The sequence below is a fragment of the Panthera onca genome, chromosome F2 (assembly GCF_046562875.1).
Source record: "Panthera onca isolate mPanOnc1 chromosome F2, mPanOnc1 haplotype 2, whole genome shotgun sequence".
NCBI classification, from domain to species: domain Eukaryota; kingdom Metazoa; phylum Chordata; class Mammalia; order Carnivora; family Felidae; genus Panthera; species Panthera onca.
The window spans coordinates 82,706,387-83,239,272 of NC_138356.1; the positions used below are offsets into that span (position 1 = coordinate 82,706,387).

Sequence of the window (532,886 nt, forward strand, 5' to 3'; positions counted from 1 at the left end):
CTGACCTGTACTTCAGAATTAAATTTCTCTGCATCTTGCTCCAAATATGTTTCCCTTCGAGTTATTGCATAAACAGGAGTCAACAATAGCAATACCGAGGTCTTAGCTGGGAGCTCTGCTTGTAAAGAAGAGGTGGAAGGTGCACCCTCCCTGACCCCACTCCCAGGACGGCTTGGCGTCTGAACGGTGGCGTCTCCAGAGCCATTTTCCCCGGCCTGTCGTTCGTGCCTCTGGAGGCCGGCCGCAGGGCCTGCCGCAGCTCCAGCCCTGACCCCTGCTGGGAGAGCGGGCTGAACTTGGCGTGGGACCTGAGGCTGCACACGAGAGGAGAGCCGAGTCTGGAAATCGCCACGAAAAGCCTCCGGTCACGGCGCCTGCCCCGGCTTTTCTTCCTCTTCGTCTCTCGAGGGGGCGGGTCTCTTCCGAGGGCAGGCAGGGCCCCAGCACGGAGCCCCCAGGTTGTCCAGCTGCTCTGGGGCCACCTCTCTTCTCCCCGGGCACCCTGCAGTGGGCTGTTCCCCAACGCCCCCCCCCAGACTTCTAAGGTACCTGCAAGGCTGAGGCCCGGCTGTTCTCAGGCCAGAGCCCCGCCAGGTCTGCTCAGCCGGCCCCGTGTGCCCTCCAGCCCCGTGTCCTGCTCCTGAGGCTCTGACCAGTGCCCCCCACCCCCGCCCAGAGGCTTCACCTCTACCTGGAACACAGCTCAGGAGAGAGAAGACCTTCTGAGAGCCTGGCCTGGCTCCCTGCACGCCTGCCCCCACCGCCGCCAGCCCACCTGCTGGGCCTGGCCATGTGCCGTCTCTACAGCAGCCCCTGCAGAGCCTGGGATACCCAGTAGGAGGTTTGGTTCTTGAACAGACCCTGGGTGTGCCACTGCCCGGCCAGGGGCCTCTGCCCTGCTGTACCAGCAGCTCCAGCCGGGCGGTCCTCTGGGGGAGGAGAGCAGCGTTATCCCAGGCAGCCCCCATGCAGCAGAAAGTCTCCGCGTCACCCCACCGTCCCTCCGCCATAGCCAGAGGGGATAGGGCAGGTAGAGACCACCCCTTCGGCCCTCCCGGCCCGCCGGGGGGCAGCCAACGAGGGCACCACGCCCGCTCTTGCGTCTTGAGCTCGTGGTGTTTGGAGGCTGCCCCCTCCGGCTCCAGCTGGCCTGCCAGGCTTACGGGGGGAGGCTTCACGCAGCGCCCTCGCCAGTCAGCCTGGTCCTCTGCAGCTCGCGCCGGAGGCGGTGACGGCGCCAGGGATGTGGGCACCTGGAAGGACCTTGGACTGGAGGTTAGGACGTCAGCATGAGACAATTCCCGGAGGCAGTAGGAGGAGGAACTGGGGGAGGGGCTTTTCTGGGAGCACCTCTGGGAGCACCGAGGACGCCACGGCTGACGGGCCAGCTTGTGGGCCCAGCCCTGCCCGTTCCACTCGGCGCCCAGGCTCAAGCAGCACCTCCAGCCTCCGGCGGCCCCCTCGCACGCTCCCTGTGAGCGCTCGCACACCGAGCTCTGGGCAGCCCCCAGCCCCTGCCCTGGGCCCTGGGCCGTACCTGTGGGCGCTGCACCGACCCTTGGGCCCTCAGGCCCCAGCTGTCCGGGAGCTGCTTGAGGAGGGGAGCTGCGCCAGGCAGGCTCCACAGACAGCCAGGTCGAGCGGCTCCGGGAGCCCCCACCTGGGGACAAGACGGTGGTCGGCATGGCCTTCCTGTGTTTGCACTGTCCCCGCCCCTACGGCCTCGCTTGGCCTCTGCCCGCTGCGCCGGGCCATCCCACGGGGCCTGGTGCTGCCCTGGGCTCCCTCCTCTTGCAGCCTCAGCTCACCCGGCGGTGCCCCCTTTGCCCTCCCCACAGGTGCCAGTGCAGCTGCCGGGCCTGGGGGCTTGGGGCACAGGCTGGCCTTCCTCCTAGCCCTCCCGCCACTGCCCTTCCCCAGGGGGCCTCCGACCCTGAGCTGCCGGCACTCCCTGCCACCTGGGGGAGGGTGTGCCGACCATCACCAGGAGCTGGTGGCTCGGCCTGGGCTGAGTGGCCCCCACCTGGCCCTGCCCCCCATGCCCTGTATCTCCTGCCCCCCTGAAGCTGGGCGGCAGCCACCATGGTGTTGGGGGTCAGGCCTCCCTGCAAGGCCCGCAGCCCCTCCACACCATCCAGCCAGCTGCCGGGTTGTCCAGGGTCCCCGGGGGGCACCTGCGAGCAGGACACATTTCGGCCCCACTGGGGGAGCCCCAACATGACCCCCCCAACGCTAAGACTGGCCGCCCTCCCGGTCAGCAGGACCCCACCTTCATGGCCTCCGTCGCTACCGTCTCCATGACCTTGTCACTCTGTCACCTCCGCGGCTCAGGGACATCCCTGGTGGGAGCAGCCCCTTGGGCCCCCTGGACAGGCCAGGACGTGACTCCTCCCCTCCACCGGGTAGCCCAGCCTGGAGACTGGTGTCCCCTGGTGGACGGGGCCTGGGGCAGCCTACGGCACGAGGGACTGGCAGTGGGGTTGGGGGGAACCACGTGGCCTGCCCAGCACCCCTATACCTCTGTGCCTAAGGCTGGGCTCACGCTGTGGGCTTGCCGTCTGGGCGTCCCCGCTGCTGGTCGCGGCCCAAGCAGACCCAGGCTGTGGCCCCTGCCCTTAGCGGCCTGCGTGGGCGGCCCTGGAACTTCGGCCACATTTGTCCACGTGGACCTGCTGGCCTTCTCGGCACAGCTCCACCAGGCCCTGGAGCCAGGCCCAGCCCTCCCTGCTGAGCCGCGTCTCCCTGTTTCCCAGAAAACAGCCTCAGGGCCTCAGCCGTGAGGGTGGGGGACAAGCGGCAGAAAGAGGATGCAGGGCTGGAGCCTCTGACCCTGGCTCGGTTCCCTGTGTGGTGGCAGGGGCCGAGGGCTCTCACCCCCAGCCAGGCCCCATCCAGCCCACCTGCGCAGCTGTGGGGCTGAGCAGGAGCCACCGCCGACGGATACCAAGCCTGCCTTGTGTGTGACCTGGGGGGGGCAGCGGAAGTGTGGGCAAGGCCCACACTTCGGGGAAACCATCTCCTCCGCGGCCACAGAGACCCCTCCTGAGCCCGATCCTGGGCCCTCGCCGGCCTCTCCCTCCTCCCCTAGCTGCCCCACCCTTGGGGCCTGGTCACCCCCCACCCGAGACTTCCCGACACTCCTGGACTGGCTCTTGCTTCCGGGAACCCCACACCTTGGCCACACCCTCCCCCATCCATTTCGGGGGAAACCGGCCCCTCCAACCTGGAAGTCCTTTCTCCCAGGCCTGTTGCAACAGGGGCGAATCCCCCCCAGAGGGGACGCTCCCAGGTCCTTGCCAGCCCATGGTTTTCCAATGTGCTTTTTGGTCCGGCGGTCAGGTGGGCCACCCCATGGGCCATTCACTCTTTCGAGTGTCGATTCCTCTATCCGATGGCCGCTCCCCAAGCGTAGACACTGTGTCCAGCAGACAAGCCAGGGAAGCTTCGTGTCCACCACCGTGCTGGCCCCCTGCCCTCCCAGGAGCACGCCTTGCCTGGGGAGGGGTGCCCACGAAGGAGGGGAACCCCAGCCTTTGGGGGAGCTGGGGGCATCGACGGGCCCCCTCAGCGGCCTGGCCCCCCCCACCCCCACCCCCCCGACCTCGTGTCGGTAAGCCCTCAGGCCTGCCCTTGCCCGGGTACACCCTCTTCGTGGAATCTGTGCTGCCACTACCCTGGGAACTTTCCATCGGAAAATGTTGGGTGGGGTGGGCGGGCGGACAGGCCAGGGCAGGCCGCAGACGCACTGTGGGTGGAGGGGCTCGCCCGTCCCACACCGCAGCACGGCCTCCCTGCCCTTCACATTCTGATCTCATCCTCTACCCTCAGGCCCGGACAGTGCCTGCTGTGTGGCACCCCCCGTGCCCCCCCCAGCGGCCAGGCTGTCCTCTCAGCGCCCAGGGAGTTTCCAGACCGGGTGCCCCATCTGGGCCCTGGGCCACTTCCCCTCCCCCCACTCCTTCTCAGACCTCCCGGGGGGCGGGGGGGGGGGGCTCTCGGTCCTCACACCCTGTTCACGCATCTGCCTCCTGCCCAAGAGAAGGTGCCTCTGCAGAGCTAGCCAAAGGCTCATGGCTGAAGATGGGGAGGCCAGGGGCCCGGAAAGGCCTTGGAGCCGACTCAGGGCAGCCTCTGGCCCTTCCCAGGGGCACTTGGGGCCAGGATCTGGGGCTGAGCCCGGCTCCTCCTGGGCAGGGACAGTAACAGCCACCCGGTGGGACTCCGAGATGGCCTCACCCCCCTGGTGGCAGCCTGGGCTGGCCAGGTGACCTTCCTCCCACACAGAGTCCGGCCCTGACCTCCAGGCTGCATCACATCCCAGTCTGCCGACACGGCAGAAATTCGTAGCAAACCACGGCTGTGGGCACCGTCATTCTCAGGACCTGTCCTCAAGGCTGCCACTGGGTTCTGGCACAGGCTACGTCCTCTTCCAAGATGTCCCTTCTCCTTGCGCATTTGAGCTGGTGCTCCCCGGGCACCCCTTCCTGAGGCCCCACCTGCCCTAGTGCCCCCGCCCCACCCAGGCCAAAGACAGGACCAGTCCTGCCAGTGCTGGCTTCTACCCCTCCAGCCACAGGCACCAGGGCCCAGGTGGTGGCGGGCTGAGCCAGAGGGTAAACGCCAACGGAGCCAGACCGGGGCCTTCCGGAAGGAACGCAGTCAGCATGAAGTCTGCAGACACAGCCCAGACTGGCCCCTCCGAGCCCCACAGCAACGACTCCCCGGCCTTTGTCGGGGTGACTCTAACTGGTGAACACGCTGTACACGCTGGGGCACGTCTGACAGGGGCAGTGAGCCCGGTGGGGCCGCGGTAGTCGGAGCCCATGTGGAGGAGCTGCCGTCAACAGGGCCTGATGCGGCCCGGAGTCCGGAGCAGCTCCTAGGTTTGGGGGGGGGGCCGGCAAGTCTGCTGGGGTGAGGAGGCTGAGATGGCCCGAGGGGGTCAGGAGGGAAGGAGGGAGCCCTCGGGAGGGGCCTCGGCTGCAGCTGGGAGACCAGGCCTCGAGGGGGGGGGTGGGGAGCAGCTCGAAGGCCTGAGGTTCCACCTCCCGCCCCCGCGGGGCTCCAGGTGCCAGGAGGAAGAGGCTGCCACGGGACGGGGTCGTCTCCCGGGGGAGCCCAACCGGGCACAGCCCCACTTATCTCCTCCTTGATTGGCAGCAGGTGTGTGTTAAAATAAGAAGGGGAGAAGACGTGACAAGAGTCACCCTTTGTGTCACCGGTGCGTGTGTCTCTGTGAGAGAAGAGCCCAGAGTCTGGGGGAACCTGAGATCCAGGGGCCCGCACCCCTGTCCCGGCTGCCCCCCCCCCCGCCACTAAGCTGGGGGAGAAGGTGGCAGGCCCAGGCAGAGGCCCCCGCGGTCCCCTGGAGGGACGGGCACACCCTAGGCTTTTGTCAGTCACCAAAAGCCCAACTCCAACTGCCTACAGAAGGGAGCACGTCTTTCCCGAGCTGGCCGGGCCAGGCGAGGAGCAAACACACACGTTCTCCGTCCATCCCAGGCTGCCTGACGCCCACCCGCCTTCCTCCTTCCGAGCACATTGAAAGGCACACTGCCCAAAAGTCACAGCATGTCGTGCTCAAGCACCCCCCCCGCCCCCACCGCAGGGCGGCCATGTGGCGTTCCAGCCGCTCACACGACCCTGCTCCCGCAGCCGTGCTCCCCGCCATCGAGTGGCCTGCTCCTCCCGTCCGGCGAGCGGTGGACCGGAGCCGGGCAGGCGGCACTGAAGTCTCGGCACGGGGCACGGGCCGCGGCACAGCCTACATCCTGTCCGACGGAAGCAGCCAGGACTCGTGTGCCGGGGACAGCCGGTGCCTCACGGGGACCGTCGCCTTGACCTGACACCGTGAGCCGAAGATGCCCCTTCTGGTGGCCGCTCGCGAGCCGACAACTCCAGCACGTGGCTCGCCCGGTAGGTGAGCAGCTCCCAGAACCTCTTTGCCAGCCTCAGGCCTCACTTCCGGTACCGTCCCCCTGAGAGCTGGGTGGGGCCGGCCCACTGCAGCCTGTCATTCCAGGGCCACCACCAGCCGGAACTTTTTCTGGCCGTCCAGGCAGCCCACCGCCTCGGCCCAACCTTGAACGACTTGAAAGAGACACAGGGGCGGGAGGCACGGTCACTTGCCCGGGCCCGGGCCGAGTTTATCACACCTTTCCTGAGCAGGGGAGGCCTCTGCGTCCCCCGCCCGACTTCATCTGGGGCCACGACTAGCAAAGCCCGTTCCTTCAGGCTGCAGGTGACAGAATCTCTCAGAGAAGGCAGTTCGGGCAGAAAAGGAGCCTGGCAGCTCCCATGCATGAGACGCCAGGCAAGTGAGCCTTCAGGACCGGCTCGATCCAGTCCACCGGAGAGGGCCACGCTGTTTCCTCCCGCTCTGGTGGCTATCGTTTCTGCTGTTTGGTTGCCTTCTCAGGCTCTGTGAGGCACGGGTGATGGCCCTCGGTGCACCTCGTCATGACGGGAAGAAAGGAACCTACTTGCCTCGGCCACAAATTCTAGAAACAGTCACGCTGACTGCCGCTGGGACCCTGCTGTTCGGGGCTGAATTGTGTCTCCAAGAAAGATGTGGAAATCCTAACCCGGCACCTGTCAATCTGACCTTACTTGGAAGTGGGGTGTTTGCAGGTGACGTGACCAAGTAAAGATGAGGTCATTAGGGTCCCTAATCCCGTGTGACCGGTGCCCCACAAGAGAACATGTGAACACGACACGTGAAGGCAGAGACACAGGCGGGGAGGATGCAGTGTGGTGACGGACGCGGAGGCGAAGCGATGCGTCCCCGGGCCAAGGGTTGGCGGCAAGGCGCCGGCACCGGGAGACGCGGGCAGAGCCCGGCACACAGGCCGCAGCACCTGCGTTTTGGGCTCCGGCCTCCAGAACCGGGAGGGGACATGTTCTAATCCCAAGGCTCCCGGCTTGTGGCCCTCCGTCACGGCCGCCCCGGGAGACGGACACACGTGCGCACCTGAGACGCGATCATGGTGGCCCGGCCTCCGTGCCACGCCGGAGCTGGGATGAGGTCATGCAGCCCGAAGGCGGAGAGGGTGCGGCTCCGGGAGAAAAACCCGAGGTGTGCTGACCAGGGATGGCGGGGAGGGTGCCGCCGGGGCTGGGGCACACGGCCGAGACTTGGGCCTCGTCGGGCGGGCCTGGGGCTACAGGTGGGCCGTGACCTCCAGGGCTGGCCGCTGGGCAGGGGTGACCCCATCTCAGCCGAGGCCAAAAGAGGGCCACTGTGATGGCGGCTCAGACGCAGGATCCCTTCCCGGGCTCCTGCCCGCCTTAGACCGCGTCCCGGAGAAAGCGGGAGCTGGCGGCTGAGCCCGAGGCTGGGGGGGGGGGGGTGGCGCAGGGTTGGGGTGGGCGGGGGGACACAGGAAGATGTGAGAGGAGCAGCGGCCGCAGACTCCACACTTGTGCTCTGAGGCTCTACTGGCTGGAGGCTTCATGCGGCTGCAGAGAGCAGAGGGCAGCACGAGGAAGACGCTCTGAGCCCCTGACCCACGGCCGAGAAAATCCGTCGGCAAGGGAGCCGATGCGCCTCCTCGTTGGCCTGAACCAGGCCTTCGTGGGCCAGCAGGGCTCGGCCCACCCCCACCCCCCCCACGTGCTCACGGCCTTCGCACACGCCGTTCCCTGTTCTCCGTCGTCCGTCCATCTCCACCTTCTGGATTGGGAGGTGTCTGAACAGAGCTCCCGCGCTATCACCTGGTCCCGCGCACGGGAGGTGTCGGAGGACCGGCATGGAGCTCCGTGGTCCCAGACCACGGGGGACCTGTGGGCCTCGCTGGGACCGAGGGCGGGAGCGCGCTGCCCCGAGGCAGGGTGTAATGTGCATTCCGACCCATCCCAGCGGACGCAGACCACTCGGGCTTCTCTTCCTCCAAGCGTTCCAGGGCTCAGAGGGAGACTCGTCCACGCAGGATTCTGCAGGAGACGACCTCAAACCCAGGAGCCACCTGATGGCAAAGGAGGCGACGCAGCGGGCGGGAGACGTGGGACCCTGCCGTCCTCCACACGGACACGGCCCCAGGGTGGTTGGAACCGCCTCTAGAATCAGCTGGTGAGGCCGGGCGCTGTTCTCCGAGGCGGCTGTAGGTCTCGAACCCATAACCACGCTGCGTACAGGCGGGCTGTGTGCCTCTGGGCGTGACGGGGTGGATGCGGGCATGGCCCACTCGTCACCACTCCCGTGGCCCCTGGGAGCCGTGACTCTGTGCCTCCCATCCTGCCCTGCAGGTCCAGAGGTGCTGGTTCAGGGGGGGTTGCTTCCTCCGGGGGGACAGCGGGGTCACACTGCTCCTACACCGCCGCCTGGTTCCTTTGGGGTCCGCGTGCCAGTAGGCCAGCAGGCTGAGAACGGAGCTACCATTCTGTAGAGGGTGGTGGCTGCTGCTGGCCGGGGCCGGGGAGTGTGGCCTGGGTCCGGAGCACGGAGGGGCCCCCTGAGACGCTACTGGCGACACGGGCCGGTCTTACCTACACGTGGCAAGGACCGCCACCTTGACTCGGCGCCGGGCCAGCGAGGGAACAGGAAGACGGGCCTCTAGGGCGGAGGGGCGGAGAGTCAGCTGTGGCTTTGGGACCAAATGTGGCGCAGGTGCGCCAGCTCACCCGCCCGGCGGTTCTGGGGAGGAACCTTCCCTCCGTGTGGCAGCATCTGGCTGAAGTCTGTTTCCCTTGCCTCAAAAGCTCCAACAGAGGGACCCCTCGTGGCTCAATCAATCGGCGGAGCGTCTGACTGTTGATTTCGGCTCAGGTCGTGATCCCAGGGTTATGGGATCGAGCCCCGTGTCGGATTCTGTGCCGAGCGTGGAGCCTACTTGGGATTCTCTCTCTCTCTCCCCACCCCGCCCTCTCTCTTAAAGCAAACAAATGCTCCATGAGAAACCGGTGCAAGTCCCCGTGACTTATCATGGCACCAGGCACACAGCAGGGGCACAATTAATGTTGAGTTCATCAGTGAATCCAATTGGGTGTGGAGGCACCTGGGTTCCCGCCGGGGTACTGGGCCGGCACGTGTCTAGGATCACGGCCTGTGCTTTGCCCCCTCGGCGCCTGCCCCTGCCCACGGCTCCCCCCGCGGTGGACGAGCTCCCGTCTCCCAGCCTGGACTCCACCGTCGGCCCACGTAGTTCGGGCTTGGGCTGCCAGCCACACTCTCAGACCCTGGATGTTGAGGATGTGGTTCAAGTTGAGCAGATACACCAGGCTGTTGGTGGCCGCGGCTACCGTGGTGGGTCCGTGGAGATCACTGCCTCTGATCTCTTCGGGCCACATCTGGTCCCCTTCTTCCTAGGGCCCCCCGTTATCCTTCCAATGCAGAGTCCCGGATTGCTTCCAGGGGGAACACAGCAGACAGCGAGCCGTCCTAAACAGAGTGGTCTTGGGGCTGACATGGGGTGCAGGGCAGTGGGGGCCCCTCACTCTCTGGGGGGAGAGGTCCCCTGCCTCCCAGGACCCAGGACGAGCTGGCTGGCTGGGTCGACTCAGTGCTGGGGCTCCAGGTGATGGTGAACCACACGCATCTCCTAACTTGGAAGCTGGTTAAGAAATAAGACACAGGCACAGAGAGGCAGAGATAGAAAGGTCCATTGCCTGCCACTGAATTGAGGCCACAGCTCCCATCGGCTCATTTTGCTGCCCTGAGCCCCTTCCCCAGCTGGAGGTGGCATAGCATCCCGGTGCCGCCCTCTCCCCAGCTGCACTGGAAGGGAGGACAGTGTGTGTCCCGCGGACTGGTCTCCCTCACCCCCCCCCCCCGGGATGCCCCCTCTTCCCCAAGGTGGGAGCCCCCCTCTCAGAGGGTTAGGTGAAGCCCGCGGTGGAGTTCAGAGGCTGTGGGCCGGAGCTGTCTCTACAGCCCTGGACAGACGTCCCCCCTCCCTGGCCGGAGGCGTGGACTCAGGCTGAGAAAGTCACTAGACCCTGTGGGCGGATGATCACAACATTGACAAACGTCCCCAGGGGAGGCCAGCCCTTCCCTGAGGCTCTTTCGCCCTAAGCAGCCTGTCAACACTGCTGATGAGCACCCCCTGAGCAAGGAAGGTTCTTCCGAAGCCAGGTGCCCGTATGCCGTCCCCAACGTCCCTGGGACCTCACCCTGAGCGCTCAGAGCCGCGTCAGACCCGGGAGGCTGAGGCAGCACCCACACCCACGTGACTTTTGGAATGAACTCGAGCAGCACTGTGGATGGCACGGGGGATGGGCTGGGGCGCCTGGCCACGCTCGGGTGTGAGTGGGTCCTGCACTGGGAGTGCTCCCACCCCGCCAAGGTGGTCCCTGCCTCCTAGGCACCCTGCTGGGACTCTACAAGCTGCTGGCTCTGGGACCCAGGCCCCTGCGTGGGGGGAGTCCCCTCCTTGAGGCTGTCAGAAGGGGGGCTGCTTGCTCTGGGGTCTGTGCTGTGCCGGCCTCATTTGTGGTTGGTCCCTGCCAGGCTCAGATGGGCCTCTCCCAGTGGCCACAGCCTTGCAGGGCCTCCGTCCAGGCCATCATCACCTATGACATGCAGATGGGACACCAGTTCCCAGCTTCCCCCCCCCCCCCCCCCCCCCCCCCCCCCCCCCCGCCACGCGGCTCCTCCCTACCAGGACTCAGGAGCAGCCTTGGTCGGGTCCTCGGAGGGGGCGGGTCCTCGGAGGGGGCGGGTCCTCGGAGGGGGCGGGTCCTCGGACGGGGCGGGTCCTCGGACGGGGCGGGTCCTCGGAGGGGGGCGGGTCCTCGGACGGGGCGGGTCCTCGGACGGGGCGGGTCCTCGGACGGGGCGGGTCCTCGGACGGGGCGGGTCCTCGGACGGGGCCAGTCACTTACGAAGAGGACTCGTCCGCAGGGACCTGCCTTGCCAAGGGCACCGGAGGCTGCACGCAGGTCTCCCCTTGCAGGGACAACAGGCGCCGTCCAAGCGGCTGTGTCCTAAGGCAGAGCCGGGACAGCCTGCACAGCCTGCTCAGAGGGGTCGGTCTGAGGGACCCCCAGAGAGTGGCGATGGCCTCCGAAGAAATTCACCAAGCTCGCGCCTCCCAGGTTTGTGTGCGAGTCACAGTGGTGTTTATCCTCTGCTCTAAGATGAGTTTGCCCTCTAAGATGAGGGCACGTGAGGCTGGCAGGCACTCGCTCCTCGGAGTCCTGTGAGGCTGGTGCTGTCCGTGTGTCTCACCCACCTCGCCTCGCCCTGGCGTCAGTCCTCACGCGGCAGGGCTCTTGTACCCACACGCCAGGCAGGAAGAAGAAAGAGTCCAGGGGCTGAACGAGACCCCCCCCCCCCCCCCCCCCGCCGTCCCAGCTTTGTGTCTCCCAAGATGCAGAATGGAATAACCCCCCGAGCGGAGACACAGCAGGTTGACCAAAGTCACAGGTGCACTCAGCTGAGGTCCCAGACGATCCTGGGGGTGTCCCTGCACCCACACCTGCGCTCTTAAGCAGAGACTTGATTGAGGGTCTCTCTGCACTGCCAGGCTGGCGAGGGTGGAGGTTAGAGAGGGTGCAGGCGTCATCAGAGGCCAGTTCAGGAGCCACAGCCCATCCCGAGCACCAGGCAGCGAGCGGCCGTGGGAAGGAGGGGACGCTGGGCGGCACGTCGTGGGACCATCTCCAGGCTGCAGGCCCTGCGTGCAAAGCGGGACAGGACGGTCACAGAATGCGGCTTTTCGCCTCGTTTCCCGAGGCTGCCGTCACGATGACCACAAACAGCAGAAGTCACCCTCCCACCATCTGGGGACCAGACTCTGGACCCAGCTGTCAGGGCCGCGGTCCCCCAGACCACTCCGGGATGGGGGGACGCTGCCCGCCCCCTCCAGCTTCTGGGGCCCCAGTGTCCCTGGCTGTGGCTGCATCCCTCAGTCTCTGCCTTGGTCTCCACGTGGCCTCTTTTTACCTCTGCGTGTCTCTCACAGTGACACCTGTCGTTGGATTTAAGGCCCACCTGGGTAATCCAGGACGGGGTCACCTCAAGAGCCTCTGTCCACTTGCACCCCTGCTAAGACCTTCGTCCTACACTCACAGATAAGGGATTAGGGTGGAGGTGCATCGGGACCTCGGCTCTGCCCGGCGACGAGTGTGAGTAGGACCGGTGCCCAACTCTCGCCCGAGGCCCGGGCACTCCCCGTTACAGCCCCTCTGGGGGGTGGGGGTGGCAAAGGACTGAGGGGGCGTCCGCGGGCACCTTCCGCAGGGACCGGGCCGCGGTGGGGCTGCTCCTGCCAGTCTGTGGTTCTGATGCAAATCAGGGGGGCCCTAAGGGTTGCCCATCTATTTTAGTTCTGAGGGTTTATGGTTGAGGGGACAACCCTGGGGACCCTGGTGGGCCCTGAGGCCCGAGTCCCTCTTTCCTCTGGCCGCTGGGGTCCCACCACCCGCACAGCAGCCAGAGAGCAGGAGGGAGAGGGGGCAGGGCGTGACGAACCTCAGTTACACACTCCCCGCCACCCGCAGATCTGCGCGGGGGACAGCCTGTGCGCGCTTCCAGCCCTAAACCACCTTCCGTCTCCGTCACACGCGTGTCCCACGGGTCGGGCTGCTCACCTGTGTCAGCAAGCCCTGTCCGCAGGGGCCGTGCCCCCTCCTGCAGAACCGGAGGAGCTCCTGGCGCAGGGAGGGGACTGTGGGCTCCAGGCGCCCCCGTGAGGAGCCCTGGGGACGCGGGGGGCGTGGGGACGCACGGGTGAGCCCGGGGACTGGCCCAAAGCCGTGGTGCAGGCAGCTGGGCAGGGAAAGGAGACACAAACACAAAAGGAAACGCCAGTGCAGTGGACGTGGAGGCGAAGATCCCAACACGGAGGTGCGGGGACTCCGGAAGGCGGGATGAACGGACCCAACAGTGTTGGGAGGAAGATGGAGCTCAGCTTGTAGAGTCAGGGAAAAAGGACGGGATCACAGAAGAGACGAGGAGAAGTGGGCCTGACACACAACGGTGGGACTCAACGGTATCCAAGACAAGAGGAAGCTTCTACAGCCATTGGGAGAGGAAGACGAGGCCTCCGTGTGGGCCAGGCTCATGCGGGACGCTGGATGCCAGACAACAGTGTGCTGTTGTCACGCACGAAGCGGGGGGGGGGGGGGGGGGGTCTTTGGGCCTTAGATTTGCCCAAATCTATCCAGCCACTCAACTGTGGTCACAATAATGACATTCTCAGATGGCCCAGTCCTCCCATGGAGAGAGCATTTGGAGCTGACAGGAAGAAGGAAATAAGGAAAGAAACCAATGGACGGGGTAGGGGACAATGGACTGAAGATAAGAGCACGGCCAGAAGAACCCAGAGACAAGGCTCCGTGATGTTGCCCTTGAAGGTGAACGTGGGGCCGGGAGGAGGCCAGCCGCCCTGCCCCGTGGGAGGACACGCACCCATAGACAAGGGAAATGAACAGGAGTGTGAATCTTTGTTTTAATACAACTTATTTTACTTTATATTAGAGAGAGAGAGAGAGAGAGAGCGGGCAGGGGAGAAGGGCGGAGGGAGAGAGAGAATCCCAAACAGGCTCCACGTTCAGCCCAGATCCCTGACCCTGGGATCATGACCTGGGCCGAAATCAAGAGTCAGATGCTCAACCGAGTGAGCCGCCCAGGCGCCCCCGATATATTTCTTTTAGAAATCAGTGAAATTAGATTTATTCAATAGGAAGCAGAGAAGTAAATAGAACAGATGTAATAACGTGGCGGAAATCAATCCGAATGTGCCAGTAGGTACACGATGCGGAGTGCGTTAAACTCACCATTAAGGGATTCTTGGACTGGACTTGAAAAAAAGCACCAACGAGATCCAACATGTGGTCTGCAAGGACCAGCCTTGAAAAGCCGTTTGAGCCAAAGAAAGCTGTCCTGATCTGTGACCCAGGCAGGGCTTTCTGGAAAGGAATGGGGCTGCTGTGTGTGCTGATAAACGGAGCAGCAGAACAGGGGGCGCCCAGCAGCCCCTCGGGATCTGTAAGAAACGCAGGGGCACCCACCAACGGCACACGTCTCGAGGAACTGCTTGTTCGGAAAGACGAAAACTGAAGGCACATACCGGAGCCTCAGCGAAACAACTAAATACGACTCGTCAGACAGATACGTCCTGTAGACACAGCACGCCTGCTTTTTGAGTCCGTAGGGAACGTTTCTGCCCAAATATCAGGCCACAAAGAAGTCTTAGAACATCCCAAACAGTCAATGACTAAAGATTTAAACAAGATTTCTTTAAAAATCAAGCGATTTGAATACCTAGATATGATGGACACATTCCTAGAGATATGTATCAAAATTGGAAAATAAGAGAGACTGTCAGGGGTGCTGGGGTAGCTCAGTCGGTTAAGCATCTGACTCTTTTTTTTTTAAGTATATTTATTTACTTTGAGAGAGAGAGAGAGCACAAGTTGGGGAGGGACAGAGAGGGAGAGAGGATCTCAAGCAGGCTCCAAGCTGTCAGTGCAGAGCCTGATGTGGGGCTTGAACTCATGAACCCTGAGACCATGACCTGAGCCAAAGTTGGATGCTTCACTGACTGAGCCACCCAGGCGCCCCAAGCATCCGGCTCTTGATTTCAGCTCCAGTCATGATCTCACAGTTCGCGGGTTCAGTCCCCACTATCAGCACAGGGCCTGCTTGGAATTCTCTCTCTTCCTCTCTCTCTGCCCCTTCCCTTCTCCTCTCCTCTCCTGTCTTCTCTTTTCCTCTCCTCTCCTCTCCTCCCCTCCCCTCCCCTCCCCTCTCCTCTCCTCTCCTCTCCTCTCTCAAAATAAATAAATAAAATCTTTAAAGATAAACAAAGTCTTAAAACCCCAACTGGTTTCTCACCCATCTGATTCCAGTTAGCTCTGTGTGCCAGAGGACACGCCCTCAGATCTCTGAAGACTTGATAATCCCTTTCCACTTTGCAAATCCCGTTCTCCTTTTCTTGACTTAATCGTGAACACTTCAGCCCCATCCAGAACCTCTAGTGTCTTTATCTGGAACCATTTTGTTACCCGAGAAGATTTACCAGGTGCTCGCCTAACCCATCAGGGATCAAGTGTGGGTACGCTGTGCTCCCCTGACTTAACCCTTGACTTAAGGCTGAGGTGTATAATAGCTTCTGTCACTCGAGGTGCTCCTGTCCACGGCTGAGAAGCAGTTGTCTCTTGCAACTTTCTAAGTCCCTGAAATCAGGCACTGGCTTCCTTTCCCTTTATCTTGCTCGCAAACCAGCCCGTGCTTGTCTGGGCATCTCGCCGTCTCTCTCAAAATAGAATTCACTGTCACGAAAGTCACCCCTTTAAAAGCATACAGTTGTTTTTTATTTTTTTTAGCATATCCCAAGGCTCAGCGACCATCAGGACCAGCCAATTCCACAACATTCCGCCATTCCTAAAGAAACCCCACACGCTTTAGCAGGGACGGTCGCCTATGTTCTGTCTCTATGGACTGGCCTCCCCGGGGCGCTTCCTGCGAATGGGCTCGGACCATATATGGTTTGCGTCCGACTTCTTTCACCCTCCCATCGCGTTGGGAAGGTCCATCCCCGCGGTAGCAGGTGTCAGCACCCCTTCCTTTTTAGGGCTGACTAATATTCCGTTGTGTGGATCCACGACATTTCCTTCGTCCGGTCGTCGGCCGGTGGGCGGATTGTTCGCACTTTTTCGGTGTTACGAATAAAGCAGCCATGAACGTTAGTGAGTTTTTGTAGGGACGTGTGTTTGCAATCCTCTTAAGTTCACTCCTCGATTCCTAGGAGTGGGACTCCTGGGTCCTATCGTCAGACTGTTTCCCCCAGTGGCCGCACCGTCTCGCATTGCCACCAGCAGCGTACGAGGGTCCCCGCGTCTCCACATCCTCTCTAGCGCTTGTTCACCTGCTACCCTCTGTTCGTCCGTTTTAAGTTCCGGCTGTCCTCGTAAAGTGGCATCGCACTGTGGTCTTGATTTGCACTTCCCTAACGACCGATGACATTGACGTCTTCGCCGTGCTCCTTAGACATTTGTGTGTCTCCTTTGGAAAAATGTCCACTCAAATCCTTTGCCTTAAAAATCTCTTTCTGTCGAGCTGTAAGTGTTCTTTATGGATTCTAAGTACAAGACTCTTATCAGACAGGCGATTTCCAAATATTTTCTCCCATTATGTGGGTTGTCTTTTTCCTTTCTGGATGGTGTCCTTCAAGGCACAGGAAGTTTTCATTTTGATGAAATCGAATGTCTTTTTTCTATGGTTGCTTATGCGTTTGGTGTCTTTGTAAGAAACCATTCTTTTTTAATTTTTAATTTTTATTTGTTTGGGGGGGGGCATGAGCTGGGGAGGGACACAGAGAGAAAGAGGGCGGGGGGAGGGGGGAGAGAGAGAATCCCAAGTGGGGAGCCTGCCAGTGCGGAGCCTGATGCGGGGCTCGAACTCACAAGCCATGAGATCGTGACCTGAGCTAAAATCTAAGTCGGGCGTTTAACCGACTGAGCCACCCAGGCGCCCTTGTAAGAAACCACGGTTAATTCCAGGTAACAAAAATGTATGTCTCTGTTTCTTCTAAGAGATTAGTAGTTTGGCTCTTACATTTTGGTCCATTTTGAGTCCATTTTTGTATGTGATGTGAAGCAGATGTCTAGCTTTGTTCTTTTGCATGCGGATGTCCAGTTGTCCCAGCACCATCTGTTAAAAGATTACTCTCTCAAGTCTTGATTATTTTCCAGTAACCAATATGTCTGTCCTTAGGCCAGGATCGCACTGTTGATTTGTAGCAGGTTACTGAATCTTTGTGGTAAACTGTGGTACGGAATTCGTAGTAAACTTTTAAATCGAGAAATGTGAATCCTGCAATTTTGTTGTTTTTGAAGATTGTTTGGCCATTCTGAGTCTCCTACAGCTTCACAGGAATTTTAGGATTAGCTTATCCGTTGTTTTTAAATGTTTATTTAATAAAGAGAGATAGGGAGTGAGCACACGTGGGGGAGGGGCAGAGGGAGAGAGAGAATCCCAAGCAGGCCACCCCCCCCCCCCCCCCCGCCCCGCCGCCACCACCACCAGCACAGAGCCCAGTGCAGGGCTCAAACCCATGAACCAGAGACCATGTCTGGAGCCGAAATCAAGAATCAGATGCTCAACCAACCGACGCACCCAGGCGCCCTAGCCTGTCCATTTTTGCCGAAAAGCACAGCTGGAAATGTTGGAGATTGCACTGACTCTGCAGATGAACTTGGGGATCGGTGCCATCTACTGATGGGAAATCTCTGATCCATGAACACAAGATGACTTTCCATTTATTTAGATCTTTTCTAATTTCTTTCAACAACACTTTATAGTTTCCAGTACACAACCACTTCTTTGGCTAAACTTATTACTAAATATTTTATTGTTTTTAATGCTCTTCTTAATGGGATTTTTTTCAGTTTCATTTTGGATTGTTCCTTGTTAGTATGAAACACAGCCGAGTTTTGTACGTTGATCTCATATCTCAAGTCTCGCCAAACTCGCTTCTTACAGCTACCAGTTTTCTGGCGTGCTTTCTAGTGTTTTCTATATTTAAGATCATGTCATCTACAAAGAGAAATGCCTTTACTTCTTCCTTTCCAATCAGGATGACTTTGGGTTATTTTCTCGCCTAATTGCCTGGCTGGCATCTCCTGCACAGGTTGAACAGGAGAGGTGAAAGTTGGTGCCCTTGTCTGGCTCCTGCTCTTGGAAGGAAAGCTGTCCTCCCTCCACCATCAAGTATGATGTTCCCTGTGGGTTTTTCCTAGAGGCCCTTTATCGGGTGGAGAAACTTCCCTACTCTTTCTGCTTTGCTAAGTGTTTTGGTCATGGACAGATGCTATGTTTTGTCAAATGCTCTTATTCTATCTGTTGATGATCATGTGGTTTCCTCCCTCTATTTATTTAATATGGCGCGTTACATTGATTAACTTTCATTTGTTGAACACAACTTGCAATCCTGGGATATTTTCCAGTTGGTACTGGGAATAATCCTTTTTAAATGCTGGTGGGTTTGGGTTGCTAGTATTTTGTGGAGAATTTTTGCATCCATGTTCATAAGGGATATTGGTCTGTAGTTTTCTTTTCTTGTGATGTCTTTGTCTGGTTTTGTTATCATGGTAATGCTGGCCTCTTAGAATGAGTTAGTGAGTCTTCCCTTTTTGAAAGCTTATGACAAACTGATGTTGATTCTTCATTAAACTTCTGGTGGACTTTGGTAGTAAAGTCATCTGGGCTTTTAATGAGGGAAGATTTTTAGATTGCGATCTCTCTTCACCTGTTTCAGGTCCACTGTAAGAGTAGAAATTTTCTATTTCTGGGGCACCTGGGGGGCTCAGTCGGTTAAGCACCCGACTTCGGCTCAGGTCATGATCTCGTGGTCGGCGGGTTTGAGCCCCGCGTCGGGCTGTGTGCTGCTGACAGGTCAGAGTCTGGAGCCTGCTTCCGATTCTGTGTCTCCCTCTCTCTCTGTCCCTCCCCTGCTCATGCTCTCTCTCTCTCTCTCTCAGAAATAAATAAAAACATTTTTTAAAAATTTTAAAACAAAATTTCTATTTCTTCTTGAGCTAGTTTATATCTTTCTAGGAATTATTTCATTTCATCCAGATCATCTAATGTGTTGGCATATGGTTGTTCATAGTATTCCCTTATAATCATTTTTATTTCTGTAAGGTCAGTAGTAATGTCCCCTTTTTCATACATGATTTTAGTGATTTCAGTCTTCTCTTTTCCTCTTGGTCTGTCTAGCTAAAGGCTTTTCTATTTTATTTATCTTTTCATTTAATGTTTATTTATTTTTGAGAGAGTGAAAGCAGGAGAGGTGCAGAGAGAGGGGGACAGAGGATCTGAAGTGGGCTCTGTGCTGACAGGCTGACAGCAGTGAGCCTGATGTGGGGCTCGAACTCACCAACCATAAGGTCATGACCTGAGCTGAAGTCGGACTCTCAACTGACTGACCCACACAGGCGCACCTATATATCTTTTTAAAGAACCAACTTTTGGTTTCATTGATTTTTTTTCCTACTGTTTTTCTATTCTCTGTTTCCGTTCTAATCTTTACTATTCCCATCCTTCTGCCTGCTTTGAGTTTAGTTTACTCTTCTCTACCTTCTTAAGGTGAAAGATTAGTTTATTAATTTGAGGTGTTTGTTATTTTCAGTGTAGGTGTTTAAAGATATCAATTTCTCTGAGCACTGCTTTTGCCGTATCCCATAAGTTTTGGTCCGTTGTGTTTTTGTTTTTAGTCTTTTCAAAGTACTTTCTAATTTCCCTTGGAATTTCCTCTTTGACCATTAGTAATTTAGGAGTGTGTTGTTTAATTTCCACAGAAGTGTGAATTTTCCAAATTTCTTTCTTTCTGATGATTTGCAATTTCATTCTATTTTGGTCAGAGAATATTTTTTGCATGATTTCAATCCTTTTAAATTTACTGAGACCTATTTTATGGCCTAACATGCGGTCTGTCCTGGAGAATGTTTCACATACACTTGAGAAGATTGTGTATCATTTTGTTGTCGGGTGGAAAGTTCTATTATGCCTGTTAGGTCTAGTTGGCCTGTAGTGGTTTTCATGTCTTCTCTTTCTTTGCTGATCTTCTATCTAATTGTTCTATCCATTATGAAAGTTGGGTATTAAAGCTTCCAACTATTATTGTTTTTTTTTTTCCAACCAAAAGGTCTCACATATTTATTACTGAACCAACTCACTGGAGCAGAAGCTTAGCAACAGAGGAAATCATTTCCCTGGTAAAACATGTCTGTTATTCAGGTAGTAGGGATGTTACAGAGCCATCGGACAGGAACACGTGACGTTCCTGCAGCATAAGTATGTGTGCTGTCTCATGTGCGATCCCTTAGAGACCCAGCTTGGTTCTTTTCCAATGCCTCCTCTTGGAGTTCTGCCTGATTTAATTGCCAATTTTCATCCAAATCCACTGGGCAATGGGCCCATTCTGCTTTTGTTTCTTGGCCAGGAATCGCTTAATCCTGAAAGTCTTGTGAGAAAACATGGCGAGGAACAGTCAAGCGCACACACCACGGTGGTGGGAAAAAGGCGAGAGCTCCAACTATTATTGTTAAATTGTAAGTTTCTCCCTTTAAAGGTTTTGTCAGTTTTTGCTTCATGTATTTTGAGGCTTTGTCGTTGGGTGCATATATGTTTATAAATATCGTGTCTTCTGGATTGAGTGACACTTATATCATTATAAGATGTTATAAGACAATTTCCATATGTTTTGTGAGCATCAGCTTAGAGTTACATTGCTTCTGTAGCCGTCCTATAAGTCAGGGAGGAAAAAAAGCAGTTATAAACAAAAACTACTCATATGCTGTCTTTTGTATTTATCTTTGCACATAGCTGTACTGGTGTTCTGAATTTCTTCATGTGAATCTGAATCATTGTCTAGTGTCTTTTCATTTCAGCCCAAAGGACTTGCTTTAGTATTCCCTGTAGGTCAGATCCACTAACAACAAACTCTCCCCTCTTTGGTTTATTATTATTAAGAATGTTTTAAGCTTTTCTTCATTTTTTAAGAATGATTTTGCTGGATATAGAATTCTTGGTTGACTTGTTTTCTTTTGATTACGTCATTCTACTTTGGGTACGTCAGGTCTCTGAGACGCTGTTCATTTCTTAATTTATTTTTCTTTCTAAGACTAGATAATCTCAATTGATATATCTTCAAATTCAATGATTCTTTTTTCGGCTTGCTCAAATTTGATTTTGAATCCCTAGAGTGAATTTTTTTTTTAATGTTTCTTTATTTTTGAGAGAGATAGAGACAGTGTGAGAGAGGAAGGGCCAGAGAGAGAGGGAGACCCAGAATCTGAAGCAGGCTCCAGGTTCCGAGCTGTCAGCACAGAGCCCAATGCAGGGCTCGAACTCATAGACTGTGAGATCATGACTTAAGCCAAAGTCCGACACTTAACTGACTGAGCCACCCAGGCGCCCCCTATTTGATTCTTTTTTTTTTTTATGTTTTTTTTTTTTTAACGTTTACTTATTTTTGAGACAGAGAGAGAGAGAGACAGGGCATGAACGGGGGAGGAGCAGAGAGAGAGGAAGACACAGAATCGGAAGCAGGCTCCAGGCTCTGAGCCATCAGCCCAGAGCCCCACGCCGGGCTCGAACTCACGGACCGCGAGATCGTGAGATTGCGACCTGAGCTGAAGTCAGACACTCAACCGGCTGAGCCACCCAGGCGCCCCTCTATGATTCTTTAAAAAAAATATTAGGACCTCCTGCCTGACTCAGTGAGAAGAGCATGTGACTCTTGATGTTAGGGTCATGAGTTTGAGCCCCACATTGGGTATGGAGATTACTTACATGGATAAAACTTAAAAAATTATTTTAAAAGATAAATAAAAAAATAAAAATTTTTATATTGTGTTAAAATATGTAAGACAAAATTTCCCATTTTAACCATTGTAAAGCATACGCTTCAGTGGCGTTGAGAACCTTCACGATGTCACGCAGCTGTCGCCACCATTCGTCTCCACTTTTTGATCATCCCTCAATGAAACTCCGCATCTATTAATAACTCCCATGTACCCCCCAACCCTAGCCTCCGATAGTCACTGTTCCACCTCTGCCTCTATGAATTTAACTATCTAGCATCTCGTATAAATGGAATCTTACAGTCTTGTGTCTGGATTATTCCACATAGTATCAGGACTTTAAGGTTCATCCAAATTGTAGCATTTACCAGAATTTCATTCTTTTTAAAGGCTGAATAATATTCCCTTGTATGTACATACCAAATTTTGCTTATCCATTTATCCATCGATGGATACTTAGGATGTTTCCCACTTCCTTTCTGTGAATTTAGTCTCGCTCATAATAAGTGAGTTGGCTGAGACTCCGCTCTGCCATCTTCATTTCAGGACCCAGGCTGATGAAATGACCATTTTCTGGAATATTTCTGGTCTTCCGGGCTGAGGGAAAGAGAACTCTGGCCATTAAATGCTCTGGTATGAAGATGCCGTGTGCCACTCCCTCTCACACCTCATTAGCCAACACCAGTCATATGGTCCCACCAGACCACAAGGGGACCAGGCAGTGCAAACCCTGCACCGTCCCCCCCCCCCCACGTTCCCAGGAGGGTGGACAGGTTGATGAACATTCACTTCAGTGAAAATCATCCTACTTCTACTTATCCCATCTACCGTAATTTTAATTACTCAGTTTTGTAGTTTATCCTCTAAATAATGCGTAACATTATTTGGTATTAGTGATTGTTTTCTGCATAAACGATCTGGCATCATGTTACTGAATTTTGCTGATTTCTGCAAAATAAAAAATATTCGCCTTGCCCCAGGTGAACAGTGGTTCGGATGGTCTTCTGAATCTAGACGTTGCCTCATCAAAAGCGGCACCTGATACAGGCACAGCCCACAGGACATCTACGAGGCGACACTCCTGACGGTGAAGACTTCCGGGCCCTTAATACTTACACTTTTAGAGAATGTGGGTCTCTCAAATTTCTTTCTAGCAATACTTATACAGGAACACTTTATATTTACGTCCTCCCAAATCAGTAAAAGAACTTTGCGAGAATAACGTGTGGGACAATCTTGAGTTCCATCTCAGAAACAACGGGTAGATGATTGTAGTCGCGTGAACGTGTTTTGCTCGAGGATAAACAGATGGGTGTGTGTGCGCTGGGGACACGGCTGGGGCTGAAAGAAACCACATTCCTGCTGACAGGTTCGTTAACATCCTTGACCATCACTGTGTTTAGGAAGCGAAGTGTTTAGCGTTTTACATTCAGTTATACGTAAGTAAGTGTGTTACTTACACGGAAGTATTCTGCCTGTTCTTAGTTATATTACAAAGTTGATTCTCAACTGACTTTTTGTGGAGAATGTCTAATTTTTAGGAATAGGTTTTTTTGTTTGTTTGTTTTTTTTTAATTTTTTTTTTCAATGTTTTTTATTTATTTTTGGGACAGAGAGAGACAGAGCATGAACGGGGGAGGGGCAGAGAGAGAGGGAGACACAGAATCGGAAACAGGCTCCAGGCTCCGAGCCATCAGCCCAGAGCCTGACTCGGGGCTCAAACTCACGGACCGCGAGATCGTGACCTGGCTGAAGTCGGACGCTTAACCGACTGCGCCACCCAGGCGCCCCGGAATAGGTTTTTGACATTAAATGGAAGAGGACTGTGTATGAGCAGTTGATAGCAAATCACCTAAATATTCCTTTTAATGTTTCTTTCTTTATGTATTGAGAGAGTGTGCTTGAGCAGGGGGAGGTGCAGAGAGAGAGAGAGAGAGAGAGAGAGAGAATCCCAAGCAGGCTCCACACTGCCAGTGCAGAGCCCGACACGGGGCTCAGTCTCACAAACTGTTGAGCTCGTGACCTGAGCCAAAATCAAGACTCGGACACCCAACCGACTGAGCCACCCGGGTGCCCCTCACCTAAATATTTTTTAATACAGTGTCTATTCCACAGCACAGACTGTTATTTTTTTGTTTTTCAAACTTTCAAACAAACCTCTAGCGGTGCCTGGGTGGCTCAGTCCGTTGAATGTCTGGCCCTCGGTTTCGGCTCAGGTCGTGATCTCATGGCTCACGGGATGGAGCTCTGCGAGGGGCTCTGCTCACAATCCCTGCTTGGGATTCTCTCTCCCCCTCTCTCAGCTCCTCCCCCACTTGCGCTCGCACTCTCTCTCTCTCTCTCTCTCAAAACAAATAAGTAAACCTAAAAACAGAGCTCTAATGCTCAATATCACCACCAACGTGCACGTGTGTCTTCGCCGCGGCCACTAAGATACACCGTGTCCCCACCCTCACTCAGCCCCTGGTAGTTTTCACGCCCGAAGCGGAGATGAAAACGAAGCACGATCTCTCGAATGTTACATATAAGATAACAAGGTTCTAGGTGGCCCCCAATTTCACCATTTGGAAGAGAATGTGTTCAATAAGTTTCCCCCAACTCCCTGGTGAGGTGGCTGTCTTGGAGATCTGAAGTCTGTGTCTGAGCAGGGTCAGGGCCAAGGCCACCGCCTCTGCTTGATGTCCTCTAGGGCTCACGCCGCTCAGCGAGCGCCCACGTGTCGAGAAGCGCAGGTCGTTTGTGATGGTCTCAGGCCACGAACACCCTCCGATCTGGACCGTTTCTTCCTCGGGAGCCGCGTGTTGGCAGCCTCACAGAGGGACTCAGGTCAGAAAGCCGGACAGAGGCTGACTCTTGTTAGGACAAGACACTTTGCTGCCATCTGCTGGGAGATTCTCAGAGTAGATACGGACCTTTGCCACAGACGTGGTCGGAGACCATGAAACCGTAATTAGAACAGTGTAATGAAAATCAACAGTTGTCTACATCAAGAAGGACGTCCGTGACATGACGCTGCCTCCTTAGAGGTCATGTTCTTACAGCCACTGTCCTCCTCCTGGCCTGGCCAGGGCAGGTCACAAAGACAAAGGAGTGGGACAGAAGAGGACCCGGTGGAGTGAAGTCCCCACAAAGTGAGCTTTCTCAACTCAACCCTGATGTAGATTTTATGTTGGGTTCATTGCCCTCGTTCTCAAAGACGTACAATCTCAGTTTCTTTTTTTTTTTTTTAATTTTTCTTTTTTATGTTTATTTAGTTTTGAGAGAGACAGAGCACGGGCAGGGGCGGAGAGAAAGAAAGGGAGACAAGGAATCCGAAGCAGCTCCAGGCTCCGAGCTGTCAGCACAGGGCCCTATGCGGGGCTTGAACCCACAAACCGCGAGATCGTGACCCGAGCTGAAGTCAGGCACTTAACCGACTGAGCCACCCAGGTGCCCCCATCCATTACCTTAAAAAATATATATTTTTAAATGTTTATTCATTTTTGAGAGACAGAGACAGTGTGAGTGGGGGAGGGGCAGAGAGAGAGGGAGACACAGAATCCGCAGCAGGCTCCAGGCTCCGAGCTGTCAGCACAGAGCCCGATGTGGGGCTCGAACTCATGAACCGTGAGATCATGACCTGAGCCGAAGTCGGATGCTTAACTGACTGAGCCCCCAGGCGCCCCGAGAATCTCGGTTTCCAGAGGGGACGTGAGGGGTGCACGGGTGAGTGGGACCAGCAGCTCAGCGCGCAGAGGTGAAGGGCAGGCGCACGCTTCCGCCGGCCCGCGGTCCAGACCCACCAGAGAAGCCCCCTCTCCTCGGCAGGGTAAGGAAAGGAGGCTTCCCCCCACAGCCCGGCTTTTGTCCTCTCTCTCCACTTGGCTTATGGTTCCTTAAGCTGGCGTCCCCCAGGGTGTGGCTGCCCCCTTGGGGGTGGCGCTCAAGGCCGGCGGCCCTGCTCTAGCACCCACCACTGCCGCTCTGTGCCCGCCCCCCGGGGGTCCTGGTGGCCGTGAGGGTGGGCGTGGCTCCCCAGAAGGCCCTGAAGTGTCTCGGAACGAGACTTGGGTGAAGCGGGCTGGGGGTTTGACAAGTCCGCTAGCGGTCTGTGCGTGCGTCAGGAGGTTCACCGGGTCGACCTCTGTTCATCAGCGAGAGTATTTCTCTGGAGAGAAGCCCCCTCTCCCGCTGCGGTTGCCCGGAGATCTGGTTTGGGTAGGAAAAGCAGGATACGCGCTTGACTCTTTTTTTCCTTCCGATCGCATGATTCTCAACTCTTAGATGTTTATCTTATTTCCGATTTTTTATAATTATTCCCTTTTCCTTTCTTTGCTATTGTGGTAAAATACACATAACATAAAACTTATCGGGGTGCCTGGTGGCTCAGTCGGTTAAGCATCGACTCTTGATTTCGGCTCAGGTCACGATCTCGGGATTCACGGGTTCGAGCGCCACGTCGGGCTCTGTGCTGACAGTGGAGAGCCGGCTTGGATCCTCTCTCTCTCCCTCTCTCTCCTTCTCTCTCTGCCCCTCCACACACTCTCTCTCTCAAAATAAACATTTAAAACAACCCATAAGAGTTATCATCTTAACCATTTTTAAGCGTACGTTTCTGTGGCGTCACCTCCACGCGTAACGTGCAGCCTTCACCCCGTCCTTCTCCAGAACTCTTTTCATCTTGTCCAACTGAAACAATACCCACCAAGCACTAACTCCAAACTGTCACCTGCCCCGGCCCCCGGCAATCCCCCTTCTACTTCCTGTCTGCAATTTTGACTACGCGCCTCACACAAGTGGATCTCGTACAGTCTTCGTCTTTCACGGCTGCCTTATTTCACTCAGCATCGCGTTTTCCAAGTTCACCCGCGCGGTACACGTGTCAGAATCCCCTTCCTTTTGAAGGCTGGATAATGTTCCAGTGTAAGGATGGACGGCGTTTTGCTGTCCGTTCATCCACACTTCCTTCCGTGTCTTGGCTCCCGTGAATGTTGCCGCCGTGAACGTGGGTGCACAAAAAATCTACTCGAGTCCTCGCTTTCAGTTCTTTGGGGGATGTGCCCACAAGTACACCTGCGGGGTCATGTGGTAATTATCAGTATCTCGAGGAAATGCCACGCTGTTTGGCACAGCAGTTGCATCACCTCACGCGCCCACCAACAGCGCCCGAGGGGGGCTCCAGTCACTCCACATCCTCGCCGACGCTTGTTATTTTTTTCGTTCTTATTTTTTGACAGTGATCCTCCTCACGAGGTGAGGCGGCGTCTTATCATAGTTTGATTTGCGCGCCCCTAAGGCTTAGTGACGTCGAGCACCTTTTCCTGTGCTTATCGGCCATTTGCGTGTCTTCGGAGCAATGTCTGTTCCGTGTCCTACGCCCGTCATTGAACCGGGTTGTTGTCGCTGTTGTTGTTGTTGTTGTTGTAGAAGTAAGTGCTCTACATATTCTGGATGGTAATCCTTCATCAGAGCTATGCTTGCAAATATTTTCTCTCATTCTGTGGCTAATCCCTTTTGATGGACAAAAATTTTTTAATTTTCATGGAGTCCGATTTGTTTCCTTTTTCTTTTTTTTTAAACATGTTTGCACACTTTTTAAATTTTTTTTAACATTTATTCATATTTTGAGAGACAGAGCGTGAATGGGGGAGGCGCAGAGAGAGAGGGAGACACAGGATCTGAAGAAGGCTCCAGCCTCTGAGCTGACAGCCCAGAGCCCGACACAGGGCTTGAACTCACAGATCGTGAGATCATGACCTGAGCTGAAGTCGGACGCTTAACCGACTGAGCCACCCAGGGCCCCTGTTTACTTTTTCTTCTGTTGCCTCTGCTTTTGCTGTCACAACCAAGAAATCACTCCCAAATCCAAAGTCATGCATCTTTTGTCCTATGTTTCATTCTAAAAGCTTTATTGTTTTCTGTCTTTTTTTTTTTTTGAAAGAGAGAGAGAGAGAGCACGTGCACGTGTGGTAGGGGGAGAGAATGAGAACCCCAAGCAGGCTCCGTGCCCAGTGCAAAGCCCAACACGGGGGCTCGATCCCACGACCCTGGATCATGACCTGAGATGAAATCAAGGTCGGACGCTCAACTGACTGGGCCACCCAGGCGCCCCTGTTGTTTTCAGTCTTAAAATTAAATCTCTGATCCAATTTGAGTTAATTCTTGTATGTGATGTGAGCTAAGGCTCCAACAGCATTCTCCGGCATGTGGACGTCCAGTTTTCCAGCACCGTATGTTGAAAAGACTGTCCTTTCCCCACTGAATAGTCTTAGCTTCCTTGTCAAAAGTCGCTTGTTCATATAGCCGAGGCTCCACTTCTGGGTTCTCTATTCTGTCCCTTTGGTCTGTATACCTGGCTTTATGCCAAGAGCACGTCATCTCGATCACAGTAGGTCGGTTAGTATGTGTTGAAATCAGGAAGTGTGATCCTTCCAGCTTTGGTCTTCTTTTTCAAGATTGTTTTGGCTATTTGGGTCCCCTTGAGATTTCATCTAATTTTAGGGTGAGTTTTGTATTTCTGCAAAAGTTGTCCTAAGGATTCTGACAGGGATTGCATTGAATCTGTAGATCACTTGGGTAGTATCGACGTTTTCACGATATTAGGTCTTTCAACCCGTGAACATGAACGTGTTTCCATTTGTTTGCACCGTCTCTAATTCTTTTACAAGAATTTCTAGTTTGCCTTGCTTTTCACCTCCTTGGTTAATTTCTGATTATTTTATTCTTTTTGATGCTGTGTAAACGAGATTGTTCTGTAATTTCTTTTTCAGAACGTTCATTACTAGTATATAGAAACACAACTAATGTGTGTGTGTTGACCTCATGTTCTGCTACTTTACTGAACACATTTACCAGTTCTAACAGAGTTTCTGTGCAACCATTAGGCTTTTCCACATATAAGATCCTATCATCTGCAAATGGAGATAAGTTGAGTTCTTCCTTTCTAATCTGGATGCCTTTTCTTTCTTTTTCTTGTCTAATTGCTTTGGCTAGATGAAGAGAAACGATAAGAGCAGATATCTTTGCCTCATCCTGGTCTTAGAGGAAAAGCTTTCAGTATTTCACCATTGAGTATGATGTTTGCTATGGGTTTTTCAACTACGCCTTTTATTATGTTGAGATAGTTTTCTTTTATTCCCAGTGTGTTGAGGGTTTTAACATGAAAGGGTGTTGATTTTTGTCTGACGCTCTCTTCTCTGCATCGGTTGAGATGATCACGTGTGTGTGTGTGTGTGTGTGTGTGTGTGTGTGTGAGGGGGGTGGGTCCTTTACTGTGTTAATGTGTCCCACAGAACTCCCTGGAGCTTTCAGGGCAGGTCTAGTGGTAAAGAACCACCTCAGTTTTTGTGTATCTGGGAATGTCTTCATTTCTCCCTCACTCTTGAAGGATCCTTTTGGTGGAAATGGGACTCGTGGTTGACAGGTTGTTTTTCCTTTTTAGCACTTTGGATATATAGGCCCACGGCCTTCCGGCTTCCAAAGTTTCTGGTGAGAAATCAGCTCATTATCTCACTGAGCATCCCTTGGGTGCAATGAACTGCTTCTCTCCTGCTGCTTTCAAGTTTCTTTTTGTGTTTGGCTCTTGAAGTTTCGATTATGCTGTGTCTCAGCATGGGTCTCTTTGAGTTCCTCTTAAGTTGGAGGTCATTGAGCCTCTTGGATGCTTATATTCATGTCTTTCAACAAATTTGGGAAATTTTTTTTATTAAAAATTTTTTTAATGTTTTTATTTATTTTTTAGAGAGAGAGAGACAGAGTGAGTGGGAGAGGGGCAGAGAGAGAGAGTGGGAGACACAGAATTCGAAGCAGGCTCCAGGCTCTGAGCTGTCAGCACAGAGCCAGACGTGGGGCTCAAACTCATGAGCCGTGAGATCACGACCTGAGCCGAAGTCAGACGCTCAACCGACTGAGCCACCCGGGCACCCCAAATTTGGGAGATTTTAAGCCACAATTTATTCTATCTCTTTCCGCCTCTCTCCTCCTCTGGGACTCCCATAATGTGTATGCTGGTCTGCTTGGAGATGTCCCACAGGTCCCTCGGGCTCTGCTCACTGCAACCTGTGTTTCTTTTTCTGTTCTTTAGACCCGATCATTTCTATTGTCCTGTCTTCATGTTCACGGGTTCTTTCTTCTGCCTGCTCAAATTTGCCTTTGAATCCCTCTTGTGAATTTTTCATTTCCAGTATTGCACTTTTCAGCTCCAGAATTTCTTTTTGGTTTCTCTTTAGGTTTTCCATCCCTTTGTTGATATTTCCATTTTATTCATGTGTCATTTTCTTGACATTCTCCACATCTTCCTTAAGTCCTTTGGGCATATTTTAGACAATTGTTTTTTTTTTCAACGTTTTTTTTTTTTTTTTTTTTTTTTTTTTTTTTTTATTTATTTTTGGGACAGAGAGAGACAGAGCATGAACGGGGGAGGGGCAGAGAGAGAGGGAGACACAGAATCAGAAACAGGCTCCAGGCTCCGAGCCATCAGCCCAGAGCCTGACGCGGGGCTCGAACTCACGGACCGCGAGATCGTGACCTGGCTGAAGTCGGTGACAATTGTTTTAAAGTCTTTGTCTACTAGTTCTGCCATCAGGTCTTTTCCAGGGACAGTTTCTGTTGACTTTTTTCCTTTGAATGGGCCTTATATGTTCTTGTTCCTTTGTGTGCTTTGAGATTTTTCTGTTGAAAACTGGACATTGAATCTAATAATGTGGTAACTCTGGAAATCAGATTCTCCTCCTTCCCCAGGATTTGCTCTTGACCATCATCATAAGCAGCAGCAGCAGCAGCCTCTGTGCTAAGGATCAGTGTCAGGGGCAAACCTAAGGTCTTACTTGGTCTTTTCTGAGCCCGTTCCTTTCAGTGGGCATGCATGGCCCCTTTCTATGTTTCCTCTTATATGCAGTTGCTTTTGGATGTCCTAGTTTGGCTCCCAAAGCGGGGGGGAAGAGGCAAATAAAGTTGGAAGAAAGGGTGCTGGCTCTTTAAATCCCCCCCCGGAAGTCTCTTCAACCAGAGAGGGAGGGGCTGGCCACAGTGAGGGAGGTGCGGCAATGGCCTCCCACATCTTTGTGTGCAGCTCTGTGATTAGAAGCAGCAATCGGTGATCAGAGCACAGACCCTCACTATTTGGAGGACGGGGCGTGTGTTGTCTGCCCACGCTCCTGCAGGCTGTGTCCACGATGCCCAGGGCCACACGTGCCGCTGCCTGCCATGAGAGGGGTGTGGGGCGGGTATCTGCTACTGCACTCAGAGCTCACACTGACCTAAATTAACCACAATTTACCATCTGTGTCTTCCCCCTGGGAGTTACGAGCCTTCAGTAGACTCCAGATTCCCACAGTGGTTCGACGAGACAGATTCTGCCGGTGCGACTCTGTCTAAGTGGAGGGATTCCTGGTGCTTTGGACGCTGCATCTCCCAATGTGTGACTCTCTTCTGTGGTTTCTTTTTTATTTTATTTATTTATTTTGAGGGGGGAGGGGCATAGAGAGAACCACAAGCAGGCTCTGCATTGTCAACGCGGAGCCTGATGTGGGGCTCGAACCCACGAACTGTGGGAGGGTGACTTGAGCCAAAACCAGGAGCCAGATGTGTAACTGACTGAGCCACCCAGGCGCCCCGATTCTCTTCCATTATTTATCAGTTTTTTTAATTAACATTTATTATTGAGAGACAGAGAGAGGCAGAGCATGAGCGGGGGAGGGGCAGAGAGAGGGAGACACGGAATCGGAAGCAGGCTCCAGGCTCCCAGCTGTCAGCACAGAGCCCGACGCGGGGCTCGAACTCACAAATCACGGGAGCATGACCTGAGTCCAAGTCGGACGCTTAACCGACTGAGCCACCCAGGCACCCCAGTCAATTTTAAAATATATATAGTAAGTTGGTTCCCAGTATCCTCTGAAGTTGAGCAATTCAGGGTTTTTTTCTAACTTATGGATTCAAGCTGCTATTTTCTTGGCTGCTACTTGCACCGTCCCATCTTCCAGACCTATTTCTAATACTGTAAAGTCTCACATCCCGAGACCAGAGCAAGAAGCCCCTTCTCGGCAGGTCACAGAAGTCCCACCCCTTCTGGGGACAAGCTTTGTGGAAGCCACTAAGATCGGCTGCCGTCCTCCTGGACGTGGGTGCCCAATGTGGCCTGCCACCCTGCCTAGCTTGGGTGCCGCTCCCTTGATTCACGTTGGGTCTTTAACAGGTGCCTCCTAGACCTGCTGTTGAGACAGGAGCTGATGCCGCTGGGGCCTGGAGCCCAAGGACAGGCTTCCCCGGGGACTGTGCCCTCTGCCCCAGGCTCTGCAGCTAACGAGCCAATGGGCTCCCCGCCTGGAAGGAAAGTTGGCAGCTAACCCCCTTGCCCCGACCCCGGTCCGGGCTCACGGCGCGGCCAGTTACAGGGTGGGGACTGCGGGAGAGAGGGGACAGGCAGAACACAGGGGTCAGCTGGAATCCGCTGAGGCCCCAGCAAACGAGGACGGCTCAGTCATGCTGAGCGTGGGCACGGTGCCGTCCCCGGACCCCGGAGGGCGAACGGGAAGCGGTGAGAGTTTAGGGGAGAGGACACCTGGGTCCTTCCTGCCTGTGCACAAGTAGGGCACGCCAGTGCTGCCACCGAGGCCCCACCCACGTGTGCTGGAGCTGCCCGGGGAGACGCTCAGCCGGAGCCCGTGTGCTCAGGGCGTGTGGAGCCGCCCCCCCCCCGGGCCTCCCCCCTCCACGCCAGGCCCTGCGCTGTCAGCGCGCACGGTCCCCACAGGGCCTCCCCCCACGACTGATGGGCTCCGCTTCAGGCCAGGGGGCGCCGCACTGCCTCATTCCCTCCACCATGACACCCAGATGTCCCGGGGGCTCTGGGCCCTGTCTGGGCCCGCCTCCACCGTCCCTAGCACGGGGGAGAGTTACCTGCTCCCGGAGCCCAGTGGCGTGGGACAGCCTGACTGCCTGCCCGACCAGGCCGTGCCCGCCGGCAGCCTGTGTGAGGATCACTGGGCTTCCAGAACTTCCAGGCGACTGCACGTTCCCTGACGGGGGTCAGCTGTTTTGACCATGAATTTGTCATAGCGTCACCTGGGGACTTGATAGAACCAGGCAAATAACGAGCAGGAAAAACACTCTAGGAAACAGGGGAAGGAGACACTCGGTCTACGGAAACTGGCTTGGCGGTTTTCAGCCTGAGGCAGCAGCTGCAAGCTGCTGGTGGGTCAGAGGAGCTCCGCTCCCATCCCCCCCACCCCCCGGGCCCGCCTCCCGCCTCCCCTGCCCACATCTTTATAAAGGATCCCTTTGTTAAGCTCTTCTCACCCCGTCTCCTGTCAGGACTCCAACTGGCAGGCGCACTGTTTTCATTCTCTAATTTTTTTTAATGTTTATTTATTTATTTGGAGAGAAAGAGAGAGAGAGAGAGAGAGCAAGCCAGGGAGGGGCAGAGAGAGAGGCGAGAGAGATTCCAAGCAGGCTCAGCGCTTCCGGCCCAGCCCGATGTGGGGCTCGAACTCCCCAACTGCGAGATCATGACCTGAGCCCAAACCAAGAGTTGGACGCTTAACCGACTGAGCCACCCGGGTGCCCCTCGCTCTCTCAACTTTGAATTGTGAGATCACGTCTGAAGGCCTGGGCTTTTCCCCTGGGCGTCCTGTGAGGCCCCGGGGGACGAGACCTCCGGAGAAGATTCCGTCGGCTCGTGCCAGGTACCAGCTCGTAATCCATCTGGGACCACGCTGACTTCGTTTCTCTGCGTGCGGCTCCCCCAGGTGTGCAGGGGGAGACCTGAACTCTAAATGCCCAGCGGAAAGTTTTCCTGCAGGGTCCAGGCAGAGTCGGTGGGTTTCCTTTCTGGCGCCGTCCGCCGGTGCGCAGGACTTCTCTGGCCTACGTTGCCACTTCGCGTGGCCCCCTGAGGACCCAGATCTCACACAGAGCCTCTGCTCAGGCAGGTCCTCATCCTCGTTTCCTGCGCCGTGGACCCGTCCGAGCCCGAGGCGTTGGGCCCCAGATGGCTCAGGTGCGCGGCGGCGGCCGCCGCGGGTTTCCTTTGCTGGGTCGTGACCCCGGTACCCGAGCAGGCACGTGTTGGGTTTTACCCAGGAAATCTGTGGCGGGAGGGTCTTTCGGGGTATCTAGGTCTCTCACGCCGCTGCTGCTGCAAAACCGTCATTGTTAAAGCAGATGCCGTGGGCGAGCCGCTCCACCCCCCTCTGGGGGCCGGCGTGCCCCCCCCCCCCCCAGGGCTGCAGAGTCGCACAAGCCCCCTGAGCCGGAGGCCGCCCCGGGCTGGCCAAGCTGCCGGCGCAGAGGTGCCCGGGACCACCCGCCCCTCCCCGAGGGCAGCCCGCGGCCAACGGCTGGTGTGGGGGTAGCGGCTCAGACCCCTGTCGCTGGAGAAGGCACCTCTCTGGTGAAATCCGGACTCCTGGGCACCCCTGGCTATCAGACTATGGCCCGACTCGAGCTGAGCGCACCGCTTCCCCGGCTGCCGTCACACCCTCTCCCCACAGCAGGCTTCCAGACGCACGTGGGTCACCGTCACAGGCTCTGCTTCTGGGGAAGCGACCAGAGACGTGGTGCCAGGTGTGGTCGCAGGAGGCACACTCCACGGGTAGGGTGCCCACTGGCCGGCGGGCCACAGGACTCACTCTGCGGGCTGCCGGGTGGGTGTTCCCAGCCCCGGCGTCTTGGCAGCGCAGCTGGTGCATAGGGAGCGGGAGCACAGGGGGCAGGGGAGGGCGCGACGCACGGTCACGTGCTGGGCTGAACCGTGTCCCCAGAGCCACCTGCTGAGTCCCACCCCCAGGGCCGCAGGGTGACTGTACTCGGAGGTGGGCCTCGGCGGAGGTGACTGAGGTAAAGGAGGGCCCTGGGGCCCCCGATCCAGGCTGACCGGTGTCCCCACCAGAAGGGGTGACCGGGGGCACAGACGGGCACTGGGAGGGAGACCACGTGAAGACACGGGGAGGGGACGCCCCCCACACGCCAGGGAGAAGGCTCAGGAGGACCGGCCCTGCCGACAGTTTGAGATGCCCGTGTGAGACGAACAATATGTGCGCTTTGCTCCGGACCTCGTCAGCTTTCTGGCTCTGTCCCAGCGTAGACTGACCAACGCCCAGAAAAACACAACCGTCCGCTCGCTGATAACCTCCGCAGGCCTAATAAGCAGGAAGTGGCAAGTATTCCGAATGCCCTGGTAAGACACGTGCACTCAGGAGCGTCTGATGCACGTCCGGGTGCATGCAGGGACATCCTCTCCTGGGGTATGGTGAGACATTCTCTCCGAGGAATCTGGGGCATGCTGGGACGTCCTCTCCAAGGAGCCTGGGGCACACTGGGAGTTCATCTCTAGAGTCTGGGACACACTGGGACATTCTATTCCAAGGAGTCTGGGGCATGCTGGGACACCCTCTTCTCAGGCACGTTGGCATACCCTAAGGAGCCTAGGGCATGCTGGGACGTCCTCTCCAAAGAGTCTGGGGCATGCTGGGACATCTTCTCCTCAGGCATGCTGGGATACTCTAAGGAGTCTGGGGCATGCTGGAACATTCTATTCCAAGGAGTCTGGGCCATGCTGGGACACCCTTTCCTTGGGCATGTTGGAACGCTCTAAGGAATCTGGGGCATGCTGGGACACCCTCTCCTCAGGCATGTTGGGATCCTCTAAGGAGCCTAGGGCATGCTGGGACATCCTCTCCAAAGAGTCTGGGGCATGCTGGGACACCCTCTCCTGGGGCATTCTGGGATACCATCTCCAAGAAGTATGGGGCATGCTGGGACGCCCTCTCCAAGGAGCCTGAGGCATGCTGGGATGCTCTCTCCAAGGAGCCTGGGGCATGTTGGGACATCCTCTCCTCAGGCATGTTGGGATACCCTAAGGAGCCTAGGGCATGCTGGGACGTCCTCTCCAAGGAGCCTGGGGCATGCTGGGACACCCTCTCCAAGGCAACGGACAAAGTCTGAGCCTCCCCTTTCTTGCCTCTAAGGAAAAAGCCCTACACCCGGTCGGCCTCTGTGAATTTGAGATACCAGCTGACACACCAGGAACGTGACCTCGGTCGGCTTGTTGCCCTTACGGAGGCTCCCACCGGCGAGACGATGGAGGACAGAGCCCGGTCCTGGTTCGCGACGGCCGGCGTGGTACGTTGGGACGGACAGACCCCCTCACGGTGGCGGGGGGTGGGGGTGGGGGCACGGGGGCTCTGGGCCGGCGGAGGATGGTGTGGCTGGCTGCTCGGGGCCTGAGGGGCCCAGGACGGGGGCGGGGGTCGCGGAAAGGAGGCGCTGGGGGACAAGGAGCGTGGTCTCGTGCCGCACGCTGGCGTCCACCGAGCCACCAGTGGACAGGACAGCTTGGCAGGCGGTCACCGGCCACCGGGGCTCACACAGGCTCACGACCCGGTGCCCAGATGTGGAGATGGGCCCGGCACGGGCCGACGACACAGCTCCCCTCCCCGGCCAGCCCCGCTGCTCTCGTGCGCGCTGTGTGACGCTGCACGTCAGCCCGGCGGCAGAGACCCCAGAGCCGGCCGGCCAGCGGGGGATCCGTCGCTTCCGACCCCCGTTCCAGGTGCCACGCTCAGGCCTGCGGGGTGGACTTCGGCGGGACATCGCCACGGCGCTCAGGCCCCCTTGCGGCAAGGGTGTGCGGCAGGGCCCGGGACCGCGGGGGACGGCAGGCCCGGCAGAGGCCGCCGGCCTGGCGGAACTGGGGCGCCGTCCCCCAGGACACGGGCCTCACCCGGAGTCCGTGGGCCCCGCGGGTGGAGACAGGAGTCTGGGAACAAGGAGTAGAAGCGGTGGCCAGCCCAGGGAGCGAGCCTGCCACGTCAGGGTGAGGAGCCGCCAGTCCCGGTCCCCAGGAGGAAGACCCCGCCACCTGGCCACGGAGACTCCTTGTTCCGGATCCCATCCTGGTGGGGATCCTGGTTATTTCTGCCGTATGCGGCAGCGGGCAAAGGAGCGGAGCCCGACAAGGACACGATGGCCAGGACTCAGGCCCCAAAGACGAGGCTCTCGGTCACCGCCCCCACCCTGGGCAGAGCAGGCAGGTGGGCCTCCGTCGTGGCCTCAGGGCGAGCGGCTCAGCAGGGCTGCGGCCGGCCCCGCGCAGCCTCCTCTCGTGAGTTTCCCCAGAGAGAACCCGGGAGGCCGGACAAGCCCGATGTAAGGAGCGGTGCGTGGACTCGGGGCGACGGGGGCGGGAGGACCGCAGCAGAGACCCTGATGCCTCGCTCACCGTCCAGCCGCCGAGGCTCGCGACCACGGCCTTCCCCACGGCGTTAACCTTTGCTGACCGAACCGGCTTACCCGGGCTCCCTCCGAAGGCTGGGCCGTGAGGGGCACAGGCAACGTTGGCTGCCAGGAGAGCACGGAACCCCCTCAGCAGCGCCGCCTGCGAACTGGGCGTGTGGGCCCGGCAGAGTGACAGGCCATCAGCGGGACGAGCGGCAGGGGCTGAGGACCGTACGGGAGCAAGCCCCCGCCCTGCCCTCTGCTCAGCCTGGGTCTCTCTTACTGGAAACACAGGCCCCAGGCCAGTCACGGAGGCCCTGCTCCCCTGCCCTTGGCCCAGATGCCCGGCCAAGCTCAGAGCCTGGGGCTGCAGCGTTGATCCACCCTGCCCCCAGCACACCCCCGACCCGGGGATGAGAAGAAAACGCAGGACCCACAGGAAGGTTGGAATTGCTTTTATTGGGGTGAGCGTTGCAGGCTCACCCGTGGTCGGGTTAGTGTTCTGCCCTCACGGAGGCAGCCGAAGCCTGGCGCCTCCACCCGCCGCCTGCCTGGGTTAGTGGAACATGCAAAGCTTCATCAGAGAGTGGAGGCAGGGGTGGAAGCCACCGAGGCCAGGGGCTGGATGGAACAAGAGGGGAGGGAACTGGGCTGGGCTGCCTGTGCCCGGGCCTGACAAGGAGGTGAGGCTCCCGCGGACAGACAGGCAGGAAGCACCCAGGGGGGACCCACGGGGGAGCAGAGTCCTGCAGAAGCCCCGGCCATACCCAGCCTGGCCCCGGGGCTGGCACGCCCGGGAGCTGGGCCGGTGGGGAGTCTGTCACCGGGAGGGTCTGTCTCCCACCCCAGGTCTGGGTCCTCGGGGCCCGGGGTGGAGGGAGGACACTGAAGGCACTTACTAAGGGACTGAGGCTGGAAGGCTGAAGCCGGACGCCTGGGGTCTCGGGACAGTGTCAGGGGCTAGGGGCTGGGGACGGCACCTGCAGCTGGGCAGGGGCCAGGCGCGGGCCGGGCACGGGAGAGGCTTGGCCCGGGACAGCTGGTTCTGTAGACTGGACCCTCATCTTCCCACGGGCAGGCTGGAAAAGAGATGACTAACCCCGGACCCCCTCCCTCCCCGGCAAGGCCCACCGAGCAAGGAAATCAGTCCTGGAAACAGGAAGAGAAGCTGGTTCCGAGGGCCCTGCTAGTGACGGGGCCGACCCCGCTCCCCCGGGCGGCTAGGATCAGTGGTTGGGTGTCAGTGAGCCCAGCGAGCAGGGCTGGGGGGGGGGGGCGGCGGGGGGGACCTTGCCCAGACGATACCCTCTAGAGAGACGGGAGGGCTAGGAGGGCCGGGCTTGGGGCCGGGCCCGGGACCCTCCAAGGCACCTGGCTGTGGTGAGTGGCAGGTAGACAGGAGCAGGGAGGCCTGGGGGATGAGCTGGTCAGCGGGTCTGCACCAGCTCCCTCCCTGACCGCCTCCCTGGGACGCAGGCTGTCTGGACAGCAGATAGATCGTTAATATATTAGTCCGCTCTTTTTGGTTAGACTTTAGGCACCGCTTGGGAGGAAGACACCTTTGAAACGTTAAAGACCCCGACGCCTGGGCAGGGAACCTGGCCACATGCAGAGCGGGAGGGCAGGGGTGCAGGCAGCGGGTCAGGCCGCCGCGGACTCGGGGCCCCCCAGCGAGGACGCGGGCCCTGAGGCGTAGCGGCGGCCGTAGCCCGAGGAAGAGTAGGAGGAGGAGGAGAAGGTCATGGAGAAGCCGGAACCCGTGGCGTCAAAGCTGCCGCGGCGGGAGCCAGCCCGGGAACCGGTGCGCGAGCCGGAGCGCGAGCCGGCCGCGGAGCCGGAGCCGCTGACGCTGTAGGGGCTGTAGTAGCCCTTGCTGGACTGGGCGGCGGCCTCCAGCAGCCGGAGCCCCGTGCCCTCCTCCACCATGCTGCGGTCCAGCGCGTCCTTGTACGAGATCTTGAGCTTGGTCTTGGGGCAGGTGAGGTACTTGGAATACGCACCAACGTCCCGCAGCTTCTGGGCGGTCCGGGCGTCCACCATGCCGCGCTGCAGGGCCTCGTCGAGGGGCACACGGCCCGGCGCGTCGGGCTCGATCAGGCCCCCCGTCAGGTACTGCACCTCCAGGAAGCGCTGGCCTGCCTCGTAGTAGAGCCAGCCCTTCTTCAGGGCCTGGGCGGCCGACATCTTGGTCTTGGTGCGCGGGTCCTCGAAGCCACAGAAGGCTTTCTGGGCCAGGTTGATGCGGTCCACCATGATCTTATCCACCAGGCCCTTGTTGACGGCGTCGGTGACGGGGAAGCGCTCCCCGGTGCCGGGGTCGATGATGCCCCCCGTGCAGGCCTGGGCCTCCAGCAGCCGCTGCCCGGTGATGTTGTCCACCAGGTTGCGGTGCATGGCCTCCGTGACGGACACCTTCTCCAGCGTCTCCGTGTCCAGGATGCCGGCCACGGGGCCCGTCTCCTCGGTGGGGTCTGACCAGGAGGCCGCCTGGGTCCTGGAGGCGGCGGGGCTGATGGGGTAGGAGGAGGAGGACCCCACGGAAGAAGAGCGGGAGCGGAAGCCGCCGGCGTTGCCCGAGAGCATGTCGGCGAACTCGGTGATGGAGAGCGTGCCGGCGCGGTACTGGTCCAGCGCCGAGCGGTCGATGAGGCTCCTGGAGATGGCCTCGTCGATGTCGTACTGGCGGCCCGAGCGGCGGTCGATGATCATGGACTTGACCACGCCGTCGGAGGAGGAGATGGTGATCTCCTCCCACTCGCACTCCTGCTCGGACAGCTCCAGGTACGTCTGGTGGTCGATGAGGCCCTTGCGGTAGGCCTCGTACACGGACATCTCCTTGCCCGTCTCGGGGTCCACGATCACGACGCGCCGCTTGCGCACCGAGGACTTGGAGGACGTCTTCCGCTCCCGTTTCTTCTCCTTCAGGGGCAGCAGGCGCAGGCCCGTCTGGGGGTCCGTGACGCAGCGCTCCATGAGCTGCAGGTACGTGAGGTTCTCCTCCGTGTTGGGGTCGAAGAAGCCCTTGGTGTCGTCCGAGGGGTCGGTCAGGATCTCGTTCATCTCCTCGTCAAAGAGGCCGCGCTTGTAGGCCACGTCCACGGGCAGCCGGTGGCTCTCCTCGGGGTCGATGATGCCGCCCGTGGCGATCTGGGCCTCCAGCAGGCGGATGCCGTGGTCCTTCAGGATGAGGCCCTTCTTCATGGCCTGGAAGAGGGAGATGAGCTTCCCCGAGTACGGGTCCTTGTAGCCGGTGACGGCGCGCTCGGCCGACAGCAGCTTGTCCTTGAACTCGGGCCCCACGATGCCCATGCGCACGGCCTCCTCCACGGTCAGCTTGAGCCCCTTGATGGGGTCGATGACGTAGCCGGTGGCCGCCTGCGCCTCCAGGAGCTCGAAGGCCGTGCCGGGGCGGATGATGCCCTTCTTCATGGCCTGATACACGGACAGCCGCTCCTTGGTGGCATCGACGAAGACGCCGGCGATGCAGCTGGTGCCCTCGAGGAACTTCTGCAGGTTCTTGGAGACCTCCTCCACGGAGGTCAGGCCCTCCCGCAGCTGCAGCGCCGTGGCCTCGTCCATGACCCGCGAGCGCACCAGCTCCTCCACCGTGATCTGCTTGCGCAGGCCGCGAAAGGTCAGCTTGCGGGCGTCCGAGAGCGGCAGGAGCAGCTGGCCGCTGGTCTCGTGGCGACGGCACCTCCTGAGCAGCTGCGTGTAGCTGAGGCGCTCGTCCGTGGAGGGATCCGGGTAGCTGCGCACCTCGCTGGGCTCCGACAGCTGGTCGTGCGTGTCCTTGTTGAGGTAGCCACGCAGGTAGGCCACCTCCAAGGGGAGGTGGAAGCCCAGGCGCGGGTCCACGACGCCGCCCGTGGCCAGCTGGGCGTCCAGCAGCCGCAGGGCCTCCTCGGCCGGGATCAGGTCCTTCTTCATGGCCTGGAAGAGCGAGATCGTCTGCTCCGTGTAGGGGTCCCGGTAGCCGGTCACGGCCCGCTCGGCCGAGAGCAGCCGGTCGTGCAGTTCGGGGCCTACCAAGCCCTTCCGCACGGCTTCGTCCACGGTCAGCCGCTCGCCCTTCACGGGATCCAGGAGGAAGCCCGTGGCCGCCTGTGCCTCCAGCAGAAACCGCGCCACCTCGGCGCTCAGCAGCCCCTTCTTCAGCGCCTGGTAGATGGTGAGCGTCTGCCGGGAGCCCGGCAGGTAGACGCCGGCCACGCAGCCCGTGCCGTACAGGTAGCGTGAGACCGCCTCCGCCTCCAGCACCTCTCGGAGGCTCTTGGCGCCCTCCCGGAGGAGGCCGTAGGTCTCGCGGGAGATGATCCGGGCCTCGTAGAGGTCCTCGGCCGTGAGGCGGCGGCGGATGTAGTCGTAGGAAGCCAGGTTCTGCTGGCGCACGATCTCGGTCTTCTCGATAATCTCGATGATGATGATGATCATACGCTCCTTGGTCACCCGGCCGGCCCGGAAGTCTGCCATGAGCCGGGCTCGCTGCTCTTCCGGGATCAGGTCCGACTGCATCACCTCCCACAGGGACATGGTGGAGCCGCCGCGGTCACCGCCGCCAGGGATGTCGATCTGCGTCTCCTCGAACGCCCTGCGGGTCTCCTCCTCCGTGTACACCTGCGGGCTCTCCGCCACCTCCGTCTTCTCGGCTCCTTTCAGGGGCAGCAGGCGCAGGCCCGTCTCGGGGTCCTCCACGCAGCGCTCCAGCAGCTGCAGGTAGGTGAGGTTCTCGTGCGTGTTGGGGTCGAAGAAGCCCTTGGTGTCGTCGCTCGGGTCCGCCAGGACGCGGTTCGTCTCCTCGTCGAAGTAGCCGCGCCGGTAGGCCACGTCCACGGGCAGGCGGTGGCTGTGCACCGGGTCGATGATGCCGCCCGTGGCGATCTGGGCCTCCAGCAGGCGGATGCCGTGCTCCCTGAGGACCAGGCCCTTCTTCATGGCCTGGAAGAGGGAGACGGTGTTGCCGGAGTAGGGGTCCGTGTAGCCGGTGACGGCCTTCTCGGCAGACAGCAGCTTCTCGTGCAGCTCGGGGCCCACGACGCCCGCCTTCACGGCCTCGTGGACGTACAGGCGCTGATTCCTCACAGGGTCCACCAGAAAGCCGGTGGCCGCTTGGGCCTCGAGCAGCAGAGCGGCCGTGCTGGGCCTGAGCAGGCCCCGCCGCATGGCCTCGTAGATGGTCACCTTCTCCTTGGAGTCCTCCAGGTAGATGCCGGCCAGGCAGCCGCTACCCTGGAGAAGCGTCCGCACAGAGTCCACCTCTGACAGCTCCTTCACAGACGTTCTGCCGTCCTTGAGCTGCTCAAACTGGGCCCTGCTGAGGACACCGGCAGCCACGAGCTCACTGGCCGGCACCGGGGCGCGGAGGCCGCTGAAAGACAGCCTTTCCTGGCGCGCGGTCTCCACCTCCTCCACGATGGTGATGACGATCTTGATGATCTTCTCCACGGTGACGGTGCCCGTGCGAAACTGCCGCACCAGCTCCTGTCTCTGCTCCGCCGTGAAGTACTCAGAGCTGAGGAGCTCCCACACGGTCACCGTCTTGCCCTTAAAGCTGCCCACGGGGACCTCAACGGCAGTCTTCTGAAAGGTCTCGCGAGCCTGCAGCTCGGAGCAGAGTCCCTCCTGCCGGGCCCGGGCCTCCTTCTCCGAGAGCGGCAGCAGGCTCAGCCCCGTCAGCGGGTCGGGCCGGCACTGCCGCTGCAGCTGGCCGTAGGCGACCGGCTCCTGTGTGCCGGGGTCGCGGTAGGTCTTGGCTTCGTCCTCGGGCGCCGACAGGGCTCGGCCGGTCTCCTCGTCCAGGTAGCCCCGGGCACAGGCAACGTCTACGGGCACACGGTGGCTCTTGCTCGGGTCCACGATGCCACCTGTGGACAACTGGGCATCCAGCAGGCGCCAGCCCTGCTCCCTGGGGATGAGGCCCTTCTTCAGGGCCTGGAACAGGGAGACGCTCTGCCCCGAGTAGGGGTCTTTGTAGCCGGTCACGGCCTTCTCAGCCGACAGCAGCTTCTCGTGCAGCTCAGGCCCCACCAGGCCGGCCCGCACCGCCTCGTCCACGGTGAGCCGGGCGCTCGTGGCGGGGTCGATGATGTGCCCGGTGCCGGCCTGGGCCTCCAGGAGGGCCACCGCCGCCTCTGGCTGCAGAAGGTCCTTCTTCAGGGCCTCGTAGACGCTCAGCCTCTGTCCCGCCTCCTCCAGCCACACACCAGCAATGACGTTGCCGCCCCGCAGGGCCCGCCGCACGGCATCCACCTCGGCCACCTCTCGCACCGAACGCTCGCCCTGCTGCAGCTGGCGGTAGAGATCGCGGTCGATGACCCCGCTCTCGAACAGCTCGGCGGCAGGGACCAGGGCGCGCAAGCCCTCGAAGCAAAGCTGCCCTTTCTGCTCGTGCTCCTCGACCACCGTGATGACGATCTTGATGATCTTCTCCACGGTGACCTTGCCCGTGCGGAACTGTCGCACCAGGTCCCGCCGCTGCTCTGCCGTGAAGTACTCTGAGTTGATGAGCTCCCAGATGGTCACCGTCTTGCCCCGGAACTTGCCAAAAGGTGCGGACACGGTGGCTTTCTCGAACACGTCCCGGGCCTCCGAGTCAGTGTAGACCAGCTCCCTACCCTTCGCAGCCTGATCCGTGAGGGGCAGCAGGCGCAGGCCCGTCTCGGGGTCCTCCACGCAGCGCTCCAGCAGCTGCAGGTAGGTGAGGTTCTCGTGCGTGTTGGGGTCGAAGAAGCCCTTGGTGTCGTCGCTCGGGTCCGCCAGGACGCGGTTCATCTCCTCGTCGAAGTAGCCGCGCCGGTAGGCCACGTCCACGGGCAGGCGGTGGCTGTGCACCGGGTCGATGATGCCGCCCGTGGCGATCTGGGCCTCCAGCAGGCGGATGCCGTGCTCCCGCACGATGAGGTCCTTCTTCATGGCCTGGAAGAGGGAGATCTGCTCCCCGGTGTAGGGATCCTTGTAGCCGGTGACGGCGCGCTCGGCCGACAGCAGCTTGTGGTGCAGCTCGGGGCCCACGACGCCCTCCTTCACGGCCTCGTTGACGGTCAGCCGTCGGTTGCGCACAGGGTCCAGGAGGAAGCCCGAGGCAGCCTGGGCCTCCAGCAGGATGAGAGCCGTGCCCGGGCTCAGCAGCTGCCTCCGGAGGGCCGCGTAGATACTCAGCTTCTCGTTGCTGGGCGTCAGCAGCAGCCCGGCAACGCCACCGCGGCCGTGCAGGTAGCCGCGCACGTCGTCCCGCTGAGCGAGCTCGGCCACGGTTGTGCGGCCCTGGGCCAGCCGCTGCAGCTCCTCGGCGCTCAGGACGCCGGCCTCCTGCAGCCACTGGGCCGGCACCTTCCGCCGAAGGCCGTCGAAGGCGTGGTCGGGCTCCGCCTCGGCCGCCAGGCCGTCGTGGGCGACCCGGCCGTTTGGCAGGGCTTTGGCAGCCGCGGCCTGCGACGCGGCAACCTCCTCCGAGTGCGCCAGCGCGGCCCGGTGCTCCTCCTCCAGGCGCTGCAGCCGCTCGCGCAGCCGCCGGTTCTCCTCCTCCAGCAGCTTCTCCTGCTGCTGCCGCTGTCGTTCCAGCAGCTGCAGCTCCTCCTGCTTGCGCCGCACGCCCTCCTCGGCCTCGTGCTGGCGCTGCCGGGCCTCCTCCATGCTGGCCACCAGCCGCTGCCTCTCCTCCTCCATCTGCCGCTGCTGCCGCTGCTGCTCCTCCCGTAGCTTCTGCGCCTTGGCCACCTCGTCCTGGAAGAGCTGCTCCAGCTTGGCCTTCTCCTGCTCGATGAAGTGCTCCCGCTGCAGCAGGCTGTCCTTCTCCGACAGGAAGCTCTGCTGGAGGGCCCGCGTCTCCTGCACCAGCTGCTCCTGCTGCACCGCCTGCATCTGCAAGGGGGGGGGAGGGGAGGGGAGGGCACGGTCAGGGAGGTGGGCGAGCCGCCGCAGAGCAGGCCCCCACCCGGGGCCCGCCCACGCCACGTGCGCCCGTGGGGGCGGGGCCGGTACCTCCTCGGACTTCAGCTGTAGCAGCCTGGCCTCCTCCTTGAGCTTCTCCTTCTCGCGCTCCAGCTCTGCGATGGCGGCCCGCAGGCTCTCGGCGTCGCGGTCGCTCTGCTGCCGCCGGATCTCCAGCGTCTGCACCAGCGTCACCTTCTCCTGCGTGGCGAGCTCGGTGCGGTGCAGCTTCTCCCCGATGTCCTCGGCCTGCCTGCGGAAGCGCTGGGCGTCCTCCTCGGCGCGGGCCTGGGCCCGGCTCAGCTCGGCCACGCGCAGCTTGAGGCGCTCGGCCTCGGCGCTCATCTCCAGCTGCCGCTGCCGCTCCGCCTCCAGGGTCCGCTGGAAGCCCTGCGTCTCCTCGGCCAGCTGCTGGGCCATCTGCTCCTTGTCCTCCTGCAGCTGCCGGGCCTGCTCCTGCGCCAGCTCCTTCTGCCGCTGCAGCAGCTCGGCCTCGGCCTTGAGGCGGGTGGCCTCCTGCACGGCCTGCATCTTCTCCTTGAGCATCTTCTCGGCCAGGGCGCGCTGCTGCGCCAGGTCCTCCTCCGCCAGCTGCCGCAGCCGGGCCGCCTCCTGGGCCGCCACGCTCAGCCGGGCGGCCTCCTCCGCCACCTGCTTCATTTTCTCAGCCTCCTCCTGCAGGAAGCGCTGCGTGTTGTCCTTGTCGCGCAGGATGAGCGCGCGGTTCTCCGCCTCGATGCGCGCCTTCAGCTTGCCGAGCTCCTCCATCTGCACGCGCACGGAGAAGAGCTCCTCCTCCACCTGGCTGCGCTGGCGGGCGGCCTCCGTCACCTCCGCCTTCAGCCGCTGCAGCTCCTCGTCCAGGATGCTCTTCTGGTGGTCCGTCTCCTCCAGCTGCAGCCGCAGCGCGGTCAGCTCCTGCTCCACCTGCGCCTTCTGCCGCAGAGTCTGCTCGGCGAACTTCTTGTGCTTCTCCATCTCGGCGTCGGCCACCTGCTTCTGCCGCAGGGCGGCCTGCTCCGCCTGCGCCCGCCGCGCCGCCTCCTGCTCCGCCTCCTTGCGCAGCTTCTCCGCGGCGGCCTGTGCCTGCGCGCGCGCCTGCGCCTGCTCCTCGGCCAACTGCTTCAGCCGCTCGGCCTCCTCCACCCGCCGCCGGGACTGCGCCGCCTCCCGCTCGGCCCGCTCCCGCGCCTCCTCCGCGTCCTCGGCCGCCCGCCGCGCCGCCTCCGCCTCGCCCCGCAGCCGCTCCAGCACACTCTGCTCTTGCTGCAGCGTCTGCTGCAGCTCCTGCTCCTTCTGCTGCACCGCAAAAGCGTGCGCCTTCTCCTCCGCCTGCAGCCGCTTCTGCGCGGCCTCCTGCGCCAGCTGCAGCTGCCGAGCCGACTCCTGCTCCGCGCGCTCGCGCAGGCGCCGCGCCTCCTCCACTTTGGCCTTGAGCCGCTCCACCTCCTCCAGGGCGGACTTGCGCTGCCGCGCGGCCTCCTCCTCGGCCGCGAGGCTCTTCTGCACACGCTCTTCCGCCTCGCGGCGCCGCTGTTCCTCCTCGGCCGCCAGCTGCCGCTGCCGCGTGGCCTCCTGCTCCGCCTGCTCCTTGCTGCGCAGCGTGTCCTCGGCACTGCTGCGGATGCGCCCCAGCTCCAGCTCCAGCTCCGCCTTGCCGGCGGCCGCCTTTTCAAAGCTCGCCTTGAGCGCCAGGATCTCCTCCTCCACCTGCCGCCGCTGCCGCAGCGTGTCCTCCACCAGCCCCTTCTGCCGCTCCAGCTCGCTCTCCGACGCCTTGCGCAGCTGCACCAGCCGCTCTTCGATATCCGCCTTGTGCTGGGCGGCCTGCTCCTCCAGCCGCCGCCGCTGGAAGGCTTCGTCCTCCGCCAGCCGCCGCAGGCGCTCGTTCTCCGCCTCCTTCTCCTTGAGCGCAATCTCCGCCTCGGTCTTAAGCCGCGTGGCCTCGCCGATGGCGGCCAGCTTCTCGGCGAGCACCCTCTCCGCCTCCGCTCGCTGCTGCGCCGCATCCTCCTCCGCCAGCTGCCGTTGCCGCTTGGCCTCCTCGGCCAGGGCACGCAGGCGGGCGGCCTCCTCCGCCAGCTCCCGGAAGCGGCTGGCCTCGGCCTCCAGCCTCTGCTTGGACTTCTCGCTGGTGGAACGGGACTCCTCCTCGGCCCGCGCCTTGCTGGCCAGCAGCACCTCCATCTCGGCCCGCACCTTGGCCAGCTCCGCCTCCAGCTCCTGGCGCTTCTGGGTGGCCGCCCCCGCTTCCCGCTGCAAGCGGGCCAGCTCCTCTTCCAGCAGCTGCCGCTGCTGCTCCCCCTGCTCCGTCTCAGCCCGCAGCCGGATCAGCTCCTGTTCCGCCACCAGGCGCTGCTGGGCAGTGCCCTCCGCCAGCTGCCGCTGCTTCTCCAGCTCCTGCTCGGCCAGCTCCCGCTGCCGCACGGCCTGCTCTTCTGCCTTGCCGCGGCGCCGTGCCTCGCGCTCGGCCTCCTCCTTCTGCTTCTCCGCCTCCGCCTGCGCCAGGCTCTTCTGCTGGGCCACCTCCTCCGCCTGCAGCCGCAGCCGCAGCGCCTCGTTGGCTTTCAGCCGCCAGCGCTCCAGCTCCTGCTCCGCCTCCTCGCGGGCCCGCTCGGCCTCTGCCTGCTGCTGCGCCCGCCGCTCCGCCTCCTCCCGCAGCTGCGCCACAGCCACGTGCTCTTCCTGCAGCGTGCGCTCCAGCTGCGCCGTCTTCTCCGCGAAGGAGGCGCGCTTGCTCTGCAGCTCCGCCTCCGCGCTGCGCTGCGCCGTCTCCAGGGCCACCTGCACCTGGCGGGCCCGCTCGGCCTCGGCCTGCCGCAGGCGCCGCTCCGCCTCCTCGGCCTGGAGCCGCAGTTCCTCGAGCGCCTGCAGGGCCCGCTGCTTTTCTCGAGCCGCCTCGGCCTCCGCCTTCACGCGCAGGGCCAGCTCCGCCTCCGCCTGCCGCTTGCGCTGGCTCTCGTCCTGCACCTGCCGCCGCAAGCGCTCCGCCTCCTCCTGCGCCTGCCGCTTCTGCGCCTCGGCCTCCTCCGCGCGTGCGCGCAGCGCCTGCAGCTCGCCCTCGGCCCCACCCCGCTGGCGCTCGGTCGCCTCCAGCTGCAGGCGCACCACGCGAATCTCCTCCTCGATGCGCAGCCGGCTGCGTTCCGCGGCCTCCGCCTGCCGGGCCTTAGCCTGGATCTCCGCTTCCGAGCTCTGCCGCAAGTGCTGCAGCTCTTCCTGGATGCTTCGCTTCTGCTGCTGCGCGTCCACCGCCGCCTCTTCCCGCCGCGCCACCTCCTCCTGCATGCGCCGCTGCAGCTCCTGGGCCTCCCGCTCTGCCTGCGCCTTCGCCTGGGCGTGCGCCTCGGCCAGCTGCCGTTGCTTCTCCAGCGCGGCCTCCACCTCGGCTAGCCGCTCCCGCTCCTCTGCCCGCTGCTGCTCAGCCAGCCTCTGTGGCCGCGGCAGAGAGAGGGAGAGAACCAGAGAGAGCGGTGAGCACAGAGTGGGCCGCCAGGCACTCACATGACACGGCACCACCACAGTTCACTCCGACAGCGCGGTGCGGGGGTTGGGGGGGAGGGTCGAGGGAAGACAGAGGTCACAGCCCGGCGGAGGGAGACAGCGTGCACCCGCCCAGGGCACTCAAGGCAGCGAGCGCAGCCTGGCCCCACCGTGCTCACCAGCCTGGGGAAGGAGGCCCAGGCGTCCTCCCCTCTTCCCGCAGACAGGCGATGGAGACAGATGGACAGGGGGGGGGAGAGAGAGAGAGAGAGAGAGCAAAGCAGGAAGTTCGCAGGGCGTGCGAGCCGCACCCACCACACAGCCCTGCCTGAGCCCCGCCGAACACCTGCCCGCCTGGCTCTGGCTGCAGGGTCCCTCTCTCTGGACCTGGGCCCGTTCCTGCCGCCCAGCGGGGTGGAACAGGATACAACGGCCGGTGTGAAACAGCAGAGCAGATCTGAGGGCCTTGCAAGCCAGACGGCGAGTCTACCCAGGAAGCAGGAGGAACAGGACAGGTAGCCACCCTGGCCCACCGAGACACGCCAGAACCCCCACCCCCTCCCTAGCCCCGGTGATCTGACACTCCCCAGCTCTTCCGGAGCAAGTGGCCAAGTGCAGAGGCCACGTGGAATCCCGAGGAGGAACACACACATGAGCGCCGGTAGGACGCCTGGTCGGGGGCACGTGCCAACAGAGGAGAAAGAGGAGGCGCCAGCCACCACGGGGAGAGCAGTGCAGCGCCAGGCCAAGGTGGGGCAGGCCACGGGTGCAGGGAGCCTGGGGGCAGGCCGTGCTGCAAGGAGAGGGTGCTGGTGGCCCCAGGCAGGAGGGCGGGAGGGAGCTGTACCACGTGGTCTTATACAGGTTCCCAGGGGCAGCATCTGGGCAGGGCGGGTGGGAAGACGGCACCCCCACCCCCAGCAGGCCATACCTCCTCCTCCTCCATGCGCCGCAGGGTCTCACTGATGAACTTGATGTACTGGCTCGTGAGCGTGGTCAGCTCGCTGTACCTCGTCCGCAGGTCTACGTACTGGGGAGCAGGAGGAAGGATGCAGCCAGAGTCAGCCCTGCCATGAGCCACGGGGCCCGTGCAGCCCACCCGGCCCCACCAGCCCCACCCTTGGCCCTACCTCCTGGATGACGCTCTCAGACCCAGACTGGACCTTGGGCTTCTTGGCTGGGGAGGCCACCGGCTCAAGCTGTGCCTTGTACGTGACCAGCTGGAGCTCATAGTCCTGTGAGGACACGCTGGTCAGCTGCTAGCTTCGCTTTCTCTCACCCTGTCCCTGAACCCGCCCAAGGCTTTCACCAGTGTGGCCCGGGTTCAGGGTGCCCCCTGAGGACCCAGCGGGACTCCCTTGACATGCCGGGCCTCCGTGAGGGTCGCAGGAAGCCAGGGAGCCTCACCTTAATGGCGTTGATATACTGCTTCGCAAGCTCCTGGCACTCCTCCACCTTCTCCCCGTGCTGCTCGATTTCCTCCAGCAGCGCCTGGCGGGCGGGGGCGGGGTGGTCAGCGGCCACGGGGTGCGCGCTCCAGCCCCACCCGCGGCCACACGCGACCCGCACCCACCTTCTCCTGCCGCAGCTGCTCCCGCACGGCCTGGCTGTCGGCCAGCGGCACAGCCTGGATCTTCTCCTGCCGCTGCTTGGCGTCCTGCAGCCAGGCGCCCAGCGGCTCTGCGCTCTCCCGGTAGTACCGGAGCTGGCGGCCCAGCTGTTCGAGCTCACGCTGCCTCACGTCCGTCTGGGCCAGCACGGCCTGCCAGCGCTCCAGCAGCGGGGCCACGCGCTCGCGCCAGCGCTCCACCTCCACGTCCCGCTCGCCGTGCTGCCGCTGCAGCCGCTCGCCCACCTCCTGCGCCCCCCGCAGCTCGTCCCGCAGGGCGTCGAACACCGGCTGCTGTGCTTCCGCCTGGGCCCGCAGCTTCTGTTGGGGGGCCAGAGAGGTGGGCATGGTTTCAGCCCCAGGGCCCGGTTCCCCCGGCCCCCGGCCCCCCCCCCCCCCCCCCCCCCCCAGCAAGGCCCAGGCCCAGCGGCCGCACCTTCAGCGCAGCCTTGGTGGCCTCAAGCTCTGGGAGGGTGGCAGGCACGGCCTGGGCCTCCTTGAGATGCTCCTCATGTGCCCTGAGCACCTCCTCGGCCCCCTGCGTGCTGCGGATCACCAGGCTGATGGTCTTGAGCCTGTGGGCAGAACGAAGCTCAGCTCGGGGCTGGCGGGTGTAGGTGTATGGCTAATCTGACGCAGTGGAACCAGAGTCCCGGTGGTCAGCTGACCCCTGGGGTCACAGAGTTCGGAGAGAACAGGGGCCTCGGGGAGAGGGTGGTGGTTGGAGACCTCTGGGACACAGGGACACTTCAGCTGTGGACTGAGTCCCGAAGACAGGTTGTGCTGTCCAGGAGACAGAAAGCTCCGACATCTTGAAGCAGAAGAGACCCCCCCCAGTCTGCTGCCCCCGGGGCCTGGGAGAAGCTCTCAGCCTTCCGGCCCCAAGACTGGGTAAGGGGCAATACCACGTGCCGTTCGGGGACCTTCCTCTGAAACACCGTATTTGCCTTCACGGTGAAACAACAGCCAACGGTGAGAGGTGTTGTTTACTCTCGTGGCGTTGTAAGACGTTACAGACACCGGGCCCTTTGAGCCCAGTCAGCGGTGAGACTGAGGGAGGGGGGTGGACGACTGCACACCCAAAAGAGAGCCTGAGCTTTGTGAACACGTGTGCCGAAGTGAACAGCAAAGGAGGAAAGACGTGCCTGTGGGTGGGTGGTGGCGAGGGGCCAGCGGAGGAAGGTGCCTGATAAGGACTGCATCTCCCTGGGGGGCAGCCAGCACAGACCATGGGGAGGGGAGTGGGGAGACCGAGAGAGGGAAACAGGCCCCTCACAAAGACCTTGGCGTCTAGCCCACTCACCCAGCACCCCCCAACCCCCCGCCTGCCCTCTGCGGTTCCTCTCCCCACCCTCCGACTAGAAGTGCCCCCCCCCCCACCCCGGCTGAGCCCCTGTCTGAACCTAACTGGCCATGGGCCACCCCCATTTCTCGACTTCCTCACTCGGCTTCTCCTTGGTCTCCTCCCTGCGCCTGCACGCCCCTAGGCCCTGGTGTCCCACAGCCCCACGCCCCAGTGAGGCGCAGCTGAGCCCTCTCCCCACGTTGGGTCCCCAGGAGTCCCATCTTCAGGGCACGTCCACAACCACCACCCTGGTCTGTGCCCACCCCCCTTTAACCACATCTGTCAGTAGATCTTTCCTCCTTGACCCTGTCCCCTACCCATCAGCCAGGGCACAGCACTCAGGCACACTTAGGACCCTCCCGTGGCCACAGGCTCCCCACCGCCCCCCCCGGCCCCCCACCGGTGCACTCACTTCTCTAGGTAAATGGCGGACAGGCTGCGGACCTGCTCCAGCTTGCCCAGGGTCAGTTCCAGCTCTGAGCGCAAAGTGGGGGCAGCGGGTGACGGCTCGGGCAGGGCCAGGACCTTCTCGGCCTCGGCAGAGAGTCGGGCGACCCCCTTGCCCAGCCCCTCCACCTCAGCCTGGGCTTTCTGAGGAGAAAGCGGGCAGGAGACAAGCTGACTCTGGGAGCCCCGCACCCACAGCCCTGGGGAGGGGCGGGGAGGGGCGGGGAGGGGGCGGGCAGGGACGGGCAGGTGCCTGCCTGCTGCTCGGCGATGCGCTGGGCACACTCCTGGGCCGGTTCTTTGTCCAGCGGCAGCCGCAGGCGGTGCACGGTGCGCGTCTCACAGGCCTCGAGCTGCAGCCGGATGTCCTTGAGCTCCGAGATGCAGCGCTGGCAGCGGGACTCCTCCTGCTCGCCTGCGGGTGCATCGGGCTCAGGCGGCGGCCCGGCCCGCCGCCCACCACCCGCCCGCCGGGGCCTGCCCGCCGCCTACCCTGCTCCGCGCTCTGCAGGAGCTGCTGGTAATGGCGGCTGCAGGAGCCGTACTCGCGCTCGGCCTGCAGCCGGTCCTCAGGCCCGAAGCCGCCCGCGTCCTGACTGTCCCGCAGGAAGGCCTGGTAGTGAAGCTCCAGGTTGCGCAGGGCCTGCCGCTGCTCCTCCGGCTTCAGAGTTCGGAACTGCGGGCGGCACTCGGGGCTGAGTGGGGGGGGCCCAGAAGAACCCACCCCTCACCCGCCGTCCCGAGCGCGGCCCGTGGGGAAGTCCTACCGTGACCAGGGACCAGGAGCGGATGAGCTGCACGTCACGGCTGAGGTTCTGCCACGCCAGCAGGCTCTTCAGGTCCACGTGCAGCTGGTGCCACAGCGTGACTAGAGCCTGGAGCTGGGCGTCCAGCCTGGCGGGTCGGGAGCACGGTCAGAGGCCTCTGGGCCCCGGGCCCGCGGCCGCCCACCGCACCTGCCAGGCCCCGGGCCACCCACCTGGTGACGGCTTCCTGGGCCTCCTGGTTGGGCGGGGGCACAAGGAAGCACACGGAGGGCACGGCGGCCTCGCTGCCGGAGCTGCTGAGCACCTTCCAGTGGGACGGCTGCGCGGGACCCACCAGCTGGCACTCATCACCCTTGTGCACGGTCACCTGTGGGGAGCCGGAGCCGTCACAGCGTGGCCAGGCCCCGCCCCCCCCACCCCCGGCAGGCCCCGCCCAGTGCGCAAGTCCGCTCAGCCCGGCCCTCACCTCCACCTGCTTGTAGTCACACACGGCCAGAAGGGGCACGCGACCCCGCACGGGGTGGGCTTGGCTTCGGGGCTTCAGCTGCACGATGGCCTTGGCCCGCTTGGCCAGGCCCGAGAGGTGTGCCCTGTACTCGCCAAGCTGGTCCTTCTCATCCTGCCAGGGAGGGGACGCTCAGAGACCACGGTCCAGCGCCCGGACACCACGTGCCTAGATGACGTTCCGTGAAGACCCACACGCCTGCCCCAGGCAACGAGCAAGCCCTTCTGGTACCCCACCTCTGTGCCCTGCTGCCGGTCCTGGGGTACAATGGGGCTGGGCACATGAGAGCAGGAGGCGGGGCCGGGGCGGCGACCCAGAGCTCGGCCCCCCACAGACCCCACAGCTCGTCCTTCCTTCCTGGCCAGAAGCAAGTGCCCCCTGCCCCCAGGTCACACACCGTGTCCTCCAGGAGAGCAGCCCCACTGCGCTCTGGCCGCACTCGACCTCTCTCCCTCGCAATGTAGGTCATCCGCCTCCTCCCATCCAGCCTCTCCAACGGGCTAAACCCCACGAAGGACTGTCCGGGGGCTGCGGTCAGAGTCCACCTTGAAAGTGCCCGTGTCACTCCTGTCTGTCCCACGATGATTTCCCAGCCTTCACTGACCCCGACTCCTGGCCACAGGAGTCCCCAGCCAGCAGGGGCCTCCCCATCTCCTCTCTCATCCGTCACTCCCCGCCAAGCTCCCCAGGGGGGCCCAGCACCCCTCCCCAGCCCCAGGGCACACGGGCACCACGCCCAGCTGCCCCTCCGCCCTACACAGCCCTTCAGACCTGGCCTGCCCAGACATCAGGCCCACGATGCCGGTGGGCTGTGTCCGCTGACCGGCCAACACAGTGTGGCTGAGCCAGGCCTCTGCTGCTCTGGGGGCTCCAGGGGCTCAGGCAGTGGAGGACCTCACGTCGGCTCGGGCGGCCACCTGCCACTACTCCAGGACCCTGCCACTAAGCCCTCCGGTTCCCCAACCCCCATCCCGCTGCGTTGACCAACCTCTGTCACATCTCCCCTCCACAACGCCCCTGCCCTTCTCGTCACCATGCCTCCACCTCTAGAGACCTTCACTGAGCACCCATGCGGCTCAGATGCCAGCCTGTCCCCTCCAGCTCCCCCCGCCACCTGCCCCTGCCTGTGCCATCCCCCCCCCCCCCCCCCCGCTGACGGCTGCCTGCCCTCGTCCCTCGGGGCCTCAGCACCCACCTCGCTGCGGGAGAGCCCTGAGCCGGCAGGGGCCGAGGCAGTCAACTCACCTGGGCATCCTGCAGCAGGTCCTCCAGACGCGTGACGGTGATGGAGCGGTCACAGGTGTACTTCCTGCGCAGCGTCTCCTGTAGCTTCCGTAGCTGCTCCTCAGCGTCCCGCACGTCCGAGAAGAACTAGAAAACGAGAAGGGGTCAGGCGGGGCCAGTGGGGCCACAGGCTGCTGAGTGTCTGACACAAGTTCTGCGGGGCGGTGCCGTGACCCGTTAACTGCGCGCTAACGGACGCGGAGAGGGGCCCGGGGGCCCCCGTAGTGGTCTGGGGCTCTGTGGGGATGCTGCCACTGAGGCGGGGGGAGGGCGCGCTTCTCACCTGGAAATAGGCCGTGTTCTCCTTCAGGTGTGCCTCGATACAGCAGCACAGCTGTAGCATCCAGCTCCACTGGGTCTGCAGGGCGGCCTGGAAGGACTGGCACCCGCCCAGGCACCGGGTCAGGCCCCCTGCCGGCCCCTGGGGTCCCCGCGGCCGGCCCCCACCCCCGGCTGGCCCTGGGGCTCCCCACGGCCCGCCCCCACCTCCACTGTAGGCCGAGCAGGGTGCCCCTCCCGCAGCAGCCGGTCCCCGGTGCTCTGAATCTCCTTGACTTTCTTTTCCTTCAGCTCCAGCTCACGCATCAGGGCCTGACACACAGACAGCGGGTCTCAGGGATGGTGTCAGGGCCACAACAGGGCCCACCGGTGGAACACCAGCCGGCATCCTGGGACCCAACGGGGGCAGGGCAGTCCCGGAAGGCTCTAGAAAGTGACCTCACCGAGTAGCTCTCCTTCTTGGCGGCCATGTTGGAGTTGTGCTCCCCCCAGTCGAAGCCCACCTCTTCCTCTTCCTTCTCACTGAGCCACATCAGCTCTTTGGTGGCAGCCGCCACAAAGCCGTGCAGGCCCTCCAGGGCACGGAGCCGGGCCTTGGAGGAGTTCTGCAGGTAGACGAGAGCGGGGTCAGCAGGCCACAGCGCCCGCCCCCGTGCCCCCCGCCCCCCCTCCTCTCCCCGCAGCCCCCCAACTCACCAGCAGCTTGGCGTACTGCAGGTCTAGCCGGCCCAGGCAGTCCCGGTAGGCGCTCCGGGGGCCTGGGGAAAGCTGCCCCTGTGGGAGGCACAGGTGGTGAACCTTCCGGCGACCGGGGTCTGCCCCCGCCCCCTGCACTGCCCACCCCCAGGGGCCTGCACCCCTGCGGGAGACACAAGTGGTGAGCCTTCTGGCGGCCGGGGTCCGCCCCCGCGCCCCCCCCCCCCGCACTGCCCACCCCCCGGGGTCCTGCACACCTCGTCAGCTCGCGCCCGCTCAATCTTGGCCCGGAACTCCTCGATGGACTGGTGCAGGCCACGGTGGCTGCCCAGCTGCGCCTCCACACTGGGCAGGTCCCCACCCCACTCGGCACCGTCCACCCGACGCTGGTTCTCCTCCACCCAGGCCAGCAGGTCCTGTAGGTAGCGCAGGGAGGCGTCCTCGAGCTCGGGCCGCCTCTGCGTGCTCTGCACCGTCACCTGGGTCACGGGGGCAGCTACGCCTGCCTTCAGCCGGAGGTTGTACTCGGTACGGATGGCCACCAGGCGCTCGTGCAGGCGGTACACCCTGGGGACGGTGGGGACAGTCGGAGGGCTGAGCTGAGGCCAGGCTGCGCCGAGACCCACCCCCCCCTCCCCCCCCCCCCCCCAGCACGGGGCACAGCCCACCTGCGGTACATCTGCTCCCCCTGCGGGTGACGCCCATCCTTGAGGGTCTGCACGTCGTTGAACAGCAGCCGGATCATGCCGTCGGCCTTGTCCAGGTCTCGTTCCACTTCGGCGGCCCGCTGCGGGGCCTTGTTTGCGGCCAGCAGGCGGACATCCTGCAGGCGGCACCCACAGCTGCCTCCGGGGCCCTGACCCATCCTTTCCCCTCCACCACCCAGCCCTGCATTTGCCGCTAACAGTCACCTCTGGCCGGATTGCCAGCCCCTGGCTCCGCCGGGTCCGAGGGGCTGGACCTCCTCCTCCCGTGCCCCAGCCCCTCTCCCTCCACAAACTCCCGCCCGAGCTCACAGCCCTGCCCCTGCTGGGCCCTGTGGGTCTGGAGCCCTCACCACCACCTCCTCCCACCGGCACGCCTCTCAGGCCCGGAACAGAGGACGGTGGCCTCTTCTACATCAGCTCTGCCCAAAGCGAGCCGTCAGAGTTGGCGGCACAGCAGGAGAGGAGCTGGGGCCTGCTCTCCGCCCACTGGCCACAGGGCGTGGCAGGCTCCGGGCCACCAGCCTCCCTCCGGCCTCCCCGCCCCCTGCCCCCCCCCCCCACTGCCGGCCCCTCCCCTCACCGACTGAAGCAGGATGTCGGCCTGCTTCAGCTGCTCCTCGCACAGCACGGCCTCCATCTGCAGTTTGCTCACGATGCGCTGAAGACACTCCAGCCTGCGGCCCACAGCACCCACGGGAGCCGGCGTGAGTGCGGTCCTCCCGCCGGGCTCCGGGCCGCAGACCGCGCCCCTCCCGCCACGGGCTTCCCTGCCGGCCCTGCTGCGGCTCACAGCGGAGCCGGTCCCAGTGTGGGATTCCCAGCCTGGGGGGGGTGGTTTCCTCCTCAGGCAGTGACTCACCCTCGGGTGGCTTCCCGCCCAGCCACAGGGCCCCACCCGCCCGCCGCCTCCCCCACCCCCGCACCCACCTCTCATACTCTGCCCGGAGCTGCTTCTCTCGCTCCAGGATGGCCACGTGCAGCTTGCCCCATTCCTTCTCCACATCCAGCGGGTGGTACCCAGGGGGCACCTTAAGCTGGCCGGCTTGCACCGCACCCTGTGGGCAGGGGCCAAGCTCAGAGGGACGCCCGGCCCCCCCGGCCTGCCCCACCTGGCACAGCCCGGTGCCAGAAGCCCAGCAATGAGGCCGTGCCCCGCGGTCCGGGCCCGTGGACGGCACCCCCCAACACCGCCCTCCAGGACCCCCACTCACCTCCAGGAACTGGTAGATGCCCTTGGACCGGTTCTTGTCGGCCTCCTTGGCCGGAAGCTCCGTCTCCTTAAACTTCAAGAACTGGCACCACAAAATCTGTGGGGAACAGGGTGTCAGCGGCTGAGCCGGGGCCCCGCAGGGGGCGCGGGAGCCGGTGCGGAGGACGGGCCCACCTCGATCTCCTCAAAGCTGGAAGGGAACCTGCGCTCCTCGAAGGCAGCGGTGTGGTGTCGAACCCACTGCAGCAGCAGCAGCACGAGCTCCTGGTACTCCTGCCAGCGCAGCTGCAGCTCCTGGAGACGAGGGGGAGGCCGTGAGGGGCCGCCCCCCCGCCCCCCCCCCACCCCCCCCCCCCCGCCCCTCCCCGCCCACTCACGTTGGCCTTCGCCCCGTCCTGCACATCGGGCACCCGGGGCATGGCATCGTACAGGGAAGACACATAAGTGATGATGGACTTCTCGTCGGGCTGAGGGACGTCCACGTCTGTGGGAGAAGGGCAGGCGTCAGAGGGAGCGCGGCGAACAGGCACGCAGGGCGGAGGGAGAAGGGGCGGTGGCACGCACCCTCAGGGTCCAGGAGACGGGTCACTCCCAAGTCCCGCTCCGCCACGGAGAAGGCCTGGTCCAGATTCTCAAGATTGGTCTGACGATACACCTTGTTCATGTCGATGAGCATGGGCCTGGGGACACAGGGGCAGGTGTGACAGTGAGGGCCGTGGGGCGGGGCGGCACACAGACAGAGATGCGGAGAACCAGCGTCCCCCGCCACGTCCCTGCAAGCACACAACCCCAACCCCACACTCACCCGCCCCGCTAGTGCCCCATACCGTCCACCCGTGTGGCCCTGCGTGCAGAAACTGTGCACTTCAGGCCTCGGCCCCTGGAGCTCAAGGGGCCTCCGGTGGGCATAGGTGCAGGGTGGAATACCGAGTGAGGGTAAAGGTCAGCCTAGATTTCCTGCAGCTGCCCTGCCCGCCAGGCCCCAGGTCCCACGGGGGGGGGGGGGGGGGGGTAGGGGTCCACCAAGAACCGTTCCCACCGCGGTCTGGCTACCCTGGCCCCTTCTGGGGCATCCATGTGGGGCTGACACTGGGCCCCTGACCCCGAGGCAGTCAGCAGAGCCTCTGGAAAGGCCCTGGGCGGAGGAGGAAGGGGTGTGGGTGGGGCCGAGTCTGCCTGCACCCTTCCAGAGGGGTGGACTGGCACTGGGACTCAGCCGCCCGAGGCTGCGGGTTCCTGTCGGTGGCAGGCACCCCTCCCGCCACCATCCCTGCCCCAACTTGTTTGAAGTTGCCCAGCTGAGGTGCTCCAGGGAGCTCCAGCCAACAGCCCCTGTGGCCCCAGGCCACCTACTTGTGCCGATGAATGATGGCATTGAAGAGGCGGCCGTCACGCCAGCTGGAAGTGAAGTTGTCACAGTGCAGGCCCTGGTAGCCCTCCACCATGCGCTGCGACCACAGCAGCAGCTTCTCTTTGGCCGTCATGTCCTCCGACTGCCCGCTCACCTGGATGTCCGAGATCTGCCCCACACAGCGGGCAGGAGGCAGGACCTCAGCCACACAGCCCGCCTGGCACCCCTGACCTCTCGTCCGAGCACACGGGAACCGCCGGGCCAGCTGAGGCACAGCGAAGCCTCCGGGGGTCCCTCCCACGTCAGGGGAGCCACTGGGACCCCCATACCTCAGTGCCACAGGCCTAGGCCACTGCAGCCAGCGGCTGCCACAGAAGTGAGAGCACCCAGGCCCCACTGCCATCACATGGCGGGTACCTTGGGCACCCCCCTGGGTTGATGGAGGCTGGGCCCAAGGAGAGCTGCTGCCCAGGAGCCCCGGGCCTAGAAAAGGCTGTCACCGCCAGGGTGGGGGCTGGATCAGCCCCCTCTCCTGCTGCAGGCTCAGGGGAGGGTCCTGGGTCTTGGGGGGTATGGCTGGCCTCCAGGCCCACACTTAATCCAGCCCTTCCAGCCCTCCCAGCCCGGGTCTGTCAGCCTGTCTGTCTGTACACCCGCCTGCCTGTCCCCACTGTCTGTCTGTCTGTCTGTCGGCCTGCCAATCTATGTGACTCAGCTGCTGTGCCAGCCAGCCTGCTCGGCTCTCAGATTTGCGGCTTCCTGTGCGGCCGGGGCAGGCAGGGGTGAGTCAGCCAGCGCAGCGGATGCTTCTCCAAAACCCTCCCCGGGGCAGGGGCTGCATGCACAGAACGCATTCCTCTGCAGGGAGGCTCTGCGGGCCCTGCCCAGCTGGGGCCAGAGGGCACAGTACAGGCAGGCCTCGCAGAGAGGCCTGGCCCTCAGGCCATGGCGCAAGGACTGGGCCGGGGCGCGGTGGGAGGCTCGGGGGGGGGGGGGGCGCCAGGACACCAAGGGCCCAGGCCCCCAGGCCACAGCCCCAGAGACTCCACCTGGAAGTGCAGGATGATGGTCCAGATCAGGCCGAGGGTCAGCTTGGGGTTGCCGTCGGCGATGTCATCGTTCCTGATGTTCACCAACTTCACCTGCGAGCAAGCTGCCCTCAGTCACACCTAACTACAGGCCGCCGGGGAAGGGGGACGGCAGCCAGTGGCCGGGTGGGCAGCCTCACCTGGCGGTGTCGGAGGTAGTCCAGGGCGATCTGAACGTTCTGCAGCTTGTGGAAACGCATCCTCCCCTTCTCCCGGGGCTGTGGGAAGAGGCGTGGCCGGTCAGCGCCCACAGAGCCCGCCACGGCCCCCATCTGCCCACGGCACCCCCAGGCGTCCGTGGTAACTGCACCGAGGTCTTCCCCCGTGGGGCAGCAGCCCTTCCCACGTCCCCGCGCACCCTCCCCAGCTGGAAAAGGGAGGCCAGGCCCAGGCTATGGGAAGGAAGGAAGGGGTGGGAGGAGACAATAGCCAGGAAGCCGAGGGTGGAGGGCAGTGGCACACGGGGAGGCGTCCTCCCGGCCCCGGCCGGCCGGGGGTGGCAGCCCGCCCCCCACCGTGGGCCCCAGGCCCGGCCCCGGGCAATGCAGCAGGCAGGACACGAGGCAGCTGGATGCACAGCCATCTGCCCCGCCAAGCGCCAGGCACAGGTCAGGCCAGACGGGCCACCAGCCCCAGGTGAGCTGGGCTCCCAGCCTTGGGGAGCCCATGCGCTGCCTTAGCCAGCAGGCACGACCACTCACCAGGCGCGAGCTCCTGATTACGTCCCGCTCTCTTGGCTGCCCGGCCAGAGCAGGGCATAGGGTAAAGGGCAGAGGCCAAGGTTCACAGTCCAAGCAGCAGAGAAACCGAAGCAGAGCAGAGCGTGAGGTTATGGGTCGGGGCTCCGACACGGAGACCAGCGGGGCCGTGAACCCGCGGCACAGGGATCGGGGCCTCTCCCAGGCTGGGAGACACAGCAAGGGCCGCGGCCGGGCTGGACACGGACGGGGTACGTGGGAAAGGCCCCAAGGAAGGAAGGAAGGCAGGCAGGGGTATCTGGGTGAAAGGCAGGCGGGGCTCCAGAAGGGGCAGGTGGGCGGGCGCACGCACCAGGCTGTCCCCCGAGAGGACCTCCAGCAGGGAGATGAGGTTGTGGCCATCACGGAGGTCTTCGTACAGGTCACTGATGTGTCTCTGGGCCTGTGGGGACAGAAGAACCGGGCTGGCTGCACCTTCCCCACAGCCACCAGCAAGGCCCCAGCAGGGAAGACAGGCAATGACCCGCCCCCCCACATGCCCCGCCCCCACAGAGGCACCTACCTCTGCCCTCCAGTGCTACAGGGAGAGCAGGAGAGCCCGGAGAAGGAGGAAGAGGAGAGGGAGAGAGACAGGAGGCAGGAGCAGCGCGGGGGAGGGCAGGGAGAGGACAGAAAATAACAGGTTTCAGAGATGAAAAGATGAGCGCCCAGGCCGACAGTGGGGGCAGCCCTTGTTCTGGCAGGAGGGCCAGGGGCACCCTCCGTCACCCCCACCCTCCATGTCCCCTGCCCCACGGCCACGTGTGCGCGCGCACACACACACGCACACGTGTGCACGCACACGCCACCGACCTTGATGAGGTGCTTGTTGACCCACTTGGTGAAGGTTTTCTTCTGCACCCGGTCCCGTTCATCTGCAAGAAACAAGACCAGGTCCCCTGAGGCCTGGGAGAAGCCCCAGGAGCCCCCGGGAGGGGACCACCATGCAGACACAGTGGGTGGCACCCCAAGAGGACCTCGGGATCATACGCGGAGACCCAACCCCCCCCCCCTCACGTGGACTGGCAGACACTCAGGTGCCCAGGCCCCCCGCCCACCCTGCGCACGCAGTGGGGGCCTGGGGGTGCTAGGCACACGGAGAGCCTGCCGCTGCTCAATCCCCCTATTGTCTCCCTCTGGGGATGGGAGGGTCCAGAGCTGGCAGCCACACCCAAAGCCCACAGAGTAAGTCTGGCCGGCCCCACCCCCACATGCTGCCTCTGCAGACCTGAGCAGAAACTTCTCCCTGCCGGGACCCAGGACCGGTCAGGGGCGTGGTGAGGGGGAAGCCGTACCTTCCCAACAGGGCAGCGGACTTCACCAGGCCACAGAGAGCCCCCACCCACCACGGCCCTATACTCCAGACCCAGAGGCCACTGCCCGCCCTGCCAGCACGGGCCGGCCCGCTCCCCGCACGGGTGGCTACCTGCCCCCCTCCCGGCCCTGCACCTGCGCCAGGACTCGAGGCACACCCACAGCCCAGCCCAGCTCACGCTCTGCCCCTCCGTCACCCCCACCCGGTGCCAGGCTTCCCGCAGCAGGAAGTGGGCCCTTCCTGCCCAGTGGGGAGCGCCCACTACCTTTCTTGCCCTCTGAGGCCCTGAGCACGGCCAGGTAGAGGTTGTCCTCCGAGCTGGTTCTCTTGTGCCCCAGGCTCTCGGGCTCAGGCACACGGAGCCGGTGCTGAGACATGGTGGCGCCCGCCCCTTCGGCGCTCGGTCCCGAGGCCCCAGGTGCTGAGCTCCGGCTCTCGTGGCACACGGGCGGCCCTAGGCTGGCGCCCCACCGGACTCACAGGCTAGCGCAGCGCCAAGCAGAGTCGGTGTGGCCACTCCCTGCCCGCTGTGCTCCCTCTCGGGGCTGGCCCCGCCCCGGGAGCCCCACCCCGCCCTGCCCACCCCCCGGAGGAGGGAAGGAGGAAGGTGGCCCCTCCCCCCCAGCCACACCCGTGGCCCCACAGACACAGGAAACCCAGGGGTTTCCTCACCCACCCGGCCAGCCACAGTCCCCGGGGGGCGCCCAGGGGTTCGAGGGGCACCTCCTGGTGCCAGGACCACACACCATGCCCTGGACCACCCCACCACAGGGAGCGGTGCCCCACAGCCCACACCTCCCTTCTGAGCTTAAATCCAGGACCACCCCTCGGCCTGCCCACCTTGCCGGCTAGGACCCCAAACTGAGACACGGCGGGCTGCGGGGCCAGCTGCCCATCCTTTTCTCGAGGCCCGTAAGTCATCCCTCCTCATAGACCTACGCACCCTGGGCCTGCGGCCCCTGCCCCCTGCTAGGCTCCACTACAGTCCCGTGCGGGCCTGGCCCTTTCCGAGCTGCCCACCAGGCACATCCCGGAGCGGTGCCCCCGTTGGGAGGCAGAGCGCACGGCGGGGCAGGAGCGGGCACATAGCTGAGCGTTGACTCATCAGGCAGGACCGCCCAGCCCCAATCTGCAGGAACTCTGCCCCAAGTTGGGGGGAGGAGGGTATGCAGGGGGCTGTGGGGAGCATGAGGGAGGGGGGCCGCCAGTGAGTCAGGGCTGGGGAGGGGGCCCCAAGTGCGGTGACTCACGGGAAAGGAAGCCACACCTGGGGGCTGTTTGCAGTCGGGCGGGGTTCACAGATAGCAGCTATTTAGGATCGTAAAGGTGGGAGGCAGAGCAAAGGGTGCAGGGTGCTGCCTGGCTCCCTCCGCTCTCGGACAGACCCGCCTATGGCCGGCACCGGGGCTGCCCTGGGGCCGCCGAACCAGCCACAAGAATTTTCCAGTCGGAGCATCCGGCTTGATGTGATCCAGCTGTGAGCCGCTGCCCCCCTACCCTGAGCCTCCCAGCCAGTGTTCCGGGAAAAGCTCACCCCACCCCCGACCGTGCTGCCCCGCTGTGGCCACCGGAGGGCGCCCAAACACCAAGGGGGCAAGGGGTACTCAATCACAAGGAGCTGGTTACAACCCTGCCCCTCCACATCTGTGACACAGCCAGACCCCCAGGGCTCTGTCCCATCGCAGGTCTGGAGAGAGTCCCTCAGGCTTGGAGCCCGGACTTGGAACCTGGCTTGAGGTCCGGCACTATGCACCCCACACCCCCAACCGGGCAGGGCCTGGGGAGGTAAGGCCACCTGGGGAGGCTTGGCTCAGCCTGGCTCGGCAGCCCCCACGACCCCACCACACACCAGCTCTTGACCCTCCAAAATCCCAAATCTGACCCCCCACACACCCTCCCGGCCCCTCCCCAGGTTTAGAGCCTGGAGAAAGGCCTCTTCAGAAGACCCCCCAGCCCTAGCAGGGAACCCGAGTTCAGGCCCCTCCTGAACACCTGCAATATGCAATCTCTGGGCTGGTAACAGGGGAGCGGGGTCCCTACTGGCAAGGGTGCGGGTGTCACTCTGGTGAGGGGCGGAGACACCTCCGGTCCCCGGTATGGGTCAGGAGATGGGAGCAGGGAATTCTAGGACAAGCAGGAACCAGGAGTCAGGGCCTAAAGTCCGAGACTTGTGTGAGCCCCCAGCCCAAGTCCTTTCTCCAGTTTTCTACCACTCGGGGTCTGCAAGGATGCTGGGAGTGGGGGCAGCTCCCACACCGGTTCTGCAGGAAGCTCTCCCGGGTCCGCTGCCTTCCTCTAGACTCTTCCTCTCCCACCACCTCCAAAGCCCTTTTCTCCCGCCCCCCCCCCCCCACCCCGCCAGCCCCTTGACCCTGGCTGTGGTGAGAGGCTCCCTCCCCTGTCCTTTACATTCAGACCTTCAAACCAGTAGGCACTCCCTTCCAGCGGGGCCACAGCGGCCTCCGACACTGCAGAGGACCTCAGTCTGCACTCCCCAGGAAAACACCCCCCCACCGCGGCACTGGTGCTCCCGTACAACCGCTTGACCCTAGTACTGTCGCGGGCCACAGATTTTCTGGCACCAGCCAGGGTCCCCTAGAGCTGCCCATGACCCTCTGCGAGATATCGTCGCCCCCTTTTACAGATGTGGAGACTGAGGCTGGAGGTCCCACAGCTCGTGAAGACGCTCCTGGGTTGGAAAACCTACAGGCCGAAGAGAGCCCCGCCCTCCCTCCCTCCTCCGGCGTCCGGACAGTCTACGGCCTGGAGCCCGAGGCAAAAAGAAATCCGGGCCGGAGCCCAAGCCGGCCCCGCCCACCTTCCCATCCCCCTTCTCCAGAGGAGGAACAAATCGGGCCAAGGGGACCTCGCCGCCTTCCTTCCCAGGTGTTTCCGGAGCAGAGCGTGGGGGCGGGGCTGCACCTGGGCTGGGCTCCGCCCCTTCCCGGTCCGGGAGACGGTGCCCCCCCCCCCCGCACCTCCCACCCCTGGCAGCCTCACCCACCTACGCAGCACAGCTGCCCATAAAGGTAGCCCCTGCGGGCCTGCTCGCAGCCCCCGTCCAGCCAGCACGGCCGTTCCAGCACCACCTCCTTCCGCAGGGCGAAGGCGCCGCCCGCCCGCCCGGTGCCGGCCGCAGCCATGAGCGCGGGCGCCCTGGGGTCGCCCACAGCGAAGCGAGGAGGACGGCGCGCAGCCTCTGCTCCACAGCCCACGCCTCGAGGAGGCCGGCAGCGGGCGCACCGCCCAGACCCGAAGAACCTGCCCCTAGCGGGGCGCCCCGCCCAGCGCGCCGGGAAGCCGCGCCCCCACTTGGAAGGAGAGGACCCCGCTAGGCCTGGGGGGCCGAGGGCAGAGGGAGGCTGCCCGATAGAACAAAGGGGCATGGGAACTCGAGGGCCGCCCAGGTTCCCGCGGAGGGGAGCCTCGGGGGACGCCCAGGCGCCGGGAAACTCCCCTAGGCTGACGCCCACGGGACTACGTTCCCGGAGGCGGGCGGTTGGGGACCGCGCAGGGAGCAGCGTCTGAGAACAGCAGCGAGCAGAACAGAGGCAGCAAAGCCCCGAGGGAGCACTGCAGGGCAGGATCCAGGGTGGCGACGGCAGAGAAGCCCCTTCCCCACGTGGGGGCAGGGAACAAAGTGGGCCGAGGGAGGGAGGAAAGGTCACTTCTAGGGAGGAGAAGCCCTGACCCGGCGCATTTTACTGGACGCCCCTGCAGCTGAGTCACCAGCCGCTCCCCAGTCCCCAAAGCCACGCCTAGAAGCCCCATCCTGACTCAGGCCTCCGGTCTAGCGGCTCTGGCACCCAGGCTGAGACTGGGCAGACCCTCCAGGGGCAGCTCTGGACGCCCTCACCGCAGGCCGAACTCCGCACCCTGCCCACCCGGGCACAGACCAGAACACAACTCCAAACCCCGGTTAGGACAGCCCCTCAGGCCCGAAGCCCAAGCCCCAGGGCCCCGCCCACCCGGCTCCATTCACTGGAGGTGGGCCCCACCCCATCCTGTGCCGGGCAGTCCTGGCTGCTGCTGCTGCTGCTGCGGGCTGTAGCCCAGGGCGGGTGACTTTGAGCAGGGGGAGGGCAGAGCGCAGCCTGGCTGCCTGCCCCTTGGCAGTCCTGGACCCTGACCGAGGGCGCTCAGACACCTGCCTCACCTCGGAGGCTCTGCGCAGGCCCAGCCCCACCTCAGTGCCGGGCAGGAGCCTCTCCCAGGCCCTTGCCCTAGGACACTAGCCCTGCACCTGCCCTACACCTGCCAGCTGTGCAGAGGCCTCCCTGGCAGTGGGGGCGCTCCTCTCCTGCTCACGGCCCCAGTCTGGAGCCTCCCCAAACTCCTCCTCTCCCACCAGGACAGGGCTCCAGACTGACAGAGCCTCTGAATCCTGGCCCCACCCCAGGAAAGCAGGCAGGGTCTTCAAAGCAGCAGAAGAGATGGAGGGGAGGGGTGCGGGATGGGGCGGGGGGACTCCGCTCTCCCACCGTGTGCAGTGCTGGGGCGTAGCTCAGGGACAGGAAGGGGAGGGCACAGGGAAATGCAGGGGTTGGAGGGAGGCGGCCCCTCACCATGCCCCGCCTCCAGCCCCCAGGGCAGGGGCGGTGGCCGGAGCCCGCTGCCCAGGCGCGGCCCAGACGGTAGCTGCCACAGGCGCTTACCTTGCACTTCCTGCCCCCGCCAACGCCCCCTGCGCCAGTGCCACACGGCGGCGAGGGTAACGACGTGGCCCACGACCACCAGTGACGGGAACAGGCTGCCCGAGGGCTCCATGGCTCTGGGGCTGCACGGCTGTGGGCAGAGCGGGCGGAGCCTCCCTTCCCTGCCTGGAAGACGGTGGAGGGGGGGGCGCCCGGGGCCTGTGACCGCCCTGCCTGCAAGACCGCCCTACTGTACCGTCTGCCTGGCGCCCCAGAGACGAGTGCCGTCCACAGCACCAACTGTGCTCCCGCCCGCCTCCTCTGCCTCCTCCCTCCCGGCCACTCGGAGGTCCCCACCCACCTCCCACAGCGCCCGGCTCAGCTGTCCCTACGCACAGCTATCACGCACAGCTATCACGCTCAAGGTTAGCTGGAGCCTTAACCCCTGCTTACCCACAGCCACACCCGCCCGGAGGAGGGGCCTGTAGTGACGCAGAGCGCCCCCCCCCCCCAGCAAGCCCAGCCAGCCTCTGCACACCCCCCCCAATTCCTCCCCAGGAGAGTGACTGCAGTGTCGGAGCACCCCACTCTGCCTTCAAGGGTGCCCTCTGGTGACAGCTGCCAGGAGCCCAGCAGGGGGACAGGCGCCCATCAGGGGGAGGCATGCCAGCACCCCAGGCCCCGCTGGCCCCCCAGGCTTGCAGCTGACCCAACCACCCTCAATGACAAACACCCCCACAGAGCCCCAACGCCCCCAGGTGGGCCCGCGAACAGGGTCTAAGGGAGGACCAGGGTGATGGCCTGGGAGAGCAGGTCGTGTGCGGGGGGAGTAAGGTCGGAGCCTCCCGCCAGTGCCCCCAGGGACTCCTGCTGGGCTCTCACAAAGCTTTCAAAGGCTGCCCACCTACCCGGCACGATCTTCATTAGGGACAGCGGCGGGAGCCCACGGGGCAGACGGGCAGTGGGAGCAGGCTGTGGAGAGGGTCACAGACCCCTCTGAGGCGGCCGCGAGCCCCGCGGTGGCGGTGGTGGTGGGAGGAGGGCACGGCTGGCCGAGCCGCTGTCAGCAGCACTGCCTGTGTCCATGGGGGGAGGGGAGGGGAGGGGTGGGCAGGGGGCCGGAGGGGGGGTGGGGGGATATAAATATCTGAGGAGAGCAAGCGAGGCCGTCATTCGTCCAGACTTAGAACATGACGTGCGACGCTAGGGCACTGGGGCCCAGGCCTTCACCCGAGTCCAGTCTGGCCGGCGGCACCACCCCACACTCACCCCCCAGGCTCCTGCCCGTGATTCTAATAATAAGAAGCCACCTGGCGTCAGGCTGTGCCTCAGAACAAGGCCTAGCACGGGCATTCAAAGCCTGAGGGGCTCATGTCGCCTGGGAGGAGACGCAGTCCCTGCCCTGCCCAACCCCGCCAGCCTTTCGGGGTGCCGGAAGTAGCGGGGTGCACTCGGGGAAGGCAGGGAGACACCGATCCCTTTCTCCCAGAGGGCCCCACCACACAACTCACTCCACACAACACCAGGTCCGGGAGAGACAGGACGGCCTCCCCAAGGTCACACCCCCGGCCAGACACCCAGGTGGCCCCAAACTAGGCTGGGCCACAGGAAGCTGGCCAGCCCCCTCCCCTCCCCAGGCTGCCCCTAATGCTGCCCTGGCCTTACTCCAGAACCCTCGGCAGCCTCCCGTGTGCAGAAGCCTGGGGCCGGAGGTCCCTGTCAGCAGGCATGCCCGAGCCACATCCTGGACTGACCGGGACCTCAGCGTCGGGGGAGGGGGGGAACAGGACATGGGGGTCACCCTCCTACCATTCCCCTCCCAGGTGCCCTTGGCCCCTGGCAGACGAAGAGTTAAGGGTCGGATGGAAGGGTTTGCATCCTATTTTGTAGCATTTCCTGTGTGTCAGGCACCATTCGATTTCAATTCTCAGAGAACCCCACAACGGAAGTCTCATGCCTTACCGCATCGTACAAACGAGGAAACTGAGGCACAGAAAAGTGAAGAGCTTGCCCTCGGTCACACAAGGCTGTGCTTTGAGCCCAGGCAGTGTCTGCCATGTGTGGTCCCTCTGCAGCAAAGGGCAGCGAACCACCCTCGGCCTCCGACCGCTGGGGTACAGGCACCGTGGTCCATCTGGGGAGGACCAGGAGCTCTGAGGAATGGGCGCTGGGCCCCCAAGCCTCCTGGAGACCGAACCTGCATTTCAGAAGCTCAGCAGGCAGCTGAGGGAAGCCTCAGAGGAGCCCTGGGGGGGGGGGGACCCACAGACGTTGGGAGGACGGGCCCCTGAAGGCTGGAGTGGGCGGCCTCCTGCACCAGACACGCTCCCAGGCAGCTCTGAGAGGGAGGCTGGCTCATCCCTGCGCCTCCTAGCTCCGATGTCCCAGGCAAGGCCAGCAGCCTCGAGCCCCCAGGGCCCCAGCCACAGGCTGCCTGGGAGATCCCCGTCCAGCCCTGCTGGAGCCCCCGTGCCCACGGCCCCCCGACCCGGGCCCTGCTCTACCTTGGCCGAGCTGAATCAGCTCCTCCATGCTGTACCTGTCCATGGCGGCCGAGCTCGGGCCAAGCCGCGGAGGCAGCAGAGAGGAAAGGCAGGGGTGGCAGGAAGGAGGGAAGGGTGGGAGGCGGAGGGAGGGCTCACTCCGGCCCCGGCCTCCCCACCCAGCTCTGGGAGCGGTGACTCCTCCTCACAGCCACCCCTTAGTCAGTGACCGGAGCAGAGCTGAAACCAGCAAGGCCCAAGCCCAGTGGACCAACGGGTCCAACCAGCCCAGGTGGGACAGTGGACGGGCCTGCCCGAAATCCCGGAGCCTCAGTGCAGCCGACAGGGCCCGCCAGTCTTGCCCGCTAATGCCCGCCTGGGCATCCCCCTCCCCCCCAGCCTCCACAGGCCCACTGGCCCTGCACTTCCCCACCCTCCTCAACACCCTCATTCTCCCAGGCCCCAAGGCTAGCCCCATCCTCCTCCGCAGGCCCCGCAAGCAGCTCAGTCCCAGCCCCCCTGGTCTCCAGCCTAGGCAAATGCCACACATGTGTCCCTGCCTGCCCCACCCAGGGAAAAGCCCATCTAATCCTGCCATAACTCTGCTTTCAAAACCCACTGGAGTTTTACAGATGCCGCAGCAAACGTGCACAGACAGGGACCCAAAGCCGGCGGCTGCTGCAAAAACCTGTCCCACCACGTGGCGCCACACGGCCATGAAGAGAGCAAGTCAGTGGTGTGTAGAGTGCCACGGGGGAAAGCCAGGGTGCGCTGGGGGTGGGCAGAAGCAGTGCCGTCAAAGGCCGCTCGCTTCCACTGTCGGAAACGGCTCCAGAGCTGCGCTGAGCTGCTCGTGTGGAATCCTGAGCTGGGCCAAGCGTTACTATTTGAAATGTCAATGAAATTCGGATACCAAAGCCCACGGCCCCCACTCTCCACCACACGAGGGAAGCTCAAACTCCTGCTCCCACCCCGCCCACCCTCCTGCGGGGACCACCTTCCTACGGGACTGCTCTTGCTTGGAGTAGGAGCTCCCCGGCAGTCAGGCGCAGCTCAGGACACCTCCTCAGGGGGATCTTCCCTGATTGCTCCTAGAGCTACCTCCCCCTGGCTCATTCCTCATCCAGTCCATCCCCAGATGCTGGGGGCTTGGTTTGGGTCTGGCCGACATGTGGCCGAACGAGCAGTGGATGCCTTCCCACGAGGATGAGCAGACCACCAGGGCTCCCAGGTGGGGACAGAGGTGCAGCAGGGCACGTGTGACTGCCCGCGGCGCCCACGGCTCCTTGGCCAAGTCTGGACAGGCAGAGGCGGCCCACTGGCCGAGGCCACTCTGGTGATCGGTGCAGTGGGCCCCACACACCCCTGCCTTCCCCTCCTACCAGCTGACTGGAGAGAACAGAGCCAGCAAGGAAGGGGTCCGCGTGCTCGTTATTGTAAACTCTGAAAAGCTGGCAATTCTAGGTGCAGCCTGAGCACGGAGCCATCACAACCCCACAGACGAGGAGGTACCCGCACCACGGCCGGCATGCAGCACGCCCGAGGTGCCCCCGGCCAAGGGCGGCCCTCAGGTCCGGTGCTCGGCCCTTGGGGAGCCCACACCCGCAGGCCTGACTCAGCCTGGAGCTGGAGTTCATTTCCTGTTGGAAACTCTGAGCTGCCGCCTGTGGCTGCGGCCGGGAGGCAACACTGAGTCACCTCCACCAGGGCTGGGGGTGCCCTCCTCTCTGCCCGCTGCAGCCACACCCAGTCCCCCATCCTGGCCCCGCTACCATCTGCCCGCCCAGCCTGGCCACAGACAAGGAAGGAAGGGGAGAAAGGAAGGAGGAGCCTATACTCCACACACCCACGACCCAAGACAGGGAGAGCTCAGGGGCTCCGCGGCAGGGATGAAAGGACCCCTGGGCTGGGACTTGGCCACTGAAGGCCAGTCAGTGCTGACCACGCACCCCGCCGAGCACTCGTCTCCTTGTGGGGGATGCTGTGACCCCACCAACAAGAGTTTGGAGAGGCCACGCAACTTGTCCAAGGCCACGGGGAAAGCCCAGAGACCGTCCCTCTACCCCACCACCTCACTGATCCTCCCAGATGAGCTCCCAAGGCACAGCTCTAGCAGGACCAACCCACACCAGACCAGAACTGGGTCCCGCTCAGCACCTTGGACCTGCACCTCGATCCCTTGACCCCCATCCACCTGGCAAACTCTTGCCCACCCCGCTAGCCTCAGGCCAGGCCCCTTTCCCAGCCCCTTCCACACCAGGTTCCTCCCCAGGTGAGAAGACACAAAGAAGGAAGCAGGAGCCAAGCCTGCCTTCTGCTGGGGCACCAGGGCCACCCCAAATCAGCACCAAGGCCAGTGAGCTCTGAAAGTACATGTGTGAGCCTCACGCTCCGTGGGACACCAGTCATCTGCCTACGTGGGTCCTGCCAACGCAGGTGCTTAGGGACAGAGGATGACACAGAGGAAGGACGCCGCAGGGTCACTTGGCGACCCCTGGGGCCCTAAGACCTGTTCCATCCTCTGTGACCCGGCTTCCACCGGAAAGGGTCTGGGCCCGGTGCCGCCACACCCTGGCCACTGGTTTGCCAGGCAGTGCGTCTGCCAGCTGTCTCCTCCTCTCCCCCAACCTAGAGCTGCCCCCTCGGCCCTCACCAACTCCAAGCCGGCCAGGCTCCCAGGAACAATACCGCATCACGAAACCATATGGGCCACAAAACCACAGGGGCAGCTGTCCCCCCCCCCCAAAAAAAGACAGACTCAAGGCTCAGAAAGGTCAGCCAGTTCACCTGGGCTACGCTGCTGGAGAGCAGTGCCCCCCGCATTATTCCGGCTCCTCCCTGCAAGCTACGGCCTCCAGCAGAGAGGGCCTAGGGGCAGACAGGAGTGAGCGGGGCACAGGCACAGGCACAGGGCAGTGCTGGGGAGAGAGGCTAGCTGGTGTGGGGCAGGGCTGTGCCAACAGCTGGTCCTGCCAGTCCAGGCTTTGCGAGCCCCACCCCTAGCCCGAAGGGGAGCCTGGGGCTGGGCTGGCAGTGGCCCACCCACCCCAAGGTCCTCAAGCCGGGAGGAGGAGCCACGTGGGTCCAGCACCAGGGCGCCCGGCACCCTCGGGCAGAGACAGCACCACCTGCTGGTGTGAGGGAAGCTCCCCCATGTGCACTGCCACCCCCAGCCCACCAGGGCTGCGCCCGGGCACCCCCTTCCCATCCCCCAGGGCTGGGGGCAGGACGCAGCTGACCTGTGGCTGGGGCAGGCTCCGGGCCAGGCCTCACCAGGTTCCCCGGGGCGGTGGCGGGCACCACCGGGGGCTCAGGTGCCCCCTCCTCAGGCTCCTTCCGACGGTAGACCCGCCGCTCCTCACGGGCAGGGTCCTCAGCGGGCAGCGGCCCCCACTTTGGCGGGCAGCCCAGGGGCCCCTGCACAGACTGCACATGGGGGGCGCGCCGCGCAGGCGTCACCATGGCGACAGGGCGGCGCACGCGCTGCAGAGAGGCGGGCACGATCTCCGGCGGCAGGTGCAGGTACTGGCGCAGGTGGGCGATGCCCTCGTTGGTGAGGTACCAGTAAAAGTGGCGCCAGGCAAAGGTCTCCCGCACCAGGCCCCGGGCCCGCAGCGAGGCCATGGCGCACATGACCTGCAGATTGGTGACGCCGGGGACGTGAGGGTGCAGGCTGCGGGGCCTCCGATCCTTCTTGGCCACCATCACGCCTTCACGGAAGAGCACCTCGTAAATGGCCCGCAGCTGGTCCAGCGGCATGAGCATACCCGCCACCATGGCTGCCAGAGCCCCAGAGGCGAGGGTGACGGGCGGGGCACAGGGAGGAGGTCCACAAGGCACCTCGGGACCGGGCGAGACGGAGGCTGGCAGGCGGGCTGGGCTCGAGGGCACGGGCTCCGCGGCTTGTGGCTGTCGAGCCGGGCTCCCTGGCTCGCTGAGATTCCGGCCGGCACTGCCGCCTGCCCACCGCCTGCGCGAGCCTCCCGCCGGCCCGCCCTCCCTCCGGGACGCCGGGGCCGGCCCCCTCTGACTCAGCAGCATGGGCGGCCCCTCCCACCCACAGCCCCCGGGGCCCCTCGCAAAGTGGGGGGCCCCCTCGCAGAGTGGGGGGCACCTTGCCATGGCAGCCCCCCCCCCCGCAGGCCCCCCCTTTCCAGGCCCCACAGCTCCGTGTCAGAAATTACGTCAGTTTCTAAACACTTCCTTCAAGGTTTCTTAGACTAGGGGGAGGGGGTACCACAGTGGCTCCGGACCTGGAATCTACAATGGTGGCAGAATAGGCTGGGGGGGGGGGGGGGGGGTCGGGAATAGCAGGGGAGGGGGGGCTCAGGCTGGGGACCCAATTCAGGGTTGTGGTCTCAGGTTTCTCGGACTCACGACGATCTGAAGGCAGGATCTGAAGGCGGGTACCGGGCTGTCTGGGCCTGGCGGGGCACTAGAGGTCTGAGGGGAGAGCTGGGGTCTTGGGGGGCAGAAATCTGGATGGAAAGCTGGGGTCTTGGGGAGCAGAGGTCGGAGGGGGGACCGCAGTGGCATGTGGACAGGCGGGCTTTGGACACCACTGGCCGCTGTCCATCACACAGGCGAAGGGACAGAGCCCCCACCTCCAAATGCCAGGCCCAAGACGGTAGCCGCCCTCTTTAACACTTCCCATGCCAGGCCAGATCAAAGGGGACCCCGAAACACTCTGAGCCGGGCACAGGGGAGGGGTGTCTGAGCAGCCCCAGGCCAGCTGTTGGAAGCCAGAAACTCTCAGCTGCCACAGGAAATCAAAGTCACCAAATCCCTGCCACCCCAGGCAGGCCTGGTGCCCCTACTGCCACACAGACGCCCCGCCCTGGGTGGCCTGAGTGCCCCTGCCCGTGGACCAGCGGGGAAGGAGTAGGGGGAGCAGCGCCACACCAGAAGCCGGTCAGGGGCCCAAGTCAAAGGGGGACCAACAGCAGGGTCCAGGAGCTGCCCGGTGGGGCCCTGAAGCCGGATCCGGCCACACCCATCAGTCACTTCCAGGCTCCCACAGCTGAGGACCCAGCCGTGGATGTCCTGTGCCTCCCCGCATTCTTCCACGCCGTGCTGCCCCGACCCGCACCCAGCCACGCTCTCCCCTTCCCCCAAGCCGACACACCCATTCCCACCAAGCGCAGCTAACCCGGGAACTGATTATAAATAGGGCCAACAGGGCGGGGGTGGGGGATCCCGAGGTGGGAGGCGCCCGTGGGCAGGCGGCCAACTGGCAACGGGTGGGGGCGGGTTTATGGGGCGGTTGCCATGGCACCGCAGAGCCGGGTCCAAACAGCACCGCCCCCCCCCCCACTCATGCACACATATACATTCACACATACATGCACACGCACACTCATTAGACACAAACACGCGTGCGCCCGGTCTTGGCGGACGCGGCGGTGGAAACTGAAGACGCAGCCAACCGTCCGGTCCGCACGGCCCCGCCGGCCAGCTCACTGCGGCGCCCTCCCCCCTCCCCCCGCCATCCGCCAGTCCCCTGCAGCCAGCCGGGCAGGAAGCCGGCCAGCCCACACGGCGACGGGCTCCGGGAGGACGCACCGCTAGCGCGGCGGTGGACACGTCCACGCCCCTTCAGCCCAGGGGCGCCTGCGGGCCCTCGCGGCCACCCGGGCTGGGGCTTCGAGAACCAGCGGCAGCTGCGGTTCGGGACAGCAGTCCCCCAGCGCTCCCCCAGACCTGTGTGCGAAGAGCTCGTCCACTCTCCTGACCTGTCCCTCGGCCCTGCCCCCCAGACCTCCTGCTCTCCCCTGCCCACCCATAGCCCCTCACTCACCTCCTGCTCTCCCCCCATGCCTACCCCATGTCATCTTCCTGGTTTGATTTCCCGACCTCATCCCCCCAAATCCCCAAGCCGCTCCCCAAGCCAACCCATGCCCCCCCTCCCAAAATGATTCCAAGCCACCCCAAGGCCTCCCAAGCACTTGGACCTAAGGTCTCTCCTCCTACACGGGCCTGCACGAGGTGGCAGCCACGTGGGGCTCCGCAGAAAGGGGGCGGGGCATGGTAGGGAATCCCCCTCCCTCCCAGCAGCCCGGGCGCCCCCAGCGGCCGAGGGGAGCAGCAGGTAGGAGCCTGGAGCAAGATGTTCGCGGCAGCTTCCGCTCCCCCCCGCCCCCCCGCTCGCCCCTCTCCGCGCCTGGGTGGGGGCGCCCCCCACAAAGTCCCAGGGCTGGAAGGATGCCCCCTTTCTGCCCCGCCCCCACCCTGCAGAACCGCAGCCGCAGCGGCTGATTCGGCGCCGGGAGGGCCAGCGCGGGTAGGCAGGGCGGCCTCCTCCCCTCGCACTCCGGGCCCTCCAGGTTTCCAGGGCAACCAGTCGGAGCCCTCCGGCAGCCCCCGGCCCCCCCACCCCGGAACAAAGAGCCGCAGTGTGGACTTGCCCGGGGCCAGCCCGCCTGGCGCCTCCCCGCAGTGATACCCACTGCCCTGGCCTGTCCCCTCGGACGCTGGGCTTGCAGGGCGGCAGCGGGGCGGGGGATCCGCAGAGTCCGGGAGGAAAAGGGGCGGACCCGCAGCGAAAGCCAGAGCTCACCTCCGACCCGCCCCCGCCGCTGCAGCAGCCCGCCCCGCCCCCCGACGCTCGCTGCAGGGCCGCAGGGCTGCGGCAAGAGTAGCCCCCGGCCGACCCCCGGCGGACCCCGACCAGCTGGAGCCCTGGCGGTGCACGGGCCTGGGGGCTCCTGCGGCCCCAGCTCCCTATCCCCAAGGCTACTCCAGGGGCAGCAGACCTTGACCGCGGCCCTGCGCGGGGCTGCACGCAGCTGGAGGTCACTGCCTGGTCCTCGCCCCCTGGCTCGGGCCCCGGCCCCGGCCCGCACCTTTGAGGGAGCTGATCTCCTGCTGGATGGCTCTCGAGGGGTCCATGTCTCCGTCGGGACTGAGGGCGGCGCGGCTGCCGCCACGCAGAGTCCAGCCCCGCAACGCACTGCCCCGGCCAGAGCCGCAGCCTGGGGGAGGAGCCGAGAGGCCCGGGGCGGGGCTTGCCAGTCAGGGGCGGGGCTTGGGCTGATCGATGCGCTTGGCACGGCAGCCCTGGCGCAAGCCCCCGCGGCGCGCCGCCCCCACCCTCCAGCCCCCACCTCGTGCGGCCAGACCCCGCTAACTCCAGCCAGACTGCCGGGCCCTAGGTGCGCTCCGACGGCCCACCCCCCGGCCACCGCACAGTCCCTCACAGTGCCCTCCGGCTCGTTCGTGCACGGCCACTCACTCCTTGCAGGAGATACCCACAGGTCTGAGCCGCCCCGCGACCTCCTGGACCAGCACCCTGGTTGCGGCGGGTAGGCGGATCCCACCAGGGCAGGAGCCGGAGGCCTGCCGGCAGTGGTACCCCAGGACCCTAAATCAGCCCCTTCACCACCTTTCACGCCGCAGCGGCTCTGCCTCTGCCCACCCACCCCCCTCTCCCCGGGAGGCCAAGCCCTCCCCCCCGCCCCCCATTCTCCTCTGGGCCACCTCGCTCAGTCCTATGACTCAAGATGTTCTCTCCACTCTGACTGCTAGGGTTTCGTGTCCAGCAGGACTCCACACTGCACCCCAGCCTCCAGCTCTCCACTCAGCAGATCCCAGTCAAGCTTGTCTTGGGATGCCCTCGTCCCCCCAGCTCCAGGTGCACCTCGATCCACCGTCCACAGTGCAGGCCACCCCCCTGGGGCTACTGTGCAAGCGCCCGTCCCTGCATGGCCAGCCCCACAGGTCCTGGGGCTCTACCTTCCAGCCTGTCCACCGCTGCCACCATCAGTCCAGGCCCCAGCACATCTCCCGGCTCCCCCCACCCCTACTGTCGCTGTCGCTGCTGAGGGGGTCAGTCTCCTAAGCCACAGCAGAAGACTGTCACTGCCAGCCTCTGGGGCAGAATGCGGGCATTGGCACTGGCAGGGCGGGGCCAGGGTGGAGTCTATATCGTCGCACCTCACAAAGCCATAAAGCGGGAGCCGCGCCCACACCGAAGATGTCAGCCCCAGGTGCACCCTGCCTTCCCACGCTGGTCGTGTCCTGTTGCCACAAGATGTGGCCAGCCTGCCTCAGTCTCCTTCCAGGCCGGGCCACCTCCTCCAAGCAGCCACCCTTATTGGCCTCAGGCCCGCTCGTCAGGTCAACCAGAGGAGTGTCCCAGACCTTTCACTGGTCCCCTCACATGGGGCTGCCCACCTGTAAGTGGCCACTGCAGTCCCCTGCGCTACGTGCAACTGGGGGCTTCCAGGAAAGTGGCGGCAGCCGGAAAATCCAGTGAAGAGGTGTCTTCAGCCTGCTGCTGCTGAATGTGCCTTAAACAGCAGCCGCAGTGTGGCCTCCCAAGTGGGGAGCAGCCACGCGGACCCTGGAAAGGCTCCACGGGACACACTGGGCCTGTTCTTTGGTCCCTTCTCAGAGCAGGCTTCCCAGAGGAAGGGGCAGTGACGTCAGAGCCAAAAGACAGGCTGCCTCTAGCAAGCAAAGGAAGACAGACCACTCATGCAAAGGCCCAGAGAAAGAGGAGAAGAGTCCGGTCAGCCCCAAAGACTAGAGACGGCCAGAGCAGGGAGAAAGGGGCTGGAAACAGCTGTCGGTGGGTTTCACCAAGCTAGGGAGGTCCCTCAAACTACCTTGGACAAGGGCCCCGGGGGCAAGAGATATGGGCAGTGAGGAGGAAAGGGCGCAGGTTATCCAGGTCCCGTGGGAGAGACGGGAAGGTCCTGGCCCCCCCTACATCCTCAGCCTTTACCGACCTCGCTGCCCAGGAGCTCATCTCCAGGTCCCCAACAGGGCAGATGGCCTGACCCAGCAGCATGGCTCTCTCATGCCCAACTAGGGCCCTAGCAGGTCACCAGGGCCACAGACTCTCACCCCAAGCGAGGCCAAACCCTCTTGAAGCTTTCTGCAAATTCCAGGAGGCAGCACACGCCCTCGGGGTCCCTGGGACCTGAGCTGAGCCCTAACACCACAACCGGGTGCTCCCTCCTTCCCAGCACCCCCATCTCGAACAGAGCCCTCCTCACAAGTCGCGGAAGACGCTGACAGGCTGAGTCATGGGCCAGGGCCAAGGAAGGACCCTTGCCCCTGCCCCCACGCAACCTCATCTCCCATCTGGATAGTCCCGCTGCTCCCAAGACCCCACCCGCCCTCAGCCTGGCACTCCTCCCTATGGTTCCCCAGTTTCAAACCTGCCCCCCACCACCCCACGGCAGCCTGCGCTGCTGGGGCCCACAGCAGGGGATCCGGGCAGTCCCACACAGGTCCGCTTAGGGTCTCCGACAATCACCCGGCGAAGGCCTGGCCCGGTGAAACCCCACAGACTGTGCCCTGCAAGTGTGAGCACGGGGGCCGTCTCGCCCCACAGCCATGGCCCAGAGTCTGCCTACACCTCGGGAAGCTTCGGGCCGGGGCAGGAGCCAAACGTCCCGCCTGGGAAGCCGCCCCTTGCAGGATGATGACAGCAGGAAGCCAGCCAGGCCAGCCGCCCTGGGAGGCCCCGGGGAAGTCTAGGCCCACTGCAGCAGCAGGCTGGGTGCCCGCCAGGGCTCCCGGACACCCTGGCGAAGGCTTTCACCTTGGGCCCCGTCCAGCTGTCTCCGTGCAGCCCCGCTCAAGAACAGCATGGTTACCAGGCATCTGCCAGAGACTGCTGCGGGATGCCGGCTCCCACCCCCACGTCCCCCGCTCCGTCATTCTGCCCTCAAATATCTTCCAACGGCGTCCTCGTTCCCACCCCCAGCGCCTCCACCGCTGCACGGGGCCTGGTGAGCACCTCTCTCACCTCCTGGTGGCCCACGCTGTCCCACTTCCAGGACTCTGCCAGGTCCCTCCACAATCCTGCTGCCCACCCCCACCACCACCACCTGGGCACCTGGGCGGCTCAGTTGGTTAAGCGTCTGACTTTGGCCCAGGTCATGATCTCACGGCTGGTGGGTTCGAGCCCCGCGTCGGGCTCTGCTGACAGCTCGGAGCCCGGAGCCTGCTTTGGATTCTGTGTCTCCCTCTCTCTCTCTCTCTACCCCGCTCTCACTCTGTCTCTGTCTCTCAAAAATGAATAAAAAACATTAAAAAAAATTTTTTAATGTAATAGAAAAAAACCCTTCATTAGCAATGCTAGATATAAACCCCTCTAGAATGAGACAAAAATCAGAACTGAAGTGCAGAAGGGCCCCCCAGGCATAAAAACTGGGGCCCACGAAGCGGGGACTCATGCTCCCCCAGCTCACCCCTGCATTCATGCTAACTCCAGCTCTCATCAGCCCTCCCGCTGGGACAGCCACCTCAGCCCCTCACTCACGGAGCAGCAAGGTTCCTGGTCTGCCTGAAGCCCTACGGTGGCTGCTGGGTGGGGGGAGGGAGGGGCTCTACCGTGGGTGCCGTGGGTGCCGTGGGTGCCGGGCAGGGAGAGGAGGGAGTCCCCAGGGACTGCAGCAGACTCAAGTGCAGGACCCAGCAAACATCTCAGAAACCCCTTAACCGCTGTGTGAGAACAGAAAACGCCCACCTGCCTCCAGCAGGGCAAGCACGTGAGAAGACTTCCTAGCTTGTCCCCTCCCACCCGCACGCAGCCTGGGAGTCACCGTTGCTGGCTTCCTGTTTATTCCTCTCCAGTTTCTTTATGGAAAATCAAGCAAATACAAGCACGATTCTTGATTTTTCTCCTTTTAACACAAAAAGTGACACCTCCCGTGTCCTGTCGGACCCTCGATTTTCCATCAGTCCCCCCACCCCACCCCCGGAGGCCTGTCACCCGGGAGGCCCCTCGGGAGCATGGTTCCCAGCGGTGCCTGATCTGATCAGATTGGATGGGATGTGCACCGTCACTGGCTTGGCTCCCACAGCTTCACCAATACAATCCAGAAATCCAAGTTTTTGGATTTTTGCCAATCTGATAGGTAAAAACTGGTATCTTGATGCAGACAAGCCTTACATTTTACACACCACTGACCCAGAAATTCTATTTCAAACGAATGTCACAGATACACCCGACAACCCAGCTCCAAAGCCACTCCTTGCAGCGAAAAGCAAAAAATTAAAACAACTGAAAAACCAAAAATAACCCGAATGTTCTCTTAGAGAGCATTAGTTTAAATAGGATGTGGTTACCACACAAAGCAACATTATGTTACGTGATATCATATTGTAAATAAATGTTATAGAAAGATGTTCCTGTTGTGACATTAAGTAGAAGAGAAGTTACATGTGTCTAAAAATACTCTATAATACCAATTATAAAATTATAAAATTTTAAAATTATAAACTAAACCGTACTACAAAATGCTATGCATGTTTGTTTGTTTTTTTTTTTAAACAACAAGCACAAAATAAAGAGATGTGAAAGTTTTACGATACATCAACCAACACTGGAGGGACACTTGGGGGGAGGGCTTGGAGTGGCGACCCCGAAAAAGGATCTTTTCACGTCTGAACCCCTGGTGCCTACAACCGACTGTGACCTTATTTGGAAATTGGGTCTTTGCAGATGTTACTAAGAGAAGGGTCTCAAGATGAGATCACCCTGGATCACGTGGGTGGGCCCTCAACCCAGTGGCAGGCGTCCTTAAGAGAGACAGAAGAGACCCTAGGAGGAAAAGCCACAGAAACCAGGCAATGCCAGCAGCCACCAGAAGCTGGAAGAGGTGAGGAAGTCCTCTAGAGCCTCCCAAGAAAGTGTGGCCAACACGCTGACTTTGGACTTCTAACCTCCAGAACAGAGTCGATACATTTCTGGTTCTTAGACCACGTGTTTGTGGCGATTTGCTACGGCAGACACAGGAGACCGGTCAAGGTTTTGTTACGGGGCACGGTGAGCAACACCTAAGAGTGTGGACGAGGCTTCGGAATCGGGCAGTGGACTGAAGAACATGCCGGAAAAAGCCCGGGCTGCGGTGAACCGCTGGTGGAAACCCAGGTGCTGGAGGCGATGCCGGTGGGGACTCAGAAGGAGGAGAGGGACGCGCACTGGAAAGCGGACGAAGGAGACCCCTATGGAACAGCGGCAGGAAACGCGACTGGACGCTGTCCTGCTGCTAGGTGGAGGCCGAACTTGCGAGTGGTGAACTTGGACCTTTAGCCGAGGAGATTCCCGGGGGAAGCGGGAGGGGTGACCCACCTCCTCTTGCAGCGCATGGGAAAGATCAGAAAGATAGAGAGGAAAGACACAAGTTGTGGAAGGGGCTGTTACGCAAAAAGGGAACCGGCACTGATGACCCAGGAAGGTCACAACCTGTTCAGGTGGCAGAACGTGTACCTGGTGGGAAGGCGGGCCCTGGAGAGAGTGCCAAGGCCGCGACCACACAGCCCCCTGCCGACCAGCTTAGACGTCTGGCCCCCTGGTCCAGTCAACCGTCTCCGCAGAAGCCGGGAACGGAGAGGGGTCACCCAGAAAAGTCCCGTGGAGAACCCTCTTGTCCGGAGCCACGGATCCCTGTGACACACAAGGTCTGTGAGAATGTTGTAGGAGCAGAGACACCACCAGCTGGGACGGAAGGGGGCAGAGGCAGGATGCGAGGACGGGAGGTGGTTAGCATTCTCATGTGCTCACAGGTTAGCTCATGGGCTGCCCCGCAAGGACAAGGAGTAGGGGACCCCAGAGCAGAGGCCAGGGGCGGAGGCCGGACAGCAGAGCATCAAGCCAGAGAGGAGTTTTCTCAGGAATTTGCCCTGTGGGTTCAAACTTGCTGGGGACTGGTCAGCCCTCTATCCCTTTCTATTTCCCCCCTTTCGGAATGGGGGTGTCTATTCTATGCCAGTCCCACCACCGTCTTCTGGAAGCGTTAAGACTGGCTGGCTAGTTTCACAAATCCACAGACAGACAGGAGTTTTGCCCCAGGGACCATATCCAGACCCTCACCGATATCGGATCAGAGGAATGCAGCCTGTACGTGACAGACGTGGATTTAGGGGGCCGGGGGGCACTGGTTTCAAAGGCGGTCCCCAAAACACGTCTGCCTCCAAATCCCTAGAGCCCACGAATGTTATCTTACTTGGAAAAGGGGGGTCTTTGCGGTTATAATTAAGGATCTTGAAATAAGATCGTCCTGGATTGCTCAGGGAGGCCCCAAGTGCAAGGACACGTATGCTTACAAGAGGCAGAGGAAGGACACAGGGGGAGGCCACGTGGAAGACGGAGGCAGGTACTGGACAGAGGCCACCACAAGCCAGGGCACGCCAGCGGCCACCAGGGTCTGCCCCAGAGCCTCCGAGGGAGCACGGCCCTGCCGATACCTGGATTCTGGACTTGTGGCCTCCAAAGGGTGAGAGAGTAAAGTTCTGTTGTTTCGGGCCACCGGCCACCGGATGCTGGCAACTTACTCCAGCAGCCACAGGAACCTACCACAGGGCCGTCTGTCCTTGTCAGCAGGCGCGAGTTGCTAAGGAGACAACAGCAAAGCCCACCCACGTCCCTCAGGGCCACCTTGGTGCCTATTCTATAAGCTTTCCCTGCCGCCTTTCGCCTAAGAAGGAAGGGGGAAAGGATACGTTTCAAAAGTTCAAAATACACACTCACTTGAAAAACCAAAGAACGGAAAAAAGACATGAGACACCTCTTTCTGGTTTCCCACAGCTGCCTCACACCTGCAGTCCTGCACCCCGCACCCTCCGGGGGGTCTCCCCTAACCCCACCGTCCCGGCCACCAGCCCGTCTGAACCCAGACCCCAGACCAGCTACCGCAGACACCTTCTAGAGTCTTCCTTTCCTGCAGAATTGGTTCCGGATCTGTCCCCGGCCCCGGAGCCACAGCGGGCAGCAGAGCGTCCCCCCGCATCCTGTCCTTGGCCCCACAACCCCTCTGCCTCAGGATGGCAGTAAAGGTCCCTGCCGAGAGCTGACCACCTGGACAGGACAACCCTTCTGCAGCTAAGCCAGGCCCCAAGCCGTCCTGGTGCAGAAGAGGGGAGGAGAGGAGAGAGAGCAGGCCCCACAGCCTCCTGTTCCGCATCTTCTGAGTGGGCACCTTCCTCCCTGCTCATCCCACATGGCCCTCAATGGCAAGGGGTGATCACATCCAGCCCCACACGTGCAGACGGGCCCAGCACCCCACGGTGCCCACGACGCCGAAGGCCACAGATGCCCCTCCGGGCCGAGGCCTCCCCTGCCCCAGGGACCTCAGGCCAGTGCTCCGCCTGCCTCCTCTCTGTCCTGGAGGACGTCCTCCCTCCCACACCGCTTACAGCCCCACACGACCCTTCTTACCCCTCGGCACCTCCAGCCCGATGACATCCCCAAACGGATCTCACCAAGGCCCCCAGTGTCCCTTATCATCAAGTGTTGGGCACTCTTTGGGCCTCATCCTGCTCGAGATCCCTCGCCCAGGCAGCCTTCTCCTGGTTTGTCACCCCTTCCCCGGGGCCCCCAGTATAAGGCTCTGCCCCTGCCCCAGCCCCCGGCTCTGCTTGTCCAGCTGCCCCTGAGCTCGGAGCATGGGCCTCTTCTCCTCCTTGTGGGGGCCCTGGGGTGCTGTCCCCAGCCTGGCCTCCGCCTCCCAGCGTCCCCGCGTGCTCACTCACCTGCAGCCCGGACGCCCTCGTCCACGCTCCCGTTGTCCCGCCCTCTGGACCTCCGCCCACCAGCACCCCGCCTGCCGCCACCTCAGCACCTCCGCGCCTCTCCTCAGCCACTTGTCTGGGGGCACCCAGGAGTCACCATGCCACCAGGACCCCCACAGGGCTCCGGCTGGGGGCCCGCCTTTCCCTCCCCTCCGTCCCCTCACTTTTAAGCCACGCTTGTCACATAACACAGGTGCAGCAGGACACAGACCTGGCCCTCAGAAAGCTGTCTGGTGGGAAAGGAGATATTTAAAGTCCTCTTTGTCACCCACCAACCCAAGTCCGGACCCTGAGCGTGACACCCCAAGGCTCCAGCCCACCTCTCAGCCCAAAGCAAATGCCGACGGATTCAAGAGGTTTCGTTAGAAAACAAAAACAAGGGGCGCCTGGGTGGCTCAGTCGGTTAAGCGGCCGACTTTGGCTCAGGTCATGATCTCGCGGTCCGTGAGCTCGAGCCCCGCATCAGGCTCTGTGCTGACAGCTCAGAGCCCGGAGCCTGTTTCAGATTCTGTGTCTCCCTCTCTCTGACACTCCCCCGTTCATGCTCTGTCTCTCTCTGTCTCAAAAATAAATAAATGTTAAAAAATAATTTTTTTAAATAAAAAAATTTAAAAAAAAAGAAAACAAAAACAAGCATCAGAACTGGAAGAAACTCTCAACAAATGTTTATGGTTTGTTTGGTTTTTATTTTTTAGAGAGACAGAGCACAAGCAGGGGAGAGGTGCAGAGGGAGAGACAGAAGCCCAAGAAGGCTCCACGCTCAGGGCAGAGCCCGACATGGGGTCGATCCCACGACCCCGGGATCAGGACCTGAGCCAAATCAAGAGTTGGACTCTCAATCAATTGAGCCACCCAGAAACCCTCAGCAAATAGATACTTTTTAATGTTTATTTATCTTTGAGAGAGAGAAAGGGGGGGGGGGGCGAGAGAGAGGGAGACACAATCGGAAGCAGGCTCCAGGCTCCGAGCTGTCAGCACAGGGCCCGACGCGGGGCTCAAACCCACGAACTGTGAGATCATGACCTGAGCCGAAGTCGGATGCTTAACCGACTGAGCTGCCCAGGCGCCCCAAGACTGGTGAGTTTTTAAAGCTGATACGGCTAAAGATACCACAGACAGGATTAAGTAACAATCAAGCAAAAATGGTCATGGTGTGAGCTGTCAGGACAGCAACTGGGGGCACCAGGGGGACTTTTAAGAGGCTAACAAGTTGTTTCATCATGTGCGTGCTGGTCACAAGGCAACTTTGAAATTTAAGTAAGTTTTGTGTGTAAAATTTGCTCGCTTTTCTGTAGGAATGTTACACTTCAATAAAAAGTTTACTTTAAAAACATAACAAACTGGTGAAAAGATTGAAATGTTTAAAAAAACAAGGAAGTTAATATTCATAATGTGCGAAGAGCTTTTATAATTCAAGAAGAAACATAAGATCTTACAGAGAAACGAACAATGCTCTTTTTTTCTTTTTTAAACTCTGGATCCCTACCTGCCTCCCTCCTAGATCTGAACAACGGTTTTGAATAGGTGAATAGGTGACTCGTAAAAGAAAAAAAAGTGAAAATAGCCAGTAACTAGGAAACAAAACTCACTTTATTTAAGAATCAGAGAATGCAAATTAAAACAGTTAGGGGGCGCCTGGGTGGCTCAGTCGGATAAGCAGCCGACTTGGGCTCAGGTCATGATCTCGCGGTCCGTGAGTTCAAGCCCCGCGTCGGGCTCTGTGCTGACCGCTCAGAGTCTGGAGCCTGTTTCAGATTCTGTGTCTCCCTCTCTCTGACCCTCCCCCATTCATGCTCTCTGTCTCAAAAATAAATAAACGTTAAAAAAAATTAAAAAATAAATAAATAAATAAAACAGTTAGGATTTTCTCATCAATCAACTGGCAAGGAATCGGAAGACTAGTTTGTCTTATATCCCGCATTCACCTATGTCAGAGGGCAATCCAGAAATATAATGATTTTTAACGATGAGCCCAAATGTCCACGTAAAGGGACCCGGTAAATAAACTGTGGTATTTCCATGTAATGGAATATTTAGTATCCATTATGTTTTTTTAAAAGGGGGGTGGGGCGTTGGGATGGCTCAGTTGGTTAAACCTCCCACTCTTGATTTTGGCTCAGGTTGTCACGTCACGGTTGTTGAGATCGAGCCCCGAGTAGGACTCCTTCACTGAGCACAGAGCCTGCTTGGGATTGTCTCTCCCCCCACCCCCTGCCCATCCCTCACTCACTCTTGCCTGTGTGCTCTCTCTCTCTTGCTCTCTGTCACTCTCTCTCTCTCAAAAATAAACACTAAAAAAAGCAAGCAAGCAAGCAAGCAAGCAAGCATGAGGGGCCAAGACCATTCAATGGGAAAAGAGCAATCTTTTCAACAAATGGTGCTGGGACAACTGGAATCCACATGTAAAAGAACAAGGTTGGATCTTCACGTCATGCCATACTCAAAAATTAATTCAAAACAGATCAAAGACCTAAATGTAAGGGCTAAAATGATAAAAATCTTGAAAGAAAACATAAGCATAAATCTTCATGACTTGGGAATATGCAAGAATTTCTTAGAAATGATACCAAAAACACAAGCGCTAAGAAAAAAATAGGTTAACTAGACTTGCCAGAATTAAAAACTTTTGTGCTTCAAAGGACAAGCACAGGAAAGTCAAAAGATAACCCATAGAATCACACAATTTTGCAAATCATCTATCTGGGAAGGGACATGTATGTAGAATACATAAAGAACACTTACAACTGAACAGTAAAAAGATAAAAACCCAATTTAAAAATGGACAAAGGATCTGGATGGACACATCTCAAAAGAAGGGACACAAATCACCACTAAGCACATGAGAAGGGGCTCAACGTTATTAGCCACCGGAAAATGTAAATCCCAACCACAACGAGATATCACTTCCACCTGCTAGGATCGAATGTCTATAATCTGAGAGGCAGATAATAGTAAGTGTTGGCGAGAACGTGAAGAAATTGGAGACCTCACACGCCGCTCAGGGGGACGCAGAAGGGTACAGCTGGGTGGAAAACAGTCTGGCAGCCCTTCTACCAGTTAAACATAGAATGACCACATGAGGGGCGCCTGGGTGGCTCGGTCGGTTAAGCGTCCGACTTCGGCTCAGGTCATGATCTCACGGTCCGTGAGTTCGAGCCCCGCGTCGGGCTCTGTGCTGACGGCTCAGAGCCCGGAGCCTGTTTCAGATTCTCTGTCTCCCTCTCTCTCTGCTCCTCCCCTGTTCATGCTCTGTCTCTCTCTGTCTCAAAAATAAATAAACATTAAAAAAAAAATTAAAAAAAAAAAAGAATGACCACATGACCCAGCAAACTCACTCCTTGGGACCTACCCAAGGCAGGTGAAAGCATAGGCGTGCACCAACACTTGCACACAAGCGTTCAGGACAGCATCACTCATAATAACCGACGGTGGAAACAACCCAAACGTCCACCGACTGATATACAGACAAACAAGGTCTGAGGGGTCCACGCCATTCGGTATTACTCCACCGAAAAAGGAATGAAGTCCCGTGACATGCTACGACAGAGGCGAACCTTGAAAACATGAGGCTAAGTAAAAGAAGCCAGGTGCAAAATGGTTTGATTCCATTTATATGAAATGGCCAACAGAGGCCAATCCATAGATACGGCAGGTGGAGCAGGGTTTGCCAGGGGCTGAGGTGTGAATGTAAGTGTTCTGGAATTGACTATAGTGGTGGTCTCATGAGCCTATTAACACGCTACAAGCCATTGATCTCTCTCTCTCTCTCTCTCTCTCACACACACACACACACACACACACACACACACACACAGTGAGACTGGGGCCAGACATGTGACTTTAACTGTTTCTCTGTGTACTTCCATAGTGCTTGCTTGTTTTCTTTTCTTTCTTTTTCTTTCTTTTCTTTTTCTTTCTTTCTTTTCTTTCTTTCTTGTTTTCTTTTCTTTCTTTACTTTTGACAGTGAACACAGACCAAAAGTGCTCTCCAAAGCCCAAATAACTGCTAGCCTCCGCTCCCTCCAGCTGAGCTCTGGCCACCAAAGATGCCACCCCATGCTATCACCCCCTCACCCATCGAGCACCCTGCAAATGCTGGCTGAGGGCCCGGGGCTGGTGCCAGGGACACACATAACCCAGCTCAGAGTCCAGGACCGGAAAAGGTGAGACATGTGAGGAAGGTGCCGGGCGTGACGGCAGCCCTGCCAGGGAGCTGGGGAAGCCCCTCCAGCTGAGTCTTAAGAAAGCAGAAGACAGGCATTGGGCACGTGCCCCGTGGACACGATGACCGCCCCTCCCAGTGACCTTCCAGAGCCACCTTTTCCAACCCCCTGCCTGGAGGCCCTGCCGCCATACTACCCTACGCTCTCCACGCCCTGCCCCTCCCGGGACCGTCACAGCAGCTTTGTCGACACCCCAAGGCACCCCAAGCGCCACCCACGCTTGGACCCACGCTGACTCTGTTACCGCCCTGCCCCCAGCCTGATGGGACAAGCCTGAAGTCTCCACCCTGGCTGCCCGGGCCCTCCTGGCTAGCCCCACTCCCCACTCCCTGCCCTGACCCCATGGCCCCCGACCCCCCCCCCCCCCGCACACGCCACTACTGGGGGACTTGGGCCACTCCTTTACAAACACCCTTACCCCAATCACCTGACCCACCTGGATTCTCCTGCACCCCAAACCCTTCCCACACCCAGCCTCTGAACTGCGGCAGGCCAGGCTGTGGGGAGCTGGGGGTCGGGACCCCTCCACACAGCCCCTCAGCACAGAAGGCTCTCCCATAGGGCCCCCAGAGCTTTCTGGCCACGGGCCCAGCCACTCCTGCCCCACATGGAATCTGCCTCGGACAGAAGGCAGGGAGGATGGGGAGGGGCGAGGGCTCAGGCGGACAGGAAATTAAGAATGTTCTGGGAGGGGCAGTGACCATGCAGGGTCACTGCCGGGGATTTCCAGGGGGAGAGCCCAGGAATGAGTGACACGTCCAGGGTAGCGCCTGGGGTGTTGTGGGACTGGGGAGGGAGACTATCCCTGGGGGGAGGGGCTGAGTGGCCACACTCTGGAGGGGCAGATGGGGAAGGAGCAGGGCAGGGGTGGGGCTGGGGAGTGAGTGCCAGCTTGGGGTAGAAATCGGGAGGCAGAAAGAAGCCAGAGCCCTCCGTGGGCCCAGCAGGGACCAGGAGTGCCCGGGCAGGGCTGGGTGGCAGTCCCCCAGGCAGAGACAGCTGGTGCTGTGCCAGGCCCCAGGAGAGGAGGGCTCTGGCCCCCGCCCCACCCACACGTTGGCTGACATCAGGCGCCATGCCTTCCTTCCCTCACTGGGGGAAGCCCTCCACCTCCAGGGACAGGATGGGCCTCAGTCCTCCGTGGTCCAAGGGGCTCACAATGGTCAGGCCTGCGGCCATGGCCCAGCCACCTCTGGCTTCCTCTAGGCTGCTCCTGGCCTTGGCGGTGGCCCTGGCCTGGCCACAGGCATCCCCCCGTCCCTCACCCAGAGGGGCTAAGGAGTCACAGGGGTGCCTCGTATGACGCAGAAGTTCTCCTGACTCCCAGACCTGCACGGATGCCCCTCCCCCCCGCCCCGCCTTGCTACCCTACTTTAGCAGTGCTCAGCCGCCAGAGCCACACGCGCCCAGGGAACTGCCCCATGGCACCGGCAGGTCTGCTTCGGGAAGGTGCCCCTGCGCCCACAGGCAACAGCCAGGCGAGAGTTGCCCTCTGCCCTCTTCACCTCTGTCCACCACATCCAGGATGCGGACACAGACTGAGACAGCCCAGTGTGTCTGACACCAAACCTGGAGTCCAGGGAGCACGGGCGCTGAGATGGGACCCCCAGGGATCTGTCAGCGCTCACTCCACCCCAGGGAGCAGAGGGAACACGGCCACTCAGCCCAGGATGCCGCAGACTGATGCCTGGGACAGGCTCTGGAACCGCACGCACCTCTGCGACCTGATCATACCAAGGAAGGTTCTGGAACGGGCCACTATTTATTCTGTGTAGGCATCCTCACTGGAGTGTCCAGTTCATAAACAGTCTGTCCCAGGGTATGCCAGAGAGCTGTGGCCCACGCGGGCAGCTGCTTCCTTGCCCGGGACCTATCCAGGGGGACCCCCACCCCAGCCCAAGGCTAGGCCAGCTGTGGAAGGTGAGAGCAGCGGCCGGCCGGCCCTCTGGGTAACTACCCCCCTCCCTCAGGAGCCCACTGTCACAGGATCACCTCTACCAGCACCAGGCAGACTAGCTGGAGAACCACACAGCACATCCACCTTGCCAGAGATCAAGCAAAGGCCGTGAGGGGAGGGTGGCCGGGCAGGGGTGAGCCCTAGGCCCTGTGAGACCTCTCTCCCTGCCTGGGTGAGGGCACCGGGTAGAGAGCGAGGCCCTAGCAGGACCTCTCTCCCTGAGCTGCCCTTGGGGTCAGAGCCAGCAAAACCAGCCACGTGGAGCTGGAAACAGCTCTGGTCAGCTCTGCCCACGGCCCCCACCTCGACCCTCTCTAGCCGCTCACTCTCAGGGCCCTAAGCCTCTGTGGGCCAGGAGCCAGGGCCACGTTGGTGCCTGCTAGAGCCCAGCGACCCAGGCAGCTGACAGGCAGTGAGGCCCTGGGCAGGTCCAGAGACCCGGGGGGAGGGGGGAGGGCGGAGGGGGAGGGGGGAGGGGGAGGGGGAGGGGTTCTGTCAAAGCCACAGAGCCAGTTTCTCTGAGGAGGAAGAGAGGGTTGCTCTGTCTTCCCCAGCCCCCAGCTGCCCCCTGCCCCAGGGGACCGAGAAGGGCTGTGAGGAGCTCCTTGCCAGGGGAGGGTGTCAGCCTAGGTGCTGGCCAGTTTGGGGAGGTGAGGAGAGGCCACAAGTATGTGACCCACTGCCAGGTGTGGCGGCCGCCCCCACCCCACGCGGGGGCGGCGCCCTGCCGAGGGGCAGCGGACAGCTCAGCCTGGCCCCACGTGTCTGCTGGCCTCAGACCGGGGACACTGGACACCGGCCCCGCGAGCCCCCGCCCCGGGCGCGGCCCACCCCACCGCCGCACCGCGAGATGCCCTATTAAGGGCATGACGGCGGGGGCTCCGCCGGGCGCCGCAGCCCGCGGGTGTCGGGCGGGCCGGGCTCCGGCTGGGCGGCGATCGGACCGGCGGCCGCGGACAAGGGGTCAGAGGCCGGAGGACCCGCCGGGGCCCCGGCCGGACAGCAGGTCGCCCGCGGGGCGCGCGGGGCCCTACCTTTGTACTTCTCCCGCACCTCCTCGTAGGCCTGGATGAAGTCCAGCTCGTCGGGCGGCGGGCCGGGCGGCAGCCGGGCGGCCATCCCCGGGCGCGGGACGCGGCGGCGCAGAGCGGCCTCCAGCCCCGGCGGCCACTGTCCCTGCGGCCGCGCGCCGCTCAAAGGGGCGGCCCCGCCCCGCCCCCGCACCCAGGATGCCCCACGGGCGGGGCGGGGCCGGGCGAGGGGCCCTGGGGCCGGGGCCGCGCCGGGCAGGCTCGGGGCCGCGGGGCCACGCGCGTCCCGGGGCGCACGCCCCTCCCCGCCCCCGGCCGGGTCCCAGGCCCCGCGGCCCCTCCCCGCCGGCGACCTCACCTGGCCGCCCCCCCCCCCGGCGCGCCGCTCCCCTCCGCCCTCCCGCCGCGAGGCTGAGGACTCGGTGTCTTCGAGGTAAAAAGAGCCCCCAGGACGAAACATGTAAGTATGAAAAGGCTGAAATAGGCGATTTGCGGAGGAAAGAAAACAAAACGTTTGGTAAAAACAGAAGACAAATTCTTTCCCGCCCCTGAAATGGGCACAGACCCGGTCGCCCCGGGGGACAACGGTCCGGGTGGGGCGCCCCTGGCAGTACTGCACCCCAGCCTTCAGGGCTGCTACCCCGTGACCAGAATCGGTCATGGAATCCGTCCTAGCACAAAGGTCGTGCGCGAGGGTCGCGCCCTGCGGCCCTGACCGCAGCACAGCTCCTGGCCGGGACTGCTGAAGTCCCCCCCTCCCCCAGGGCAGGGGCTGACCCCGAGGAAGGTCCAGGCCTGAGAGGGACATCCACGATTTGCTCTCCAGTGGGTAAAAATCCTTCAAATCCGTATGTGACGCTTGAAGCCTGGCGGGTCCTGCGCCCGCACCCACTGTCCTGGGGCATCTCCCTGACCTCTGGCCTGTGTCTCCACCCACAACCCCTCACGGCCCCCAGTCCCGTCCTTGCCCCACAGCTGGCCTTCCAGGCCTGTCCCCACTGGCCTTAGGGTGCCCTCCGGGCCTCCTGCAGGGGCCAGCCATCCCGTCCAGGTGCCCTCATCATTCTGTCCGCAGAGAGGAAGGGGGTCAGAACTGCAGCCACTGTCGGGGAGACCCTCAGCTGGCTCCTCCCTCTCCCAGCACATCCTGCCTGATGGCCGCCAGCCCTGGGTCACCCACTCCCCAGCCGTCCGCCCCACACTCTCGGGGGCCTCGACTTGGCCTTTCCCACCCGCCTGCCCGAGCAGCAGCTGCTGGAGGGCGAGGCAGGACCCCGAATCCCCCCGGGGGGCTGCCACGCTAGCCAACCGGGCGGCCCCTCCTCTCCCGCTCCTGTGTGCTTCCACGCACCGCCAGCGGTAGCAGACCAAGGGGCCCGGAAGATGGCTCTGCCCGCAGGAGCCCAAGAAGGTGTCAGGGCATCCGGGCCCTGGCTCCTTGCGAGGCCAATGATGGCACCCCTGCCGCGGTCGCCACCTCAGGCCCCCTGCAGCTGACAAGAGGGTGCCAGCAGGTGGCGCTGTGCTGCCTGCGATCACCTGCCACAGACCGGGGCCCTCGGACCAGCTCGCCCTCTCTCAGCGCCCGCAGACAGCTCAGTCAAAAGCCAGGGTTAATGTCCGAATCGGACAGACGAGGCCGCTCGGCGTTACCTGCAATGCGGATGACTGCCCGCTCAGCAGGGTCCAAGACACTCCCATTGCCCCCGGAGCCACCTCCACCTCGCCGGGTCCTCTGCGTTTTCCCCAGGTTCCAGGGCAGTGTGTCCCCGGGGCTGGGCGAGCTGCTGCTGCCTCCGCTGGCATCCTCGGCCACTGCCCGCACCTCGTGGTCCTCGGCCGACATGGCCTCCTGGAGAGGGAGCGGGAGGGGTCACCCTCTGTGTTTAGGCGGATACCGCACACTAACCAGCCGCTCCGTTAACCTAGACATTGACCGCACCCTTTCCACCCTCACTCCCCCTTGTCCCGCTTCACCCACATACTGACCACCCCCCTCACACCTCCTCGTCCCGCTTCACCTACATACTGACCGCCCCCCTCATCCCAGACATTGACAACTCTGCTCCCACCCACAACTGGCCTCCGTCCGACCAGCTCACCTCTGGGACACCCGCACAAAGACACCCCTCCTCCAACACTGACCTCACTCCCTTGTCTCTCACCAGGATACGGGCACCTACACACTGTCACCCAGGGGCTCATCCCACCACTCAGACACTAGCGTCCACTGGCTCCCACCCGAACCGGGACGTCCCCTCTACACCTCCGATCAGCAGGCAAGCCGGACCGCCAGGACCGCACTGCCTTCCCTCTGCCAGCCGTCAGGGAAGGACCCCGGCCCCGGCGCCTGGTCGCTGGCGCTGCGCCTCCCAGCTCCGAGCCTCAGCCTCCAGCACCCCCGTCGTCCTTCCCCGCCCCCAGCCCCGTGCAGTCCCACCTCGGTCTCCGCAGCGAAAGCCTATAAATACCTGCAGCCGCAGCGGCGTGGGCCGCAGGAGCCCGGCCTCCCCTCCGGCAGCCCGCCCAGCGCCTCATGCACGCCCGCACCGCCGGCTGCCGGAGCGCACGCACACCCACGCGTGCCCGCGGCTCTGCTCCCGGTCCCCGGAGCGCTGGCGTGCGGGAGGTGAATGGGGCTCTGTCCCGGAGGGTGGAGTGCGGTGGGGGCACAATGTGGGCTCTGTGCCTCCGCCCTTGGGCTCGGGGCTGGGGAGGAGGCAGCGGGCACCGAGCTGGGGGCCACCCGCCCCGCCCCCCACAGGCTGCTCTCCGGCACCTCTGCCGCTCCCCCCACCCCACCCCGCCGCCCCGGCAGCCTTTCCTGCCCACACTCGGGGCACCGCCCGTCCAGTTCCGCAGTCTGGGGCGCGCAGAGGTGGTGTCGTCCCGAGGGAGGATGGGCCGCGACGCAGCCCCAGTTCCGCGACGCCTTGCTCCCGCAGAGCACCCCCCCCCCCCCAATCCCACCCCGCAGCTCCCGCACCCTGCGCGCCTCTCCATCCCGGCCCCGGTCCTACGTGCCTGGTGGCTCAGCTCGGCTAGGCTCGGCCGCCGCAGCCCGACTGCTGGGCCAGGAGAGCCGCGGAGGCTGTGCGGGCGGGGCGAGCCCGGAGCCCCGCCCCGGTCCCTGCCGAGCGCCGCCCGTGCGGTGGCAGCGCCCGAGCGCGCTCGGGGCCGGGGCCTCACCGAGGCTGGGACGCGCGTCCGGCTCGGAGGGCAGCGCCGGAGCAGCGCTCGCCCCTCCCGCCAGGCGCAGCCCTCCCCGTGCGTACTGGGCGGGCCGGTCGGCAAGGAGACGTTGTTGGAGAGCGTGCGTGACACTAAGGCGACGTGGGGTCGCAGGGGTGCGCGCCGGGTCGCGCCTTGGCCCGTCGCCCAGGGCCGCCTCGAAGGAGGCACGGACGCTGCCCCTCGGCCCTCGCCTCCAGCCGCGCCGAGGTCCCTCGCCCCCCAAGCGGGGGGCGGGGGTGACCGGGAGCTCCCGAAGGCCCCGCCGCCTGGTTTCACAAACACGTTTATTCAAACAACAGAGTTGCGTTCGGGCTAGGTCGGGCCGGGGTGGGCGGTGTCGAGCTGGCCCACCCTCCTCCCGGGCTCTGCTGACCCCTGGCGGCTGGGCCGGCCCCAAGCGGGGACACAGCCCTGGCCCTCCGTGCCGGCACCCACCTGTCCACGCACAGCAGCCGGAGGCAGGGGCGCCCCCAGGGGCAGCGGAGGCAGCCGAGAGGCCAGCAGGGCTGTGAGCCGCGGGGAGCCGGGCGCCCGGGACTGCTGGGCCGAGCGAGGACGGGGCTCTAGGGTTAGGTGGCTGGAGAGTGGCCCAAGAGCCCAGCCGGGTTCCCTGGGGGAGCCTGGTGTGAAAGGTGACCAAGATCCCGGGCCGGTGGAGGCAGCCCAGGAGCAAGTGCCAGGGGCCCGCAGAGGGGGCACCCGCAGGCCTCAACGGCCTGTCGTCACCTGCCAGCACCAGTGCCCGAATACCACCTTGTGGCCGTCAGCGTTGGGGGGCCAGTAGCCGTCCTGAAGCGACAGGGAGGGGCACCCTGCTCCCCTGCCCAAAGAGCGTGCCTGTGAGAGGAGGGGGGGACAGCTGAGGGCCAGGGTCGCCAGGCATCAGCAGAGCCCGCGTCCCCGCTGCCCGGTCTCACTGTTGAGGCTGCAGTAGCTACAGCCTGAGCACAGATGTCAGCTCAAGGACTGCCCACGCCATGTGACAGGTACAGGACCTGCTCAACCGGCCGCCTCTCACAGACCACCGCAGCGGGTGCCACACACGCTCCACCTGCTGGGAAGCCAGTCAGGGCCAGGCTCTCCGGAGAGCCTCCTGCCCTACGTGCTGGGCCACCGCAACAAAAGTTGAGAAATCAAGAGCCTTCTCTTGGTGGAGCCAGGGTCTAGGGAGACCTATCATGCTGTGTCCAGCTGCGGAGGCCAGGCAGACATTGGCTGCCCGGGGTGGGCCCCGAGGCCTGCGGGTGGGCAAACCCAAGCACCCACCAGAACTCGGCACCCGCATCCAGGCCCCCTGCAGAGAAAAGCTAGGCTAGGCGCCCACTGCTCACAGGATTTCCCTTGAAACACCGAGGCCTGCCCTGGACCTCTCGGCACTGGGAAGACCGCTGTCCGCCGTGGGGGGCCAGTTCAGGGGCCCAGACAGAGCTTCTGAAGAAATTCTGACTCACCTCTTCAGGGGGGTGCAAAAGAATATCACATCCGTGAAACAAGACTGACTTCTGTGAAAAGGAAATAGTCTGAAAACATGGAGAATGGAACGTCTGAGTTGAGTCCAGGGGGGAGACCGGGTGACGAGATCAGGAAGTGGAGTCAGGGGGCGTGACTCGGAGCCAGCGGTGGGGGCCCCGTGGGGACAGGGCGGCCCGCACAGGGGTCTAAGGCCTGCACAACCGGGCCTCTGCGAGAAAACGGGGCACAGGTGGCGGCCAGCAAGTGAGGGCATGCGGGGAGGAGTTTCCCTATGCTGAAGGCGGCGTCTGCCGATGGAGAGGATCCACGAAGGGCCGAGAAAGACACATCCCCGGCACCTACCTGCTGGGGAACCTTCAACTTTTTTTTTTTTTTTTTTTTTTTTTGCAAGTCACACTTTGTCTTTTTTTTTTTATGTTTATTTATTTTAGAGAGAGACAGAGTGCTAGTGGGGGAGGGGCAGAGAGAGAGAGAGAGAGAGAGAGAGAGAATCCGAAGGAGGCTCCAGGATCTGAGCTGTCAACACAGAGCCCGACGCGGGGCTCGATCTCACGAACCGTGAGATCATGACCTGAGCCAAAGTCGGACGCTTAACCGACTGAGTCACCCAGGCGCCCCGACTTTCAAAGCAAAAGAAAACTTCGCCAGTCTCCAGACACACACACACCCAAAGTCTACATGCAAACGGGACAAAAATCTTGGGAAAAAATCCACATGCTCGTCACAAAACTGCTTGATGCTAAGAGACCACAAGTGGATTTTTATTTAGCTTTCCAAACGACAAACTGTTTAAGAGCAAAGAAAAAGAGTGCTGTCTTTCAAAGATCTGAGGGAAGACACACTTTGGCCCTGAATGCCGTAGCCAGCGACGCTACAGACGGTGGGAGGAAACAAGCAGTTTCGGGTACACGAGAACTCGCGGCACATACTCAGCTTCACAGGAAGGTCTCTAACACCTGGCAACTGTCATTGGGGGGGGAGTTATTCCAATATCAACTGATAGATGCAAATGACCTGTAATGGTAAAAGGCAAAATAGATGTAAGAGCCCAGGATATTTACTACCCACCCAAGGAGTTACCTCTACTAAGCAGGTGAAGAATCTGCAGGAAGGGAACAAGGGGGTGCCAGGCACCACCCAGCAGCCGAGCACAACCCAGAAAACAGGAAGAAAGTAAAAAAAAAAAAAAAAAATTAAGTGCCACGAGTCCTTGAGCCCCAGAGTATTCTTTCATGCAACACAGCTGTAACAACCAGGATTTCAGTTCCCTGTTGCCTCTGCGGTTTAACGGTGAGTATTTTTTCATTATCGCTGTATGTCCATCACCGTACGGCCCAAACACGGAGCCTCGTGATAGCTGTAGACAGAAGATGACGTCGGTCGGCCTTGGTGACATGATGAAAGTAACGTACCTGACCAGATTGTGATGGCAGAGGCAAGGGGAGGCCCAGGAGGGGAAGGAAGCCCACTGTCCTCGTCCTCCGTGGAGGAAGTTCGAGTGTGCCGTGTAAAGTCACAGAGGCGCTCCCTGGCGGAGTCATGTGCGTGTGAGGAACTGAGCCCACAGAGGAGTAAGGGGTGAGGGCAGCGGGGCCTCCGCTTTTAGAGTGCTAAGTCCAGACCTGGCGGGAAAGCACTTCCCCCAGTTACAGTGCTCACCTGCAGGAGAGCGGTGGGGCCGGCGGTGGCGCGTGTCTGGGCCAGGTCGGGGGAAGGCCACAGCTTTGTGCCTCAGCGACGAGCCGGGCTCCACAGTCCCCTCCCGCGTGCCTGTCTGCGGGCCGTGAGCGCTCGCCCTGCCCTCCTTCCTAAGTGGCCAGCTCATCTTCAGACCTGCCCTCACCTTGCGGCCGCCCTTCGTCCTGCTGCTTGTCAGCTCGGGGCGCTGGTTCCCCACCGGTGGCTCCCGGTCTTTGAGGCACACCCACGCTCAGAGTTTCCACATCTAGGCAAGTAAAAACACTGCAGCGAGCCCTGTTTTTGCTGGGGCAGACGCTGTGGCAGGCAGAAGATCCCAGAACGGCGCCGGGCACGTTGTCTGTGAAACGAGCAATCCTCACGGTAGCCGCGAGATGGCGTCACCACCCCATGCTTCAGACCAGGAACCCGGCAGGGAGAGGCCTGCCGGAATCGGCAAAATGGGTCCCCGGGCTCAGGCCTGTCAGATCCTGCCCCACCCCCCCCAGACTGTGAAAACCTTCCGGACAGGAACCAGGGCTCGGGAGCCCCATGCTGCCTCGTCCCCCAACCCCGACACAGGCAAGAGTGTCAGCCCGCAGGCTTTGCCAGGCTAAAGTGGTGGCCATGACCCAGGAGGTCACGAGGCCGGCCAGACGGAGCGTGGACCTGACCAGTCGATGCGCACCCTGCCATGAGCAGCATCCAGGGGGTCAGGGAAGACACTCCAGCCCGTCCAAGGGCCCCTTCAGCCTCTGCTGTGGCGCTGACGCCCGGACAGGAAGGGGTTCCGGGCCACGGCTAGAGCACTGGACCCTGATGGCCGGCCCACCCCACCCTCCCCCATCCGGGGCACAGCCTCACGGCGGGGGGGGGGGGCACGAAGCTGCCAAGAGGAAGGCCAAACCCTGACTGCAGGCCAGCCCGCGGCGCCGTGTCCCAATACCATGGAGGACGGCGCGGTCACCGTCAAGGGCAGTACTCACACCACGGCACCGCTCCAGACGGGGTCTAGCTCTGCAGGCGACATGCCCCCCAGGACCCCGCCATCTCCTCCCGGAGGCATACCTCTAACGCCCCTAGTGCTCCCTCCGGCTTACCCCCATCCTGCTCAAAGGCCACACGCGCCACCAGCCAGGCCTGGCCACCAGTGCCCCCCACCTGGGAGCCCATCTTCTGCCTCCAACACAGGGGATCCAGCAAGGAGAGGGCCAGGGCTCACTGCGGCACACAGCGTCCTCCTGCTGGGCCGCCCGGCCTTGAAGCTCCAGGGACCGCTCGCGGCCAGCACGTCTCCGCTTGCGGCCGCCCAGGCCCCTCCCGGCCCTGGGTGCAGACTCCCCCTCAGGCTTCTCTGTCCCCGGCTCTGGAGGTGGCCAGCCCTCCCCATCGGGGTCCTCCAGGGTGGCCACCGGCCCTCGGACCTCCTCTGGGTCAGTGGCCAAGCCCAGCCAGGGTGCGGCTGCAGGAAAGGATAATTCAAGTGAAAGGTGGAGAGAACGTTACGGGCGCAGGGCCACAAAATGGGTGCGGGTGTAGGGCAAGGTGGATGGTGAGGTCAACAAAGGGCCGTGGGATGTGCTGGGGTCCCCAGTGTCATGCTCCCCCAGTCACTGCCTGTACTGTCTGGGGCCACAGGGTGTGGGAGTGGCCAGAGAGGGCCTGGAAACTGGGTCCACCTTTTAGGAGGGAATGTCAGGGCCCAAAGGCACCCACCCCGCCCAGGCCTCTGAGCAAGAGTGGGGGAGACACCTGGGGCTGTGATGAGGGACAGGGGAGGGGCAGGGTGGCCTCCGTCTCTACCTCTTCAGGGTCTGTGTCCAGGGCAGCCCTCGCCAGACGCTCTGTCCCAAAGACACATTGGAACTGAGCCTCCGGCCTGGAAGCGCTGATCTGGGTCTGGGCCACCCAGGAGCCTGGCCCTGCTCTGGGCCTTCAGGCTCAGCACGTGACAGACAATGCCCCCTAGCGGACTTTGCAGAAACTACTCCGCCACCTGGCATGGGGCTAGGGCTCCCCAGAGCTGTAGGACCATGGTAGGAGGGGAGCGGTTTGCAGGCTCAGGGCACCAGAAAGGTATCCAGAGCCTCCAGTGGGAGGAGAGCCAAAGGCGAGGAATGCTCCTGGGACACTCACCCAAAAGCCCATCAGATCTGGTCCTCCCACCGGGAAGACAGCAACACGTCCCAGGTCGGCAAGAAGGTCCTCGTGGTCAAGTTGTATGAAAGGCATGGTTCCTGGCTCCAGGGACAGCGCCATACCCACCGGGTGGCCCCGCAGTGGCCCCGCAGGCCCCAGGCTCACCCACCCCACATGCTCCAGAGACCCTGGGGCAATCTCCATGGGGCCCGCTGGGCCTGGAGACCCCACAGACCCCGGGCTCATCAGCCCTGCCTCCTCTGAAGAGCCCACTGGCCCCAGGCTCACCAGCCCCCATGTCCCAGTGACCCCACGAGCCCTAAGCTGACTGGCCCAGCCTTTCCAAGAGACCCTATAGGACCTGTCTGCAGAAAGGCTCCTTCCTACCTGTGCTGGTGCCTCCTCAGAGCCCAGGGTCACCGTCCCTGCACCCTTCAGTGCCCTTGCTGGCCCTCCGGCCTCCAGGACAGCATGCTCAGTGGCCCCAGGCTCCAACTCGACCGGGCAGTCCCCTCCACTGGTGTCCTTGGCAAGATTCTCAGGCTCATGGGGGAGGAGGCTCAGCTCTGATTCTTGCAGCCGGTGGTCCTGGTGTAGAACCACTTGGGCCACTTGGGGGAAAGGCGAGGACAGAGGGCCATCGCGGTGTGAGGGATAGGGAGGGGTAGGCCACTCAGTCTACCTAGCCCCACTCCCCCTGCCAGTGCTGGAAGGAGACAGTGGTGTCCAGGAGCCCAGGCTGGCTGTGAAGGCCCTCCAGGGGCCCCTGCCACCGCAACACACACTTTCCAGGTACAGCTCCAGCAGCAGCAGGCGTGGGGAGGATGCCCCCTCACACACACGCAGCTCAGGCCTGGGGCACCCAGGCCAGGGACAGACACCTCAGCCCCCTAAGGCCCGGGGCCGGGCCCGGGCCTGTTCCCCCAGGATGGGGACCTCTATGGGGGAGGGTGCAAGTCGGCTCAGAGCATCTCCCCAACAGGCACCCCCGCCCCAGTCCTGCCTCTCACCCCCACCCCCCCAGAAGGGCAGGGGCAGTTGGGCCAGGACCCGGTCTGGTCCGGGGCTGTCCAGGGCATGGCGGGAATGCTCTGGGTGCCCCGTGGCACGCAGCAGGGTCTGGCTCTGCGGCTCCAGGCGCTGGGGTGCACAGCAGAGGGCAAGGGAACACGGCGGCACCATGGAGCATGCGCCCCTCCTAGGCCCGACCCTCGCTGCATCCTCGCTGCATCCTCGCTGGGGCGGAGAGGGGCGTCGGGCCGGCAGCCCGCAGCCGGCAGAGGGCGCTCAGGCTGCCCCTTCCACCCGCCCCCTCACCTGCCGGCTCCTGAAAAGTGCCAACGCCCCCTCGGCCGGGTCTCCGCCAGCTCCGCACAGGGGTCCCCCCGTCCCCCACCCCCAGCATCGGCTTCTCTAAGCAGAGCACGAGCGCCTCGTCCGCGATATCAGGGGGCAGCCCGCGGAGCTCCGCTGCTACCCGCCACCCTTCCCCCCACACACCCCCTTCCCTGTGACCACCCCACAGGGTGGGGGGACCCCACTCCCGTCCCCGCATCCCTGGGGCCCGACCGGCGGGAAGGGTAGTGGCGCCACAGTCCCACCCTGCCCCTTCCAGCCCCTTCCAGGACCCTCAGCAGCATTGTCTGACGTGCCCCCGCCCCCTATCACGTTGTGTGTTTGAAGCGGGGATCTCACACTCCCCAGCCCCTGCCTTCAGACAGGACTCCTGAGTCTGCTCTGCAGGCAGAAGGCCTGGGGCACGAAAACAAAAGTGAAACTGCAGGAGAGAAGGGAGAGGGGGCTGGGACCACCTCCCAGGTGTTTCTCTTCCTCCAGGCAGGCCCCTCCTGTAGGACCCTTCCCCCCAGCTCCTGTGCCTGCAAAGAGCCCCTGGCTGACCGGGAGGTGTGGCCAGGTCCGACCCCTCAGCTCAGCCCACTAGCCCCATCTGTCCCAACGCAGCTCACAGGCTGGTGGGGCGTGGGGAGTGGCCCCTGGGGGTCCTCTACTCCCACTGGCCTCTCCCTGTGAACCTCAAAATGGCCAATCGCTCTCCCTACTCAGTGCCACCGGGGGTCTTGAGTCATTGCCTCCCACTCAGGGACCTCAAGCTCGGTGTCACTTTCCCCTTGGGTGGCCAGGCCTGCTCCTGGCTCAGCCTGGCTGGCACCTCTCTCCAGAAATCTTCGCAGACCCCACTGCTCGGCCCTCACACCTAGCAGGTGACTAGGCCTCACGCCTCAGGAGCGAAGGCGAGCGGCTCCTGTCCTCGGCCTGCAAGTCCTCTGCCCCTCCCAGCACAGCCACGCTCTGCGTCCTCTGCTCGCCTTCCTGTGGCTCTCCCGTCTGTGCACCTGCCGGTCCTCCCATCTGACTCCATCACTGCCCTCGTCGTCATCCTGGCTAACCTAGAAGGGGCAGGCACTTTGCTGACACGGCTGGCTGCAGGGGAAATGGAGGGACAGACAGGGCCCAAGGCAGGGCCGGGCCTCACCCAGGCTGCACCCTTAGATCCACACCCACTCTTGCCCCCACCCCCACCCCCGGCCCATCTGCTTTCAGCCTCTCAGAGTCGTTCCTCTGACTGCTCTCGATTTCCTACCTCCCGTCTACCCCTCAGCACCTGCTACTCCCCCAGGGGGCTGAGGACCTGCCCAGCCTGCACCTCAAGTTGCACACCGAGCGTCCCTGGCCTGTGCCTCCATCGTCGCTTCCCCAGATCCCTGCCCTAACCTCTTAATCTCCCTCTGCCACTCCTGCACACCCCACTATCCATCCCCGACAGAGAGGGCAGGGTGAGCCTCGTAAAGCGGTACAACAGCTGCCACAGCTTGAGTCACTCGCAGTAAAAGCCAAAGTCCAGGCTCTGCCTGACCAGGTCCCAGTGCCCTCTCTGTCCCCACCCCCATCCTCTTCTTCCAAGGCAGCAGATCACTCCTACCTCAGCACCCATGCACGGGCCCTACCCTCTGCCTGGATGGGCCTCTCCCACCCGACCCCCACCCCCATGACTCCCCTACCCTACCCTTATTGTTAGATTTAACCTGAACCTAAAGTCTCTAAGGACCTCTGACTTGCGTAGGCCCCATCCAAGGCCCTGACTTCAACTTCATATTTGTCATTTTTTAATTCTTTTTCTCAGATTGGGCCCCTCAAATTGTATGAGCTTCTGGTTCTACAGAACCTGAACCTATCCCTGCCTGCTCTATATTTTTTCTTCTCGTAGAACTCATCACCTCCTAACGTACCATGTAACCTACCTAGTATACGAGTCCCTGACGAAGAGGGTCTGCCACTGGCAGCAATGTACTGGGGTAGCTCAGATCATTACGCTTTCAGGAATTCTTGTGAACAAGCTGTTAAACCGGTGGTAGCTTGGAATCAACTGTGATGGGTGTGTTTGTAACATTAGCACGTGCAAAAGTTTGAGATCAGGGCTTCCCCTGCTAGCTGCGGGTCTCAAACTTTGAACCAACACACTATGCGTACAGGAGAGAACATCTTCCGGGCCGTTGCGGGTCTGGGAGAGGCCAACCGTGGCACAGGAAGGTCCCCAGGCACTGCTGCAGAAATTGTCCATGGCTGTGGCAGTCAGCACATCATCAAGAGGACCGCTGAAGCTAAGGGAAGACGCTGACTTGGCCTCCAGTCCTGGCAATGAAGCAGGGCTAAGAATGCCACCTTTACAACCTAAAGACGTGATGAAGACAGGAAGGATAAAGGCCCAGGACCCCGCTGGAAATAGTACTCAATGGTTGCTAGAAAGGATGGAGCAGTTAAGCCATCAGGCCTCTGGGTTTGGGATAGACTCGGATGAAAGGGCAAGGGAAAAGAGAAAGCGATGTTTTAAGACCGAGGAGGCATAGAGAGTCCTTGGCAGACTCTGCATATGCCAGATTTAGGAAGCCATTTCCCAACTCCCTGAGCCGAATCGGCCAGACCAGGCCTTTGTCTGTAGGGTCTCAGCCCTCACGGCCCAAGCCTACCCTTAGGCGGGACGCAGGGCGCAGGCCTGGGACCCGGAAAGGAGCCAGTAAGGCGGCCACAGTGGGTAGGATCCAACCGGGAAAAGCCCGGCCCTCCCTGCAGAGCGCCGCCCGCAGCCCGGCTCCACCGCCCCCAGGCCCCGCCCCGGCCTCAGGCCCCGCCCTGTCGCGAGGCCCCGAAGCACCTCCCGAGCCGCAGGCCCCGCCCCGCGCGCCCGGCCCCGCCCCGTCACAAAGCCCGGCGATCTTCCAAGCCGCAGGCCCCGCCCCGTCACAAGGCCCCGCAGCGTCTCCGGGCCGCAGGCTCCGCCCCGCACCCTCGGCCCCACCCCCGGCCCCGCCCCGTCACAAGGCCCCGCAGCGTCTCCCGAGTCGCAGGCGCAGGCCCAGCCGAGCCGGCCGCCGAGCGGGTGCTGGTGTGGGTGCGGGCGCAGCCGCCATCGACCGCGCGGTCGCGCACCGGACACCGTGCGCACCGTTCCGGAGGCGCCCCGCGAGTGGTGAGTCCCTGGCCCGAGCGAGGCAGCGTGGCTACCCTCTCGGCCGCCGGGCCGGCCGCCCCCGCGCGGGCCCTGCGCAGCCGAGCGGCGCCGCCGAGGGTCAGTCGGTAGGTCCCGCCGGGGCGCACGGCCCGCTCGGGCCGGGCGCGGCGGCGGCGGCGGCGGGCGGCAGGGGGCGGGGGCGGCAGCGACGGGACCCCGCGTCCCGAGCGCACCCCCACCCCCGACCGGGCCGCCGGGCCCACCCGCCCTGGGTGCGGGCTCCGAGGCCGCCGCCCCCACCCGCCTCGCCGTCTCGCCTGCTTTGTTCCCCCGCACGCCCTCTGGTCGCTTCCATCCCCCACACACCCCCGCACCCCGCTGTTCCTGGCGTACCCTCCTGGCAGGCACCCCGGCAAGCGGATCCGGGCCTGCTGCCCCCACCTGGGGAGCGAGGGACGGTCGGGCCTGCCTTTGGACAAGGGTCAGGGCTCTCGCTGCTCACAGATGGCCTGGGGATTTCCTGGGATAGAAATAGCCGCCGGCTCTGGCCCCTTAAAGCTGCTTAAGGGGCGGGTTGCGAAGGGGAGGGTCCGGGCACACCCCCACACGTCCCTGACCGCGCCCCCAGTCCCGACCCGGGCTGAGCTCTGACCCAGGAGACGCAAGCAGCGGTGATAAACCTCCTCCAGTTGCTTCTAAGAAACAACCGAAGCCAAAAATCCCGAAGCTGACGAAGTCATCATCTTATCTGTCCCCTCCTCCACTTTTGGGGTCGTCTCAGAGCGGCCCCTTGTGAGGCCCCGCGCCCAGCTGCCCAGTCCCCACTGGCTCTCCAGATCCTTCTGCTCAGGCTGGGCTGCCAGTGCCCCTGGGGGCAAAAGTCATGAGTGCCCCCCTTTGTGTCCTGGTTCCCTGCAGCAGGTGGGGCGGGGCGGCGGTGGCTGGTTCCGGGGACTTGTCACCGCAGGGCTGACTTCTCTCTCTCTCCTCTAGGGGGAGACCACAGAACCTGAGGCCATGCCCCATGAAAAGAGTTTCTTGGTGTCTGGGGACAGCTATCCTCCCCCCAATCCTGGATATCCTGGGGGACCCCAGCCCTCCATGCCTCCCTACCCGGGGGCCCCTTACCCACAGCCCCCTTTCCAGCCTTCCCCGTATGGCCAGCCAGGGTATCCCCAGGGCCCCAGCCCCTACCCTCAAGGGGGCTACCCTCAGGGCCCCTACCCCCAAGGAGGCTACCCTCAGGGCCCCTACCCTCAAGGGGGCTACCCGCAGGGGCCATATCCGCAGAGCCCCTTTCCCCCCAACCCCTACGGACAACCACAGGCCTTCCCGGCACAGGACCCTGGCTGTGAGTAGTGGGGCGGAAGCAGGGGGGAGGCAGGGGCTCTAGGTGCCCTCCAGTGGCACTGACCCAGCCCATCCTGGTCCTCAGCACCTCAGCGTGGAAACTATCATGAAGAGGGTCCCCCGTCCTACTACGACAACCAGGACTTTCCTGCCACCAACTGGGATGACAAGAGCATCCGCCAGGCCTTTATCCGGAAGGTGGGCAGAAGAGGCCGGGGAGGGCGGGGGCCGCGCTGGGAGGGGCTCTGAGCTGGCTCCCTCCCCAGGTGTTCCTGGTGCTGACCCTGCAGCTGTCCGTGACGCTGTCCACTGTGGCCGTGTTCACCTTTGTCGGGGAGGTGAAGGGCTTCGTCCGGGAGAACGTGTGGACGTACTATGTGTCCTATGCAGTCTTCTTCGTCTCCCTCATCGTCCTCAGCTGCTGCGGAGACTTCCGGCGGAAGCACCCCTGGAACCTGGTTGCACTGGTAACCCCGCCCCTGCCCCGCCCCCACGTTCTGGGGGGGTGGGGCTCCCGCCACAGGAGGGTGGGGGTAGGGGGCTGGAAGCGGCTCCCCAACCCAAGGCTCCCTCTCCCCACAGTCCATCCTGACCGTCAGCCTGTCCTACATGGTGGGGATGATCGCCAGCTTCTACAACACTGAGGCGGTCATCATGGCCGTGGGCATCACGACAACCGTCTGCTTCACGGTGGTCATCTTCTCCATGCAGGTGAGGGGCCCCCGAAGGCGGGGCTGCGGAGGGCCCAGAGGCCTCCCGGGGGCCCGGCACCCAGAGCCTCGCCCCCCACCCCACCCCGGCCCGCAGACCCGCTACTTCACCTCGTGCATGGGCCTCGTGCATGGGCGTGCCCCCAGAGCCCCCCCTCCCCCCTGCCCGCAGACCCGCTACGACTTCCCCTCGTGCATGGGCGTCGTGCATGGGCGTGCCCCCAGAGCCCCCTCTCCCCCCTGCCCGCAGACCCGCTACGACTTCACCTCGTGCATGGGCGTGCTCCTGGTGAGCATGGTGGTGCTGGTCATCTTTGCTATCCTCTGCATTTTCATCCGGAACCGCATCCTGGAGATCGTGTACGCCTCGCTGGGCGCCCTGCTCTTCACCTGCGTGAGTCGAGGCGGTGGGGGCCCTCCGGGAGGGGGGGCTGGGGGGGGTGCGCAGCGTGCAGGCCTGTCCCTCAACAGCACCCGTTGCCGTCGCCTGCAGTTCCTGGCAGTGGACACCCAGCTGCTGCTGGGGAACAAGCAGCTGTCCCTGAGCCCGGAGGAGTACGTGTTTGCTGCCCTGAACCTGTACACGGACATCATCAACATCTTCCTGTACATCCTCACCATCATCGGCCGCGCCAAGGAGTAGCCCGCGCCCGGGCCCCGCTCAGGTGGCCTGGATGGCCTGGACCCTGCCCCTGGTGTGGCAGTGCCATCATACCTCCCCTCTCTCTCTCTGGGCACCACCTGGGAGTGAGGGGCCCCCCCTCCGACCCTCCTGTGTGTATACTGCAGATACTTCTGTCTGGACCCGCCGTGGCCAGCATGGCCCCTTCTAGCCCTCCGGCCCGCCACAGGGCAGCGGGGCCAGGTCTCCATGCCTCCTCCTGCCCACTCACTGTTGCATGAGCCCTGTCTGCCAGCCCACCCCAGGGTCTGGGGGCGACACCAGGTCCCAGGGGAGAGGGGTGAAGCCAGGAGGTGCGGGTGCACGTCTCCCCTCCGGTTCCAGCCCCCCCCCCCCCCATGCCTGGCATAGAGAACCCTCTCCCTCCCCTCCCCTCCCCCGCCCCCGAGCGCTGCCCTTTGGGGGCCTGAGGGCTGAGGATCTTGTCCCTGTGCTGAGCCCTGAGGGCAGAGAGATTGAGAGTATTTCAGGGGAGGAGGGCGCCTTCCTCTCGTCTTGCTGTCTTTAAAATTCCAATAAACGGGACCTTCTGCTCTCTGCCTTCCCGTCACTGGCACGGCCGCTTCTGTGGGTGGCAGAAGCTCTCAGCATCACCAGGTAGAGGGAGGAGCAGGTTGGCCTGCTGGGAGGGGAGGTCAAGGACAGAACAGCAGCCAACCCTTCTCCACCTGCACCCCACCCACCACCTCCCCAGCCGCATCATAAGGTCTAGGCCTAAGACTCGGACGGGAAACCGAAGGCCTCTTGAGGTTAAGCATGGGGCCGGGGGATGGTGACTTTGCCCTGCCCTCCTGGGAACTGCACAACAGACGAAGGGCTTGCGAGACCCTTACCATCCTGCCCTGGGCCCGGGAGCAGCACAGGCCACTGACAGAGCAGGCCCATGGTGCCCCTCACAGTCCGGCTCTGCCAGGCCCCAGCGTGCCCACCAGTGCCTAGGCCTGCCTCAGTCAGAGGCCGTGCACCTCCCCATGCCGTCCCCGTGAGACACCTGCAGCCTGGAGCCCCTGGCAGAAAGCTGGACAAAGACTAGGGGCTTGGCCAGTGGGGTCCCTCGGCCTGCCTCTTGCACCTTCCTCTGGCCTCGCCTCAGTCCCAGCTTGTTCTGGATACCCCACCCCCACTCTTGCTCCCTCACTTCCGGGCCCTCACCCACCCTAGCTCCAGGATGCGCATCCAGAGGCCAGCCAGCTGTCCCCGTCCTCACGCCCCAAAAGAGGGGCTCCTGCACGGCCCAGGGCCCATCTCCCTCAGAGGAGCCCCCTGCCCTGAGATCACCACGGCCTTCCCCCTGCAGGGCCCTCCCATCCAGCCTGGCTTGAGAACCCTCTCCTGGGACCCCTCCGCCCGCCAGCCCCCCGCCCATTAACCCAATCCTTTAACCGGCCCAGCAGCCCAGCGTCTGTGAAGGGACTCCCGCACTGCAAGGTGTCTACAGGCACCTCGACTGGGGCCTGAACCGAGTACGTTCTCCCCGCCAACCTGCTGCTGTGTCGTTGCCAATGGTCTCCACCCCGGCCACCCAGGCCAGAGCCACAGCTGCCCTCTGTCCTCTCCCTACCCACCTTCCCCTGCCAGGGAAGGCCTCCCCATGGAGGTGTTACCTGTGGGCTCACATCCACCAGCCCTCTGCCAGCCAGGTGTATTTCCAAAACCCCGATCGTACACCTGCCTGCTTGAAACCCTCTGATGGTCGCCAGTGGGATGAAGTGCCCCTCCTTGCCCAGCACACAGGCCCTGCCATCTGCCCGCTGGCTGCCCAGCTGGCCTCCCCCGTCCCCTCGCCGCTCAACCCCCAGGCCTGACCTTGCACAGCCTAAGCCCCAGGCAGGCCCCACTTCCCCGGGGCAAGGCTGTGCACCACGGGGCCCCTCCTGGAGTCCACGGTGGCTTCGTGTGACACCGTGCTCCTCTGTCACTCTGCCAGGCAGGCAGCACGGCTCCCCTCTGTCGCCTCCCCTCGGCTGCAGGCTCCTTGAGCAGGTGCCCCGCCCTACCCGGGCCTCTAAGCATGCAGGAACCCGCTCAGTGCTCGCTCACAGACCCATCAGGGATTCGTGCCCAGGAAGAAACACAGGGTGCTCACGTGGTGAAGGAGAATATCGGTTGAGGTGAACGAAAGTCCGGAATAATGGCCAAGCGTAACATTCAGGGACAGTGTTGTCTCGAGGAGCTGGAGGAGCACACGCCCGGCTCCCCCGGGACGGCCAGGGTTTGGAGGTGCGGGGCAGGGGCCGGACGAGGGCCAGCAGCAAGTCCCTGCTTCCTTACGCCCTCCCCACGTCACCCAGAAGGGCCAACCCCCCTCATAGGTCCTTTCTAGCACCACTCCTGTGACCCCGCGGCTCCCTGGGGTCTGAGGTCCCCTCGCCGCACTGAGCCATAAGCTGGGCCTGTGCACGTGCAGCCGTGTCCAGTGAGCTTCCACCCAAGGGCACGGTCATGGCCAACTATACTAAGGCCAAAGAAGGCTAATTTATTCTCCAACCGAAATGTCTATTTACGCAGGTCAGCGTTAAATCCATTCTCGTTCCAGAGATGAACGGACACAAAGTGCGCACCTCCATCACGCTCCTCGCCGAGCAACACGGCCAGTGGCCGTGCAGAGCCTCGCGGAGAGGCCGGCATAGGACCCCAGCTCTCTAACGCCCGGGGCCAGCACCCGGTGCAGGCCCAGGCACGGCACAGCCGTCAGCCGTAGGATGAATGCATGAACTTTACGTGGCGCTGGCTGCCCCAGGACCAGGGACGGAGACGGACTTGGCTTTCAGGACTTTGGCTCAGCTTCAGCGTCAGTGGGAAGGCTTTTCAGGAGGGCGGACGGCAAAACTGAAAGCCCGGGAGAGCGCACTGAGGCACGTCTGGGACGGCCGCATGGAAGAAAGGGGGGAGCGTGCAGAGTCACGGGGGGTCAGGGCCAGGTGCGGACAACCGAGGAAAGAAGGCTCCGGAGTCTGGAGTCTACCCTGCGGGCAGCGAGGAAGCACTTCCTCCAGTGAAGGGGCCGGCAGCGGTTTGAGTGGAGGCAGGACGATGAGTGCGGGCCCGCGGGGAAGGCGCAGGGCGGGGGCGGAGGAGGCACTGAGGGGAGGCCCGGCCCGAGAAGCTTGGCCTCTTCCGCCTGCAAAACATTCTGTCTCTTGACTGTTTTCGCTCGGTCTCAGGCGTGTGGGGCCCTGGAGACCTTCTAGCGTGTCCAAAATGCAGATCCCTCTCCCTACAACTTCTCAGCTCCCGTCTGCAGCACTGAAGGCGCCTCTTCCCCCAGGGGTCTTCACCCCTCCGACCCACTTTGTGACACCATCCACATCCTCCGAAATGGCAACCTCCACGCCCTTAGGTTCTCGTGTGGCAATGCCTCTTTCCAGTCTGTGCCCTCTGTGCTCCTTCATCCCGCCCTGGCCTGCGTTCCTGTGGCCCGGCCAGCTCCCGGTCTGGGGAGGACTCTAGCATGGGCTCAAAATCCTCTCCATCCTGGGGCGTCTGGGTGGCTCAGTCGGTTATGTGTCCGACTTTGGCTCAGGTCATGATCTCATGGTTTGTGGGCTCGAGCCCTGCATCGGGCTCTGTGCTGGCAGCTCAGAGCCTGGAGCCTGCTTCGGATTCTCTCTCTCTCTCTCTCTCTCTCTCTCTCATAAATAAACATTAAAAAAAAAATTAAAAAAAAAATCCTCTCTACCCCCATTGCTGTCACGACCCTGTGGCATTTCTCCTATCTCCACCCTTCTCCCCAGTCGAGGCCACAACCCCGCCCATCTTTAGCACTGCAGACGGTGATGAGCCCCCTTACATGCCTTCAAGGGACTTCCAGTCCAGATCTGGGGTCTCAACTCCCACTCTTAACACACAGGAATACTGGATAAAATACTTTTATAGTTTTAAGTACACATCGCTGAACAGCAATGCAAGAAACAAATGTGAGGAGAGACCACCTCAGCTGTGAGGGAAGAGTTACAGCCACGGGACTTGGAGAGGTCGTGCTAAAAAAAATAAGACTTAGCATCCAGGACCCACGAGGGAAAGAGGCTTGGTGAGACCCCAGGCTTTTGACTGAAAGCCTGGAGGGTTCCAGCTGGGGGACTAAAGCACAGACCCTTAACCAGAACCACACCCAGGCTGGATTCAGCTCTGTCCCTAGTGGTTGAAAGTAATCAGCTCCATTCTGTCTGCCTGGTAAGGAGATGACATCATCGGGAGCCTCTACAGGGTTTTTTTTTGTTTTGTTTTGTTTTTTTAACACACAAAGGCTGTCATTTAATTAAAAATTACTAGGCGTTTCAAAAGACCACATGACTATTTTTCCAAGAGGAAAAATAAGATACAGGAATAGACCTGGGGGTGACTCAAAGATTGGAGGTAGCAAAAAAAGGGGAGCTTTAAAATAAAGATGATTAATACGTTAAGAAAAATTGGAGGGGGCAGTAGAGAAACATGGACGAGAATATGGAGAATTCCCCGAGAGAGTTGGAATCTATGCAAAGAATCAAACTGAATGGAGGACTACAATTAGGTGAAACTAAAAATTCAACAGCTGCATTTAAGAACAGATTAGACAAGTCAGAAGAAAGGATTACTGAGCCCAGAGGTCAATAGAAGACATCCCAACTCACAAAGAGAGAGAAGGGACGGCCAGAGAAAACGTAGACATGTGCTTCCGGTATGGGGCAGGAGGCTGCAAGGTAGGCGCGGTTCTGGAAGGAAAAGAGAGAGCGGAAGAGGGGCGTCTGAAGAGATAATGCCTGAAAAACTTCCAAAACCAGTAATCCATCAACCTGCAATCTACCAAAACTGACACAAAAGCGTTATGCTGACCTCGTAAAGTTCCCCAGGTTCTGTTATGAGCCCATGATCATGCGCTGAAATGCGTCTTTCCAAAACTCACACGTTGAAGTCTAAGCCCGAGCGCTCGCTGTGTGTTCTTGTCTGGAAATTCCATCACAGCAGGTGTAATGAGTTAGGACAAGGTCACACCGGAGTAAGGTGGGCCCCTAATCCAGTGTGTTTGCCGCCCTTATGAAAAGGGGAAACTTGGGCACAGGTGCCTTCTCCTTCTCTGGCCCCTGCCTGAGAGGAGCTGTCACGGTGTCTGCCCATCTGCCACAAGTGACAGTGGGACTGCCCCAGCTTCCTGACTGGGAGACACAGGCAGACGCTCAGTGCCGAACCCCAGAATCTGAAGGCCGAAACCCCTTGTGCTACAGAACTGTGAGCGTGGGGCCAGGGCCGATGGCCAAGGTGTCCTGGTGCTCGGGAGGCAGAGATCTAGCCAGTGGGGCCGTCCACCTCTCGCGTGCAGCCCACCGTCACAAGAATCCCGGGCCACCTCAGCAGCGGCTGGCACACAATCTACAAGTGTCACTCTGATTTGTGGTGGATGCCACCCCAGGGCCACCGCCACCCCAGAGCCGTCTCCACTCTGTGCAGCCAGAGGCCTGTGATGGTAAAGAGTTCCTGGCACTCCTACCCAAAACGATAAAGATGTCAGGTGACTTTTCTCAAAAACAAAAACAAAAACATCATACTGAAGGCTCTAGCAAGTACGATAAGGCAAGAAAAAAGGGCACATTTATTCATTGCAGCACGACCACGTAAACAGGAAATCCTCTGAAATCTACCAAAAAGACGACTAGAACCAACAAATGAGTTTGACGAGATCATAGTACACAAGGTCAACAATTAAAGAGTCACGCGGGGCTCCTGGGGGGCTCAGTCAGTGAAGCGTCTGACTCTTGATTTCGGCTGAGGTCAGGATCTCGCGGTTCGTGGGCTCTGTGCTGGCAGTGTGGAGCCTGCTTGGGATTCTCTCTCTCCCTCTGTCTCTGCCTCTCTAAATCAATTAATTCAAAGTCATATACGTATTAGGACCACAAGTCAAGGAAGGCATGTGGCCTCCAGAACCAGCAAAGAGCAAGGAAACAAATTCTCCCGAGATCCTCTGAAAACAAACACGGTGCTACCTACACCTGGTTTTTAACCCATCGAGACTTATCAGACTTCTCGTCTACGGAACCGTAAGATAGTAAAGGTGTGTCGTATAAATAAATTCTCATATTGCTCAAAACATTATGTAATTGTTCACTGCTATGAACGTGAAATTTTAAAACTCTATATACGTACGTATTAACTATATATACATTTAAAAAAACCATCAAGTGCTTAGGGACTATGGCAGAGGCTCCCTAAGACCACGCTCAGGTTTGGTGATTCGCTAGGACTCACAGGACTTAGCGTCTACTCCAACTCACCATTAGGATTTATTAAAGAGAAGTAATACAAAGCAAAATCAGCAAGGAAAAGAACTCATGTGGCAAAGTCTGAAGGAAATCAAGTGCAAGCTTTCAAGGGTCTCCTCCCTGTTCACAAGATGAACCCAATTCCTTGACCAAGGAGCTGTGATCACATGTGTGAAATGTTGTCGATCAAGGATGCTCACTGCAGACTCAGCGCCCAAGGTTTTTCTAGGGGCTGATCACATAGGCACCCTCTGCCCGTGTTCTGTAGCAACGCCCAGACTCTCAGAAGGAAACCAGACGCTCAGCAGAAGCCATGTCGTTGGAACGAACGGCTTAGGCAGAGTTCCTTCAGCCTATCAGTTCTGGGAATTGTGGGAATCCTCCTGAAATCAAGCTGCTAGATGAGAACCAAGGGCCAGCCTTGCAGAAAGACCTTTCTCAGGAGAGTGGTCTCAGGCCTTTTCTACACAGTAATACATTTAAAAAGATACGTGCAATCCACGTCCACTGAAAACGACAAACATTTTCTGAGAGGTATTTTTAACGACCTAAGCAGAGAAATTTACATTCGTAGATCAGAAGACTTAGGGTGTCAAGAGGTCAATTCTCTACAAATTGATATAGAAATCCAACACAATCAAAATCCCAGGAGGTTTTATTGTAGAAATTGACAAACGTCTTAAGAGTTAAATGGAAATGCAAAAGATGCAGAAAAGTCAAAACAATTTTGAAAAAAGAACAAAGTTGGAGAAGCTATACCACCTGGTTTCATGATTTACTGTGAAGTGACAATAATCATGAGGAGGACACGGGTGAGTGGAACAGAATAGAGGATCCAGAAAGAGACGTACACGTATTTTTTTAAACAAATGGTTCCATTTGATGGAACCAGCAGATGCCAGTAGGAAAGAATCTCAATCCTTACCTTACATCACACACAAAACTTAACTTGAAATGGATCGTAGACCCAAATATAAAAGCTAAATTTATATATTAAAAAAACCCTTCTAGATGAAAACACAGGTGAATCTCTTCACGACCCTAGAATAACCAAATTTCTTAGATAAGACGCAAAAAGCATGAACCACTAAAAAAATCTTTGCTAAAAGCTTTTAGTCTCCAAAAGACACTGCTGAGGAGGGGCGCTGGGTGGCTCAGTCAGATAAACGTCCGACTTCGGCTCAGGTCATGATCTCGTGGTTCGTGGGTTCAAGCCCCGCGTCAGGCTCTGTGCCGACAGCTCAGGGCCTGGATCCTGCTTCGGATTCTGTGTCTCCCTCTCTCTCTGCTCCTCCCCTGCTCACGCTCTGTCTCTCTGTGTCTCTCAAAAACGAACAAATGTTAAAAAAAAATTGTAAAAGACACTGCTGAGGAAATGAAAAGACAAGCCACAACTTGGAGAAAATATGTGCAATGCACGTGTTTGACAAAGGTTTATATCTAGACCACACAGGTGCTTCTGCAATTTCAGAATCAGAAGGCGCGCAACCTGGTCAAAAGACTTTAGGAACCTCATAAAAGAAGATACACAAAGGGCCAACAAACACATGCAAATATTTTCAACATCGTTTGGCATCAAGGAAATGCAAGTTAAGCCACAACGAGATACCGGTCCACACCGACCAGTACAGCGAAAACAGAAAGATTTACAATAACAAACATCGGCAACACGGAACAACGAGGGCTGTCACGTGCTGGTGGCAGAAACGTGGAAGGTACGACCACTTTGGAAAACAATTTGGCTGTTTCTTACCACGCTAAACAGCTATTTACCATACGATCTTGCAACGTCGCTCCTAGATTTTTATCCAAAGATGTATACACAAATGTTCATGGTGGGCTTCATCCATGAGAGCCAAACATGGAAATGACTGAAATGTCCATCAAAGGTGAGTGGATAAATTGTGACACAGTCATGTGATGAAATGCCACCGAGCCATAAAGAGCAGTGAGCCAGTAATGCCAACACAGCCCCGTGAGTGGATCTCAAGATCAGAACGCTGAGCAAGAGACGCCAGACGCCAAAGAATACGCACTGTCTGATTAAAAGACCGTTAGGGGGGCGCCTGGGTGGCTCAGTCGGTTGAGCGCCGACTTCGGCTCAGGTCACGATCTCGCGGTCCGTGAGTTCGAGCCCCGCATCGGGCCCCTGTGCTGACAGCTCAGAGCCCGGAGCCTGTTTCAGATTCTGTGTCTCCCTCTCTCTGACCCTCCCCCATTCATGCTCTGTCTCTCTCTGTCTCAAAAATAAATAAACGTTAAAAAAAAAAAATTTTTTTTAATTAAAAAAAAAATATAGGAACGTGGGGGCTCCTAGGTGGCTTAAGTCGGTTGAGCGTCCAACTCTCGGTCCTGGCTCAAGTCACGGTCCCAGGGTCACGGGATCGATCCCCCCCTTAAGATTCTCTCTCTCTCTCCCCCTGCCCCTCACTCGCCTGTTCTCTCCCTCTGTCTCTCAAATTAAAATATGAACGTGAAAAAAATAAAAAATAAAATGTGAATGTGGGCAAAAGATTAACAAAACTCCTCTTCTGCTTGACAATGTGACCTTCGGTGAACTCCCGGTGCACCCCCGGTAATCAGGTAAAGCTAGAAGGTTGGCGGTTTGACTCGCAGCACTGCTTATGGTAACGCTTTGCCCTACTGGTAAGCGGCCCGTGGACAGGCAGCAAGTGGAGAGGGAGCAGCAATGGCTGAGGGAAGCCGTACTCTGAGCCCCCTGGGGGACAGTGGCTCCTGAGTCAGGACCCCAGAAGCTCCGTCCGTGCAAGGGCCCAAGGCCCGACGAGTGCCGTGAGGCGCAAGCTTTGGAGGCCAGGGCAGCTCTCGCCCTGCCCAACGTGGACCTCACCTCCTTGAGTGTGAGTTGGCACCTGTGGGTCCACGGAGGTGGACCTGTCGGCTCCGTGACCCCGTCAGAAAAAGAAGACGCGGCTGCGGTGCTGGCCGAGCTCCATTTCCTGCCCTGTGAGCAGACAGATGCCAAGGGAGACCCCTGGTTACCTTGTGGCCGGGGCTGGGTATCCCGCAGACTGAGGCCCCTTGGGGGACACTGCGACGGCTGTTTCACAGAAGAGCGACCACAAATGGCCACAACACGCACAGTGGCAGGTCCAACCTCATAAATCATCAGGGGAAGGCAAGCAATGGCGGGCACAGCGTACGCGCTCAACGAACACCTGCACGACCGAGGCCGCGACCACGGCGAGATGCCAGTTAGTGTCCACTCGGTCAGAAAAAACGCACAAGCCCGGCAATGTCAGGCGTTGGAGAAGTCACGCAGCGCCAGGAATCACTTTGTACGTTGGCGAGCGAGTCAGTTAGTAAGCCAATTTGGCATTATCTTGTCAGGTGGAAAACTTGCACTTCTGCCACCCGGAAATCTGCACGTGTGCCCAGGATAAACGTTTGCACGTGTTCGTCTGCAGACACGTGGGAACGTTCGCCGTGTCACCGTTTACACTAGCAGACCCCTGTAAGCGGCTAGACGTCTGCCGACGAGGTCACGGGCGTGTAAATCGTGGCGCGTGCACAGAATACCGGTTCCCCTGACCTTGTTCTCTGACCACAAGGCAGTGCAATTAGAAAATTAACCATAAGGGGACACCCCGTCGTCTGGGCAGAGTGCCCAGCGCAGCACAGGAGGGCACTGATATCCCAAGTCCACCACCCCCCCACCCCCGCCCATGCTTCCGAATGCAGAGCCCCTGGTGAGAACCACAGCCGTCCGCCCTCGGGATGAAGTCACATTCTGATGTGACCTCAGGCCCCACGTGACATGCCTGTGCGGCCACCGCCCTCGCCTCCCACTCGCCCCCACCGTGCACGCGTCAGCCGCACCTGCTTCTGTGCGTTGGATGGTCCCCACCTCATCTTCCTTCAACCCGGGCGGCTCCTCCTTACGGATTAGATGTGAGAACCCGTCCCCCTGGAGCGCTCCCCTGACCCCCACCATCCGGGGCTTCACGCCCTTTGCCTCCGCTCCTCCAGCAGAACCCCTGCCCCCCGTGCGGCGGTTGCCCGTCCGCTGGCAGGTGCGTCCGACCTCACGTGACTCTCTAGTGGCCGCGGCACAACCACTGCTACCCCGATGCCTCGCGTGAGATGCGGCACCCGACCGGCGCTCAACGAATCTAGCCCTTGTGGAACTGCCTTGTGCGTTAGAGAGCGTGCCGCGTTCCCGGAGTCCAGTGTGGGGGGGAAGGTGGGACGGGGACAGCCCTCGGAGGGTCTGGGACGCCGAGAAAATGAAGTAGCCCCGCCAGAGGTGATTCACCCGCCGATGCCGGTCTGCCGGGATCCGCCTCTTTCGCCCTGTGCGAGGGCACGGGGCGGTTTTCTTCCCGTGCCCCCACCCACCCCACCCCCGTTCAACTCACGGTGCTTCGGTCCTGCTTGAAGCCCACGTGGCCTCCCACCTGAACCCGGCAAGAGCCCCTCGAGCATCGGCCTCCCCACTGCCAGTCTGGAACCCGACACACAGGTGAGGACCTCACTCCGGCTTAAAGGCCCCCCAAAAGCTACCGTTGCCTGTACGAATCTCAGCTGTGGCCCCTGCAGCCACAGTCCTACTGGGCCGGCGGGAGTCACGCCCTCTCTGGGTGCCCAGCCCCCTCGTCAGGCGTCTCACCTGCCCTCCTGGGCGCCCCGCTGCCAAGGCTGGCCGCTTTGTCCCCTGAAGACACCGAACTCGGGGCAGAGGCTCTCGTTTATTTTGTGTCCCCAGTTCTTCACATAAGAGCTGCTCGGCAGAAGGTGGTCGGCCCGAGGACCAGCCAGGAGGAGGCCCGGGGCACTGGGGGGGACCTACACTTGCTCCCGCCAGTGTCTGGCTTCCTCCTGGATGTGCCCTAACAGCATCTCTAGCGTCGTCCGTCTCCCCTTGGCCCTCTGTCCACCCGCCCCTCCAATGCTCCCCTTGGAAGGTCCCGATCGCGGAGCCTCAGGCCCCCTCCCCTCCTGTCGGTCCTGCCCACCCCCTTCCCACCCTGGCCGCCTCCTCTCACCCCTGCGGGCACGGCCCCCCAGGATTTCAACCTTCCCCAGGCGCCTCCTGCCTGCAGGCTCCCAAAGCAAGGCCCACCGAGGCTCCCCGTTATTAGCGCCAGCTGCAGATGACAGGCCCTGCACAAGGACTCTACCTTGGGGGCACTCCCCTCCCAGCCCTGGGCTCAAATCCACACCTCTTCCCCCTCCCCCCCGCCCCGCCCAAGGCTCCAGTTGTCTTTCCTCCCCCAGGGTGCAGGCCTGCCCCACACTCCTTCTTAGTCCCCTCTGACAGGCCTTGCCCGCCCTGTCCTGAGGCCGTCCCAGGGCGCGGTGGCCCGACGTCCTCCCTGTGGCCCCTCACGGACCTCAGCACTGCCCGCCGGCTCGCCCCACTCCCCTCACCACCTCCACCTCAATCGGCTCCCACAGGCAAACAGCAGCTGCTGCCTCTAGAGCACTTCCTAGGCCCTCACACGCCTGGTGTGGCACAGGCTCCAAACCGCCCTGCCCTGCCCCCTGCCTACACCCCTGCGCTCCCACCGCAGCCTCCCTCGCTGACGGTGCCTCCTCGTCCCTGCCCACACCGTCCAGTCCCACAGTTCTCTCCCCGTCCCTCCGTGTGCTGTGCTGCTTCCTGCCTCAGGACCTTTGCTCTGCTTCCTCATCCCCCGCCCTCGGCGGCAACACCGCCTCCGAGGCCCTACGGCCCGCCCTGCCCATCTTTCCCCATCACCCCATTCCCCTGCACGACCCTCGCCCTCAGTGCCGGGCACCCCTCCAGTCTCGCCCACACCGTGTGCCTAGGGCTTCGAGCGCATGTGCACGCAGCTGGGACGCGTCGGACGCGGCTGCGAACGGACAGAGAAACAGCCCGGCCGGGGGTGGGGAGGGGGGGGGTGGCCGGAGCCAGACCACAGGGGACGAATCAGTGGTCTGGCGCGGTCACCGGCCGCCCCCAGTCCCCACCCTCAGCGACAGGGGGCAGAAGCCCAGGGAAGACGGTGCCCCGGCGCACGAGTGCCGCCCGGCGAGGACACACAGACACCCCCACGACCGACCGGGGTGTTTACTGGAAGGCCCGCCCGCGGTGGGGGCGCGGGGGCGGGGCCTGCCGGTTATCGGGAAACCAGCTGGGAAGTTGCGACAGGCGAGGTCGGGCGTGGCCCGGCGGGCGTCTGGCACGCGTCTACGCGGCCAGGTCTGCTCCGCTGGGTGCAGCATTTGCTTTCCACTTCCACCTAACGTTTCTCGTGGGCAAAATGCACGCCAACGAACGGGACCGGCCGCGTGTACGGGCCGCACGGACACAATGCACGTTTGCAATAAGCACTGAGGCAAAACCCTCCGTGTTTGTGTCGGGTTCGCTCTGAGGACGAGACACCCCCACTCCCCTGCGGCCGGAAACGTGTAGCGCACTATTCCCCAAACTGAGGCTCAGGGACCCAGACAGGCTGAAGGGGGGGTGGGGGCCCTAGGGCCCCCGTCTGAGGGACATGGGCCTCAGGCTCCTTCCTCCGGCAGCACTGGGGCGTGGGGACCCCGAGCCTCCGAAGCCCGTAATCGGGGCCAGGTGCCGGGCGCCACGTGCAAGCCTGACCTCGCAGTGACCTTCACATAGCATCCAACCGGAGGACAAACTGGAGGGTGGGTGCGATCAGCCCAGCCTGCGGTGACCGCACATTCCCACGGCCACCGGCCCGCAGAAGGCGAGCTGGGCCTCAAACCAGGCCCTCTGTGGCTCACCACTTCCCTCTGTGCTCTTGGAGGTTCCTGATAAGAATTCCTTCGGAAAGCTCCGTTGCCAGTGTGCTAAGTGAGGGCTGGGCAAAGGCCGACTCCTCATCCCTCGCCCCCGCCGCCCCCACCAGGAGCAGGCGGGCCCTGGCTGTGGGGCCGGCAGAGGCACCACTCAGGCCCGGTCCCGGAGCAGGGGAGGCTCACGTGGCGCGTTGAGTGGACACAGCCCGCAGGAGGCGGGTGAGGGGTGGGGAAGCTCTGGGGGAGGGGCCTAAAGCCCGCGGGGCGCCGTGGGGGGTGCAGGCGGTGGAGGTGCCCCCGACGAGGGCTGGCGGAGAGGCTGGACTTCTGGAGGCCGAGAGGGTGGAGGACGCAGCAGAGACAGGCGGGGCCCGGGCTCTGGCCGCCTGAGGGTTCGTGAGAGAAAGTGCCGGTGGTGGACTCAGTGACACGATACAGGCTGCTGCACCTTGGGGCTCACCGGGGTCTCGGAAGGGCAGTAGGGGGAAGAGAGGCATCGTTACCCCATTGGACAGATGAAGGAGGAGAGGCGCAGGGAGGAGACACGGTGAAGCGGGAGGCAGAGCCTGCAAGAGGGGGGCGGCTCGCAGGCCGAGGCCTGAAGAAGGAGGAGGAATCAAGGAGGGTCAGGGCTGCGGGGGAGGCGGCTGGGAGGCCCACCCCTGGAGCCCAGGGTCCGGAACCCTGCCGCCCGCCTGCAGCGGCCCCGGCCCTGGGCGCCCCTAGCCTGCAGGCCGCCCGGGCTCTCCCCTCCTGGTGCCTTCCGAACAAAGCTTTGTAGCTAACGAGCTCCGGAGACCGACAGAGGCCTCCTGGTCTCCGCTGGCCCCTCGGCCCTTCCGGAGGAGCGACCGAATGGACCCGTGGGGTTGGTGACCAAGTGACACTCACAGAAGAAGACGCTGCCTCTAGCCAAGGCCTGGAGAGATCTTCCCCTGAGGCACCCTTTCCCAGCTCCGGCTGGTCGGGCCCTGCCCGGATGAGCGGGGCCATCGCAGTCCTAAGGGGACAACGTCAGGAGGGGACAACCGGTCCCTCAGAGACCTAGGGGCACATCCTCAGACACTCAGCAGGCCAGTTAGCGCCTGCCTTGTTTCTTCTGCCAGCATATCTTCTCCAGCTTCATGGGGAGAATGCTTCTAGGAAAAACAAAATTTAAGGGTTGAATAAAAACTGTATTCACACATTTGCTGAGCACCTACCATGTGCCAGGGCCTGTGCTGGACTCTAGAATGCAGACAGAGTGGAGACTGTACGCCGGGGCCTTTGTCCTCTCCTGGGACACCACCCTGGGTCTTCTCTCTGAATAGAACCGAGGTCCAGTGGGGGGTCAGAAAGACCCCCTCCCCTGGCAGCTGTGGGAGACACACACACACACACACACACACACACACACACACGCTGCCTGAGTAGGGGTGAGGCTGGAGGCAGGAAGAGCAGGTCAAAGAGCAGGCTCCAAGACCTGCACCAAGCCCCAGCCCCAACCGCTGGGAAAGGTGGGAAGACCCGACTGGCCGTGGGGATCCGGGCGCCCCGGGAAGGTCTGGACCAGGCACCGGACATGGAGGGCTGTGCACCGGTGTCCCCACCTGGAGGCGGGAGACTGTTACAACACTGCCCGGCACACGGTAAGCACCCAAACCGAGCTGGGCACCGCCCTTTCGTTGTCTGAAGTGAAGGAGAGGGAAAGGGAGGGAGGAGTCGTGGCTGGCATCCAGGAGGGCACTGCACTCAAGTGCCAGCTGGATCTGTGGGAGCACAGACCGGGCAGATTCCTCCCAGGAGCTCCTTGTGGGCCACAGGGTGGGACCCCAAGGCTGTAAGGGGCACAGCAGGCAGCACGGAAATGATCACCCAGCCAGGATTGCTAGGACGCTAGGGCCACGGGCAGCACGGTTCCTTCCCTGGGACCGCCTCCCACAAGCCAAGAACGGCACGCCGTAGCCCGCCCGTGTGGACGGAGGTAGGAGGGGGTGTGGACGGAGGGCTCCGGGTTAAAGGTCCCTGTTCTGCAGCAACTTTTTGCCTCGAGAAGATGGCTTTTACAAGGAAACTGACAAAGAGTCCCAAGCCAAGAAGGGAGCAAAGATCCCCTGAGGCCTCGCCAAGCTGCTGTGCTGAGCGGAATCTCAGGAGGCAAATTTGAATGGGGACAAACTGTGCAAAGCCAGTGACCTGAGACCAGCAGTGGAGACGCCTGACTCAGCACCAGTGGGGACACTGGAGGTATGTGTGAAGTGAATTCCTAATGCGCCGTGAGGGATGCAGAGCAAACCCCGCGTGAAGCCGGGAAGCCGGGAAGCCGGGAGCTTCCTGCCAGTCCTTCGGGAAGAGTCAGGGAGAAGGCGGGGAGGGCCGCCCACTCCCTCTGGCTCCCGTCACGCCATCCAAGTTGCTGTGGGTAAAGCTTTGGCCGAAGTCCTCGCTCTTTGCGGACTTTTGCTACTTAGTCCCAAACTCAAGCCCGCTAGGTTTGGGCACAGAAGGACAGTTGTACACAGGACAGAACAACGACAAGATAAGCAAACTGGAAGGAAGGGAGATAAGAGTGGAGGGACAGAGACCAGAGAGGGGCCTGGGCTGTCCGCACGGGACGGGCCGCCGGCCGCGGCGCGGTGCCCGGAGACCCGGTGGGGGGGCCGCGGTCTGCCCTGTCCCCAGGCTGCACGATGGGAAGGGGAAGGATAATAGAACAATTCCGGTGTTATTTTAGCTCCAGGTGTACAATATAGTGATTCACTAAACCCCCAATTTCTAACACAATGCCCGCCACACAGTAGGTGCTCAATATACCGTTTTCGGAGGGAAAAAGCACTGTGTAAAGGGAAGTAGCAGTCGGATTCCTCAGATGTTAAGAGCTTTAAGGAATGGGCTCGTGCAGTTGTGGGGGCTGGCAAGTCCCAAATCTGTAGAGGAGGCCAGCAGGCTGGAAACTCAGGCAGCCGTGTGAGAGAGCAGCGAGGCAGGAATCCTTCCTCCCTGGAAAACCTGGGCTCCTGAGGTTTTCTGCTCCTGAGGCCTTCAGCTGCTTAGATGAGGTCTACCCACATCAAACCGACTGATTGTAGACGCCAGTCACTTTACAAGATATTTTCACAGCAATATCTACACCAGTGTTTGACCAAACACCTGGGCACCGTAGCTCAGCCCCACTGACCCGTCGACGGAACCACCCCAGCTGCGTCAGCCCAAGGAGAGGCCAACGGCCAGGCAAGACTGGATGGTAGAAGGCGAGGGGGAAAGCCACGAGAAGCTCACTTCCCCACACTGTGAACAGCAGAGCGGTGACGGCACCCCTCCCCCCACCAGGTGAAAGGGGCCACAGTGACGCAGCCGCGATGACTGTCCAGGGTGTGGGAGGAGGGGGGGGGGGGCAGGCCCCCACTGTGAGGCCCAGGTAGAATGCTCAACTCAGGCTGACTCCGAACCGGTCCTCACCCCCACCTCCGGCTTAGACCTGGGCCTCACTGCCCTCTCCGCCTGGGTGGACACCCCAGGACACCGCCTCACTTGACTCCCAAGGTCAGACCCCCCAAGATTTCTGAGCAGACAGTTCTTAAAAAGGGAGCACGGGGGCGCCTGGGTGGCTCAGTCGGTTGAGCGTCCGACTTCGGCTCAGGTCACGATCTCACGGTCTGTGGGTTCGAGCCCCGCGTCGGGCTCTGTGCTGACAGCCCGGAGCCTGCTTCGGATTCTGTGTCTCCCTCTCTCTCTGACCCTCCCCCGTTCATGCTCTGTCTCTCTCTGTCTCAAAAATAAATAAACATTAAAAAAAATTAAAAAAAAAAGAAAGGGAACATGACGGGGACTCCCAGGTCTGAATTCCTGAAACCCGACGACCTGCCGAAGGACACAGTCTTGGGTCTTGAACTCACGTGGGTGCCGTGGGGGGAAGGGTGGGGCCCCGAGTCACCAGAAGCGGAGACTCCAAGCTATAGGGAGCCAGGAGCGTGGACAAGGGAGCCCCCGGGCCAGCAGTCAGAGACAGGCTTTGAGCACCTGGGTTGGAAGAAAGTATGGCCACTGTCCAGGGGCCCAAGGTAGAATGTCCTGGAGAGAGGCCAACAGGCTAGCTCCAGGTGTGCCCAGCGTCCCAAGGAAAGGGTACCCTAGCCAGGAAGACGGGTGATGAGTTTCCATTCCACAGAAGATCACTGGTTACCCACCTGCAGTGCACCTAGGCCCTCTGCTGGGTGCTGGGGAGCTACAGCACACCCACGTCACCGTAAAGTGAGCCCAACAGCACCAGCAGCCAAGTGCACAGAGCCAGGTAAGCGCTGTGATGGAGGCGAGGCTGCAGGGAAGCCTGGAGGGCAGAGATGAGCTCTCTGGGGTGACAGGACGCTTGAGGGAGCAGGCCCCTGCAGACACAGGAGGGGTCAGTGCATCCCAGCCGAGGCAGGACCTGTGCACAGGCCTGGAGCACGGAGGGCTGAGCCTGGCAGAGCAGAGAGGGCCGGGAGCGGGGCACAGCCTCTGACCTCACAATACCCAGGGCCCACTGGGCCAGCCTTGCCTCTGGCAAACCCTGGTGCCCTCCTCCCGCCCGGGCGAGGCCCGCGGCCCTGGGCAGTCTCCAGGTGCAGAGCCCCGACTCGGGCTGCACCCATCCCGTTGCCCCGGGGCATGTCTCTACTCGCCAATTATGAGGGGCTCCGGCATCAGATCGAGAGGCTGGTGAGGGAGAATGAGGAGCTAAAGAAGCTGGTGCGGCTCATTCGGGAGAATCACGAGCTCAAGTCGGCGATCAAGACGCAGGCGGGCGGCCTGGGCATCAGCGGCTTCAGCACCGGGTTCGGCCAGATGGCGGCCACTCCTCAACACCAGGGAAACTGTAAGAGACTGGGGCGGGGAGGGGGTCTCTGGGAGTCCTGGAGACAGGGCACGGATAGTAACGAGCGGGTGGGACGGTGGCCCCACCAGGGGAGGACACGGGACCATCGGGACGGAGGGCAGAGCTGGGCACCAATTCCTGCACCCTGATGGGAGGAGGCCCCGCTCACCCCCCTCCTCTAGGCTGACCGTCCAAGCAGCCCCAAAGGCTGCGAGTTTCCCAGCTGTGGGATCCAAATGTGCCGCGCTCCTGGGTCTAGTGTGTCGCTTGCCCTCCTTCCCCCGCCCCCCTCCCCCCGAGCACCCCCCAGGGCCCTCCGCCTAGAGATGGCCACTGACAGACAGCCCAGATCCAGGAGCCAGGGACAGAAACCAGGACCGAAGCTGAGGTCTGGGAGTCATTAGCGTGTGGCAGAGCCCTGGGGCTGGAGAAGATGTAGGGTGAGACGGAAGAGGCAAAGCACCAGCGGGCATTTGCAGAAAAAGTGGTGATCGGCAGGCAGGCTGGGGCCTCGGGAGCAGGGACTGAGCCAGGAGGGGGCTGGGAGGCCACGCGGCTGAGTGTGGTGATAGGGGCAGGGAGGGGCTGGGGACAGAAAGCTGTGGGCAGAAACTGGCTGGCACTGAAGATAACGGAGGGGGAATTTCTGGGGGTGGCAAGGCCCCAGGGTGAGGCGATAGGAGTCGGTGGCTGGCAGTGTGCTGTGAAGGTTACACAGGGCGAGCCGGCGATAAAACCCTGCGGTGGTCACACAGCAGCCGTCCCCTCCCGACAAGGTCCTCCCTGTGCCAGAGAAGGCCCTGCGCCCCGCCCTCCCGCTGGCCCCTTCGTCCCCAGTCGGGCCCAGAATGGCCTTCCTCCCGGAGAGGAGGACTCTGCCCATCCTGGGGCCCCTGCAGCTCGGCCGTGGGCCACAACACTCAGCTGCTCCGGGAAGGTCACAGGTGGCTTCCTAAGTGCCACATCCTTCTAAACCTCTGCATGCAATTTGGGACCGATGACCCCCCTCTTTCTGGGTTTACCCTCGGCAGCGTCACCCACCCCCTGCTCCAGGCCAGCCCGGGCCCCGCGCTCCACCGCCAGCCAGCCCAGCACGGGCCCCCATCCTCCACGGGGCTGGAGGCCCCTGCAGACAGTCGTGCAGGCCCAGCAACTCCCTGGCACTCGGCTCACTCCCAACCACACGTTTCTGATTGAGAACTTGGCCTTTCCACTGGGATGCTAAACCCTCCCAGGTCTGTGCTCCTGCCCTGAGGGTCCCACGCCAGGCCCTTACTCTTGGAAGCTGCCTCCCTCTGGTCCCCACACACCGGCTTCCCTGCTCTTGAACTACACTGTTCATCCGCGCGGCCTTCACCCCCTCACTGGCCACAAGAGCACAGGCCTCTCCTCGGAAAGGCTTTATTGTAACGACCGAGACAATGCGTCGGCAAAAATAAAGACGCGGGGAGATACAAAATAAAAGAAATCTCAAAGCTTCACAAAAAAGTAAGTCTTCTCCTTTTGGGCTTGATTCTTAACAGAATCCTTGGGCCACATTGGTTCTTCCCCCTCCTGAGGGGCCCAGCTTAGGGGGTTAGGAAAGGCTTTCTGGAGGGGGTGAGCCCACGGTGGTGGGAAGGCATTAGCGGGCGAGCAGCAGCTCCTGCAAACGCCGGGACCAGGGGGCAGCAGGGACGTGGGACCCGTCAGTGAGGCTGACGCCCAGGCTGTGTGTGGGTGAGCGTACTGGGTGCGTGTGTGTGGGGGGGGGGGGGGGGGGCGGCTAAGTGTGTTTGTACTGTGTGAGAATCGTGTGATTGTATCTGTGAGTGTCCTGTGAGTGTCCATGTGGTTGTATCTGTGTGTGTGAAGTCCGTGTGGTTGTATCCGTGACTGTGTGGGGTATTATCAGGGCCAGTGACACTGAGCAGTACGGCTAAAGAGGTCAGCAGAGGTCAGATCAGCGGGGACACAGGCCGGTTCCTAAGGGCAGAGAGCAGGGCCGGGTGGTTGTGGCGGAGTGAGCGAGCTCCTGCTGCGGAAGGGTCCCTCCAGCTGCTGTGGGGACGGGATTCGGAGGAGACGAGAGCGAGGCCGCGCCGGCTGACGCTGAGGCCCTTGCAGCCCTGCGGGTGGCAGACCGCGGCCCGAACTAGGGGCGGAGAGAAACTGACTCAAGCTAACTGCTTGGATGAGCAGGACGGACAAGGGAGTCCAGAAGGTGTCTCTGTTCGGGCAGAGGTGGTGGGGTGCCTGGCAGCGTGACCTCCTGAGACTGCGGCACTCTCCGTCCCCGCGCCCAGCCAAGGAGGATCCCTGTGGTGGCCTCGGAGGAACTTTCTCTTTCTCAGGCCACTTCCTGCTTCTGCCTGCTCCTTGTGACTCACCTTCCTCGTGGAGTCAGGCTTTTACTCTTGATTTCCTCTTGTGAACTCAACCTCCAGTTCCTCTTTCCGGGCTCGCCCTTGCACTCTGGGTACGCTCAGGCCCGCGGTGCGGGGCTCAGGCCCATCCCCGCGGGAGAGGCAGCCCTGAAGCTCCGGCAGACGTCAGGGCTGGAGGGAGAAGGTTCAGGAGTATTGACCACTGAAGCCGCAGGAGGGGTGAGGCCACCTGAGAGGGGCGAGCACAGCCAGTGCATGAGAGAAGCGGGGAGACGAGGGAAACCTCCGAGTGTGATGTCACAGAAGCCAAGGCACAGCTTCGAGGGGGCAGAGCGTCAACAGAATAAAGGCTGAAGAGTCCAGGGCCTCTGCTGACCTGGTGTGAACGAGCTCGGTTAGACTTGACCTCCACCACAGGTGCTAGCGGCCCAGGCTGTGAGGTGAAGAGTGAGGAGCGACGGAGAAAACGGCACAGTAGGCGGCTGACGCTCCGTTCCCGAAGCGCGGCTGGGGGCCGGCAGGAGCTGCTCGGACGCAGCCAGGCTCCTCAAGATGGCCGAGACCTGACCTTGTCCCTCTGCGGCGGGAAGGAGCCAGGAGAGGCGCTGGGAGGTGCCCCTACGGAGGGGAGGGAGGGCAGGAGGCTGAGGAAACCAGAACCATGGCTTCCATTCTCCCTGGAAAAATGACACCGTGGGAGCCGAAGATGGGGAATGTGTGACACCGTGGACGCGGCGGGAGCTGAGAGCGGGACCCGGGGGGGCCCGTCTGGCTGTGCAGGGAGCTCGGATGGTGCCACCCGCCTTGGACCCCTTGGACCCGTTGGACCGTAAAGGCGGCAAGCCACCAACTTGCTCAGCAGCGTTTGTTTGGGGCTCTGGAGGCGGGGGAGGCGGCAGGGACGCAGGCAGGCGGAGCAAGGACGGGTTTGGGCACCTCACAGAGGGAAACGGAGGCCAGCTGAGCTGTGGGACGCGGAGGCAACGAAGACGCCCGTGTGCTGGAGATCCAGAGAGGCTCCAAGCCAGGTGCCAAGTGTTCTGAGCGGGGCAGAAGGCACTCCTGCACGCTCAGTGTGGGTAACCAGAGCAGGTGGAATGAACTTCACAGGGAAAAACAGGTGCCACGAGGTTCAGGCCTTGGCCCTGGAAGCATGGCAGGTGGGAGGTGGAGTCAGGATGGGATTTGGGCTCCAGGAGCCCTGCCCTGGGATGTCCCAGCAGATGGAAGACGGATGGGAAATCAGGGCTGTTGGAGTAGGGAGGAAATGAGGGCCAAACTGAGTGCACAAGGGACCACAACAGTGGCTGTCAGGACAAGTCAGCTGGGGGGGCAGAGCTCCACTGCTCTTTGTGCCGGGACCTCCCCCACCCGGACTCCTTCTCTACTCAGGCCCACTCTGTTCCCAGCCCCTGCTGCCCTCTGTTCCCAGCCCCTGCTGCCTGTCTATCCTCTTGGGAGCTTCAGGCAGGTGGAAGTTTTCTGCCGCGGGGTGCAGCCTACTTCCTTTTTACCACCCCTGCTCCCCACCACCTCCCCCACCCCTTTGCTGCCCGCAAACCAGGGGCTTCCCTCCCCTCCAAGTCTGTCCATCCTCTCGGGGCCTTCTCCATACTCCCCACCTCCCCAGGACCCATCCCTCCTGCATCAGAATCCCAGCCACCCTCCTCAAATTTTCTCGCACCCCTCAGGATCAGGATCACCTCCCCCTCAGGACCATGTTCTCCGGGATACAAACTCCCACCTGTCTCCTAACCCTACCCTGACACCCCCCCCCCCCCCACCTCCCATCCCAGGATCTGACTCTAAGCACCCTAGGCCTATCCTCCCAGGACCCACCCCCCCTGGGGACCGTCCTCCTCTTAGGATCCGTCCTCCTCCTGGACACCCCTACCGGCCATTGAGACCCATCCCCCCACCAGGCCCCCAGGACTAGACCCCCACTCAGGGCCAGCCCTCTCTCCCAGGCCCTGTCATCATCCCCTTTGGCTCTTTCCCCCCTTCCTGTCGCCCCAGCACTCTTGGAACCCTCAGCTAAAGCCACTGACCACTCTCCCCTCTGTGGCCCAGCTTCCCTCTCTATTTTCCGGGTCAAACACTGCAGCTGTGGTGCTCTGGCCCCGCCTCCACGCAGATCCTCCTCCCAGTGCTCTGGACCCGCCTCGTGTCGGCCCCGCCCAGTGCCCTGGCCCCGCCTCGTGACGGCCCCGCCCCATGAGGGCTCCGCCCAGTGTTCTGGCTCCACCTCACGACGGCTCCGCCCCTTTCGGGTCCTGCCCGGTGAGGGCCGGCCCAGTGCTCTAGCCCCGCCTCGTGACGGCCCCGCCCAGTGCTCTGGCCCCGCCTCGTGACGGCCCCGCCCCATGAGGGCCCTCGGGCATCCTCCTGATGGCCCCGTGAGGATCTTGCTCCTGTGAGGGCCTGCCCAGTGCTCTGAACCCCAGTGAGGTCCCCGTCCCCTGCCGTGGGAGAACCCGGTTTTTGTGGAGACCCGCGACTGCCTCCCTCAGGGGGGCGAGGTGGAGGCCAGAGGACCCTGGGCGGGATGCCAGGCCAGGGTCTACCCCTGGGCCTTGCTGACCTGGGGACCCCAATGGGGCCTCGGAGGGAAGCGAGGGACTGCCCTAGAGGAGCAGGTTGGGGGGATCAGAGTTCGGTCAAGCAATTAATTTATTTAAAAATTTTTTTGAGTTTATTTACTTTTGAGAAAGAAAGACAGTTTTTTTGGGGGGGGGGGGCACAGAGAATCTCCAGCAGACTCCTCACTTTAAGGCAGAGCCCAACTCAGGGCTCAAGCCCGTGAGCTGTGAGGTCATGACCTGAGCTGAAATCAAGAGCCCAAAGCTTAACGGACTGAGCCACCCAGGTGTCCCAGTTAAGCACTTTAAAACGTTGTAAGCTGCATTTGCAAATCTAAGACATTTGCTTATCGTTTTAACATTAATCTTCCGATGTAACGAGCAAACCTTCTTAGACCCTAGGTAATTCTTACGTATAAAATAAACTATAAACACAGTGAATCTAAAACTCTTTGAGGCTCTAATACTGTACCTAAGCCTAGGAAGATTTCAACTTGCAAATCTAAATCAATTAAATACAAATTAGGAAAAGATTAAAACAATCACAAGTACATTTTGCATCAGAATGCAAAGCTATGGGACTGAAATCTCCTAAGTTTTTATGTAGATTCCAGGCAGCCCCTGCTGTGCGATCCGAGCGCCAGGTGTACGCCACGTGATCAACCCTCCCACGCACCACCTGGTGCTCATCCCCACCTGCGACCCTTCACCCCCCACCCCTCCCCTCCCGCAGCGGTGGGTTCTCTGTACTGAAGAGTCTGTTTCTTGGTTTGCCTCTCTCTCCCTTGTTTTTTGACGCTTTCATCTTTTCGTTTCTTAAATTCCATATGTGAGTGAAATCTTTCTCTGATTTATTTCTCTGACCGTAATACCCTCTAGCTCCATCCGCGTCCTTGCAAACGGCAAGATTTACTTCCTCTTCGTGGCTGAGTAATGTTCCCTTGTGTATTTACACTACATCTTTTTTCCTCAGATCCAGGATTAGGGTTTGGTTTAGGGCCACAATAAGGGGTAGGGTGGGTTGTTTGTTTGTTTGTTTGTTTGTTTGTTGTTTTAGGGCCAGGGTGAGGGTGTGGGCCTGTTTTCCTGCAGTTTAGAGACCTCTCCAGAGAGTAAAAGCGCAGACTTCTGTGGGGGTGAGGATAAACAAGGCAGTCATCCACCAAGCTGAGGTGAAGAGGGGATTTGTTGCTCTCTAAGTGGGTATTCTATCGGTCCTTCTCTTTTTAGCTCTATCTCCACACCCATCTTCAGAAATACTATACATTCTTTTTTGTTGTTGGTTTTGGTTTTGATTTGCACTCCCGTCAGTTAACACGGCGGGTCGGATCAGCTTCAGGTGTAGGATATAACGACTCAGCACCTCCATACGCTGCCCAGTGCACCCAGAGCACCCAGTGCTGATCCCAAGTGCACTGCTTCACCCATCCCCCACCCCCTCTGGTTGCCAGCAATATAACAACTTTATTGAGATACAATTCACATACCACACAATTGACCCACTTAAAAGTGTGTGATCCAGCAGATGTTTGTATACTCAAGGTGTATACAAAGCACCACAATTTGAGAACGCTTCCGTCAGCCCAAGAAGAAACCTGTCAGCTAGCTGCTACCGCCTACCCCTTCACACCTCTCAGCAACCATTTATCTACTTTCTGTTGTTATGAATTTGCCTATTCTGGATTTTTTTAAAAAGTTTTTTTAATGTTTATTTATTTTTGAGACAGAGAGAGACAGAGCATGAGTGGGGGAGGGGCAGAGAGAGAGGGAGACACAGGATCCGAAGCAGGCTCCAGGCTCCGAGCTGTCAGCACAGAGCCCGACGCGGGGCTCAAACCCACAGACCGCGAGATCATGACCTGAGCCGAAGTCGGACGCTTAATCGACTGAGCCACCCAGGCACCCCATGGATTTTTTTTTTTTTTTTTTAAGTAGGCTTCACGCCCAGCGTGGAGCCCAGAGTGGGCCTTGAACTCGTGACCCTGAGATCAAGACCTGAGCAGAGATCAAGAGTTGGGCGCTTAACCAACTGAGCCACCCAGGTGCCCCACTGGATATTTCTTATAAATGAATCACACATATGTGGCTTTTGGGTCAGGTTTCTCTCACTGAGCATAATGTTTTCAAGGTTTATCCATGTTGTGGCATAAATCAGTACTTTCCGTTGGGATTGCGTTTTTTTTTTGTTGTTGTTTCAGGGATGAATAATATTAATGGCTACACAACATTTTGTTTATTCGTCAGTTGATGGACTTTTGGATTGTTTCCTCTTTTGGGGTACCATGGATCACACTGCTGGAAACATCCATATATGAGTTTTTGTGTGGATTTATGTTTCCATTTCTCTGGGATATATATCTAAGAGTAGAATTGCTCGGTCATATGGCAACTCTATGTTTAACTGTTCGAGAAACTGCCAGATCGTCTCCCAAAGTGGCTGCACTATTTTTCATTCGCACCAGCAATGTATGAGTGTTCCAATTTCTCTATATCCTTGCCAATACTTATTATCTGATTTTTTAATTATAGCCATCCTAGAGTGTGAAGTGGTTTTGATTTGCATTTCCCTGGTGCATAATAATGCTGAACATCTTTTCTGTGCTTATTGGCCATTTGTATATCATCTTTGAGAAATGTCTGTTCATGTCCTTTGCCCGTTTTTAAGTTGGGCCATTTATCTTTTTATTACTGAGTTGTAAGAGTTCTTTCTAAATCCAAGTCCCTTACCACATATGTGACCTGCAAGTATTTTCTCCCATTCCGTGGTTGCCTTTCTTACCTTCTCGAAGGTGTCTTTTGAAGCAGAAGCTTTTAATTTGGATGACGTCCATCTCATCTATTGTTTCTTTCGTTGCTCACACTTTTGGGATCACCTTTAAGACTCCATGGCCAAATCCAAGGTCATGGAAATTTACCCCGTGTCTTCTTTTTTTTTTTTTTTTTTAAGTGTATTTATTTTGTTCTGAGAGAGGGAGAGAGCACGGGTGGGGGAGGGTCAGAGAGAGAGGAAAGAGCGAGAATCCCAAGCAGGCTCCCCACTGAGAGTGCAGAACCCAATGTGGGGCTCGAACCCACAAACCACGAGGTCGTGACCTGAAGTTGGATGTTCAACCAGCTGAGCCGCCCAAGCACTCCTGCCCCTGTGTTTCCTTCTAAGAATTTTACAGTTTTAGCTCTTACAGTGAAGCCTTGATCCATTTAACTTTTGTATATGATAGGAGGTAAGCGTCCAACTTCATTTTTCACACGTGGATTCCAGTTGTCCCAGCCCCATTTTTTGAAAAGATTATTCTTTCCCTATTGAATTGTTTTGGCCTCTTCATCAAAAACGAGACCACAGATACATGGGTTTATTTCTGGACTCCCTATTCTATTCCATTTATCTATATGTCCTTCCTTATGCCAGAGTCACAGAATCTTGATTACTGTAGTAAGTTTTGAAATCTGAAACTGAGTCCTCAACTAACTTGCTTCCTTCCTTCGCTTCTTTCTTCTCTCTCTGTTTTTTTTTTTTTTTTTTTTTTTTTTTTTTTTTAAGGTAGTGTAAGAGAGTGAAGTGCAGGCTAAGCAGTGATTGTAACAATGAGTTCTCTTTTTTAAAATGTGGCTTTGGCCGTTCTGGGTCCCTCGCAATTCCTTGTGAATTTAAGGTTCAGCTCGGCAGTCTCTACAAAGTAGTCAGTTTGCATCCTGACGGAGATTGCACTGAATCTGCAGATAAACATGGAGAGTACTGCTAGCAACAATATTAATGTTGTTACTTCCAATATAAATTAATATAAATTGGCTTCCAGTTTGTGAACGTGGGGCGTTTTTCTGTTTATTTAGATCTTCTTTAATTTCTTTCAAAAATGTTTGTAGTTTGGGGCGTCTGGGGGGGCTCAGTCAGTTAAGCGTCCTACTTCACCTCAGGTCACGATCTCACAGTTCATGAGTTCAAACCCCGCGTCGGGCTCTGTGCTGACAGCTCGGAGCCTGGAGCCTGCTTCCGATTCTGTGTCTCCCTCTCTCTCTGCCCCTCCCCTACTTGTGCTCTCTCTCTCTCTCAAAAAAACAATTTTTTTTTAAAAATGTAGTTTTCAGACAATATGCTTTGCATTTCTTTTTTTTTTCCTTTATTCATTTTTGAGAAACAGACAGAGTGCGAGTGGCGGCGGGGGGGGGGGGGGGCAGAGAGAGAGGGAGATACAGAATCCGAAGCAGGCTCTGGGCTCTGAGCTGTCAGCACAGAGCCCGACGCAGGGCTCGAACCCACAGACTGTGAGATCATGACCTGAGCCCAAGTCAGACGCTTAACCGACTGAGCCACCCAGGGGCCCTACATTTCTTTTGTTAAATTTATTTCTAAATATTTTATTCTTTTGATGCTGTTTTTTACTTTTGAAATATTCATTGTCAATGTTTGGAAATACAGTTGACTTTGTAGACCCTGATGAATCTGGCACTCTCTGTATCCTGAGGACCACACAGCCCTTGTTCAGATAGTGACATGCTATCTGATTGAATTTTGGATCTTGTATGGCTCTCTCAGTGGCCACAGTTTCTATGGTCATTCTACGGACACTTCCTTCTGTGGTCAGATTAAGCTCTCGGTGGTTGAAGGCACAGACAGATCTCAGTTCCTATCCTGACCAATTTCTTTTTCATCACCAAGTTTCATCTCCACTCGCATACACATCATTTTCTTCTTCTTTATGGAACACTTGCTGTGGCCCATGCACTGTTCTAGGAGGAGGGACACAGTGGCCCACAGACCCACCCCTGCCCTTACGAGGCGTCTGTTGTAATAGGGGGAGACGGGTCAAACCGTAAGTCAGTGTAGAGCATCCACAGCCTCTCAGGAGGAAATAGCGCAGGAGAAGGGAACGGGACGGCTGGGGTGAGGGGACTGGTGATTTCGGGTGGAGGACCTCACCGAGGAGGTCACGAATGACGAATGGGGAATGACGGCATGGGTGGAGCGCGGGGCCGCCACGCAGCGGGCAGAGCGCTCCAGGCCGAGGGAGCAGTCAGCGCACAGACGGAGGCCTGCGTGTGCCCGGAGCGCTCACGGAGCAGAAAGGAGCCCCAGGGGCAGAAGCAGAGTGTGCAAGGAGTGTGCAAGGGGGAGACGGGGAGAACTGAGGTCAGAGAGGTGACGGGCCAGATCATGGAGGGCCCCGAATGATCTAGCACTAAAAACAAGATGGTGAGCGGACGGGCACTTTAACTGGTACACACTGGCAGACGTTGGAGGGGGAAAGCTGGCATCAGGAGACCAGCCGGGAGGTTCCTGCGACAGTCTGGCCGGGCACCATCGGTATGGACCAGGGCGAGGCCGTGCAGGGGTGCACGTGCACGTCTCAGGGCCCACGAGCAGGTGCGGCAAGCAGGCCGGAGGCGGGGCGTGCCTGATGACGAGTGTTGGGGCTGACTGCACCGTCTGGGGTCCAGCCTGAGGAGCCAGCGGGGCATGGAGCCGGTCCCCGGTGCCCACGACACATGGGCGCGCCGAGGACCAGCAGACTCGGGGAGCCTGAGGCGCCCCCGGGAAGGCAGATGAGGCGGGGCCGGCAGCACCTGGAGGAAACCAGGTCACCGGGAGCCTGATGCCAAACCAAGACGGGGTTTCACGGAGGAGGAGCGCTCCGCTGTGTGAGCACCACCCACGAGGACGGTGGGGCCTGAAAACCGGCGGCGGGTTCTGCAGTGTGGGGCCGCCGCTGCCCTCAGTGAGTGTCCGGGTGGAAGGAGGGAGAAAGCCTGGCCGGAGAGGGTGTAGGAGGAAGAGGAGAAAATGGAGGGAGATGACGAGTGGGGACGTCTTAGAGGGACACGGAGGAGAGACGTGGGGGGCCAGCCACGTGGGAACCTGATCCCCAGGTCTGGGGGGGGGCCTGGTTGCTCTGGGGGGGGGCACCACTGGACGCTCCTGCGGTTCTCGACTGTGCGGCTCCTCTCCCACATCATCCGGACCCTCAGAGGAGACAGCCCAGCAGGACAGACGCCCCGGGTCCCACCTTCGTCCCTACTTCCTCCTGCCGTCCTCGGCTCCTTGAGGCCCTCCCCTAACCTGCGCCCCGCTGCCCTTCCCTTTCGGGCTCTTCCTCCCCACGGCTCCTTCTCTTTGGCCCACACTTTCATTGTCTCTTTGATCCTAAAGCAAAAATCTCCAAAAAGCCAAAACCAGAAATCATGAAAGAACCAACCGACTGGTTGACTTGATCGTGCAATTTTAATGTATTCGTTTGGAAAACACAAGCAACAAAACTTGACACAAAAGTAAAGTGACCGGACCTTTTGCCACACGGTCCCTGGGCAGACGTCTGGGCAACGGCCCAGGGACTTCCGGGGGGAATGCCACAATGTTTCTGAGGGGTCTTAAAGAAGGTAGATTTAGCAGTGTGCATTAAGGACCTCTAGGATGTCTACTTTCAGGGCGAAGAATCGATAAGAAGGACTTTTGTAGTATAACCTCGGCGTCACTCACCGTCAGGGAGGTGCCCAGACCACAAGCAGCCATCGCCTCACACCTGCCCGAACGAAATCAACGACACCAGAAGCCACAGGCCTGGGCGGGGGTGTGGAGGAAGAGGAATCCTTTCGCCCTGCTGGTGGGAATGCAAACTGGTGCAGCCGCTCTGGAGATCGGCATGGGGGGGGGGGGGGGTCCTCAAAACGCTGAAAACAGAGCTACTCTTCAATCCAGCAATTGCACTACTAGGTATTTACCCAAAGGATACGAAAATACAGATTCGGTGCCCCGGTGTTTGTGGCAGCACTTTCAACAATAGCCAAGTTATGGAAAGAGCCCAAGTGTCCGTCGACCGATGAATGGATAAAGAAGATGTGTATATACACACGACGGGCTATTACTCGGCCATGAACAGAACGAAATCTCGCCACTTGCAATAACATGGACGAAGCTAGAGAGTATTGTTCTAAGCAAGATAAGTCTGTCAGAGAAAGACGATGTGATTTCACTCACATGTGGCATTTAAGAAACAGACCAAACGAGCAAATGGGGGGGGAAGAAAGAAAGAGAGAGAGAAACAGGCAAAGCGAGAAACAGACTCTGAACTCCAGAGGAGACACTGCAGGTCACCAGAGGGGAGGGGAGTGGGGGGCGGGTGAGCTAGGTGTGGTGGGGGTGAGCTAGGTGGGGGGGTGGGCAAACTGGGTGGTGGGGGGCAGGTGAGCTAGGTGGGGGGGGGATGAAGGGGTGCACTTGTGATGTATGGAAGGGACGGTTTTCTATGTTATTTTCCAAAATCTAATATTACACCGTTTGTTAAGTGACTGGAATTGAAATTGAAACCTTAATAAAAAAAAGATTTAGGTAGTAGAATTAGTTGTCATTGGGAAAAGTGGAGTCAATTTGATGCCCATCAGTCGAGGAGGCTCCACGTGGTGGCAGGTGGGGGAGCTGGGAACCGCAGCGGCCACGAGCAGCGTCCTGAGAAGGGTGCTGCTGGAAGGCCGCGTGGGGGCCCAGCCGGACGACAAGTGGGCGGAAGGACACGGGTGACAGAGAAGGCCCAGGAGCAAAGAACGGCATTGTCGGTTTTAAGTGATTGAAGGAGAATCAAGGGAATACTATTTCTGGACATGCGGAAAGTACCCAACACTCAAACATCAGCGTCTCTGAATAAAGTTTTATTGGTACAGACCCACCGTATTAGTTTCCGTGATGTCTGGGGCCACGCTGGTACCACAGCCCCCAAGGTGATCGGTCACAAGAGAGACGGGACACAAAACTGGCCGTATTCACCACCAGCCCTTAATAGACAAGGTCCGTCTACCCCTGATCTATAAACTCACGGAGAGAATCTTCAAGGCAACACGGAGCTTTTCATCACGCCTAACGGCAGGATGACAGGACTACGACGGTTTCTAATCTTTCTTTGGGCTTTTCCGTAGCTCCATTCTTTCTCTGTAGTGAGCGAGCGCGTGACGCCTAACGACAACCGCCTGACTGGCAGTTTTCACACTGCGCCCTCCCCCAGCTTCCGTGCCCCCAGGGGTCTTCTCCCCCAAAACGGTGGTCATTCAAGGGCTCGCTCCTCAGGAACCCAAGGGAAATGGGCTGTCTGCCCCCCGCCCCCCGCCCAGGGATCCAGGAGTATGAAGCAGCCGTGTCTGGGCCAGCCCGCCCTCTTGAACCTGCATTCGCTATTCCCGGGGACACTGCGGGCAGGCAGGGACGAGCCACCATCGGTGCCGCTGAGGCTCTGTGCCTGTCCCAGCTCTGGCCTCCCTGAGGGTCCCACACCCGGTGCAGCTCTGCTGTCCCCACAAGGACAGTGGTCAGGAGGCCCGGGGCCCGCTGCTCCCCACCAGGGAATGGATGGGTCCACTTGGCCACCTGGGGGACCACCGCCAGGAGACCCTCCTCAGTGAGGGGTCAGTAGCTCGGTGCAGTGGGCACATGGAGGGCTGGGCAGCTGTGGAAGGTCCCTGTGACTTGGCGGGGGGGCAGGTGTGCAGAGAGGTGAGCCCAGGGGGACAAGGCTGCCTCAGAGGACGGAGAAGAAGAGGGCCAGACCCTCCGGTGGGATCTGCCGAGTCGCCCCACAGACCCCGTCAGCGGGGGAGGGTCATTGTCCGGCCACCCAAGAGACAGGTGCAGAGCTGGTCAGCTGGTCAGAGGCAGGCAAGCACCCGGGCCCTCCCCCACTGGGCCTGCCGGGGTCTCAGTGCTTTCTCTGTGTCCCCCAGGTGTCTTCCTGCCCCTGTCCCCGGCAGCAGCACACGAGCCCGTCCTGGAAGAAGTGGGCGTTGTGGCTCTGGCACCCCTGGCCGACATGCTAAACAGCCCGCAGCCCGGCCCCACGGCAGGCCCCATCGTGAGCCCCCTGACGGGCCCCCTCAGCACCTTGCTGCCCGGTCCAGGGCCCATGTCACAGAGCGGCCTGTTCTCCAGCATCCTGACCGGCCCCCTGACTCCGAGCAGCCCCCTGGCCAGGCCCCTGGCAGTGGCCCCAGGAGGCACACTGGGCAGCTCCATGGGCACGGTCTCCACCGGCCCTCTGACTCCGAGCAGCACCCTGGCCGGCCTCATGGCAGTGTCCCCAAGAGGCACACTGGGAAGCTCCATGGGCCTGCCCTCCACCGGCCCCCCGACTCCGAGCAGCCCCCTGGCCGGGCCCCTGGCAGGGGCCCCAGGAGGCATACTGGGCAGCTCCATGGGCACGGCCTCCACCGGCCCCCTGACCCCAAGCAGCCCCCTGATGGCACCGACGACAGGCACAGTGGCCATCTCTCTGAGCAGCCCTCTGCTCACCTCCACAGCGGCCCCTCTAGGTGTTTCTCAGAACCTTGTGGCCAACCCCGTGAGCAATCTGGTGCTGCCGGGGGCCCAGAGGGTGCGGCTGACAGAGCCGTTCCGAGGATGCCCATCTGGACCCCATCCCTCCGCTGGAGCAGGGCCTGCCGGCACCACCAAAGGTACCCGGTGCAGGGGGAGGGACAGGAGGGCACCCCCAGCCCCCGCCAGGCCGGTCCTGGGTCCTGACTTGCTCTGACCCTCCTTCTCTCCTCTCTGCCCCACAACGTCACTAGTCCCAATGTCCGCTGAGCACCCACAGCCGACCCAGGACCTGGAGCCTCTCGGCGTGACATTTGTGGGCGTGCCCTTGCACACCTCTACCCCCATGGAGACCAAGGGCGCAGCTGGCCCCGGGACGGCCTTCTCCTTCAGCACCTCGGACGCCCGGGCCCAGCCCGGTGCCCCCCAGGGACAAGCAGTTCCTGCCCCTGCCCCTGTCGCCCCTACTGCCGCCCCCCAAGCTACCACCGACTACGCCTCCCCCGGCACCACCCACGTTGCCCAGTGCCCACCCCCGTCCCCCACGCGGGCACACCACCCCCCCACCCAGCCCTCATCCACCCCCCACTCCCCTCCTCGAAATCCCCATTCCCCACCTCGAACCTCGTCCTCCCCGGCGTCAGTCAACGACCCCCGGGGTCCACGCGGCACAGAAACATCTCGGAAAAGCATGGTGGAGTTGGAACGGAAGCTGGCCCACCGGAAGATCAGCAAGTTTCCGGACAGCCCCCGAGGTCTGTGACACAACTGCAGCAGCGCCAGTTGTGCGGGGTCTCCCCCGCTGCCCCCGTGGCCCTCCCCGGCCCCGGCCTGGGCCGCGGACCACTCCCTCCACCCCCTGTTGTCCTCAGAGTCGAGGCAGCTGGCCTGGGAGCGGCTGGTGGGGGAGATCGCCTTCCAGCTGGACCGCAGGATCCTGTCCAGTATCTTCCCCGAGCGCGTGCGCCTGTACGGCTTCACCGTCTCCAACATCCCAGAGAAGATCATCCAGGTGCCCGGTGCCCGGTTCCCCCTCACCACCAGAGGCCCTGTCCCTGTCACCCGTTAGGGTTGGGGGGGGGGGGTGCGGGCCTTGGAGGAGCCGCTGGGGGGCCCTGCGCGCCAGCCTGGCCAAGCCCATCAGAGTCCGCGGGCACCCTGTGGTGGAGGAGGCATGGCGTCCAGCCCCAGTGGCCAAAAGGTGTCCAGGGCGCCTGGCAGCAGGAGCCTGTGGGCCTAGCCACGTGGCCTCCCCAGGGGACAGTGCAGGGCAGGGTCCTGAGCACGGTCACGTCTGCACTGCCCCCCTTTGCCACTGCAGTGGCTTCCAGATGGCCAGCCTTCATTCCCAGGGGCCCTCCCCCCACTAACAGAGCTGATGCCTACCCCTCCCACCTCCCCACCGCTGCTGGTGCCCTCTAGGGTCACTGAGGTGGCACAGGGTAGACAGGTCCCAGAACCTCCGAGCAGCTGGTGGCCTCATGACCAGGGACCTCAGGCTCGGGCTCATTCCAGTGCATTCTTAGCACGCCATCCACTGAGCCTTCGTCCTGTGAGGGACACGGCACACAGGGCTTCTCTGGGCACGCCTACCTTGCCACCGAGTGCGGGAAGCTTGGTGTTCAGCCCCAGTGGCCAAAAGGTGTCCAGGGCACTGGGAGCCTTGGAAGACACTGGGAGGAGAGCCGTCACGGGGTGTGGGCTGTGCCTGGCTGGATGCCCAGAGGAGGCTGTCCAGAACGATCAATCGCCTGTGCCTCCTCTCCCACCAGCATGCCAACTCTGGCCGGGCCCCCACGCCGGGGGACGGGAGAGGCGAGCCTTTGGGGATTTCCTTGGGAAATAGGCCTCTGTTCCTGGCCACCTTCTCTCCAGCGTTTTTATCTGTAGACTATAGACCTGGTGTGTGACCGGCAGGAATAGCTCAGGGCTACTGTGGGCTCATCTGAGTCCCGGTTTGAGCTCGCCTTTTCCTTTGGTCAGTGTGTCCTTTGGTTCGGTTTTTAATTTTAATGTGGTCAGAATGATCTACCTTTCCCTTTGTTTGTACTTTTCATGACTCCCTTAAAGCTAGAGCGGTAGAGGGCTGGGACCAGCCCTGAATCCATCCCGCTACCCCCCCCACCCCAGCCCCATGTGTGTGGGCTCTCCAGCCGCCGCTCTGACTGTCCCCAGCCCATGCTGTCCTCCTTGGTGCATTGACAGAGCCCGGCACCTCTCTTCTTCCAGATTGTTTCAGCTCCTCTGGGCCTCTCGCTCAGTGTGAATTTTAGGAGCACCCGTCAAGTTCTAGGAAAAACCTCATTCAAGTATTTGGTTTTGCATCACTTCCCAGATTGAACAGGGGGACGTTTCACGTCTTTATGGCGTCGGTTGTTCTGATACCCCTGCCATTTCTGCTGCCCATGTCAGTGGGGCCCACCGTGGTCACGTTTGGTCTGAGGGTCCTTGATGCACAGCCAGGACCCCCGCCGCCAAGGCTGGGTCTCAAGTGCAGACTGGCCATGGCTAGTTAGAAACTGGCAAACAACACGGGCGTAAGCACAATATTTACGTCTCTACAATGTTGCAGCTGATATCCAGGTGGCGAAGACGACATTGGATTACAATGTCTGGTTTAAAGTGTGGTAGAGCTTTCCGGCTGTTTGAAACCCACCTTTAGACGGAAGGTGATAAAGACATATCACCGCTGACACGGGACTCTGCCATGAGTCCGCTGTGCGAGCCCTCTGGTCCCCGCCCCTCTCCACTTGGCGGGAGCCAGTAGTTCTGCCCAGGACTCCACAGTCACAGCACCAGCCGGTAACTCCTAGAGGAGAGGCAGGAAGATGAGGGCGGGATGTACCGAAGGCACTTTTCTCCGGCGTCTGAGGAAGTCAAGGAGCTTGGTGCCCCCTGGGCCAGTGCTTGTGGGGGAGGGGCTGTGGCTGGCGCCAAACACTCATTCCGTCCCCAGTCCCAGAGCCATTGGCCCCATTCACCCTCCGTCCGCAATGACCAGTGCTGCCAGGGTCCTACACTTGTGCCCAAGCTCCCGAGAAGCGCCCTGCCGAGCCCACCCGCACAGACGTTGTCTTCGGGGTCTGACACCCCCCAGCTGGCCCGCCGCAGGGTGACCATGTCTGGTTCCACCCGAGGAGCACGAACGTTCTCAAGGCCATCCAGCCTGCCTGCTGGCCTGGCCCGTTTGTTGATTCCTATCAGGATCCAATTCCGCTTTGCCTAGACTTTTATTTCCTTTCCTGAAAACATCTTGTTTTTCTGCGCGTTGAACCCCAGTGTTGGTCGTTGTTAGAATCCCTAAATTCTATCCAGACCCACCACCCCTGGTCAAACCTGGTGTCCGAACCTGGCTCGTTTGCTTCGCGAATGCTGGATAGTTTGACGACTGACAAGTTTCAATAGAGCCCCGTTGCCGAACGAGGACTTGTTGACTGTTTTCAATGAATCTGGTCATCTTTTTTATAAGTTCACAGTCAGCTGTGCCGTCTTTTAAACTCAACTGAAAGTTGTTCCGGTGCCCAGACCTGTCACCTCTTCTCCCCAGCTGCAAACATCTTCTGCTCCAGGTGGGGGTGGGGTGCTCTGAGTACCTCCCTTTCAGCTTGCAATCACAGCAGACCTGAGCCCAGCACCCGTGTGAGGGTCACGGAGGCACCTCATGGCTGTGTCCAGCTGGGTCCTGGGCCCCCTAGTGCCCTCTGGAGCCCCACGCACTGGCCTGCTGACAACAGTTGTGGTGTTTGCACAATGGTTTGTTTCCAGCTACCATGCCAAACTCTTGTTCTGGTTCTAATAGCCTGTATATCATCTTGGCTTTTCTATGTAGACGGTCATATTGTACAGTGTTTACAAGAAGCAGATAATACAGCAACCTCATCCTGTTTCTGGCTTGACTGCAAACACACACGTCACGTCAAGTCTGCCCATTAAGTACAATGTGTGTCCAGGCTTTTTGCCAAATCTTCTTCAGTCACAGTTCTTGGTTGCAGATAACAGAATCAACACTAGCTGATGTAAACAGAAAGAGGTTTATTGTACATGTTTAGGTGAGGACACAAGACTGGGCACAGAAGTTGGTATGGCTGCCCCTGAAGAACCAGGGTCATAGCCACTGCACTCTCGGGGACCCCTGCTCCTCCTGGGCACCACTGTCTCCCGGCATCCGCATCCGCCTGCAAGTTCCACTCACGGGCCCTGCTGGGCAGGAGCCCAGGTCGCAGAGGTCCCTAAGCCACAGGCGAGTCTGGAAAAGGCTTTCAGCTTCCGAAAAGCACTAGAAACACTAGGACGGAAGCCTGATGAGGCAGCTTCAGCACCTGCCACATCAGGTTAAGTTTTTCCTCTTCCTCATTCATTGACACCTTTGGGGGGGTTTCTTAATCATGAATACTTTTATGAATGTATTTTCTGCCTTTCATTGAAAAGATCACACGAGTTTTCCCTCCCTCCCTTTTACCATTTCGGAAGGACACATGAGAAGGTATTCTGATCATAAACCGCACTGTATCCTGGTGTCTTTGTTTTTGAGAGAGGGGGAGAAAGAGGGCGCGCGATCAGGTGTGGGAGGGGCAGCGGGGGTGGGGGTAGGGGACACAGAATCCAAAACAGGATCCAGGCTCTGAGCTAACGTGGGGCTTGAACTCATGAGCCGTGAGATCATGACCTGAGCCGAAGTCCCACGCTTAACCAGCTGAGCCCCCCAGGCGCCCCACCCTCGTGTTTTTAACGCCTCCAGATGCCGTTTGCGGTTATTTACTTCTGCAGCTTCGCTACTTATCTCGCGAACACGCCGAGCTGCCCTGACAAAAAGAAGGGGCGTCAGGAAGCCGCGTGTCCCTGTCCCCGTGGGGCCGCGGCCGCTGCCCACCCCCTGGCGCGCGTCTGGGCCCCGGGTCCGGGACTCCGCCCAGGGGGCGGGGCTGACGGTCCCAGTCTCACCCCATTGGCCCGGTCTCGGTGACGTCAGGCCTTGCTGCCGTCGCGGACGCGGGGTCGCAGGCGGGAGTTTCCCTCCGCAGGGGAAGGCGGGGCTTCGGTGCGCTCGCGGGGTTTTCTTGCTGATCCTCTGTTGATCCTTAGGATTCTGTTTCCTCGGTTCAGCTCTTTCTTTCCTTCTGCTTCCTTTTGGTTTGCTTTATTCCTCCTTCTTGGGCTGAGCACTTAAGTCATTTTATTTTACACAGCCTGTGTTTGGGAATACGTGTGGGGCAAGGCAGTTCGCTCTATATTTAACCAGTGGTGCAGCAGGTGGACCCGCCCGGCCCGGTGGCCTCCCACCCACGGGCGGGGGCTTCTCAGGTGTAAGGATTTCACAAACTGCTTTGGATTTTCTCTCTAACCCAAGAGTCAGGATGCACGCTCCAGTCTCCGCCCTCTGAGGGACGTGCGGCCGCCTCTTGAGCGTTGCTTTCTAACGGGAACAAGGGCTGAACCTTCGCCGCCGGTTCCCTTAGCACTGAACACGTGGTCGGCGTCCTTTCCAGAATGGAAAGACTGGGTGGTGAACACATGTGCTCAGTTTCTTGCAGGTGCGTGCGTATTTGGTAGCACCTGTTCTCTCCTCCACATCTGGTCCAGCACCAGATCCTCTGCTGAGTCTCCCTCTAAAGATGTTTCCCATGTATACGCCTGCGTCTACATTCACCTAGGCCCTGGACTAAACTGCTGGCACCTTACTATCCTTCCCCTCCATCTCTTCACTCCTATTATGGAGCATTCAGTGCATACCAAGTTTATATCAGACGGTCTCTGCGCTCCAGGAGCTCGCCCACTCGTGGGGAGGCCTTCAATAAATAAGAAAAGCCATAAATATGTATGCTACAGGTCCAGGGGGTGACACATGCTACGGGGGGCAGGAGAGTTGAGGCTGGGAGCTAGGCACTGAGATGGCTTTGCTGCCTCCTCCCCGCCTGTATATACCCTGGCCTCATCTGGCCAACCATGTCACCCCTCCTCCATTCCTTTGAAACACAATTCTGCTCAACGTGAGAGCCCACTGATGTGTCCCCTGGAGCCGGGACCGCCTCAAGGGGGTGCACACCGGTACAGATGCTGTGCTCAGCACCCCCTAGAGACATTTCCTTTACTCTTCAAAGCAGCTGTCAGGTGGTTTGCTTGCCTCCGTGTCAGAGCAGAGGAGGCTCAGACCCAGTGTGGGGACAGAAGCGGTCCCTGAACCCGGCCCTCCCTGTGGGCCCCTCTCCTTGCTCTGTGCTCTGCCTCCTGGTACCTTCCAAGCCATGCATGCTGTTCCTTGTCCTGGAAGTTTCTTTCCTCCTGAGATCCTCGTCCCTCAGACCTCAGCCCAGCACCCTCTCCCCTCCAGAGTCCCCTCCCCGCGGCAACACTCACAGTAGCGTCCCTCTCCTTGGTGCTGTCATCACCATAAACTCAGAGGGCTTTGCTCACACTTGAATCCCATCACCTGGTATGGTGCCTGCACAGGGGAGGGCTGCGAATTATCTGCAGGACAGAGCCCTCCCCCTCTCTTGCTTCGGTGCCCGCTGCTGCCTCGCTTCTGTGGAGTGCTTGTCCTGCTTGTCCCCCCTCACTTGCCTCACCTGTGCTCCACTCTCAAGAGGTCACCTCCTCGGGGCAGCCGCAGCCTTGCGTCTCAGTGTAAGTGTGCCCACACTGCTCTTCCCCATCCAGTACCCCGGCAGGGTGGGCGCAGGGTGCCCACCCCTGACTTCTGCTCCTGTCTGTAGCTCCACGCGCCGCGTCTGGCACACAGCAGGAGCTCAGCCACAGCCCCGGAGTGAGCATATAATGGGTTCTGATGTCCTCGGGGGCTGAGGCTTAAAGCTACCCACTCGCTGTGCTCTGAGCCGTCCAGCGGCCCCACTTGTCACCCACAGATGGTGGCTGAACTCCTGCAGCCTGCCTGACGGCACAGGAGCAGGTGAAAGGAGGGCGAAGGCTCAGGGGCCTGGAGGAGCCTAGAGGCAGGGAGATGAGCTTACTCTAGTGACCGTGCAGCGGGGGTGCTGAGCACAGGGCTCCAGGTACGTCTGCCAGCGGTCAGGCGTCACTTTGGCTGAGCCGAGCCAGGAGTCCAGTGCTCTATTCACAAGACCACCTGGGGAGGAAAGGACAGGGGACATTCTCGGAGAAAGTGACGCCTCAGCAGCTCGTTCTAGCAGGTTAGGAACCAGCAGGTGGGCATCCAGGAACGGTTGGAAGGGGATGAGCAGGGCCAGAGTGGGGACCTTGCAGGTCAGGCCTGGCCCCAAGAGGTGGGACGTGTAGGAGGGCCTCAGGCAAGAGACCCCATCTACTTCAGACCTGACATTCTGTGGGCCTGGGGGCAGCTGCACGTGTGACAGAGATGTAATGTGCAGGGCTCGGTGAAAATGAACATACAGGGCTCTCTGTTCAAAACCTATAAAGAACTCCAAGATGGCTACGGCAGGACATTAAGCTGAGTGTGGCCCTTCTGAGCCGGGGCCCTGAGTGAATGTCCAGGTCACGTGCCCGAGAGGCAACGGCAGGAGTGGGGAGGAGGGGCCGCTCTCCTGGCGAGATGCTGCGGGATGCAGTCACTGCCCGGTTGGAAGGCACAGGCAGTAAAGAAGCGGGTGGAGACCCACCGGGTTGCTGCCAGTCCCCAGACCTCTCTCCCAGGGCCTCCAGGACACCTCCCTCCAGCACATCGCCACAGCCGCACCTGCCCCTCTCTTGCCTTTGTGGCGGTGGGAGCAGGAGGGGCCCTGACGGCCGCTCTCCCCTCAGGCCTCCCTGAACCCCAGCGACCACAAGCTGGATGAAGAGCTGTGCCAGACACTCACGCAGCGCTACGTAAGCATCATGAACCGGCTGCAGAGCCTGGGCTACGACGGGCGGGTGCACCCGGCGCTCACCGAGCAGCTGGTGAACGCCTACGGGATCCTGCGTGAGAGGCCAGAGCTGGCCGCGTCCGAGGGCGGCTCCTACACCGTGGACTTCCTGCAGCGCGTGCTGGTGGAGACCGTGCACCCCAGCATGCTCACCGACGCCCTGCTGCTGCTCTCCTGCCTCAACCAGCTGGCGCATGACGATGGCAAGCCTATGTTCATCTGGTGATGCCGGCTCCTGCCAGCCAGGCCCGCTCTGGCCCGCTCCCCGGTGCCAGGCCATTAAAGCTTCCCACACACGCTAGCCGCTGGGCCCCGGGCCAGAACTCCTGGGGGTGCTGCCTCCGCCGGGGTGGCCCACCAGCACCTCCTCCCCCCACACCCCTTCAATCCTGCTTGCCCTGGGGCTCCAGGCCCACCCCGGGGTCCTTGGAGAGAGCCCCAAGACCAAAGCTGGGCAGCTGTCTGCTGAGGAGGGTGGTGCTCAAAGGTCCCCAGCTGCCGCCGGCCTGCGGGTGAGAGCAGCAGGAGCCCCTGAGACTCGGAGGGGGAAGAGCAGGAAGCAAGGAGGAGCCGACCTGGCAGGGGAGGGCCGTGGCTGTGCCAGCAGCATTAGCGCTGTACAGAGAGCTAAAGCCTGGGTGCAGAGTGGAAGGCAGAAGACAAGGATGTGGACGTGGGGACCCTTCCCTCTGTCCTAGGCCAGGAAGAGGGCGGCGGGAGAGGGGGCAGGGAGGGCTCCTGGAGCCTCACTAAGGGCAAGAGGACATTAGATGGACGGGACCCCGGAGAAAGTAGACTCACCCAAATCCTAGCGAGGGGCAGCCCAGGGAGATGTGGCCGATTCCTAAGGCTCCACAGGGTTCCGAGCCTCAGAGCTGGAGCCGGCAGAACCCACCTGCTGCAGGGGCAGGGGCAGAGTGCAGGCAGAATGGGAAAGCCCAAGGGAGCAGCAGAGGCCGGGGCGTGTAAAATGGGACTCCACCAGGGGTAACCTGCAGACTAAGGGGAGGGGCCTGTGGATAGTGCAGGAAACTGAGGACTGGAGGCCAGGATGGGGGTCCTTGCCAGGGTGTGCATGAGAGATGGGCAGTGGGGTAAAGCCCACAGAGTGGCCTCTGGCCCACGAGAGGTAAAGGAGAGGACCTGCCCGAGGAAGGGAAGGAGGCTGGAGCTGCGATAGGAGGCAAAGGGTGGGCTGAGGAGGTGGGAGTGAGGACCCCAGGCGAGCAGGCTCCTAGAACACCGGTGCTTGCCAGCCAGAGCGCTCTGAGGGAACAGAAGAGTCCCAGGGTTCAACCAGAGGCATCATATCAGCAACCAGCAAGGAAGGCAGGGAGGGAGAGCGTTGTGGGGTGTGCTAGGGCCTTCTGGCCCGGGAGCTCCCTGCGCTCTCCACTCCCAGGCCTGCTACTTCAGGGGACCCAGCCAGACCCCCGCGGAAAGGCAGGGAAGGACTCCACATAGAGCGGTGTGAGATCTAGAGACGGAAATCTCCTAGTTCTGTCTGCTGACAAGGCCTAGCGGCAAGACACAACTGTCGCGGTGAACACGCCCAGCACCAGATCTTGGTTTCTAAAGGGGATCAGGGATTCCTGGAGAATTGGGGGTGGGGGTGGGGGGCAGAAATCCCTCCTCCTCCCTGGCAGCAGTCGTGAATGGCTGCCCAGATCCAAACTCCTGGGCAATTTAAGACCCAACCAGGAGAGCGGTGGGCTGTGGTTCACGGCTCAAATGATTCAGATGCGGGCTCAAGCAGGGCCCGGCAGCACCTGACAGAGAGCGGGGCAGCAGGGTCCTGGGAACCAAGGAAGCAGGTACGAAAGGGCCCCCGGATGGGGAGCTGATTTCCATGTGGCTCACGTGTCCTGAGGTTGCGGCGGCGCAAATCCGCACCAACGGCCCTCACCTCCCGATTGGAAGCTCCTCGGGGTAGGGTCACGGAGCGGTCTGTCACCACGGGGGACAGGCCTCTTAGGGCAGCTCTGCGGGGCTCTCACTGGGTGGCAGATTAGGGCGTTCTGAGTCCGTCCCTCCTCTGGAGCTGTGTCTCGGAACTCAGTTGCGGCACACCTGGACCCCGGGAGGCGGGTGGGGCTGGGGTAGACCCCGAAGTCAGGGCCGCTGGAGGGCGCCGGCAATTCCGCGCGGACTTGCGGGCCGGCGGAGGGAGCTGGACGCAGCACGCACCGCACTGCCTCCACCGGCGCTGCGCCCGCCTGCACTAAACAGGGTCGCTCTCCATTTGCTGTAGGCTGCACCCCAATCCCCGCTCGCGTCGGGCAGGTCTGGGGGCTCTCCCGGTGGCGCACAGGGGAGGGCGGGGCAGAGTGGGGCGAGGAGGATCTGGGGGCGGGGCTGCGAAGCCAGGGTCTCTTTCGCTTTCCCTTTTGTTCCCTCCAACGGCCGCCCAGACTCCGCGCGGCAGAGGAGAGCGCGGCTTCCCGGGCGCGCCGGTTGCCGCCTGCGCCCGCGCCCCAGCGATCCCGGGGCACAGCACCTACGCCGTTCCGCGCACAGGTGGCGCCACGTAACCTTGACCCCCGTGACACCCCCGCAGCTCCCGCGGACGCACGCTGGCAGCGACTGGGTCGCAGGGGCGCCGCGAGGCGGAGGAGTCCCGCACATCATGCAGACCCTTCCGGACTGGCCCCCAGCGTCCGGTGCCCCACGGCCCTCTCCCTTCCCGCACCCGGGACTGCACGCCCTCCACCGCCTGGCTCGAGCCCTGCTCTTCCCGGCTTACTGGGCCCTGGACCGGCTGCTGGGCTGCTGCGCGCCGACCGCGCGCCCGAGCGGCCTGCGGCGGCTGAAAGCCGCTGCGGAAGCTGGGGCCGCGCTGCTGCTGCTGCTGCTGGTCGGCCTGCCCCTGGCCCTGCTCGGGCTGCCGCTCTGGCTGCTCCTGCAGACCTGGCGCCGCCCCTTCTGCTACCAGCCCCCGCCGCAGTGCTGGGAGCCCCCGGCGCCCTGGCGCCCCCCGGCCGAGCCCGCGCGCTGCTTCAGCTTCCTCAGCGCCAACCTGTGCCTGCTCCCCGACGGGCTGGCGCGCTTCAGCAACTTGAAGCACAGCCAGCGGCGGGCCGAGGCTGTGGGCGCCGCGCTGCTCGCCGGCCTGCGGCCCTCGCGCTATGGGGCCACTGGCAGCAGTCCGCCGGGGCCGGGGGCGCCCTGCGGAGTGCTGACAGCCGAGGTGCCGGCAGGTCTGGAATTCGTGTGCCTGCAGGAGGTGTTCGACCTGCGCTCGGCGCACCGCCTCGTGAGCCGCCTAGCGCCCAGTCTGGGCCCGGTGCTGCACGACGTGGGCTCGTGTGGCCTGCAGCCCGGGCCGCACCTCAAGCTGCTCGGCAGCGGGCTGCTGCTGGCCTCGCGCTACCCGCTGCTGCGCGCCGCCTTCCGGTCCTTCCCCCACGCACGTCGCGAGGACGCGCTGGCCTCCAAGGGACTGCTTTCCGCACAGGTACCTGCCCAACCGCCGCGGCGCCTCCTGGCGGGGAGAGGGCTGGCGTGGGCTCGAACTGGCGACGGTTGCTGGGGCCCTCCGTGGTGTTGCAGGCGCAGGTGGGCATCCTGGACGGGCGCCGCGTCGTGGGCTTCCTGCACTGCACGCACTTGCATGCGCCGAGTGGTGAGCCCGAGGACGGGATCGTCGGCGCGTGGGCAGGCCGTCTGGCCTCTCCGCGCCCCCGACCGTTGGTTCACTGCCCGCGGCACCGCGAGCCCCGGGGAGGGGGGGGGGGCGGGGGGCGGGGAGCGCGGCCCCGCTGAGCCTTCCGTTCCCGCCCTCGCAGAGGACGGGCCCTTGCGCTGTAAACAGCTGACGCTACTACTGGACTGGATCGAGCAGTTTGAAGCCGAGAGCCGCGAGAGTGGCGAGGCCGTGGCCTTCAGCGTGCTCCTGGGCGACCTAAACTTCGACAACTGCTCCTCAGGTGAGGGCAGGCTGGGGCGGGGCGGGGGCGGGGCGGCCTGGCCTCGCCCCGCCCACCACGCGCTGGCCTCGCCCCGCAGACCACGCGCAGGAGCAGGAGCACCAGCTCTTCAGCCACTTCCGGGACCCCTGCCGGCTGGGCACGCGCCGGGATCAGCCCTGGGCTCTGGGTACGGGGGCAACCGGGTGGGGAGCCGACCTGGGTGCGGTTCGAGGCCCGCGGCTGCCGCTGACACCGCCCTCCGCCCGCCCTCCCCCAGGCACAATACTGAGCACCTCCACCCTCCGCCACTCGGTGGCCTGCTCCCCGGAGATGTTAAGGAGGTGAGTGGCGACCTGGGGGTCAGACGCCGCCCAGAACGCTGGGGAGGCCTGGTCTTGGTGACACCGCCCCTCCTCAGGGCCCTGGAGCAGGAGGAAGGGCGCCGCCGCTACCTGGCGGGCCCTCTGGGCGGAGGCCGCCGGGCTGAGCCCTGGCGGGGCCGGCGCCTGGACTACATCATGTACCGGGGAGCGGTCGGAGGCCCGCTGAGCCCAGTAAGTGCCAGAATTCAGGGCGCTGGGCCGGCTGCAGCTAGGGCGACTCCTCAGTCTGACTCCCGCCCCCAGGAGGTGGAACAGGTGACGTTCAGCACGGCCCTGGCGGGGCTCACAGACCACCTGGCCGTGGGACTTCGCCTCCGAGTTTCCGTGCCCTCCTGACGCAGGCTCGCAGGCGACAGTTGGAAAGACGGACGCGGACGCAGAGCGTGAGCCTGGCCGGCTGCCGCGGGAACGCGGTGACTTCGCTGTTTATTGTGGGGGCCCTCCCTCACACCGCCTCCTGGGCTCTGCGGTACTCGTAGACGCTGCCGCGCTCAGAGAAGGCTGGGGGCTGCGGGGGCGACCCCGGCGGTGGGGCGGGGTCCTCCGGGTCCCCGTAGCCGCCCCCGCCTGGTGTGTGGAGGCAGAACACGTCCTGTGGAGCAGAGGGACAGGCTCACTGCGGGCATGGACGCCCCCAACCCTGCCTCTCGCTGCAGTCCCATCCCCACCGGGGCAGCGCATTCATGGCGCCGGCCTGGCCCACGGAGGCCCAGGGCGCGCCCTCTCTCCTTCGGAAACCAAATTAAATTCAGACGCTGGTTACTTTTGCAACTCTGCTCACCCTCTGTGGAAAGGGGGCCGCTGGAGGGCGGGCGGGAATGAGGAAGGACAGATGTCAACCCTTACCCCGGGGAACACGGGCACCGACGTCTTTCCGCCCAGATTCACCGTCCGGCCGTCCTTGCGAATCAGCAGGTTTAGGCCCCGGGCTCCGGGCTCGCCCCCTTCGGGAAGAGGCAAAGTGAGGCTGGCCCGGAAGGCAAGGAAGGGAGGGGCAGAGGCGGCGGGCGGGCAGAGGGAAGGACTCCGTGCAAGAGGCAAGGAAGGGAGAGAGGAGGAGGGCGGGCAGAGGGGAGGACACCGTGCAGGAGTGGGTGGGTGGGGTGGGAGTCGGGGATCCAGGGACGCTGCCGCTCACCGTGGAGGCCGTATGGCCGGAAGGCGCGACGCTCGGTCAGCACGGACAGCAGCGCCTCCTCGCGGAAGAGCAGCTCGCGGACGACGCCGTCGCCGCCTCGGAAGCGCCCGCGGCCCCCGGACCCCTGCCTCAGCTCGAAGCGGCGCAGGATGACTGGGTACCTGCGCGGGCCAGGGGGTTCAGAACGGTCCACCCGGGCTCGGGCTCCTGCTCCCCGCCCCGGCCCCGGCCCCGCCCCGGCCGCGCCCGCACCACTCACCTGCTCTCCAGGATCTCGGGGTCGGTGATGCGCGTGTTGGTCATGTGGCTGTGCACGCCGCTGCGCCCGTGCCAGCCGGGGCCCGCGCCCGCGCCGCCCGCCACCGTCTCGTAGTAGCCCATGTGGGCGTTGCCCAGGGTCACGTTGTTCATGCAGCCCTGGCAGGGGCGAACGGCATTTGCGCTAGGCTGGAGGCATCCGAGACCCTCCCCGCCCGCGGCCCCAAGCGTGCCCCCCCACCCGCCACACCTGGGAGGCGGCGCAGGCCCCAAAGGCCCCCAGGATGACGTCCACCACGCGCTGCGACGTGAGCACGTTGCCACCCACCACGGCCGCTTCGGGGGACGGATCCAGAATGCAGCCTCTGGGAATCACGACGCGCACTGGCGCCAGGCAGCCCTGAGGTGGGGGACGGGGGAGGGCAGCTCTCAGGGCGATTGGGAAATAAACGTCGCCCTACCCCCGCACTCCTAGACCAGTCCGGTGTTGGGCCGACCCGCCCCCAGGCTCGCTCAGGGACACAGCACGCGCCGCGCACCTGGTTGAGCGGGATGTCGCGGCCCACCAGGCACCGCAGGCAGTAGATGAGGGCGGACAGCGTGATGGCCCGCGGAGCGTTGAGGTTGCCGAACACCTCAGGCCCCGTGCCGCTGAAGTCAAACACTGCGCTGCCCTGCCCACGGGGTGGGGGTGGGGGGGGAGAGGTGGGTCAGCAGCAGCCCCGCGGCCACGCGGCGGGTGCCCACGGCCCCGTTGCTGCGGCCTGACCTGACTCAGGTTGATCTGCACGCGGAGCCGGATGGGGGAACCATCGTCCATGTGGTCCTCCGCTGACACCTCCAGGGGCAGGCCTCGGGCCTGCCGGGAGGTTCCGAAGGCCCGCAGCATATCTCGCACAGCCAGCTCCGCGTTCGCCTGGCAGACAGGACGTTCAGCGGCAGCCACGCTGCCTTCCAGGTGGCCGGGGGCTGCCCACCTCCCCGCCTGGCCGCCAGGGGGCAGGTACAGAGCTGCCCCCTGCTCCTGCGCCCTAGGCCCACCTGAATGTGGCCCATGTAGGCCTGCACCACATCCAGGCCGTACTGCCCGATGAGCTCTCCCACCAGCTGGATGCCCTTCTGGTTGGCGGCCACCTGGGCGCGGAGGTCTGACAGGTTGTCGTGCAAGTTCCTCGTGCCGCTGCAGCCGGGAATCTTGCCTGGGGCCTGCAGGGCCTCAGTTACCGCTGCACGGATGGGGTCACCGCTGAGCCACCCTCCACCCGGTCGGATGGGGGGCTGCGCTGCCCAGTGCCCTGATCCGTACCTACTCCTCCTCTGCTGGGCACTATGGGGAGTTCCCCATGTTGGCCCTTCCCTGGCCCCCCACAACCCTGCTGACACCCACCCCCGGCACCCCCAAAGCCACAGCCTCCTGCCATCTGCTCAACCTTCTTCCCAAAGCCCAGCCCCCCAGGGCACCCTAGGCTTTTCCTGTGACCTCACAGGAACTGGAGGTGCCTGAGGAGAAGCAGGGGGGTCCTCTTACCTTTAACTCCTTCTGCCCCACTCCCTCCTGCCTTTTCTGGGCTTCCCTCCCCACTCCCAGGAGAAGAAACACTTCCCCTCACCCGCCCCAACTCATACTGCCCTCAGTCCGATGGCCCTCACTGGCCCCCTCTCAACCACTTTGCAAGAGCATCAGCTAGCTCTCTGGGCCTCCTGCCCCACCTCCAAACAAATTTGAACCAGGCCTCCGCCCCCTGGCGAGCCCCAGAGACCCAGGCAAGGACTCTCTCCCTAGCCTAGGTTACAGTATTCTCTGAGGCTCCCTGGCCACTGCATCTTCTGTCACGTGCCTGCACATATCCCTCCCATGATCCCTGCCCCCTGCCCTCTGCCCCCACCACACACACTGACCAAGGGAATGACCAGGCCTGGGTCACTCTCTTTGTGTCCTCCACCCACGGCAGCCTGTGGCTCTGTCACCACCCCCCACCCCCGCCCATGCTGCCTCCTCTCACTCCCAGATGCCTGCCTGGGCTCCTAGACACCTGCAGCCTCAGACCAGCTCTGTTTTCACTGCCCCTGTCCCTGGGCTTCTGTCCCAACTTCACTGCTCTGTGCCGACTCAGTGACACAGCCTCCCTCCACCTTCCGGCTGTCTGAACTTGATCTCTCATCCTCATCCCTAGATCCCATCAAATACCAACCTTGATCTCCAAAACAGGTGTCCCTACCTACCCCCACTTCTGCCCTGCTTGAGGGTCAGTATCACTCAGCACAGCTGCAGCCGCCCCCTACCCCACTCCCCACGCCAAGCCTTCAACCCCCCATCTACTCTGCACATGGGCTGGGGGCTTTCATGGTGTAGGGCAGACCGGTGCAGGCCCAGGAAAGTTCTCCGCGAGTCTGCAGGCCCTGGCCCCCGTCCTCACTGCTCTGTAGCCCACAGACCCAGTGCAAACACAAGGCAGACACCACCGTGAGCAGCTGCTGACCTTGAAACAGCCCCTCTCCCTCCTGTGCCCAGTCCTGTGACTGTCCTGGCCAGCTCCCCACCCCCAAAACCATCGAGCCTTCCTGGGCCCAGAAGGAGTTCACCTCAGTGCCTCCGATCGCCTCTGAAAGATGATCTGCTACCACTCCGGGGTCGCTATCCGGCTCCCCCAGCCTCAAGGCAGGCCTCCGCCACTCACTCGCTGCCACAGCGCCCCAGTCGGCCTGGTCCACTGAGCCCTCCCCCGACCTCGAGGTCACTCCAAGCCCACTCCCACTCACCCTCCTCTTGGAAGACTCCTCCCTGGACGAGTTTGAAAGACAGAAAGACGGCGCCCTCCTGCTGCAGTGTGGTGGAGTGGGGAGGCATGGAGCCCGGCGTGATGCCCCCAATGTCCGCATGGTGCCCACGGCTTGCCACGTAGAACACAGGCCGAGTCTGACCCGGCCAAAACACCTGGGGTGGAGAGCGACAGTGAGCTGTGCTAGCAGCCCGCGCCACCCCCCGCCCCCGGAGACACCCAGGCAGCGGCCTTCACCGGGGTGATGACGGTCAGGTCTGGCAGGTGGCTGCCCCCAGCGCTCGGGTGGTTGCTCAGCAGCACGTCACCAGGGTGGAGGTCGGCCCCCAGGTGCTGGATCTGAGACCAGAAGACACTTGTGGAGGCGGCAGGGGCGGAGGCGAGGGGTGGGGTCAGGGAGGCCGAGAGGTGGGCCGCCGAACCTGGAACTGTACGGTCTCCTGCATGGCGCCCAGGTGCACGGGGATGTGGGGGGCGTTGGATACCAGCCCCCCATCGGGCCCGAAGAGGGCACAGGAGAAGTCCAGACGCTCCTTGATGTTGGTGGAGATGGCTGTGCGCTGCAGGATGCGGCCCATCTGCTCTGGGGGCACAGAATGAGCGGGCACCCGCTGGCCCCGCCCCGCCCGCGGCACGGCCCCGCCCCGCCCGCCCACCGGCGCGGCACACCCCTGGAGGAAAAAGAGGCAGGACTGCTGCCTTCAAGGCCTCTGACACCCAGACCCAGGACCCGAAGGCGGTGGTGGCCCGGCGGACACAGCCAGACTGCAGGCGGGCCCCGTGTGTTGCCTGTGTGAGAGGTGCCCCCCCTTCCTCTCCATCCCTGTTCAGGGCCTCACCAAGAACCCGGTACCCCACCTCAACTCTCCACCTTGCCTAGCACAGCAAGAAATCGGTGCTGAGGCACAGGATTCGGGGCGAGCAAGCCCCAGCCGACCCCGCGTAGAAGGGCTCACCGGGCGGAGCCTCTTTCCGTCCACAGACAGGATGGCGATCTCAGGCCCCATGACTGCTGGCGGGAGTTAGGTGCTCCCACTGCCCGAGGCCGGCTGGTGCGGCGGGGCTGGCCGTCCCAGGGCGGCCCTGTCGCCAGCGGGGACTCCACTTCTGCCCCTTCCCTGGGTCGCACTTTGTCTCCCTCTGCACGGCCTGCCAGCCACGTGCCTGCACTACCTCTGCCCAGGGAGCAGGGCCATGGGGACCGGGCAGCCACTCACCAGCAATGCTCATGAAGCGGTGAGAGAAGATGGACAGGTGGATGGGGTCAAGCTGGGCGCCCACCAGGCTCGGGACTTCAGCCCCCACAGAGATGCGGATGTCCCCGGTATCAGTCACCTCTGCCTGGCAGCCTGGCTCCACCAGGATGGTGCTGAAGGCAGGGGCGCAAGAGGCTGGGGGCGCCGAGCCAGACCCCCCCCCTCCCGTCCCAAATAGGGACCCCACATCCCCAGGCTGGGGGACACCCAACCATAGTGGGACCCCAGAGTCCTTTCTGTTCCTGTAGCCTCGGGCCAGAGAGCCCCTGACAGGGCCCCTGAGCTCACCAGGCCCCGGCAACTGTACCCACCATGGCCCCACCCTGGCCAGGCTTCAGCCCACCTGTTGCTGTCGATGATGAGGCAGGGCCCCTGAAGCTTGTGCCCATAGGCCAGCTCTCCCAGCAGGTACACAGGGGTCTCCTGGTAGCCCCCCTCAAAGTAGCACTGGGTCACCTGAGGAGGGTGTGGGATGAGTGAGGTTCCTAGGTGCAGCCCCTCCCTGCCCCTCCCCCTCCACACCCGTCCCCTTGTCCCTGCGGGTGCGGGTGGGCAGGCCAAGGCAGAGCCACCCACCTTGTCTATGCGGGGAGGCCCGGTCTGAGCTCTGGGAACATCCTCGAGGCGAAGGCCGCTGCGACCAGTGCCCCTCACACGCACGTCGTCCACCACCACCGGCCGCTCAGGGATGACGAAGCCAAACTCTCTCATGTACCTGCACGTCCGCCGGCCCCGAGAAAACGATCAGGGCCAGGCCGGTAGGCCACCCGCCGGGGCTCCCGGGAGGCAGAGCTCGCATACCTCTCCACAAAGGCGGCCCCAAAGTCGCCAGCACGGGGCGAGCGGGCAGTGGCCGGGTGCTGGTGGGCAGACACCATGAGGGCGCAGTCTGTGCCCTGGTAGCGCAGATGCAGGAAGCCCTCGGTGCTGATCTGGGACCTGCAGCAGCGGGGCGGGCGGGCCACTCGCACACGGTGCCCCGGGGACGCCCGTCCCGCGTCCGCCAGCCCTCCCGGACCGCGCCACCTGGCACATCGGGCAGGAAAGCCAACTAGGGGGTGGCTGGGATGCTGCCGGCCCTCTGCCTGGCCCAGCTCCCCCCTCCACTGCCCCCGGTGAGCCCCACCTGGGAAAGCCCTGGGCCCGCAGGGCGTCCACACACTGCTCCTCCAGGCGGCTCAGCCTCTGGTCCAGCTGCACAAAGGTCTCAGGCGCGTAGGGCAAGGAACACGGCTCCTGTGCCTCGTGCACCACGTCCGCCAGGGCCAGCCCCAGCGCTGACAGCAGCCCGCTGTGCCTACGTAGACGGGGGCCTCGGCCATGTGGGGGTGCCTCCCAAAGCCAGCCCCCCACCCCCGACAGGCGCACCACTCCCAGACGTACCTGTGAATGTGCACGGTGTCCATGCCCAGGGCCCGGGCAATGGCGCACGCGTGCTGCCCGCCGGCTCCCCCAAAGCAAGCCAGCACGTGGGCCGAGGGGTCGTGGCCTCTTGCCTGGGAAGCCAGAGGGGGTCGGTGGCGCGCCCTGCCCTGTCTGGCCCCCCACCCCTCACCCTGAGGGGGTTGCCTGAGTGGGAGGTGAGGGGGTGGGGGGCAGGGCAGGCGAAGGCGAGGGCGAAGGCGGGCATACCTGCGTGAGTGCGCGGATGGGCCGGCACATGGCCTCGTTGGCCACACGCACGAACCCCATGGCTACCTCCTCCAGGCTCAGCGGGGAGGCCGGGCAAGGCCCGTTGGTCAGGAAGCTGTTGACCTCAGCGGCCACAGCCTCCAGGGCCTTTCGGGAGGCCTCAGAGGACAGTGGCTGGTCCTCTCCCGGCCCAAAAATGCAGGGGAAGGAGGCAGGCAGTAGGCGACCCAGAACCAGATTAGCATCCGTCACTGTCACGGGGCCCCCTGGGAGGCGTGCAGGGTGTGGGGGTTGGGGGCTGGAGATGGGGTCCAGGACTGGGCAGCAGGGTCAGGGCTGAAGGGCGGCGGGGTGGGGGTGGGGGGGCGGAGGTAGGCCTGGGCAGCGTGGGAAGGGGCCTGGCGGGGCAGGTACCAGCTCTTACCTTTGCGGTAGCAGGCGGGGCCAGGATGGGCTCCTGCAGACTCAGGGCCCACCACAAAGAGGCCGGACCTTTGGGGCAGGGAGGACGGGACTTAGAGGTGGGTTGGGAGGCAGGGCTGGGGCGGGGGGCAGGGGAGTGCCCAACCCAGGTGCAGGGGCTGACCTGAAGAAGAGGCGGGAGCCCCCACCAGCTGCCACTGTGTTGATGTCCAGCTGAGGGGCCTGGAGGGTGACACCAGCCGTGCTGGCCTCAAAGACATGCTCAAACTCCCCAGCGTAGCGGCTCACGTCGGTGGATGTGCCTGGAAGAGAGAGAGGTGGGAGGAGTCACCGCACAGACCCGGACGCCCAGCATTGCTCAGCCCTGGGGCCGCGGTGGAGACTCCTCCTGACCCCACCCTTCCGGCCTCCGTACCTCCCATGTCAAAGCCGATGACGGGCTGGCCGCCTTCCACCCGGTAGGTGGTGGCTGAGTAGCCAACCACACCCCCAGCAGGGCCAGAGAGCACAGCCCGGGAGCCGCTGAAGGACTCCATGGGCGCCAGGCCACCATCGGAGCGCATGAACAGCACCTGCACGTCCTGTGGGAGAGCGGCAGCCAGTAAGGGGCCGGGCAGGCAGGGGTGGGGCGGGCGGAGCAGGCCGGCAGGGGGCCTCACCTTGAGCTGGCCCTGGAAGCCACGGCGGAAACCCTGCACGTAACGCTGGATGGTGGGGGTAAGGTAGGCGTCGGCACAGGCCGTGTGCCCCCGAGGCACGATGCGCACCATGGGCATGGTGTCCGAGGACAGTGACACGTGGGTGAAGCCCAGCTCCCGGGCCAGTGCGCCCACCTGCTGCTCATGCTGGGCCCACCTGTAATGACGACCCCACGGCGCTCCGCCTCTTGCCCACGGCCTCCAGCCCACGGCCTCCAGCCCACCGCCCAGAGCCCCGGCCAAGCCACGCTCACGTGTAGGAGTGCATGAGCACCACAGCCAGGCTGCGGACGCCTCGGGACAGGAGTCCCTCCAGCTTCCCACGCAGAGCCCCAAGGTCCACAGGCTGCTGCACCTCCAGCAGGTCCCCCGTGCGGCCTGCCAGGAGGCCCGTTACTATCCGTCAAAGGCCCACCCTGCTGCCCCCGGGCCCCCAGCCCTGAGGCACCCGCACCTTTGACAGGTGTCCCTGCACCTGGCTCCCCGCGATACAGCACCACACGCTCGTCCACCTCCAGCACCTCTTCATACAGCACCTCAGGCATGGGCACAGCCTGGGGACAGGCAGAGGCTCAGAGGACACCCAGGCCCGAGGGTCCTTGCTGGGGTCCTGCGCTGGTGGGGCAGTGCGGGTGAGGGGATGTGTCCCGGCAGTCCAGTCCACAGGCCCAGGAGACACAGACGGGGCCAGCCCCAGCAAGGCCTCCCCATCCCCAAGGAGTGGCTCTCTGCCCCCAGGCACCTGAGTGCAGCCAACTGCCACCCCCCGCAAGGGCAGCTCCCTGGAGGAGCCCAGCAGTAGGGGTGGGGGTAGGGGAGTGGGAGAGTGGGGGTGGCTCCTACCCCTCACCCCGAACAGTATGGTGACAGACAGGAACAAGACATTGTGACCGCTCTGAGGGCTTGGGGGACAGAGTGCCTGCTAGGAGTGTCTGGAACCTTCTCTCCGCCTATAAGCTGCTAGCCTGGGGCCAACACTGACCCTTCCAAGGGCTGCCCTCCCGAGGGGCCACGGCATCCCTGGGAAACCATGAGCTGCACGACGCAGCCACCACCTGGAGTGGGTGCGCTCACCAGGTCAAAGAGGTCCTCTCGGGCCTGGGTGCCCACGTGCAGCAGGTCTCGGAAGCCACGTGTCACCAGCAGCGCCACCCGCTCCCCCCGCCGCTCCAGCAACGCGTTGGTGGCCACCGTGGTGCCCATGCGGATGCTGGCAATGCGGCTGGTGTCCAGCGGCTGGTCCCGCGGCAACAGCACGCCTCCTTCCTGGGAACCACAGGGTCAGTGTCAGGCCCCGGTCCCAGGTCCCTCCCCAGCCCGCCCCTCTGCCCTGCCCTGGCCACCTGCTCCAGGATGCGGCGGATGCCCTCAGTAGGGGCGTCTGCATAGTTGGCGGGGTCCTCTGAGAGCAGCTTCAAGACCCTCACTTGCCCCCCGGGGCACTGGGCAAAGACATCTGTGAAGGTGCCTCCACGGTCGATGGCGAAATGGAAACGCCCCTCGGGGCTGCCCATGGTGACAGGGCTGGAGTCCAGCACTGACTCTTCAGCCGGCAGTCCTGGGAGAACTGGACGGACACAGCAGATCAGGCGACAGGCCCGGGGGTCACCCGCGGCTTGGTAGCCTTGGGCAGAGCCGGGCTGAGGAGAGCAAGGGGTGGGGGGGCGGTCGGAGGAGGCGCCCTGGGCCGAGCCCGGGGCTGCAGGCCGAGCTCAGAGCGCCGCCTGAGGCGCGGCCGCAGCCGGGCAGGTGGGGACGCCACACCTAACGCTCCTCGTTACCCGGTTCTCAGGGCCCCGGCTTGCGGCGCAAATCCCCGGACCCGCCAGAGGCGGAGGCGCCCCGGAGAGCCCACGGGCTGGTGGGTCTGGGCTCCTTTAGCACGAGGAGGCACGGGGGCTGGGGGCAGGTGACTTCCCCAGTCGCTCGACCTTGGGGCCCAGGCCGAGTGGGACAGGGGGCACGGGGCGGGGCCTGCGCCAGGGAGGCGGCAGGGCCCGCGATCGGGGCGGGGGGCGGGGGGGGGGGGAGGGGGGGGCGGGGAGAAGCGGGGCGCTGGAGGGTCCGGGTGCGGGGCCCACCTGGCACGTCGGCTCCGAGGCGCTCGCGGTCCGCTCGGGCCGCGCTCCCTCCCGGCCCTGCCCGCCGCACCCCCCCTCCCCCCGCCCGGAAGCGGGGCCCGCCCCCCGCCCGACCGGTCCCACCGCGCACGGCCCTCCGGGTTGCGTCAGGCTCGGCTCGCCGGGAGCCGCCTCCCTCCTCCGCCGGGAGCCACGCCGGGGGACCGCGGGGCGCGGGGCCGAGCTGGGCCAGGGGCGGCTCCGTGCTGGCGCGTCCCCGGCCGCCGGCCACCTCGGTTCAGCCGGCCACTCGAGGTGCCCCGGGGAAGGCGGAGCAGGCCACCCTCCAAAGAAGTAAGAGCCCAGACGAGCTCGGACTGCACCCTGGCGCGGGGCAGTCACGCCGTGAGGAACGGGGCTGGGGAGGGGGGTCGTGGAGGGGCCTCGGGCAAGGGCCCCTCCGCAGCCGTTAACCCCGCTGCTGCCCGCCCAGGGCCAGCCTTGCCACAGCCCAGGCTGGGCGCCCCGGGACCCTCACAACATCAGGGCTGATGTCCCCAGAAGCCGTGGCCGGTGCCCTGACGATGAGACGAAGCGTGCCCCACCCTGGCCTGTCTCCCCCACGGGCAGAAAGTGTCCAGGCTTGGAGTGGACACCAACCGTGCAGGGCCTGGAGCAGGCCGTTTAGAGCTCCCAGGGGGCAATAGTGGGGATGGGGCGAGGGAGGAGACCCAAGCAGAGGGAACAGCGGGTGAAGGGGGCTTCACCCGAGGTGCCAGGCCAGATGGCCAGACAGGCAGGGGCACCCACCCACACGCCCCAGACTTCCCCCTCCCCTGGGAGCCTTGCTGGCGCTGGAGGCCTGCTTGGTCCCTGGAGGAACGAGCGAGGTGGGGCCACACCCCGGGCAGCAGCGGGGGCTCCCTTCTGACCAGCGCCTCTGCAGTCTCTGTGCACGTGGTGGGGGGCGAGGGGTTTGGAAAGAACTGCACCAAGAGAGACACAAGAGACTCAGCGACTCAGGGCAGTGGCAGTGTCTGTGGCCTCCGACCCCACCTCACGCCTTCTGACGGTGGCCGGTGGCCTCTCCCACCAGCGCAGGCTCCCGTGGGTCTCTCCCCACCTCCAGCCCTGCTTGGACCTAGGACTTGAGCTGCCCTGTGCGCGCGCCACAGGGGATGGGCTGTGACCGTGCCCAGATGACTGTGCCCCCGGCGGCAGGTGCCAGCCAAGGTACTGACCCCAGACCCCCACCCCCTTGACCTCCCTGTCACCTTCCCCATCCCTCACGTCCAGCTGGATGCCTAGACCGTCACTGTGGCCACCGTACAGGAGCTTGTACCCTCACCGGCTCTGAGCTAACCACGAGATGGCGGTCGGCGGCCCCACTCCAGGCAGGACCCCCGCCTGCAGCCCCCACCGTGTCTCCATTCACGCCCCCACAGCAGGTGCATCCAGCCCACTCTCCCCCATCACCGGGTGACTGTCCCACCTGCCCGTCTCCGCCAACTCCCCCACGTGGCGTCTTCGTCCTGATGCTCAGCTGAGAGTCCATCCGGAGAGGCTTCCAACAACCCAGCCACACCACCACCCCTGGGGTGCCGTACTCAGCCAGGCTGCCTGCGGTCTCAGCCAGGCCTCCTCACCGCATCAGCCTGGCCGCCCCCACGCCCGTCTCCAGCCCGCGGCTGGTGACCCTCAGCGCCCAACCGCGTCTTCTAGAGGCCCCGCCCCCACGCCCCTCCAGCAGCACCCCAAGCGCTCTGCTCCTCAGGGTGCACGTCCGTGGAAAGGCCCCCTGCCACCTCCACAAGTCTCCAGGCTCACAAATCACATCAGGCAAGACCAGAGAAGCCCCCTGAGCCGCCCCAGTGCCCAGGCCTCTGGCCTCCCTGTGCGTCCACCCGCTCCCCACTTCTGTCTCTGGGAAGCCCCTCCTGCATGGGGTCCTGACCCGCCTCGCCGACTCCCTCCTGCCAGCCTCCTTTACCGCATCTTCTTGACGCGTGTGTCCTGAGAAGTTCCCCTCTGCTCTGCCCTGAACTGTGTCCTGCCTAACTTCCTGTACTGAAGCCTACCGGACCTTAGGGAGGTGACAAAGTCATGAGGATGGGCCCCAGTGATGGCATCAGTGCCCTTGTAACAAGAGACGGAAGGGGTTGTCTCCAGAATGTGAGGACACAGCCGGACAGTGGCCAACTCTCCGCCAGCAAGAGAGCCTCGCCGAGAACCGTGCCGGCGCCCTGATCTCCGACTTCCAGCCTCCAGAACTGTGGGGAGTGGATTGTTGAAGTGGTCCAGCCTGTGGTGTTTGGACGGAGCAGCCCACACTCCCTGAACCCTCCCCAGAGACCGTGCTCTGCCTGTTAACATCTCCGGGCCCTCAGAAGCAGGGACGGGACACTGTGCCAGGACTGACGTGGCCCACGCGCTCCCTGGCCACTTGTATCTCCCGGTGGATCTGCACAGCCAGAGGCTTCCGGGAAGCGTGGTGCCTGTCCCCATGAGAGCTGGGGTCCCCTCAGCCTGCCCGTGCCAGGGGGAGCGCCCCAGTTGCACTGCTCAAACCCTAGGAACTGCCTTCAAGTGCCACTTTGCCACCAGCACGCCCAACCCGCCCAAGTATATCCAGAGCCCCCGGCACTGTTCACTCCCCCTTCTAGCCAAGCCTGTGATTTCTCACCAGGAGAACGACCCCGACCTAGAAGACCCTCCTGGTCCTCATCTGCTCTCCACTCCACCAACGCTGGCCTCAGCACTGTGCCTCAACACACTCGGCCCGCTGCCACCTCAGGGCCTTTGCACGGACCATTCCCTCAGCTCTACCCCAGCCTTGTGGCTCCTTCACTTTGGTGCAGTCCTGCTTCAATGTCACTTTCTCGGAGACGTTACTTTCTCCCCGCTGCCTTCCTAAAGAGGCCCCGGCCCCCGTATCACTCCTCAGCACCTTCCGCACCTGACGAGCCATCGCCCCACGGGAGCGGGGACCGCCCGCCCCCCCTGCCCCCGCCGCTTTCCCCTGTCTTGGCACAAGCTTGAATGAGTGAAGCCTCGTGGGCATCTGAGAAGAGCCCCCGCGGGCCCTGGCGCTCCTCACCTCTTTCGGCATCCTTGAACTTGATGGTTCTGCGCCGGGGCAGCCGGGGGCTGGTGGCCACCTCGGCCAGGAGCCCGGAGCCACAGAAGCCCAGGCCTCTGCCCCGGGTCTGGAGCACCAGCTTCAGCTCCTGGTTCTCCTGGATGAGCTGCACAAGCCGTCGCAACTCTTCATTCTCCTGGGCCAGCCGCTGGATCTCCCGCCGCAGACCCTCGTAGCTGCTGAGGGGGGACATGCCCGGCAGCAGGGGGGGCAGCTGCCAGCAGCTGTCGCCCGGCCAGGAGTAGCGGACCCCGTCATTGTGAGGTCAGTGGCCGCCCCTGCCCCCGGGCCTCAGCCGCATTCCGGGTGTCAGAGCCAAGGCCCCTTGAGCAGGGCACACCTGACCTCTGACCTCTGGTCCCTGAGGGCCAAATGACTAGAGGAGCCCAGACCTGCCGAGAGCCTGGAGTCCTTCTGGGATGCCCCTCTTGGAGGACGGAAGCTTCTTTATGCCAGCCTGGCACGGACGTGCTGCAGGGAGTGGGAGTAAAAGACCCAGGCCTCCCCATCCCCCATCTGGCTGCCCACTGGCCCCCAGCTGCAGCATCCCCCCCTGCCCGTGCCAGCTCACGGGGCTGGGCGACGGCTCGGTCCCCGAGGTGGTCACACAGCCAGCAGGACATCTCAAGGGGCCAGGACAGTGGCTGTTTGAGCTGCCCCGCGGGAGGGGCGCCTCTGGCCTAGAAATAGCAGGAGCCGCACAGCGAGGTGGGGGGGGTGGTGGGTCAGGGTCCAGGGGACGCGGCTGAGTCGGCAAGTGCATCAGGACGGGGTTGGAGGCACAGAGATGGGGCAGGGATGGCAGGGGGCAGCTGTGTCAGGTGGAGGGCAGGCCGCCCGGAAAGTATGCTATACCCCGCAGGCCCCACGGCACGCTCCCCCACCTGCAGGCCCCAAGGCACGCCCCCGCCGCAGGGGAACCACCCCAAAGAGCATATGAAGGACTTCTTACATTTTATTTTATTTTATTATTATTATTTTTTTTTTTTTAGGACTTCTTACATTTAGAGCATATGAAGGACTTCCTTCTTTCATGCGATGTGCCCTCTACCGGCACAGCTCTCTGCCTCCGCTGTCATCGTCTGTCCTTTCCTTGTATTATGATTGGCGTTTACTTCGCCATCATCTCCTGCCTGCTGACCCCCTCAGCACAGTTGCTACTTGTAGACCCAAAGTCCTCCTGGGATTTGCATGCCCTTCCCCGGCTGCTTCAGTGTGGCCTGGCCAGCTCCGGGGGTCTTCACAGAGCAGACTGCAGGGGAGGCTGACAGCAGTGCCCCAGGGGAGGGGGTGGGACCCGTGCTCAATCTCAAAGGAAATGGTGACAATTTTAATAGTTCCTATAACTAGGAAGTGTCCTGATTCTGACCATGATGGAGTAGAGTATTTCCGAAAGGACTAGAGATCTTACCCCAAGGGCGTGACAGGCTCAGGGCAGTCACGGCCGGGACTGGTCCGTGAGCAGAATACTAAGGCCCCCGAGGTCACGGGCCCTGCATTATCCCAGAATAAAATGGATTTTACCCCATGATTCGGTTATTTATGTGGCACAGCTGAGGAGTAAAGGGAGATTACCTTGGATGAGACTCACTGAATCAGGTGGGTCCTTAAAAGAATAGGTCTCTTCCTGGTGAAGGAGATTCCACGCCCGGGAGAGTCCCCACTGCCGAGGGGGCCGCGTGGCAAGGATTGCGGGTGGCCTCTAGGAGCTGGCATATCACAGTCACAACACTAAAAGACCAAGAGAAAACCTCCAAAGTCACGGGATAAAAATGACTCCTCACAGACGAAAACAACAATAAGATGAACACCCAACTCCCCATCAGAAACAACGGAGGCAGGAAACCAGACGACATACTCCAAGTTCCGGAAAGAATGACTCAAGCAAGAATCCTAGATTCTGGAAAATGACCTTTTGGAAATTAAGGTAAAATAGAGACAGTCCAAGATAAACAAAGACAGAGAATTTGCTGCTAGAAGACCTATCTTACGAGGAATACGAAAGTTCTTCACAACGTGGACATGTGGAAGGTCCTGAAGTCATCTCCTTCAAGGACACAACAAATTGACAACTACACGTGGAGAAATGTCTTCTGAAAAAGCCCTGGAAACTGGATGAACAAAGCCTCCACAGCAAAGGATTAAATGGCAGCACTGAAACAGGTAGAGGAGGGGCACCTGGGTGGCTCAGTCGGTTAAGCATCTGACTCTTGCTATTGGCTCAGGTCATGATCTCGCGGTTCTTGGGTTTGAGTCCCCTGTTGGGCTCTGTGCTGACAGCTCAGAGCCTAGAGCCTGCTTCAGATTCTGTGTGTCCCTCTCTCTCTCTGCCCCTTCCCTACTCACACTTTGTCTCTCTGTGTCTCTCAAAAATAAACATTGAAAAAAATGGAAAAAAAAAAAAAAAACCCTCACACACAGACTGACTCACCCCAGGACCCAGTGCAAAAACACCAGCCTGAAAAGCATGTAGACCATATATGAATGAGACCCATTTACTAATCCTAAATTTTTTTTCAGAGAGGAAGGAACTTGTTTGTTGAGACTGTCCAGAGACAGAGCTACCACAGGCACCATTTTTGTGATCTGATTCTAACTCATTAGCACCAGAGAGCACACATGGCTGAGGGTCCTGCCCACCCACCACCACCATGACCACCCCACAGCTGGGCCAGGTGAGAGCCCCGCCCACCTCTAAGCCACAGTGTGACCCCACCATAGCAGGTGGGCTCCTGTCACTCACAGAGAGGACACTGCTTGAGCACCTGGCTCTGGTGGCCAGAGGGGATAGTGTTTCTGAATCCCACAGGACATCTTCTACACAAAGCCACTCCTTCAAGACCGGGGAAGGCAGCTGATTTGCCTAATACATGGAAACAAATACAGAGAGTCAAGTAAAATGAGGAGACAGAGGAATATGTTCCCAATGAGTGAACAAAGCAAAACCTTATCTGTTAAATGAAACAGATAAGCAATCTGATTTCAAAGTAATGGTCACAAAGATGCTCAGCAAACTCAGGAGAAGAATGGGTGAGACAGCGCAAACTTCAACAAAAAGATAAAAAATACAATAAAGTACAAAAGAGAAGTCACGGAAAGAAGAATACAACAACTAAACTGAAAAATATACTAGAGGGGCTCAACGGAAGACTGTATGAAGCAGAAGAACGGAACAGTGAGCCGGAAGATAAAACAATGGAACCCAGACACAGCAGCAAAAAGAAAAAAGATTTTTAAAAAGTGACGATAACTTGAGGGAACTTTGGGACAACACCAAGCAAAATAACATTTGTGTTATGAGGATCCCAGAAGAAGAGAAAGAGAGATCCAGGAAACTTATCTGAAGAAATAAGAAATAATAATCTCAAACCTTCCCCAACCTGGGGAAGGAAACAGACATCCAGGCCTAGGAATCCCAGAAAGTTCCAAATAAGGTGAACCTGAAGAGATCCACACCAAGGCACACTATAATCACAGTGGTAGAGGTTAAAGAGGGAATCTTAAAAGCAGCAAGAAAAAGCAACTTGTTATTTATAAGGGAAACCCCATAAGGCTCTCAGCAGATTTTTCAGCAAAAACATTGCAGGTCAGAAGGGAGTGACATGACATATTCAAAGTGCTGAAAGGAGAGAACGTCCAGCCAAGCATTCTCTCTCCAGCAAGGTTATCGTTCAGAATTGAAGGGACGAGTAAGAGTTTTTCAGATAAGGGGCACCTGGGTGGCTCAGTCGGTTAAGCATCAGACTCTTGATTTGGGCTCCGGTCATGATCTCACAGTTTGTGAAATGGACCCCACACTGGCCTCTGAGCTGACAGCGTGGAGCCTGCTTGGGGTTCTCTCTGTTCCTCTCTCTCTGCCTCTCCCCCGCTTGTGCTCTCTCTCTCTCTCTCTCTCAAAATAAATAAACTTTAAGAAAAGAGTTTCCCAGATAAGGAAAAACTAAGGGAGTTCATCACCACTAAACTGGACTTATGATAATCTTTTTAAGTTTATTTATTTATTTTGAGAGAAAGAGAGGGGGAGGGGGTGGAGAGAGAGAATCTCCAGCAGGCTCTGCACTGTCAGCACAGAGCCCGATATGGGGCTTGAACCCAGAACCATGAAATCATGACCTGAGTTGAAAACATGAGTCGGATGCTCAACTGACTGAGCCACCCGTGAGCCCCTAGACTTATGATAAATGTTAAAGGGACTGCTTAAAACTGAAAAGAAATAGCACTAATTAGTAATAAGAAAACATAGGAAAGTAAAAATCTCACTGGAAATGTACATATATAGTAAAGATACTGGATGAATCACTTATAAAGCAAGTATGAAGGTTAAAAGACGAAAGTAATACGGAATAAAACTACAATAATTAGTTAAGGGATACAAAAAATAGAAAAGATGTAAAATGTGACATCAAAAATACAAAACACGGGGGCACCTGGCTGGTTCAGTCCATGAAGCATGTGACTCTTGATTTGGGGGTTGTAAGTTCAAGCCCCATGTTGGGTATAGAGATTACTTAAAAATAAAACTTGGGGGCACCTGGGTGGCTCAGCTGGTTGAGCATCCAAGTTCGGCTCAGGCCATGATCTCATGGTTTGTGGGTTTGAGCCCCACATCTGGCTTTTTCCTGACAGCACAGAGCCTGCTTTAGATTCTCTGTCTTCCTCTCTCTCTGCCCCTTCGCCGCTCGCATGTTCTCTCTCTCTGTCTCTCAAAAATTAAAATAAACATTAAAAATGTTTAAAAATAGGGACACCTAGGTGGCAACTCTCAATCTTGGGGTTATAAGTTTGAGCCCCACATTGGGTCTAGAGATTACTGAAAATCTTTTTTAAAAATCAAACAACATGCAACTGAACAACCAATGGGTCATCAAATAAGTCAATGAAGATATAAAAAAAACACCTAGAGATGTAACATGTCAGAGGCACATGGGTGGCTCAGTCAGTTAAGCATCTGACTTCGGCTCAGGTCATAATCTCACATTTTGTGGGTTCAAGCCCCGCATTGGGCTCCATGCTGACAGTGTGCAGCCTGCTTGGGATTCTCTCTCCCTCCCTCTCTCTCTCTGCCCCTCCCTAACTTGCACTTTCTCTCTCTCTCAAAATAAATAAACTTTAAAAAAAATGTAACATGCCAAAAATCTATGGATACAGCAAAATCAGTTCTAAGAGGGAAGTTCATAGCAGTACAGGCCTACCTCAAGAAGAAAAATCTCAAACAAACAATCTAACTTTACACCTAAAAGAACTAGAAAAAGAACAAGCAAAGCCTAAAGTTAGTTGAAGGAAGGAAATAATAAAGATAAGAGCAGAAATAAATAAAGACTAAAAAGATAATAGAAAAGATTAATGGTTCTTTGAAAAGATAAAAACCTACAAGCCTTTAGCTAGACTAACCAAGAAAAAAAAAAAGATAGAGGGATCAAATAAAGACAGGCAGAAAGAGAAGTTACAATTGATACCACAGAAATATAAAGAATCGTAAGAAACTACTATGAACAATTAAATGTCAACAAATTGGACAACCTAGAAGAAATAGATAAACTCTTAGAAACATACAATTTTCTAAGACTGAATCAGGAAGAAATAGAAAATCTGAATATACTTATTTCTAGTAAGGAGATTGAATCAGTAATCAGAAACCTCCCAACAAACAAAAAAGTCCAAGACTAGATGTTTTTGCTGGTGAATTCTTCCACACCACGCCCCCAACTGGTGAATTCTATCAAACATACAAAAAAAAAATTTAATACCTATCCTTCTCAAACTCTTCCAAAGAATTGAAGAAGAGAGAACACTTTGAAACTCCTTTTACAAGGCTAGCATTACCCTGATACCAAAAACAGACAAGGACACAACAACAACAACAACAACAAAGAAAATTACAGGCCAATATTTTTTTTATAATCATAGATACAATAATCCTCAACAAAATATCAACAAACTGAATTAAACAATCCATTACAAGGATCATACACCATGATTAAGTAGGATTTGTTTATTTGTTCAACATCCACAAATCAATCAACATGATACACTACATTGACAAAAGGAAGAAGAAAATTCATATGATCATCTCAATAGATGTGAAAAATGCATTTGGCAAAATTCAACATCCACTTATGATCAAAATTCTCAACAAATTGGGTATAGTGGGAACATCAACATAATAAAGGTCATATATGAAAAGCCCATGGCTAACATCATACTCACCTGTGAAAAACTGAAAGCCTTCCCTCTAAGATCAGGAACAAGACAAGAATGTCCACTCTTACCACATTTATTCAATACAGTATTGGAAATCCCAGCCATAACAATAAGGCAGGATAAGTAAATAAAAAGCATCTAAATTGGAAATAAAGAGGTAAAAAAGTCATTATTTGAAGATGATGTAATACTATATAGAAAACTCTAAATTCTCCACCAAAAACCTATTAGAACTAATCAACACATTCAATAAAGTTGTAGGATACAAACTCAATTTACAGAAATCTGTGACATTTCTTTTTTGTGTGTGGTATTTCTATATACCAATAATTACCTATAAAAAATGTAAATTAAGAAAGCAATCCTACTTACAATAGCATCAAAAAGAATAAAATGCCTAGAAATAAGTTTAACCAAGGAAGTGAAATCTGAACACTGAAGACTATGAGACACTGATGACAGAAAATTGAAAACAACACAAAGAAGTGGAAAGATATCCCATGATCATGGATTGGAAGAATTACTATTGTTAAAATGTCCATACTATCCAAAGCAATCTACAGATTCAATGTAATCTCTATCAAAATTCCAATGACATTTTTCAAAGAACTAGAATAAATAATTCTAAAATTTGTAGAAACCACCAAAAAAATCCCAAATAGCCAAAACAATCCTGAAAAAGAACAAAGCCAAAGGTATCATGCTTTCTGACTTCAAACTATACTACAAAGCTATAGTAATCAAAACAGTATGGTATTGGAATAAAAACAGACACACAGATCAATGAAAAACTGAGAGCCCAGAAATAAACCCACACACATATAAACAATTAATTTAATATGAAGAAGCCAAGAACATACAATGGAGAAAGGACGATCTCTTCAATAAATGGTGCTGGGAAAACTGGACAGCCGCATGCAAAGGAATGAAACTTGACTACTATCTTACACTATACACAAAATTAACTCAAAATGAACTAAAGGCTTGAGTATAAGACCTGAAACCATAAAATTCCTAGGCGAAAACATAGGCAGTCACTCCCTGACACTGGTCTTAGCAATATATTTGTGGATCTGACTCCAAAGAAAGGGAAACAAAAAGCAAACATAAACAAATGGGAAACTAAAAAGCTTCTACACCGCAAAGGAAACCAGAACCAGAAAGAAAAGGTAGCGACTGAATAGAAGATACTTGCAGGTCCTACATCTAATAAGGGCTTAATATTCAAAATATATAAAGAACTCATAAAAAGTAAGGAACTCGTACAACTCAACAATTTAAAAAACAACCTGATTTAAAAATGGGCAGAGGATCTGAATAGATATTTTTCCAAAGACAAACAGGTGGCCGACGGACACATGAAAAGATGTCCGACATCGCTAATTATTAGGGAAGTGCAAACCAAAACCACGATGAGACGGGCACCGCCTCTCACCTGTTAGAATGGCTACAAATCACAAGTGTTGGCCAGGATGTGGGGAAAAAGACAACCCTCGCGCACTGTTGGTGGGAGTGGAAATTGGTGCAGACACTGTGGGAAACAGTATGGAAGTTCCTCAAAAAATTAAGAGTAGAATTGCCGCATGACCTAGCCATTCCACTTCTGGACGCTTTTCTGAAGAGAACAAAAACAATAATTCAAAAAAGATATCTGCACCCTTATGTTCATAGCAGCATTACTTACAGTCATCAAGATATAGAAACAACCCGAGTGTCCGTCAGTGGATGAATGGGTAAAGAGGATGTTATACACACACACACACACACACACACACACCCCACAGAATATTACTCAGCCAGAAAAAAAAGAATAAAATCTTGCTATTTTTTGATAACATGGATGGACTTGAGGGTATTATGCCACATGACGTAAGTTGGGCAGAGAAAGACAAATATATGATTTTACTCCTGTGGAATCGGAACGAACAAAGCAAAACATAAACAAATTCATAGATACAGAGAACAGACTGATGGTTGGGGGGGGCAAAATGTGTGAACGGATCGATTGTATGGTGATATTGGTAGTCTTCTGGTGGTGATCACTTTGTAGTGCATACAGATGTCGAATATAAGATCGTATGCCTGAAATTTCTGTGTAATGTTATCTATCCATTTTACCTCAAACTTAACAAAAAGACAATTCTTCAAGCTGAAAGGAAGTCACATCAGATGGTCATTGAAGTCCAGTGTCTCGATGCGACCGCTGTGCCAAGACTCCTGGCTTAGAGAGCTATGAATTAACACACTGATGTTGTGCCCAGCCGTTGCACTTGAGGCAACGCAAAGGCGCACGGCCTCCTCCCGGTGGAGGGAATCCAGGACCTGTGGCCCAGGCGGGGCTGACGCACACTCTCCTCCGACAGACGACAGACGCGGGGCCCCTCTGGCGCAGAAGTAGCCCCTCCCACCTACCGGAGGAGCCCGGGGGTGTCCGCACCCGGGGGTAGATGGCGAAACACGGGCTGCCACGGGAGGTACACACACCGCCCTCCCTGGAACAAACGAGATCCGGTTATCAGCCCCTGGAGTCTGGACTGGCCCTTGGGCCTTATTTTGCCCAGAAGAATGCGGTAGGAGTGCCCTTGACCTTGAGAGGCCTGGCAGGGGCAGGACTTCCAGGAGGGCTGTGGGACCCGCTTACTCCGGATTTTGACCAAAGGGCAGACGGCATTTATCGTAGGAGGTCTCGTAAGTCTTGGTGAGAAGAGCAGAACGTGTGGCATTTGAGCCAGAACCTCCTCCCTCCCAAGCCCTGTTCCCAATCATGAAAGTTCCATCCTGGCAGGGTTTAGCCAAGAACGTGGGGACTCCCCTCCCCCCGGCGCCCAGCCCTACGTGAGAGGGTCCACACTGGGCAGGACAAGCTGAGGCTACCATCCCCCTAACACACGCTTGTAGACCAGGGTCATTTCCTCTGTCCCGCCCCCAGTTCCCCCAGACCCCGCCCGGGACTGACTTTCTTTGGGTGTTGAGTGTGGGGCCGTAGGAGTCAATGTTGAGATCTTCGCGCTGAAAAGTTACGAAAAGGCTCCAGCAAATGACCACAAACTCGAAGGCTTAAAACAACACACATTTATTCTCTTACAGTTCTGGAGGCCAGAAGCTCAAGACGAGTGCTATGGGTTAAAATCGAGGTGCTGGCGGGAATGGTTCCTTCTGGAGGGCCCCAGGGGGGAATTCGTTCCATGCGGTGCGCTTGGGGCTGCATCGCTCCAGTCTCTGTCTCCACATTTTGCCTTCTCTTCTTTGGTGACCAGACTAAAGGGGATACTCGCGATGACACTGAGGGCCCGCCTGGATAATCCCCGACAATCTTCCCATCTCGGGATCCTCAACTTAATCTCACCTGCAAGGTTCCTTTTGCCACATAAGGTAACACTCATAGCTTTGGGGGACCAGAGCCTTGGAGGGTATCCCTCAGCCTAATACACCGGCTGGACACGAGGCGTTTTCCAGCCGCACGCTGATCCATCAGCCGTGGATGGCACCTCACTGGCGGGGGGTCACTTAAGCACGATCTTCGCCCGGTTGGTGGCTGAACCCCAAGCTGTCCTGACCCACATGTGACTTCTAGGAAGCCAGGCTTCAGTATAAGACCCGGGTGGTGGGGATCTGAGTGGTGGCATCATAGGCTACGCACCGTGGAGGAATAGACTTCACGGAACTGTGCAGACTAGACATAAAAACTAACAAAATAATAATAAACGAAGCCACTGGACAAATAAACTAACAAAACAGCAAGATCAACAAACCAAAGGAGGATTGGTTAATCATAATCCAGAGTCACTATAATGGCTCGTCTAAAATGTCCAGTTTTCAGGGCGCCTGGGTGGCTCGGTTGGTTATGCATCTGATTCTTGATCCGGGCTCAGGTCACGATGTCACAGTTCATGAGCTCGAGCCCCTCGTCAGGCTCCGTGCGGACAGCGCGGAAAGTGCTTAGAATTCTGTCTCTCTTTCCCTCTCTCTCTCTCTCTGCCCCTACCCCACATGTGCTCTCTGTCTCTCTGTCTCTCTGTCCCTCTCTCTCTCTCAAAATAAATAAATAAGCTTAAGAAAAAATTTAAGTGTCCAGTTTTCAACAGAAAATCATGAACTGTGCAAAGGAACAGGATAGTGTGGTAGTTGCCCGGGAGAGATAGGTAACACTGACTGCTTTTTGAAGCCCAGATTTTGCACTTAGCAGAGAAAGACATCACAGCTTTGCTTAGGCAAATGCCCGCGAGTGGAGTGGCCGTGGGTCAGCGGGTGGTTCTGCACAGCTTTCGCTGCTGTCGCTAAACACCCCACCCGTGCAGCAGTGACCCATGACCCTGGACCCTCCCACCCAGAGGCCCTCTGCTAGCACCTCCCTCCTGGCTTACCCAGGCCTGCCCTACTTCCCACTGGCTAGTGCTGCACGCCAGGGACCCATGTTAGAGCTGACGGCCTGGGGCAACGAGCTCACGACCCTGGACTCACCTATCTTCCCAAGTTCCCCTTCAGTCTAATGGGAAAGTGACAGTCCGTTGAGGGTCCTGCACACTCCCAGCTGACTATTAGCCCCTCCGAGGGTGGGACACCATCGGGACGCGTCTGTGCTGTCCTCGGTGTCAGGGTTTCTGGGGAACGGGCTCACGGTGAAGTCATGAGGCTCACCCCGCATTCGCACAGCCCATCCCAGGGCGGGGCCTCGGCAGAGTGTCTACAAGGTCACTTTTTGTAAAATTCGCCAAAGTAACATAACCACCTTCGGTTAAAGCTCTCTCCCTCCTGCGACCTGCTCTCTGTCCCTCCCTGCCTGCTGACGGGGCTGCAGGGGCAGTGCTCAAGATGTGGGGTTGGGCTGCATTTAGTCTGGGCTCCGCGGGAACACTCACTTCCTGGGGTGGTTAAGCTATTGCTGTCATTCTGGTGTAGACATGGCTTCCAGGGACACACCTGCCTCCCTCTGTGCCCCACGTCATGACACTCCGGCCTGATGGAATTGGCTAATGAGCGTCGTCAATTCAAAAAAATACCTAAAGTCATTTCATCACAAAGAAGAGAACCCCAAAGGCCTTGAAATCTTAGGGCTCGTATGTAAGAAAAATCTGACAGAGGGCTCCTCAAATTTAACGGTTCTAAAAATCCGCACAATATTACCCACAAGAGCCATTACCTGAAAGCAACTTTCCTAAGCTATAATAAAAATAACTTTCATCAAACGTGTTAGAAAAGAGACTGAATTGTCTTCTCTCTATATAGAGAGAATGACAGCACGAAAGGGTCGTCGTCTTTTTTTCATATTTTGCTTTAAGTAACCTCTACACCCAGCGTGGGCGGGCCTCCAACTCGCAGCCCCGAGATCAAGGGTCATCAAGGGTCGTGTGCTCCACTGACTGAGCCCGCCAGACCCCCAAGTGTCGCGATCTCAACAGGCCAGCAGAGGCTACACCCAAAAGCGTGGGGGAGCCGACTGTGCCTTTCCCCGCGGAGGCTGCTGTGCCATGGCGGCAAACAGCAGCCTCCCCGGTAGCGTGTGCAGCCTACTGACTGCACGGGTGGCCCTAAGGGACCGCGGAGACAGCGCTTCCAGTGGAGATTGATGTCTGATCACATGCTTTCTCCAATCTAGGCTGCAGACAGGTATGCGGGGTGTCTTTGGAAAGCCCCAGGGCACAGTGGCTGGGGGTGCACACTGGCCAAGTCGTCGTGTCCATCCGTACCAAGCTGCGGAACAAGGGGCCTGTGATGGAGGCACCACGCAGGGCCAAGTTCAAGTTCCCTGGCCGCCAGAAGATCCACGTCTCCAAGAAGTGAGGCTTTACTGAGTTTAATGCGGACGAATCTGAAGACATGTTGGCTGAAAAGCCGTCCATCCCAGATGGCTATGGGGTCAAATACATCCCTCATCACGGCCCCTTGGACAAATAGCGGGCTCTGCACTCACGAGAACTTCAGACTGCCCGTCCCCATTCATGCCCACCAATAAATCCTGCTTCCTGTCTGAATAAACAAAAAGCAAACCAAAAAAAAAACCCCAAAAAGCATAAGGGAAACGTGTTAGAGAAATATTTCGGGAAGACAATTCATGATATTATGTTGATCTTCTTTGTTTTGTGATGTTTGTGCTTTTGGTGAACTCTAAAAATTTACGTTACGTGTTAGGGTTTCTCTTGTCACTCTGTTCACTTAATTTTGCGTATATGATTTTGTCTTCTATTTATTGAAAACAGCACCATGCGGGAAAGAGTTAACACAGCGGGGCTGAGACGGCTCTCCTTCGGAAGATGTGCTCACAGGGTTAGCTGGTGTCTGGGAGCTTCAGTTTCCGGAAGGCTCCTGCCGTTCCCTAAGAGTGGCCCATTGAGCCTAAACTCAACAAATAAATATGGCTTATGGGGAACTCCTGACTTCCTCCTCCTAGACATTAGGAATCGGGGTTTGTGCCAGGCAGAGGGCGCCAACATGACCAGCCCCCTGTGAACACCCTGGGTGCCGAGTCTCCGGTGAGCATCCCAGTGGACAACATTCCACACATGCTGTCACCGTCTGCCGCTGTGGGAATTGGGAGTGTGTCCTGCGGGGTCTCTGGGAGAGGGTTCTGGAAGCTGTGCTTGTTTGCCTGATTTTGCCACATGTTCCTTTGCCGATGCTGATTACTACCCGTTCTCTGGAATAAAGCTCAACCACAGGTTCAACAGTCTGTGCCAAATTCTACAAGTCCTCCAAGCAAATCACTGAATCCAGGAGTGGTCCGGAATTCCCAACACAGCTCCCAAATTTGTAGAAGTGTGAGGCCCCCCAAACCTGGATCTACCTGTGTTTCCAACACAGGGTCAGAGAATCCAGGGGGGCAGGAATGGCCCCCTAAACTGGAGACGCTGCCAGGCTGGAAGCAGGGGTGGAGGGGACGCTTCCACCGAAGGACAATAAGGGTTCCACTGATCTGGAGGGAAGAGCCATCACCCAGCCACTTTGAGCTCGGGGCTCTGCAGGCCAGGACCAACATTATTCTGATTGTCCTGGGTGTGCAACCGGGGCAGGACACATGTGGGGACCCCTGTAGGGTTTCCACCTGTGTCAATGGACAACTACTGCAATCTTGCCCCAGCAAGGACAGGGACAATCCGAGCTCAAAACGCTGAGAGAAAAAGGCTGGATCAAACCACCAGTAACCAGCTGGATCTGGCCGAAGAACTGACAGCAGGGAGACTGTGGGTGGGGGGTTGCGGAGGACGATCGCCATCATAGCCTTAGACCAGGGACAGTGGCAGGGCCGTGGCCGACTCACAGCTTTTGTGCTGTACTCAGCTCAGAGACCACCACCTCGGAGGGGACGCTGTGCTTGTAGGACTTGGGCTCCTGCTATTACAGTGTGTCCATCCTGCCCACTTTTCTCAGGACATGACGTTAATCCTGCTTCTATTGAGGGGCAGGGTCCATGTCCCTCCCCTTGAGCCTGGGCAAGACCTTTGTGACCACCTTGACCCACGTAGTCTGGTGGGAATAACACTACGTGACTTCTGGGGCTAGGTCTTAAAACACCACGTGACCACCTTGTCTTTTGAGGTCACCGTAGAACCCAGGCGCCATGTTTCCAGGAAGCATGGGGTGCATGGAGAGGCTGTGGGTAGGTATGCTGTCTCACAGGCCCAGATGAGGCCCTGGCCAACAGCCAGCAACAACCACGAAAGATGCGAGAGAGGAAGCCCTCAAGACCACACCTGTCGGTGTCCACGGTGACCACAGGCAGGAAAGATCCCAAGTGCAAACCACCTAGATGAGCCCAGGCAATCCTCTGGATTGCAAGGTCTGATAATATCATTTGTTGTTATTTGAAGTCACTAAGGTTATGCAGCAAGAGATAAACAGACATGCAAACTCCACGCAACCCCTTTTGGAAAGGGTGAGGGTATCTTCATCGTCAGAGGAAAAAGGTGGCCCGTTTTCCGGCTTTGCGGGAGCTGGATGTAAACGAAGGGCATGCTGGGAGCGGGGCCTGTGCACCTTCCTCCTACCACCTCCTCTCAGTGTGTGGCAACCCTTTCGGCTCATCTTCCCACTTTCAAAGTTGGAGCACGGGCTCTGGCTTCCTAAGCACTGCAGGGGAGCTGAGTCATGCCGCTGGAAGGGGGGACACAAGCCTCCTGCTGGGGACCTTGACCACTGGGAAACAGAGACACCTGGAGGAGGAGGTACCTGGGGAGGAAAAGCCCTCATGTCTCCCCCCTATAGACACACTGGCAGTTCCCTCCTGTGGGATTGCCACCAGGTGCTGGAATACACCAAGTCAGGATACGGGAAAGAGAGGTGAAGTCAGTAACACTCAGGACTGGCAAGGATTATGTAAAAATGTAAGTCACTCTTGGTGGGAAGAGAGGGGAAAAAGGAACTCTCACGTTTACTCTTCATTCAGAGAATCCGCATTGTGGGATTCTATCCCCATTGCCTAAGCCCCTCGACAGGCACCCACTGCCCACGTGGGGCAGTGGCGGGGATACATCCTGGCAATCAAAAATTAATGAGAGTTCCACAAGATTGCGTGGATTTCATAAGGTGTTGAGTGAAAAACAGAAAAGGGCGTATAAAAGAATCCCATTAAATAGTAATAACCACCACAGATCCAAATGCTACATGACTGTACAACGGCGCGCATCTGTGCTTGATTCACATGTGATCACATTTGAGTGTGGAGAAAAACCTGGAAAGAACTATTTATTACGGTAAGGAAGAGGGCGTGGGGGCAGAGGGGATGCGGACAGAAAGAACTAAGCCAACATGGAGAAGAAAATCTTAAACGCCCTATCAAAGGAGTATGAGCATGTGTGTGTACCGTACAGATTACGTGTCAATTTTTTTGAATGTACAAATGTAAAACCTAAACGGTAAGAAAACACAAAGCGTGCCTCGGCTTGGGAGAACCATGCCTTTACGGCTGCGGAAGAGCAAGAAAATCAGCGCTGACGGGATGCCGCATCCTGCAGCAGGCGCTGCGCTCTCCCGCCCAACCTCCGAGGAGCCTCCGCGGCCAGGGACTAGCAGGCAGGGCGCAGGCGCGGTCCCCGAAGGTGGGGTGGAGGAGTGGCCGGGGGCGGCAGGTCCCGGCCCTCTGGGACCTGGTGTAGGCGCGTGCGGGAAAGTCCGGGGAGGTCTCGGGCGGGGGGGGGGGGGGGGGTGAGCGTTAAAACCGCCCCCGCGACAAACCCGAAGGGGCGCGGCCGGGGGATCCTTCTCCCTGCCGGTCTCCACCTCTGGCAGCCGTGGGACAGCGCCCCAAAACGCCCGCGGGCACAGCGCTCTGGCACCCGGTCAGCACCGCCCACGACTCCCGCGGCAGGAAGTAGGGCCAGCGGGGCCGCCGGGCACCCTAGTGCTCCGAGGCCGGAAGTGGGGCGTTCGGCCGCCGGAAACCGCCGGCCGCCGGGAGGTCGGAAGTGAGGGTCAGAGGCGCCGGGAACTGTAGTTTTGCGGGAGGCGGAAGCGTGGCTAGCGGCCGGGCGACATGGCGGGCCTGGAGCTGCTGTCGGATCAGGGCTACCGGGTAGACGGACGGCGCGCCGGGGAGCTGCGCAAGATCCAGGCGCGGATGGGCGTGTTCGCGCAGGCCGACGGCTCGGCCTACATCGAGCAAGGCAACACCAAGGCGCTGGCGGTGGTCTACGGGCCGCACGAGGCGAGTGGGCGTGCGCGAGCTGGGCGGGGTGCGAGGGGCCTCCAGGCTGAGCTGAGGATGCCGAGGCGACGGCCGGCGCGCGCCGCGTCCACCCAGCGCATCTTCAGGGCCGCCGCCGCTCGCTCGGCTCCAGAGCCAAAGTCCTGGCAGCGTGGTGCACCGCGGTCCCCGCCTTTCTCACCGGCCTCTCTCCCCTCCGCCCTGCCCTCCTCTTTGCTCTTCCTCCAAGCGCCCCGCGCTCTCCCGCGTTCGCGTCCTCTCTCTGCTCTCTACTCTGACGTCATCCTCCGGGTGACGCCTCCCCGGACCGCCTTCCTCACGTGGCAAGCCCCCTCCCCTACAACCACACACTTCCCTGCCTTTCGGTAATCGGTCGCTTCGGACGGCAGTCTAACTCCGTGAGGACAGGGACTTTATTTTTTTCTTTTCTTTTTATTTTTTAAAACTTTTTTTTAACGTTTATTTATTTTTGAGACAGAGAGACAGATCATGAACGGGGGAGGGGCAGAGAGAGAGGGAGACAGAATCGGAAGCAGGCTCCAGGCTCTGAGCCATCAGCCCAGAGCCCGACGCGGGGCTCGAACTCACGGACGGCGAGATCGTGACCTGAGCTGAAGTCAGACGCTTAACCGACTGAGCCACCCAGGCGCCCCGAAGGGACTTTAAATAAAATCCTGATTTTGTATTGCCTTGTCTCCGTTGCTGGAGAAGGGAAGACCACTGGGGTGGAAACAAACACGGCACGTCTGCAGAGTGGAAAGGCTGCTGGTGGGAGGTGGGGGATTACTCAGAGTGAGATTGAGGGCCTTCTAGGAAGGCAAGAACTCACCGCTTCACAGACCAGGGAAAGTATTTTTGATTTTGTGTCACACGTGATGGGGAAGCTTTGGGAAGGCAGTACCATATGTGAGTGTGTAGAGGAGACAAAGTCAGACTTGCTGCTTGTGAATATACGGGCCCTGGCTACAAATAGAGAATGGGCTGGGAGGGGATGAGGCGAGGATGGAAACGGGGAGACCTGAGGGGGGATGATGGCTTAGAGATGGGCCAAGTGGCCCTCCTGTGGGGCGTTTGAAGGTAAAGTAGCTGTTGAGATGTTGGAAGAAGGAGGAGGGGTGGGAAGGAGCCTGAGGTCCGGGGCCTGCACTAGAGGAAGGTGCGCGAGCCGGCAGGAGTGAGGCTGGCTCATGTGTCCTTCCTCCCCCAGATCCGGGGCTCCCGGGCTCGAGCCCTGCCTGACAGGGCCCTGGTGAACTGTCAGTATAGTTCTGCGACCTTCAGTACAGGCGAACGCAAGCGGCGACCACATGGGGACCGTAAGTCTTGCGAGATGGGCCTGCAGCTGCGTCAGACCTTCGAGGCAGCCATCCTTACACAGCTGCACCCACGCTCCCAGATTGATATCTATGTGCAGGTGAGCAGGCAGCAGCTATCCGCCTGGGGAGGGAGAGGGATGGGGTGGGGGTTGGGAGTCCAGGCCGAGAGCCTGATACACCGATGCCGCCGGTGGGCGCGGTTCCTGCAGGTGCTGCAGGCCGACGGTGGGACGTACGCAGCTTGCGTGAATGCGGCCACGCTGGCAGTGCTGGACGCCGGGATACCCATGCGGGACTTCGTGTGCGCCTGCTCGGCTGGCTTTGTGGACAGCACGGCCCTGGCGGACCTCAGCCACGTGGAGGAGGCAGCTGGTGGCCCCCAGCTTGCCCTGGCCCTGCTGCCAGCCTCAGGCCAGCTTGCACTGCTTGAAATGGACGCCAGGCTGCACGAAGACCACCTGGAGCAGGTGCTGGAGGCTGCTGCCCGGGCTGCCCGTGACGTGCACACCCTGCTGGACCGTGTCGTTCGGCAGCATGTACGGGAGGCCTCCATTTTGCTAGGGGACTGAGCGTCTGGCCCCCCGGGCCCGGAATAAAACTCACACACAGTGCGCTGTACTTTGATCGCCCCATAGCACTTCCACACCCTCCCAGCCTGGCTTGGTACTTGCTCCGGGGGTGGGGGGATGGGGGGGAATAGGGACCATCTCCCACACATGAGATACATACTTCCTGCAACCTCAAGATTCAAACCCTGAAGAAGAAGGTGGGGGGAGTGTGTCCGTGGATGAAGAGCAATTGTGCCAGGCAGGGTTCAAGGCAGCTGAGCATGGCCTGTAATGGCCTGGACTCTGGAGTCTGTTTTCACCCCCGCACATCCGAGGCCCTGAGTTCAACAAGGGCTGAGGGAGAATTCAAGCTGGCTCTGGGAACCCACCATGGAGATGTGGGGGCCGTGTCTCACATCGTCTTGACTATGGCTTGGACTGAACGGCCCCTTTCAACCTAGGAACCCTTTGGGCCTACTTAGTCTCAGGCTCCAAAAGTACAATAGATACATGTTGTCTAACGGGGTCTTCTCTACACACACACACACACACACACACACACACGCATGTCCGCACCTGCCTGAGCACTGAACACCAGCGCCCCTGCAGCTCTCCCCCCAGGGGCTGCTTCTCCCCTAATGTCTCTGGCATCTCTTGATCTGAATCGGAGTGCCCCCCACTTTCTACTCCACATGCCCCAGCTCCTTTGAAACCCATTTTGGCCAACGGTACTATCCGCACCTTCCTCCCTGTGGTCATCTGGCCCTGATGACCTCGGTGCTGGACTCACACTGATTTCATTTCTGCGTTCACCGCCATTTTTGACCGACATCCACAGAAACGAATCAGCCAATGCCTTGGCCTCGCGGTCCACGGAAGCCCTCTTCCTGTCTACCCACTCCAGGCATTCGGACCTGTCACTGCCAGCAGCCTCCGTGCTCTGCGGTTTTCCTCCCTCCCGCCCTAGTCATCCCCTCTCTGGTTCTGCAAATCGGAGCTTTCTCGCTACCGCCGGCCAGCAGCCAGCGGTCTCCACTCTTTGCTCTCGCGTGGTATACACCTCCTGCTACTTCCCCTGGAGACCGCTCTCCGGCCCGCCCGAGTATCGCTTCCGTTCCGCGCATGCGCGGCGGCGCGTTGGCCTTCGGGAGCGGAAGTGCGTGCGGGCGGCCACTTCCCGTCGGGCAGGCGCGAGGCGCCGGGCCCCGGGGCTGCAGCCGGCCGGGGGAGCGCGGTCCCGGAGCCGCCCCTCCCCGCCATGGGCCTCCTGTCGGACCCGGTGCGCCGGCGCGCCCTCGCCCGCCTCGTGCTGCGCCTCAACGCGCCGCTCTGGTAAGGGCGGGGCCCGGGGAACCCTGCGCTGCGGCCGCCGGCGGCCCCTCCGGCTGCTAGCGCCAGTCGCGTCGTCCCCGCCGGCGTCGCTCGGGGCAGCAGGCCCGGGGCTCAGCTCTCCCGTCCGATGTCCCGGGTGCCCGGACTCCAGGGCCAGGTCCCTCACACACGCCCCCGCCACCCCCGGTGCAGAGGTGGAGGCCACGGGCCGCGGTGTCAGAACCCCCTAACGCTCCGGCGGTCTCCTCCGCCCCCTCTCCCTGCAGCGTGCTGAGCTACGTGGCGGGTATCGCCTGGTTCCTGGCGCTGGCTTTTCCGCCCCTGACCCAGCGCACATACATGTCGGAGAACGCCATGGGCTCCACCATGGTGGAGGAGCAGTTTGCGGGCGGAGAGCGTGCCCGAGGCTTCGCCCGAGACTTCGCTGCCCACCGCAGGAAGACGGGGTGAGCGGTGGAGCTGTGGGTCTGGGGGAAACAGTGGTGGTCAAAGTCAGGGCGCTCTTAAAGGTTCTCTTTGTGCCTCCAGGGCTCTGCCAGTGGCCTGGCTGGAGCGGACGATGCGGTCAGTGGGGCTGGAGGTCTACACGCAGAGTTTCTCCCGGAAACTGCCCTTTCCTGATGAGACCCGCGAGCGCTATGTACTGTGGGGGAGAGGATGTGTCTGGGACCAAAAAAGACCTTGAGAGGGTGGCTTGGGACTGGGAAGCTCAGTGGTGCCAGGTCCTGGGGCCCAGGAAATTCCTAACGGGCATCCTAGGGAGAAAAGGGGAGAGGCTTCAGCACTCTAGAGTGGGGTGGTGCTGAGGGTTACCCCCCAATACTGCATACAGATGGTGGCCGGTACCAACGTGTATGGCATCCTGCGGGCCCCACGCGCCGCCAGCACTGAATCCCTGGTGCTCACTGTACCCTGCGGCCCCGACTCTACCAACAGCCAGGCTGTGGGGCTGCTGCTGGCGCTTGCTGCCCACTTTCGGGGTGAGGCTCAGGGGCTACTGCTGGCAAGGGAGGGTTCGGCCTCTGTCCCGGGCCTTGCTGACCAGCTTCTGGTCCTCAGGGCAGATTTACTGGGCCAAAGACATCATCTTCCTGGTGACAGAGCAAGACCTTCTGGGCACTGAGGCTTGGCTTGAGGCCTACCACGACACCAATGTCACCGGTGGGTGCTCTTGCCCTGCCCCGCCCCTCTCTCGGGGCCACTGTACGCACCAGCCCTCCGTCGGCACCTCATTCACCTGCTCCTACAGGCATGCAGTCATCCCCTCTGCAGGGCCGGGCTGGGGCCATCCAGGCAGCCCTGGCCCTGGAGCTCAGTAGCGACGTGGTCACTAGCCTTGATGTGGCCGTGGAGGGGCTCAACGGGCAGCTGCCCAATCTCGATCTGCTCAACCTCTTCCAGACTTTCTGTCAGAAAGGGGGACTGCTGTGTACTCTGCAGGGCAAGGTAAGGGGGCCGCCTGCCTGGGCAGCCTGGGACCTGTGTGGGGGTCATCTGACCTCGTCCCCAAACCCTCTAAGCTGCAGCCCCAGGACTGGACATCGGTAGACGGGCCGCTGCAGGGTCTGCAGACACTCCTGCTCATGACTCTGCAGCAGGCCTCTGGCCGCCCCCATGGCGCTCACGGCCTCTTCCTGCGCTACCGTGTGGAGGCCCTGACCATACGTGGCATCAATAGCTTCCGACAGTATAAGTATGACTTAGTGGCGGTGGGCAAGTAAGTGGCTTCTGGTCCTCCCCTCTTCCTTGCCTAGGGGGGCGAGGGGGTGCTGGGGGGCCCGGCTGGCCCTGACGCTGCCCCACCCCGGCAGGGCCCTGGAGGGCATGTTCCGCAAGCTCAACCACCTTCTGGAGCGCCTGCACCAGTCCTTCTTCTTCTACGTGCTCCCCGCGCTCTCGCGCTTCGTCTCCATCGGCCTCTACATGCCTGCTGCTGGCTTTTTGCTCTTGGTCCTTGGTCTCAAGATATCCTCTGACGGGCGGCCAGCCTCGGGTCCCCTCCGCTCTAGGCTGGGAGAGCCCGTGGTCCTTGGAGTGGGGGGGTGGGATGGGCCCTGGGGCCCCCGCCGGGCAGATCCCATCACAGCTCTTGTCAGGGTCCTTGACTAGACCACGCTCTGGAACTGTGGATGCAGTTGCATGAGGCCGGAGCGGGCCCTCAGGAGGCTGGGGGCGCCTCTGGACCTGGTCCTCCCCTCCCTCCAGCACAGGTGATGGCCCCCCACTCCTGCTGGGGAGGGCTCCTGGGGTTCCGGTGATTGGTCCTGCTGCCACTCAGTCTCCACTGGTGGGGTGTTGGTGAGGATCCTTGGGGCCCCCCTGGCCCTAGGGCCCAGGTCCCAAGTGTCCGCGTGCCCTTGCAGAGCGTGGGGCTGGCCTCGCTTGTGGCTCCCTTGCTGATCTCACAGGCCATGGGCCTGGCCCTCTACGTCCTGCCAGTGCTGGGCCAACACGTGGCTACCCAGCACTTCCCCGTGGCCGAGGCCGAGGCCGTGGTGCTGACGCTGCTGGCCATCTATGCGGCCGGCCTGGCCCTTCCACACAGCGCCCACCGGTGAGCGGCTGGGCCGGCTGGGCGGGGACAGAGGGTCCCCTGGACACACAGGCAGCTGCCTCTGAGCCCCTTGTCTTGCAGGGTGATGAGCGCACAGGCCCCAGACAGAGGCTGGATGGCACTGAAGCTAGTGGCTCTCATCTACCTGGCACTACAGTTGGCCTGCGTTGCCCTCACCAATTTCTCGCTGGGCTTCCTGCTGGCCGCCACCATGGTGCCCGCTGCCGCGCTCACCCACCCCTGTGGGCCCCGGTATGTGCCGGTCGGCCCCCGTCACAGAACTGCACACGAGGTGCCCTGCCCCCAACCCGGGGCCTGTGCTCCTCACCACAGAGCCCAGCCCGACCCTGCCTCTCCCTCCAGGCTGCTGTATGCCGCCCTGCTGGTGCTGACGAGCCCCGCGGCCACTCTCCTGGGGTGCTTGTTCCTCTGGCGGGAGCTGCAGGAGGCCCCGCTGTCGCTGGCCGAAGGCTGGCAGCTCTTCCTGGCGGCACTGGCGCAGGGCGTGCTGGACCACCACACCTACGGCGCCCTGCTCTTTCCGCTCTTGGCTCTGGGCCTCTATCCCTGCTGGCTGCTCTTCTGGAACGTGCTCTTCTGGAAGTGACGTGTGGCTGTCCTGTGGTACAGACCGGGGTGGGGACTCCCCAAGCACCCGGGGTTCTCTTTTTGGGAAATAAACAGGTGTTTTGTTTTCAGCTGCTGTTAGGGCCCGTGGCCCACTGTCTGCTGTCCTTTTGGAGCTCCTAGGCACGTGGATAAAAAGCTCTGTCTGAGGGTCTGGCATTCCCACATACCTCCTTCCTGGAGGGCACTGCCCTGGTCCACTTACTGCTGGCAGGAATGAGGCCCCAGCAGCCACATCAGCCTCCAAGGAGAGCCTCGGATGGACACTGGGCTTGGCATCTGGAAATGGCACGTGTAGACCCTGCCCTGGCCCCAGCCCCACGAGCATTATGGGAGCTCCCTGCGTATCACGGTGGGAGGCAGGGTGCCGGGCAGGAGGAAATGCTGTGGTGGGTGTGGCTTGGGGCCTGATGGGATCTGAAGTGCCCAGGGACCACACTGCTCTGTCTTCAGCACTGGAGTTGAAGGCGCAAAAGGGCTTGAACTGGAGCCCTGCAGAAAAGCCCTGGGGCATGGGGAATGGCACCCGCCAAGGCCCGGGAGTGGCCCCGCCCAGCTTCCCTGGAGCCGAACTGGCCCAGGCCAGCCACCCATGAGAGGCAGGGCCAAGGTGGAGCGGTAGAGCCCCACCCGGCATCGTCTAGGAGCAGGCGGGCCACATACGCAGACCCCTGAAAGGAACTGGAATGTCTAGTGTCCATTCTGGAGGGAAGAAAAGCAAAATGTTGCTTTTCAGGGTCACATCAGGTCAAGAGGCATCTCCTCGAGGGCCAAGGCACCCCTGCCAGCACCTGATGTGGTGACTAGACCAGTCAGCCTCCTACCGGCCTCAGTGTGAAAGGAAGGCAGAGCTGCCCCGCCTGGGGAGTCCGCTCAGGACCCGTGGCCCTTCAGTGTCACACCCAGAACGGTGGGTCTGGGAGGAAGCTCTAGCCCCCAGACCCAGCCCTCTGTGGGTCACTGCTGGCTCTCTGCTGAGGGGGCCACGTGCTCTCTGTCCAGCATTGTTGGGGGTGGGGGTGCAGCATGGGCGTTGGAGACCCCACTGGAGCCAGCAGCCTGTCTTTGCCCACTGTTCCCAAGTCCGGCTGGAACCTCTGGTCCCTTCAATGTTGAACAAACTGTTCTGCCCCGCCTCCCCCGGGGCTGGGAAGAGACTTGCAGCCCCCAGCCTCCCAGCGTGCCTCCCAGGCTGGCTTCTGTCAACCCTGTGCTTGGATAAGTCACAGGACAAGAGTCCTCCTGTCTTCTAAGACGCACAAAAACCTCTGTTTTGCCTTGGTCTGTTGTCTCTCTTTGTGAGCTAGTATCCCTTCCAAAGGATTCCAGAATCCCTCCCAAGCCTTTTCCCTAGGCTTTGGCCTTGATCAGTCACTTAAAGCACATATCATGAAAATCTATTAAATCATGGAACACACAAGTGGGGGCAGAAGCACAGAGATCATCTCAACTGTATTCTGAACTTGTGCAGAACTCTTTGTACAAAAAATTCTGAGACCGTGGGAATGACACAGTTGGTTTGTCAGGAAAGCAGGATTTCTATTCCGATTTTCAGCAATGTCACTTGTACAATACATTTCTTAAAACTAGGAAATGTTAGGCTGTGGAAATGTAGGTCAGGGGTATAGCGGTGAGTATAGGTCATACATAAATGCTCTACTTGATGGGGTGGTAGGGCCTGTACCTTGAACCCAGTATCTGTTCTCTGGAGTCCTATAGCCCAGTTTTGAATCCTGTGCTTTGAGGTGTGGCCACGTGACTATGCTGTGGCCAGCAGGATAAACAAGAAGCTTCCAGGGTGAACACCAAGCAAAGACCTTACCCAGAGAGACTGGCCCTCCGAGCCCCATCCTTTCTCTTGCCCACAGGGATGTGGAACTGATGGTTGGAACGTGAATTGTGTCTAGGACATGAGGTCCAGCCCGTGTCGAGAATGGATGGAGAGGAGCAGGGACTCCCTGAGCTTCACACAGCCCTGGGTTGCTAAACTGGGCTTCATCTACTAGAAAGGGAAACAGACTTGTACCGTGTGTAAGCCACTGTCATTTGGAGTTTTCTGACACTCAGATCTAGTTCCAACCAATACAAGAGGGACCATTGCTGAGCCCAGCTCACGTGAGGACTCGAGGGTATCCGCTGGGTGAATTTGGGAGTATTTCACTATTGTGTTGATAATCAGTACTTAATAGTACATACTCCTTTGTTGCTTGCTTTCTAGGCCCCAGAACAGAAGGGTCATGGGAGGCAGGAACACTGTCTTATTTCCTGCTACTTTTCCAGCTCAGGGCCAGATACACAGTAGAATGTTCATCTGTATTTGTTGAATGAAGGGAAATCGGAGGGAGACGACCTGGAGGTCCAGAAGGAGGCTCCAGGGGGCAGACCTGACAGCTTCCGCAGGGGCTAGAGGATCGCCTGTGTTGGGAGGTGGGGTGAGCACAGGAAGGTGAGGTGAAGGCCCCAGCCAGCAGGCCACCCTCCACCCACCTAACACCCAGCAGCCTCCCCACAACCGGGCTCCGTGCGGATGCTCTACTTGGCCCTGGGACGCCTCTAGCAACTCGCCTCGGTGTCCCAGACTTCCTGTGCTCTTCTCAAGCCATTTGCCTGGTTACCCCCACTCCCCCTGAGGCTCCGATGTAGACAACTTGGGCACTGCTCTGGACACCATTATCCAAAACTGCTTCTGCAAGCCCCAGCTGCCTTCATACCCCCACTCAGGTCCTGTCTCCTGCTTCCTGCCAGGCCCCAGTGTGTCACCTCTGCCTCCTGAATGTGTGATGGTCACCTCTAAGTCACAGTATTCAACCTGAACACCTCCCACCCCACATACACCTTCTCCCCTAGCACGCTCGCCCAGGCCTGGACCCAGGGTCAACCTAGTCTCTCTTCAGGGGATGCCCGTCACCCCCAGGATAGAACCAAACTCCCCACCTTGGTCTCCAAGGCCTGTGCTTGCTCCTTTTCAACATTGTCCTTGCCCCAAAAAGCAACCTGTACCCTACTTCTCTCCTTCCAGCCCCTGACACCATTAATCTACTTTCTAATTCCAGATTTGCCTAATCTGCACTTTAATATGAATGCCCTCATACATAGGTGTCACAACTTCCTTCTTATGGCCAAATAATGTTCCATGTAATGGACATGCCACACTCTACCCATTTATCAGTTGATGGACATGTGGATTATTTCCTCTTTTTGGCTGTTATGAACAATGTGCCTATCAACAGTCATGAACAAGTTTTTGCGTGGACATATGTTCTCTCTTGGGCATACACCTAGAAGTGGAATTTGGAGCTCTAAATTTTCTTCTTAGCACTGCTTTTGATACATCCCGTATGTTTTGTTTTCATTCACCTCATTTTCTAATTTTTCCCATGATTTCTTTAACTGGTTATTTAGCAATATGTTAGGGGAGCTTGAGTGGCTCAGTTGGTTGAGTATTTGAGTGGCTCAGTTGGTTATTTGAGTGGCTCAGTTGGTTGAGTATTCGACTTTGGCTCAGGTCATGATCTCACAGTTTGTAGGTATGAGCCCCACATCAGGCTCACTGTTCTCAGTGCAGAGCCCTCTTTGGATCCTCTGCCCCCCCCCCAAATAAATAAAACATTAAAAGTAATATGTTATCTAACTTTCACATATTTATGAATTCCCCAAATTTCTGTTATTGACTTTTAATTTCATTCTGTTGTGGTGAGAAAATGTATTTTGTATCATTTTACTACTTTTAGATTTACTGGGTAGCTCAGTTGGTTAAGCGCCTGATCTTGATTTAGGCTCAGGTCATAATCTCAGGCTTCCTGACATGAAGTCCTGTGTCGGGCTCTGTGCTGACATAGCGGACCCTGCTTGGGATTCTCTCTCTCCCTCCCTCTCTGCCCCTTCCCTGCTCATTCTCTCTCTCTCAAAATAAACATTAAAAAATTAGTGAGACTGTTTTTATTTTCTAACATATGGTCTGTCCTGAAGAATGTTTCATATGCACTTGAGAGGAATATGTACTCTTCTGCTGGAAGAGTGGTTCATTGATGTTTAAGTCTAGTCGGCATTGTTCAGTTTTTCAACTCTTCTTTCTTTGCTGAACTTCTGTCTAGTTCTATCCATTACTAAAAGTGGAATATTGAAGTCTCCAATTATTATTGTTAAATTGCCTACTTCTCCTTTCCATTCTGTCAACTTTTGCTTCATGTATTTCAGGGCGCTGTTAGGCAAACATATCTTTACAATTGTTAGGTCTTCTTGAGGAGTTGGTCCTTTTTTCATTATGAAATGTCCTTCTTTAATTCTAGTATCAATTTTTGTCTTAAAGTCTATACTATTTGATATTAGTATAGCCACTCCAGCTCTCTCTTGATTACTGTTGGTATGGTATATCTTTTTCCACATTTTTACTTTCTACTTGTGTCTTTGATTCTAAAGTTTGTTTCTTGGGGTGCCTGGGTGGCTCAGTTGGTTAAGCATCTGACTCTTGATTTCAGCTCAGGTCTTGATCTCACAGTCATGAGTTCAAGCCCCGCATTGGGCTCTGTGCTGGGCACAAAGCCTACTTAAAATAATAATAATAATAATAATAATAATAACAATAACAATAATAAATAATAGAGTTTGTTTCTTACAGGGGTGCCTGGGTGGCTCAGTCAGTTAAGCATCCAACTCTTGATTTCAGCTCAGGACATGATTTCATGGTTCATGAGATCAAGCCCCGAGTCCAGCTCCATGCTGACAGCATGGAGCCTGCTCAGGATTCTCTCTCTCCCTCTTTCTCTACCCCTCCTGCTCCAGTGCATGCGTATGTGCACACTCTCTCTTAAATTAAAAAGAAATAAAGGTTGTTTCTTACGGACACCATAGAGTTGTGTGTGTGTGTATAAAATCTATTATGACAATCTCTGCCTTGAAATTGGAGACTTTAATCCATTTACATTTATTATTTTTTTAAGATTGTATTTTTAGGTAAACTCTACACCCAGGGTGGGTCTCCAACCCACAATCCCAAGATCAAGAGTCGCATACTGCCACCAACTGAGCCTCCCGGGTGCCCCTGGTAGGTTTACTCTTTCAGCACTTGGAATATGTCATTCTACTGCCTTTTGACCTCCATGGTTTCTGATGTGAAATAGGTAATTTTATTGGGGATCACTTGTATGTGATGAATCACTTCTCTTTTGCTGCTCTCAAGAGTCTTTTTCTTTGGCTTTCAACAATTTATGATGTGTCTAAGTATGGATCCTTTTTAGTTTATCCTACTTAGAGTTCACTGAACTTCCTAGATGTGCAGATTCATGTTTTTCATCAAATTTAGGAACTTTTCAGGCATTATTTTTTCAGATATTCTTTCTGCCCCTTTCTCTTCTCTGTTCCTGAGAATTATGCATAGGTTGGTATGCTTACTGGTGTCCTACAGGCCTTTCATTTTTAATGTTGTGATTTTAGAAATCAGATGCCAGGTTTTGTTGTTGCTGCTTGTAGTAGTTGAACTCGTGTAGTAGTTTTTCTGCACTTGTTCTGTCTAGTCTGTAATGTCATGTGTAGCCACTAAAGTTCCTATGCTCAGCTGATGATCGGACAGAGATTTTCTTAAATGCCTAAAATCCATAAACTTCCCAGTCTTTCCCAAATAGCTCTGTGTACTTGTTGGGGGCATATCCTTTGAGCACTAAAGCCCCCAGTTTGCAACTGTCTGAGGCTCCACTTCCCTGTGTGCAGAGCCTCAAGGCCAGCCAGAGGAAAGCATTTGATGCTTTTTCAGGTCTTTCATGAGCCTGTGCACACCCTATTTGTGTTTGTGACCTCTGTATTTCAGAAATATGTAGGGCTTTTGAACATCCCTGTGGACATTGTATTCCCCAGCTCTTCCTTTTAAGCTTTTTGGTTGCTCGATTATCAGGTGCAGCTGTTATCCATTGCCCCCGGCAGCTTTGAAACTACAACTTGCCTGCAACTGCCTTCAGCAAACATCCTCAGGGCATAGACCATTGGCCCTAGGCAAGCTGAGTGAGCTTTGTAAGAGGGGTCTTCCGGGGAGCCCTCAGACAAGTTAAATCATGGCAATTATTTGCAAGCAAGGTGTTCTGCTCCCTCTACAGGATTATGTCTCCCTGCTGCATTCTACCAGGAATGCGGGCTGTAGTTTCCAGGGTTACCACTGGGCTGGAGAGTAGCCTTAACCAGAACAAGTTAAAACACCGCAAAACTCATTGTTCTTACCGAGATTCAGTTTTCTTCAATAAACACTGTCGGGATGCTGCACTCCTTTGACTAATTCCCAGAGTTCTGAAAAAGTTGACTCCAACAATTTCTGCTAGTCTTTTCCTTGCTTTTATAGGGGGAAGGGGATGCAGATTTTCCGAGGTCCTTACTCCTTCATTCTCAATGAAGACCGACCGTAATTTTTTGAGGGACCCTTGGCTGTCATAGTCACGGCTCCTGCATCTGACAGTTTCTGGGTAATAATAAGTGCCTAATAAATCCTTGTCAAACCCCTGCTCAGCCTGGAGAACTGCCACCACAACCCACGCGTGTGGGCCGGGACGGGTGGGGGACAGCAGCCCGGAGGCCCCAGCCTTCCGGCACTGCTCACGCTCCACCGGAGTGGGGACCCTGACCGGGGCGAAAGAGACCGCGGCAGTGGGCCGCGAGACCCCCACCCCACCTTGCTGATTGGCCCCGGCAGGCCGCCCCTTCGCTCTGGGGGTCTGTAGGCGCTGCGACACGGATGGCCACCGCGCCAGGTCTGGAAATATTGCTGGACGAAAGTGAGCGATGGCCTCGAAGATGCCGTGGACGCCGGGCTGAGGGGCCCGAGCGTAAAGGACTAAGCACCGCCCAGGCCAGAAGAGCCGCGTCCGGGCAGCGGACAGGCCGAGACAGCAGGTGCCGCCCGCAGGAAGACACCACGGGTTCCCACCCTACTTCCGGTTTCCACGACTACCTGACGGACAGGCCCCGGCCCGCCCCTGCCCTCCCAGGCTCTCGCGACGTTTGGGCTCCCGTGGCGCCGCAGGGGCCGACGGGAGCAGCGGCCGCGCTGAAGAGGGCCGACATGGCGGCGGCGGCGGCTTCGCTTCGCGGGGCGGTGCTGGGCCCCCGGGGCGCGGGGCTGCCGGGCGCGCGGGCCCGGAGTTTGCTGTGCGGCGCGCGGCCCTGCCAGCTCCCGCTGCGGACGCCACAGGTGAGCGCTGGCCGCGGCCCCGGCCGCCGTGTGGCCCCGCAGCCCCTGAAGGTCACGGCGGGGAGGCTCTGGGCGCGGGCCCGGCAGCGAGGGAGCGGCCTCCGCCACCCGGCGCCCCCGCCGGACCCCCGCCGCCTGCCGATATGGGGCGCCGGGGAGCAGGACCAGGCGCCCACTCCCCCGACCAGCGGAGGCGCCGGGTACCGAGCGTGGGGGGCGGCGGGGCGGGCTCGCTGCCGGCTCGGGGCCGGGGGCTTTCTCCGGGGGGCGCGCCCAGGCCCGCTCCCGCTCCGGCCTTCCAGACGGCCTGCGTCCTGAAGTGACCTCAGCCTGACCTCGGACCGCGGCTTGTGACCTTGGCCTGCCCCGGCACCCTTGCTTTCATCGACCTCATCCCCAGCCCCGGATCCCAAACCATGCCTTGCGCCCCCTCCTCGGGGCCGAATCACGGTCGAGGAGCCGGCAGCGGGCTGGAGCGGGGTGGGCAGTGGTGCTCCGCAGGAGCTGGCGGGTGCGGGTGCATGGGTGGGGAGAGGCAGGCGCTGAGAGTCAGATCCCCAGGTAGGGCCGGGTGGTGTTCTGGCAGGCGCTGAGCGGGGCTCTTGCAGGCAGTGTCCTTGTCGTCGAAGGCCGGTCTGTCCCGGGGCCGGAAAGTGATGCTCTCAGCGTTGGGCATGCTGGCGGCAGGGGGTGCAGGGCTAGCCGTGGCTCTGCATTCGGCCGTGAGCGCCAGTGACCTGGAGCTGCACCCCCCCAGCTATCCGTGGTCCCACCGTGGCTTCCTGTCTTCCCTGGACCACACCAGGTGTGCTGCCGGCTGACTGGGGTGGTTTCTGGGAGGCCTGGTGGGGCGGAGGCCCTGGCGGCCCCTAACCCTATCCCTTTCTTTAGTATCCGGAGGGGTTTCCAGGTGTATAAGCAGGTGTGCTCCTCCTGCCACAGCATGGACTACGTGGCCTACCGCCACCTGGTGGGTGTCTGCTACACAGAAGATGAAGCTAAGGCGCTCGCAGAAGAGGTGTGGGCCTGGGGATGAGGAGGACCCCGGGGATTGGGGCTCCGGCTGCGGTGGACGGCAGGGCTGTGACGGGGCTCTTGGTGGCAGGTGGAGGTTCAGGACGGCCCCAACGAGGATGGGGAGATGTTCATGCGGCCGGGGAAGCTGTCTGACTACTTCCCCAAACCCTACCCCAACCCTGAGGCCGCTCGAGCAGCCAACAACGGAGCACTGCCCCCTGACCTCAGCTACATCGTGCGAGCTAGGTACGCTGGCTGCCTGCTGGGCGGTGTGGGGAGGGGGCAGGAAAGTCCACCTTGTGCCGGGGCTGAGGAGGCATGGATCTGGCCCCAGGCACGGTGGTGAGGACTACGTCTTCTCCCTGCTAACCGGCTACTGCGAGCCGCCCACCGGTGTGTCATTGCGAGAAGGCCTCTATTTCAACCCCTACTTTCCTGGCCAGGCCATCGGCATGGCTCCTCCCATCTACACTGAGGTCTTGGAGTATGACGATGGTGAGCAGCCCCCACCCTGGGGGCGGACAAGCCGGGTCTCCCTTTTCCCACTGCCAGGGATGCTTTCTGTGTCATGCACAGAAAGAGGTCGTGCACTCTTCTTGGCTCCAGCACCGAGCCAGCTTACGGGCAGCCTTCGCAACCCCGTCTAGCCCAGGCCCCTGCGTGCTGGGGGGAGAGGGGGGGGGGGGTCCCATTGGTTTTGAAGCCTTGGTCTGGACCCCATCTCAGCTACGTGGAGGAGGTTGCTCTAGGGCTGTACCAGGTTGGGGAGGGACCCCCAAGGGCAGCCCTTAACACTTATTCTTGGCTCAGGCACCCCAGCTACCATGTCCCAGGTAGCCAAGGATGTGTGTACCTTCCTGCGCTGGGCATCCGAGCCAGAGCATGACCATCGCAAACGCATGGGGCTCAAGGTGAAATGGCCGGGCGTGGGAGAGGGGCTGGGAAATGGGCTGGGGTCCTTTCTGCCTCCTTCTTCTGAGCCTGCCTCATCCCCAGATGTTGATGATGATGGGCTTGCTATTGCCTCTGGTCTACGCCATGAAGCGGCATAAGTGGTCAGTCCTGAAGAGCCGGAAGCTGGCATACCGGCCACCCAAGTGACCCTGCCCAACGTCTGCTTGCCGTCTTGCCTGAACAGGCCCGCAAGCCAAGGAGCCACCCTGGACCTGTTCAGGCCTCAGCTGGCCCGCTTGGCCAAGCTCCTCTTTCTTTGGGACAAGAGGGAAAGGGGCAAGAGACCAGGTTCTAGCTCCAGATCCTTCAGCCCCCATCATGGAAATAAATTAAGTTTCTCAACACATGTTTGAGCTATTGTGTGATGGGAGCACACGTTTGCAGGGGACTCTGGGACTAAGACCTTTGCTCTCGAGCTCTCAGGGTTGTCCCATGCAGTGTGACCGACACTGCCGTGTACAGGCTGGGGACAGGAGGTGGCAGGCAGCACTGGAGGTGGGGAAGGGAGGCAGCCGGCAGCAGTGCTAAGGAGGCAGAGCTAGGCAGAGGCCACCCAGAGTGTGCTCCTGATCTCTTGGCTGGACAACTGGAGGGGGCAGGGTAGAGGTGTTCTGGGACAGCACCTCCTGGCAACCCACAGGGCGGCTGGGGTGAGTCTGGGTCAGAAAAACGAGGCAAGCAGTAGGAGTAGGCTGTGAGGGCAAGGGGAGGGTGGCGGTGGCAGCACTCAGGTCCTAGCTTCTGAGCTTTTCTTGTCCCCAGGAGGGAACGTGAGGAGCATCCTGGCTGGAATAACCTAAGACTGGTGGCCACTGGGAAGGGCGAGAGCCAAGTGGAAGCAAGGAGAGGGTGTGCCTGAGGGTTTCCGGGTGGACAACAGGAGGCATGGCCAGGTGTTAGGGAGGGGGCTCTGTGTGCCCTTGGGTTCTGGGAAGAGATCTCAGCCCCATGTGTTTCCAGGATCTCTGGGATCTGGAGGCTAAGTATAGTCACCTGGGCCTGGCTGGGTTGTCCCACCAGCTGACAACCAGGCCCTGCCTCTGCCAAGTTGAGTCCCAAGGGGGCTATGCCCACACTCTGTCCTCCCAGCAGATCGATCCGCACAAAGGCACAAGGAAGGGGTACTCAGCTGGCTCAGAAGTGCCTTTAATGACTCCAGATTGTGGCCCCTCCACAATCCTGGCTTGACCCCTAGCAAGCAGTCAGCAAAGGTCTCCTGAGAGTTTTAGGAGGGGGTCCAGGGACCTTGAGCCTGGAGGGACAGGGCCATCCTCTCTCCTTGTGACCTGGGGGTGAGGGAAAGAGAAGTCATTCTGCTTGTCCTAGCCCCCTGCCCATCCCCCTCCCTTCCTCAGCCTCTGGTACCTTTGCCAGCGGGGTGGAAACTGCGGGAAGGGGGTCCCAAGTGCAGGGCTTCTGGGTGCTGCACATCTCACAGCCGGGTCGGCTGGGAGCATTGATGAACGTGCAGGAAGGGCAGGACCAGCCAGGCTGTGGAGGTGGGGAAATCGTTGCTGCTTACCCTTTCCTTCTGGTGCCCAGAGAATCCCAGGCCCAGGGTACCCAGTCCGTCACCTACCTGAAGGGGGCTGGGGAGGCTGGAGGTGGCTGGCAGAGGAGCTCTGGGCTGCCCCAGTGACTGAGGAAACAGGCGACTCAGTTCCCCATCCATCTTCTGGGGACACTGAGGGCTGCGTCCTGTGGAAGAGGAGGTGGGGCTCAGGGGCGTGTCAGGCTGCGCCTCCCCTCCTCATCCCATCCACACCAAGGACTGACCTGGGGCTTCTCGCGGGGCTGAGAGCAGGTAGAGGAAAGCGGGGTCCCCATCCCGCTGGACCCCGTAGGAAGCGAGGCTGCACTCGGGCACACACAGGCGCCGCCCAATGACCCAGCGCTGCACGGCTGGTGGGAAGCCAAACTCCGAGAACACCTGGGGCCGGAGCATCAAGGCAGTGTCACTCGAAGGCCCCTTGCCCCGCACAGGGGTCACCCCGACCCCATGCTTACCTGCTCCTGGAGGGTCGCAATGGTGCAGTGGGGGTGAACGTGCAGCGAGACGTGGGCAGAGGACGCGGCGTCCTCAACTGTCACCTGTAGCCTGGGCCAGAGTATAGGTCAGGAGGGAGCACGGGGACCCGGGAGCGCTAGGGTGGCAGAGTAAAGAAGACCTCACCTGATGGGGCCAGGAGGGAAGCAGGCCTCCTGGAGCTGGACACTCAGAGCCGCATGATGTCGGGCCAGGGTGGCTGCTGCTTGGGCTGCCCCCTTCTCGTCCCCACCCTCGATGGCTTGGGCCAGGCGCCCCACCAGCTCTTCTGCAGGGAGAGACAAAAAGCCATCAGGGCTGAGCACAGACTGCTGCTTCCAACCCCCTCCAGCCACCTGCCTTTACCTTTCTCCATCAAGTCTCCAGGGCTCCAGCAAAGATCCACCTTGGGTTGTGGGGCCCGGAGTGTGGGCACTCCAGGGGGACTGGGCGGGGAAACAGGGCACATTTCTAGGCCCAGGGCTTGGGGCAGGCTGCCTAGGAGGGAAGATGAGGGCTGGGCTGGGGTCTCCTGTGACTCGGCCCCCAAGCCGAGTTACTCACCCAGGCCTCTGCTGACCAGGTTTCCAGGACTTTTGCCACCTCCTAGCTCATAGCCCATTCCCTGGCGGTTGGCCACACATTAAGCCAGGCCTCCCCCCACCCAATCCTGACCCTCAAAAACCCCTAAAAGGTTCCTACCAACTCCTCTCAGAGCTGAAGCTCCACTTGGCTTTTCCTTGCTCTGGAATGCTTCTGCATGCTTCTACTGTCTAGCCTCACCTATGCCCCTCCTCCAAAGAAGCCAGGCCACTTCCCTTGGCCTCTACATGCCCTCTAAGCCAGCCAGGGGTGGTCCCTTGGCCTCACTGCGGAACCAAAACAGGTCCTCAGAAGCCTGCCCCTTCTTGCTCACCAGGAGGCCTGCAGTCAGGTAGTCTCTTGGTGCTCTCAGGGACACCCCTCCTCCCAACTGGCTCTACCACCAGCACAGAACACCTCGGGCTGCTCCCATCCCCAACAAACCCCCTGGGCCACTGCCTGGCGGGGCACCTGTGTCTCCCCTTACCTTCCTCCTGAGGCCCAGCCTACCTGTCCTGCAGCTCCCATGACGACCTCAGGCCCTCAGTGTTCTGAGCTATCTGCCCACTGTGATGAACAGGACCCCTGAGCACCCAGGACCAGGCCTGGCCCAGCCTTGACCTAGTCCCAAAGATCACACACACGTACACACACAACACACACACTTGCCTCGGGACTTTGGTACCTGCTGCTTCCCGGCCACGTGGGTGTGATCACACGAGGACCTTCGAGTTTCGTTCAACCATCACCTTAATGAGACTTTCCCTGCCACCCAATTTTAAATTGCAAACCCCTCCCGGGGCACCTGGGTGGCTCTGTTGGTTAAGCATCTGACTCTCGATTTCGGCTCAGGACACAATCTCACAGGTTCGCGAGTTTGATCCCCGTGTTGGGCTCTGTGCTAACAGTGTGGAGCCTGCTTGGGATTCTGTCTTTCTCTCTCTCAAATAAATAAACTTTAAAAAAAAAAAAAAAAAAAAAAAGATGTGTGTAAATTGCAAACTCCTCTCTTCTATTCTTCCACCATCTGGCAGAATTTTACTTACTTGTTTTCCAACTTGAATGTTTTATCTGATGTACAAGGTTACACTAGTATCAAGTGTACATAGCGATTCCAGAAGCCCGTATGCTATGCTGTGTGCACAAGTCTATGCTTACCAATGTTATATGTTCTCCTTCTCTCTGGAAATCAAGTCCCAAGAGGGCAGGAAGTCCAAGTCTCATTCATGCTAAGTCTCCAAGACCTGACATGCTCAGCACAGAACGGGTGCCGGGATACACATCTGATGAATGAACGAACGAACGAACGAAGGACGTCTTTCTCCTTCTGCAAGTGCTCTGTTGTCTGGGCCTCTCTCATGATGCACAGTAAGGTTTTCTTTTCCCTCTGGCAGATCTTCTGACACATCTGCGGGCCCTTTCCTTTCCTTTCCTTTTGCTGCACTATCTACCTGTCAGACCCTCTCTTGCTTCTCTCTCCTGGTGACCTGGGTTGAACTTTTCTACTGCCAATCTTTACCTCTCCAGAGCCCCACCCAGATCCACCTGGTTCTTCTCCCCACGGATGTGTAAGAACCTAGCCACCTCCATTCCCTTCCACGTAGGTCCTCTGTCTGGGAGTTCCATAGTACCTTGTTTCTCCAGCTTTCTGTCTCAACCATGAATTCTTCCATTTAAAAGCCATGAAATCCAGCCAATTCCATCTCCTAAGCATCTCTGAAAACATCCTTCTCTCCAGCCCTATCTGCTACACCACCCCCACACAAAGGGAGGTCTCAACCAGTCTTTTACTTTTTTTTTTTAATGTTTGTTTTTGAGAGTAAGAAAGAGAGAGTGCGCATGCACGCGGGAGGGGGTGGGGGGGGAGAGAGAGAGAGAGAGAGAGAGAGAGACAGACAGACAGACAGACAGACGGACACAAAATCCAAAGCAGGCTCCAGGCTCCGAGTTGTCAGCACAGAGCCCAATGCAGGGCTGGAACCCACGGACGGTGGGATGAGACCTGAGCCGAAGTCAGACACTTAACCGACAGGCGCCCCTCAACCAGTCTTCAGTAGCTCGAACCTGAACCTGTCACTCTCCACTGAGTGCATTTCCATCGCTCCTGATGCACTCCTCGCCCAGACCCTGAGGGCCTGCCTGCTGGGCCTCCACATCTGTCTGCTACTCCAGGCTCCAGCTTTTCAAGCTTTCCAGCCTGTTCTCCTTTTCTCCACCTTCTCCCTCCTGGGAGCCTTCCCAGGACACAAAAGGGGGTACGGTGGGCCCAGCTTTCCCCACTCCGTCCCCCATCCAGGCCTGGGGGGGCTTGGGCTACTTTCGTTCTCTCCCAGCACTCGCAGTGCCCGGCCAGCCAAAAGGAGTCTTCGCTCCAGAGCACTAACCATTCTGTCCCTCCATAGTGGCACCTCGGACTAGAGCTGCCCACCGCTGAGCTTCCTGAGGGTTGAGGAAGTGCAGGCTGAGGGTCCCAGGCCCTCCTGGCGGGGGCTGCAGCTCATGCTGGCTGGGACCTCGGACCGTGTAGGAAACTGACTCCAAGGGCCACTCCAAACTGACCTGAGGAAGGGGAGAGTGCGGGCTCAGTGCCTCCCGCCAGCACACCCTGCATGATGACCAAAGGAGCACGACGTAACATTTACAGGCCACGTGCCCCGTCCTAAGACCCTTACTCCTATCACCTTAAGAAGCCCTCACAGAACTCCTATAAAGATAGGTAGCGGAGCATTTACCCCCACTTTACAGGCGAGGAAACGGCAACAAAGGAAAGCGAACTGCTCAAGGGCACAAAGCTGTCTAGCGGAGGGGACTGGCCCAGGGCCCCGCGCCCCCGCCGCCCCCACTCACCGCGCCGGGTCCCGAGCCCAGCAGCTCCAGCCGGAAACGCCCGGGCCGCTCGGGGTCCGCGCTCAGCTGCAGCCTGCGCAGCTGTGCCTCGGCGTCCGGCCCCGCGCCCAGCGGCCTCACCGCGGCGTGCACAGCCAGGAGCACCGCGGCCGAGTCCGGGTCCGAGGCCGCCGCCGCGCCACCCGCAGGCGGCGCCATCTCCTGTCCGGCCCCGGCCCCCAAGCCCGCTTCCGTGGGCTCGGGCCCCTGAGCGCCTCCGCCGACCGGAAACTGGGGCCGCGAGCCTGGGGTTCCGGCCGTGGCCAGAGCGTCGGGGCCCGGCTCTGACCCTCCTGTCTTACCCAGGATGGACACGACCTAGAGGCTCGGCGGGCGGGGGCTGCAGCCGAACGGTCCGCGTCTACCCGCCGCGCCGGTCCGGGGCTAGACGCTGTTCCCAGGCTCCCTCCGAGCCGCAGGTTGCCCGGCGGGCGGGCCCCGCGTTGGTCCGCCAGCCACTCCTGGAAAGGCGGGCTGACACCAGGGGCGGGACGAGCGAGGAGGCGCAGCCAATGAGCGCCAGGAAAGGAGGTGGGATCGCACGGCCTCGAAGAGTGACGGACAGGCAGGGCAGCCAGTAGACGTGGACGGTAGGAGTGAACGGCGGGAGACGCCCCCAATGGCTAGCCGAGCTCTCGATCCCGGCGGCTGGACCAGGCCATTCAGGGGCGGGGGGCCGGGCCTTGCGGACGCTTGTTGTTGTCCGGCCCGGGGAGGCAGAGGTCGCTCGCTCGGTCCTTTGCTCTCTCGGGCCTTCTGTGGCGGTCGGCGGGCAGGTCGGTCGCGATAGTCGGTCGCCTTCCAGGGGCGAGGCTATGTCGCGGTGGCAGCCCGGCAGGGCCGGCAGGGCCGGGAGTAACGGGACGTCGTCGCGGAGCTTCTTCCCCCGGATACAGTGCGGCCCGAACGGAGGCCGCGGCGCCGCCCTCCGGTCCTGAGAAGCCCGAGCTGCCCGGAGCCCACACCGCCTCCTTACCCGCGCCGAAGTCAACCGGCCAGACCCGGCCCGGCCACACTGAGCGCTGCGCAAGCAGGTAGGTGTCCGCTCTGTGACCGGCGCCGTGTCGGGGCCTTCAGAACTCCAGCCCCCAGCGGTCCTCGCGCCGGCGAGCGTGCGCGCGTGCGCGAGTCCCGGGGCGCACTGCCTCCTGGGATTTGTAGTTCTCCGCGACTAGGCTGGGGTTTCCCTTAGCCCGGCGGAGAGGCGGGTGCGGCCAGGCTGACGCTGGAGCGCTAGCGGCCGGCCGACCGGCCCTTCGGGGGTCTTGGTGCCTGCCTCTGTTCCGTGGCGTCACTAATTTACGAAGAAATTAGGCGCGGGGAAGAACGGAGGAAGCCTATGGCTCTCCTCTTTACCTCGATAGAGAGCCTGTAGAACAGGGAAGAGCGCTGCGCCCAGGTGACCGCAGGGCCCCAGCCCCAGCCCCAGGTGTCCTGGGTCCTAACCCGGTGCGGGTTATTAGCCTAGCTGAGGAGCTTGGCCGGAGGGGTACTGCAGGAGTCCCGCACTTTTGGGGGCTCACAGTGACCCTCACCCCTAACGGTGGAGGAGGCTCTTCTGTCGCGGTGGGCAGTGTCCAGGGAGATAAACCAGAGGCCCCAATATGAGCAAGATCCTTGGTGCGCCCCCAGGTATGGGGACGGGGAGAGGGTTGGCCGAGCCAGAGCCTCAGCTCACCACTCTCAGGTAACGGGATCTAATCCGCCTCTCCTACCAGCGCGGAGGGCTTAGGAGTAAGCCGCAGGAGGGACCCGGCTTGTTTACAGCGGCTCCACTTACCCGGTTGGGAGGCCAGAGGCTGAGCCCCAGGGGCCAGATACTCATGGACCGGTCTCCCACCCTCAGGCAGCACTAGCCCCTCTGAGCGCAGGACCCCCTCCCCAAGGACATGAAGCTGTTGGAGAACTCGAGCTTCGAAGCCATCAACTCGCAGCTGACAGTGGAGACTGGAGACGCCCACATCATTGGCAGGTGAGGTGGGGGGTTGTGTAGGCTGGTGTCTCAGAGACCCTCGAGTTGAACCTGATGGGTGGCATGCTCCGTGGTCCCACGTGCACCTTGCAGGATCGAGAGCTACTCGTGTAAGATGGCGGGAGACGACAAGCACATGTTTAAGCAGTTCTGCCAGGAGGGCCAGCCCCACGTGCTGGAGGCGCTGTCTCCACCCCAGACGTCGGGCCTCAGCCCCAGCAGGTAAGCTGCCGCAGAGCGTGCTTGCTGTGGGCCGTGGGGTTCAGGGCAGTGCTGGGCTGATGCGTCTCTCTCTGCAGACTGAGCAAGAGCCAAGGTGGTGAGGATGAGGGCCCGCTGAGCGACAAGTGCAGCCGCAAGACGCTCTTCTACCTGATTGCCACGCTCAACGAGTCCTTCCGGCCTGACTATGACTTCAGCACAGCCCGAAGCCATGAGTTCAGCAGGGAACCCAGCCTCAGCTGGGTGAGGGTCCGGTGGGGGGAGGGACCCGCAGCCCCACAGCTATCTCGACTGTCCTTCCGACTTATAGTGGCCCCTGGGTTCTGCCCAGTTCATGCCTCCCGTTCTGCGTCCTAGCCAGTCCCAACCGTGACCATCCTAGGTGGTGAACGCAGTCAACTGCAGCCTGTTTTCGGCCGTACGGGAGGACTTCAAGGCCCTGAAGCCGCAGCTCTGGAACGCAGTAGATGAGGAGATCTGCCTGTCCGAGTGTGACATCTACAGGTGGGCCGGCATTCCTGCAGGAGGGCCGTGGGTGTATGTGGCACTTGGGCCTTCATGCCACTTCTTGCCCCGCGCTCTGCAGTTACAACCCGGATTTGGACTCAGACCCCTTTGGGGAGGATGGCAGCCTCTGGTCCTTCAACTACTTCTTCTACAACAAGCGGCTGAAGCGGGTCGTGTTCTTCAGCTGCCGGTCCATCAGGTGGGCGCCTGGCCGCCTCCTTTCCCTCAGCCCCTGCTTTGTCACATGCCACTTCCCCAGCTGTACCCACCCCGCTCCTGACTTTGTCCTCCCTGGGGTCAGCAACGGGTCAGGGACAGGCAGTCCTAAGACCCGTTCCCACACCTCCCCCAGCGGATCCACGTATACTCCCTCGGAGGCCGGCAACGAGCTAGACATGGAGCTGGGCGAGGAGGAGGAGGAAGAGGAGGAGGAGGAAGAAGAGAGCGGAAGTGGAGGCAGTGAGGGCGGACCCGAGGAGACCAGCGCCATGGAGGAGGACAGGTGTGTGACGGTGGCTGTGGCCTGGCTCTCCGTAGCCAGGGGTCGATGGCACAGAGTGGGTGCCTCTCTGCCTGACCTCCTGGGAGTTGGCTCTGGAAGCTCACTGTGTGCCGTCTTCTGCCCAGGGTCCCGGTGATCTGTATGTGAGGACGAGGAGCAGAGGCCCCAGCTTCGTTCAGCTTCAGCCAGTGCCTGGAACCCTCGCTTGAGGGCGCCCCAGGGCCTCCCCAGCTGGTGGTCATCCCGGGGCTTGCCAAGGCTGCAGCGCCGCCCCAGGCCACGCCCACCTAGCCCTTTGGCTCCCGCCTGCAGACGTCTGCTCGCTCCCACGGGCTCCAGCTGCCCACGTTGTGGTCGGGCTGGACAGCACAGGGCCTGGTGGGAAGAGCCACTGCCCTGCCCCGACGAACTGACACAGGCAGGGACAGCTGGACTACAGAGTTTATTTTTGTATTTCGTGCCGGATCAGGCCTGGGCCTGCACACTCCAGCCCAAAGGGCCCGAGACCCAGTGAGCAGGCCCCTGCGGTCACCACGCTGGGCTTGGCCAGCCCCTGACGCCCACCTGTACCACCCTCTCCCCGTACCTTGCCCGTTGGGCAGCGTGCACTGAGTGTCACTTTGCTGCAGCTGGTTTGTTTCCAATAAAAAATTTCTGTGATTTAGTGGTGATCTAGGCTCCGTTCTGCGTGTGGGGCGGGGTCTGCGTCAAGGGCGGGGCTACTGCCTCCGGTATCCTAGCAACGGTCCTGGGGGGCTGTTGAGCGGCCCGGACCTGCAGAGGCCAAAATGGAGACCGGAGTGTCAGATGTCAGCAACCCCTTTTCAGTAGAAGGTGACAGCCTGATCCTGGATCTCGACTTGTACGATGCCGACAGCTATGACGTCCCGGATCCAGGGCTGCTCAAGGAGAAGAATGGTGAGGTGGCCTGGCCTCGCCGCCCCAGATCCCCACGTGACAGGCCTCACTCAGGCACCGGTTCTGCCTGCCGCGACACAACACTCCGTGGGGAGTCCCCTAACCTGGCGAGGCACTCGGGAGGGCCCCTGGCTGCCTACAGCCTCCAGAGTTTGGGGCCCAAGACCACACATCGACAGTGTTTCCACTGCTGACCCGCAGAGTCGTTTTCGGAGCCAGTCCCAGGGCTTTTTACCAGCAGCTTGCGGTGGCAGAACATGACCCCGCGCGCCCGTGCCCGCCAGCTATGGCTACTCCTGCGTACAGGCCTCCGTGACTTCGTGGAAAAGGTGGGGCTTGCCTGTGGCACCTGCCTCGAGGCCTCTTTTCTGGCCCATTTCTTCCCCTCGTCGTCCCTAGGACGCCCTCAGCCCGGATCCCCTTGGCTCCCCTAGGCAGGGGCACTACCTCTCCTCCAGCACCCCCCCTCCCCCAGCTGAATGCAGGCCCGCTCGCCCCTGCCCGCAGGAAAAGAGAGCCGAGCTGTGCGTGGGCCACTTGACACATGGGCTGGAGCCGCTGCGCCACCTGACGGTGGCAGCTGGGCTGCGCTCAGTGGCGCAGGACCCAGCGGGCAGACGCTTCGTGGTGCTGGATGGTGCGGGCCGCCTGCACCTGCACAGACAAGACGGCTGGGCTTACGAGAAGCTGTGTGCCCCAGCAGTGCTCACGGGGCTGGTGGCGGTGCCAGGCCCTCTGGGTGCTGTGGGCCGCTTCGTGGGCTGGGGCCCCGAGGGGCTGGCCATACTAAGGCCTGACCTCAGCCTGCTGTGGCTGAGCAAGCCAGGGGTGGGCAGGGTGCCGGGCCACCAGCCCGTCTGCTGTCTGCCGGTGCCCAGCCTGGGGCTGTTGCTGGTGGCAGAGGCAGGCGGCAGCCTGGTGCTCTGGAAGTTCCGCTCAGGAGGCCGCTGCCTGGTGCCGTGTGGCTCACCTCTGCAGCTGCCACCAAGCCCTGCAGGTGCAGTCACCCGTTTGGTTCTCAGGCCCTTGCCCTCCCACCAAGCCCCATGCTGCTTCGCGGCCTGTGGCTCGGCTGTGCTCACCTTTGATCTGGACAGCTGGGCTCTCGTAGACGTGCGCCGGGACCTGCATAAAACGTGAGGGGTGCCTAGGGACTGGGAGGAAGGTGGGGTGAGAGAGGACGGGTGAATCCAGGAGAGAAAACAAGTCATGGAGGGCCGCCAGGGCTCACACACCAGGGGGTGCTGAGTCTGCGGAGGCCTCTCTTCCCCTTCAGCACCATCTCGGACCTGGCCTACTGCAAGGAGGTAGAGGCCATGGTGACGGCTTCTCGCGACAGCACAGTGAAGGTGTGGGAGGCCGACTGGCAGGTCCGGATGGTGTTCGTGGGCCACACAGGTGCGCCATACCGCTTAGGCTCTTGAGGCCCGTTCTCCCTCCACCCTGTGTAAGAGCTCCGGCGGTCGGGAGTCTCCGCCAGCCCTTCCCCGAGCTTCTCTGCACCGGCTGCATCCCGGGCCGCCTGCTCCCCTTCCCTGATCCCCTGGTGCCCCTCCCACAGGCCCAGTGACAGCTGTGGCCGTCCTGCCGAACACCGCCCTAGTCCTGTCAGCCTCGCAGGATGGGACGCTGCGCACGTGGGACCTGCAGGCGTCAGCACAGGTGGGCGAGGTGGCGCTGAGCAGCCGGGGCCGAGGGGTGCCATCTGGGCACGTGAACCGCCTGCTGGCGCCCGCTGGCCCCGGCTGGCCAGTGCTCTCTTTGAGCGCGAGCAGCGTGGAGCTGTGGCTCCTTCGCGAGCTCTACTCGCCGTTGGCGCAGCTGTCAGCGCCGGTGCTCCACCTGCAGACCGCGCCCGCGCTGCCCGCGCCCGCGCACCCGCCGCTGCCTATGCGCCTTGTGTGCGCATGCGCCGATGGCTCGGTCTACCTCGTGTCGGTCGCCACGGGGCGTACGGTGAGCGCGCTGCTGCTCGAACCGGAGGACGGCGCAGCCTCGCTGCTTTACTGCCTACCGCGGGAAGCACTGTGGCTGCTGACGCGCGCCGGACACCTGGTGTGTGCCAACGCTGCACGATGCCCCATGCGCGTGCTAAACCGGGTGTGCCCGCCCCCGGCCCCCGCGCCCAGGCCCTGCTGCCTGCACCTGTACAGCCACCTCACAGACCCCAGCAGCGCATTGGCCAGCTGGCAGATCGTACGCCAGCATGGGGGCGAGCTGTGCCTCAGTGACCTGGCCCGACCCCGGAAGGACAAAAACCGGTGGGTGCCGGAGCCGCCCACGTGGGGCAAGGTGATGGTGCCCGCGCCGACTGGCTAATGTCATGCGTAGGTACCTGCCCGTGGTGGGGCACACGGATGGCACCCTGTCGGTCCTCGAGTGGCGCCGGTCGAAGCCCGTCTTCCAAACCGAGGCACACAGCCCGGGCCCCGTCACCGCCATTGCATCTACCTGGAACTGCGTTGTGTCCTCTGGTCAGCATCTCTCCTCCCCCCAGGGGGCTGGCCTGGGAACCCCTTCCCTCCCCAGACAAAGGCGCAGTCCTGCCTCCCACCTGAGCAGGCGGAGACTTGACCGTGAAGATGTGGCGTGTCTTCCCCTATGCTGAGGAGAGCCTCTGCCTGCTGCGAACCTTCTCTTGCTGCCACCCGGCGACGGTGCTCTGCGCTCTGGGGAAGCGGGTGACTGTGGGCTTTGAGGATCCAGACAGCGCCACCTACGGCCTGGTGCAGTTTGGCCTGGGCAACAGCCTCCGCTATGATCACCGGCCCCAGGATGACCCCACGGACCACATCACTGGTGAGGGGCAGGCCAAAAATAAAGCCCAGGCCATCCTCTGGCCCTGGTCCCTCACGCTGAGCCCTGGTCCCTCAGGCCTGTGTTGCTGTCCCACACTCAAGCTGTATGCCTGTTCCAGCCTGGACTGCACCATCCGCATCTGGACAGCCGAGAATCGCCTGCTGAGGTGGGTTGGGGCTGGGAAGGGGGGCGGGGGGGCGGGAGCCCGTCGGCAGCCAGCAGGGCTCCCCTACCTCTGCCCCCAGCAGAGCCCAGAGGCCGGACCGGGGAAAGGGGGCTTGCCCCTGCTGGTGTCTCAGTTTCCTCCTCTGGAGCAGGGCTGGATTCTCGCCCTGGCCGCTCCCTCCAGGCTCCTGCGGCTGAATGGTGCCCCTCAGGCCCTGACCTTCTGCAGCGACAGTGGGGACCTGGTGCTGGCTCTGGGCTCCCGACTGTGCCTGGTGTCCCATAGGCTCTACCTGCCCACATCTTACCTGGTTAAGGTATGCAGTGGGCACAGGAGTCCTGGGCAGAGTGAGGCTGCTGTGGGCAGACAGGCCCCCCCAGGCCAGAGCTGTAAGTTTCTTTCTCCTGTTCAGAAGCTATGCCGGAAGGTCCCTGATGTGGTGGATGACCCTCCCCTGCCACCGACCACCCAGGAGTCGCTGACCTCAGCCCAGCTGCAGAGGCTCGCCAGCCTACGTGGGGTGGCCAGTCTTAGGTCTGCTGGCCCAGCTGAACTGTTCTAGAGGCCCCTGCCTAGCTCCCCCGAGTCAGGGCCTGGCTGCGTGCACCCAGCTCGGGGACCCAGAGCTCCCAGGCCACTTAGACCACCCCGACCTGTCGCAGCCCTGGCATCCCCACTCCTGGCTGTTGGGCTGTGTTCTGACAGAGGCCTGGCCATGCCCACCCCCAGGTGCTGGTCCCAGCCTCTGCCCAGTCCCCCTGGTGATGGCATCTAGTGTCCCACCTGTGCCCATCCCTGTCTGCAGCACGGACGTGTCTTTCATCCATCACCAGACGGCCACACCTCAGCAGCCAGTGTTGGAGGAGGTGGGGTGGGTCCCAACTCCCAACCCCCAACCCCCAACCCCCAACCCCCAACCCCCTCACCGTCCCAAAGCCCCAGCCCTACAACCTTCCCTGGGCTCAGGCCACTCTCCTTCAGCCCCTGGGGCAGGCGTGGGATCCCGTGGCTGTCTGGAAAGCAGATGGCAAGACTGAAGGAGGAATGGGCTGACCCCTAACCCCCACCCAGGACCTAGAAGCCCTAGTTTCCCGGGATGAAGACCTTCAGATGCTGAGACTGGGGCTGGTGGTCGCGGCAGCCCAGCCCCCACCCTCCTGGCAACAGCGGCAGGAGGCCTTTGACAACTATCTGCGTCTCATCTATGGCCCTGGCTTGCTGGTGGGTATAGAGCCTCCCCAGCCTCAGCCCAGACTCCAGCCCCTCCCTTCACCCCGGGGCCTCACCCCTCACCCCTGCCTATCCCTTTTGCACCCCTTCCAGGGCATGCGTTCTGGAAGAGAGTCCCAGCAATGGAGTACTGTGACCCTCCCGCTGGAGAGAGAGACCTCGCCCACAGCTGCCCTCAGTCTTAGGCAGGCCGAGGTCTGCACTGAAGCCCTAAGGGGGCCGGCAGCCCACCCCTTGCAGGACCTGGGGACCGGGGGCCAGCGCTTCGCCCCCCCTCCCCGAGTCCCCTTGCCCACCCCCCACCCCCACCGGGGGGTGCACAGCAGGGCCTCCCAGGTAAGGCCTCCCGCCCCTCCCACCTCGACCCTGCCCCCATGACCCCGCCCCTCGCCCTGCGACTCCGCCTCCCTCACCTCAGCTGCTGGCCCGCTCCTCTCTGAGCGGCAGCCTGGGCCTCAGTCTGGACCTGCAGCTGCAGTTGGAGCGGCTCCAAGGGGAGAAGCCTGTGGTCCCGGGCCTACCATCCCCCCACACACAGCACAGGGTGAGGCGCCCGGGCGGGTGGGTGCTGCCCACCCAGGAGCGGAGCTGCAGGGGCACTGGGGGCCCACGCTTGGCTCTGAGCCCCTCTGCTGTCCCAGATCCCCCTCCTGATGACGAGGCGGCCCGAGGAGCTCCTCTCCAACCTCCGAGGCTTCTTTCCTGCCACCATTCAGCCCTGTGAGGTAAGGGTCCCTTGCTCTCTCTGGTGGCAGCCTTCTCACGCACCCCGTCGTCCCTTTGCTGCAGACCTCCTGGTCCAGTCTGATCTCCGAGCCGCCTGTCGCCCTCCCCCCACCTCCTGGCCAGCCCAGCCGTGGTGCTATTGTCTGTGGGCCCTGACTCCTTGCTTTCTGGGGGCCAGCGGCCAGAGGGCCAGAGACTCCCAGAGAAGACACTAGGCACAGCCAAGGCCTCTGCCAGCTCATTGTGCCGGCACACCTCCTCCCCAGTGAAAGTGCTGGGTGAGCAGGTGCCATACGGACTGTCTGGAAGACCAGAGTCCTCTCCCTTTAAAGGAGCAGAGGCCACAGGAGCTGGCCCCTTGCACTCTGCCAGCTTCCCAACGTCTCCATCCCAGACTCCCTGCACACGCTGGCACTGTCATCTGCCCGGGGCGGGGGGTGGGGGGTGTCGCCGATCCTTCCTGCAGCCGCACCATCTACCCAAACCCTCAGCCCACCTCTCCAGGCTCCTAGCACCAATTCTCATGGACATCCCGGTTCCAGGGCTGGGGGCCAAGTCCCGTGGAGAGGGTGTGGGGGTGTCAGCGCTCCCCAGAGGCCGCCCAGATTTCCTCCTCAGTCGTCACAGCTGATGCCTCCCTTGACTGTCCTTCCACCTGGTTTCTAAAGGTTCTCTTTGCCTGTCTGAGCGTTTTGGGTGTTGACTGAGAAAACAGGGCGTCACGATCCGGGTAGCACAGATTTGGTAGCAACCCAGATTGAGTCCTGTTGACGAGCAAAAGCCAGGGGTCTTCACTCGCAAATTGCAGAGGCATTAGGGAACTCACACAGGTTGCTTTCTAAAAGTTGTGGTTAGAAGATGTAATCACATTGTACACGTCACTGCTTTTCTGGCACTTTAGTCTGGTTACCGGAAACCAGTTTTTACAGAGTGTCCTTTTTTCACAAGATTTTATTTTCAAGCCCAGTGTGGAGCTTGAAATCACAACCCTAAGATCAAGTTGCACGTTCTACCCACCCAGCAGCTAGAGTGTCCACTTGTGCCCGAGAGCTCAGGGCCGCAGTCCACTGTTGAGCCTCTGCCCAGCTCCATGCAGTTCCTCTTTCAAAAGGAGGACGAAGTTTTAGTTCCCAGTCTGTACGGTCCGGGGGTGTTACACAGGTGCAGGTGGACGGGGGCGCGAGCCCAGTTCAGCTCCGGGAGACCCGGCCGCGGAGCTGGACTGGCCGCCGAGTGGGGTGGGAGGGCGGGTGGAGTTCGGGTTCTCAGCCCACCCCGCCGTGTCCACCTGCAGCCCTCGCGCAGGCCCGTCCACTTCCCCGGCAGCGTGCCCAACTCCGTGGTGCTGCAGCAGATGTGGCCGCACAGGGAGGTCAGCGGCCTCGGAGCCCCCGCCCCGCTCACCAGCCACGGCAGACACCAGGCAAGGGAGGACCGGGGGGCTTGCTCCTGGGCTCTATGGAAGGGGGCCCGAGTTCCCGCGGCATGCCAGCGGCCACCCGTGCTCTCCCCTCTGCAGCCAGGTGGGAGCCAGGACATGTGGCTGCCACGACGACGCGGGAGGCAGTGGCATACCAAGTGGCAGCAGAAGCTGATCCGGTGGTTGGGGGAAGAGGAGGCGGAGGAGGAGGAGGAAGAGGAGGAGGAGGACGACGAGCTGTATCTGGACTGGGCCTCCGACTCCCTGAGCCCACGCGGGCACCTCTCCGAGTTGGAGGAGGCCAAGGTAGGCACCCGCTGGCCCCCGGGGCTGCCAAGGTCAGGAGCGGAGAGGGGGGGCCTGCAGCTGCTGCCGCTGCCCCGCAGAGCCCCGAGGATTCGACCCCGAAGCCCTTGCACTCTCGTGACGCCTCCGCCGGGACCCAGGCCTCGCGCGGCCCCTCGTACCCCTTCAGGCGCTCGCTCTGGGAAGAGCGCTACGGCCGTCTGCCCAGGTTTCTGCAATTTTTCGTCTGCCAGAACTGGTTCAAAAAGCTGTTCCCCATCTTCAACCTGAAGGTTCGGGGGTCTCGGGCACCTGGGAAGCACAGGCTGGCAGGGAGGCGGGCAGTGCAGGGAACAGGGCCTCGGCGCTGGGTACCCGCAGGTGTATCCCGAAGTGGGCACGGTGGAGGGCCTGGCCTCGCTGCTCACGGACCTGCTGGACGAGGCCTCCTGGGCAGACCGCGTGCACATCCTGGGAGCGCTGCTGCGGCTGCTGCCCGACGTGAGCAGAGACCTCTGTAACCGGCTGCGGGGCATCCTGGAGCGCTTGCTCAACCTGGACCAGCCCCCCAGCCTCGAGGTGCGCCTCTGGCCCCGCCCCCAGCCCCGCCCCCCGGCCCGCCCCGGGCCTCCAGCACCTACCCGGCTGCTTCGCTCCTCTGCGCTCAGGACCAGACGCAGAAGCAGTTCGTGATGCTGGCGTTGCAGCTCCTCCTGGCCTGCTCCCTGGAGTCCCACGAGGTGGTGCTGGAGCTCATGTCCTACTTCCTCTACTCGCCAGCCTCCTGCCGGTGAGTTTTGCTCCCTACTCATCCTCACCACCAGCTGAGGAAGGCTTCTGGATAAGCTAGCTGCTCACCACTGTCCCAGGCCCTGGCTCAAGAAGCTGCTGGAAGGGCTAGGCCTTCAGGATCCGCAGGGCTTCCTGTTCAAGGAGATGACGACCTGGGTCCAGGGCCCGGACGCCAACTGCAAGGCTGCACTGCGCCAACGCTGCTGCCAGAAGCTGGAGGAAATGATGGAGCGGCTACAGGTCCCGGTGGATTGGGGGGGGGGGGGGGGCAGGCCACTTGCCAGTGGAGCCTCTTGTCTTTTCCCTAGGCTTTTCCCAAGTCGGGGTGGGGGGGATCCAGGTACGGCTGGCTGGCTCTTCGGCTTGCTCTGTACCTGTGCTCATGGGTCCTCTCCTGTTGTCCCCCAACCCCCCATCTCTGGGGATCTTCCTGCTCCTCCCCAGGAAGCAGTCTGCAGCCAGGTCTGAAGCTTGGGGCCAGGGGCAGCACCACTCAGGCCTCCCTGCTGGGGGAGGGAGAGCCTCTGCCTTGGGCTTGGCGGCATCTTCAACTGGCTGTTTCCCCCACAGATGGAATCCTTGCAGCCTTCTGTAGTAGCCGAGTTGTCAGAGGTGCTGCCCAAGGTCTCCAGGACCTCGGCACTTTACCCTCCTCCCAAGGAGGCCCCGTCTCAGATTTCCGTGCTCTCTGGGTCACCTTTTCATGTCTCAGCGACACCCTCAGCCCATTCCTGGGCCCCCTCACTGGTGGTCTCACCTGGGGAGCTGGACTTGGCCACCCTTGAGTCCCAGGCCCAGCAAACGCTTCCACCAGTGTGCTTCTGGTGGACCAGACGCACGCTGTCAGAGACACTGCGACACTTCTGCCCCTCGTCCGAGGTCCATTTGCACCCCTCAGTACCCGCTATGCTGCCGGATGAGCCACTGCCACTGGAGCAGACGGACTGGTCACAGTCGCAGATGCTGGACCTGGGGCCGATCGATGCGCTCAACTTCTTCTGTGAGCGGCAGCGGGCCCGGCAGCAGAGTCCCCTGCAGGAGGAGCCCGAGAGCCCATGCCTGAGCTTGCGCCCACCTGTGCCCAACACAGTGCTACCACAGCCCTGGGATCGCTGGTGAGGGGGCCACCAGGCCGGGACAGGGCCTGTGCGGGGCAGCTGAGGGGCTGACGGGGCCGAACCCACTTCCTTACCCCTCCAGGCACTATCCTATCCTCCGGCTTCAGGAGGCCAAGGTCCAGAGGTCTCCGATGAGACTGAGAGGTGAGTAGGGACAGGGGGAGAACTAGACCTTGACTTCCACCTCAGCCTGAGACCTCACTGTCCTGCTGGCCCACAGGCCGGATGCCGTCCCGGCTCCGGGTGGGCAGTGCCCTCCATGGCTCCATCCGCATGCTGAAACTGCCCCTGCCGAGGGTGGAAATTCGTCCCTTCCCCCCGGCCTGGCCCAGGCCTGCCCGTCCGCTGCCCCCACTGCTCCTGCAGCCTGCTTTACAGCGCTACTTTCTGCCAGATGACACGAACCCTGACAGCTACAGTTGACCAGGCTGGTGGCCCCGGTCTCTTCTTCCCTCCAGCCTGGAGGCAGGAAGCCGCTTTCCAGCCAACTGTTCTCCCCCTAGAAATAAAGTCCAGAGGTCGTGGCCAGAAAACTGGGTGCCACCTTCATCTTTGGGGGCTGCAAGGGTGCACGGGGAGGTCCTGCTTGTGTCTTGTGAATCTCCCAGTGGCCAGCTGCATGTGCAAGGCAGGAGCCAGGGCCACGCTGGAGTCTGGCATGGTCAGCACTTGGGGGGGGGGGGCGGGGGCTGTCTGCCTGGAGAGGGGCCTATCCCATGTGGGCATGTCCCTGCTCAGGCACTCAGCCAGCGTTTGTCAGTAAATTACTGAGGTCAAGATGGGAGTGGGAACTTGTGGGCCAGCAAGTGGCCAGGCATGGAGGGAGTGGGAGGGTCTAGGTAGCCACAGGTGTGTGTGTGTGTGTGTGTGTAAGTGTAAGGGAGGGGAGCCTGCAGTTTGCCGGAGGTGAGACCAGAATCTGTTGGTGCCTTGGTTACCCTTGGGTTGGAAGGGAGAGGAATTGATGGGGTCCCATGTGCTTTATTCAAGAAGCAATAGAGGGACAGCAACCCTTTGGACCCTTCTACCTGAAAATTGTCAGGAGACATACCTCGTATGTGAAGTCTCAGAGGGCTCAGAGGGCCTTGGCTTCCTTCTGAGCTGTCGAAAGCTCCCAGGACACTGGTCAGACAACTCGTAGGGCCCAGGTGTGCACTGGCTGTGGGGTGTGCCTTTGCGAAGGGCCGGTCTAGCTTTTACATCCTTCTTTTGGGCCGTCAAGCAGCAGTTTGTTTCCTGTGAATGTTTTCAGGCTCCGACTTTAGAAGTTTCTTCTCCATGGCTTTCTGGTTAGAATTTGTCCGCAACCCGCCCGCCCCAGGCCCTGAACTGTGCAGGGGCTCTTGTTCTGGGGCTGCCAAGAGGGTGGCCCTTTCCTCGCAGAGTAGGGCAAGAAGCCCCAGGACCTTTGTATAAAAGGACCCATGCCTGCTAAGACAAGGACCAGGAGGCCTAGGGCGGTCTGCTGCTACAGGTGTTTCATGCTTTAAGTTATAAAACCATTACATTCTTTTTAAAATACCAACATGAGAGGGGCACCTGGCTGGCTCAGTTGGTAGAGTGTGTGACTCTTGAACTCAGGAGTTCAAGCCCCACATTGGGCACAGAGCTTGAGAAAATAAGTAAAAATAGATATATTTGTAAAAATACCAACATGAGAGGGTCGTCTAGGCGGCTCAGTCACTTAAGCCTCTGACTCTTGGTTTGGGCTCAGGTCACGATTTCGGTCAGGAGATCAATGCAAAGTAGCACAGAGCCTGTTTGGGACTCTCTCTCCCCTTCTCTCCCCCTCCCCCACTCCCGTGCCTTCCCACGAACTCTTTTTAATGCTCATTTTTGAGAGAGAGAGAGAAGGAGATACCGAATTCGAAGCAGGCTCCAGGCTTTTCCATATCAGCACAGAGCCTGACCTGGGGCTCCAAACCCACAAACCACCAGATCATGGCCTGAGCCGCAGTCCGACGCTTAACCTGACTGAGCCACCCAGGCGCCCCTCAAAATAAACATTTAAAAAATGAAAATATATCATGACCAGGTGGAGGTTACGTCAGGAAATACAGGCTGGTCTAACATTAGAAAGTCAACCAGGGGCGCCTTCCTGGCTCAGTCTAAGGAACATGCGACTCTTGGTGCCGGGGTGTGAGTTCGAGCCCCACACTGGGGGTAGAAATTACTTAAAAAAAAAAAAAAAAAAAGTCAAAGTAACGGACCATGTGACTCTTCCAGGGAAGATAGAGCTCTGCCCCACCTACGATGGAAGAGGGGCCATGTAATCCGTCAGCTACCACTGGCTGGTTGGTCCCCCTAGGACCGGGGTCACACCACACGCGACGATTCCTTGCGGGCGCCTCCAGGGCCACCCTCGGCCGCGGCGTGGGGCTGGGGGCGGAGCACGCAGTCCACAACGCGCAGGCCCTCGGTGTGGCTCCGCCTCCGGGCGCCGGCCCCGCCTCCGCACGCCGACCCAGCCCCGCGCGCGGAGTGGGCAGCCTCCCGACTGGTGGCTGCGGCTTCCGTTCCTCTGACGGGCCGGGTCTCAGCCCGGGTGGCGGCTGGGGTGATCCGCGCGGGCATGGGGGAGGCCAGGACTGGCGCGGGCGCGTCGGCTAGTGGGCTAGCTTCCGCAGGGTCGCCGATGCCGGAGGCCGGCCTGGAGGCGGAGGTGGCGAAGCTGCTGCCCTTCCTGGCGCTCGGGGCGCGGGCGGACCTGCAGGCGGAGGCGGCGCGGCACGTGCTGGAGCTGACCGGCTCCGGGCCCGGTCGGACGCTGCTGGCCGGCCAGGCGGCCCTGCTGCGGGCGCTGGTCGAGCTGGCCGCGGCCCCGGCCCCGGCCCCGGCGCGCGACGCCGCTCGCGCCCTCGTCAACCTCGCTGCCGAGCCCGGCCTGCACGAGCCGTTGCTGCAGGCCGAGCCCGAGCTGCCTGCCCGCCTGCTGGGCCGCGCGTTGGATCCACAGTGGCCCTGGGCCGAGGAGGCGGCCGCCGTGCTGGCCAACCTCAGCCGAGAGCCGGCGCCGTGTGCCGCGCTGATGGCAGCGCTGGAGGTCGCGGAGCCGGGGGAGTCAGGCCTGGGGCGGCTGGTGCGCGCGCTGTGCACGCCTGGCTACAACGCCCGCGCGCCCCTGCATTACCTGGGGCCAATGCTCTCCAACCTCAGCCAGCGTCCTGCGGCGCGCGCCTTCCTGCTGGACCCCGACAGGTGAAGCCCGGGGCTCCCGCGGGGAGGGGGTGGAGGTGAACTGGGATGGCACTGAGTGATCCCTTCCTTCAGGTGCGTGGTCCAGCGGCTGCTGCCCCTTACCCAATTCCCAGACTCCTCCGTGCGCAGGGGCGGGGTGGTGGGGACTCTACGAAACTGCTGCTTCGAGCATCGTGAGTAGGGGTGGGGGTGTGGCGTTTGGGGGGATGGGACGGAGAGATGGCTTCGGGGCCTCGCTAGACTGACCCCCGTTCCTGTTCCCCTTCCCCCCCAGGACACCACGAGTGGCTGCTTGGGCCCGAGGTGGACATTCTCCCTTTCTTGCTGCTGCCCCTGGCTGGCCCTGAGGACTTCTCCGAGGAGGAGATGGAGCGTGAGTGGCTTGGGCAGAGCCTCAGGGTTCCCTGGGCAGAAGGGGAGGCCAGTGGGGGGGGGGGGGGGGAGGGAGAAGATGCCCAGGGCTTGACCTGGCTGAAACCTTCCAGCCAGGGAGTTGCTGAGCACGAATGGGGCTAACCCAGGTTGGGTCTGGCCTGATGCCTGGTGCTGGCACCCAGTGGCTCGCACACACACCCCTAGGGCTGCCTGTTGACCTGCAGTACCTGCCGCCAGACAAGCAGAGGGAGCCTGATGCCGACATCCGAAAGATGCTCATTGAAGCCATCATGCTGGTGAGCAGAGAGGCCCTGCTGTATTCATGCCGGCTCCTAACGTGCCACACACGCGCGGGCACGCACATATCTGGATAACCTTTGCCCTCTCTCAGCTGACAGCCACAGCACCTGGTCGGCAGCAGGTGAGGAACCAGGGAGCCTACCTGATCCTGCGTGAGCTACACAGCTGGGAGCCGGAGCCCGACGTGCGGGTGGCCTGCGAGAAACTCATTCAGGTGGGTGCGGGGCTGGTGGGGAAGGGGGGCGGGATGTCCGCGGTGCGCCAGCCCCAGCTGCTCACCTGCCTCCCCCGCTGGCAGGTGCTCATTGGGGACGAGCCAGAGCAGGGCATGGAAAACCTCCTGGAGGTGCAGGTGCCTGAAGACGTGGAGCAGCAGCTGCAGCGGCTGGACCGCCAGGAGCAGGAACAGCACACCCGGGAGCGGTCGGAGGAGCTGGCTCCGGAGCCACGAGCTGGAGGAGCTACACCCACCTGAGCTCCGGGCCTTCCCGCAGGCAGCTGTGGGCCCCTGGGTCTCCTTGCTCAGAGGTCGTTCCCTGCCGAGAGGTCTCTAGGGCGAATGTCCAATACGCCTGGGAGGGCGAGGGGACCTCTTTGTGCCCCGTGACTTCCAGCAACTCCGGTTGCTTGGAGCAGCGCTGGTCAGTCAGAGCCAGCCGTGCTCCAGGACTCTCGGGTGCCTCCAGGAAGATGGCTCACGGGCGGGACGGATAAACAGTGCAAGCCTGAGCAGCCCCGGAGGGCACCGTCGAGGTCTGTGCATTGGTGGGCGTCCAGGTGTAAGCAGGGCCCTTTGCTGCCAGGCCCACCCCAAGTGCTCTATTCTGGGGTCCTCAACGTGCCCTGCCTGAGACCCAGCCTCAAAGGACTGACCTCGTGAGACTTCCAGCATCAGCCTGTCCTGGGATCTCCTAGGGCTGTGACCCCCTGGTCTGTCCTTGGAGCGCTGGCTGGGCGCTGTGTCCCCATCATTCTCTCCATCTTCCTGCTTGACCTGTGCCCCAGGACGGCCCTCAGCCCCTTGCTGTCTTCTCTGGCCTGCCCTGCTGTGACGTCCTTGCTGTCCGCTCTGACCGGGCCCTGTCCTTGGAAGGCTTCCTTGAGCGTCCGAGCCCTTTGCCTGACACACTCAGAGTGTCTCTGTGATGTGCCTGCATCCTCGCTCTTAAGCAGACCTCTCCCCTTCCCGCCCTTTGTCACCTTGGAGCCTCCTATGGGCCCAAGAACCTTGTCCTTCCCCAGCTCCTTGTGTGGTCCCTCAGTTCTAAAGCTGCCACACCAGGCCTGGTAGAGGGTCAGTGTGGCCCTCCCCCTGGCGCGCTCCTTTCCCAGGGCCATCTTTGGCACAGGATTCCAGAGTCCTGGCCTTCCCGGGCCCCTTGCACCCTGGCACTGGAGTGCTGCTGCCGCGAGAGCTCCTCGCACCCCCACTCCGTGTGTCCTCAGTCCTGGCACTGCCTGCAAAGCTTGGGGTCCACTCCGGTTCCTCCCGTTGAGGCCGGTCGCTTCGCGGGTACGAGGTATCTCTTTCCTCTCTGGTACTCTCTGTAGTTTTCTTCTCCTCCCAACTAAAAACGTGGCACGGAGGTGTGTTCTCCTGGGATGGTTCCCCGTGGCTGGTTGCCTTTCCTGCACAGAGACATCCACATCCCCTCCACAAAATAAACGCTTTATCTGGCCTCGCCTCTGCCCACCCATGCCAGGTAGTGCCCAGGCGTGGTCCTGATGGCAGATGTGGAGCTCAGCGATAGGAGCTACCTGGAGGCGCCTACCCCCAGGCTGGCTGTCCTCGCGCTCCAGAGCCCCAGCTGGGCAGAGCCTGCACTTCTTCTTGGGTCGGCCTCTACGGCCCAGGTGGAGGCCCAGAAGCAGTGCCGGGGCGCCGCCTCGGAGGCTCCGAGTCTCTGCCAGGCTCCGAGTGCTCAAGCTTAGCTGGCTTCTCTGCAACCGACAGCAGTGGGGGATCAGGAGGGGCGCCGAGGGGCCAGCCACCTGCCCACACATCCCTCCCAGGGCCCCCACCCTACCCGGCGGCATCCTGAGCGTGGTGCCAGAGAGCGCGTGCGTGGCGGGCAGCATCCAGCAGTGCGCGGCCACCTGCTGCAGGCCCAGGCGCGCGCACGGGCGAAGCTGCAGCAGGCCCCGGATCGGATCAGGTCCCGGCACTCTGTGGGTGAGGGCTCACAGCTGTGGCCTCCTACTGCCCACTCTCTTCCCCCCCAACTGCGTCCATCACCATCAACAACGCTGGCAGGGTAGAGGAGGCAGCCCATTCGGACCCCCCAAATGCCTGGAGAGAGTCAGTGCTTCACCTTCGTGAGATCAGGGCGCAGAGAGGGAAGGCAGCGTGCCCTGGGCTGGTGCAGAGCTCGGTGGGGCCGCTGCCTTTCCAGGCAAGGAGTCTGAATCGGGGCGTCCTCCAGCCCAGCTTCCCTGTCCCCTGGTTGCTGTGGTCCATTTACCAGCCTGGGTTGGGGGTGGGGTGCCAGGTCAGTCTCCCATGCCACTCCCTCCACGCAGCATGACCCTTCTCTGGACCCAGGTCTCTCTTGCCTACTTTCCAGGCCCGTGCTGGGGCTCGGGAGGGACGCAGGGTGTCCTCACTCACCTGGGGACACGCCCGGCCCGAAGGTGGGGCCATGGTGCATCAGGTGCAGCATGCGGTGGGTCTGGCGCTCCTTGAAGGGCAGCTTCCCGGTCACCATGGCATAACGGATGATGCCCCTGGGGGCACAGGCTCCTCAGGGCGCGCCCCCTCCCCTGCCCTCCCGCGGGTCCTGCCTACGATGGGGTGCCTGCGGGCGCCACTCACAGGCTCCACAGGTCAGCCTGCTCCCCATTGTACTTGCTCATGAGGATGTCCGGGGCTGTACAGGCCACGGAGCCACAGAAGGTGCTCAGCAGCAAGCTCTTGAGGCCCAAATGGCTGGCGAAGCCAAAGTCTTTGCAGTGGGGAAGGGGTGGGGTGGGGTGGGGTGGGGGTTGGGCACAGGGCAGGCAGTCCCCCGGGTGAGGAGCAGGAGGGCGAGAGAGCGAGGGCTCGGGCGGGATGACTGGGGGGCAGACGTGGCGTGTGTAGGTTTCTGCAAGTGCAGCTGTGGGCAGGGGTGGGGCTGGGCCTCCTGGGAGGGTTGAGGGTCCAGCTGGGTCACGAGTCAGGATAATCTAGGGAAGAGGGTAGGGGCTGGGCCAAAGGCTCACCGGTCAGCTTGAGGAGGCCTCGGTCATCTAGGAGGATAATCTCACACTCTAGATCCCTGCATGGGGAAGGGGAAGGGGAAGAGGTGCTGGTCCTGGGCTCAGATGGGTGGCCTCTTGATGCGGGTGTGGGAGCAGGCTGCAGAGGCGGCAGCGCCCTCACCGATGCACAATGCCGGAGCTGTGGCAGAGGGCCACGGCACTGACGAGCTGCCAGAACAGTCTGCGGGCCTCCTCCTCATCCAGCCCCGGGCTGCAGCGGCGTTCCGACACCCAGTTGATGTGTTCCAACAGGTCGCCGCGGGCTGCCAGCTCCAGCACCAAGTAGGAGTGCTGGCTGTTCCGGTAGGTCTCGTACAGCCGCACCTGCCAGGCCCCCACCCACCTGCTGTCACCCAAGGAGGGGCTGTCCGGTGCATTGGATCAGGGTCTCGGGATGGGGCTGAGCCCCAAGCAGAAGGGTCCCGGGTGGAAGAGGGGGTGGGCCTGGGCAGCTGGAAGGGTGAAGGCTGCCAGCGGGGGATGGGCAGGACGGGCACAGGCTGGGTCGGGGCCTCTGCCTACCACATTCAGGTGCTTATAGGTAGCATTGAGTGATGATATTTCACGAGGCAGGAACTTTTGGGAGAACGCCACAGGGGCCTCGGCAGTGGAGATGATCTTGATAGCCACCTGCAGGGGTGGGGGGTGGCCGTTGTGTGTAGACCACAGCCCCTGGAGGGGGACACGGACAGGCCCCATGTCCTTTGTGCACATTGCCGAGCTTGGCTGGGGTGAGGTTGGGAAGCAGCATCCTAGGGGGGCAGTGTTGGCCTTCCCCTTCTTTCCTGGCACTGATGTGCTCAAGGGATTCTGGAACTGGGAGTAGCCAGCTTGCAGGAGCCTTGGCCTCCAGAGAGGATGCCAGATCAGCAGGAAGGTTCCTCAGCGGGGTTAGGACAGGGCCCACTGGGGCTGGGCTAGAGGGCGGTGGCCGAGCCTGCTGCCCACCTCACCATGGCATGGTGCTTGCCCCGCAGGTCGGAGGCCAGCTTGGCGTTGTGCTGCATGCGCTCACGTGTGGCATAGGCCAGGTAGACTTTGGAGAAGGCCCCAGAGCCCATTTTCCTGGAAGAGAGCAGGTAGCCATTGTCCCTGCATTCACGCACCTGCTCCATGAAGTTTCGCTGGCCCGGCTTTCGCCTGGCACTGCCCTTCACGGAGGGCAGGGCGGTCCAGCTCACTGCAGGGAGTTGGGATCAGGGAGCAGGGCTGAGGCCTGACTTGTGTCAGATGGGCTAGGGCGACAGGGCTGGAGGAGGCTGATGGGACCGGGGCAGAGGCCAGGCAGCGACCAGGGCTGAGAGCTCGGGGTGGGAGGCTAACACAGCCGTGGACTGGTGTGGGGCAGGGCAGACTCTGGGAAAGCAGGGGCAGATTCTAGAATGGAGGGTTCTAGAGCTGCCCCTGCATTGTGCCCTCAAAGAGGGGTGTCCTTCTCTCCCCCAGGACCTGCCTTCCCTGAGAATGTCTTGCTGGAACCGACCTTGTCCCCTGTAGGGCCCACTCTTTGTGGGGTGAGAATCCTCGAGGCAGGGTGAGGCCTCTGTGGGCCATCCGAAATGTGACTGGCCACGGGGACCTTTAAAGAAGCTTGTGGGGAGCATGTGGGGAGGGTAGCCACAGGAAGGCCAGCAGGGTCTCTAAGGACATCAAGAAAGAAAAGGAAGCACAACACATACAGGCAACTGTTTCAGCGAAGCCCCCTCATGCTTTGAGAGGGTGCCAAGGTGGCAGCCAGGCGGGCTGCCGGAGAGGCTGAGCCAGAGGGCATTGGGTGGGAGCCCTCTGGCTTTCTTCTGCTGTGGCCTAGAAGCTTCTCTCACCCAGGCCAAGGTCTGCTGCAAGAGGCCTTGCTCCCCAGAGCTCTCTGGAGACTTGGACACATCCCCAAGGCAAGCAACAGTCCCTGGTCTGAGCCCCCACCTCAAACCCTCCAGCTCTAGGAGACGGTAGCCAACGTGGTCAGCCCTTCTTCCCGTGGCCTCCAGAGTCTTCTCTGGGCACCGTTGCCCTGGGCAGTAGCAGCTAATGTTCCTGAGCACCTGCCTTGTGCCAGGCACTGCCCTAAGGAGTCACAGGAGCTGTGGCTGTCACCTCCCCCAGCCCTGCTTACTGTTCACAGGCCGTGCCCAACATGCCCATCCCATGGTAGGCGTTCACATCTGGGGGCTCAAACCGGATCACCACCAAGTGATTCCTGTTTTACGGGTGACAGTTTGGGCAGTGGAGGTTCAAACATGCAGCCTTTCTGCTGTGAGCTAGAGGGCACAGTGCTATGGGCTGCTGTCCTGGAGACAGCAGGAGAGCCTGGGCCTTGGTGGAGGCTTGGTGAATCTGTGGACTTGACTTGGTCCCCACCGGTATCCACGGCGGTCACAGTGTGCCTGTTGCAGTGCAGGCCTGGGGACGCCCTGGTAGGACGGACCCATTTTCTTACCCCTGTTGGACCAGAGCTGCTTTAGAGTAGGCTTCTGCTTAATATTCCCTTGCCCACCCACCGCCCTTGTTTGGCAAGTTGCCTGGGACATGGAAAATGGGCAGACTAACAGGTTCCTTGCTGACTGAGGGGGTAGGAAAGAGAAATGGCTCCTGGTTTCAAGCAGAGGGACTGTTATTCGGGCGTTAGGTGTTAGCAAAAGGGAAAACCGTGTGGCTCTGTCCAGGGGTGTCTGTGCCTCTGAGTTGCTGCTGTGGAGCCGGGGAACCATGCCCCTCTTAGCTTCCCAACTCCCACCAGTGCCAGAACACAACTGGAAGCCAGTGAGAATTGTGAGGAGACAGGCAGGACCCCGCTCTGTCCACCCTCCCTTTGCAAAGTCTTTCCTGCCCTCCCCTCTCTGTACCCTCAGTCATTCATCAATTCTATGAAATTCATTGAGCACCCATCACGTGCCTGGCTCGGTGCTCAGCACTTGGGAGCAAGTCACAGACAGGGGCGTTTCTCTCATAGAACTTCCAGTTGTAGAAAGGAGATTGGCATTAATGTAGGAAAGCCGGGGTGCCTGGGTGGCTCCTTCCGTTAGCATCTGACTTCAGCTCAGGTCATGATCCACGGCTGGTAGGTTCGAGCCCTGCTTCAGGCTCTGTGCTGACAGCTTGGAGCCCGGAGCCTGCTTCGGATTCTGCGTCTCCCTTTCTCTCTGCCCATTCCCTGCTTGCACTCTGTCTCTCTCAAAAATAAACATTAAAAATATATGTAACGTGGGCGCCTGGGTAGCTCAGTCGGTTAAGCGTCCGACTTCAGCTCAGGTCATGATCTCACAGTTACTGAGTTCGAGGCCTGTGTCGGTCTATGTGCTGACAGCTCAGAGCCTGGACCCTGCTCTGACCCAGCTCAGAGCCTGGACCCTGCTTTGGATTCTGTGTCTCCCTCTCCTCTCTCTGTCCCTCCCCCACTAGTGCTCTGTCTCTCTCTCTCTCTCTCAAAAATAAACATTAAAATTTTTTTTTTAAATATATATGTGTAACATAATAAAGTCAAATGACAGCTGTGACGTGTGCTGGGACACCTTTGCCCTTGGGGCGTGAAGTCTGGCTGAGGCTGGGGAGGGGGGCAGAGCCAGAGGGCCATGCTGGGCACTGGCCATAGGATGCTGAGGCAGGGCTTGGTAAGGAGAGCGAGTCCTCCAGATGTGAGCTTCCAAAAGGCCTGCCTCCTGCACTGCCCTAGCAACTTCTAGATGCTGTGTTCAGCCCCTCCCCCTTTCACCCTGTGACGGGCTGGAGTGGTTAGTGCTCTTCCTGAGGAGCCAGCCCCCCTCTGCAGAGCACATCACCTCACCATCAGCCTTCTGGATTCTGTCCCTGTCTTTTGGGTTCCATCCCTGCAACAGAGCGAGCTGAATCCCTTCTCTCTTTGGACAAAGGATGTCCCTCCCTGCACTGTTCAGCAGCCACCCTGCCCCAGTGTGTGCAGCAGGGCCCCTACTTTGCACCCCACACCATCACCCACAGCTCTCTGCAGACACAACCTGCTGCAAGATGAAGACATTTGTTGGGCCCTGGATGTCGTGCTGTTGGCCACTTCCTTCTCAAGTCGTTCTTCTCACTTTCTGAGCTTCTGGAACGCCACTCTTTTTTTTTTTTTTTTTTTTTTGGTTAGACATGTCTACATGATTTCAGCCTTTGAGGGTGTGCAGGTGCCAGTGTCCCTGCCTGGGGTGCAGCTCTCTCCCAGCTTCTTCCCTTCTGAGTCCGAACACACCTCTTTCCACCTGCCAGCTGCTCCGCCTCACAGCGCTTGGTGTGTCTTGTTTGCTTATCACCTATCTGCTCTTCTCTCCAGAGTCCCGGGTCCCCAATGCAGAGAACTGCTCATCTCGTTGGCCGACTAAACTTGCATCTATCTGTTCGCGGAGGAGTCGGCGCCCCCGGGGTCTCTGGATATTTGTTGCGTGTTCAGTGGGTGCATTCCTGTGTGAGAGATAATAGGGCACGATACTGCTCGTGTGTGTCCAGGTTGGGTCCACCTGGCGTGTGCGCCTGGACAGGTGTGCGTTTGCGAGGGGACTGGCTTTGAGCACCGTGACGCGCCGAGCCCGAGTCCCCGGTGCTGCCCCCGGTGCGTGGAGCCGCGTGCAGACATCTTTGAGGTGTCAGTGCCCAAGGAGGACGGGAACAGACTGGGGGAGGCGGCCAGGTCCCGGGCGGAGGAAGAGGGAAGCGCACGCCCCGCGCCTGCGCAGTGACCGGCCGCACCCCTAGCGGCCAGCTCGGCCGCGCTCGGGCCCAACCAACTGTCAGCAGCTGCGGGCTCTGGGCGACCGGGGGCGGGGCGGAGCACGAGGCGGAGTTTGCGCACTCCTGCTCTCTGGGGCCTGGTGGGCGGGGTGGAGAGAGGGGGAGAGGGACGCGACTCCGGCCAATGAGCGCAGAGATCGTGTGGGGGCGGGGCCGGACTGCCGCGCGCCGGGCCGCGGTTGGCGGAGGGCGGCGGGGGCGGGCTCGGCGTGCGGCCCCGCCCGCTCCGGTCCGGGGCTTGGCGGGAGGGCGGCGCCCGGGCCGCCGCGGCCACAGCTTCTCAGGTAAACGGCGACCGGGAGCCGGGGACCGGCGGCGCTCGCTCGCAGAGGCGCCCCTCGGGGGAGCCTGGGCCCGAGAGTCTGGGGGCCACCCCCTCGGCCGGGCCACGCGGGAATCCAAGTCGGGAGGCGCCTCCCCAAGGTCAGCGGGCGAGCGCGAGGAGGGTCCCGGGCGTCGCGGGGCCGAGCCCGCCCCCTTCCCTGGGCTCAGGTGCGTCCAGTCCCCGGAGGAGCCGGATTTGCCGCGTCACAAGCCGGAAGAGGCCCGGCTGCCTGGCCCCTCACCTTCCTCACGCAGACTCGGGATGCCGAGTCCGGTGCCCGTGCCCTCCCTGGGAGGTGTGAGGTCCGCGCCCCTGCTCCCCGCCGCGAGGACACCGGGGTGTCCAATGGAGCAAGCCAAGCCTGAACTCTGAGAGCCCCAAAGCTCAGGGGGCATTGCATTTCCGATTTCTCCGACATTCGGGGAGGCGGTCCGGAGCGGGGAAGTAATTTGTCCAAAGTCACGAGGATTATTGGTCACAGAGTGTAGGTCGCAAAGCTGGAAGGGCCGCAGGAAACCCAGCTCTCAAGTCCAGGGGAGAGCTGGGTGGTGCGCGGCCAGGGCTGGCCCTCAGGCCGGAATGCCGGGCTCCGACCTTCCTGCAGTGCAGCGGTAGGCCCCCAGGAGAGGGCTCTGTCGGAGCGAGCAGTGCTGGACTGAACACACTTGCACACTCTCCCCTTCGCCAGCCTAGCCAAGGTGGGGGCGGGGCTGACCCGCTCAAGCGAGCTGAGTACCGAGGGGTGGGGGTGGGGGTGGGGGGGGGGCACAGAGGCGTGGCTGTGTGGCGGTTGGGGAGGGGCAGGTGGGGCTGCGGTGGAGGCTGGCTTTGGGGCAACAGTCTTGGAGGCAGCGACCACCTTGGAAAGGGATGGTGGTAGGGGTGAGAAGAAGAGGGTCAGTGAGCGGACCATAGAGTGCCGGCGGAGGTGGAGAAACAGGAAGGGGTGGTGCTGGTTCCTGGCCCAGATATCTGATCGCCTGGTGACAGGAAGACATGGCAGGTGGGTTGGGGGCCATGGAGAGGTCAGGGGTAAAGGTGGTGAGTTGAGTGCTAGAGCTGTCGGGGTTGAGTGGTGGCGCCTGGTCCAGATGGGGATGCCCAGCGGGCACTGGGCCCCAGGAGACCCCAGTGGGAAGCACCAGTCATGCGAAACTTCAGCAGCGGCTTGACCGTGATGTGGTTCCATCTCACGCCTGTAGTCCTGGCAGCCCAGGGGCCTGAGCATGCTGCTGTCCGCAGCGTCCTCCTTTCCAGGCCTCAGGCCGTCGTGGTTCAAGCGGGCCGGGGTCTCCCGTCTCTCCGTGGTATCACAGAGGAGTGACCGGAGTTGAGCTCACTTGGTTATCTTGAAACCAATATGCAGGCTGCCGGCTTGTTCAGACCTGCACCTCAGTTTCTCATCCCCCACCCCGGGGCTGTTAGCTGCCTGCAAACATGGTTGGATCAGAGGTGGCACCTGCATTCGTCGCTAGTCCCGTGTGCTTGGAAGCAGGTGTTTGCGCTTAGTTTTCAGGCCTAGGGTCCGCTGAGGCCCAGGTGAGCCGTCGGGTTGAGGCTGGTCTGCAGCTGCAGATCTCGTGAGTCCCTTCCGTGAGCCAAGTTATTTGATCTCCTGGGGGTGGGGGCTCCGGGAAAGCCCCTGTGGCTCCGGGCCGGTGCTCAGGGGATACCGGCTGCCGGAGTTACAAGGACTGTGGTTTCTTTGCCGAGCTGGAGGGCTACCTGGCTTTGGGGGTTTGCATGTGAACCCAGTGACACAGCTTGGCATGACTAACGTTGAGAAATAGCGTAATCAAGTGACTGTGAGCGATGAGCCGTGGACTGCCTCTCCCAGGTCATCAGCCCACGTCCTTGTTGGTAACTCTGGAAGTCTATTCTTCCTCTGGCTCCTGTGCTAGAGGGCAAGTCCCGGGGCCTGCTGCGGGGGTGGGGGGCATTCCTGTGACCCCACAGGGTGTCCTGACTTCCCAGTCTCCCACACTCCTGTCAGGTGGACATGGCCGCCTCCGGGCAGTGGTGCCCATGGCCTCCTCACCTCCCATGCCCCCTTCTGACACTTCGCTGCAGTTGGCCCAGCATCTCTGTGCCCTCCGCATGCCACGTGGCAACCGCAATACACGTGGGTGCCCTTCAAGCCAGGGGCTTGGACGGCACCTGGTCGGCTCACTAAATGCGGTTCAGTGACTGTTTAATTGAGGTGAATGAGGAGGAAGCCGCTTCTCGCTTCGCTGCAGGGTGTAGGATGCAGACAGGGAAGACCCTGTGAACCCTGCCCTCATGACCTCTGCGGGCGCTTCAGGGCGCGGGTCCTGGCTGGGTCCCGCCCTGCTGTTACCTGGCGATGTGTCTCTCTCTGTGTGCGTTAAAAGAGATGGTGCCTCTAAGGTACCGCCCGGGCAGTCAGTGCTCAGCACACGCTGCCCGTGAGATGCAGGGTGCCTTCCAGCCCCTTCCTTGTCTCTGCACCCTCTTCCCCTGCAGAGCCTTCGTCTTGGTGTGCCATCAGCAGTCCGCTCGCCGTTGGCTTGTCTTCATAGAGAGCAGGGTCCGTGCTGCTGTCCCTGTGGGTCCAGTGTCAGCACACGGGCCACCCGGCCTGGGGCAGGGGCAGCGGACGGGACCCTACAAAACCGGTCTTGCTCGGCTGGGCACACTTTCCTTTTCCGTTTGATGGTCAAGCTCCGCTCCTTGCACTGTGGTTCATGCGAATGTACCTACCCACCACTTTCTCTCATTGGTTGGTTTTTTTTTTTTTACAAACCTGACCAGATCTCTGATTGGTGTTTGTGTTTCTTCTAACGTCTCTGCGCACTTGTGTGAGGGTTTCTGTAGATAGAAGGTGGGTGTCGGAAGATGAGTGACGCGATCGCTCGGTGTGACCCTTAGGGCTCTCAGCAGATGTCCCACAGGCTCTGCTGCCTGTCCCCGCTGTGCAGTGACTACGGCACCGATGACGTCCGATGCTGGTGGAGCAGCAGGCCTCCCTGCAAGCCTTTCCCTTGTGACACAGATGGAGCCCGTGCCCGAGTCCTGAACTAAGCTGCCTGCCAGTGCGGGGGAGGCCAGGGCTTGCCCCTCTGCCGCCGCCTGTCTCTTCTGGAATTGTGTACCCTCTTTGTCCATTTTCCTGTTTGTCATCCTGATGTAGGTGAGCTCCTCTGCATGTTAATGTGGGACACATTTTCCTCTTGTTACACCTGTTGTGAGTGAGTTGTCCTTCTTTCTCTTTTGTTTACCTTCTGCTCTGGTGGTTGGATGAGTTGTGTGCGCACGGAGGTTTGTGTGCTTAGGTATAAGTGTACGTATGTGGTTTTCAAGTCTTATGTATGTTTTTGACCTTCAGAAACTTTAAACTTTTATATTGTCAAACTGAGCAGTGTTCATTAAGGTGTCTCTGTTTTTGTGTGGGGCTTAGAACGTCCTTTTCTACTTCAAGATGATAAAATAGTTACCTATATCTTCTTTCTTTTTTAAACTGTATTTATTTAAGCAATCTCTGTATCCAGCGTGGCGCTCAAACTCATGCCTCCAAGGTCGAGAGCTACATACTCCATGGGCTGAGCCAGCCAGGTGCCCCTACCTGTATTTTCTGCCAGGACTTTTACATTTCATTTTTCCATTTAACTCTTATGTGCATCTAGAGTTCGTGTTGGAATAAAGAAGGATGTGGGGAGGCTAACGTTTTCCCTAGTGTTTAGCTATTTCAGTGCTATTTATTGTTGACTAATCTGTCTGTAGGATGTAAACCCCTTTCTTGTATAATACGTTTACCTCCTTATTGGTGTTCATTTCTGGACTTTCTGTATAGTTCCGTTGATTTAATACACTTTAATATAAATCCTCCTCTTCATATACTTTAAAAAGTTTAATTGGCTATTCATGTATGCTAATTCTTTTTTTAAGTTTATTTATTTATATTTGAGAGAGAGCGAGAGCCAGCGAGCATGTGAGTGGGGGAGGGGCAGAGAGAGAAGGAGAGGAAGAATCCCAAGCAGGCTCTGCACTGATGGTACAGAGCCCGATGTGGAGCTTGAACTCACAAACTGTGAGATCATGACCTGAGCTGAAACCGAGTCAGCTCGTCAACCGACTGAGCCACCTAGGCGCCCCCCTGTTAATTCTTCTGTATGAATTTTGGAACCATCGCATCAAGTACCCTCCAGTATCCTGAATCATATATTGACACGTTCAGAAAGTTGACAGTTTTACAATATTGAATCATACGGAAGGATTTTGATTTTCTTCCTTCAATGAGCGGTATTTAAAAAAATTCTGTGCACACTAAGGGTAAAAACCAAAACTTTTTCCCTTGCAGTGCAGTTGCAGTGGAGAAGACAGGGAAACTGGAACATACAACTGATCTTATATTCATCGTGTGAACAAAGGGTTGTGGGAACATCCCATCACTTGCCGGAAGGTTGGGTGAGCGGGAGTCCCGTGGTAGAGGCCAGGCAGGACGTCCTTGCAGAGGTGCTGAGAGTCCAGGCCGTGGCCAGGGGTTTGCAGGTGGCCAGGACACCTAGAACGTAAAGGACGGAGAAAGAAACAGAGAGGGGTTTGGGCCTGGGTCTGGGTCACGACAGCCCATGGTGAAGGCGTTAGGTTCTGTGGGCAGCAGGAGGACTGGTAAGTCGCGGTGAGGCCTGCTAGGGTCAGCGTTTGTAAAGGTCAGCACTCTGGGCACGGAGGAGGCGTGTGGGGGGGTGGCCCAGGCAGGACGGTCCATGAGACAGGCGGGGTACAGGACCTCAGTGGGGCAGTAGGGCATCTACTGCCTGAGTGAAGGGCAGAAGTAGGGGAAGGAGGGCAGTGGGGGGTGCTGACGTTTATTACACGGTGTCTGTCAATGAGGGGTGTGACTTGGTGCCATTAATTTCATTCCCTTAACAGTGTATTCGAAGAGGAGAAGTTTTTTGATGAATTTAAGTTTATCAAGTCTTTTTTTTTTTTTTTTTTTTTTTTTTTGGCATAGATTTTGCCTTTGGTGTCAGTCATGGAGATTTTCTTCTTCTTTTTTTTTTTTTCCCTCCCTCTGAAGTTTTACAGTTTTAACTTTTACATTTAGGTCTGTAAATCATTTTGAGTTTTTATACGTGGTGTGACGTTTAGACTGAAGTTTGTTTTATTGGATGCAGATGCCCAGCTGTGCAGCACTATTTGTTGACAAGACTATCCCTTCTCCCCTGAATAGACTTTGTACCTTTGTTAAAAATCAATTGGCCATAGAAGTCTTGATGTCAGGTAGGGTACGTCCCCCAAGTTTTTTTTTCCAGAAGTGTTCTGGCAATTCTAAGTCTTCGCACTTTCAGGTGAATTTTAGAATTAGTGCGTCCATTTCTACAAAAAGCCTGCTAGGATTTTGACTGGAATGCATCTGTAGATCCATTTAGGAACAACTGATATCTTAGCACAGTATATCTCTCCATTTATTTAAGTTTTCTTTAACTTTTTAAAAATTTTATTTTCGCGCGTGAGCGGGAGAGAGGGGCTGAGGGAGAGAGAGAGAGAGAATCTTAAGCAGGCCGCACCTTCAGTGTGGAGCCCAATGCAGGGCCCGATCCCATGACCCTGGGATCATGACCTGAGTCGAAATCAAGAGTCAGATACTCAACAGACTGAGCCACCCAGGAGCCCCTATTTTTCTTTTTTTAATGTTGTATGTAATTTATTCATATTGAAAATATTATATACATATATATTTTTTAACTTACATCTAAGTCAGTTAGCATATAGTGCAGCATGATTTCAGGAGTAGATTCCTTAATGCCCCTCCCCCATTGAGCCCATCCCCCTCCCACAACCCCTCCAGTAACCCTCTGTTCATATTTATGAGTCTCTTATGCTCTGTCCCCTTCCCTGTTTTTATATTATTTTTATTCCCTTCCCTTATGTTCATCTGTTTTGTCTGCTGTCAGCACAGTGCCTGACATGGGGCTTGAACTGATGAACCACGAGATGATGCCCTGAGCTGAAACCGAGAGTTGGATGCTTAACCGACTGAGTCCCCCAGGCGCCCCTGATGTGTTATTCTTCTTATATGTTATTGGATGATTTGATAAAATATTGTTAAGAATTTTTACATTTGTGCCTGTGAGGGATATTGGCCTATGATTTTCATTATTTGTAATACCTTTGCCTGCTTTTGTTATCAGAGTAATGCTGGCCTCATAGAATCAGTTGGGAAGTATTCCCTTGTTTTCAATTTTCTTGGAAGAATTTGTGTAGAGTTGGTGTTATTTCTTCCTTAAATGTTTGGTAGAATTCCCCAGGGAAGTCATTTAGGCCTTTCATCTAGAACTTTCTCTTTGGGAGGATTTATTGTTTTATTTTTTTAAGTTTATTTATTTTGAGACAGAGGGAGCAAACGGGGAAGGGACAGAGAGAGGGAGAGAGAGAATCTCAAGCAGGCTCCGCACCACCAGTGCAGAGCGTGATGCAGGACTCAAACTCATGAACCGTGAGATCACGACCTGAGCCGAAATTGGATGCTTAACTGACTGAGCCACCCAGGTGCCCCTCTACGGGAAGATTTTTGACTTTTTAAATTTGCCGAGATTTGTTTTAATGCCCAGAATGTAGTCAGTCTTGGTTAGCATTCCATGTGCTTTTGGAAGGAATATACTACTTGTGATGAATGGATGGTTCTATAAATACTACTCAGGTCAAGTTGGTTGACAGTATTGTTCAGGTCTTCTGTACCCTTACTGATTATCTGTACAATTGTTTTGTCAGTTATAGAGAAATGTCTATAATTTCTATTTTTCTATTTCATTTTGCATTTCTATTCGTTTTGGCTTTGTGATTTTTGAAGTTCTGCTATTAGGCACGTAAACGTGTAGGATTGTTATGCCTCTGAAACCTACTCTGTCTATTAACATAGTTACTCCAGCTTTCTTGCGACTGGTGTCGGCCTCGTTTTTCTTTACCCACCCTTTTACTTTAACCTCTTTATGCTAACGTGTGTGGTCTTTCCTGTGGTTTCTTGTGAAATACAGTTATAACTGTCTAGCTGTCCTTGTCTATGAATTCTTCTGCATCGTTTCTGGATCAGTTTATATTGACTGATTCATTCTCATTGTGGGTTGTTTTTGTTTTGTTTTGTTTTATGTTTTTTGGGTTTGTTTTGTTTTGTTGTTTTTTGTTTTTTTTGTTTGTTTGTTTGTTTTTTGCTTCTTTGCATGCCGAGTAATTTTTTGCTGGATGTCAGACATGTTATTTTACCTTGTCGGTGCTAGGTATTTTTGTGTTGCTATTATTCTTGAACTTTGCTGGGATGTAGCTAAGTTACTTGGGAACAAGTTGATCTTTTCAGGTCTTTTTTTTTTTTTTAATTTATTTGAAAAAATTTGTTTTAAGCTTTATTTATTTTTGCGAGAGAGACGGACAGAGTGTGAGTGGGGGAGGAGCAGAGCGGGAGACCCAGAATCCGAAGCAGGCTCCAGGCTCTGAGCTGTCCGCACAGGGCCCAACACGGGGCTCAGACCCACGAACCACGAGATCATGACCTGAGCCAAAGTCGGCCGCTTAACCGACTGAGCCATCCAGGTGCCCCACTTTATTTGTTTTTAAATGTTTATTTATTTTTGAGAGAGATATATATAGAGAGAAAGAGAAAGTGTGAGTGGGGGGGGGGAGCGCAGAGAGAGAGGGAGACAGAGGATCTGAAGCGGGCTGCGAGCTAACAGCAGAGAACCCGATGTGGGGCTTGAACTCGCGAACCATGAGATCCCGACCTGAGCTGAAGTCAAACCCTTAACTGACTGAGCCACCCAGGCGCCCCTTCAGGTCTTACTTTTAGCTTTGTTAGGTGAGAGCAGACAGCGTTTAGCCTATGGCTAATTTTATTTTTTTACCAAGGCAAAACCCTTTTGAGTGCTCTTCCCAATACTCTGAATTTTGACGTTTTCCCCTTGGGCTGCTGGGAACAGCCCCGTTCCTGGTCTGTTGTGAGTTCTGGCGATTGTTTCTGCTGGGTTTTTTGGGTAGTTCTTTCCCTGGCTTTGGTAGTTTGTTCTCAGATATGGTGCTTGAATCAGTTTTCTGTTGCTACTATGATAAACTACCACGGACTTAGTGCCTTAAATGATGTATATTTATTATCCTAGAGTCCCTGAGAACTTTGGGCTGGAGGCAGTAGGGCCGTGCTCCTTGCTGGGGTCTCTGGGGAGAATCTGTCTCCTGCTCTCTCATGTCGTTGGCACAATTTGGTTCGTTGTGGCTGTAGGACTGAAGTCCCTGTTTCCTTGCTGGCTGTAAACTAAGGCACACGTCCGGCTTTTAGAGGCCACCCAAATTATGTGGTCCAGAGCCTCCTTCCTCTGTCTTTAAAGCCAGCCAGGGGGGTTGAATCCTTCTCACGCTTCAAATTTCTCCTCCTCCTCCTTCCATCTCCTCTCTTTGCCCCGCTGGGAGGGGTTCTCTGCAGTTTAAGGACTTACGTACACCCTTTCGCTCGTCTCACCCACATAAGCCAGGGTAGTCCCCCCACCTCAGGGTCTGTACCCTTAATCCCATCTGCTGAGTCCCTTTTGACATGTAACATAATCACAGGTTCTGGGGGTGAGGACATAGGCATCTTCGGGGACATTACTCTGCTGCCCAGCACTGACCAGTAAGTCCGCCAGGACCCTCTGCAGATCTCTGGAGTTCTCTGTGGTGCTAGAGTCTATAGACTGGCGGGACCTAGGTCTCCCAAGATGCTCCCAGTTGTCTCAAGCCAGGGGTATTGCCGGGTCCCGGTGATTCCTCCTCAGCCTGGATGCACCCTCCGGGCCGTGAGCTGGAGTGGCTACAGGGCTCCTGTCCTTCATGTCCTGACGTCTGTCACCCTGAGAACTGCAGTTCCATATGTTTCGTCCAGCTTTTTAGTGGTTTGGGTCAGGAGGGCAGTTGGTCCGTTACTCCCGTCTGGGCTGGGAGCTGAAGCCTCTCACGCTTATTGCTTACTCTTTGCTCCTGTTTGAGTTGGGTGCACGTGGCCTTTTGTACTTGTAGGAAGAGCGTTTCGAACTTGGAATTTGAGTTGGTTTAACCCTGTTTCTTCCTGGGTAGTGGAGATAGGCAGCCGTGTCCCCTCTGGGGACAGCCGCTTGTCTCGTAGACGCAGACCAGGTCTAGGCATCGGGATTTGGGTTCTGTCTGAGCATGTGTCGCCACTGCCTTTGAGAAGATCTTTGGATTCTTTCTGGAACCTGCTGCCAGCATACTTCATACCCTGCCTGATGGCTGCGACCTTTCAGCCCTTCGTCCTTTGTGGGTTTGGGTTTTTTTGCCGCCTTCTTGCTCTGCCACAAGTGAAATGTGTGTTTCTGTTTCTTGTTTTCCTTGTTACTTTTAGATGCTTTCCAGGAAGAAAGGGGAAACCCCTTGCTGATGCCAGCGTCTTTGAACCAGTGTCTTCTCCTTCTGCTTTCTCTCTGCCTGGGATTCCTGGAGATTTCTGGTTTGCTAATTTTGTCTTGTTTTCTAGTGTTCTTGTGGGTTTATTCTTTTAAAACTTGCATCTTTGGGGTACCTGGCTGGCTCAGTCGTGGAGCACGGGACTCTTGATCTCGGGGCTGTGAGTTTGAGCCCCATGTTGGATGTAGAGATGACTTAAAAGTAAAATCTTTTTAAAAATTGAAAAAAAGTACTTGGCATCTTCTCTGGTCATCTCATTGAGGTTTTGGTGGGACACGTGTGTGTGCTTGGGCCGGTCTGCCCTCCTGGGCATGTGTGGTGTTGTCACTCACTTATAATTCTGCCACCATTCGCCCCGGGATTTCTCACTTCCTTCCTTCCCGTGTTCGTAGCCAGATGAGTGTCCTCTTGCTTGGTTAGGGCCAGGTCATGGCACCTCCTCTCTCGCCTCTGTCCTTTTGTGGATGAGAGGTGATCAGGGGAGGGTCCAAGATGGAGGTGACCCATCGAGGGGCGGTGGGATTGCCAGCTCACGGAAGACATCAGTGTTAGAAAGCCGTCAGCTACAGCGCCGAGGGCCTGAGGTCCCTCTGACCTTATAGGACCTTGGAGAGTGTGACGTAGGTCCTAGCGTGGCCCTGCGCTGAAGAGGCAGGGGCATTTGCCTACTGGTGGGTTTTATTCTCGGGGCCCATCTGCTGCAAGGGCTGCCTCGAGGCGTGTAGTGCCTGAAAGCCACATCTCTCAAATGCCAGGGGCGGTTTGGATGGTTGGTTTCCTCTGCCAGTGAACCCGCCAGACCCCATGCTGCCCTTCCAGCGTCTCTCGTTGTGCTAGAATTCTCAGGCACGGGGTGTCAAGCCTGTGGTCACCTGCCTTGTCCTTGGCTCTCGGGAACAGGTTTCCCTGCTGTGCACAGACTGCGGGTGACGGGTGACGTCAGCCTCGTGCGCGCCCTCTCTCGTTTACAGAGTGACAGAGGCTGCTGTAGGTGGAGTCGGGGGGCACATCTGCCCCTCTCACCGTGCGGGCTCACGTCACCCTGGCCGGGCTGCCAGGTGCGGCAGAGGGGAGCTGGGAACCGTGGAGGGAGGCGCCTTCTGCCCTCCGTGACCGCCATACGCCGTGCGCCAGATGGCTCCCTCACGAGAAGGCACTGATGTCCTGTTTCACGCCTGTTTTTTTAAGCTTATTTATTTATTTTTGAGACAGAGAGGGAGAGAGTGTGTGAGCAGGGGAGGGTCAGAGAGAGAGGGAATCCCAAGCAGGCTCTGTGCTGACAGCACAGATGTGGGGCTCAATCCCATAAATCGTGAGATCATAACCTGAGCTGACATCAAGAGTCGGCCGCTTACCCGAGCCCCCAGGCGCCCCTGAAATCATGGTTTGTACAAACACAGTGACGGCCTGTAAACCGAGGACTCTTTCGGTTTACATGTGTTTTCGGTTACTCCAGGTTTGAGAAGAAGCTGCCCGAGCTGACGCCGGTGAGGCGGCCGAGATGGCAGAGCCCTACGTGAAGAGTGAGTGAGTGGGCTGGGCAGGGACATGGGGCAGTGGAGCGCCTGCCAGCTTGGAGTTTGGGACCCGGCCGAGCGTGGCGTTGAGTGAACGGGCTCTGAGGGAGGCGCTGTCGCATGGCATGAACAGGCTCTCTCCAAGCTCTCGGTAAAGAAAAGAAGACGAGGCCGTTGTCTGCGTAGCTGCTGAATCAGAAGGGGCCGACCGGGCTGCAGGCTCTGTGTGGTGTGGGGAGTGATGTCTGCCGGGTGAAGGGGGCTTTGTGCTCTGAGTAGGGGAGCCCTGTGCCTCTGCCCCTTTCTACACAAGACCTGGGTCCAGCAGCCGCCCTGTCCCTGCCCCCAGGGCCGGCGGTTTGCTGAGGCGAGGGGAGAGAGAGACGTCCTTGCCCCACAGAGCGCCTCCCCCAGGAGTGAGGATCCATAAGCGCCGTTCGCCGGCCCCGGGCCCCGGGTTCTGGGGACACTGAGGATGGCAGGGTCCTGTCCGGGGGCACCGAGCCGGAGGGGTCTGGCTCTGAGTGTGGAGCATCGACCGGCAGGGATGGGACGGTGGAGAGTTGTCTCTGGGGGCAGGTGGCAGACCTCAGGCGCCGCCCGGTGTGGGGCAGATGGCCACCTAGCCCTGAGTCGATAACACCTGCCTTTTACAGCAGCCACGGTCGGGGTGGGCGGGGCACGAAGCAAACACAGCCCGGGACGGAAGGTCAGGGGTTAGCCAGGGTGGCCTCGGAGCAGCCGGCCAGTGGGTCCCAGACAGAGACCCTGGCAAGCAGGCTGGAGGGAGGCAGTGTGTGTGCGCAAGAGTGCCTCGGGTGTGTGCGGCCGAGGTGTGCAAGGTGGCCAGGCGGTGGGGCCTGGGGGAGGTTGCTGGGGCAACGGGAAAGTACAGGGGTCGGGGAAGGGTAGGCGTCCTCCGACTCACAGGCCGAGGCGGTGGCTGGCGGGGTCGGCCGGGCCTGAGCACGCACGCCGGCCTTTGTCTCTGTAGAGCTGTGCACCATCCTGCTGGAGGCCATCACCGACAAGGACCCTCTGGTGCAGGAGCAGGTCTGTGGCGCCCTGTGCGCCCTCGGAGAGGCGCAGCCAGCGGAGGTGCTCCGAGCCTGTGAGGAGTACCTGTGGCGGCACGAGAAGGTATTCCCTGCCCGTGGCTGGCGGGTGTCGGGGGGTGAGCCGCTCCTCTAGGCGCTCCGGGGCCCTTGGGGCGGCGTCTGTAGGGGAGCGGTGGCTGCAAAGCCGGGGTCCCGGTTGCTGTGAGTGGAAAGCCGCCCCTTCCAGTCCAAGTCCCCCCGACATGGGGCATTTCCAGGACACGTGAGCCGCCTCAACTTGTGGCCCGTGGGTCCGTCCCGTCGCGGGGGCACCGGGTGGGCACGTCAGGCGGTCAGCCGCACAGCATCCAGCTGCTCGCAAGCCCGGGCTGTGTTGCCGTCCCCGCTCACTCGCTGGCTCGAGGACGGACGGCTCTCCTCGCCGGGGTCTGTGCCGTCCCCCGAGGGGGAGAGAGCAGGCCGCTCGCCGTCAGGGACCGCAAGAGGAACGGGTGGACGAGCGCGTGAGGGAGGGTGGAAGGCGTTCGAAGGGGGGCCGCCCGCGGAGCCCGGGCCCTCTCCCTCGCCGCCCTCCCTCGGACCGCGGCCCCCCCCCCCCCCCCCCCCCCGTGCTGGCCGTGCCCGGGGCAGCCCTGCAGGGACGCGGGCGTGCCCGTCGGTGCCGCAGAGGAGGCCGGGAGCCAGCTCTCTGTTCCGGAGTCGCCGCCGGCCCCGGGTCTGAAGTGGTTGTGTGCCAGCTCTAGTTGTTCTCGGTGTGCTTTGGGGCCTTCCTCGGAGGGAGAGGCACTTTCACAGCCTTAAAAGACCAGTTTTCCTCGTGTTTGATCTAATACTTTGAGGCGGAAAAGGGGATCTCTGTACGGCGGGAGCTACTTCTCTCTCGTGGGACCGCCATCTCCTAGGCAGTAGGTCAGTCCCACCGGGCGGCCACTGAGCTGATCATATGACAGCTTAGGGCCACCCCCCCCCCCCCCATCCCAGCTTTGGCTCTCTTAGCCTTTCTGGCCTTTTATGTGCGCGTGGGCACACTAGGGCTGCCCGTGGGGACTGCATAGAGCGAGTGGGGAGAGTGCACGCTCGTGCTCGGGCGCTGTGCGTGTCCACCGCGGCTCTTCCGTGGCTTCGTGGAGTTTCCCGCTGCTCACGTGCCGGGCGCTGGCCCTTCCGTGTGTGGCTGAGAGCCTTTGTGATTGTTAGCGACCCATACGCAGCAGCAAGACGTCGTGGGCTTCCTTCTGGCCGTTTTCTAGCTCATCTAGGATTTTGCACTTCTTCCAGCCTTTTTGGTTTCTTTCGCCACTTTAAGAAGAAAGCTCTCCCTTTCACGTTTGCGTGTTGCAGTAAAAGTATATGAAGTGGGAAGTTCTGTCCTCTCGACTGAGCTCCTCGCCAGGCACCTCTCTCTGCCCCTACGCCGCCCCCCCCCCCCCGCCCCCAGGTCTTGCCACCTGCCTGGCATCCTCACACCGTGCGTTATGGGGTTTCACCTCCCGCTGACTCCCTGGAAGACGCGTGGGCGGGGCGCACACGGGGACAGACCGTCCCTGCACGGTGGCTCTCAGGCCCATGGGCGGGAAGTGGCTGACGGAACAGAGGCAGAAGTAGTCGTCTGGGTCGGCCAGGGTCACTCCAGCACGAGCAGGCTTGGGTCTCTCACAGTTCCGGAGGCCGGGAGTCCGAGATCACGGTGCCGGCAGGTTCTGTGTGCCGTGGGGACCCGCTTCTCATTTTATAGGCGGCCTTCTCCTCACCCTGTCCTCACACGGCAGAGGGGAGGAGGGAGCTCTCTGGAGCCTCTTTAGAAGGCACTAATCCCACCCCTGAGGCTGCACCCTCCTGACCTGCTCGCTTCCTGAAGACCCACCTCCCAATACTGTCACCTTGGGGTTAGGTTTCAGCACAGGCATTTTGGGGAGACCATTTGTAGCAATAGTAAAATCAAACTTTGAACTGGTAACTAAAGGTTTTCTTCTGTTTGTTCTCTTTTTTTTGGCTGGTTTCAACTTCATGCATTCGTGTCTGGTTTTCTCTAGAATCCCATCCTAACACAAGGGAGGTTTTTCGTTTGTTTTTTACACGTTTGTTTATTTATTCCGAGAGAGAGACGTGTGTGAGAGTTTACTTGGCGCTGAGTTATTCTGCTAGGGGTTGAAATCCCAGCATGCTCAGCAGCGAGTCGACTCCTCCACTGACCCAGGTCAGGACCTTAGACGGGTGCTGGTAGTCACCTCATGCATTGGGACCATGTGGTGACTGTCTGACCTTGGCGTCCCATGGCGAAGGTCCTTCCTGCAGATGACCCGGCGCGGGTTCTTGAGCAGCTCTTGAGCAGAACCGGTCAGTGCTAGGGGGAGAGGCGGGACGATGGGCTCGCTGGCAGCACATCAGAGTGTGGAGCCGGCCCCAGCGCGGTTCCCGCCCTGCTCAGGTGACAGGGCCGTGGCTTTATCACCGCGTGCCGTGGAGCACTACATCTTGTTCTGATGGGGCTAGCGTTCTGCCCGTTGAACTTTAAGAGCAATGTAAAATGGAAACAGAAAACCTTTTTCTTTAAAAATAGGCGACCGTTGCAATCCCTATCAAAATCCCGGGGATGGTTTTTGCAGAAATAGAAAAAGACATCCTAAAAGTCAGACGAAACCTCAAGGGATCCTGAATAGCCAAAACAGTCTTGAAAAAGAACAAAGCTGGGGACTCACACTCGTTGACTTCAAGGCTTACTACAGGGCCGCTGGAGCCGAACACCACGGTGGAGACCGGCCGAGAGACGGACAGAGAGACGGGGCAGAGAGACAGGCGGAGAGATGGGGCAGAGAGACAGGCGTAGAGATGGGGCAGAGAGACGGGCGTAGAGACGAATGCAATAGAGTCGAGAGCCCGGGAAAAACCTTTGTGTATGTGGTCAAATGAATTTGGACGCAGTTTATCGCCCAGAGAACAAAACCTAACCCTGGAGCTTTCCCCCGGGAATCTGAGGCAGGTGTCGTGGGATCTGTTCGTCGATCTAGAGGTGTTTGCCATCTGCGTTGGCTCTTTTCAGGAACAAAAATCGTGCCCACGGGTGGGCCCCACAGTGCAGGAGGCTGCTGGTGGCCTCCGTGGGAGGGAACCCCTGCTTTTACAGAGCTCCCTCCACCAGCCCAAGTCGCCTCTCTTTCTGGCCCCTTTTCCTCTGGTCGCCCAGGCTCGCTCCTGTCCCGGCACAGACCAGGGCACCACGTGCTGCCGTGTGTGCCGACCCCCCTCCGCCTGGATGCCCCGCTCCTGGGGGCGGGAGGTCCTCACGGGAAGGCCGGTCTTGGTCTTTCCCTGCCGCCTGCGTGTTTCTTGCCCTCCCCCGGTCTCTGTGAGCGCCCCGGGGCTCCTGGCCCGATGGAGCCTCTCCCTTGGCTGCGCCCTGCTCTGTTCACCTCACCTCTGCTGCGGTCTGTCCTTGCAGCGAGGCACTTTGGCTTCCTGGCCCCGGACCCCGCTCCCAGCCGTCACCACACGTCCTCAGTTGAGGCGAGGATGAGTGCCAGGTGGGGCCACGGCTGCCAGGTGCCGACGAGGCCTGTGTCCGGGCGGGTGGAGGGCCCACCCGGAGCAGGGGAGGAACCCTAGGACGGCCGGCAGTGCCATCGTTTTACCGCCCAGCCTCAGCCCCCGGGGCGAGGTCGGAAGCGTGGGGAGGGGTGTGACAGACAAGGCCCCCTCGGGGCGGGGCGTGCCTGAGTGAGGAGAGGGCCTGTCAAGCAGTCTCCTCTGACCCGTCTCCCTGGGGAGCCCCAAAACTTCCTGGCGGCAGCAAACTCTGTTGTGATAGGACCTCTCGGGGCAGGAGAGCTTCTGGCCGGGAGACCCCGGCCGCAGCACGAGGGCCACCAACTGTTTACTGTGGGTGTTGCACAGAACACTCCTGGCACCTGCTGACGACCTCGTGCCCTCACCCGCTTCTCACGGTCCTTTCCTGTGCGAGGCCCTGAGAGTCTGGGGGCATGAGGAGTGGCCAGGCGTGCCCTGACCTCCTGCGTTGGGGCCGCCAGGGGTGACTGTGAGTTGAGTCAGCCCTATAGAGAAAGCAGGCGTCAGCAGGCTGCCTGGGTGCGAGCTCCCCTTCCAGGACCTTCCTCGATGGTTTCTCTGGTCAGTTGGCACATCCTTACCGGACGATGATCCTGAGGGCCATGGAGACGGTCGTGAGCAGTCACATCAGTGACCTGGACAAGGACATGGCCAGGGCTGTCATCTTCCTGGCCTCCAGCGAGATGACCAGGGTGAAGGTATGGGGGGCACCTGCCTGCTCGGGGAGGGGAGCTTCTTTCCTAGGACTCTGAGCCGTGCGCATTGGGAACGTGGGCTCGCATCTGGCTGCCTTGGGCCGGCCGCCCCTTCCTGCACACTGAGTGCCCTGCTGGGATGGGGAGGCCCGCCCATAAGTGTAGAGGTGGAGCTGGAGCAGAGACAAACTTCTGGAACTGTCAGGGCAGATGCAAGGGCACCGGTGCCGGCCCCCCAGCGTGAGGAGGACGTTGCCAGGCTCTGCGCGGAGCCGGCTCCGGGTGGCAGCACTTTCCTCTCCCTGCAGGTGGAGGGGGGAGCAGGGGATACTGGGGGAGGGGGCTGGGGAGAGTTCTCTAGCAGGTGCTCACGGGGAGCCTGAGAACAGGGCACGATGTCCCATTGTTGCTTCTTGGGCAATTTCAGGGTGAGGTCCTGTGTCCCTTGCTTGATCGGGGCATCAGTGCACGTTTTCGGGGCGGGGGGTACAGGACTTGGTGTGTGACTGGCAGCAGGCTGCCAGCAACGTCCTGGTGGCTGTTGGGAAGCAGTTCATCGGCCTGGTGATGGAGGAGGTGCTGAGCAAGTTCCAGCCTGGGGCCCTGCCGCACTACTTCGTCGTGCAGACCCTCGCTAACCTGGCGGCTTCCAACGGTAGGTTCCGCCTGGCCTGCCCCCACCGGCATTCCGGAGCGAGTGGGGGGGCCCTCTCCACCACTTGCCCCAGGCCGTGTGGCCGGGGGGCATGGGGCGGGCGCACGGCGGCCAGGCCAGGTGAGGCGGGGGCTCCCTGACGCCCCCCCCCCCCCCCATTTTGCAGTGTTCGGCATGGTGCCCTTCCTGACGTCCATCCTGAGCACCATGCTCCCCATGCTGGGCATGGCCAAGCACGATACGACGAGGGTGGCGTTTTGCTGTGGTAAGATGGGGTCTCCGGGGCGGGGGCTGGGAGCCGCCTGCCCGCCCCTTGGGTCTGGGGAGGGTCATGAGTCCTCTGGGCTGCAGAGGAGGGCCGAGCGGCCCTGGGTGACTGCGGACGTGTGGGCGGGCGGGCACTGCTGCAGGCGGGGACTCGGCCTGGGCGTCCGGCTGCTTCTGTCTGCTGGCAGGGGCCCCTGTACCTCACAGTGCGGTTCCCCGAGGCCGGGACACTTGCGGGGGTGCGAGAAGAAACCTCCCCAGAGCCGCAGAGACTTCCCACATCTCTCCCTGCTCAGTACTGGGCATCTCCGAAAGGGGTCCTTACTCCCCTCCCTCCCGGGTCTGCTGCCCTCTGTGCACTCAGCAGGGACGGCTTCTCAGGGCGGGGTCCGTGCACGGTGTGGAGGGGGTGTGGGGGGATGGCTCCTCGCGGCGGGCCCTTCGAGGCAAGGGAGGCGCTCCTGTTGGGAGGAGGGCAGAGGGTCCTGAAGCGTGGAAGGTGCCGTGGGCGGCTGCGCCCACATTGCGTGGCTTCCTCTGGAACGCCCGCAGCCCTGGCACTGAGGGGGGAGCAGGGCTCCGGTTAGGAGGGTCCTCGGTAAGGGAAGGGTGTGGTGACTGGACAGGGTCAGGGCACCTGGAGCTCAGCTGAGGGCTTGTCGGGTATTTGCCGGCCGGCCTGCTGCCCCCACTCCCTGCCGTGTACTTGGGGGCGACTGGGGCCTTTCACAGCAGCATACTGGAGCCCGGGGCCCTCGTCCGCCCCGCTCGCGGGGGCTTCGGATCCTGGGGCCCCGGGGAGGGGCTCCAGCTCTTGCCGGCCGTCCTTACGGCCCCTCGCTCCCATGTCCCTTGTCCCTGCCACGGCCTCCTTCCTGTCTTCTTCTCACGCGCTCCTCCCACCGCGGGTGATGGCAGACTCCCCAGGTTAAACTGTAGGAACCCTCCTTGACCCGGTTTCGGGTAACGAGAATTTTCGTCAGGGTCCTGGGAGAGCCGAGCCGGGGATTCCCCCCGGGCTGGGTGGCAGAGCAGGACCCAGAAGGTGGGGCGTGGGGATGTGTTTGCAGGCGCTGGAAGCAAGGGGGGGTGGGGAGCTGGGAGGTCACCTAGGACGGCGCATCCAGGCTGGAGGGGGAGTAAGGAGACCCCGCGTCGCAGCCGAGGGCTCCTCGGGAAGGACGCAGCTCCATCCCTGCAGCTGCCGAGGCCGCGAGCGGGGGGCCGGCCCGAGGTGCCGAAGAACCGACCCTTCTAATGCCACTGACGGTTTTTACCGCGTCCGTCGTGTGTGAGCAGCGTTCGCTCTGCGCCGGACGTGCTGTCTGCAGGGCACGCGGTGCTCTCCGCTGACCGACGCTCCCCCCCCTGCCGTTGGAGGAGGGAGCGGCCCTTCCCGCTGGCATGGTGGGCCGTGAGTGGGCCGAGGCCTCCCGTGTCCGCTGGCCCGGGGCCACGAACAGAAGTTGGTGCCCCAGGGTCCTTCCCGGTTGCGTCTGCTGACGCTGTGGCTGGAGGGAGAAGAGCCAGAACGCCCGGAGGTGGAGACGGCGTCCCCCGGACAGCCGGTGCGCGGCCAGCCTGACCACACCGTGTGGCACTGACGGCGGCCCCGGATTGCTGCCCGCGACCAGCGTCTCCCAGAGCGACGGCGGCAGCAGCATAAACAGAGCTCCAAGACCTGGGCGAGCAGACAGTCCAGGGAGAAGAAAACGGGCACGAAAGACCAGGCATGATGACTCCCTCGGGGGGTGAGGTGAGAGCAGGGCGTGTTGCCCGGAAGTAGCCGCATTCAGGGAGCACAGCTGAGCTTCTCGGGGTCAGAGAAGCGACGACAGATGGCAGCGAGAATGGAAGAGAAGGTCGAGGAACGCCCCAGAAAATAGAGCACAAATGCGGACCTGGAAAGTGGGAGACAGAGGAGGAAGGGGTGGCAGGCCAGGCCATGAGGCCTCATTCAAGTAACAGACACCCTGGAGCCGCGGCTTCCAGAAGGAAGGGACCTCCCAGCGTCCACACCAAGACACTTTGGTGGGGAAAGTGGTCCGAGAGGACACGGAGGAGTGGGACGGCCTTCTCCCCCGCCGGCACCTTGCCCCCGGCTGTCTGAGTGGCGCGGCCCTGTCGGGCATGGCGGGGGGAGACCCGGGGTGCCGGCAGGAGGTAGAGGTTGGTCGGTGACCCCTGCCTGGAGAAGCGGAAGGCCCCGAGGGAAACGAAGCCGGTATGAAGTGAGCTGGCCGCCCCGGCGTTGTTAGCAGGGGGAAGACCAGCTGTGCGCGCTTCTGGAGGAGAGGGGCCGGTATGCGAGAACTGCCCTTCTACCCTAGGTGTGTGTGTGCATAACGGATTAAAAAGTAAAACCTAGTAACAATCTGGGGGGCTCGCTTCCTGCTTCCGGCCACTCTGGCAATAGAGTGGCCCGTTCTCCTGAAACGCCTCGCTACAAGGTGCCGAGAGACACAGGTCCGTGAACGGCCTCCCGACTACAGAGCTCAAGGAGGCCAGAGCGTCGGGTGGACAGGGAGGAAGAGGGCCGGGGCTGCGTCCCTCCTCCAAGCAACAGGGGCCGTGCGGCAGGTGGGGACGCGAGGCCTCCTCGTGCTCTGGTGGGGCCGGAGTCTGCCTGGGCCGGACCCTCCAAGAGCCCCTCCTAAGCAGAAGGGCGGCCGGTGGCACAGGAGTGCTCCCTCCGGGAGGCGATTTTCTTCTAAAAGTTGTTGGGGCGCCTGGGTGGCTCAGTCGGCTGAGTGTCCGACTGTGATTTTGGCTCAGGTGCCGATCCCCGGGTCATGGGATCGAGCCCCACATCTGACTCCGCAGTGAGTGTGGGGCCTGCCTGGGATTCTCTCTCCCCGTCTCTCTCTGCCCCTCCCCTGCTCGCACAAGCACTTGTACACATGTGAACTCTCTCTTCCTCAGAAAATTTTTTCTTTAGCTTCTGTGTCTTGGGAACTTGTGGCTGTGATTGCCGTCACATACACACAGGGATCAGGCTTGTTCTCTCTGTCGGACTGGGGAGCCCTGGCTGAGAAGTTAGCTGTGTAAGTGGCCCTGGTGAGAGCCGTGCTGGGCAGGGGATGGTGCAGTGCCCCCCCCCCCCCCAGCTCCTCTGCTACCCTCCTTCTCAGGGCTGTGTGACAGGGGCCTGGCCTCGCCTCTCTCCTCTTATCCCTGTCCTTTCCTTTGGCCCCGGGTTCAGCCCTTGCTGACCACTCGTAGGTCTTCATCTGTGCGCAGACTTACCCACCTGGATGTCCCCAAGCACAGCCACTTTTGTAGACACCACTGTCTCGGCCCGCCCTGCCTCAGCCTGACACTCTGCACCTTCAGTGCCCTCCCACGCCCCCTGCACCCGGGACTTCTGGGCACAGCGACCCTTGCAAACTGTGCATTATTTGTGTCTGTCTGTGAGGGGTGAGGTGGGCACAGCACCTCCTCTTTTTGCCTCGTGGTGGGCGCTGTGAACCGAGGCCGTTCGGGGACGTCGGTGTCTGTGCCAGTTCTGTGTGGCTGCTGTCACACAGTGTCACTTAGAAATGCAGGGCGCCTGGCCAGCTTGGTCAGTGGAGCGAGTGACTCTCGATCTCAGGGTTGTACGTTCGAGCCCCACGTTGGATGTAGAGATTACTTAAAAATAAAATCTTTGAAAGAAAAAGAGAAACGTATTCTTACGGTTCTGGAGGCCAGAAGCCTGAGATCAAAGTGTTACTCAGAGCCCTTCCTGGGGGCTCAGAGGGAGACTCTGTTCCTTGTCCCTCCCCCAGCATCTGGAGGTGGGCCCCAGACTGTGCCCTGCTGTCACTCTGCCATCTTCTTTGTGGTCTGTGTGCTCTCTTCCCGAGACACGGTCGTGTTGGATTTACGGCCCACCCTACCCGACACGGTCACATCTTATGTAGTTATCCCTGCAGAGATCCTCGTTCCCAGAAAAGGCCCCTTCCTGAGATTCTGGGACGGACGTGGATGTGGAGGGACCCTCCATGCCGGCATAGTCCCGGAGCCCCGCACTTAGCCCCGGTCTCGGGAAGGTGTCCTGCCGGGGGGGGGGGGGGGGGGGGGGGGGGCGTTAGAAGGGGCGGCGGTGCGGGCGTATCACAGCCACCCGCCCTGTGGTAGCTCTGCAGCACTTCAGCGAGAGCACCCTGGAGTACCTGGCCAACCTGGACCAAGCCCCAGACCCCACGGTCAGGAAGGACACCTTTGCCACTGACATCTTCAGTGCCTACGACATCCTCTTTAACCACTGGCTACAGAGCCGTGAGGCCAAGGTACAGCCTCTGCAGTCCGTCGGAACGCGTGGCCTCACCCTGCCGGCTGCCGTCTCCCGCCCCTGAGCTCGGCCCACCTCCACGAGGCCTGAGCCTCTTGTGCCCTTTTGCAGGCTTTGGGGGAGGGGACTGCGGGGAGGGGGGTGGAGACAGCTATGGACACATGCTTCCCGGTGCCCGGTCCGTGTCCCCTCCCCCACCCCCCACCCCGGCTCGGGAGGTGGGAGCCTCATCAGGGAGCGGAGGTGTCCTGTGTGAGGTCTTCCCAGAATATGGCTTGTTTCCTGCCCTCCGACCCCACTCTGCCCGGAGGCTCCCGGACCGCCCGGGTAGCGGGCTGAGCCGAGGCGTGACGAGTCCCCCGTGGGTGTTGCCTTCACGGCCTCCCCGGCCTGGCCACCGTCCAGACCCTGGCCATGGTCGCTCTGGCCTCTCTGCCTTCGGACCCCTTTCGCCCCCCCTGGTCCACAGGGTGCCCGGGGTTTCCTCGTTCCGACCCTGGGTTCTTGGCGAAGGCCTCTTGCCTTTCCGCTCGGGGCACCTCCCAGCGTTGCCGTGCTGGTTTGGACGTGAGCATCATTTGCTGTCTCCTCGCAGCTCCGGCTCGCCGTGGTGGAGGCTCTGGGGCCCATGAGCCACCTGCTGCCCAGTGAGAAGCTGGAGGAGCAGCTCCCCAAGCTGCTGCCGGGGGTCCTGGCCCTCTACAGGAAGCACGCCGAGACCTTCCACGTGTCCAAGGTGCGCGCCTGCACGCCGCGGCCTGTGCAGAGCTCTGTCCACCGGCCGGTGCCCACCTGGCTCAGGTGGGAGGGTGTGGACACCCCGGAGGGGAAGCGCAGAGAGCGCTGTTGGACTCAGTGGTGGGTGGGGCCCAGGCACGTTTCTGCTCACTGCCCTGCCCTGCCCTGCCCTGCCCAGGGCACCTTCACCTTGGCCTTACCCCAAGTCCGTGCCGCCGTTCTGAGCCTTCTCCTCCTGTCTTTGTTCTTGACGTGGAGGTAGGGATTCCTTATTTGAGCCCTGAGGTGGGGTCTTTATGGCCAGGAGGTGGGGCTGGGGGGTTTGACATAGGCCCCGATGGCCTCTCTCCTCCCCGTCTTGAGCAGAGCCTGGGCCAGATCCTTGAGGCTGCGGTGAACGTGGGCAGCCGCACGCTGGAGGCCCAGCTGGACGCGCTCCTGGCTGCTCTACACGCTCAGGTAGGATGCGCAAGGGGGCAGGACGTGGAGGGGCCGGGGGGCAGGGGCGGGGCGGGGCAGGGGTCGCACCTGAGACGGGGCAGGCTGGGGCTCCTGGGGCGGGTACAGGAGGGCATGCTGGGGGGAGGGGCGCTGGGGGCAGGGACCCTGGGACAGGGGCGCTGGGGACGCACTGTGGATGGGGCTGGTATGGCAGGGACGGGGGTTCTGGTCTGCTGAGGCTTGCAGGCAGCAAGAGTGGGATGGGTGGTCCAGCCCAGTAGTGCGGAAGCCAGGGTGTTCTCTGAGTCGTGGGTGTGGGCCTAGCTGAGAAGAGAGCCTGTGGGGAAGAAGGAGTGATGGTCTGTGGAGAAGGGGTTGAAAGGGAAACACAAGTAGACCACAGCTGAGAAGGGAGATACTCGCCTTTCTTAGAGCTGTCCCTTCGTGTCTCTCTGTTGGGTTTTGGGTTTTCCCACATTGACCTGTAGCAGTTACTGGCAGTCTTTTATTGTTCACGTAAAAGTCTTGTTCCTGCTTTGTCCTTCATCGTTTGGCTCCATTTATGGTATGTTCTGCCATGCGAAATCATTTAATGTTTACATCGTCACACGCCTGTCTGTTACGTTCTAACGTAGGTTTTCTTATAGTTAGAAAAGCCTTTTGAATTCTGCAAACTACTTTTCAGATTCTCCCATTTTCCAATGTGCTTGTAGAGTTTAATCCATTTGGAATTTATTTTAGGGAAACACTGAGAGTCCAGTTTCATCTTTTTTCCAGATGACCACCCTTTGCACCTCTTCTGTTGTGTAACCAAGTGTTCTAAAACTTAGCGTCTTAAGGCAGCAACCGTTGTTATCCACGGTCACTACAGGCCAGGGGCCCGGGCCCAGCTCCTCTGCTCGGCTCTGGCTTGGGGCCTCCCGCGGTCCCAGCTTGAAGGCTCGACCGGGGCCGGGGGGTCTGTTTCCACGATGGTGCCCTCACCTGGCCGTGCGCCGGAGGCCTCCCTCCCGGCTGGTGGCCCTCTCCCCGGGCCGCTCGAGCGTCCTGGCCGCTCGGCAGCTGGCTTTCCCCGGAGGGAGAGCTCCCGGGGAGCAGGTGGGAGGCTGCTGCAGTGCCTTCTGGGACCCGCTGAGTCTCCACAACGGGAATAACGAGGAGGTGCCCGGGAGCCTGGGGCCGAGCCCTGGGGCCAGCGCCTGCACCCACCTTCCCCGCCGTTCTCTGAGAGCTAGCAGGGTCCAGCTCGGGGTGGGGCCTGTGGCTCTGGGGACATGCTCTGCACTGTTGGTCACCTCTTCGTAAGATGGGCTATCCCAAAGAGTTGCCATTGAGCCTTTTGTGCGGAGGCCCTGCTGGTGTCACGACTGTGACCAGGGGGACTGGGATGCTGGGGGTGGGGGAGGGGGGGACCTTCCATGTCACCCGCTGGGACGCAGGGGACCCCAAAGACACATCTGCCCACAGCTTCTTCAGTTTTTGTTTTTGTTTCGTGTGGGGTTTTTTTTCTTTTTTCTTTTTTCTTTTTTTTCATAATTTTGGATGAACCAACACTAGGTGTTTTGGTTTCTAGTACTTTCTATATTCTGGAGATTAATGTTTTCCAGCCTGTGCCCAAAGGAAGTGGGAGGCTGTGTCCTGGCTGCCGGTGGGAAAAGGCGGTTTGAAGGGGCCAAGACTCTCTTCCCTGGAGACCCGAGGGCCTCTGACCACGGGGGCAAGTGCATCCCTGTAGCCCCATGAGAAAGAGCCGGAGTGAGCCGACCGGCCGTGGGGGAGGTAGAGGCCATGAGGCCTGGGTACCGTAGGAGGGACCTTCCCTCCAGGCTAGCTGGGCCCTTGGGAGACGGCAGCATCCCCTGTAACTGCTGCCGTCTGTCCCTTGGAGCAGATCTGTGTGCCCGTGGAGTCGTCCAGCCCTCTGGTGGTGAGCAACCGAAAGGAGGTGTTGCGCTGCTTCACTGTGCTGGGTAAGCCGGCAGCCCACGCGGGGCCATCTGCGGACACGAATGTCTGCTCACGTGGGGGCCGGCGGACCGCTCGTGTGCAGGGGGTGGTGGCAGCTTTGGGCGTGGGTTGGAGGTGAGGAGGCTTCGGTGTGTGGGCTGCAGCCCCCGGGAGGACCCCGGGGCTGGCAGGTGCCAACAGTGAGCAGGGAGCAAAGATTATCACACATGATTATTTGGCTCTGTGCTTGCCCGGCAGCGTGCTGTTCGCCTGACCGCCTGCTGGCCTTCCTGCTGCCCAAGCTCGATGCCAACAACGAGAGGACCCGCGTGGGCACCCTGCAGGTCGTGAGGCACGTCATCAACTCAGCTGGTGAGTGGCCAGTGTGGGCCAGGGCCTGAAAGAGGCAGATAGTGACCATCTTTTAGGTGAAAGGATCTTGCTCCGATTTGTGGACGTTGGCCTTTGATAGGTGGCTGTGGACGCCGGGGCTGGGCCAGGTGCTGGCCGCTCACCCCCAGGCCTGATGTCGCTGTCTGTCACGACGGCCCCTGGGGGGCGGGTGCCGGTCAGGGACACGCGCTGGTGATCTGTGTCCTGGGTGCGGGGCTCTGTGAAGGGTGCGGGGCTCTGTGAAGGGTGCTGTCCTGCAGAATGCCTTGCGATCTGTGTGTGTCTGGCTCCCTCACAGTCACATGGAAGGGTTCGGCCTTCTGCTTCTAAGGTTAATCTAACCAGCAACAGCCTGGACATTTTTCACACCCGAGCTTGTGTTTTCCCATAAGTTTTGGTCGGTGAACACTGGCCATGGGCCACGGTAGGCCCGCAGCCTGCGTTCAGACAGCCCAAGCTGTGAGTGGATTTTTCACGTTAACAGGTCGTAAGAGCAAAGAAGGATATGGCAGAGGTCACATATGTTCCTTGAAGCCTAAGATAGTTTTGTTTCTTTTTTTTTAATGTTTACTCATTTTTTTTTTTTTTAATTTTTTTTTCAACGTTTTTTATTTATTTTTGGGACAGAGAGAGACAGAGCATGAACGGGGGAGGGGCAGAGAGAGAGGGAGACACAGAATCAGAAGCAGGCACCAGGCTCCGAGCCATCAGCCCAGAGCCTGACGCGGGGCTCGAACTCACGGACCGCGAGATCGTGACCTGGCTGAAGTCGGACGCTCAACCGACTGCGCCACCCAGGCGCCCCAATGTTTACTCATTTTTGAGAGAGAGAGGGAGGGAGGGAGAGAAGGAGAGCGTGAGTGGGGGAGGGGCAGAGGATCCAAAGCAGACTCCGAGCCGTCAGCACAGAGCCTGACACAGGGCTCGAACTCAAGAACCGTGAGATCGTGACCTGAGCCAAGGTCAGACACTCAACAGACTGAGCCCCCCCAGGCGCCCTGGCCTAAAATAGCTTCTACTTGGCCCTCTATGGAACAGGTATGCTGACCCCTGTCCCGCGAGGTTCACTGTGGGTCGGTGCTGGGTCACACACCGTGCCTGTGGACCCGGGGCACATCTTATGGAACTTGGAACGATGCCCCTTGGGAAGAGGCAGGGACACGGGAGGACGGTGGCAGCCGGGGCTGCGGCCCAGAGTGTGCCGTGAAGCCAGCAGCGCGCCGACTCCTGGGGGAGGGCTCCTGACCTCGGAGGACGGTGGCGGCCACACAGAACGTGGAGTGCACCCTCCCCTGGTTCCCGCGGCCCCCACGCGAGCCTGGTTTCACTGATCAGGAGGCTGAGGGTGAGGGAGGTGGAGGGACTTGCCTGCCGCTCGGGCCGTGGCCGCAGTGTCGGTGGCGGGACTGGGTGCGGGCGCAACGGCTGCTGTGCGTTCAGATGCTTGGACTTCCCCGCGACTGAGGGCGCTGCCCGTCCTTCGCCGATCGCTCCGCGGCCTTCGTGCTCTCAGACTCTCTTGCGCTCGTGGGTTTTATTTGCGGGTTCCCTCTCTGGGCATTTATGTGCGTGTGTGTGTAAAGAAATAGACTTTGTAAGTCTCAGATGACACCGTTCAAAAGCACGCTTTCTCACTCTGTACTATACCTTAGAGAGTTACTAGCGTCAGCGTGCTTTATTATTTGTATTTTGAAGTGCAGGCCCCGCACCAAACAGCACACGCTTCTGCCGTTCAGCTTAACGAGCCTGTGAGGCCCCGGCCCGGCCCCGCAGGCCTGGAGCCCGGCTCGACTTCTGACATGTGGTGCAGATAGGATCCTGGCACATGAATTGCTTCGTCCCTGGCTTCCGGCCCTCGACACTCTGTCTGTGGGACGTGTTCGTGTGGTGTAGCCCACTCCTTCCCTTTCCGTGAAGTGTTCCAGGGGATCAGTCTATGCTCCACCCCCCCACTGCAGGCAGGTGACGGGCTGTGTCCCGTGGCATCTGTTGTCATGCACGATGCTACCAGGGACGTTTGTCCTGTGCACATTCAGCTGAGTGTGCACGTAGGAGTAGAGTCTCATGTTGTAAGGTACGCATATGTTCAACTCAGTGGATGAAGCCATTCTGTTTAGGGGTGCCTGAGTGGCTCAGTCAGTTAAGCGTCCGACTTCGGCTCGGGTCATGATCTCACAGTTCAAGAGTTTGAGCCTGCATTGGGCTCCTCTGTCCCCCTCTCTCTCTGCACCTCCCCACTCGTTCTCTGTCTCTCTCTCTCTCAAAAGGAAATGAACATTTAAAAAATTAAAGAAGCAAAATGCTGTAATATGACTAAAAAGTTGGGGCCGTAGTTGGATTCCCAGGCACCGTGGTCTGGGAAGCCGTGTCCTGCGTGGGTGGGCACTGCCGTTCCGTCGGACTGGCCACACGTGAGGGTCCTGCCTCTCGCTTTCTTTCCTTGCTGCGTTGTCCCTTAGCCTCGGTTACTGTCACTGAGAAATCTGGTACTCCTTTTCCTCGCAAGCCATTTGGTTTGTTTTGCCTGGATGTCCAAAGGATTTTTATTTTGTTATTCTAAATCCAGAAATTTTATTGACTGTGTTGGCTGTTCTGGGGTGATATTCTGCCCAGATCTGTGAAGTGCCCTTTCAGTACGTAGTTTCGGATCTTATTTTATCTTGGGAGTTTTTTAACAGGCTTTCGATATTCAGCTGTTTCCAGACTCCTCTTTAGCGCCCTGTCAGGTGTGCTGTGTTCTCTTTGCCTCTTTGCCTGCCTTCTGGACTTTTTACATCAAATACTTTAAAGTATTTTGGCCTCTAGTTCCTGTTTTGTTTTTTTCTTCAGAATTTCACTTTCTAGGGACGCCTGGGTGGCTCGGTTGGTTGAGCGTCCAGCTTCGGCTGGAGTCATGATCTCGTGGTTCGTGGGTTCAAGCCCCGTGTCGGGCTCTGTGCTGACAGCTCAGAGCCTGGAGCCTGCTTCGGACTCTGTGTCTCCCTCTCTCTTTCCCTCCCCTGCTCGCACTCTGTCTCTCTCTCTCTCTCTCTCAAAAGTAACTAACATTCAAAAAAAGATTAAAAAAAAAACAACTTCACTTTCTAATATTGAGAACAAATTGCATTCAGTAAAATGCACAAATCTCGGGGCGCCTGGGTGGCTCAGTCGGTTGAGCATCTGACTTCGGCTCGGGTCATGATCTCACGGTCTGTGAGTTCGAGCCCCATGCGGGGCTCTGTGCTGACAGCTCGGAGCCTGGAGCCTGCTCGGGATTCTGTGTCTCCCTCTCTCTCTGACCCTCCCCCACTCATGCTCTATCAAAAATAAATAAACATTAAAAAAAAATTTTTAAAATGCACAAATCTCAAGTGTACAACTTGGTGACATTTTACATGTTGTTCAAGCACGTGACCGTTACTCACACTGTGGAATGTTTCCGGAACCCAGAGTCTCCTCGTGGTTGTTTTCAGACAGCAGCACCTCAACCCTGAATTGATTCTGCCTGTACTGGGATTTCATGTAAATGAGTTCACTACAGCAGGTGACCTTTGTGTCCGTCTTCTCTCCACCAAGCATGATATTTTTGAGATATATTCCGTCATGTCTTGTGAATAAAACATGTTTTTTTGTTAGTGGGTGTGGATCGTTCCCGGTTTGGGGAGATTACGAAGAAGGCTGGTATGAACATTCTTGGACGAACCAGTGTGTGGGCATGTGCGCTCATACCTCCAGGTGTGGAATTTCGGGGCCATGGGACAAGTGCATGTTTAATATTCCTGGAAAGGCCATATGGATTTACCCGATAGTCGCGCTCAGCCATGCGCAGTACACGGGGCGGCGGGCGGGGGGGGGGGCAGGCTGCGGCAACCCCGGCTTCCCGGCCCGCTCTGGTCGTGGCCCGGAGTCTTCATTTTCACCGTTTTGGTGTCTGTGTGGTAGTGGTGCCTCTCCACGGCTCGAACTGGAATTTTCTAAGAGTAGAGTGGGTAAGCATCTTTTCGTGTGCCTGTTGGCCTTCAGATATCTTTTTGGTCCAAGTCTTCTGCCCATTTTAAAACTGGGTTTTTCTGTCTCTGTCCCAAAAATAAATAAAAAAAAAAAAAAAACGTTGAAAAAAAAAAAAATTTAAAGGGGCGCCTGGGTGGCGCAGTCGGTTAAGCGTCCGACTTCAGCCAGGTCACGATCTCGCGGTCTGTGAGTTTGAGCCCCGCATCAGGCTCTGGGCTGATGGCTCGGAGCCTGGAGCCTGTTTCCGATTCTGTGTCTCCCTCTCTCTCTGCCCCTCCCCCGTTCATGCTCTGTCTCTCTCTGTCCCAAAAATAAATTAAAAAAAAAAAAAAAAAAAAAGTTGAAAAAAAAAAAATAAAACTGGGTTTTTTTTTCTTATGGTCATGTCTACGAGCCGTTTGTCAGATCCGTGTAGATGGGGTGTGCCTCCTCCTGGGGTCGGCACCTTTGTGTCTAAGAAGACTCTGGCCTTCCAGAGGATGTGAAGATTCTCTATTTTCTTCTAGGAGCTTTATTGTTTGAACTCGCACATTCAGTTCTTTGATTCATTTCTAATTAATTTTGGGGTATGGTATGAGCTGCAGGGAGCAAAGATTTATCTTCATATGGGCATCCCGTGGCTCCAGCACTGCTTGTGTGAAGACTTTCCTTTCCCCGTCGTTCTAGTGCTTTCTAGAAAATCAGGTGCCTGGACGTACTGGTCTTCTGGGGCTGCCTTAGCGAAGTACCACCACCCGGGTGCCTGAGCAACGGTGTATTGTCTCACGGTGTCACTGTCACTGCGAGTCTAGGTGTCAGAGGTCCGAGGGTCAGCAGGGTGAGGGAGAACCTGTCCCAGGCCCCCGCCCCGCTTCTGGAGCTCCTGGGGGCCCTTGGCATCGCCTGGCTTGTAGCGGCGCCGCCCCGACCTCCCTTTGCGTCTGCATCCCTGCGGGCACCTCCCTGTGTGCCTGTGTCCCAAATTCCCCTTTCGTAAGGGCACGGTGGTATTGGAGTAAAGGCCCACCCTACTCCAGTGTGACCTCATCCTGACCTAACGAATCGTACCTCCAGGGACCCTATTCCAAGTAAAATCACTTTCCGAGGTACTAAGAGTAGGGACTCGACGTTACGGGTTAGCAGGTGTCTTTCGGGGACTCTTCTGTCCCACGGACCTGCCCACGCCAACAGCACGCGCCCTGAATCGTTGTGCCTTCGTAGGAGGTCTTCTGGTCTGGGAGTGTACCGCCTTCAACTCTGTTCAGGACTGCTCATCTCCATGAAAAAAAAGCTTTTCGTTATAAGATGGATCACAGGCAGAAACCACACGGAATATAAACATATGACTTAATAGCTCGTTTTAACCCAACACCTCTGGGGCACCTGGTGGCTCAGTCGGTTGAGTGTCCTACACCTGATTTAGGCTCAGCTCATGATCTCACGGTTTGTGGGTTTGAGCCCCACGTCGGGCTCTGTGCTGACAGCGCGGAGCCTGCTTGGGATTCTCTCTCTCTCTCCCAATCTCTCTCTCTCTCTCTCTCTCTCTCTCTCTCTCTGTCACTCCCCCACTCATTCTCTCTCAAAATAAATAAACTTAAAAAAAAATACAAACACTTCTGTATTTATAATCAGGGCTCTTGAACCGAACTCGTCACTGCGGAAGCCCTTCCCTACACCCTCCTGTTCCAGTAAGAACCTCTTCACCCACCTGATAAGTAAGTTCTCCTGATTGTATAGTAACCACTTCCTTGGAGTTTTGATGATCTATCACATGTACACCCGAGGTCTAGTCATTAAAAAAGTTGATATGTACATTTATGTCTCTTTTTGGACCGTGGCCATTTTGTTTATAATTGTTATAAAATACCCAAAATTTACCGCCCCAACCACCTTCAAGTGTATGCTTCAGCAGCGTTAATCCCGTTCCCACTGGGCAGCTCATCTCCTAAACTCTCTTCATCCTGCAAAACGGAAACGGTCCCCATTAAACAACAAGCCCCCGTTCAAGCCTTTTTGAAAAATGTGTATTTATTTTTGAGAGAGAGAGTGCAGGGTAGAGGCAGAGAGAGAGGGAGACAGAGGATCCTAAGCCAGTTCTGTGCCGAGAGCAGCGAGCCTGATGGCGGGGCTTGAACCTCGGAACTGGGAGATCATGACCTGAACCGAAGTCAGACGCTCAACCCACAGAGCCACCCAGGCGCCGCTTTTAAAAAAGTCTCACACGTTCATGGATTTTAACACATTTAATGGGTTTCGGTACAGTGCGATCCATACCAGCGATGCTCACGTTGTGTCACCTTTGGATCACGTCAGCCTCCTCCGAGTCGAGTCCTTGGGCATGACCTCAGGGTCTTGGGCGGCTGGTGTTCCAGGCTCATCTTAGATATTTCTTGCCCCAGACCTGGAATCAGCCATTTCTCCAAAAAGCCCTATGTCCTCAGTGAGAAACTGCCCTCAAAGACAGTAGTCGGGTGCTTGTTACTTCTGGGTGGTCACCGTTCCCAGGCCTTTTCAGGAGATGGGACCAAATAGCGCGACCAGTAGAGACAGAAGGTAGAAAAGCCCGGAGTTCGTACCGATGTTTCCGGTTCCGCAGCCAGACGAGCGAGTCTTTCCATTTACTCTTTTCTCTCACATCTGCATCTCCTTCCTCCCATGAATCTGGTTCTCAAGCTGCATAGAATTAGAACATCCCAGACGCCCTCGTCTTCCCTCGTGTTACACACGTAACTAACCCTAGAGGCCAATGCTGTCACCACTGATGTGGGTGGGCACACGGCGGGTAATTTGCACATACTTTCCTTGCCCTCCCTGCGTCACGGCTTTGTGCCGCAGCCGCGTCTGCGCTGTCCCTGCAGGCGGCCAGCCCATGCTGTCCTCTCCCCTGCTCGGCCCTTGTTTGTCATTGTCCTCCTGGCAGCTGCAGAGAGGATGCTTCTCCTTGCCCGAGGCCTATTCTCTGGAGGAGTCCACAGGGAAGGCTCGTGTTGATAAAGTCTTATTTGTGCTTTTTGTACTTGACACTTAGTTTTGATGATTATAAAATCCTTTGTTCACGTTTCCTTGTCATTACTCTGTTTTCTTCTGACGTAGAGTTGCCAGGTTTATAAAAACAAGACGCACCAAATGTTACATGGGACAGTCTTGCACTAAGAGATGATTTGTTGTTTATCTGAAATTCAAATTCACCTGGGCACCCGTATTCATCTCACAGTCTATTCTGGCGCAAACACTTCTTGTTCAAGGCCAACGTTAACCTCATTTTCTTTCCTCTTGTATGACGTGTGTGGGGTTTTTTTATTGTTTTGCTTCTGTTTTCAGACATCCAGAGGGTTTCTTCTTTATTTCTAAAGTCCAGTAATTTTACTCGAATGCCCTGATGTTGGTCACTCGGGGTCAAGCACCGTGGAGAGAGCAGGGAGCCTCCTCTTGACCACGGCCTCCCCTCCGCTGCTGCCCCAGCAGCCCCTGCTCGGACTGTAGTGAGCTCTCTGCTCAGCCACCCCGGGCGTCCTGCAGCGGGGGGCTCCCTCCCCTGCACCCTGCCGGGCTCTTAGCTCACATATGCCTTCTTCAGAAGGGCCCCCGGACCCTGACTGCCCGTCCAGACCGGGTACCCCATTGACACTCTGCTTCTCTGCCTCTCATCAGTACCTTGCGTGACATTAATACAGCTTGTGATGGTCTCGTTCGTTATCTGCTTGTGTCTCTTGTCCCCCCCTGTTAGGACACACACTATTCGGGGGCAGGGCCACGTCTGCCTTGCTCTGTGCTGCTCTCTCAGCATGTTGCAAGGGCCTGGCTCACGGCTGGCCTCCACGTAAACTCGAGCCGCGCCTCGAAGCTGCGGGTGACAGCACTGTGTCAAGGGTCGTCATCTGCGTGGCAGGAAGATGGGAGGGACATTGTGTTTGCTCGCACTTTGATACTCGTCTGTTGTTCTGAGCCTCAGGGACGTGGCACTGGATTGATGTCAGTCCTTGGCCATGTCCCCACGCCCTTGAGCCCTGGTCTGTTGCCCCCCGCCCCCCGCCCGATCCCTTTTCCTTTTCCTGCCACAATCTGTGCGATTTTCTATTGAGTGGTTTGCATTTTTTGCTCTTTTGTAACCTTTTCCTGAGAATGTAAAATGTGAACGAAAGCTCCCAGAGCCCATGCATGGTCAGGGACATGTGGCCCCTCTGCGAGCCCCGAGCCTGCCCCGTAGTGGCACCCCACCCCTGCTGTGCGCTCCTGCGGTGCGAGGATATGTCACGCCCGTCGGGAGCATCACGTGGGGGAACCAAGAAGCTTCATCTCGCGCCCTCACCTAGCAGGACGTTTTTGGTGTCCCCTGGCTGCCGTCGGTGCTGTGACCTAGCTCGTAGCCTGGACCGAGCCAGGCTTGCCATCCCGCGCGGACGTCCTGGCTCCAGTGGACTTGTGCGGACCCTCAGCGTTCGCGACGGCACCCGGCCGGCTCCGGGTCTCACACGGGGGTCTGCGGTGCCTGGCCCTCTCTGTCTTTGCCCCCTGGGCTGCCGTCCCCCACCTCCCCGGCCAGCAGGTGGTGGGTCCGGTGGCATCACACGTCGGCGGTGGGGGCTTGGTCAGCTCTCTTGCCCACTTTTCTGTTGCTCTGCCTGTGTTTTCGTCATCGATCGCCTGGGCTTCTCTTGCACATTGAGGGCACGAGGCCTCTGGTTGCGTGTTGTGTTTCTCTTCTCCGCCCCGGTGGCCACTTCGCAGGCCGCCTCCTGCCCTCCCGAGCGTCGGCGTAACCTTCCTCCGCCCTCCTGTGGCTCCGGCTCCGCTGTCCCGCTGGGCGTGCACGAGGGTCCTTTGCAGCCTCTTATCAAAGGGGCGGCTCGTCTCACAGTTGGGTCTGGAGTCGTGTTTTCCCAGCATGTGTGGTGCGCGTCTCCTGCTGTTACTGCGTCGCGGGAGCCCACTCTCTTCGTCTCGCAGCCGGCTGGTGCCATGCTTGGTGCTGGACGCGGGCGTGTGCGACAGGCGCCCGGGCCAGAAGCGGCCCGGGAGCCCCAGGTTCGTGGTGCGAGAGGGGTCGGAGTGGAGTGACCTCTCTCCCAGGGTCGTCATGCGGAAGAAGAGTGCCGTCCCTGGGGCGCCTGGCTGGCTCAGTTAGCAGCGCGTGGAGCTCTTGATCTTGGGAGTTTTGTGGCTTCAGGGCCCGCATTGGGTGTGAAGATTATTGAAAAATAAAACCTTCAGGGGCACCCGGGTGGCTCAGTCGGTTGAGCGTCCGACTTCGGCTCAGGTCACGATCTCACGGTTCGGGAGTTCGAGCCCCGCGTCGGGCTCTGTGCTGGCAGCTCGGAGCCTGGGGCCTGCTTCCGATTCTGTGTCTCCCTCTCTCTCTGCCCCTCCCCTGCACACACTGTCTCTCTCTTTCTCTCTCAAAAATAAACATTAATAAATAAATAAATAAACAAACATACACTTAAAAAATGTTATCAGGAAACAGAGGGTTATGTTGCTGCTTCTCAAGGTGGGGTCCTCAGACCAGCAGTGTCAGCAAAACGGGAAATGTGTGCACCTGCGGGTTTTTCCAGGCCTGCTGGGACTGGGGTGCTGTTGGAGGCCCCGCCCTTCAACCTGGCTTGACCTGACTCAGTACACTCTTTCACCTGCTGCCCTAAATGACCGATCTTCTAGCTTTTTCTTGGGCAAAATAATGTGATTTGGGAAGAAGGTCATTTGTCCCCCAGAAAGTGGGCGGGCTGTGCTTAGGCGCCGTCCCTTCCCCGTGCTGAGGGCCATGCTGAGCCGGACCCTGGTGATGAGGTCTTGGGCCTTGTGGGGGTGGGCGGGCCGGCCAGCCTCATCGTGCTGGGGAGACCGAGCCCTCTGCTGGTTTCTTGCAGCTTCTCAGATGGAAGTGAAGAAGCCCTTTATTCTGTCCTCCATGAGGCTTCCTCTTCTGGACACCAACAGCAAGGTAGACGGGGCGCCGCCTGAGCTCCACCGCGAGAAGCTGCAGGAAGTGTGGCCGGGCTGGGCTGGGAGGTGTCACTGACCAGGCAGCAGCCCCTCAGCCACACCCAGACATCAGAGGGAGGGCACACCGCTGAGCGGTCAGTCCTTGACTCGCCACATCCTACTCCTTATACAGTTAACCAGACACGGAGTGGGGCAGTGGTCCCCAGACCCCCTCGGGTTGGGTCGTCCTCCAGGAGGACTCCCAGCACCCCCGGGGGGTGTCACGCTCGCAGTCAGGTTTATCACGGGGAAAGGACACACACCACTATCAGCCAGGGGTTGGGGCGCACCGGGCAGGGCCCAGGAGGGGGCAAACCGCCCTCTCGCCACGGGGTCGTGGGCAGCGTTGGCTCCCCTGGCAGCGACGTGATGGCACGCACCAGTGTCGCCAACCGGGGAAGCCCCCAGCCCCGGCGTGCGAGGCCTTTATCTGGCTTCCGTCGCGTAGACCCGGTTCACTGCCCGCGTGGCTGACCTCAGTCTCCGGCCCCTCGGGAGGCCGAGCCGATCCCGTGTGGCCCAGAGCCCCGGGGAAACAAGGGCGCTGGACTCTGGATGTCCCCGGGCTTGGCGGTGACCTCCCAGCAGCCGAGGGCAGGGGCGACCCTTCCTGCACACCAGGTTAACCAGGCTCCATCGTCAGGCCTGCTCTTTGGGACCTTCCGTGAGGATTTTAGAAACAACTGAAATGGAGCCCAAACCACTGAGGCCACATGTGTCCCAGACTCCCATGCACAGTCCCTGGAATCCCTTCCTGCTCGCTGATGCTGCTCCGGGACACCCCTGAGAGGGCCACACCGTGTACCACCAACAGTGCCCGTGGCCAGATGCACTCATCCCGAGCGCTCATTATGCGACCGGATGGTTTGCTCGCCCACATCTGCCCCTTCCCACAGTCACTCGGGGCACACGTATAATGGGGGATGACACACAGCTGTGAGTGGCCAAGGAGGCCCAGGGCAGGGACATTTGACCTGACGTGCAAAGGAGAGGTGTCGTGAGGACCTGAGGACCCCAGGGAGGGGGCGTTAGACCAGGGTCTGTGCCCCAGGGCTCCGGAAGAAGCAGGAGGGCCGGGGAGAGTGCCGGCTCTGGGGAAGAGGGTTTTCGGCCACAGTGACCTGGCTGTGCCTTTGAGCCACCAGGCAGGGCCACTGAGGGGGGCTGGGCAGCGGGCTCAATCCCAGGAACGTTTGGGAAACAGCTGCAGATTCGGGGTCCTCGCCCCGAAGCACCAGAGAGGTGCCCGCCCCGAGGGACAGCAGTCCTGCGCCGGGGCGGGGGCGGGGGGCAGAGGGGAGGCCTGTCTGGAGCCAGAGTAGCGGCATGTCCAGTGCCCAGGAAAAGGGGGAGGTGTGGGGGGCGGGAGGGCCTCCCCTGAGGACGTGAGCGTGTGCACAGGCTGGCCGGAGGGCCGCTTGTACAGCTGCGGGGCAGGGAGGACGAGGCACCGAGGCGGATCCGGTGTGGGCATGGGTGCTGGTACAGGTGCACGTTTAGCTGTGGCACAGGTGTGGCTGCAGGGGCGGGCACAGGTAGAGGAGAGGGAGAGCTTCCCCCCTCCCGGCTGGCCTGCTGTGGTGCTCGCCGGGGCTCCCTTCGGGGCCCCTCCCTGACCCCCCTCGGGTCCGGGCAGGTGAAGCGGGCAGTGGTGCAGGTGATCAGTGCCATGGCACACCACGGCTACCTGGAACAGCCTGGAGGAGAGGCCATGGTCGCGTACATCGTGCAGCAGTGTGCGCTGCCCCCCGAGGCCGAGGTAAGGGCGGGCCCCTCACCCACCCTCCCTGGGGCTCCCGAGCTGGCGGCCTCCCGGGAGCAGGCCTGGCCAGAGGGCAGGCGGGTGCGTACGTGCGCGGGGCCTCGGTCCGCGTGCCGAGCACCTGCCTCCCGTGTCCGAGGTGGGGCCTCCAAGCCGCAGCGCCCCGCTTCCTTAGCTCCCAGCACTCAGAAAAGAGGCAGAACAGACGCTTGGTCCTCCCTGGGGCTTTTGTATTAAAAGCGTTACCGAGCAAATCCAAGTTTCTTCTCGAGGGAGAGCAAGGTTGACGGCAGGAACACGCAGGCATGACGGGCTGGTCTCGGTGTCACGGCCTTGAGCCCGCCCTGGCCTGGGCTCTCGTGCCCACAGAGCCACCTGCCTGCCCAGGTCAGCTCAGAGGGGACACGTATGTCCCCACACGGGACCTCTGCGGTTAGGTTGAAACGCCGGGGTGTAACCAGCGCTGGTGGGCGCTGCCGGCCCTCGGGAAGGGGGTCCCGCTGGGCTCTGCTCCTGCAGGCCTGTGGGGGGCCAGGTCCACTGCTGCTTTGGCTGATTCTGGCCTCTGCATTTTCACCGCCGCTTTGGGGCTGTGGGGCCTAAGCTGGAGAGAATCAAGTCCTCTGATTTAGCCTATTAGTTCCCAGTGTTTTGGGGATTTGAAGGTTTCTATCGGGATATTAAAATCCGTCCAGGTGAATAGCTTTCTGCGGCCACTGCGGACTCGTACTTTTACTGTACTGTCTCTTGTGAATCTAGCCAGGTCTATTCCTGCCTTTGAGACTCTGTTGGGAGGGCCACCTGGCGGGTTCTGTCGGGAGGAGCGAGCCGCCCTTGCTCTCGGGGTTGTGAGTCCAAGCCCCACACTGGGCACGGAGGTTACTTAAAAAAGCAAAATCATTAAAAAAAAAAAAAAAAAAGATTGTCGAGAGATGGTCCTTTTGATCTAGCAGATGATCAGACCTCCAAAGTGGTTCATGTTTGTTCAGTATGAACTTCTATCTACATTTGTAGAACATGCTTTAAAAATTGTCATTCGAGGCCTAAGCACCCCTATTTTTTCTGCTTTTGGCCTTTGACCTCCGCGTGAGGACTGTAGGTCTGCTACAGTCATCGAAGTTCTGCTGTCTCTTGGTTGCTCGGTGTTTGCTTCTTGGTATTTGAAAGCACAGACGGAAGGCTCGGACAAAACATTTAGAGAACAGGAGTCATTTTCCTGCCTGGAACCTTCCCAGGGAGCTGGGCTCTGGGGCGCCATCTCACCAGAGAGGACAGCAGGCGTCTCTGGCCGAACCGTCAGCCACGTCAGGCTGCGCAAGTTGTAGCCTATTCTTGGTAGAAAACGGGAGTCTTCTCAGGTGGTTGTTATTTCCACAAAGGCCCTCCCGTTTCTACGCATGTCAGTGTTGCCAAAGTCCAGGATGAAGCCATCCTGGGGTCCGTGGCTGGCAGGGAACGTGCAAGGTTTCCTTTATTCTGGGGACGAGAGCTCAGCCAGGTGAGCCCGTGTCCTTGGGCAGTTTCAGCGCAGTGTGTGTTACCTGCCCCCGGCAGGTGCCGGACAGGGTCTGCCCTGTTCGCACACGGGCCGTGTCCTCATGGCCCAGAGCCCACAGCCGCGTAGAGCGGTGGTGGCCCCATGCGTGCGCCTGCCTTTGCCCCCCCCCCCCCCCCCCCCGCCAACGCCAGCCTCAGAAGCCGGGTCCGGACAGCGAGGACCCCGCCACGGACAGTGTGCGGGACGTCAGCATCAGCACCCTCTACCTGGTCAGCACCACCGTGGACAGGATGAGCCACGTGAGTGTGCAGACCCCCGTCTGTGAGTGACTGCTGCCCCCTCCTGACCTTCTAGCCCTGCGACCGCTGAACCCTGCAGTGGGCAGCTGCAGGGGCAGGGGCGCTCGCCGCCCCCCCCCCCCCATGGCCTTGCCGAGCCCCCGCGGCGCCTGGTGGGAGCTCCTGCAGCCGCGCCGCCGACAGACCCCGGCTCTGCCCCCAGGTCCTCTGGCCGCACCTGCTCGAGTTTCTCACCCCCGTGCAATTCACCGGGGCGCTGACCCCGCTCTGCAGGAGCCTCGTGCACCTGGCCCAGAAGAGGGAGGAGGTGGGGGCCGATGCCTTCCTCATCCAGTACGACAGCAACGGTGCGCCCCTGCTCTCCCCGTGCCACCCCTGATGCCTGACCCCACCCTCGCAGCCGCCCCCAAGTCCGCCCCGCCCCAGGTGCAGTCAGGGGCTGGGGCTCTGTGGGCAGGCGGCCCCCTGAGCGTTTCTCCCCCGTCCTTTCCAGTGACCCTCCCTTCACCCTACGCCATCACCACGAGACTCCTGGTAAGCGTTGTGCTTCGGCGCTCTGTGCTGGTGGCGCCGTGTCCCCTGACCACGGCACACCGAGGGGGTCTGGGAAGGCCTGGGCGCTCCCCTCGGTCCCCCTGTCCCCTGACTCCTGCTGTCTCGCAGGTGCTCCCCATGGGGTCGGGGGGACCTGCGTCTCAGAGCCGTCTCTGCCTCCACCTCCCCGGGAGGGCGGCTCTGCGGGGCACGGTGGCCCCTCGGGTCTAGAGCTCCCACCTTTACTTCCCTCAGACCGTGTCTTCCAACCCCTACCTGGGGGACGGCCGCGGGGCCGCCTCGCTGCGTCTCTTGAGCGTCCTGCATCGTAACATCCACCCTCTGCTGGGTCAGCGGTGGGCCACCACCATCCCCCTGCTGCTGGAACACCTGGATGGTGAGGCTCCGGGCGCCGGGTGGTGTTCCTCTGCCGGTTCGCATCCGGGTTGTAGAGACCACGTTTTCTGAGGTGGAAGAAACGGCCCCCACGGAGGTTCGGGACACAAGGCGGGAAAGGCGTTCCCTGCAGGGTGTCCCCTGGGAGCATCTGGGGTGTGGGAGCGCCTTGGTCCTCCTGAACACAGGGCGAGGCCAGCCTGGAAGGCTCTGGGTGAACTCTGCTTCTATCGACGGGCGTGGGCTGGGCTGGGCTGACAACATGACTGGTCGTTTCAGAACATACTGAAGAGACCCTGTCCCAGAAGGAGTGGGAGGAAAGGCTGCTGGCGGTAAGGATGGGGGCGGGGGGGGGGGCGGGGGGGGCAAGGCCGTGGCCTGTCTTGGGGGTGGAGGCCTCTCCAGCCTGGGTCAGGACAGCTCAGGGAGCTCAGTAGGTGCTAGTGGGGGGGGGGGGCAGGGGAGGATGGGGGAGGTATGGGGGGGGGGCCGGGGGGAACCACCTGCTGCCGCCCTCACAGGTCGCTCACCCTGCTGTAACAGAGCCAGATTTCAGGGGCTTTGAGCTTCTGGGGCCCGGGAATCCTCTCTCCTGTCCCCTGCCAGGCCCACCGCGTGTCTGACCACCCAGGGTTTGCTCTGCCTGGGCTTGAAGGTCATCAACAGACCATTCAGAGCCACAGCACAGGACCACCCTGAGGTCACTGCATGTGACGTCACGGGGCCTCAGTGCCCTCCCCGACCCCGTGAAGGGCTGCATTCCTGGCCCCTCACTGCTTTGGCCCCTGCCCACAGTTCCTTCGGGACACTCTGGCGGTCGTGTCTGACAACACGTGGATTTGCCAGCTGAGCCTAGAGATGTGCAGACAGCTGCCCTGCTACAACGGGACGCCCCAGGAGAAGGTGCACGGGAGGGGGTGCCCCGGGGAGGGGGGTCTGGGCAGCGTCCTTAGGCTACTGTTCTTTTGCCTTGATTCCATGTGATCTTCTGCACGAACCTGTCTCCAGTGGCCTGTGGCCCTGGCAGAGCCAGAGAGGGAGGGCCCGCGAGCCTCCTCCCAGAGGCCCACGGCTGGGGGTGCAGGAGCCCATCGCCCCCACTCCTCGAGGTGGCCACCGTCGTGGGTGCCCGGCGGCCCCTCCCGCGTCTGCTCGGCGCTCCCTCACTCAGGCGTCGGGCGTGGCCGTGCTCCTTGGCTCTGTTGCAGAACTTCCTGTATAAATGCGTCGGAACCACGCTGGGTGCCGCTTCGAGCAAGGAGGTGGTGAGGAAGCATCTGCAAGAGCTTCTGGAGACGGCCAGACACCAGGAGGAGGCCGAGCGCGAGGTGGTGCCCTCCCCAGAGCCTCTCTCTCCCCTCAGGCACTCGGCGTGTGCGTGCGTGCGTGCGCGTGTGACTGCACCTCTCTGGAGCGTGTGCGTGCGCAGGGGGCTCCTTCCCACCCCTGTCCTTGCCCAGGTGTGAGCGCACCTGTGCGTCTCCCAGGGCCTCGCCTGTTGCTTCGGGATCTGTGCCGCCTCTCACCTGGATGATGTCCTGGCCCAGCTGGAGGACTTCATGAGGTCAGACGTGTTCAGAAGATCCACTGGCATTTTCAACATTTTTAAGGTACAGGGGTCAGGGTGACCGCTGGGGCGGTGGTGGGGGGCATCTGGGTGGGACCAGCCGTGCTTCTGTCTTGGCCGTGCTGCTGTGATTTGGGGTCCTGCGGCTGCGGGTTCTGGAGCTTCCTGGGCTCCGGCAGCCTGCCGGTTGGGGCCAGGGCAGGGAGGTGGCATCCGGTCCGTGCTTCTTTGTGGGTGGGGCTGGTGGGTATGACAAGGGGCAGTCCTGTGCTGGCCGTGGGCTCTGAGGGGGCTCCCAGGGGCCAGGATGGGACTGCCCGCCTGCTGTGTGCGTGTCCTCTGCCCCCCGGTGGCCAGCGAAGGCTGCATTCTTGGGGAAGCCTGATGCAAGGGGCATGGACCGCTGCCCCGTCCGCCACCCCAGTCCTCGTCTCCTGGTGCCTGTGGCAGTTACAGAATCTCAAGTCCGGGCCGGGTGGAAGGGCTCCAGAGCAGCCACTGAGAGGGCAGGGGCCCCTGCCCCCCCCCTGCCCCGGCCCCCGAGTTGGCTCTCAGCTCCCGGCCCTCCCTTCTGCCCACCTCTCCCATCGTGGTCCACCGCTCAGCGCTTTCCCTTCTGCTGCTCTGTCCCCAGCGGGCCCGTGGCTGGCCTGCCTGTCCCGTCCCGTCCCCGGCGGAGGGACTCTCCGGTGGCGCCCTCCGCTCCTTCGGTTATGCCTCTGACGTGGCTGGCCAGCTCAGCCCTTCTTCCCGAGGGACCTGGGGGTTCTGAGCGCAAGGCTTCCTATGGGGGGCAGGTAATGGCCCGTAACCGAGGCCCCGCCGACCCCTCTGGCCTCTCAGGACCGAAGTGAGAATGAGGTGGAAAAGGTGAAGTCAACTCTGATCCTGTGCTACGGCCACGTGGCAGCACGGGCCCCCCGCGAGCTGGTGCTGGCCAAGGTCGAGTCGGACATCCTCCGGAACATATTCCAGTACTTCAACACCAAGGTGGGCGCCTCGGCAGACTGCTGGCGTGGGGGGCGCCACGCGGGCGGGGCAGGGACGTCACCGCCAGAGCGTCGCGTTTTAACTCACTTCACTTTTGTTGTCAGGTTCTGGGAATAAAGGTAGAGACCAAGGTACAGTGTGTAGGGGCTAAGTGTGAACTATGCCTTTTCTCTTTTCCCTGGGCTGGCCTGGTTGTGAGCTTCAGGGGCAGAAGCCAGGGGGACGCCCCCTGGGGCTCCCCGGTCCCAGTCCCCAGGGATAGCATCGGGGAGCATCGTGCCGGACGGGTCCCCACTCACCTCGGAGCAGCCTCTCCTCTTACAGCCACAGTAGGGGCCCAGGAGCTAGTGTCCCGGCCTGGATGCTGGGTGGTGGGTGGACAGAAGGATGGCCGGAGGGCTTCTGAGCGGCTGGCTGGCAGGCCACAGGCTGGGGCTCTGCTCCCCGATGCTCACGACGCCCACCTCCTGCCGAGCCTCACTAACGTGTTTCCTCTCTGGGATCTCTGGCACTAACTGGGCACTAACACCTCTCTAGGAGTGGCTGGGCCTTCCCCTTGAAGAGGAGACCCTCTGGGGTCTCCTGGGGTTGGCTGGAGGGGAGGGTATTCTGAGACTTGTCTCTTCCTGGACTTCGTGTCCCCAGGACAGCTCCCCACACCCCCTTTCCTGACTCCCCAGAGGCCGAGTCGGTGGGACGGGCAGGGGGACAGTCCCGCTCTGCTGGGGCTCTTCTTGGGTGTGTTCCCTTCTCCTCCCACCTTGAGGTGCCCTTCCAGCCACACCCCAGGGTGCAGGGGACACAGCGTGCTGTCTGCCCGAGCCAGGCCGAGAGCCGAGTGCCGCAGGGGCTCCAGGCCCCCTGGTCTGCGTGGCAAGAGCTGGAGGAGGACAGGCTGAGAGCCCCTCAGGGAGGAACGTGTGTGGCTGCGGGGCCTGAGGGCTGTCACTCTGGGTGGCCTTCTGTTCTGGATTCCACCCCAAGGGCAGAGAGGCAGCGGCCGCCCACCTCGGGGCAGAGCCGTGCTGTGGGGGCAGGCGTTGGTGGCCCCCCTGCAGTCCTGTGTCCTTCCAGGACCCGGTTCTGAAGCTGTGTCTCATCCAGAGCGTGTGCATGGCCAGCCAGGCCATCTGCAGCAGTGCCCAGGCTGGCTCTTTCCACTTCTCGAGGAAAGCGGAGCTGGTGGCACAGATGATGGTGAGCTCTGGGCGGGGCCCGGCCGGTGCTAGGGTGGCTCCCAGGGCGCTGCCCTAGACGGGGGAGGTGGGCCTGGAGACGACGGGGGGGGGGGGGGGGGGGGCGCATGCAGCGAGGGGCCCGGCACCCACTTGGGTTGGGGGACAGAGTTGGCCAGAGGCCAGCGCCGGGCAGATGGCTGACCAGGAGGAAGGCTGGTGCTTGGGCCAAGGGCTGAGTCACGGGGCTGGCTCCCCCAGGAGTTCATCAAGGCAGAGCCCCCAGACTCCCTGAGAACGCCCGTTCGGAAGAAGGCCATGCTTGCCTGCACTTACCTGGTGTATCCTTTCCTCCGGGTGTGGGGGGGGCTGTGGGGGGCCCCTCCGTGCACGTGGCCTCTGGACAAGGGGTGTGGCACGGGGCCTTGACTGCGGTTCAGCTCCCTGGAGCCAGCGCTGGAAGAGCGAGTGCAGGCGGACTTGATCCGCGGCTGTCTACACAGCGTCATGGCTGTGCTGCCTGAGCCCGAGGAGGAGGAGGACCGCCAGGAGGTATCGCCCTGCATCCACGGCGGGCAGCGGGCAGGCCGCTGCAGGCACCGGGGTCACTGGCGGCCTCATCTCTTTCTAGTCACTGTACCTGGACACCACGCACGCCCTTGAGGATTTGCTGACAAGCCTCCTTCGGCGGAACATGACCCCGCAGGGCCTGCAGATCCTGGTGGAGGTGTGCGGTGGGTGCGCCCCGCCCTGGGGGTGCCCCCCGCCCCCCGCCCCCGGCAGCCGGCCCCACGCCTGGCTTGCCTGGCTCTGCCTGCGCCGGGGGCGCCGCGGAGTTCGGTGCTCCCTGCAAGCGTATGGGAGGGGCGTCTGTGAACAGGAGGGCGGCCCTGCCTGGACAGGTGGGCGGGTGGGGGTGGGCCCACACAGGAGCCTCCCCTCGCCTCCCCTCCGCTGCGTGGCACGGGGATGGAGAGACCACTCGGGCCCCGGATGGGAGCCCCTGACCCTCTAGGGCTGTCGGGATGGCGGGGCGGCCACGTGGTAGCCAGGCCGCACCCCTCCCTGCCCTTTCCGGCGCTGCAGTCGCAGGGGCGAGGCTGACCTGCTTGCAGAGGCAGCCCGTCCCCTGGTAGGCCTGGTTCGCTCTCGGTCCGCCTGGGGTGGCAGGGGCGCCGAGCCTCCCGCAGTGCGCAGGCCGCTGCTTCCCGGGCTCAGCCCTGCCCCGGCACCCACGCGAAGCCCCCTCTCCCCCAGCACCTGAGCCCGTGGATCAGGTCCCCGCGGGGCCACGAGAGGGTGCGGGCGCTGGGCCTAAGCGCCTGCCTGCTGCAGCACTTCCTGGAGCACCTGCACGTCAGCGTGAGTACCAGGCGACTCCCCTGCTCCGGCCTCGGTCCTGGGTCCCCTGGCCCGGGGGCTGCTGTGCGCGGCCCCCACGTCCCACAGCACCCTCCCAGCTCCCCGGTGCTCCTCTGGCGGTTCCACATTCCGGGGGTCCCGCCATCCTCTTTCCGGAGACGTGCACAGAGGGGCCGGTCGGGACCAGGAGTCGCCCTCAGGGCTGGCCACTCAGAGTAAAACCTGACGGGCACCCCTCTCCTCGGGAGCCCCCGCGTCAGCTGCGGGGAAGGGGAGGTGGGGGCCGGGTAAAAGAAAGCGAGGACGTTTGGGCAGAGGCAGGGGTTCTGGAGCAGTAGGGGTGGGCTGCGAAGGGGCTCAGTCCGGGAAGCGCGTGGTTGTCTGGCACTTCGGGGGGGCTCGGGGCCACGCTGTCGGGGCTTCGCGGCTGTGCGCACAAGGCCGTTGGTCTGGGTGATCCTCGGATAAATTTCACGCCGTCCTGAAACACCCCTGTTGTGATTTTGATAGGGATTGCGTGGGACCGATGGATTAACTTGTTGAGCATCCGTCAGTAATAGGTCTTTCCACCCAGGCCGCTCGGAAACGCGGGACGGCATCTTCACGCGGCTCTGCCGTGAGAGATTTTGGTGCCTTTGCCAGCGAAGCGCCTTCTGCAAGCGCTGTCAGTAACTGTGACTGTAGTTAGTGCACACGGAAAGCGGGGGTTTGTGGACTCTGAGACGCGAGGCGGTTCGTAAGACCCCGTCGTCGTTTCTAATGAGCGTTAGTTCTCCTGTGCTTCCAGAAGCACAGTCGTGTCGCTTACAGATGCTGATAATTTGGCCTTTCCCCCCAACACCTGTGCCTCTCGGCCTCTCGTGTTGCCTGGTGTTTCCAGAACAAAGTGGGGACTGACAGCGGCCCCCAGCCTCTAGATAGTTGCACTGCTAGGTATCCTCTATCCTGTTCCAGCTGCGTCTTTCTTTTCTTAAGTGTATCTGTTACTTTGTGAGAGAGAGAATGCACACGGGTGGGAGAGGAGAGGAGGGGCGCGGAGAGAGAATCCCAAGCGGGGTATGCGACCATCAGCACGAAGCCCATCGTGGGGCTCAAGCTCACGGACAGTGAGATCATGACCTGAGCCAAAGTCGGCCTAACCGACTGAGCGACCTGGGCACCCCTGGTCTGTCTTAATGAGGATGTTTATCAGGAGTAGATGCTTGTGGTCTTTTCTCTTGGTTTTTTGTTTGTTTGTTTGTTTGTTTGTTTGTTGTTTTGTTTTGGTTTTTTACCTACCCAGACCCTGATTGTTTGTCTCGCTGGACCTGCTGCCTGTGTCTGGATGGTTTTCGCTTCTGAGCGAGCTTAGGTGGCCTTTTCCCACAAATTCTTTCCTGGCCTGCTTTTCACATAAGCCCAGTCTAAGCAGAGTTCACCTTTGTGTGTGAGGTGACAGATGTCTGGCCTCGCTGGGAGGAACGGTGGCTGGCCCCCAAGGTCCTCCCTGCAGCCTACGGCCAGGGTGAGGGCCTTCAGCCGAGCCCTCAGAGCGGCGGAGCCTGACTCTCCCTTAAAGGCGCCTGTGCACGGACAGGGTGCGGGCGCTTCCCCAGGAGGCCTCATGCGTGGCGGGCCGATGGGGGCAGGTGGAGGCAGGAGACCGAGCGGTGTGCAACTGATGTCGCAAGGCCGTTTGTTCAGCGTGGGGCAGGCAGGGCTCTGTATCTGGCCGGGAAGACTAGGCCCCGGAAGATGGGCCCAGGACCCCGCTAGGGCGAAAGGAGATCTCACACAGCCCTTCACCTGACGGGACCTGTGTTCTAGGGGAGGGAACGTCCCACGCCTCCTGGCCAGGATCAGCAGAGCCCTGCCCCCCTCTGCTGCCCGTGGGAACTCCCTCTTTATCTCCTGATCGCCCCTCTGCCCGCACACACCTGCTGCCGGACCCTCCTCCTCTTAGGGGTCCTGGCAGGGGAGCAGCTCACCGAGGAGCTGTACTGGTCACACCCCTGCCTGTGCCTGGGTCCAGCTGGTGCAGGGACACCTGCCCACTCCTGGCATCTTGGGGGGCCTGGCCCTTCTCTCTGTCCCCCCCAGTGTTGCACGAGGGCCCCCTCCTTCTGCCTCTCCAGGCCCTGGTGCCCTTCCACAACCTGGGCCTCCTCATTGGCCTCTTCTCCCCACGGTGTGCGGACTTGTGGCCTGCCACCCGCCAGGAGGCTGTGAGCTGCGTCCACGCCCTGCTGTACCTCCAGCTGGGCTATGAGGGTGAGCCCCTGGCTGGACAGAGCTGCTGGAGGGAGGAGGGGGTGGAGCCTGGGCCTTGGGGGCCAGGGAAGCACCTGCCCGGCCTCCCTCTGCCTTGCCTCTGAAGGCTTCTCCCGTGACTACCGGGATGATGTGGCCGAGCAGCTCCTCGCCCTCAAAGAAGGCCTCGTGCACCCCGACCCCGCCGTCCTCTTCCACACCTGCCACAGCATAGCCCAGGTACCCGCCGGGGTGGCGCCGTCACAGCAGCCAGCTCCGAGCATGCCACGGGCTCTGCAGGGCGCCGGGTGGGTGTGCCACGGGGCCAGCGGGCTGGCCCTGCTTCCACCTTCCTGGGGTCAGCCCTCCGAGGCCCAGCAGCAGGGGCGTCGGGAGCTCAGCTGCCGGCTCCAGAGAGCCGAGGAAGCTGCCCCAGCCTGCGCTGTGAGCCCCCACGCCAGGACGGCACTCCTACGCCATCTGGTATCTGGACCTGGCCCTCGGGTCCCGAGGCGGCGTGCTCTCCTGCGGAAGAAGGAAGGGAGGGGGTGAACGGGGCCCTTCCTGGGTGGGGAGGGAGGACTCGGCGGGAGGAAAAGACGCAGCCCTGGGGGACTCCGGGTGGAGTGGGAGGTGTGCGGCTGGGGCCAGACGTGGCGCGGCTGCCGTCTGTGGTTTTGTGTCCCTTCCGTTCTGTGTGCTGTCTGTCTGCTTTAATGAGTGGCTCGCTCTGCTGTGCTGACCAGACGAGGAGGGGGCTCCGGTCCGTGGCTGGGCTGCTCAGGGCGGATGTGCCACCCCCCACCCTTGACCCTGCAGTCTGGACACCTGCAGGCCACCCCACGGGTCAGGAGGGCAGCCGCCCCCAGACTACCTTCCAGGGGCCTGGGTCAGGCAGGTCCCGGAGGCACCCCGTGTCCCGGCAGGGCCAGGCTTCAGCCCCAGCGCGCCTCCTGTGCGCGAGCCGCCACCTCGCCCCCGCACCCACGAGGGGGCGAGGGCGGCTGGAAGAGGCACCCGGCAGCCCCTGACCCCGGGATGCTGGGTCTGTGTCCCCACCGGCTCAGTTCTTCTGACACAGCCGTCGTCCTAGATTATTGCCAAGCGCCTCCCGCCAGAGCAACTCATCAGCCTCCTGCTGACCTTGTTTGAGAGTCTGGGAGACCCGGACAAGAACTGTTCGAGGGCGGCTACCATCATGGTCAACTGCCTGCTGAGGGAGCGAGGGAGCATGCTCCAGGAGAAGGTGAGGGGGGCGGGGCGGGGCAGGGAGGGGAGGGGCCGGGCTGGGGCCTGGAAAAAGGAAGGGGAAGGGGAAGGAAAACGCGGGGGGCGCGGAGCCCTGCGGCGGGTGGGCACTGGCTGGGCCCTCTGCTCCGGGCCCTTCCGAGAGTCCCACAGCTGGCTGGCCCACGGGGGCCCTGCCCGGGGCGCTCACGTGCCGCCTGCTCCTTGTGGCCTTCCCGTTCACCCTGTCACCTCTGTGTGCCCTTGGGAGCTCAGGTGGCTGTCTGCGTAGTTGTTCCCAGTCGTGCGTCAGCAGCGGCCCTGCGTCAGCGCGTGTGCAGTGACGTCTGACACACACGTTCCGCGCTCGGGTCCCCGCGGGCGCGAGGTGGGCTCCAGGGGTCGGGTGGCTGCTTCAGCGCCCGCCCTGTGAATCCCTGAGAGGCGGGCCTGTTGGCCAGGAGGGGTTTGAGGCTCCCTCTGGAAGTGGAGCGTCCCAGCAGAGCACGAACTCATCCTGGGGGTTCCCACGGATGTGCACGCACAGGCGTCTGCCCGCTCTGGAGTCCCCGTGCCCCCAAGCCGACACCCCGCAGGCTGCCCCTGCCTCCCTGCGGTGCGGAGCACCGGCTGGTTCGTACCCCGTAGAGACGGACTCACACCCTTCGTGCCCTCGTGTGCCGCCCCTGCCGGCGTGAGGTCACGCACACCGTCGCCCGCGCCCGCGCACCGCCTGGCTGCCGCCTCGGTGGGCACGCGTACGGTTCCCAGGAGGGGCCGCGTTGCCGTGGGCCGCTTGAGGGTGTGTTTCTGTCGGGGACACAGGCCGCACCGTTGCCGGCACTGGTCCGCGTCGTCCTGGGGGTGAGTGGCGGCTCCATGTTGAGCGGGACTCGCGTTTCTCTGGTGGCTCGTGAAGTTGAACGCTTTTGTACGTGTGTACGTGTGTGCCGTGCGCAGCCGGAGACACCCGTGCCTTGCCCATTTTTTTTCTGGGTTGTCTGCCTTTCTCCTGTTGATCTGAGCCAGGACTTTATGTATTCCGGATACGAGCTCTCCGTCAGAGATACGCACGCACATACGTACGCACTCGTGGGCACACGGACACGTATATGCCACAAGTACCTTCTCAGGGAGGGACGAACAGGAGTTTGCTGATGGAGAAGGTGGAAGAGCATCAGAAAGGGCCACGTGGCAGGAGAGCTGTGCGCGGTGACCCTGGAGAGAGAGGGTGTCCCCTCGGGAGGCACTTGCCAACGGGCTGCAGGTGTGACGGGAGGGCACGGCCACGGCAGGGTTTGCTGGGGGAAGGCTGGGATTTTATTCTGCACTCAGCGGGGCTCCCCCGCTTGGACCTGAGTGGTAGAGAGGGGCCCCGGAGGCCCCATGCGCGTGGAGGGGACGGGCCAGTTTGGAGGCCGGGGCCGCTGGTGTTCCTGGTGCGTGGGTACGCGGGCCGCACTCCGGGTGTCCATCCGGCTGTGAGTGCTGCTGTAACGGGTGTGCAGACAGCTGGCCCTTGGGTGAATTGCCCACGGCGGGGGCGCTGGGTCGTTCGGGCCTCTTTGAACGTTTGGAGGAGCCTCCTCTGTTCCCACGGCGGCCGCACCGCCAGCCGTGCAGAGGGCTCCCTTTCCCCCGAGTCCTCAGCCACACTTGTTTTTGTTTTGTTGATCGCAGCCCTCCTGCTGGGTGTGAGGTGGCCCCTCAGAGTGCTTTTGACTTCATTTCCCTCAGGATTCCTGACGACGCACTTGGCCATTTGTCTGTCTTCTGGGAGACCTGTCTGTGACCTTTGCCCGTTTTGAGATGACGTTGTTTGGTCTGTTGTTGTTGGCTGTGCGGTCCTCTGTATGGCCTGACCACCAGCACAGTATCGGGTGTGTGACCCGGGAGTGTTTTCCCATTCTGTAGCCCTCGATTGTGTCCTCGGACACCTAAAAGTCGTCGTTGTTTTGTAAGAGGCTCCATGCCTGGGGCAGGGTGTGGCGGGGGGGCGTTGAACCTAGGCCCTGAGATCAGGAGTTGCCAGGTGCTCCTCGCGCACAAAAGGTTTTCCGATCCGACGCAGGCCTAGGTTTTTGCCTTCGTTGCCTGTTCCTTGGGTGTCATGGCCAAAGAATCACCACCAAATCCGTTGTCGTGAAGCTTCTGCCTGGTTTGTTTTTTTGGAGCCCCCGTTCCCGACAGAGGAAGGCTCCTTTCATGGGCCCGGCGTGCCGCACCCGCCGGCGGGGGCTCAGGGTGCTGCCGCCTGCACGGTACCCTTCCCAGCTTCGGCCCACAGACGCGACACGCAGCCCCCTCGCCCCGCGGAGCGGGACTGCTGACGGCCGGGCTTGTGCTTCAGCGCGTCTGTGACACGCACCTCCGTCTTCTGCGTGACGGGCACGCTCGCATCCTGCACCTGCGGAGGTCACGCGGGCCACCACTTTCCTCCCTGCCCTGAGAGGCCTTGGCGGGGGGCCCTGTTAGGGACACCAGGGCACTGTTGAACGTCTCCGACACGGAATCAGAAAACGTGGTCTTGGCGGGCGGCGTGACCGGACGGACCGAGGGCCCCCGGCCCCAGCGTGCAGCGATGGTGAAACAGAGCATGTCGTAGCGTGAGCGCAGAGGGCAAGACGGGAGGGCGCCGGCTCCTGACCTGGGTCGTCTCGGGAGGGAGGTTGGGTTGGGGGGACGTGTGCTGGCGAAGCCAAGGGGAACAGGTGAGAGGAGACCCTCTGCAAGCGAAACGGGGCTGCTGCTGTGGAGGCCTCCCGGCAGCTCCGGCCCGGCGGCCCCCGGCTCAGGCGCGTGCCCGAGAGACGTGGAGACAGACGTCCCCGCGAAGACCGGCGTGTAGACGCTCACGGCAGCGTTGTGCTTAATGGCCAAATGAAGGAACCTGAATGTCTGCCGGTTAATAAACGTAAATAAAACACATCCCACCCGTACGCTCAAATGTCACTCGGCAACCCGGAGGAGTGAAGTATGAAACACGCTCCGCGTGGATGAGCCTTGAAAACGTTGTGCCCCATGAAAGACAGCAGCCACCAGAGGCCACCTAGTGTGTGAGTCCACAGGGCCGGGAGGGGGTCGGGGGCCGGGGCCGGGTGGTTAACGCACACGCGGCTTCCCTGGGGTGATGGCAGTGTCCTCGCGCGGCACGACCCTGTGTCTGTACGAGAGACCGCCGAGGGCTGGACCGCGTGGCGCGTCCTGGCTCGGCGGAGCCGTGAAGAGAGCGCACGGCGGGAGGCCGCGCCGTGAGGGGTGGACCCCAGCCTGGGGCACGGGCGCAGGGCCGGTGAAGGTGAGCCCTGGGGCTGCCCGGAAGGTGGAGGGCGCGCGGGCCGTCGGAACGCAGACCCCCGGCTGAGACCGGACGGAGCCGGCTCACCGGCACAGACCCCAGCCCGCGGGCCCCCCCGCGGCCGAGCACCGGGGCCTGCTGCCACGCTCACGAGTCGCACGGATCGGAGCCGTTCACGCGCCCCAGTGGGTTCCGGCCGCCGAAGAAAATCCGCAAGAGCAAGGAAAACGCTAGAGGGGACAGATAAACCCACGGAGACGATTAGAAACACCTCTGAGGAGACAAGTCGGGGAAAGAGCCAACATCCCGGACAGGAGGCAGCGAAGTGAAGGAAGGAGGAGAAGCCGCCACACTCCGGCTCGAAAACCCACCCCGGGACGGACGCACGTGGGGAAGATCCACGGTTACGTTAGCGCAGGAGGGACGGGAACGTTAAGTGCACGAGCGAGGCGTGTGTCCAGGCCGGGAGCCCAGGGGAAGGGGGAGCGCCGCTGGCCTTGGCCGCTTTAGCAGTGAACTCGGACGGGAAGGGCCCACAGATGTTCCTGCATCAGTGGGAGCCGGGCCCCGGCCCAGCCGGTGTGGAAAACACCTCCTTCCTGCCAGAGCCCTGGGGCTGGGGTTAGGGACACTCTGTACCCCGGCAGCGGCAGCTGGGTGGGGGGGGGGGCGGGCGGCTCGGGAGAAGGCGGGCAGTGGGAGCAGGATCCGCTTGCTGCACCCACAGTTGTGCAGCGAGTGTCATCGTGGCGACAAGCCTTTCGAGAAACGGTGGTAAGGACACCGGTCCCCATGGCCGGGTAGGGACCGCTGGCCTGCCCCACTCCAGGCACGTGGCCTCCCACGTTTCCTAACATCCCAGTTGCGCACCTCTTGTGCCCCGCACGCTTGCAAGACTCTACCACACGAGCAGGCATGGGCCTGGCCTGGAAGGTTCCAGGTCGGAGCCAAGACCTGTACCTCCCTGCTCCTCCTGCTGCCCGGCCGCCGGGTGGGCTCCTCGGCCGGCTCCGCCAGGGCACCTGGGAGGTGGCCGAGTCCACAGTCGGCTGTCCCTGTCCAGGGACTGTGTCCCTGCCGCCGTCTGTCTGCTGTCGTCTTGGACTGTGGTGTCTTCCCGCTGCGCGGCCGGGGCAGTAGGGGATCCTCGTGGTGGGGCCTGGCACCCCTTTCCCAAGAGCCCTGGGCACCCACAGTGACAAGCCCATGCCCAGAAGAGGGCCCGCTTGCCGCGTCGGGGCCTGGGCTGTGCTCTGGCTGCCCCTTCTTGCACCGGATGGCCCCTCTCGCTTCTGGGATGACAGCAGCCTGCCAGCCGCGGTCCAAGAACGAGCGTCCCCTTCCTGGTCCTCGCTGTCACAGCCCACCGCTTACCTTGCCTTTGCTGGGCGAGGGCGGCCGCGCACTGCCTCCAGGGGCCCGGGGCTTGCGTCCCCACGTGGGGGCGTGCGGGGCCATCGCAGCTGCCGGCCTCCGTGCTCCATGTGTCACGCAAATGCTGCCCGTGTGTGCCCTGGCACGCGCTCCGCTCTGGTGGCCTCCCGCGTGGAATCTGGGTCCCCGCACCGGGATGTGGCGTCTCTCTCCGTGGTGGCCGGCGGTGATCCCGCGGGATTCCCGCCCCCCATGACCCTGGCTGGGGGGCTCACAGCTGGCGGCTCTGATGGCGCTGGAACGCCTCCTGGGGCGGGTGTGCCCAGGGCCTGACCCCCGCGGTCCCCGCCCCACAGGTGCCCGAGATTGTGAGTGTTCTGCGCTCGAAGCTGCAGGAGACCCGAGAGGAGCACGTCCTGCAGGCCGCACAGCACAGCGTGTACCTCCTGGCGTCCCAGCACTGTGCGGCCGTGGTGTCCAGCCTCCTGGGCGGCCCCCTGCCCTTTGACAGGTACCCTGCGCCTGCCGGCCTTCGGGGCGGATGGGGTCCCGGCTGCCTGGGCCGCAAGCCGAGGTCAGCCCAGACTCGGCACTCGAGGGTCCCGTCTGGCCCGCGTGGCGCCCCGGCACCCCTGGCCCCTTCCCGCGTTCTCTGTCCCCACTTCTCTTCTGCAGGGCGCCTGTCGCCATCCCCAGCCCCCCACCCCGTGCACCCCCACTCACACCCCCAGCTCCCGGGTTTCCGCCCACGAGTTTCCACCCACTAGCCTCACAGGAGAGCGTCTCTCCCGGCCGAGGACCGTGCCCTGGTCCTGCCTTTGCCGTGCGCATGGCTGGGAGTGGTCTCGGACCCCGGCGCGGTTGGTACCGTCGGCCCCGCCGTCGGGCGCCGCCATTCTCCCTGACGCGTGTCCGCTCTGGGGGTGTGCCGCTGGGCGGGGGTGAGCGCACGGTCACGGCCCCTCCTCCCCGGGAGTGCCTTCTGCATTTCCATCCCGTCCCCGCCAACCTTTCCTCGTCCGTCTGTCCTTCCAGCGTAAGTGGCTGCATCTCCCCACCGACGCGGTGGGACGGGACGGCAGCCTCAGCGGGGACCCCTCTTTGCCGCTCCTCTTCTGTACTGATCATCTTTCTTGTGTCTTGTGGCCGACGGGCTCTTTTTATAGATTGGTCTTCCCCTGAATTAGTTTGGAAGTTGTCAGCCCTCTTTCTGTTCTAGTGGTTGCCCTGAGAGTGACCCTGTGTGCGCAGAGCCTGGCTCACGACTGCCTCCCTTCGGGCAGCCCGGGCCTTTGCCCCCTTCCCCCCCCCCCCCCCCCCCCGCCCCCGGCATGTCCTCACCTACAGGACAGGGTAGGGTCGTGTGTTGCCCGCCGTCAGTGGCCCTGCTGGGTCTGCTCACGCACCTGCCACCTGCTTCTCGCTGAAGAGCACACACTGTCCACACCGCTGGCTGCAGCGTCCCGTGCCTGCAGGCGGCCATCCCCCAGGCGGCTCCCGCCCGGCCCTTCTCGAAACCCCAAAGGTCGCCGCTGTCTGACTGCTATCGTCAGACAGGCATTTTGCCTGATCTTGGACTCAAACAGAATCAGTGTAAGCAGAATCGTATGCAATTTTCTCCTGGCTTCCTCGGGGTAGTGCGCTGTCTTCGCGGTGCACGCGCCGCTGCTCGTCGTCATGCTGCGCTGCAGCCGTGGGCGACACGCCGGCCGCGTCCAGGCGCCGGACGGTCCTGGCGCAGGGGGTCAAATGTGACCCACCGCCTGTTTTTGTATGGCTGGCGAGCCCAGAATGAATTTTAAACTTACAAACGGTTAGAAAAAAAATTTTTTAAAGAGTATTTCATGATGTGTGAAAATCACACGGAATTAAAATTTGCCCACACGCGAAGTATTCTCGGAACGTGGCACACCCATTTGCCTCCGCGTTGGTGTCTGTGTCGGAAGCGTGCCGTGCCCTGCCCTGGACGCAGGTGGACGGGGCTGCCCAGCGGCGAAGCCCCGTGCCTCCCCGGTGTCCCTCTCTCCTGGTGGCATCTTGGCCCCTCGCTCTCCTTCACCTGAAGTAGGTCCTCCAGACTGTGGGGGGCGAGCTCTTTACTGTTGCCATCGGAAGACATGTTCCTCTGGCCGCCCTCCGGGGATATTACTTTGGTATGGTCGGCGTTGGGGTCGGGCCGGTCTCCTGTGCCGGGAGGGGGCACGTGGCTGTTCTCTGACTCCCACGGGACTCACTAATGCTGTCGTTCTGAAGGAAGCCCTCCGGCTTTTCTCCGCTGCGCACGGGCCGGGCGCTTGTCACTGGTGTCCCGCCTGTTGCCGGCAGGGGCCCGCAGCCTGCTTTCCTTCGTCCTCGTGCGTTCTGAACACTCGCCAGCCCTTGTCTTTTCAGATCCTCTCTCCACCCTGTGCTTCTGGGACAGCCTGTCACCCCACCCCTCACGTCTCTGGTTCTGGTCTCTGAATTTCCACTGGTCTTTCTTGTGCTGGCTGCAGGTGACTTCTTCCCGTGACCTTCCACTTGTCCCACGTCACCCCTGCTCTGCTCGGGCTGCCGCCAGTTGCCTCTGCGGGGCGCAGCGTCCCGTGTGTCGTTTCCGAAGGGCCGTGGGTTCTCTTTCAGAGTTGCTTCTCGAGGGGCACCTCAGGGCGGAGGGGGGGGGGCCTCCGTGGGTTAAGTGATGACCGACTCTTGGTTTTGGCTCAGGTCGTGAACTCACGGTTTGTGAGTTCGAGTCTCGCGTGGGGCTCTGCTGACGCTGCAGAGCCTGCTGGGGGTTCTGTCTGCCCCTCTGCCCTGCTCTCTCTCCAAATAAATTTTAAGAGTTGCTTATCGAGTTTTGGAGTTTCCGGTTCCCGTTAGGTGCTTGAGGTCTGTCGTTTCGGTCTGTAAGCGTATTAAGAGCTGTAGCTTCTGTGGGGTCTCGCCCCCGAGGCCGAACGAGGCTGTCTCCTGCAGGAAAGCCTCCTGTTTGCTTCTGGCAGCTCCCAGGGGACTTCAGGGCCTCTGTTCAGGCCGAGACTTTTCTCCCTGCCCTCTATTGCCAGTGCTGCTCACCGGGGTCAGGGGACGGGGTGGGTTCGTTTGGATGCCAGGTCGGGGCACCGCCTGCCCGGAGTGGAGCCCTCGGAGTCTTGTGGGTGCATCTGGGGTGTGGAGCCGAGCCGGCGGTGGCCTGGAGGTGACTGTCCTTCTGCCCTGCGGCAGCCACACCTGCACCCTGTGGCGGGCGCTGGCCCTGGAGCCCAGCCTCACCACACAGGTCCTGGGGCTGCTCCTGGAGAAGATGAGCAGGGACGTCCCGTTCAAGGAGACCCGGGCCTTCCTGCTAAGCAGCTCTCCTGGCCGCGAGGCCACGCTGCTGCCCCTTGCGGTGAGTGGGGCCCCGGGGCTGATGCGCGTTGCCCCCTTCTGCCTGCTTCCTGCGTGGTGAGGGGGCCGGGTGAGGGGCCGCGCTGCCCCTGGCGGGAGGAGGACCCCACAGGGGGCCTGGGTGCCACCCCTCAGGCACCTGGCAGCTAATGGGGGCGCCGGAGCCAGGCCAGCTCGGAGCCCAGGCTCGTAAAGGCCCCACAGGTGTTGGTCCCCAAGGGAAACCGCTCCGTTTCATCCTGCGGAAAAAAGCAAGCCTGGCTTGGCAACATTTCCAGCAGTAAAAGCAGCTGTGAGAATTTCCTCCTCCTCCTGCTATGGAAGCAAGGGCAGATGGTCGGAGGCCTGTCCCCAAGGGGGTCACGCTGCCCCCGTGCCTGCCTCCTGCCCCGGGGGCCTCCCGCTCACCCCCCCCCCCCCGCCCCCGCCGCCCCAGGACCGAGACCTCTCAGCCCGGCAGGGGCTTCGGGCTGGTGTGGTTCTGGGGTGCAGAGCCCAGCCTTCACCGTCGCCAGCCCCGTTAGAAAGGGCTCCGGTGGGAGGGCTGAGCCTGAAGCGGCCCCTGTCCGCAGGCCACGTGTGCCCTGCACGAGGTCCTGAGCGCCCTGGAGTCTGGGCCCGCGGTGCTCGAGCTGTACCCACAGCTGTTTGCCGCGCTCCTGCTGCGGGTCGGCTGCACCCTGGGCGTCCTGCTGCCCCGGAGCCTGCAGGCCAAGGAGAGGAGGAGCGTGGGCTCAGCTGTGGCCCCCAGGAGCCTCGAGCCCTGCAGGTAACCGGCTCCTCCTCTGGCGCCGCAGCACCACTGCGTGCCTGGCGTCCTGGCGGGGGCGTACAGCATGGGAAGGGCGGGCACCACACTGGGGCCCCGACTCAGACTCAGGAGCTAGCGTGTGCCTGGGGAGCTGAGACCCCCCCCCCCCGCTGCCCCCCGCCCCAGGGATGATGTTCCAGGCTGCACTGTCCACCCTGGCGGCGCGGTTTCCTCGGGCCGTGTCCGGGACAGGCACCGTGGGAGAGGCGGCCCCAAGCCTGTGGGGTGGTGCCGTCCTCAGGGCGGCCCGCAGGGGCCGTGTGGGGACACTCAGGTGGGCCCAGAGTAGCACCGCCTTTCGGGAGGTGGGGCTACAGGGAGTATTCGGGGTGCACGCGGGGCCTGGGCTGAGCCCCCACCTCCACCCCCGTGTCTGCAGCCTCGGTGCTCAGCCCTGGGTCTCTGCTCCTTCTACGCTCTGCACCAGAGCCGCTTCTTCAGGCAGAAACCACGCAGTGGCCTCACCGCCTCTCCCCAGGGCCCCCTTACAGGGGTCAGATCCCCGGCCCCGCGGGCAGGGCTCAGCACCAGCGCCCACACCACTGGCCTGTGCAGGCACCTTCCCTCTCTTCACCTCCCTGCTCTTTTTGGGGGTATGGGCCCTGGGGCGGGAGAGCGGGACAGGCAGGGTGGAGCTGCTTGAGGGAGGTGGTGGGCGGAGGGCTTCAGCAGCTCGGGCGTCGGTCCCTGGGGTCGTCCCTGGGCCCACCGTAGTGGCACTTCGGAGCCCAAACGACTGCCCCGGGGCCACAGGGCAAAGGGAGGAAGCTGATACCCCAGGGCCTGCAGAGCTCCCCACCCGTTCCAGGCACGTGGGGCCGGACGGGCCCCGTGCCCCTTGGTGGGGACAGACGGGGGCAGCGTCGGTACGCCCCGCCCCGCCCCGCCGCCGGAGCGGCCCGGGCGCTCTGGGAGGGGCCGCGTGCCGGAGCCCGCCGGGCTCTGCGCAGACCAAGCAGAAAATGCGAATGCGCTGGCAGACACCGCCGGGACTGCACGCCACGGCTCGTGAGCCCTCAGCGGGGCCCCTGGGCTGCCACCCCCTGAGCTGAGACGTGTGCAGAGCCAGGCGCAGGTAGAGGGGGCCCGTCAGCCCACAGTACGGGCCGCATCCGTAAAAGCTCCGGGCAGCGGGGTGGACGAGCCGGGGAGGCGCCTTCTCAGCCAAACCTGCATCTCCCCACCTTAGATCCGTCGTAGCCAAAAATCGCCCTAAATGAGCCGTCTTGGTCAAAGGCAGGCCACCTGGTGGATGCCCCTACCTCGGTTGCTGGCCGTGTCAGGCCAAGTGTCCACCCTGGGCCGGGAGCTCCCAGGGCCGGCGGTGCGGGGCCACGTGCACCTGCAGGCCGGTGTGAGGCCTGGAGTGAGAGGTGGCCACTCGCAGGGGCGAGGTCAACACCGGGCCAGGGCTGCTATGGCCCCAAGGCTCCCACGTGGGGTTCCGAGAGCCCTGACGAGCTCTCTTCGGGCCTCGGGTTTTGGTGTGAGGTTCTCCCGGGGGGCCAGACCGATGCTGCTCCCCACCCCCCACCCCCGACCCGGGACCATGGGCCGTGCCCCTGCGGCCTGCCCGCTGCCAGCCCCGCGTGCCCCAGCTGGGCCCCGTGGGCGCGGCCCCCACCAACCAGGGAGACAGGAGAGCCAAGTGCCTGCAGGGCTGTGGGAGCAGGCACAGCAGCAGGCTCAGCCCAGCCCAGCCCAGCCCAGCCCTGGCCGAGTTTGTAGAGGGAGCCGGGCACATCCTGGCTCCCAGGTGGGAGGCCCTTCCTCACTGGCACAGAGCCCCATCTGTGGTCCCCTCCTTGGGCTCCAGGGTGTCCCAGGGTGGGTGTGGCTGTGCACACGCCAAAGCAGGGGACTTAGGTGCAGGAACAGAGCCTGATTCTCAGGGGGTCGGGCATGTCTGAGGCCAGACACGTCTGTGGTGCAGCCACAGCCCCAGGCCTTTGGAGACCCTGCTCCGCCCTGCCCACCGACACTGGGTTTCCCAGGCACTCATCCGAAGGCTCCGTGCTGCCCGGGCAAGAAGAGTCAGACGCCAATCTGTCTTTTGGGTTCATTTTTGTTAACGATTTTGTTTTCTTTTTCTTCTTGTCTTAGTTTAATTAATGAAGGTCTTTAAAGCAAGGGACAAAAGCTGTTGGTTGTTACCCTAAAAGTGCCTGAGGGCCCTGCCTGCTTCCAGAGGGTCTTGGGGACGCTGCCCGTCGTGGGGGATGGGTGGCCAGATGTCTCAGCAGCTTGAGACCAGAGAGGGGAGGCTGCTCCCCAAGAGCACGGGTCTGTGCGTATGGTACGGAGCAGAGGGACGCACGGGGCCTCTGCCGCCCTCACCCCGCCCCCCAAACCCACCCCCCCGTGTCCCGCAGCTGCGCAGTGGATGCTCTGCAGGCTATGCTGCTCCGGGGGGGTAATGAGGACGTGGTGCGGCGTGTGGAGCTGGAGGGGGGCTGGCAGCTGCTCAGGACCTCGGCAGGACACGAGGAGGGGGTCACCCGGCTGGCCAGGTAAGGGGGCCGTGCCCCTGCACACAGGCTCCAGCACCGCTGAGGCACAGTAGGCCAGGCTCTCTGACGGCAGACATTTAGGGGCACCTGGGAGCCAGTGAGCCCAGCTTGGGGCCTCTGCCACGTGTGTGGAAGCGGAGAGGCCACCAACGCAGCTCTGAGCTTCTGGCCACGTTGACAGTCTCGGGGTGGGGGACAGCGGGAAGGCCCCTCTACGGAGGCCTGGTGAGGTGGGCTAGGATGCTAGGGAGGGAGGATGTTCAGGGTTCGGCACCTGGGGCGAGGGCCTTATGGGCCGGGGCCCTTGACCAAGCAGGCTGGGAGGCAGGGGCAACCCCTTGGGTCCACGTTGGCTTGGGTGGCTTCGGAGCAGACCGAGGTCCCAGCACCTGCGCTGCGTGGCCTCCTTCCACAGCGCCATGGCCAAGTGTGCAGGCCCCCGGCTGCCCCTGGTGATGAAGGCGCTCGTGTCCACACAGAGCAGTGTGTATGAGATCCAGAGGGTCACCTCCACAGCTTTCCTGGCCGAGGTACTTGTCCCTTGTTCCGATCTGCTGAGGGCCTGGGAGGGTGGGGAAGGAAGCCCCCTCCACACAGGCAGGCACCGGCCTCCCCAGCCAGCCGGGGCCATCGCCCAGTTCCTGCTTGGCGCTGCTGGGTCCAGAGGCCGCCGGGCCGGGTCTGGTGACAATCCCACTCTGTTCAGTGGAGGCCTCGGCTGTGCGGTCTGTGCTGGGCCCTCAGGGGGGACGCACCAGCAGCCACAAGGCCCGAGCCTCCCTTGGATGCCCCCTTGTGGCCGACAATGCCAAGACTTGCCCAAAGGCCACAGCATTGGGAGCTGGGGTGTGGCCGGGGTCAGGAACTGGAGAGAACCAAGGGAGGCCGAGTTGGCCTCTGCCACGTCCACTCCTCGTGCGTGTGAGCTGCCCGGTGGCGGGGAGCAGGCGCCGCTGCGGAGGCAGCCCGGACCGGCCGGGGTGGGGCGAGCCCTGGGGGTGGGGGAGGGGGCCTGGGGAGGGTCAGTGGCAGGTGGTCACAGCACCTCTGCCTTCAGCTGCTCAACAGCAACGTGGTGAACGACCTGATGCTTCTGGAGTCGCTGCTGGACAACCTGGCGGCGCGGCAGAAGGACACGAGTGCCAGCGTGCGGCGGCTGGTGCTGCGAGGCCTGGCCAACATCGCCTCCAGCTCCCCGGAGAAGGTGAGCGGGCAGGGCAGTCACCGCACACCCCCCCCCCCCCCCCAGCCCCCGCTGCCCTGCCTGTGACTTAGGGACAGAAGAGCTGCGGTGGGCAGGGAGACCCAGGCAGACACCGTGTGGGCAGCGGGGACCTTCAGGGAGGTGGCCCGCTGAGCAGCACAGGGGGGGGCGAGCCTGCGGGGTGGGGAGCCGGGTCCCCCTGGCCCCGTGACAGCTGAGTGTGGGGCACCCCCAGGTGCAGGCCCACGGCCCCCAGCTCCTGACAGCCATGATCGGCGGGCTGGACGACAGGGACGACCCTCACAGCCTGGTGGCCCTGGAGGCCATGGTGGGCCTGGCAAGGCTCCTGGAGCTGGTGAAGCGCCAGGACCTGCGCTCCGTGCTGCTGCACGTTGCCATCCGGATCCGGCCCTTCTTCGACAGCGTAGGCCGGGCAGGGTGCAGGGGCTCCGACAGGCCGGTTGGCCTCCCCCCGCCCCCCACCCCTGCCAGGCGGCCTGGAGCCTGCTCCCCAGGCCCCCGCGGGCCGGGGCACCCCCACCTCCACCCCACCCCACCCCTAGAGCTCAGGGCTGGTCTCAGCCTGGAGCTGCTCCCCATGCCAGCCTGTCTCGGTCAGCCCCCAGGCGCCCGTGCCACAGGGACAAGGAGGGTGGCCCAGGGAGGGGGCCCGAAGCCCGGCGCTGGCTGACACCTGCCCTCCCGCCCCGCCCCGCCCCACCCCACCCCACCCCACCCCACCCCACCCCACCAGGAGAAGACAGAGCTCCGTTCTGCGTCCATCCGCCTCTTCGGGCACCTCAACCAGGCGTGCCACGGGGGCTGTGAAGACGTCTTCCTGGAGCAGGTTGTTGCTGGGCTGGTGCCCCTGCTGCTGCACCTGCAGGATCCCCAAGCCCCTGTGACCAACGTGAGTCACCGGCGGGGACGAGCGAGCCGGGCCCCGCTCACGGGTCAGGGACTCAAGTTCACGCCCTGCAGGCCTGCAGGTTCGCCCTGCGCCTGTGCGGCCCCAACCTGCAGCATGAAGAGCTGGCGGCCGTCTTCCAGAAGCACCTACAGGAGGGCCGGGGCCTGCACTTCGGGGAGTTCCTCAACGCCACCTGCAAGCTCCTGGTGAGGGTGGGGCGCACTGGGTACCGGGGAGGGGGCCGGGGGCCCGGGACCGAGACCAAAGGCCTTCTGTGCAGATGTACCACTTCCCGGAACTGCTGGGCCGCCTGGCGGCCACCAGCCTCTTCTACTTCAAGAGCAGCTGGGAGGACGTCCGTGCTGCCGCCCCCATGCTCATGGGTGAGCCCTGCCCCACCGTCCCCTTCTACCTGTGTGAGCCCCTGCCCTACCCTGACCCTGCCCTTGCCGCAGGGTTCCTGGTGCTGCACGCGGAGCCCGAGCACCAGCCACAGGTGGACCTGGAGCAGATCACGGCAGGTGAGCCCCGACCCGGCCCCGCCCCCCCCCAACCTGTTGGCTGCTGAGCCCCGCCCCGGCCCCGCCCCCCCCACCTGTTGGCTGCTGAGCCCCGCCCCGGCCCCGCCCCCCCAACCTGTTGGCTGCTGTGCCCCGACCCGGCCTCGCCCCCCCCCAACCTGTTGGCTGCTGAGCCCCGACCCGGCCCCGCCCCCCCTCCAACCTGCCGCCTGTAAGGGGCCTCCCTGACCTGTGGGCACCAGGGGACTAAGTGATTTTCCTGGATTTCAAGGATTTTTCCCCTGTCACTGGTGACCTCATCGTCTCTAGTAATTCACGGAAACTTCTTAACTGTTCCAAAAGAGCTTAAAAAACACTAAAAAAGGAAAAACTATCTTTCCGTTGGCTCCCAGGCGCTCCCGGCAGAGGCCTGTCTTAGGAGGGCGGTGGGCGGGTGGCCCCCCGCACAAGGCGGGGGTGCACCATGGGGTCCTGGCCCCCCAGGCTCCAGGCACCGGGAAGGGGGCCGGGCCGGGGCACCCTGATAGTGGCTCCCCGTCCCCCAGCGCTGCAGCTCCTGCTCAAGGACCCAGCCCCCCTGGTGCGCGCGAAGGCTGCCGAGACCCTGGGCCGCCTGGTCAAGTTCGCCTGAGGCTCCCGCGGCAGTGCCAGCCCGGGTCTGCGCCTGAACCCCCACGATGGGGCCCTGAGGAGCTCCCTGCTACCAAGGGTCAAACCCCTGCCATTCCAGACGAGGCCCCTGGAGGCCGGGAGGGCAGGCAAGCTGCTGTAACCCCTGGTTTCCAATAAAGCCATCCGCTCCTCAGCAGCTGGCGTAGGCGTGCCAGGACGTAGCCTGCCCTCGTGGGGTGGGTCAGTGGGGGGTGCCCCTGCGCACCAGGCGAAAAAGGCCCCAAGCTATGGCGGGGGGGGGGGGGGTGGGGGGGTGGAGCTGGTCAGGAAACCCAAGTCAAGGTCACACCACTGGTCAGCAGGGAGAACACCTCTATTAAGGGTCCCGAACACACACGCGCCTGGGGACGCAGGGTGGCCTAGGTGAAGAGGCGGACAGTGCCGTCGGCCCCGGAGGAGAAGACCCACGGCTGGGTGGGGTGGAAGGCCACGTCCAGAACGCCCAGGTCTCGGGTCAGCGTGTGCCCCCGCAGCACCTTCACAGGCACCAGCAGTGGGTTCTGCAGCAGATCACTGTGGGGGAGGGGAGAGGGACTCGGGTCAGGGAAGCGCAGCCCCCAGGCCGGGGGGGGGGGGGGGTGGGGGGGGGGGGGTGCAGGTCCAGCACTCACTTGTACACCATCCCGTGGCAGACGATGATGCTCCCGTCGTCGGAGCCAGAGGCGAAGAGCGGGTACCGGGCATGGAAGGCCACGGCCCTCAGGGCCTTCTTGTGGTGCCTGCAGGGCGGGGGCTGGGTGAGGGCAAGCTAGGGCAGGGGAGGGACAGGCCAGCACCCACATCCGCACAGGCGCCTCACCTCAGTACCCTGTACGGCTCGCTGGAAAGGTCCAGGTCGAACCACACCAGCTTGCTGTCATAGCTGCCACAGATGACATTGTCCCCTGGGAGCAGATGGGGTCGTGAGGACCTGCGGGGTGCACGCTCCCCCCCCCCCCACAACACCCCCCCCCCCACAACGCCCTCACCTGCGGGGTGCACCGCCAGGCTGGACACCCATTTGCAGTTCGGTCTCAGCTTCTTGGTGAGCTCCTGGCGCAGCAGGTGGTAAAGGCGGACGCCACGCTGGGAAGCCACCAGCAGGAAGGGGCGGACAGGGTGGAAGGCCACCCGCTGCACCTGTCCGTGGCTGCGGCGGAAGGGGCTCTGGCTGCGGCGCCGGCTCAGCTGATGGATCAGCACCTGTGTGTGGCCGGCGGTGGCCAGCACCACGGCCATGTAGTCCCCACGCCCGTGCCAGGTCACCTGCGTCACCGGCTGCGGGAAGCAACGCTGGCTGAGCTGGGTCCCCCGGCTACCACCGCTCCCCCCCCCCCCCCGCCCCGCCCATCCTGACCCCGCAGCCCCCACACCTTGCCGTGGGAGACGCGCAGCCGCAGGCCCCTCTGGCGCTCCTCCTCCGAGGCCTCCAGCCAGCTGGCAGGCTGCACGGCGGGCTCCTGGGGCGGGACGAAGGTGCTCAGCAGCTGGTCCGTGCCGCCCACCACTAGCCGGTCCCCCAGGGCCGGATTCAGTAGCAACACCGAGTCCTCTCTGCAGGCCAGAGTGACACACAGCCCCTGAGGCTCGGGCCCGTGCCCGCCGCTACCCCCCCCCCCCCCCAGGGCCCCCCGGGGCCTCGCACTTACACTGCCACGGCCACCAGGCAGAGGGTAGGGTGAGGGTTCCAGGCGATGCTCCTCACCACGCCCCCCACGGGCACGGTCCTCATGCAGCGGGCGGTAGCCACCTCCCAGAGCCGCACGGAGCCATCGTCGGAGCCTGGACGCAGCGAACAAGGCCTTCGCCACCTGGCCCTCCCACCCGGCCCCCCGAGCTGGGAGTGCCCCCACCTCAGGCTCACCTGAAGCCAGCCACTGGCCCTCCGGGGATACACTAAGGCAGCGGACAAGGTCGCTGTGGCCCCTGTAGACCTACAGAGGGGGAGGGGGAGTAAGGAGACGGACACACCCACGCACTCCCTCCCCCACCCGCCCGACAGCCTACCAGGGCCTGGCATGTGGGGAAAGGCTGCAGGTCCCGCGGCCTCGGCAGTTTAGGGATGAGGTCTTCTGGGTCCACGTTCACCTGGATAGGAGAGCGAACAGTCACCCCATCCCCACGTCCTGTGCCCCTGCCCGGGCGCACCTCCCCCCCCCCCCCCACATACCCTCATCTTGCGCTGCCGTGGGCACAGGTAGAGGTCAAGGCAGCGCTCGAACCGTTCCTGGATGAAGCGGCCGTACGCGGGTACGGCCCGCAGGCTCGGGAACCTGTGTGGCAGGAAGTTGAGCCTCCTCTCGCCCGGCTCCTGCTGCTCCCACGCCAGACGCTGCGGAGACAGGGGTGAGCTGGGAGCTCGGGGCCAGGGACGGGGCCCAGTGCCCCCCCCCCCCCCCCCCCAGTGGCGCGAGGCCCACCTCGTCTTCGCTGAGCAGGTACTCTGGAGGTGGGTTGTAGGACTCCGCGTGGCCGGGTAGGGCCAGCTTCGGAGCGGGCACGTGCATCTTGTGCCGGCCCAGCACGGCGTCGGGGTCTTCCTGCGCCCACAGGTCATAGAAGCCGGGCGTGGGGTCCCGGGGCCGGCGAGGCTGGATCCAGCCCATCTTGATGGCGTGCACCATGCGAGACACCTGCAAGGGCAGACCAGGTCGGCTCGGGGCACGGGGGGCGCGGGGGCGCACAGCCCCGGATGCGGCGCTGCACCTACCTTCTCCTTCTCCACCAGGGACGGGATGAAGCTGCGCTTGTCAGCGGGACGGTTGGTCACTGGGTGGACCATCGGGTCCCCACTGAAGAAGTCCACGGCAGGCTGGAGGAGCAGACACAGATGCGTGGGCCGGGGCCCTGCAGCCGCCCCGGACACCCAGGGCGAGCTGCCGCCACCTACCTCATACGGGTCGAAGCTCACGTCCCCAAACTGGCCGCTCTGCAGCCGCCGCACCAGGGCCACCTGCTCGTCCGTCAGCCGCACGTCGTGACCCGTCGTCCGGTCCTGCACCGTGCGCCTGGGGAGCCACCTGTCAGAGCCAAGCTCCGGGCCCCCCTGCCCTGCCCCCGCAGGCCCTGCCCCCGAGCCTGCTCACCAGTAATCAGGGTTGTCCATTTTGTCCAGGAACTGGTCCAGCTCGTCACGGGTACGCAGGGGCTTGTAGATGCGCCTGCCGTCCAGGTCATAGCCCACGTGGGGGAAGCCCTCGTACCACTCCAGGGGCACATTGCCCACCGTGTTCCGGATGTCCTGGGGGCAGCAGGCCAGCGCGTCGGCACCGGGCACCCACCGCGCCCACCCCTCCCTTCAGGCTCCCCAAGTCTCGGGCAAGGGTGGGTCCCTAAGGAGGCCGGGGGGACGGTCCCCAGGCACCCTGACACAGGCCCTCTCCCTGGGGTGTGACGTGGCACGGCGGCCAGTGCTGTCCCCCACCGCCCCCCTGACTGGCCCTCAGAGGCGCCGGAGCTGTACCTTCACATTTTCCACTGAAGTGGTGCCAACCCCAGAGCCTCCCCCCTGGATTCCTTGGCCAGGACTCTGGGCAGCCACAGACAAGGGTGACCTCATCGCCCATGGGCTCCCTCCCCTGGTGGGGGCCTTAGGCAAAAACGGGTAGCCACGGGCAGGGACTCAGGGAAGACCCCACAACCCACTCCAAGGGGAGGGAGAAACCACTGCCTTCTGCCCTGCAGACATTCAGGGACCCCCCCCCCCCCGCAACCCTCCCTGGTGCTGCCCGCCGCCCCCCCCCCCCCCCATCCCAGAGCAGCCACATTCCTGGACACACATTCCTGGTCGAGGCCCCTGCCAGCCACCACCCTCCCTCCGCCCAGCACGGAGACTGCTGCCCAGGCGGCCGCTTCCTGAACAGTGGCCACAGGGGGAGGGGCCCAGATGAGACTGAGCGCAGCAGGGAGCCCAAAGGCCCCTTGCAAGGGGCACAGGACGCCCCCCTGGGCTCTCCCCATCTGCACCTGCCCAGCCCAGCCCTGCCGACTTGTGTACTCCCCTCCCAGCAAGCCCATCTTCCAGGCACACCCCCGTGCCCCTGTCCTCCTCTGCACAGGAGGTGGGGGGGCTCCCACTCTACACAGGCCCAATTCCAGTCCATGCTGCCATCCCTGAATTGAACACACCCCGGAGCATGCAAAACGGGAATGGCGGGGTGGGGGTGGGGGTGGGGGTTCCCAGAGCAGGGATACAGGCAGGAGCTGGGAAAGAGGAGGGTCCCAGGCAGAGAGTACAGCTGACGCCAGAATGTGTGCCACCGGGTGACCCCACACACACGACTCCACCCCTCAGGGCTCCTCTGTACCCCCTCCCCACTCTGCCTGGCACAAAAGGCTCAAGTGTACACAGGAGGGAGAGACAGACAAACAGGGTGTGGCCAGGCACCAGGGCCAGGGCATCTGAGTTAACTTGATCGTGCCAGGGAAGAAGACCAGCCTGGGTCATGGGTCCCACTTGTGACCCTCCTGCCCACCTCCCCACCCCACCCCCCCCCCCCCCCCCCCCGGCTGAGGGAGGGGGAGGGAGCTGCAGAGCCCTGGTACCACCCATCAGGGGATTCCCGCTTCCCCGCGTCCCCAGAGGAAGCGAGATGCTCCAGGCTTCTTCAGCGTGGCGCGAGAAGGCAGAGGGACGAGGGCCCCTGCTCCGTGCGGCCTCCGGGGGCTGGGAGGCGGGGAGGAGGGCGGGCCGGCGCGGGGGAGGGGCCGCCGCCACTATAAAGGCCCGGCCCGCGGCCCAGCTCCAGCCCGGGACGCACACGTGCGCGCGGCGCCGCAGCCGCCACCGCGGGCCACCGAGACCCGCGCCTCCCCGGCCCCCCGGGCGGCCGCGCGGCTGGCGGCATGCGCTGCGCAAGGCGGAGCTGACGGCGCGCCCGCCGGCCCCATGTCCTTCGCCATGCTGCGCTCGGCGCCGCCCGGCCGCTACCTGTACCCCGAGGTGAGCCCGCTGTCGGAGGACGAGGACCGTGGCAGCGAGAGCTCGGGCTCCGACGAGAAGCCCTGCCGCGTGCACGCGGCGCGCTGCGGCCTCCAGGGCACCCGGAGGCGGGCCGGGGGCAGGCGGGCGGGGGGCGGCGCCCCGGGGCCCGGGGGGCGGCCGGGCCGCGAGCCCCGGCAGCGGCACACGGCGAACGCGCGCGAGCGGGACCGCACCAACAGCGTGAACACGGCCTTCACGGCTCTGCGCACGCTCATCCCCACGGAGCCGGCCGACCGCAAGCTCTCCAAGATCGAGACGCTGCGCCTGGCCTCCAGCTACATCTCGCACCTGGGCAACGTGCTGCTGGTGGGCGAGGCCTGCGGCGACGGGCAGCCGTGCCACTCGGGGCCCGCCTTCTTCCACGCTGCGCGCCCCGGCAGCCCCCCGCCGCCGCCCCCACCACCCCCCACCCGCGACGGCGAGAACGCCCAGCCCAAACAGATCTGTACCTTCTGCCTCAGCAACCAGAGAAAGTTGGTGAGTGTCGCCCACCGGGCATCCGTGGGAAGAGAGGCGAGGAGGATGTGGTGGCCCCTGCTTCCGTATGACCCTAGCTACTACCCACACCTGTTGGGCAGAGAGTGGGGCCAGAGGCGGGCAGAGCGCCCCCCCCATCCCCACCCACCCCCGGCCGCACCTGTGACCTACTGTGCCCCGGGGCCCCGGGGAGGGAGGAGCACAGCAAGGGCCCAGCTGGAGCAGGCAGGGCTGGACCTTCTTGGGCCTTCCCCACCCAGGGCCACAGGTTCCCACGGGGACCGAAGAGGGCCACCCAGGGTCAGGTGGGGGGGGGGGTGGTGGGGGGGAGGGAAGCGGCAGTCTATGAAGCAGGGAGGACACTAAAACTGGAAGAGGCTGGGACCAGACCAGAGTTCAAGTGACTCTGGCCACCCACCCTGTCCCCGAAGGAAGGGGACATCGCCCCCCTAATCCGTTGGCCCTGCCACAGCCCCTGGCGCCGGCCTAAGGCTTACCGGGCACCTGCTGCCTCTCCTCCGGCCCTGGCCCACGCCCCTGGGGCCGCCCACTCAGACCTGTGTGTGGCTGTGGGGTCTGCAGACAGGCTGGGGGAGAGGGGCACGTTGCGGGAGCGCCGGCCGGCTGTGATTTACAGCTGCTGCTGCTGCGCTCGGTGGCACCGGAAAAGCAGGGTGAGCAGGGAGAAAACGCGCCGCGGCTTTTCCCGATCCCCATTTCCTCTCCAGACGGCACGCGTGAGCTCCTGGGGCCTGAACATCTGGGAAACTTAATTTTACAGTTTCGGCCGTGCAGCACCGTGCTCTCTTCCCCAAAGTGCACGGGGACGCCGGGGTGAGCGCGGAAGGGGGTGCAGCACCCGCCACCCGAGACAGCGCCCAGTGGGGAAGCCCAGGCGCGGGCCGGCCCTGGGTCTCCCCCCGGGCCCTGACACCACCCCCTCCCCTCTGCAGAGCAAGGACCGAGACAGAAAGACTACGATTCGGAGTTAGAGGCGCCGCCGCTGGGCTCCCCACAGAGAGCCCCCCCCCCCCCCCCCGTGGACCCGACTCGGGCACAGGCCTCCTGTGAGGGCGCCCCAGGCTCCTCTGGGGCCAATGGACGGACAAGCGGCGGCAGGACTCCGCACTGGCCCAGCTGGCCCAGGCCCACTGGAACCTTCTGTGCTGGCTTCCTACCTGGGTTTTCTTCTGGTCGCTACGTGCTGGTATTTTGTGTCTTTGATATGATAATATAAAGTCTGGAAACTTTGTATAATTAAAAACAAAACAATATCGTCCAACCGTGGAAGCACTGTTTTCTGGAAGGTTCAGAATCCAGCCCGAGCCCAGCCCAAGACCACACTCCCAGCTCTCAGGGCGGTCTCTTCATGCCCCATCCTCCCTGGGCCCAGAGGCACCAGCTCCCAGGGAAGGCGTCCACCTTCCAGGGGCTGGGCCGTCCCTCCCAGGCCTGAGCACAGCGAGGTACCGCCTCCCGGCCTGGTGGCTGAAGGAGACGGGTGAGGGAGAGCAAGGCTAGGAAAGGAGAGAGGGAGCCCACTGCCCCGCGCCAAGGGACCACGCAGTCCGGCCTCCACTCCCAGGGCCTGCCTGGCGCCCACGCCTCCCCTGCAGGGGTGAGGAATCCAGGGCCGGCGGCACAATCATGCCAAGCCTCGGGCCTCACCCTTTGCCACAGAGACCCAAGGAGTGGACACTCAGCCAAGAGGCTGAGTGAGGGGCACCGCCGTTGGAGCGGGTCTCCAAGCCTCGGTGGGCCTAAGGGTGCGGGACACACGGCACCCATCTGCAGGCACCCCGGGGTGCCCACCCCTGCCGGGGCTGCCCTGGCTCCCCCAGCCCTACACCCAGCCACTTGCAGCGCTGCTCGCACGGAAAGGAACCCTGGCCGCCGACCAGCCTGCTCCGCCGAGCTCCTCCAGAGGCCCCACCTGCCTGCGAGGAGGGCGATTTCAGGCCCCCTCCCCGAGCTGTGCACAGCTGGCTGACCATTAAAATCCTGCAGGTGACAATTACGGTTTAGTGGCTCCAGCTCTGCCGGCACAGCACAGAAGAAAGGCAGGGGGCGGCCTTCCACGAGCCACCTCCCCCACGCTGGCCAGGCGGGCCAGCAGCCTGACTTCCGGCCAGACCGGGTAGGGAATGGCCGAGGGCGCCAGGTGTCGGCCCCGGGCCCTCCCAGCCCTCAGCACAGGCTCAGGGGCCCCCACCGACACACTCCCCCGGGCCCCGGGGAGAGGCCAGGTGCTAAGGCCCACGTGGGCCCCCCAACAGGGCAGGCCCAGAGCTGCCCCCCTCCTCTGCACAGAGGGGCTCCGGGGACCCGCAAAGCAGGAAGTGGTGGAGTAATTCTGGAGGAAATTCTCAAAGCCAGAGCCATTAAGGGCTAGAGGGGGGCTCTGTCCAACGTGATAGAAATATAACAGGATAAAAAGTCGCCACGGCAGGTTCCATTCGGAGAGAAACCCAACCCCAAATTTCCTTTCCTTAATCCTGCAGGAGCCTACAGCTGGCCAGAGGAAGGAGGGAGAGGGCAAGCCGGGTCACTGCAGAAGCCCCCACCCCACCCGCCTGCCTGGGGAGCCAGGACCCAGGCCGGAGACACGGGGGTCCAGATGGGGGGCTGAGAAAGGCGTCCCCTCTCCTCCCAGGCGGGACCTGGGGGAGGTGTCCAGGGAGGCAGGTGTACCCCAGGATCTTTGTGCTCACCCCCCTGCTTCACTGGGCACCGGGTGCGGTTCTGTGGGGGTGGGGGGAGGGGGCATGGCCCACCTGCCCCTCCCCTACTAGAATCACATCTCCACACCCGAGCCTGGATGGGGGCCGCAGACCCCCCTCATGAAGCCCCCCGAGAGGATGAGTACCCGAGCGGGCGCCCGCCTTGCGACCACAGCGCAGTGCCGCACCCACACGCGCGAGGCTGAGAGCGCAAACGGAGGGGACCCCGAGCCCCAGGGCTGACGGGGTGTCAGGAGGACCCTGCGGGGGGGTCTTCCGAATCCGGAAAACGGGTGGGAGAAGACAGAAGGACGGTCCCCAGAGACCCAGCCCATCAGGGCCCAGGGCACACAGGCCCAGCTCTCCACAGCAGGGCCTGTGACTCCAACAGTGGCTGCAGCTTGGCCGACTCGGGCCTGGGCAGTGGGCCCGGCGCTCCCCGAGCTGCACCGGTAGCAGCAGCGGCAGCGGCGGCGAGGGCCTGGCCCGCCAGCCAACAGGAGAGAGCGGAGGGGCGGGGGAGGAGCGCTCCGTCACCCTTCACTGCTCCAGAAATTCAAACCAGACGGGGGGGCGGGTGGCGGGGGTGGCGGGCCAGCCAGAGCCCGAGCCCAGCAGCCCCACCGGAGTCCACTCAGCTACCACGGCGGCTGGGCTGGGGCGGCAGGTGCTCTGTGCCCGCTGCAGGCCCTGCCTCCCTCCCAGAAGGCCAGCCTCGTCGTCCACTGAGAGGGACAAAGACCCCGGGTTCCCTGCGTGCGCGCCCCAGAGACAGCTGGAAAGGAGGGGCCGAGCCCGCGCCCTGGGCCAGCAGCCGCCTCTGTGGGCCAAGCTGGGCTGGAAACACTCTGATCGGCCCCGGCTGTCAGCTCCCTGTCCCCGGCCGGGGGAATGAGCTGCTGGCGGCACCACATGATTCATCACCAGGCCTCAGCCCGCAGGCCAGCCGGCCCCCACCCTGCTCAGCACCTGTGGGCTGCCAGGAAGCACATGTGACCCCGCGGGGGCAAGCACCTACCAACCCCTCCAGGTCAGGCACCGAGCTCGGAGTACAGGCTGAGGACACAGACACCCCCGTGCTCTCCTGGGGGGGGGGCCTCTGTGCCCCAAGCACAAGCCTGTGGGATGAGGCCAGCGGGGGACCCCACCCCCCAGACTGCACCGGACACAAGCGGCAAGCAACAACTGGCTGATGTGTCGGCTGGGATTTTTCCGCTCTCGAGGAGCCCCTCCCCTCCCCCTCCCCAAAGTGGCTGCAGCTGTCAGGACCGCAGATTGGAACTGCAGGTAGGGCGCTGGCCGGCTGCCCACCTCCCTCCCGTGTCTGTCTGCGAGAGAGGAAGCCGGCCCACCTCTGGAATCCTTCACTCTCTCCTCGTTCTGCCTCTCCCACCTGTCCCCTGGGAGCGTGGGGTCAGCCGCCCTCGCTCAGGCTCTCTCTTTTCCCTTGCCCCTCTCCGATTACAATGCCGGCAGTGTTCGCTCCGCTCCCCCTGCACGAAGCTCCCGCCTGTCTCTGAGCACCACTCGGCCTTCCTGAGCCTCGGCCTCTCCTCGCTCCTCCATGGTGTTCGATCTCTGTCAGAGCACCGGGCAGAGGAGGCCGGGCTGTGTGCCCCAGGCTCACCTGCTGCCTCGGAACCCATCAGAGGTTCCAGCAGGATGAGTCCTGGTTCGCGGGCCGGAGGGAAGAAAGCCAGGTCCTACTTGGCCTCTTCCTGCCCCAAAGGCCAAAGCCAGGTGAGGAGACCCCAGCAGGGAGCTCGGAGCCACCTTCCCAAACCTCCTCCATCAGACCGCCACTCACATTTGCTAACCCAGGTAGCAGGGCACCTCCGCAGAAGCCGACCCCAGACACCATCACCCCCATCTGCCCGTCCCTCTCGAAAGTGCCGCCGGCCAGGCCCGCCCGAGCCATCACGTGCTAGCACAGAGGCCTCCAGCCCGCTGCCTGGCCCCCACGGGGTCCACGAGGTGGGCAGAGGGTGCCGAAGCTGCCCCAGCTCCCAGGTCTTCGGCCAGCCCAGACCCCCACCCACCTGCCCCTCTCCTGGGGCTGATCAAGGTGCAGTGAGCGGTCCCACCTGGGGCCCTCTGACTCTTGACTACCTGCAGGCAGGCGCTCCCAGAAACCCCTCTGGAGTGCTGGGTGTGGGCCCAGGCTCGGGGCCCCCGGCTGAGTGGTGGAGACCACGTTCCAAGACCCACTATTCAAAGAGCTGCTGCTGCTTCAGGTTGGTCCCCAGAGCTCCACACCTGCCCCCGTCCCACCTCCAGCGAGCTCCAGAATCTTACCCCGGAGGACTCACCTCAGCCCCAAGCACTGCCTGCACACAGCCAGCCCCTACCTGTGGCCCCTGTCCCCAGCCCCCTCTGCAGTCACTACCCTCCCCCGCCCCCCCAACCACCTTTCCCTCCACAAGCCAGCAGCCACACCTCCAGCCCCAGGGCAAACCCTCCGGTCCCTCCAGGCACTCTCCCACCCACCTGCCCCGCTGGGTTCCTGCTGCCAAGGAAACTGGCTCCAAGTGGGCACGAGCAACAGGCCGGGGCCTCCACCACCCACGTGCCGTGGCTCTGAATCAGCCCCCCCTTCACCTGCCAGGGGCCACACGGGCCCCGCACTGAGAGACCCGGGGCTATCCCTGGACACGTACCACATCCCTCTTAAGGGACAGCTACTTCGGCCACTGCACGCTCCTCACTGCCCCCGCCCCCGCCCCCACTCCCACCCCCGGGAGGGAATCCTCTCTCCCAAGGAAGGAGGCAGCACAGGGCGGGGTGGGGGGGGGGGGGCAGCACTGGGGAGAGGAGGGCGTGCCTCCGACCGGGCACCGCAGGCCTGGCTCAGAGGTGGAGCCGGGCAGAGGCACCGAGGGGCACTCTGCGGTCACAGCCGTCACACCCAGTGCACCCTGTGGCCACCACCTGCAAGGCCGTGGGTCAGACTGGCGGGAAGGGACAGACCAGAGCCTGGCCGGCGGCCCCGCTTGCGGGCCGGCTGTGGGGGTGTCAGGCCGACACGAGCAGGCTGAGCGCCGGGCGCTCTCCACAAACAGCCCGAAACCTGAGCCGACAGGCTCCCGCTGCCAGCAGCGACGCAAGCGCTCGGAGCGCGCGGGCGGCCAGGATGGGCGGGGCGGCGGCCCCGGGAGGAGCGGGAGGCCGCCAGCGCTGGAGGCAGCTGCCGGTTCAGTAGCTGGGAGAAGCCATTAACGGCCGTTTGGCGAGAGAGCAGAGGGGATCGCGGGCTCTGGATGCAGACAGGCCTGGGCTCGTCCCCGCGGGATCCCAAGTTACTTCGAGGCCAGGGCGCCGCGGAGCCGGCCAGGGCTGCAGCCCGGCCCCCCGCCCGCCGCGGAGGTCTCTCTGGGCACGGGAGGGTCCCACGGTGGACAGGAGGGGGTCAGGCCCCGGGGCTCAGGGACTGGGATGAGGTGGATGCCTCCCGGTCTCCCTGGCCAGAGTTCAACAGCCACCCCTCACCTCTCACCTATCGCCGGCCTCAGTTTCTCCCAGCTGCTCGGAACAAAGAGGGGCCTCGATGCCGCGAAGGCCGCCGGCCCCCTCCCCCCACCCCGCCCCACCTCCCCCGGGTCCGGCGGCTGGATGAGATCACGTCTGTGAGGTGCGGTGCCGTGGGAGAGGAGTGAGGTGGACGTGTGGGGGTGGGGTGGACACAGCCTGCGGCTGCTCCGGACTCCCCCCACTCCAGGCCCCCCGCCAGACCCAGCGGCACGTCCAGGGGACTTGGGCCCCAACGTGGCTTGGGATGTGAGTCTGGGGGACTGAGGAGGGCAAACGTACGGAAACAGGACTCAGACCATCCCACGAGGGTAGACTGCCACTCATCAGTCAGCATCTGGGGAGGGGGGCTCCCCGAAGCCGAGGCCAGCAGTCAGAGGGCCCAGAAGCCCCAGCACGCACCAGCTCAGGCCTCAGATCCAGACCCAGGGGTGGGGCGGGGTGGGGCAGGGCCCCGGGGAAGGGACTCCAGGTGTGGCCACCACACAGCAGCATCCAAGAAGATTCTCTCTCCCAGGAGCACGAAACCCGTGAGGACACCTCTGCCGCCGGCCAGAGCCCGAGTGGGGTCCACACGGTGCCGAGCCCCTCTAAGCACGCTGCAGGGAGAAGGTGTAGCTCCGACACCAGGAATGTGCCCGGACCGCGGCCCCCGAGCCCTATGCTCTGTGCCGGGTCTGTTCGGGTGCCCGATGGGACCCCTCGCCACCTGGCCCCCAGGCCTGTCCCCTGAAGCCCACCCCGCTTTGCCAGGATGGCAGAGACACCCACAAAGTCAGCACGGAAGGACCCGGAGCACCCCAGGCACACGTGCTGCTCAGGGAAGCGTCCGCCGGGCCTGGCGAAGGCTGGGCTCTGCCGCCCCCTCGAGCCGCAGGCCGGCTGTGCTGGCAGAGCTCAGGAAGGCGGGCATCGGGCCCCCTCCTGTCACTCACACATATGGGATAGTCATTGCCAGAGGAAGCGGCCCCCGCAGGCCGGGCCGGGAGGAGCGCCTCCCTGTGGGCAGGCCGAGGCCCCTCCCCCGCCTCTGCACTCCATTTACAACCATCATCGATTTCTCAAAATACCAAATATAAAAAAGTAGCCGACAGGATGTGGCTGCCGACAGCCAGAGCCCCTGGGAGGGGGGAGACAGGCAGGGAGCCGCACTGCGCTGGCCCCCCCTCGCCGTGTGCGCCCGCTGCTCCGGCCAGGAAACCAATTTATTTTGTTTTGTCTCTGTTCTCTAAACGCACAGAGGCCAGATCGGGCGGGCAGCCAAGGCTCCGGCAGCCGCTGCCAAGAGAGCGTGAGGGTGGGGGTGGAGGCCGAACAGGGGAGGGGGCGCGTGCCTCCCCAGGCCCCGGGACAGCCCCTGACAGGCAGCTCTGGAGGGCCGCTGTCCCTGCAAGCCATGCGCCAAAGCCGTCCCCCTGCAGCTCCAAAGAGGCACACACCTGGGCGCCCACCAGGGCCCTGGGAGGCGCGGGGCCACAGCCCTGCCGGTGACTGGGACACACGTGGGAGGGGACAGGCAGGAGGAGAGGGCCACCTCCGGGCTCAGAGCTCCTCAGCCTCCAGCCCTCCCACATCAGGCAGGCCCAGGGAGCTGAGCCTCTGGCCCACACACCAGGGCCTCCGGACGCCAGACTGGGCACCACTTGCCCACTGCCACGCTTGTCCCTTCAGACGACAAACGGGAAGGAGTGACCGGATTCACTGGAGCCACATCAGTCCGCTCCTCAAGGACACCGAGGAGAGCGGGGGCGGCACGCCCAAAGGCCACCCACCTCCTGCCCTCAGCACCCAGACCCGTCACCCCCCCCGAGGCCCAGCACAGGCCAGCTGGTGCGACAGAAGCCACCCCTGCCCCAACCTCTCCGTGCCCATCGAGAGCACAAGCACGGCGTCCGCGGAGCGCACGGGGGACCCCAGCATCAGGGGCCGCCCCACAGACACACCTGGGGGTCCACCGCGTCACACCCCCCCTCCTGCAGACAGGTGTCCTGACCCCAAAATCGCTCTCCCAAACCACGAGTGGGGCCCCTCACTGTGGCCTGACTCCTCTGTGCCCAGCACAGCACAGCCCCCCCGGGGAAGAGGCAAGCCCAGCCCGCACCTCCTCGTCAGAGCTGTCTTCCGCGTACTCTTCGTAGCCCTTCGCTCTCGCCACCTCTGTCCTTGGGGAAGGGATGCCAGCCTGGAGAGAGAAGGGACGATTGTTAGGTCAGGACGTGATGCCCTCTGACCTCGGACAGAGCCCAGGCCCGAAGTCCCTCGGCCCCTCCTTGGGACTGGAGGCTCGGGAACGAACTATCCCTCTTGCTGATGCCGAGGCTGAGGTTCCCGCCGCCCCCGATCTCTAGGCAGCTCCAACCTGGCCCTGGGCCTCAAGACAAGATCAGGGTCACCCCAGGTCTAAGCAGGCCTCATGGGCCTCACCTGGGGTCCTGTCAAGGGCCAGCCCCATCACTACATTCAAGTTCCTCCAAGGAAGGACCCCAGGGAAGGGCTGACACCTGGTGCCAGACTGGAAAAGGAACAGTCAGCAACAAAGCCACCAGCTGAGGGCCTGGCCACCCCCGCACCAGTTAACGAAAAAACCGGCTGCAGGGCTCCTGGCCCGACAGCCCCTACCCGGCCCTGCCAGGTTCAGGAGAGCCCGGGGTCCGGGGGCAAGGTGGGAGAGGCCACTCGGGGGCAGCAAGTGAGGGCAGGGCAGGGGGGTTACCCACACCCAGGCCAGCCGCTCTGGAGGCAGGCCTGTGGCACCTGCTGCTGGTGGTCACGAGGCCACAGCCGGCTCACTCCTAGGGCGAGACCCTCCTCCCAAGGCGGCCTCCGGTCTGCAGCAGCTGAGAGAGAGGCGCCCCCTAACCTGCAGAACGCTGCGGGGGACACAGCCCTCTGGCACCCACCCCACCCACGTGTCCACAGCCCCAGGCTGACCCCGGTCCACCAGGTCAGTGAGTGGGCGCCACCGAACGTTCACACCCTAACCTGGAAAACAGATCCTTCCCTCACGGGGTGGGGGGATCGGGTGTACCGGAACCAGGACTGATGGGGAAAACAGCCCTACCTCTCACTCCTGGGCGCAGTAAAGTCTGGAGCAGGAGCCCCTGAGCGCGGCACCCCCGCCAGAGCCCCGCTCCCCCTGACCGGGCAAGAGCCAAGGGCCTGCGAGGCGGCTCTTCCTCTCGCCTGTTTTTTCCCTCAGTATAAGGAGGGTGGGAGACTAAGTTTTTCTCCAGGCCAGGAACAAGGCGGGATTCGGTTTCCATGTCTCCCCCACCCCGCTCCCCATGCTGCACGCGCTGTGGGAGCCGTGCCCGCTAAAAGTGGGTCAGCACCGCCTGATGGGTGCGGGCCGTGGGTGGGGGGCAAGGAGGGCCCAGAGCTCTCCTCCCATCCTTGCCCGAAGGGAGCTCCGCCTGCAGCAGCGGCCAGGGGGCACACCTGCCCCAGGCTCAGGGCCGGGCACCAGGCCTCCTCAGCAAGTGCCCCCAATGCCAGGCCCCGGCCAGCAGGTCCACGGTGGCGGCCCCGGCCAGGCTCCATGGCCGCCCACAGCACCAGGCCTCCTCATGCTCTCCAGCAGCACTGAACCCTGCAGAGCCCTACATCACCTGCGCCTCAGGCCACGGTCATGGGGTCCCCTTGTCCTCCAGCGCACCCCACATCGTCCTGTGCTGGGTGTGGCCAGCGCCCCGGGCAAGCGTGCAGGCACAGGGAGCCAGAGACAGGCCGGTCCCCGGCAAGGAGGGGGCGCAGGGAGCCAGAGACAGGCCGGACCCGGCAAGGAGGGGCACCCCAGCAGCGGGCAGCAAGTTCCCACACAAAAGAGCTGGACCCCCAGCCCTCCTTGGTCTCTCTCCAGAAGTGGTGCTGCAGGCAGCACGGTGGCCACCAGGGGGCAGCAGAGGTGCGGGCGCAGCCCAGCTCCAGGATCCAGGGGCGGCTCCGGGAGCGACCCCTTCACTGCCTGGAGACCCTTTGCTGGGCATTCAGGAAAAGGAAAATTTAAAAAGACAACTTAAAAGGAACGTGAAACACGAAAGGACGCGAACCCAAGAACGGGGGCCCCACCACCCTTGCCTCCTGTCTCTCACTCGGCGCAGCCCTGACTGCCAGCGTCGGAGACCCCTGGTCCTCAGGCGCAGAATCCAGGAGGTCGGGGTCTGCCCAGACCCACACCGTCTGCAGGACGCAAGCACCCACCTCAAGACAGGCTCAGCCCTGCGTGGCACTGCCCCCTCAATGTGCCCACATTGGACACATTGGTGGACACAGAGAGAGGCAGCCTTCTGTCGACGAGTGCCCCCCGACCAGGGGGTCTCAGGACGGGCATCCGCTGGGAGGGGCTCTGGCCAGGGCACAGCAGGAATGAAGGGCAGACCCGTGTACAGAGGCGCGAGGAACTGTGGGGCATCAGCAAAGAGGCCAGCAGCAGGCAGGCAGTCCGGGGGCCAGTGCCCAGGCAGGGCCAGAGGCACGCAAGGGCACGCTGAGCACTAGGGAGAGGGAGGCCGTGTCGACAGCTGGGCAGCAGGCCGGGACTGCCTCGCAGCGGAACAAGCAGCGGGCACCCCTGGGTGAAGGGCCACGGGGCAGACAGCACTGGGAGCCCGGGTCAGGCCGTGTCCCTGAATCCTGGGCGGCCTCTGGACCTGGTCCTCAGGGGAACTCGCTCCTGCTTCTCTACCCACCCCCAAGACTGTAATACACCGTGAAGACCGAGGCGGGGGCCCCGAAGGGGTTCTGACAGCCTAAATGGCATCTCATTGCAGCTGCAACAGACCCAGCCCGGCCACACCCCACTGCCACAGCCAAGCACGCATGTGATAACACAGGCTCCCCGACCTCCCGACGCGGGCTGTGCTGGCTCAGACTACTAGGTCAGCCAGGCTGAAACTTTGCTCCCTGCACGGCCCTCCCCGCGGGGTCCCGGGCAGGACTGCTCACAAGAGGGTGCTGTCAAGAGACTCAGAAGAAAGGAAACAGCAGCCACCACACCCTGAAGGTCCACAGGAGGTGTGCCGGGCTCGGGAGTGTCCCTGACACCCCGGAGCAGGGGTTACATCCAGAGCGCTACTGGTAACACATGTTCTCAGCGACCCAGGGGAGGAGCAAAGACCCCGTGCACAAAGGAGCCTCCAAGAACCTGATGCGCAGACCCTCCGGACTGGCCCTCGCTGCTGCGGAGCCTCCTCAGGGCCCAGCTCAGGGAAGGGCCGGGGTCAAAGAGCTCCATGCACACGCCCGTCCGCGCACATGCTAGTCTGACCAGGAGCACGGACTGACGCCGAGGAGGTACACGTGTTAGAGAACATGCACCACCAGGGCCCGCCAAGGCCAGAGAGAACGTGAGATGAGAACACCCCTCATTTCTCAGAGAAAAAGGAGGGAGACTCAGGGCCAGGGTCATGCCCCGGAGCAGGACCCGGCCCTGCACAAGGAGATGGTTGCCCTTGCCTGGCCAACATCAGGACACCAGAGACCGCTGACCACGCAGGGCGACCCGCTTCCCCATTTACAACAGAAAAACTGAGTGGGACTCGAAGCCACTGCTGCACGTGGCCGCAGGGGAGGAGGCCGAGGACCTGCCGGCACCTAGACCTGATTCACACGAGACCCTCGGGCCGAGGCCACGGCCAACACGGCCACGAGGTAAGGGTCCGAGAGGGATGGCGGGGGTGGACGCTGTAGCTGTTCCAAACCATAGCTGTAAATCTTTGACTTTCCTCCCATCAAGGGGCAGTCTACGTGCCCCCTCCCCAAATCTGAGTGGGCTTGTGGCCGGCTCACCTGTCCAAGGAGAGCAGCCCCGACTGACGATGCATGAATTCTGGATCCAGACCATGAAGCTCCTGCACATCTGCCCCATATAACAGACAGCCTGTCCTCAGAGCCCCGACGGTGGGGACGTCCCAGACGGGCAGGCAGACTTGCCCAGTGAGTGCCCATCATGCAGGTTGCCCCACCCCGGACACGAGTGGAGAGGCCCCAGATTTCTTCCTCAGGACCCTCACCTGAGCCCCCCAAACAAGGGGTGTGATGACTGATGGTCCTGCTAGACAGAACACACCAGAACCCTGGAGGGACACGGCTGAGGGAGGCTGTGGGACCCCCCCAATCCCACTGACCATGTCACCCGGACACGACAGCACCTCACCCTGCCTAAACTCTGATCCCCAGAAATGAGGGTGCCACAAAATGTGTGATGCCTGGAGGTGGCAGGGCAGGTGGAGGAACCACTGCCTCCCCTCCCCCACGGGGCCGCATCCTCGCTCCTATGGTAGGCGCTCCATTAACTAGCTGGTGACAGTCATCGGATGTGCCCCCAGCTGCCTCCCACAAGCCACAGCTCCACCGGTGCCAAGACCCAGGCGGGCCCCTTCTGCCCGCAGGTCTGCAGCACACAACAGGCAGAACTCTTCCTGAAATACCTACAGAACACTCCTCACGGGCACGATCACTAGTATGGTCACATTCTTGAATGCGGGGAGTAGACTAATGAGCCAACAGTGGGAACTTCCGAACGAAAGAAAACAAAGTAGGAAAACCCCACGTAAATAAGGACCCAAGTAAACACAACAAGGAGAAAAAGTGGGTCCTAAACAAGCACAAAAGGGTAAGATGACTTTCAATACACAAATCCACTCAACACAAGCAGTCCAAAAGAAGCACAAAGACCTCACCTTTCCCAGGGGACCGCAGAGAGCTGCTGGGGAGGATGCCGGCAAGGGAGCAGGCTCCTGCCTGCCAAGCAGGAAGCCAGGGACCCGGGAACAGGGAGGGCAGGGGTCGGCGTGCTGGGGACGGGGGGAGCCTGAGGAAGCTCCCCATGCCCGAGAGTGGACACAGGAGGGACGCAGGCAGGCGGCCGAGAGCCAGGGAGAGGCTGGGCGGGGGGTGGGGCAGAGGTGACACCCGGCACACAGGGAACACGCAGCACGGGGCCCCTCTGCAGCCTCCTTCGGTGACGCGTGTGCCGAGGACTGTCCGGCTGGGGCAGGCTTGCAGACGTACCGTGCAGAGTGAGGGGCAGGGGCTGGGCCCCACCTCGGCCTTGAGCTGGAGCCCGTGGGGAGCAGAGGAAGGGGCTCGGGGAGGGGATGCAAGGCTCCCAACGCCAGGGGTCCACGTGGCACTCCCTGACCCACGTGAAGGGGAACAGAAGTGGGGCCTGCAGAGCCTGACCTTCAAGAAATAGGACAGTGATGGAAACTGTGTCTTGGGGGGCACACAGCCGGAACCATGCTCCCAGAAACAAAGGAAAAGATGCCTCGTTCCCAACTTAAGAAAAAAATCACAGTGCAACACGAGGCCACTTTCCACGTATTAGAGTAAGAAAATACTGAGGTTTCACCACGCACGATCTCGGCGGGATGGGAAACAGGTGCCTCGGGGGGTGTGGCGACTTTAAATAGCCCACTTTCCTTCCGCTAAAAACGCATCGGCCTTTGACCCAGAGATGCTTCCCGGAACGTATCCGAAAACTTGCTTGCACGTGCAAGCAAATGAGGGGAGCATCGCAAGACCACCGGGACAGCACAAGGTCACAAGTGCCCACCCACCGGCGGCCCGTGCCCGCTGCAGGCACTGCGCGCGAGGGTGGTCCTGAGACCGAGAGAAGAGCAGAGCAGAAGACGGCGGTTAGGAAGCCATCGGACACGACACAAACGGGCGCGTGGATGTGCGAAGAACACCCTGGGGAGACCCAGGGACCGGAAACAGTCCTCACCCTCGTGCAGGAGCAGAAGGCAGGGCAGGGCGGGAGGAACGACCCTCAGGAACTCCCGAGCGAGCGCTCTGCTGTGTCCCTACCATGCACGTCACATATTCCACACAACCCTAAGAAAGTAGTGGATGCATCTGCACGGCCACCAAACCCCCAGGAGGAAGTGGAGGAGGGGCTCGCCGATGGTGGCACCCAGGGCAGCCAGACACCGAAGTGGGTGACCCTGAGCACCTGGGCCACGTAACCCCATCTCTCCCCGTGGGAAAGGAAGGTGGACACTCAGGGCAGTCTCCAGAGAACATGCCTGTGACCACCTGGCCATCCACGATCACGTGTGGAGGGTCCCAGCAGGATGTTCGTGGCCTGCCCGGGATGGCCTGTGGCACTTGTGACCATCACGGGCCTGTGGAACCCGTGGACGGACTTATGGGGCAGGGTCCCCGGACGATGACCTATCAGCCCCATACCTCCCAGAACCATTAGGCAAATACGGCAGCCCCCGCCTGCACAGGTACTCGGCAGCCTGCGTCACTTGATCAGTGTGTCTGGGCCAGGGGGCATCAGAGACGGTCGGAAAAGCCCAGAGAACCGTGCCCACAATTAGCACCAATTTCCTGCCGGCCTCTGCCCCAGGATGTGTGTCCTTGACGTGACGTTAGAACGCAACCTGACAATGAGGCAGGATGCCCTTCAGACACGTGAAGCAGTGTGGCCACCTGCTTCCTTAGAAGTGGGGGGGAGCCTGGAGACAGCTTGTGTACAGGAAGTGGAAGAAACGGCGACGGGAGCCAAGTCACAGACGGGAGCACGTAGCGGGGAGAGAAGTTACTGCAAAGCCTCACGGCACGGTGGCCGTCAGCACCTAGTAAGAACCAAGCCCCAGGAAGGAGGCACCGGAGCGGGAGGAAGAGCGGAAGAACATTTTGCTTGGTCGTACAAGCTGGAGCGGGTCCCTGGGAAAACGCCACTTCGACCTGACAAGCAGCTCACCTACAGCCGCTGTTTGCAAGACCACAGAGGCGGCCACGGCCAGAAGGCAGAGAACTCTGGGGCTTCCTGTTAAAAAGCTGGGACACCCGGCAAAGACACGAGCAGAAGCTGGCGTCACTGCTGGCAGGGGCCCATAGAGCTGACAGTGGTAGGGACACCGATTCTAGAAGCTGCTCAACGGAAGTGGGTCTCGGGTTGATGGCCCGTGCGGGTGGCAGGAGCACCTTGTCGAGACAGGTTGACATCTTGACAAAAGCCTCCATGGTGTGACAGGTAGCAGGCCCCTAGCTACAGCAGGTGAAACCCCGAGAGGACCTTGACCCAGGGGAACCCCCCCATGATAGGGCTTCAGACGGTGGAGTGCAGGCCTGACCGGGGCTGTCATGGGGGCCACTCTGGACGCCCCATATGGCCACGTTCGGGCAGATAGGAACACACGGGAAACGGTGACTGGCTGCTGGCTCAGTTTCTGGCTACGAGGCTACGTGCTGCAGATGGGGCTCAGACCATCCAAAGAGGGGGTGTGGGCAGAAAACGCGGAGGGGGAACCGGCTCAACCAGGTGGATGGGTGTGAAAGGCTTGAGGAACAGGTGGAAAAAAGGAGAGACAGGGAGATTTCCACTAAGCGAGAGAACACTCCCCCCACACCTCAACCCCCTCTCTCTGCCTCAAGGAGTTCAAACGTAAGTGTGACAACTGTGATTAGAACAGGAAGTGCCCCGATACAGGCCACCTGTACCCCTCAATTAAAGCATAAGAAAGCCAGAGATGTGAACACTGGCACAGGGCAGGGCAGGACCCTGAGGTGGCGACCCAGGGTGTGTGTGGGACTCAGACCGCTCACGGCTCGTGGGTCTCGTGTCCAGGACTGCCCACAAGAGACAGGGATGGCCTTACGGCCTGGGCGTGAGCAGGAAGGAGGGACACCTCCCAGGCAGGAGACGAGGAGGGTGAAGTCCTGAAGCCGCCCCCGCACGGCACACACCGGAGGGGCCCCGGTCCCGGCTTCGAGTGGGGGAGAGGCCAGGCTGCCGCAGAGCCAGCTCCCCCGGACGGAGGGCTGCGCCCCACCTTCTGACAAGGGAAGGCATCTGCTCTCTCCTGGGCTGTGGCCTCAGTCCCTGCTGGATGGCCCAGCAAGCAGACCGAGAAGGCGGCCCTGCAGAGAACACCCGGCCACGTTGGCACAGAAACCCGAGAAGGACCCATGTGGACAAGCACGTGCCCAGCAGCTCAGAAGGGACGGAGAGTGGGCACACGCAGAATGCGCCCCTTCCATCAGACCCCCTGGACATCCTCTCGAGGTACTTGCACCGTTACCTCATTCAGAGAACTTAAAAAAAATTTTTCCATTAAAGGGGCGCCTGGGCAGTTCAGTCATTTGAGCGTCTGACTTCATTTGTCTGACCTGACTTCAGGTCATCAACTCGCTTTCATGGGTTCGAGCCCCACGTCGGGCTCTGTGCTGACAGCTCAGAGCCTGGAGCCTGCTTCAGATTCTGTGTCTCCCTCTCTCTGCCCCCGCCAACCCCCGCTCACGTTCTCTCTCAAAAATTAATAAAGGTTAAAAAAAAAAAGAAAGAAATGTTTATTTAAAAAGTTACTTAATTTTTTTTTTAAGTAGGCTCCACACTCAACACAGGGCTTGAACTCAGGACCTGGATCAAGACTGTGTGCTCTACCTATTGACTGAGTCAGCCAAGTGCCCCAAAAGTTATTTAACTTTTAAAAATTACTTTTAAAATTCTGTTTATAAACAAAGACAAAAAACCCTTTGTAAAAAAAAAAAAAAAAAAAAAAATGGGGGGACGCCCGGGTGGCTCCGTCGGTTAATCATCTGACTTCAGCTTAGTTGATGATCTCACGGTTGAGTTCGAGCCCTGCGTCAGGCTCTGTGCTATAAGCACAGAGCCTAATTTGGATCCTCTTTCCTTCTCTCTCTGCCCCTCCCCAACTTGCATGCGCATGGGCTCCCTCTCTCTCTCTCTCTTTCCCTCCCTCCCTCAAGTAAAAATACACTTAAGAAAATTTTTTTTCAAAAAAAAAATTGGGGCACCTAGCTGGCTCTATCTGTAGAGCATGTGACTTGATCTCAGGGTCATGAGTTCAAGCCCCACGTTGGGTGTGTAACCTACTTAAAAAATACGTTAATTAATTAAATTAAATAAATATGTCAGTGTGTGGACCCCTAATTTTAAAAGGAGGAGAAAAGACACGGGAAGGTGATGAAACTTAGCTGTGGTCACGAACCACAGCAAAGGCAGGGAATGAGAACTCCCATTCTGTACCGAACAGTGCTGAGAAAACATTTAATTTTTGTCAAGAAAGTGTATTTTGTAATGTTTTTAAATGTTTATATATCTCTGAGAGAGGACCCGCACATGCTCAAACAGGGGAGGGTCGGGGAGAGAGGGGACAGGGGATCCGGGGCAGGCTCCACGTTGTCAGCACAGAGCCCCAAACGGGGCTTGAACTCACGAACCATGAGATCACGACCCAAGCAAAAGTCAGATGCTTAACGGACGGAGCCACCCAGGCGCCCCTATTTTATAATTTTATAAAGCTTTTAAAAAGAGGGAAAAATCGTTGACCATCACCCTACAAACCACGGTCAGTACAGTAAACATATCTCTCCCTGCACACCAGCATTACAACTAAGGCTTGAGTGAGTGGAAGGTTGAAATGTGACTTTAAATCTTTTCTTCCTAGGAAACAGAACAAGCACGGCTTTTTGGTTTCTATTATGGGGGTGGACTTCTGTATGATTCAAAGTCGTAACTTCCAGAACACCAGACCCACTGGAAATATAGTTATAAACTACTTTCTAAAACATTCCAGGGGCGCCGGGGTGGCTGTCCGTTGAGCGTCTGACTCTTGATTTCGGCTCAGGTCCTGATCTCAGGGTCGTGAGTTCGAGCCCCACCTGGGGCTCAGTGCTGACAGCAGGGAGCCCACTTGTGATAGTCTCTCTCTCAAAATAAATAAATAAACTTTCAAAACCAGTAAATAAAACATTCCAAACAGCTAATGTCATATTTCAGTTTAAGCTTTTCTCTCATTTTTCTCGCTCGAGACAAGAGCCGAAGTACCCCTTCCCCGTCACCACAGGGGCGGGCACGATGCCGAAGCGTCAACCGGCAAGGCTCTCTGGGGCCAGGCGCGAGTGGAACGGCGCTCCTGTCGGGCTGGCTCCCTCTTGTGCGTCCTGGGAGCTCCCCGCCAGACAGTCTCTTGTGCCTGGATCCCCACCTCAGGCTTTGCCCCTGGGAAACCCAGGCTACGACTGAGTCTAGCAAAGAGGGCTGAGTCCTACGGAAAGGTGACGTCAGAATCACCTGAGGGGGAGGCCCAGGGAGGTGGACTCTTCGAGTTCCGGAGAACAGAGCGCATAACTGTGAAAAACAGCACCCGACTCGGAGCGCTCCAGCTCCAACCAGGAAGCTCGAAAACAGCAGTGAGGACGCTGAGAGCCCGAGGCCTGGGGGTCGCTTTCTTTCCTGGCCACCTTCATGCCAGAAGGGCCCACCAGGAGGCTCCTCACTCACCCACCTGCACCTGCTGCCCAGAGGTCTCCTCCATCCTGCTGTGGCTGTCATCACCGCTGGCCCCATCCTCTCCCTCGGCTGGGTCATCCTCACTGCTGTCGCTGCCGGAATCCTGCAGGCCTGAGAACACGCTCTCCTCGCTTTCAGACAGGCCAGAATCACTGCCATCCTGGAGGCTGGCAGCCGACGCAGAGACGAGGGCGGTCTGCAAGAAGCAGTGTTGGTGACAGCCAGGTGTCCAACCCACCCTCCGCCCACCAGGCACCCTGCTTGCCGACCGCTGGCTCTGTGTGGCCAGCCTCCAAGGCCACAGCCCTCAGGCTTCTTCAGCAGAGCTCTGCTCACCAGACAGCATCTCATCCCTAACTCTGCAGGACACGGCATACAGTTCGTGACCTGGTCACTGCCTTTACCAGAAAAAGTTGAACGACAGGAAATCGTACACCTTGAGGAAGCACTTCAGCACAGAGTCGCGGACTCGCTATTTTTTAACAGTTTGCAACTCCCTCACCTTCTTGGACACATAAAAGTTACCCCACAGCACATGACCTAGTTACCACGGACACGACCCTGCTACAGCTCACCGCACTGTCTACCTCTGGCGTTTACTCAGGTGCACAGTGATGACAGGAAACAAATACCACGAACGCAAACAGCTCCTCGGAGTACGGACCAGGTGGTGGAAGCAACCAAGTCTGGTGCCCACAGCTACCTCCTGGTAGGGCAGGAGGGCACCCGACCAGGTGTCGGGGGAGCCTGATGACACAGCTAAGTGGGGTCGATTGAGAGAGGCTGACCTGTACATGCCTCCTAACACTTTCTACAACCCAGATGTAATGACATCACGCAACCGACCTGGGGTTGGCTGGACAGCAGGCGTGGCCGTGAGTCCACTTAAAATCATGTCCAATGCAGTAAACCCTGGGTTCCAGGCAGGCTTTTTCAATCTCGTCTCTTACCTTCAGAATAAGCCTATCGCATTAAGCGGCGTGTAGATGTGTAGATATTTACACAACGGCAGGACGCATAATTCAAAGGGTCTGAGAGGCTGCTGCACAGATGCCACCTCTACTTCCCGCTGCTTCTACTCCGCCTCCCACTCCAGCCACCCCCTGCGCAGGTGCTTGCTGCCAAGGACGCTCGCCACGAGGCCACCTCCAGCAGGGGACAGACGGCCCCTTCTTTCTCGCATCCCCGGGCCCGCAGCGCGCCGGGCGGCCTCGCCGTGTGCGGAGGAGCCACCACGTGCGGCCACAGGCCCCGCCGCCCGACCCCGCCGCCCGGCCCCGTCCCCGTCCCCGTCCCCGCTGTCACCTCCTCCGGCTCCAACTCCGGCTCGGGCTCCGACGGCCGCTTCCCAGGCCGCGTCCCCGTGGTCGCCGCACGCCCCGCGCCCCGAGCACCCGCCATGCTACCCGGCTAGACCCGGACCCGCGCCGCCACTTCCGGCAGCGCCGGCAGCGTGGGGACTGGGGGCGGGGCCTGCGGGGTCAGGGGGCGCGGCCGGTCCCTCCCCGCCCGGGCCGATTGGTGGGGTGGGGCGGGGCGGGGCCAGCGGGCGCAGGCGCGCGGCGGCAGGAACGCGCGGGCCTGGGGCGGGGCCGGCGTGCGCGCGCCGGGGTGACGCGAGCGGGCGGCGCCGGCGGGAACGCGCCCGTCGCAAGATGGCGGCGGCCATGCTAGGCCGCGGGGCCGTGTGTGCGCAGCGGACGGCGGCGGTGGCGCTGCCCCGGCGGCAGGCGCGGCGGCGGCGCTAGCCTGGCCCTCGGCCCCATTTCGCGGTCGTCACCACCGCCTCTCCCCGCCTTGCACGGTATGGACCTGCCCGTGGGCCCCGGCGCGGCGGGGCCCAGCAACGTCCCGGCCTTCCTGACCAAGCTGTGGACCCTCGTGAGCGACCCAGACACCGACGCGCTTATCTGCTGGAGCCCGGTGAGGGGGTGGGGCGAGTCCCCGTGAGGGGTGGGATGTGGGGGCGGGAGCTCAGGGTCAGGGTTCGGAGGAAAACGTGAGGGGCCCGCTCCTTGTCGGCCCCTGCCGCGCCAAGTGTCCCTGGGCTGGGGAGGAAGGGCCTCTTCTTTGGTCTTTCGCTAAGTGTTGAACAATCGCGGAAGTGTGTCTGTCCTTAGAACAGTACCCAATCTCGCTGGCGAACAGTCAGCCTAGGTGATCCTCTGAATCTTCTCAAATGAGTTTCCAGGGTGGTGTGGTCGGCAGCTATTTGGAGAAAATTAGGACGTGGCGCGTGAATTGGAGGGCGTTGCTCTAGTGCGAAAGGAAAGGGAGCGAAAACAGAAAGTAAAACGTCATAAAGTTCAGATTGATCTTGAACCCATGTCCAGAGATAGTAGAGTTGGGCTTTCCTAGAGCAGCTTTGGTTTTCATTCTTCACAGGACGAGTTTATTCAAGTCCTTGTCTCCAGTTGCCTGGCAGCAGGCTTGTTTACATGGTTTGACCCTGCAAGACCGGACGACTCCGGTTTTGCAGAGGTAAATCAGAGAGTGTGTATGGAGTTGAAGCTCAGAATCTGCTGTTCCCATCCGAGCTGTGATGTCGTGTCTGGGGAAGGCCAGAGCCATACCCCAGGCTGGCAAATGGGTGACCTGAAGAAAGGCCACTCTGGTCATGCAGAGCCTATGGGTGCCCCCAAATACACTTTGACCTCCTGAGGGCCAAAACGCTGGGTTTCTCAGACTTGAAGTACTTCTCCTTCATGCTCTTAGGCCATTAGGAATGAAGAAATGTTTAGCTTGAAGCTAGCCCCTAGCTGGAGGCCAAGTTCTCTCTTGGGCGGTCTGTTTGCTCAAGTTTGCTGCCTGAAGACTGGGAATAAAGAAACTAGATATCATGCCCCATTCTGTTGGGAGACACTTTGTGTTGGTTTCAGTGACATGCCTTTGTGGACACTCTCCATTTCTCAGTGCACTGCCTGTTTACTCTGAGGACAGACTGGAGTCCCGAAGAGGGGCAGCAAGCTTTCCCAAAGGCTGCGTGGTAGTACCATCCACCGTTTCCAGACCTTACATTTTTCTGACCCAAGGGAGTGGTCTCATGTTTCTGTCTTCTTTTATCTTCCTTCTTCCTCTTTTTCCTTCCCCTAACTCCCAGGACACACTCTTAACCCAGACCAGGGAGGGGCATCAGAAATGCTCTGGAATATTCCAAGCCTAATCCTACTAGGGTGATCCACCCCACCTGCTAGGGTGCCCCTTAATCTGCTCTCTTTTTCTGCTTAGAGACTGTGAGGCGAGTGGGTGAAGTGTCACCAGCATACTCTCCAGGACCCACAGCCTGTGTTCTGGGCAAGGCCTTTGAACAGGAATGGTCAGGCCTGTGACAGCCTTCACTTAGAGTGGCTGCACCACCCATGAACCCCAGGCAGGGGGATGGGGAACCAGCTGGAGCACAAGTATTTGATCCTTCCTGGCTTGTATGCAGGTCAAGCAGGACATAGTGGTAAGGGCTGGCACCAGCAGTGAATAGAGAAATCACAACAGTAGCTCAGCAGTGGAAGGAAGCCCTTTTCCAGGCTGTGCAGGGGGCTGTTGAGCTGCCTGGCTCAGAGACAGGAGATGGTCCTATACCTGTGTCCTCTGTCAAAAAAGTTCACACAGGGCCTTCTGCAGACTTATGGCCTGGAGTCTGGCTCTCAGAGGCCTTGGAAAGCTCTGATGTCTTTGCTTTCGGTGGTTTTTCCTTTGTGTTGGAAGTTTTCTCTCAGTTCTACCAAGAGAGACTCACCACGTTTGACCTAAGGGACAAGGGGCAGTCAGAGGATTGGTGCTTGACTCTCAAAGGTGAATAAGGTGGGGGAAGGGGTTCATCCCCAGAAACCCTGGCCAGTGGGGCCACGTCCGAAGAGCGTTGGGCTTTTTTATTATTACTATTTTTTTAAATTTAGATCCAAATTAGTTAGCATATAATGCAACAATGATTTCAGGGGTTAGGTTCCTTAATGCCCCTTACCCATTTAGCCCATCCCCCCTCCCATAACCCCTCCAGTAACCCTCAGTTTGTTCACCATATTTATGAGTCTTCTGTTTTGTCCTCCTTCCTGTTTTTATGTTATTTTTGTTTCCCTTCCCTTACGTTCATCTGTTTTGTCTCTTAAACTCTTCATGAGTGAAGTCATATGATATTTACCTTTCTCTGACTAATTTCACTTAGCATAATAACTTCCAGTTCCATCCACATAGTTGCAAATGGCAAGATGTCATTCTTTTTGATTGCCGAGTAATACTCCATCGTATATATATACCACGTCTTTATCCGTTTATCCATCGATGGACATTTGGACTCTTTCCATACTTTGGCTATTGGTGATAGTGCTGCTGTAAACATGGGGGTGCATGTGTCCCTTCGAAACAGCACACCTGTATCCCGTGGGTAAATGCCTAGTAGTGCAATTGCTGGGTCGTAGGGTAGTTCTATTTTTAATTTTTTGAGGAACCTCCGTACTGTTTTCCAGAGTGGCTGCACCAGCTTGCATTCCCAGAGCGTTGGGCTTCTTGTGCCCAGCCTGAAGGACAGACCAACAGGTCACTGCCCCCAGACAGTCGTGTTGGCTTACTCACTCTCAGATCCTCATACAGTTAAAGACACCCTGGGCACGGCATCTCAGCGGGTCCTTAGAGGTCCCACAAGACCCTGCAGCTCCTGCTGCTGTAGGGACGGAACTCGGTGAGCATGAGTGTAGCCTGTGGGTGTGCCCCAGCGCTTCTGACCTGCAGCCTGTGCTGTTCCCCTTACCACCCACACCCACTGGGACTCTCTGTGAATTGGGCCTGTCTGGCCTAGGGATCAGGCCTGGGTGAGGCTGGGAGGTGCTTGACGGCACAGTTTAAGGAGGCGCTTTTTCTTAGGGCCACGTGGAGGAGGCCCTGGTTGGGGGGGCTCCTTAAATTTTGGCCTTTGGCGCCTCTCTGGCCCCACCCTGGTACCGGTCTGCTCTGTGCAATTCTCTTTTCTTTGGGAGCAGGAATGAACCTAATAGGATTGTGTGGAGGTGGAGGCCTAGGAACTGGAGGTCGCCAAGGCCAGGGCCTGTCCCATATGGCCCTTGAAGTGCCAGCGGTCGGAGGCTCACTCTGGAGGGGCTGGGTCTCTGGGTGGAGAGTCCTAGGCGCAGCACTTCCTGTAGTTAGGTCATCAGCTCCCTGTGAGACTACTTGAACTGGTCTGCGTGCAACCCGTACACTCAGAGCTGGCCATGGAACATTTCCAGAGCTCCCATGACCAGCAGGAACACTCCTCCTCTCCTGGCATTGAGAGCCAGGTGAGGCCTGCCGAGCTCGTTCTCAGACAGCTGGCAGGACCGGGCAGGCCCTCTGGATCTTGCCCTTGGGGATCTGTCGGTTGAGCCAAAATGCTGAAGGAGCACCCCGGGTTAGTGCTCCCCAGTAGCAGGCTGGGAGGCACATGGCAGGGCCCAGAGGCTCCCAGGGCCTCCCTGAACCCAGACGGCTGCAGGACCAGCTGCCAAAAGCAGCACAGGTGTGCTTGTCCAGACCTTGCCTGCAGCGTGAGGCTAAACTGAGCCTTTTTATATCTGTTCTCCATCCACAGCCATGCAAGAAGGTGACAAATGGCTATTTCGTAGAGAAGAAAACTGAGTCTCAAAGACATTAGGAAACTTAGCAAAGAAAGCTGGGGATTAGGGGCGCCTGGGTGGCGCAGTCGGTTGGGCGTCCGACTTCAGCCAGGTCACGATCTTTCAGTCCGTGAGTTCGAGCCCCGCGTCAGGCTCTGGGCTGATGGCTCAGAGCCTGGAGCCTGTTTCCGATTCTGTGTCTCCCTCTCTTTCTGCCCCTCCCCCGTTCATGCTCTGTCTCTTTCTGTCCCAAAATAAATAAATGTTGAAAAAAAAAATTAAAAAAAAAAAAAAAAAAAGAAAGCTGGGGATTGGTTAAACTGGACCTGAAGGCCACCGTCTTCCCGGTGATGGCCAGCTGTTGCTCTCTGACTGCCTTCTCCCGGCGCTCCACGCTTCAAGACGCCGGCCCCACCCTCACCTGCTTTCTTAGTTAGACCCTAGCTACGCTTGGACTGCCCTGTGCTGCAGGCGTTCACAGGCAGAATTGTATTTTGGATTTTTACGTGAGAGTTCCCCTTGCTTCTTCTGTAGACATAAACATATACATGGACAGACAGATGGACGAGACCGGCAGAGAACTATAAACGACAGGCTCTACATGGTGGCCTCCTGCGTCTGTTTCCTCCTGCCCCCCCCCGGGGGGGGGGGGAGGGGCCCAGGGTGGGGGTTCTCAGAAGGGGGCTGGAAGTCTGGGCCGTTGACGGTCTCCTTGAGGAGAAGGTAGATGTCCAGGGCGTAGCCGTGTGCGCCTGACTCCTCAGGACCCGTGTGTGCTCAGAACTCTTTATTAAAGGACCAGGGAGGGGGCAGTGGAACCTGCAGGACCCACTCTGGGAGGTGCAAAGAGCTCCCGTCGTGTATCACCAGGGACTGAGCCAGGGTCCTCACGCTCCATACACCCCGGGGCTTCCAGCTCTGGCTGCGGGATTCTCTCCAGCTCTGGAAGGAGGCTGTGAAACGAGGAAAGCTGCCCTCAAATGCTTCCCAGTCCTGGTAGCACGGCAGCCAGCACCACCGACTCTTCCTTTCTTGACCCTGAAAGCTGTCAGAGTGAGCAGAGTCACTAACCTGCACGCGCTCGATGGTCTGGAGGTGTGAGTCCGGGGGCCAGTGGCCAGAGGGCCAAGGATTAGGAGGGATGTATCGGTGCCTGTGTTGCAGGAACTAATAAAGTGAACTTGAGCAGAAACCAGAAAAGGACGTGGTGGTGCAGATGGTCTCACACTCAGATAAGGACACAGCCAGGATAGAGGAGGGGTCCTCAGTGGCTCTCCCTTTCTGGACCAGCCTCACACCCCCTGACACCTCACTCTACACCCGGATTTCTCTGCTTCTGTGGCCACGTTGGCTCCAGCCATACTCTCACTGCCTCTAATGCCCGTGTTCCTGGAACCCAGAGAGTAGTCGGCCAGCCACATTCAGAACGGAGCACATCGTGCAGACTGGCTTTGGATTGACTTTTGAGGAACAAAAACCGGGGACTAAGGTGTCCTGGGGCAGATACTTGAAAAATGCAGTGGTATTCCCTCATGGAATACAGTGGTTGTTAACCCTTTGGGGTCGTGGAGCCCTTGGAGAAAATACTCAAAGACAGAGACCCTGTCTGTAAAAACATACATCCCTGCAGAATTTTGGATTCATTTTAGGTTGTTCCCAGGGCCATCAAAAATAAGACCAGAGGCTCCAAATTTAGTCAGACTTGGCAGTTACCAAGAAGTGCATCTTGGGGCACCCGACCTGCTCAGTGCATGGAGCATGCGACTGTTGGATCTTGAGGTTGTGAATTCAAGCCCCATGCTGGGTGTAGAGTTTTGTGGGTTGTTGTTATTTATTTACTTACTTTATTTATTTATTTATCAAGAGCACATGAATGCTGAGGAGAGGGGCAGAGGGGGAGAAAGAATCCTAAGCAGGCTCCATACTCAGTGTGGAGCCCAACATGGGGCTCAATCCCACGACCATGGGATCATGACCTGAGTCAAAACCAAGAGTCAGATGCCCAACCGACTGGCTATCCAGAAGCCCCCAGAGTTTACTTTTTTTTTAAAAAATGCATTTCAGGGTGAGGGCATTGGTTACCAGCAAGCAGATGGGCACTCACTTCTCCCTGTTCCTTCCATATTTCTAATCAGAGGCCTTTTTAGGAAAAGCTAAGATCACCTCCAGGATTCCCTGGAGGCAGCAGAGAAGGCGGGGCCTTGAACCACGAGGCAGGGAGAGAGAACATCGGGTTCTGTGATGGATTCACCAGGAGACATCTGAAACTCCTGATGGCCCTTCAGGTAGGGCTTATAGGACACGTTCAATGTGGGCTTAACCCTTGAACAGTGTTCAGGATTGGAAAACAAGGACAGGTGAGCCACACAGGTTCCAGTCTTTCTACCTAGAGGCAGTTTTCAAACTCCAGCACAGAAAGGGGAAACTTAACAGCCCAGACTTTGGAGAAACTGAGGCATCTAGAATTTGCAAGGTGTGGTACCAGAGAAGGGAGCTGGACTAAGAAAGAGCTCCAGGAGTCTGCACATGAGCCCCTTCAGGTCTTCAGCAGAGTTCTGGTTCACCCATCCACAGGAGGAGACCTATGAAGCCAGCCTGAGAACCTTCTAGGGAAGGAACAGTCACTGAGGAGAGCTCAGACAGGGCCATGAGTTACCTGAATTCTCACAGCCAGAGCAGAGGAACCATGTTGAACACGTGGAGCGTTCAACAAGGACCAGAAGACCTACAAGTTGGAGGTGGGACTGAATTAAGAAAGGCTGCCCCAAATGCAACGTAATCGAGTTTAAAGACAAGCCTTGAAAGGATCAGGCTGATCCACACGAAACACTCTCAGGAGGAATACCACAAAACCCAGATGCAACGTAAAGACCCCCGTGTCCAGGGCCCCGTCAGAACTAACAGATGAGCCAATGGGCGTGAGAGTGCATCCTGTGACAAAGAAGGGGAGTCATAGCTGTGTTCCCAGGGGTGATGGGAACTAGCCAACAAAGACCTTAAAGCAATTGTAAAAATATTGAGTGCTCAAAGAAGCAAACCAAAACCATGAAGACAGTGGAAGAGAGAGAGAGAGAGAGAGAGAGAGAGAGAGAGAGAGAGAAAGGAGCAAATAAAATGGCAATGGAAAAGTCTATCATGCAGAATTCCACATTATTTGTGTAGACACTCCCTCCAGGGAGGTGACACATATCTCCCCACCTGTACCTGTGGCCTACACATAGTGACTTCCAAGAAGCACCGAGTGGGAAAGGGTGGGGGATAACTACAGTGGAGACCCCCGACAGACATGGCCTCATGTAAGTGTCCAGCCGTGGTGTGATGACAAAGGCACTTAACCTCTATGGTCTTCCTCTCCAGAACCTTCTGTAACCCCAACTAACCTCATAACTGTGAGGAAAAGACACAGGACAAATCCAAATTGAGGGAAATTCTACAAAATACTGGACCGGTACTCCTCAAAACTGTCAAGGTCATGAGAAACCAGAAAAGTCAAAGAGACTGTCATAGCCAAGAGGAACGTAAGGAGACGTAACAACAAAGTGTGGTGTAATCTCTTAGGTGAAGTTCTGGGACAGAAGGATAGTAGGTAAAAGCTAAGGAGATCTGAATAAGATAGAGACTTTATTTAGTAAATAATAAAGTGCAGGTATCCCACTTTTTTTTTGAGAGAGAGTTCATTTTACTCCATTTCACTTTTATAACAAAAGACCTACATTACTATCTGTTTTCACTAACTGAAAGAAATCCGAAGAGGAGTTTCATTTTTACAAAAAAAGGCAAAAGCAAAAATAGCATCCAGCATTGATTTTGCGGCGAGCTGTTACAGAGGCAGCGTGCGCTCCGAGCAGCAGGGGTGGCCGCGCCAAGCTCCTTGCTCAGGAACTGCGTTCAGATCTCGCATCAAGCTGCTAGAGCTGGTGCTCTGTGTCCGTGAGCATTTGTGATTCATCTCTGCTTCGTTTGTGCATCTGTTTGCAAGATGTGTTCTTAGGTATCAGAAAAGCTGAAGAGAGGTGATTTTTTGGGTCTGGGAATACTCTAAATTTTTCCATGTCCATTAACAGTAATTCTTGGCTTTGTGAATGTTGGCATAGGAACGCCGTACTTCCGGGCAGCAGGGGAAACCTGCATATTGATTCTTTCCTTGTGACAACAGTGTTAACACTGTTAACAACGGCGTGAGGGCTATGTGAGAGCTCTGTACTGTCTTCCCAACTTTTCTGTAAATCTCAAGTTACTCTTAAAAAAACAAAACTAAAAAAATAAAGTTATTCTAAAATTCAAAGCTTTTTTTTTTATACGTCACTCCTGGGGATTAATAGCGGATTAGATTCTGCAGAAGAAAAGATCACTGAACGAGAGTAACCAGCGATGCTGTCCATGGTGATGTACAGGGAAAAACAAGACCGGAAATAGTGAGCGGAAGCAGAGCCTCACGGGGATGATATCGCCTAGCCTGACACACAAGTGGAGTTCCAGAGTAACGGGAGAGGGAACGCTTAGACATAGTTGTCCAAATCTTTGGAAAGCTGTGAACCCACAGATCCAACACTTACAAGAATTCCTAAGGAGGATAAGCACACACAAAAAACAAACGAACAAAAAAACCCAGGGCGTATCACTAACAAATTACTGAAAACCGATGAAGAAAAAATCGTAAAAGCAGCCAGAAAAAGAAAGAGAATTGCACAGAGAGGGACCCAGACCAGAACAACACTGACTCAGCACCTGTGAGATGCGAGGCCAGAAGGGAGCTCTGTGGATGGAGTCTGGTCGGCATTCAGAACCCACTGTAACTCACCGCATCGGCGGACAAAGAGAAGAAAACCCGCACGACGCCTTAACGGTGGCAGGGGAAACGTTGGACAAACTCAACACTCACTTTGTGGTAAAAGCTCAGCAAACTGGGAAGGGCATTTCCACAGCCTAATAGGAAGCGGCTATGAAAACCTACAGCTGGCATTGTACTTAACCCTGAAAAAGCAGGTGCTTCTGCCACTCCTCTTCAACGATGTGTGTGACACCCTGGTCGGGTAGTCTGGCAGATATAAGTAAATAAAAGACCGAAAAGTTGGAAGGTAGGACATAGAACTGGCTCTGTTTATAGAAAACATTGTAATTTACTTAGAAAGTCCCAAGAAATGTACAAAAAAAAGAAAATACCAAAGTGATTAGAACTAGTAAATGAGTTTGGTGAGGTCACAGGAGTCAAGGTTAATGTAAAAAAACCAATTCTATTTCTGTATACTAACAATGAACCCTTGAAAATGGAAATATTTAACAATAGCATTAAAAAAACACAAAATACTTACCGGCCGTATCATCTCTTGCTGCGTAACCAGTTGTCTCCAAACCTAACTGCTTTAAACAGCAAACGTCTCACAGTTTCTGAGAGTCACGAGCTGATTCTGACGCGAGGTCTCTCACGAGACTGCAGGCACTTCGAGGCTCAGCTGCAAAGAGAGACCCACTTCTAAGTTCGCTCAAGTGCATGGTGGCAGGTGGCTTCCATTCCTCACCACAGGAGCCCCTCAGCCTGCTCCCTCGGCCTGTCAGCCTGCTGCTCCCAGAGCAAGGGATCCAGTGTGGCCTTTGTAATGTGTTCTCGAATACACGTCACCTGTTAAGTGCTGGTGGTCACCAGGAACAACCCAGCCACAGCACAGGAGAAGGCAGCACAAGGTGTGAGCCCCCGGAGGCAGGGATCATTGAGGGCTGCCTGTAGACCAGTTACCACGGGTGTGGACCTTGTAAACCATGTAGAAAATTTGTGCACGGAAGGCTATAGAACACTGCTGAGAAAAATTAAAGAGGATCTAAGTAAATGGAGAGAAATGCCATGGTCATAAACAGAAGACCCGGTGTTGGTAGGATGAAAACAGATTTCACACAATCCCAGTAAAATCTCGGCAGACATTTTTGTAAATGTTGGTAAAGTGATCCCTACTAGAGTTTATATGAAAAAGCAAAGCCAAACATTCTCAACAGAGAATAGCCAGACAGTTTTTTTAAGTTTATTTATTCACTTTGGGGGGGGGGGAGAGAACAAACAAAAGTCGGGGAGGGACAGGGAGAGACAGGGAGAGGGAATCCCAAGCAGGCTCTGCACTGTCAGCACAAAGACCAAGGTGGGGCTCGAACCCTCGAACGGTGAGAGATCATGACCCGAGCCAAAGTTGGCCACTTAACCAACTGAACCACCCGGGCACCCCTTTAGACATTTTTTTAAAGGAGAACAATTGGAATGCTCACACAAATTGATTTCACAATTTACTATAAAGCTGTAATAATCGGCACTGAGTGAAATTGGCATAACTGTAAACATATAAACAGAACAGACTAGAGAATCCAGAAAGAGACCCACCCATTTAAAGTTCATTGATTTTTGACAAAGGTGCCGTTGCAATTCTATAGGAGTAGTCTTTTCCACACGTGGTGCTGGAATAATTGGGCGCCCGTAAACACAGATGTGAGCTCGCCATGTGCCTCACACCGTGTACAAACACTGACTGAAATGAATCAGACTGAAATGTAAAAGCTAAGACTAGAAGACTTCTAGAAGGAAAAAACCTGAATGACTCAGTTAAGCGTCCAACTTCAGCTTAGGTCATGTCATAATCTCCTGGTTGGTGAGTTCGAGCCCCACGTCCAGCTCTGTGCTAATAAGTCGAAGCCTGGAGCCTGTCCAGATTCCGTGTCCCCCTTACTCTCTGCCCCTCCCCTGTTCGCACTCTGTCTCTCTCTCTCTCTCTCTCTCTCTCTCTCTCAAAAATAAATAAACATTAAAAAAAAAAGAAAAGACCTGAATGCAAATGTTGATAGCACTTTTATTCGCAAGAGCCAAAAATAGGACACGACCCACAGGTCAACCTGCTGGGGAGTGGCCGGACAAGCGGCGGCGCCCCCCGCAGGGAGCTCCACTCAGCACTGAAGAGGAGTGAACAGCTTTCCCCAAGACTCTGTGGCCGAACCTTGAAAGCATTCTGTTGTGCTAAGTGCAGGGTACCAAACACAAAAGGCTGCATGCTCTGTGATTTCATTTATGTGATATTCTGGCAAAGGCAAATCCAGGGGAGCAAAGATGAGGTGAGTGGTTGCCTGGGGTGGGGGTTGACCACAGAGGGACATAAGGATGATTTCGGGGGTGATGGAAATGTCTTCTGTTCTTGCATGTGGTGGTAAACAATCGTATGTCAAAAGTGGATCAAGCTATGCATTTTAAATTATAAACTTGATGTAATTGTATCTTCCCATTTGAGAAGTGTGGGGTGGGGGGGGTGTCCCTGGTGGCCAGTTATGTAGAGATCCCTAGTCAGCAAGAGTGTAACTCAGCAAACACTTTGTCCTGGGGACGAGACAAGACACGGTCTACCTCATGCGCATGGATGACAGATGCAGCCTGGGAGCGCCTCCATCAAGGCTGAGAGAGAGTGTGCGGCCCCAGAAGGAGCAGTCTTTTCTTCCATCTTCCATCCGAGGGGGACTCCATCTCCTGTCCCACGGATGTCCCCCAGCAGTCCACCAAATGCCTGCTCCCTGAAAATGTGAGAGCACCTAACGCGGTGCTCAGAGGCAAGTTATACAATTAAGTGATCCCATTAGAAAATAAGAATGGCTTCTAAGCTTCCACCTTAAGAAAGTAGGAAAAAAAGCAAAGTGAACCCAAAGCAAGCATAAGGAAGGAAATGATAAGGACAACAGAAGAAGTCACTGAAACCGAAAATGGTAAAACAGTAAAATAAATTAATTCAAAAACTGATCCTCTGAAAAGATAAGAATTGGTAACTTGTAGCATGACTGACAGAGACACAAGACCTGAATTGCCAATATCAGGAACAAAGAGCATATATGTCACGCAGACCCCTCTGACGGTACGAGGGTAATGAGGAAGTGCTTTGAGCAGCTGTATGCATGTGCATTTGGCAACGGGGATAACAATGGACCAATTCCCTTAAAACCGTAAAGTGTCAAACTTGCCCAAGGTGAAATGGATAACCTTAATGGTCCTAACTCTATTAAAGAAGTTGAATTCCTAGTCATAAACCTCCTAAAAAGAAAAGTCCAGGCCCAAATGATTTTACTGCCAAATTTAAACATTTGAAGAAGAAATAACACCAATTATACACAACTTTCTCCAGAAAACCAGAGGAGGGAACACTTTGCAGCTCATTTTGTGAGGCAAGCATTACCTTGGTATCAAACACAGGGGCACCTGGGTGGCTCATTTGGTTAAGCAACGGACTTCAGCTCAGGTCATGATTTCACGGTTTGTGGATTCAAGCCCCACAACTTCGGCTCGGGTCATGATCTCACAGTTTGTGTGTTGGAGCCTGGAGCCTGTCCAGATTCCGTGCCCCCCTTACTCTCTGCCCCTCCCCTGTTCACACTCTGTCTCTCTCCCCCCACCCCCGGCCGGCTCTGACGACAGCTCGGAGCCTGGTGCCTGCTAAGGATTCTGTGTCTCCCTCTCTCTCTGCCCCTTCCCTGCTCATACTCTGTCTCTCTCTGTCTCAAAAATACATAAACCTTAAAACACACACAGGGGTACCTGCTGGCTCAGTTGGAAGATCACGTGACTGTTGATATCAGGGTTATGAGTTTGAACCCCATGTTTGGTATAGAAGTTATTTAAAAATAAAATTTTTTAAAACTTAGACAAAAATAGTCTAAGAAAACTAAGAACCAGCATTTTTCATAATGTTTTCTGTAAAATGTAAGCAAATCTAGCAATATATAAAAAGAGTGATGTCACAACACAAGGAACTTATTCCAGAAACGGAAGGGTGGTCCAGGATTTTAAAATTAAGTGAGTGTAATCCACTGTGTTAACAACGTAAAGAAGAAAAGCCACATAATCATATTATTTGCAGAAAAAATATTTGACAAATTTGATGTTCATTTATTAAAAAAAAGCCGAAAAACAAAAAACTCAGGAAACTGAGAATAGTGGGGAACATACTCAGCCCGATAACAAAAAAAGGATCTACACCTAACATCATACTTAATGTTAGGAGAGACCGAATGCTTTTCCCCTAAGATAGAGCAAGGTACAATTCTATTTTCACCAGTTCTAATTAACATTGTACTGGAAGTCCTATCTAGTAATTGAAGACAAGAAAAAGAAGTTAAAAGAATATATATTGGCGAGCAAGAAATAAAACCGACCTTATTTATAGATGGCATGATTGTCCACACAGAAAAATCTCAAGAAATCTATAAAAATACTCCTAAAACTAAAGAATTGAGTTTTGCAGGGTCACTAGATACAAGGTCAACATACAAAAATCAATTGCATTTCTAACGAACAATAGGAAATTGATGTGTTTTGTTTTTTAATATCATTTACAGTTGCTCCAAAAGACTACTGGGGAGCCTGGGTGGCTCAGTCGGTTAAGCAGATGATTTTGGCTCTGGTCATGATCTCATGGCTCGTGAGTTCAAGCCCCACGTCAGGCTGTGTGCTGACAGCTTGGAGCCTGGAGCCTGGAGCCTGCTTCGGATTCTGTGTCTGCCTCCGTCTCTCTGCCTCTCACACTGCCTCCCCTCAAAAATAAGCATTTTTAAATTTTTTTAAAAGATGAGAACTTAAATACAAGCATAGTAAAACATGCAGGGATCTGTATACCAAAACTATAGGATTATAAAAACACTTATTTTTGTTTTTACATTTATTTATTTTTGAGAGAGTGAGACAAAGTGAGAGTGGGGGAGGGACAGAGAGAGAGGGAGACACAGGATCCGAAGCAGGCTCCAGACTGAGCTGTCAGCACAGAGCCCAATGCGGGGCTCGAACCCACAGACCGTGAGATCACGACCTGAGCTGAAGCTGGACGCTCAACTGACTGAGCCACCCAGGCGCCCCTATAAAAACACTTACGAAACAAAGCAGAGTTGACCTCAGGAATGGCATACCATGTCTACTGATTTTTTGAAGCAAATTTGGGAAGTTTTCAGGCCTTATTTCTTTTAGTATTTGTTCTGGTCCTTCTTTCCTGTAACGAAATGTACTCCATTTACACGTACGCTGAGGCAGTTAAAGGTTTTGGGTTTGGTTCTGTTTTGTTTTTTTGAGACTCCTTTCATTTCTCTTTACTCTGTTTTCTCTCTGTCCTTCTGCTTTCATCATCTCTATCAATCCATTTTCAAATTTGTTGATGTCTTTGTTCTGCCAGTTCACATCTGCTGTTGAGTCTTTCTAGTAAATTCCTCATTTTGGTTATTGTACTGTTGGACTCTGGAATTTTCATCTGACTCTGCTTTATAAGTCCTGTCTCTTTGTTGCGATTCTCTCTTTGGCAAGGCACTGTCACCTCATCCTTAAACATATAGGTGATGTTTGCTTCGAAGTCTTGAGGAAACTTTACACCTTGTCCCTCTCACGCTCTGTTTCTGTTGGCTTTTTCTCCTTTCCCTTGTGCACAGGTCACACTTTGCTGCTTCTTTTCGTGTCTCATAATTTTGTTGAAAAAGTATATTTTAGGTAATGTGGTACTTCTCGATGACCACCCCCCCCACCACCCCCCCCCCCCCACGCTTGTTTTTGTTTTGTGCTGGTTTGTTTTGTGACTCAGCTGGGTTATTTTAGTGAAGTCTGTATTCTCTTTGACCTCAGTGTTAACTCTACTGCCTCCCAGGGTATTACACCCAGACTTTAGGCTCTAATTACTGCCTGATTGTGGTGGTGTTTTTTGACAGTGCCCCAGGGCACAAATTGTTGAGCAGTCTAACCCAATTAAATTCAACCAGTGGTAGTGTTGAAGGCCTGTCTTTGAGGTTTGTTCTGACTCTGGGAGGGCTGTGAGCTGCCTCTCTCCTGTAGAACAGGCTGGGCCTGGTTGAGCTGGTTACTCTGAACCAAGAGGTGCCGTTGTTTTCAAGAGCAGCCTTATGCTTGAACTTCCTTACGTTTTGTTTCAAATAAAGTGAGTTCCCTTGGGGAGCCCCTTCAGAGCTCTCTTTCCTTCTGACTGCCTCTCTCCCGAGGAAATCTCACAGTTCATGGGATTGAGCCCTGTGTCAGGCTCTGTGCTGGCAGTGCAGGGCGTGCTTGGGGTTCTCTGTCTCCCTCTCTCTGCCCCTCCATCACTTGCACAAGCACACTGTCTCAAAAATAAGTAAACTTTTAAAAAGAAAAAAATAGGGGTGCCTGGGGGGCCCAGTTGGTTAAGCATCCGACTTCAGCTCAGGTCATGATCTCACAGTTTGTGAGTTCGAGCCCTGCGTCGGGCTCTGTGCTGACAGCTCAGACCCTGGAGCCTACTTCGGATTCTGTGTCTCTTTCTCTCTCTGCCCCTTGCCCACTCATTCTCTGTCTCTCTCTCTCTGTCTCTCTCTCTCTCTCTCTCTCTGTCTCAAAAATAAATTTAAAAACATTAAAAATTTAAAAAAAGAAAAAAAAAGCTTTGTTTCACTTGGGAGTGGCTCGGTAGATCTCACACTTGAATCCCAGAAATGGGAATTGCTCCTTCCTTTTCTTTTTTTTAAACTTTTTTTATGTTTGTTTATTTTTCAGACACCCCCCCCCCCCCCACACACACACACACAGCATGAGCGGGGCAGGGGCAGAAAGAGGAGACAGAATCCAAAGCAGGCTCTGAGCCTGGAGCTCTGAGTCAGATGCTTAACGACTGAGCCACCCAGGCACCCCTGCTCCTTACTTTTCAAAGCGAGGCTTTGCTGGATATACAATTCTTGGTTGACCGGTTTTTTTCCTTTCAGCCCCTTTACTTTTTTTTTTTTTTTTAAGTTTATTTATTTTGAGAGAGAGAGCAAGAGCGGGGCAGGGGCAGAGAAAGAAAGACTCCCAAGCAGGCTCTGCACTGCCAGCATGGGGCCCGACGCAGGGCTTGATCCCATGAACCATGAGGTGATGATCCGAGCTGAAACCAAGAGTTAGACATGTAACTGACAGAGCCCCCCCCCCCCAGGTGCCCCTCCTTTTGGCCCCTTTAAATGTAATCCTATTGCCTTGTGGCCTCCGTGGATTCTGATGAGAAATCAGTTTTAATCTTTTTTTTTTTTTTTTTTTTTTTTTTTTAATGGAGTTTGTTTAGCTTCCTGGACGTTTTTTATCAAACTTAGGAAATTTTGGGCCATTATTCCTTCAGCTATTTCTGTCCTTTTCTCTCCTGGGACTTCCATTGGGCATAAGTTGGTGCAATTATATTTTTTAATTCAGATTTGGTTCATTTTTATCTTTATTGGTATTCTTCATTCCGCGAGATGTTCTCATGCTTTCCTTTATTTCTTTAGCTGCCATTTCATTTCATTCTTTGAACAGATTTGAAATTGTTGACTTAAAGTCCTTGTCTAGTAAATCCAACTTCCAAGTTTCATTAGGGATGGTTTCAATTGATTGCTTTTTTCCCCTAGTGTATAGGCCATGTCTCGTTTCTTTGCAGGTTTCATACTTTTTCATCGGAAACTGGACTTTGAATTAATATAATGTGGTATGTGTTAGGTTCTGAATATCAGATTCTCCCTCCTCCCCAGATTTGTTGCTGTTGCTATTTCTTGTAGTTGCTGGTATTTGTTTCTTTAGTGACTTTTCTGAACGAATTCTGGATGACTTATGGTCTTTGTTGTTCATGACCACTGAAGTCTGCTTGGCTAGCTTAGTAGTGAGCTAGTCAAGGGAACAGAAATTTCCCTTGCCTCCTGGAACCAATAAATGTCCTGTTCTTTGCCGGGGGACCCCGTGTAGGTGTTGGGGGATTTATTGCATTCGGCACACAGCCCAGGTAGGTGACGCCTCTGCTTTGTCCTCTGCTTCCTGCTTGTGCAGAGCCTCCGAGTCAGCCAGAGGTGCGCGCCTAGGGCCACGTCAGGTCTTCCCTGATTGTCCACACAGCCCTACACATGCATGTGACTTCCGGATGCCCAGGAATGTTTTGGAGCTTTTCAAAACCCCTCTCGAGGTCTCATTCCCTAGCTCTTCCTTTTGAGGTTTTCTAGCTAGCCTGTTTTTTGCCCTGTTATCCTCTGCCTGAAGCAACCACAAAGTTTTGAAATCCTCTTTTGATGTCATCAACAAACATCCCTAAGGAAAAGGCTTTTTGTACTGGGAGAGCTTTGGGTCAAATCAAGCAAAGACAGCTTTACAAGTGGAAGCTCCCAGGGAGCTGTGTGACTGGTCCGAGAGTAATTCTCTGGGAATGGGGCTACAGGAGGGGAAGCGGGAACAGGGCAAGTCAAGATACCACAAAGCTCACTGATCTTACTGCAGGAGAATCATTTTTCTTGAATAAAGGCTTCCCACGTTGCTGTTGATTTTCAGAGTTCTGAAAAAGCGTACTGTAACGTTTTGGCCTGTTTTCTTACTGCTTCTTTGGAGGAGAAGACTTTTCAGAGGCCCTTTCTCCACCTTCTCCACCCCTTCACATGCTTATATCTGGGTTCATTTTCACATGCACGCACGTGTGTGGACACACAAGGCTCTAGCTTTTGCCTACCACCAGGGTTCCTCTGGCTTCTCTCTCTCCTTACCTTTAGCCCCTTCTTCGATGGGGGAAGCCGTGCCCAGTGTCCCTGGCGGACTCAAGGGTAGCATGTCCTGTCAGCCCCCACCCCCTCCTCCTCTCACCACTCTCTGGCCCTGCTCCAGGACCCTGCCCCACACCCCAAGGCCCTTCCAGCAGAGGCTGGCCTTGCCAACCTTCCTGGTAGCTTCCGGATTGAGGTCAGAAAGAAGATGGGGGTGACTGGTGTCTCGGCCGATTGAGCATCTGACTCATGGTTTCGGCTCAGGTTCGTGGGTTCGAGGCCCGTGTGAGGCCCTGCGCTGACAGTGCGGAGCCTGCTTGGGATTCTCTCTCTCCCCCTCCCCCACTCACCCCCTTTTTTCTCTCTCTCTCAAAAATAAATAAAAATTTTTTTTTTTTTTGGGGGGGACAGAGAGAGACAGAGCATGAACGGGGGAGGGGCAGAGAGAGAGGGAGACACAGAATCGGAAACAGGCTCCAGGCTCCGAGCCATCAGCCCAGAGCCTGACGCGGGGCTCGAACTCACGGACCGCGAGATCGTGACCTGGCTGAAGTCGGACGCTTAACCGACTGCGCCACCCAGGCGCCCCTAAATAAAAATTTTAAAAATGTGTGTTTTTAAAAAATGAGGGGATAGAAGATGAGTAACGCAGTGACTGTTTCACAACCTCTTTTTCCCGCCTCAGATGCCAAAAGAAGAACGAGGTTGCATTTCTGAATACAACTGTGTGTTTTCCTGCCATTTTCTTGGCTGCCTCACCTTGGGGTCTTGGTTGTTCCTGGGGGAAATCTGATTAAAGCGAAAACGAGGTCCCCTAAAGACTGGGCGTGAGGTGCCGCGTGTTTCAGGCAACTTCTGGAGCCCCGGGGCAGGGCTTCCTGGCTGCGATGAGGTCCCGTCATCTCTCTGGCCGTGTGGCTTCCGTCACCCAGTCCCGGGCCTCCAGCAGGGCACACGCAGGAGCGGAGGGACCGGGCACATCTGGGGACTTGTGCCTCGTGGGCCGCGTGTGACTCTGCCGCCTGCCTCCCAGCAGAGCGGGAACAGCTTCCACGTGTTCGACCAGGGCCAGTTTGCCAAGGAGGTGCTGCCCAAGTACTTCAAGCACAACAATATGGCCAGCTTCGTGCGGCAGCTCAACATGTGTGAGTACCCTGCTATCTGGGCGTGTGGGGCGGGGCATGATGCAGAGCCTGGCGCATCTGGGGGGCCTGCGGCCAGGGCGCCTCTTCCCAGGGGAGCAGAGTCTCAGGGAAGAGTCTCTGAAGTCCCAGCCAGACACAGGCACACACGCTGGTGAGGGCTTGTCGTCTGGGGTACGGGGTCTCCCTTAGACCGAGACCACCCAGCTGCCGCAGGCAGTGGTGTGACCAGGGCCGTGCCAGGCATGGCCCTCCTCCCGGACCCCTCCCTTTGTCCCTCGGTGGGGCGGTGCCCGGCCCTGAGGCAGAGCCGCTCCACCCCGTCATGTGCAGACGGCTTCCGGAAGGTGGTCCACATTGAGCAGGGTGGCCTGGTCAAGCCAGAGAGGGACGACACTGAGTTCCAGCACCCGTGCTTCCTGCGTGGCCAGGAGCAGCTCCTTGAGAACATCAAGAGGAAAGTGACCAGCGTGAGTAGTCCGCCTCCCTGTCTCTGCCTCCTCAGGCCTTCCTCCAGACTATGAGAGGGAGCAGCGGCTACTTGCTGTCCTGCTGGACCTACGACTGCTAGGGGCAGTCAGCTGCTGGCCTGGCTGCCCTGGGCCCTCCCCCTGATGGGCCCTCTCCTCCCTGCTTGTCCATCTGGGACTCCCCTTGGCCGTTCCCCCCGTTGAAGGCCCCTCTCCAGACTGCCGGCCCCTTGGCCCTTCTGCGGCATCCCGGGCCCTCCCCTCTTCCCCCCGGGGGGAGTGGGCATCTCGGTAACTGTTTCCCCGTCCCCCCCCCCCCCGCCCCCGCCGGGGTCCCAGGTATCCACCCTGAAGAATGAGGACGTAAAGATCCGCCAAGACAGCGTCACCAAGTTGCTGACTGACGTCCAGCTCATGAAGGGGAAGCAGGAGAGCATGGACTCCAAACTCCTGGCCATGAAGCAGTAGGTTCCACACGGCACGTGCGGGGGGCGCCTGGCAGGGGACGCGGCAGCACGAGGGGACCCGTGGGAGGCAGGCTGAGGAAAGAGCAGACAGGAGAGGTGCGGCCGGGGCACTGGCCACCCCCTCCCGGGGCCCCTTCCCACCGGCCCTGCCTCCTCCAGCCTGAGACAGGGGCGCTCTAGGCTTCTCCCGAGCACAGGATTACATCTGGACTTGTGCGGGCGCCCTGAGACGCAGGGTCTAGCCCGGTGCCCGCCCCAACGGGCAGAGCTGGGCTCCTGGCACCTGCCTCCCCTTTCGGCTCCTCACGCTGCGTCCCGAGTGCGCACTCCACAGGCCGGGGGGGCTGGTCTCCACCGCCCCCACAGCGCCAACGCTCCCACTGGCCCCCACTGCCGCTGGGGCACGTTTGGCCGCCAGTAACCGGCCCTGTGCTCCCCTCCTCAACCGGGACCCCTAACAGGGCCGGCCTGGGCCGCCTTCTGTGCACTTGGGGGCCCCGGGGACCTCAGGAACCGCAGCCTGGGGTGGCTGTCCTCAGCTCGGTGTGGCCCGAAAGCCTCTCAGGGGGCAGGTCCTCGCGACCCCCAAGTCCTGGAAGAGGCTCCTGGGCCCGCTCTCCACATTTGGGGCTGGCAGAAGCCTCTGGCTATAGGACATCTGGGTGTGGGGCCAGGTGAACTTGGCCTCCCGGCACACGGGTGCCTTGCAGGTCGAGGCCAAGAGGGGCAATTCCATGTCAGTAAGACACTTGGGGGCCCATCAGAAGGGCCAGGCTGCTCACAGCCCTGCTCACCCAGACCTAGTGACATAGGACGGGCATAGGACAGCTGCCATATGCTTCTCTGTACCCCTGGCCTTCCCTCCTCTCCTCAGGTTCAGGTGGGGCAGAGATGGCTCAGAGGGATGGCGGCGGGGGGGGGGGGGGGGGGGGCAACACTCAAGGGTGTCCAGGAGGTCTCAGCCAGGACCCTGGGGTCCACCCAACACACCCAGTCCTGTGCTCTGCCCCCGCCCCCACAACTGACACACCCCTGCGTGTCCTCCCTGGCGGTCTGCCCCCAGCCCTGTTACCGCCGCACCCCAGACCCCGTGCCTGCCCAGGACGGGGCGGGGGGGGGGTTCTGTGGAGGGCCCCCAGCACTGCTGACCACACCCACTGTGTTACAGCGAGAACGAGGCCCTGTGGCGGGAAGTGGCCAGCCTGCGGCAGAAGCACGCCCAGCAGCAGAAAGTCGTCAACAAGGTGTGCAGCGGGACTGGGGGGAGCCTGGCGGGCCCCTCGCAGGGCCAGGCTAATTGTGCCCTTCTGCCCGCAGCTCATCCAGTTCCTCATCTCACTGGTGCAGTCCAACCGGATCCTGGGGGTGAAGAGAAAGATGTGAGGCACAGGGGGTGCCCATCCCCAGCACGGGGCCCAGGGCCACCCTGTCTCCCCCTGGCTGAGGCCCGGGTGGCCCTGAGGTCTCGGGGAGGCACCTAAGCCCAACCCTTACCGGTCCCCCCCCCCCCGCCCCCCCCCCCGCAGCCCCCTGATGCTGAACGACAGCAGTGCGGCACATTCCATGCCCAAGTACGGCCGCCAGTACTCCCTGGAGCACATCCATGGCTCGGGCCCCTACTCGGTGAGCGCCGGGCGGGGCGCGGCAGGACTGGCCTGGGCGGGGCAGGCACGTGCTGCAGCGCCTGCCACACAGGTCACCTCCCTTTGATGGCAGGCTCCCTCCCCGGCCTACAGCAGCTCCAGCCTCTACTCCCCAGACACCGTCACCAACTCCGGACCCATCATCTCCGACATCACCGAGCTGGCCCCCGGCAGCCCTTTGGCCTCCCCAGGCGGAAGCGTAGATGAGAGGTGGGGGCCACGTCACCCAACCGTCAGGAGAAGGGTGGGCCCGCAGAGGCGGCAGCTGCTGACGTGTGTGTCCCCCGACGTGCAGGCCAGTGTCCAGCAGCCCCCTGGTACGCGTCAAGGAGGAGCCCCCGAGTCCTCCTCGGAGCCCCCGGGTGGAGGAGGCCAGTCCTGGACACCCGTCCTCTGTTGTGGAGATACCCCTGTCCCCGACCGCCCTCATTGACTCCATCCTGCGGGAAAGCGAGCCTGCCCCTGCCGCCCCGGCCGCACCCCTCACGGACGCGGGGGGCCGTCGCCCCTCACCCTCGCCCCCACCTGCCTCGGCCCCTGAGAAGTGCCTCAGCGTAGCCTGCCTGGACAAGTGAGTGCCGCCCCACCCGCCTCCGCCACAGCCTCAGGAAGCACGTCTGGGCCTCTAGCTAGCGCTGTCCTGGAGGGCTGGTGTGGGGCGGTCGTCAGGCTGTGGGCGCAGGGGCGCCGGGGGGTGAGCCAGCAGACCTGGCCCTGAGCTCAGAGCCCGTTGTCCCACATCCCCAGGGCCTCAGGAGCCAAGGGTGTGCAGCCTTGCGGGTCTGTCGCACCTGCTTTCTGAGCCGCTCTGGCCGCTGCTGTCACCCCTTCCTGCGACAGGCCACTGCATCTGTCCTGCCCAGCAGAGGGCTTGCCCCAGAGGCCAGGCAAGCAAGGGCGGGGGGCACGGAGTCCACCTGGCCCCCACCTGCAATCGGGGGGCTCTTGTCTTTGTATCTTGCAGTTTGGCTCGCGCTCCACAGATGTCTGGGGTCGCCCGCCTCTTCCCCTGCCCCTCCTCTCTGCATGGCCGAGTCCAGCCAGGGTTAGCGCCGTCCCCACTGGGGAGGGAGGAGGGCTCCGCCAGAGCTCAGGCCCCTCCCCAGCTTCGGACCAGACCCTGGCCTGGCCATGAGCACTTGGCCCTGCCTGGTGAACGGGCGTCCCGGGCCCTGTGCAGCAGGGAGCAGCCCCCCCACCCCAGGCTCTGGGGCCCAAGCCAGTGCCCCAGCTCACTGACCGACAGAGATGGGCCTCCCCGCCTGGCACTGCCACTGGTGCAGCCAGGCTCCTGGCTGCCGTGCTGACTGGCTTCCTCTCAGGTTGGGGCAGGGCCCTGTGGACACCTCCCAGAGCCAGCCTGGCCACCTGTCCAATGGCACAGGTCCACCAGGTGGCCCAGGGCCTTCTCGCCCACAGCCTCCAGACCTAGGTCTCTTTCCCGGCATGCACCAGAGACCAGCCCTCCATACCCTGCCCGCAGCTCCCTCTCCCCATCCCTGCTGTCTTCCAACGTAGAGATAAGACCTTGCCGAGCCTGAAAACCGCCCCCAGCCCATCCTGAGCCCCCCTGTCATTTTGGCTCAGCCATTTAGTGCTGCCAGAGGCCTTACTGGGCCTCACAGCGACAGGACCGGCTGGCACAGCCTGAGCTGCTCTCGCCCCAGTGACCAAGCACCCTGGCCCTTTCCCACACACATTCCCCCCGGGCCCACACCAGGTGTGCGATGGGGCCCCGCCTCGGAGGGCTTCCCGTGAGCCCAAGTGGGGTGGGGGTATAGCTGAGGACAGCCCCTCTCTGTCTGGTGGCTGTGACCACCAGCAGGAGGGCACCTGGCTGGGGGTGCCTAGGGCTCCACTTTACCTGCCCTCCTCATTCTGGCTAGGACCGAGCTCAGTGACCACTTGGACGCCATGGACTCCAATCTGGACAACCTGCAGACCATGCTGACAAGCCACGGCTTCAGTGTGGACACTAGCGCCCTGCTGGACGTGAGTGCCTCCCTACCCCCACCCTGCTCACAGCTCACGGGCGCAGCCTGACCGCCCTCCCTTCCCTGCAGCTGTTCAGCCCCTCAGTGACGGTGCCCGACATGAGCCTGCCCGACCTTGACAGCAGCCTGGCCAGCGTGCGTAGGCGGGGCGGGGCGGGGGGGGGGGGGGGGGGGCGGGGGGGAGGGGGGCGGGCAGGGAGCAGGAACCTTCACTCTGCCCCCTCCTGCCCTGGCAGATCCAGGAGCTCCTCTCTCCCCAGGAGCCCCCCAGGCCCCTTGAGGCAGAGAACAGCAGCCCTGACTCAGGTGAGCCAAGCCCTGAGCCCCTGCCCTGCCCCAGCCCAGTGTCCCCACCCGCCAGTGCCCTGACCCAGCCCCCACCCTCAGGGAAGCAGCTGGTGCACTACACGGCGCAACCCCTGTTCTTGGTGGACCCGGGCTCCGTGGACATGGGAAGCAGCGACCTGCCCGTGCTCTTCGAGCTGGGGGAGGGTTCCTACTTCTCGGAGGGGGACGACTACGCAGATGACCCCACCATCTCCCTGCTGACGGGCTCTGAACCCCCCAAAGCCAAGGACCCCACTGTCTCCTAGAGGCCCCAGGGCGAAGGCTGGGCGTGGAGCCTGCTCAGCAGCGAGGGCCCCAGCCCTGTGTGCCGTGGCAGCTCGAGGCCTTACAGCCACGCTTGGACTGCCCCTCGCTGTGGCCGTTCCCGGGCAGGATTGTATTTTGGATTTTTACACGAGAGTTCCCCTTGCCCCTTCAGTAGAGAGAAACACATACGCGGACAGACAGACGGACGAGACCGGCAGAGACCTATAAACGACAGGCTCTACATGGTGGCCTCCTGCGTCTGTTTCCTCCTGCCACCCGCCCCCGGGGGGGGGGGGAGGGGCCCAGGGCGGGGGTTCTCAGAAGGGGGCTGGAAGTCTGAGCCGTGACGGTCTCCTCGGAGAGAAGGTAGATGTCCAGGGCGTAGCCGTGTGCGCCTGACTCCACAGGACCCATGTGTGCTCAGGATTCTTTATTAAAGGATGAGGGAGGGGGTGGTGGGACAGACCCACAGGAATGCCCTGCCCAAGGCCTCCCCACATGGGACCGGGTGAGGCATGGACAGACAGGCAGGCTGTGCACATCTTCTCGGCAGAGGCACCCCGTTTTCCATGCATTCTCAAGGCACTGGGCTGGTTTGGGGGGAAGGGTTGGGTGCCGAGGGGTGGGGAGGTGACAGGCCAGAGCAGCCTGCCTGATGATCTGTGCCCCCAGGAGTTCACTCCCTGCTCACCGTCCTCAGCAGGGGCCAGGGAGACACTGCCTCCACCCTGGGATCCAAAAAGGAACCCCTCCCCGCCCCCCAAGGGAGCCTTCCCCATCCCCCATCCCCACCGTGGCAACTCCAGTATAGCCAAAGGGAAGGAGGATGTGGAGTTGAACAGGTGCTGGGTGGGGCAGGGGCAGCACAGGTCTTGAGGCGGCCGCCCAGACACCTCCTGAAGACCCCTGTCTTATCAGGCCACATCTGTGAGTCCGGGCACATCTGACCCGACAGGGCCTTGGGGTTTCCAGTACGGAGAAGGGGCAGGCCTCAGGCCAACGGCACCCAGGGGGTGCAGAGAGCTGGTGTTGAAGCATCTCCACGGATGCGTGTGCTCATGAGGGAGACCCAGGTCAAGGCTTGGGCCAGGCCACCTGCCTCCTCCAAGAGGCAAGAGTCCCCGAGGCTCTGCATCTGTCCCTGGTGGGCACCCCAGCACGTGGCCACCCTAGGGGCCGCAGCAGCTCCCCAAGGGTCCGTTGACTCAGCCTCTGTGAGCTCCATGGCCTTGTCTGAGAACTGCACTCGACATGCAACTCTGCCAGCCCCCTGGTTGGTCCTGACTCTTGACCCTCTTACACGCCCCAGTCTCCAGCCACGACCCCGAGCCAAGGTCTGCTGCCGGGAAGTCCTTGGTCAGCCTCTTCTGAGGCCCTATCACAGGGACCACGGAGTTCTGAGGTAACCACCACCCCCCACAAGCTCGCACGCAAGGTTAACGAGGGCGGTGACAAGGTCAGGGAGTGTCACCTCCGCTGAGCCTTGTTAGGCAAATGGGAGTTGCCACCTGTGATGAGCTGTGTGCCGGGAGGAGGCATCTGCCTGACCACCAATACCTGGCCCCCACCCCCAGCCTCAGCATCACCATGGTGCCCTGCCCAGCGGTGTTCCAGGACACAGCACCCCAGGAGACATGGGCACGGGCACCAGTAAGGCCAGTGGGACCCAGCCCCCCCTCCCGAGAGCACAACTAGCACCCCCACGACCCCAGCAGGTTGAGGGCAGCCACTCTGGACAGTACTTTATTGAGTTCCTCGGACCCCTGGGCAGGATCACACGGATTCCTGGGGCGCTGGCTCTTTCCACCAGCGCTGGCCTGTGCCTGGTCTGCCATCCCTGAGCAGGGCAGGAAGGAGCCCCATGAGGGCAGAGAGGCCTTCCGGGGGAGGGGGTGTGGCTGGGAGGAGGCAGTGGACAGCCGAGCCCCCTCCCTAGCACGCAGGTGGGCGACGGGCCCTGGCTGTCGGCAGCGAGGACCTGCCGTGGAGCGGCTCAGGCCCCGACCACCGGGGCCTCGTAGTTGAGCACGTAGTAGTCGTGGACGTACATGAGCACGGCCACTGGCTGCCCAATGATGAGCGTCAGCCACACAGCTGCGTTGCCGTAGTTTCCCTGGAAGAAGCGGCTCACTATCCATGCCAGGGGTATCTGGGGACACGGGGCCACAGTCAGTGGGCCGTAGTGGCCACAGACAGGGCTGGCGGCTCCCGGGGCAGCGGGAGAGGGTGGCTGCAGAGGGAATGCTCACCTGAGCCATCATGCCCGTGAAGGCCCAGAGGCGGAACATGTGCAGGGGGATGCTCACCAGGTACTACGGGGGGGAGCGAAAGGATCAGCTGCCACTTCGGGCCACACACACACACACACACCCCACCCACCCTAAGGTGAGGCCATGATGCCTGCAGAGCACTGACCTCATGGAAGAAGGCCGAGGCAAAGAACACCCCCATCCTGGCTACCCACTTGCTGCTGCCCCGTCGAAGCATGGGCTTGTAGAAGTGCCTGTGGAGGGAGGGGGCCGCGGGATGGGTGTCCGGGACCACACGAAACTGCACACCCACCAGGCACATTCCTGCCCATACCCACCTGAGGCACCACTTGTGCACAGGGATGTTCCAGTTCTGCCAGAAGTAAGTGACGGACTCAGAGTTCCTAGGAACAGACAGCGGCAGTGAGTGACCAGCTGGCACCGTGGCCCGGCCCAGCCCCCAGCCCCACGCCCAAGGCCACCCACCACCAGTCCCGGTAGAACTCCCGGTCTCCAAACTGCATGAGCTCAGCCACGGCGTTCATGCACGAGTGGAAGAACCAGTAGAAGAAGATGAGCCAGATGAGGTGGTTGGGGACCTGTGGTTGGGGGGAGGCAGGTGCCAGGTTCCAGAACACCCCACCCGCCGGCTCACTCGTGCCCCACTCTACCCAGCCCTGTGGCTCACCGCCAGCTTCAGCAGGCGCTCAACGATGCGTGAATAATCCATATCCTGCAGAGACAGAGCTGAGCTGGCTCCCCGAGCCGCAGCCCCGCCCCCACCCGTCATCCCCCACCCCACCACAGGAGAGCCTGACCCCTCACCTTGAAAGGCTTCATGGAGTTCTGGATGGTGGGGACCATCCACTGCAAAAGAGGGCACACCGTCAGCCCCCTGGCTACCCTGAGCTCCCGCTCCGGCCCGGCCCCGCCCGGCCCTGCCCGGCCCCGCATACCTGCTGGATCAGCCCCACCTGCAGCTGAGTCAAGAACAGCTGAGGGAAGAAGCAGAGCAGCAGGCTGAGTCCCCCAGCAGCCAGCAGACCCCAACCCCTCGAGGCACCACCGCCCGCCTCTATCCTCACCATCTCAAGGAGCCGCCGCAGCAGGAAGCGCTTCCGGATGCGGGGAGAACGGGGAAAGTTGAGCTCGTAGCACAGAGTAGGAGCAAAGAGGAAGTAGTACAGATCTGGAATGGCAGGGTGGGGCTAGGGGGCCTGCTCCGTGCTATCCCTCCCTGGCTGCCCTCTAGCCACACCCCGGGAAGGGTCCTCACCACGGTAGTTCAGGTTGTCTGGGTAGCTCACGGTGCACGGGGCCGCTCCCCCGTTGGCCTTCTTACCTGCAGAAGCTACAAGCAAGTTGGGGCGGGGGTGGGGTGGGGTGGGGGGGGGTGGCACGTGAGGCCTCGCTGCTGCCCAGGTCTGGCCCCGTGGCAGGTGGCACAGGCTCCAAGGCCCCAGCCCCAGGCAGCCCCTCACCAGACTTGGCTTTGGCCTTGGCTTTTCGCTCTCGGCACCACAGGTTGACGTCCCGGTAGGAGACGAGCTTGAGGAAGAGGATGGTGTACACCATCAGAGCCAGCACGGAGCCCACTGCGGGAGAGGCAGGCTCAGGCCACAGCCCCCCCACACCACCCGCGGGAGAGCCACGGCCACGGGCACAGCCCCTGTGGTTGACCTGGGTCTCTCCTGCGGGCCCAAGACAGGTTGGAACGGGTGGGATGAGGGAAGGGGCACACCTGGAGTGATGGACTCAAGCAGCAAGGCCACAGCAGCCGGGAAGCAGAGAATGGTGGCCAGGTTGACCACGTGCAGCAGCAACCCTGCCTGTTCCGTCAAGGCACCCTGGGGGGGGGGGGGGGGGGCGGGGGCAGCGTGCTCAGCCAGAGCCCCCACTCCCTGGGGAAGGGCTGCCAGGCCTGGGGCACAGGCCCTCCCAGGGAAGCTACACACAGCCTGAAACACAGGCCTAATGAGGAGAGCAGACCTCTAGGCAGGGCAGGGGACACGAAGGCACTGCTTACCACTGCCAGGCGCTTCTCCACCTGGAATGCAGCCACAGCAAAGACATTGGCCACTGAGGATGGAAGTGCCATGGGGCGATTCAGGCCCAGGTCAAGGCCTGTCCCCACCCGAAGCCCTCCCTGGCTCCCAGCTCACCAATAACTAGGCACAGGGCAGGCCAGCTGTAGGGGTCCTTCAGGAACAGAGACACCACCTGGATGGGGTCCACCAAGATGCCATACCTGGGGACGGGGGTGGGGGGTGGGGATGAGGGCCTGAGCAGGTGGGGAGAGGCCTCAGGGGCAGGGTAGGGGCCCTGGGGAAGACACTCACTTGATGAGGTTTTCTAAAAATAACCGTGCATTGCTCAAGATCTGCAAGAGAGAGGAAGGGCACAGCCCCATGAGCCTTGGCCACAGGGCACCCACCCCAGCTCGTCCCAGCACCTATAGCGGCAGGAGCCCTGGGTCCGGATGGCAACCCGCACCTGCAAACCCAGGACGCAAGCCCTGTCTGACCTCCACGCCAACGCTGAGACTTACCACCCACCTCACCCCACACTGGTGCAGGGACAGCAAGTCTTGCCATTGCCCCCATCACCCCAGACATGATACTGGCGTCTGCAGTGGTGCAAAATGACCTGATGCCTAGCAGCCCTCATCTGTCCCACTGAGTTGGTGACGGCCCCAAGGCCCAAACCTGCCCAAGAATGTCCTTGCAGTGCCTCACCGAAAACTTGCAGTGCCTGGGTGAGCGGCAGGTGCCACACCAGGGGTGCCCACACCCTGGGGAGTGGGGAGAAGCAGCGGACCAGAGTTCTAAGGGGCTCAGCAGCCAGGCCTGGAGTGCCACTTGGTGCTTGGGCCCCTGCCCTTCTCCCGCTATCCCTGTAGCATCCAAGCCTGGACACGTGGCCCCAGAGCAGCTTCCAAGGGCAGAAACCCCCTCAAGCTGGGCTCCTGGCTCCAGCCTGGGGCTGGGGAGCGGCTTCCCTCTGCAGGCACCCGGGTCTCCTCCTCCACCCACAACACACACACCCTGCCAAATGCCCCAAGCTCAGGCCCTGACCAGGGCTCATGGTAGGTCCTGTGGAAAAGTGATGCCGGCAAGGGGACACTCATGGGTCCCCTGACTGCCAGGTAAGGACTTCGCACAGAGATGACAAACAGGGACGGGGGTCCTGCCCTCCCGAGCCACCCGCCTGACCTGCCAACCTCCTGCCAGGCACAGATGTGCTGCCATCACACCTGGTAGTGGCCTGTCCTGAGAGCCCACAGCAGGCAGGAGCCAGAGCTGCTAATGGGCAGCGCTCACCTCAAGGCCCAGGCCACGGAGGGACGCAGCAAGCAGCCTAAACATGGGACACGATCTCCTTCAGCAAGGGGGCAGTGGAGGCACCGGAAGCAGGGGAAAGGTTTTGGGTCTGCGCCAGGCACCGGAAGCAGGGGAAAGGTTTTGGGTCTGCGCCAAAGGGCCAGGCAGGCCCAAGGGCTGCAGGGAACACAGGTTGCTGCTCAGGCTGCCAGTACAAACCCAGCCCAAGCATGGCCTCCAGAGGCCAAGGACACAACACCTCCTGAGATGACGTCAGGCAGGCGTTTGACCCACCATCCCCTTGCCTAGCCAGCTTCCCACCCACCAGACTGTGTTGCCCCCCCACAGCTCCCTGGAGAGCCTTCTCGGGCCACCGGCAGGGAGGGCGTGGGTGTGCCTGGAGCCCCTTCCACATGGGTAACCACCGGAGCCGTACCCGAGGCCGTCATGTCGGGGCAAGGGTCAAAGGCCTCTGGCCACATCAGTCTGAGTGGTGGGGGCTGGACCCAGACAGGAGCTTGCCCCCTGCCCCACCCTGTGGGCTTGCCCCTTTGAGCCCTGGGCTCTAGCTGTTTCTGGGCCAGGGCTGCTGGCCCCACCCCCACAAGGTGCCAGCGGGAACCGGGCCCCAGAGGCAGGGGCCACAGCCAGGCCACACGGTGAGGTGGAGGCAAGAGCTCTGTCTAATCCCTTCGTGGGGGCACCTAGGACAAAGGTTGAGGGAGAGAGGCCAGGTGCCCTCAGAGTCGGGGCTTGGGGCTGCCAGACTAAGCCCAAGAGCCATCCGCTAAACCCTGCTCCCCGCCAGGCCAGGCCTGCCAGGGGTTCCACGCCCACAAGGGCCATTCAGAACAGCAGAAGAAACTCTTTTTTGGACCCCCAAGACCACTCACATGTGCTATTCCTGGGATTCAACAGGGACGAGAGTTGCGTGTGTGGCCGATGCAGGGACCATCACCATAACTTTCCCCCCGCCAGCCCAGAGCCCCACACAACCCAGCCACATAAGCTCTGGCCCCTTTTCCCCAGAGGGCAGAGCTGGTACCCAGGCAAAGGTCAGCCCCGAACGGAGCCCTGGCCACAGGGACACCTACTCTGACACCATCCTACTCACCAGCATCACCACACACCAATTCAGGATCCCACGATAGTTGCTAAAGCCACTGTCAGAGCTGAACAAAGAATCTTGCAGGCGGTGGCACCTGGTAGGGCAGGAGACGCACCCTCATAAGTAGGCACCAGCAGAGCACCCTGGGCCATGAGAACCCTGGGCAGGACCAAAAGCGGGCTCACTCCTCCAAGTCCAAGGGCAGGTCAGGGCCCAAGAGCCCAGCCAAGTTCAGCCCCTCAGGAGCCAACCTCAGGGCCCGGGGCAGGGCAGACCCCAGCCCCTTCCCCTGAGCGGCTCTCACCCATCCTGGCCCAGGAGGGTGGTCCGTGCCCCACCCAGCCCTCTCTTCTGCCCACACATCCCACTCCCCATCTACAATCACGGGAGAGCCAGGCAGGGACGAGCTCTCAGGGCCACCAGAAGCCTGGCCTCCCAGGTAGTGGGCAGGGTCACGCCACAAGCGAGAACAGCACAGCTGGCCCTGCCCAGTCCAGGGCTACGCGCAGCTGGAGCACCCCAGGCCAAGAGCCTGGCCTCACTCCCCAGAGGCCTCTGGCTGCCACCACGAACGCTGGCTACAGAGTGGTGATGGGCCCACAGGAAGAGTCCACTCCAGGGATCTACAGGCCCACCTGCAATGCTGTGCAGAAGCGAGGGCCTCACTGAGTCAGCCTATCCTACCACCCAGCACCCTGAGGGACCCCCCCCACCCCCACCCGACCTCAGACAACCTCCTCCTCCGTTTGGCCTACACAGCTTTGAGTCTGCACAGGGATCCAGGCCAAGGGCCAGCTGAGCACCTGGACTTACACGCACCTTCCCGGGCTCAGAGGCCCAACCCTCATACATTCACGTAGCCTCCAATTGTTTCTAAAAAATCATAACCTGTCCCAGCTCGGCCACAGGATGAGCGCTGTGTTCCTGCCCAGAGCGAGGGGGGCGAGAGGAGCCCACCCAGGTGTCAGATGCCTAAGGGCAGAGAGGTCTCCCCCAGAAGCAGGAAAAGGCAACTTCAGTGCCCACCCACGAGAGTTCCCACCTACTGCTGAGGTCGGGGACACATAAGCAGACTCTCACATCCCTGCCTGGTCCTCCGGGTGACACAGAGGTAGAGGAAGGGCCACAGCACGGCTGGGGCAAGGCCCAGACCCAGCTCCCAGCTCTCTCGGTTTGCGGCCCCACCCCACCCCAGCTGCCGTGCCACCAGGAAGCCCCACACAACATTGAGCAAGGCCTCCGGTTTTGTAAGACGTGAGGCCAGGGACACACATCTCCACCTCTTGAGACACCCAGGTAGGAAAAGTGGGCTCAGGCGTACACACCAGAGTCACGACAGCACAGATGTCCTCTCAGTGCCGACCCCACCTCAGTGGCAAGCCTTCCTTTGGTCGGGGTCAACACCTAGACAGCGCCACACAGGAAGTGAGGGACTGGAAAGGCTGAGATGCCACTCAGCACTCTTTAGCGAGGGCAGTGGCAAGGTCTGTACCGCACCTGGCCCATGTCTGACCTCCTTGCATCCAGCTTCCCAGTCTGTCCTGGGCCTGGCGGTGAGGCCACCAGGGGCCCTCTTCTCCCCGAGTCTCTGCACTCGCTTTCCTGTGAGGCCAGCACAGGTCCAGGGCCTCACTCCCCGGAGGGGACAATCTCTGGGCCTGTCCACTAGACAGGGGCCTCCCCAGCCCTTCCGCCAAGTTTGAATCTGTCCACTTTCACTGGAAGTGCCCCAGAGGCCCTGGTGCCACAACCTGCCACCCCCATCTGCACAACGTTTCACAACAGTGTGACCCCTTGCCCGCTTCGGGCCACCAAGGAGACCATGCCGGCTTTATTTTCAGCAATCTCTAAGATGGAAACAGGGGTGGAAACAGGTATTGTTTTCCAAATCTGACACCAAATGATATTATAAAAGCTTTTTCAGATTCCTGTGTCAGGCTCTCAAGGCCTTCCCAACCTGCCCACACCCACTCCCTAGGTCCCCCCCACAGGGCTCCCGACCATCCCCCTGCCCCAGGCAACCCCATTTCCACGCACATCAGAGACCCAGGGAAGGAAGCCCACCACCCACCAAAACCCATAAGGCCCAGCCTTGCCGGTGCCCTCAGCAGCAGTGGGCCAGAGGGCAGGCAGGCAGGATATGGCCACAGTCTCCAGAGCTATCTTTGTCACCCTCTCCCCTACTACCAGGGCCACCCACACCTCTGTGCCTTCCAGCGGTCCCACACCTGCTCCCCAGGGCCATTATAACTCATCACGTGTATCATCTCACTCAACTCTCACATCAACTTTGGGAGGTAGGTGCAAAGGAAAACTAAGCCTGGCCAAAGTTCAAAGCTTCCCCAGGGGCACAGCCCTCAAGTGTGGATCACAACTGGGGACCACGTGGTCCAATTCCAGGACCAAGGGGAGCCAGGAGGGGGCAGGCTGCCAGCTCTCCTCCCAGCTGCCACTTCCTCAGCACTTCCTTCACCGGGCCTCGGGGCTGAGCCCTGGGGTACAAGGTAAGGAGGCAGGCTCTGCATCTGGGAAGACCCCAGTGGGAAGGAAGAAACAGAGGGCAACCCAGGAACAAACACCCTGGGAGAGCCCTGAGACTAGAAGGCCCTGCTGGGAGTGTCCATGAGCAGAGAGCCAGATGGCACGGGCAGTGTGTGGGGTGCCCTCTCCTTCCTGCCCCAGAGCCACACCTGGCCATGGCCCGGAAGAAATGAGTTCACACCCAGAGCGTGACCCACCTGCCCAGGCCAAGGCGAGCAGGAAGTGCAGGGAGGGGAGGAGGCCTAGAGCCCAGGGAGCAAGGAGGAATAGGGAGGGAAAGGCAATAAGCAGAAAGGAGGGGAGACAATTGAGAGGAGGCTGACAAGGAGATGAGTAGGAGCCAAATCCCAGGAGGGCAGCCAGAGCAAGCTCTGACCCTGGCGGCCCTCTGGGCCCTGGGTCATCGGCCTTTGAGAAACAAGCACACACAGCCTGCACGACCTGGAGACCTGGAGACCAGGAGAGGACCGTCCTTGCCAGCTCCCTCCCCAGCCCTGGGCAGGCCCACCCCTGCCATCTACCGCTCCTCTTCCCAGGGAGCCCAGACTTCCAGGCCTGGCAGACGGGGCTGCCACTTGCTCAGCCCAGCTCTCAGGGACATGGGAGAGGCTTCTGGACAGCTGGCCCTGGCAGAGCAGGGAAGTGACTGCCCATCCCAGAGTGGCAACTTGGCCCAGAGTCAGCACTCCCCATCTTACACAAAAGGACACCAACTCCTGCCACCTCTGGAGGAGAGCATGCTAGCCACGCCCCTGCCTCCTGACCGGCACTTAGCAGAGGGGACTCCAGGACCCTCTGGTCCTTTGCAGCCTCCCTCAGCACCTTCCCAGGCCCGCAGGAAACAAGCCCCTTTCCCCGCCCCCCACCCCCACCCCCGACCCTCCTCGCTTCTGCTCCTCCGCCACAGCGCCTTCAGGGACTCCGGGCCTGAACTTTGCTCACACTGCTCAGTGCTGACATCATCTTATCTCTCAGGTGGACTGGGAGCACCACAAGGGCAAGGCCCCTGGCCGCCACACCCACCCTCTCAGCACAGTGAAGAAAGCCTCCGTTCTTGGGTACTGAGAGAGCAAATCCTTGCCAACAGACTGCCTAGTTGCCCACTTCCTCCTTGATAACCTCTAGCCCCAAAGGCGCCCCCAAAGCCAGAGCCCCCGAGGACACCCGGGCCACACTGAAGGCCAGAAGTGGGAGAAGGAGGTTGGAGGCAGCCGACACCCTGTCCTTCCAAGTCCTCCCAGTCAGTCCGGTTTCCTCCCCCAACCCCTTCCCGCCAGACCTTCAGATAAACAGGGTGCCCACCTGTGGGCACTTCGAACCCCTCTCCTGTACCCCAGCCAGGGGTTGAGAGTCCCAATACAGGACCCAACTTGTTCGGACAAGGTAAGCAGGGCCCCAGCCCAGCCAGGCACTGGGTGACGGAGGCACGAGTGTGTCAGGAAGGGAGGAAGGGACCCCCGCCAAGACGACTCTCGGGAGGGTCTGCAGGAAGAGAAAGACTCTCACGCTGCCCTGTGCCGACCCTCGGGCAGTCCCAGGCTCCTGCCGGCTGCCTCCCCGGCAGGTCCACCCTCCTATGGGAGACCTCCTACCACCAAGGCACCCCTCACAACCCCCAGGAGAGACCTCCTCAGTTACAAACCACCTGATCGCTCCTTCTTCCAGATGCAGAAAACTTGTGCGTAGCAGAAGCCGGCCGGCCTGGGGGTCAGCGTCCTGAGTTACCCTGAGGAAGAGCCTAAGGACCCACATGAGGACGTGGAGAGAGAGGGGTGGGGGTCTGAAAGCCGGACTGCCGCCGGCTCCCCTCTGGCCCCCACGTGGGTGACCTTGGCAAGTGACTCTCCACTCCTACGCCTCAGTTCCCCCGCAGGGGCCCAAGGGGGGCACACCTGTCCACGCCAAAGTCCGGGAGCCAGGCTCTCCGACTCGGAGCCCGCGCTGCTGCGGTCACGCCCGGGGATGTGGGGAGGGTCTCGGGCAGGGGCTAGGGGTGAGACGCCTCGTCACCTCAGATCCCAGTGGCCGCTGCCCACGTCGGAGTCTCTGTCCTCGCCCTTGTCCGGGGCCGGAGTCGGCGCCGGCGCGTCTCCCCCGGCGCCCACGTCCCGCACCTCCTCTTCCGCCACCGTGGGCCCACCGCCGCCCTGGCTCGAAGGCCGTGAACCCGTCCTCCGGCGCCGGGAGCCGCCCGCGCCGCCGCGGTCGCCCATCGCCTCAGCCCGCACCCCGTCCCGGCCGAGTCGTGGCCCGCCGGGCTCGCAGCGCCCGAGGCCCGCGGCCCCGCCTCCGGACTCTCGGCCAACGGCCGCCACCGCCCCCTGCCGGACGCCGTAGCCCGCGCGCAGGCCCGGGCCGCCAATCAGCGCGCGCCCTCCGGGCAGCCCGAGGACCACGGTCTGGTCTCTCCGGGAGCCTCTAACTGGCCGGCCGCGGCGGCGCGCGCCCGTTTGTAGTCCGCGGGCGCGAGGGGTATTCTGGGAGTCGTGGTCCGTCCCCCCCCCCCCCCCCGCCCCCGCGCGCGGCACCCTGGGAGCCAGGGCCGCCCAGCGCGGCGCACGCTGGGAGTCACGGTAGCGGGGCTCAGGCGGGAGCGTGTCTGCTGGCGGACGGCCCGCGACCGGGCCACTGCCCCGCGGGCCTCAGCGTCTCTGCGGAACTCGTCAGGCTTCCTGGCAGCTGCGGGCCGCCCCTGACCGCTTGCCTGCTTCTTATCCCAGTGTGTAAACACCGGGTTTCGTCATTCCCCAGCCGAGGCGCGCAGTGTGGGGTGTAGATTGTGGAGAAATGCCTCTTGCGTTACCGTCCGGCCGCCCACGTCCCTGGGGATTCGCCTCGCCCACCACCCAGCGTGTTGGTTCCGGAGCGCGCGGCGCGGCGCAGTTGTGCTCCACGAGCCCTCTGGTTACCACCGCAGAAGCACCCTCTTTACTTCGGCTTAGGTTGTTCCAACAAGCGCCAGACCAAAAGATGGAGCAAGAGAAAGCCCTCCCAGGCCCCATGTCCCTGGGAAGCCCGCCCGGCCCACTGACCCTACCTCAAAGTGCCCAGCAAGGACAGGGAAGGTGCATCCCCCCCCCCCCCCACTGCCGTCCCCGCGTGGCCACACTGTGGCCCGCCTCCACCCGGCCCCCCCCTTGCACCCACCTCCACAGACTTGCAGGGCCTCCCTCACTTCCACTCCCGCTAGTTTTGCCAGGGCATGTGGAGCCTGGAGTGTCGGATGGTGGGGACCCAGAGGCTTCCGTATCATTGCACAACCGCACAGTGCCACCCGCTAGGGAGCAAGTGTGCCTTCCACCTTAGCTCGACACACATCTTTGCATAGGGCATGGAGTGTGAGAACCCTGGATTTCAGAGTGTGAGGGTTCACTGGAGGCTGAGGGAGGGTTTACCCAGCAGCAAAATGCGTTAGCCGTTCACTCCCAAGGTGAGCAGAACCAAGAGCACCTGTCTAGAAGCAAATAAACTGAGAGGTTCAGCCTCAAGTTAGTGGCCTCTATGGACTGGCCACTGCCTTTCCCCCTGGGCACACCCCTGTTCCACCACCTTCACCACAGTGCCTGGGCCCCCTAGTGACACGTTCCTGTTGCCACTGGGCCATCTAGGACTGATACCAGCCTGGCGTCTCTACCTAGCAGGCTAGGGCTATCTGACAGGTGTCTTCGAGTAACCGCGCTGCCCTGACTGGGGCTGGAGACCCATTCCCACACACCCACGCAGCTCAACTTGAGTGAGTCAGGATCAATCTTGTCTCCTATCCAGTCTTCCAAAACTCTCATCTGTTCATTGGGTGGTCTGGGCCAGGCAGAGCTAGGCCTTTCTGAGTACTGATCCCAACGGAGGGTGAACAAAGGAGAGGGTCCTCTCGGGAGGCCAGCATGGAGGAGTGAGCCCTGGGAGCTCTGTCACACACACCCACGAGTCTCTGCATGCCTTCTGGCCGTGCCATCCTTCAATACAGCGCCAAGAACTAAAGGCCCCGCCCAGGCGGGCAGAGATTGGCGACTCAGGCTTCCAGTAGGCCTGCAGAGGCCGAGTGCAGTAGTCAGTAATGAGTGAAGGGTCATGTTGGAGGCAGCTGCCTGTGCCCACATCCCAGCTCCAAACCGTCGGCTGTCAAGTGGCAGTGGGAGTAAAGCAACCAGAGTGGACAAGGGATCACCAGGGAGGACCAGTCTGGTGGGGAACTGGTGGGACAGCCAAGGTTCTGGTACTGGAGTTGAGTGAGAGGAAAGCCAGGCATCAAGTTAAGAGGTAGGCACAGGCTGTGAGAACACCAGTAAGAAAGAGCCTCAGTACTGGTGTGGGCTGGTCCTGGAGGGGGACATTGCCTGTGGGAGAGTGTGGGCCAGGCCTTGGGAGGGAGAGTGGGCCAGTGCAGCAGCTTTAGAATTCCCCCTACCCCGGAAGCTCCAGTTACCTTAGGATCCAGGGCACCAGGGGGGGAGGGTAAAGGTTAAGGTAGGTGGGATTTCTTGGTGACAAAGGTGTACAAGAGGGGTTGTGGAAGAAAGCTCAGTGGGGATTTCCCTGCCAGGGGCAGCGAGTGATTAAGGGACTAGAGGCCAGGAGCCTCGCAGGCCTGGCTGGAAGAGGTTCAGAGGTTAGAACCTCAACCTGTGCCTGAGGTGCCACAGGCAGGCCACTGAGGTCTGTGAAGGGTGCGGCCAGCCGGGAGACATGGGACATGGTGGTTAGCAGACTATGCTGCCCATTCTTTGGGATACAAAGTCCTGTCCATGGAAGTCTGTGGAGACTGAGGGTTGGACTCATTCCAGGCCTCAGGGAGTCAGCCTTCATCCTTCCACCCCCACTGCCCCTCAGGGTCCTGAAGAAGCAGAAATCACCAGTCTAGACTCAAAAGGTGGGAAGGAATGGGCATTCCTCCCTGCCATTGGCAGCCACCCAGGGGTGACTCCAGGTGTAGGGTAGATGAGGTACTGGGACAGGACTTATGTCAAAGGCAGGCCTTGGATAAGCTGTTCTCCCCGCTGATTGTTCACGTGCAAATTTGGCGAATGCTTGCCCCAGCCTGGGGATAGTGAAGGTCAAAGGTCCCTGACCTCTACCAATAACAGGGGCTTTCACTCCTAGGGTTTTACTGTTGACAGTGCTCCCCAGAAGAGGGTGCCCACCTCCATGTGAACCCCACGAGTAGCCTACCAACTGACATCCTCCTGAAGGTCAGGCGCCCCTGCTGTCCACTCTGATGAAGTCTAGGCAGGCCTGTCTCTGCTGGGGTTCAGCTGGCTCTGGGATGACCTGGTTTGACTACATGTCTCCAAAGACTTTGGGCCTCTCAGCTCATACCTGCCAACCTGAGTATCAGGGGGCATTGCTGGGGCAGGGGGTCCCTGTTCCTGGCCTGCCCCTGACCAGCACAGTCCCACCCCTCATCTCAATTTGATTCATCCTGTCTAGAGCTTGAGGGCTGTGGGTGGCTGTGGAAGCCTCTCTGTCCCCTGGGTGGCCCCTCCCCAGAAGCAGCATGAGTCAGCTGTCTGTGGAGGCCTCCTCAGACAGTGGGGGTCAAGACGTGAGCAGCAGGAAGCAGAAAGAGGCCAGACTTTGCACCTTCTCCTGTCCCCATTTTCTCCACTGGCATTGAGAAGGGCTTGTTGGTGGCTGTCAAGCCTGAGGAGCAGCAGGAGCCCCTATGGGAAGAGTAGACACACCTCTGCAGGCCCTGCTGTACCTACTCGGGTGATTCTAGATCACTCTTGGGCTAGGCCTGAATTCAGGCTGGAGATCCTAAGCAGAGCCGAACAGCGGAGCCTAACCCCAGTTTCTGGCCCAGAGCAGACTAACCTGCCAGCTGCTTTGCATGGGGGCGGGGAGGAAGGGGGTGGTTCTCCCGTGGCTTGGCCTGCCAAGCTGGCCCTCCCATGGGGAAGAAGATAGCCCTCCCGAGCAAGGGGACAGTGCCACACCCTCACGAAAGGTAGTGACATGACCTCAGGGCTGTGTGGGCAGGCTGCCACTCCCAGCACTGGACCTGCACCAACCTTGCCTCTGGGATGCAGCAGGGCTAGGAAGCCGCCCCCCAGACAGCCCAGCACCCCCTGTGGCATGGGCCCAGCACTGGATACATCAACCCGACACTCCAAGTTCTATCAAGAGTGGCATTTATTCTCCTCGTGGAGGTGCGGCGCTCCGGGGAGCTGGTGCTATTGTGCTTAGGAAGGAGGTCTGTCCGTCCGTCCGTCTGTCCGGCCGGCCCAGCCCCAAACGGGGGCGGAAGAGGGGCGCGGCCCGAGTAAAAATCCCGGCCTGTTCCGGGTGGGAGTATGTACAAGGCGGCGGGGCGCAGGCGGGGGTGGGGGCGGGGCAGGCCGGCGGCCGCAACCCCCACCCGAGGGCCCCCGCATCTCGGGCCCTACTCGTAGAATCAGTACAAAATAGGTGCTACCTAAACGTTCCTTCTACCTGAATTCGCTAAGTCGGTTATTGTGCTGCTTAGTTATGGGGGCGGGAGGGGGCCCATGGCTTTCCACGGCGGCGGGGTGTACGGAGAAGCGGGAGACCCTGGCCGGCCCACGGCCCTCTGGCCTTCTCCTTAGGTAGGTAGACAGGCGTGTGGGGGTTGGGTGGGGCGCCTGTGTGTGCGTGTGCATGCGGGTGTGCCCAGCACAGGAGGGCAGGCCCCAGCTTGGGAGCTGTGTGGACACGAGTTGCGGTATAGAGGGTTTGGATACGGGCCCTGCTGCCCTGGGCCCTCAGTCTGCTCCTGCAGGTGCGGCTCGGCGGCAACTCGGTCCCCACTGGGGTGGCGCTGACCAGGTCATACACTGCAGTGTGCACCTTTTGTCTGGCCTGGGGCCTTGACCCCACACAGCAGAGCCTAAGTGGCCGAGAGATGGAAGGACTGAGAGTCGGTATGGGTGGCCCTGGTCGCGCTGGGCCTTGGGGGCCCTGGGTCTGTGCCACCTGAGCTGAGAACACTAGGCCCAAGTCAAAGGTAGAGCCCAAGTGCACCCAGCACTGGACCCGGGCCGGGGTGGGGAAGAGGTAAAGGGGATGCAGGGTTGGGTCTAGGGGCCAGGCCTTTCTCTGCATGTGCGGCCCTCCTTGGCCCACCCAAACCTGATGGACGCCTGTCACGAGCGTGCAGCCCCTGCAGGCCGCTGCATCCCTGGCCGACTCTGCAGCGGGCCTGGCACATAGTAGGTGCCCAATGAACAGTTGGTGGGTAATGGATGACTGAAGGAGGGGTCTTGGGGGCAACCACCCCGCCCCTGCCCGCTGGAACCATTACACCCGCAGGGCTCTGCCGTGGGGGGGAGTAGGGAGGAGGAGGGGAAGAAAGTCTGCGCGTCCGGCCCCGCGCAATGTCCCTGATCTAGGGGCCTATGGGGTAGATAGGGCAGGGGGATACCTGATTCTCAGTAACTCTAGAGGCGGCGGCAGCTTCGCATGCAGTGCGCATTATTGCTCTATAGTCGGCATCGGACTAACTAAGAGGGAGAGGGAGCGGGCAGCCCCGGGAAGGGACGGGAGGAGGGCTGGGGCTGCATGCAGTGACGTCACAAAGGCGGCGGCCAATGGGGCGGGCCCTTGGGGCGGGGTCGCCGCCGAGGCTTTGGCATAGACGGGCGAAAGTTGGCAACAGAGTGGGGGCGGGGCCTGGGGCTCGAGGGTGGGGCCCAGGTGGGGGCGGGGTTCGGGGGCGGGGAAAGTGATCCCGGACATCCCAAGCCCCGGGCGTCGGCGGGAAGGATGGGGGCCTCAGCGCCCCTTCCCTGACCCGAGTGCAATCCGTTCATAAATAAAACGTACAAATACAGAAAGAAAGAAACCCGACGCGTCCGCAACCCCCCCAGGGGGCTTTACCCGCAAAGCGAATACAGAGAGGTGTGTAATGGGCCGTGCCCAGGCCTGCCTGCCGGGCCCCAGGATCCGTCCTCCAACACCGAATGCCGGGGGACGAGGGAGGGGGCCCCGGGGCAGGGCGGGAGTGGGGTCTGAGGAGGTCGGATAAGTCCATGCGATTCGATATGCGTCATTATTATTCGTTATGAAGGACAGAGCCCGGGAAGCTGGGCTGGAAGAATTCGGATTTGGCAGAGGATGCGGGGCGAGGGTGGGAGAGCGGCTTGGACTGAGGCCCCAGAAAGAACCCGAGGGAGAGGGGTGCCGCCGTCCGCCTCTCTCCCCGATCCCCAACGCGTCTATCACTCCTGGGCTTCAGCGAAGACTGAGGAGTAGGGACGCCTCTGCAGGCCCCTCCCTCCTGCTCTACCCCCTCTTCCCCCCACCTCCCCGGTCTGCTCCCCGGACGTCTAGGCCGCAGGCCTGGCCCTTGGAGGGTTTGGGAAAGGAGTGGGGAAGACCTGAGTCTCTGCGACGCGATCCAGGGGCGCAGAGGAGGGAGGAGGGGGGGTGCTCCCCACCTCACCCCACCCCGGTCTTCAGAGACCTAACTCGGAGATGAGGTTCGGTTCTGGGTCTCCTCGACCCTATTGCTGGGAAAAAGCCTGGGGCACCCTGGAGGGGAAGGGAGGGGGTTCGGGGTGGGTCTCCCCTCAGGACCCTATTGCTTGAAGGGGCCGACAAGGCCCCTGGCGGGCGGGGCGGGGCCGGGCCCCCTCCCTCTATTGCTGTGAGGAGGGGCCCGCCCTCCGCCCCGCCCCCCCCCCCCCCCCCGCCCGGGCGCCGGCGGAGACTTCCCTGGGGGCCCGTATTGCTGAGAGCCGCCCCGGCTGGGCTGGCGGAGGCACCGCCGCCCTAGGCCTGCACGGGGCTGAGCTGCGGCGAGGCGGCGGGCGCCTGGGCCGCGGGGCCGCCCCCGCCCGCGCCGCCCTTGAAGCATGCGGACTCGTAGTGCTTGTTGAGATAGGACTTGAGCGCGAAGCTCTTTTTGCAGCGCTTGCACTGGAAGTGCTTGAAGGCCGAGTGCGTCTGCATGTGCGCGCGCAGGTTGGAGCGGTCTGCGAAGGCCTTGCCGCAGTGCGCGCAGCCGAAGGGCTTCTCGCCGGTGTGGGAGCGCATGTGGCCCTGCAGCAGCCAGGGCCTCGAGAAGGCCTTGCCGCACACGCCGCACTTGTGGCGCAGGTCGTGCGTGAGCAGGTGCATGGCCATGGCCGGCATGGACACGTACACCTTGCCGCACGTCGGGCAGCGCCGCGCCAGCTGACTGTCCAGGCTGCGGTGCGTCTGCTTGTGGCGGCTCAGGTTCGACGACGTGGCGTACGTTTTCCCGCACTCGCCGCACGCGTGCCGGCCCCCTGCGCCGCCGGGCCCGGGCCCCGCGCGCGCCTCCGTGCTCACCCCCGCGCGCGCGCCGCCCCGGCCCGCGGCCCCGGCCCCCGCGCCGCGCGCGCCCGCCCCGGCCCCGCCTCCGCCGTCGCCGTCGGGAGCCGCCGCGGAGGCCGTGGAGGGAGCGGCGGCGTTGGCTGCTTTACGGCGCGAGCGCCCGTCGGTGATGAAGAAGGCGTCAGCCGCGTAGCCCTCGCTGACCGCCGCGTCGCCGTTGATGTAGCCGCCCGCGGCTGTGGCCAGCTCTGGGCGCGGGGTGGGAGGCGGTGCCGAGCCCGCGGCCGCCGGGCCCAGTTCTCCACGCACGGCCGCCGCGTACATGGGCTCTGGGGACGGCCCTTTGAGCAAGGCCGCCTCGGCATCGCCATCGTAGACGGAGGCGGGCCCCGCGTAGTCGCTGAGGTATCCTGAGGGCCGAGGCGGACAGACAGGCAGACACAGAGGGAGGGGAGGCGGGCAGCGGGCGAGACACACACGGGCAGGCGGCGGGAGACACGGGGTCCGGGAAGGAGGGGACCAGAAGAAGGACAAAGGAGAAGGGGCCGGGGTACCGCGGGGCCAGGAGGACGGAGGAGGCAGGGAGGGGAAGAGAAGAGAGGAGAGATGAGACTGGGCCGGGCCCCGGCTCCGCCCCCGCCGCCCGCCGGCCCCACCCTCACAGGGGGAGGGAAAGAGGCGCATCCTCGGGTGCGGCTGCCCCCCTTCCGCGGAGCCTCAAGGTCAGGGGGGAGGGGCGGCGCTTCCCTCGCCCTCCTTCCTCCACCCCTCCTCCCCCTCGGGTTCTCCCCACTTCAGCAGTTTTCCCTGATTATGCAACACACTGCGGACCCGCAGCGCACAAAGCCAGGACCGCCCACCGAGGGACCCCGTAGCTCCCGCCTCTCGAGGTTCCCAACTGCTCTTCCCCGCCGCACCTGGAACTCGCGCCCAGCCTTGATGCTGCCCCTCCTTGGTCCCCTAGGCCCCCCAACAAGCCCTGAAGACTTCTGCCTCCGGCAGGCCCTCCTACCCTCTCCACCCTCCTTCTTACCTCCCAGGTCTCCTACTACTCACTGAACTTGACCCCCTTCCAGCTCCAGCCTTATCTTCCTCCATCCACTCTCCTTCTTCCCCAGCTCCCTTCGGTCATCCTCCACCCCTGGGTCCTACCTTGTTACACATTGCCCTCTTCCCCCAGGCCCTAACCCGTTGTGGGCGCCTTCCCAAGCCTCAGGACAAGTGACCAGGGAGCCGCTGTGTTGTTGGAGAGTGCCGGGGCATTCCGCAAGGGGACACCTTCGGTGGGACAAGCTGCAGGCAGGCAGCATCATTCATGCTGGTAACTGCACTTGTTCTCAAGGCACAAGATGAATCTCACAGCCTCAGAGTCACAAATGCACACACCGAACGATGCAGCCTCTGGCTTCTTCAGGGTTACACCCAGCCTCCCAGCCACGGTCAACCCTGGAGTGCCCTCACAGGGTGGGTTGCACGAAGATCCCGGCAAACCACCTACTCATGCAGGGTCACACATGCGGCCACCCTGGACACACTCTCAGCCAGGGTCGCCAGTCACATGGGTGCCCAGCAGCCTCAGAGTCACATGGTCCCATGTAGTGGCACACAGGCAGGCACACACTCATACAGGGTCACACACAAGCGCACACAGTCACATGGCTGCACGCAGTCACATGGGCGCACACAGGCTCACACACAGGCTCACACAGGCTCAGGTCACACTGGTTCTGCCACCCCACGCTGCTGGCACCCCCAGCTCTCTTGCCTGCATGCTAACAGTTGTCCTTGAACTTGGGCACCCTTACACAAAGAGCCTCCCCCTGACACCAGCACCATGGACCTCCCTACCTACAACCCTCCTGCTCACATTCTCCTCCCTGACCCTGGTTGCAGGGGAAATACTGCTGCTGCCTCTGCTGGTACCTTAGTCCTGACAGGTGGCGGCCCCCACTGGACCCATGCCTACTCCCTGGAACTCACAGCATTCTGCTAACCATAGCCAAAAGAGAGAGGGAGAGAGAGAGAGAGAGAGAGAGAGAGAGAGAGAGAGAGAGAGAGAGGATACTAAGGAAGGCCCAGGTTTCTGGGTGTGGGTTTGCATGCATCCAGGTCCTGTCATGTCAGCAAGTGCCCATATGACTGTATATGTCCTCGCATGCTCAAGGTGTGGGGTACTTTCTATTTCTGACCTTTGTTCTCCACCTTCTCTCCTGCACTGACACTCTCCCTGCCCAGGGCTTGGCTCTGTTCTGGCCTGCCTCTGCTTTCCCCTCTCCCCACCCTCCTCCACAGTCCGTCCCCAGCCACTGCCTCCTTCTGGTTCTTCTTCCCTCAGGTCTATTTCCGGGGGCTCCTGACCCCTCCAGCCCCACACTCTGGCCCTCTGCCCCTTCCAGCTATTGCCTTGGGCCCCTTGCTGCCCCCAGACTCAGCCCAGCTCGCACCTTTCTCGTGCAGTCGCACTCCGAGGTCGCTGCGGGCGCGCCCGTAGGAGCTCTCGAGGTCCGCCGAGGAGAACGTGTCAAGTTTGACCTTCTTGACCAGGAAGGACCTGGGCATGATTCCTGCGGGGCTCCGGCGCTGCGGGCCTGCGGAGCCGGGGCGCGGGGGGGGCTGCGGCCGCGGCGGGGCCCCGTCACCATCCGAGGAGCGGCGGAGGCAGCACGGGTCCCCACTCTGGCCTTTGGATGCTGCCGCTGGAGTGCCGTCCTCTCTTCTCCTGCCTGCCCTGCCTTTCCTCCTCTCCTCCTCTGGACGCCTCTTCTTTTCCTTCCTTCTTCTCTTCTCTTCTCTCTTCTCTTCTTTTCTCTTCTCCTCTCTTCCTTCTTCCTTCCTTCTTCCCTTCCTTCCTTCTTTCCTTCCTTCCTTCCTTCCTTCTTTCCTTCCCTCCTCTGGTCCCGGCTTCCCAGCCCGCAGTGCCGCCCCTGGACAGGCGGGGGAGGAGGCCGGGGGGTGGGGGGTGGGGAAGGGGGGAGCGGCTCCGTCCCGGGCCCGGAGGCTGCGAGTGGGTGCAGGGCTGGCCCGGCTCCGCGGCCCCCTTCCCCTCCCCCCCCCACCGCCGCGGCGGAGCCTCAGTCAGCGACCCCCCATGCCCCTGGGGGTGGAGGCGCCGGGCCCGGGGAACGCGGCGGCGGCGGCGGCGGCGGCGGCGGCGGCGGCGGCGGGAGCGCCAGCAGCTTCAGCACCGCGGCCAGCGCCGGCCCAGCCAGCACCTCGGCCAGCGACCGGGCGCGCTCAGCCGCCGCGGGCGGCGAGGGGCGGGCCGCGGGGGCTCTGCCGCCAGGCGGGGGTCCTCGGCGGGGGTCTCTGGGAGGCTTGCTTTATTGTTCTGCAGCCCGAGCGAGCGGCGGCGGCGGCGGCGGCGGCGAGCGGGGGGCGGGGGTCCTCGGGGGGAGGGGTGCGCAGGGAAGGCGGGCCGAGGGAAGGAGAGAGGGAGGGACGGGGGCTCCGGGGGCGGGGCTCGGCGCTCGGACAGCTCCAGGGCCCGGCCTCCTGCGCCCGCGGCCGCCTCTGCCTGCGGCCCGGCCCAGCCTCCGGCTTTTAAAGCCCAGAAGCTGAGGGAGGGGGAGGGAGGGGAGGGAGGGGAGGGAGGGGAGGCCGGCGGAAATGGCTGCGCAGGGCCGGGCCCGTCCAGGGTCTCCTGGGAGGGGTCTTGGGGATGCCGCGGCCCCCGCGTGTGTGGATTTCCCCCAGGCAGCTTCGGGAATGGAGGCCCAGCGGTCTGCGGCATTGTCGTGCGTGGGGGGAGAGGCAGAAACAGGCCTGGGAGTCCTGCGCCCCGGACTGGGGATCTTTTGGGGGAGGAACGCAGGGCGGATCCCAGTCTGGTCCAGCCTGCCTAGCTTTCGGGTATGGAGGCTAGGGATCTTCGGGGGCGAGAGGGGGAGGCGTGAGGCGAAGGAGCGAATGCTGAGGCAGCGAAAGCGCAGTGTGGAAGCGCAGCGCGCGCCCCGTGCCGCAGTGTCTCCCTGCCACTCGGTCACCCGGGCTGACCCCGTGCCCGCTGGAGAGGCCTCCCTCCACCCCCGCCTCTTTCCCAAGGGGTGGATGTCGAGTGCAGCGGCGACGCAGCGAGCGGGCTGTGAAGGGGGAGAGGGGCTGCCATGCCCTTGCTCTGGAAATGCGACTTCATTGGTGGTTTTACACCCTTCCGCGCGGCCGCAGCTCCCCCCGGCGGCTCCGCAACCAGGCGGATAACCCTTCCCGCGGCCGCCCGCCCCGAGTTTGCAGCCCCCATGACGTCAGGCCCAGCCGCCAATGGCCGGGAGCGGGGGTGTCGGGGGTTCCAGGCCGCACAATGGCCGCGCGCGGGGACATATGTCCTCAATTAGAGCCCGGCGCTGCCATTGTCCCCTCCCTCGCCTGCGCCGGGTGGTTCGGGTGTCCACGCTCTTTCGGAGCGCGCCTCCGCGCGGCCTGCTGTCACTGAGTACCAAGGTCGCGGGGGCGGCTCCGGGGAGTGTCCGGGCGCGGCCGAGCCGGGAGCGCGTGCAAGGTGGGGGCGCGCGCGCACCCGTCGCTGCACGCAGTGACCTTGTGCAGGGCGGCTCGGCGGGACCGCGGACACCGGCCGGGAGCGCGCGGCGGGCGGGCCGCTCCGGGAGCGTGCGTGCGGGCGCGTGCGGGGAGTGCGGCGCCGGGAGCCACGCAGCCGTCTGCCGGCGCCCCGCTTCCGCCCGCGCCTCGGCCCCGGAGCCACGCAAGCGAGGGTGTGAGCGAGCTGGCCCCGCATCGGGGGGCGCGGCGGAGACTCCAGGGCCGCTTTGTGGCAGCGGCCGCGGCTGGATATTCATCTTGCGTGGCAGGAGTCCCCGAGGGGCGGGGACCGGGCGCCGCCGCCCCCTTATCGCGGAGCCGCAGCCGGCGAGGCCCGAAGTGGGGGCGGGGACGGGGACACCCCCCCCCCCGCCTCGGTCGAGACTGTCGTCCCCGCTCGCTCCCAGGGGGGGCCCGGCCGAGGCGCAGCCGGAGGCGGGGGGCCAATTAGCATTTTGATTGCGGGACTGGGGGCCCATCTGGACCGAGGCCTAATTACCGGGCAAACCCTCCGGGCGCCGGCGGAACGTGCCCGGCGCAGTCCCTTCACCAGCCCCGTCCCCCCCCTCCGGCCCCCCTCTGCCGTCTCCTCCCGGACGACCCGCCCCCTAACTCCTTCTGACTACACCCCTGTCCCCTCCGCCGGTCCCGGTCGCCCTGTCCCCCAGCCTTGTGCTTGCATTTCCCCGACCCCTTCCGTTATTCTTTCGCTCAGCTACCTGTCCTGTCCACGTCTTCTGTGCCTCCCCCCTTCACCTCTTTCGTCATTTTTCTATCCCTCCATCCAACTTCTCTGTCCCTCCATCCCCTGGCTCGCTGTCCGAGTCCCCGCCTCTCTGTCAATTTCCCCGCCCCCTGGGCTCCAAACCCTCTTGACGGACAGGGCGTCAGAGCACGGACACATGTGTCCCACGGCCGCGTGCTCCCGAGGGGACTATTCGGGCAGCCCTTGATCGCTCTCGTTTGGGTGGAGTCCGCAGCCCCTCGGGGCGCCTGGCGGGGAGGGGCAGGTGGGCCCGGGCCTTGGCCATCAGTCCGCAGTGGCCAGCGTGCAGAACGCACATGCGGCCCGGGCTCAATTACTTGGGCCTCCTCGCTCCACCTCCTTTCCAGCACCCCTCCCTCCCCTGCCGACATCCCCAAGGTCGCTGCGCCCCAGTCCTGGGGTCCAGCTGGGAGAGATGGTGATTCTCATGCCTGTGGAAAGTTTCAGCTCTCCTCCACTGGAGGCCACCCTGAATCTCCCACTGAGGGTTGGAGGCGGAGTTGGGGGAGGTGGGGAGGGGACTTTGTTGCAGGAGAGGACAGGGTCCAACAAGGCTGCTTTGGCTCCCAGAGGACCCAGCCAGTTGAGGGATACTCTGACCCTCAGGGCCTTAGCACCCAGCGTGCTTGGTCTCTCCACCCTGTCCCCACAGAGTCTCTGGTCCTCAGAGACTCTGTTCCCTCTGACCTCTAGCCTCTTACCCATCTGGGGTGGGGGTATGTGGTATTGGTTTTATGTCCTGCCTCCCTCTGCTTCTGGGTGTGCCACCTCCAGACCTGTGCAGGCCCCATGTGGCCAAAGGAGAGACTCACAGTGTTACGTCCCCAGCACCCCACCCTCCAGCAGAGCCAGGGGCCCTGTGTGTGTGCTCATTCGTGGGCCCTGTGGTCACTGTCTCACCTGCCTGCACTCTAGTTGAGCTCCAGTCCAGTCTAGCCTAGCCTAGAGGGTCCATTCCTCCTTCAGAATCCCTCTCCCTGGCTGCCAAGATCCCACCCTGGTTAGGAGCCTCTTTGGGTCTGCCTCCTTGGCACCCAAACCCCCTTCCCCAGCCTTCTCTCCTGTAGGCTGTGGGAGTGGTGTTTTGTTTACCTGGAAGCTAGTTCAGATCCTGTGTGTGCATAGTGGGCTGTCCCTGACCCGCTCATTCTGGCTCAACCCCCAGTTTCGTATCCGTGAGGTGAGACTCAGCTCAGAGCATCCACTCTCCACCTGCTCCTAGAGCCTGTGGTCCAGCCCAGGACGCAGATGCTAACCAGAAGGATGAGTAGACCATAGCTTGGAGAGTGAGAGCAGGAAGGCTCAGAGACCAGGCCTGGGAGACAGTGTGTGCTTTGGCCTCTGCTCCAGAGGAGATGGGGTCGCAGATCTTTGAGGAAAAGCAGGAAGCCCGGGGTGGGGGGTAGTAAGCAAAATGGTTGGATTTATCCAGGTTTGGGCTTTTGCCAAGTGAGCTTCTGAAAGGGGCATCTGAGCCAAGAGGGTGTGCAAGGGAGAGGTGGCAGTGATTGTGGCATCCAAACAGAGTGAGGACGTGGGGGCTCTGCAGTGCTAGGGTCAGCAGGACTGAGCTGGGGCAGGTGCTGGTCTGAGAAGGGGGTGTTGAGCTGAAATGCCAGAGTGGGGGTCAGGGGACAGTTACTGGTGGTGACAGGGTCGAGGGCATGATTGGGGCAGAGGGCGAGGCCTTTGGCAGGAAGAAGAGGTCGAGACTGAGGGGCAGGGCGTTGAAGATGGTCACGGGAATATTGAGACCACCAGGAATTCAGGCCTGGCGCGGCGGTGGGGCGATGCCCACAGCAAGGGCTGGTGTGGGTGGCAGGCACAGCTGATGGCTCACGTCAGCTGGGACTCTTATGGAGAGGAGGGGGGAGGGGGCTGCAGGCCACAGCGAGAAATGGGGCGGGGGGGGGGGGTGGTGGCTGAGGTGGGGAGAGAAGGCTGGCGGGAAGGGAGCAGGATGGAGGGGACCTGGGACTCCCAAGGGAGAGTGAAGGCCCAGAAACAGGGCCGAGGTCATCGGTGGGAGGGGTTGCTGGTGCCTGACTGACCTTCCAGAACAGGTGATGTGTACTGGGTGAGGGCGAGGGCGTGAGGCAGAACAGGTCCCCACTGGGACAGGAGCTTTGGAGCTACAAGGGAGAGGTGAGACCACAAGGCAAGTAAAATTGTCTACTTGGAAAACACAAGGAGAAACAAAGATCAAACATCAAAGTGCAGGAAGTACAGTATTTGTATAACAGGGAGTTAATATTCTGATTACAGAATAGTTGCTATAAATGAATTCTACAGAACAAAGATGCTGACACCCTCAAGGGGTTAACAGGCAATTTACTACACAATAAATAAGAGACCTTACCAGAAAAAAACATGCAAATTAAACAAGATACAAATTTCAGGGTTTTTAAAAATGTTTTTATTATAGAAAATATCAGATGTACATAATAGTGCAGAAAGTCAGATAATGACACATGTGGCCGTCACCACCATCCCCCAAGACCGGCTCACAGCCAGTGTGGATTCTTTTCTGCCCCCTTTCCCTCCCCCAAATCTCAGATGTCATATCACAAAATGCCACTTTTCTCTTGGCAAGTAAACAATGACATGACAGCACAAAGTGACACAGGAGTTGTGTGAGGGAGCCTCTGCCCCAGCCCTGAGCTGCCCCAGCCCCGGCTGGGGGCACCGGATGTGACAGGGCACTGCCCCCTTCTTGCTTCAGGAAGGATGTCCCCTCAGCTGCCTGTGTTTAGGGCCATCAGAGAGGCCCAAGTGGCCCAGGTCCGACTTTCTTCCAAGGGGTCCAACTGCCTGAACTGGTCAGACCCTCTGGCCTCATTGCAAGCCAGAGATAGAGTTTCAGTAAATGCCTTACGTGTGGAGGTTCCATCCGTTTTAACAACTACAACTGGTCTGTTAACCAATGCCCCTATCGAGACACAGGACACTTCTGTCTCTCTCCAGGACAGTTCTTTGGGGGGCTTGTAAAGGAAGCTTGAGAGGGAGGGAGGAGCAGGAGAGCGAGCCCTGGGGGAGGGGAGGAAGTGCAGGGAAGAGAGGGCGACCAGGGGGAACACCCTGGTAGCAGTGAGCAGGCTGTGTTCCTTGGAAGCTTGGCCAGGGGTCACCTGACAACTTTGTAGTTCTTACCCCAGTGTGGACCTTCCTACCCCCACCCCCCTGACCTCCCCCTGGGGTTGCACACTTTCCACATTTTCTCTAGAACACAGAGGAAGAAAAGGCTGAACAGAAAGAGGCAGAGCAGGACCTTAGCGGGCTGTGGCATTACTTCGCATGGCTTAATATACATGTGACGGGATCCCGGGAGGGAAGAGGGATTGGGGGGAAAAAAACGTAGAAATGGTCAAAAGGTTTCCAGATTTGATGAAAATTATAAAGTGACAAACCCAAGAAGGTCAACAAACCCTAAGCCTATGTTACAGGAAGAGCACCGCACGAAGGCACATCATCATCAAAGGATGAAGGGAACTATTAAAAGCAGCCAGCCAGGGGTGGGGGCAGAAATCAACACATGCTATGTACAAAGGAGCAAAGATAAGGATGACTGATTTCCCGTGGAAATAAAGCAAGACCTAACCCAGCAGATTGTGGGGCAACATCTTTAAAGGGGCACCTTCCTTTAAAGATAGAAGAGGGGCACCGGGGTGGCTCAGTCAGTTGAGCATCTACTCGGGCTCAGGTCATGATCTCAGGGTTTGTGAGTTTGAGTCCTGCGTCGGGCTCTGTGTTGACAGCTCAGAGCCTGGAGCCTGAATCCAATTCTGTCTCCTTCTCTCTCTGCCCCTACCCCCCTCCTCTCAAAAATAAGTAAACATTCGGGTGCCTGGGTGGCTCAGTCGGTTGAGTGTCTGACTTCAGCTCAGGTTATGATCTCACAGTTCTTGAATTTGAGCCCTGCATCGGGCTCTGCGCTGACAGCTCAGAGCCTGGAGCCTGCTTCAGATTCTGTGTCTCCCTCTCTCTCTGCCCCTACCCCCCTCCTCTCAAAAATAAGTAAACATTAAAAAAAAAAATTTTTTTTAAGTAAAAGTGCTGGAAGAAAAACATTGTCAACCTAGAATTCTATACCCAATGAAAATATCTTTCAAAAACACAGATTAAATAGACTTTTCAGACACCCAAAAGCTGTAAGAATTCATCACCAGCTGACCCACACTACAAGAAATCGTAAAGAGAGTCTGACAGACAGAAGAAAGTGACACCAGATGAAAATCTAGATCTCCACAAGGAAGTGAAAAGTATGGAAATTGTAACTAGGTAAATGTAAGAACTTTGTTTCTGGGGTGCCTGGCTGGCTTAGTGGCAACTCTTGATCTTGGGGCCATGAGTTTGAGCCCCATATTGGGTGTAGGGATTACATAAATAAATAAAACTTTTAAAAATTTTGTTTCGGGGCGCCTGGGTGGCTCAGTCGGTTGAGCGACCGACTTCGGCTCAGGTCATGATCTCACGGTTTGTGAGTTCGAGCCTCGCGTCGGGCTCTGTGCTGACAGCTCAGAGCCTGGAGCCTGCTTCTGATTCTGTGTCTCCCTCTCTCTCTGTCCCTCCCCTTCTCATGCTCTGTCTCTGTCTCAGAAATAAATAAATATAAAAAAAATTTCTTTAATTTGTTTCTTTTCATTTAAAAGATAAGCAAATGATTAAATAGAATTAACAATGTATGTGAAATTTATAACATGTATGGAAGTAAAATGTGTACCTGGATAGGATAGTGTTTGGGCGGGGAAATGGGAGGACAGGAGGCAGAGTTCTTACAGCCTAAGTGAAGTGGCAAAGTCACTGGAACGTGGACTGTGATGAGGTAAAGATGTATCTGTAAGGAGTAAGGAAATGAAAACAGCACGACAGTGGCAGGTAATAACAAGGAAAAGAAATCATACAAAATTCTCGACAAATCCAGAAGAAGGCGGAGAAGGAGGAGAAGGAAGGCACACGGCGAGACGGTGGGTCCGAAGCAGCCGTGTCAGTCGTCACGTTACCCGGAAATGATGGGAGCGCCCGACTACAAGGCAGAGGCCGTGCTCTGGCTCAGAAACAGCAGGGCCCGGTTATATGCCGCCAACAACAAGCCGGTGGTGAGTACAAAGACAAGTTAAAATCAGGGTGGGAAAGTTACCCCACATAAGCGCTAAAGAAGGCAGGGTGCTGTGTTCATACTGGACAAAGCAGACTTCCAAATAAAGAATGTTGCCAGGGATCGAGAGGGTTGTTTCAAAGAAGGCTAAACTTTTGGCAAAAGCTGTGCCGGGACCACGTCCTGGTTGGGGATGAAGGACAGCCTGACACGTGGGATGCGGATAGCTGGACATCTTGGATTCCCGGACCCCCCGATCTGGGCCTGCAGAAGTGCTTCCTCTCCTTGAAGATGTACAGGGACCATGCCCTCTTCAGACCTCAGAGACGCCCTTAGGGTCGGTCTCCACTTCCCACCCCAGAGCCTGTGGCTCGAATGAGAGCTGTAGCTTAACCCATCCCAACACATGTTGTGGGCATGGAAAGGGGGGCAAGCACTAAACCCCAAAAGAGCTGTAGAGGGTTCCAGTGTTCTTCAGAAGAAAAGTCCAGGAGGGGCTGTGCTACTAGGGTGTGACGCACCTGTCCCTGCCGGCGGGCCACACGGGTCCGGGAACCACGGGGCAAGAGCATATGTGGCTCCCCCCCCACACACACACACTCCGCCCAGTGAACCACTGGGAGCTTGGGCTCTCTGTCCCCACAGCTCCGGGGTCAGTTCCACAGGATGAGCGTCTCTGCCAGGGACACAGCTAAGTCCCACTGAGCTGAAGGCCATGGCTGCTCCCGGGGCACCCAGATTGAGGAGACTGTTAGCAGAGGCTATAGAGTGTGGACCCACGTTAGCAGAAAAATCAGTGAGGCGGCTGCCTACCGCCACATGGAAGATGGAAAATGTACTTAATGAACTGGTTCTGGGCGAGATTTCCAGGAAAATGGTGAGAAGGCCTGCCACGTGTTGAATCGTGTCACCTGCAAAACAAAACAAACAAAACAATGACAAAAAGAAAACACAGCTCTGTTGAAGTCCTAGTCCCCCAGTATTTCAGGATGTGACCCATCTGGAAATAAAGTCATTACAGATGTAATTGGTTAAGAGGAGGTCATAACTGGAGTAGGGGGGAGCTTTAATTCAACAGGACCGGTGTCTTTACAAGGAGACAAACCACACACACAAGACAAAAGACCATCATGAGAAGACAGAGGGAGATCAGCCGAGGGACACCAGGGACCGCCAGCACCACGAGAAGCTGGAAGAGGGGCCTGGAACAGATTCTCACTCCGCGACTCTGGCAGGAACCAGTCCTGCCTTCACCTGGATTTCAGACTTCTGGTCTCCAGGAGCATGAGAAAATATAGTGCTGTTATTTTAATCCACCCAGCAGTCGTAGGAAACCAGTGCAGTGCCAGTTGGCTTATTTTCACAATGAATGATATCACAAGTGATGAATGAGCTGGAGAGGGAACTGTTTAGTTTTCATGAAGAATTTAGAGAAAATATTTCCTACTTAGGACTTGCTGGATTGAAAAGTAAAATGTTTTTTCATTCCCAGTCTCTCCAGCTTGTAAAAGGTACTCAGAGTGAGAAATGGCCTCTGAGCAAAGATCAGATCCAGAGCACCACCACAGAAATGCGTTCTCAATGTATAGATTAAGTCCAAAGTGAAGCGCTAAGACCCCTGAGAGACGTAAAGCAGTATCTTGTAGACCCCGTCAGCTCGAGAAAAGGGCTTCTAAGGATCTCAAGGACACTGTCAACAGCACTCTGGGCTTCCGACTGGCTCAGTCAGAAGGGGTGTGACTCTTGATCTCTGGGCCATGATTGGAGCCCCATGTTGTGTGTAGAGATGACTTAAACAAACAAACAAACAAACAAACCCCAGCAACGCTCTGATTTGCAATCCAAGTAAAATGAGGTCTGCCTAGCAAAGACGTCTTGATGTACATCTTGTTCAATGTACTGGGGTATGATTTGATATATAGAAAACCTACATGGGGTTTTTAAAGGAATCATACTGTCTTGGACTAAAAGAGATAGAGATTGTTCAAAATGAAAAAGCACCTTTAGGGTTCAAAATTTCTGTGTGCAGATAGTAAGTCAGAACACGGGCCATTTCCTATGGAAAAGAAAGGATGACTCAGGAGACAGCCAAGAAGTGAGAGAGCAGAGTCAGGGGCCTCTGAGACCAACCAACCAGGAAGTTACTAGCGGAAAGCATAGATGGGTCCTGGTCAGGGAAGGCTTCCTCCTGGAGCAGATGTCTAGCAACGGGGGCTCAATTGCATTGCAGAATTTCTACTGACCATAATTGCTACATACTTCCCACCCCTCCCGTTTTTTAAATAAACTTTGTGCTTCAGGGGCGCCTGGGGGGCTCAGTCAGTTAAGTGTCCAACTTCGGCTCAGGTCGTGATCTCGCGGTTCGTGGGTTCGAGCCCCGCATCAGGCTCTGTGCTGGCAGCTCGGAGCCTGGAGCTGCTTCGGAATCTGTGTCTCCCTCTCTCTCTCTGCCCCCCCATCACTCGTGCTCTCTCTCTCTCTCAAAAGTGAATAAACATTAAAAATTTTAAATATGTTGGGATGAGCACTGGGTGTTGTATGGAAACCAATTTGACAATAAATTATGTTTAATATAAAGAAATAAAAGTGTTTTGTCTTGAAAAAAATTTTTAAATAAACTTTCTACCTCAGAATAAATTTACATTTACAGAAAAGTTGCAAAGATAATACAGATACTTCCTGTACACTCTCCCCTCATCTTCCCCTAATGTTAATATCTTACATTTCTGTGGTACGTTTGTCACAAACCAAGAAGCCAACACTGGTATGTTACTATTGATGGAGCTCCAGGCTTTATTTGGAGTTTGTTGTGTTTTGTTTAAATTTTTTTAACATTTATTCATTTTTGAGAGACAGCGAGCAGGGGAGGGGCAGAGAGAGAGGGAGACATAGAATCGGAAGCAGGCTCCGGGTTCCGAGCTGTCAACACAGAGCCCAATGCGGGGCTTGAACCCACTAACTGCGAGATCAAGACCCAAACTGAAGTTGGCCGCTCAACTGCCTGAGCCACCCAGGCACCCCTCCCCCTTTTTTATATGCTAACATTTTATTGGTTGCAGCAACCGATTCAAGGCACCACATTGCATTTAGTCTCCTTAGTCTCCTGTGGTCTGAGGATTTCTTGGTCTTTCCTTCCTTTTCATGACCTCGATTGACAGTACGGTCACTTCTGTAGAATGTCCTTCAACTGAGGTTTGTGTGATGTTCTCCTGTAGTTAGCCTGGGTTTGGGGAGGAGATCACAGAGGTGATGTGGTCTTCTCCTTGTGTCGCAACAGAGAGTACATGATGTCAACATGACTTATCACTGATGATGTTAACCTTAATCGCTTGCCTAAGGCGGTGTCTGCCAGGTTTTTCTACTTTATTGTTTTTCCTCTTCCATACTCTGTTCTTTGGGTGCAAGTGACTAAACCCAGCCCACACCCAAGGCTTCCCCCATATTTTCATAGAAGTGTCTATTGAAGATAGTCTGCCGGTCTCATTGATGTACATGGGGTGGGGGGAGGGGAGAGAACCTTGTTTTGTTTTGTTTTGTTTTGTTTTTATTTTTAGTTCACAGGTCTCTGCACTGAGCATCCACACAGCTGGGTTGAACCCACGGAAGGACACCTGGGAACCCTCATTTGCACCTGGACCTGACTTAGATGCAAGATCCCGGACTTGAGGACTGAACTGGGTGCCAAGGTGACATACTGGGGGGGCCTTGGAGGGTGGTCTGTCACGGACTGCCTACAATCATGACCCCCATAAAGCTGGTTTTCATGTACTTGGTAGACCGCTTCCATACTGACTCTCTGGGCTTGGCCATTGGGATATTAGCATGAGTGATGCATGCAGAGGTATAATGGGATTGTGGGGCACTGGGGCTAGTCCTCTTGCAACTCTCTCTCTTGGAAACCAGGAGCAAAACAGTCTGCTGAATGATCAGGCACCACTTGGAAAGAGGCCCTGGTCACCCTAGACATCTGGCCCCAGCCGAGCTGCAGCTGATGCAGCCACGAGCACCCCAGCTACACGCGGGGTAACCAGCCGGCTGGGCCCACCCAATCCGCAAAACAATGAGGAAGTATTTGCTGCTTTAAGCCCTTAAGTTTAGGGTGGTTGGCTATGTGGCAATAGAGAACTGAGGCCCTTGTTCTTTGCCCCTCGACTCCTGTCTTCACTTTCTGCCTGCCCAGCTCAGGTCCTGTGGCCCAAAATGACAACCACTCCCTCGACCCCACACTCCTACAATACTGTCCTTAGTAATCTCCAACCCTTGTTAGACCGAGCTATCTGCCTATTCCACCCCTGCATCCAAGCAGCAAAACTTTGCTGGAGAAAAGCACAAAACCATACTCATCCTTTACTTACTTTAGTTTTCATGTTTATTTATTTGAGAGAGAGAGGGAGGGAGAAAGGGAGGGAGGGTGCAAACAGGGGAGGGGCAGAGAGAGACGGAGACACAGAATCCGAAGCAGGCTCCAGGGTCCGAGCTGTCAGCACAGAGCCCAACGCGGGGCTTGAACCCACAAACTGCGAGATCGTGACCTGAGCTGAAGTCAGGCACTTAACCAACCGAGCCCCCCAGGTGCCCCAAGTTTTTCTCTTTTGCATAGAGTTCTACATAAGCCATCCAGAGTTGGCAGGACAGTTGCACAGTCTTCAAGTTCCCCAATTCTATCTTGTTGCATCGCTATCCTCAACACATGCGTTCTACCTCATGGTCTAAGTTGGTTGCTTGAGCTCCAGTCATTGTGGGTGCATTCCAGGCCATAAGAAAAAAGGAAATGGCAAAGATACCAAACCCCTCCCTTTAAGGACACAGTTGGAAATTATACATACTGATTCTTATATTGCATCGGCCAGGAATTAGTCTCAAGACCACATATATCTATCTGCAATGGAGAGTAGGAAATGCAGTCTTTATTCTGTGGGACCGTATGCCTAGTGCAGGATGGGCAAGGAGAGCCTGCTTACAATTGCCATGTCTTCCCAATCCTCTCATCTTCTGCCCAGCCAAGAAATTTGTTCCTGCATGATAACTTTACACTTCCTGTCCCCTTCCCCAGAGCTCCACATGACCCCCGCCTCCTTGTATCAGCTCAAGTGCTGCATCCTTGGAAAGGTCTTCCCTGACACCACCCCCCCGCCCCCGGCTAGAGGACACCACCCCACCTCCAGCCACTTCAGCAGAATAGAAGTTAGCTCCTCGATATATGTGCCTCTTATGATCGTCAGCTCCAGGAGGGAGGGAACTTTGCCTTCCTAGATGAAACTGAGTCCGCAACCTGAAGGCTGAGAGATCTGAGCAGCCTCCCAGAGCCCAAGGGACTGGCATGCCCTTCTAACCCATCCAAAACGGACAGGCAGCCTGGGCACCCCAGGTCTGGCTCAGTCACATGGCACTCACCCAGTCAGCCTAGCCCCATGGCCTACACTTGTCACCTTCCCGCATAACATTGTCCCCCAACCTGTCCCAACCCCATCACTGCTGAGCTCTGTCCACCCTCTCCAGTCTGTCCCCCTGGTAAAAGCAGGGCACTCTGTCTGTCTGTAGGCAGACAACTTAGACCCTCTTCAGAGGGGCAAGAGGACCCTGCATTTGTGCCATGAATAACAATTGCTCCCTGGGGCTGCCTAAAGCAATTCCAGCAGTCCCTGGACCCTGCTGGGGACAGGCAGGGATGCTGGTGCCCCACTGGGTTTGGCCAGCTTGAGGATCAGGAGTTGGTCAGTGAGTGGCTCTGAGCCATGGTTCCAGGGAGGGCCAGCTTCATAGCATGTGTGACCTGGGCAGTCACACAGGGCCCCAATCCCAGCCCATACTGGGTTTTGTTGTTGTTGTTTTGTTTGTTTTAATTAAGCAAACTCTACCCCCAGTGTGGGGCTTGAACTCACAACCCAGAGAACCTGAGTCACATGCTCTACTGACTAGCCAGCCAGGCTCCCCCATCCTGGGTTTGATACTCTAGCGTCTCCTTCTGGAAATTCTTAATAATTATTTTTAAAGCTTATTTATTTATTTTGAGAGAGAGAGAGAACGAGAAAAGAGGCAGACAGAGGGAGAGAGAGAATCCCAAGCAGGCTCAGCGCTGCCAGCACAGAGCCCAACGCAGGGCTCAATCCCACGAACTGTGAGATCATGATCTGAGCTGAAAATCAAGAGTCCGATGCTTAACCAACTGAGTCACCAGGAGCCCCAGTAACTTTTTAACAAGGGGCTCCGCATTTTCAGTTTACATGGGGCCTGAAGGTTCTGGTCCCAGTGACACTCACTGACACGATGCCCAAAGACTCGGGTCACCAGCATGGCGCTGAGGGGACATGCTGACCAGGAGGGCCACGCGGACAGCGCCAGCTGCCACTTCTGCTGGGTCCCCGATGGCCTACTGCCCTCTCTGCGCCCGCAGCAGCTCCCAGTGTCCAGGACGTGGGAACACCCACTGGATTAGGGCATATGGGACTGGTATTCCAGCAGGTGTGGGGGGCAAGCTCCAGGGACACACGGGCCTGCCCCGCACGGCAGGCTCGAGCTCTGGTCTAGGGCTCCACAGCTTACTCCCCAGGAGCACTGAAGCAGCAACTCTGGGGGCTGTCTGCCAAGCTGTACCCTGGGCACAAGGCTGGACCTGTAGCTGTGCTCCATCCCACTGCTGACGGGACCAGGCACCGAGTCAGGCTGACCAGTCAAATTCTGACCCCTGCACGCTGCTCACTGTTCTGCACTCCCGAGCCCGGACAGGACCAGGTGAGTGTTGCTGCTCAAGGGAGGCCGTGTGTCCCACACCTGTCCAGTGAGGACTCCAAATTCCTGGCGGTGTGGCTGTTCATTACTCACCCTGCTCCTCCGGTTACCCTCGACCAGCTCAAAACTCCAAGGTTTGCTCCCTGAGGCCCCCGGAGCTGTGCCTCCCCGCCCCCCCCCCCCCCCCATCCCCGAGAGGAAACACTTGCCTGGAAGCAAGAGGTGGCTTTATTGAGGGGAAGACTAAGGTCCAGTGAAGGTGGGAAATCACAGGGAAAGGGAGACCGTACGCCTGAGGGGCCGGGGCAGTGCTGGGGCACCTGCCTTCAGCATCACACGTCCAGGTCAGACTGCAAGGTCTGTTGGCCATAAGTGCCGGTCTTGCGCTGCACGATGCCGGGGCTGAAGGCGGCCCCCAGCGGCCAGTGACGGACCACGTGCCTGTACGACTTGGCCAGGCAGTCAAAGTAATTGATGTTGAGTTTGCGGGCAATGTGACGGCCCAAGTATTCCATTTGCTGTGGGAATGGGTGGCGGTGAGCTGTCACCTGGACTGAGAGGACCTGTCACCTCTCCACCAGCTGCCAGCACTAAAGTCTGGGCCAAGGACCACGTGGTATTCACACTCTGCCTGGGAGATGGCCCCATCTGAAGACCCTAAGCAGTGGCAGGCCTCCTATGGAACCGAGGAGGGAAGGGGCCCCAGGGTGGACTGGGGCAAGACCCACCTCATAGCGCTCTGACAGCTGCACCAGCACCAGCGGCTCCAGCTTGTGGCCGCATAGAACCAACTGGAAGAAGCACCTTCCATAAGCTGGAGAGGGGCAAGCGGCTCAGCCAGAGGCTCTAGGGGATAGCAGCTCCGGTGGGGAGAGAGCTGGGGGTGGGGGTGGGGGGTGGGGATGAGGGAGGGGAGAAGGGGCGCGCGCGCGCGCGCGCGCGTGTGTGTGTGTGTGTGTGTGTGTGTGTGTGTGTGTCTTTGAGGACCGTGGCGGGGGCGGGGGGGGGGGGGGCAGTGGGCCGTCTAGCCAGCCCCGCCACACTCCCGGAGCTGTTTCTCTTGCACACCCTTCCCCCTGCCCACCGTCCGTGGCCGCGCCGGGCTTCACCGTCGGAGCTGAGCGCCAGGCGCACGTAGACTAGGTGCATGGGGCCCTGGCACACGGTGCGGCCCTGGACGGAGAAGTGGTACGTGCCACGCGTGTGGTTCAGCACCAGGCGGCGCCGCGGCAAAGACGAAATCATGAGCCACAGGCCGACGACCACGCCGCATGCGGGGAAGCCCCAAGTCTCCTGCTTCTGCACCTGCGGCAGCCACAGGGACCTGAGCAGCCCGGGGTTCCGGGGGCGGGGCACCGAGAGGTGAGTCCAGCCCCCCCGGGAGGAAGGCGGTGGGGGGAGGGCCCAGGAGTTCAGACCTGGCTCACGAGGCCGAAGCTGACGAGGAGGAGGCAGACGACGAAGAGCAGTGTCCCCTTCCACAGCGTGTCCAGGTAGTACTCAAGCACGAAGACTGGGGGCGGCGCGGTGGCGGTGCGTGAGGACAGCCGGTCCCCGCTGGCAGCCGGCGGGGGTGGCGCCGGAGCTCCGCCCGGAGCAGCCGGCCCCGCGCAAACTGTATCGCCGCCAGCCCAGGGCTCTGCCCCGCCCCCGCCCCTTCCGACTCCAGGCCCCGCCCCCATGCAGATCCCGGGTCCAGGCCCGTCCCCTCCGCCGCCAACCGCGCCCGGGATTTTACGCCACCAGGTTCAGACGTTAGGCCCCCGGCTCCCGCACCCGCCCTGCTCGGTTCCGGGTCCGCGCGCACCATTGGGCTGCTGTTGGATGAACGGGTAGAAGCTGTTGTTCTTAAGGCGCTTGGCCAGGTGGCGCTCGGTGCAGAACAGTCCTAGGGCCCAGAGCTGGAAGCGCTTGCCGCCGGAGGTGGTGGGCAGGCCGCCAACCCGGCCCTTGGGGGTCTGGGGTAGGCACAGAGGGTCAGCTGGGCTGCTAGGAGGTTGGCACCGCCCAGAGGCTCACAGTCGCACTTCTACCTGGGAGAAGAAAGGCTCCAGGGCTGCGGTCCAGGAAGGAGCGGCTTTCAGACAAAGAGCAGAGGAGAGAGACACCAGGTGGTGGTGTAGGCTGGTGTAGGCTGGGCGAAGCCCGGGTTCTAGAAGTTCTGCACAGCGCGTTCTAGAAGGGGCTGTTCTGTTGACTGTCCCTTCTGCCGGGAGTCCTCGAGCCCGACCCTGAAGTGAGCGTGCTCTTCCCCGCCAGTCCCCACACCACCAGCGGCCCCCTGAGCAGCCCGGTTCACAATCCTCACCTGAAGGCAAGGTGGCTGGATGTCCCAGGCCTAAGCTGCAGGGATATCTGCAGGCAGGCGCCCCACACTGAACCCCATGGCTGAGTAGGGCCTCCCCCTTTCCACTGCCACTTCTGCCCAGGCAGAGCTTCAAGCACAACCACGGGCACAAACATATCTCAGTGTCCCTGAGAACAGGATACACACACCCAGTCCAAGACTCAAGCCCAGCAGTGAGTCAGCAAGGCACGAGCACACGCAGCCTCAGGAGCCCTGGCAGACCACCCCTCCCCCATGGCACAAGCTCTCCCCCCCCCCCCCCCCAGCCCTGAATGGTTCCTCAGGCACAGTACCTGTCCTCTCAACCACACCCCAAGGACCACACAGAGCTCCTAAAAATGTTTTATTGTAACAAAACGTTCAAACATCGCAACTGGAAAAGGGTGGAGGGCCCCGCAGGCTGCCTGAGGGCCTGAGGTCTGGAACTGCCTAGCTGGAAGGAGGGGGGCTGGTGAGCAGCTGCTCCAGGCACCACTGGACTTCCTCCTGGCCTCGGTAGGCCCGCTTCAGGCCCCGGGGAAGGCAGCGGCAGGACTCCAGGTTGAGGTACAGCAGGCCTGGGCAGCTGCTGATCACAGAGCTGTGGGGCAGGGCAGGCCATGGGGAGTTGAGCCACTGGCTCCAAAAGACCCAGGCCCTGGCAGGGCTCGGCCCGGGTAAGGAGCCCTCTCTGCCCATGCCACGACTGGCTTTGCCACCCCCAGCCACTGAGGCCCAAGCCCAGTACCCCCTTGGCGTCCCTAAGGTCAATCCTGAGCAGGGGCTTGGTCCGTATGTGCTCCCCTTTTGGATCCCTGAAGCTTGCAAACCAGGCTTGTCAGGGAGGCAAGCTGTACTGATTGCAAGGAGCGAGGGAGGGGAGGCTGACCTGACTGTGCTCGGTGTGACCCGCGTGCCCCTGAGGTTGAGCGAGCACAAGGCTGGGTGTGAGGCCCCAGGCGTGACTGAGAAGGCGGCCAAGGCCTGCTCCAGGTCCTTCTCGCTGAAGCCCTGGCCACTCAGGTCCAGTTCCCGCAGAGCGTGGCACCATTTCTGGGTCAACAGATGGCTGCCCTCTTTGGCTAGAGTCAGCCGGTCTGACGTGCCATAAAGACCCAGGTGAAGCTGCTCCAGGTCTGGAGGTGAAGAGCAGCCGTGAGCTGTGGGGTGGGCAAGGGTACCCACACCCCTCCTGCCCAGAGAAAGCTGACCTTGACATGGCAGATCACGCAGGCCACCAGGTGTGATGCGGGCACAGCCGCGAAGATCCAGCAGGCGCAGGTTAGGGGAATCGTGGAGCAGGCGGCCCAGGGCTTCGTTGCTTACAAAGTTGCAGCTGGAGCCGGCGAGGCAGAGCTCCTCAAGACTGGGGAAGCCTGGGCCAGGAGTCACCACTCGCCCGGAAGGCTTGGGCAGCCACATCAAGTTCAGTAGCCGCAGCACCTGGAGCAAGGCCTAGGCTGCAGGTGGGGAGGGAGAGTGGCAGGTGGGAGAAGAGGGGTGTCAGGTACCTGCAGCTGGGGGCAGCCTTTCTGCAGGGCCTCGACAGGCAGCTGGAGAGGAGTGCTGTTGCGGTTGATGCCAGTGCTCACCTCCAGGACCCGGAGCTGGGGGCAGCAGCCGCCCTACAGAGGTGGAAGAGAACACAGGGTCAGTGGCCTGGCTGACCTGGCTCAGCGTCCGGTTCTGCTCCTACCTGTCACCAACCTACCAGCAGCGCACCCAAGATGGCTGTCGTCTGGGAGCTGTAAGTCAGCCACAGCTTGCACATTCGGGGCCCTGCCTCCTCCAAGAAGCTCACCACGGCTGTAGACTCCACCTAGGAACCCAGCACATGGGGACCTGTCACCTCGGCCCAGGCTTCTTCAGGGCCCCTGGGGACATAGGGCTTACCATGGAGTGCTGTATATCCAGGCTGTGGAGCTGGGGGCAGGCTTTGGCTAGCATGACCAACGTATCAGGGGTCACACCGTGGCAATCAGAAAGCTTGAGGAAGGTGAGCCGAGGACAGGACTCGCTAACCAGCTGGGGAAGACAGAGCACCGGCAGAGATTGGGGGGGAAGGCACGCTGTGGTCCACAAAGGAAAGAAACCAGTGGCTGACACCAAACCCTCTTTGGTGACTCAACTATGATCTCCTTCCTGCCCATGCCAGGCCAACATGGGTGCTCCCACTTCTAACACCTCTCTACTGAAACAAACAACAGGAAACGAGAACCGGGCAGGCCTCCCCATGGGGCAACATTGGGCTCCGTGTGCCTGACCCACTCCCTGGAAGTACTGGGCAACCCCAAAGTGTCATGACTGGTGCGTAGGGCAGTCCAGAGCTCTCACCTTCAACACAGGGTGTACCTGGGACTTCCAGTGGATGAGGGTCAGCCTCTGGAGCTGTGAAAACCTGGGCCGACAGCAGAGGCAGAGCTGCGTAGTATTCCCACGGTGCCCCTCTGTTGGCGTCCTCCCCACCCATCACTTTGGTATATGGAAACACGAAGGAGCTTGGGGCTTTGTACAAACCACAGAGATGAAACGAGGGCATAAAAGAAAAGAGGGAACGTCTCACCGATTGGGCATAAGCCACTCCAGAGAAGCGAGAAGCTTCTTCTCCGCCTTGGCTCCGCTCTTGGCGAGGCGGCCAGCCAACGGGGGCGACAGGGTCACGGTGTGCCAGAGCGCAGGCTGGGAGGCAGCTTCGTGCCAGCGGCGGCACACGCGTGCAGCCCTGGGAGAAAATCTCTGCTGAGGGGCTGGGCCTTTTGTAGCCGCCGCTGTGGGGTTTTCTAAGAGGAGTAACCTGTCCCATTTTATTCTCACAACGCTGCAGACACCTCGGCACAAAGACAGGCCCTCGGGGCTCAAACTGGACCCCGTGAGAGACTGTGCTCTCTCGTCTGCGTGTGTGAACGCTCAGATTGCTTCGCCCTCGGCCCCCGCCTCAGCCACCCGCTCGGTGGGCAAGGCAAGAGGTCAGCCTGAGCCATGCTGCTGCGCTCGATGGGCCTGGGGTACCTGCCGAGGAAGGGCATGGGCCCATCGGACGCCACCAGCAGCCCGAAAATCTGCAGCAAGATTTCCAGGGGGATGCGGTCGCCCCAGCCTGGGTCGGGCCCCTGCTGCGGCTCCGAAACCGGAGCAGGTCTGGGCCTAGCCTTGACCGCCGCGGCGCGGGACGCTGGGGGCACTGGCCGCTGAGTGCGGCGGGCTGCACGCCTCTGCACGCGAGTGCGGGCAGGCCCAGGGCCGGGCAGCACCAGGAGCATGCTGTCCGACTGCAGCAGATGGTAACCGGAGCCGCTCGGCGCCAGCCGGTCCCACCACCAGTCCTCCGCCGAGCGAGCCCGCACCCCGACCGGCCGTGCGCTCCGTACGCTGCGCGGGGGCCGCCGCCGAGCCCGCCGCGCCACGCCGGGAGCCATAGCTACCGGTCAAACTCCCGGACCGCCCCAGGGGAGCGGATGGGGCGGGGCCCGTGGCGGAACAGGCGAGGCCGCCGGGCGGAGGCGCAGCGTGCCCGCGTAAAGGCGGGGCCTGAGCCCCGGACCAATCCCCTCCGCGTCGGCTCAGCACCGACTTCCGGGGCGGGGCTTCCGGCGACAGGCCACGCCGGGGGCTGGCCCCCGCGGCTTCCTTCTCCCTCGCCCGGTGGGTTGGAGTTTTCGCTCCGTCCGGGCAGCGTTTCCCAGTCCCACCGGCTCTGGGTCGAGGCTGCGATCCTGGGCCGGAGGCAGCGCCCTCGTAGCGTGGCGAGACGACTGGCTGTCGGGTCGGGGAGCGCGCAGGTGCTGGATCAGGAGGCGCACGCACCCCTGCGCACGGGCCGGCTCCTCGCCGCCCACCTGATGCAGAGAGGGGCGGCGCCGGGCCCGCCCCTCCTCGCCGCGCGGGTCTTGACTCCTGCGGTACTGGGTCTCGCGGAAGCCTCGGTCTCCCATTTGGGCGCAGAAGCCGCGGAGGTGTGCGCGGCGCCTAATGGGTGTCTCTGTCCCGGAGTCGTGTCCGTTTTGGAGTGAGGGTGGTGGTGTTCTGGGCTACTCAGACCCGCAGATCGGGTCTTTCTTTCTCCATCTTCCTCTGGGGCCGTTGGCGCTTTGGGCAGGCTTTCTGCTTCTCTGCTCGCACACCTAGCCGTGCTATTTGGCATGTTTGGCCCGTCTCATCCTCAGCCCCCACCCCCGGGCACCTTCCCATTTTCCTGGTCTAGGCGGTCTGGTCCTCTTCAGAGTCCAGTTCTGCGTTTCTGGTCTGTGATCCCGAATACGGGTCTGCTAACTTTCAAGGTAGAAGAAGTCATCAGGTCCCAGAAGAACTGAAGCGTTGTGTTTGTTTGTTTGTTTGTTTGTTTGTTTGTTTTTTGTTTGGACCTAGGTGGGGAAAGAGGAGCAGGCTGTGACCCTGTCCTGTTCGGAAGGACCCAGCCTCGGGCTGAATGGCGGCACCTCCGCTGGGCCGTCTGGTATTGACCCACCTGCTGGTGGCCCTCTTTGGCATGGGTTCTTGGGCTGCCATCAACGGGATCTGGGTGGAGCTGCCTGTGGTGGTAAAAGACCTTCCTGAGGGTGAGTGGGAGTGTGCAGGGAAGTGGGGGGACATGTGCCAGGTGAGGTGGATTGCAGCTGCTCTTTGTCCCTGAGCATCTAGCCCCTGACGTGATCTCCCTTCCCTGCAGGTTGGAGCCTCCCGTCCTATCTCTCTGTGCTTGTAGCGCTGGGGAACCTGGGTCTGCTGGTGGTGACCCTGTGGAGACGGCTGGCTCCTGGCAAGAGCGAGCAGGCCCCCATCCAGGTGGTGCAGGCACTGAGCGTGGTGGGCACAGCCCTGCTGGCCCCACTGTGGCACCACGTGGCCCCAGTGGCAGGGCAGCTCCACTCTGTGGCCTTCCTAACACTGGCCTTGGTGCTGGCACTGGCCTGCTGTGCCTCTAACGTCACTTTCTTGCCCTTCTTGAGTCACCTCCCACCTCCCTTCTTGCGCTCTTTCTTCCTGGGTCAGGGCCTCAGTGCCCTGCTGCCCTGCGTGCTGGCCTTAGTGCAGGGTGTAGGCCACCTTGAATGTCTGCCAGCTCCCGACAGTGGCACCCTCTGGCTCCCCCACGACTTTCCGGAGCGTTTTCCCGCCAGCACCTTTTTCTGGATGCTGACCGCCCTTCTGGTCACTTCAGCTGCCGCCTTCCAGGGTCTTCTGCTGCTGTTGCCGTCGCCACCGTCTGTACCCACAGCAGGTCCAGAGTCTGACCTGCAGGTGAGAGCCCCCAGAGTGGAGGAGGAGGAGGAAGAGGAGGAGGAAGAGGCCTTGCCACTGCGGGAGTCACCGAGCCAAGCAACAGGCACCACTGCTAGCCCAGACCCTGAGGCCCACAGGCTGCTCCCTGTGCACAGAGCCTGCCTGCTGGGCCTGCTGGCCGTCACCAACGCACTGACCAATGGCGTGCTGCCTGCCGTGCAGAGTTTTTCCTGCTTGCCCTATGGGCGGCTGGCCTACCACTTGGCAGTGGTGCTGGGCAGTGCTGCCAACCCCCTCGCCTGCTTCCTGGCCATGGGCGTCCTGTGCAGGTACACGTGGATGCCCAGGCCGCTTAGGGTGGAGTTGAAGGATCGGGGCTGGGTCGTGGTGCAGCCAGCCCTGAGTTTCTGCTCCACCCCTGCAGGTCTCTGGCAGGGCTGGGAGGTCTCTCCATGCTGGGCATGCTCTTTGGGGCCTATCTGATGGCGCTGGCAATCCTGAGTCCTTGCCCACCCCTGGTGGGCACCTCCACAGGAGTGGTCCTCGTGGTAAGTACGCTGGGACACTGAAGCAGAGAGGGTGGCAGTGGGGAGGGGGTTTGCCTTAGAGCAGCGAGCATCTCATGCTCAGCCTGCTGCCGTGTCCACCCTCCCAGGTGCTGTCTTGGGTGCTGTGTTTGGGCGTGTTCTCATACGTGAAGGTGGCCGCCAGCTCCCTGCTGCATGGTGGCGGCCGGCCGGCATTGCTGGCAGCTGGTGTGGCCATCCAGGTGGGCTCCCTGCTCGGTGCTGTCGCCATGTTCCCTCCCACCAGCATCTATCACGTGTTCCGCAGCGGGAAGGACTGTGTGGACCAGTGTGGTCCCTAAGCCTGAGCAGATGGGGACCTGACTTCAGGCTGGGATGCCACAACGCCCAAGCGCCCGTGACCCAAGGAGGCCCTCTTCACACACGGGCACACTCACGGACACCTGTACACTCCACAGCAGACACTGGCCAGGGTGGGGACCACAGAACAGGCCTGGAGCCTGTGTGGGATTTGCACAATAAATCGTTTCGTGGGTCAGAGTAGTGAACTTGTGTAGCACCTTTCTCTGTGCAGACCTCCACGGAGCTGGGGTGACTTGGACTGTCCATCGAGGCTGCGTCACCCCTGGCTGGCTGCTCTCCCAGATCCTGGGGTTGCGCCCTCTGAGCCCCAGACTCTTGCCCCCCTCCCTCCATTGCTCTTTGGAATTTCCGCAGAGAACAGGCTGTGGCGGTCAGAGGCAGTGTGACACCCACCCAACGTCAGTTCATCCAGGATCTGCAGCTGCGTGGCGAGGCCTCTCCCCAGCAGGGCCGCTGTTCAGCAAGCATGTCTGGGCTGTGTGCTGTGCTGAGCCAGCCGGGTGTGAGGGTCGGGCAGAACGGGCTGTCTTTTTGTGACCTAGCAATCGTAGTGTCTGTTCCTTTGCGGGAGCATCCTGCCAAGGGCTTCTCGCCAGGTGCAGGCACAGAGGGGCTCAGTGAGTGGGGCTTAGAAGAGACTGGGGTGTGAGGCTTCAGCCAGTCTTGGGATCCTTCCGGTCAGAAGCATCGCTCCTTTTCCTGAGCCACAAGTCTTTAGTTTCTAGCTCCTTGTGTGATCAAACCTGTAGACGTTCCAAACTCTTTATTCAGACAGACAGGCAGCAGCTACCTTTTTCCTGGGGTTCTGGTAAATGGCCCCTGCCCCTGAGCAGCCTACATCTGCCGCAGTGCTGGGACAATGGTCTGGGTCTGTGCTTGCCTCACGTCCACAGGGAGCAGAGCCGTAGCCCTTACCGCAGCCTGTGGCGGGCTGCGTCGTTCTCCTGCACAGAGGGCTGCAGGGAAGCCAGGCAAGAGGGCCGCAAGGGTTCAGGAGAGGAAGCTGCAATGAACAAGGGCCGGGGCTTCTGGCCCCTCCTCTTGGCTGCCTAGGCCAGCGGGAAGCAGAGACCCATGGGGGACACAGGCTCCACAGGGGAGGCAGGACGCCTGAGCTGTGATCCGGCGTGACTGGTGTGGAATTGAGATCCTATTCTCCCAGACAAGGGGTCTCATTTCTGCAGCAAGGAACCCATAGCTGCAAGGACCTCACCTGATGACTGTGGGGGCTGGGAATAGCGGCTCCTGCTCCTGCTGACCCAGCCTCTTCCCACGATTGTTCTGGTTTCCGCATGCCCCTTCTAAACTTCAGAAGCTGCCTGTCCTTGACTTGGCCTGCATGTGGGCTTTTGAAGGCTCCTTATTCTCCCCGCCTTAGCAGGACCAGCTGAGCAGGAAGGAGGGAAGGACCCCCAGGCCCTAACCACTGGAGCCTCTGGTCTGGGGTCGCATCAAGCATCGGGTGGAGTCAGGCTCCCAAGTAGCTCAGACACAGCTCAGTGCTGAGGACAGGAGGCCACCTGCCAGGCCTTAGCCTCCTGGGATGCTGAGAGCCTAGAAAAAAGGCAGGGGCAGGGGGTTTCATGTGGCTGTTTGCCTTTGGGAGTGGGGGCTGGCAGGTGGGGTGCGAGCTGCAGAAGTGCCTTTGGTGGTTGTCAGTGGAGAGATTCTGAGGGAGGAGGATGAGGGCATGGGGGGGGGTGGCGGGGGCGGGTAGCCACGCGCCTCGGCACAGCCTCTGCCCTCAGACCCATTAGCACTCTCTCCGGCCCACCTTGGGACTGAAGCTTGTGGAGCTGCCTCCCAGTTCCGTCCTGCCCTCTCTTCCATCGGGAGATGATCAGAGGTATTGGCAAGAGCCTCCCGTCTGCCCACGTGTGCCTTTGTTCTAGCTGTACCAGGCCAGAGGGCGGCAAAGGAGGAAGGCTGTGTGGGACATGCACGGTCTCCTGGAGAGGGGGGGCAGGTGGCCCTGAGCCTGAGGCCAGGGCTGGAGGTAGACAATTTGAGGAAGCCACTGCCCTTAGAAGCCTCAAGGGCCTTCCTGTTAGCGCCTCGTGGGAAGTAACTAGGGGAGGGAGATGCCGAAGAGCCAAGTTCTCGAGAGCTGCCACGGCACACTCTCCCTACTTGAAGCTGGTCGCCAGGGTGCCCACGCCTCCAGCTGGACAGCAGGTAGCCAGCCACTCAGGCCCACAGCCCTGCCCAAAGGCTTTCTCAAACTCAGGGCTGGGGGAATTTGAAGGAGACCCAGAGGGGAGGCAGTGGCTGAGGCAGGACCTTTGGTGCCTGGCTGTCCCCAGAGGGCACTCCTGGGCAGGAATGAGGCCTGAGCCTCAGGGCCACTGTTGCCTGTGCCACCACCGGCAGCAGGCTCCTTGGTTCCTCAGAACCTGCCCCGTGCAGCCCGCTCTCCCAGGCGTGTGGCCACTGCACCTGAGACAGAGCTCGGGAGTGTCCGGATAGGCGTCGCCTGGCTTTGGTGGGATGAGGAAAGGTAGAGCCTTCACTGTCCTCAGTCCTGCGGGGTCCCTAGGGAGGTGTGGGCTCCGATGCGGTTGGAGGCGTGGCGACTCCTGGAAAATAAGATGCTTGCGTTCTCATTCTCCTCTGCTCAGGGCGCCCACTGCCTGACTGCGGACACAGGATGATAGTCTTCTGAGGGGCTTCCTCTCCTCCATGGGATTCAAAAGGACCTCCTAGCTCTTGTGGCACCAGAAACTGGGAATGTGGGAGCATCTGGGTCTCCAGAATCAGCTGTTCTGGTCACGTCCACCCTGTCTCAGGGAAGCTAACTGCCTGAGGCCACAGGCCACTTGGGTGTCCCCTGCTCCAAGCACTGGCCTTGCTCTCTCCCCTGCACCTTCCAGGGGGTTCTGATGGGGCGTTAATCACAGGACCACCTGCCTCCACCCTGTGGTTGGGTGGGTGGCCCAGGTGATCCAATCCGGGTGCACGCCTCCTGCCCGTTGTCACCGTACTGAGGGACGTTGCCTCTGTGGAGCAAATCAGGGTCTACCGTGACATCTCCCCTAGTGTGTCCGTCATGCCAAGAACTATGAAAAGCTACCCAGACTATTCAGGGAGCACGCCTGGGAATGAAGGCAGCCCAGAGGCAAGCAGGGGGAGAGGTGGAGAGAGGCAGAACGCAGACATGCTGGGATCGCCTGGATCCAGTCACACCTGAGGCCAGACCCTTGGACTTCCAAGTTATGTGGGCCCACAATTTCTTGCTTGTTTAAGCAAAGGAGAGTGGGTTGCTGTCTGTCACAGCTGAGGGCGTAGTGGAAGTCTCCCTCATCCCTTCCCTGAGACACTCAGGGAGCTCAGACCTTTGGACACCCGGCAGTGGTCCATCCTTCCTCGCCTGGGGGAGAGTTCATCATTCTGGCGACTCTCCCTGTCCCACTGCCCGTGACCCTCCCTCTAGTAGGCCATCCCAGCTCCTTAGCAGAGTGCTTCCCTGACCTGCTCCTGACAGCAAGGGAGAGTTCCCCAGGCATCTGAGCCTCTCAGAAGAACACCCAGAGCCCAGCCAGGCAGGTGGCAGGCAGGGACTTCCTCAGCTCGACTACCCAGATAAGTTCCCCGGGCCCGCTCCCAGGGGAAGTGTTTTTTCTGTTTGCGGAAAGTATGAGCATTTTGACTCGGTGAAAAGCTACGAACAACTTGAAATTTATACCCCTTTGCAAGGGCGGTGAGAAAACTAAGCTAGTTCCGAAAGCAGATTGGAAGAGATTTCCTGCCCGGCGCCTCCTGGCACCCCCTGAGCCTTCCCGAATGTTCTCTTTGAAAAGTCATTCTGTGGATGGCACCCGCTGAGAGTGTGGTGTGGCTGCAAAGGGCTGAGTGCACGCAAGTCTCTGGGGAGGCAGGCCTCCAGCCAGCCTCCAGAAGGCATGAGAACACAGGGCAGAGAAGAGAAGGTGTTGCAGACAAATGCAGAGGGGAAAAGAAAGCAGGTACTCAGAGAAGCTGGGGGTCTGGAAGCCTCCCCTGAAGAGCAGAGAGGGGGAGAGAGGTGTCTGTGGTCTGTGGTGAGGTGGGGGGACCCTTCAGGAGTGGGGCGAGCTGGTGGTGAGGTGACTGTCGGGCAGGGAGCCCGGAGCCGGGCGCCCCCGCCCGCTGGGCTCTCCTCAACATGGAGCGGGGGTGGGCTTCCCCTTGAGGGTCCGCTGTGCTGAACGAGGAAGGCCCGCTCGGCTGGGTCACTCTCCCAAGCAGTGTGGTGGCACCTGGCCCCAGGACTCTTGACATGAGGGACATCACATCACGCTTTATTTTTCTGAATGAAAGGTCACCGTCCCCCTCCCCTCCACCCACCACGCCAGAGGTCAGCCAAGCTCAACCACCACTGGGCCTCCCCTTTCCCCGGGGGTGCTAGAAGCACGGGGGCTCTGGGCAGGGTGGGAGGCGGTCTGGCTTCCAGTCCGTGGGAGTTGCCATCAGAGCTGTGCTAGAGCAAACTGGGGAGAATGGAGTGGGGGATTCGAGGGCCAAGACCTTGAGGAACTGGGGCCTGAGGACGCGGCAGGTGGAGACTGGACTTTTCGTTGGGGTGACAAGAGATGAAACTTGGGGTTTGGGGAGGTGGTCTGGGCCAGAGTGGAGCAGGGTTCGGGGAGGGGCTTGGAGTCTGGGAATCCTGGGGCCTGAAAATCAGGGGCATTTAGGGGATGGGGCCCAGGCTGTAAACAGTTCAAAACTGAATGAGCAGGGGCGCCTGGGGGCTCCATTGGTTAAGCGTCCGACTTGATCTCAGCTCAGACTCGTGACACTTGATCTCGGGGTTGTGAGTTCAAGCCTTGCGTTGGGCTCCATGCTGGGTGTGAAGCCTACCTAAAAAAAAAAAAAAAGTCTAAATGAGCAGAGCAGATTACTGGTGTCTCTAAGGAAAGCTATGCTCTGTTTAAAGCACATCTTGCCAGGCTCTCGGATTTATAATGTTGGTGCCTCTCAGTTGTCTTCAACCCATTTTACAACTCTGTAGATAACTAGTAGCAATGGAAATAATTGTTTTCCATAGACTTGAAAATGAATTCTGTCCCTGTGGAAGTTCAAGTGATTTCTCTCCTCCAGTTGTGGAAAAAGTCGTTTCCTTTAACTCCAACATTTCTTTATTCTATATAGATTTGTGATTCTTTGATGTCTTTGAAGCAATTATAACATTCCTGAATCTCGTTTTTAAAATGACGTAAAATCTTTAACATGTGTTAATTTTATACGTGTATGAGGTAAGATTCTGCCTTTTTCTGGGGTGCCTGGGTGACTGAGTTGGTTGAGTGTCTGACTTCAGCTCAGGTCATGCGTGATCTCACAGTTTGTGAGTTCGAGCCCCACATAGGGCTTGCTGTCAGTGTAGAGTCTGCTTGGATCCTCTGTCCCCTTCTCTCTTTGCCCCTCCCCCACTCACTCTCTCCATCTCTCTCTCTCTCTCAAAAATAAGTAAAAACAGGAGCACCTGGGTGGCTCAGATGGTTAAGCGTCTGACTTTGGCCTAGGTCAAGATCTCACTGTTTCTGAGTTCGAGCCCCGTGTCGGGCTCTGTGCTGACAGCTCAGAGCCTGGAGCCTATTTCAGATTCTCTCTCTCTCTCTCTCTCTCTTTCTCTCTCTCTCCCTCTCCCCCCCCCCCCAACTCAGGCTCTGTCTCTCTCTCTCCCTCAAAAATAGATAGTAAAAAATGTTTAATAAATAATTAAAAACATTAAAAGAACTAAAAGAAAAAAGATTCTGCATTTTCCTGAATGTTATCCTGTAACGGTTTTGGAGGTCCTCCGCCGAGATGGCCAATGAACCCCCTGACTGACCTGGGTGAGCTGTGTTTCCTGAGTTTATACCTCACAGGCTAAGCCCAGGCATGTCTGTTCTTGGTTTCTACAGAGGAGTCTGAAGTGGCAATGGAATTGTGATTCTCTCTCTCTCTTTTTTTTTAAATGTTTATTCTTGAAGGAGAGACAAAGTGTGAGCAGGGAAGGGGCAGAGAGTCAGGGAGACTCAGAATCTGAAGCAGGCTCCAGGCTCTGAGCGGTCAGCACACAGCCCAATGTGGGGCTCGAACCCACGGATAGTGAGATCATGACCTGAGCTGAAATCAGATGCTTAACTGACTGAGCCACCCAGGCACCCCTAGAATTGTGATTTTCTTTATTTTTTTTTTAACGTTTATTCATTTTTTGAGAGACAGACAGAGTGTGAGTGGGGGGAGGGCAGAGAGAGAGGGAGACACAGAATCCAAGGCAGGCTCCAGACTCTGAGCTGTCAACACAGAGCTCAATGAGGGTCTCAAACCCACAAACCGTGAGATCATGACTCATGAGCTGAAGTTGGACGCTGAACTGACTGAGCCACCCAGGTGCCCCTAGATTTGTGATTTTCTAAATGTAATTTTTCTAATTATAATTTTCCTCTCAAGTTATTTTGTGGGTTTTGTTTGTGGCCAGTAAGTTATTCCTGCTTGCTGACAGCAGTGGAGCAAGGGGGTTATTGGTTTCATGGTCTGACCATTTGGTGAGCTCTGTAAATGAACTAATGATTTATGGGCATGTAGTGTCTATTGGATGGGACACAGTGGAGAATCTGGATCGTTAATTTTTTGTTTTTGACCATTAAGCTATTATCATTAAAGAGGCTGATAGCAGATTTGAGCTGGCAGAAGAAAAAATCAGCAAACTTGAAGATAGGTCAATTGACATCATCCAGCCTAGGGAAGAAAATGAAGAAAGAATGAAGAAAAATGAACAGAGCCTCAGAATCATATGGGATACCATCAAGTATACCAAACATACACATGATGGGAGTCCCAAAAGGAGAGGAGAGAAAGTAGCAGAAAAAATACTTAAAGAAACAATGGCTGAGGGGCACCTGGCGGGCTCAGTCAGTGGAGCATGCAACTCCTGATCTCGGGGGCATGAGTTTGAGCCCATGTTGGGTGTAGAGATTACTTAAAACTTAAAAAAAAAAAAAAAGAGGGGTGCCTGGGTGGCTGAGCCAGTTGAGTTTCCGACTTACGATCTTGGCTCGGGCCATGACCCCAGGGTCGTGGGATCGAGCCCTGCATCGGGGTCCACACTGAATGTGGAGCCTGCTTGATAATCTCTCCCTCTCCCTCTGTCCCTCTACCCTGTTCACATGCTCTCTCACTCTGAAATAACATTTAAAAACAAAGAATGGCTGAAAACTTTACAAATTTAATGAAAATGTCAATATAACATATAAGAAACTCAACTCACTCCGAGTGGGATAAAAAGGAGAGTCCACACCTAGAGACATTATAATCAAACTGCCAAAAGTCAAAGACTGGCGATCTTAACAACAGCAAGAGAGAAGGGATTCACCGTCCACGAGGGATCTTCAGCAAGACTAACAACTTACTTCTCATCAAAAATCATGGAGGTTGTAGGATGACCTCCTCAATGTGTCGAAAGAAAAATCTGTTGACAAAGAATTGTGTGTTCAGCAAAACTCTCCTTCAGATATGAAGGAAAATTAAGACATCCCCAGAGAAATAGAAACTGAGAGGAAAAAAACCAATCTGTCATCAGCAGACCTTCCCCATATGAAATACTAAAGGTGATCCTTCAGGCTGAAATGAAACGACACTAAACAGTAACTTAATTCCACATAAAAAAGAGCGCTTGTAAGTAAAGATAACTACGTAAGTAAACACAAAATTCAGTATTCATGCATCTTTAACTTATTTGTCCTGACTTAAAATATACTTGCATAAAGCAATAATCATAAACCCATGTTGATGGATTTACAACATCAACCTATAATTCAGGTGACAATAACGGCAAAAAGAAAGGATGGAATGGAGATACATGGGAGTACACATATGAGTAAAATTCTTATATATTATTGAAATTAGGTTGGTACTAATATGAACAAGATTTTCATAAATAAAAGTGTTTGATCCCCAGGGAAATCATTAAGAAAATAACGAAAATACATAGTAAAAGAAATAACAAGAAAAAATAGTACACTAGAAAATAGCACGAAAGAAGGCAATAATGGAGGAACAGAGGGACAAAAAGACATAGGAAAACACATTGCAAAATGCAAATGTAAATCTTAACCTAATCAGTCCGTACATTAAACGTCAACAGACTACACACAGAATGGATTTTTTAAGTGACTTCACATTTTGCTGTCTACAAAAGGCATTTTACATTCAATTACAATTAGGTTAAAAGTTAAAGGATGGAAAAAGATATTCCATGTAAACAGTAACCAAAAGAGAGCTAGAGTAGCTATACTAATTTTATTTTATTTTATTTAAAAAAATTTTTTTTAACATTTATTTATTTTTGAGACAGAGAGAGACGGAGCATGAACGGGGGAGGGTCAGAGAGAGGGAGACACAGAATCCGAAACAGGCTCCGGGCTCTGAGCTTTCGGCACAGAGCCCGACGCGGGGCTCGAACCCACAGACCGTGAGATCATGACCTGAGCCGAAGTCGGCCGCTTAACCTACTGAGCCACCCAGGCGCCCCTATACTAATTTTAAACAAAATAGCCTTCATTTTATTTTTTTTTTAAGTTTTTAAATGTTTATTTACTTTCTTTTTTTTTTTCAACTTTTTTTTTTTTTTTTTTTTTTTTATTTTTGGGACAGAGAGAGACAGAGCATGAATGGGGGAGGGGCAGAGAGAGAGGGAGACACAGAATCGGAAACAGGCTCCAGGCTCCGAGCCATCAGCCCAGAGCCTGACGCGGGGCTCGAACTCACAGACCGCGAGATCGTGACCTGGCTGAAGTCGGACGCTTAACCGACTGCGCCACCCAGGCGCCCCTGTTTATTTACTTTCGAGAGACAGTGCACGAGCAGGGGAGGGGCAGAGAGAGAGACACAGAATCTGAAGCAGGCTCCAGGCTCCGAGCTGTCAGCACAGAGCCGGGCGCAGGGCTCGAACTCACCACGAGATCATGACCTGAGCCGAAGTCATACACTTAACCGACTGAGTCACCAAAGCGCCCCCAAACAAAATAGACTAAAGCAAAAATTGTTGCTAGAGCTAAAGAAGGACACTTTACAATAATTAAAATGTCTGGGCACCTGGGTGGCTCAGTCGGTGAAGCGGCCGACTTCGGCTCAGGTCGTGATCTCACGGTTCATGAGTTGGAGCTCCACGTCGGGCTCTGTGATGACAGCTCGGAGCCTGGAGCCTGCTTCAGATTCTGTCTCTCTCTTTCTCTGTCCCTCCCCCCTCCTCAAAAACGAACGAACACTAAAAAAAATGAAAAGTAAAATGTCAACGCAGAAATAATTATTATAAACGTACATACACTTAACAGAGTCCTGAAATACATACAGCAAAAACTGACAAAATTGAAGGCAGAAATGAATTATTCAGTAATAATACTCGTGGGTTTTAATGCCCTACTCACAATAATGGGTAAAAGAAGTAGATCAGAAAATCAATAAGAAGTTGAATATTTGAATAACACTATTATCCAACCATCGTAAAATGGCTTCTTGAAAACACTCCACCCAGCAATGGCATAACACAAATTGTTCTCGGGTGAGCATGGAACATTATCCAGGACAGACCACGTGTCAGGCCATAAAACAGGTCTCAATAGATGTAGAAGGATTGCGGTGCCTGGGTGGCTCGGTCGGTTAAGCGTCTGACTCGGGTCATGATCTCGCGGTTCACGAGTTCGGGTCCCCATCAGGCTCTGTGCTGACAGCTGCCTTGGATTCTGTATCTCCCTCTCTGCCCTTCCCCTGCTCATGCTCTTTCTCTCTCTCTCAAAAATAAATAGTTTTTAAAAATTGTAGAAGCATTGGAATCGTAGAGTACGTTCTCTGGCTACAAATTACAATTTAAAAAATTAAAAATTAGAAATCAATAACAGAAGGAAAGCTGGAAAATCCACAAGTATGTAGAAATTAAACTACATTTCTGAATAACCAATGGGCCAAGGAAGAAATCACAAGGGAAATTAGAAAATACTTTGATATGAATGAAAATGGATATACTATATACAAAAAATATATATAATACAGTGAAAGGTGTGTTTAGAGGAAAATTTAGATCAGTAAACTGAAAAGAAAAAAATCTCAAATCAATAACCTTAGTTTCTGGGGGCATCTGGGTGGCTCAGTCGGTTAAGCGTTTGACTTTGGCTCGGGTCATGATCTCACAATTTATGAGTTTGAGCCCCACGTTGGGCTCTGTGCTGACAACTTGGAGCCTGAGTCTGCTTTGGATTCTCTGTCTCCCTCTGTCTCTCTGCCCCTCCCGTTTGCATGCTCTCTCTCAAAAATAAATAAATAAACAAACATTAAGTAATAACTTAAGAACACCTTAATTTCTACCTTAAGAAATCAGAAAAAGAAGAGTAAACCCGAAACAAGCAGAAGGGAGGAAATAATAAAGATTAGAGTACCAAAATCAGACAGATATATCATAAGAAATGAAAGCTGTAGACCAGTATTCCTTATGAACATAGGCACAGATACCTGCCCCAAATACTAGCAGTCTGAATGCAGCAGAATCTAAAAAGGAATATATTATCTGAACAAGTGGGATTTATCCCAGGAATGACAGCTGGTTTAAGATATGAAAATCAGGGGCACCTGTGTGGCTCAGGTCATGATCTCACAGTTTGTGGGTTTGAACCCTGCATCCAGCTCTGTGCTGACAGCTCAGAGCCTGGAGCCTGCTTAAGTTTCTGTGTCTCCCTCTCTCTCTGCCCCTCCCCTGCTCTCTCTCTCTCTCTCTCTCTCTCTCTCAAAAAGGAATAAACATTTTTTAAAAAGATATGAGAATCAACCAATATAGTACACCATATTAATAAAATAAAGGACAGGGGCGCCTGGGTGGCTCAGTTGGTTAAGTGGCCGACTTCGGCTCAGGTCATGATCTCACAGTTTGTGGGTTTGAACCCTGCATCCAGCTCTGTGCTGACAGCTCAGAGCCTGGAGCCTGCTTCAGATTCTGTGTCTCCCTTTCTCTCTGCCCCTCCCCTGTTCATGCTCTGTCTCTCTCTGTCTCAAAAGTAAATAAACGTTAAAAAATAAATAAATAAATAAATAAATAAAGGACAAAACCCACGACTATCTCAATTAACATCAGAAAAAGCATTTAATGAAGTCTAACACCCTTTCATGGTAAAACAAACAAACAAACACCCAACAAACTAGGATTAGGAGAGAAATTCCTCAACCCGATAAAGGACGGGCAGAAGAAACCCACAACTACCGTCATATCACTGGGGAAAGACCGAAAGGTTTTCTCTTACGGTCAGGAACAAGATCAGGATGTTTGCTTGCTATTTCTAATCATCATTGTACTGGAGGTCCTGGTCAGGGTAATTAGGCAGGGAATATTTATAAAAGACATCTATACTGGAAAAGAAGAAGTAAAATTATTTCTATTCTCAGATGACATGATTCTAGGTATAGAAAATCTTAAGGAATTCACAAAAACCTATTAGAACTAAAAAGGAAGTTAACAGGGTTGTAGATACAAGATCAATATACAGAGATCAGTTGTATTTATATACACTAACAATGAACAATTTGAAGAGAAATTATGGGGACACCTGGGTGCCTCAGTCGGTTAAGCGTCCAACTCCATTCTGGCTCAGGTCATGATCTCACGGCATGAGCTCAAACCCTGCATCTGGCTCTGTGCTGACAGTGAGGAGCCTGCTTGGGATTCTCTCCCCACCCCCACCCCCACCCCCCACCTCTCTCTCTCTCTCAAAATAAATAAATGAACATTTAAAAAAACAAAAGATTGGGCAGTACTGATGTCCTGGCTGGATCAGTTGGTGGAGTATGTGACTCTTGATCTCAGGATCTCATGAGTTCAAGCCCCATGTTGGGCATGGAGATTACTTAAAAAAAAAAAAAAAAAAAAAAAAAAAAAAAAGACTGGGCAGTATGGTACCAATGTAAGAATAGACACAAGGTCAATAAAGTAGACTCTGAAGTTCAGATTGTACATTACACTTATGGTTATTTGATTTTTGACAAGGTGCCAAGACAATTCAATGTTGAAAGAATAATCTTTTATACAATTGGACATCCACAAGCAAAAGAATGAATTTGAACCCCTATATCACACCATATGCAAGAATTAACTCAAAACAGACCATAGAGCTAAATTTAAGAGTTGCAACTATGAAATTCTTGGAAGAAAACATAGGAATAAAATTTCAGAATCTAAAAGCATACAAAAGGAAAAGTAGATAAATTGGACTTCATCAAAATTTAAAACGTTTATATTTACTATTATTCTTTTTAATGTTTATTTTGTGAGAGAGAGAGAGAGAGAGTGTGTGTGTGTGTGTGTGTGTGCGCGCGTGTGCACGTGAGCAGGGGAAGGGCGAGGAGAGAGGGAGAGAGAGAGAAGAATCCCAAGCAGGCTCTGTGCTGTTAGCATAGAGCCTGACACAGGGCTCAGTCCCACAAACTGTGAGATCATGACCTGAGCTGAAATCAAGAGTCAGATACTCAACCAACTGAGTCACTGAGGAGCCCCGTGACCTCTTACTTTATGAAAAGAGAGACTCTAGAATTAATCATGTTTGTTAGATATGCCATTATTGTAAAGAGGCATCCTAACAGAGGAGGTGCTCAGCCTTCTCCAGGTCACATTTGTACAGGTAAAAAGGTTTTAACAAAAACATTTTAGAAATCACATACTCCATGGGAAAGCGCCATGGGAAGTCCCTGGAGATTTGCCAAAGTTCACATTGTCCATAATGTTTTAACCTCAGTGAAACATCTGTCACAACATGCAGTAGGTCTGCCACATGTCCCTACGTTTGCAGGAGTCCTCCTGGCCCTTTGCCTGATGGTCTTTGGCAACAGGGGTGCAGTGTTTATCACCAAATTTCAGTTATTATTTAAATGCTAGCTCAGCGCATTCTGACTTCTGTAATCTGAATCTAGCACCTTCTAATTCTGGGTTCTCAACCTGGGATGCACATCAGACTCATCCATGGAGTTTTGTAAAAAATATAGGTATCTTAGCCCTGCTTCAGACTCACCGAATTACTTTACTGGTGTTTTTGGCATATTCTTCGGCTTTGGTGTATATTTTGCCTCAGAATTATTGTTATATGTCATAATTTTTTCCACTGTAGATATTATTCACCCACATTTATAAATCAGATGTAACATTAACCATCTTCTCTGAAAACAGGTTAAATCAGGTTTAAAGAGATTTTATCTACATTTTTTAAAAATTGGTTTTATTATCTTTGCCTTGCATGTCACAGAAACAACCAAATTTCTTCATCAGTTGCATTATTCTTATTTTGAACTCTCATAAGACCTCTTACATTTGAAAATATTCGGTAGTAAATTAACCACATCCACTGAGTCTCTGTCATCTTTTGTTTGGCCTGAGGCTCTGCAGTCAGCCACAGGGGGGAGGCTGTGTCTTCAATTAAGGACAGTCCCAAAACCCCCTAGAAAAGGAAGCAGACTTCGAACTATTGACCACTTAGAGAATGGACTCTGGGCACAGCTTCTGCTGGCATCACTCAGGTGACTTTCAAACCACTTCTGGGGCTGAGTTAGTGTTTCCAGTCTCTCACCAAGAAGAAGCTGATTCCATGGGCTGGATGCTCACTCCAAACCCAGCAGACCAAGGATTGCTAACAAGACTGTGTGTGCAGGTAAGGCAAATGTCACTACGGTCATTTGCCTGAATACCATTGATGTTTTAATGTTCTATTTCCTGGGTACCTAACGAGGCCCTTTCTCTTTCCCTCAAGCTATTTGTAACCGTATCAATTTAGTAGACTCTTTCTATAAACTGAAATGCAGTCTTTATATTTTAAAATATTTTGTTTTTAAGTAATCTCTACACCTAATGTGGGGCTCAAACTCACAACCCTGAGCTCAAGAGTTGCACACCCTGATTGCATCAGCCAGACACCCCCTCAGTTTTTTTTTTAACTGAAGTATAGTTAACACACAATGTCACATTAATTTCAGGTGTGTCACATAGTGATTTGGTAACTCTGTATGTTATGCTGTGCTTACCACAAGTGTAGCTACCATCTGTCACCATATAATACTGTTACGATATCATTGGCTATATTCCCTGTGCTGTACCTTTCATACCCATGGCTTATTCATTCCATAACTGGAAACCTGTATCTCCCACTCCCCTTCACCCATTTTGCCCATTCCCCCATCTACCTCCCCTCTGACAGTCACCATTTTGTTCTCTGTATTTATGGGTCTTTTGTTTGTTTATTTGTTCATTTGTTTTGTTTCTTAGATCTCACATATAAGTAAAATCATGTGGTATTTGTCTTTCTCTGTCTGACTTATTTCACTTAGCATAATACCTTCTGGGTCCATCGATACTGTTGCAAATGGCAAGATCTCATTCTGAGTAATATTCCATTTATCTACATGTTTGTTTGTTTTAGAGTTTATTTATTTAAGTCATCTCTACACTCAGTGTGGGCCTGAACTCACAACCCCAAGATAAATAATCTCATGCGCTTCCACCTGGCCAGGTGCCCCAATATTCCATTGAAATGACATTCGATTCTCACTGAGTCACCTCCCTGACCCTGATAGTCAGAAACTGAGTGTTGTACCTTTCATGGCGCTATAGATATTTACATATGTTCAGTAGCTTATCCTCCTTTTTACCAAGACAAAATTGGAAAAACCAGCTATGCACTCAAGGTCTTTCAGACTGCTATGCTGAGAGTGTCACTCACTAATCAGTTATGATTGACCACTTCTATGGAGCTTGGGTTGACTTTATGGAGTCACAGCCTACAAAACTCTCCTAGTCTGGAAAAAAAAAAATCTCCTAGTCTGACTTCAGTAAAAGCTCAGGGGACAACACAGAGAAGGTGTCCTGCAGTTCAGTGCTGCCACAGCTCTGGCAAATGCCTGGTCTGACTCAACTGAAGCACAAGATGGCCCCAGACTGGCCCACTAACAACACAGGGACCAAACCCTGCCCACAACAGGCAAAGAGAGCCATTACAGATGAATGGACTGAAGAAAAAAGTGTCTCAGTCACAGTAGTAGGGTGCATGCAACATACATGGAAGAGACCCCGAAGCACCAGTTTTGGGTGAACAGGGGACATTGCACTATAGGACTTCTTCTTAAGGGCCACTACTTTCCAGAACAAGAGTTGTAGCTGAATTTCCTAAAACATAGGAACAGACACAGAGAGTTAGACAAAATGAGGAGACAGAGAAATGTGTCCCAAATGAAAGAACAGGACAAAACCGCAGCAAGACACCTAAATGAAATGGAGGTAAGTAATATGCCTGATAGAGAATTTAAAGTAGTGGTCATAAAGATACTCACTGGGCTTGAGAAAAGAGTGGAGGACCTCAGTGAGACCCTCACCAACCAGATGGAAAACAAAGAAGAACTGATTAGAGATGAAGAACTCAATACTGAAAATAAAAATATATCAAAAGGAATAATAAATAGCAGATTAGAGGAAGCAGAAGAACAGATTAGCGACCTGGAGGATAGACTAATGGAAAGCACCCAAGCTGAACAGCAAAAAGAAAAAGGAATAATAAAAACTGAGACTAGGTTAAGGGAACTCAGCAACACCATCAAATATAATAGCATTCGCATTATAGGGATCCCAGAAAGGGAAGAAAGAGAAAAGGGGGAAGGAAATTAACCTGAAGAAATAACAGTTGAAAACTTCTGAAATCTGGGGAAGAAAACAAAAATCCAGATGCAGGAGGCACAGAGAGCCTCCAACAAAATCAACCCAAGGAAGTCCAAACCAAGACACATAGTAATCAAAATGGCAAAAAGTAGTGATAAAGAGAGAATTTTAAGAGCAGCAAGAGGAAAGAAAAACTGTTACATATAAGGGAAACCCCATAGGGCTATCAGGGGATTTTTCAGCAGAAACGTTGCAGGCCAGAAGGGAATGGTATAATATATTCAAAGTGCTGAAAGAAAAAAAACTTTCAGCCAGAATTCTCTATCCAGCAAGGCTATCATTTAGAACAGAAGGTGAGAGAGGGGCGCCTGGGTGGCTCAGTCGGTTAAGCGTCCGACTTCGGCTCAGGTCACGATCTCGCGGTCCGTGAGTTCGAGCCCCGCATCGGGCTCTGTGCTGACTGCTCAGAGCCTGGAGCCTGTTTCAGATTCTGTGTCTCCCTCTGTCTCTGACCCTCCCCCGTTCATACTCTGTCTCTCTCTGTCTCAAAAATAAATAAACGTTAAAAAAAAAAAAAAAGAACAGAAGGTGAGAGAAAGAGTTTCCCAGACAAACAAAAATTAAAGGAACTCATCACCACTAAACCAGTCCTACAAAAAATGTTAAAGGGAACTCTGAGTGGAAAGAAAAGACCGTGAGTAAGAGTAAAAAAAAAAAAAAAAAGTAGGAAGCACAAAAGCAGCAAAATTAAGTATATCTATAAAAGTCAGTCAAAGGATTCACAAAATAAAAGGTTGTAAAGTATGATGCCATATGCCTAAAACATGGTGGGGTGGGGAGGAGTAAAGAATGCGTTCAAACTTAAGCTATCATCAACTTAACACAGACTGACTGCTATATGCAGAGGAGGTTGTGTACAAACCTAATGGTAACCACAACTCAAAAACCTATAATAGATACACAAAAAATAAAGAGAAAGGAATCCAACCACTAAAGGAAGCCAGCAAGACGTGAGAGAAGAGAGCAAGAGAAGAAAGGAACAGAGAACCACAAAAACCACCATAAAACAAGAAACAAAATGGCAAGAAATACCTACCTGTCAATAATTAATTTCAATGTAAATGGACTAAACACTCCAATCAAAAGACATAGGGTGATAGAACAGATAAAAAGGCAAGACCCGGGGCACCTGGGTGGCTCAGTTGGTTAAGCGTCTGACTTCAACTCAGGTCATGATCTCATGGTTTGTGGGCTCAAGCCCCCATGTTGGGCTCTCTGCTGTCAGCACAGATCCCACTTCAGATCTTTTGTCCCCCTCTCTCTCTGCCCCTCCCCAGCTCATTCTCCCTCCCTTCCTCCCTCCCTCCCTCTCTCTTTCAAAAATACACATTTTTTTTAAAAAAAGGCAAGACCCATCTTTATGATGCCTACAAGATACCTATTCCAGATGTAAGGACATCTGCAGTTGAAAATGAAGGGGTGGGAAAGGATTAATCATGTAAGTGGAAGTTGCTGGGACAGCAACACGTATATCAACAGAATAGACTATAAACAAAGCCTGCAGGGCACCTGGTGTCTCAGCAGGCTAAGCATCTGACTCTTGATTTGGGCTCAGGTCATGATCTCATGGTCCAGTCTGTGAGATTGAGCCCTGTGTTGGGCTTCATGCTGACAGGGCAGAGCCTGCTTGGGATTCTCTCTCTCTCCCTCTCTCTCTGCCCCTCCCCTGCTCCTGCCCTCTCTCTCACTCTCTCTCTCGCTCTCTCTCACGCTGTCTCAAAATAAATAAATAAACCTAAAAAAAAAAGCCAAAGCCTGCAATAAGAGACAAAGAAGGAAACTACATAATCATAAAAGGGACAATCCAACAAGAAGATATAACAATTGTAAATATTTATACACCCAAGATGGGAGTACCCAAAACATAAAGCAGCTGATAACAAACATAAAGTAAGCAATCAATCGTAACACAATAATAGTAGGGGACTTCAACACCCCACTTATGTCAATGCACGACTCATCCAAATAGAAAATCAACAAGGAAATAATGACTTTGAAGACACATTGGACCAGACGAATCTAACAGATATAGTCAGAACACTTCATCTTAAAAGGGTAGAATACACATTCTTTTCTTTTTCTTCTTTAATTTACATCCAAGTTAGGTAGCATATAGTGCAACAATGATTTCAGGAGTAGATTCCTTAATGCCCCTTACCCATTTAGCCCATCCCCCCTCCAACAAGCCCTCCAGCAACTCTTTGTTTGTTCTCTATATTTAAGAGTCTCTTATGTTTTGTCCCCTCCCTATTTTTATATTTCTTTTGCTTCCTTCCTTTATGTTCATCTGTTTTGTATCTTAAATTCCTCATACTAGTGAAGTCATATGATATTTGTCTTTCTCTGACTTTGCTTAGCATAATACCCTCTAGTTTTATCCACGTAGTTGCAAATGGTGAGATATCATCCTTTTTTATTGGTGAGTAATACTCCATTGTATATAGATACCACATCTTCTTTATCCATTCATCAGTCAATGGGCATTTGGGCTCTTTCTATACTTTGGCTATTATTGATAGCACTGCTATAAACATGGGAGTGCATGTGCCCCTTCGAATCAGCACAGCTGTATCCCTTGGATAGTTACCTAGTAGTGCAATTGCTGGGTTTAGGGTAGTTCTATTTTTAATTTTTTTGAGGAACCTCCAGACTGTTTTCCAGAGTGGCCGCACCAGTTTGCATTCCCACCAACAATGCAAAAGATATCCTCTTTCTCCGCATCCTCGCCAACATCTGTTGTTGCCTGACTTGTTAATGTTAGCCATTCTGACAGGTGTGAAGTGATATCTCATTGTGGTTTTGATTTGTATTTCCCTGATGATGAGTGATGATAAGCATTTTTTCATGTGTTGGTTGGCTATCTGGATGTCTTGTTCGGAGAAGTGTCTATTCATGTCTTTTGCCCATTTCTTCACTGGATTATTTGTTTTTTGGGTGTTGAGTTTCATAAGTTCTTTATAGATTTTGGATACTAACCCTTTATCTGGTACGTCATTTGCAAATATCTTCTCCCATTCTGTCAGTTGCCTTTTAGTTTTGCTGATTGTTTCCTTCGCTGTGCAGAAGCTTTTTATTTTGAGAGGTCCCAATAGTTCATTTTTGCTTTTGTTTCCCTTGCCTCTGGAGACGTGTTGAGTAAGAAGTTGCTGCGAGCAAGATCAAAGAGGTGTTTGCCTGCTTTCTTCTTGAGGATTTTGATGGCTTCCTGTCTTACATTTAGGCCTTTCATCCATTTTGAGGTTATTTTTGTGTCTGGTGTAAGGAAGTGGTCCAGATTCATTCTTCTGTGTGTCGCTGTCCAGTTTTCCCAGCACCACTTGCTGAAGAGACTGTCTTTATTCCATTGGATATTCTTTCCTGCTTTGTCAAAGATTAGTTGGCCATACATTTGTGGGTCCATTTCTGGGTTCTCTATTGTGTTCCATTGATCTGAGTGTCTGTTTTTGTGCTAGTACCATACTGCCTTGATGATTACAGCTTTGCAATACAGCTGAAGTCCAGGATTGTGATGCCTCCTGCTTTGGTTTTCTTTTTGAAGATTGCTTTGGCTATTCGGGGTCTTTTCTGGTGCCATACAAATCTTAGGATTGTTTGTTCTAGCTCTGTGAAGAATGCTGGTGTTATTTTGATAGGGATTGCAATATACATTCTTTTCAAGTGCACACGGAACATTCTCCAGAATAGATCACATGTTAGGCCACAAAACAAGTCTCAACAAATTCAAAGAGATTGAAGTCATATCATGCATCTTTTGCAACCAAAAGAAATCAACCACAAGAAAAAATCTGGAAAGAGCACAGACACATGGAAGCTAAATAACATGCTGCTAAACAAGGAGTGGGCCAACTAAGAGAGCAGAGAGGAAATCACAAACTACATGGAGACAAATAAAAATGAACACACAATTGTCCAAAATCTTTGGGATGCAGCAAAACTGATCTAAGAGGAAGAGGGAAGTTTATAGCAATACAGGCTTACATCAAGAAGCAAGAAAAATCTCAAATAAACAACCTAACTTTACACCTGAAATAGCTAGAAACAGAAGAACAGAGACCAAAACAAATATGAGGAAGAAAATAATACAGCAAAAATAAATGAAACAGAAACTAAAAAAATCAAGTGAACAGGAGCTGGTTCTTTGAAAAGATCAACAAAATTGAGAAAACTTTAGCCACACTCAAAAAAAAAAAAAAAAAAAAAAAAAAAGACTCAAAACCCTCCTCGGATTCTGGGCCTTACAGGAGGTGGTCAGGAAGACTCACTTCCTAGCAGGTTCAGGAATGTAGAAATCCACCCAACTAATAGGTATTGTGTTTCACACCTTGGGAGAATAATAGAGACTTTTGAAACTTCACTCCGAGATTTCTTATGAAAACTTCCAGCAAAGCAAATCTATGGTTTAACACTTGTTACACCCACATAAATGACTGGATCACACTTACTAAGACCAGCCTCATTTTATGGCCCAGAGTGATCTTATTTGAAAAAAAAAATTTTTAAGTTTATTTATTTATTTTTGAGAGTGAGAGGAAACACAAGCAGGGGAGGAGTAGAGGGAGAGGGAGAGAGACAGAATCCCAAGCAGGCTCTGCACCATCAGCGCAGGGCCCACCTTGGGGCTTGAACTCATGAACCACAAGATCATGACCTGAGCTGAAACCACGAGTCAGACGCTTAACTGACAGAGCTTCCCAGGCACTCCTTATTTATTTTTTTAAATGTTTATTTTTGGGGGCCTGGGTGGCTCAGTCAGACCTCTGACTTGATTTCAGCCCAGGTCACAAACTCACAGTTTGTGGGTTTGAGCCCCGCATGGGGCTCTGTGCTGACAGTGTGGAGCCTGCTTGGAATTCTCTCTCTCTCTCTCTCTCTCTCTCTCTCTCTCTCTGCCCCCCCCCCCACTCATGTGCATGCACACATGAGCGTGCGCTCTCTCTCTCTTGAAAATTTTTAAAATATTTATTTATTTTTGAGAGAGAGCACAAGTGGGGGAGGTGCAGAGAGAAAGGAGGACAGAGGATCCGAAGAGGGCTCTGTGCGACAGCAGTGAGCCTGTTGTGGGGCTCAAACTCACTAACGGTGAGATCATGACCTGAGCTGAAGTCGGATGCTCAACCGAGCCACCCATGTGTCCCATGAAAAAAATAAATTGTTTTTAATTGGAAGTTGGGAGGAGACAGTAATAAGCACTCTAAATTTTGGAATAAACAAAATGTATTAGTACCATGTAATAAATACCATGAGATTATGTATAATCACGAGATCATGTATAAATGTAATAAATACCGTGAGATCATGACCTGAGCTGAGATCAAGAGACGCTCAAGCGACTGAGCCACCCAGGTGCCCCACATTAGTGGTATTTCTAACAGAAAACCACACCTGGTTAGAGTCCACCTTTCTGGATTATTTGATTCTGATTCTGCCAGATCTACCTCTCATCCCCTCGGAGCGATCTTACAGCTCTCTAAATCGTAGATGACCAACAACAATGCAGACATTTCGTTTTCATAGATTTGTGAATAAATGTGGTTCGGTGGAGATTCAATTGCTTTTTTGTGTGTGGAAAATGCCAATCTCCATCTGTGTTTAAATTCATTTCAAAAAATGTAAATGTCACAAACACTTTATTTTACAGATTATAAAACTGAATTTTAAAAACAAACAAACAGGGGCACCTGGCTGGCTCAGTTGGTAGAGTGTGTGACTCTTGATCTTTGGGTTGTGAGTTCGAGCCCCATGTTGGCTGTAAAAGTTACTTAAAAATATATTTTAAATGAATAAATAAAAGAAAAAATTCATTTCATCATCTCTTTACTCCACATAAACTTGTGGGTTTTGAATTTCTTTTGAATCTGTAGTCACTTCCTTGTTCTCTCATTAGTTAAGAGTTTAGTAAACCTTTGACACACTGTACTGGTTTTTTAGGAATGATGAAACAGGTGCACCTGGGTGGCTCAGTCGGTTAAGCATCTGACTTCGGCTCAGGTCATGATCTCACAGCTCCTGGGTTCTAGCCCCACATCGGACTCTGTGCTGACAGCTCAGAGCCTGAATCCTGCTTCGGATTCTGTGTCTCCCTCTCTCTCTGGCCCTCCCTTGCTCGCACTCTGTCTCTCTCTCAAAAATAAATAAACATTAAACATTAAAAAAAAAAAAAAGGAATGATGAAACAAATCACCACAAACTTGGTGGCTTACAATGACAGAAATTTATTCCATGAGAGTGCTGGAAGCCAGAGACCTGAAATCAAGGTGTTGACAGGGCTGGCTCTTTCTGGATGTTGAGGCAGACCCCGTTCCAAGGCCCTTCCCTGCTTATGGTGTTGCCAGCGATCCTGGGCGTCCCTTGGTTCGTGGCCACATCGTTCTGTCTCCAACTCTGCCTTCACATCGGCTTCTCCCTGTGTCTCAGGTCTCTTTCTCTCTTCTAAAGACACCAGCCACTGGACTTAGACCCCATCCTCCTCCAGGATGATCTCATCAGGAGAACCTTACCTCAATTACATCCGTAACACCCCTATTTCCAAATAAAGTCCTATCACAAAATGCAGAGGTCAGGACCTGGACCTGTCTTTTGCAGGAACACCGTTCAGTTATCAGATACGTGTTCGTTTATGTTTGTGTGAGAGTCATGCTTCTTAGTAAATCCATTAAAAAACAACAACAGTTTTGTAGGCTCAAAGGCCTGGGAACACAGGGCTGCTGGGAGATTTGGGAGATGTGCTTGGCATGGGGGACTGACGGACAGCACTGGAGTGGACCGTGTCTGCGGTTTGGGTGGACCAGGAGTAGTGGTCACTTGGTAGAAGGTTTTCTTGTTCCTGGGACCCAGCTGCCTCAGTTTTGGGGAAATAACTTCACATAGCACCACCAGGGGTAGAGCCCCCCATTCAGTCCAGGTGCCTGTGCCTGGGACAGGAGCCCCAGTCAGTACTAGGGTCCTTTGATGTGGCAACAGAACAGAGGTCATTCCTTTGTGAGTCTGGGGAGTGGTAACTGGCTGTCCCTTGTTTCCCAAAAGTGGACAAGAAAGCCCCTCACCCACCTCCACTCCCAGCCCCAGGGCAGGTGGCCCAGGCTTCCTGAGTGTCCATGTCCGAGCTCATGTTGCTACTCTCAGCCTTGCTAGGGTCACTTCGCAGACACCCCGGGAGCATTTCCATATGGGGTAACTCCTGGACCTGTTTCATTAAACATTATGGGGTTAGGTGAGGAGGCTGAATGTGGGCAACTGGGAACATTCCAGAAAGCCTGGCCTTGGGAGGGGCTCAAGTTCCACTGTCAGGCCATGGCCTGGACTCCAGGGATGCGGTGGTGAAGACTGTCTTCCTGGCAAGGCAGACAAAACAACAACAACGACGACGACAACAGCAACAACAAAACAGTGAAGGCAGCTGTCTGTGTTCGGCCAGAGTATGGAGCCCAGCATTTGTCATACTGCGGACAACGGGAACAAGGTGCTTCTGGATAGCGAGCCATGTTGTAGCAGAAGAGACCTGGGGTGGTGTGTCCCGTGGCCGGAGACGCTGGCTTCACTTGGCCCAGGGGTAGCGACAAAAAGCAGGCACCATTGGGCTGGACGGGGAGGAACTACGAGGAGAGGGAGGAACCAGGTGGGAGGAGAGGGGGCCGTGCTGGAGGAAAGGATCGATGTGGGAGGAAGGGGAGGAGCTGCCAGGTGGGATCGGCCAACGTGGAGAAAGCTTTCAGGGCAGTCCACGTGACGGTGGGGCTAGCAGGTGTGCAGCAGGGGACACAGGCCCAGGGCGGCCGCTGCTGGACAGCCAGGCAGCTGGAGGCTTCGTCCCCGAGTCCCCGACCTCGAGGGGCGTGGCTGCTGAGAGGAGGTGCCGGGAGTGGGCGGCGCGAGCTCTGCGCTGAGGCGGCCTTTGGGGAAGCTCCGCTGGGTGGTAGCAGGCTGGGGTACCGGGGAGGCGGGGTTTTGACTGCCTGAGGAGGGAACCCCGAGCGAGTGGGGTTACCCTGGCAGGGGTGAGAGGAGGGAGGAGGAGCACCGACCCGGGCTCAGAGGGCCTTTGAGGGGAGGGGACGGGGTCCTGCCCTGCCATCCGGGCCGGCTGGCGGGCGGGTGCGGGAGGAAGAAGACTGCCCCGTGGGCCTTGCCTGCCCTGTGCGCCCCAATGCCGGCGTGTTGGACTGCCCGCCTTCCCTGACGCCCCGCACACAGCAGGCGCTCCGAGGCATCCCCGGCCTGGGTCCAAGGAACAAGGGCATTGCACGGAACAAGGAGCTGCCTCGGCAACTCAGTCACAGCCTCATTTTGCAGCGAGGAAAGCGAGCCGCAAAGCAGTTTCACCCTAACCCGTGGCACAGCTGTGCTGAGCTGGCGGGCCGCCCCTCCCCGCCCCACCGGCGGGGCTCCGGCTCTCTGAGCAGCGGCCCCGTGCCCGCCGTGCGCTCCCATCTCCCTCCGGCGTCCGCCCACGCTGTGAGTTCCTGGGGAGCGAGTGCGCAGACCTCCCCGAGCCTCAGCTTCCATCCGGGTGGGAGAAGACCCCCCACTCCCCGTCCCGAGCGGCAGTGAGCCCTGACCCGGGAATTGCCTGTCCGACTGGCCGCCGCCGCCCGGGCCGCGTCCTCCCCGGCCCAGGCGCCTGGCGCTGTCCAAGCCCTAAAGCCAGCTCGCGGGCGCCGCCAGGAGGCGCTGCTCCGCCGCGGAGGCCAGCACGCGGGGGCGTGGCCTCGGGCTCCGCCCACCGCCTTCGGGGCGGGGCGCGCGTGCGCCCTGCTCCCCGCGTCGCGGGGACTGCTGGGCCGGAAGACGCGAGTCTGCGGCGAGCGGGAGCCGAGCGGCGGCGTGGAAGATGTGGCGGCCGGTGAGTCGTCCCCCCGCGCGGGCGCCACAGACCCCGTCAGTCTCCGTCCGGAGCCCTCGGAGCCACCCCAGAGCCGCCCCGTCCTGGGCGCCGTCAGGGACCCTCACAACCCACCGACCCTTCCTCCCCGCCCCGGGACCGTCGCTCCCACCTGTCAGGGTCCCTCCCCCCACACCCCCCCCTCCCCGGGACCGTGACCCCCTGCCCGGCAGGGGCCCCCAGGGCTCTCGGGGGCGTCCTTCACATCTCTCAGAGTCCCTGTTCCTCAGGGTAAAAGCCCCTAGGCTGTGTTGGGAGATGCTGGGTACCACCTAGGAGCCCGAGCCCACCGCAGAGCCCTCTCCTCTCGCCGGAAGCACGTGTGCTGGGTTAGGGACCCGCCTCGGAGACAACCTCTAAATCGTATCCCCTCGTGGACACCGCTGTCCAGAGACACACCTTTTCCCAGGGCAGTCTGCCCTGGCTTCCTGGACTGATGGACACCCTTCCTACCCCTCACTGCTTCATCTCTGCCAGAATCCCAGACCGGAGTCCCCGTCTTTCCTTCTGCCTGCTCCCCTGGGAACCCTGCTCCTGGCCACCAAGCCACCTGAGACCGTCCTGAGTGACGCCTGCCCCCGGCTTGTGAGGAGATGAGAGGACTCTGGGGAGTGCGGGGGCCGCGGTGTCTCCGGTGGGCTGACAGCGGCCCTGGCTCCGAGGCGGTCTGTCCCCCACCCCCACCCAGACTTCCGCCTGGCCCTCGGCTGTCCTGCCAACGCGGTGCTGCTCGAGTTCTGTCTTGGTTGGGCCTCCCATTGTGTTGTATCTGCAGTTAGGACGGGCACCGTTTAAACCGGCTGTCACGATCACTGACCCAGGTCCTAGCCACGGCCTCCCCAGGGATCTGGGCTTTTCGTCAGAGGGCTTAGAGCTGAAGACACCTTCACCTTGGAGCTTTGCGCAGAGCTTGTGTTCGTCCAGTGAGCCTAGCCGTGTCGGCGTCGTGCCTTGCCAGGAGTGGCTGCCCTGCGCAGGCGTTGTAGTCTGAGGTGGAACAGGGTTAGTCCGAGTCAGGCAGAGAGATGCCGAGTGGGCCTGGGCACAGCACTTTACAGCTTACAGAGCTTCTGCACGTAGTCGGGTCACTTAATCCGGCAGCCTAAGGAGCAGGCAGGCAGGCGTCAGCTTCTGATCGGGGCTGCTCACAGCCGCCAAGTGGAGCAGAGCCCATTCAGCTTCTGGGTCCTGACTGGTGCCAAGAGGCCACAGACCCTTGGAAAAGAAAGGGCAGGCTGTTCGTGGCCCTCAGAGCCCTCTCCAGTCTCACTTCCTACCCACGGGAACACTGCTGTGCCTTGGTTTCCTCCCTGCTGGAAAGTGCCCAGGTTCTTGTCACCTCTAGTTTTTCTGTCTTAGGGCCTCATCGTGAGGTTCAGCAGTTGCTTCTTAGCGCTATGGGCTGGGTCGCCTGCAGTGACCTTTCATCTGCTAATCTGATCGACAGGGTGCTAGAAAAACAGGCACCTCAGCTTGTCTTTGACTTTGGAATATCTGTCTGGTTCTCACTACTGAGAGCTTTTTGTTGCTGTTGCTACTTTATAGGTTGTTAGCTGAGTTCCAGATGAACACTGTGTCTGCAGCCAGGCTGTGCACACGCTCTAAGAAAGCATGAGAGGCTGGGGTAGAGGAGGCCCAGTTCAGCTCATGCAAACTGGAAGGCTCTGAAGTGGTGGCCGTTGAGACACGCGTGCGCCAGGACTGTCCCAGGCAAGCCAGGGCATGTGGCCGCCCTGGTGAGAAGGCCTGGTGGGGGGGGGGGGGGTGGATATTCTGGGGAGCCACAGCTCTCTCTCTTCCTGTTTGCTGGTGTGTCCTGGTGCCCAAGCTCTGGGTGGTTTGGGTTATATGTGATGTGGTGGCAGTTGTCCTGGTTCCTCGAAGATCTGGCTGCAGATTCTGCCCTGTGTTTATAGCCACATGACTTCTTTGGGCTTTGGGGATGTCTCTTGGGTGATGGGGATAGTTTGAGGAGTACTGGGCATCCCAAACTGGAGGGAGCCAGGTTCTGGAATGTGCCTGTGGACCCTGGTGGGGGCTCTGGAGTTGTCAGCATGAGGCCTCTTCCTTGAAGTCCTGTCCAGAGCCGGGCTGCTGTCATCTCTCACCTGACTGTGCATATTGCTCACCTAGCATCCAAGGCTGGGCCATGTGGGGGTGCTAGTTCGTTCTGTGCTTAGTACCGTTTGTCTCAATTCAACAAGCCTTCCTCGAGTTCCTGCTTTATCTAACAGGCACTGCACTAGATCCTAGAAGCACAGAGATGATAGAGAGGTGAGCCCTGCACAGTCTGGTGGGGGGCAGAGACTATAAGCTAACAGTCACACTCCAGTGTGACAAGGACAGCGGGAGAGGTGTGTGCAAGGTGCAGAGGCGGATGGGGGGATGACAGACAGGACTGATGAATTTAGGGTCTGGCGAAGGGTGTTCCAGGCAGAATAGCAGCCTGGACAAAGGCCTGGGCCTGGTGCTGCGTGGGCTGTCTGGGGTCCACCAGAGGGATCTTTGTTATGGGAAGGTGACTGAGGAGTCACTCCTGCTGCAGCGGCATCTAAGAAAACAGAAAACTGTTACTGGGGGCTATGGCCGGGCTGTTACCTTTCTGGCCTCACCCACCCTGAAGCTTGGGGTGCAGCCAGGGCCTTGTGCTTTAGTAATAAATGTGTTATTTATTACTATGTACTCAGTAATAAAAGATAATTCAGATTTAGCATTCTCCTCCGTGAAAGAACACGAGCGCGGCCCCTCCCGCTCAGCGCTCACAGGGCCATCCGGAGGGTCTGGTCTTCTGGGGAGTCTGGGGTCAGCCCCTGGTCTTCAGGCAGCCACGCCTGGTGCTGGCAGGCTGCATTCCCGGCCAGCCCTTGCTTCGGCCCCCGAGTCGTGAGGCCTTTTGCTCTGTGCCTCCAGTTCATTGGCTGGAATAGCTCCCTGATCATTCCCTTCCCTTCTGAAAGCTGATGTCTCAGAATAATCATTGTCCATCGGCTTCGGGCATTTTCTTGCTTCGCCTGCAGTGGTGCAGCCTCTGAACCAATGAACCCATCGTAACTCTTCTGCCCTCTCACTTTGCTCATACCCTTCTCCAGTTAACTAAAGCATTTCTGCATATTCTGTATATAACCGATCTCCACGTTTTACACATGTTGGAAATAGTCTCTCTTATCTTCTTGGCTAACCGCTTTTCTTCCTTGTGAAAAAGCAGTAAGAGGCTGATGATCTTTTAATATAAGTAGTTCACTTTAATCTAGCAGGTATGTACTTCATGTTAGGTGGTGTGGGCTTGCGGGGACAAGGCTGCTGGCAGGAGAGTAAGGGCATGGGGACCCACAGGTGGCATGGCACAGGAAGGTTGTGGAGAGTAGCTTCTCCTTGACCCCAGCGTGACCTCAGCATGCCCATCTGCCTGGCCTGTCGTGTGGGCTGGGCACCGTGCAGAGTGCTTTGCAAATGTCAGTTCACTTGTCCTGTATGTTAATAGTACAGTGGTCCTGGCTTTACAGATGGGGAAACTAAGGTACAGAGAGGGAAGTAACTTACCCACACACACTGCACAGATAGCATTTGCTGGAGCCTGCATCCCAGTTAACAGGCTCAGAAGTCCGGGTTCATAGTCTGCCCCGGCTCCTCAGCCTTGGCTCCGCCTGAGTCTCTAGGGCAGGGCCACCCTGGGCACTGGGTGGTGTCGAGCAGTGTCCCTGGCCTCCACCCATTCAATACCGAGAGCACCCCTTTCCCCAGGTTGTGACAGCTAAGAGTGTCTCCAAACAGTGCCAGCCGTCCTGGGCACACAGTCTCCCCCGGTGAGTACCCCTGCCCTGCACCAGCTGCCTCATCTTCAAAATGCCACCTTCCTCAGATGCGGAGAAAAAGGAACCCTTGTACACTATTGGTGGGAATGCAAACTGGTGCGGCCACTGCGGAAAACAGTGTGGAGGTTCCTCAGAAAGTTAAAAATGGAACCACCCTCCCATCCAGTCATTGCACTGCTAGCTATTTTCCCTCCAAAATACAGAAACGCTAATTCACAGGGACACACACACCCTGGTGTTTATTGCAGCGTATTTGCAGTAGCCAAGATCCGGGAGCAGTTGTAATGTCCACCGACTGATGACTGGGTAAAGATGTGCGCACGTGCGAACACACACACACACGCACACACATGCACACACACCAGAATATTACTCGGCCACCAAAAGGAATGAAATCTTGCCATGTGCAACAACACGGATAGGGCTAGAGAGTAATAATGCTAAACAAAGTAAGTCAGTCAGAGGAAGACATACTGTGTGATTCCACTCACGTGGAATTTCAGAAACAGAACAAATACAAGGGGGAAAAGACAAACCCAAATATAGACTCTGCACTCTGGAGAACACACTGCTGGCCACCAGAGGGGGTGGGGGATGGGGGAAGCGGTGCACTTGGGATGAGCACTGGGTGGCCTATGGAGGTGCTGAGTCCTATCCTACACCTGAAGCTGATCCGACCTGGTGTGTTAACCATACCGAAACTAAAATAAACTTTAAAAAATGCATGACAATAACATAGAAGTCAGGAAGGTTAAAAATAGAATTGAAAGTGTATAAAAGTATTTCCATTTGGAGGAGGTGGTAAAAGTATTTGGGACTATATTTCAAATAGAGAATTCATAGTTTAGTCATTTGTGTTAACTACACAAAGCTTTGTAAGTGATTGCAACCAACTAAAAGTTTATAAAGGAAACGATAGAATAATTAAAAAGGTAAAAAGTTAAGTCAAAAAACAAAAGCAGGGACCCTTGGGTGGCTCAGTTGGCTGAGCATCTGACTTTGAGATCAGGGCATAATCTCAAGGTTTGTGAGTTCGAGCCCCGCATCAGATCCTCTGTCTCCCTCTTTTTGCCCCTCCCCTGCTTGCAAGCATGTGTGCTCTCTCTCCCTCTCTCAAAAATAAATAAACATTTAAAAAATAAATTTAAAAAAACCACAAAAACAATGCCACCTTCCTGGCTGGGACTTGGAGCATCATAGCAGCTTTGATCATGAGGAAGTTTAAATATCGGGACACACTCTGACAGAACGCTGCCACATCGTTAATTGTCCAGTTACTGGCCACCTAGATCCACCCGTTTTTAATATCCTGCCCTAGTTGTTCTTATTTTTGTTTGAAATTGTGTATTTTGTTGTCATTGGACCAATTGAAAGTAGGTTGCAGACATAAACAGTCTCTAAACATTCCAGTGGGCATGCCCTCAACAAGAACATTCTCGCTTAATCGTGCCTAAAGATGTGAACAATAATCCTGTAATGTCTGTCCGTATTCTGACTTGCTCATTTTCCCAGAGTGTGTTTGCAGGCGCCTTTTTTTAACCTGAAGTGCGTCGTCGCGGTATCGTGTCTGTTTAGCCTCTCGATCTAGAAGTCTTCCCGCTTTTTTTTCTTGTGACTTTTTTTTTTAACTTCTTGTTATAAAAACTGGAAAATATTTACAGAAGTAGAGGTAATTAATAAATGGCTGTGCCCAGCACCGGTATTCCCAACTCATGGGTCCTAACGACTTTCTGAAGAGAGCAGGCTGTTTAGAGAATGTCCCACAGCCTGGATCTACTTGTTGGGTGTGCTCAGGGTCACTGATACTGAGTGCTGAGCTCCAGTGGCTGGCAGCTGGTGGCTGTCGTCAGTTCTTGCTCGGTGGGCTTGTCCTTACTCAGTGGGCTCACCGTCTTCCAGAGATCAGATTCCTAGCACAGCTCTCGCTGGCCAGAATTTCAGGCAGCTGGCGAGTGACGGCATCGCGACACTCCCAGGCTCTCAGGCACCAGGCTTGGGCCGTCTTGCCAGTCCCTCGCACTTGTCTTGAATCCACTTGGCTCCATCACCCGGCCCCCTCCTCATGGGCTGACCTCCCCAGCACATCGTCCAGTCCCTGCAGGAAAACCCCCAGGGCCCCTTGGGGTGCCCTGCCTGGCCCCAGCTCACCTTGCTCCCCAGTCTGGTCTTTTCGGGCGGCGGCCCCCCTCCCCGCTGTACCTGTGAGCATACAGTGTCTCCACGCGGACCTCTCCTCCCCAGAAGTGCCCTGTGCTCTCCTGGCTTCAGGCCTTCCCTGAACCCACATCCTCTGCATAGAAGACCGTCTTTGGTGTCCACGTGGAAGTCCCACTTGCTGCCAGGTCGTGGATCCCCCCTCCCTATGCCCTCACACTGTCCTTGTGACTTCCGGGCTTTGTCTACATTTGTCTGAGGTCCCCGGTCACCTGCAGGATCCGGTGTCATCCTGGGCGTCTCTGGCAGGGTTTGTTTGATGCGCATGTGTGCTAGAAGATGCGGGACCAGGGGAGGCGGACGATATCCGAAGACCTTGAAGGGAACAGGCGGGGGCCGGACGGAGCCTGGACAGAGCTGCGTCTGAGGGGAGTGTGCGGTCTGGGTGGGACAAACAAGGTGGGAGACCCTGGTGGGAACCACACATCCTGCAGGTACATACTAGTGTTCAGAGCAGCTGTCCCCCAGATGTCTGAGCTCACAGACGCCCATTCTCTGGGCTTCCTCTTCTGGTGAGCCTCAGCGTGGCCAAATCAGGTCACGTGGGCTGGAGGGCGGTGGGGGGGGGGGTGCCCTGAGGGCGGTGGGGGCGGGCCATGCTGTCCCTTGCACAGAAAGCCTAGGGACTCTGCCTGCCCCCGTCCTTCTGCCTCTGGCCGCCTTTCTGGCCTCTGTGGGGTTTCCTTGAGCATCTGCACTCACTGTGTGTGGCCTTGCTGAGCAGAGGTTTCCTGTCAGCCTGCGTTCTCCTCTTGGGACAGTAGGTCACGGACCTTTTCCTTTGACTTTTGTGTTGTTTTGCAGTCCTTGAAATTGTCTTCAGGGCTGTGTGCATTGGCCAGAAAATGTTAGGAAAGTCAATTCCTTATTTGGGCCGGGCTTCATGATGATAACGTTAGCATCTGTGCCGTGGGTCATGACTTACTACGCACCACCTTTTCTTCCCTAAAAGGAGAATTTGCAGTTGGTAATTTGTGGTTGAGGAACTCTTATTTCATAATTAAAATAAGATCGAGAGAGCAAGGCCGTCGGGGCAGGAGAGCCATGAGGTTTCCGTGGCCACTGGAGTAAGCGGCCCCCAGGCAGTCCCCGCACTCTTTCTGGTTCGGTGCATCTGCCCCGCTCCGGGTCCCTGCTTCTGGGTCCTGGCACGTGCTCTCAGAACAACTTTTTCCTGCTTCTGGTCTTCCACCTGAGAGTCTGACATCTGTTTTCCTCCCTCCGTCCCTCCCTCCCTCCCTCCCTCCCTCCCTCCCTTCCTTCCTTTCTTCCTTTCCTTTATTTATTTATTTTGAGAGAGAGAGGCAGAGGCAGAGAGAGAAGGGATGGGGGGAGAGAGAATCCCAAGCAGGCTCCACGCTGTCAGCACAGAGCCCCACGCAGGCCCGAACCCACGAACTGCAAGATCATGACCTGAGCTTAAACTAAGAGTCGGATGCTTAACCGACTGAGCTACCCAGGTGCCCCCTGACATCTTTCTGATTGTGTGATGAAGCATTATTGATCTTTCCTTTAGAAATTAAGAATGACTTCCTGAGGCTGCTGGTCAGTGGGCAAACAGCAGAAAAAGAGTAAATCATAGGTCACAGGGCCCCAGTGGAGTGTCAGAGGCAGGGACTGAGGGGTGTCAGAGGCGGGCGTCATAGGTCCCAGGGCCCCAGTGGAGTGTCAGGCAGGGACTGAGGGGTGTCAGAGGCGGGGATGTCTCTAGTGACCTGTCGAGGTGCAGACTGTGTGTAGCCTTTCCTTGTCTCCTGTGATTCCCGGATCTTGGCCTTACTCGCGGGAGATGGGATGGTCTTTGCCTTCCTGAGTCAGACATGCAGGCCGGGCCCCACGCACAGGGCCCGGCAATGCTGACTTGCTTCGATGGCATATTTGGGTACCGGAAGGCACAGGTGCCCCTCAGATCCAGGCCTGGGAATGCCGGGGCAGCAAGAGGCTGGAGGGCGAGTTCTTGCCGCGTCTGACCCCTTGCCGCTCACTCACCCTGCAGGCCCAGCTCTGCCGCGTCCACTCTGCCCTGCTGCAGAGTGGGCGGGAGCCCTGCCCATCCCCTGCCACCTTCTTCAGGAGAAGCCTCAGGGTCCTGCCTGCAAGGTGGTGAGTTCTCCGCAGCCACAGGTGCCCTCGAGGGTGCGTGCTTCTTGCCAGGCAGGGAGGGAAGACCTGTCTCGTGTGGCCCAAGGCTGGGCTTCTCTGCTTCCGCCCCAAGACAGATCGTTTGCTCTTTGGTGAGGTGGCTCGGAACCCCCACCGCCAGGGCCCAGAGTTCGTGGGGCAGGACTCCCGGCCAGCGGCGGCCAGTAGACCGCAGCTAGAGCCGTGTGTTCTGAGAAGACAGAATGACCGGTCCAGGCCGGTGCAGGAGGGCGGGAGTGCCGTGGATGGGGCCACAGCCAGGGGTGGAAGCAGCAAGAAATGTGGGTGAGGGGGTTCCAGGCCTGGGGCCCGTGAGTGGGGTGGGGCAGCATTGAGGGGCGGTGTCAGGAGGCCGAATCCGGGCCTGGTGGAGCTGCTGCTTGGTGACCCTGGGGCAGACGTGTGACTGGATGCTGGGCTCCTGGCGGCCTCGCACCGTAGTAGCCGTCACCTGTGCGTGTTGCCCCACGCTGCTGTCTGACGCTCTGCCGTCTGGTTGGGCCGTCGTGGAGGTGACGGGCTATATATAGCTCCATACGGCGCGGGAGGCCCCGGTCCTGCGAGGGTCACAGCTCTGCCTGCGAGCTGCTTCCCATGTAGCCAAGGGGCCCCCTCCTGTGCTCAGCGGCCCCTCGGAGCCCGGCGTCCAAGGTGACCGGGAACACTCGAGTGTCCACGTGGGCACCTGGAACCCGTGTTAGCTGCAGAGCCGGGCCCCGGTGGGCAGGGGCAGGAGCGAAGTAACCTGAGCCACGTACCTGTCTCCCTCCAGGTCCCTGAGACCCCGGCCCCTGTGGAGGAAGGCGCTGTCTGCCACGGTGGTGGGGGTGCCCCTGCTTCTTGGGATCCGCTATTTCACCGCAGAGCCTCAGGAGAAGAGAAGGATGAGGCTTGTAGTGGACGGTGTCGGGCGCTTCAGCAGGTAAAAGGGGCTGGGGGCGGCGCGGTTCCTCCCCGGCGCAGCCCCGTCCCGACACGACACGTGTGGGCTTGAGCTGGGGCCAGGAAGGGTTGGGGTTCCGCTCGGCGCTTGCAGGCTGCCTTCCAGGCGCCCTCGTGCCGCCGGCTGAAGCAGCTGAGCGCCGCAGGGTCCGCGTGGGCGAAGTGCCGGTGAGCCGCCCACACGGGCCGCACCTCTGCAGACCCTTCAGATCAGCTTTGACCAGTTGGGGGGAGGAGAGCTGGTGCCTCCCCTGCCTCAGGCTTCTGCCAGCTGGTGGGCAGACGGGCTGCTGCCACCACCGCCTCCTCCCCTCCTCCTCTCCCTCCTCGCCCCCCCCCTCCTCCCCCTTCCCCCTCTCGTCCTTTCCCTCCTCCTGCCCCTCCTCCCCCTCCTCGCCCCCACTCCTCCCCCTCCCCCCTCCCCCCTCTCGTCCTCTCCCTCCTCCTCCCCCTCTTCCCCCTCTTGTCCTCTCCCTCCTCCTCCCCCTTCTCGCCCCCACGGAAAGCTGGCATCCAGAGAGGATTGGGGCTCCGAGAGGAGGGCTGTTATGCCTCCTCTACTCCCATTGGACTGGACTAGAGATGGACTGTGTCTGGTCATTAATATCAAGGGTGCCTTAAACTAAAGGCCCTTTTCATGCTCCCTTATGTCTCAGTGCAAGATTCTTGGAGGGAGGCAGTAAGGGTGATCTTCCTGTTGGAGCACCTTAGACATTTCTGCTGTTGGTCAGGTCCAGGAGTTCCTACAGCCAGAAGTCCTGAGAAGCAGCTCTTGGCGTTGAGTGAAAGCTCCTCCTTCTAGCGAAACCCACCGTCGGGCTGGGCCGGGGGGTGCACGTGATTGCTCAGCGGAGCGGCTCACAGGAGACCTTGGTCAAGGAGGCTGCAGGGTCGGGGTGTGGGGGTGGTCCTGCTCTGCCAGCTCTGAGCACCTGCAGCCTCTCCAACCTGGGTCATTTCTCAAGGGAAGGCTTAGGACTGCTGAGGCCTTCAGCACTTAGCCAGAAACTTCTCTGAGGTTTATGCTAATGGAGGCCATAGATGGCTGGATAGCTGAATGCTTGACCACTTCCTGCTGTGAGGACACAAACCCATCACTTCTTAGCTCACTGATGGCTGTCTCCCTAGGTGGTCAGGTTTGCTCGAGGGCAGCTTCTGGGCCGTGACTTCTCTGTCCTGCAGGGTTGCACAGTCTCCACAGCCCTCAGGTTGACGAGGGCAGGCCCGGAGTCTTGTCTCCTGTGAGCCTCCGCCACGTGGGACTGTGCAGGACTGTTGGGGACTGTCCCCATGCAGCCTGGTTCTGAAATGCACACTCAGCAGGTCTGGGCTTGTCTCACCTTCTGCCTCTCATGTGCTGTTATTTCCCAGCGGCAGGTGCCCCGTCAGCAGGCTTGGCATGCCTGCCTTCTCTGCTTCCTTCCTGAGAAAATGTAATTTTACAGGGGCGCGTGGGTGGCGCAGTCGGTTAAGCGTCCGACTTCGGCTCAGGTCATGATTTCACGATTCGTGAATTCGAGCCCCATGTTGGGCTCTGTGCTGACAGCTCAGAGCCTGGAGCCTTCTTCAGATTCTATGTCTCCTTCTCTCTGCTCCTCCCCTGCTCGCGCTCTTTCTCTCTTTCTCAAAAAAAAAAAAAAAAAAAAAAAAAGCTAAACTTTTAAAAAGAAAATGTAATTTTACAGCTTGCTTTCTGGGGCCGAGCTGGGATTAGAGGGAGGGGAGCTGTCCTTGTCAGCTGTAAGCCCCAGCAGTTGCTAGGGGAGGCAGGCTGGGCACAGGGTGACCACAGGGCCTCTGGAGTAAGGGACACTGTGTACTCAGGAGCCACGGACAGAGCACAGGCCAGGGGCAGGTCAGGACCGGCTCAGCACCAGGAGAGTCGGGGGCTTGTTCTCGCGCAGAGAGCAGAGATCAGAACATGTCATGCATGTGTGAGGACTCAAAGACGGGGATGGTGGGAAGTCCACACCAAGGCCTTGGTTTCTTATCCCACCCCTTGCTTAATTTTAACTTTTCAGAAATTTTGGGCTTTCCTTTTTTGGATACAATTTCAAATGTCCAGAAGAGTTGTGAGAATAATACAAAAGAACTTTTTTTTTTCCTTGAAACATCTGCAAGTAAGTTGTCAGTGTGCTCCATTATCCCTGAAACCTTGAGTGTATTTCCTAAACAAGGACATTCTCCATAAGCACAGTCAGGAAGCTGATACGTTATAAGCCTCTAACCACCTTAGCTCATTCACATGTATGGCAATAACCTTTTTAGCACAAGGATCCCATGCTAGGCCCATCTCTAATCTCCTGCAGTCTGGAACATTCCCCCTTGTCTCTTTGGCTCTTTTTTTTAATTTTTTTTTAATTTTTTTTTTATTAAAAAATTTTTTTTTTCAACTTTTTTTTTTATTTATTTTTGGGACATAGAGAGACAGAGCATGAACGGGGGAGGGGCAGAGAGAGAGGGGGACACAGAATCGGAAACAGGCTCCAGGCTCTGAGCCATCAGCCCAGAGCCTGACGCGGGGCTCGAACTCACGGACTGCGAGATCGTGACCTGGCTGAAGTCGGACGCTTAACCGACTGCGCCACCCAGGCGCCCCGGCTCTTTTTTTTTAAAGTTGATTTATTTATTTTGAGACAGAGAGGCAGAGGGAGAGAGAGAATCCCAAGCAGGCTCCACACTGTTAGAGCCCCCCGATGTGGGGCTCAAACCCACAAACCGCAAGATAATGACCTGAGCCAAAATGAAGAGTTGTATGCTTAACCGATTGAGCCAACCAGGCGCTCCTCTCCTTGGCTGTTATGGCTAAACTTGAGGTCAAGCATGGTCCCCCAGGCCCCCATGTGTGCCTAGGGCTGTCCTCAGGGATCCCCATAGACGGTTTCGATAGTTCCTTAGGACAAATCGCAGAACTCAGGAAAGTTCTGGCCTCTGGATTATGTTGTTATCAAAGCAAAAAAGATACAAATTAGGATGAGCCCAAGGAAGAGATGGACAGAGTAAGGTCCAGGAGAGTCCCAAACTCAGAGCTCCCATGTCCTCAGTGACACGTTACACCCCCAGTCCTGCCCTGTTGTGTGACCGTGCATTTGGGTATTCCCTGAGCTTCGGCAAGCAGTTTCTAGTGGAGTTTCATTACATAGGAACAATTGAATCATTGGCCTCCTGATTGAACTCAGGGTCCAGTCTCCCTCCCCTCCCCAGCTGGGCTGATATCTTGGCTCAGAGCCCCCAAAATTCTAGTCACATGGTTGATCTTTCTAGAGATCTGAGCTCTTCGTTAGCATGAACCTTCCTGGCCCATCATGGGTCAGACTCTCCTGTCACTCAGGAAATCCCACGGTTTTAGAGGCCCCCTGCCAGGAGCTTGGGGCAAAGGCCAGGCAGGCCCTTCCGAATAAAGCTAATTCTTCATTACACAGCGACCTTGACATATCTGGAGGCTTATAGGCCGGTAATGTACAACAGGGGTCAGCAAACTGTGGCCAAAAGTGGCTGCTGCGTGTTTTATAATCAAGCTCTCTTGGAACCGTAGTCACGTCTGTTGTGTACATGTTGCCTGCGGCTGCTTTCACTACAACAGCAGAGTGGAGACCGTGTGGCTCATAAAGCCCAAAATACTAACTCTGTACAGAAAAGTTTTGCTGACCCCTTTTGTAGAAGGCCTCTCTGGTTGGGTTTGTCTGATGCGTGCTCACAGCTGGATTCAGTTGGTGCGTTTGGGCAGGAACAGCACGGAAATGACACCGTTCTGCACCTGTCAGGTGGCACGTGGTTTCAGTGCGTCCCAGGGAGCTTTGCTGTTTGGTTCCTGGTCTTTGCGTCATGTCGATGTCCGTTCCTGCCGCCCCTTGCCCACCGGCTCAGGGCTCCCGGGGCATCTCAGGTGAATTCATTCTTATGTGTTCGCCAGATGGTGTTTTTTTCTAATTCAGTCTTTCCACGTTTGTTAGTTGTCATTGTACTGTAAGAAAAAAATTTCTCTTTTCCCCATTTATTCGTGTCAGTCTGGACTCATGGATTTTTTATTCTGTGGGTCGCTCTCTGTTGACATCACTGTGGATTTTTTTGTTGCCTACTGTTCCGGGATTGGCTGGCGGGAGCCCCTTCAACCTGGCCTTTGCGATCCTTTTTTTTCTCCCCCCCCCAAGTTTTTATCTAAATTCCAATGAGCTAACATAGTGTACTATTTGTTTCGGGTGTAGGTCCTTCCTTCTATCTCCAACATTTTATAGTAAACACTTAAAACAGTGGAATTGGAAACACTATGCAGTGAACGTAGATTTTGCCATTAACATCTCAGCTTTTTATTTTCTTTTCTCCCATCAATTCCCACCCGAATCCTTTTGGCATGTTTCCATTTCTGGAGCATTTGGTTCCTCCTTTTGCACTGAGATACTCCAGGCTCATCTTGTTCTTTCCTAGGCCTGGAGTCAGCTTCTCTCCAAGGGAGTGGGAGAAGGGTCTTAAGGATGACATAGACGTTGGGTGTGTGTGCTCCCGGGCCCTCCCAGACCAGCGCTGGGGGCTGTTAGGGCACGTGAATGTGTGCACGCGCGCGTACTTAGGTGTGTTTGTTTCCTACCACACCTTGCTTTCACACAGATACTTCTCCACAGGGACCTTTCTCATGCTCTCCCTTTCTAGATCTGTGACCCCCTTCTCCAACTGGGAGAATCCTGGCTTCCCTCGTCTTTAGTGGCTTATTCGATCAGTCACCTTGCGTGAAGCAGTTATCCAGCCCCCCTGCCACCACCTTTGCAGACCTTGCATTGGCTTTTGGACTGAATCATTCAGGGAGGGAAGCCTTCTCCCCTGCCTTGTGTCTGTGGAGCTCAGAGAAATCCTGTGTTCTTGCTCACCCTGCCAACCATGCATTCCCTTCTTACAGGCAATCCTGTTTGTTTCCTGTGTCGGGCTGGGGGTGAGTGGGGCAGAGCTGGTCTACGGGGGACAGTCTGGAAGGCACGGGGCGTGGGCTGAACTCAGACGCTGCTCTACATGACTGCTGGGAGCAGCGTGTACTGCAGCAAGGAAGCAAACCTATCCGGGATCTAGCAGCCTATTCCTTCCCGCCTTTTAATTCCGACCCTTCTGTGGCGGAGGTGACCGAGAGGCAGGGAGGTAGAGGTTTGGCTTGACCAGTGGCCTCAGGTCCTCTCCACACCCCACTCAAAGGTCTCAGGGTCTGTGGTCTGTGACGCCAGAGGCCTGGACTCAGCCCTGGTTTTTTTCCCTCTCCAGACCCAGGGTCCCTGTCCATAGCCTGGAGGGCGGGGAGCGAGTACCCTCACTGTCATAAGGAGGGGCCTGGGCCCCCAGGACAGCTCCGTGGAGCTGTCCGGGGACATGTGGAGAGTGCCTGGGAGGGCACTGGCAGAGCCCAGTCCAGGAAAGGAGGCTGAGTACAGAGGCAGGGCCAGCGGTACAGAGGGGCCTGGAGCCAGGTCACATCCGCACATAGGAGCTGGTGACAGCAGCCAGCTTGCCGGCCATCACTGCTGCACCAGTTCTTAGGTGCTGTGAAAGAATGAGAAAGAAGCCATGCCTGACTGGTAGGGCGCTAGCCGTGCCCAGACATCCTGGGTGCTCGCTGATGCGCGTTCAGGGACAGGGGTTGCACGGACGCGGGCCGCCCATTGTGCAGACCAGGAACGGAGACCGCCCTACCGGCAATGCTGTCCGGGAGCAAGGAGGCTAGACCAGAGCCCGTCCTCTGCATCCTGGTCCGCCCTGTGATCCCCACAGCCCCTGCCACGTGCTCACTTTGGTCTGGTGGGCTAGTGGGGGGTCTGAGGCCCAGTGCCTGCCAAGGGCTGAGGACAGCCTGTGCCCACAGGTCTCTGAGGGTCGGCCTCCAGATCTCCCTGGACTACTGGTGGTGTGCCAACGTCGTCCTGCGAGGGGTGGAAGAGGTTTGTCCCTGTGTCCTGGCCACGGTGGGGGGAGGGGAAGGGGACAGGCCAGATGGAGGTAGGTGTTGGGGTGTTGGGGGCACTAAGGAGGCGCCTGCCTGCCCCCATCCCTTCCCTCCATGCCTGTGGTCAGAACAGCCCGGGGTACTTGGAGGTGATGTCTGCATGTCACCAGCGGGCGGCTGACGCGCTGGTGGCCGGGGCCATCAGCAACGGGGGCCTCTACGTGAAGCTGGGCCAGGGGCTGTGCTCCTTCAACCACCTGCTGCCCCCGGAGTATATCAGGACCCTGCGTGTGCTGGAGGACAGGGCCCTCACCCGCGGCTTCCGGGAGGTGAGCCCTACTCTTGGGCCGGGAGCTGGGGGCCTTGCAGCGGCCCCCACGCTGCTCCAAGAAGCCTCTCCTGCCAGGTGGATGAGCTATTCCTTGAAGACTTCCAGGCCCTACCCCACAAGCTCTTCCAGGAGTTTGACTACCAGCCGATCGCTGCTGCGAGCCTGGCCCAGGTGCACCGAGCCAAGCTGCACGACGGCACGGCCGTGGCTGTGAAGGTATGGGGGGGGGGGGGGGGGGGGTGCCGCTCCACAGCAGGCTCTGGGGCTGTGGCGGCGGCCCCGGGTCCTCCCTGCAGCCTTGCCCGACGCAGGTGCAGTACATCGATCTGCGGGACCGCTTTGACGGCGACATCCACACCCTGGAGCTCCTGCTCCAGCTCATCGAGTTCATGCACCCCAGCTTCGGCTTCAGCTGGGTCCTCCAGGTAACTGCTGCCCAGAGGCAGGCTGGAGCGGTGTCTGCACGTGTGTGCTGGGGGTGGGCTGGTCCCTGACCTGGACCCCCAGCTGCCCGTGTGGCCCCCAGGACCTGAAGGGCACCCTGGCCCAGGAGCTGGACTTCGAGAACGAGGGCCGAAACGCTGAGCGCTGTGCACAGGAGCTGCAGCACTTCCGCTATATCGTGGTCCCCCGCGTGTACTGGGACACGTCCAGCAAGGTGGGCTGCGCCCCCTCCTGGGTGGGAACGTACGGGCCTGCTGAACTCAGCCACTTGCTCTCTCCCAGCGTGTGCTGACAGCGGAATTCTGTGAAGGCTGCAAGGTCAACGACGTGGAGGCCATCAAGACCATGGGGCTGGCAGTGAAGGACGTGAGTGCCGTGCGCGTTGGCGCGTGGGTGTGGGAGGGGTGTGTGGGCGCCCTGAGCACAGGGCCATGGTGGCGTAGTCCTGTTCTCTCTCCAGATAGCAGAGAAGCTCATTCAGACTTTTGCTGAGCAGATATTTTACACAGGCTTCATCCACTCTGACCCCCACCCTGGCAATGGTAGGAAGAGCCCCCACCCCGGGGTGAGGGTGGGGGGCCAGGGGTAGGGGGGCGAGAGCCAATGTGCTGTGTCCCTAGTTCTGGTGCGGAAAGGCCCAGATGGGAAGGCACAGCTGGTGCTGCTGGACCATGGGCTCTACCAGTTTCTGGATGAGAAGTAAGCAGGGGCAAGGGGGGAAGGGGGCCAGGGGGCACTGGCCGGGGCGCTCTGGCCTTACTGCTGAGCTCCCCTAGGGACCGGGCAGCCCTGTGCCAGCTGTGGCGGGCCATCATCCTGAGGGACGACGCGGCAATGAAGACACACGCAGCCGCACTTGGGGTGCAAGGTGAGGCTGGGGCGTGCAGGCGTGTGGGCTCGCGGGGCACGCGGGCCTGGCTCACTGTCCCCCCCCCCAGACTATATCCTCTTCTCCGAGGTGCTCATGCAGCGGCCCGTGCGCCTGGGGCAGCTGTGGCGCTCGCACCTGCTGAGCCGCGAGGAGGCAGCCTACATGCAGGCCATGGCGCGAGAGCACTTCGCGGACATCATGCGGGTGCTCAAGGCCCTGCCGCGGTCCATGCTGCTCGTGCTGCGCAACATCAACACCGTGCGCGCCATCACCACCACCCTGGGCGCCCCTGTTGACCGCTACTTCCTCATGGCCAAGAGGTGGGCGCTGGCTGGTGATGCCCGGGGGGGTGGGGGGTGGAATGACTGTGCCGGACTGACCGTGTCTCTGGGCAGCGCGGTCAGGGGCTGGAGCCGCCTGGCGGGTGTGGCGTACCAGAGCGTCTACGGTGCCAGCCTCCTGCGCCACATCAAGGTCATCTGGGAGACATTCAAATTTGAAGTGGCCCTAAGGTGAGGGGTGGGAGGGGGCAGGCTGGGGCAGGCCGCCAATACCTGCTCCCCACCAACCTGTGACCCCTCTGCCCTCCCACCCCAGGGTGGAGACCCTATCGATGCGGCTCACTGCCCTCCTGGTTCGGCTGTTGTTCCAGCTGGGCCTCCTGCCGGAGACCCAGGAGCTCTCCCAGTACCTGGAGACCTAGGGAGCCCCAGGGACAGCAGACCTCAGAGCTCACCCAGCGTCCAAGCAACAGATCAGGGCTGAAGGTGCACGTGCCCCAAGACCGGGGGCGCCGAGGCAGCGGCGGCCTGGAGCGGGTGTGGGGGACAACACGGGGCTGTGGCCACAGCCCAGCCGGGAGACCCTGTAATGACCACAGACTCTCTTCAAATCACTCTTTTTCCTCGTGTTTTGTACAAAAAGGGGTGGGGGTGGGGCACGGGGGTGGGTCTAGAAGTGGGCGGTGACGCGGTCCGTCTCCAGCAGGTCCTCCAGGATCTGCAGAGAGAGAGGGGCTGGTGAGGGGGTAGGGGGCAGTGGGGAGGGCGGGGCGGGCCAGACGGGGCGGGCTTACGATGTCGGGGGTGGTGCCGATCTTCTTGGCCAGCTCGCCGCGCTCCATGGTGCTCAGGTACAGGTAGCGGTTGAGCAGCTCCCCGTCCAGGACGTTGCGCACCGCGTTCTGCAGGATGCGCCGGTCCACGTGCAACATCCTGGGGAGGCAGGCAGGCAGGCAGCAGGGCAGCAGGACAGCAGGACGTGGGGTGGGGGGGAAGAGGAGCTGGGGGAGGGAGCGGGGCAAACTCACCGGAAGGCCCTGGGGTTGAGGCCGGCGTGGTGGGGCAGCATGGTGGTCAGCGCGTTCTGAAGCATTAGCAGCCGCCGGTAGGTCTTCTCCTGCATGGGCAGGAGCAGCCCGATGCCGCCGTCCAGCGTGGCTGCGGGAGGCACGGCGTGAGCCGGGCTGACCGTCCCCTGCCCCGCACCACACACCTGCCCCCATCTGACCCGGGACTCACCGAACCACGTGATGTGCTTGTTCTCCCACACGACTGACTTCTTGCTCGGTCCCTCGGCAGCCCCCCGGCATGGGGTCCTCCAGAACGTGTTCACGTGGGCGCCCACGTGGAAGTCCGCCCGGCGGAGCAGGCGCATGCCCCCAAAGCTCTCTTTGGCTAAGCCGGAGGGAGCTCAGGTCACTGCCCGCCCAACCCCCAGCCCCGCAAAAGGGGAAGAGGGAACACTCACCTTCTGGCAGGTACATGTACACCATGAGGTTGCGGTCACGGTCAGACACTGGGGAGCAGAGCGCCCGGGGTCAGCCCGGCCACACCCAAAGCCTGAAAGACCCCAAAGCCCCCCAGGCCCTGTGCTCACCCAGGAAGCCCAGTTGGGCGTTGTCCACCATGAAGTCCACACTGTACACCTCCAGGGGCTTGGCGTCCTGAGGACGGGGAGGAGGGGTGTCAAGGTCGGCCTGAGGCCAGCACCCACCCAGCACTGCGCAGGCCCCACGGGTACCCGGGACACAAGGCTCAGTGTCTTGCTCTCCTCCTGGTAGCGCAGCAGCGAGATGCTCTTCATGACGTCGGCGGCCAGGATGAAGTTCTTGACGCTGATCATCTGGTGGATGTAGAGCTGGGTGTCGATGAAGGCCATGCCGGTCAGCTCGCTGGCCCGCAGGCTCCACAGGAAGATCTAGGGGGACAGAAGGAGTAGGCAGCGAGTGGCGGGCAGCGGGCAGGACTCGGGAGGGCAGTGGCAGAGGGCACACCTTCTGGCCGATGGCAGACACTAGGTGGCCGTTGCAGTGGCAGAGGGCAGTTACTGGCCCTTTCTGCTCCTTCTCATACAGGACTTTGAACTTGTTCTTGGTCAGGGGCTGGCCAGGCTCAGGCACCACCTCGATCACATCCATGATCAGGATCTGCCGGGGAAGGAGGGTGGGTGAGGCACAGGGTCGGCGCTGGGGCTGCCGGGCGCGGCCCGCCCCCTCCTGCTAGCCCCTTACCCGCCCTCGGCACGTGACTTCCTCCCCCTGCATGAGGCAGGTCCCAGCAGCCACGTAGCCCTTGAGGCCGGACACGGTCTCCTCACTGCGCAGCGACACCGTCTTCATGCAGGTCACGTGCTCCCACTCCTCCAGCTCGATCCTGCACACGACAGGGTCAGGATGCAGCCTACGGGCTGGCCCCAGGTCCCCAGCCGGCCCCGGCCCCACCTGGCATTAGGGATGGCCTCCCAGCTGACTGGGGAGATGAGCTGGATGGAGAAGGCCTCCTGCTGCGGGTGGATGTACCGGTCGTCTGCAAGGACAAAAGGCGACGGTCAGGGTGGGCAGCCCGAACAGCAAGCCCCCCTCTGGGCGTCTCGCACCTCTCTCGATAGTCTCAAACTCCTTCTCTTCGCCGGTCATGCGTGGGATGCGGGTGCACGGCATGTTGGTGCTGGTGGCAACAGCGTACACCTGGGAGAGTGGAGGGCGTCACGGGCAGGCCGGAGGCAAGACCCAGAGGGTCTCTGGCCTCGAGGGGACGGGGTCAGACCTTGGACTCCACGTGGTAAGCCACATAGTGGGCTGTGCAGCGCAGCGGGATCTTCCTGACAGGCCACGGGGCGTCGTATGACAAGTAGGCAGGCAGGACACTGATCCTCAGCTCACCCTGGGAGGCAGGGTACAAGGGTCAGGGAGGCCAGGCACCCGCCAAAGGCAGGCCAGGCAATCCCGGGCTTCTGAGGGCTCCGTGCGGACAGCCCTCAGCTCTACCGGCACAGGTGTGTGCAAGGGGCTGAGACCAGCTGTCCTGTGCTTCGCCAGCTTGCTGTCCCCTCTCCCAGGCTCACCCAGGACTGGGATGCTGGCCACAGACTTGTCTGGGCCAGGGCAAGGGAGGACCAGGCTCACAGGAAGCTAGAGGCTGCAAGCAAAAGCTTACCGGTACACTGACCACACCAGAGTCCGCACAGACGGGCAAGGGAGCCCCTGCCAGGGCCACCCTTCACCCATGGTCCCAAGCGTGTCAGCATCTACAAAGCCCTGGCCGTGCTATCATCGCTGTTTTCTCGGTCACCTGGGGTCACCTCTATCAATGTACTGGCATCATGGAGGAGGAAATGGGAGGCTCGGAGAGAGTGGGCGTCTTGCCCAGAGTCACACAGCTCCTGAAGGGCAGGCCTGGGGTCTGAGCCACAGAGCAGTGACTAGACCTTGGCCCCGCAAACGGGTGCCCTTGTGGGCTACGGTCTCCACTGCCGCCTGCCCTGTCCTCCAAGCTTTCCCAGCGTTAAGCCCCAGGTTGCACCTCTTTGACCCTGGCCCTGTCCACTGTCTAGACAGCTCCCTGACCCTCCAGATGAAACCCAGGATCCTGCCCTGTGCCGAGCCGTTGAGGGCCTCGTTTCGGGGGCCCCCGCACCTCTTCCTGACCCAGGCATCACCGGTGAGCATCAGGCGGAAGTGAGGAGGGCCACGTGAAGCAGCCTCGGTCCTGGGGTCTCCCTACCTGTCTGTTGAAGTACAGGAATCCACGGGGGCAGTTGACGTTGTGGAATGGGGCAAAGGAGTCAATGGGACCATCGATGCCCATGGGGTGCAGCCGCAGGGCCCCCCGGCCAGTCACCAGGAGCCAGTGAGGTGAGGGGCCACAGATGAACACCTGAAGGCAGGTACTATGAGAGGAAGCCCCATCGGCGCCCCCCGAGGGCCCCCCACAAAGCCACCTGCCTACCCCTGAGTAGCCATAAATGTCCTCGAAATATCGGAACCGTGCCACACGGCCACGGGCCCCAGCCCCCTCCTCAGCGCTGCCGCCTTCCGCTTTCTTCTTGGACGGCTTTGGCTTCTTCTCACGGAAGTTGATGTTGTGAGGGACCTGGGGGTAGAGGTGTGTGCACCATGAGGGCCGGGTCTTGCCCCCGACACGTTCCACATCCACCCCGCACCCAGCACAACCTGGTCACCACACCTTCTTGAAACGGACTTTGAGGTTTCCCTGGCCGAGCTGGGAGTCATGGGGGAAGGCCTCGTAGATGAGTAGCTCCTGGTCCACGTGCACCTGTGCGGCAGTGAGGGGTCACCAGGGGAGAGGAAAGGCGCACTGTGGGGTCACCACAGGAAAGGGGGGGCGCCTTGCAGGGTCACAGGGGGAGGGGCAGGGGGGCAGTGCAGAGCCACCATGAGGGCACAGAGGGCCCATACTCACCAGGAGGTAGGGCCTGCTCTGGCGGCTCCCCAGCGCCACCAACAGCACCTCCTTGACAAGGGGCAGCTCCCCCTGGCGCGTGGCCTCCTCCTTCCGGGCCTCACCCTGTGTGGTGGGCTGACCAAAGGAGCTGTCCACCAGGACCCGCTGCCCCACGGGAAAGTTCTTCACCAGGAACACCAGCCGCCAGTCAGGGAGCTGGTAGATCTGTGTGGGGAGTGGGATTAGCAGCCGCAGGGAGCAGGGGACAGGGAGCTGCGTGGGGTGCAGGGCATCACACACCTCCAGGGTTCCGTTTTCCCGCACCAGTAGGCACCAGTGAGTGGGCTCGGCCCGGAACGGGGTAGGGTCCCGGTCAACAGGGGGCTGGCTGCTCCTTCGGGCCTCCTCCTTGCTGGGGCTGAAGAGGGAGCCCGAGTCCCCGTACAGCATCTCCTCCTCGTCGTCCACCGTGGGGCTGGAGGCCGGGGCCGGAGGACGGGTCACGCGTGGCCTGCCGCAGGGGACCTGGCCCCAGCCCGTGCCCCGGCCACCCAGAATACCTGGTTTCGGAGCCCTGGCCCTCCGCCTCCGAGCTACTGCGGCCCCCCAGGTCATCACGGGCCCCGCCCAGGCGGCTCTCGGTGGTGAACATGCCGCTGACGTCACGGTACACGCAGAGCGTGATCACCTTGGACTGCTGCAGGGAGAGGGGCCGGGCTCAGCTCCGGGGGAAGGGGAGTCAGCAGGCTGTGGGCGTGGCGAGGGGAGGGTGGCTCACATGGTGCAGGGGGGGCTTGTGCAGCGCCAAGCGGTGGTGACGACCCCCATATGAGTCGCTCTTGAGCAGGAACATGGTGACGTGGCCCTCGGCACTCATGATGACCACGTAAGGGTCAGCCACGGCACACTGCACAATGGGGGAGCCCAAGTCCACGGGGATGAAGTGCAGCTGGTTCACTGTGGGCACAGGACGGTCAGCACCGGGTGGTCAGCACCGCCCACCCTTGCCCACCTGCCCACCCGCCCGAGCCCACCTCCTTCCAACAGGCGGATGCCGAGCGGCGACACCTGCACGATGTAGCGATTGTCCCCAATGTTGCCAGCAAAGACCGTGGGGCCCTGCGTAGCAAAGCCACTAGTGTCCAGCTCCATGATCTCCTGCCCTGTCTGCAGGATCTGCAGGTGATGGGAGAGTGAGGCGCACGCTCACCGTGGGACCCCGCCCCAGGCTGCGGGACCCCCGCCCCTTACCATGGTGGAGTCTTCCCGGCTCAGGATAAGGAACCCGTGTCTTCGTCCATCATCTTCCGCCTCAAGAGTGCTGGGCTCCTGCTCTGCGCCCTCCCCCTTAGAGGTCTCCTCCTGCGACAGCAGAAGGAGAGCGGGAATCACACCACCCGACCAGGGGTGCCTGGGAAGAGGGTGGGGGGAGGGCAGACCCCCAGCCAAACCAGAGCAAGTGTGCACCCGGGGCTGCCTAAAATGTCACGGCCAGCCCTGTCCTGGGCCCCACTGCCTCCAAGCCACCCGCACGCTCAGGCTGAGTCTATGTGGAGGCAGCAACGGGTCACCTGCCCCGCTCAGGGCCTCCTCACCAGCCCAGGATACACCTACTTGCTCCTTGCGCACAGGGGCGATGACTGTCCACATGTCATAGCAGCCAGGAAGCTCAAACGTTGTCACCACCTGGGGCCGGATGCTCTTCTAGAAGGACGAATGGGGGGCGGGGGGGTGTCAGTTCACCCAGGTCCCGCCAGGAGGCACCACACCGCCTGCCCCCACATACCTGTAGGACCGACAGGGCCCCATTCTTCCCATAGCCGGAGCACACCACGATCTCCAAGTCTGGCTCGGGGCTGTTCTGGAACTGCACAGCAGCTCAGAGTAAGGACAGGGCCCCACTACTGCGTGAGCCCCTTGCCCCTCATCTCTTCACCCAAAAGCACCTCTTCAGAGAGGAAAGCAGGCTCGCCCATGGCAGCGTTGGCACAAGGTCCGATGTTGAGGATGCTGTCACATACCTGCGGACACAGCAGTGCTCAGGCAGGCAGGTCGGCTGGCGTGGGAGGCCCCTCCCTGTGCCCAACCTCACCTCAAAAGAGTAAGTGGCCAGCTGTGTGCCCGACTGGGCCTCGCTGCCGTATACTTCAATCTCATCCACCTCGTCCTGAGGCACCGACTTGCCCCCTGCAGCAGACAAGAGACCCCGTCGGGCCAGGAGGCCCGGTTGCCTGGCCGCCGGGCCTAACCCCACCAGCCCCTGCCTGTCCCGTGCAGGCCTGTCCTCACCTGACCAGCCCACCGTGGAGTCCACTCGCTTCTTCTTCGAGGGAGGCTCTTCCTGCGAGGCAGGAGGGGACAGTGAGCAGCCCTCTGAGGCTGGCCCTGCACAAGAGGCCAGCGTCCTGACAGGCCCCGGGCACCCACCTTGTCAGCAGCCTCTCGGACGGCGCTGGCCGGAGGTTCCTGTAGCTTCTCTGTGTACTTGAGGAGGAGCGAGTTGCCCAGGCGAGAGCCGAGGAACAGGTACCCAGGCTCCATGGTGACCATCTGAAGACCAGTGGGCGGTCAGGGTGAAATCAGGCCCAGACCCAGGGCCACCTCCCACCCACCCAGTCCCAACTCACGCTGGTGGTAAGGACACTGGCGGCCGCCTTGTCGAAGTGAAAGGCGCGGACACTGCGCATGCCGTCCGTGATGAGGGTCAGCACGTAACTGCCAGGACGGGGAGCACTGAGCTGGGGGCAGGGCTCAGAGGGGGGGCACGGGGCTCACCGAAGGGAGGGTGGGGGCAGGGCGGAGGGCACGGGGCTCACCGAAGGGAGGGAGACTCACATCTCACCGCCCTTGAGGGAGATGACCATCTTGTCGTAGGAAATGAAGGCTGCCTGGGCACAGTCGAGGGTGATCCGCACGCCCTCCTGGGTGCCTGTGCAGGGTGCGGTTAGACAGACTCCGCAGCCCTCCTGCCATCCCTGCCCTGCGGTCCTGCCCAAGCCCACACTCACGGAGGGGAAAGGCGGTGGTGCCGGTGGTGAGGCCGTTGAGAGCCACGCCGTACGGGGGGACGCTCTGGTTCAGGTACAGCAACGAGTTGACAGCAAAGACCACCACCCCACCTGGAAATGGACATGCTGGTGGGCGGGGCTCAGCGCCCTCCCCCCACCCCCCACCCCCAGCCCCATAGGGGCTCACCGATGGGCTTGGGCACGGCGAGGGCCTGCGTGCAGTCGAAAGGGAGGCTGGTGAGAGACCAGATGACAGGGTGGACCTTCTGCGTGATGTTCAGTGAAATGGCCACAATGGAGCACGTGTCCTGCCGCACAGCCACCCGCCTGGGGACAAAGAAGTACATCAGCCAGGGGGCCAGTCACAGCACGCCAAGGGCGGGGTGGCCCAGTCCCGGTCCCAAATGAGACCCACCCCAGGCCTTGGCGGCTGCAGCCACAGCAGAGGGGCCTCACCCAGGCCAGGTCTGGTTGGGCTCGAACAGGATGAGCAGGGTGGGCTCGTAATAGCCGTGCAGGAACTGCAGGTCTACGATGTTGAGCAGCTTCTCGTCCAAGCCGCGCACGTCGATGATGTAGCTGGGCAGGAAGCTGGACCTCTGCCTGGGGGCGACAGGCTTTAGTGGGCGGAGGAAGGAGAGAGCTCCGGTTGGACAAGCCCCTCCCCTGTCCCGGTACTCACCCCTCCCCCATGAGCCCCTCGTGCTCCTCAGCCAGGCTCTCCCTGCGGAAGGGCAGGACCACCAGGCGTGTGCCGTAGATGAGCATGGCCGCGCAGCGTCCGTCGGGGTCCACCCGCACCCGCGGCGTATGCACATTCTGCACGAACCCATCCTGGGGGCAGAGGGCACCGTTAGGCCAGCCTGGGGATAGGAGGGGAGCAGGGGGCAACGGGCTGGGGCGGGAGGGAGGGGGGCAGGGAGGGCTGGGGGCATGGCCTGGACCTACCCGTAGCTCAGGCTCCTCAAAGTAGTGTAGAGACAGGGTCTTCAGGTCATGGGTGCCTGGGTCATACTCCACCACCGACAGCTGGAGGGCAGGTCAGAGCTATGGCCCCAGACTCCCCTCCCCCCAACCCCCCCTCCCCCCACAGGCCTCCCACACCCACTCCCACCTCCAAGGCCATCACCTACCTTGGCATCCTTAAAGCTCAGGAGCAGGGCATCCCGCTTGGCACCCGCCAGCTGCACGCTGGCCATAGACATGACGTTGCCGAAGAAGGAGAAGGAAGCCACCAGCTCCAGCTTTTCCCGGTGCTCCCGGTGGGCCTTTCCCTCTGGGGGAGAGGCCGGTGGGTACAGCTCTGGGCCCGCACCCCAGCCCCCACGGCCCCAGGTCTGGGGCCAGGGCAGCCTCCCCCACACTCACCTGTGCTCCTGTCATTCTTGGTTGGCGCCTGGGAGAGGGAAGAGGAGGGTGGGCAGTGAAACCACACTGCTGCAGCCAGACATCTGCGAGTCCTACCTCATGGTGGGACCAGGAGGGGAGACAACGCAGGGCCAGCCCTGCCCAAACCCTCACTGCAGTGGGGACCATGCTTCCAGACACTTCTAGAGACAGCCGTGCACACCCCAACCCAATGTGCACAAACTCGTGCTCATAGCCTGAGTCCCCAACTTGGCTTCCCAACAGCCCGCTCACTCCGATGCCAGCAGTGCTCAGGGTCAGAGGCTGGATGGCAGCTCTCTCCGTGCACCCTCAAACCTGCCTGGCCGTGCCCCCCACAAACTCACCCCTGGGCCCAGCCACAGCACGGGCATCACTCTACAAGACAGGCGTCTAGCTTGACCCGAGCGTTGCCACCAGCTGCCGACCACAAGCAACCGCTCCCGGCTCCCCTGACACGTAGGGTGCCCACTGAGCCTGCGCCGGGCATGCTGCCGCAGAGGGCCGTGGCCTCGCCCGATCCCACAGCCGGCCGGGGCCTCCCCAGGGTGGGAGAGGGCGTCCGGACTGCGCTATCCAGACTGCAGAGCGTCCGTAACCTCGGGTAATGAAACCGCGGCAAGTGCAGCCGTCCTCTGTGCCACACAGAGGGCCTGGCGGTACCGCCACGCAGGGGCACGTTTTTCTTTCACAGAAAAACAAGGGCTCCGAGCTTCGGTACGTTTTCGTGTCCATAAGAGACTGTTCTCTGTTAGTGGTAACAACACACTGACACACACACTTGTAAATCGTCACTTCAAAGCAAAGTAGAAATTTTAATAACAAGAAACAAGATCGTTTTTAATGACATACTTGTGCTACTGGGCAACGTCCTGAAAATAGCTGCTTGAGAAAAGCCAAATAATTAACTCATTTCAGAAAAGGCATTTTAGGGGGTGCCTGGCTGGCTCAGTCAGGAGAGCACGTGACTCTTGATCTCAGGGTCATGAGTTCAAGCCCCACGCTAGGCACGGAGCCTTCTTAAAGAAAAGAGGGGCTCTTGGGTGGCTCAGTCAGTTAAGTGTCTGACTTTGGCTCAGGTCATGATCTCGCAGTCTGTGAGTTCGAGCCCCGTGTCGGGCTCTGTGCTGACAGCTCGGAGCCTGGAGCCTGCTCCGGATTCTGTGTCTCCCTCTCTCTCTCTGCTCCTCCCCCACCTCTTCTCTCCCTCTCTCTCTCTCTCTCTCTGTCTCCCAAAAATAAATAAACATTGGGGCGCCTGAGTGGCTCAGTCGGTTGAGCGTCCGACTTCGGCTCAGGTCATGATCTCGCAGTTCATGAGTTCAAGTCCTGCTTTGGGCTCTGTGCTGACAGCTCAGAGCCTGGAGCCTGCTTCTGATTCTGAATCTCCCCCTCTCTCTGCCCCTCCCCAACTCATACTCTGTCTCTCTCTCAAAAATAAATAAACATCAAAATTAAAGGGGCGCCTGGGTGGCTCAGTCGGTTAAGCATCCGACTTCGGCTCAGGTCATGATCTCGCGGTCCATGAATTTGAGCCCCGCGTTGGACTCTGTGCTGACCGCTCAGAGCCTGGAGCCTGTTTCAGATTCTGTGTCTCCCTCTCTCTCTGACCTTCCCCCCTTCATGCTCTGTCTCTGTCTTAAAAATACATAAAAAAAAATTAATTAAAAAAAAATTTTTTTTTTAATTCTTAGTAAGCCAAGAATGCAACTTCCTCAACCAAACAAGGGACATCTACAACAACCCTTCAACAAGGTCCCACTGGAGTGAAGTGTCCCAGTCACCTCTGTGACCAGGACCAGCCGGGACACCCACACTCCCCTTGCCGGGGGTGAGGTCAACACATACAGACCAACTGTAGTCCCACCCACAAGCAAAATGCAGAGTGAAAATCTTGAAGAACTTCAAGAGACATATGGACCTAGTCAAAAGCTCTAACATACCACTGGCATCGATGGAGGAAGGGGAAGGGCAGAATCAATAAATGAAGGTGTTGACCAATCGTTTTCCAGAACTGATGAAAAGCATCAATCTACAGACTCAAGAAGAGCAGCAAACCCCAAAACAAGATAAATATAAAGAAAACCAGGGGTGCCCGGGTGGCTCAGTCGGTTAAGCGTCCAACTCTTGATTTCAGCTCAGGTCATGATCTCTCGATTTCTGAGTTCAAGCCCCGTGTCAGGCTCTGCACTGACAGTGCGGAGCCTGCTTGGGATTCTCTCTCCCTGTCTCTCTGCCCCTCCCCTGCTCATGCTCTCGCTGTCTCTCAAAATAAATAAATAAGCTTGAGTAAAAAGATAATAACAACGACAACAATAATAATAACGAAGCCACAACCAGAAAGGAAGGACAATGGGTGAGAGGGGATATGCAAGAGGAGAACAGGCAAGTCCAGAAAACAAGCCACTTCTCGTCCTGGCCCCCTCCCTGGACAGAGCCCCCTGACCTAGACTTCAGCCTTATGTTTACAAATGCCCTGCCACAGGAGTAAGCCATTTCTTTCTTGTTGAAAAAAGAGAAAGAAAACAAAACTACAACCAGGTGCATCACAATCAAAAGACAAAACCAAGGGGGCGCCTGGGTGGCTTGGTCGGTTAAGCGTCCGACTTCAGCTCAGGTCAGGATCTCACGGTCCGTGAGTTCGAGCCCCGCGTTGGGCTCTGTGCTGACAGCTCAGAGCCTGGAGCCTGTTTTGGATTCTGTGTCTCCCTCTCTCTCTGCCCCTCCCCTGTTCATGCTCTGTCTCCCTCTGTCTCAAAAATAAATAAACGTTAAAAAAAATAAAAAAAAAATAAAAAAAAAAAGATAAAACCAAGGACAAAGAAAAAGACCTTAAAAGGAGCCAGAGGAAAAAGGAGACATCACCTTCATAAAAGCTGGTTTTCACTTTCTTTCTTTTTCTTTTTTTTTTTTTTTTTTTAGGGAGGGAGGGAGGGAGAGAGAGGGAGGGAGGGAGAGAGAGAGAGGGAGGGAGGGAGGGAGGGAGAGAACTCTCAAGCAAGCGGGGGGGGGGGGGGGGGGGGGGGGGGGAATCCCAAGCAGGCTCCACACTCAGCACAGAGCCCAACCAGGGACTCAATCCCTGGGATCATGGGATCATGACCTGAGCGGAAATCAAGGGTCAGACGCTTAACTAAGCCACCCAGGTGCCCCCATAAAAGTTGATTTTCACCAGAAACCATACAAGCCACAGACGGTGGAATAACATCTTGAAAGCGCTGAAAGGAAACAATTAACCTAGAATTCTAAACCCAGTGAAAATGCCCCTCGAAAAGGAAGCTGAGATAAAGGCATTTCCAATACAAAAGTGGAGCAAACTCACGGCCAGTAGAAAACCTGCAGGATTATTAAAGGAAGTTCTTCAGGTTGAAAAGCCCAGCATAAAAAAGGATTATAAGCTGCTAAGAGCTCATAAGGCTGGGAGGATATAAGGGGATGAAGGACACGTGGGAGAAAGGAGCACTCTTGGCGGCAGGAAGCCCACACAATTAGAGGAGGGAAGAGGCAGGAAAAGCAGCCGAAACAAAAACCATCGGTGGAACCAACAGGAGTAAATTAAAGTTTGAGGAGTAAGACAACGTTTGCACAACCTCAAAATATGTCCCACAAGGTACTTAGTAGTTACCATGGGAAACGCAGTGATGTTCCGGGGGGAACCCCGCCATCCAAGCCAGCAGCCCAGTGACTATACAAAGAGACATCTTCTGTTACAAAAGACGTCATCGGGGTAAATTGGCAGGATCTGACCAGGCCTGGCCTTCTCCCAGTGTCACTGTCGTCATCAGACCACTGTTCTGTGGCTCTGCAAGAGACAGACCTCCATGCTGTTGGGGTGCACAGGATGCGCTGACCTCCAGGAGCTGAGAGGCCTCCTGTCTACGACTTACTCTCCAGGCTTAGGGAAAAAAAGAGAAGAAAGCAAGCAGATATGGCACAATGTTCCATCTGGGACTGTGGGTAAAGGTACACTGGAAATTTCTGCTCTTGAAACTTCTCTCGAGTCTGAAATGATGTAAAATTGAGAGGCTAAAAACAGTAATAACGTACTGCAGGGCTGATAACGTAGGTCAAACCAGGGGCTCAGGGAGATAAACAGGGCTAAAGTATAAAGGATTTTATACTGTTCCGGGAGCAGCAAAAATGCTCATCTAAGCCAAACTGTAATAAATCCAGGAGGCCTAGCCTAACTGTTAACATCACTAGAAAATAATACGAAACACGTAACTAAAAACCAACAGGAAGATAAAATGACTTAAAAAGTCCTCACTAGGGGCGCCTGGGTGGCGCAGTCGGTTAAGCGTCCGACTTCAGCCAGGTCACGATCTCGCGGTCCGTGAGTTCGAGCCCCGCGTCAGGCTCTGGGCTGATGGCTCGGAGCCTGGAGCCTGTTTCCGATTCTGTGTCTCCCTCTCTCTCTGCCCCTCCCCCGTTCATGCTCTGTCTCTCTCTGTCCCAAAAATAAATAATAAAAAAACATTGAAAAAAAAAAAAAATTAAAAAAAAAAAAAAAAAAAGTCCTCACTAACCCAAAACAAAGCACAGAAAAGGAAAAAGAATAAGGGTGTGGTTAGAAAGACAGTGAGACAGACAGTGATTCAAGCTCAAGTGCACACAAAATTACATTAAGTGTACATCTGCCAAACACCCAATTAGGGGACAGAAACTGCCAAATGATAACACCCACTATCTGCTGCGGAGTCACTTTCAATGTAAGGACACAGATTTAAAAAAAAAAAAAGAAAAAGAGGGGCCCCTGGCTGGCTCAGTCACTGGAGCATGCAGACTTCGATCTTGAACTCCGGGTGGTGAGTTCAAGTCGCACACTGGGTGTAGAGATTCACGTCAAAAGAAACCCCATAAAACAAAAAAACAAAAAACGGGAACAAAGTTGAGATAGCTACGCTGCTATTGGACAAACTAGATTTTAAGGCAAAAAATATTAGAAACAAAAAGGCAAAAAGGGATATCTCATCACAAAAAGTTCAGTTCAAAATTAAAACATTATGCTTTTTTTTTTTTTTTTTTACTTCAGAGAGAGGAAAAAAATGCATTGAGGTGGGGGCAGAGGGAGAGAATCTTAAGCAGGCTCCATGATCAGCACAGAGTCCGACACTGGTCTTGATCCCACAACCCTGGCACCATGACCTGAGCTGAAATTAAGAGTTGGACACTCAACCCACTGAGCCACCCAGGCAACCCCAAAAATTACTCTAAATTTGTCTTATATGTACCTAATAACACACGTACAACACACAAAATTCCCGACAGTCCTATGGGGCAAGTGCCCGTTGGTCATTTTAAAATCATCTTAGGGGCACCTGGGTGGCTCAGTCAGTTAAGCTTCTGACTCCTGGTTTCAGCTCAGGTCATGATCTCACAGTTCGTGGGTTCGAGTCCCACATGGGGGTCTGCACTGACAGTGCAGAACCTGCTTGGGATTCTCTCTCTCTTTCCCTCTTCCCCTCTCCACACCACCCCCCCCCCCAATAAATAAATAAACTTCAAAAAATTTTTAAAAACTATCCTAGATATTCTTCATTTTTGGCTCTTCCATGTAAATTTGAGAATCAGATTACTAAATCTAATGAGAAACCTACTGCCACTTTGAAGACACTGAATTTATGGGTTAACCTGAGGAAAGTTGACATCTATACAACGTGGAGACTTTCCATCCATAACCGTGATCTATTTTCTATTTAGCTGGGGTTTCTGTTAATTTCAATCAACCACAATGTATTTTCCCTCCCAAAGGTCACAGGGGCCTCTCCCGCTGCCCAGCTGCACCCCTTAGGCTGCCCCAGGCCATGCACTCACCCCCCCCACACACACACACACAGCTTCTCTGCTCTGCACCCCCTGCCTCTTGACAGAACTGCCCTTGCTTCCCAGCTCACCCAAAGGACGGAGGCCCCGGCCATACTGCCCACCCCACACACATCCCCACCCACTTTGTGCTCTAGGACTTCCCCACTCCTGTCACCCCACTGCAGCCACCTGCACTAGATTCCACGGGGGCAGACTGAAGACAGCCTCAACAGGGGCCCATCGCCCCCCTCCTGAGTCTGGACTAGAGGCGGCTCTGAACAACAACAGGCCGTGTGGAAGGGGGACCAGGTTCCCCAGGGCCCGGCCCTTGGGATCACTGGCAGCTTCTTCCTCCGAGTACGTAAGCGCTCCAAGCAAGAGGCCCAACCACCTCGAGGCCACCTGCCAGGAAAACCAAGCCAGCCGCGCGGGGAGAGAGGAGCAGAGAGACAGAGACAGACACACCCAGCTTGCCCCCAACCCTTCAAGTCACCCAGTGGAAGCCCAGACCCCACAGAGCATAGGCCAGGTGCCTCCACGGTCCGCACTGTGCCCTGTCCAAACCCCCAAGGGACTCACAGACGTATGCGTCCGTGGTACCAGACTGCTGTCAGAAGCTCCAGGGCAGCCTGCTCCACAGCAAGAACCAGACTGGTCCCGAGCGCTCTCACCCACCTGAGGAGCCCTCTCCAGCTTCCCCCCATCAGCTCCACCTCCCGCCCCACACACTTCTCTGACCCAAGAGTCGCAAATGTTCCTGCAGTGGGCCAAACAGCAACTACCCGCCTTGGCCTTCGCAGCCACACGCAGTCTGGAATTCTTGAATTCTCGCGACCCTGAGGGTCTACAAAGCTCCCGTGGATCTCAGTGGGCTGCGAGTGGGTGCGGCTGGCGAGCCTGCTGCACTGGCTGATTCCGCCCCGGCGGGCAACACCCTGCTCTCCCGCTCGTCTTTCGGAAACCCTCTTTTCCCGCCAGTCACCACTCCATCTCTTTGATTCCCTCTTTGCACAAATCTCCAGAAAGCTGTCTACGTTCACCGGTGCCAATTCTCTTTCTCTGCTCGGCTCTTAACCCTGCAGGCCCACATCCCCGACGCCCCTGTCAAGAGTCACCAGGGCCTCCAGGTCGTGGGCCTCGCCTGAGGCCCGGCAGTAGGAGACCCAGGTCCCCAATCTGCCACCTCCTCTGGGCTTGGGCTTTCCTCCCCCCTCCCTGGCCACACCTCCTCCAAGTCTTCCTCGGCGTCCTCTCTTCTTCCCAACCGCTCAACGCCGGGGCACCCCAGGGCCCAGATGGCCGCCTTCTGGGTGACCCCAAGCAGCTTGAGGGTCTGCGGGCCCAACTTCAGCTCCAGGCCGCACCCTGCTCCCCAGCACGACTGCTGCCCTGACTCTCCCGCAACCTCGCAGGGCGCCGTTCCCTGGGCACCTCGGCACACCTGCCAGCGTCTGGAGCCCAAGAAAGTCCCAACGGCTCCAGCCCCTCAGAGTCCGTGACCTGTGAGCCCTTCCCACTGTGACAGAAGGGACAGCGTATCACGTCCAGATTAGGCTACGAAGACGCCGTGCTTTCACCCGGGTGAGCGGTTCTCTCTCTCAGCCTTCGTTCTGGGGGAGGCCGCCCTGTGGTGAGGCTCACGCGACGGGCCGAGGCCTCCTTCCGACAGCCGGCTGTGCGAGTAAGAAGCAGAAGCTCCGAGCCCCCCAGCGCCTTCGGAGGACGGCAGCCCCGGCCAACACGGAACTGCAGCGAGAGACTGTGCGGGGGCCACCCAGCTAAGCCACTCCCGCTCCCTGGCCCCCGAAGTTGGGGGATATCGTCTGTCGTTTTAAGTTTCCAAGTCTGAGGGTGCCTTCCTTGTTATGCAACAAGTAACATGATGTCCCAAGAGGAGCTCCTACGTCCCTTTCGCCATGTCAGGTCACAGCAACTCAGCCCCCCCCCGGTGCTCAGACCAAAACTGCACCCTGGCAAAACCGCAGCATTGCCCGTGGCGCCTCGCCCCTTCACATCCCACATCCTGTCCATCCTGAATCTGACTGCTTTCCACCAACCGACCACCTGACGCTCCTGACTGGTCTCCCTGCAGGCCCCCCTCCCACCTCCCTACAGACTCTTCCACACAGCAGCTAGAGCGACCTTTGCAAAACACAGGCCCTGTCACTCCTTAACCTCACCTCAGAGTTAGCAGTCAGTCGCCACATTGGCCTAAAAGCTCAACATGCTGATACCGGGCCCCCACCTCACCACCTCTCTGACCTTCTGTCTTCTCCTCACTCTTTTTTTTTTTTTTTTTTAAGTTTTTATTTATTTTTGAGAGACAGAGAGAGACAGAGCGCAAGCGGGGGAGAGGCAGAGAGAGAGAGGGAGACACAGAATCTGAAACAAGCTCCAGGCTCTGGGCTGACAGCACAGAGCCCGATGCGGGGCTTGAACTCATGAACCGCGAGATCATGACCTGAGCTGAAGTCAGACACTTAACTGACACCACCCAGGCGCCCCTCTTTTTTTTTTTTTTTAAGTAATCTCTACAGCCACGGTGGGGCTCGAACCCATGACCCTGAGATCAAGTCAGTCACCTGCTCCACCAACTGAGTCAGCCAGGCGCCCCTCTGCACTCACTCCTCTTTTCCTCGGGGCCTTTTGGCTGGTTCTGTTCCTTTTTTTTTTTTTTTTTTTTTTTTTAGTTTATTTATTTACTTTTAGAGAGAGAGCTGGGGAGGGGCAGAGTGAAAGAGAGAGAGAGAGAGAGAGAGAGAGAGAGAGAAAATCCCAAGCAGACTCCACACTGCCAGTGCAAAGCCCGATGTGGGGCTTGAACTCACAAACTGGGGGGATCATGATCTGAGCTGAAATCCAGAGTCAGACGCTTAAACAACTGAGCTACCCAGGTGCCCCATCTCTTGGCTGCTTCTTGAACACCAGTCCCTACTGCCCTAAGGCCTTCACCTGCCTGGAACCTTCACCTGACACCCACAAAGCTCTCTCCAGCCCCTCCTCCTTGCCTACTCAAATCTCAACTCTGCAAGGAGGCAAAATTTAACACCACACCTGGCTCCCTACTCCCCGACCCTGCTCTGATGCTTTCCACAGCACTTTAAACTATAGACCAAGGGGGGGCGCCTGGGTGGCTCAGTCAGTTAAACATCTGACTTCGACTCTGGTCATGATCTCGCAGTTCATGGATGGGTTCCAGCCCAGCGTCAGCCTCTGTGATGACAGCTCAGAGCCTGGAGCCTGATTCAGATTCTGTGTCTCCCTGTCTCTGCCCCTCCACCACGCACGCACTCTCGCTCTCTCTCTCTCTCAAAAATAAACAAAAAAAACAAAACAAATAAACGAACTCTAGCCCACGGTATTACTGGCTGTGTGTGGTCTGTCACCCACTGGAACAGCAGCACCACAAGGGCAAGCCTCTCTACCTGTAGTGCTCACCAACATCTCCCAAAACAAGCTTAACAAACATCTGCTGAAAAGACTCGAGTGAATTCCAGTGGGCTGTGAAACCTTACGTAAAAAATATAATGATGTGGGGGTGACTGGGTGGCTCGGTTAAGCTTCTGACTTCAGCTCAGGTCATGATCTCACGGTTTGTGAGTTCAAGCCCCCACGTCAGGCTGTGCTGACAACTCAGAGCCTGGAGCCTGCTTCATATTCTGTCTTTCTCTCTCTCTCTCTCTCTGCCCCTCCCCCACTTGTGTTGTCTCTATCAAAAATAAATGTAAAAAAATTTTTAAAAATATATAATGATGGGGGCGCCTGGGTGGCTCAGTCGGTTAAGCGGCCGACTTCGGCTCAGGTCATGATCTCACGGTCCGTGAGTTCGAGCCCCGCGTCAGGCTCTGTGCCGACAGCTCAGAGCCTGGAGCCTGTTTCAGATTCTGTGTCTCCCTCTCTCTGACCCTCCCCCATTCATGCTCTGTCTCAAAAATAAATAAACATTAAAAAAAAAAATTTAAAAAAAATATATATATAATGATGTAAATGCTTCCCATTTGTCTCTAAAGGATGACAGGCATCAGAGAAGGGGGAACTTTATTGGAACATAGGAGTGAAAAAAATCTAGTTCAGTGATTACAGCAAAGACGCTCTCATACAATATGGGACTGACGGATTCATCCAATCACTTTTAGTAACCTCTACGCCAAACACGGGGCTCAAACTCATGACCCCAAGATCAAGAGTCGTATGCTCTTTCGACTGAGCCACCCAGGCGCCCCTAGTAGTCTACATATTTAATGCAAAAACAAACACACGTGTCCTGAAGTAGGTGCCCAGGAAGGTCAGCCTCCTTCCGTCCGCCCCTCTGACCCCACGTGCATGCTGCGTCAGCCCCCACTCAAAGCCTGCGGTGATTCCTCCCTGCTCTGGGGTCAACCATCCTGACCACGATGTGCCTTCTTCCCCCCACCCCACTTCCGCTCTACACCCCAGTCCGACCGTGCCTGCCCCCGCCAGGCTCAGCTGCTCTGGCCCGTGTGCCGGCTATTCCTTCCGCCCGGAACACCCTCCATTCCCCATCCTTGTGCCTGGAGAAGTCTTACTGCCCCCTTGAGAACAGGCAAGAAACCAGCTCTGGCGAGAAACTTTCGTGGACCAACGCTCACCGCTTGGGCAACCGGAGCACTTGTTTCCTCTACGGATGGGTCCATCACACTCTAGAAAAACTCCTGTGGGCTCTCTGGCCCCACACGAGACCCAGCCTCGTTCCTCTGGCCAGGAACCTTGTCCTGTCTTTGTCAGTCTTCCTGTCAGACTGACACTCTGGTCTCCCTCGTTCCCTCCTCTACCTCAGCTGCACTCGCTCCAACCTCCAAGCCTGTTTACAGGTGTGTTTCTACTTCGCGCGCGGTCTCTGCCGCCGAGTTTTGGCAGCTCTTGTTCACCGCTGTACCTCCACTGCCCAGCACACAGTGGGCGCTTACGGGATTTGCTGCAAAGACCGAAGAGCACAGAAGACGCGCGGGCGCGGGGAGCGGAAGGCAGGCGGAGCGCGGCGGCGCGGAGAGAGCCGCCCCGGAGGCCGCCGCGCTCGGCGGGGCTCGCTTCTCCGTCCGCCGCCGCGCGCCGCCCTCGGCGAGTACTCGGGAGGCTGCAGGGAGCCGCGAGGGGCCGGCGCGGCCCGCACCTACCTCGGCGTCGCGGTTGAGGCGGTACACGTAGAGCTGCGAGGTGCCGGCCACCACGAGGTTGCGCTCGCTGTTGTTGAAGAAGTTGCAGTACATGGAGAACTCCAGGCCGGTGGGCGGGTGCGCCTGCTTGTACACGGCGTACATGGCGCCGAGCCCGAGCTGCGCGGGGAGGCGACGGGATGAGCAGGGCCGCCGCGCACGGTCCCGGCCCGGCGCCCCCTCCCCGGCCGCGCGCGCGCGCGCGCCCGCCCGCCCACCTGGCAGTTGGAGCCGGCTCGTGGGGGAACCGCACCGCGGCGGACGCGGCCCGGCCGGACCCGGAAGCTGAGCGCCCGGGTTCCGGGCTCGCGCGCCTGCGCAGCGCCGCGGCGGCAGAGTGGCTGCGCGCGCGACAGCGACCCCCGGTGGCTAGGGGGTGGCAGGGCAGCCTCGCGGCTCTGCTCCGAGGCTCTGCGTCCGGAGCCCCGAAACCCCGAGCTCGCTCTGCACTCGGCTCCCTGGAGAAGCCGGCGGCGGGGTTGGAAACGGGGCTGGGGGTGCGGCGGCTCAGGGCCCGCTGGGCTGGGGGCCGCTCTTCCCCGACGCAGGGTGGGGTCACCGAGGAGGGTCTAGGCCGCAGGAAGAGGCGACTTGCCCCCACCAAGCCCGCGTGGGCGAGACGCGGTGCCCGGGTGGGCCAGGAGGGCCTCGCGGTGTGGAGGCCGTGAGGGAAGACACGCGCCCAGTGAGGCTCTCGGCACGGGCCGCGAGTGCGGAGGAGGCCCGAGCAGTCCGGGGATCGGGAAAGCTTCCCGGAGAGATGACTGGCCGCGCCCCTGCCGCCTCCCGAGGAGGTCTGGCCCTGCAGGTATGCCGGTCCGCCCTCTACAACGTGAGCGCTCGCCCCAGGGCAGCGATTTTCGCCCTTCCCGTCCTCTGCTCCCTCCCCAGGCCCAGCACAGTTGCCCACGTGGAAGACTCTGGAGCCACGACCAAGCACAGCTAACGGGGATGTCTCCTCGCTTGGCAGGGACTCGCCGCGGGTACCGTTGTACAGACCTGGGACTTAGGAATGGAATAATAAATAAAACAAGTAAGGGGCGTCTGGGTGGCTCAGTCTGTTGACTCTTGATTTCGGCTCAGGGCATGATCAGAGTCATGGGATCCAGCCCCACGTCCCGGCTGTGCGCTGAGCCAGGAGCCTGCTTGGGATTCTCCCACCCCCCCCCTCCCCCCGCCCTTCTCCCGTGCTCCTGTGTGTGCTCGCGCGCGCTCTCTCTCTCTCGAATAAAAATTATAATGAGTAAAAAAAAAAAAAAAAAGAAGTATAGTTACACCCAAGAAAATGACATAGAAACATGGGTTTATGTTGCACCCATATCTGCCCACTTGCTCGTGTCAGCAACAAGGCTGACCCTTTTGTAGTGGACAAAGGGGTCACTCGAATGCCCAGGCAGGTGTGTGACCCCTGAGCCACACCAAACCCCTTTAAAGGTCATAAGAAAAACTGTAGCCGGGACACTAAGTTTTGGTATCTCTGTCAGATGGGCACAGTCATGGTGCCCACATCATAGGACATCTGTGATGATTGAAAAAATCAGGGCCCACAGAACCCTTGGACTGGAGCTTGGCACATTGGAAAATGCCCTAACAAATGAACAAGAACTCATCTGTGAGAGAGGTGGTCAGTGCAGAGAGGGCTGGAGATCCTGAAGGAGCACAGTCCCGGGGAGGGCAGCGGTGGATAGGATGAGGCTCCATCCCAGTCAGAGGAGAGGAGGAGGTGGGCAGCGGAACCAGGAGGTTGCAAGGTTGGCAGTGGGAAGACAGAGGTGAGCCTGCCTGGTGGATGTACTTTCTCAGTGAGAGATGAAGGTAGGGGCCTATCAGCAGATCTGGGGCTTGAAGTTGCTGGGGAGGGACCATGATGGGCTGAAGAATCGTCCAAGGCTGGCGGTGGGGGGGGGGGGGGGGGGGGCGGGGGAGAATGCCAGTACAAGCCCTGGCCTTGCCCGCTGACCCTGAGCTTGGGCCCTGGGGCTAGTGGACACTACAGGCCATGCTCTTGCTCCTCTGAGGCTGTGCTGGGAGTCAGTGGTTTTTCTGCACCTTCCTTCTGTGCCAAGAGGCCATCTCCGTGTTGTAGACCAGGTTTAGGAGGAAGGTGGTAATTCCCACACTTCTCTTTTGTGCTGTTGGTGAAGATTCTTGGAGAATCAATACCTCTTGGAGAGGCCGGAGCGTCTGTCTACCGGGGTCAGGCCCGGGAGTTCTCAGATATGGCCTTTTCTGCCCTCTTTGCCACAGATTACTGGCATTCAGCCTCCACCTCCCTCCAGCACAGGTGGACCCACGGAGCGTAACATAAGACTGACTTCTACTCTCGCGCTTTTGTGTGTGTGTGTGTATGAACAACAGGCCGAATCTGATGTCCCCTGGACCCCTTCCTCTTTTTGGTCTTTCCTCCCACCTCCTTTCTGCTACCTGGAAAGTGCATTTAAGGGCTAGAGCTCTGGCAGCCATTTTGGACCGTGAGGGGTGTTGTGGATTGAATTGTGATCCCCAAAAAAGATATGTTGGAAACCTAACCCTCGGTACTTCCAAATGTGACTTTTATTTGGAAATAGAATCATCGACAGATGGAATTAGTTCAGATGAGGTCATACTGGAGTAGGCACGCTGGTAATCGGTAGGACTGGTGTCATCAGAAGAGAAGAAATACAACAGAGAAGGTCACAAGATGGAGGAAGACTCTGGAGCTATGCCTGCTACAAGACCCAAACCACACGTGGCCGCCAGAAGCCAGGACAGCCTCGTGTGATAGATTGTCTCTAGAGAGTCGAGCAGCAGGGGCACCTGGGAGGCTCAGCTGGTTGAACATCCGACTCTTGATTCCACCTCAGGTCATGAGTTCAAGCCCCGCGTCGGGCTCTGTGCTGATAGCACAGAGCCTGCTTGGGATTCTCTCTCTTTCTCTGCCCCATCCCCACTTGTTCACTCATGCTCTCTCAAAACAAATAAACATCAAAAAAATAGAGAGTTGAGAAGGAGCACGGCTTACGGACACCTTGAATTTAGACTTCTGCCTCCAGAACTGTGAGAAAATACATTTCTGTTGTTTTAAGGCACCTAATTTGTGATAGGCTGAGCTACAGCCTTAGGGGACTACAAGGGTCTCCAAGGATGGACACTGTGCCGAGGACAGTGCAGCAGAGTCAGAAGGGGCTGGGGCCCCACTGACCACGGGCTGTCACATACTCGGGTCCGACTACCTCCAAGTAGTGGTAAACCCCCGTCTCTGTGAGCACGGTGCTTGTTTCGGCCCTTCTGTGAGAAGTAAACAAGCCTGATTCCTGATTGGAGACCGGGTCCCCCTGCTACCTGCAGACTCTGGCCAATTTCTGAGTCCACTCCCCACACAGGGCTCCCACATTTCCCCGCGCAGGACGGGCTGGCTGCCTGGAGATCCCTTAGCACAGGCTCCTGGTGCCTCATCGGAGCCCCAGGGGGAAAGAGAGGTACTGCCCCCCCCCCCCCGCTGCCTTTCTTGGTGGGAGAAACTTCCCTAACAGCAAGGAAAGCAGCTGGGCTCCAAGGGCAAGAATATTTTTATTGAATAGGGATGCTGGGGCATGTGAGAGGGAGACTCTCAAAGGCCTGGGGCTCTCTGGGTACCCAGCTACAGGTTCCACACTGGCTAGCAGACCCAAGGAGCTGAGATAGCCCAGGGGGCCAGCAGCCAGCATCAAGGGCCCGAGAGTAGGGGGGTGGGCATCAGAGGGTGATCTTGTCCTCATACAGCGACAGCAGCAGCAGGACGGTCCAGCCGCCCAGCAGACCCATGTTGTGCAGCAGGAAGAGGAGCCAGGGCCGCTGGTCCCGCACATGAAGCATGGCTGGAAGCTGAGGAGGAGTTAGGCACAGGTGAGCGACCAGCTCTGAGCCCCTGCTCGGCTCACCCCCAGGGCAGCCGACTCCCGCCCTCCGTCCTGACCATGTCGCAGAGCGCCACGTAGAGGAAGAGGCCAGTGGCCACCGCCAGGATCCAGGCCTCACTGTCCTCTCCAACGTCGACAGCGAGCGCCACGTAGAGGCCGACGAAGGCAGTCAGCGCTGAGGCCAAGTTCAGCAGCAAAGCCCGGCGCACCGACAGCCCCGCGTGCAGCAGGGCGGCGAAATCCCCTGGGGTGGGCGGAGCGGGGGTCAGGCCGAGAGCCCCGCCCACAGCCGGGCAGGCCCCGCCCCTGGCCGGCGGCCGGGTCCCCAGGCCCTGCCTCGCGCTGCTCACCTAGCTCGTGTGGCACCTCGTGGCAGAACACCGCCAGCGAGGTGGCCAGCCCGGTCTTCCAGGAGGACGCGAAGGCGGCGCCCACGGCGAGCCCATCGGCGAAGTTGTGCAAGGCGTCGCCCAGCGTGATCACGTAGGGCAGCAATCTCAGCTCTGCGGGTGTGGTGGACGTGGGTCGGCGCCGACCTGGTCCCCCACCTCGGCGCCCCCACCTCTGCTCCCCCGGCCCGCGCTGGCGCTCTGCACAAATCCGTAGCCCCTAATCCTTCTGGGGCTTCCCTCGGGGCTCACCTGAGCTCAGTCTCCGGGGCTCCGAGCTCAGCAGCTCCGGGCTCTCCTCTGTCACCTGGAGGGGGTAGGTCCGTGTGGATGAGCCCCTGGGCAGGGAGGTGAGGAGGGGCGTGGCGGGGCTGGGTCTCCTGATCAGCAACAGAGGAGGCCATGGACAGAAGCGCTGGGGTGGAGGCGGGGGCGGGGGCGGGGGCGGGGGCGGGGGCGGGGGCAGGGGCAGAAAGGGGTTCTTGCAGGGGAAACTCCATGTGGGATGGAGACATCGGGGAAGGGCCAGCTCACCAGGTCTGCGCGAGAGCCTTCGTGGGGCTGCTTAGGCGGCCGGAGCTCGCTGGGCGCTAGCTGCAGGGACACTCCGTGGCTGTGGCCACCGTGGCTGTGGCTGCAGGGCCCATCCTTTGAGTCCTGTGGGGACAGTGGCTCAGGGCCCGATGGGCCTCCCTGACTCCGCCCCGACCACCCACCACGTCCAGCTCCCACCTGACCTCAGGGTCCAGGGGCAGCAAGAGGTTGAAGAGGTTCTCAAACAGGAAGAAGGTGTAGAGGCCACCCAGCATGGCCACAAGGCGCCAGGTGGACTGTGGGCCAAGGCCCTCCCCGCTGTGCGTGTGCAGCCCTAGCACCTGGGGAGGGAAGGGGGCTTTAAGGCCTCCCCCACCCCACCCCACCCCTGGGGACAAGGACGGAGAGGCCAGGGAGACAGGAAGGGCTCCAGGAGGATGGGCCTCGAAGGACTGGGCAGGGAAATTCCCGTCTGGGGAGGGAGGGGCAGCGGGCTGACCTTGGGCGTCAAGTGGAGGACGGCATCCCCAGTGAGTGCACCCACAGCCATGCTCAGGAAGGTCTGGATGATGTAGTGGGAGGCAGCGCTGTAGGTGGCACAGGTCAGAAGCAGGAGGCCGAAAATGGCACAGAGGCAGATGAGCAGCGTGGCTAGGGAGCCATATAGATATCCTGGAGAGGGAGCGGGGGCCACAGGGCTGAGATGAGAGCCTTTCTTGCTTCCCAGGGGAGGGTGTCCAAGCAGGGCCCAGGAGCCAGCTCACCAGGGATGCACGTGGTCAGGCTCCGGCCATTCCTCTGCTTATGCTAACCTTTAAAGCCCCATCCCCTACCCATCTAGGCCCCCACACTTCCCTGTGACCCCTCTATTCCCATGCCACTTTCTCTTGCCAGCCCTGGCCCGGCTTTGCCCACCCCTCCCCTAGCCCAGCGGCCACTTCCTCCTCCCTGTGAGGCCCCACCTCTGTGGCACCAGCACCCAGCACCGATGGGTACGGCAAGCAGGCACAACTGGGGAGGCAGGCACTCACTTTCCGCCTGACTGAGCTGGTCCCGAGTGGGGGGACTGGACTGGGGGCTGCAGGCCCCACTTAGCTGCTGCTGGAGCAGGGCCGGGCTCAGTTGGGCCCAGAGCTCTGGAGTCACCCCCGCCTGCTCAGACAGCCCGTACACGGCCATCACTTCACTGGCACTCAGGCATACCTGAGGGGTGGCAGGAAAGGGGGTCGGGGACCTGAGCAGACCCATGAGCCCCGCCACCTCTCCCCAGGACGGTGGTGCATGGGCTGCTCACTGTGTCCCACATGCTGGAGCTGCCGTTAGGGGTGGCAGGGGGCACAGGGCCCTGGTGGTTGGCCCCCTTTCCAAGATGACCATGGTCGCTGTGGTCACTGTGTGTCTCCGCCACTCTCCCTACCCCCAGGCGCCGCATCAAGGCCTCCAGCTCTGGCAGGGGGGACAGAATCACAAAGTGTGTATGGGCTCCAGGCCTGCCCTCCCCAAGGACATGGAGGTCGGGGACTCAGGGTACTCCCAACTCTCTGGCCCCGCCACAGCCTCACCAGCCAGTGTGATGTTGGGATTCTCGCCACTGTGCTGCCGGAACACAAAGTCTACAAAGTACTGGGGGGTCGGCAGGGCATGGAGACAGGACCCACCGCTGACATGGTCCAACAGGGCGGCCAGGACCAGGCCAGGGTTGCTGGGAGCTCCTGCCCCTGCTGCCTCCTCCAGCAGCTGGGGCAGGTCCACACAGGCCTGAGGGAAGGGTCAGGGCTCAGCCTTGCCTGCAGGGTGGCCTTCCTGGCCTCCAGCTCTGCCATCAACCCTAGTGCCCTTGCATGCCACCGACCCCGAGACCCGCCCTAACATGGTGCCAGATCAGGCTTCTCAGAGCACCACCACCTAATCCTGCCAGCCTACGGCCTGTGCTGGGTCTGACCCCTCCCCGAGGGCCCTCCCTATGGGCCCAGGATTCTTCTCAGCCCCTGTCTGATGAGGGCCCCGGGGGCTCCCCAGCTCCCTGTCCTGAGTGGTATCGGACATCCATTTGTGATCCCTCAGCCTCCCAAGTAGGTCCCCAGACTCCCCCAGGTGTCCAGGAAGGCTTTGTGGGATGTTCTGCCCACTGCAGCCAGGCCCAACCCCCTAAGTGGTCTCCTTTCTCCATGGATCCCCTTAGGTCTTCCCCATCTAGTCCCTCTGCCCCACCTACCCAGGCCCTCACCTTCTCTGCAGCAGGCCAGCCAGCAGCCTGGGCCTGAATCGTTTGCAGCAGCCTGCTCAGGCCTGGGGTCAGGGCCTTGGGACCCTCCAACAGGGCCAAGAGATGGTCAGCACGGGTGGCCCAGCGGCCAGCCTGGACATCTGCACACGTGCCCTTGGGGTCACTGAGGTAGAGGGCAGCGGCGGCACTGAAGCGGGCGATGTGCCTGTGCTCCAGGACTGCCCCCCCGGGGAGCCCTGGCTTCTCAGGCCTGCCCAGGGCCAGGGCATCATCCACAGAGAGGCACTATGGGCAGAGACAGGTGCCTATGGTCAGGAAGCTGCCTGCTTCCCTGTGGGGCCCATACACACTGGTCTCGCCCTCCCCCTCTCCCACCCACCCCTCCATCATCACTCTCTCACACACTCCCACCGTCACCACCCTCTCGATTACACACACACACACACACACACACACAAAAGGGCTCGGGGCAGTGGTCCACCCATCCCAGGGTGGCTTCTTCCCGGAACCACTGCCAGTTTGATGGCCTGGGGACTGACGGAGGAGGCAGCCCTGGGATCCCGGAGCTATATGTATCCGTCACAGCCCCCGATCCTGGGAGCGCAGGCCTGTCTGAACTCAGAGCAGAGGAAGGTGGGCGCTGGCCTGCAGGCAGGGCCTGGGTGCTTGGCCACCCGGCCTCGCCTCGGCCCGCCTCCTGGAGTTTGCCCAGGCCCTTTGCTTCCAGCCCTGGGGCGGAGCGGGCCTGGGCTGGGGGACCCATCGGGTGCGGCAATTACCTTTCCACACGGCCCGTCGGCGCAGTGCACACGGTCCGCCAGTGTATTTAACAGGCTGCCCAGCACCACACGGTCCAGAACACCCTGGCCCGAGGACAGCAAGGTCAGCAGACGGGTAGGCTGAGCTGCCACCATGGTCACCATCAGCACAGACAGCAGCAGCCCCAGTTGGAGTCGAACCAGGACTGTCATGGTCATGCTGAGGCCCCTGTGCACTCTGTGCTCTGGGGAGGCCGCTGACGCCAGGGCTGGCTGGGGCTCTCGGGTCGCCTAGGGCCGGACTGGGGCTGGGCTCTGACCCGCCCGAACGCGTGAGGACCTCTCCCAGGTATTTTTCCTGCAGGGCTCTGTGATTGGCTGACTGAGGCACCTCAGGTTAACCATTCCAGCCACAGGTCCTCCCCGAGGTTGGAGCCACTGCCCGTGGGGGGCAAGAGCCGGGCCCCTTCCTCTGCAAGGACAGCCTGGGCATCTGCTAGCTTGTTTGTGGCTCTGCAGAACTGTGGGGCAGGGCTGCGTTTTCTATGCCCGAGGGGTAACCGTCTCTCTAAGGTCTGCCGCCAACAAGGGGGGCCTGGGCCAGAGGTCCCCAACATTCCACCTGAGAGGCCTGAACACACCCCTGCCCCACTCCCCTCCCAGCCCCTTCCCTGCTTGGCTTCCTTGCTTCAGGCAGCTTAGACACCCTCACCCCACCCTTAGCCTTAGGTCCCAGTTGGGGGTGGGGAGGTGAGGCCCTCTTCTCCCATGTGTTGGGGAGTCGTCCTCCCCTTCCCAAACTCTGGGGAAAATGCCTGAGGAAATGGCCAAATCCCCACAGGACACAAGGGGAGCCCACTGGGCCTTCTGCTTGCTGCCTCCTGGCAGAGGTCTCTTGGGCTTTCCTGGCAGGAGGAAGCGGGGCAGGATCCCAAGCTCCAGGCCCAGGGGCTCCAGGGAGGGCTGTGACTGCCAGCTCTGCACCTGCCCCTCCCTGTTGGCTCCGTCTCTGGCCTTTGAACCTCTTGGCTTATCTCTGCCTGGTTGGCAGTGCAGGGGAGGGGCAGGCCCCAGGGAGCCAGCTTGCACCCCTGGCCAGGTCTCAGGGCAGCCTTCGTGGGTTTTTTTTTTTGTTTTTTTTTTTTTGCTTCCTGGAGGGAGTGTGTGGGCGTCCCCTTCCCCACCTGGTTCAGCTGGCCACTGACACTGAGCCCTGTGAGGTGTGGTTGGGATGGAAGAGGTGAAGCCCTGGGGCAGCTGGGAGCCAAGGCCCAAGGGACTCTGTCCCCAGAGTCCCGTGGGCCCAGGGCAGGGCATCATGCTGAGGGCAGAGTCCTGGGCCTGAGGTCGCCACCCCCCCACACACATTCATGCTGGATGGCACCACAGTGTGATACCCCTGGGTCCTAAGAAGGGGCTGGGGCAGAGGAAATAGGAAGAGCCTGCCAGGGATTTGGATGATTCTTGGAACCCTGAGTCAGCAAGGAGGGAAGTGGAGAGATTCAGGCACTCTGAAGACTGTAGGCACAAACTGGCCTTTTTCCTACCCCACTGCACCAGGACCACGGGGCTGGCTGCAGCAGGAATTGGGGACCCGGCTGCTGCCTCAGGCCACCCACTGCTCAAGGGTCTATTAGCTTCTGGGCAAAGATCTCAGACCAGCCTTCTAGGCTGGCCTTCCCAGGCCCCTGGGCTGAGTGGCAGAACCGCCTGAGCCATTGAGGCTTGTGGCTGGCACTCCCTGGGGCAGCCCCTTTGACCTCAGGAACTTCATGCTGGCCCATATTCCTTTGCTTCATGCACCCTCCACCTCTCCCAGCAGATGCCCTCCATCCCAGCCCAGAGCGGCCGCAGAAGGCATCACCAGTGCCCCTGCACATCTGACTGCCCCCTCCCTGGTGCTGGGGTCCCCCTCTGGGTGCTGCACCCTCTCTCGTGTCCCTGGGCCCTTCCTACATCATCCCATCATCCAACACACACACTGCAGTCCCTCCTGTCTTCAAACACACCTGTGTCCATAGCAGCACTAGTTCAACCTCCAAAACACAGAAACAACCCAGGTGTCCACTGAAGGATGGATGGATGGATGAAATACGGTCTATGTAATATAATGGGAACCCTGGCAGGCTCTTCCTATCTCCTCTGCCCCAGCCCCTCCTTAGGACCCAGGGATATCACACTGTGGTGCCATCCAGCATGAATGGGGGGTGGGGGGAGGGCGACCTCAGCCTTAAAAAGGAAGGAAACTTAGGGGCATCTGGCAGGCTCAGTTGGTACAGCCTGTGACTCTTGATCTCAGTGTCGTGAATTCAAGCGCCACATTGGGGATAGCGCTTTAAAAAATTTTTGACACATGTACAACATGAATAAGCCAATCGCAAAAAAAGAAACCCTGTATGACTCCACTTGTAGGAGGCACCTAGTCAAAATCTAGGGACAGAAGGCAGGATGGTGGCGGCCAGGGGCTGGGGAAGGGGAACGGGGAGTTAGTGTTTACTGAGGACAGTTTCTGTCTGGATGCGGTGATCGCTGTACAGCATTCTTAGTGTACTTCATGCCGCCGAGCTTTAAAACGTTTAAAATGGTCGGGGCGCCTGGCTGGCTCAGTCGGTAAAGCGTGTGGCTCTTGATCCCAGGGTTGTGGAGTTCAAGCCCCACAAAAAAAAAATAAAATCTTTACCAAAAAAGGCAAATTTTGTGTTGCGCTTAATTACAATAAAAACAAAAAACCGTATCGACCAAAACAACCCCCGTTGCCCCTTCAGCTGCCATCGACATCAGGATCTGGGGTCTCTGGCACTGGCAGTCTCTTCCAGGCTCCCCTGAAGCCCCCCCCTCCCCAATCCTGTCAAAGTCCCCGAGGGCTCCCCAGGCCTCTTAGTGGCGAGTTTCCCCATCTCAGTCTGCCCTGGACCCAGCTGCTTGTCCGCGGCTAGGACGTCTCTGGGTTTCCTTGGCCCCAGCCATCCCTTCTTTAGCTCCTTTGTGGTGTTTCTATCCCCAACCTCCAAGTGTGACAGTACCAGTCCCAGGGCCTCTTGGGTACAGTTCCTGGCACCTATCAGAGTGAGTTTTTGCCATGGAGCTAAAAAGCCTTCATCGTGTTCACTTCCTTCATTCTGAAACTCCAGCTTCTGATGTCCAGCCACCCACCTGATGCCCTTGGCCAGCTGACACAATTCGATTCCGCCTATGCCGACAGCTCTGGCCACACCCTCACGGAGCCCCTCTTGGTGCAGGTGTCCACATGTCCACAGGAGCTCCTCCGTCTAGCTGTCCTAGTGCAAGGCCTGGGTGTTCACCGCACACCGCATCCAGCCCAGCAGCAAACATTGTGGGTGTGACACAGCACGGCCCACGCCCAGAACCCAAGGACCCTTCTCTGCCCCCCCAATCCCCACTGGGCCAGGCCCCCCATGCCAGTCGCCTCTCTCTGCTGTCTTTCCCTACTAAGACCCAAAGGACATGGGGCACGCCTCCGCTCTGAGGCCCCTGCTGGCATCCAGGGCTCCAGGTACAATCCCAAGTCCTCACCTGGCCTCTCTGCCCCCCTTCTTCCAAATGGCTCTCTACTCCTCTCTTCCTTGCCGACTCTGCTATCCTTGACCGCCTGCCCCGTGCAAAATGGCACCTCCCCAACTGGCAGCCAGTTCACACACAGACAACTTTATCACCATCCGAAATACTACACACCTTATTTAATTGCCTTTAATGCTACAGACATCCAGAAGTACCACTAGGAAAAAGGAATGCTACAATTAAGCTCTAGCCTGTCCCTCATCCCGATGCCATAGTTGCCAAAACGTGACACGATGCACCCTGGAATCCAGAGGCTTGGTCTGTGGCTTGCTGCCAGCTGCCTGTGAGGAGGTGGCTGTGACGCCGGGGGCCAGGGCTTCTGCAGGGTTGACAGCCCCTGGCCTCGCAGCAGGTGCAGTAAACACTGGTAACTGAGCCAGCATCGGCCTGTGAACACCCGTGTCCCCACCCGAGGACTGTTGCTTCCCCCACCTGACCTTGCTCCCGAGCAAGGGACACCCTCTGTGGTGGGCAGGACAAACTGCCTGTCCCGTGAGTCATCTACCGGGGCCCCGGTGAACCACTACAAGGACAAGGCCCTGCACTGGCCTGTGGCGTCCCCCAGGGCAGGGAGAGGTACCGGGGGCAGCACAGCAGTGCTCTGGCCCCCCAGCTGCTTAGAGCTCTCAGGTGAAGGGTGGGGAAGCAGATGTGAAAGGCAGCCTCCTCTGTGGTCAGATTCAAGCCTTACCTGGCCCCTGCCCCCAATCACCCAGGGAAGCTGGCGTCAGACCCTTTCCTGAGGAACGGGCCACACGTTCAGAACCTCTGTGCTCCAGCGAGGCAGGATCCCACCCGAGGCCCAGAGGGAAGACAAAAAGGCAGGGCGGGCCCGGCTGGGGGAGGGCAGCCACAGCAGGCATGGCGGGGGGGGGGGGGGGGGGGGTCAGAAAGCATCTTTATTGTGGGGAGGGCAGGGACAGAGCTCTGGGGTGGACGGACACACAGACGGAAGAGCTGCTATGAACAGCAAGGCGCACGCAGACCATCCAGGGGTCGAGCGTGGAGCGCAGCCGCGGCCCCTCCACCGGGCCCACCGGAGAGCCTTCCTCCCCAGACCCCGGGACAGGGGGCCTCAGGCATGCAGGAAGCGGTTGAAGGCGTTGTAGGCCGACTCCAGGTCAAAGAGCATCTGGCGCACCTGGGAGTCATCTAGCTCATCAGAGGCCGACATGCCGCTCAGGGTCTGCAGCCTGTGGGAGCACAGCACTGAGGTGTGTGCACGGGAGGGGCTTCTCGGTCCTTGACGGGGCAGGGAAGTCTCGGGCAGGGATGCTCACCACTGGCTGACGGTCTGGCGGCCCTCGAAGTCGGGGGGCAGGTGGCTCATGCGGTGCATGGTCTCCATCAGCTCCCGCAGATCAGGCTGGATCTGTGGACAGGACGCTCGGCTTCCTCTGCCAGGAACCCTCTCCTACCCCCGCCCCTGCCACTCCCTTCTCCAAGCCACCCCTCCATCCCTCTGTCCCCTCCGGGAGCCGCACCTCATCCATGGCACGGATCTCCAGGCGCAGTTTGTCCATAACCGTGATGAAGAGCTGGGAAGAAGTGTGTGTGTGAGGTACCACAGACCCGCCGTAGGGGCTCAGGGTGGGGGACTCCTTGCAGCTCGCGGGCCTGGTTCCTCTGCGGGGCCAGGCCCAGGTCAGCCCCCACCCAGCCCGTCTGGCCCGTTGTCTCCCTCCTCGGCCTCTCTCCTTGGCGATCTGGTCACTGGGTGCCTGCTGGACCCCCCTGTTCCCATAGCCCATGAGCTCTCCTCTAGGCCACCTGGCCCACAGGGTTTTGGCTAGGCCTCCTGGAGCTGTGGGTGCATGGGAACCCTGGCTGCACTGACCCTCGGTGCCTCCCACAGGGGTCTCTTGGATGCTGCCCAGGGAGAAAGTCCTGCCCACCCCTCATTCCTAACTGTGAAGACCCCCTCCTGGTGTGTGTGAGGGCTGCGCAGCCCTGGGAGCCCCGGGCTTCTGTGTACACGGTGGCCACGGCAGGCAGCGTTGGCCCCCCTGACCTCTCGTAGGCCCCCGAGGCCGCAGGAGCCCCCCTGGCCCCTCCTAGCTCCCCGAGGCCGCGGGAGCGCACCGAGACCACGTCTGCAATGCAGCGGTTCAGGTTGCCCTTGTCGTCTTTGATGGTGATAGGACGGTCCTCTTTGATCCTCTCCATGGCGAGTGGGCAGTCCAGCTGAGGGAGGGCGGGTACCATGGGTACTGGGCCTCACAGGGCAGCTGGCCAGACCCTCCCCAACAGCACCCACACCTCCCGCCTGCTGTTCCCCGGGAAATGGAGGGGCCAGCTCACTCACACGGAACTTGCGGCAGAATTCATCAATGGAGCTGATTTCTGCGCCCTGAACCTGCCGGAAGGCGGCTTTGTACTGGACCAGGAGCCGAGAACAGGCTGCAGTGTACCTAGGGAGAGGGCCAGGCTGCTGCCCTCAGTACAGGCTAGCCCTGCCCACACCTCCTCTCTCTCTCGGCCCATCCAGACACAGGGCAGCTCTGAGAGATCAGAGATGGGCCACGAAGGCTGAGGCTTCCCTTGGAGTCTAAATACAAGACCTTGGGAGGACAGTAAGCAGAAGAGGGAAGTGGCCCAAATATGGCTGGCTGCCACACGGGATGAGCCCAGACCCAGGCAGAAGCCTGGCCAGCCCCCTCTTCTGGAATACACTGGCCACACCTCCACATCGACAGCTTGTGGACCTACAAGGCAGGCCTATCTCACTGAACAAAGGCCCCGTGTATCTCCTAAGTGCCAGGCCTGGCCAACAGCGCCTCACATGCTGACCTCCCTGACCCTTCTGCTTGCCTTCTGAAGCCCTTTTGTCAATGAGGACATCTGTGCCCAGGGAGAGCCCCCGGCGCAGGGGGAACCCCCGACCAAGGTGGTGGACAGGTCTCTCCTCCTGAGACACTTCTGTACCACGACTAGGACTTCCTGGCTGAGACGGTGCCAAAGCCACAAGCACCCAGGGGCAGCCTCCTTGTGCTGGGTGGTTCCCACAGGAGTGGACCCCCTCACAGCCTGGAGGAGGCAGGAACCATACGAATCCCCAGCTCAGGCCTCAGACCCCTGCTCTTGCTTCCTCCTGAGCACCCAAGCCCTGGAAGGCAGAAACAAGCTTCCACAGACTGGCTCTTATCACCGGTGCAAGGTCAGCGAGCTCTCACTCGTTGGGGGTGACGCAGTCCTTGATGTATGCCTTCTCCAGAGCCTGCATTGTCTTCACAACCGCAAACAGCTCCGCCATGTTGTCATATCTGAGGACAGTGTGTCCATCAGGCCACGGCTACCAAAGCCCAGGGAGGGCACTAGCCCTCCCAGGGTGAAGCTGTGGCAGAGCTCTGCATTTCAGCGGCCTCTCCCCCCCTGCCCCAGCAGAGGCTCCTTGGGAACTGTTTCGCCAGCCTGACCCCAGAATGGGGGTGGTCCAGAGGTTGGGGGAAGTCACTCAGGGGAGGCAGGTGAACATGGTGTGTGTGTGTGTGTGTGTGTGTGTGTGTGTTGGGTGGGGGCAGTCCAGGGGCGGGACTCACTTCTCCCGTTCCCGGGCGTTCTTGTACAGCTTCACCTCCTATTGGAGAGAGGACAGTGTGTCAGCCCATGGTACCAGGGTGGCTGCGGGGTCTAGGTGAGGCTCACACAGGCGCTGGCCAATGCTGGCCAGGTGGACATCTGCCACTCACCTCATATAGCTCCGGCTTGTTTCCAGGGGCTGCAACAGAGCAGAGAGCTAGCCAGCTGGCCACAAAGGCAACCCCAGGGGGCTTGTCCACTGGCCCTAATCCCAGCCCCATTTCATTAGCCCACCCAAGGCCTCACCCTGTGAAACATCCCAAAGAGCCCAGAGGGAGCTGGAAGATAGAATTCTACTCCCAGCACCCCACCAACTTGTCGCGGGGTGGGGGACCTGAGCACACGACATTCCTCTGGAGCCAGGGAGACACATGCCAGGCCTGGCTCCTCATTCCACCGCTGCTCCTCAGTTACCTCACTCTACAGCAGGGTCACCACACCTTGCTTATGGTGCAGGGACAGGGCACAAATGATGTTTGTCACATGCATTGTGACCTTTCCCCTGGCTTGACTCCAGGATACCCAGAACCCCCTGAGGTTCCAGCCACACTAAAGCTCTTATCTTTGTGCCAAGTGGGTCCCACCTGGAGGTCATCTCTGGGCCCCCTGGTGATAAACTGCACCAGTCCCTAGCTGCCCACTGAGGCTTGTATGGGGGAGACACTTATAGCTCCTCCCCCCCCCCCCCCCCAACCCTTGGCCTCTGCAGCAGGGCCTGAAAGCCTGGACCCTCTGGGTCCCTGGGTCCAGCTTGGGCCACACTCACCTCCCATGCCTGGAGTGGCTGGGATCCCGTGAAACATCTTGTAGGGCTCAGGTGGCCACAGCAGAGACCTGGGGAGTAGAGCCAATGCCAAATCAAAGGTGACCCCTAACACCCCTGGGTCTCATGTGCTGGACCTCATGAAGAGCTTCCCTGCCCTCAGCAGAGTCAGACAAGAGATAGCTGAGATAGGGGAACTGAAGAACTCCATGAATATCTGCTTTTTTGTTTCCTTTTCTGCTCTTATTCTTGCTAGCACCTGTACCCCTGCCTTGCACATGCCTTATAGCACAAACGATGTATGTCTACCTTGTAAAGGTCAAGAAGTTAATAATTTCTTTGGAGTCAGCACAGTAGATAACATCTGAAGAGTGACCGGGCAAGGCTGTCCTGTGCATATTCCAGGCCATTGACATGGGACTTTAGACATCTTGATGCCAAGACCCCCAGGATATGTCTTTGTCCTGACCAATGTCTGGATGCCTGAGAGGACATAACCCTCAATAAAAACTCCTGACCCCAACCAGAGACTCACTATTCTTTGCTTTCCGAATTTCCCAGATGCTCCCTCTGCTATGCTCTGTCAGTTATGCTATTCAATAAACTCTGTTCTCACTTCCTTCTGGCTCACATTTGATTTCTAACCTGTGTGAAGGTAAGGACCCTCTTGGCTGGTCCAGCAGGGACCCCCTCTGAGCCCCTGGACCTGGCCTGCCTACATCATAGTGATGAACACACAAGGTGTTACGTGCTGTGGTAAGAACACCAGTTCTGCCCTAGAGACTGTCAGGAGGAAGTGGGTGCTGAGGAGCATCTCAGGAGAGGAGAGACCAGTGGCGAGGGGTGGGGGTGCACTGAAAGATGCAAGGCAGAAGATAAGAAGGTGGCAAGTTTCAGAAGACCTGGGGAGGAGCATTTGGGCAGAGAGAAAAGCGTAAATAACACAAGGCCTTTCAGAGAAATGCAGTGAGAGGGGTAGACAAGTGGGGGACAGAGCTTTCCGAATGAGGATGGAGGCGGAACCAAGGTACACAGCTCTGGCGATCAGAACTGAGTTTTATACTAACGCAGCGGGACTCACTGACGGATTAAACATAAGCTCTTGGGGCTCCCAGTGAGGAAGTGGGCTGAGCAAGAACAAAAGCATGAGGCCGCTGGGAGGGTCCTGCCCACTCAGGTAGTTGATGCAGTGCCTAGAGTCAGTTTCAGCCATGCTTTGGACGTGAAACCAAACCCACTGAAGAAGTATTTGAAACAGAATGTTAATTGAAAAGGAATCAAGAGGGGCGCCTGGGTGGCGCAGTCGGTTAAGCGTCCGACTTCAGCCAGGTCACGATCTCGCGGTCCGTGGGTTCGAGCCCTGCGTCAGGCTCTGGGCTGATGGCTCCGAGCCTGGAGCCTGTTTCCGATTCTGTGTCTCCCTCTCTCTCTGCCCCTCCCCCGTTCATGCTCTGTCTCTCTCTCTGTCCCAAAAATAAATAAAAAACGTTGAAAAAAAAAAATTAAAAAAAAAAAAAAAAAAAAGAAAAGAAAAGGAATCAAGAACAAGTCCCCTCTTTCTGGCCCAATGACAGTCACGTGAGCTGAGTCGGAAGAGATGGAAAAGGAGCAGGCTCCCAGGAATGCTCGCCCTGGCGCTGTTGTGTGGGGTTCCAGAGGCTCCACAGTCATCCAGGGTGTGCTGAGGCAGTTCAGGCCAGAGGAGAAGCCAGGCTAGCTAGCACCGCTGACGCCTGACACTGGGGGTAGGTGGTGTCACACAGGGGACGATTAACAGGGGAACGAAGAGAGAAAGCAGCCCAGGCTGGAGCCCTAGGGTACCCAGGGATCAGAGGGACCAGAGGGAAAGGGTTAAGGAGCACTTCTCCGAGGGAGGGATCTTGTCAGGGAAGGCAGATGCATTACAGAAGTCCAGCGGGTGGCAGCTGGGAGACTACTCAGCAACCCATCCGGAACTTCTAAGAGGGGGTGCCCGGGCGAAGAGTACTGAAGAGTGGAGAAATAAAGGAAAGAAAGCGCCTGCAGTTCTACGGTGGGATTCGACTCTGTCGCGAAAACGAATGTCCCCTAGCTACAAACGAACATACAGCTAAATCTCAGAAGCCGGACACTGAACCGAAAAGCGAGTTTCTAGATAATGCCCACATTTGACTGTGTAGATGCCGCCCAGGCTGCCCCCGGGTCCAAGCGAGCAATGAGGCGCCCCGAGTGGGGCGGACCGTGGGGGTGAGGCCCGACCGGATGCGGAGGGTGCACGCGGGGTCCGCGTGCGGCTCGGGACCGACCGACACCCGCGGGACACGCCTGGGGCTCCCGCCCGCTGGGAACGCCGCTCTCAGGGGCGTCAAGCCCGGGGAAATGGCTTCGCAATGCCGGGCGGGGCCGGGACTAAAGAGACTACCCCAAGATGAGGAATGAGGTGCCTGGGCGCGAGGGGAACCCTGTGCGACAAGACGACGCGCACGGACCTAGCCCAGCGGCCTTTTCCCATCCGGCTCAGCCGGCCCTTCCTAGTTCGCCCCACCCGGCCCGGGGTACCTGCGCTCGCTCTGCCCGTCGGGGGGACCCGCGGCGCCGCGCTCCCAATCGACCGCTCGGCGCTCTCTTTGACGTTTGCGCCTGCGCACGCATTTACCCCTAGCTCCCGCAATCTACGCTCGATCACCAAGGTCTGCCCCTGAGCACACTTCCCTCCCAATCGACTACCACCATGACGTCCGCGCCTGCGCACCCGGAAATGGGCGCGTCCCGACTCCCGGCCACGCCCGCGGCCGTACAACCCACAGGCGGAAAGGGGCTCCGGGAAAGGAGACTGCCCTCTCCGCGTAACCACCAAATAACCAGAGCTGCCCCCAGTTCCAGCGGGCTCTCAGCTCCCCTACGGCAAAGTGAACCCCCGCTTTCCCCCTCCCACCCGCCTTCCAGGCAGCAGCGGGGGTGGAGGCAGCAGCGGCGATCGTTTATTTGAGGCGAGGGTGGGTTGCAGGGCAAGGGCAGCGCCGTCTGTCAGAGGCGCCGGTAGAAGAGCTGGGACCCTCGGTCCAGTGTGCACGCACTTCCAGGCTGGCCGGGCAGCAGCTGGCGCAGGGCGTCACGGTCCTCGGTGGAGAGGCGTCTGCTGCACAGCTGCAGCTCCTGGAGCTGCGTAGTGATCCTGTCCCAAAGGCCCAGGCCCAGGGGGCCCTGGACAGCACAGCCTGCAGGGGGGGAGGGGGGAGCTGGTCTCAGGGAGCAGGCCCCAGCGAGGTAGACGGGGGAATCCCGCAGGAGCCAGTGGCGTTCGCAGTACACCTATGGAACTCCCAGGACTGTGTTCTTTTCTACCAACGTGGCCCTCAGGAAGAGGCCACTTCCCCTGAGCCCCAGGGGCTACAACCAGGTGCTTGGGCAGATGCCCAGGAGAGGCCCACTAACACCCTAGGAAGGCGTGTGTGCTTCCAGAGAGGCCACCGGGTCCGTGGGCTCCTTTCATAGCCAGTAGGCAGGCAGGAGGGAGACTGGCTAAAATAAAATGCTGCAATCACATCTGTGCCTCTGACAGTTTCTATGACAATGCCTGGGGTCTTTCCATCTGTAAAATGGACACTATAGGAATGCCTATGGGTCTTAAGAGGACAGACACTAAGCTGTCAAGGTCTGATCTCCAGGGAGGCCAGAGTGCCCAACAGGCTCAGGACCCTAGGGAGCTAGGGGAGAGGACAGGTACAGATGCCAGGTGTGTGGGAAGCAGCCCCTTAGCTGTGTGCAGATATCCCACCAGCTTGCCTTCAGGGCTGCCTTCTTGGAGGAGCCGGCTTGGCCTTGTGGGGTGGGAGTGAGGAGCAGGAGGAACCCAGGGGTTCCCTGTGTACACACCCACTCCTAGTCCTTATCCTCCTAGAGGGCAAAGCCTGGTACTCTCCTGCCCCAAGCCCTGGCTGGATGTGTCGGGCTATTGGGTGGCCAGTTTACCAAATTAATGTCTCCTGGGGTCATCGTCAAGGCAGCTCTGGTAGGGTACTGTGCCTGCGTGTGGCCAAAATGGGAATACACAGGCTGGGAAGGTTGAGTCAGGGCAGGCCCTGCCTGGAAGTGGGAAAATCCCTCGGTGGCAAGTTTTTGCCATCCTGATCTTGAGCTCTGTCCTTTTGCCAATGGTAATTAGGAAATCCTTGTGAAAGGGGACCCACCCCCGTCCCCCCACCCCAGTCACCATGGTCTCTGAGGTTCAGGCTGAACAGGCCAAAGGCAAAGCCCCCATGGTCCTCCCTGCCCTGTGTTAGGAACCGGGCTTATACCCCCTTCCAGTCACACTGGTCACTGTTCCCCATTGTATCTAACTAAAGGAGCCCAGCCCACCTTTGCCATCTGGCTGGTAGCAGTGACAGCCCATTTAGAGGTAGCACCAGGGCTTCGGGTAGGTCCCCAAGCTCACCTGACAGGCCAAGGAAACTGAGGCCTTGGGGCCGCACCTGGAGGGCAGACAGAAGCTCCTCCAGGCCAACACGGCCAATCTCAGGGTTGGCAGACAGGTCCAGTGAAATGAGTGAGGGGCAAAGAGGAAGGCATCTAAGACAACAAGGGAAGAAATAAAGGGGTCAGCCTCTAGGGAGGGAGGCCCCCAGTACTGCAGAAAGCTGCCCCAGACAAACCACAGCCCTGGGAGCCATAGGCCAGGCCCTATAGGCTCTGCCCCAGTATGCACGGGTGCAAGTACTTCTCTAGGGCCAGCTGGACACTGCCAAGGGCCAGGACCATAGTGACCAGGCCTGGGTATATGCCTCCCTGGCTTGGGTGCCCAACACCGCCAAGAGCCAGCTGAGGCTGGAGGGTCATGAGTGGCCCCGGTATGGGCTGCTACAACAAAGGGTAATGGGAAAGGCTGTCAGGAGCCTCAGGAGTACAGGAAGAAGAAACACAAGGATGCAGGCTTGAAAGCTGGAAGGAGTGAGGGGAAGAAGCTGTTACTACCAGCTGTTACTACCAGGGCCTTGGGTAGGTCCCCAAGCTCACCTCCCTTCCCTGCCCAACCCAGCGCTCCAGGGTACTGGGACTTGAGATCAGACTCCCTCAGAATAGCGCAGGAGTGGGTGGCACAGCATTACCTGCTCAGTTCTCTCACTGCCTTGTCGCCCAGGTGGTTTGCAGACAGGCTCAAGTGAGTCAGAGCACAGCCTTCCTAGACACAGCAGAGGCCCAAAAGGAGTAGGGTTGAGTGGGGCACCTACCCTCTCTGCCTCCCAGTAGAGGACCCAAACCCAGGTCAGATACCTTCCTTCTTCCTCAGAAACAAGGGGCCAAAGACTGCCTGACCCCCAAGGCACCAGAGGGGAGCAGCATCCCTTCAATGTGAAAATCAAAAGGAAACGCCTCCCCTTCTAAGTCATACTCGACATGTGAAAACCACAGGGATCAGCCCCACATGGAAGAGTCAGGGGAGAGAGCCCTAGGAAGCCTGGCCAGAACTTGGGATCTGCCTGGGGTCCTAGGCACCTTTCCTGCTGGCCAGGAATTCACAGCCCGAGGCAGGCAGCTCTCCCAAAAGCTTCACCCACAGCTGTTCTTTCTGAACCTGCAACCCTCTTCCCAGGCTGCTCCTACCCCCGCCAGGTCTCAGGTGTGGAACTGTAGCCCGGACAGCCCAGCCTTGGTTTGCCATGGCACCGCCCCCCCCCCCCCCCCCGCCACCACCAGCCGCATACATACCTTAGTCAGGAATCTGACCACAGGCTCCACGAGGTCTGAGTCACTCTTGCTAGCTGCCACAGAGCTAAGCTCCAGGCGCTGGAGGGTGTGAGCGGGCAGGCTCTGCAGGGCCTGGGCCAAGGCACTGGTGCCCAGGATGTTGTAGGACAGAGACAGTGTCTTCAGGTGCTTGGCATCTGCACGGGGGACCAGAACCACTGTCAGCCACACACGGTCACCACCCCAGCCCAGCTGCAGTCCTAGGCCTGACACCTTCATGATCCCTCTGGGGAAGCTATCATCCCTGAGACTTTGTGCATGCAGAACTGAGGGAACTCCCACCTGGGGTTTCCCAGGCAGGGAGGGGACAGGGCCAGACTCCTGAGCCCACCCTCTCCCCACCATCTCTGGGCTACCTGCCTCCCCCAACCCAAGCCAGGACGGAGTACCTGAGACAGGCCCTGAGCCAGGGTGTCTGTGAATGATGGGGTGGGGTTGGAGAGCACCTCCTGCTGCCCTAATCCCAGCCTCTCCTCTGCTGTTGCTCTCACATCCCCAAGCCCCACTTCCTAGCCCACCACTTCTGCAGAAAGGCCCCCTGGAGGACTCCGAGTTCCCAGTCTCTCAGTACTGGGACCACCGCTCTCCACGGCCTCGGTGTCCGTGGTGGGATCATCTAAGGCAAACAGAACGCTAAGAGCTGGTGAGAATAGGGAGACAGGGACAGCGGCCCCTGGCATGTCCTAGGGGAATGACCCGAGCCCAGGAAGACCTAGCACATTCACCTATGTGCTCCTAGACACCACGCCTGGTCGCCCGGGGCCCCTCTTGCTCAAGGCTCTCTGTGCCCCTGGACATGCCCTTCTGATGGCAACTGGAACCCTGGGGCCAGGGAGTGGACATGCCCATCAGCTCACCTTGGAAGGCACTACCTAGGGCTGCCTGGTGGCTCAGAAAGAAGCTGGGGCCAAAGCCACAGGCCTGGAGATGCAAGGTACTGAGTGAGGGGCAGGCTTGCAGGATGAATGCCAGGGCCTGACCACTGCCATCCCCGAGAGGGTTCATGCTTAAGTCCAGCTCCTCCAAGTTCTGTGGAAGACATGGGCCCCCTGGAGAATCTGGTCTCCTTGCCATCCCAAAGCTGGGCAGAGGTCAGCACTCGCCACTGCACCTTCCCACCCAACGACGGGCTGAATGCAAACGTTCTGATGCCGCCCTGTTGCCAGCCTGCTGCTCCCCGTGCCTCTACCTGCAAGGTGGTCTGCCCCAGGAGGCCTGTGGCAAGCTGGCGTAGGCCTTCAGGGCCCAGGTGATTGGAAGAGAGATCAAGGAGAGTCAGGCCAGGCATGGTGCCCAGGGCGGCCAGCAGCTCAGCAGCACATCCATCCCCCAGCCGGTTCCCTGCCAGGTACAGCTCCCGGAGAGCCGCGTGCAGCTTCAGGGCCCGCAGCAGTGGGGTGAGCTGGGTCTGGCGCAGGGCCAGGGAGCAGGCGCTGAATGAGGGGCCCGAGCCCTGGCACTCCATGGCCTGGAGCACCTCCTGGTGCTCCTCTGGAGGGGGGAATATAGCGTCACCAGGACCAGAACCTGCCGTTCTGCCCTGGGAATCCTGGGGGGTCAAACCAAACATCTCCCTCCTCGCTCATGAGCCCTGGGACACCCCAGAGGTGCTGCAGAGCCCAATCCCACAAGCCTGTGGGCCCAGCATCACTTGAGCCCCCACGCATGGCTGGTGGGTGGGGATGTCCCTTCTCTGACTTGTCAGGTCCTCTCGGCAGGGCTCCAACCTCTGTCACCGCCACATCTCAGGGCCCGAGGCAAGCTCCCTTGGAGAGCCACCCTGGACCTACCCTTCAGTGGCTCTGGTGACTCTATGCCATCCCGCCTCCCACAGGGCCAGTGTTGGGGGACACCCACATGTGTGGGCACTGGGCAGAGGAGGAACTGGGCACTGGGCACGAGGCCAGATGTCGGGGGGAGGGTGCCTCGGTGGATATCTAGGGCTCTGGGACATTAGGCCCACAGACCTGGGAGTGGCACAGGAAAGTGGACCATGAACACCCAGCCCCTCTGCCCAGGCCACTTCAGGCTCTCCTGGGCTCCTACCTTGCTGCAGGCTCTGGCAGGCCCTGCGGTAGCGCTCAGCCAGCGGCGGGAGGTCCCACGAAGTCACCTCAGCCAATACCTGCAAAGCACCGTCACTAAACAGCCCCGGGGGCCCCCCACGCTGGGGGCTCTCCTATGCTCAGGGCCCAGGCTCCTACCACTCACCTCCTCGTTGCTCTGTAGCACATCAGGGATGGGGTCCTGTGGGGCCAGCAAGGCTCCCTCCTTTCGCAAGACGAGCCTCGGCAGCAGCCCACAGGCCTGGCAGTAGCGCTGGGCAGCCTGATCAGCCAGCCAGGCCACAGAGTGGACCTCCCTGCTGCAGGGACAAAGCGGAAGCTGAGCTGGCCAGCTCCCTGCACACACTGAGGAAAAGCATCTAGGGTCCTGCCATCTCTAGGTCTATAGCTCTTCTGTCTGGCTCCCTCCCCTCCCCTCCCGCTGCCCCTGCCCAGGACATGCCCGTGCTCTCTGCAGCTCTTCCAAGCTTTTCCTAGGGGCCACGGGGCCTGACCTGACCACTCCAGTGCCCTGTCTATGCTCCTGCGGGGCACTCTTACCCTGGCCTGCAACCTCACGTCGGCTATGGGAGGCCCCCTGGACAGCAGGGTGACGCAAGTCAAAGTAAGCCCTTGTGACCCGCGCCATCTGATCTGCAAACGTGAGGGTCCTCCCAGGGGTGCCGGGGAAGCTGGGACTCGGAGGGCATGTGACGCCTTACCTGTTTGGGACGGGGATGAGGAAAAGACTGTCCTGAACTCGCACTCGCACCCGGATGGGAGGGGGCAAAGACGGACCCTGCTGGGTGGGGGCAGGGCACAACAGCCTGAGTCAGAAAACACAGCCGTCTAGCCTCACTGCCCCCACCGCCCCCACCCAGGGAGTGCACCCACCGAGGGCTGGCCCACCACAGGGCTCTTCTCCCCACTGGGCCCCGAGGCCCTGGAGACATCCGGGCTCCATGGAGGCTCTGCAGCCGAGCTACCGTCTCCACCTGCCCTGACCCGTGTACCGCAACTCCTGAGACGGGTCAGCCGGCTCTGCCTGGCCCGCGCCCGGGGCCTGCTGGAGCTCTTGTTGCCTGACCCCGAGGCACTACGACCGGTACTGTCACCACTGCCCGGGGAGCGGGGCAGATGGCCATCCTGGCGGCCGTGGAGCAGTGGTGAGTCGTCCTCCAGCCAGTCTGAGGCCAGACACTCCTCTTCAGGGATGAGCGCTGGCCGTTGCGGGGTGGCCTCGCCTGGACCCCAAGGTGGGCCGGACCCCAGGTGGCAGCTCTGGGCACTGCCCACGCCTCGGACGCCCACCCAGGGAGCACTCGCTGCCGCCGCCTCCCGGTTGCTGGTGGATCCGGGCGTCCAGGCTTTGTCCTGTTGTGGCTGGACAGAATGCCGGGGCCTCTTCTGGTTCGGTCTGGGGGGGCCTGGGTTGTCCTCACCCTCTGAGCTGCTACTGCTGGCCAGTTTGTGCCTGCTCCTCCGAGGCCTGGTCACAGCTGGAACTGTCTGCCCCAGAGAGACCCTGGCACGAGCCTGAGAGGTCCCTGGGGGTCCTGGACAGGGGCTCGAGGGAGGAGAGACCTCAGGGTCAAACAGATGGTTACGTGGAAGAGCGTGGGGAGCCTGGGAGCCGTGGGGAGCTGTGGGGAGATAGAATCTCGTGTGAGGCAGTGTCTGTCACTACCCAACCACCCATGCTAAGACGTCACTTGGAATCGGGGCCTAGGGCACTCTCAGGTCAGGGAGAGCCGTCCCCAGGGGCAGAAGGTCTATACTTGCCTCGGCCTGAGGGGCCCGCCCGGAGCAGCCTCTCCATGGCAACAGCCTTCTCTCGGGTTTCGCTGTCCAGATCCTTGCCATACAGCTTCACCCACTGCTGCAGTGTCTCCAGCGGGCTATGCCCCTGCGTGGCGGTTGGCTGAGCAGGGCTGGCAGGAGCACCCCACCCACCACGGCCTGGCCTGTACCCCCACTCACCTTCGTGGTTCGGAGTGTGACTGACGCTCCCCGTTCAATGAGCAGTTCAGCCACCTCGAAGTGGCCGCAGTTGAGGGCATCGTGCAGAGGGGTGATGCCTTCACAGCCCTGGCCGCCTGGGTCATCTACCACAGCCCCGTGGTCCAGCAGGAAGCGGACAATGTCTGTGGGCCAGGAGATGTGAGCTAGCTCCCAGCCTTTGTTGGCCCCCGTCCTTGGCATGTACCAGCCCAGCCCCGTACTCACCCAGATGCCCGTAATTGCAGGCCTCATGCAGGGGTGTCCAGCCACAGTAGTCCCGAGGGTTCAGGGGGTGGCCCTGAGACCAAGGATGGGAAGGAGCCTAACCTGAGTATCCCTCAGGCTGGCCTCACTGTGGGGCTCTGAGCTCCCAGGAGAGCCAGGGCCTGGGTCTCAGAACTCAGAACGGGCCCCGTAAGTCTACCCTCAGGCCTGGCTCTGCCCTGGCCTAGGTCCTAGCAGAGAGAGATGGTCCCCACACAAGATGCATCATCTCAGGGAGGCCCCTGCAGGGACTTGTGCAGGCCCAGCAGCCACGATGCACCCTGTAGCCCCCATGCCCTGCCCTATCCCCTCAGGGAGACAGTGCACCCCAGGAGAGAGTCCCCGTGACCCACAGAGTAGCTAGAACGAGGCAGCAGACCCACCTGCCTTACAAGGTCCTGGACGTGAGCCAGGCGGCCCTCGATGCAAGCTCGGTGTAGCAGAGTCTCCCCAACGTCATTGCGCCGGTTCCACTGTGGACAGTTGTGCCAGGACAGGAAGCAGAGGTGTGAGGGGACCAGGCGGTCCTGGCAAGCGTGGGAGGGACACACGCAGTACCCCCACACCATCCTCACCTTGTTCACCCTCTGCCGGCCCAGGCAGGCCCGCAGCTCCTCGTCCTCCTCCGGCTGCTGGGACCAGCCCTCAGCATCACCCTCTGGAACAGAGCCCGGCCCACTCCACGTAAGCCAAGCCCCCCTGTCCCCAGGCTCCCCTCACCTTCCAGGCCTGGAGGACAGGGGTCCAGTGTGGACTGCTATTCCACTCCCAGCCCTGTCCGTGGTTGTTCCTCACTCGCAGACCCCCGGCCCACAGGGGATGCACCCGACCTTTCTGCCCACCTGATCCCTGTCCATCATGTGCTGACCCCATGCCCAGACCCCACTCTGGATCTCCCCACCCCAGACTTCTGTCCCCTCCTGGGAAGCACCCTTGTTGGGCCAAGTCACGCTCATGTTACAAATAGCTCATCCCGTGAGCCCAGGTGCCCTCCACCTGCACGTGCCTGACCTTCCTGTCTGCATCTGCCTCCCCCAACTCACTTGGCTGACCCCACTCCTCTTCTCTGCTCCTGTCCTCTACTCCCTCTGCTGCTGGTCTTTGCTAGAACCTTCTTCTACTTCACGGGCTCCTCTTACCTGACCACTTGCTGAGTGGTATTACCTATAGTTCCTGCTTTGGTCCTCTAACTCTCCTCTGGCTGCCTACACCCACATACCGGTGACACGCAGCCTAACCCCCTTCTAAAGCATGGCATAACCTTCCCACAGCCGTTGGCCGCTGGTTCTGGAAGAGGTTCTGGAAGCCCCTCAAATTCAAAACTGAACTTGTTCCTTGTGGCCCCAGGGACAGGTCTCCCACCTCCCGCCTCTCAGCCAGAAGCGAGCCACCGGCTTGCACCCACCAGCCTGGCACCCCCTGGGTGATGGCTCCAGCCTATCCTGCACACCCACCTCCCACAAGGCTGACCCTGCCAGCCTTGAGCGAAAGCCTGCACCAGCTCTCAAGGGTTTCAGGAAGTGCTGAGCTCCTGTGCCTGGCAGCCAGCGTGCTGTCTCCACTCCCCTCTTGTCTGCCCTGTGCCCTCCTCTCGTGGTGCCACTTCTCCAGGTCTGACCCTGCACCTCCTTCCCCAGCAGATACCCACTAGCCTTCCCATCACTGACTCCTCCAGGAAGGTTCCGGAACTGCCCCAGAGCCCCCCGCCCCCACTCCCCTCTTCCATCTACCAGCACAGACCACCCTTCCTCCACAAGGCTGAATCCTCCTGTCGCGAGCCGGTGAGCAGCCCCAGTGAGGACTCCACCCTCGCCCGGCCCAACCCAGGGCCCAGCCCCAGCAGGTGTCAGGGAGGAAATGCCACGGGCAGCTGGCATAGGGGCCAAGGCAGCATTCGGGCCTCACCACTCTCCGAGAGCTCCACGTCGCTGGCCTCGGGGGTGTCACCATCACCCTCCTCCTCCTTATCCTCGTCCTCCTCCTGGTCTCTGGGCACACTCAGCTCCTGCAGCCTGGCTTCAGTGCCAGGGGCCTCCTGGGGCTGCAGCCTTAGCTGCACGCTGTGGAGGTGCTGTAAGACCTGCCTCTGAGGGGCAGGGGGTGCCCAGTTCAGGGCTCCAGGGGCACTGGACACCCTGAACGGGGAGATGGGGGTGGGGAACGAGGACAGGCAGGTCGCAGGAAAGCTGCACTGGGGGGTTCCACGTGTGTGGATGGGCTTCTGTACCTGCAGCTGGGGCCGCTGGGCCTGCTGGGCACAGCTGAGAGCCTTTTGGAAGCATGGTGCCAGCAGCTCATAGGCATCGCCGGCCTCCTCTCGGGATAGCGCAATGTTTAACCAGGTCTTGGCCTCCTGGAGCAGGAGGAGGAGGGATGAGCTTTGTGGCTGCTGCCCGCCCCATGGAACTGGCCCCGGCCAAGGCCCAGCTCCCTCCGCTGCCCACACGAAACAGGAGGACAGCAGCCCTAGAAAGGGAATGCCTGTCCACACAAACACTCGAGAGTAGCGGTCCTGAGGCAGAGCCGTGGAGACCTACTCGCATAACCCCTCTGCACCCTGGGTGGGACCGGACGCCATTACTGCTCACCTCCAGGGCGTCGCCACCACGCAGCCTCAGCTCCTGTTCATAGTGGGACACGGCCCGGCGGTGGTCCTTCATGTCTCCCAAGGTGGCGGCCAGGGACACGTGGATGACGGCCAGCTCGGGCCCCGGCCTGCTTAGCAGCTCTGCAAAATACAGCTGTGGAGGCAGTGACAGCGAGGCCAGGGCTGCCTCACACCCCACCAGCCCAGAGTGTCACGACCGCCCCTTTCCTCCCGCCCCAGCAGGGGACGCACACCTGCTTCTGGTAGGCCTCGGCCGCCTTGGGGAAGTCGCCTGCCTTAGAGAACAGGTCCCCCAGCTGCTCGCAGATGCCCATGGCACGCTGGGGGTCACTGGCCTCCGACTCTTGCAGCTGCTGCTGCAGCTGGACCACTGCCAGCACTGCAAGAAGAGCCTTAGTGAAGAGGGGACACAGCGTGGGGCTCCGACCCGACCGCCACCTGTGAATCGTGTGCCCTGGGTGGGCCGTCCACTGTCTCTAGGCCTCTGCTCGCCCCTAGGTAAGGGGGCAGTAACAAAACACACCTCGTGGACTTACTGCATGGATCAGGAAACTAGTAACTGACACCTTGAAGAAGCACCTGGCTCACAAGGGGAGCTACTAGCTCCTGCCACTTGTCAGTCCTCACGGGCCACACGCGCCGTCTGCTCTCCCATCCTCTCTGGCAACACTTTCGTCTCCGCCTTGCCAAAAAGACCCCGGCTCGTCTATAAATGCCCAGCCAGCCTCCTGAGCACCCTCAATGCGTCCCTCAGTGTGTCCCCCTCTGACACACCATGCTGAAGGCTCAGAGAAATGGGGGGCTCTCTTCCCAACAAGACGGGGGTGGGGAGCGGGAAAAGGCCTCACACTGATGCTGCCATCTCCTCACCCCTTCCGGGGGAAGTTCAGCACCCTGGGTCCCCTTCCAAGGCTCACCATATTTAAGGGTCCGGCAGATCGCTGCCTTCTGCAAAGGCTTCTGAAAGCCCAGCCTGTAGGCTTTCTTCAGGGCTCTTTTGGCAGCCAAAAAGTCCCCCAGGTCTTGGAAGATCTGGGGAAGAAAAGAAAGGTGAGATTGCAGGCTCCCTGGAGCCCGAGCCCCTCGGCAGGCAAGGCCCAGAGCTGTAAGTGGGCACCTGCGAGATGAGCACGCAGCAGTCGCTCTCCATGAGCTCCTTCCTCAGGGCACGTGCGCACTCACGGGCCCCCTCCAGGCAGCGCATGGCCTGGGAGTGCTGCCCTCGGCGCCAGTGGATGGCACCCAGGTTGTAGCGGGCACGGAATAGGTCCTCGTAGAGGCGGTTCTGCCTGTGGGAGGCGACAGGGCTCAGAGTGACTGGGGGGCACCCAAGCGCTGACATGCAGCTGCCGATGCTAAGCCAAGCCTGCTCTATGCCACAGACGTGCGGCAGGTGAGCAGGGAGGGCGGGCGGTGCTCTCTCAGGAGGCTCCTTCCTCCAGGGGCAGAGGCCTTACTCGGCAAGGAAGATGCTCTTCCGGAAGTAGTCATTGCACGGGGCCATCTGCTGCAGGCTCTCGAAAGTGAGGCCCAGGTTGAGGTAGAGTCGGGTCCTCATCTCACTCAGCTCTCGCTTGGTCAGCGTCCCTAGAAGATGCCCCCACAAATCCTCAGTGCCTCATCCCCACTTGGGGTATCTAACTCGGGGTCTGTGCAGCCTCTCCCCCACCCCTCTTCCTGTCTCTTGCTGTGGTGACGAGCTCCTGCTGTAGACAGAGCATGGGAAGGAGCAGACAACGCCCAGACGTGAGGCTGTGGGGAGCACAGGCCGTGCACCTCCTCATGGGAGGCTTTGAGGACAGATCTCAGCCTAGCAAAGGGTGGGCCCAGGCAGGTAGAACCCACCATACAGACAGCAGACACTGGAGCTGTGGCCTCCTCTGCTAGCAGGTCAGGAGGCAGAGGTTGGGAAGGCCTGGCCTCTGAGGGCCCTCACCCTGCAGCTTCTCGTCCACAATAGCCAAGCTCTTCTCAAAGGCAGTCTGTGCCTGCAGCAAGGCGTCCTGTGACTGACAGTGGTCATAGATGTCCAGGTAAGTGCGGCCAATGGTGGCCCAGGCCCTCTGCAGCTCAGTATGATTAGACAGGGAACGGGCCAGCTCCAAGTAGCGGTGCTGGTGCTGGGGTGCAAAGGAATGGCCATTGTGAGCCAGCTTCCACCTCAAGCAAATCCCATATGTACCCCAACTCCAGGAGGCGCCTACCTCTGCCAAGGAGAACCCCCTACGCCCCTCAAATCCCCACAGAGCAGGACAAAGCCAGGCTGCGCAAGTCCCATATCCTCTGTGCCATGGGCTGCCTGTGGGGACAGCGGTGCCACACTCCAACGAGCCATCATCATCATATGGAAGAGACGCCGACTGGGAGTTAGCTGGGCTGCTGCAGCCCCACTCGCCAGGACCCGAGCAGGCCCTTTGTGGACAGTTGTGCCAACTCCCCAGCTGGCCCACAAACACAGCTCAAGTGTTATGTTCGTTAATGGTTTGTGGGGCCAGACTCCCAGGCTATGATGTGCCTACCCAAAGACCAGACTACAATTCCCTGACACAGGGCTGCCTGAGGAGGCCACGTCCAAGCGTGTCACCCTCTAGCCAGAGCCCAAGACAGTGAAAACTGTGCTTCTCTCCTCAGAAAGGGACCAGCTCGAAGTGTGGGCTCTGCAGGGCCGGGTGTGGTCAGCATGGGTGCTGGGGGTGGGAGTGGGCGCTGGGGGTGGGAGTGGGCTCTGCCCACCTTCAGGGCAGCTGAGTAATCCTCCAGCTCAGCCAGTCGCTCTCCGATCTTGCGGTGGGCCACGGCACAGCCCAGAGGGTCATCGATGCTCTCCAGGAGCTGTAGCTCATGCTGGTGCTCTCGCAGGGCCTCTGCGTAGCGGCCTGGGCAGGCAGGCGCGGCAGGCTTCAGCCCTGGCTGGGCAGTCGGCCAGAGGCTGCGAGGGCGAGCGAGGCCGTGGCCGGCCCTGGGCGGCCGGCTCAGCAAGGTTCCTGGCCCCGGCCCTCGCCTTCCGCCGCCCCCCCCCCCCCCCCCCGTCCCCGCTGGCTCACCCGGTCCCCCATCCCTTCCTGCCCCCCAGGGCTCCGACCTCCAGCCCTACAGTTCTCCCGGCCCTGGACCACAAGCTGGGCCAGGCCCGGGGCACGTACCATGGCTGGCCAGGAGCTCCCCCAGCTGGTGGGAGAGGGCGGCCTCGTCCCGCAGCTGCCCGCTTCTCTGGGCCTTGGCCTTGGCCTTGCTCAGCTCTGCAGAGAGAGGGAGACGAGGCAGGGACGCTAAGCTCCTTCGCCTGAGTGGGCCAGACCCTCTCCTCGCCCCGCATTCCGCCCGGAGACTCACGACGAAGCTCGCGCTCCACGTTCATCCTCGATCAGCCGCGCGCGGGGATCCGGACTTCCCGCGTTCCCTGCCGCCGCCGCCGCGGCTCCGCCCCCGCCAGGCGGGGGGCATCCCGGGAAATGTAGTCCAGCCGCCCGAGGCATCGTGGGAGCCGTAGTCCGGCTGACGTCCGGTCAGGAAGGACGGTGAGAGGGCGGCGGGAGGATCGGCACCTCCGTAGGCTCTTGGGGTCGCGTGGAAGCTGAGCCCCATCCTCACCCCTGGTCCCGGCCCCGCAGCCGCCCTTGGGGTGCGGTCTCCTGCGCTCGTGCTGCCGCTAACCACTCACACACGCGCAAAGCCTGTCTGCGTGAGCGACTTTACTTGGGAGACACACCGCCTTCATATAAAAGGAAATGAAGGGATCTATGATCTAATACCCTTGAGTACTTGGATATGTGCATGTAATCAAATACGCCCCTTTTCACAGAGCCCGCGGAACAGCCGCGAATGCAGCCCCAGAGCCGTCGCGTTCAAGGACACAACCCCCCGTGTTTTGGGGGAAAAGGGGGGATGGATGTGTCTTCCAAAGTGAACAAAGTACTTCTTCCTCAGTGCGCACACAACGAACTCTTGAGGGCTTGGTGCACCCAGGCCTCAGACCTCTAAATGCCTGTCCTGTATCCACTGCTTTGAGGAACCAACACCTGCCATGCCTTAGAGGTTTCAGTCCCCACTACACAGCACATTCAGCCCCGGATGCAGGGTGATGAGACTGGTGTCCAAAGACCCCAGGGGAGGCCCGGAAAGAGTGTGAGGTAGCTGCATTTATTTTCTGTGGAAGTCAAAACAGACCCAATAGGGTAGAACTCTCAGCCAGTGGATGAACCATGAGGCCCACAGTGGAGGAAGTGAGAGAGGGGGTAGATGGGTCTGTGGGTCTAGGGAAGACTGCCCAGGACCGGTGATGAGGCTGCAAGGAGTGGGGGCAAGGGCAAGTCTGAGGAACTGCAGGAGATGGGAAGTTGGATCCAGGGAACCCTCTTCTCTTGGAAGGGTGAAGGGCTCTGCAGGTCCCTAGTTGGGTCTGGTGGGTGGGGAGCACAACAGGGAGGCCCTGAAACCAAAAGAGCTGCTTGGAGGGCAGGCTGCTGGAGTGTAAGGAGCACAGTGAGGGGTAAGTGGAGATGTGGTAGGGGTGAGAGAGCGAGGCCAATGGGGGTAGAGACTGGCTCAGCTCAATAGGCCAAGGGCAGAGACTGTGTTGGGGCTCCCCTTCCAATGTCAGCATTCACAAGACAGCCCAGAGAGGACCCAACTTCTCTATGCCTCAGCTTTCCCACTGGTCAGACAAGATGTGTATGTGGGGCAGTACCGAGCAGGGTCCAAGGAGTGGGGGCCGGTAGGGGCAGCAGCTGAGTCCTGCCCAGGATGCTGGCTTCACCCAGGGAAATGCATCCATGAGGCTGGCTTTTCACATAAGGAAACACAGACAAAACATGGTTTGGAATTTTTTTGAAACTATATAGTTACATACAGAAAATATCCAAAGAGAACGCAGACCACAATAGTGACATGTAAGTCATTTCCCACAATGATAAAAACACCTCTCGCTTTCCTCTTTAAAAAATTATTTTTATTATTTTTGCAAATGTCTCACTTGGGTGAACTGAGGGATGTAGTGCACATAGGGGAGTGGTGATGGCGGAGGGGGCAGCCTGCTGTGTGCCCCCAGGCCTCCTCCACATCGGCCAAGGTTGCACCCCCACTCTCTCTAGCTCAGAATGCCAAATGCCAAGGGGTCCTGGAGACAGACCACTGGTGTTCTCTCCTAACAAGGAGGTTGGGAAATCCCCAGTAAATCAATGACCCCGGTGAGATGCCACAAGTAGGTTTGTGGCATCAGCTTCCAAGAGTGGCCACGACACACTACAGTCTCCCAAGGTACCTGCCTCCACCAGGATGTAAGGCTCAGCTGCTGGGGTGAATGTCAGAGTGGGGGCTGTGTTGGGCAAGGCGATGCTGGGATGTATTACTACTCCTCTTGGGCACCCCCCAGACATGCCCTTGGGCTGCCAGAAATAGTGGACTGTATGCCCCCGGCAACCCGGGAGCCCTGGTGCTGCAGAGCCCAGCCCATCTACCACCCCCATCTAAGAGCTGCTAGCCCTAGGACTGTGGGGACAGGGCGCAGAAGGCCCAGCTGGCCTTGGTTTCTCCCTCCTGTGGCCCCTGGCCCGGTCCCCTCTGGCAGCCACATACCTGACCTGCATAGAGATGTTGCCTCCCACCCTACCCCACCCAGGAGAGCCTTCGGGCGCTGCTCCTCTGCCAACTCAAATCTTTCACACACAAACCTAAATTACAGGCAGACCAGGCAAGCCTGCCCCTACCCTGACTTCTCCCCAACATGGTCACTTAGAAATCCAGAACCCCTACACAGAGGGTGTCCATCCTTGAGAGATGCGGAGATCCAGGGACAGGGGACCATCCCCTCTACACACAAGACCTAGCACACGGCTACCTGAATCTCATCCTCTGTATCTGCCAGGTGTGTGTGTGTGGCGGGGGGGGGGGGGGGGTGCGGTGGGCAGCACTTGAGGACAGGGGGACTCATGCCAGGGTGTGCTCCCAAGGATGTGTTGGGGGCCAGGGCACGGGGTCTTTGTGGAGGGTAAGAAACCAAGTGTAGCACCTCTGGGTGTCCTCAGTGGCCAGGCACAGGTGGCCTTGCAGGAGGGGGTTGCCCCATAAGCCCCACACCCTAGACTGGAAACAGGAAGCTAAATAGTCTTCTCAGTAGAACTAAGCGAGCTGCCCTGGGGTGAGAATTGGCTCAGAGGGCTGCCTGAGCTAGGCACTGGAATGAGACTCTCACTCTACCCCATGCATGGCTCCTTACCTCTATTTTTCAGCCCCCAACTCTCAGGCCAGGAGAGGGAGGGACCACAGGGAAAGGCCAGGCCTGCGGCTCTGCACGCTTACTGTCAGGGCTGCCCCAAGTGCTGAGCCTACTGGGCCCTGGAAATGGGGAGCGAGGCTGGTGGAGGAGGGCAGAGACTGCTCTGAAGCGTGGGGTAGGCCAGGCCTGGGTCAAAGGAAACGGTTCTTTGGTATTGAAGCAGCAGAACCCTATCGCAAAAGAGATGTGTCTCCTAAGCAAAGGAGGGGAGCCAAGCTTTCCCCTTTCCAGCGGCTCCGAGGGTCTCAGGGTCCTCCACACAGGGCTCCTACCCTCCCTGTGAGGCCCCCACACAGGGCCTGCTCACTGCTCACTGAGGCCGTGAAGAGCTCCCTCCAGTGAGAAGCCACGTCGCCCAGGGACTGACCTCTGGGAGGTGGCAGCCAGTTCCTGATAGCAGCACGGGGATGGCCAGCCCACTGGAAACCTCCCAGCCAGGCTAGCTCACTGCCTGCGGCCCCCACAGCTTCCCTCACAGGCTGGGGATGCTGCGCTCTCAAGGCTGAATACAGAAAATAGATTCTCTCTTGCTAAATTTACATAACTTATAGAAGAGCCTATGAAGAGTTTAATTTTGTTTTCCTGGAAAGAGACAGAATTTCACCCTGCATTCCGAAGCATCTGCTGAGCCCTGGCGGCCAAGTCCTATCTCTCTGGAGCAGCTGGGGGTGTGTGTGTGTGTGTGTGTGTGTGTGTGTGTGTGTGGTTGCGCGCATGTGTGCGCTGGGGCTGCTGCAAGACCCGGGTCCTGCCTGCTCCCCTGCCCAGGCCTGTGACAGGGGGGGGCAGTGTCTCCGAGTCTCTGGCGGGGGGCGTGCATGGAGGCGTAATAACAAGGACCTGCGGGCTCTGACCCCCAGGCCAAACCAAAGCTCCCCCGATGTCCAATTACAGCCACACCTTTCCCTCGAACAAAACAGAAAGTAGGAAACAAGGGTGCCTTTTTAATTGCAATCAAATATGCCGTCTGAAGTCAGCGTGCTCCCTGAGCCCGGCCCAGGGGCCGGGCGCAGCCCAGAGCAGACGGTGCGCCTCACTGCGCCATGGGGGCCAGGGCATGGCCACGGGCTTAGCCCCATTGTGTCCCTGAGCCACCGTCTCCTCTGCAGGTGGCCCAGCCTCCGGTGCCTGGGACAGGGGAGGCGGGGCGGAGGGCGAGGTGAGAGCACTCACACCTTCGCACACGCATGCAGACCTTCCCAATGTTTGCATCTGTTCCTTCTCCTCTGCTAAAACGGTCAGACGGCACTGCGAGGCCGCTGCGGGGCAGGCGCGGGCAGCGCGGCGCCGCCTACTTCTGTATCTGGAACAGGAAGAGCCGCAGGTTGATGTTCTTGGCGGCTAGCAGCTTGTTGCACTCCACAGAGTCGACGATGGGCAGTGGCACGTAGTCCGTCTCGTTGCTCTCGTTGGTGAAGACAAAGTGGTAGATGACGGGGCTGATCTTTACATCATCGTACGGGCCCTTGAGCAGCAGGAAGGAGCACTCCAGGGGCGCCGTGACCTTGCTCTTGAGGAGGAGCTGGAAGGAGAGTGTGCGCTTGCATGACAGGTTGGGGTTCCGCTCCGAGTCGTTCACGCGTGCCTTCAGGACCCACGTCTGGTTCAGCACCGTGAACCTTGGCGTCTCGTAGTACAGGCGCGTGATGAAGTCATCTGTGCGGTATGGCCGAAACTGGACCTCTGTGGAGACAGACAGGCCGGGAAGAGCCGGCAGTCAGTGTGGGTGGGGCCGGGTGGCGGTGCCTTCCGAAGGCCGAGGATGCAGGCTCAGCCAGGGAGGAAGGCGACTTACCAGGAGGACACAGCGTGCTCTACTTGTCACAAGGCAAATCAAACGCAATTATGGCAAATGGAGGCGCACACAAGCTTTGGGGGAAACAACTACAAACAGAAGTAACACGCATTAGCTGCAGGGAGTCCAGAGGCTGAAAGAAGTGAGCGGCCCGACCCCCGCTGGCCTCCCTCTTCGCCTCCCCCAGGGCCCAGCCCAGGCAGAGGGAGGCCCACCCAGGGGCGTGGGTAAGCAGACACACAGACAGGATGCGTTCTGAGAACAAGTGCACTTTATTGGTTCTGATACAGAGCTGCCAGAAAAGCCGGCGGGCGGTCGGGCAGGCAGGCACGTGGCACGTGAGCCTGCACGGGGCGCAAGGCAGAGCGCTGGCGTGTGGCCCAGTGCTGGGCTCCTGTGCTGTCACACAGTTCTCTCAGCACAGCCCGGGGCCCACGGCCCGCGAGTCCCTCCATGGAGGTGGCCAGTCCTTCCTGCGTGGACGAGGATCCCTGCCCAGCCACCGCCACAATCATGATGCCTTGGCCTGCCCAGACCCACAAGGCCCGGCCCGGACTGTCTGTGCCATGGCGCCCACCAGGGCAGCTGAGGCTGCAACTAACCAGGGGCCGTGACCTGCTGCTGCTGAGGCTGCTGGCCCTCGGCCTCCCGGGCCTGTGCAGGCCTACACCTAGCCAAGGCCTAGTCCAGGCAGCATGGTGTGACTGGTTGCCTGCGACCGCCCTTGATGCTCTGAGCCGGCTGCCTGGTGTGGGCTGAGTAGTAGAGGGTCGTAGTCTCCCTGAGTGGCCCCAGTGGCAGCAGGTGCTTCTCGCTGTTCTCTGTGTCTGGACCAGGCTCTGGCCTGGTTCCTGCTCCCCAGCATGTCCAAAGGCAGTGGCCGTGGCCAGGAGAGCCCATGAGATCCAGTGGGCCTGAGTGCCGTCCAGCCTGCCCGTCTCTGGGCGTCCACTCCCGGCTCTGCATTTTGAGCCGGGCACCCTCAGCTCATTCAGGAGCCCCGCCCCTGAGCATCTTCTCGATGGCCTCAGGAAGCCCGTGGCCACTGCAGTAATTGCCTGCAGGCAGGACCGGATGTGCTGAGTGCTCTTCTTGCCTTTGGCTCCACAGGACAGGCCTCTAGCTCCCGGGCCCTCCAAGACACACCCACCTTCTGCTTAGACCCTGACTGTCCCAAGGCTGTGCAGCCCCACGCAGTAGGATGCCACGTCATTAGGATGGCAGGGCCGGGGAGGGGAGGACAGGTGAGAGGGCCTTCTGAGAGCCATGCAGGTGCCCCCGGGGTCCTGCCTCGGCCCATCCCCTGCTCGGCCTCTGGCACATCTTCGCCCCCAAGGTGTCCTCCCATTCGCCAAAAGCTTGTCCAGAGCCTGGCCACCCAGCATGGCCTGTGCTCGCTGCTCAGAGCCCACTGCTCCCCAGGCTCCCAGCGGCCGCACCCCCCCTCACCCCGTGTGGCATGCAGTGGGCCATGGGGCGCCTCACCTGTGTAACCGATCTTCTCAAAGCTGAGCAGGCTGAAGATGCTGTTGTAGAGCTGCATCTCCTTGCGGTGGCTCTGGTCCATCTCGTCTAGGATCTCCATCAGCTCGTTGCCCGTCTTGGTTGGGTGGGCGCACGCAGCCTCATGCACCGTCAGCTCGTGGAAGGGGCCATGCCACGGGCAGCCGATGCGCTTATATTTGCACTGGGTCACCCTAGGGAGGAGGCGAGCACCGTGGTCACGGCCTGCGCCCTGCGGGAGGTGGCTCTGCCCAGTGGTCCTCCAAGGGTGGGCCTCTGCCTAGCCCTGCTCATACACAGACTACCCCCCGAAGGCCATTTTCCCCATGTGCCAGCTCTCAGGAAGGGGTCAGGGTGTGTGTGAAAGAAAAGTAGCCCATGAGAGCTGTGGCTACACAGGCCACCTACACCCTTTGCTGTGAGGACTCTCCTGCTTAATAACAGTGGCCACTGACCATGGTCTTGCACCCTATGCAGCTTCACACCAAGCAAGGCTCGGTGGCCTGGCCCCACTGGGCAGATGGCAGTGTCAACCAGCAGGGGCTGGGTGGGGGTGCCCGTGCAGCTTCACACCAAGTTCCTAGAACTTGTCATGCTCTCCTGGGCCCCAGGATGCCAAGGACAGATAGCCTCTAAGAGGCCACCATGCAGCCAGAGAACCCTGGAGAGCCAGGGTGCTGTCCAAACAGGCACCGGGTCCAGATCCAAGCCCCCTGCCCTCTGTGGGGCCCCGCCCCCACCCCTAGCCCCCCGAGGGCCTGGGTCCTGTGTAGCTCCACCCTAGCCCACTCCTTCTAGGCTGTCACCGGGCCATGTGTGCAAAACCCAAGGCCAGGGCAACACAGCCAGAGCATCCCACATGCTGCGGCCTCGCCTGCACCAGGGTGGCCTCCAGACCCGTCCTGGGCCCCACACGCGTGGCTAAGCCTCTGGTGGGCAGGCCGGCCCAGGCGGTTACCTGTCCTGGCACTCTTCTTTCTGGTGCCTCTCCAGGAGGGAGCGGGGAAACTGGCGCAGGCAGAAGCCACACTCGGAGGGCAGCTCGCTCACGGCTTTCTCCACAGCCAGGTTGCGGCAGCAGAGGCTCTTACTGATCTCACAACGACAGTTAGGGCACGTGGCCTGCTCCTCCTTCAGCCGGGCATCTGCTAGTAGGTGGATAAAACAGCCAGCGCACATCAAGTGACCGTTAGTACACTGCGAAGAAGGAAAGGGAGATGAGCTCACAGACTTGCAGGACGTGCACACACGCACGCACCAGCATGCCCCGCCAGCTCCAGCTGCAGAAGGGACTGCTGGCGAGGAGAGGCAAGGCACGCTGTTGTTTAGCAAACAGAGCCACTGCTCAGGTAGGACAGGCCTTTTTCCTGGAACACTGCAAAGACACGGCCGATGGAGCTCCTGTGGAGAGGTGGGTGACTCAAAAGTGGCCCCTGGTGGCTTACAGAGGTAACAGATCTCCACCGAGGCAGGCCCACTAGTGGTGATTGGTTTGGCCACACTGGGGCTTGAAGCCTGGCCTCTTCCCATCCCAGGAGCTAGGGACTGCCTCGAGAGTCCCCTAGAGGCCCTGATTTCGGGACGCCTACAGGAACACAGGCTCTTGTCTGGGCATGGCTGTGGCACTTGGCCAGCAGCTGTCAAGTGGGGCAGGAGACACTGCTCCCCTGTGCTGGCGGTTGGGGGCCTGTCCCCTCCACTCCAGCCCTCCTTGGCCAGCACGGGTGAGAGTGTAGTTGCCACCCACGCAGTAAGGCTGGCTACCGGCAAGGGACTTCCTAAAAACTGCACAGAGCTGTGGCAGGTGAGGAGGCCCAGTTGGCCTGGGACAAGGATGTGTGGGCACAGTGCATGCCTGGAGGGGAGAATGGGAGCTACAGGCAGGACATATGGCTGAACTAGGTCGGTAGGAGCCGGGCCCCCTCCTTTTGTGAACCCGCAGATCTGAGGCCCAGACACTGTCTGCCAGCAACCTGCGCCTTGCTGGGAGTCCTTGCGCATGTGGGCAGTGGGCTGCCTGCTCAAGTCCTGTGTTGGGTCTCTGACTGATTCCACACATACCTCCTGAGTGCTCACTTGGCGCCGTCGAGAGAGATACACAGGCTGTGGGGTTGGCCCTCCAGGGGCTCCTAGTAAGAAGGGCAGGAGAGGCCCACAGAGAAACCAAGAGACACAAGAGCAAAGCCTTGAGCTGAGCGTCCCCTGAGGGCAGACACACCTTCCCTAGACCTGATCCTGACTAGTAAAAACCTGCGGCAGCGGCAGATGGGGAGGAGCAGAGGTCAGGGAACATTGAGGGGACACGTGGGGGTTCTGCCAAGGGTGGCTGGATTTCCACTTGGAGACTCTCCCACAGCCAGCCGGGGGTAAAGGGGCAGACGGCGCCATCAGAGGTCTCGTCAGCAGCTAGCCTGGGCTCACCAGCTGTGGCAAACCTCCAGAAAGCCACTGGGCCACAAGCTTCCCTTGAGGTCCGGGACCCTTCTGGAGGGGGGTGCAGTGCAGTAACGGCCTGGCCACATCCACACACACGGGGCCCTCAGTAAACACCCACTGCCATCCCACCAGTTCAGGGGTCTGTGCACCCAGAGCTGGGGAGCTAGGGTAGGCTGTGAGCTCTTGGCACCCATATGCCAGGCCTGGGGTCTAGTGAGTGGTGGGACTTACGTGCTGAGGACCGGTGGGGGTAGGCTGGTTGGGGACAAAGGCCTCACACGTTGAATCCGCGTCCACACAAACGCCCCACAGATTATCTGCACTGAAATCTCAATTTCTAAGTCAGGTCAAAAATTAAAATGTGCAAGATGTGGAGGAGGCGCTGGCTGGGCTCAGGTTTGGAGGAAAAGGGTCTGACGGGGGTGGGCCTGTGCCAGCACTGGACACACAGGCTAGCTGCAGAGTGCTGCTGGCCCAGCCAAGGGACAAGCCAATACCCACATTCAGCCAGCACCTTGCCAGTTACCCAAGGGATCCGACAAGTAGTTGGGAAGGGCTGAGGCCTGCTCACAGGAGGAGCAGGCTGGAAAGGCAGTCTACCCTGTCCACCCCCAGAGGTCAGTGGAGAAGCCAGAGATGCGGTGACTGGAGAGGAGGGGGACACAGATGCCATAGGCCCCTGCCACCCTGTAGGAGGCACAGAGACCAAGGGCCTGGGGCATACCTTTAATCACAGCCCCCACCGCGGGCCTGAGCCCGACAGAGGCCTGGGTTTGCCAAACCCGAGCCCCAGAGAGAAGACTGCTGGGGTGTGCAGAAGGCACAGGGAAGCTGAACACGCGATCTAACTACTAACTCACAGGAGGGGGAGACTTCAGGCCGCCCCCTGGAAGGGAGGCCAAACCACAGAGAACCACATTCAGTGAAGCCACGACCAGTGCCCGGCACCCTCAGTGAGGAAGCCTGGCCAGATGCACACTATGAGACCCTGCCCCCCCACCCCAGGGCCCGGGGCCCCACACCACTCCATATGCACTCTAGTTCTCGATGCTGCCTGGTGAGAGGTTGCCCGGGCAGGGCTCAGCTCTGCAGTCACCACTGGCCTGAGCGGAACAGCGACAACACCCACCTGGCATCTCTTCTATTTCAGGGTGGCCCAGCTGGGGGTGTGTGGACCTGAGGGTGAGAGGCTTGGATGGCATCCTAAGACCTGAGGAACACCAAGGTTACCACGTGTGTGACTGCTCACCTCCCGGCACTGCCCTGAAACCCCGCTATTCTGAGGCAGAGAGAGGGGGCCTGCATACCCCTCCCAACAGGCCCCTCCTTAGAGTTCGGGGGCTGCAGGAACATCCAAGCTCTCACGCCAGCTCCCACCCCTCCTCCTCCTGGAGCCTCTAGACCCAACACGGGTTTAGGTGATAGGACTCCACAAAGAAGCACTGAAACTGGCCCTCCTTGGGGGAAGGTAGGGCCCCTGCCCCGTAGATCCCAACAGCTCAGGTGAGAGCTGGAAGACAGTGAGCCAGCAAGATGCTGCAGCCCGTCCAAGACACAAGCTGATACCCACACACAGCCAGTGCCTCACCAGGTACCCACGGGATGCTCCTGGGTGGAAACAAGGTGGCTGGCCCGGGTCCAGCTGACACCCAGCCCAGGAGATCTGTCCACAGCAGGGCAGTCACCAGGCTCCAGAGCCCTCCCTGCTATCCAGGCCCTCACTGTCCTCCCAAGCAAGACCCTGACTCCACATGCAGGCCTGGCCACATGCTAATGTAGACCCAGCCTCCTCAGTGGCTAGGCTGGACTGCACCTACCCTGATTTGCCCAGCCAGAAGCTGAGTCCCAAAGGGCTTTGCACAGTATCAGCTGCCCGCCAAGCCTTTGATGGACAGCCCCAGCCAGAACAGGCCAGAATGTCCCACTCCACATGCTAGAGCCAAGCTCCCAAGAGCCTGGGTACCCCAATAAGCAGCTCCTGAAGCGCCCACCCGGGCTGCCGGTAAGATCCTGATGGGAGGAGGGGCAGGAAGAAGGGCCTCCCAACTCAGAACATTACAGAGCCTCCCAGGACAGATGGTGGCTTAGACTCTAGCCTATAGGTCACCAGCAGCATAACCCTGGCTTGTTGCTTCCCTCTCTGGGCCTCACTCTACTTAGGCACAAAGAATGACAAAGACCGACTCACTTCATCATGTGGGGTGAGACAACACGTACAACAGCATGGCTTGGCCCCCAACACATGACAGGCACAGAATAAACACTCACCATGGCCATCACAGAGCAGAGCCTGGCCGGCCAGTCACATGGCCACCACCTGCAGAGCCTCAGAAGGGACTCCTGGCACAGGTGTGCAATTTCAGCAAAAGCCCCTCCCTCACCCCTGAAGTCCCCAGCCGCATCCAAGCCACAGCAATCCCCTCCAAAGCGCTCCGCAAATGGCCCAGGAATGGGCATTTGTACCTGTCCCTGCAGGACATCACCCAGCAGTCCCTCCCTCTCTCTACCTGGGCACAGGCAGCTTACAGGCACCCAGGTCAGCTTCCCCCTGGGCTAAGGAGGAGCTGAATGTACCTTCCAGACTCATGAGTGGGGAGCCCTGACCCCAGGCCTTGGGCTATGAGAGGGTCTTAGAAAACACCCAGCCACCCCACCCTGTCTTCTGGAAACCAAGCCTTGGTCAGTCGGCCTTTCAGGCCCTCTTTCAAGCCTGGCATACATCGTCCCCTCAAATCCTAGGCCCGTGAGAGCAGCTCACCATCAAAAGCATAGCTGAGGGCACTAACCGCAAAACTGCTCCTTAGCCCAGCTGCAGGCCCCCCTTCATCATGCCCATCAGGGCTGCAGGGCACCCCACACCCCGCCATGTTTGGCCTGAAGTCTCCTCAATCTCTTAACTCAGGTGGCCTAAGAGGGACCTCACTGTGTCCAAGGAACAAAGGAGTTTTAGGTAAAGCCAGGACTCTTAGCTCTCCGCCACATTTCCGGTTTTAAGCCCCGGACCTTGGGCTCCTGTCATCATGCTAACCCGAGTCAGGACTGAGGCTCTTGCTCAGAATGTGGATACGCCCTGGATCAAAAGGCAACTCAAGTGACAAACCACCACCACGAAAAAATAAAACTTCTCATGCAGCCAGAGTCCAGAAACTTTGCCCTTTCTATGCTCTTGTTTTAGATACCTAGGTAGATACATTTCTGTAGCTCTTTTCTGCTACCTTTCTCACCTCAAGGCGAGAGCCAGGAGCTAGAGAAGAGAATCCCAGGCCAGGTGGGCAGGCAGCCCTGCAGGGGATTCCTTAAACATCATTTAGAATAGAGCCTGCAGCATCAGGCATGCTGACAGTGACGGGATGCCCCCCAAGGCCTGTGAGCACACTGGCTGGAGCCTGGACAGAGGTGGACCCACCCCCGTTTCCTAGGTTTTTTTTTTTTTTTTTTTTTTTTTTTTTTTTTTTTACCAACGTGACTGCCAATCAAGTATCCAGTCCCCTTGCGCCAGGGCATGAGGCAGGTCCTGGTGGAGACCGGAGGCCTGGGGGCGAGAGGCACAGCAAGACATCCCCTGTGCTCCCACAGGGCAGAAACTGGCAAGTGACCCGTGAAGCAAGGACAAGCATCCTGTAGCAGGGAGAGACAATGGCTACAGAACAGGGTCACGGCCTCTGTAGGGCCCCAGAAGAGAAGTAGGAGTGGGGACGGGGCACGCAGGCGGAAGGGGCACAGGAGCAAAATGCTGGAGTGGTGAGGTGTGTTGCTGGCAGGCCAAGGTCTGAGGCTAGGAGTGGTGGGTCAGAAAGCCAGTTGGGGCCACGCCCTGTGAAAGACCCCCCTGCCTATTCCTTCACCCTGATGGAGGTCACAGGGAACTTTTTCTGGCAGAGAGCCCAGCGAGGGGTTGGGAGACCTGTGGCCCCTCCCTCCAGATGCTGGACCACAGCTGAGGGCCTCGGCGATGTCTGCAGGGTCACACCAGGTGTGTCACACAGAGGACACACTGGGCCTTGTGTGTAGGGTTGGGGGACAGCCTGGGAAGGAGATCAGGATAAGGTTGCATCTTCAATGCTCCAGTCACCAGAAAGGCTGCCTTTGTCTCCCCCAGAGGAGGTGCTCCCATATGCCGAGGGGGCCGGGTCACATCACCCTAGCACCACAGTTCTGTATCTACAGCAGGTGCCTGTTGCGCACTCCTGCATGAGTGTCCCTGTTGCAACTCCAGTCCTCCTGCCCCCACCTGGGTGCTGCCCAGGACTCTGGAGATGTCAGGCCAGTCACCAAGGACACACCCAACACCCACACAAAGAACATCAAAGCCAGCATCTGCTGAACCTACTCTGTCCTTGATCTGACCTGACCTACCTTAAAGTAGGCCATGGCGAAAACCATTTGCATGACTGCCTTGCTCTTATACGAAAGCAGGTTTCCCAGCCCAGGTGTGTGGTTTAATGTGCTAGATGTGTGGGAGAGCCAGCTGTGTGAAGCCAGGGGCTCAGGCTCCACAACAGCCGGAGAAGTCTGCTCCGGGTGAGCTCTTGCCACCACCAAGGCTCCCCTGGTGGCATGGATGTGGGGGCTGGTGGCCACAGCACTCTCAAGTTGCCACGCACTCAGCCAACTCCAGAGGCCCATGGAATTGTCCCCTGCAGACCCAGCCAGGCACAGTGCACTGGGCTCACCATGGCCACTGGTAATTCTCCTCACCCCAGAGCTGGGCACCATCTGAGACAGTCCCCAGACGCACAGCGTGGCTGGTGCCTGCTCCAAGCTGTGTGTCCTGGTGGAGTCAGGAGAAACATTGCTGGTAGGAACAGAGAATGGAACACGTCACATGCCTGAGACCAGCCCACCAAAAAAGGACAGTCAACATGGCATACCAAAGAAGACCCCCAGAAATGGAGGGGCTGAGCCCAGGCCAAGAGATAATGGTCAGTAGTGGGACCCAACCAGGGACATGAAGAAGGTTAGGAGACAGCATGTATAGGGCCTATGCCATTTATGACCAGATCCTCCTGGGAGGAAACCCAGCTCAGATGCATCCAGGCTCGTCCCCACCCCTACCCTCAATGTCCCCATCCAGGTCACATGCAGCGGGGAGCCACCAAGAAGCCTTCCCTCCTTCCTCCAGCTCGTCCCTCAGGCCCCTCGTGGGCACTGCTATGCGTCCATGCCAGGCATGCCCCCACCCACGGCATGGCTTCCAGCAACCAAAGCATGTTCCGATCCGTGGCAGGACTCTAGTCAACCCTTCTAGAGCCAAGGGCTCTACCACTGATCACATGTTCTAGAGCTTTCTGTAGGCATCCAGAGATGAGAGAGAAACAACTCCCTAGCAAGGCCCAGCTGTCACTTTGGAAGAATGGAGGTAGGGCAGGGGCCGGTGCTAAAGCCTACAGTTCAGCGTCATGGTCTCTCCTTGCTCAGCAGGCCTGTTTCCAGGGAAGCTGCTGAGCAGAGCCCACTAGGTCATGGGAAGGCCACAGGTCAGGGCTATCTCAGCTCCTCTACTCTCTCCATCATCACAGCTGTTTAGCTGCCTGCCTCCAGTCTGCCCAGGACGGAGCTCAGCTCCCAGCACACTGCAGGCCGGTTTGAACCAGCCAGGCTCAGAGGCCCCATCACCGGTAGCTCTGGCCAGAGGCAGAGCTTTGGCTCTCTGTGCTGAGTGGACCAGGAAGCAGCACCATGTGGCCTGTCATCGTGCCAGGGCCAGGTCTAGCCCACTCACAGGATGGGGGGAGAACCCCAAATTCCCCTGGGACCTTCCCCCACAACCCATCATTGGCTTGGCTTTTTTGGGCTCTCATTTAAGACCCAAGAAAGGAAGACTTCTTCCCCCTGAGAGGATCAAAAGGTCACGGGCAAGGAGAAAATGGGCTGGAGAGGGGACAATTCCTGAAGGGTCCCTCCAAGGCTGAGGGTCCATGGGAAGTGCTCCTCCAATTGGGTCAGAAGGCCTGTGGTATTCCTGAGCTAGGGCCTCTGGCCAGGAGGTTAGGCAGAGAGCCAGTGCCCTCATCCCAAAGAACTCAACCCACTTCCCTGCCAATGCCTTCTCTTTCCTCTGTCACCTGGGTACACCAGGGTCCTCCTAAGCTACGTCATGCCAAAGCAGGAAAGGATTTGGAGATCTAGAGGCGGGGGAGATGGCAACCCAGATTAGCCCGGTACTGCTTACTACAAAAACGGCCCTCTTGCCCATGGCCCCCTGTTTGAGTAACAGAACAAAGCCCCATCAGCCATCACCAGTCCTGTAAGTGCAAAGAAAGGTGACCGAGAACCTGTTCCATTCCTCAAAAGGATTCTGGGAGGAAGCCTATCAGAGGGGTGGGGGTGGGGAGAGAGACAGGTGGACAAAGAAGAGAGCACACTGTAAACTAATTCTAGGGCCAAGGTGTGGCCCCTGCTGCTCTGTGACGCCCATGTAAGATCCACCTGGGCCAAGTCCCCTCTCTGATGGCTGTGGCTGGTTAAGGATGGAGCCCAGCCAACATTCTGGATTCTCAGATGGTAAAAGGAGGGTGGACACACCTCCTGGAGTGCTGGTAGCCTGAGAAGCCAGGCCTGGTGTGGGTAAAGTAGAAAGGGGTGGGAATCTAACTTAAGGCATAGCATATACAGAAAGCATAAGGTCAGCCTGGGAAGAGACGAGGGACCCAGACTGTGGGGTTTGATGCAGGTAGTTCACCCAGAGGAAGAAATGAGGGGAAGGGAAAAGAGGTGATCCACTCCTTTCAATTCTCTTCCAAAATGAAAGGCAAAGAGAGTTCTTTCAATAAAGAGGTAGAAGGTACACGACAAGAGCTTGAAGGCAGGTTTCGGGGGTGTGGCTACTAAAAGAATAGAGAAAGAGCTGTTGAGTGAAGAGGAAAGACCAGGGTCTCCCCAAGCCCAGGGAGCTCAAGAATGAGGGGAGCAGGCTCGGGGCGAGGAGGGGGGGGGGGCGGGAGGGGGCGGAGGGAGGAGAGCGAAGGGGCGCGGAATGTGGGTATCTGTCACCAGCTTTCTCTGGGGGCAGCTTGAGAGGGTGAGCTGGGGAGTGCTGAGGTGGGGGCAGTGGGGAAACCCGGAAAGTAAAGAAGCGAAAGATTCGGATCTGGGAACAAGAGAAGTCAGTACGAGAAGCTGGTTAGCAGTAGGAAATAAAGTGCTAACAGAAGGAGAATGTAAAGCTTCCGAAGAGCCGCCGGTATCCCGACTGCTGGGCCCCGGAGCTCAGACCTGCCTTCCGAGGATACGCGGTGCCCAGGGAGGGGGGCGGCCGCGGCGGGGCTGCAGCCGGGCTGGGTCGGGGTCGGGCCGGCGGCCCTACCTGGTACACGGAGGCCTTAGGCAGGTCCAGGCAGACGGTGCAGCACAGCACCGAGTAGAGACGCTCCTCCAGCTTCCCGCTGCCCGCCGCCGCCGCCGCCGCCGCCGCCTCGGCTGCCTCGGCCGCCCGCAGCCGCTTCTTGGGCGGCGCGTCGGGGTCGCCGGCCGCCTCCTGCAGCTGCCGGGCGCCTGCCAGGCCCGCCTCGTCCGGGAGCCCGGGCCCCGCCGCCTCGCCCAGAGCCGCTGCCGCCGCCGGCCCCGCGGCCGCCCCTGGCCCGGCCCCGACCCCGACCCCAGCCCCGACCCCGGCCCCAGCTGGCACGGCGCCGGCAGGCCCCGCGGCCGGCCCGCCCCCGCCGGCCTCCTCCGCGCCGGACATCGCGGCCGGTCGGCCCGGCGGGCGGGTGCCGGCGCGCACCCGCGGCTGGAGGTTAGGGGCGCCGCGCGCTCCCGCCGCCCTCTCGCTGCCGCCGCGAACCCGCAACCCCGCTCCCTGCGCCGCCGCCTCAGTGGGTCTGGCCCGCGCGTCGCCCCGAAGCTGCCGCGGCCACCGACCCCGGCGCGGCCGCCATCTTTGTTTTCGCTGCTCGTTCCCCCTGCCGCCGCCACCGCCCCCTCGGTCTCCCTGTCACGTGAGCCGCGCGGGGCCAATGGGAGAGCCGCCCAGGGCTAGATGGCACGTCAGCCAGACCCAATGGGCGCGCAGGGACGCCCGAGGGCCCGCCCCTGCAGAAAGTAGGCAGGAAGAGGGCGGGGCCCAGGGCGACCTGCGGAGGGGCGCGCGCTCGGGGCAGGGAAATCCTAGGGTTGGGGGCGTGCGCGCCGCTTCCGGTCCGTCTAGGGTGCGGCCCACTAGCCGAGGCCACCCGGTTGGTGGGCATCCCTGGACCGCAACGTTGGGGTGTGCTTGCGCTTTTGTCCCCCAACACTCATGCTTGCGTGCAAGAAGCTCTGGTCTGGCTCGCTGGAGTGAAAAACCCCGTCGGCCACTCAGGTCCTTCTTGTGTGGGACCAGGTGTGCTTCCACAGGAAGCACGCATAGAATAGACGCAAGCATAGAATATCTCGAGAAAGGACTCTGGACCCCGAATCTAACCCACTGTTCTGCCCAAACCCATTTCCTAACCCTGGGGTTAGGAGCTGAGGAGGGGTCCATTGAGAAAAGTGAGGGTCTTGGGAAATCAGGACCTGCCTTACACAGGCGAGCGGGCAGATGAGTACATGTCAAGTCAGCTGAGTGGGATTGTGCAGTTCTGAGGACAGCTGTAATACAGCTGTAATACAGCCCTTCCCTGCCCCCACCCCAACAGGCAGCCCGTGAAGGTCACTGACCCAGAGTGCCACCTGCCAGGTTGTACCAAGGATATTCAGAACTCTACTATGTCCCAAGAGAGCAAGGGCCCAGAAATAGGTCTTCTCAATCTAGGGGCCCTCCTGACAAAGGTGACAGCAGGAGGTCAGGCTGGGTGATGCCCCAGGGCTAGTTCCAGGGCAGCCCCTTTCTTTGCACAGGGAAACCAGTTGCTGCCCTGGAGCTTTAGAAAACTCACTGGAGGACCCCTCCCTCGATCCCTTTCAAGAATGGGCAGATTCCATATTCCTGCTGAATCCCTAAGGTTTATTGGAGACCAAGCCTCTCTCTGAATCCAAAACCATGGCCTGCCCAACATCAGGCCCCAAAACGTGCCTGGGGCCCCATCTCCTTAACTCTTATCTAGGTGAGTCCCCAAACTCAGCCAGAGGAGGGACAGTGCCCAGACTCTGTCTCCTGGCCAAGGCATCCATCACCGTGCAGCAAGCTCTCTTTGGGAGGCAAGAGAGTCCATCCTTAGGGGAGGAGGCCCATAGGAGCAGGCCTGTGGGAGGGGAAGGTGGTAGCCAGGGCAGAAGCCCCACCTTGCTGTCTGCAAACATCACTCCCACTGCAGGCGCTGTGTGTGCAGGGCTCGGTGGTAGGCCCAACTGCCTGCAGCCAGGGCACAGCGACAGACATCCTCCTTTGGAAGCAGCAGAACTTTGTCCTCCTCCAGCCGGCTCAGGAGGCCTGCAGCCCCCAACATTGCGCCCCCCCACATTCCATAAGTGTTGGTCGTGAAAACAGCCACAATGAGGATCGTCACTGCAACCACCAGCACCACTGCCTGACCAGCTACAGAACGGCCCTCAGCACCAAGGTGGTCACCAGCCACTGCCAGCACCATTCCTCCTCCCAGGAGTAGGTTGGCAGAGGAGCGGTCCCCATTCACCCAGTGGAAATCGAAGGCCAGAAGGGGCAGCCCGATGACAGTGGCCACCCAGGCTCCAGCAAGACAGTCTTCATCTGTGCCCAGCCCTGGGGCCAGCAAGGTGGCAGAGGCCAAGGCCTGGAGCAGGAAGCCAGCAGCGGCCCCTCGACTTGCCTGTCAGCACAAGGATAGGAGGAGATGGGGGGGGGGGGGGGGGGGAGGGTAGCCAGGACTTCCCTTTAAGGAGGGAAGAGTGTGGAAGTCTCATGCAACCCTGGCCCCCAGAGTCAACCTCCCACCACCCTTTCCCTGATCCGGGGAACTGGACCTGATCCAGGTCATTGCAATCTGGGAGTGGGATACACCCCTGCCTGGCCCCAGTGTACTCACCTGGGCAGTGCTCACCGCTGCATGCAGAGACACCACTCCCAGCGCTAGGTGGGACAGGGTCGTGCTCCACTCACTCCACGGCTTGGGGGCCATGCCACCTCGGGTGGTAGTAAATGTGAAACAAGAAGGGGATCCTCAACTTTGGATTGGAAGAAAACGCAGAAGCCGACGACCAGGAGCCCTAAGCGAGACTCTCCAGGACTACCAGTTTCCAGAGCCCCATTTCTAAATATTGGGAAAGGCTCATCCAAAACTTTCCAGAGCCCTGGGGCCACTGGACACAATTATGGGGAGGAAGAACCTAATTTGGCCGGGAAAAGAAGGGAAAAAGCGGCGCAGGGCCTGACCTGGTTAGACGTGAGTTCTGGGGCCCTGGAATCCAAGTCGGGGTGCCAGACCTTGGGGAGAGTTGCGCGCAGGCCCACTCGGCCTGGTCTCTGCGCTCTGGGAAGCGCCGTTTTCAGAACCTGGCCTGGAAGGAGCTAGGGCGCAGGCCCTCAGCGGTGGCTGAGCTGCGAGGCCCCACCGCAGGGGCGAGCTGTAGATTGGCGTCGCCCGCCACCCTGCCACCCTGCCACCCTGCCACCCGCCGGCTGCCGCCGGGTCTCCGGCTTCCTCCCAGCGCTGTCCGGGCGCGAACCAACGAGAGGAGCGGAGGCTAGAGCGGCGGGTGGGGGGGGGGGCGGGGCCTGGACGAAGAGGACGTTCTAGGACAGCAAGAAGAGGTTGTCAGGGCGGAGAGGCGACTAGGAGGAGGCCGCTCTGTACCGCGGCCCGGGCGCGATAGCCAAGTGGTTTGGAGGGACTCTGTGGTGAGGGGAGGAGCTGTGAAGGGATGGGCCCGAGAAAGGGGAGGGTCGTGGGCGGAGCCTTGGGGGGAGGGGATTGGCTGTGAGCGGTATGGGCGGAGCTGGGAGGGGAGGGATGAGTGGGGAGGGGCTGTGAAGAGATCTGGGCGGGACTGGGGCGGAGCTATGAGGAAGGGGTTACGTGGGGAGGGGCGCTTGGATTCCCCGGGGCTGATGGCTCTAAGGGGCGAGAGCTGTGGGGGCCTCCGCCGAGGGTTAGGAAGGATTCCGAGGAGGGGGTGTGTGGAGGCCGTGGGCGCTTTCAGCCCGGGGTCTCCGTGAAGTGGGAGTGGGAGGCGCGGGGCAGGTGGCCGGGTGCAGCCCCGGGGGCCCCTGTTTCTGGCATCCCCTTTCCTCGCGCGCGCGTCCTCCACCCGCGGGAGCGGGGCCGTGGGGGCGGCCGTCTCGAGCATGCGCACCGGCTTTGCACCGCGCGGGCGCGGAGTCGGGGCGCCGGGACGCGGGGCGGCGCGAAGCGGGGCCCTCTGCCGCCCCGCGCTCCCATGTACGCCTTCTACTCGCTGCTCATCTACATCTTCTACAGCCTCTTCCGTAGGGATGGCGGGGCTGCGGTGGCCAGCGACCCCGGGGACCCCGCCCAGGTGAGCGGAGCGGGCGCTGCACAGCCCGCGACCCCCTTCTCGAGAGCGGGTTTTGCGGGCCCGCGCAGCGTACGTTCCCAGGGCGCCGACGCTGGGGAGGAGGGCCGTGCCGAGGACCCCGTCTCTGTTCTGGTGTTGGAAGCGGAGACCTCAGCCGCAACTCCCTTGGCCAGGTTCCTGGGGGGAAGGAGCCCCACAGGCTGCCTACCCACTCCTTCGGGGTCTCGCTGCTCCCTCCCTAGAGTGCCGGTGGCAAGCCCGGGGGTCGCCGCCGCCCCGACCAGCCCACGGCAGAACTGTGGACCGAGCTGACAGGCCTGGTCGGTAGGTGCTGTCGGTGCATCGGGAGAGCTGCGTCCCCGGGACCGTGAGAGAACCCCGCCGTCGGAGAGAGGGAGGGGTGCCCGTGACCTCTTTGGGAGGGAGGAACACAGCTGGTGCCTTCTGGTGGCCTACCCTCCAACACGTGAACCGCAAGCCTCCCTTTCCCGCTATCAGGCCTCACAGGCTGCTCTGAGGATGGGCCGGAAGAGGGAGCCGAGGGCCGCTCTACCGAGGTCTCCCTGGAAGAGGCTCTCGTGCGTCTTGCTGAGTTCCTCTCCGTCCAGCTGGGGGCGGAAGAGAGCTGCCGGAACCCTGACCTGAGCAAGGTGAGCGGTTTGCCGAGCGTCCTTCCTCGGGAAACTCATACTCTATCCATAGTCCTGGGTCCTCCCCATGGCTGTCATCACCTCAGTCTCCTTCGCTCCGATTCTTATCTCCTTTACAGCCGAGCGATGTCCCCCCACTGTTGACGGTGACCGGTCAGCTCTTGGCCCTCCTGGCATGGATTCGGAGCCCCAGGGGGAGGCAGGCCCTGCCCCAGGGTATTCATCCAGCCTCGGAGGTGCAGCCTCCCACACCTGCTGGTGCGTAAGGAGTAGTGAGTTGAAAAGGGAGTGGAGGGAGTGAAGCCCAGCAGAAACTGAGTGGCTCGTTGTTCGGGGCCCATGCCCAGCCTTGCTCTCGAGGTGTCCCCTCCTTCAGGTTAGAGACCTGATCAGTCCTAACTGGGTCCACCCCACCCCAGGATCCCCACCTCAAGAAGAAAGCCCTTCCCTTTCACCAAGAGGTGAGGCCCAAGGGCAGAACCCTCCCCAGTTGGAGGAGGACCAGAGAGCTTGGCAGCGGCTGGAGCAGCTCATCCTTGGACAGGTGAGGGGCCCGGAAGGGCCCAGGACTGGGGTGGGAGGGAGTGGAAGGACATGCTCCACCCTGTGCCCCTCCCTCCTTCCCAGCTAGAGGAGCTGAAGCAGCAACTCGAACTGCAGGAAGAGGAGCTGGGCCGCTTGCGCCTGGGCGTGGTAAGGCTGCTGGGGGTGGGGCTCCAGGAGGGGGACACGAGAGGGGGCCCCAGCTTTCAGGTGAGTTAGAGGGCCTCTTTCTCCGCCAGGGGGCGACAGACTCAGAGAAAAGGGTTCAGCATCTAACCCTGGAGAATGAGGCTCTGAAACAGAGCCTGAGCCTCACTCGGGACCTTCTGCTGCACTGGGGCCCTGGCCCCTCCACCAGGGCCCCCCAGGTATCCTCCTTAGCTGCTACCATTTTTGCAGTCTGGGGCTCCTGAACACACTTGGCTTCCTGCAACACTGCCCACGCTTCCTCAGGATCTAACGCTGCTGGAACGGAGGCAGGGAGACATCTTTGACCTTTAAGGGTCAGAGACTAGGATTGTGGACAGGCCCTGGGACGGTCTGTGCAAAGTTGCCCCAACAAGGGACCAATGCCCATGGGAGAATACCTCGACCCTGTCCCATGGCTTTCCAAGTGATGGACCCCAGAAGAGCAGAGGGACTTGGGAAAAGGAGTCCTGTCTGGGGTTGGGAGACATGAATTCATGAGCAGCTCTGCCTGTCTCCGTTTGACTTCCCCATCCATGAAATGGGGCTGCTGGAGTGCCCCTCCCTGAGTTCCCTCCTGGCTCCATAGCTGACACAGCTCCCACCCTTCCCACAGGAGGAGGCAGAGGCATTGGTGGAGCTCCAGAGTCGGCTTCAGGAAGCCCAGGACACCACAGAAGCACTTCAGGTCCAGGTGGGCGCCGAGCCCAGGGGCCGGGAAGTCTTGGTGCACTGGGAGGGGGGTATCTGAGGCAGGGCCTGGTAAGTGCCTATTTCCTCAGTGACGGGTGGAATTGGGTGGGACAGCTGGGGGTGCAGGAGGTGCAGCTGCAGGGCCTTCGGGGGGCCCTTCGGCAGCTCCAGCAGGAGACTGAGCAGAACTGCAGACGGGAGCTGCAGCAGATGCTTGGGCAGCTGGCAGGTAAGGGCGGGGTCCAGAGGGCTCATGGGAAGGCCATGTGGTCTGGGCTTTCCCTCACAACAAACTCTCCCTGCCAGGACTTCGGGCACGTATGGCCAGTCTGCGACAGGGCTGTGGGGACCTCCGAGGACTGGTCAGCACATTTACCCAGAGCTGTCAGTGTTCGCTCAGTGAGGCCCGGGGCCAGGTCAGGACCATCTGCCCTCTCTCCAGAACATGCTCTCTGGGCAGCCCAGTCACTGTTCTTCCATGGGGAGCCCTTGTTCTTTCTTCCTTCCCAGCCCCCGGGAGCTGCCTGCTCTAATGGAGGTTGTAGGCTCTGGAACCAGAACAGCTTGTGATCTCACACACCCTGGGTGTGATCTCATTTCTGTCTGTGCAAACTGGGGGGACTGTAAACCCCTCATAAGATGGCCAACCCCAGAGGAGACAAAGGTCTTCCCATGATCCTCCTGAGATTCTGAGTCTCCAACCTGGGCCCACTGTATGATGCCCCTAGGGGCTCAAAGCCACTGAAAGTTGTAGGTCACCACAGCTGGTGGTACCGTATTGCCCTCAGCACCCGCCCCACCCCCAGCTCCTTTGCTGCCCCCACTTCCTCGCATCCCTATTCCACCAGGTATCCTGGGCCCTTGGGGCTCTGTCAGCTGGAGGGGCTGGGACTCAGCTCCCTGAGGAGCAGCAGGGGCCCCCAACTGGATGCCCGGGGCGGCTGCTGGAGCTCAAGGGTATGGCAGGCTTGGGAAGTGGAGGAGTGGGGCGGCAAGCTGGAGGAAGTGGAGCCTCTGCACGCTTCGGGGCGTGGGAGGCAGCCTACTGATCTGATCTCCATCCCAGGAAATATCCGTGTGCTGTGTCGCCTGAGGCCAGGGACACCCTCCAGCCTGGTGAGCTTGGAGCCTGGCCCCAGCGGCACTGTCACCACCTGCTATCGAGGGCGCAGGCGTCGCTTCCGCCTGGACTGGGTCTTCTCTCCAGAGGCCAGCCAGGAGGAGGTGATGCTCCGCCCTTGCCCTGTGCTGACCTTCCCTCATACTGCCCCAGAGTCCGAAGAGGCTTCGGGTTCCCCCTTTCATCTGGCTTCCCCAGTGGCTGGACTTCAGCGAAGGGAAGGGAGCAGGAAGATCTGGGAGGCAGGAATGACAGCCTAGCTGGGTACCTCCTTTCCTTCCAGAAATTTCCCTCTGCATCCCCCCACCAAGCTCTGCAGTTCCAGTGGAAACAAGCCTTTTCTGATTTAACAGGAAGGTCAACATTTTAAAAAGTAACTTTTTTACCAAGAAACTAAGGAAGACGAACTTGTCTGAGATGATGGTTACTGCTCATGCAGAGCTGGCTGCAGAGCACAGCTAGGGTGTTGCTGTGGTGGGGACACTGCTGTGACCTCCTTCCCCCTCTTCCAGCCCTGGGGGAGTGGGCCAGCTTTGAGGGTAGGCTCACCTCCTTGCCCTGTGGCCAAGAAGGCAGTGAGGGCGTAAGGGTGAGCAGGTGGCGTCCAGCCCCAGTGCTCTCCCACTGCCTGGTGCAGACCCTGCTTCCTTCCCTCCTCCCCTTTCCTGCCAGGCCCGCCAGCCACCTGGCCTTCGCACACTCCCTGTCTCTGTCTACATGCTTCCCCATCAGAACTTCCAAAGCTCAGGAAATGGAGGCTCAGAGCTGGGAGAGGATTAGGGAAGGGGCAGCGCTAACAGATTCCAACCTGGCCTCACAGGGACACTGTGTGATGAGTATTTGGCAGGTGGTCGGGGCTCCCTCCCCCACTTCCTGGAGCACCACAGCTGTTTTTCACCTATTTCTCTATTTCACACACTTCCCCTGGCCTCAGCCTGCATCCCAAGCTTTAGCAGCCCTGTGCAGGCCCCCCTTGTCCGCTGCTTTCTGGGCAGCCCTCTGGACAGGGCTCTCCAGTTCAATGGGTCTGAATAAAGGAAACAAAGGCATCTTTCACTGAGCCCCCTCACCTGTGTTTCCCATCTCTGCAAGGGCACCACAGTCCCTCCATCACGGTTACCCCCAGTGCTTCCTTCCGTTCATGGAATCTTGGTGACCTCACTGGCAATTCTGGATTCTGCCCTCATTGTTGGCAGCCAACGCATGAGGCAGAACTCACAGGCTATTCAGTTGCCAGCCCCCCGGGGCACAAAAGCTGGCCATGCTGCTGCTCAAAAGGCTGCTGTTGGGGTCCGGTTGCCAACAGGATACAAGTCCCAGCCCCGCCTCCCCCTCAGTCGCCTCTCTGCACCCTTGCAAGGCCAGGGTTCCAGTGATCTTGGCTGGCCACCAACCTGCACACCTGTGGAGCCTTTCTGGGCTGATCATTTGTAAGCCAAATGCTGCTAGGCCTCTTGGTACATGCTCCCCTTTACTCCCTACAGGAGGTGCCACTATAGTCATCACATTACAGAGGGAAAATCTTGGTCTGAAAGGACGATATGTGCTTTGCTTCCACTCACACCTGGGGTTTGAACCTGGCAGCCAAGCCCACCATTTGGGCTCTTGGCTGCTGCTCCCTGGGCCTCCCTAGTGGACCTCAGAATTCCAGTGCCCTGTGTCTCCTGTTTCTTCTTTTGTCACATCCCTTCCCTTCTTTGCCTGGCAAATTCTTGTTAAATGCCACCTTCTCCAGGGAGCGTCTTCTACCTGTTGGGAGATCCACACTTCCACCATGCTCCCCTAGGGCCAACCTCCCAGGGGAATCAAGCTTCCTTCCAACTGTGTCTCAGGTCCTGGGGCTTAGGACTCCTCCCACCCCTCCTACCCCTAGGTCTTCAGGGAGCTGGAGCCAGCCGTGCTGTCCTGCCTCCAAGGCTACAGTGTCTGCATTTTCACCTACGGTCAGACAGGGACAGGGAAGACCTACAGTATGGAGGTGGGAAGGGGGGGACCTTGGGTGGCTCCTGGGGCCAGGGGCTCGGATGGGAGCCTGATGTGGCACCCCACCCTGTGCCCAGGGCCCACCAGAGGACCCTGGCATAGCTCCTAGGGCACTGCAGTCACTGTTCCAGGAGATGGGGACTGAAGGGCAGCACCGTGTGACTCTCAGCATGGTGGAGATCTACAATGAGGCTGTCAGGTCAGGGCCTGCAGCGCCTCCTCCGCACCCTGTGCCCTGTCAGTGACCCTAGGACCCTCAGAAACCAAGCCTTTCTCTTTCTCTGCAGGGACCTCCTAGCCCCAGGGCCTCCTGAGCGCCTGGCCGTGAGGCAGGGCCCAGCAGGCCAGGGGGGCATTCAGGTGGCTGGCCTCACCTACTGGGACGTGCCCGACCTGGAGATGCTTCACCAGGTAAGGCTGCCCGGGTGGCATTGCACTCACCCCACCCCCACCCACCGCCTCCCAGCAGGCCTTCAGGGCCCCGCCTGTGCTCCCACCTGGGGAGCAGACCCGGCAGCAGGCAGGCCCTATCGCTCCGCCCTCCAGATGCTGAGCCTGGGGAGGAGCAACCGGGCCACCGCCGCCACCACCAAGAACTCGCACAGCTCACGGTCGCATGCCCTGGTCACACTGACACTGCGTACGGCGTCCCCGCCGCGCGGTCCAGGCACCGCAGGTACCGCAGCGCGCGCCTGAGCCCTGCGGGGGGCCTCGCAGCACCCGAAACCAGGGCTCCCTCCACGACGGGCTCGCTCGCCCCTGCAGGCACACTGCACCTGGTGGACCTGGCCGGATCGGAGCGAGCCTGGAAGGCAGGGGCGGCCGGCCCGCCGCGCGGAGACCGAGACGGCGCCCAGCGCCTGCGGGAGGCCCGGACTATCAACCGCTCGCTGCTGGCCCTGGGAAGCGTGATGGCCGCGCTGCGCGCCCGCCGGCCCCACGTGCCCTTCCGCGATTCGCAGCTCACGCGCCTGCTGCAGCCGGCGCTCGGGCCTGGCGCCACCGCGGTGCTGTTGTTGCAGGTGGGCGGCCGCAGGCGTGGGAGGGTGGTTTGCAAGCCCGGCGCCGCCCGCCCCGGGCCCGCCCACCAGCGCCGCTTCCCCGCAGATTTCCACGCGGCCCGAGGATCTCGGCGAGACCGTGTGCTCGCTCAAGTTCGCCGAGCGAGTGGGCCGAGTGGAGCTGGGGCCAGCCCGGCGCTGCAGGGCCCCGCGCTCCGGGACGCCCTCTTCGCTCAGCACCGACACGCCACTTACCGGGACCCCCTGCACTCCTACGCCGTCCCCCGGCAGCCCTCCGGGACCCGGCCCGGGCAGCGGCTCCAGCTCGGGCCTCGGGACCCAAAAGGACGCGCCCTTGTAGTTTAGCCCCTGGAGTTGGAGTCCGCCTCTGCCGGCAGAGGCAGCAAATCTCTTACGCCCTCACAACCTCCTCGATCTCTGGGGGGGGCCCGCTGCCCCCTCCCCCCCCCCCCCCCAGAGTTGGCTCCCCTGCCCCCGCGAGGAGTATCAAGCCTAGGGGCGTGATTGGCCCTCCCTCCCCCGGGCCCTCAGTTCCCTCCTTATCACCATTTGTTGTTATCTCGGCCCACAGCAGGGGATGAGAGAGCCCTGGGAGGTAGACCCCCGACGACCAGACCCCTGACGACCAAGTGCTTAGCCTCCAGATCACCACCCCATCACCAAAAATCAGACTTGGCATTAAAATGTTGTCTACTTCTTTACTGTTATCTTCCCCACTACCACCACCCAAAACAAGTAGGGTCTTGATTTCTTTTCCCCAAAAAGGTGCTACCTCATTCCCAGGCAGATGAGGGAGGACAGGACAGGCTGGAGCCACCATTAGGTTCTCCCTCCCCCAGCGTGGAGCCAGGGAGAGGAAGTGACACATGGTGATGGATGGATGGAAGGAAGGATGGACTGACAGAGAGGGTCAGAGAAAGTGGGATCAGGAAGGGGCTACTGCAAGCAAAGCCCCCACTCTTTCCAGCCTTGCCTCTGGGGGTAGGAGAGGCATGACGGACCCTGGGGGCCAGGGTGGTGCCTAGCCAGACCACCACCTTCGTGGGGTAGTCCAATAAATATCGTGGATTCTCAGCATCGCTGGTGCCTGGTGTTTCAAAGCTGCTGTGGCCACAGAACACCTCTGGGTCCTCTTGGCCTTGGTTCCCCAACAAGCCAGTGGTGGCAGGAAGGGGTAGGAGAAGGAAGCAGCCCCTGCCCCGGGGGGCCTCACAGGCTGTACCAGGAGAGTAGCCAGCCTGGGCTGGAAGCAGCTGGATCCTGGGAGTGGCTAACCCACACATCGTAGATGCTCTTGTTGGGTGGCACCCCCTGGAAGAGGGCATCTAGATCCCAGAGCAGCCCTGGCGGGGCATGAGTTTCAGGGGCCACCCCCCAGAAGGCTGGGCTAGTAGAAGGTGGGCACTGGGGACAAGATGTGGGTGGTAGCGGAGCCAAGGGCATTACCACATTGGGAGTGTAGATGGGCAAGTAGGAGGTGGGCAGCTGCCCCCAAAGTGAGGCCCTGTGACTCCCACTAGACAGTCCCCCAGCATCTGGGGAACCCTGCAGTAAGTGGAGGGGCCAGGCTCTGTGCTCAGGGGAGAGGGGTGAAGGCCTGCTGGTTCCCCCCTGCGAATTAGTCTCCCTATCTGTTTTTTTGGACCCGGGAAGGGGGCAGAGGGGCCACAGCGGCCTCTCAGAGGGCAGGGGTGGAGCAGGCACCACCTTCTCCCCACTGTGCCCAGATCCTGTGTGACCCGGACTGCTCTGTGGCACCCCCTCCCTGGGGTCCCTTAGCAGAGACTTTATGCTGAAGCCCTCACTGGGCGGCTGCTGAGGACTGGGTGGTGGCTGAGGACTGGGATGCGACTGAGGACTGGGCGGCCGGTAGGGCCAGCCGTGCAGCACGTAGGGGCCCAGGTCCTTGGCGAAGGCTCCCCGCACGCCCCTGCTCTGCCAGCGACGGCACAGGGCCGTGTTCTGCAGCCGCAGCGCCTCGGCCGGGATCAGGCTCACGTCGACCGCCCAGAAGTTGCCCTTGGCCTGGGGTTTCGCAGGATCTTTAGGCACCTGGAGGGGGTGGGGAGGCTTGGGTGGGGCCGTCCGACCCCAGATACTCAGGATTTCCGCCCCGGCTCCGACCCTCGCCCTACCCCACCTTGCGGAAGCATCGGTTGGAGGAGAGGTTGTGGCGGATGGAATCCTTCCAGCCCTCGTAGTCGTCCCTGAAGAAGGGGAATGCAGCCTGGACCTGACGGATGATCTGAAACACGGACCGGGGGTGGGTGGCTGGGCCGGCGCCCTGAACCGGGACGCAAAGTGGGGCAGCACCGCCCCTCCCCCACAGCCTGACTTAGGAGCGTCGCGCCTCCCCCCCCCCCCCCCCCCATTAACAGAACACCTCTGCGCCGGAGGGAGAAAAGGACCGAGGGAAGGGTCCTGCCCGAGCACCTCAACTCCTTCCCCCCTGGTGCCCAGGCCGGGACTGGCCCCACTGACTTAGCTGGGTAGGGTAAGGTGGGGTCGGAGGCCGGAGCCTGAGCTTAGGAATAGGTGGGGGACGGGTCTGGAGAAAGGTCCAATCACCGAGTGTGAGGGAGAATGGGGGTCCCTCTCACCTGGGCCAGCTTCAGCCTGCGGGAGGGTGCGGCCTGGATCACCAAGGCAATCATGGCCAAGTAGGTGTAGGGGGGCTTGTCATGACGCAGGTATCTCTTCTTCCTCCTCTTGGGGGGCTGCGATGACGACTCCGACCCAGGAAGCCCCAGGCGTGGGTTGCTGCAGGGCCCCATGCAGGGGAGGCAAGCAACGTGGGCAGGGGCCTGGCCCCGTGGACGGCACAAGGCAATGGGGCAATGTAGCGAGAGGCAGGGCTGAGGGCCTGAGGCCCGCGGGTCTGGCGGGCCAGACCCTTTATCATTCGGATGGAAGGGGGAGGGGAGGGGAGGCAAAAGGAGGGACGAATCGTCGGTGGGGGAGGGGAGCATGCAGAAGGCTGCCACAATTAGCAGGTTTCAGTTAATCTGGAAGGGAGGGGCAGGGAAGATTCCAGTGGGGGCTGCAGGCAACCACCCAGGGCCTCATTCCTCACCCCTGGGCTGCCTTAAGCACCCCCTACAAGCTGGGAGGAAAAGCCTTTGGAAGGGGCCAGTGACCCATAGTTACTTTATCCTGTCTGTCTGGGGTGGCCCTCAGGCTCCCATTTAATAGATGAGGGAGTTGATTTACTCAAAACTGACCTGCCAAGAATGGGTGGGGCCTGCCGGGAGTTCAAGGCTGAGCAGCTTCCAGGGCCTAGATGGTGGTCTGGGAGGGCTTCCTGGAGGAAACCTCAGAACAAAATAGGGAGATAGTGGATTCAAGAAATTTTCCCAGGGGTTGCTGCAGGGCCCCAGCAGATTCCCAAGGTCTTGGAGGCCGCTTTCCTCACCTCCATGGTGCGTGTTAACAGTGGGAACTGAACAGCTCTCATTATTAACTGTGCACCCCTCTGGCCCTAGGTGAGCTGGACCTGCCTGGCTCCAGAGGACTTCTTGGAGGCAGGCTTGCCTCTCTCCTCCTCTTTTGGTCCTCTGGGTCCAATCCTCTTAAGGTTGCTACCAGGACGATGCCTCTCGTTCTTCTGGGGGCACTTGGGCAGTGCTCCTGGGTGTGTGTGTGTGCGTGTGGGGGGGAAGAAGTCTAGCTGGAGGGGTTTAGGGGTTTACTGGACACCTCTTGGCGCCAGACCTTGAGGATAGAGCTTCATGGGTCATAATTCCTGCCCAGGGGAGTGTGCAAGGACCACCTGGCTTCACTCTGGACAGGAGTGAGTGCAGGTGCATTGCATGAGTACACAGGAAGGGATTCTCAGACAGCCACAGGGCCATGAAGCTTAGTCTAGATAGAAGATCTAGGCAGGTGGAGGCTGGCCTGAGTGGAGATGGGGCACTCTAGGTAGGAGAGTGGAGGCTCAGGCTGGGGAGGTCTGAGGGGTCAGCACTCGCTGCTTGGGCCTGGCTAGAGCCTCTGAGGGTTTTAGCAGGCACAGGACCTTCCCTAGAAGTGCGGTTCCAGAAAAATGCCTCTGGCAGGTGCCCTGATACTGACTGGTCCTCTTAACTCCCAGATCCTATTCTTCTCTTCTTACTCTTTAAGTTGGCTCCACGCCCAACATGGGGCTTGAACTCATGACCCTGAGATCAAGAGTCACATGTTCTACTGACTGAGCCAGACAGGTGCCCCTCCCACACCCTATTCTGTCCCTTCACCTTCTCTCTGGCCATCTGATCTGTTAAGGCCTTTGAGTCCGTCAAGACCTATGCTCTGTACCATGCCCCAAGGCCCAGCCCTGCTCCTTACCAGCAAGTTTGCCCAAGGGGGTATCAGGCCCAGGACACTAGCAGTGGTGGCTGATGCTGGTATCACTATGATATGAAGTATATCACTACTTCAAGAATTCAGCTTTTCTTGGGCAGTCCCCCCCCCCCCCCCCCGCCCACATTATACTCTTAAATGGTTGAAAATCTGCAGTAGGTACCCAACTGATGGAAGGTGCTGAGAGAAGGCATGAGTGGTAGAGGTGCACTGGAGGAGGAAGTTTGGGGCTGAAAAGGATGATGTAATGTGAAGTTCCACACACTCCCCTCATTCTCAGACTCTCCCTTCAGATGTCACATGGATTCCCTTGAACTCCGATGTCACCTCTTTTAAGTTCCCAGAGCTCTAGTTGAGGGGGTCCTTGTGTCTAACCATGCTGTTGCTATCTATGGCCTCCTAGCCTCACTCCATCAGCAAAGACGTCTTTCTCTCCTACAAGTCTTAAGTCACCCCTCCCTCCCTTACGGGTCCTCCTTTGCTTGGTTTGACGTTCAAGGCTCCTTGTGTCCGGACTACTCATATCTGACCATTCTCCTCCGCTCTTCCAAACCACCACCTTCCCGTTGCTCCCATGCACCGGGTCCTTCCACCTATAGGCATGCTTCCCCCTCTGTTCGTGATGACTCTGCTTTGTCGGGTGAACCCCGACTTTTCCTTAAAAGCTCAGCATAAACAGATGACCGCCTCCCGAGAGCCTTTTGACTGCTTGCCCTTTCCACCCTATCCGCGCCGAGGATGCCCCCGCTAGAGGTTCACACAACACCGCGGACCGCCAACCTCCAAGGGCAATCCCCGCCCCCTGGCAGCTCGGCCACGCCCCCTGGCTCCCAGGGGGCGCCGCGGCTTCCGGCTCTGGGCGGTGCGGCCCGGAAGTGTAGCGTTGCCATGGCGAGAGCCGGGCGCGGGGCCCGCCCCCGCGGCGCCCAGAGGAACGCGGGGCCGACTGACCGGTCGCCGGGATCTGATCGTCTACGCTGCGGCGGGCTGCGCGAGGCGGAAGGTGAGGCGCGCACTTCCGGGGCCTGCGGCGGTAGAGGGGACCCGGCCCGGGGGAGAGAGGGGCGGGGGGAGGGGGCAGAGCTGAGCGGGCAGAGGGGAGACGAGCGCGGTAGAGCAAGGTGAGAGGTACCGAAGGCAGGGCGCCGTGTCTGGCCGGCACACGGAGAGGCCAGGCCCAGGGCACAAGTCTGTCCAGGCTCCAGTCGGGTGCCGAGGGCGCCAAGGGGTCAGGACCGGCTTCTGGAAGTGGCCGCCTGTGAAGGCCGCCGGTAGGGCTTTTCACGTTTTGTCTGTGGAGTTTTCATTTTTGCAACCTGTTGGCCAGGTGGGCAGCGCCGGACTTATCTCCATTTGCAGCCAGGAAATGAAGGCCGGCGGGAGTGACACGCCCGGGCTTTGTGTGGGCTTTGGAGTTCGGCCAGAGGAGAAACTGGAGCCTCTCAGGGCTTCGGGTGACCTCACTCGTGGGGATCCTGGGCTCCTCCTCACAGACTGGGGTCAGAGTGAGAAGCTCTGCCGTGCGGAGAGTGCCGGGCCGTGTGCTCCAGGCCCGTGGCGGAGTATCCGTGACTGGTTTGGGCTCCTCTGGGTCCTGGAGCAGAGGCTGAGGCAACCGTGGGATTAATTTCCATGGGTGCAGAGACGAGAGGCGTGCATGGAGCCATGCCAGGCTCAGGGAAGCCTGAGAAGGGCTGGCCCTCCTCAAAGCTCCGGCCTTACTTTTCCTGGAGCTTTAACTTGAGGGGGGAGGTGGCTGTGGGAGCACCGTGCTGCCCTTGTCAGTCCCTGTCTTGGCCGAGCAGTGAGCCCTCGTGGGTGTCCTCCCTGGGCAGGATTGGTGTGTTTCCCTGAATCCCAGAAATGCTGAAGAGGCCTGTGTGCTCCTGGCTGTGCTGCCTAGTGCGCTTCAGGGGCACGGAGGGGAGCCCCTGCCTGGAGCTCTCGGGCCAAGTTACGGAAGGGGCTGGTGGCTGCCTGAAGGAGCCTGCACAAAGGCTACCTCTGGGCTCCTCATCGTGAGGCTGTGTCCCCCTTTCTCTGCTCCCCAAGCTCTTGCTCAGAGCTGGGATGGGGAAGCTTTAGAATGTGCTTCCTCCCTTCCCTTCCTGTGCAGGGGCTGGATTTCCTCCCTGTTGGCTGGAGCCTCCTCCCCTGGCTCCGCTGGTCGGTCATGGCCTCATCCCTCACCTGCTGGTCGGTCATGGCCTCATCCCTCACCTGCTCGGGGTGTGCCTGGACTTTGCTCTCCCTGCCAGGCACCTAGGAAGAGGGCCGCTGTGCCTCTAGGCTCTACACTGGGATCTGTGTTCTAGGGATTTGAGTCCTTGGTCTCTTCCGACAGCCTGTCTCCACTGTGTGTGTTTGGGAACTTCAGCCTATAGCACACCAAATACAAGGACGCATTTGGCGCGGTGGATTTTGGCGGCAGTGGTAACATTGATGTGTCCCCACTCTCCCTGAGAGCGCTGTCATGAGCACGCTGTGAAGGCACACACACGGGTTGTGTCTTTCCACAATGACGGCTTTATTCAGTCACCCAACAAGGCTGACACCATCATAGAGCAGGTTCTGGGTTCCAAACGCAGGGACATTTCGCCACGTGATTAACTTGGCTTCTTCCACGGCACCCGGAGCGGAACACGAGACAGGCCACACGACAGGCAAGGCAACGGAAGGGGGTCAAACGCCAAGTCAGTCTGCGGGCGCACAGTGGAGAGGAAGCCTCGGTCCCGTCCGAGCCAGCTCTCGGCACTCACTGCTCATCACGTTCAAGCCCTTGGAGGATCTCGGGGCTGTTCGGAGACCAGTCGGGCAGAGGCCTCGGCCGCAGCTGCCCTTTTGAGGTGGTCACACATAGAGGGGTCGTGTCTGAAGAGTCTGACGGTTTGCTGCAAAAGTCTGCCCCTTTTAAGGGGGTTTAGTTGGTCCCGGGGCCCCAGCGGACCTCCTCTGCTTCTGCTTGTCGTCGGTTCCGGGGTGTCCGCTGATGCTGGTCTGGCCGAGATCTCGTGGCGGCGGTGTCCTTCACCGCCTGTGTCGCTGCTTGACACAGGCCCCCGCTGGACCCGAGTGACTCCACCTTGCTGTCTGCAGCACCCCACCCTGGTGCCTGTGCCACGGTTTACTCATTAGCCAAAGTAAGACATCTCGGAGGCTCTTCCCTCACCTCCAGGCTCTCTCAGAACTTCTTCCTAGATATTCTTGATTCTGGCTCTTCCTGTCCATCCCTTCCACCACATAGCCTGTCTCTGGGATTATAGCAGTTGCCCCTCACCGGCTTGGCTCTGTTGTAGCCCCTTGCCCCCCTTCTTCTCATCTTAGAGTGATTGATCTGAAATGCAAATCTGATTCTTGTACTTTGCTTCTTGAAACTTCCTCATGGACTTCTGAATAACACTCACCTGTCTGTGCAGACTAGTTCCCATCCTGTGCCCTTTCACTTGACCCCTGAGCACTTTTCCATGTGTGTGTTATGCCGCCGCCATACTTAACTCTTGTGTGGTGGTGGAAGGGAGAGAACAAACCTTCCCCCACCCCTTCTGAGCTCTGTGACCTTGGGCAAATTCTCATCAACAGAGCGGCTGAGAAAGAAGGACAGAGAGATACGGGAATGTCCGGCTCTCCAGATGCCCAGGGGAGAGGGTCCCGTGGAGCAGGCACCCTGTTAGGGCAGGTATAAAAAGGTCCGACGGGGGATGTTGGATTCTGGGCTGTGTCCTTCCTTGGCAGCTGTGACAGACAAAGCACATTGGTGCTGGCGGAGAGCACGTGGGAGGTGGGGTCATGGAGATAAGGCCCGCAGACAAGTCTTCAAGGAAGTTTCTGTGTGAAGTAGAGGAGAGTGTGGGGGAGGTGGAGGGATGGGAGTTGGCTTGAATAGGGAGGTCCGCGGAAGTCCAGGAGGATTGGGACCTGGGCAGAGGAGTAACTGACGACTTCAAGGTCCCTGCAGAGAGAAGGGGGCGGGGCTGCAGAGTGGAGGTGGTTGCACTGAGTGCAGAGTGGCTTGAAGAGGCCTGTGTCTTCTCCACGCTCAGCCCCAACTTGCCATGCCAGGATTCCCTGAGGCCTGGGCCTTTCTTTGATAGGACCATTATGGTTTTGTTGACTTTGCGTGATATGCTGTGTAAGCTTCACCTCCCCCACCCCCCTACCCAGAACCCCTTCCTGTTTTGAAGGAAGGGAGGATGGTGTGGATGCAAGGGACTCCCTGGGAGCCTCCAGGCCTCAGATGAAGGCTCAGTCTCCTGCAGAGCCCTCCCGTTGTACAGGTAGGTTTCAATGTCCCTCCTTGTGCATCAGGGCCGGGGGCAGAGCCTTGCCATGGCTGATGAACCTCCTGACACACCCATATGCGCCGCTGAGTGACGGTCTCTTCCATCACACCAGCTCCCCGACAAGCTCAGAGTCTCCTGGGCTACCTTCGGTCAGGAAGTGCCAGGAACCCAGTTACTGAGCACTTCCTGAGAGTCAGGCATGAGGTTCAGTTCCAAGAACATGGGGGGGAAGGACATGTCAAACGTTAGAACAGAGTGAAAAGATAGGAGAGTGACAAGGTGACCACAGAAGACCTCTAAGGAGGTAACGTTTCAATTGCAGTCTGAGTTACAAAAAGGGAGTGAGCTACCTAAGATCTGGTGGAAGACCCTTCCAGATACAAGGAACAGCTAATGCAAAGTGGGACCGACGCTGAAGACGGACACATGCTAGACCAGAGGTTGGCAGGGTGGTGGTGGTTTTTTTCTGTGAAAAGCTGGATAGTAAATACTTTAGGCTTTGCAGGCATGTGGTCTCCGAGGCAGCTTCTAAGTCTGCGACTTTGTGGGAAGGGAGCCACAGACAGTACAAATGCGAGTGTTCTCTTTCAACAAAACCTTATTCGTCGATGTTGAAATTTGAGTTTCATATCATTTTCATGTGTCAAAAAATACTTTTTTCCCAGTTATTAAAAGATGTAAAAGTAAGTCTTAGCTCATGGGCCGTATAAAACCAGATGGCAGGAAGTAGTATGCCAGCCCTGTGCTAGACACCAAAAGTGCTGTGTCAACTCACTGAATCCTCCTCAGGACATTGTGAAGAAAGGACTATTATCATTCCATTTATGGATAAGAAAACTGAGGAAAAGAGGTCAAGAAACTTGACCGGTCTCCTCAGCTTCCCACTGCTTCAAACCCAGAGTTTGAGTCTGGTTCCTGAACTCAGCTCCCAGCCACTGTGGTCTCTGGAGCTGGAGGTTTCCAAGGTGTAGAAAGCAGGAAGCAGGAAGCAGGAAGCAGGTGGAGAGTGGAAGGTGGAGAGGGAGGCGTGCAAGGAGATGGCGAGGCCAGCAGGGGCCAGACCACGTAGGGTGTAGAGGCCAGGATAAAACTTTGGGAATGGGTACTTTTTTTCACATCAAACTTTATTGAGGTATAACTTACATATAATAAAACATCTATTTTAAGTGTGGTCTGCTGGGTTTTGGTAGATGTACACATCTTTGTAAATCCACCATAGTCCAGATGTACAACATCCTCCCACCCTCAGAAGTTCCCTCATTCCCCTGTGGCCAGTCCTCCCTCCACTGGGCCCCAGGCAACTACTGATCTGCTGTTTCTGTAGATTCAGTGTCCCTTTTCTAGAATTCACGTAAATGGAATGCCATGGAGTGAACACTTTGTGTTTGACTTCCTTCACCAGGCATAATGTTTTGGAAATCGAGGTGGTACAGGTATCAGTAGGTCACTCTTTGCTGCGCGGTTCCATCGAATTGATATACCATTATTTGGGCTATAGGTACGTCTGTCGATGAGCATTTCGTTTCTCTCCAGTTTGGGGCTATTGTGAATAAAGCTGCTGTGAATATTCATGTATACAAGTCTATATGTGGATGTATGTTTATTTCTCTTGCTGAAATGATAGAAATGATGGGTCGAAGTGTATAAGTAACTACATAAGAAAGTGCCAAATTATTTACCAAAACGTTTGCTATCATTTTATGTTCCCAGTTGTTCCTTGTTCTCAATTCAGTGTTGCCATCCTCTTAAAGTTTAGCCATTTTCATGGATGTGAGATGGTAACTCGCTGAAACTTTAATTTACATTTCCCCAATGACCATGGTGTTGAGTATCTTTTCAAATGTGCTTATTTTACTGGCCATTTGTATATCTTCTTTTGTGAAGTGTCTGTTCAAATCTTTTGCCCTTACAATATGGATCATTTATCTCATCAAGTTTTAAGAATTCTTTACATATTCAGGATGCGAGTTCTTTGCCATATATACATATATATGTACATATATACATATACATATACATATACATATACATATATATATATGTATATGTATATGTTGCAAATTTGTTCTCACAGTCTATGGCTTGCCTTTTAATTTTCTTACCAGTATCTTAAGCAGGGGACACTTTTAATTTTGATGAAGTCCAGTTTGTCAGTGTTTTTTCCTTTGTGGTGTGAGTAGAGGTAAAGGGTCGTAGTTTTCCACATGTATATGCTGCCATTCTAGCACCATGTTTTGAAGACCATCCTCTCCCCATTGTGTTACCTTAAGATCTTTGTTAAAAATCAATTGAGATGGGAATGCAAGCTGGTGCAGCCATTCTGGAAAACAGTATGGAGGTTCCTCAAAAAACTAAAAATAGAACTACCCTATGACCCAGCAATTGCACTACTAGGCATTTATCCACGGGATGCAGGTGTGCTGTTTCAAAGGGACACATGCACCCCAGTGTTTACAGCAGCACTATCGACAAGAGCCAAAGTATGGAAAGAGCTCAAATGTCCATCGATGGATGAATGGATAAAGAAGATGTGGTTTATGTATACAATGGAGTATCACTCGGCAATCAAAAAGAATGAAATCTTGCCATTTGCAACTACGTGGATGGAACGGGAGGGTATTATGCTAAGTGAAATTAGTCAGAGAAAGACAAATATCATATGACTTCACTCATGAAGACTTTAAGAGACAAAACAGAGGAACATAAGTGAAGGGAATAAAAATAATATAAAAACAGGGATGGGGACAAAGCATAAGAGACTCTTAAATATGGAGAACAGAGGGTTACTGGAGGGGTTGTGGGAGGGGGGATGGGCTAAATGGGGGAGGGGCATTAAGGAATCTACTCCTGAAGTCATTGTTGCACTATATGCTAACTAATTTGGATGTAAATTAAAAAAATAAAATAAAATTAATTTTAAAAAATCAATTGAGGGGCACCTGGGTGGCTAAGTTGACCATCGGTTCTTGATTTCAGCTCAGGTCATGATCTCATGGTTGGGAGATCGAGCCCCACCTCGGGCTGGGTGCTGACAGCAAAGAGCCCACTTGGGATTCTCTCGCTCTTTGTCTCTCTCTCTCTCTGTCTGACCCTCCCCTGCTCTCTCGCTCGCTTGCTGTCTCTCAAAATAAATAAATATTAAAAAAAATATCAACTGACAGTTTTTTCGTGGGTGTATTTTCAGGAATTTTCTATGTTGTTCATTGATCCTATACTAATATCCCACAGACCTGATTATTAGAGCTTTATAATAATTCTTGAGATCAAGTAGTGTAAGTTGTCCAACTTGTCTTCTCTCTTTTTTATTTGAGAGAGAGAGTGAGCGAGCATGAATGGGGAAGAGGGGCAGAGGGAGAGAGAGAGAAAGAGAGAATCTTAAGCAGGCTCCATGCTCAGTGCAGAGCTTGATGTGGGGCCCAATCCCACGACCCTGGGATCATGACCTGAGCTGAAATCAAGAGTCGGATGCTCAACCAACTGAGCCCCCTGGGCGCCCAGCTTCTTCTCTTTTCCAAGTCATTTTGGCTCTTCAAGATATTAAGCAGTTCTATATAAATTTTAGAATTAGCTTGTCAGTTTTTCCAAATGGCTCTCTGAGATTTTGATTGGGATTGTATTGAAGCTTTAGATCTATTTTGGGGAGAATTGATATTTTAACAATATAGAAAATAGTATATTTCTACATTTATTTAGTTCTCGGTTGTTAACCATAAAAGTAAAAATGCCATTTATTTTGCCAGCAAAAATGCGTTTGTGTATAGCAGAGAATTGCAATCTGGGACAAGCAAGCCACAGGCAAGTGTACACAAGGAAGGGGAGGAATAGAGCAAAGCAGAGGACCGCCGTTTTATAGAGGAGAGGGGGGTTGGAGCAAACTGGGGGTTGTAAGTATACTGGCTTATCATTGGCTGGGCTGTTGCTGCAGGAGAATGAAATCTTCCTGCTAGGGTAGTAAAGCAGTAAGGCTGGGCACGGTTTGTCTCCTCCTAAGAGATGTGCAATTGACGAGGAGTGGGGCGGGGTCAGCGAGGGCTCCCCCTGCTGGCCTCCCGACTGCCTTCTCATTACTGATCCTCACATCCCCTTTTGATTAAAATCTCTCTTTGCAGGCGTCACTAATCAAGAGGCAGGTTCTCCACATTTGCTGGTTTTGCCCCTTAGTACCAGGGAAGACTTTTCCTGATCGTCATGTCCTATGTGAGAAGGAAACTGCACAGCATTTCACTTAAGGCCACATTTGAGTAACAAAGAAGGTTAGGACAGAGAACCCAAAGGTACTTCCCATCTGTCTTCCATATATATTTTTTTTATTAAAAAATTTGTTTAAGTTTATTTATTTATTTTGAGAGAGAGTTAGAGCAGAGGAGGGGCAGAGAGACAGGGAGAGAGAGAGAATCCCAAGCGGGCTTCACACCATCAGCACGGAGCCTGATGTGGGGCTCAAACTCATGAACCGTGAGCTCATGACCTGAGCCTTACACAACTGAGCCACCCAGGCGCCCCCATATTTTTCTAAGTTTTTTTTTCTAATGTTTATTTATTTTTGAGAGAGAGACAGAGTGCAAGCAGGGGAGGAGTAGAGAGAGAGGGAGACACAGAATCCAAAACAGGCTCCAGGCTCCAAGGTGTGAGCATGGAGCCCGAAGTGGGGGCTCGAACTCATGAACCGCGAGATCATGACCTGAGCCGGAGTTGGACACCCAACAGACTGAGCCACCCAGGCGCCCCCACATCTTCTTTATCCATTCATCCATCAATGGACATTTGGGCTCTTTCCATACTTTGGCTATTGGTGATAGCACTGTTCTAAACATTGGGGTGCATGTGTCCCTTCGAAACAGCATACCTGTATCCCTTGGGTAAATACCTAGTAGTGCAATTGCTGGGTCATAGGGTAGTTCTATTTTTAGTTTTTTGAGGAACCTCCAGACTGTTTTTCCAGAGTGGCTGCACCAGCTTGCATTGCCACCAACAATGCAAAAGAGATCCTCTTTCTCCACATCCTCGCATCCTTGCCAACATCTGTTGTTGCCTGAGTTGTTAATGTTAGCCATTCTGACAGGTGTGAGGTGGTATCATCTCATTGTGGTTTTGATTTCTATTTTCCTGATGACGAGTGATGATAAGCATTTTTTCATGTGTCGGTTGGCCATCTGGATGTCTTCCTTGGAGAAGTGTCTATTCATGTCTTTTGCCCATTTCTTCACTGGATTGTTTTTTGGGTGCTGAGTTTGACAAGTTCTTTCTAGATTTTGGATACTAACCCTTTATCTGATATGTCGTTTGCAAATGTCTTCTCCCATTGTGTCGGTTGCCTTTTAGTTTTGCTGATTGTTTCCTTTGCTGTGCAGAAGCTTTTTATTTTGATGAGGTCCCAATAGTTCATTTTTGCTTCTGTTTCCCTTGCTTCCAGAGACGTGTTGAGTAAGTTGCTGTGGCCAAAATCAAAGAAGTTTTTGCCTGCTTTCTCCTTGAGGATTTTGATGGTTTCCTGTCTTACATTTAGGCCTTTCATCCATTTTGAGTTTATTTTTGTGTCTGGTGTAAGAAAGTGGTCCAGGTTCATTCTTCTGCATGTTGCTGTCCAGTTTTCCCAGCACCACTTGCTGAAGAGACTGTCCTTATTCTATTGGATATTCTTTACTGCTTCGTCAAAGATTAGTTGGCCATATGTTTGTGAGTCCATTTCTGGGTTCTCTATTCTGTTCCATTGATCTGAGTGTCTGTTTTTGTGCCAAAAATGTTTATTTATTTTTGAGAGAAAGAGAGAGAGACAGAGTGAGAGTGGGGGATGGGCAGAGAGAGAGAAAGAGGGAGACACAATCTGAACCAGGCTTCAGACTCTGAGCTGTCAGCACAGAGCCCAATGCGGGGCTCGAATTCCCAAACCGCAAGATCATGACCTGAGCCGAAGTCGGATGCTTAACTGACTGAGCCACCCAGGTGACCCCACCCCCCACTTTTTTTTAGTGTTTATTTTGAGAGAGAGCAAGTGCGCGTGCACATCCCAACACAGAGCTCAATCCCACGAACTGTGAGATCGTGACCTGAGCCGAAATCAAGAGTCTGACGCTTAACCGACTGAGACCCCCAGATGCCCCTGGAGGTCTCCACCTAGACCTTCATGAAGGCAGAGGAGCACACTGAGGAACTAACCAGGTGCATTTGAGAAGGTGCAGTGACGGTATAAACATGAAGCGATAGCTGATGAATTTTGTGCAAAACAGCAAAACTTCAAAGATGGTTTAAAACAGAATTGTTATCTCAAAAGAATTGTTTGGAACCAAACGTGTTACAGATCAGATAGTATAGCCTATAGGGTTACAAATTCAGAGACGTGAATTTGAATAAGAATCCAAAGTCAGTTAATATTTCAGTTGAAAGAAGACTTTTGTGAATTCTGAACCTTCTAGCCCTTCAGAAAAAGCAAGTGAAAAATTAATTTCTCATGGGATCACGATGAGGTTGTTTCTGAAGGGCCATAATCATCGAAGTTTCCCCCTTTCCCAAGGGCTTGGGAAATGCAGACAAGGGCATTGTCTTTCCATGAAAAAGAGATAAGAAACAACAGTGAGAAAAAGGTACAGAGGGGCGCCTGGGTGGCGCAGTCGGTTAAGCGTCCGACTTCAGCCAGGTCACGATCTCGCGGTCCGTGAGTTCGAGCCCCGCGTCAGGCTCTGGGCTGATGGCTCGGAGCCTGGAGCCTGTTTCCGATTCTGTGTCTCCCTCTCTCTCTGCCCCTCCCCCGTTCATGCTCTGTCTCTCTCTGTCCCAAAAATAAATAAAAAACGTTGAAAAAAAAAATTTAAAAAAAAAAAAAAAAAAAAAAAAAAGGTACAGAGGCCTAGTCTGGACGTCTTAGGAAAGCTGTCTCTTCAGATGCCGCCTGCCTCAGTTTGGGGGGGGTCTTTATTCCAGGTGACCAGATGTGCAGGGCTAGGCAGGCTCTGGTGCTTTCTTTAGATGTATCACGTGAATCCGAGAGTCTCTTCCGAAGACTTTGGTGAACAAAGGGTGGTTACAGGACCTGATAAGGGCCTTTTCAGAGAAGTTAGAGTCTAAAATGTTCAGGTTACAAGGTGTGATGCTCCAGGTCATTGTCTCCTGGGAATGCACGGTGAAGAGATTATCAAAGCATGGTTACTTCTTTTTTTTTTTTTTTTTAAAGATTTTATTCATTTTTGTTTAAGTAATTTCTACACCCAGTGTGGGGCTCAAACTCATAACCCCGAGATCAAGAGTCACATGCTCTACCAACTGAACCAGCGAGGCTCCCCAAAGCATGGTTGCTTTTATTAGAAGCAATTATAGCTTTACAATATTGAAATACATCTTCTTTTTTCAACTGTCAGTCAAAGGAGGGAGAAGCCAAGTGCACTGGATGTCTTATGACTACCTCAAAGGCTAAAAATTTGTGAGTTTCCAAGGGAGTGAATCTGAGGTTTAGAAGGACTAATGGCAATGCTTTTAGCCAAGGTACTTGGAGGGTCCCTACCAACTGTGCTAGTTGAGTTTCAATGCCACAGTTAGTACATCCAGCCAACTCTGAGGATTGAAGGTGGGGTACAAACTGAATGTGTTGTTGGACTGGCCAGTGAAATGAGTTCCCTGATGACTGCAAAGTTCAAGAGGAGATCCCTGGGTAGGGATAATCTTTTCTAATAGAATGTAATTTTTTTTTTAATGTTTATTTATTGTTGAGAGAGACAGAGCATGAGCAGGGGAGGAACAGAGAGAGAGGGAGACACAGAATCCGAAACAGGCTCCAGGCTCTGAGCTGTCAGCACAGAGCCCGACGCGAGGCTCGAACTCACGGACCGTGAGATCATGACCTGAGCCGAAGTCGGACGCTTAACCGACCAAGCCACCCCGGCGCCCCCAGGCGCTCCCTTTTCTAATGGAATTTTAGCCACAGAAGAAGCATTGGCCCGTCCAGAAAAGAAAGCTTTGGTCCAGTGAGAAACCATACAAACCATGACTAAAACATATATATCTATACCTGTGAGATGGGAAAGCTGTGTGAAATCCACTTGTGTGAACAGATTTCCCTGGATTACACTTTGGATTGGTGGGAAAGCAAGGTAGACGCTATGGGCACCCTTTCTTCTCTTTCTCCACAAATAGTGGTTCATGAATGCTACCATTCTGTCAGTAGACCATGATTTAATGCACGTATGGAGGGAGGTAGTGCGAACTTTAGAATTTCTGGGAAGGCTGGATTGTTATTTGGTTCAAACCAGAGTTCTCTTCTTGTTGAGCCAGTAATTACTAGATTTCCAATACTGTTTTTCATCTCTGGGGCCAATTCTTGGCTATCTCTTATCAACTTTTCCAAATCATCATTTGGGAGAACATCCTTTTGGACCATGACAAAGGTTTTGACCATTGGTTTCCTTGAAAGCAGCATTTTTTCTATGGAAAATGTTTCTGGTTTTGTCATGGATGAAGATACAAGCTAGAGTAAGCTGCAGAGCTCAGGCTGTCGTGTTGGAGTGGCCAGAGGTCAAGGTGCCGTCTCAGTGACTTCAAGAGGGTGCAGTAGTATACCCAGCACCATATTTACCATTTTCATCCTTCATCGTTTTAACATTTAAAAAAATGTTTCTTAATTTTTGAGAGAGACAGAGACAAAGACAGAAAGAGACAGAGCGCGAGCAGGGGAGGGGCAGAGAGAGAGGGAGACTCAGAATCCGAAGCAGGCTCCGGACTCTGAGCTGTCAGCACGGAGCCCCTTGTGGGGCTCGAACCCACAGACCAGACTGCAAGATCACGACCTGAGCCAAAGTCAGATGCTCAACCGACTTAGCCACCGACGCCCCGTTCTTTTTTTTTTTTTTTTTAAGATTAAAAAAAAATTTTTAAATACTCTCTACACCCAACGTGGGGCTTGAACCTATGACCTTAAGATCAAGAGTCACATGGTCCACTGACTGAGCCAGCCAGTCCCATTTTCATCCTTTAAGAACCATTAGTAGACTATGAAACATCTGTATTGGCTAAAGGAGTTTCCCGCAAATTGTCATGGGGGTCAGAAGGTGATCTGTCAGCATTAAGCAGTCATGAGGGGTTTTGTCTGGGTCCAAATGTAGTCTTTGCTTCAAGATCAGATGCCCAAAGTTTTGAACCTGAGTTTGAGCAAATTGAAGGTTTTTTGTGGGGTTCAGGGAGACTATGTCTCTCTCTCTCTCTCTTTTTGTTTTAATTTGGAGATTGAACAACATTATTTTATTTTACTTATTTATTTTTTAAAATAATTTACATCCAAATTAGTTAGTATATAGTGCAACAATGATTTCAGGAGTGGATTTCTTAATGCCCCTTACCCAATTAGCCCATCTCTCCTCCCACAACCCCTCCAGTAACCCTCTGTTCTCCATATTTATGAGTCTCTTATGTTTTATCCCCCTCCCTGTTTTTATATTCTTTTTGTTTCCCTTCCTTTATGTTCCTCTGTTTTGTCTCTTAAAGTCTTCATGAGTGAAGTCATATGATATTTGTCTTTCTCTGACTAATTTCACTTAGCATAATACCCTCCCGTTCCATCCACGTAGTTGCAAATGGCAAGATTTCATTCTTTTTGATTGCCGAGTGATACTCCATTGTATACATAAACCACATCTTCTTTATCCATTCATCCATCGATGGACATTTGGGCTCTTTCCATACTTTGGCTCTTGTCGATAGTGCTGCTGTAAACACTGGGGTGCATGTGTCCCTTTGAAACAGCACACCTGCATCCCGTGGATAAATGCCTAGTAGTGCAATTGCTGGGTCATAGGGTAGTTCTATTTTTAGTTTTTTGAGGAACCTCCATACTGTTTTCCAAAATGGCTGCGCCAGCTTGCATTCCCACTTTGTGTCTCTTTAAGGCCAAAAGTTTTAACATGTGGATGCTGTCTCCTGTGAAGTGGCAGGAGGAGGGGAGCAGAGAAGCAAATCATCTACATATTGCGACAAAGTAGAGCCTGCAGAAAACTTGCTGTCATCCAAATTGGCTTTTAAGGTTTGTGAAAAGTAAGAAGTCTCTGTAGGCCTAGGGCATTACTGTCCAGGCGGATTCCTGTTCTTCCCAAGTGAAGGGAAACAGATTCTGGCTGGCTATCCTTATCGGCTGGAAAACTAAATGTACTCTTGGGTCAATTACAGTGAAAAATTTGCTTTCATTGGGAATGGACGTTAGCACATGTGGGTTAGGAACAAGAGGGTGTTGAGGGATAACAGTGTTATTTATTGCTGGGAGGTTCTGGACAAACTTCCCTTCTGTGGCCATTGGGTTTTCTTACAGGTAAAATGGTATTACAGGGACTAGTGCAGGGGATGATGGGGCCCTAAGCCTCCTAACCTGTTATGGGCTTGATGCCTTCCAGGGCTTACCTATAGGTATTAATTCTGGGGAGAGGGTTTGAGGTGACCTATTTTTTTTTTAACATTTATTTATTTATTTATTTATTTGAGAGAGAGAGAGAGAGAGAGAGAGAGAGAGAATGCATGAGTGCAAGAGGGGCAAAGAGAGAGGGAGACACAGAATCTGAAGCAGGCTCCAGGCTCTGAGCTGTCAGCACAGAACCCCACGCGGGGCTCGAGCTCACAAGCCGTGAGATCATGACCCAAGCCCCCCAGACATCCCTTGAGGGATCCATTGGAATCTTGAGGGGAGGTGCCTTGTGGATTCTGCCAATATCAGTTGAGGATTTTGCCCATAAACAGAGTGGCAGTGAGAGTCAGAAACAGAAAATAAAAGACAGCAAAGCGTGATTTAACTGCCCTGGTTGGCTATTTTGATTACTGTTGTAAAATCCTAGAATTATTTCCCTCCTTTGTGAGAAAAAAATTCTGGCGTGATACTTTTCTAAGACCTCAATCCAATAACTGAATAGGTTGGAAGAACTAAGGAGAAAAGGGTAGGTGTCTCTCAGAGGCCTAGACAGAGAGTGGGCTCAGAGACAGGTTTATTAGAAGTTTCTTAGAGACCCCCACTGTCTGAGCTGTTTGAGTACCTCAAGGCAGGTAGCCGGGCACCAGGATTGTAGCTGTGCTGTCCGTTAGGACAGAAACATTCATTCCTGATCTATGGAGTGGTTTCTCCAAGCTGATCACAAGAGGGAGGGCTGTGAAGAGCCTTGTAGTCCCTCAGAGCCCCACCATGGGGAATGAGGACTTTGCAAAGGCTGGCGAGAGGGCTGAGGGCACCTGGAGTGCTCTGCCGGTGTCCTGGCACTCTGCGGTGACAACAGAGACTTGAGGGGTTTGGTTTGTTCCGGGAGCTTCTTTCCCAGAGTTGAAAATTAAGAATTTTATTGGTCTTTCTTTTATGTGACTCATCTAGCATATGACTGATGTGGTCTGACAGATTAAATCTGGGGCTGACATAGTTCCATCCTGGTCCTTTTAACTAAAGGAGAAAGACCACTTTAGCCTGTTTGTAACCGCAGAGTTGAGCGCTCCCTGGGTGGATCCAGTTGCTGAAGGAGGACCAGAATTTTTTTTAAAGACAGTTTGGAGCCAATTGTAATTATGAACAGGTTCATCAGGCTTCTGTGTGCAAGCCTGACTTTGATTCCAGTCTGCAGGCTTGAGAAAAGCTGTTGAGGGCCATCTGGGTGGCTCTGGCAGTTAAGAGTCCAAATTTGGCTCACCTGTCCTTGCTCTGTAGAGGTTTCTAGCTAGTGTGCTGGTATCTTGCCCACAGCTAGGGGTTTGTTTCTCTAAAATCCCTTCAGGATGTTCCCTTTTGGCTAGCTTTATCCTACATTTGGCCTGGCACTCACCAATATATGTGGCCTAATTGATAAAAATCTGCGAGACCAGGTAGAGAAGTTTGAATAACTATGTTAAACTCTTCAGCAAACCCAGGAGAGTCTTCAGTTACTTTACTTTTTGTTTTTAATGTTTATTTATTTATTTTGAGAGAGAGAGAGAACGGAGGAGAGAGGGTGGGGAGGGGCAGAGAGAGAGGGAGAGAGTGAGAATCTCAAGCAGGTTCCGTGCTGTCAGCACAGAGCCTTACATGGGGCTCGAACCCACAACCCTCGGATCATGACTTGAGCTGAAATCAACAGTCGGATGCTCAACCCCCTGAGCCACCCAGGCGCCCCCAGAAGACTTAACTTTGAAGGGCCAAGTTTTAATAGGTTCAGGAGAGGAGGGAGAGGGGAGAGGTTCAAAGGAAAAGGGAAGTTTGGCAGAAAGAGGAAAAAAGCACTGGGCGTAAGTAGCTGCTGCGTCTGCAGACAAAGAGGATGGGGAAGGGGCAGGAGGCCTCAGAAGCCATTGTGACTCCTGTTAATTGTTGGTTTGCCTCAGTTAACTTAGAAACAGTATTTTTCGGCGCGCCTGGGTGGGCCCGTCAGTTAAGTGTCGGTCTCTTGATCTCGCTCAGGTCATGGTGTCCTGGCCAGTGAGTTTGAGCCTTGAGTCGGGCTCCATGCTGACAGTGTGGAGCCTGCTTGGGATTCTCTCTCTCTCCCTCTCTCTCTGCCCCTCCTCTGCTTGTGGGTGCTCTCTCTCTCTCTCAAAATAAATGAATAAATTTAAAAGAGAAATAGTATCTTTCTTTTCTTTTTTGTAACGTTTATTTATTTTTGAGAGAGAAGGTGTGAGCAGGAGAGGGGCAGAGGGCGGAGGGCAGTGGGGGACAGAGGATCTGAAGCAGGCTCAGCACTGACAGCAGACAGCCTGATACGGGGCTCGAACTCTGAAACCATGAGATCATGACCTGAGCTGAAGCCAGACAGTCAACTGACTGAGCCACCCCAGTGCCCAAAATAGTATTTTTCAAAGAGGCAAATTTAGAATCCCGAAAACATTTGGGAGCCTCAAGATACCATTTAAAGTAGGCATCCCAAGGGGTGCCTGGGTGGCTCAGTTGGTTGAGCGTCCGACTTCAGCTGAGGTCATGATCTTGCGGTCTGTGGGTTCGAGCCCTGCGTTGGGCTCTGTGCTGACAGCTCAGAGTCTGGAGCCTGCTTCAGATTCTGTGTCTCCCTCTCTCTCTGCCCTCCCCTGCTCATGCTCTGTCTCTTTATCTCTCAAAAATAAATAAACATTAAAAAATATATTTTTTTAAATAATAAAATAAAGTAGGCATCCCTGGGGCGCCTGGGTAGCTCAGTCGGTTAAGTGTCTGACTTCAGCTCAGGTCATGATCTCACACCCTGTGAGTTCGAGCCCCGTGTCGGCAATGCTCTGTGCTGACAGCTCAGAGCCTAGAGCCTGGTTCAGATTCTGTGTCTCCCTCTCTCTCTGCCCCTCCCCTGCTCATGCTCTGTCTCTCTCTGCCTCAAAAATTAATAAAAATAAAATAAAATAAAATAAAATAAAATAAAATAAAAATAAAGTAGGCATCCCATTCAGAGTATCTCCCTTCCCTTCCCTTCCCCTCCCTTCCCCATAATGGCCATTAAAGTTCTAAATTACTTTTGGTTAAGTCAGTCCATTTACTTATAAATGAGCATGTGGAGAGACCATAGTTTTTATTTTTATTTATTTTTTAAATATTTTTTTTAACGTTTATTCACTTTTTGAGAGACAGAGACAGAGACAGAGCAGGGGAGGGGCAGAGAGAGAGAGGGAGACATAGAATCTGAAGCAGGCTCCGGGTATTGAGCTGTCAGCACAGAGCCTGACGTGGGGCTCGAACTCTCGAACCTGTGAGATCATGACCTGAGCTGAAGTTGGATGCCCAACCAACTGAGCCACCCAGGTGCCCCCCACCCTTATTTTATAAATTTTTTATTGTTTCTTTATTTTTGAGACAGAGAGACAGAGCATGAGGCGGGGGAAGGGGAGACACACACACACACACACACACACACACACAGGCAGAAACTGAAGCAGGCTCCAGGCTCTGAGCTATCAGCCCAGAGCCCAACTGGGGGCTCGAACTCACGAGCCATGAGATCATGACCTGAGCCAAAGTCGGATGCTTGACCAACTGAGCCACCTGAGACCATAGTTTTTAAATGTTTGTTTATTTTGAGAGAGAGTGAGCACAGCAGAGAGGCAGAGAGAGAGAATTCCAAGCAGACTCTGCTCTGTCAGCATAGAGCCTGACGTGGGGCTCAAACTCACAAACCGTGAGATCATGAGCTGAGCCGAAATTAAGAGTTGGATCCTTAACCAGGTGAGCCACCTGGGTGCCCTGAGACCATAGTTTTCAAACTTAAAACCAGTAGGGAGGACATTCTCAAAGCACTTATGATCCCTAGGATCCCATTTCTTAGAGGCTTTTCTCTAGAGCAAAGAGAATAATCCCTAAACAGCACACTTTCAGTGGGAACAGCCTGGCTCCAGAAGGAATCAGACCAAAGGCCAGCATGGTTCCAAAAGGAACAGTCTAGTTCCAAGTGGGAGTCGGACTGAGGCCAAATGGGTTATTCTCAGAAAAAAACAAGGCCTTGAAACAGACACTGAACAGCATTGAGAGCTCGAACAGAGAGCAGAGCTTGGAATCCAGGAGAAAATTTCCCCTCACACTTCAGGGTGGGTAAGAAAGCACTGAGCTCAGTTGGCGCTGTGGGTACGAGTACCTGCTTGCCCAACAGCCTCAGATTTGTTGGGGGTGTTCCGGGCCTCACTTCTGATCACCAAGTAATGTTAACCTTAAAGATAAAACTGCCACTTTTTTTTTTAATTTTTTAAAAAAATATTTATTTATTTTTGAGACAGGGAGAGACAGCATGAACGAGGTCAGAGAGAGAGGGAGACAGAATCTGAAGCAGGCTCCAGGCTCTGAGCTGTCAGCACAGAGCCTGATGCGGGGCTCAAACTCACAGACTGCGAGATCATGACCTGAGCCTGAGTCAGATGCTTAACCGACTGAGCCACCCAGGCGCCCCAAACTGCCACTTATTTTATCCGTGAAAATGGGTTTATTTGGGAATAGCAGGGAATTGCATCCCGGGGCAAGAAAGCTCTGTCAAAAGCAGAGGCAGGTCTGCAAAGCACAGGCTCTTTAGGGAGGAAAGGGGGTGAGGAGGAGGGGCTGTTGGCAACTAAAAGTCCTGAGGCAGGCAGAGGCAGGAAAGCAGTAGCCACCTGGAAGGTTCCTGGTGGGTGCGTAATTGACATGAGAGCTCCCTCTGCTGGCCGCCAGACTCCATTCTAAATAAGGTTTCGTTTTATTAATTTTCACACTGTATTGTCTATTGCTGTGTATCACGTTACCCTAAAAGATAGAGGCTTGAAACAGCAGACATTTGTTATCTAACAGCTGCTGTAGGTCAGGAATTCAAAAATGGCTTAGCTAGGTGGTTCCCGTTCAAGTTATCATGTGGTTGTGTTAGGATAGCCAGGGCTGCATCAGCTGAGGGCTGGACTGGGGCCGGAGGACCTGCTCACAAGCTAGGTGTCCCCAGCTCTCGCCCATGGGCTTTTCCATAGACTCCTCAAGTGCCTCAGCATACTAGCTAATTTCCTCCAGCCTCAGAGATCCAAGAGAGGGCAAGCAAGAGGCTGCATGACCTTTTATGACCTAACCTCTGAAGTTATCCACTGCCGTTTCTGCTTTTGTTTGTTTTCTGTTTGTTAGAAGTGAGTACCTAGGGGCTCCCGGGTGGCTCAGTTGGTTGAGTGTCTTGATTTCGGCTTAGGTCCTGATCTTGAGGTTTGTGAGTTTGAGTCCCACATTGGGTTCTGCACTGACAGTGTAGAGCCTGCTTGGGATTCTCTCTCTCTCCTTCTCTCTCTGTCACTGTCCTGCTCATGCTCTGCCTCTCTCAAAATAAATAAATAAACTTAAAAAAGAAGTGAGTAACTAAATCCAACCCATACTGAGGGAGAAGTGGATTAGGCTCTACCTTTTTTTGTTTTTAATTTTTTTTAACATTTATTTATTTTTGAGAGAGAGATGGAGTATGAATAGGGGAAGGGGCAGAGAGAGCGGGAGACACAGAAGCCAAAGCGGGCTCCAGGCTCCGAGCTGTCAGCACAGAGCCCGACGCGGGGGTCAAACCCACAAACCGTGAGACCATGACCTGAGCCGAAGTCGGACGCTCAGCCAACTGAGCCCCCCAGGCGCTCTCTAGGCTCTACCTTTTGAAGGGAGTTTCAAAGTATTCCATACTTTGTGATATTAATTTTGTAGGTAATAATGAACATTTTACACTTTCCAGTTGTTCGTTGCCAGTACAGACATACAGTTAATTTTGACATTGTCCTTGTATTTCACAGCCTTGCTAAATATACTTCTTTATTCTAGTATCTCTATTGTAGATACCTAAGGATTTTCTTAAGCTTATTTATTTATTTTGAGAGAGACAGAGCACGAGTGGGGGAGGGGCAGAGAGAGAGGGAGAGAGAGAATCCCAAGCAGGCTGTGTGCTGTCAGTGTAGAGACTGACTCGGGGCTCAAACCCCCGAACTGTGAGATCATGACCTGGGCTGAAACCCAAGAGTTGCCTGTTTAACTGACTGAGCCCCCTGGTGCCCTCCTAAGGATTTTCTACATATCTTCTACATACCTTTCTACATGCTTTCTGAATCTAAAGAGTCTTACGTTTTCCTTTCCAATTTGCATGCTTTTTGTTTCTTGGCTTAGTGCACTGGCTGGGACCTCTAGTACAAGGTTGAACAGGATTGGTGTCCCTGATCCTAGGAGGAAAGTGTTCGTTCTCTTCCCATTAGGCATGATATAGCTGAGGAATTTTCCTTCTATTCCTAGTTTTCAAAGTTTTTTTGTTTGTTTAATTTTACAGAGAAAGTGCAATTGAGGGAGAGAGAGAGAGAGAGAATGAATGAGAATTTTAAGCGGGCTCCACGCTCAGTGTAGAGCCTGATGCAAGGCTTGATCCCATGATCCTGGGATGGTGACTTGAGCTGAAATCAAGAGTTAGATGCTCAACTGACTGGCCACCAGGAGCCCCAAAGTTTGTTTGATTGTTATCATGATCAGATGTTGGATTTTGCCAAATGCATTCTCTACTTTTATTGATTTGATTGTATTTTGATTTTTAAAGTGTTAAACCAAATTTTTATTCTTGAAATATACCTGACTTGGTCATGACGTATTATTCTTCTTACATATTGCTGGTTTCAATTTGATAATAATGTTAAAAGGATTTTTGAAGCTATTCATAAATAAATTGGTGTGTAGTATTTTTTTTTTAATGTTTGTTTATTTTGGAGAGAGACAGGGTGGGGGGGAGTGGGGGAGAGTACGTGCACACACAAGCAGGCGACGGTGAGGAGTAGAGAGTGAGGGAGACAGAGGATCCAAAGCAGGCTTCATGCTGTCAGCACAGAGTCCCATGTGGGGCTCAAACTCACAAACTGTGAGATCATGACCTGAGCTGAAGTCAAGATGATTAAGCCACTGAGCCACCCAGGCGCCCTGGTATATAGTATTCTTAACTTGTTATGTCTTTGGTTTTAGTGTCAGGGTAATAGTGGCCTTACAAAATTACTTAGGGACGTGTTCCTTTCTCTTCTATTTTTAGAAAGGGCTTTTGTAGATTTGGTATTATTTCTACCTTAAGTGTTTGATGTAATTTACCAGTGAAACCATCTGGGCTTAGAGTTACTTTTTTGGGAAAGTTTCTTACTGTAAATTTAATTTCTTTAATAGATACAGGGCTATTCAAATTTTCTGTTTCTTCTTGAATTCATTTTGATAATTTGTTTCATTCAGGTAATTTGCCCATTTATCTAAGTTAAACATGGCAATTTTTTTCCATACAAGGCCAAATGGTAAATATTTTAGGCTTTTCAGGTCATGTGGTCTCTGTTGCAGCTACTTAACTATGTTGTGGTAGCACAAAACAGCCATAGACAATACATAAACAAGCTAGTATAGCTATATTCTCATAAAACTTCAGTTATAGTAACATGTGGTAGACCAGATCTGGTCTATCGGTTATAGTTTGTTGACCCTTGACCTAAGTTGTTGAATTTATTGTCATAAATTGTTCAGAACACTGTCATTTTAATCTTTTTAATGGTCTGTAAGATCTGTAGTGATGTCCACTTTTTCATTCATGACGTTGGTAGTTTTTGTCTTTTCCTTTCTTGATCAGTTGAGTAAGAGTATCAATTTTATTGAGATTTTCAAAGGAACAGCTTTTAGTTTCAACATTTTCCTCTGTTTGTCTATTTTCTATTTAATTATTTTCTGTTCTTATTAGTATTGTATTTTACTTACTTTGGGTTTAATTTTCCTCTTTTTTATTGCTATTACTACTACTACTACTACTACTACATTATTTTGTTTTGTTTTAAGTAAGCTTCACACCCAGTGTGGAGCCCAAAAAGGGGCTTGAACTCACAACCCTGAGATCAAGACCTGAGCTGAGATCAAGAGTCTGACGTTTAACTGACTGAGCCACCCAGGTGCCCCAATTTTCCCCTCTTTTTTCTAGCTTCTTAAGTGGAAGCTTAGGTTATTGATTTGACCTTCTTATTTAAACTTTCAAAGGTAAATATTTCCTTCCAAGCACTGCTTTAACTGCATCTCACATATTTTGATATGTTATGTTTACATTTTCATTCAGCTCAAAATATGTTCTAATTTCCATTTTGATTTCTACCTTAGCCTGTAGGTTATTTAGAAATATGCTTTAAAGCTTCCAAATATTTGGGAGTTTTTCTAGATATATTTTTGTTATTGATTTCTAGTTTAATTCCATTGTGGTTGGTAAACATATTCTGTGTGCTTTCATTCCTTATGAATCTGCTGAATCTTGGATTATGTCCCAGCATATGGTCTACCCTGGTAAAATAAAAAAAAATTTTTTTAGCTTTTACTAATGGAAAATTTCAAATGTCTATATATGTAGACAGGATATAATGGTCCCCACATATTCATCACCCAACTTCAACAATTACCAACTCATGACAGTTTTGTTTCACCTAAACTTTTTATGTTATTTTGAAGCAAATCTCAAATATGTCATTCACTCTGTAAATATTTTTTAAATCTTTTTGTAGAAAGAAAACTTTTTTTTTTTAAGTTTTTATTTATTTTGAGAAAGGGCATGCAAGCAGGGGAGGGGCAGAGAGAGGGAGAGAAGAATCGCAAACAGGCTTCGTGCTGTCAGCACAGAGCCCAACGTGGGGCTCGATCTCACGAATTGTGAGATCATGACTGGACCAAAATCAAGAGTCTGAGGCCTAACTGACCTAGCCGCCCAGGTACCCCCACATTACAAGTTTATATGGGGGCTTCCAGGTCATATATAGGACCACAGGAACTTTACCTCCTTACTCTTACGTTTGTATCTTTTTTCTCCCATGCCAGGAATCTTGGTTCTCTGTGAGCCAGGATGACAGAACTGTTATCTTACAAGTGATAGGTGTGAGCTACTTATCTGTTGCATCCCACAATAAGCCTAGGATGGTCTTAGGGTAAAAATACCAGCTTCACTGCCAGTAACATGATTATTGCAAACAGGATGTGGGGAACCTCCATCCTGCCCCAGCAGTTCTCGGCAGACTGGCCTGCCTCGTGCAAGGGGGGGTTTGGAGCTGGCCCTTTTCCTCCTCTTCCTCTAGTCCCCCGTGCCTTTTACTTTGTTTGTTTGTCTGATTTTCTTAATGCGGAACACCTGGGTGCTCAGTGGGTTAAGTGGCCAACTCTTGATTTGGGCTCAGGTCATGGTCATACGGTCAAGAGTTTGAGCCCCGCGTTGGGCTCTGTACAGATAGCGTGGAGCCTGCTTCGGATCCTCTGTCTCCCTCTCTCTGTCCTTACCCCACTTACACTTGCTCTCTCTCTCTCTCTCAAAAATAAATAATCGTTTTGAGAAGGAAGACAGAGGATCCGAAGCAGACTCGTGCTGACGGCACAGAGCTCAATGTGGGGCTCGAACTCCCGAACCGGGAGGTCATGACCTGAGCCAAAGTTGGATGCTTAACCAAGTAGACTACCCAGGCACCCCTACTGTTTTTTTCCCTTAATTGTGGTAAAATGTACGTAATATAAAATTTAACATTGTAACCATTTTTAGGTACAATTCAGTAGCATTGAGTACATTTGCAATATTGTGCAGCCATCATCAATATCCATTTCCAGAACTTTTTAACCAACTGAAACAGAAACTCTGTCATTAAAAAAAAATTTTTTTTTGATGTTTATTTGTTTCTGGGACAGAGAGAGAGACAGAGCATGAGTGGGGGAGGGGCAGAGAGAGAGGGAGATACAGAATCAGAAGCAGGCTTCAGGCTCCAAGCGGCCCGATGCGGGACTCGAACTCATGAAACGTGAGAGATCATGACCTGAGCTGAAGTTGGACACTCAACCGACTGAACCACCCAGGCGCCCCAGAAACCCTGTCATTTTTAAACAATTCCCACCCCTGTCTGCCAGCCCCTGACAACCACCATTCTTTCTGTCTCTGTCTCTGTGAATTTACCTATTCCAGGTACTTCATAGACGTGGAATCCTACTACATGTGCCCTTTGGTCAGATACATTTGTAGCATGTATCAGATTTTCCTTCTTTTATTATGACTGAATACTCCCTTGTACGTATATACCACATTTGGTTTATCTTTTCTTTTGTCAGGGGACATTTGAGTTGTTTCTGCTTTTTGGCTATTGGGAATGATGTTGCTGTGAACATTGGTGCACAGATATCTGAGTCCCTGTCCTCAGTTCTTTTGCGTGTATGTCCTAAAGTGGACTATGCCACCATGTTTACAAGGCAAGTGTGGTAGAAGTTACATTGTCACGTTGTTCATAATCCTGTGTTGCAAAAGTTGGAAACGATGTCAGTCTTTCTGTTGCAGAGTTAGGCCAGATGCAGAACTATGTGCTCTTGTCTGTGTGTCCCGTCACCCAGGTCCTGTACCCCTAGAAGAACAGTGTTCTTGCTGGCTTCAGGCTCATGGGGATTCTGCTGTTTTATGTGTCACCTGTCCCCTGTATCATGTCCTTGAGTTTTTCTGACCTCCATTGTTGCATGGACACACCGTCTTGCCTTCCTCTCTGTTCACCATTCTTGCCTCCAGCTTCCAGGAATCTGTATGCTAGTCATGAACTCCCTTTCTCTCTGATGCCCCTCTAGTTCTCCCACTGGGTTTATGGGGGGGGCGGGGTCTCACCCTGGGCACGTGTGTGCTCAGATCCGCACATCTCTTGCTCTAAGGCTGTGTGGCCCCCATGCCTCTTCCACCCCTCACGCCCCCAGCTTCCCTTACTTCCGAGGCGCAAGGGTCATTGTCTGTTGGGGAGAGGTTTGAGTCAGAGCAGACCCAGGGTTACAGCGTTGTGGTTTTGCCCTTATTGTATCTGACAGACTTTACTCTCCAGATCTGCATGTTTGGGTCCTGGCCCATTGGAGGGACTAGGCTAACCGAGGCTACATGGGACAGTGTGGCTGCTGAGGGACTGGAGCCTGTGTTGGCCTCCAGGTGACCTGGAGCTTCTGGAAGTCCTTTCTGTCTCCTAGCCAAGAGCTGGCTTTTCCCTTCAGTCCTCAGTGAGCCTCTTTTCAAGTGCAGATGCCTCCAGCCAAGTTTCTTTCATTAGGGCGTCTAGGCCCCTGACACCTTGCTGTTAGTTTATTCAGTTTATTTTGGAGCTGGGTGGCAAAGGGTGAGGAAAGGGGAGAGGGAGGCTTGGAGCCTCTGGTTTCTGGGGAGAGGCCTGCCGGACTCTGGCCCCTCGTAGGCACTGCCACCAGAGCTCGCTGTGGTCCCTGCCTGTGTCTAGAGCCTGCTCTGGCCCCCGGGGCCTCACTCCCAGGACCCCCTCGCAGGATTGTCACACGGCAGTTGTGACTGAGCTGAGTGAAATTTCATTCTGTGGGTTAGAATCCCGGAGAGCTTGCATTTTGTCTGGCTCTACAGGTCTGTGTCATGGTAGGGGGCTCCGAGGAGCACGGAGACCGCTGAGAAAGGATGTAGGCCCTTTGGGAGGGTCTCAGAGGAAGCTGAGACCGGGTGAGTTAGTCCTTGATGGGAGGCCGGGGAGCCAGAGAGGAGATGGGTTATAGAGCCACAGCATGTAGGACACCTCGTACAGGCTCAGGGACCAATAAACGGACCAGTGGAACAGAGTCGAGAATCTAGAACGGCCTCAGATGTGTGGGAACTTGCTTTATGTCCGAGGTGGCGCCACAGAGCAGTGTGCGGGGAAGCAGCCACCACACAAGCGGTGCTGGGACAGTTGGCGGTCAGGACGGAAGAAAAGTGAACTGGAGCGTGTACGGCCCCATAACGGACTGTTACAGTCATAAGAGGCCAACCCCTCAGAGCCACAGAGCTCCGACTGGATGTGTCGTGCTCCCGTGCCTGGAAGGTGTGCGTGGACACATAGGTAGAAAAACCACACCCGAGGTAGCGACGGCCAGAAGAGTGAGGGGAGGCCCTGACCCTGTCCTGATGGGGTAGCGCTCGCATGGTTCTGTCTCCAGTTTAGGTGTGTGTTCGGTGTCTTCTGTATTTGTATCACACTTCACCGTAAAAAAGACTGTTCGGAGGGGGCCCCGACACACTGGGGGAAATGTTGGAAGCCTGTCCGTCCCGGGCCCAGGCACGCACGGCTGCCATGAGATCCAGGCTGGCCGCACAGTGGTGGGAGGGCGTCCCGCCGGGGTGACGAGCAGGGCTGCCGAGTGCTGGGGTGGAAACCTGTGCAGGCCCTGAGTCCAGGGCGTCTGGGCTGTGTGTCTGAGCCCTGGCCTTCCGTGGGGCTGTCGGGACCATGGGGGTGCTTCATGCAGAGGTGAGGGGGTTGAGGTTAGCGTTTTCAGTGCCCTGGGGCTGCAGTGTGGAGACTGGCTGGAGCTCCAGCTGGGAGCAGAGCAGCACCTGTGAAAGATACAGACCCAGTGGGAGTCAGGGCCCAGGGGTAGCTCCGGCCTTGCCTCTCGGGGCCTCCTCTCCCCTCCCTGGCAAGAGGGTCCAGCCACGCCGTGGGCCATCCCATGGGCCATCCCGTGGGCCTCCCCACTCCTGCTGTTGCCTGCTTCCTAGTTCTCAAACTCACCAGATGTCTTCCCTCTGGGCCTTTATGCTGACCCTTCACTCAGACTGGTTGCTCCTTCCTGCCCATGGGATGGCACCTTGTAAATGGTCATCTAGCGCCCTTCCCTTGAATGCCAGCCTGGAGAGGCAGGAGCTGGACTGCCGCTTGTGGAAGAAACGAGTGAATGAGCAGGGAATGTGGGCTTTCTGGAGCCCAGGTCTGCCTTGGTAGCCGTTGTGGTGGCAGGGTTGTTGAGCCATGGTGGGGTTGGCTAGTGCCAAGGACGTAACCAGAGCAGGCACTCCCATCCTGGGGTTCTCCTGGGTGGTGGAGGCTGGTACCAGGGGAGTCTGAGGGACCGGAGGAGGTCCCAGGCCCCCCAGGCAGTAGCACAGGCAGAACTGGAGTTAGGTCCACCAAGGGGCTGCCCGTAATGGGTCCCTGAGACTGTGGTGGGAGACAGGCAGAAGGACAGAGGAACAGGCATATGCCACTCTGAGAGATTAGGACATGGAGGAAGGACGCTTTGAGAGTAGGAGGCCGTTAACCCCATTCCTGTGTTGGCTTTGAGAGACTTCAAAGCCTAGAATGACAGGTGACCGTGGCACAGTGTGGATGTGGCTCCTCCCCTGAGAATCCTCTGGTGCCCTGGGCCAAGTGAGGATGATGATCCCCCCAGCCTCACAGAGCAGGTCTCTGAAAGTCATCCTGATGCTGTGACAGGCGAGAGTTATGTGGTGGCCGATCCCTCCCATTCTGTTGGAGTGATCCTGGGGGTTCCCCACTGCCAATGGGGCCAGGTGCTCAGGGACCCATGTGTGCCCTTGACCCTTGAGCATGCGCTTCCTGAAGCTTCAGGGAGATGGACATCGATTGAGCATTTGAGCCCACAGCCCAGTGTCCCAGTTGGCCAGCTCTCCTGGGAATGTCCTGTACAGCCATGCCCCTGGAGCAGGTTCAGTGTGGGACCCGGGCACGCTTCCTCTAGGGCAGTGCCTGCAGTGGGGTGGCTGTTGGAGGATGTGGGTACCATTCCGGGACAGCCACAGGTCCCCTGTGCCTTCCCCAGCACGGGTCTCAGCTCTTGAGGGAGTGTCTCCCTGGTGGCTGATGGCCTGGCGGGCGGGGCGGGACACCTTCT

At 59.2% G+C, this 532,886-nt stretch overlaps 34 protein-coding genes, 3 long non-coding RNA genes and 2 pseudogenes across 106 annotated transcripts in view; 19 read left to right on the forward strand and 20 right to left on the reverse strand.

Annotated features, from left to right (window-relative positions):
- Positions 1–19,674: 19,674 nt before the first annotated feature.
- LOC132664773 (large ribosomal subunit protein eL39-like) lies at positions 19,675–20,224 on the reverse strand (annotated as a pseudogene).
- A 16,657-nt stretch (positions 20,225–36,881) lies between these two features.
- On the reverse strand, positions 36,882–93,183 carry PLEC (plectin). Of its 30 annotated transcripts, XM_081792056.1 has the most exons (35): positions 93,072–93,183; positions 91,701–91,899; positions 60,692–60,753; positions 60,402–60,416; positions 60,192–60,281; positions 59,843–59,878; positions 59,282–59,359; positions 59,103–59,195; positions 58,056–58,222; positions 57,267–57,382; positions 57,080–57,186; positions 56,877–56,996; positions 56,704–56,799; positions 56,420–56,547; positions 56,073–56,166; positions 55,454–55,608; positions 55,043–55,352; positions 54,786–54,863; positions 54,533–54,694; positions 54,297–54,401; positions 54,094–54,189; positions 53,772–53,897; positions 52,488–52,640; positions 52,234–52,388; positions 52,022–52,148; positions 51,747–51,930; positions 51,512–51,669; positions 51,220–51,398; positions 49,899–50,037; positions 49,427–49,783; positions 49,261–49,344; positions 48,984–49,088; positions 48,785–48,883; positions 44,422–47,802; positions 36,882–44,301 (listed from the first exon to the last, which is right to left on the reverse strand). In XM_081792056.1, exons 2-35 carry the CDS (start codon positions 91,891–91,893, stop codon positions 38,083–38,085), a joined length of 13,767 nt encoding a protein of 4,588 aa, XP_081648182.1. In that variant the 5' UTR covers positions 91,894–91,899; positions 93,072–93,183; the 3' UTR covers positions 36,882–38,082. The 30 variants fall into 30 exon arrangements, with proteins under 30 accessions (XP_081648182.1, XP_081648173.1, XP_081648198.1 ...); XM_081792047.1 differs by lacking the exons at positions 91,701–91,899; positions 93,072–93,183 and adding an exon at positions 90,051–90,206; XM_081792072.1 differs by lacking the exons at positions 91,701–91,899; positions 93,072–93,183 and adding an exon at positions 75,153–75,232.
- Positions 93,184–95,484: 2,301 nt separating this feature from the next.
- PARP10 (poly(ADP-ribose) polymerase family member 10) lies at positions 95,485–100,275 on the reverse strand. Its single transcript, XM_081792083.1, has 4 exons — positions 99,888–100,275; positions 98,568–99,181; positions 97,532–97,893; positions 95,485–96,875 (listed from the first exon to the last, which is right to left on the reverse strand). Exons 1-3 carry the CDS (start codon positions 100,123–100,125, stop codon positions 97,543–97,545), a joined length of 1,203 nt encoding a protein of 400 aa, XP_081648209.1. The 5' UTR covers positions 100,126–100,275; the 3' UTR covers positions 95,485–96,875; positions 97,532–97,542.
- Positions 100,276–102,894: 2,619 nt separating this feature from the next.
- Positions 102,895–106,315, forward strand: GRINA (glutamate ionotropic receptor NMDA type subunit associated protein 1). Its single transcript, XM_081792084.1, has 7 exons — positions 102,895–103,056; positions 104,032–104,389; positions 104,474–104,586; positions 104,655–104,855; positions 104,971–105,099; positions 105,349–105,492; positions 105,592–106,315. The coding sequence occupies exons 2-7, from the start codon at positions 104,056–104,058 to the stop codon at positions 105,739–105,741; spliced, it is 1,071 nt and encodes a 356-aa protein (XP_081648210.1). The 5' UTR covers positions 102,895–103,056; positions 104,032–104,055; the 3' UTR covers positions 105,742–106,315.
- Positions 106,316–118,899: 12,584 nt separating this feature from the next.
- On the forward strand, positions 118,900–145,964 carry SPATC1 (spermatogenesis and centriole associated 1). 3 transcript variants are annotated; one of them, XM_081792078.1, is made up of 9 exons: positions 118,900–120,388; positions 120,776–120,986; positions 121,860–122,069; positions 122,933–123,030; positions 123,256–123,594; positions 137,237–137,965; positions 138,080–138,580; positions 138,698–138,837; positions 145,560–145,964. In XM_081792078.1, exons 3-9 carry the CDS (start codon positions 121,981–121,983, stop codon positions 145,887–145,889), a joined length of 2,226 nt encoding a protein of 741 aa, XP_081648204.1. In that variant the 5' UTR covers positions 118,900–120,388; positions 120,776–120,986; positions 121,860–121,980; the 3' UTR covers positions 145,890–145,964. The 3 variants fall into 3 exon arrangements, with proteins under 3 accessions (XP_081648204.1, XP_081648205.1, XP_081648206.1); XM_081792079.1 differs by lacking the exon at positions 118,900–120,388 and having other exon boundaries at positions 120,408–120,986; positions 122,908–123,594; XM_081792080.1 differs by lacking the exon at positions 118,900–120,388 and having other exon boundaries at positions 120,408–120,986; positions 122,911–123,594.
- LOC145713399 (uncharacterized) lies at positions 141,838–148,064 on the reverse strand. Of its 3 annotated transcripts, XR_014136506.1 has the most exons (6): positions 147,570–148,064; positions 145,688–146,558; positions 144,791–144,906; positions 143,556–143,611; positions 142,767–143,012; positions 141,838–142,622 (listed from the first exon to the last, which is right to left on the reverse strand). It is a non-coding gene; the product is annotated as an uncharacterized LOC145713399 (long non-coding RNA). The 3 variants fall into 3 exon arrangements; XR_014136505.1 differs by having other exon boundaries at positions 146,465–148,064; XR_014136507.1 differs by lacking the exon at positions 144,791–144,906 and having other exon boundaries at positions 146,465–148,064.
- A 225-nt stretch (positions 148,065–148,289) lies between these two features.
- LOC145713397 (sphingomyelin phosphodiesterase 5-like) lies at positions 148,290–150,716 on the forward strand. Its single transcript, XM_081792085.1, has 7 exons — positions 148,290–149,117; positions 149,213–149,285; positions 149,449–149,589; positions 149,669–149,758; positions 149,849–149,912; positions 149,990–150,125; positions 150,198–150,716. Exons 1-7 carry the CDS (start codon positions 148,290–148,292, stop codon positions 150,288–150,290), a joined length of 1,425 nt encoding a protein of 474 aa, XP_081648211.1. The 3' UTR covers positions 150,291–150,716.
- OPLAH (5-oxoprolinase, ATP-hydrolysing) lies at positions 150,339–164,278 on the reverse strand. Of its 3 annotated transcripts, none has more exons than XM_081792075.1 (27): positions 163,297–164,278; positions 159,483–159,706; positions 159,214–159,405; positions 158,594–158,693; positions 158,394–158,517; positions 158,101–158,296; positions 157,857–158,022; positions 157,605–157,743; positions 157,443–157,510; positions 157,019–157,284; positions 156,770–156,882; positions 156,513–156,683; positions 156,188–156,325; positions 155,963–156,101; positions 155,730–155,842; positions 155,348–155,499; positions 154,553–154,713; positions 154,368–154,469; positions 154,111–154,285; positions 152,392–152,576; positions 152,120–152,266; positions 151,890–152,024; positions 151,601–151,750; positions 151,352–151,509; positions 151,093–151,253; positions 150,801–150,898; positions 150,339–150,546 (listed from the first exon to the last, which is right to left on the reverse strand). In XM_081792075.1, the coding sequence occupies exons 1-27, from the start codon at positions 163,529–163,531 to the stop codon at positions 150,400–150,402; spliced, it is 4,155 nt and encodes a 1,384-aa protein (XP_081648201.1). In that variant the 5' UTR covers positions 163,532–164,278; the 3' UTR covers positions 150,339–150,399. The 3 variants fall into 3 exon arrangements, with proteins under 3 accessions (XP_081648201.1, XP_081648203.1, XP_081648202.1); XM_081792077.1 differs by lacking the exon at positions 163,297–164,278 and adding an exon at positions 160,221–160,297; XM_081792076.1 differs by lacking the exon at positions 163,297–164,278 and adding an exon at positions 159,921–160,078.
- A 10,689-nt stretch (positions 164,279–174,967) lies between these two features.
- Positions 174,968–175,089, forward strand: LOC145713476 (small nucleolar RNA SNORA70; annotated as a pseudogene).
- Positions 175,090–178,693: 3,604 nt separating this feature from the next.
- On the forward strand, positions 178,694–181,110 carry EXOSC4 (exosome component 4). The gene is made up of 3 exons (XM_081792086.1): positions 178,694–179,176; positions 180,384–180,590; positions 180,702–181,110. Exons 1-3 carry the CDS (start codon positions 179,006–179,008, stop codon positions 181,059–181,061), a joined length of 738 nt encoding a protein of 245 aa, XP_081648212.1. The 5' UTR covers positions 178,694–179,005; the 3' UTR covers positions 181,062–181,110.
- Positions 181,111–182,214: 1,104 nt separating this feature from the next.
- On the forward strand, positions 182,215–185,624 carry GPAA1 (glycosylphosphatidylinositol anchor attachment 1). Its single transcript, XM_081792081.1, has 12 exons — positions 182,215–182,372; positions 182,639–182,818; positions 182,901–183,012; positions 183,205–183,352; positions 183,432–183,533; positions 183,622–183,818; positions 183,893–184,089; positions 184,184–184,337; positions 184,487–184,582; positions 184,736–184,926; positions 185,008–185,178; positions 185,290–185,624. Exons 1-12 carry the CDS (start codon positions 182,299–182,301, stop codon positions 185,531–185,533), a joined length of 1,866 nt encoding a protein of 621 aa, XP_081648207.1. The 5' UTR covers positions 182,215–182,298; the 3' UTR covers positions 185,534–185,624.
- Positions 185,625–192,550: 6,926 nt separating this feature from the next.
- On the forward strand, positions 192,551–195,041 carry CYC1 (cytochrome c1). The gene is made up of 7 exons (XM_081792088.1): positions 192,551–192,724; positions 193,333–193,529; positions 193,616–193,742; positions 193,830–193,987; positions 194,076–194,236; positions 194,552–194,652; positions 194,738–195,041. Exons 1-7 carry the CDS (start codon positions 192,596–192,598, stop codon positions 194,840–194,842), a joined length of 978 nt encoding a protein of 325 aa, XP_081648214.1. The 5' UTR covers positions 192,551–192,595; the 3' UTR covers positions 194,843–195,041.
- Positions 195,042–195,820: 779 nt separating this feature from the next.
- On the reverse strand, positions 195,821–200,609 carry SHARPIN (SHANK associated RH domain interactor). 3 transcript variants are annotated; one of them, XM_081792090.1, is made up of 9 exons: positions 200,151–200,609; positions 199,688–199,862; positions 197,088–197,219; positions 196,869–197,010; positions 196,703–196,793; positions 196,472–196,625; positions 196,275–196,393; positions 196,061–196,186; positions 195,821–195,981 (listed from the first exon to the last, which is right to left on the reverse strand). In XM_081792090.1, exons 1-9 carry the CDS (start codon positions 200,346–200,348, stop codon positions 195,898–195,900), a joined length of 1,221 nt encoding a protein of 406 aa, XP_081648216.1. In that variant the 5' UTR covers positions 200,349–200,609; the 3' UTR covers positions 195,821–195,897. The 3 variants fall into 3 exon arrangements, with proteins under 3 accessions (XP_081648216.1, XP_081648218.1, XP_081648217.1); XM_081792092.1 differs by lacking the exon at positions 199,688–199,862 and having other exon boundaries at positions 196,703–196,786; positions 197,088–197,215; XM_081792091.1 differs by lacking the exon at positions 197,088–197,219.
- Positions 200,610–200,843: 234 nt separating this feature from the next.
- MAF1 (MAF1 negative regulator of RNA polymerase III) lies at positions 200,844–204,056 on the forward strand. Its single transcript, XM_081792094.1, has 8 exons — positions 200,844–201,223; positions 202,036–202,161; positions 202,255–202,383; positions 202,461–202,626; positions 202,766–202,887; positions 202,970–203,089; positions 203,243–203,392; positions 203,518–204,056. The coding sequence occupies exons 2-8, from the start codon at positions 202,079–202,081 to the stop codon at positions 203,537–203,539; spliced, it is 792 nt and encodes a 263-aa protein (XP_081648220.1). The 5' UTR covers positions 200,844–201,223; positions 202,036–202,078; the 3' UTR covers positions 203,540–204,056.
- Positions 204,057–204,167: 111 nt separating this feature from the next.
- Positions 204,168–213,379, forward strand: WDR97 (WD repeat domain 97). Its single transcript, XM_081792087.1, is given in 24 exon segments — positions 204,168–204,310; positions 204,512–204,639; positions 204,818–205,446; positions 205,587–205,708; positions 205,872–206,571; positions 206,642–206,784; positions 206,873–207,109; positions 207,185–207,275; positions 207,459–207,591; positions 207,688–207,809; positions 208,081–208,141; positions 208,347–208,496; positions 208,599–208,841; positions 208,924–209,049; positions 209,147–209,230; positions 210,526–210,654; positions 210,751–210,957; positions 211,038–211,310; positions 211,312–211,515; positions 211,605–211,726; positions 211,806–211,968; positions 212,299–212,843; positions 212,929–212,990; positions 213,067–213,379. Coding segments are annotated over 24 exon segments (5,007 nt in total). The 5' UTR covers positions 204,168–204,180; the 3' UTR covers positions 213,270–213,379.
- Positions 213,380–215,322: 1,943 nt separating this feature from the next.
- Positions 215,323–218,402, forward strand: HGH1 (HGH1 cochaperone). The gene is made up of 6 exons (XM_081792093.1): positions 215,323–216,044; positions 216,117–216,217; positions 216,319–216,417; positions 216,624–216,715; positions 216,811–216,933; positions 217,018–218,402. Exons 1-6 carry the CDS (start codon positions 215,419–215,421, stop codon positions 217,192–217,194), a joined length of 1,218 nt encoding a protein of 405 aa, XP_081648219.1. The 5' UTR covers positions 215,323–215,418; the 3' UTR covers positions 217,195–218,402.
- A 5-nt stretch (positions 218,403–218,407) lies between these two features.
- Positions 218,408–219,246, reverse strand: LOC145713406 (uncharacterized). Its single transcript, XM_081792096.1, has 3 exons — positions 219,032–219,246; positions 218,747–218,886; positions 218,408–218,660 (listed from the first exon to the last, which is right to left on the reverse strand). Exons 1-3 carry the CDS (start codon positions 219,175–219,177, stop codon positions 218,563–218,565), a joined length of 384 nt encoding a protein of 127 aa, XP_081648222.1. The 5' UTR covers positions 219,178–219,246; the 3' UTR covers positions 218,408–218,562.
- A 289-nt stretch (positions 219,247–219,535) lies between these two features.
- On the reverse strand, positions 219,536–221,487 carry LOC145713405 (testis-specific serine/threonine-protein kinase 5-like). Its single transcript, XM_081792095.1, has 3 exons — positions 220,913–221,487; positions 220,482–220,589; positions 219,536–220,283 (listed from the first exon to the last, which is right to left on the reverse strand). The coding sequence occupies exons 1-3, from the start codon at positions 221,072–221,074 to the stop codon at positions 220,077–220,079; spliced, it is 477 nt and encodes a 158-aa protein (XP_081648221.1). The 5' UTR covers positions 221,075–221,487; the 3' UTR covers positions 219,536–220,076.
- A 3,401-nt stretch (positions 221,488–224,888) lies between these two features.
- MROH1 (maestro heat like repeat family member 1) lies at positions 224,889–287,794 on the forward strand. Of its 7 annotated transcripts, none has more exons than XM_081792100.1 (44): positions 224,889–224,983; positions 234,365–234,469; positions 235,883–235,949; positions 236,938–237,083; positions 241,132–241,263; positions 241,753–241,915; positions 242,082–242,180; positions 246,302–246,453; positions 247,051–247,191; positions 247,560–247,652; positions 249,526–249,604; positions 249,840–249,953; positions 259,808–259,881; positions 261,559–261,681; positions 263,374–263,481; positions 263,684–263,828; positions 263,975–264,015; positions 264,271–264,412; positions 264,691–264,743; positions 265,207–265,314; positions 265,620–265,739; positions 265,899–266,021; positions 266,822–266,968; positions 267,073–267,099; positions 268,043–268,165; positions 268,405–268,484; positions 268,584–268,695; positions 268,775–268,870; positions 269,401–269,505; positions 271,620–271,755; positions 271,862–271,974; positions 272,828–272,980; positions 277,990–278,144; positions 280,841–281,006; positions 281,578–281,774; positions 284,189–284,326; positions 284,742–284,856; positions 285,384–285,530; positions 285,766–285,954; positions 286,285–286,440; positions 286,512–286,646; positions 286,721–286,823; positions 286,896–286,961; positions 287,507–287,794. In XM_081792100.1, exons 3-44 carry the CDS (start codon positions 235,928–235,930, stop codon positions 287,590–287,592), a joined length of 4,923 nt encoding a protein of 1,640 aa, XP_081648226.1. In that variant the 5' UTR covers positions 224,889–224,983; positions 234,365–234,469; positions 235,883–235,927; the 3' UTR covers positions 287,593–287,794. The 7 variants fall into 7 exon arrangements, with proteins under 7 accessions (XP_081648226.1, XP_081648229.1, XP_081648225.1 ...); XM_081792099.1 differs by lacking the exon at positions 224,889–224,983 and adding an exon at positions 224,990–225,191; XM_081792101.1 differs by lacking the exon at positions 224,889–224,983 and adding an exon at positions 224,990–225,122.
- LOC145713414 (uncharacterized) lies at positions 242,187–245,840 on the forward strand. The gene is made up of 2 exons (XR_014136510.1): positions 242,187–245,226; positions 245,385–245,840. It is a non-coding gene; the product is annotated as an uncharacterized LOC145713414 (long non-coding RNA).
- Positions 287,795–287,928: 134 nt separating the features above from the next.
- BOP1 (BOP1 ribosomal biogenesis factor) lies at positions 287,929–313,048 on the reverse strand. Of its 3 annotated transcripts, XM_081792105.1 has the most exons (16): positions 312,892–313,048; positions 311,582–311,782; positions 301,420–301,500; positions 290,699–290,853; positions 290,503–290,620; positions 290,323–290,424; positions 290,033–290,245; positions 289,783–289,944; positions 289,620–289,700; positions 289,477–289,546; positions 289,262–289,394; positions 288,986–289,166; positions 288,602–288,890; positions 288,433–288,517; positions 288,245–288,352; positions 287,929–288,146 (listed from the first exon to the last, which is right to left on the reverse strand). In XM_081792105.1, exons 1-16 carry the CDS (start codon positions 312,985–312,987, stop codon positions 287,993–287,995), a joined length of 2,229 nt encoding a protein of 742 aa, XP_081648231.1. In that variant the 5' UTR covers positions 312,988–313,048; the 3' UTR covers positions 287,929–287,992. The 3 variants fall into 3 exon arrangements, with proteins under 3 accessions (XP_081648231.1, XP_081648232.1, XP_081648233.1); XM_081792106.1 differs by lacking the exon at positions 311,582–311,782; XM_081792107.1 differs by lacking the exons at positions 301,420–301,500; positions 311,582–311,782; positions 312,892–313,048 and adding an exon at positions 291,076–292,091.
- SCX (scleraxis bHLH transcription factor) lies at positions 292,145–294,355 on the forward strand. Of its 2 annotated transcripts, XR_014136509.1 has the most exons (3): positions 292,145–293,073; positions 293,802–293,907; positions 294,027–294,355. XR_014136509.1 is itself a non-coding variant. In XM_081792115.1 (2 exons), exons 1-2 carry the CDS (start codon positions 292,501–292,503, stop codon positions 294,063–294,065), a joined length of 612 nt encoding a protein of 203 aa, XP_081648241.1. In that variant the 5' UTR covers positions 292,147–292,500; the 3' UTR covers positions 294,066–294,355. The 2 variants fall into 2 exon arrangements, 1 of the variants encoding a protein (XP_081648241.1); XM_081792115.1 differs by lacking the exon at positions 293,802–293,907 and having other exon boundaries at positions 292,147–293,073.
- Positions 313,049–313,192: 144 nt separating the features above from the next.
- HSF1 (heat shock transcription factor 1) lies at positions 313,193–337,203 on the forward strand. 4 transcript variants are annotated; one of them, XM_081792108.1, is made up of 14 exons: positions 313,193–313,509; positions 331,684–331,795; positions 332,126–332,262; positions 332,602–332,726; positions 333,898–333,973; positions 334,047–334,108; positions 334,256–334,352; positions 334,446–334,582; positions 334,668–334,943; positions 335,337–335,417; positions 336,259–336,364; positions 336,436–336,501; positions 336,603–336,672; positions 336,754–337,203. In XM_081792108.1, exons 1-14 carry the CDS (start codon positions 313,393–313,395, stop codon positions 336,957–336,959), a joined length of 1,668 nt encoding a protein of 555 aa, XP_081648234.1. In that variant the 5' UTR covers positions 313,193–313,392; the 3' UTR covers positions 336,960–337,203. The 4 variants fall into 4 exon arrangements, with proteins under 4 accessions (XP_081648234.1, XP_081648235.1, XP_081648236.1 ...); XM_081792109.1 differs by having other exon boundaries at positions 313,194–313,509; positions 331,687–331,795; XM_081792110.1 differs by lacking the exon at positions 335,337–335,417 and having other exon boundaries at positions 313,194–313,509.
- A 1,473-nt stretch (positions 337,204–338,676) lies between these two features.
- DGAT1 (diacylglycerol O-acyltransferase 1) lies at positions 338,677–348,610 on the reverse strand. 3 transcript variants are annotated; one of them, XM_081792112.1, is made up of 17 exons: positions 348,189–348,610; positions 343,644–343,731; positions 341,549–341,589; positions 341,372–341,457; positions 341,236–341,288; positions 340,951–341,056; positions 340,691–340,804; positions 340,486–340,560; positions 340,295–340,398; positions 340,166–340,204; positions 340,035–340,076; positions 339,898–339,942; positions 339,696–339,808; positions 339,548–339,613; positions 339,376–339,463; positions 339,210–339,272; positions 338,677–339,109 (listed from the first exon to the last, which is right to left on the reverse strand). In XM_081792112.1, the coding sequence occupies exons 1-17, from the start codon at positions 348,389–348,391 to the stop codon at positions 338,954–338,956; spliced, it is 1,482 nt and encodes a 493-aa protein (XP_081648238.1). In that variant the 5' UTR covers positions 348,392–348,610; the 3' UTR covers positions 338,677–338,953. The 3 variants fall into 3 exon arrangements, with proteins under 3 accessions (XP_081648238.1, XP_081648240.1, XP_081648239.1); XM_081792114.1 differs by lacking the exon at positions 348,189–348,610 and adding an exon at positions 344,963–344,986; XM_081792113.1 differs by lacking the exon at positions 348,189–348,610 and adding an exon at positions 343,942–344,069.
- A 3,679-nt stretch (positions 348,611–352,289) lies between these two features.
- SCRT1 (scratch family transcriptional repressor 1) lies at positions 352,290–357,996 on the reverse strand. Its single transcript, XM_081792116.1, has 2 exons — positions 357,878–357,996; positions 352,290–355,843 (listed from the first exon to the last, which is right to left on the reverse strand). The coding sequence occupies exons 1-2, from the start codon at positions 357,990–357,992 to the stop codon at positions 354,906–354,908; spliced, it is 1,053 nt and encodes a 350-aa protein (XP_081648242.1). The 5' UTR covers positions 357,993–357,996; the 3' UTR covers positions 352,290–354,905.
- A 14,773-nt stretch (positions 357,997–372,769) lies between these two features.
- On the reverse strand, positions 372,770–375,084 carry CATSPERQ (catsper channel auxiliary subunit theta; the record flags this gene model as incomplete). The annotated part of the gene is made up of 7 exons (XM_081792196.1): positions 372,770–373,077; positions 373,288–373,373; positions 373,669–373,864; positions 373,978–374,072; positions 374,367–374,517; positions 374,593–374,636; positions 374,868–375,084. Coding segments are annotated over 7 exons (975 nt in total), but the record flags the coding sequence as incomplete, so codon positions are not given.
- Positions 375,085–375,236: 152 nt separating this feature from the next.
- On the reverse strand, positions 375,237–378,359 carry FBXL6 (F-box and leucine rich repeat protein 6). Of its 2 annotated transcripts, XM_081792117.1 has the most exons (9): positions 377,895–378,359; positions 377,449–377,607; positions 377,220–377,283; positions 376,779–376,910; positions 376,597–376,704; positions 376,397–376,510; positions 376,097–376,328; positions 375,775–376,021; positions 375,237–375,486 (listed from the first exon to the last, which is right to left on the reverse strand). In XM_081792117.1, the coding sequence occupies exons 1-9, from the start codon at positions 378,299–378,301 to the stop codon at positions 375,336–375,338; spliced, it is 1,614 nt and encodes a 537-aa protein (XP_081648243.1). In that variant the 5' UTR covers positions 378,302–378,359; the 3' UTR covers positions 375,237–375,335. The 2 variants fall into 2 exon arrangements, with proteins under 2 accessions (XP_081648243.1, XP_081648245.1); XM_081792119.1 differs by lacking the exon at positions 376,779–376,910.
- A 100-nt stretch (positions 378,360–378,459) lies between these two features.
- On the forward strand, positions 378,460–381,089 carry SLC52A2 (solute carrier family 52 member 2). 4 transcript variants are annotated; one of them, XM_081792122.1, is made up of 5 exons: positions 378,460–378,527; positions 379,251–379,441; positions 379,552–380,434; positions 380,530–380,653; positions 380,761–381,089. In XM_081792122.1, the coding sequence occupies exons 2-5, from the start codon at positions 379,312–379,314 to the stop codon at positions 380,971–380,973; spliced, it is 1,350 nt and encodes a 449-aa protein (XP_081648248.1). In that variant the 5' UTR covers positions 378,460–378,527; positions 379,251–379,311; the 3' UTR covers positions 380,974–381,089. The 4 variants fall into 4 exon arrangements, with proteins under 4 accessions (XP_081648248.1, XP_081648246.1, XP_081648249.1 ...); XM_081792120.1 differs by having other exon boundaries at positions 378,475–378,838; XM_081792123.1 differs by having other exon boundaries at positions 378,475–378,838; positions 380,044–380,434.
- A 23,343-nt stretch (positions 381,090–404,432) lies between these two features.
- ADCK5 (aarF domain containing kinase 5) lies at positions 404,433–423,138 on the forward strand. Of its 2 annotated transcripts, XM_081792125.1 has the most exons (15): positions 404,434–405,528; positions 413,590–413,696; positions 414,508–414,657; positions 420,517–420,592; positions 420,726–420,926; positions 421,004–421,144; positions 421,240–421,353; positions 421,455–421,586; positions 421,655–421,738; positions 421,833–421,914; positions 421,993–422,071; positions 422,149–422,240; positions 422,311–422,563; positions 422,639–422,755; positions 422,841–423,138. In XM_081792125.1, the coding sequence occupies exons 1-15, from the start codon at positions 405,517–405,519 to the stop codon at positions 422,944–422,946; spliced, it is 1,746 nt and encodes a 581-aa protein (XP_081648251.1). In that variant the 5' UTR covers positions 404,434–405,516; the 3' UTR covers positions 422,947–423,138. The 2 variants fall into 2 exon arrangements, with proteins under 2 accessions (XP_081648252.1, XP_081648251.1); XM_081792126.1 differs by lacking the exon at positions 421,455–421,586 and having other exon boundaries at positions 404,433–405,528.
- CPSF1 (cleavage and polyadenylation specific factor 1) lies at positions 423,130–442,622 on the reverse strand. Its single transcript, XM_081792124.1, has 38 exons — positions 442,520–442,622; positions 442,263–442,421; positions 431,305–431,332; positions 431,070–431,212; positions 430,885–430,965; positions 430,619–430,770; positions 430,393–430,539; positions 430,124–430,263; positions 429,937–430,047; positions 429,764–429,857; positions 429,556–429,643; positions 429,356–429,478; positions 429,218–429,269; positions 429,021–429,115; positions 428,875–428,949; positions 428,715–428,795; positions 428,543–428,632; positions 428,180–428,290; positions 427,963–428,104; positions 427,707–427,885; positions 427,489–427,625; positions 427,229–427,403; positions 426,947–427,153; positions 426,710–426,799; positions 426,473–426,616; positions 426,248–426,400; positions 425,291–425,407; positions 425,121–425,211; positions 424,966–425,050; positions 424,756–424,897; positions 424,519–424,671; positions 424,266–424,442; positions 424,122–424,188; positions 423,993–424,040; positions 423,764–423,919; positions 423,553–423,682; positions 423,319–423,457; positions 423,130–423,242 (listed from the first exon to the last, which is right to left on the reverse strand). The coding sequence occupies exons 2-38, from the start codon at positions 442,404–442,406 to the stop codon at positions 423,195–423,197; spliced, it is 4,335 nt and encodes a 1,444-aa protein (XP_081648250.1). The 5' UTR covers positions 442,407–442,421; positions 442,520–442,622; the 3' UTR covers positions 423,130–423,194.
- A 127-nt stretch (positions 442,623–442,749) lies between these two features.
- LOC145713420 (uncharacterized) lies at positions 442,750–443,342 on the forward strand. Its single transcript, XR_014136512.1, has 2 exons — positions 442,750–443,109; positions 443,193–443,342. It is a non-coding gene; the product is annotated as an uncharacterized LOC145713420 (long non-coding RNA).
- Positions 443,343–445,805: 2,463 nt separating this feature from the next.
- SLC39A4 (solute carrier family 39 member 4) lies at positions 445,806–451,211 on the reverse strand. The gene is made up of 12 exons (XM_081792130.1): positions 450,109–451,211; positions 449,330–449,614; positions 448,665–448,860; positions 448,397–448,548; positions 448,134–448,305; positions 447,602–447,774; positions 447,306–447,443; positions 447,103–447,225; positions 446,821–446,875; positions 446,530–446,682; positions 446,236–446,423; positions 445,806–446,144 (listed from the first exon to the last, which is right to left on the reverse strand). Exons 1-12 carry the CDS (start codon positions 450,304–450,306, stop codon positions 446,016–446,018), a joined length of 1,962 nt encoding a protein of 653 aa, XP_081648256.1. The 5' UTR covers positions 450,307–451,211; the 3' UTR covers positions 445,806–446,015.
- Positions 451,212–454,546: 3,335 nt separating this feature from the next.
- VPS28 (VPS28 subunit of ESCRT-I) lies at positions 454,547–460,679 on the reverse strand. 2 transcript variants are annotated; one of them, XM_081792133.1, is made up of 10 exons: positions 460,547–460,679; positions 458,012–458,079; positions 457,356–457,384; positions 457,206–457,243; positions 456,840–456,929; positions 455,972–456,077; positions 455,749–455,850; positions 455,151–455,204; positions 454,947–455,038; positions 454,547–454,859 (listed from the first exon to the last, which is right to left on the reverse strand). In XM_081792133.1, the coding sequence occupies exons 2-10, from the start codon at positions 458,046–458,048 to the stop codon at positions 454,742–454,744; spliced, it is 666 nt and encodes a 221-aa protein (XP_081648259.1). In that variant the 5' UTR covers positions 458,049–458,079; positions 460,547–460,679; the 3' UTR covers positions 454,547–454,741. The 2 variants fall into 2 exon arrangements, with proteins under 2 accessions (XP_081648259.1, XP_081648258.1); XM_081792132.1 differs by lacking the exon at positions 460,547–460,679 and adding an exon at positions 460,477–460,501.
- A 271-nt stretch (positions 460,680–460,950) lies between these two features.
- On the reverse strand, positions 460,951–474,094 carry TONSL (tonsoku like, DNA repair protein). 3 transcript variants are annotated; one of them, XM_081792128.1, is made up of 26 exons: positions 473,984–474,094; positions 473,794–473,889; positions 473,384–473,526; positions 472,587–472,770; positions 472,108–472,237; positions 471,768–471,939; positions 471,568–471,682; positions 470,884–471,029; positions 470,631–470,783; positions 470,270–470,395; positions 469,948–470,128; positions 468,618–468,700; positions 468,426–468,515; positions 468,004–468,076; positions 467,758–467,921; positions 467,560–467,683; positions 466,672–467,420; positions 466,500–466,576; positions 465,944–466,097; positions 465,779–465,857; positions 464,922–465,223; positions 464,590–464,761; positions 463,694–463,869; positions 463,093–463,166; positions 462,423–462,556; positions 460,951–461,205 (listed from the first exon to the last, which is right to left on the reverse strand). In XM_081792128.1, the coding sequence occupies exons 1-26, from the start codon at positions 474,006–474,008 to the stop codon at positions 461,015–461,017; spliced, it is 4,113 nt and encodes a 1,370-aa protein (XP_081648254.1). In that variant the 5' UTR covers positions 474,009–474,094; the 3' UTR covers positions 460,951–461,014. The 3 variants fall into 3 exon arrangements, with proteins under 3 accessions (XP_081648254.1, XP_081648255.1, XP_081648253.1); XM_081792129.1 differs by having other exon boundaries at positions 464,590–464,653; positions 466,500–466,579; XM_081792127.1 differs by having other exon boundaries at positions 466,500–466,579.
- Positions 474,095–477,848: 3,754 nt separating this feature from the next.
- On the reverse strand, positions 477,849–490,588 carry ZFTRAF1 (zinc finger TRAF-type and ring finger containing 1). Of its 9 annotated transcripts, XM_081792143.1 has the most exons (5): positions 489,965–490,054; positions 482,284–482,351; positions 481,181–481,419; positions 480,205–480,416; positions 477,849–478,607 (listed from the first exon to the last, which is right to left on the reverse strand). In XM_081792143.1, exons 3-5 carry the CDS (start codon positions 481,399–481,401, stop codon positions 478,216–478,218), a joined length of 825 nt encoding a protein of 274 aa, XP_081648269.1. In that variant the 5' UTR covers positions 481,402–481,419; positions 482,284–482,351; positions 489,965–490,054; the 3' UTR covers positions 477,849–478,215. The 9 variants fall into 9 exon arrangements, with proteins under 9 accessions (XP_081648269.1, XP_081648267.1, XP_081648270.1 ...); XM_081792141.1 differs by lacking the exon at positions 482,284–482,351 and having other exon boundaries at positions 489,965–490,588; XM_081792144.1 differs by lacking the exons at positions 482,284–482,351; positions 489,965–490,054 and adding an exon at positions 490,519–490,560.
- A 972-nt stretch (positions 490,589–491,560) lies between these two features.
- TMEM276 (transmembrane protein 276) lies at positions 491,561–493,699 on the reverse strand. Its single transcript, XM_081792146.1, has 3 exons — positions 492,926–493,699; positions 492,579–492,717; positions 491,561–492,362 (listed from the first exon to the last, which is right to left on the reverse strand). The coding sequence occupies exons 2-3, from the start codon at positions 492,669–492,671 to the stop codon at positions 491,877–491,879; spliced, it is 579 nt and encodes a 192-aa protein (XP_081648272.1). The 5' UTR covers positions 492,672–492,717; positions 492,926–493,699; the 3' UTR covers positions 491,561–491,876.
- Positions 493,700–493,741: 42 nt separating this feature from the next.
- On the forward strand, positions 493,742–501,302 carry KIFC2 (kinesin family member C2). Its single transcript, XM_081792134.1, has 18 exons — positions 493,742–494,028; positions 494,271–494,352; positions 494,527–494,678; positions 494,798–494,936; positions 495,098–495,222; positions 495,306–495,371; positions 495,461–495,589; positions 496,024–496,101; positions 496,215–496,329; positions 496,407–496,516; positions 496,949–497,057; positions 497,167–497,324; positions 499,094–499,198; positions 499,281–499,402; positions 499,491–499,614; positions 499,750–499,879; positions 499,969–500,225; positions 500,311–501,302. Exons 1-18 carry the CDS (start codon positions 493,930–493,932, stop codon positions 500,563–500,565), a joined length of 2,355 nt encoding a protein of 784 aa, XP_081648260.1. The 5' UTR covers positions 493,742–493,929; the 3' UTR covers positions 500,566–501,302.
- On the reverse strand, positions 501,277–503,361 carry FOXH1 (forkhead box H1). The gene is made up of 3 exons (XM_081792145.1): positions 502,826–503,361; positions 502,366–502,470; positions 501,277–502,277 (listed from the first exon to the last, which is right to left on the reverse strand). The coding sequence occupies exons 1-3, from the start codon at positions 503,192–503,194 to the stop codon at positions 501,435–501,437; spliced, it is 1,317 nt and encodes a 438-aa protein (XP_081648271.1). The 5' UTR covers positions 503,195–503,361; the 3' UTR covers positions 501,277–501,434.
- A 2,060-nt stretch (positions 503,362–505,421) lies between these two features.
- The window catches only part of PPP1R16A (protein phosphatase 1 regulatory subunit 16A), a 40,439-nt gene continuing 12,974 nt past the window's right edge, over positions 505,422–532,886 (forward strand). The window contains exons 1-2 of one of the 3 annotated variants that reach the window (XM_081792165.1): positions 505,422–505,566; positions 508,745–508,837. The gene's annotated coding sequence lies outside the window, so the exon portion shown is untranslated. Of the gene's footprint in view, positions 505,567–507,527; positions 507,704–508,744; positions 508,838–532,886 lie in introns of those variants that run through there. The other 2 variants (XM_081792166.1, XM_081792164.1) reach the window with 2 other exon arrangements.

Coding starts and splice junctions, on each gene's coding strand:
- VPS28 (XM_081792132.1), bottom strand. CDS start 460,499: ATGGGAAAAGGCCGCTGGGCTAG. Junction 457,244..457,355: donor ACAAGCCGGAGCTATATGAG/GTGAGTGGCAGA, acceptor TCTCTCCAATAG/GAGGTGAAGCTGTACAAGAA. Junction 455,039..455,150: donor AGATCCGTGCCATGGATGAG/GTGCGGCTCCCG, acceptor TCCTGTCCACAG/ATCCAGCCTGATCTGCGGGA.
- GPAA1 (XM_081792081.1), top strand. CDS start 182,299: ATGGGCCTCCTGTCGGACCCGGTGCGCCGGCGCGCCCTCGCCCGCCTC. Junction 183,013..183,204: donor ATGAGACCCGCGAGCGCTAT/GTACTGTGGGGG, acceptor TACTGCATACAG/ATGGTGGCCGGTACCAACGT. Junction 184,927..185,007: donor CTTCCACACAGCGCCCACCG/GTGAGCGGCTGG, acceptor CTTGTCTTGCAG/GGTGATGAGCGCACAGGCCC.
- HSF1 (XM_081792108.1), top strand. CDS start 313,393: ATGGACCTGCCCGTGGGCCCCGGCGCGGCGGGGCCCAGCAACGTCCCG. Junction 332,263..332,601: donor TCAAGAGGAAAGTGACCAGC/GTGAGTAGTCCG, acceptor CCGGGGTCCCAG/GTATCCACCCTGAAGAATGA. Junction 334,944..335,336: donor AGCGTAGCCTGCCTGGACAA/GTGAGTGCCGCC, acceptor TGTATCTTGCAG/TTTGGCTCGCGCTCCACAGA.
- CYC1 (XM_081792088.1), top strand. CDS start 192,596: ATGGCGGCGGCGGCGGCTTCGCTTCGCGGGGCGGTGCTGGGCCCCCGG. Junction 193,743..193,829: donor CTAAGGCGCTCGCAGAAGAG/GTGTGGGCCTGG, acceptor TCTTGGTGGCAG/GTGGAGGTTCAGGACGGCCC. Junction 194,237..194,551: donor GGTCTTGGAGTATGACGATG/GTGAGCAGCCCC, acceptor TTCTTGGCTCAG/GCACCCCAGCTACCATGTCC.
- LOC145713406 (XM_081792096.1), bottom strand. CDS start 219,177: ATGGACCACAGCAACCAGGGGACAGGGAAGCTGGGCTGGAGGACGCCC. Junction 218,887..219,031: donor TGCGCCCTGATCTCACGAAG/GTGAAGCACTGA, acceptor CCTCACCCACAG/AGTGCCGGGACCTGATCCGA. Junction 218,661..218,746: donor CACGCTCAGGATGCCGCCGG/GTAGGGTGGGGG, acceptor TGTCGGTTGCAG/AGAAGCCAGCTAAGCTTGAG.
- FBXL6 (XM_081792117.1), bottom strand. CDS start 378,301: ATGGCTCCCGGCGTGGCGCGGCGGGCTCGGCGGCGGCCCCCGCGCAGC. Junction 376,511..376,596: donor CCATCTTGGGTGCGCTGCTG/GTAGGTTGGTGA, acceptor CCACCTCTGTAG/GGCGGCTGCTGCCCCCAGCT. Junction 376,329..376,396: donor AAGGCTGCCCCCAGCTGCAG/GTACCTGACACC, acceptor GCCTTGCTCCAG/GTGCTGCGGCTACTGAACTT.
- TMEM276 (XM_081792146.1), bottom strand. CDS start 492,671: ATGGCCCCCAAGCCGTGGAGTGAGTGGAGCACGACCCTGTCCCACCTA. Junction 492,363..492,578: donor CAGCGGTGAGCACTGCCCAG/GTGAGTACACTG, acceptor TTGTGCTGACAG/GCAAGTCGAGGGGCCGCTGC.
- GRINA (XM_081792084.1), top strand. CDS start 104,056: ATGCCCCATGAAAAGAGTTTCTTGGTGTCTGGGGACAGCTATCCTCCC. Junction 104,390..104,473: donor CCCGGCACAGGACCCTGGCT/GTGAGTAGTGGG, acceptor CCTGGTCCTCAG/CACCTCAGCGTGGAAACTAT. Junction 104,856..104,970: donor CCTGGAACCTGGTTGCACTG/GTAACCCCGCCC, acceptor CTCTCCCCACAG/TCCATCCTGACCGTCAGCCT.
- TONSL (XM_081792127.1), bottom strand. CDS start 474,008: ATGAACGTGGAGCGCGAGCTTCGTC. Junction 470,129..470,269: donor CCCAGCGGCCCCAGCTGCAG/GTACAGAAGCCC, acceptor CCTGCCCCTCAG/AGGCAGGTCTTACAGCACCT. Junction 467,684..467,757: donor TCACACTCCGAACCACGAAG/GTGAGTGGGGGT, acceptor ACCGCCACGCAG/GGGCATAGCCCGCTGGAGAC.
- ZFTRAF1 (XM_081792135.1), bottom strand. CDS start 482,223: ATGCGCAAGGACTCCCAGCAAGGCGCAGGTTGCTGGCAGACAGTGTCT. Junction 480,417..481,180: donor AAAGAAGAGTGCCAGGACAG/GTAACCGCCTGG, acceptor CCTCCTCCCTAG/GGTGACCCAGTGCAAATATA. Junction 478,608..480,204: donor TGAGAAGATCGGTTACACAG/GTGAGGCGCCCC, acceptor CTGTCTCCACAG/AGGTCCAGTTTCGGCCATAC.
- LOC145713397 (XM_081792085.1), top strand. CDS start 148,290: ATGCAGACCCTTCCGGACTGGCCCCCAGCGTCCGGTGCCCCACGGCCC. Junction 149,590..149,668: donor CTTCGACAACTGCTCCTCAG/GTGAGGGCAGGC, acceptor CTCGCCCCGCAG/ACCACGCGCAGGAGCAGGAG. Junction 150,126..150,197: donor TCGGAGGCCCGCTGAGCCCA/GTAAGTGCCAGA, acceptor TCCCGCCCCCAG/GAGGTGGAACAGGTGACGTT.
- SLC52A2 (XM_081792122.1), top strand. CDS start 379,312: ATGGCGGCACCTCCGCTGGGCCGTCTGGTATTGACCCACCTGCTGGTG. Junction 379,442..379,551: donor GGTAAAAGACCTTCCTGAGG/GTGAGTGGGAGT, acceptor CCTTCCCTGCAG/GTTGGAGCCTCCCGTCCTAT. Junction 380,435..380,529: donor GCCATGGGCGTCCTGTGCAG/GTACACGTGGAT, acceptor CCACCCCTGCAG/GTCTCTGGCAGGGCTGGGAG.
- SLC39A4 (XM_081792130.1), bottom strand. CDS start 450,306: ATGACCATGACAGTCCTGGTTCGACTCCAACTGGGGCTGCTGCTGTCT. Junction 448,861..449,329: donor GCTGGCCTGCTGCAGAGAAG/GTGAGGGCCTGG, acceptor CCCTTCCCTCAG/GCCTGTGTGGACCTGCCCCA. Junction 446,683..446,820: donor GCCCCGGAGACTGAGCTCAG/GTGAGCCCCGAG, acceptor CCACACCCGCAG/AGCTGAGATTGCTGCCCTAC.
- KIFC2 (XM_081792134.1), top strand. CDS start 493,930: ATGTACGCCTTCTACTCGCTGCTCATCTACATCTTCTACAGCCTCTTC. Junction 495,372..495,460: donor GCCGCTTGCGCCTGGGCGTG/GTAAGGCTGCTG, acceptor TTTCTCCGCCAG/GGGGCGACAGACTCAGAGAA. Junction 497,325..499,093: donor CAGAGGCCAGCCAGGAGGAG/GTGATGCTCCGC, acceptor TCCTACCCCTAG/GTCTTCAGGGAGCTGGAGCC.
- SCRT1 (XM_081792116.1), bottom strand. CDS start 357,992: ATGCCCAGGTCCTTCCTGGTCAAGAAGGTCAAACTTGACACGTTCTCC. Junction 355,844..357,877: donor AGTGCGACTGCACGAGAAAG/GTGCGAGCTGGG, acceptor CTCGGCCCTCAG/GATACCTCAGCGACTACGCG.
- DGAT1 (XM_081792112.1), bottom strand. CDS start 348,391: ATGGGCGACCGCGGCGGCGCGGGCGGCTCCCGGCGCCGGAGGACGGGT. Junction 343,732..348,188: donor AGCGGCCACTGGGATCTGAG/GTGACGAGGCGT, acceptor CTGCCCTACCAG/GTGCCACCGCCTGCAAGATT. Junction 339,110..339,209: donor TCACGGGCATGATGGCTCAG/GTGAGCATTCCC, acceptor CCGTGTCCCCAG/ATACCCCTGGCATGGATAGT.
- SCX (XM_081792115.1), top strand. CDS start 292,501: ATGTCCTTCGCCATGCTGCGCTCGGCGCCGCCCGGCCGCTACCTGTAC. Junction 293,074..294,026: donor TCAGCAACCAGAGAAAGTTG/GTGAGTGTCGCC, acceptor TCCCCTCTGCAG/AGCAAGGACCGAGACAGAAA.
- MROH1 (XM_081792100.1), top strand. CDS start 235,928: ATGGCAGAGCCCTACGTGAAGA. Junction 264,016..264,270: donor CCATCACCACGAGACTCCTG/GTAAGCGTTGTG, acceptor TACTTCCCTCAG/ACCGTGTCTTCCAACCCCTA. Junction 265,315..265,619: donor ACGGGACGCCCCAGGAGAAG/GTGCACGGGAGG, acceptor GCTCTGTTGCAG/AACTTCCTGTATAAATGCGT.
- CPSF1 (XM_081792124.1), bottom strand. CDS start 442,406: ATGTACGCCGTGTACAAGCAGGCGCACCCGCCCACCGGCCTGGAGTTC. Junction 429,644..429,763: donor TCCCTCAAGGGCGGTGAGAT/GTGAGTCTCCCT, acceptor CCGTCCTGGCAG/TTACGTGCTGACCCTCATCA. Junction 428,105..428,179: donor GCCGGGAAGACTCCACCATG/GTAAGGGGCGGG, acceptor CATCACCTGCAG/ATCCTGCAGACAGGGCAGGA.
- LOC145713405 (XM_081792095.1), bottom strand. CDS start 221,074: ATGGAGCAGGTGCGTGAATGCAGGGACAATGGCTACCTGCTCTCTTCC. Junction 220,590..220,912: donor GGGGCAAGCACCATGCCATG/GTGAGGTGGGCA, acceptor CCACCCCTGCAG/GTGGCTATCAAGATCATCTC. Junction 220,284..220,481: donor CCTATAAGCACCTGAATGTG/GTAGGCAGAGGC, acceptor GGGGCCTGGCAG/GTGCGGCTGTACGAGACCTA.
- BOP1 (XM_081792105.1), bottom strand. CDS start 312,987: ATGGCGGGTGCTCGGGGCGCGGGGCGTGCGGCGACCACGGGGACGCGG. Junction 289,945..290,032: donor ACCTGCTCAGCGAAGACGAG/GTGGGCCTCGCG, acceptor CTGTCTCCGCAG/CGTCTGGCGTGGGAGCAGCA. Junction 288,147..288,244: donor TGCCACGGGATGGTGTACAA/GTGAGTGCTGGA, acceptor CCTCCCCCACAG/TGATCTGCTGCAGAACCCAC.
- HGH1 (XM_081792093.1), top strand. CDS start 215,419: ATGGGGGAGGCCAGGACTGGCGCGGGCGCGTCGGCTAGTGGGCTAGCT. Junction 216,218..216,318: donor AAACTGCTGCTTCGAGCATC/GTGAGTAGGGGT, acceptor CTTCCCCCCCAG/GACACCACGAGTGGCTGCTT. Junction 216,934..217,017: donor CCTGCGAGAAACTCATTCAG/GTGGGTGCGGGG, acceptor CCCCGCTGGCAG/GTGCTCATTGGGGACGAGCC.
- SPATC1 (XM_081792078.1), top strand. CDS start 121,981: ATGGTAGAAGGCGAGGGGGAAAGCCACGAGAAGCTCACTTCCCCACAC. Junction 123,595..137,236: donor TCCTCAACACCAGGGAAACT/GTAAGAGACTGG, acceptor TGTGTCCCCCAG/GTGTCTTCCTGCCCCTGTCC. Junction 138,838..145,559: donor TCCCAGAGAAGATCATCCAG/GTGCCCGGTGCC, acceptor CTCTCCCCTCAG/GCCTCCCTGAACCCCAGCGA.
- PLEC (XM_081792042.1), bottom strand. CDS start 72,087: ATGGTGGCGGGTATGCTCATGCCGCTGGACCAGCTGCGGGCCATTTAC. Junction 59,196..59,281: donor ACTACCTCCGACACCGCCAG/GTGAGGCTGCCC, acceptor GCTTGCTCGCAG/GTGAAGTTGGTGAACATCAG. Junction 51,399..51,511: donor AGCGCATCGCCGAGCAGCAG/GCAGGCACCTGC, acceptor CTTTCTCCTCAG/AAAGCCCAGGCTGAGGTGGA.
- FOXH1 (XM_081792145.1), bottom strand. CDS start 503,194: ATGCTCCCCTCCCCCACCGACGATTCGTCCCTCCTTTTGCCTCCCCTC. Junction 502,471..502,825: donor GCAGGCTGAAGCTGGCCCAG/GTGAGAGGGACC, acceptor TCCGTGTTTCAG/ATCATCCGTCAGGTCCAGGC. Junction 502,278..502,365: donor CCAACCGATGCTTCCGCAAG/GTGGGGTAGGGC, acceptor CACCCCCTCCAG/GTGCCTAAAGATCCTGCGAA.
- MAF1 (XM_081792094.1), top strand. CDS start 202,079: ATGAAGCTGTTGGAGAACTCGAGCTTCGAAGCCATCAACTCGCAGCTG. Junction 202,162..202,254: donor GACGCCCACATCATTGGCAG/GTGAGGTGGGGG, acceptor TGCACCTTGCAG/GATCGAGAGCTACTCGTGTA. Junction 202,888..202,969: donor TCCGAGTGTGACATCTACAG/GTGGGCCGGCAT, acceptor CGCGCTCTGCAG/TTACAACCCGGATTTGGACT.
- SHARPIN (XM_081792090.1), bottom strand. CDS start 200,348: ATGGCGCCGCCTGCGGGTGGCGCGGCGGCGGCCTCGGACCCGGACTCG. Junction 197,220..199,687: donor CACTATGGAGGGACAGAATG/GTTAGTGCTCTG, acceptor CTTCCCTCCTAG/GCAGCCTGCCCCAAGCCCTG. Junction 195,982..196,060: donor TTTCCACCCCGCTGGCAAAG/GTACCAGAGGCT, acceptor CCTCACCCCCAG/GTCACAAGGAGAGAGGATGG.
- EXOSC4 (XM_081792086.1), top strand. CDS start 179,006: ATGGCGGGCCTGGAGCTGCTGTCGGATCAGGGCTACCGGGTAGACGGA. Junction 179,177..180,383: donor TGGTCTACGGGCCGCACGAG/GCGAGTGGGCGT, acceptor TTCCTCCCCCAG/ATCCGGGGCTCCCGGGCTCG. Junction 180,591..180,701: donor AGATTGATATCTATGTGCAG/GTGAGCAGGCAG, acceptor CGGTTCCTGCAG/GTGCTGCAGGCCGACGGTGG.
- PARP10 (XM_081792083.1), bottom strand. CDS start 100,125: ATGCGGGGACGGGAGTGGGGTCCCCCCACCCTGTGGGGTGGTCACAGG. Junction 99,182..99,887: donor CACTTTTCAGGAGCCGGCAG/GTGAGGGGGCGG, acceptor CTTTCCCCCAAG/TGGCCCAAGTGGTTCTACAC. Junction 97,894..98,567: donor CAGATCTGATGGGCTTTTGG/GTGAGTGTCCCA, acceptor CCTTTCCTGCAG/CCGCACCCTGGCTGGGCTTG.
- ADCK5 (XM_081792125.1), top strand. Junction 421,915..421,992: donor TGACCCCCACCCTGGCAATG/GTAGGAAGAGCC, acceptor CTGTGTCCCTAG/TTCTGGTGCGGAAAGGCCCA. Junction 422,756..422,840: donor AAATTTGAAGTGGCCCTAAG/GTGAGGGGTGGG, acceptor CTCCCACCCCAG/GGTGGAGACCCTATCGATGC.
- OPLAH (XM_081792075.1), bottom strand. CDS start 163,531: ATGTCCCCCCTCAGCAGCTACGAGGGTCTGCGGCGGGAGATCCAGCGG. Junction 157,285..157,442: donor CCCCGCCTGCTACCGCAAAG/GTAAGAGCTGGT, acceptor CACGCCTCCCAG/GGGGCCCCGTGACAGTGACG. Junction 151,254..151,351: donor CCCGAGATCCTGGAGAGCAG/GTGAGTGGTGCG, acceptor TGGCCCGCGCAG/GTACCCAGTCATCCTGCGCC.